This window comes from Plectrocnemia conspersa, unplaced genomic scaffold (genome assembly GCF_051122295.1).
Source record: "Plectrocnemia conspersa isolate PC_06_02 unplaced genomic scaffold, ASM5112229v1 ptg000013l, whole genome shotgun sequence".
Taxonomy (NCBI): domain Eukaryota; kingdom Metazoa; phylum Arthropoda; class Insecta; order Trichoptera; family Polycentropodidae; genus Plectrocnemia; species Plectrocnemia conspersa.
In genome coordinates this window covers 17,519,420-18,096,135 of record NW_028277177.1, presented here as the reverse complement: position 1 = coordinate 18,096,135, position 576,716 = coordinate 17,519,420, and the positions used below count along the sequence as shown (strand labels likewise).

General features: G+C 30.2%; 25 protein-coding genes, 3 long non-coding RNA genes and 1 other non-coding gene across 45 annotated transcripts in view; 10 read left to right on the top strand and 19 right to left on the bottom strand.

Moving 5' to 3' along the window:
• LOC148227473 (putative G protein-coupled receptor CG31760) overlaps nt 1-71,085 on the bottom strand; it is a 76,020-nt gene extending 4,935 nt beyond the window's left edge. For 3 of the 4 annotated variants that reach the window (XM_088201235.1, XM_088201236.1, XM_088201234.1), the window contains exons 1-11: nt 70,777-71,085; nt 30,152-30,251; nt 29,885-30,089; nt 24,252-24,417; nt 24,031-24,183; nt 21,122-21,263; nt 20,905-21,046; nt 20,066-20,210; nt 6,268-6,421; nt 5,244-5,353; nt 5,035-5,179 (exon numbers count right to left, since the gene is read on the bottom strand). In XM_088201235.1, the coding sequence (XP_088057361.1) occupies nt 5,035-5,179; nt 5,244-5,353; nt 6,268-6,421; nt 20,066-20,210; nt 20,905-21,046; nt 21,122-21,263; nt 24,031-24,183; nt 24,252-24,417; nt 29,885-30,089; nt 30,152-30,220 (1,431 nt within the window). In that variant the 5' untranslated portion in view covers nt 30,221-30,251; nt 70,777-71,085. Of the gene's footprint in view, nt 1-5,034; nt 5,180-5,243; nt 5,354-6,267; nt 6,422-12,372; nt 12,513-20,065; nt 20,211-20,904; nt 21,047-21,121; nt 21,264-24,030; nt 24,184-24,251; nt 24,418-29,884; nt 30,090-30,151; nt 30,252-70,776 lie in introns of those variants that run through there. The other variant, XM_088201237.1, reaches the window with a different exon arrangement.
• Nucleotides 416-488, bottom strand: TRNAR-UCU (transfer RNA arginine (anticodon UCU)). Its single transcript has one exon. It is a non-coding gene; the product is annotated as a tRNA-Arg (tRNA).
• Nucleotides 46,803-48,169, top strand: LOC148227474 (uncharacterized). Its single transcript, XM_088201984.1, has 2 exons — nt 46,803-47,529; nt 47,602-48,169. Exons 1-2 carry the CDS (start codon nt 46,922-46,924, stop codon nt 48,167-48,169), a joined length of 1,176 nt encoding a protein of 391 aa, XP_088058110.1. The 5' UTR covers nt 46,803-46,921.
• Nucleotides 71,086-78,327: 7,242 nt separating the features above from the next.
• On the bottom strand, nt 78,328-80,188 carry LOC148227472 (uncharacterized). Its single transcript, XM_088201223.1, has 3 exons — nt 80,053-80,188; nt 79,731-79,913; nt 78,328-79,150 (listed from the first exon to the last, which is right to left on the bottom strand). The coding sequence occupies exons 1-3, from the start codon at nt 80,132-80,134 to the stop codon at nt 78,936-78,938; spliced, it is 480 nt and encodes a 159-aa protein (XP_088057349.1). The 5' UTR covers nt 80,135-80,188; the 3' UTR covers nt 78,328-78,935.
• Nucleotides 80,189-82,763: 2,575 nt separating this feature from the next.
• On the bottom strand, nt 82,764-86,016 carry LOC148227471 (UPAR/Ly6 domain-containing protein crok-like). The gene is made up of 3 exons (XM_088201224.1): nt 85,850-86,016; nt 85,616-85,777; nt 82,764-84,625 (listed from the first exon to the last, which is right to left on the bottom strand). The coding sequence occupies exons 1-3, from the start codon at nt 85,905-85,907 to the stop codon at nt 84,393-84,395; spliced, it is 453 nt and encodes a 150-aa protein (XP_088057350.1). The 5' UTR covers nt 85,908-86,016; the 3' UTR covers nt 82,764-84,392.
• Nucleotides 86,017-87,570: 1,554 nt separating this feature from the next.
• Nucleotides 87,571-103,023, bottom strand: LOC148227470 (UPAR/Ly6 domain-containing protein crok-like). The gene is made up of 3 exons (XM_088201222.1): nt 102,731-103,023; nt 90,752-90,937; nt 87,571-88,541 (listed from the first exon to the last, which is right to left on the bottom strand). The coding sequence occupies exons 1-3, from the start codon at nt 102,786-102,788 to the stop codon at nt 88,327-88,329; spliced, it is 459 nt and encodes a 152-aa protein (XP_088057348.1). The 5' UTR covers nt 102,789-103,023; the 3' UTR covers nt 87,571-88,326.
• A 4,385-nt stretch (nt 103,024-107,408) lies between these two features.
• LOC148227469 (phosphate carrier protein, mitochondrial-like) lies at nt 107,409-110,647 on the bottom strand. Its single transcript, XM_088201539.1, has 8 exons — nt 110,562-110,647; nt 110,150-110,264; nt 109,808-109,913; nt 109,311-109,480; nt 108,172-108,512; nt 107,959-108,097; nt 107,757-107,888; nt 107,409-107,686 (listed from the first exon to the last, which is right to left on the bottom strand). The coding sequence occupies exons 2-8, from the start codon at nt 110,255-110,257 to the stop codon at nt 107,600-107,602; spliced, it is 1,083 nt and encodes a 360-aa protein (XP_088057665.1). The 5' UTR covers nt 110,258-110,264; nt 110,562-110,647; the 3' UTR covers nt 107,409-107,599.
• Nucleotides 110,648-113,625: 2,978 nt separating this feature from the next.
• LOC148227468 (uncharacterized) lies at nt 113,626-117,566 on the bottom strand. 4 transcript variants are annotated; one of them, XM_088201537.1, is made up of 18 exons: nt 117,125-117,252; nt 116,957-117,002; nt 116,786-116,883; nt 116,656-116,717; nt 116,529-116,594; nt 116,339-116,456; nt 116,229-116,274; nt 116,062-116,159; nt 115,928-115,995; nt 115,554-115,638; nt 115,300-115,494; nt 114,978-115,235; nt 114,766-114,909; nt 114,573-114,706; nt 114,371-114,509; nt 114,224-114,310; nt 114,031-114,149; nt 113,626-113,961 (listed from the first exon to the last, which is right to left on the bottom strand). In XM_088201537.1, the coding sequence occupies exons 3-18, from the start codon at nt 116,874-116,876 to the stop codon at nt 113,770-113,772; spliced, it is 1,902 nt and encodes a 633-aa protein (XP_088057663.1). In that variant the 5' UTR covers nt 116,877-116,883; nt 116,957-117,002; nt 117,125-117,252; the 3' UTR covers nt 113,626-113,769. The 4 variants fall into 4 exon arrangements, with proteins under 4 accessions (XP_088057663.1, XP_088057660.1, XP_088057664.1 ...); XM_088201534.1 differs by lacking the exons at nt 116,957-117,002; nt 117,125-117,252 and adding an exon at nt 117,428-117,566; XM_088201538.1 differs by lacking the exons at nt 116,957-117,002; nt 117,125-117,252 and adding an exon at nt 117,428-117,566 and having other exon boundaries at nt 114,978-115,226.
• A 2,692-nt stretch (nt 117,567-120,258) lies between these two features.
• On the top strand, nt 120,259-120,987 carry Cox17 (Cytochrome c oxidase copper chaperone COX17). 3 transcript variants are annotated; one of them, XM_088201837.1, is made up of 3 exons: nt 120,259-120,450; nt 120,688-120,776; nt 120,858-120,987. In XM_088201837.1, exons 1-2 carry the CDS (start codon nt 120,308-120,310, stop codon nt 120,770-120,772), a joined length of 228 nt encoding a protein of 75 aa, XP_088057963.1. In that variant the 5' UTR covers nt 120,259-120,307; the 3' UTR covers nt 120,773-120,776; nt 120,858-120,987. The 3 variants fall into 3 exon arrangements, with proteins under 3 accessions (XP_088057963.1, XP_088057962.1, XP_088057961.1); XM_088201836.1 differs by having other exon boundaries at nt 120,848-120,987; XM_088201835.1 differs by having other exon boundaries at nt 120,688-120,987.
• Nucleotides 120,988-123,329: 2,342 nt separating this feature from the next.
• Nucleotides 123,330-132,988, top strand: LOC148227466 (sodium-coupled neutral amino acid transporter 9 homolog). The gene is made up of 11 exons (XM_088201834.1): nt 123,330-123,543; nt 126,937-127,023; nt 128,350-128,488; nt 128,558-128,646; nt 129,571-129,728; nt 129,803-129,967; nt 130,237-130,464; nt 130,526-130,722; nt 130,788-130,892; nt 131,677-131,906; nt 131,977-132,988. The coding sequence occupies exons 1-11, from the start codon at nt 123,443-123,445 to the stop codon at nt 132,149-132,151; spliced, it is 1,674 nt and encodes a 557-aa protein (XP_088057960.1). The 5' UTR covers nt 123,330-123,442; the 3' UTR covers nt 132,152-132,988.
• A 1,163-nt stretch (nt 132,989-134,151) lies between these two features.
• On the bottom strand, nt 134,152-138,401 carry Pgm1 (phosphoglucose mutase 1). The gene is made up of 7 exons (XM_088201833.1): nt 138,093-138,401; nt 137,932-138,013; nt 137,670-137,869; nt 137,371-137,527; nt 135,044-135,641; nt 134,724-134,987; nt 134,152-134,617 (listed from the first exon to the last, which is right to left on the bottom strand). Exons 1-7 carry the CDS (start codon nt 138,348-138,350, stop codon nt 134,479-134,481), a joined length of 1,698 nt encoding a protein of 565 aa, XP_088057959.1. The 5' UTR covers nt 138,351-138,401; the 3' UTR covers nt 134,152-134,478.
• Nucleotides 138,402-143,935: 5,534 nt separating this feature from the next.
• Nucleotides 143,936-153,741, bottom strand: BicC (protein bicaudal C). Of its 3 annotated transcripts, none has more exons than XM_088201754.1 (20): nt 153,322-153,528; nt 151,528-151,681; nt 151,425-151,471; nt 151,289-151,358; nt 151,139-151,218; nt 151,003-151,065; nt 150,586-150,735; nt 150,398-150,511; nt 150,024-150,149; nt 149,734-149,952; nt 149,286-149,454; nt 147,732-148,187; nt 147,522-147,664; nt 147,342-147,438; nt 147,164-147,271; nt 145,702-145,838; nt 145,003-145,119; nt 144,767-144,932; nt 144,565-144,684; nt 143,936-144,098 (listed from the first exon to the last, which is right to left on the bottom strand). In XM_088201754.1, exons 1-20 carry the CDS (start codon nt 153,400-153,402, stop codon nt 144,064-144,066), a joined length of 2,652 nt encoding a protein of 883 aa, XP_088057880.1. In that variant the 5' UTR covers nt 153,403-153,528; the 3' UTR covers nt 143,936-144,063. The 3 variants fall into 3 exon arrangements, with proteins under 3 accessions (XP_088057880.1, XP_088057881.1, XP_088057882.1); XM_088201755.1 differs by having other exon boundaries at nt 151,425-151,468; XM_088201756.1 differs by lacking the exons at nt 143,936-144,098; nt 144,565-144,684; nt 144,767-144,932; nt 145,003-145,119; nt 145,702-145,838 and adding an exon at nt 153,620-153,741 and having other exon boundaries at nt 146,644-147,271; nt 153,322-153,461.
• Nucleotides 153,742-161,805: 8,064 nt separating this feature from the next.
• LOC148227463 (sialin) lies at nt 161,806-192,445 on the top strand. Its single transcript, XM_088202540.1, has 12 exons — nt 161,806-162,062; nt 176,847-176,902; nt 184,558-184,727; nt 184,797-184,927; nt 185,725-185,927; nt 186,630-186,716; nt 186,789-186,922; nt 187,047-187,196; nt 190,204-190,336; nt 190,414-190,569; nt 190,630-190,715; nt 190,783-192,445. The coding sequence occupies exons 2-12, from the start codon at nt 176,863-176,865 to the stop codon at nt 190,996-190,998; spliced, it is 1,506 nt and encodes a 501-aa protein (XP_088058666.1). The 5' UTR covers nt 161,806-162,062; nt 176,847-176,862; the 3' UTR covers nt 190,999-192,445.
• Nucleotides 192,446-197,534: 5,089 nt separating this feature from the next.
• LOC148227462 (zinc finger-containing ubiquitin peptidase 1-like) lies at nt 197,535-205,863 on the bottom strand. Its single transcript, XM_088202596.1, has 13 exons — nt 205,679-205,863; nt 202,100-202,411; nt 201,592-202,034; nt 201,335-201,516; nt 200,841-201,266; nt 200,658-200,777; nt 200,428-200,596; nt 199,591-199,714; nt 199,334-199,526; nt 198,860-198,951; nt 198,654-198,784; nt 197,977-198,200; nt 197,535-197,817 (listed from the first exon to the last, which is right to left on the bottom strand). Exons 2-13 carry the CDS (start codon nt 202,339-202,341, stop codon nt 197,773-197,775), a joined length of 2,391 nt encoding a protein of 796 aa, XP_088058722.1. The 5' UTR covers nt 202,342-202,411; nt 205,679-205,863; the 3' UTR covers nt 197,535-197,772.
• A 2,518-nt stretch (nt 205,864-208,381) lies between these two features.
• LOC148227461 (cytochrome c-2) lies at nt 208,382-210,022 on the bottom strand. Its single transcript, XM_088202463.1, has 4 exons — nt 209,943-210,022; nt 209,107-209,219; nt 208,934-209,042; nt 208,382-208,870 (listed from the first exon to the last, which is right to left on the bottom strand). Exons 2-4 carry the CDS (start codon nt 209,176-209,178, stop codon nt 208,725-208,727), a joined length of 327 nt encoding a protein of 108 aa, XP_088058589.1. The 5' UTR covers nt 209,179-209,219; nt 209,943-210,022; the 3' UTR covers nt 208,382-208,724.
• Nucleotides 210,023-213,650: 3,628 nt separating this feature from the next.
• On the top strand, nt 213,651-341,935 carry LOC148227455 (cytochrome b5 reductase 4). Of its 4 annotated transcripts, XM_088201482.1 has the most exons (10): nt 213,651-213,697; nt 213,778-213,865; nt 233,198-233,373; nt 335,063-335,209; nt 336,583-336,651; nt 337,555-338,532; nt 338,597-338,793; nt 338,860-338,960; nt 339,053-339,142; nt 340,958-341,935. In XM_088201482.1, the coding sequence occupies exons 3-10, from the start codon at nt 233,202-233,204 to the stop codon at nt 341,253-341,255; spliced, it is 2,052 nt and encodes a 683-aa protein (XP_088057608.1). In that variant the 5' UTR covers nt 213,651-213,697; nt 213,778-213,865; nt 233,198-233,201; the 3' UTR covers nt 341,256-341,935. The 4 variants fall into 4 exon arrangements, with proteins under 4 accessions (XP_088057608.1, XP_088057609.1, XP_088057610.1 ...); XM_088201484.1 differs by lacking the exons at nt 213,651-213,697; nt 213,778-213,865; nt 233,198-233,373 and adding exons at nt 305,167-306,187; nt 307,181-307,385; XM_088201483.1 differs by lacking the exons at nt 213,651-213,697; nt 213,778-213,865; nt 233,198-233,373 and adding an exon at nt 297,745-297,995.
• Nucleotides 213,666-227,967, bottom strand: LOC148227459 (fatty-acid amide hydrolase 2-A). Its single transcript, XM_088201486.1, has 6 exons — nt 227,624-227,967; nt 219,965-220,184; nt 219,755-219,887; nt 219,051-219,175; nt 218,791-218,925; nt 213,666-218,719 (listed from the first exon to the last, which is right to left on the bottom strand). The coding sequence occupies exons 1-6, from the start codon at nt 227,849-227,851 to the stop codon at nt 217,917-217,919; spliced, it is 1,644 nt and encodes a 547-aa protein (XP_088057612.1). The 5' UTR covers nt 227,852-227,967; the 3' UTR covers nt 213,666-217,916.
• On the top strand, nt 216,599-217,385 carry Den1 (SUMO peptidase family member deneddylase 1). Its single transcript, XM_088201983.1, has 2 exons — nt 216,599-217,028; nt 217,174-217,385. The coding sequence occupies exons 1-2, from the start codon at nt 216,599-216,601 to the stop codon at nt 217,383-217,385; spliced, it is 642 nt and encodes a 213-aa protein (XP_088058109.1).
• Nucleotides 244,074-249,899, bottom strand: LOC148227458 (zonadhesin-like). Its single transcript, XM_088201858.1, has 3 exons — nt 248,533-249,899; nt 247,157-248,433; nt 244,074-244,985 (listed from the first exon to the last, which is right to left on the bottom strand). Exons 1-3 carry the CDS (start codon nt 249,863-249,865, stop codon nt 244,194-244,196), a joined length of 3,402 nt encoding a protein of 1,133 aa, XP_088057984.1. The 5' UTR covers nt 249,866-249,899; the 3' UTR covers nt 244,074-244,193.
• LOC148227457 (zonadhesin-like) lies at nt 250,246-284,623 on the bottom strand. Its single transcript, XM_088201857.1, has 2 exons — nt 284,287-284,623; nt 250,246-251,537 (listed from the first exon to the last, which is right to left on the bottom strand). The coding sequence occupies exons 1-2, from the start codon at nt 284,621-284,623 to the stop codon at nt 250,246-250,248; spliced, it is 1,629 nt and encodes a 542-aa protein (XP_088057983.1).
• Nucleotides 295,801-297,865, bottom strand: LOC148227456 (uncharacterized). Of its 3 annotated transcripts, none has more exons than XR_015811913.1 (2): nt 297,725-297,865; nt 295,801-296,450 (listed from the first exon to the last, which is right to left on the bottom strand). It is a non-coding gene; the product is annotated as an uncharacterized LOC148227456 (long non-coding RNA). The 3 variants fall into 3 exon arrangements; XR_015811911.1 differs by having other exon boundaries at nt 295,801-297,645; nt 297,725-297,863; XR_015811912.1 differs by having other exon boundaries at nt 295,801-297,665; nt 297,725-297,858.
• Nucleotides 341,936-346,292: 4,357 nt separating the features above from the next.
• On the top strand, nt 346,293-355,275 carry LOC148227454 (uncharacterized). Its single transcript, XM_088201508.1, has 5 exons — nt 346,293-346,709; nt 354,411-354,603; nt 354,681-354,810; nt 354,883-355,030; nt 355,107-355,275. Exons 1-5 carry the CDS (start codon nt 346,556-346,558, stop codon nt 355,154-355,156), a joined length of 675 nt encoding a protein of 224 aa, XP_088057634.1. The 5' UTR covers nt 346,293-346,555; the 3' UTR covers nt 355,157-355,275.
• Nucleotides 355,276-361,450: 6,175 nt separating this feature from the next.
• Nucleotides 361,451-363,339, bottom strand: LOC148227453 (uncharacterized). Its single transcript, XR_015812018.1, has 4 exons — nt 363,312-363,339; nt 363,152-363,250; nt 362,837-363,065; nt 361,451-361,759 (listed from the first exon to the last, which is right to left on the bottom strand). It is a non-coding gene; the product is annotated as an uncharacterized LOC148227453 (long non-coding RNA).
• A 10,903-nt stretch (nt 363,340-374,242) lies between these two features.
• On the top strand, nt 374,243-375,589 carry Trax (Translin associated factor X). Its single transcript, XM_088201928.1, has 5 exons — nt 374,243-374,327; nt 374,470-374,647; nt 374,712-374,958; nt 375,185-375,359; nt 375,429-375,589. Exons 1-5 carry the CDS (start codon nt 374,309-374,311, stop codon nt 375,536-375,538), a joined length of 729 nt encoding a protein of 242 aa, XP_088058054.1. The 5' UTR covers nt 374,243-374,308; the 3' UTR covers nt 375,539-375,589.
• A 2,823-nt stretch (nt 375,590-378,412) lies between these two features.
• ATPsynF (ATP synthase, subunit F) lies at nt 378,413-379,166 on the bottom strand. Of its 2 annotated transcripts, XM_088202461.1 has the most exons (4): nt 379,041-379,166; nt 378,858-378,956; nt 378,678-378,794; nt 378,413-378,588 (listed from the first exon to the last, which is right to left on the bottom strand). In XM_088202461.1, exons 1-4 carry the CDS (start codon nt 379,117-379,119, stop codon nt 378,560-378,562), a joined length of 324 nt encoding a protein of 107 aa, XP_088058587.1. In that variant the 5' UTR covers nt 379,120-379,166; the 3' UTR covers nt 378,413-378,559. The 2 variants fall into 2 exon arrangements, with proteins under 2 accessions (XP_088058587.1, XP_088058588.1); XM_088202462.1 differs by lacking the exon at nt 378,413-378,588 and having other exon boundaries at nt 378,649-378,794.
• Nucleotides 379,167-381,231: 2,065 nt separating this feature from the next.
• Rpn10 (regulatory particle non-ATPase 10) lies at nt 381,232-382,551 on the top strand. The gene has a single exon (XM_088202963.1). The coding sequence runs from the start codon at nt 381,345-381,347 to the stop codon at nt 382,440-382,442; it is 1,098 nt and encodes a 365-aa protein (XP_088059089.1). The 5' UTR covers nt 381,232-381,344; the 3' UTR covers nt 382,443-382,551.
• Nucleotides 381,297-388,466, bottom strand: RNaseZ (ribonuclease Z). Its single transcript, XM_088202962.1, has 16 exons — nt 388,164-388,466; nt 387,910-388,096; nt 387,705-387,829; nt 387,540-387,631; nt 387,362-387,462; nt 387,132-387,297; nt 386,917-387,064; nt 386,703-386,850; nt 386,551-386,642; nt 385,950-386,162; nt 385,739-385,881; nt 385,498-385,679; nt 385,257-385,434; nt 384,961-385,199; nt 384,624-384,713; nt 381,297-382,676 (listed from the first exon to the last, which is right to left on the bottom strand). The coding sequence occupies exons 1-16, from the start codon at nt 388,388-388,390 to the stop codon at nt 382,599-382,601; spliced, it is 2,409 nt and encodes an 802-aa protein (XP_088059088.1). The 5' UTR covers nt 388,391-388,466; the 3' UTR covers nt 381,297-382,598.
• A 2,162-nt stretch (nt 388,467-390,628) lies between these two features.
• LOC148227448 (poly(A)-specific ribonuclease PARN-like) lies at nt 390,629-403,238 on the top strand. The gene is made up of 12 exons (XM_088201616.1): nt 390,629-390,719; nt 391,239-391,595; nt 391,657-391,807; nt 392,509-392,661; nt 392,733-392,865; nt 392,937-393,058; nt 393,122-393,240; nt 393,309-393,563; nt 393,636-393,722; nt 393,792-394,011; nt 402,613-402,641; nt 402,715-403,238. The coding sequence occupies exons 1-12, from the start codon at nt 390,701-390,703 to the stop codon at nt 402,918-402,920; spliced, it is 1,851 nt and encodes a 616-aa protein (XP_088057742.1). The 5' UTR covers nt 390,629-390,700; the 3' UTR covers nt 402,921-403,238.
• Nucleotides 403,239-403,442: 204 nt separating this feature from the next.
• LOC148227447 (uncharacterized) lies at nt 403,443-555,270 on the bottom strand. Its single transcript, XR_015811960.1, has 6 exons — nt 555,235-555,270; nt 543,738-543,769; nt 490,599-490,654; nt 464,539-464,584; nt 421,230-421,308; nt 403,443-405,436 (listed from the first exon to the last, which is right to left on the bottom strand). It is a non-coding gene; the product is annotated as an uncharacterized LOC148227447 (long non-coding RNA).
• Between the last annotated feature and the right edge of the window lie 21,446 nt (nt 555,271-576,716).

Sequence of the window (576,716 nt, the reverse complement as noted above, 5' to 3'; positions counted from 1 at the left end):
ATGAAAAATCCAATAATCGAAACTTAACGCGGCGATAAAAGTTTATGTGACATCATCATCATTTTTCTACGTGGTGCGGATAAAGCGATAACGTAACGACTTTTCAATGATGCACGAAAAACTTTTTAATATATGTACTATAAAAATACGTACTGAGATAACCTCATAGAAACTTTTTTTTATTGTTAATTATATATTGTAATTTATTTAAGATTTAATTACATTTTTATTTAAGTATAGGTGATTTAAAAAAATTACTCATTCAAAAATAGTATTTTTATTAATTGTTAAAAATTGTAAGATTATCTCTAAGTTTATGTTAGTTTGACGTTAAACTATGGAAGAAAAGTTTATGATAATTTATGCATTAATTTGTGAAGTAGTAAGAAAAATTGTTCTTGAAAGAAAAACAAAGCATCCCTGGTGGGGATCGAACCCACGACCTTTGGATTAGAAGTCCAACGCGCTATCCTCTGCGCCACAGGGACTCTTCTCTCTCACCCCTAATATATAAGGTTCTATTATATTGTATTATAAAATATAATCATAAACGTTTCCAATTTCAAGGATTATAGATCACTCAATTAATTAATAACCATTATCCAACTTACTAATATACAATATTTTTCAATTAAACTTTTTTCCTTATAAAAATATATTGCATATGTATTCAAGATGAATAAAAGTAATATTAATATACCTACCTAATATTTTTAACTGGCTTCATAGTAAAACTAATTAATTTTCATTGTATTATATAATAAAATTTCTCAATAGCAACAATTATTATCGGTGGTTAATTTCTTTGAAACATTTGCTAAGCATATATTGATACAAGTGGCTCAAAGAAAATTGCAAATATAAGTACAGCAATACAATTATTTGTCTATACGTATTGAAAGTTTTATATGGATATATGTCTCTGAGTAAGTATATGAACGAAATGGTGTACCGTTCTATTTGAATTTCTCGAATCCGAGTGAATTACCACAGTTGGTAAACATTGGAGAAGGTATTGGATATGTAGCGACCGCGTTTGCAAGGAAACAGCGTTTTAGCGGCTTGACTAAAAGTCAGTACAGTGGTGTATTGACGTAACGCATAACGAACAGCTCAAGTAACGAAAGAATGTGTGAGATTTTAAACGCAACCCAAGACGCGTGAAACTACAAATTCCATTGTTGCAGGATTTACGTGACCCCGGACGAATAGCTAGACATGTCTAATATGATATTTAAAAGATGAAAGCAAAGATTTCAGTCCTACTCCCAAATTGTTCAGATAGTTAAACTCGCCCCCTTTCCCGATCATGAATAAGTCGTAACGCTGTCATAAGAAACATTTAAATTGCAGCTACCACTTCGTTTTCGATTTGGAACAAGCACAATCTCGAATTCGGCATAGCTTACGCTGAATCGACACAGACGTTTTTTTCCACTTCAATCGTTCGTTCTTGTTCAAATAAGCAGTCACAGCATAATATGCATTCATTGCAAAAATTGTTATTTAACAACAATTTAAAATCTTTGTATTTTGAACTAAAAATGAACAGATAACACACATCATTTAGGCAACGTTTTTAAGAAGTATATTGAAATGCGTGAATGCGTTTATTTTTTAAGCGGCTTTTACTTCCAAATTTTCCATAATAATTAATAAATAGCAAATATATTTGCTTAATGTGACAGGAATTTTTTAAGAGATGAGTGTTTTTCTCTTGAGCAATTTTAAGCCGCAAATCATCCAAAACTACATGTATTGCTTGACATATTAACTGTTTTAGGATATTATTAAAAATGCGCAAGTAAGTTGCTAAAAATGCGAGAGGAGATCTAAACTTTTTGGATTGAAGGTAAGTCTCTTTTAATTATAATTTTTAATCATTTATCTGAGAATTTAATTAGAGTTCGCTCAATTATATGCATTTAGATTTTTCTATTCTGATTTGAGTCTGTATAAATTACAGGTGCAATCATGTCAAAAAGTGTTCTTGATAAGAAATCTTTAACAATGCCATATAATGCTCTGTAAAAATTTTTTTGTTAAAAAATTTAGCTTGATTGTCAACAGTTACAAATTAAATGTCGGATTTACTTCTGAATAGGACATTTCATCAAGATAACACAAATCTGGTGTTCAAATTTACTAAGAGAAAAATGAAATAATACATGTTTTCTTTCATTAAACGTAAACTTTTATTAGCTTTCCTTAATGTAGAACTGTTCAATTTGAAAGATAGCTTTCATTATTTTGCAACAGCACCTAAGATGTTGTTAGGTATAGTGAGAAGTGCAAAACACTCTTATTTATTTATACCACGTTGAAAAATAATTAACAGAAAATCTCATTAACGTTGTTGAATACGGAGCGGATGCTTTTAAAAAATCTCTCACGTATTCGGCAAACTCGTGCAAGTACCTTAATCGGATTTGTTCCTTAAACATATACATTATATACTGTACACATTTTACGTAGACTTGGTGAGTTTTACGTAAAATTATTCATTACTTTTCTGTAAATATCAGAGCGTGTTCTACAATAGTATTATAGTATGTACGAACTGGGATCGTCACGAAATGGTTTCATTATTTGCGAAAAACTAAATGAAACGGGAAACGACTTCATAGGTACCATTAGGCAGCATTCGTCATTTTCGATTTAATTAACATTCATACAGTCTCACAGAGCGAAATGGTTGGCGAAATTGCCAATCGAGCACTGGACTAATTGCCGAAATTGCAAACCGAGCCGAAAACAATGCATCAACCGCGGTTGTGTTTATCCAGTTGGATTTTATTTTATGTAATAGCCGTGTCACTAATTTGGATAGGCGAAGAAATGTGAAATTTAAATATATGTCGATACAGGTGGTCTTTGACTTATCTACATAATTGATTCTTGAAATGTGTATGAAAGTAGAGCAAAGTAAAACAAACATGGAAGACTTTTTAAAATATTTATTTATTCGAATACACCATCTATTTGGTGCTTTATAAATTAATGTAGATATAGTGTAATTAAGAGCTCTATTAAAAATATTATATTTTTATATTACACTTTAACTTGAGATGTCTTTATTCTCTATTGAAATGCATAAGGCCATGAAGATGCATAAAAGCTCTATTCATGTTTTTGACTGTCAGTCTTAACAATGAGTTCATTATCAACTATTTTTTTCTATTAAAGTTTATATTTTATTCTGTAGATCAATCAAGCTTTTAGTTGACAAAGGTTCTCATTAAATAAATTCACTGTTGACACCCAAGTTAAATTATTTAATTAAATTGAGTAATTCAGTTATAATAGTTACGAAAGTTTCTTCCGTTGAAAGTCCAAACAATTTCTCATTATTTGTGGGTATTTGAATCCCCAACATTATTATTTGCATTCTATTTATTATATATCCATCCAATACGTGTCTTCACTATTTATCCAGCAAGATAGAATGTATTATTTATTTATTTTGCTACATTAAGCCCAGTTGTCAAATTACCGATAATACAATCTATAAAAACAATCAATTTATATAATTGGTGCTGTTTTTTGCTTCTTCCTTATACTAATTTACATTCGTTGAATATTTCCTCTCATGTCTAATATTTTTTAAGCGTTCAAAAAGCAATAAAGTCAACAATAATTTGCATATTTTTAAGTTAATATAAGTACAAAGCTTTTAGTTTAAAGCCTTGACAGTAATACAAAACATTAAAACTGATACTCATCTTGATAATTTACAAACTCTTAACGACTTAATTTAATAATATCCGAATGTCAAAGTTGGTCTCCAGTATTTATCAATGCTTCGCGTGAAAGATGCTTTAGCAAGTTAAAACTAATTAAGAAATACTCAAGATTGACTATCGCACATAATAATTCCATAATAAAGTAAAATAACTTAAATATGATAATGCTAAAATGGAAGCTTTTTGGAGGAAGAAATTGCAAATAAATAAAAATTTTAATTTAATTGGGCTTAACATATTTTTTATAGTCAACTGATATATCGTATTTTTTGCTATAAATATGCGATATCTTAGATCATCTCAATTAGCTCATTATTAGATTTTTTATACCATATTCATCCGAGAGATTAAAAAATCTGGAAAATAAAATCCAAGATGATCGATCAAAATTATGATTATATAATAATCACTAATTCTGATCTCCCAGACACGATAAGAACTGAAGAAGTGGATTAAAAATATAACATTTAACAAGATACATGAAACTCAAGCTACTTAACGTTTCGACTATTCTGGTTTAATTGTTTTTACTGTAAATCCGGGATTATCGAGAAGCGAAAAATTCTCATCATATCATAAAAATGTAGCGCTGTGTATTCAATTCATACTCGTGAAATTGAAAATAATGATTTGAAATGATGTTAATTACGTTTTACGAGTAAGCAATGAGAATAAAAAAATATATTGTATGTACTTAGAATTTTATGTTCTTGATACCAGTGAAATCGGTTATTTGAAAAAATAGTTTGTAGTGTGAGAAACTGTCAAATATAAAGAATATTCTATTGACCGCCATAGTGTGAACGATCGGCTGTTCTGCGCTTGCACGCTCTTGAATCCTTGATTATGGGTCGAATTATTTCTGTAATTATTGCAACATAAAAAGCTGCATATAATCAGACATGAAAAACTCAACTTGATTTACGAGCTTATTCAGAATTAAATGAAGATTAAATTAAAAAAAAATAAAAATAGCAATTCACAAAAAAAAAAAATGTAAACGGACTAGGGTTTTAGGAATCATTTCATAAAAAAATATTTTTAAGAACTGTTATTTTATTAACATAAAGGATGCGGTATATGAAGCCGTGTATTTTAATAATACACCAGGTAATTGTAATCCTTTATATATTTATATATTTTCTCAGTAAGTATGATCATTATGATGATTAGCAAATATAGAAAACTTTCCACTTGTTTATGGTCTTATTGTATATTATACTTCTAATTCTTAGTTATTATTTTTAAATGGTAATTTGACTTATATATACTACTAAAAACAAATACTTACATCTTCGGCATGCGGAGGATCTGATAGTGTCCATGTGCCCAAATAGACGAGAGCAATCAGTAAAACTGGAAGTAGCCATCGAAGTAATTGTTGTTCCGTAAGTTTGACTGCATGAGCTGATTTTACTCGATAAGTCAAGGAAACCCTAAATAAATAATTTTGATAATGGATCAATACGTAACAAAATAATTAATAAAATTAAAACCAACCTCCACGTCTTCATCAATAAGGCTGTGTATGTTATACAAAAGCCTAAATGTCGGGACCACTTTGTCGCGATGCAAGTATATATGCCGAGAACTGGGAAAATGGCCGCCATCTAATATTAAATAATTAATTGTTTTATTAACAATATTGTACAAAAAGATTGCTGCAACAAATTTCTATTTACAGCTGTATAATTATAATACTTTTTTTTCAATAAACTCAAAATAATTAAATAAAACTAATCTAAACCGAAATCCCCAAGTTAAAAATAAAAATGAAATCATATTTTTAATAAGTCATGGATTACATTACTTTAAAATTCAGGATCCAAAATATTTTATATAAATATTATATCTGCTTAAAATGCAAAATCGTGAAAAAAATATTGACGTAAGTCTACTACATAAGGGTTCGGATTTCCCGCATAAAAGCATTCATTTGAAAGCTCACGAGCTTCAATGTATTTTCTTTAATTCTCGAGCTATGAATTATATTTGACATTGGATCCGGACTTCACGAAGATCTGCAGCTCGGTCGACTAGAGAGTAATTTTCTCGTCGACCGACTTCAAGAGTCAGCTGATCCGGTTTCCACAAAATGAACTACGACTTTGTTCATTTGCCGTTTACTGACTTCAAAGTAAAACCTAAGAGTTTTTGAGCTGAAAACATGTTGATACGTCAAAACCAACGCATGATCCTGTATTTGGGTTTGATGGTATTTCCGACCCGGCAAAATGAAGACGAGGATAGTTTGGTTTTAGCTTGTGGGAGTACCTTAAACGTCCACCTGAATGATGCTGTCGCGAGAAAGAAATAGATATTAATTCATTAAAAACTTATGGACGTGTCTTAGTAAAACTTTTATCGGTTTACTTTCAAAAGCTAAAGGTAAATCATAATAGTTTCTCTTCTAACACATATATACATATAGACTTATCTATTGGATAATTACTTTTATAATAAAAATGTTACAAATATAAGATAAATCTAATATTTCGGTAAAAATGATATTGTATATACATACTTCCAAATACATAATGGCACACCCTAAAAGGGTTATTGCGAGAAATATTGGACTCGCACTGCGAAAAACTCTGGCACGCCTGTGACGATGGAGGTATCCTGCTAGGAATGCTGTACAAGCTGCACACCATGCAGATATGCCGAGAAGAACGCACCTGAAGATTTATATAGAATAAAATAAAACAAATTTATCAATAATATGCTTATGTAAAAAAATAAAAAAAATCGGTGCACCACTGATATATTCTTTTCCCATTTCTATTTTATAAGGTTCGCAGAAATTTATATGTTATATAGAAAAAAAACAGACATTATTATGTAAATATATTTATTTATATACATATATTATTCATAGCATTTGATCATTGAATTTGGAAGTAATTTTCGTATATTATTGTATAAAACTCGTTTACTTTTAAGTCAGGTGTTTAATTTTAACTTATATATATAAAATGACTCCGTTTATTTTTTAACTAACACTATGTAATAATTTAATATAAACTAAATGTGTTATTTGTTAAACGTGCTTAATTATCGTTCGTTAGGATATATTCTAGTGGATCCGATTTCACCACATGTTCTTAAATACTCGTCTATTTTCGCTTCAAAAATCTGGGATGTGAATGTTTAAGATGTGTAACTGACTTTCATCGCCTTTTAAATATGTTTGATATTCATTAGCAACTAAAAATATAATTCAGTGGGTTCTGAACAGGGTTTTTAATAACCTTATTCTGATATATTGGTATTAATAATTATTGTGTGAAACGGAAATACAACAGCCGTTTTTCGTCACCAATCTGTTTCGATTCTTTGCCTACCTAAAATACCCTTATATAATATTATATCAACAGAAAATGCAATTTTAATATTAGTTATTGGATTTGTTAATTAAAAATATCAATTGCAGTTACACATACTATAAATTAATAGTAAATAAACAGCAATTTGTGATTTAATGCTACTAACTAGATATCTGAAAACCATACGTAAATTCGTCTTAATAGAAAAATTCAATAAAAAGCTATAAATAATGAAATAAATTTTAAAAAGAAAACATGCAGACATTCCAAAAAAAGGACTAGAAATAATTTTTGAGAGAGATGATAGTCATCAGAAAAAATATGTACAAAAATATCATCTTTCACTAATGAATGTTTATGAAAAAACGTGTATTTTTTCAACTTTTATAATTACTTATTATGACCAGTACAATTGTACTAACAGGGCTTTTAAAACCAGTATTTCGCTATTTAAAAAATCAATACCTGAATTACATTTTTAAACTATGAAAAATATCAAATTTTAATATATATTAACTTCAGTTTACGTAATAAGACATAATTAACAAAATAAACGAAAATATAGAGGTAATACACAGGATTATATTTATTAAATATAAAATATTATTAGCTACATTAAAAAATTGATACACACCAAAGAGCAAGGGCCAATCTCAGTATGTATTTATTTTTGCAAAACATATTTAGTATTATTTGGCAAATCTCATAAAGGCCTAATTTGAGAACATATAAATTGAAAAAAATATAGCGTATATCAGATTAGTATTTTGTTGTAGTTTTCCGACGATAAATTATATAATAATTAATAATTCCGTAATTATATAATAATTACTAATTCTGATTTTACAAACAATACATAATTAAAAAAAAAAGATAAAGGTCCATATGGGCTTCGATCCCACGTCTTTTACGTAGTCACCAAATTTTACCCGATTTTGTAAAAGTGCCTAACGCGCTGATTCTGACGCAATATTTATTGATGTATGGTGGTTTATTAATAATATACGTGCAGAAAAATAGCCACATTTATACACACATAGGCAAATATATGTTTATTATAATTCACAACACAGGGAATTTAAGGAATGGGCACGTCGCTGTCATCGATCCATTTGTAGGCTTGAGACTCATTTCACATTTAATATCAAACTGAAACTTGAAATATAACAATATATAAACCAAGTGAACTTAGTCTCTAATTTAATTGGCTTAATAACAATTTTTTTACAGCGGTCAATAGAAGAAAATCTAGGTTGGGAATTTTGCTCTACGAATCCAATAGTTGTGTATATTTAAAAACAAAACTTTGTGATTGATTTTTAATTTAAAAATTAATATAAGTTTGAAAACATTGATAATATGTTTTCCTGAAATTGAAATCCTATTATAGTTGGATGTCAAAAATAAATTACTTTGACGAAAATGTAATAATTTATTCTTATTGTAAATCTGCTGCTGTAACAGTTGTGAACCCAAGTCGTTTATAGCTTGTGTGTAAGATTACCCTAATAAATAATAAATTATTAGACACTTCATACGAAAATGCTGCTTTAATATATTCCAATTTTCTTTAATACTTATTACATATTTATTTTAGAGTTAATAAATGAGATTTGCTTAAATATATCTTATAATGTTGCTTAGTTAAATAATTACGTATTTTGATTTTATTTGATATTTGGAGTACTTCTTACTACCAATCTGAATTATTATTCTGAGACTACTGATATTGAAAGATGAGCCTTTTTTTGCATAATGCGATAGGTTCTACTGTGCACTTCAATCATATACAGTACTGTGCAAAAGTTTTGGGCCATTATTTAAATAATAACATCACAGCGTCTCGGGTTTTTTCCTTATCAAAGAATTTTTTTCTTGTTTTCGAACAATCAAAACATATGTTTAAAACATAAGAGAAGTAACTCTTCGGAATTTTATGAGTTAGAGGACTTTCTTCAAAATTATACGAAAAAATGAATTTTACGATCGGCCGACCTGAAACTTTTAATTGCTTGTTATTATTTTGTGTAATAATTCATTTAGTTTGTGTCCTTGTCTATTCAACAATGTGCCGAGAGCTAATATCATTAATTAATCGCCAAAATTATAGAATTTTTTTTTTTTTTATATATATTTTTGTTGTATGTTTTTTTGTGCATTTTTATAAATAAAAATAGGAAGAATATCAATATTCCAATGATCTCTCATAAAGAAAGATAAAGATTAGAAAAAAGTCAAAATTTCAAGACACGCAGTGGAGTATATTGTTCAATTTTTTGCAGAATCGTTCTTTAAGGTTCAAGAACCATGGGGTGTGACATCGTAGCCAGTGAGACACAAAGTGGAATCTAGTAAGAGTTTTATTAGATTATATTATAATTTCGACAGACGATAACGCGATATGTTTTCCCCGAGCGGTGGTGAAGAAGCTGGCGCAGGGATGATGTTCATGGGAGGTCCTCAAATGTCTTGTATGTGGCGTGGCAGCGACAGTATAATGGAGAATGATCCCTCTCGGGATGTGAGCGCCCATGACAGTATGTTGTCTACAGGCGGCGGGCCTCTGCTGGTCTCTTTTAGTGTCTGTCAGAATCTTTCAGTGGCTGTTTGTGACTGCCTTCTCCCCATTGGAGTCTAGGCTTAAGTATCCAGGGCTGCAAAGCTTGCTGACAAATTACAATCATGCAGTCAATAGAACAGCGAAATAGGTATAAGCGACATTTGCTTGATAGGCATTGTCCAAGGTCGTATTATGCAACGGGAATCTTGTGGATCCGGTGATTTATTATATCCGTGACTGTTTCGCAACAAAAAATATTCTGTCAATGACGGAGAATATTTACAGTAAAATAAAAATAGATTTTTTTCTGGTCGTAACGAGGGCTGTGTGGTCCCAATCCTTCATGATATTGTCTTGTTTTTTATTGATGGATGATCGTTTTGGTCACAGTAATATAATGTGAGTTTTAAGAATAAGACCGCACAGTACTTTTGAGGACAAACAAAGAGTGGAAGGCCAAACAATATTGATGACGATGCAGCCAAGTATATAAAAATAACGAGCCTTAGAAATATAAAAAAAAATCAGAATTAGCTGAAAATCTTCACTCACTACAATCGACTACAGTTGATCCTTCAAATGTACGAAGGCACCTGCTTAAAATGGAGTTAAAAGGATATGTGGCGGCTAGAAAGCTACTTTTACGAAAGAAAAATAAGCAAAAGCGTCTGATGCATGCAAAAAATATATAAAGATTGGACTTTAGAAGAGCGATGAAGCAATATTCAAACTTTTTAGCAATCACAGAACAGTTTATGCGTAGAAAGACAGAAGAACGTCTTACAGGCAGATTGTTTACAACCAACATCCAAACACAGTGCAAGATTGCGGTTGTTTTTCGGCATTTGGGGTTAGGGATTTAATCAAAATCGAAAGAAAATTGGATGCAAAACGATATTAGAAAATTATTAAAAATCGTGCAAAACCATCTGGAATTCGTTTGCTGGGCCCCAGCTTATTTTCAGCACGATAATGACCCAAATATTTGGAATAATTGAAAGCAAGAAACTTAAAAATTGAAAACCATATTTTGGCCACCATAAAGCTTAAATATAATTGAGAATTTGTGATAGAGTCCGTTAAAAAGGCATTATAACACCCCAGATGAATTATTTACCGTTCTAAATGAAGAATGGTAAAAAATTACTAGTGAAAAAATAAAAAAAAACTACTAAGAATTAAGTGCGTAATTAATGTAAAAGGTGGACATACTCGATATTAGTCTTAGTTGCGTCTTATATATTTTTTAAAAGTGGTTTTGTATATTCTAGGTTGTAAAATATATGTGTAAGTTAATACTAATTAAATAAAAATATAAATAAAAATGAAATTTTTTTTTATTTTTTTTTTATTTATATATTATTATTAAAATTACATTTTTAAGGTTGTGGGTGATTCACTATACAAAATAAGCAGTAAGCTTACTAGGGGTTATTTATCGGGGTTATTAGGTCATTGGGATTATATTTACAACCACACATATATTCTTATTAAACTATATAAGAATTGTTAATAAATAGTAAATAATGAGTTTTATTTTAATTTATACTCCGTTTGCTTTTCAGAGTGAGAGTTTTCGGATCAGATTGGAGGTCTGTTCAATTATTATGATAAAAGATCATAGTGTCGTCTTCATATAACTGTATTTGTCATAAATATAGATTATATTGTTTATAAATAAAACATGTCTAAAAATAAATCTTTTTAAAAGAGATTTTTGATTGAGATCGCACAATTTACTGTAGTTTTTCCAAACTTATTGATTGGTTGTTGAGTGGTAAATACCCAAATGAGATATTAATATATTAATAACAAAGCGATCCTTTAAATACATTAATATACATATCAGGTATTTTACGCTCTTTGGTAAATACCACGAATATCTATCTTTAGATATGTTTTGATATTATTGTTTTGACATTGGTACAATGTGGTATTTATAAATACGTATACAAGCAAAACACACTAAATATACTTTTACATGGTCGTACAAAAAGTGTGTTGATACAGATATAAAGTGCACTTGACTGAAGTAATTCATACGAATAAAACAGATAACCTTTGTCGACCATACAATAGTACATATAAATACATCACGGAGAGAAACTCATTATTGTTCGTTATAGTTTTACTACAACGGCGCAGAAAAATATATACATTATATATGTGTCGCCTAGAATCAATATTTTCAGACATGTCACTTGTACCTATTTTAAAGTAAAATGCAGAATAAAATGTGTACATTGTTTTGCTATATTTTATGTCATACGCACTAAATTCAATGAAATAATATTATACGCACTAAATACAAATATATATTTTTTTCCATTTTAATTTGATCATGTCATTGTTTGATGCTAATTTATATGAGAATGAACATGTTTAATTTATTATAATATTATCCAATAACACACAATCATGGGCCTCTCCAAAAAATACAATTTTTATAAGGCTTTGTAAAATATTTTTAAAACACTGCCGAAACAATGAAGTCGACGCTGTAAAAATAAACAAGTATTTACGCGCTTCAAAGGTTAATCGAATCACAATGAAATATACCGCTTCGTCGCCCCATTGCTAATTAAACGGAACCGCAAGTTAAGCTACCGACCAAAGATAATAAAATCAAAGTCAGAAAATTGAAGCCATAATAATTCAAAGTACTGCCGAATCTAATTATCAACCGATTTACAGCTTTAATTTTCACCTTTTTAGTAATAAAATCATTGATTTGCGAGTTTACCTATAGGCCGCGAATTGCTTTCATTAACCTCAATTACATCAATTTAGTTATAGAGCGTTCCGCTAATGGAGCTCTAAATATCCGGGCGTTGAACGTGTGAATTGATGATAAACTAATGTGTGTGTTGAAGTAAATTGATGATAACGTACGTCTGGCACTGGCAGACAAATGTGAATCACCCAAATTCGGTCGATCACTTGAGATCCATTTCATTGTATATATGATTACATTGTTTACCACTGGCGGCTCGTGATAAAGGAAGTTGTGACTGTTTTCTGGATCATACATTTTATACAACAGGTGGTTCATAATTCACTGCTACATTATATATTTTATTAAAATAAATAATGTATCTTTTTTATGTATATATGAACACATAAAACCATGTATTGAATGGCGGCGTATCATAATAATTAAAAGCGCAAAAATAAAATTAATTATGAAACGGTATTATTTAAAACCCTAGTACTTTTAGAGTGTATTAAATTAACGTTGAATAAAAAAAATGTTTCAGTTTCAGGAAAACATATTAACAATGTTTTCAAACATAATATCAAGTTACAATTTTTTTAATTAAAAAGAAACCACGAAGTTACTTTTTTAAGCTGATTTTTGAATGTATACCTAATAATGGATGTATATGGAGAGCGAATCCGGGCCCTGGAAAAACAATGATTCCGGGCCTCATGTCAAAAATGGCATTTAATATATTTTTTAACTTCGTGATATAATTTTTTAAATAAATAATAATAGGAACGAGTTAACCCTTTCTATGCTACAAATAAATATAAAATTATTTTAATTAGGCATTAAAAATTATTAAAATAATCTACTCATATTATTTCCCTGATAATTAGTCATGTTTTTTTGCTGCTCAGTGTTGCCATATAGTGAATTTTCAGTGCAGGTCAAAAACATTATCAGCGTTTATATTATGACTTTTTATAATAATAATACAAGTGAGAATCGAATAAAGCACATCTAAACCGAATTTTGACCAATAGGAGAGCGCAAAAAACAATTATCCCTTCTCAGAAGTCAAAAATCCACGTCAAAAGCAATAAAATCGTGCTGTCGCCGTCGCAGTGGGAACGCTCGTTACCGAGCGTTCCCACTGCGACGGCGCCAACACGATTTTATTGCTTTTGACGTGAATTTTTGACTTCTGAGAAGTGATAATTGTTTTTGCGCCCTCCTATTGACCAAAATTCAGTTTGAAAATACTTTTATCAGCTTTCTTATATTAGAAGGTAATAGTAATATCGGTAAGGATAGCTATCATATTTTTAAAACATAGTTTAATATCGAAATGCAGACAAACTATGGAGCCATATGTGAGATGCGATGTCTGTCTGTACTTATTCTTCCGCTTACTTTCCCCTGAGGAAGGAGTTAGGTTTGGGTTTGAACAGAAAATGGACGTTTCGCAACTGTCAATTTGAGTTTCATATACATTTTAGAGTGGAATTATATTTTCGTTAGTAGAAATATTTATCTACTGGTGAACATTGTTACTAATACTACTAAATTGAAGGATACGTTCACGTGGCTTATGTATTTTTATATTGAATATAATTATGTTAGCTGAACAGTGACAACGACGTGCTTATACCGCAATTCCCTGTGCTCTGAATCTTTGCCTATGCGTGTATATATATATTATAATCCTAATAAACCACCGCCCATCAATATACATATATATTGCGTCTGCCAGTTTCTCAAACAGTGGTTAAAAATCGGTGGTACTTAAAAGACACGGGTTAGAACCATAGTGTTTATTTAATTTATATCGTGTTTGAAAGGTCGGAATTAGTCAAAGACTGTCAATAAGTTGATTACCGACAAATAAGATTTAATTTGAACCTCAGCAACATCATTCAAAAACTTATAAATAATGAACAAATTTTAATACATAGTTGACTGAACGAATATTTTTATGTTCTGTGTTTCTTTGTGATATTTTGGACATCATTTAAAATAATATAATTAATCTTATCTCTTGTAAGTTTGCCTTAATAAAGTTTTCTTAATTTTTTTAGCCTAAATCTCTCACAAGTCTAGAATTATTTAAAATGTAGTAATACGGAAGTGAAGTACAAATTTTGTGTAAGTTATCAACTACAAATGGAATGAAAATACATTTGCGGAGATTTCATAAGGACAAAGTTGTGATAAAAGACCCATAGTTGCAGAATGTAGTAGTTATATCAGATATCAATTTCTAATGCAGAAATTAATAATAAGTAAATTACTTGCGGAAATTGCAGCCAGTTCGACAAAGAATACATTTATAATAAATTGGCAATACACAGTTTATAGTGATAAAATATGAAAAAAATTGTACCATGTAGAGTACGCTCGGGATAAGGATGCCGGTTTGTTATTGTGTGCGTGTACATGTATATGAGAGGGAGAAGCGATGTAGCGTGTACTACGTTGTCTCGCTTTCTTTTTTAAGGACAGTCGCTGATTCGTCAACACTGGTATTCGTCATTAAAGTGCAGTGTGGCACAGAAGTTCGACCTTCTCTAGTGATTTATTTTAAATAATTTTGTGTTGATATTGCTTTAACCCAGATATGCCCACTGTCGCATGGGTAGGTAACTAAACTCGTTCCACTGTTTTTTTATTTATAAATGAAATTTTAAGGGAACAAAATTTTTTGGGCATATCTGGGTTAATTTATATCAAGGCTTCAAATATACACTGTAAGTTATTCGCTCTCTTACACGTGGATTAAAATATTTTAATTATTTTTCTATTAATCAGTTCGTTGTTAGTTTTTTTACACTATTCTCTGTAAGGCTTAAAAAAGTTATTATTCTTATCGTTGCGCCAATGATAATTTTTTAATTTATTCAATGGACTCTAATGATTTAATAGAGTCGTCGAGCCATTAAACAATCTGCGAATAATTTCTTTCCCCATTTTATATATTTTTGCTTTTGAAGAATAGCTAAAAACTTCATTATTTTTTTGACTAGTGAAAGATTTTGAATTTTGCAAATATTTAATTAATGACATCAATGTCTGGTTTCTTCGATTATATAATATATTTTTAATTGTCCGTTGAAATTTTCAACTTAGCTCAAATGTATGTATGTTAAATAAACATATATTTTCTTTTAAAATAAAAAATTTAATATTCTGAGCGAAATTGTTTTGAGCCACACAGTTCACGCACACAATAACAAACCGGAATCCTTATCCCGAGCGTACTCTAATAAAAAATGTTTTTTTAAAAACCACGGATATTTGGGGAAAAATCTCTGAAGGATGGACTATCATATTTAGTTAGGGAATGGATATTGCTGATCATGCTCACACTAACAGATAATAAATTTAAGAGACATTTTAATGTCTGAAATTAAAAAATCGTTACAACGCGCGCCTTGTTTATCTATTAGTACTGATAAAGTTAATGTGAAAAGCACATCCTTTATAAAGCGCCGACCTTGCTCATAACAATGTACATTTGTTTGGCGTCTTTGAACAGCATATTTCGATGGGAGCGTTTTTCAGACAATGATGATGTAAAAAAGTTACCTACATTTCGAAATAATTCTACGTTTTTGTGATAAATACTCTAGTTTAAAATAAACGCTGCTGTTATATTTCTATCTCGATTAATAATATTATTACGGCTTTTCTCTTGTATATAGATATTTATTTTTTAATAACAGTTATTTATAAAATTTAATCAATTCACTACTACGACTTTATATATTTAGCAAATATAATATTATTTATATATATACAATAAACTTCCGAAATGCTTCGATTCGTGAAAATATAATTATAATTATTTAAATTAAATTTATTTATATTATCTATACACTTTTTACAAATGAACTTCCGCCAAAGGCTATTATTATACACCATAATAATAAAAAAAACAATTTTCGTTCTGCGTATAAAAGTAAAAAGTGAAATATATCACATTTCCACGCGCCAATTGTGTACCGCATCATTATTTTTGGCTCTGTTAGCGTTGCAATCTCGATTCTCCACTCGTTTAATTTAATACAAGCGCATTTTATAGAACAATACGATAGATAATTTCGTTTTTCATAAGTGGTTTTGATTTTTATACAGCTTTAAATAATATTATACCGTCGTTGAAACCGAATTATGCATGTATTTGTTGCGTCAATTTATTGGCAAAGGCAATCGTGCATGTGAGATGTTATTACGAAAAACTGAAACGTTTATGAAAAAAAGCAAGCAAGCGTTTTATTTTTTACATTGTACCTTCAATTTTACAGCCTCAATCAAATAACTGTATAAAATAACGCTACGGGGGAGAGTTTATGTATGGAGTAAAATAAATATTGCTTTTATTTTTTTCAACTTCACAAATATCCATAATAATTGTATTAATAATAACCTGAGAAATATACGTGGCTCATTCCTACTGAACCAAAATAGTACCACCACTTCTAGATAATCATCTTAGGAAAATCGCTAGCCACCAAGAGATTTTTGCGGCTAAGAATAAAACGAAATAAAATCAGATGATTAAGATGTGTGGGGAAGAAAATCGTATTTGTATTCGGCGTTTTTGATACTGGAAGTACACAATGCATTATTCTGATAAAAAAATATTTTTTCGTTGATAGATCGTATTTCCTAAATTTGATGGTTTGATCCTTTAAAACATGGTTTCCCAAACTATGTTCCGCGGAGCCTAAATAGGTGTTCCGCGGAGCCTAAATAGATATTTCACAAAAATTTGGAGTTAATTAAAAAAATTGTCAGTCGTGCTAATATTTACAATTGTTCATAAATCTGATAAAAATGCTTGAAAATATGTGCTAAATATTCAACATTGATCTGTATAAATTCTGGAGAAAAAGTTTCATTAGTCGGTGTTGTTGATTTTTTAACTTCAAAATTTGATAGAATTTAAACAATATTTTTATTGTTAATTAATTAAACGATATTAGTGGTTGTTATGCAAATTTTATTTATGTGATTTCACTTTTACGCAATTTTTTTGGTGCCACGAATGCCACTTTTTACACGATTAATTCACGCAAATTCACTTGTACGTGATTTTTCAATCTTGGGATCCGATCTGTCAAATTTACAAAATGTTATTGCGGATAATTTTTCACGCGTTTTTATTCTACGTGTTAATTCCTGAAACTAATTTATTGCGTTAAAACAGGATTTGGTGTATACTTTTGGAAATGTAAATGATTTAAATAAAATTTGCATAAAAAGTAATCGATTTTCTTGTACATTAATTTAGTCTGATTGTTAACAATACAGATATTTTTTTCATTTTGACAAAAAAAATTATTACAGAATTTACATGTTATTCAAAAACTACTCATGGATATTTGGTTGAAAACAGGAAATTTGACGAAAGAAAGGCCAAATACTTCTACTGATACGTCTACATCGAAGAAGAAAATAATCCAAAAACTGTGATTTCTTTAAAATCCAATATTTAAGAACAAGTGTCATCTATGAACAGACCAAAAAGGAAGTACTATGAAGGTTATTTAAATTTTGGATTTACTTATATTGGCAATTCAGATGCTCCTGATGTAATGTGTGTTTTGTGTCAAAAAAATACTCGCAAACAGTTCTTTGGCTCCAGCTAAACTTCGCGGGCACTTCGAAACGACACACTCTGATTACAAAGGAAAAGACAATGAATTTTTAAGAGACAACGTGACTAGCTAGAAAAGTCCAAATTTCAAATGATTACAATGGCTAATACTGAAAATAAAAATGCAACAGAAGATTCTTTTCGCGTGAGTTAATTCGTCGACTTGGACTTTGCAGTGAATATGCATTGCAAATGGATGAATCTACAGATGTCGCAGGACTAGCTGTGCTATTGGTATTTGTTCGTTACACATATGATACAAGTATTGAAGAGGATTTACTCACGTGTGCATATCTATATGGAAAATCTACAGGGGAAGATATTTTCAACTGTATTAATGATTACATTACAAAACAAGAGATATGCTAGGAAAAGTGTATTGATATTTGTAGATGGTGCTCGTGCAATGGTAGGAAAAATGAAAGATGTTGTATCACGTATCCTGAAATTAGCTACAAGAGCTACTGGCAGTCACTCTATTTTGCAGAGACATGCACTGTTGACTAAAAAAATGTTCACAAAAATTTTAAAAATGTTATGGATGAAGCCGTGAAATTTTATCAAATTTTTAACAAATCCTTCCTGGTTGATACATCTTGCATAGCTGGCGGCTATTTTTACAAAGCGCAATGATGTTAACTTATCATTGCAAGAAAAAAGTATTACAATTTTTCATATAAGAGATAAAATTGAATCTTCTGATAAAAAAATACAATTTTGGATTTTATCAGTTGAATCTAATAATTTTGATTGTTTTTCTGTCTTGGATGAATGTATAAATGAATTGAACTTTCAAGTTGATAAAGAAGTTTCACAAGTATTTTTAGAACACATATATAACTTGAAAACAACTCTTTCGAAATATTTTCCGAAAAGTAGTAAGGACGATTCCTGGGTTCGGAATCCATTTTCCGTGACAGTTAAACCAGTGGGCTTAAGCGCAAGGGATTATGAGAATTTAATTGATTTAATTAATGACTTTGATTTGAAACAAAAATATAAAGATCAACCATTAAATGATTTTTGGGCGAGTCTGACTGAAGAGTTCCCCAATGTGTCAAAACAAGCTCTGGTTTATTTACTTCCATTTATTACGTATTTATGCGAAGTGGGATTTTCTAAATATATTGCAACAAAAACAAAATACAGAAATAGACTCGACGCCATGGCAGATATGAGAATACAACTGACCAATATTGTGCCTGATATAAAAAAATGTAATTTAAGAACCCGAAATCATCAGTCATTAGGAGTTTTATGTTTATTAAATAAATGATATTTCTTTAATAACATTTTTAATTTTTATTTATACTATTATGAATTACTCAACCTAAAAAATAAGCTAAGTGTTCCGCCAAAATTTTCGGATTTGCCAAATGTTCCGTCGCTAAAAAAGTTTGGGAAACCCTGCTTTAAAAGATAACGAATAAGCAATAATCATAATAATTTTATTGCTTTTGACGTGGATTTTAAGTAAGAACTCCCGTGAATTTGGCCAGAAAAATGCATGAAATAAAAATAATAAAAAAACACACTTTGACTAATAAATTTCGATTAAATAAAATATTTTTTAATTTTATAAACAAACATAATTCATTTTATTTTATTTACACAATTAAATACTATTTGAGCAAAGTATGAAAATCAAATATTATAGTTTATAATATAAATTATAGCTCTGTGTCAGTATAAAATTACCCGGAGCCGAACCGGGTATCCGATTAATTTAAAGAAAATTATTCGAGAACCAGGTAGTTAATTTGGCCAGGTAAATAATTTGCCCTACATACGACGAACGATTACCATTCGAAACACCAGCTATTTTAGCGTCTTTTAAATCATAGTCAGTATTTTTGGTTAATCTGTATATTAAAATTACTACAGATAAAAAATATTATATTATATAAGGGGCTTATATTTTTTTTTCTTAATCTAACTGAAACGTAATCGTGATAATTATTGAGGCTTCTTCTTTTGCTCTATTTACATTTAATTCTCGAGAATGATATCAAATAACTTAGATTGACATTTAAAAGTAATTGAATACATCGATACTTGATATTGTTTACCAACCTGAATGGCCAGTTATATGACGCCCTGCAAGGGCGAGCACTGTTGCAGGTTTCACATCCTTCAGCGCAGGCCAGACATCTCAGGGCGGTCCATCCTCCCACGCCATTCCCGCCATCCAATTCTTCGCCCCTCTCCTGCCACGCCACTACTCAAAAAATAAACCAATTAGCAATCATGTCATTGAGATATCTGACACCGGTACGTTTTGGCACCACGTTGTTTATTATCTCTAAATAGCAGACGCTAACGCCAACCCTTTTGTTTAGAAGCGTACTTATTCATCGGTATAATCTGTGAATAATTATCGTGCCGAGCAAACATTCAATTTAAACTAGTTTCGAATACAAAAAAGAGCTTCAGTTTTAGCTGAAATCGAAACTTTACCGATTCCTTGTCTTCTAAGGATATTGTTTCCAGTCTCCATGCGATGATTGAAAAAAAAATTAGACTGACTTGTTGAATTGATCGAAAATTCACGTCACAATCCGAGACAGTATTGCTAATATAAATAACGCTATGCGTTTGTTGCTTTCACTGCTATGTATTGTGTGGCACATATCCGTCAGCCGCAGTTCACGAAAATATTCGATTTTAGCGCAGTAATATTCATAGCTTGTGTGTACAAACTTATGCGTCTTTTCTACTCATAACCAAAAATTTTATTTTGGCTGGAGATGAAAGAGAAAGTTTCAAATGGTCTCTAATAAATCAATTTAGAGAGGATCGGGGTTCCTTTCAAGTGCATAACGAGAGGGTAGGCGTTGGAAATAACACTGCTTCACGGTACGCTTAGTTTATAGAACAGATTTAGGTTTAATTAATTAATATTATTCACTGACCTTCAACCAGTGATCCGTTGAAGCCGTCTGGATGGGTAGGCGAATAAAATCCCTGTTTGCATTTGCAAATGTATGCCCCTCTCGCCCAACCGCCCCCTCCGCTGGATCCGGCCCCAGCGCCCCTTCCGGCGCGGTACTCGCACTTTAAGTCGATTTGTACAGTAAAATGTTGTCAGTGATTAATTTTAAATTGAGTTTAGTAATATAATAAGCTTACTTGAGTTGTGTTCTTTGAGCATTTGTGCGTGTCGTGAAATATAGATATTTGTTTGCTTTCCTTTATTGCAACCTTGGGCCTTTCGCACTGGTTCACTTCTAAATTCGATAAGTCCAAGTCTATCGATAGCACGGCTGTGACACTACAATATTATTAACCGATATGAGTATGAGCTTATTTTTTTAAATATCTATAATATAATAGTACAATTAACTGCTAAATATAAAATAATAATAAGCTACAGAAAAAAAATCATCCTATATGACATATTTTTTTAAAGATGTGACTTTAAGCCACATACAAAAATATATGTTACGTTAAGAATAAATATCATTCATGTCTATTTTATGTTTTTTTTATTACATATATATTTATGAATGTAGAGTAAAGTAAAATATTATGGGTTGCTCGATAAGTAATGTATTTTTTTATGTGGTGAATGAAGGAGTATGGGTACCGCATCGGAGTATAAACTCGAGAAGCTTCTTGATATGTACGTATTTTTATTAAATTTTCGCAACTGGGGAACTAAGTTAAAAATAATGGCAGTAACAACATTTTAAAACATAGGCTTGAACTAAATAAAAAATATTTAACATATACATACATAATAGAATATTTGAGTTTTATTTACATTTTTTAGATCAAAGCCTAACTGGCATCATAAAAACGTATTGTGCCCAGCTGGGACGTTTGTAAAAGGAAAGTATAATATGTTATATTCTATCATACTTTTCCGAGATTTTCAGAAAAAGTTCCCCTTTACAAGATTAAATATAAAATTGAAACTTAGTAATAGAGTAATAATCTGTCTGTTATCATATTTATGAATTCTTTTTACTGAAGCATATATTAAAAAAAACTGTACTTATAATGGAATATGCCTTGCTTTTATTAGCGTAATTTACAATATATATCAAATAAAAGTAATCATGGCGAAGAATTTATAATATAAATGCAATAATAGTGAATTTTAGACATTACATTTAATTTGAAAGCTTTTTTAATAAACATGTTTTATTAAAATCTTGAGGAATAATCAGATTTGTATGAGCAAATAGTTAATAAAATCAAAAGCTTTTGGTACAAGAACAAAGGAGCGGAATCTAATATTGATATTCTATACTTTGGAAGATTTCAATTTAAAAGCAGTAACAGAAATATAGTATGATTTTCGCTGATATTTTTATTATGATACATTTAAGTTATCTGTCTAGAACAGGGGTCGGCAACCTGCGGCTCGCGAGCCGCATGCGGCTCTCCAGTTCCATGCGCAAATATTAATAATTATTTTACTTTCAAAACTCATAAAAAAGATTATACTGCAAAAAAAAACTTTAAACAGGATAAAAACACTCAGTGAGAATAGGTGGAGTACGGACAGCTGACATTTTTGAAATGTGGCAACACTGTTCTGTTTGTTTAGTTATTGGTGCATATGAATGGTGGCATACGAATAAATATTATTTCATATTTAAAGCTATTATTTTAAATCAAAAATCTAATTTATATACCTAATACTAATCAAATACCATAATATTGAAATAAAAATGTTAGTGGCTCTTTAAATACCGGGAAATTTTGTAAATTGTAACTTTTGGCTCTTCCGTCTCAAAAGGTTGCCGACCCCTGGTCTAGAATATATATCAAACTATATAAATAGTCACTATTGTTGCTCAATTTGTTTAATGTAGTAAATATAGATTAAAAAATAAAATAAAATATTTCAGAATTGAAAAATGTGGACAAATAATTTTGCTGTCCTCTGAATTAGTCCTTAATTAAACCTACAGAATATAATAATTATGAAAAAAAAATCGATTGCAGAACTAAATCGAATCGGTCGAAAAAATATGCCACGACGAATTAGTCCACGAACTCTTTTATTCGTTGATTGATTCAATGCTTTTTTATGTTTAACCCTTAAATGCATGATTTTTCCAAATTCAAAAATAAAAATATTTTTTTAACTAAAATTAAGCTGAAAATAACGACAAAAATAATTTAAACAAAATTTAGGATTATTTGTGGATTATATTTATAAAAAAATGCTTGTTGTAAATATGCAACATCATGCAAAACGCGAACCAAATATATTAAAATTAAAAAATATAAGACACCACATTTTCACACATTGTTTGTGAAATTCCAATGCATTTCGGCATTTTGCATCTGTTCCTCTTGGTCAATATGGGCCAGTGTATACAATTGCATGTTTTGTTTATTTTATGCAACTATTACAATGATAGACCATAAATTAATTTTATTTCGTTTCATATCCACTTGCACCAATGAAAACAAATGTTGAAATTCCCAAAAATGTGACACATCTGCACCCAACAATTTTTTTAAATGGCATTATCACGCGTACAGAGATATCTATCGGAATAATTTTAAAACACAATGGCTCGGCGTTTGTTACACATATGTAACACTATGCAATAGAGTTTCTTTATTGAACGTAGACTGAGTTATAAGTGCCACCATGCCAACACCATGTATTTAAGGGTTAAGCAGTATTGAAGGGGCAAGAGAAACAAAATAATAAAACTTTAAGAAAATACCGTTTATTAGTGGTAATGATTTTAAAATATTTTTTTATCAAATGATGTTTTTGAATTTCATAATGAATTTCGAATTTTTATTTGATTTTTTATGTGTAATACTTAAATAAAATATAAATTTAATAATAATATAATATATCTTTAGTCGTTTACGAAATAGATGATTTCGAAGATGATTCAATCATTCTAAGATTATGATATAATATATTAGAGCCTTTTTAATATGTCACATACAAAGGAACATATTCAGTTTCATAAAGGCATTGTTGATGATTATGAATGAATAATATTAAATGAAAATTAACTACAACGTTTTAGAATAGCTCAACATGTTTATTACCATACCTGTCTAAAGTTAAACCGGACAAAACTACAGAATAAGATAGCAACCAACGGCTAGCCGCACAGCTGAAGTAAGGCGCGGTCCATTGTTCGATTCTGGGAATCGTAGAATTTTCATCCTGGTTGGTGATGTTCAATCTGACGATGCTTTTAAACCTATAATTGGATTGCGTCAGATTTCGTCTGTTACACAATAGGTGGGTTTCAAGTTTATACATATATACCAAGGGGTTGAAGCGTGCGGTGGAAGTTCGGCGATAGGAGCGGACGCTAAGCGCAAAACCTGAGGGATTGATTCTTCCTCGGATGCTGGAGAAAGTACTAAAGCTCTCGCGTTCATAGTCCCGGCATCGCTTTGGCTCAAGCTCTTGGTGACTGCATCTAGTACTTCTGAAAACAATAAGCGAGTCGTGTATTTATACTATGGCTTCGTTCCTACTGTCCGCTCTAAAGGATTTCACGGATCGATGGTCCGACTCAAAGGACCCTATTGATGAGCGGTTAATTAGATAATCGCAAATATCCAGAGTAATATACACAAAGGATGAGATAAAAAAAATATACACACGCAGAATTCACAATTGACCTTTCACAACTCGGATATAAATATAAGCAACGGGATCAGCGGCTTGTAATAATTTATCGAAGAAGTTGCGCTTAACTGATTTCCGACTTTTTGTTTATCTAACAGCTCAAATATTCAAAGCATTTTTTTTATAAATATTTAATATCAGAGAAAAACTTTCGGTTCTGCCTATTCCTTACAGATTATATTTAGTTATGTTTTAAAATTAATGGAATGGATTTCCACTCAGGATTTTATATTATCCCGTTCATTAATTATAAAAAAACGGTTTTACTTTATATATTTTTATTCTGTTCCTTCGACGCTTTTATGAAATATTACTGTTTAATTATGCATTAAATATAATGTGTTTGAGTTTTTTATAATATTTTATATTAATATATATTTAAGCATATTATATAATATTTATATAAAAGTGTGTCACATTAAGTAATTTTAATTATTTTTTAACAGGAATAAAAAAATAACGAAAATGTAGAACATTACGAAATTTACTTGTTTAGAATATAATCATAATCTTTTACTTTTTCGGAGAATAATAAGTATAAAAAATACCAAATAACATATAAATTATTAATAGCAGTTTAAAGTAATTAGTATTTTATTATTTACTACATCGTTTCAGAAACGTTACAGCATTATTAATTTATTTCACAATCTGTCTTTTGACAAAGAGTGATTCTAATACCTATTTTTTCTTCTTGCCTTGTTTAATAAAAACAAGGGAAAGATAATAACAGGCTGGAAGATACCCAGTGGAATGTTTCTTTACTTGTCCTTATGTTATTTGCTAGTTTATTAGTAGAGTTTGATGCAATATATAATATTTACACGCTGAAAGCTACTTTTTTTATTAACATTATGACACTTATTAGCTCCTTAACTAGTTTATTAGAATATAATTTTATTCTTTTTATGTATATATTTTTCGCATAGAGCATATCACTTTCGCATTGTACTCGTTGTGGAATATACCAAGTTTTCAAACCTTTGTATAATATTTATATTTGACCTGAAGGAAGCACCCCAGACCTGAGCTCCGTAGGTACATACTGGATCATAATTATTTTGGATATCAGTATTTTATTTTCTATTAAATAATACAGCTTACGAAGCTGGAGTCACAGTTGCTTCCTAATATTCCAAATACGAGTTATCTAAGTCAAACCTCTGTCAAGGTGAATCCCTAGATATTTTGCACTGATTGATGTTCGGAACGCTTTGCCATCAAGGAAGAGTCCCTGTCAGCGTGAAGGTAACATCAATAGATTATTTAAATAAATTCGTATTTTTGTCTGTTGTGATTGCTTAAAATATTCATATAAATGTGTATGTATACGATGATCCAATAATTATATATAAAAAGTATCTGTTTTAAATTAATCTTATTAATAAAAATAATTTTAAAATACTCGACATTCAATTTAGACAAATGTTCTATGTTTTTTTTATTATTTAACACATGTAAATACTAAAAATTAGATAAATAAAAAAATGTTTCGATGAAATTAGCTGTACTTTAAGTTAAATTCGCGCATTTTTAATTTTTAAGGTGAGAGATGTAAAATTAATAAATTATCATTGAAAGTTAAAAATAACACCTCGAATGTCTGGAAAATCATTTTTTAATACCATTAAGCAAAAATATGCATATTTATCAAAAGTATATTATAATAATGCGAATAATATTTTTAAAATGTTCTTAGACTTACATATAATTGCCATTTTGTACACAAATATGTATTGTTTATAAATTAGCCACGCCATCCTAGGGATTATTTTTTAAAAATGGTTAAAAATAATCACATTCTTTTATTGCGTTTTATTATGTGTTGTGGCATGAAAATTAATAAAAAAATAGTTGAAACTATAATTATATTTAAATTAAAAAAAAATATCGAAAGCTTACAATCAAACTTAAAAGTATATAAGTAGTAAAAATCCAACGACAATACATATTTCTTTGGTTATATTTTTTGTGAGTTTCATACGAAAATATTTTACCATTTGAATCACCTATATATGTATTTTAACATCTGGATATAATACGTAATTCAGAATGAATAGATTCTTTGAAAAAAAATAAAAGCCTACAGCTTTTGTTTTGTTCCCTAAATTATGAAAACATTTAATAATAAAGCAAATATATTCGAATCGTTTGATAATTCGTACAGTACATTGAAATAGGTGCATTCTGAATAGAAACGTATATAAAATACGTTTTCACATATTATTAATCCTTTACATTCTTCAGCAATTTTATTTTCTGTTTATTTATTTGCTTTCTCACTATAGGCTCTTGTATTAGTTCTTCTGCGATGTGGCACATTTTTTTTGGTCTTAAACAGTTCACCGAAATGATTTTCCCATTTTTTCATTATATCTGTTTTTATAATCAAAATTTTAATATTTTTGCCTTTAAATGCATTAAGCCATGGGTGAAAAGTTTAAGCTTGTTTTTAAAATATTTGATGGAATTTTCTCTTATTGTTATTACTATCTCAATCTTATTTTTTTAAATTGTACTACTTTTATAAATTTATTTATAAATTATTAGTTAAATTATTCGAACAAATAGTGCATATTTAATACATCCATAATTTTTCTCCTAATCAGACTTAATGTTTCTCGTTTTATTAAACTTCGGCATGGGTTTATGAGAGAGAAATAATTATTTGACAGGCGCCCCACGATCGATCAGTAAGTGTCAGCGGGAGTATTGTAAGTATTGCCACTTCATATTAAATGATAACAACGCAAAAAATCGACTTTCAGTTACTTATATAAATTTAATAAGTGATAAAAATTATTTATTAATTTTAATTTTTGGTATTTTCCTCTAAATACATATTAGATAAAAAAAATTATCATATTTTCTTGTCGACCACTATTCTAGCCTCTAGAATCTAGGGTAATATATTTATTAATATATATTTAAGGTCGGAATAGTGTAGTGTGTAATGTATAGACTAGTAATTTTTATTTATAAAAATGCGCTCTTACTAACTTTTATATGATTATAAATTAAAATAAATAATTCATAATTATTTATTATATATAGAAGTCATAGATTCCCAGACTTTTAAACTAGTGGATAATGCTTACTTGCATGTATTCATTATGTCTGATTGACTTACCCAATTGGTACAGATTTACCCCGTTGTAATGCATTGGGCTCACAACTATTAAACAACAACGGAATAATAATAATAATATAAATATTTTAAATTGAGAACACATCATAGAAATATCATTTATTTAATTAAATTATGATATAAACAAACATTAAGATATGTATTTTAAAAAATACAGCATTGTCCATAATAATAAGGCAATCATTAAAATGTTGTATAACTCTTTACAGGTTCATAATCTGACCGAAATATTTTATCAGATAGTTTTAACCGTAATTCTGAGTACTATACGAAGGAATTTGTCGTTTTTAATTGCTCACTTGAGTTTTAAAATATGATTGCAGGTCTAATTGCTCAGTATTGCTTAAGTAACCGTTGCGTTTAGTTGCGTTCATCATTTTTTTTATTATTTTTTAACATTAAAAGAGCGAATATAATTTTATTGCATATTATTGACTAAATATATCGGAAATTAATAAACATGCAATTCAAAATGCTTTGAAACGGTACAACGAGTGTGGTTCTTACAAAGAAAAGCCAAGATCTGGAAGATAACGAAAGACAACTGCACAGTAAGATCGAATCTTGGTTCGCAAGTCCATAAAAAATTGTCTTCAAAGCTGGCTGCTGAGGAGGGCCATCCATTTTTTCGCGGAAGGTGAGAATAAGGCTTAACGACTTGAGACTCAGAAGTTTTAAAGCCCGACACAAACCGTGGCTTTCAGAAATAAATAGAACTCGAAGATGAAAATGAGCTCGAAAACACGATTGGACATCTGAGGATTGAGTGAAAGTCATTAGTTCGATAAACACAACTTTAAAGTAATTTTAAACTAAAATTGATTAATATAAAAAAATATTAAAAATAATAAAAGCAATAATTTTTTAAAATAATATATAGTACACGTGCGTCGAAGAGTGAAAGAAGAATATCGCCGATTGCGTAGTACCTAAAGTCAAATATAATGGCGGAAGTGTTATGGTCTGGGGTTGAATGGCAGCAGCATGGGTAGGAAACCTGTACATTTGCGAAGGTAATATGAATAGTGACATTTATATTTCAATGTTGGAATCCACTTTCATGGATTCTTACTGAAAAATATTTCTAAGCACAAACCACACTACCATCCGATTCCAGCAAAAAAACGCTCCGTGCCATACTTCGCAAGAGTTGATTTGCGTCAAAGGGTTTGACACGTTTAGAAGGGCCTACACCAGATCTAAATACTGTAGAGAATTTATGGGCAAAGGGAAAGGTCTCCCAACACAATTGCAAATCTAAAATTGAGCTGCGAGAAAAATTGCAGATGAAATGGAGAAAATTCTGCAAGTCATTAGTTGACAATATTCCAAAAAAGGTTGCAGTTGTAAATAAAAAAAACATAGGGTGGGCCTACATTAAAAAAAGCTTCAAATAAACGTTACAAATAACCCTATACGTTTTTTTATTTTTAGTTTAACGATTTTTTAAAGATATAACACATTTATTAGGGTGTCCCATTATTATGGCCAAGCCTATAGATAAATCTATTGTGAATGAATTGAATGAGTTCTTGTTAATATGTAGAAAAAACTAAATTATTTTTGTTCATAGGTACATAAGAGAAAAAACTTTATCATGTTCAAATAATTTTGTCAAGATATGTATAAAGATTGTAAAAAGACGAAACAAAAGGTTTTCCAACAGTGTCTTATATATTTTAACCGCAATAAATTTTATTTTTTCCCACATTGATTTTTTAATACTTAATTTTTCTTCGCACTGTGGATAATTTATTTTTTATATATACAGATATAAAACTGACTTACTATTTTATATTACGAATTTATATAACTGCTTTTACTTATAAATGTGAGAATTATTTACGCATTTCTGGATCAGGTATTCAACAATACATCACAATACATTTATATTATACAATGGCATTCAAATGTAATCCTACGTCACATAATAACAGGGACGCAATCGATAGCAGTCGACATTAACCCTCTTAATCCAGTTGTTAATATATTCCAGATGCGTTTCATCTCTGGCTGGGGTGTAGAGCACCGACAACCTTGTGCTTCAAACGTTTGCCCGTAAGGGGCTCGACCCACCCTTGACTTACTTTATGAAAATAAGAAAAACGGGAATTACCTTGCGGAGCGTCCGTGCCTAGATTGCGAAGCAGGAACGCGGAGAGATCTGCCTGACGACGAGCATTCAGATACCTTCCTGTGTCCAAGTAGACGGAGAGCGGTAGCCAATCGTGGGTCACGCAAACTGCACCCCTGGCTCCTGTGCTGACTGCATGGATGGCCTTCAGGGCGGCTTCCTTGTCCCCTGCTTCCGCATCGTCTCCCTTCGCCGAAAAAAACAAGAATCATTTTTTGTTCCAGCGTAATAAAATTATATTACAAGTACCTCCGTGAACGTAAACAGGAGCAGCACAAGGAGCGGAAACAGCAGAGACTCGTGGGGGTGGGAAGCCATACTGGTCCATGAAAGCCACTTTGCTGCCGGGCTGTAAACAAGCATTAATACATCTTCACATGTACTGGTTTATTAGGACGGGAAGGTTCTAACGGGGCCGAAGTTTAACATTGGCGAAACTTTGCCAATAACTCGTTGTAATAACGCAATATTCCTGCCGGAAAACTGTGGTCAATTTCTCAAGAGGGATAATGCTGCCGAGATGCGCAGTTTATTTATTGCGTTGTAAAGACGAGTCAGAACGCTAATCAAACTTTATAAGGATCTTTAATTATCTTACAAAATAACAGGTGACAGCAAAGATGAAAATTAATATTATTATTATTGTAAATATACATCTGAAGCAAAACAAGTTGATTAAACTCTACAAAACTTGACCAAATCAAAATTTTCCCCTTATAAATTTATCATAATTAATTAAATTAATCTGTATATTGACTATGTGACGTAATACAGCTATTTTGCGTTACATAAAGCTCTTTGTGTAGTCATCACATCCATCCCTTAACTTAATTATTAAAACAATTCAAGCACATTTTTAAATAGTAAAAATATGCTTTTCTTTAAAAAATGAAAAAACTAACGAATATTCAGCAAATGATAACAATAAGGTTTACTTATATGTAAGTTTTTAAATGAATTTGTTTTTAATGCGATGGATGAACTGTTAGGGCTTCCGGGTACCCGCACTTTTTTAAAAGAAAAGAATACCCTGTTGTTTTAAACGGGTATCCGGTTATTTTAATTTAAATATAATATTTGATTTCTCCATATGAAATATATATCTCACATCATTTTCAAGATGCAAAATTCTCCGGTTATTTTTTTTCGCAAAACCCATTTAGAGATTAAGTGGGTAGTGAGAGCGGTATATCGAAAAGGGACAGGAAATACATATGTTATTCACAATGTAAGTTTTGACACATTTCGTTACGGCATCCACAAACATTTGCCGTTTAATAAAAAAATTAAAATGCGAGTGCGTATTTGCAAAAAATACACACGGTATACTCGGGGGGACGGTTGTATACAAAAATATATTTAAATCTATTGTAATTGTTTACAGTCGGTGATTTATGATCGTTCCAGTCTTACCCATTGGTTGATGGGTACCACTCAATGAAATGTGAACAGATTTTTTAAAATTATACCAATTCAATTTTGATACCAATTACACTGTTATAATTATTTGATTTGATAATTAATATTTATTATGGATTTATAAGTAAAAAAATATTTTTCTTTACTTTTGCAAGAGAGCAAATTCTCCATGTACAAAAAAACTGAGCTTTCAAGTTTAAAACCTGCGAGAGTTGACAATGTTCGGCACTTCATAAAGTTTCCGTAAAGCATTTGACTTATAGTAGAAACACATTTTTGTTGACAACAAGATATTGGGTAAGTAGAGCCATTTTACGTATTTTTACGATAAGCAAATTCATATACTAAAATTGTCCTACGCGCATGGACAAAAAGCGGTTCTGAAATATTTATTTTTCATATTTTATCTTACTTTAGTTTTATGGCAAAATTAAATCTTGATTGGACTTTACAATGTATATATTATGAGTAAAATTAAATCTTTCTTAGATACAATTTTATAAAAATTACATTAGTTTCATCTGCAGTGTAATATAAGTTATCAAATTGTTTATCTGTTATTCTATAAATATTTTTATACTGATTAATTTATCAATCATAATAGTTTTGTAACAAACAATAAAATTAGCCTCCATGTAATTAATTTTGAAGTACTTTTACTTGTAAACACTTTCGACTGATTTATATTATAGTAAATTTCAAAGTTTCGTTTTAATTATTATATACTTATAAATATTTAATATTTTAACATCTAAAACTAATATTTAATATGATTTAATTTAAATCATAAAATAATATTTATGAAATTTTCAAAGTCGACAGCCATTATTAAATTTCATAGAATATATATATATATATATATATATATATATTAATAATTTAATGCTTAAATAATATATGTACAGGCGGCCCTCGACTTTCGGACGTTCGACTTTCGCACAATTCGCTATTTCGCACATTAAAAAAAAAAATTAAAAAAATATAAACATGAGTAAGAAACGGAAAAACTTGTGTAAAAAAACACAGCAAAAAAAAAAACATGGATGAAATGGAAAATCTTTGCCATCGTGGATCGATGATCAACATCAAAAAAATGTACCTCTGAGTATTTCAATTTTTCAAGCAAAAGCTCTTAGTTTGCAAAAAGATTGGAAGGATAGAGTAAAAAAAGATTTTAACACGGTTTTTCAAGCAAGTAACAGTTGATTTTACAATTTTAAAATGAGGTATTCTTTTCATAATATTAAATTTACTGGAGAATTGGCTGATGCGGATAAAGATGCTGCAAAAGAATTTATTTCCTAATTATCCAAAATTATTAAAGATGGAGAATATTCCTCTAGTCAAATATTTAATGTAGATGAGACAGATTTAGTTTGGAAAACTCTTTAACAATGAAAAATATGAATGAAGCCTTCACGCACCTTGACAATTTTTTAAATATTATGGAAGATTGTGATCCCAATGGAGAACGCATATCTCAAGTGCGTAGGGCGATCAATAAAAACATGGCATGTTATAAAATACTATATAAAGAAAGAAAAAGAATAGTGGAAAACAGTTAACTCTTGATAACTTTTCAAAGGAAACACCCGCAAACCCCACTTAAACGTGTCTCTTAAACGCCTCTTAAACATCTTATATTTACTTGATAAATAAATATTTTAAAATACACACAATTTCAATTTTTTTTACTTCCCTCGACTTTCGTACATTCAACATTCGCACACATTTTCAGTAACCAATTATGTGCGAAAGTCGAGGGCCGCCTGTATATACAATATAAAAAATCTTCGGACACTGAATCTTTAATTCAAGAAATGAAAATATCATTATTTCGGTTATGAATGCTACCAAAGCAAAATAAATGGATTCATTTTCAGAATCTGGAATCTACTGGTAAAAAGGTCCAATATTAGAAAATCTTTTTAATTGCTTGCAATCTATTCAATCACATAAAGTGAGCACGTATTTTTCGTTGCTGACAAATTTTCATCAAAAACTCGAAGCACTATCAGCATCAGCATTTTTATTTTTAGTGTATTTTTTTCTAGTAACTAATCAAACTCATTATTCGTTACTTTGTAAATAATAGGAATACATTTATAATTAAGGATTAAGCCTCCAGTTTGGAAACCGCTGCCTTAACTCGTTAAATATTTAGGGAGGGGGAGGGGGTGATAATATAATAATCACTGCACGCTAGATAGAGCGTCCTTAGTTTCGATTCCACTTCATTTTATGACTGGAATATGGGAACCAAAAACATATCTGTACGATAATCGGGTGGCTTGATAAGCAATGGATAAGCAATTACAAATCATACAGTAATGCCTCATTTTACGATCGGTCTATACAAAAACACATTTTTATTATCTGGCTACATATTATATTTGACGATTCTGGTAAACATGGATGTCTTTTTTGTATATTTATAAAAAAAATAGATCCCAATGAATTGAACAAAATAAACTTAACTGTAAAATAGTATAGAATAAATGTTATTTTTGAGAGTGGCGTAAGTCTATCTACTATTCCTTTATTTAAAAAGAATATGATATTAATTTAATAAGTGCTGAACTAGTTAGAGAATCTTTGAAAACATATCAAGATTAAGCTTTAAAGAATACAGATAAATATTATGCATTTTCTTTTGATCTATAAAAGGCATTTATTGGTTATGTTGCGTACTTCAAGTGAAATATATACGTTTTCAACAATTTTCATAAACATGTTTGTATATATGTATATACATATATACCTGAGAGGAGTCTGTAGCGTCTATAAGTTCTGAGGTGAAGCATATTGTTTCTTGAAGCATATTTAGAATATCATAACAACTCAAGATCATGTTATAGCTTACAATGACATGTATACCAGACATATCAGACATATAAAAATGGCATTGATGTGGCTAAAAATGAACGATAATATAAATGTTATTGATTTCATTAATTTCTTCTAAATGATAGAAACGGATTTGTGGAAATGGCGCTCAGAAAAAGCAGTGGCGTAGCTATGTATTGATTTTGTCGCGTTTTATACTATTTGATATATTGCATTATTTAAAATTAATTATATTTTTTTGTATTATAAAACAAGTTGTTTAAATAAGAAAACAAATATTACATACAAGAATAAATAACATTAATATAATATGTGAAGGATATGTAGCGTAATTGGGAAGTGAGGCAAAAGGGACCGTCCGCTCCGGTTTTTTTAAGTTACAGATTTTTAGGAAGGTCAGATTTTCTTTTAAAAAATGTATGGGGGGCGGTAAATAAGGCAGCACACGCCCTAACAACGCCACTGGAAAAAAGGACCGATTATATCATCCTCAGGACTATTATAAAATAATATCGAATTGCCGACAAACTAACAAATTTATTGTAAAGATTTTGTTTAAAAAAATCACTCGAAGAAATTTTAATTGGATAAAGATTGTCTGGACGAGCTTTATAAGAGAATAATCTTATAAAACGTTTTACAAAAGATCAATGAAAGAAAATGCAAACGAGGGAGCCAATTTTTTTTTTGGAAAATACCGTTATTACCGCTGCATAAAAAGATAAATACAAATATATGATTTGTTAGTTACTTTATATACATTCTAAAAGGTAGATTAAATTAATATTATGAATAATATATTTAATATAAATCGTTTTAATTCAGTAGTTTAGTTTTTTATAATCTTAAAAATTAGTTTCAATTAAAAAAATGTTTATATATATTTTTTTCTATTAATCGTTATTTCATAATTAATCACTAAATATATAAATTTAAATGTTTTTTAAGATTCATTAAAAATTAAGCTGTCATAAGTTCATTTTCAGATAGAAAAACATTATTTCAGTTTTAATTTTATATGTCAATAATCTCGGAAAAGCAAAATAAATTTATTACTGATTAACATTATTTTTAAATATTATAAAATGCTAAGCCATAAATATATCTAAATGAAGAATTTTTTTTATAATACGAGGATGTTGATATATTGATTCATATATAGGTATAATACATATATTTTTTAAATACTCGACATAAGTTCCAATGGTTTCACAATTAACTGAAGGCTGAAATACTGGGGGTGTTTAAATTATTCAATTAAATTAAGTGAGTTTTTTTATTCATCCCTTGTCTTGTAAATTAAATATAAACGTGCTCTAACTCTTGAATCTACAAATTTCATTAACTATTATTATTTCACATTTTTAAAGCTGTTAAAAATAAAGATACTGAACCAAGTCTTCGTTGAAATAAGATACTAAAATAAGTCCAGCGAAATAATTCAGTCTAGAGCCTGAAATATGACTTTAAATAAAATATCATAATTAATAAAAAATATGCTTTATAATAATAATCACTTGATAATTGGGATGTGAATATTTTATAATTATTACATATCATATGAATATAATTCGAATTTATATTTTAAAACTATCCTATTTTAATGGTATGTATGTTTACCTTTCGTTTCTAGGTAGATATTTGCGGAAACAGAAAAAAATCGTACACTTTTTTGCAATTGTAAACAAGCAGGAAAAAGCGCTTGTTTGGAAAATCACTACTTTTTACCGAACAACCGTTTACTACGTGAATGCGCCGTGTCTTGTTTGCTCGTATTGCATTTCCTAACGGTAAATATTTATTGAAGATTCGTTACGATATAAATATATTTGTTTGTACACAGCACAAACAAAAAAAGGACTTAGATCGAATACGAAGATAAAGCACGAACGATTTCGTATAAAAATGGTACACTAGTAGTGTATGCAATTCAATATGTTATATAGGTTGAGCATTTATACTAATAACCTGATATACATTTATGAATGAATTTTATAGGATAAACTTTTCTCAGATGATATTTGTATTATGACATGTGCCCATTCTACTCTGATTGCTGAATTTTTTCACAGAACACTCCGTAATTGAGATCTACGTTAATCTTATTGAGTTAGCTAGTAGACTTTTCACTTTGCTAAAGTGAAAACTGTTTTCAAGGTGAAGTGATTGCTGGCTCTTTGGAAAAACTTTTAAGATGTGGATCGATTAATGTAAGTGGAGACTGCTTTAAATACATATTAAACATTAAATTGTAGTTGTTTTTATTGAGTCAAACTGCCATATATGTTCCAAGCCAAACAACAATTAAATATCTCAAAGATATTAAGGCAAATTTAAAATTATTGAAAGTTAATAATTATAAATATATTATTGAGTAATAATGGATTTGAGTAATGTAAATTAAAAGCTACTGCACGTAATTAATTATTCTTATGAATATTTTAATTAAAAAGCAGGGTAATACATTAGTTTATTTTTCAACAAAGGCGCTTTTAAGTTTACCGACACGTTACGGAAAACGGTTCCAGTTCGAAGAAAGCAAACACATCATTAATTAAATCGAATTTTTCGAGCGCAATAGTGCGGAAAAGTTGTTCATGCGAATATAAAAATGTTCTTAGCTCTTTTTACCTGAACCTGACAATAAAAAAGCAGTTACTATGCCATGAATTTTTAGCATTTAAAGCCATTTTTAAAAGTTAAACGATAAAATCTTTACTATACTACAAGCCCCTTTATTATATTTCCAAGTAAGTTTCATTATTCAGATATTTTAATTAATTGTACATTACGTTTTTGAGTACTTTTAGCTATTTTAATAATATGTCATCTTAATAGTTGGCCTGTGAAGTTTTTGGTTAAAAATTTGTTAAATCTACAATCAATTAGCGTCTTTAGTCCTTTTTTATGGTATTTTATTTTAATATATTTGTAAAATTAAAATAATTCTGAATAATACTGTTTGATTAGGCTTTTTATGAATTTACATAAAAATAGTTAAATTCCTCAGATAAATATTTAAAGAGCTATAAAAGAATATATATTAACATGTATTTTAGTATTCCTAAGTTGCATTAAAAATATAATTGCTTAATTAATTTGTATCGTCTTTGTTAAAAAAGCAACGGAATACATACAAGTACTACAAAAGATATTTTTTTATATTTAATAGCCTTAAAATTCATACATGATTCAATTTGAAAACTATTAATTTAATCCTGAATAAGTATGCTTGAATATTATTGTATTTCATAAAATCAGACAGTATGTTATAATATAATTTAATCTATTAAAAATATAAAATTAAAATATGCTTACATATATAATACATTAACATAAATTATATTCCGAATTTAAAAACATTGATATATATTACAATTATAATATAATTATCAATAAAAAAAAGTATTATACAATAAAATTATTATTGTATATTTTTGACCGCAACATAAAAAGCGTTTCTATAAAATTATCAAGTCAGGAAATTAGAGACATATTAATTACAAATTATATGGAATATATTTTTAATAATGAAAAATTTTGGACCAGATATCTTATTAATTCCGTAATTTTAAATGTTAAAAATACGTAATTAAGGACGGAATAGCGTAGCCCGTAACGTCTCAGATTAGTAGCTCTGAGGTTGCGGATTCGAGGCCCGGCAGCAGCACTCGAATTTTTCTTTATAAAAATCCGCTATTAATAAAAAAATAACCAGCCCCATCTGCAGTAACATATATTGATTATAAATTGTATAAGTACATAATAATTTATAATTAATAATATAGATGTCACCAAATTCCAGACTTTCAGTCTGGTAATTTAGTATATTAATTGTAGGTATTCATAATGTCCGATTGACTTACTCAATTGGTACATATTTGTCCGTTGTAACGCATTGGGCTCACGTCTGTTAGGTTACAATGAAAGATTTAATAATAAAAAAATAATCTTGGAATTCGCCTGATACTCTATTAGAGCTATTTATTTTAAATCTTAGTGTAAAATTAAATTAAATTTTCACAAATGCATACATTTTTTCCTAATTAAAGAAAAAAAAATATTATTTATCAATATTATTTTTTATAAATAAACTACTTTTTTATAAATTCGCAAAAAATAACTTATCAATTGATTAATTGCTTACTTATTATTATTTTTATAAGCTGAAATTTTATTAATAAATTGTTAAGCCGTAAAGAAACGGCGTTTTAGCGGACTTGCTAAAAGGAATATTGCATATTACACCAGTGATTTATTTATTCTCCGGCGAATTTAACGATAAAACGGAATCAAAAAATTGTGAAATAATAAATAAAATTGCAAAGCTTTTTCCATTTCTCTCACAGACGAATTAAGCAGCAAAATTTACAAAAAATATGTTCACTACATCAAGGTTTTATTTTAATCGAAACAAAAAATACAGTCAAAATCCCGAATTAACCCTTTGCATTCGTAATGTCACTATTGCGCATCAGCACTCTAGTGCTTTAGAAGCATAATTAATGCAACGTAACGTCGATTTTTAATGCTTGTCAATGTCTCATAAAAAATACTACTTTAACCTGAATCAAACCGGCGACGTTTAATAAAGTGGAGCTTTACAGAGCCATAAGTTTTGCAATTGCTTTTTAGTGAAGTCAGTTATATTTTTGTATACTGATAAGTGAAACGTCATTTCAAATATACCGGTCGTTCACGGTCAAAATTTTTATAGAAATATCCACATTATGTTTAGATATAGACGTTCTTCATTTGAGGTTCAATCACAAACGTGAAATGCAGTAAATTAATATAACGCGCTTCTAGGATAAGCAGCCGTTATCCAAAACAAATTTCAAATGGTAGCAACAATTCCATTGTTGCTAGATTTATGCAAAAGAGTTGATGTAGAAAAGAGCCATTAATTTATCATCTTTTATTTTTACAATCGTTTATGCTGCCATTGTAAAACTTAGCGTCAGATTTGGAATACTTGAGATTTTAGCCCTGAACTTGCATTTAGTGGAGATTACTACGAATCGACACACGCGACGAAACCCAAGCAGTCACAAATAGTACAAAAGTCTATCTATATTCAATAATAATATAATACTATAAAATAGTGACTGAATTTAAACTATCGTTACAATTAATATAATATGTAAAAATAGCTATTAAGCTAAATAAAATAAATAATAAATTAATAATAACTTGAAAAATATATACATACCGCACACTCATAATACTATTTTACTTTAATGTGTTTATATTCTTAAACTTGAATAACATTAAATTTTTAATTCAAAGATCACGATTAACTGTTTTTAAGAAAAAACTAAAACATTGTAAGGGATGTAAATTAGTTTGAATAATGTTATTCTTTCTAGAGATTATTAAAATTGATCTCTCAGAGTTAATTAAATACCGGATTTAACTCATATTGATTATCTCGAAACGAATTAAATAATGATAAGTGGATTCGAAATCTTTCACGTTTATTTTGATCTCCAAAATAATGACCTTATTGAATAAAACAACAAAAAAATAAGTGCTCTAAAATATTGTTTTTTGGCAATGTCAGCTTATATACTATTTGATGCGAATTAGGGTTTTCAACTCTTGTCAGCATAAAAACCAAAGCTGTCCCTCGAATAACTAGTTTACTAACCACAAACAGCAAACTCGTCCTATTTTAAAGTATTCCTTTTGGTGTGTCTACCGAATCTAATTTTATTTGCTATAATTTCAGTAGATATATATTTGTATATACATGTATTATAAAATCAATAAAAGTTATCGTGATATATTTTAAAAATAAACTGCACTAAATAAATAAAAAAAATACGTGACGGAAAAAAAAAGATTTTTAGCGTCTTTCGGAACTAGAATCTAATGCATATGCGAGAGGTAATAAAATGATGTCAGTTACCGTTATAAGATCAACTTAGTACACCCCAATCGCTAATGCATAATTCAACGAACAACCTCTGAATATTCATGCAGTAGCTTCGTAGGAACAGCTAATTTTTAACAACAAACTTTTATCGGCGCCGACGGAATTGCCAATTTGTTTATTGCGAATTGTAATTAGTGTACTTAATTAGACTCATTTTATTATGAATATATAATTATATTTACTTAAGATTGAATCTGTCAACAGCAGAGGAAGTCTGAGAAGCCGCAATCTATTCAACATTGCATATACTAGGTTATAAAATTTAAAACAACACACTGTAAACTGATTGGGGGTTGCAAACGGGTTAAATGCCATGGGTCGTTCGAGCGTACAATGAGAGCGAGGAGATAAGGGCACAGTTCGTATCGCAGATTCCTCGACGTGAAGGGTGTCCTATTAACGTGCCGATTACGTATCTGATCGTCGGAAATGATTTTCTCGTCGTTATACAACGTAAATTGAGTTTACATTCGTAAATAAAAGGCCCTTTCTGCTGAAGATATTGTATTATATGTACGCATGTATATGCGAACGATAACGATCAGCTAGCTGTCAGTTAGTTGTTGTTATTCTCAGTTGTGCTCCAGTTTGTGTTTTTTTACTTCAGATAAAATGTCATCTTTTTTGTCATTCTTTTTACATAGATAAGAAGAAAAAGTTGGTTTCGAACAATGAGCGAAACGGGCTTTCATTTTCGACTGCCTGCGGAAGGGCAAGGAAAAGAGGGAAATAAGATTCATTATTGTTCGTGGAAGAGGTTCGAGTTTAACTTTTCTTCTAACTGTACCAAGTTTTCTCGGACGGTATGAACATTTTAACTTTTTTATTATTATTATATATGTATAAACATAAGTTTAATATTATATTATAAGTTAAATTATGACCTACATTAAACTTTTAAGTAATAAAATTAAATTAGGAAATACCTATTTTACCCTGATTTGTAACTGTTTTATTTTTTTTATAAACTGATGAATAAACGAGCAGTATATAATATTTCAAGAAATTTAATGGTGTAAATTTTCTATGAATTCAATATCGCTTTATATGCGAGAGGTAAAAATTCTGGAATATATCGTATTTAAACCTTGACCTTTCGGTTGACAGCGCATATTATGCTCTAGTGGTCGTGCTAGGTTCAATTTTCTCCGGTAAAAGGATCTAGATTCCTTTAATAATACTTATGTGAACAATCTTCAAATATAAACAAAAATATGCCTAAACATAAATTGATATTATTATTAATAAGTTTTAGTTAAAAATCTTGAGTATAGTTTTAAAGAATGGTTTAAATTGTAGCTAAATTAAATTATTTTGTATAAGGTATTTCGTATCAATTAGGAGTATTTTGTCAGCAAAATAAAATAAACGCAGTCTTTAAATCTGTCATTTGTCTCAGATTTTATTAAATGACAAAAATTATCTCCATGCATAACTATTATACAATAGCAAAAATTAATCTTGTATTTATTGGGTCATGATTTTATTTTATTTTGCTGAGTAATTTAATTAAACGGTCAGTAGTGTTTCATAACTCGTGGGCTTTTACAACTACAAACGCTTTTGAATAGCATTAACAACGCAGCAGGTTGTATGTGAAATGACAAGTGCCAGGTTGCCGCAACTCTGAAAGTTACGTAAATATTCTAATATAAAAGACGACGCAATTTACGAATCCAATTATACCCCCAAATCTTCGTAATTCCTGTCACGTCAAGAGTAAGCAAACAGGGAAGCGAATTCCTTTGGCCAGAGCAAGCATATATAAGCGCATACATAGCCCATATCGTTTACATCCATTCGGAATTCGTTTCCGTCAGCACGTCAGACACACGAAAGTTCATCTCAACATAAAGCAAGTGATGCTATGCCAACCCTCGACATAGACCAAGAAGACCGAGTAGCAACCGCTTCCCTTTCCACGCTAGCCCTGTCCGAAACTCAAGAGTACAATCCGATCTTCGCAGAATACTGGATGTTCAAACGCAGACAAGGCTACAAATATTGTAAAATAATATTAATTAATAAACTAATAACTTTGCCTTTATAAATATTAGATATTCCCGAAATATATGTCGTTTTTTAACGAAACAAAAAAAAACCCTTAGTAGTTAATTTTTATTATAATGATTCAAAATGATGCAATTTTGTATAAATTGTCCACTTGGTGAAAAGTCCAAATGTGCACTAACACATACTATATATCAAAACACGTACCAGGTACGTCTTTTCAGCATTTTCAGGGAGGGGGGGGGGGCAAAAGTTAACCAAATCAGTGGTCGTTTTTTATTTATTTCATAATATTTCATTAAATAGCATGCATTTTTTTGGCCAAATTCACGGGTGTTCCTGTTTAATATCCACGTCAAAAGCAATAAAATCGTGCCGTCGCAGTGTAGTCGCTCGGATATCTAGCGTTTATATTAAGCCTTTTATAGCAATATTACGACTTACAATAAGTGAAAATTGAATGAAGCATATCAAAACAAAATTTTACCGATAGGAGAGCGCAAAAACAATTATCCCTTGTCAGAAGTCAAAAACCTACGTCAAAAGCAATAAAATTGTGCCGTCACGACACGATTTTATTGCTTTTGACGTGAATTTTTCACTTTCGAGTGATAATTCTTTTTGAAGTCCATAGTAATATCGGTAAGGACAGCTATCATATTTTTAAGACATAATATACTATAGAAATGCAGACAAACTATGAAGTAGTATGCGAGCTGCGACGTCTGTCCGTACTACTTCTTCCGCTTATTTCCCCCTGAGAGATGAGTTGATTTAGTTTGTAATTTGGACTCGACCTAATGAAAGTTCTAGTTTAGGTTTGGGTTTGACCAGAAAATGGACGTTTCGCCATGTAAATAAATAATGATAAGTCAAAATCATATAATATTACTAGCACGTGCCAGAAAAATTATATTTTCATTGGTAAAAATATATTTTTATAACTATAATTTCATTAAAATATTATATTTTAAAATATATTTTCGGGATAGATTCGAAGCTATTTTTTTATATTTTATTTATAGGAATAACCTGAAAATTTTTAGTTTAGAATCAGCGACGCCATTTTATATTTTTCTGGGGGGGGGGGGTAAAAGTTAGCCGTTCAGAGGTCGTTATATTATATTACATTAAATGACGTGCATGTTTTTGGGTAAATTCAAGGGAGGGCAAATGTTCCCACCTACCCCCCCCCCCCAATAACTTCGTTGATATTAATGGCCAAAGCACGACTGAGTGTTTAATCTTAAATTTCGGAATCTCACACTAATTATGGAATTACTTAATATAAATAAACTGACACAGATCAGGACAATAATAACTATCAAATCACATGTGACAAGGAGTGGTAGTTTTGTGGAAATTGTGCAATTAAAAGTTAACCCTTTGCACTCGTATTTTTTTTTTGGTTGGGGTAGCGCCAGCTCGTATTTAATTTCGAGACTTTTTTTATGTTCAATTTATGGAAGTAAAAATGAAATAAAACATGTTTTGATTAATCTTTTTACAAATTAAAATTAATACAGCGAAAGATTGATAGTTTGTCAGTATTTTAGTTAAAAAAAAATTAATTAAATATTTAAAATATATTATAATTTAAATACTTTAATCGGAAATTACTTTTTTTATTGTACTTTTTTAAATAATTTGTAAAACGTTAACCATGAAACTTAGAAAAGAATAATTTATTAAAATGTGTTCACGAAGAATTGTACTTACTATTTACCAAAAATAAATGACATAGTATTAGGTATACATAGTATAGGAAGGTAAATGTAATGATGTTTTTAGATGATTTTTCGTCCATCGCAATCAAATGCGCGGTAAAACAAATAAATTAATTATTTTAAAAAACAGCTGAGTGCTGTAGCGGCAGGGGTTTATAACCATTAAGAAATTTGTAAATAGCTAGATGTCATATGAATTCTGAATAATTAAAATATTGGACTGGTTGTATTTTTTTTGCACCTATCGTTTATTATCTTGCGCAATGCGCTTATTATCTTGCGCATCGCGCTCGTTCTATAGCGTTTAGCGCTCATAACATCGATCAACAATTTGCGTTCATACAAAAAAATAATGGTTACAATAAAATTTAATCAAGATTAAAATTACAAAGAGCACAAGTTTTTTACTTGTTGTTTTTTTTTCTTAGTAAAACCTTAGTTTTTAGTTTTTTTAATTGTTGTTTTTTCTTGGTAAATAGTTAATATATTCCCATTAACAAGTTTTAGACTTTTTAGAAAATCAGATTACAATAAACGTATTATAAAAAATAAAAAAATATACTGTTAGTTAATTAAAACATATATCAACATATAATAACGTTTAAAAACACATTTATTACGAAAAATTGTTATGCACCTTACAATAAATAAAACACAAACAATATGCACATCAGCACATATGTTTTAAGCAAAAGGATACATTTTGACGATATAACCAATGATTTTTAAAAGCAAAATTTAACACTTTTGACGCTAAGTTGCCGATAATGAGATTCCAAATAAATTAAAGCGAAGGTCCATATATAAAGGAGAATCTAGATTAGGAAATATGGTTCTAGGACACTAACCGCCTGGAAATATACCCCTTGGACAATAACCCCCCGTCAAAACCCCCCTGGACATTGACCCCCCGTGCTAATAACCCCCTGACAATTAACCCACCATGCAAATAATCCCCCTGACAATTAACCCCCGCCACGTATAAAGATAATACAGATATTACTTAACACGTCTCGTGACGCTCTATTATACTTAATAAAACATATACTGACGCCATTACCAAAGTTTAGCTGTATTATACATACATATGTATCTAGCCTAATAATATTTTTTATTTTTTTAATACTCTTTATAACAATTTTGCTCGCACCGGTCACCGGTACAAAATATACAATACGTATATTTTCTTCGTAAATGTGTTAGTTTTATTGATATTTTAAAATTTCTGTATTTTGCTGAATGAAATAAATTAGTATTGATACTGATTATTCGTATTAAACATTATTTTATTAAAATAATGACCATTTATTATAAATAATAACAACTTATATAAAATACTTATCTCTATACGTGGCGGGGGTTAATCGTCAGGGGGGTTATTTACACGGGGGGTTAATTTTCAGGGGGCTATTTGTCAGGGGGTTATTTGCACAGGGGATTATTTGTACAGGGGGTTAATGTCCAGGGGAGTTTTGATGGGAGATATATCTATCCAGGGGGTATTTGTCCTGCGTTTACATGCACTTAGGATAGGAATATTTAAAATACGAAAAAGAAGGCCAAATTAAATTAGATATTTTTTAATATATTCACTGTCTATGGCAGAGGTCAGAAAATTACGGCCAAATCCAGCCCTCTGCTTATTTTAATCCGGGCTGCAAGTAATTGTTAGATTTGACATATAAAAAAATCAAAGTATGTGCTATAATAGAACGGCCAACCGTCGAGTTAAGGAGCTAGCTAGGTATCACATTATAAGGTGCTCCTATTGCTTTGTATTTCACCGTGACGTTATGCACTTTAAATTTGAAAGCATCTTCAGTGCCCACGTAACGCCTTTTGCAATACATTTGAATATTTGAGAGAAATGATAAAGCTCATTTTAATTTTGCTTCCTGGCCCGCTGAGCTTAAAATATTTACAATCTGGTCCTTCGCAAAAAAGGTTTGCCGACCCCTGGTCTATGGTGTTACACGAGCAAAATAACCTTGTCTATATTCTTCAGTCATATGTTTTACAGAGAGACATTCAAAACGCGTCATGGCGATTTTACAACTTTATATTTAGATTGTCTTGTATAACCGGAATGTCGTAGTCCTTAAGGCGTTGAACTGATATCCTAGAGACTATCGGTTCAGGTCCCGCAGCAAACTAAACATTTTAATATTAAGAATGCGCTATTATTAAAATTAAGCCCTAACTGCTAAGCGACATCTATTGATTGTAAGCTGTAATTATAGTTAACAATATATAATAGATATCACTAATTTACAAACTGTGTTTTAAATCTTATCCAATTAAACGTGTAAGTGTTGATTATGTTGTGCATAAACGACTTTTACCAATAGTTTTTCAATGACGCATATTTGAGTCATCCACCTTTAGAGTGTTAAATATGGATAAATTTATATAAGTGTAATACAATCCTAAAACTCACTGAAAAAAATATGTTTTACAAGACTTTTAACCCTTTCACCGCGGATGACTTCTATAGGTGTCATCAAGAAAATCGCCAGTACTCATTAGACATTTAAAGGTGGCGTAAGCATTTGAGCCTGATAAAATGGCTTTTTAGTATAATTTAAGGCTGTAAATCAATTATTTGAACCATAATATTTTTAAAAATATGGCATGAATAGGTGCCCCCACATATTAACAAATTTCGAAATGGCGCTCAAAAATATCAGCTGTGGTGATAATATAAATGCAATTGGGACCAGGCCCCACCCAATTTTTTCGTACATAAAAACAAATAGGTGGGGCTGGTAAAGTTTTATTATATTTTGTGAAAATGATCAAATTTTATATTTAGACAAATATTCTACAAGTTTTTCGTATGTACAATATTTGCCCATTTGAGGCAGAAATGATAAATATTACATTGTTTTTTTGTGGGGATCTGTTTTGGATTGGCAGGCGTTTTTACACCTAGAGCGAACCAGCGTAGTTCAGTCCACTCTGTGCTGTTGACGCGAGCGGTCGCATTCGCGCTTCGCTCCGTTATCGTACGAAGGACACCCCCGCTACCGTTCTGCAACGATAGACACGCCCACTGCAATTAGCTACAAAGACAGCGCCATGAAGAAGGCGCAGACGCGCAAGCGTTCTCTTGGAACGTTGAAGGCGTACCTAAACGCCTCACAATCAACTTCAGGCCTGCCAGACCACGAGTGGCAGGTACCCAAAAAGACATCGAAAGTTTCCCAGGATGCTAAGATGCCTCCGACCACGAGCCAAAACAGGTATGAAAAGCTTCCCGAAGTGATCGAAAGGAAGCAGCAGAGGATACCGCCTGTGATCGTAGAGATCACGGGAACACACCTCCAGACGATCGACTTAATTAAGTCGATCACAAAAACATCGAACTTCTCGTTGCGATACACGGGAAGTGGCAATGTGTCAGTACTTTGCGCGTCGTTTGAAGCACGCGCGTTGTTAATGGATGGACTGAAGGGCCAACGCGCCTTTCACACATTCACCGCCGACGACGATAAAACAGTGAAATCCGTGCTGAGAGGGCTCCCAGAGGTCCCCACCGAAGACATTGCCGCAGATCTCGAACGTCAAGGACTTAGCGTCGTCAAGGTGACGGCAATGAAGACCAAGACCGAGAAACAAGGAGACTCCAGGCTCTACCTTGTCCAGTTTCCGGCTAATACAACAACGAGCACTATAAGAAGCATCCGGTACGTTTGCTTCACCAAGGCCACGCTTGAAAAGTACAAGCGTAATAAGTTGCATTTAACGCAATGTTTCAGGTGTCAACAATTCGGCCACGCTGCAAGAAATTGTCAACGAGCTCCCAGGTGCGTCAAATGCCCCGGAAACCACGCCACGAACGAGTGCTCTAAGAAGGACCGAGAAGCACCCGCCACCTGCACTGGTTGTGGAGGAGACCATCCGGCCAATTTTAAGGACTGCCCTCGTAGGTTAGAATACCTACAGAAAACTCAGAAGAGACAACAGAGACCGACTCCCACTGTTCACTCGTCGCAGCCGAACAACATATTCAACCTCGAGCAAGCGCAATTTCCTGCACTGAAACCAACGAAACCAGCGTTGATAAAAACCTCAACCACCCCAGCAGTGATCTCATCAGCCACTTCATGGAACGCCCAGGTTGGCGCCGCACCAGCACCAATAAACAAGGCGCCACAACGTCCCCAAACCAGGCAGCCTGAGGAGCCCCTCTCAGACACAATGCCAACTTCAGAGCTACGCAGGATGTTGCTCGTCCTTCAAGAAATCAGGACCAAGGCTGGAAAGTGTGCCAGCAAAATGGAGATCGCCTTGATGATGGTCGAATATCTCGATGTGCTCTTCTAAGGTGGGGCTCAACGTTTTGACGTGGAATTCACGCGGATTCCGAAATAAAACTGGAGAACTGGAACTGCTGATCAGTGAGTACAAAATTGATATTGTCGTAATCACCGAATCTTACCTCAAACCACACGTCAACGTTTTTATACCGAACTTTGTCTGCCTCCGGAGGGACCGTCTCTCAAGGCCAGGCGGAGGGGTCGCGATATTTGTAAAAAAATCAATTAAACACGCGCGCATTACAACAAACACGACTAATCTTGAAACTGTCGCGATACAAATTAAACACGATAATAAATTAATAATAATTGTCGCGGGGTATAATTCTCCCGGTGACAGGTTGCTTCGAGGTGACCTTGATGATGTGTTTCGTCTTGGAGAATCCGTGATATTAACTGGAGACTTTAACGCGAGACACATGCATTGGGATTGCCCCGGTGCGAATCGATCCGGTAAATTAATCTTTGATTATTTACACGATACGGACACTACTGTAAATTTTCCGAAATCCCCAACGCATTATCCTACCAACCACACGACTCCGTCAATTCTGGACATAACGTTGGTCAAGGGTAATTCCCGGATTTCAAACATGCACTGCATCCAGGCTCTGTCCTCGGACCACCTTCCAGTATTCTTTACGTTGGACGGTGAGGTCGAGATGGTGTCTGAGGTCGTTTTCAATTATGCAAAGGCTGATTGGAAGCGATTCAGAAGCATAGTAGAGTCTCGGGTATTGATTAAACGACAGAATTATACCTCAAATGACACTAAAACTATTGACGATGATATTCATTACTTAGCATCCGTGATCGAGCAGGCCAAAATATCATCAATTCCGTCGCGTAAAAATATTTGGAATAACATAGAACTCACCCCAGAAATAATTAAACGTATTAAAATTAAAAATAATATGAGAAAGCAATGGCACAAAAATAAATCGCCCCAACTTAAAACTCTAATTAACAAACTAACTGATGAAATTCGCGTTCAAATTCAAAACATCAAAAACGCTTCGTGGTCGCGTAAACTAAAAGCTTTGAAACCGGGAGATAATTCCTTATGGAGAATGACGAAATCGCTTAAAAATAAAAACTCAAATATACCACCTTTAAAAACCGGAAACAACGTAGCTAACACGACTCAGGAGAAGGTCGAGATTTTAGCTGAGACATTTTCTACATCTTATCAACTTACGCAAAATTACATTGACCAAAAAACCCAAAATAAAGTAGACCGGGCAATTAAAGATATTAGTAAAACTCCAATAGATAAAAAATCCATTAACCAAGTCGGCATATCAGAAATTCTTAGTATTGTTAAACGATTATCAAATAGAAAGGCTCCAGGTATAGATAAATTAGAGAATATATTGATTAAAAACCTTCCTTTTGTTTGCTTTAAGTACTTAAATAACATTTTTAATTCATGCTTATCTTTTGGATATTTCCCAATAATCTGGAAAACGGCAAAAATTCATCCGATAAAAAAACCTGGCAAAGCAGATAACATACCAATTAACTACCGCCCGATAAGTTTACTTCCCTCATTAAGCAAATTATTTGAAAAAATTATATTATCTCGATTAAAGGAATCTCTTAATAGCAAACTCATTAATGAGCAATTTGGTTTCCGCGAAAATCACTCGACTACGCATCAACTTAATAGATTAACAGAGCACATATCTGCCGATTTTAATATGAAAAAAAGTTCTGGTCTTTTATTATTAGATATGGAAAAGGCTTTTGATACAGTATGGCATGATGGATTAATGTATAAACTTTTAAAATATGAAACTCCCTATTACATTATTCACATGTTACGGTCTTACCTAAAGAATCGAAGCTATGTTGTTTCGCTAAATAATACATTTTCGACACCGCGTAAAATACCAGCTGGTGTTCCTCAAGGAAGTATACTTGGCCCGTTTCTCTTCATTCTATATACTAATGATATTCCAATGTTAAAAAATACTAAACTCTCAATGTACGCTGACGACACTGCAATCCTTACTAGTTCTTATGGTCTTAAACCTATTGCAGTTAAACTTCAAAAATCCCTTGAAAACTTAAAAAAATATTTTATGAAATGGAGAATTAAAATTAATCAAGACAAAACAGAAGCAATAATATTCACTAAACGTAGACAACCCTTGCCTGCACCCATTAAAAGTGAACAAGGGCATAACATTGAATGGAGAGCGAGCGTTAAATATCTGGGTATACACCTGGACTCCAGACTAAAATTCAATAAACATATAACTGAACTCCGGTCGAAAGGGCTCGGCGCCATTGCGGCTCTAAAATCAATATTTAATAGAAAAAGTGCGCTTACAATAAAAAATAAAATTCTAGTCTATAGACAATTAATCAGACCTGTTTTAACTTACGCTTGTTCAGTGTGGAGTAACGCGAGTAATAGTAATTTTAATAAACTTCAAGTAATTCAAAATAAAGCCATAAAAATAATTTATAATACACCGTTTTATACTAACCTTAAAAAACTCCACACCAAACATTTAATTCCTACCATTAAAGAATACTGTTATTATCAAACCGAAAAATACTATAAAAAAATCTCGCGAGACCACGCAAACCCACTAATTTCAAGAATCGGTGATTACGACAAAGCAAAACTTAAATTTAAATACAAACATAAAATGCCTAAGCACATATTGCTTTGATGCAGTTAAGCTCATCACAGTGTCATCAGTTTCAGGTCTACAGGGCTAGGTTTATTTACCTTTGTATGTGTTTTATTTTGTATATTATGTATTTTGTATAATTTGTTTTTCTCATCTGCTTCATTCTTTTCCAAAATTTTTTTTTTTTTTTTTTTGGATTTTTTTTTAAATTTGTAAAAGGTTTTATGTATTTTTCCTTTAATTTAGTATATTCTCGTATAATTTATTATTCTTTTTATGTTATTGTATAACTTAACAATTTGTAAACAATGTAAATGGTTATGAACCAGTATTGTGCATTTAATATATCTGTATGCTATTTTACCTATGTCTACTTAAGAAATAAACTTTTATAAAAAAAAAAAAAAAAAACCAGCGTAGTTTGGCCTCGTGGCTTTATTTTTGAATTTTTAAGTTTTGAATTTATTAAAACAGTTCTAAAAATATAAATAAATTGATCATAAAAAATTTTTACATTAAAAGATTATCCTAAAACTTGAAACTTTAAATACTTGTACCAGATTTAAATTTGGTAAAAATAATCTTAGCATAAACGCATACTATTACTGTCACAGTAATAATATCACGGTTAATATCGAATTCATCGTCACGTCCTTAAAAATTCAATATTATATCGTCATTCGTAATTATATGGATAATTTTTAAAAGAAAATCAATATATGTATTTATAAATAATTAAAACACAGATTACTAATTCTGTTTTACATAATTTAGCTATTTACTAGCTCGAAAATATATTAAATGTGTCGAGACTAATATTATCGTTTGAGTTGAGTACCCAGGTCGATAGTTGTCAATCGCTCATTTTACTAGTGCGAGCGAGTAAGCGAGCTCTGCTAGCATAACGGCATCTCGCTCTTTTTTCCGTCTTAAAAATTTTATTTTTATTTCATAACAGACACACAATATAAAGTAATAATTATGCACAATTAGAGCATATGATCCCGTTTCATCCCATATCATAAAAATATAGATGCCCTTAGAAGGAAAAAATCAGTTTTAAAGCATTAATTGACAACCTAAATCTGTCAAGTCTAGCGCGATGCCGTCCTAACAGCGCGCGCTTTGACCATGTTCCGATGAAAAATTTTACAATAAACTTACACTTGTAAATTTAAGATTATTGAGTTATTTGCATAAGTTAAAAATTCAATATTACTGAAATGTGTTTAACAGAAGTCTTTTTACTATTAATAAATTTAAATTTTCAAAATTTGCTTGAACACAAAGCCAATAAATGCATTCAAAGTTTTGTCGACATATTGTCGACGTTCGAGTACAACGCTTGAAATACGATGTCGACACATAGTCGACTTACGAGCGCAAAGGGTTAATATCTTACTGTGTATAATTCAATAAAATTAATTTTAGCTTAGGTTTTTAAGCTAAAAATGTTATAATAGTTACGAATTATTTTGCGATGGATTTGATATATAAAATTTTTCATCTTTTTACAGAGGCAAAACCATAATAAAAAAATCCAAAAAAATTTGAATGTAAATATTATTGCTTGGAAACCAAAATCGTGAGAAGGATAAGTATATGACGATAAGTAAATATATTTAATTATTCCTAGGCTCTAATTTGACGACAGATTGATCTTCTCGCCGACCGACCTCAAGAGTCAGTTGATCCAGTTTCTAACATATTGACCACAACTTATGGTCAGCTGATATTTGCTGCCTAACAGCTTTCGAGTGTGGACTTCGAACTGTATCACCTTTAATAATGTCAAATCAAACAATAACTCATGGATTTTATATAATATTTTTTCTATTAGTCATAGCACAATTGGAATGAATAACATTTCTATCCCTTTTTAAACAATATTGATGCTACAGAAAAAAGCTCATTTTTTAGCAGAATTTGCTTGGAAAAATAATAAATTAAGCATTTTTTTTTTACAAATAACTAATCGATAGAAAGAACTTGAATTAGGTATTTGCTTTACTTTAAAAACATCTGTTTTTTTTTACAAAAATAGCGCTACATTTATGTGGGATTTCAGAATTTAAATTGTGGTTCAATGTTATTTGTGTATTTACTGGATATTTACAATTATTATATTTAATGGAAATTTTCCTGCTAAACTAGTTATATTATTATTACTCTTTGATATTCATATTCCTATTATGAAGGGTTATTATAACGCTTTATATAAATCATATAAACACTGTCAAGTTATATTAGGTAGACATAAAGCGTATATCTCTCTGTAAGCTGTTGCGTATCAAAATGTCACAAAAATATTATAATGTCGCTTAAAATTGTATAAAGATACAATAAATAAAACGAACAACGTTAAAAAATATTTTTATAAAATATGAGAAAATAGATTGGACATACTTATTTGCATACTTGAAACATCTTAATTATTCTCACTCATTTTAAATAAATTAAATAATTATCAGCCATTATTTCATCTTATTTTTGTTTGATCTATCGCATTAAACTGAGGACAGGGAGGAGTGTTGACATAACCTCGATATCGGAACTCGATACTCTTGTCCGTAAAATAAATAAACTCATTTAGAGCTCGCGTTTTAAATGCCTCTTTTTATGTTTTGCTAATATCAGAGGAACGAGCCAAAAAATGTAAACACGTACGGGCAACATGGCCTGTTGCTCGCGGCCGTTTAGAGGTCTACATTATATTTAATGGGTCACGGAAAATCTTCGTTGGCGAGGAAAACCTTTACCTGTCGCATTTTTATTTTTATCCGCGTGTACATAATTGCGATATTTATTTCCCATAGTACCTATCTACTATATCGAGTTGAAAATTTTGCTCAGCAGTTACACGCTTAATTAACTAAGCGGCGAATTTATTAAAGCGGGTTACTTCAGCCAAGATTAAATTCGTATTAGTCTGAATAGGGGTGTGCTCAAATACCGAACGCGTTCAAAGTCTTAATAGATGTTTTCGGTGATAAGGGGACTTATTAGGGTCATTCGGGTGTACTATTATTGTCATAACCACCATAAATTATACATATTCTGTTCAATCATATAAGGTACGACTTAAATTTAATTTGATTCAAAAATGTTTCTAAAACGTTGCTCATTGAAAAATCAATGAAAAGCTAACATGATCGATAATTTATCATCGGCTAGTGATTGACAAAGATTTTATAGTAAATTGTAACCTTTGTAATATAACTTAACCGTCACATATATGTATTATATATGTGACGGTTAAGCTTATTTTTATACAGTTTAATAATATGGCAAAACAACTTTCTGACGATTGAGAAGAAAAATACCTTTTATGCTCCGCATCCATTAAACATCATGAACCCTGCTTCTAGAACAAAATATTAAAAGTATTCTAGAACCACATGACCTTATAAAAGCAGTAATATATCAAAATGACCGAATGATTGAGAAATTCTCAAATAAACGGGCTTAACATTATCATTTATATAATAAAATAAATAAAAATAAATTATCTTAAAACACTTTATAAAGATTTAGTTTGTTCGCAGGCTGACAATGTTTCTATAAGTACAGCCAGGCCTGCCGAGAGGGGGAGGGGGAGAGAGGGACAAATTCCTAGGGGTCGATTCTGGAAAAAATCATAGCAAGAATTTATGTATAAAAAAAAAGTAAAAATCGGAAATAAACTACAGAGATGCTTTTGACCTTGACTGAAAATTCACTATATGTTAAAACTGAGTAGCAAACAAAACACGATTAATAATATGAGTAGATAATGCCTAATTAAAATATTTTGCATACAATACGATTTTTGAAAATATGTCGCAAAGGTGGCTAATTTTTATATATATTTGTAGCATAGAAAGCTTAACTCGTATCTATTTTTATTTATTCAAGAATTTATATTACGGTGTTAAAAAATATATAAAATGCTATTTTTGTCATGAGGCCCGGAATCATTGTTTTCTTATGCCCCGGGTTTGCTCACAGCTGTTGAGATTGGTAATGATAATTAAATGAAAAATGAAACTTTGGTGACTACAAAAAATAAATTGTTTATTAAGAAATATTGTTGAAAATATTTAATACAGTTGTAGAAAATATTTGGTCTATTGTTTACATTTTAATATCTAAGTCAAAAATAAGAAAATATACAAAAAAATATTTATCTCTGTATATTTTCGAGGTAAGCTTTACAAAATACATTATAAAATATATATTGCGATAAAGCCTTAAAACATGTTTACTAAATTATTTAGCTATTTGAGAGTTGAACATAAACATTAGTTGAAAACTGAACTGAAAATAAATATTAAAAGCAATAAGATATCAAAAAACAATATTGAAACTTTCAAGTATGTTTTTTATTACTGCAAAAATATTATATTATAATACATTACTGAAAAAATCTTGAATTCTATTGAAGAAATATTCTACGAAATTTACTTATTCAGAATTCGTACATATGAATATTGATTTTATATTATTATATTCCAAGGGTCGAGGATCTGGGGTAAATTACCCCAATTTCAGTAAAAGTAGAAATCTTGGGTATATTAATGCTTAATAAACATATAAATATAGTATATGCATAGAAATATTTTGAGACTAAGTTGATTAAGTTTAATGAAGGCTTAATAAACATAGAAATAAAATTGTTAATAATACAAATAATAGGTTAAGGATTGACAAGCTCTTCTAAAACTTCGTTTCAAAAATGAAGAACAATGTTTTTAGAAATGAAGAACAAAGATTTTAATTTGGAATTGAAAATCACGCGTGAAAATGTGACAAATACTATGTAACAAAATATCTTGGAAAGAAAGGATTTTCCACTTACTGACGCCAATTTTAATGTTGTTTTTATCAAAAATGATTTCCTTAATCCCCGAAGTAAAAATGTTTTCAATATAATTCTTTAGTTCCATTATGAAATTTGTATTATTTGTGTATGTTACTATTTTTTATTTCATGCAGTTTATGTTGATACAGAACCTCAATTTTTATAATTAAAAAGCTAATTTGCGCTACGCTCTCAAATTCACATGTGCAATTTCTTAAGAAGCAGAAGACATTTGCATCAACATATTTTTTAATTAAATCACCAATTAATCTTGTTGTTTAATAGAGCATGGTATTTTTTGAATGAAAATAATAGCTTATCAGTAAATAACCTATTTTTTGCACTTACTATTTTCTATTAGGGTAATAATTTTGTGAGTTTTATTCCAGTAATCTTATTTATGTAAAATTACTTCAATTCATGCATATCGTTGATAAAGAAAAGAAAGAGGACTCAAATTTGCTCCCTATGGTCCTTCAGAATGGGTGAGATACTCGTCAGAGCGATGATTACCATAGCTTTGTGGGGTCCACACATTAAGGCACATTTAGATGGACGATTGTCTCATTGTTAATGACCGTGACCAAAAACGTTCATTCATTAACAATGAGACAAACATCATGGACACAAGAGGGATTTCTTTTGACCACACAACACAGGTCGTTAAGAGAATCCATTTTGTGACAAAACGGTACGGACGCAATAAATCACCACAATGCAAACCCTTTCTTTAGATTTCGGAAGTCTGGAGCCAAGCAAAAAACTGGCTTTTGAAATACACATCCGATTTCTTGAATTCTAAGAAGCCACTGCAGCGATTGGCTAGGAGATCGATGCATAATCGTGATTGGATCCCGGACTTCAATGAGGAGAGGGCAGACGGCCCAAGGCAGATGGAAGAGACGGCTGAGGCACGAGACAAGAGACGTCACCAGCAGAGCCAGCGTGCCAAGATCTACCAGCAGCCGTCCGGAGGAACCAGCCACGCGCCCTTACCGACAGACCTGCAGATTAGACCTGACACTCGCCGCACGCAGCCACAGAGCCCTGAGACATCATCACCTGCACACTTTCATCGCAAGACACGTCACGCCGTAATCGTCCATAGTCAAAATTGTAATTATAACTTAATAAACAATCTAATAAAATTCACCGAAGAATCTCATTGGTCGTGAGGTCAACCACCCCTAGGGCTACGCCCCCTAAAGCTTATATACTGACAGCAGCTACCTAAGTAGCTTAAAAAAATCTAACATGTCAGTTCTAGAAACCGCTCAACTTCTGAAGAACAAGTTCTTGATAAACGTTATCTAATGCATTTTGAAAGCTGGTACAGACTATATCGACCTGTATTTTGAGAGATTTTGTCATCGCCTTTGAAATGCACAACAGGTTAGTAACCGTAGAATGACGCGAACGAAAACCGTGTTGCTGTTCCTCTAGTGATTGTGGATATATCTGTAAAGAACTAGATTCGGCCACCGATCTAGAATCTAGTCAGTGAATGACTGTTTTAAGAAATTTCTACATTAATTAGAAAAGTCAAAGTATTAGTTCTTGGACAAATAGAATTAATTATATTTTTAGTTCATAAATCAACAAGATTTTGTATAATTGTTATAAAAGTTATGAGACTTTGATTTTTAGTACTTCAATTTTTATTTAAAATTAAGCTCTACTCATAATATATTTTATTCATTAAAGTAGGAATAACTTCAGAATAAATCATCTCTATGCCGATGATAACTTTCTATTGAAGTACTAATGCAGGGGTGTCGAACTCAAATGATCTTTCGGGCCACTTTGGAAATGCATCATAACTTCACGGGCCATATATAAAATTAAATATCCCTATATTAGATTTAGATTAGTGAAAAATTGTCTATAGTGTTTTGGCGATTACAAAATAAATATATTTGGTAAAAGTGTGATGAATTTCGCGGGCCGGAAAAATGTTCAAAGCGGGTTGGCCACCCCAGCAATAAATTTTCACTGGAGTGATAATCACTAATTTTTACTTAATCTCAGAATTGAATCCCTGGTTGTCGTGCCAATCAATTGCTGAATAGATATTTTTATCAGTTATGGTATATTAATGACTTGCATGTTTTACCATAACTGTTTGCACTAATATGTACAGCTCACAAATGTATTTGCTATTATTCTCCCTGTACAGTTGTCACTTTCAAAGACAACATCTATAATTGTTTTCTTATTTTGAGCATTATCGTTAAACTCATCAGTTAATGCCACACGCAGGAACCAATTTCATTCCCCGGTATAAAGTTAAATTGAAAATGTTATTTTTTATATATAATACATACGTATAATGCATTCTTAGTCGGATATAACATTGTTTGTTAATTATAAACGTGAAAGTTATTTTTCAAAAATATTCAGCTGAATATTTTTATCTCAATTTGTTATTAATATAAAAACTTATTAAAAATTCTCCACACTTTAAAGTCGAATACCAAAATTTCACAAGAATTTATTTTTTGATTGAACAAATATTATACATAGATAAATATAAAATATATATTAATAACTTTTTAGATCTATAGTCTTCTATATAAATTGTCGAATTGTAACTTGCAACTTTATACAACATAATAATCGTGACAATTAAAAAAAACATTTAGGACTACTTCTAAATAAATCACAGAATCTGGTAATTTATAAATAATAATAAATTATAGACACATTAAAATCTCCCTAAATTTTAAAAGTACATTATGTTTTTATATTAATTAATTGATTGAGCGTGAAAATTGCTTTCTTTTGTAAAAAAATTCCCCTGACTACCTCATTTTCAAAAGAGAATACGACGTTATTGAATTGTTTTCAGCGAAAGTAAATTTTGTCGCAATTAATAAATAATCGTTAACATTATTTGTTACGCAATAATTTTGTACAAAAAGCTCTCTTTGTTAACGCGATTAGATTCGGCAAAAAATCTCGACATAATATTATATAAACGAATTAATTTTCACAAAACAATCGCGATACTGTGCGGAATGTTTTTACGGCCTATTTCAGTTTACATAATGTATTTAAAAAAATAATGAAAGAAACCTCTCCAGTTAATTTATGTAACAATATTAAATTTTTACATTACAACCTAATACAGTACACGAGCAACGTAATATCACAATTTGTATTCGGAAAAGCAAACTCTGAAATCAATATTATTCGAAAAATTCGTCGGCATTAATTATGTAAGTTGCTCCCCTATTAAGGGAAATTTTACTTGTAAATTTATGTAACAATAATTTATACATAATATGTATCGTGTAATATTATACTTATATCATGGCGTTCATTATCATACTCGAAAATTCACCCACAGCCTGGTCTATAAATATAATGACGATATTACATAGAGCACCGTGCGATTGTATGATGAAAATAAACACATGTTTAGTTTCATGTAAAATAATAATAAATTACACTATTAGGTTACATGAATTTTGAAATATGCATTAGAAAAATATATAGAATATATTTTTTTAATGATTTATATTACTTATATTGTACTACATAAATATACATATACAAAGAATAATTTTATAATTAATATACTATCCTATGTAAATATCATATTATTTAATAAATTATTTTATAGCAAAAAATAAATCTTACTGTCATGAAAATATTGAAGAGTTAAATTATAAAATAACACAGTGGTTTATGAATCCGGTAGATTAAGAAAAATATTGTTGCGTAAAGCTGTGGCGAAAATTTACACCCTATTACTAGTAACGAGCCCCGCTCCTGATGATAGAGCAAGGTTTCTCTATCGAACAGAAAAGCGATTGATTGTTCTCAATAGTATTGAAAATCCAGATGGCGATAACTGACACAATATAATATATTTATATTATATAATACTATCCAGCGAGTGTGCAAATACCGGACCCTCAACTTTTTGGGTTTTAAATATTATTTTTGCTTCGTTCTGATTTTTTAAAATCTATTTGTAAATTTAATGGTTCAAATTAGACATTAATATTTAGGATTATCAATGATGGTCAAAATGGTTCAATCTATAAAAAATACTTAATATTTTCAATTCATTTGAATATAGGTTTACAACTTAACTAAATATTTACAGAGAAAAACATTTTATATTATTTAAAGTTGGATTTGAAACTTAGATATTTAATCATTTATGATTAGCTTTAAAAATTAGCTAGATACTAATACAAATAAACACTGTATAGTGAAATCTCAGTATAGCGAAGCTCACGGGAACAATAAATAAATTTCGTTATACTGAATGTAAGAAAGATGATATATTTTTATTTTATTTTAAATTACCATATTACTACAGTATCAAAATAACGTCTTATAAGATTGACAGATCGTTTTTTGTCCATTTTTAAGGATACTGTAATAAACGCAATAAAATTGTATTGTGTTTATTACAGTATCCTTTATTAGTTTTATTAAAATAATGTTTTCTTAGGGGACCCGACAAAGCCGCGCCGGACAATCCCGCGCCGACTAAGCCGCCCCGACATAGCCGCGCAAGACAATCCCGCGCAATACAACCCCGACATTGCTGCGACGATAAAGCCGAGCCGACATTGCCGCGCAAATCAAAATTATAAAATTGAATAAAATGAGAGAAAATGATTTTTTTAATTCTAATTATTTTGTTTTGTGGACAGCTCTATCATTAGTGGTTCGCTTTTTGAACAGTTAGTCATAGATTGGATAATGCTGGACAGTTACAAAATATACCAAAATGAAAATAAATCAATACAATATCATTAAAAAAAGGTTAGGTTGTTTGGTTCTACAGTGAAAGTCGGCGCGAGCGGTAGCGAGACGCCTCTCTCTTCTTATATATATATTTGAAATTAATAATAAATAAAAACCATGTTATAAAAATAATTTTGTTTTGACTTGGCGCGACTATGACGGCGCGGCTTTGTCGGGGTGCCGTTTTCTTATTTATATAACTATATCAATATAATAAAAAATAGTTCTTTATATTACTATTTGCTATAAATAACATAACTTACATATAACACAATTTTATAATAAATTTAAATTTCAGCGAGTATTATCTTTTTATAAAGAACATACTACATAAGCTTAATGTAACTGAATATCTTGAATTTGGCTATTCCAAAAGATGGCATAGAACAAAAATTTATTAAAAACCATGATGTGTACATATTTTGTCACATCGGAATTAAAAATAACCCATTCTTAGATATTTTGGCTATTGATTATTCCAGGAATGCAAACACATATTTATATTCATTGTAAAATGTCGTCTATTATATAATATCCAAGAAACTACATATATGTATATTGTGAGTCGTCGTTCGGAACGGAACGATCTAAGGGAATTTTTTGCTGCAATAATGGTTTTAAATTATTTTGCTGTAACCAAAATTCTTTAGCTAAATAACCGACTGTATCACAATCATTGTCATGCGATCGTCGTGAAAAGTAGTATCCCTAAATATCAATAGAAAAAATACGTTTTATTAGTATTTATATGGTTTGATCGACATTAACCTCAATATATAATATTACATGTTCACGTTTAAAACGTACCTGGTTCAATGCAATGATTATTTTTATGTATTATAAAAAGAAAAAACTCACTTTTCGGCCTCGGAGCCCGTCGACGAGAATTCAAAATTTGAAGATTTCATTACGAAGATTGTTTCATGGTTATTTATCTAGTTTAATAAATATATTCTTATAATCTTTACATACATTATGTATATATTTCATACCTAGTTAATTATAATATAACATACCTGGTTAATTTGCAATCCGAATATTTCTATTCAGTAAAATCGAACAACGCACATTACGAATAAATGAAAATTATTGTTGCGTAGCAAAATTTTATTAATAAATAACAATTATTTAAAACTGTTGTCACGTTACTGTCGGCCATCTTGTTTTATATTTGAATGCTTATTTTTCATTGGTCGACAACAAAAGAATTCATTAGCGGAGGCTCAGAAATCATCGAGCCAACTCCAATTTAATTTTTATTAATTATAATTAAATATATTTCCTTTGTTTACGTGCATATTATACACCGATTTAAAAACCACCGATTTAGAACAATTATATATAAGATATAAATTTAAACGTTGTTATTTGGATTACAAATAATTGTATTATATACGATAGCTATTTATGTTTTGATTTTCTTATTCAAAGTTGTTAAATTTAGTAACTATTATAAAAATTTGTATTTCATTGACGAACAGCACGGTTTTCAACCGCTTCACTCCACCGTGAATAACCTTTTATGTGTTTACAGGTCAGTAACGACGCTCCTCGATCCAAAAACAATCAACGTAGTGTACACCGATTTTACAAAGCTATTTAATAAGGTTTGTCATCAGTGACTTTGGTTTTTGAATAGTCTGAAGAAGATTGCCGTCAGTTTGTAGGCTACAATACTTGTAGTATTTCGCTCGTACAAGAGTGCCGCAGGGTTCGAACTTAAGGCCTGTGCTGTTCTCTTGTTCATAAATTATATTAAAACAGAAATAAAGAATCGCGATTTATTGCTTTACGTTGATGAGTATTCACATACCTGCCGATTTCATATCTTTGCAAAGAGTGGAGCTGATAAATAATCGGCTACTTTTTAGTATGAATAAATGACGTGTGTTCATCTTCGCAAGATCTGTTTCCCTGAACGAATTTAACTATAGTCTTGGCGAGAATATTTATTTATACAGCACGAAACATAGTGAATTATTGTACCTGTCAAGACAAAATTTATTTAAAATTATTTAATAAATAAAAATATGTATATTGTTTTCAACTATTTTAAAAACAGAATTCTTCCAGAATATTCTTTTTTGATTTGTTTTGAGAATGGAGCGATGATAAGTGCTCTTTGTTCAAGATGAAATTACTAACGATTTATGAATTATTGTGGAGTGACTTATTCGCTTTTTAAAAGCAATTTCTCTGAGTAACAATTATTTAAAGAAAATATTGGAACATCATACATAACTATTTTATATCTACAACAATAATTAAACATTATTTTAAATTTTAACTAAAAATTATAGTCGATAGATTATATAAAATGGCAAATTTCTATATATATATAACTGTATAAAATCGGATCGCTAATTTTTGTGTATATACGCATAAAATAGTTACGTCGGCTGTAAATTTAATATTAATTGTTTACCATTTCAGTTTAACGGTTCAATTGGAATCGGCGAAGTCAATTAAATCAATAGTTCGAAGCGCCGTAATTAAATTCGCATATTCAAACATGTCGAGTGAACATTCTTGAAAGTCCACGTTAAGCAAACAATGACACGATGTATAGCGTTATGAATTCCATAGCGATTGAATTGAAAGCTTTGCAGATCATTGAACCTGACAACATTTCAAATACATGTTCATATTAAAAATAAACCGCTTATGTTTAAATATTTCTTTCATCAGAACCTTTCATCTTATTTTTCTTATAGTTACTTCAGAGATATATAAAACTAATATTTATTCTGTTTAAAAATACTTCAATGTTTTTGTTTACGTTTTTTGCGCCGTAAAATAATTAATTAGATGAGAAATAAAACTCTACTTAAATTTATACATCCTCGTTAAATATTTTTAACAGTTTCCCATTTTAATATCATACTTCGACTTTATTAAATTTACCACAATACGCATCAGAGCCATTAAAAAGTATGAAAACTTATCTGTACAATTGGGGTTCATATGGCTATAACTACTTCAGAATTATTCGCTGTAATAAAAACTCGCTCTTTTATTCTTGAATATAATATAAAATTAATAGTTTTGCATAAAATTAAAAAATAATTACAATAAAGTCATTGTTATCTTGACAAACTGGTATGTTAGCAGTACTGCCGAGCTCGAATTTTTTTACAATATCCTCTAAAGAACTGATTTGGTGTATTTTGTTAATTCCACAATCGGATAATGCAAAGTATTGTATTTAGGGATGCACATTGACAGCTTATATTTGGAGTAAAAAATAAATTAGTCTGAGAAAATAGGAAAAACCTCCCAACTGACAAAGGAGAATAAGCTGCTCGTATTAAAATCCATACTTAAACCAATTTGGACGTATGGTATTCAATTATGGGGATCAGCAAGCAACTTCAGCATAGAAATAATTTAGAGGTTCTAAAATAAAATTTAGTGATAATGGATGCTTCGTGGTATGTCCCAAATTTTCTTATGCACAAAGTCTTGAAAATTAAAATTGACAAGGAATAAGTCTAAATTGCAAGACAATGAAAGAAACATTCCAGCAAATAAATTGATTATGGGGATCGACTGAAAGATTAAAGAGAACAATAATTGATTTATTGTTTTAATGATAGAAGTAAGATTTAATTTGCTCAAGATGAAAAAAATGTTAAATATTTTAAAGAACTAGCTATTGTTGGGAGCGAATTTTGTTTTTATAATGAATTATTGATTCAGTGACAGGCTTTCCAAATATAAATTATTTTATATATTTTGAATGTGATTTTTTTACCATCCAACTACCTACAACAAATGGCTGTATTTATTTAATAGTTTAAAAACAATTTAATTCTTGATTTAAAAGACGATGTCAGTTGCAGCACGTTCATTATACCCAAACCTTCACTATTCAAATAAAATCAAAGTGGATTACTGCAAAACAAATTAACTCTCAAGATTGGTTGCCTTATTACGCTTCTGAGTATTTTCAAACTACAAAAATAGCAATGGAACACGATGGTCGTTCAATGTAACTTGAATGAACTTGAGGGATGAAAGTAATCCATCAAAAATATGGTATGTAGTCAAGTGAGTATAAATTATGTTTTAAATGAACTCACGCTACTCTAAAACGGCTAGAATACGTAAAATTAATAAGCGAAGAAAGTGATGAGATTATAAAATTATTATAAGAGCATTTGAGGTTTCGTAATTTATTCCTTGCATATAATATTTATAAAAAATATAAATATATGAGCAGATTTTTTTTAAGTTCATTTTTGAAAAAATATAAAAACATAAAGCCTTAAATATTTTAATGTATGAATAAAAAGACTTGTACCACTTTCAAAAACAACAGCTCATATAGCCATTTTTATGAAATATGGTAAACTTAAGTTTTGAAATTATGTATGTGCTTTTACATATTATTGAAAGAAGCATTTAATAATTATTCTGAATTAGAAAAATATTGTAGAATTTTCATCATAAAAATACAAGGCAATTTACAAACTATATTTATATAAGCTGCCACAAAGAAATAATATAATAATTCAATTTCGCTTCAGTCAAATTTTAATAATTTGAAAACATTCAGAAATTTCTCTGACAAATAAATCTACCTAATCCTTGCGGTCTGACTTGTTGTACTCCACTTTTTGTGTTTAAAAAATAAGAGTTATAATATTAACCACAAGCTTAAAATATATGCTGCACTCTCATAATCATAAGCAGTAAGGAAATTCATTAAAATATATTTATAATATGTTTTTAAAGCAATAGGGTTATTTTAATTACGAATTTTTGAGATGACTGAACTGAATTAATCGTATAATTTTACATAATAATATAAATCTCATTTTTGCAATAGAAAATAAGCTTTTTCATATTTAGTACATATAAAGTTTAATCTTTTATATTTAGAATTGCATATAATTTAAAATAACCAGCACGATAGACAAGTGACCTGGGTTTTAATTCCATGTGGACCCGAATGTTTTCTTAATTTTAATCCTGTCATGGAAATCGGAATTAAGTATTATTGTATAAGTTTAATTCCGATCAATAAGATTTTCAGCTCATAGAGAATATCATATATGTAAGTATAAAAAAATCTAAGCTTCCTTAGGATAGAATTAATAATCATAAATATAATTATATGACTACTACAAATTGTAAATTAAAATTCTGTTTTTATGCAGACTTGGTTGCCGCGGAATTCTGGGAAGAGCTTTGGTATTCCGTAGGTGAAAAGATATATTACAAAAATTGCTTGTTTATTTAAAACGAATGATATTTTATAGCGCAGATAATATTTGTAGGGCTTTTTTATGATGTTTGTAATAAAATTAAAATTAAATTTTGTTAAGCGTTTTTTAGTGATTTGGAGAATTAAAACAGATTTCTGTTATCACACATGGTGTTATTCGAGACCCAGCATGTATTTTGAAATTACGCTCGGTTTGAAAAGCAATATCGAAAGCAATTTCGGATGAAATGAATCGGAAAAGAGCGCGAGATCGAACAGGCAGTTGATATCGAATCAACTCGCGTCGCATATTACCGAAACTGTTCCGAATACATTCCACCACCCTTTGCCACTCACCCTTTCCGACTCTGTTTTGACACGAAACTGTTCCACCCCGTAGCCAGGCACAAGAAAAAGACCTTCTCTCGGCGTGCACTTTGGTGGCGGAATTTAAATACTTTCACGGATCGCTCATAAAAATTCTTCACGTGCTCCAAATACAAATTCTCTAGGTCGTTCCAATATTTATCTTTTGCTCAAAGAATTTAAATGGGGGCAAAAATCAATCGGAGACCTTGTCTCTCTTGTTTTACGACGCACAAATCTTGATCGAGCACACACGCCAGTTGCCCGGAATTTACATTCGAGGATTACTGCTTATCCGAGCTAAGGGATGAAGGGACTCCCGTCGACCGAGCGTGATGGGCTCAACGTCAAAAAAGCTAGCCCTTTCGATGTAAATCATCGAGGCATTATTTTTTTGCACGTACGCGTAATAATGCTTTTCTCGTGCGAGATTAGCCTGAATATATTGCATATATGCCTTTGTATAAAAAAAGGTGTATACGTATATCATAGATGTGGCAGTGACGTAACTAGCTTTTCATGTGTCCTGTGCAAGGTTATATTATTGTGTCCTTGAATTATTTTTTATGCAAGAAAACTATTAGATAATCGTTTTTGTTTTGTTCATTTTAACTAAATTTATACTAGCTAAAACTTAAAATAAAATATGCATAATATAAATAACCTATATAGCATTAAGCGGAGTTGCAGATTTAATATTTAGGCTTCAAACTTAAAGCTTTAAATTCTACATTTGGGTTTAAACATATTCAATTTATAAATGAATACTCAACTGATTCTAAATACGAGACATAGATAAAGCAAACATCGAAACAGCCATAACGTCAATCTATTTTAGGCTCTATTGTTACAAAATAACAGCATATTTGTGTAAATAATTTAACTTAAATTATCTATGACGCCTATGATGGAAAAACAAAGATTCCGGGCCTCATGAGAAAAATGAAATTTTATATATTTTTTAGCATCGCAATATAATTTCTTGAATAAATAATAATAGATATGTATTAACCCTTTCTATGCTACAAATAAATATAAAAATTAACAACCGTTGCGATTCTGAAATCATATTTTGTGCGAAATATTTTAATTAGGCATTAAAAATTATAAAAAATATTTACTCATAATATGTATCTGATAATTAGTCATGTTTTCTTTGCTGCTCAGTGTTGCCATATAGTGAATTTCCAGTCCAAGTCAAATCGCGGTGAAAACACTCAATTATCAAGCGTTTATATTAAGACTTTTTAACAATATTACGAGTGAGAATCGAATAAAGCACATCTAAACAAAATTTTGACCAATAGGGGAGCGCACAATTATCCCTTTTCAAAATTCAAAAATCCATGTCAAAAGCAATAAAATCGTGTTGTAGCCGTCGCAGTTTGAAAGCTTGTTACCGAGCGTTCCCACTGCAATTTGAGTGAATGAGAAATAAAGGCGTGCGGTACGCACGCCCTTATTTCTCACTCACTCTCGTCACTTAACACGTGAGCGAGCGAAAGGAAAAATATCTAACCGTACGCGCCTACTATACTATACATTTTGGCCAAATATTGCTTGTTTATAACATCATTAGACATACATTATAACAAGCTAAAATTAATTTCAGCATCAATTTCTCTTTTGTAAAAATAAATTGATTATACCTTGCACTTGACAGGATTATGAATTGACACAGTCATTTTAAGCACAACATTTATGCGACTAAATAAAAAGGTTCCATTTTTTTAAGTCCTGTATATGTATGTATATACGCTCGATCGATCATCACAGATTAGGTTTTCCTAATCTTGCGGATGAATATCATGATAAATAATTAAATATAATCGAGGTAGGTCGTGCATAGCGACATATTGATTGTAAGCTGTAATACTAGTTTATAACTTATATATACGTCACACATCACTGATACTACTTACTTAGTAGTTGTTGAATGTGTTTACTCCGTTGTAACTGAGTTATGTTACAACGGAAGATTTACAAACAAAATATCATTATTACATGAATCAAAATAATCCAAAATCGCAATGGTGAAAATTTAATAAAAATATTTCATTTGACTTATTATTTTGGTTCTACTTACAATAGCGATTGTAATGTATATCATTTACTTGGGCTTTGTAACCATTAGTATTCATAAGAGCTACGAAAATAAATTTAATCCCCAAACATTGGTTATGTAATTTGTTGAATATGTTTTTTTATGTAACGCATAATTAAACTGCTGCTTCAAGTTTTATGAAATTAATTCATAAAATAATTAGCATGTGTGTATTTAATATAATAGCGTGAAATTGTTTAGCACGGGTCCGAAAAGGTTCGCGTTCGGAGAGCTCGGGTTATTTACCAATTTTATAATTTATAAAGAGATTAAACGTTGAGCTCCATTAAATTACGATAATAAATACCCTGCGAATGTGCTCATATTATTGAAATTACGCAATTGTAGGGTTGTATGCACTTTATCGCTAGAAATAATAATATTATACTTTCTCATAAGTCAAGAAGATTTTGAATAACAGAAATCGTAATCTAAATCTTGAGACCAAATTTTGATTTTAGAATTACCGTATGAATAATATAGGGCGCTTAATGATTTCAAGACACGCAGGCAGCTAATCTGAAATGGGTTGGAAAACAATTCTAAGGCACTATAAGAACATTAGTGTTAAGAACTCAAATGGTTTTATCGCGTTTTTAGTAATATTTAGAATTCGCAACAGCAATTAAATTATGTTGACAATCTAACCGCAATTGATAATATGGTTTTTAATTCCAAAACTTTAAATAAATATATTATGTATAGTAATAAAACCGCTATGTAGTGAATCACTCCAATTTATAGTTCGATATCGATGAGTAAAATATGAAAAGCTGGGTTCAAATCCAATATGAAACCTAGTGTTTTTCAGTTTTTTAGGTAATTAGTAATTATTATATAATTATAATTCTGATTGATTATCACTGATTAGGTTTTCTTAGATTTTTCTAATGTCACGGATGAATAAAAAATCGAACTAGTGACATTTGTAAAAATAATTTGAGTAATAAGATATAGATCTCACTAATTTCAGTTTGGCGTCTCACTACTTACTTGTTGATATTAATTGTATTTATGCTGTTGTAAAGCGTTGGTCTAATGCTTGTCATGTTACAACAGAATATGTACAGTAAATAAATATTATTAAAGATACAATCAGTATTTTTTTATTATTAAAAAATAATTTAAAAGAGACTTTTTAAGATTTTTTAATTATTAGAAAGTAATATATAAATAAATGTTTAGGGTACAAGATGGATTTAAGTTACGTCCATTATTTTTTGTGTATATAAATGGAAAATTGTGAATTTCTACTATTTACGAATGATACAATAGTTTATTTTGTAGATGAGAATAAGAAAGAATTAGCGAAAACTAAAATATGAATTGGATATAATCGGTTGCTTAAAAGAAAATAAATTAAAATTATAGATGAGATGTGTTTTTTAAATCATTGTATAATTTTCTAATCTAGATTAATTAACAAATATAAGGAAATATGTGAATGTGATATGTAAAAACCATTTATATATTATATTTGGAATATATTAAAAAAATGTTTAGAAAATATTCACAAATATACAACTTGAAAAATAATCTGTAAAAAGGTGCAATAATTTTTTTTTATTAACAACCTGAAAAATATTAGGAGCAAAAAATTTGTTCGTGCAGTTAAAAAATATAGTTTGTATTTAATTTTAATAAAATATGTATTAGCCTAAAGACCAAAAATCAAAGTCTAGAAATTAAAAACATCTGTTGCTTTCAGCGCAATATTAAGTCTATTTTAAAGAACCAGTATTTTAAAATAATTATCTATAAAAAAATTAGGTGAAAAAATTATATACATATATGCTGTGCTAGGGTTTAAAGCCCAGCACTCTACCGATACGCTGTTATTTTGTTAGTTTTATTCAAAATAATAAATTATTTTTTTAAAACCAACTCATACAAAAATAATATATGTGTTTAAAAGTATTTCATTTTTAATAATATTTCTTTTGTTGCCATGAGAAAATATTATTTTTCTTTATACATGTAAAAGTCATACGTTTTTGCCCACGCAGTTTGAAAATTGGCTTTGTTTTCTTTATAAGCTGCTAGGTATTCAAATTACAAGGCTTTCATATTGAAACAAAAATATTTAGCCGTGCAGCGAAAATATAATGTAAAATAATTTAAAAAAATAGTAAGCACATGAAACTTGAGCTAAAATGGAATTAAATTATTATCAAACTTGATAACAGATTTCAATGGAAATATTATAGTGTAATTAGAAATACAGCTTCTTTACTAAGTGATTTTTCATTGTTAATAGGTATTCAAATGATATATTCCATATTTGGTATGAGCTTTAAAACTACTCAAGTGAGAGATAAAGCATGTAACGAAATTAATATTAATACCATAAGAGTTTAGTTTAGTCTGTGTAGCATTTCAAAATCTAAACGCAAGGTTTATTATTTTCCATTATCAAATTATCTGTACCAATACGAAACTTTAGAATATACATGTTTTTGATAATAAATTGTTATTTACTTTTTTTAGAACCTTAACATATTTATATTTATAGAATAACTTATTTTTAAAGTTAAAAATGTAATTGAAATCAATGGGAATATTTATTAAAAACATTACGATAAATTATTGATCAAAATATTTAAATATATCTCAAGTAAACAAAAGCATACAAAACAAACATACATCCATACAGAAAACAAAATCTTGAATGAATTTTCCTGACCGTGATTTTTCCCGTTCAGATTGTTTTTCTCGCTCAACACGTGTCGCCTATTTGACGAGCCAGCGGCGACTCGGCATGTTGGCCTAGTCGTCCAATTGCCAGGAATATAGTTGATAAAAGCGAGAAACGGGCTTAAAGCGGTGCCTCGTTGGCGGTGCGAAGGTCTGGAGAGAAAGTGGCTAGTGCGGAGCGCCCCCGGCAGCCAGGGGCGGACTGGACCGGCCCGGGATATGGAAACTCTCCTGCGGGCCTGCGCATGCCCCCGCGACACCTGCTGCCATACACCTCGACACACACACTAGTACAAGTACTTTTGCCAGGGACCGATCGGCCCGAAGCGCTTCATCAATGAACTGAGTACGTCCCTGTGCGACGAAAAATATGAATATAATAATATGCCGGATCATTCTATTTTATTTGTTGTAAAACACAAAGTAAAATATTGACCGGTGGGTTTAGAGGGGAAGGGATTTTATAGTCCTTTTTTCCGCCGAGTCCTTGACATCTTGACCGTGAATTTTCAGAAGGGAATGTATGCGAAGGTTCGGAGGGGAAATGATTGGATTTGTGTTGGTTAGGGCATGGTTCGATTAATCCGTGAATATAATAATAATCAGTTCAACTAAATAGCCGTAGAAGGAAATAAATATATTATTAGCATTGACTCTAATAGTACACATGCAAATATGACTACAAAATAAACTCGCTAGAAGCTAACGTCATATTCGATAATAAAAAAAACAAATTACAAATTGCATAAAAACACTGATCCAAAAATCATGTTATATAACTAAGAAATAAATATTTTGAGCGAATTTTGTAGGAAAATGTAGAATATTGTTAGATATAATACCATTATTTACGCAGTCCATTAGCTAAATTTTTTTTTATATTTGGAGAAATTTAAAAGTTGGTATACATATATACAGAGCTGTCGCTAAGATAAGTGGGACCCGGTGCAAAAATCAGATGCGGGGTCCACATCCAAAAAAAAATCGTAAAAAATAGTAGATAATGAATAAATAAATGTACGTTTTTTATTTAATTTTATAATAAAATACGTTTTTTTTACAGTACGGAACTTGAGATAAAATACAATTCAGGCTTTTAACTCTGAGGGGTGTGACTTCGCAGCCAGTAAGACGCAGGTGGAAACTAGTAAGGATTTTATTAATTATATTACATATTGCGATAGACTATGAATGGCGAGATGTTTTCTCCAAGCAGTGGTTTCGGTGGAAGATCCTTAGTGGTATTGTAGTTGGCGTGGCAGCGGATTTTGATTCTTCTCTGTTGCTGTGCTCATATGGTGGGATTGATCCTTCTTTGGTGCGAGCGTCCATGACAGTATGTTGTCTGCGGGTGTCTGCCAGAGTCCGCCAGGTAACTGCTTGTGACTGCCCTTATGTATTCAAGTCTGCAAAGCTTGCTGACAAATCACAATCATATAGCAATCATCCAGTCAATCGCTGCTCTCGCTTTTTAGAATCAATGAAATACATTGTAACAGAATATTTCTTCCGGTGATATATTGTTTCCCGTGACCGTTTCATAGCAAAAAATATTCAGTTAGTGCACCGAAGAATCCTTTGCGTGTTATTTATGAGGCAACTCTTTAGTTCATGTCGTAACGAGAACCTTTGTGTAATTGCACTATTGTTAAAAAATCAATTTCGGTCACAGTAATTACGCAATTTTAAAGAATAGGATCCTTTATAAACGAGTGTTCTGTATGATCCGCCACAACAAAAAAAATTATACTAATTAATTAATTATTAAATATTTATTTACAATAATATTCTACAAAAGTGGCATTTCAGTTTATGTAAAAACCATACTTAAATTTATTTTATACACATTTACATTATAAATGGAACTTAATAACTATTAGACTTCATGATGAAATATATGATAGCAATTTTGCATATTTTACAGTCACAAAGATGGGATGAGAAAGAGTCAATAACTTTAATTAAAATATTTCGTTTTATAAATATCAGCGTTGTTATTGCAAATTTATAGCAATCGATATAAAGAGAATTACTAACAATATTATTTTAACAAAATTAAAAATGAGGTAAAATGCGGTTGGAATGCGGTATACATTTAACCATTTAATAACATCATCGATAACAAAACAACTACATTTGTTATAATTTTATATTCAGCGCACAATTTCGCATAAAAAATATATTATTAAATCCGTTGTGTAATCTAAGCCAAATATTGGAACATAAATTAAAAATAACGCAAGATTTGAATTTGCCGTCATTTGTGCAGTAAATGTTGGCAACCCTAAAAAAAAAATTGACAGCTGAGAGCTTAGGGTCAGTAAAAATGGAGCGTTACACAATACAACCACGTGTTTTCATTATTGAACATTATCTCAAAAATAATGAAAGTTTGCAATTCGAAAATTTAATACAAAATGTCTTTTTCTCGGGCGATTTTGCTTTCAATCTAGTCATGAAGTTGTCCGAGTATGAAACAAATAAAATTTAATGGAATGTTTACAAAACAATTTATTAAAATGTATTCGACACGTTTTAAAATTTGAGATCACGTAATTCATATGTAAAGCAGGTCAATTACTTGATTAGTGTTTGATGATTATTGATAGCAATTTGAACTTGTGTTAGTCACATGTGTGATAAATAAAGATGTTAGTAATACATTGCGCAATCGTTGTTTATTGAATGGAATTAATGCAACTCGTGTTAAGTGGTGAATCATTTTTTTCCATAGTATTACTATTCATTATAGATATATGGTGAATAATAATATATAAGATATAAAAAAAAAATCTATATGTATATTTTAATATCCAATTTATAAATAAAATAATAATTTACATATAAATAAGTACCTAAAAATGTGATTTATTTAGTTTTGTGCATTTTAATTTTTTCATGTGTATAATATTCAATATTTTAACTTTTTGCAGTATTACAGCGATAAAGGAGAACATTTGGTATTATATTGCTATAATATAATAAATTTCAGAAAATTTTAACAAGCAGTAGAAATTTCGATGTTCGGCTTTATTAAATTCAGGTAAATCGCATAATAAGGGGTTTAGAAAATCTAATAGCAATATCATAAATAAAGTAAGTAAGTGAGCAAAAAATCAATATTTTCCCGAAATCTTCTATTATTCTATACATTTAATAAAATACCAGAATATGTTATAAGTTTTCTGATTACCATTATATCAGAATAAACTTCGAATCTATTGTGAAAACACTAAATTTCCCAGAAGTTTCAAAAGTTGGCTACGCTATCCTTACTATTGCAAGTTTGTTTTTGTTCTCGTTATTTTTGCGACCCTCGTATTCAAATATATTTATACAGTTAAGTAACTATATTACCATACTTATAGTTTCATTGAATTGTATTACGAAGTTTTTCACATCGAAAAATACTTTGCAATTTAATTTATATACATGCTTCGATGAAACGAACGCGTCACCTTGAAATATTATATTGCGCCATAAAGTGTCATAGTAATGCGCTTTTCTCATTAAAACAGAGAAATATACCCCCAGGGTCTCATTCCAAATCAACGCTTGTGACCTCACGCGTGCGGCATATTCGGTCGCCAAACTATTTCCGTCAATTCAATCAAATGAAATTCAATAATCCTTCGGTTAAGTTACCGAATTTACTCAAGCCCTTTGAATTACTCTCTCTCACTCTCTCTCAGAATTTCAAGCACTTCTATGGCATAGTTTTGATAATTCAATACAACTAATCCAAACTGAGTGTAACGTCTTGTGTTACGTTTTGACGTTGATATTGTTTTAATTATAGCTACATCTTGGACCAATTGCGGTATTGGATTAAGTAATATTTTCTGAAATGATTTCAACTAAATTTCATTATGAGATAATATATTCTTCATAATAAAAAGTTTTTAAATGAAATCACATAAAAAAAATCACAAACAATCTCAATAATTAAGTTCTTTTTTATATATTTCAGACGATTGATTCTTAATAAAAAATATTGAATAATTAATTAATTAAATGCAATAGGAGTTCAAAGTATTCGGAAATAATAGATTGATGTTGAAATTTTGGCGTATTTTTATGGTGCCATGAATTAGGAATAACGCTCGTTTTTTTTTAAATATTCTATCGCAAAAGCTTTGGTTCTCAATATTACTAAACGTTGTTTACAATATGAATTATCTATACTTAATATTATAAAATTCGTGCTGTAAACCCAAGACTCAAAAACAGAAGGATAAGTTGAAGTTCTACTAAATCATTCCAAAGAACGGTGGCTTCTCGTGGAAAGGTTTTAAAATAATCAGTCAGGAATTTTGCTCTTTATTCTTGATGACAAGACAATTGAAAAACTACTTGTTTAGGGACTGGTAGCTCTAGGGTGAATGACCTCGTGGCCAATGAGACTTAATGTGGAATCTAGTAAGACTTATTACAATATTTACATATGTGTGACGGACGATTATTGGCGAGACGTTTTCTCCGAGCGGTGGTGGAGCTGGCGCAGGTGATGATGTCCGTGTACGATCTGATTTTTTTTAATTTTTTGCGGAATTTCAACGATATTTTAAATAAATATAATTATTATAGTCATTATTAAATGTATTCCTACTATTTTTGTTTCCAAAAGCAATAAAATATTTATATTTATTATAAGAAAAGAGCATTATTATATAATAAAAATTAAATGGTAAATATTTCTTTAGAAGCGCAGGGTAACACCCCCACGGTGTATGACTGAGAGGCAAATAGTAGTGGATTTTAATTAGAATGTAACGGTAAACCGTCGAGCTCGATAGGGAATCTTATGATGCGTTCGGGAGTTCCTTCGCGAGTCGTCTCTTCGCGTCTGTCAGTGGGAGCGGGTCTGCTGGTCTCTTTGAGTAGCTGCTGGTGATTTATGACTTCTTGACTCTGACTTCCTATCTGACTGTCTGCCTCATTGAAGTCCGGGCTTTTATATCCAGGGCCTGCTGGCCAATCGCATATATGCAGCGATCTTCCAGCCAATCGCTGCAGTCGCTTTTTTGATAAGGTACAACTAGCGTCATATAAGGTTTCTGAATTGATTGTTGTTCAGTTAAAACCACATACTATAGCAGAGTCTCTAATTTTACCTGCATGTTGTGATATAGTTAAATTATGTTTGGGGATGAAGCAAAAAAAGAAATAATGAAAATTCCTCGTTCAAATGATACAATAGAAATAAAAATATGTCGGATGATATTGAGAAAACAAAGATGTTTATTACGTAATGAATGCAAATCCCAAGAAGGTGCTTGATCAACGTGTTGTCTAATCTGGATACAGAAAAAGCGTCAGTTAGCATATCTACCATACCCAGTTTCAGGATAATTGTTTTTTTGCGCTCTCCTATTGGTCGAAATTCGGTTTAGATGTTCTTCATTCCATTCTCACTTATTGTAAGTAGTAATATTGATATAAAAAGTCTTAATATGCACGCTAGACAACCGAGCGTTTCCACCGCAACGACGACTGCACGATTTTATTGCTTTTGACGTGGATTCTAATCAGGGACTCCCTTGAATTTGACTAAAAAAATGCATGTTATTTAATGAAATCTGTTTCGTAATGAAATGAAAATATAAAAAAAAACGACCACCAACTCGCCAACTTTTACCCTCCCCTGGAAAAAAGCTGAAATGACGTCCCTGACTCTTTGACAGTCGACCTACTTCTGTGTGGAGTAGCAAACGATTTAAGTATCCGTCGTTTTTAACGCAAGGCTATCTTGAACAATACCATTGCGAGCATGACTTATGACCTTGTTTTCTTCTGTAATTACGCGATGCAGGCGATCACTAATGTCGCCACATAATGCACAGCGAATACACTTGACTTGACTCTTTTTATCATTTTCTTATTGCCCACTCTTGCTATTCAACGCCCCTTTTAGCCGGAATTGCCTACCCAGATTCTTCCAACGCACAATATGTAATAGAAATTCTTCACTGTGTGGTAAAATGAACCGCGCATTTTCTTCGAATAAAATTATCGTTTTTTAGGAAAATCATAATTTTCCCACTACGCAGTGCTTGTTGAACCGCGTTCTAGTCTTGTCTCGTTCACGTCTCAATGAAACGTGGCCAACCTACAGAAAAGGCGTAGTTCAATACCATGACAACGCCAGACTACACGTGCTAAATGAGAATCCTCTAATTCGTCCTCCATTTTCTCCTGACCTTCGCCCACCAGTTTGTTTACGACATGAATGAGTGATCCATTAGCGCCATCATACTATATTATCATAATAATAATTATTATTGACGCTATCGACCTGGAATATCATAGTAATAATAACAACATCGTTACATTTGTGACGCCTAAAATCAATATCAGATATGTCCTTTTTAATTCATTTCTCTACTTTGGAAATGTAGAATAAAAGCATACATAATACATACATGAAAGACTAGTCTTTTAAATCACACGGTCACACGAACAGCCAGAATTTGGTCACATGATTGTCATTATAGTAGCTTGTTTCTATGACTCCGTTGGTGATCATTTAGATTCTTTTTTTGTTTTGCTCAAGATGTAAGTTTTATTTTTAGACATGTATTAAATTTATTTATTAATAAACATGACCATAACAAATTTATCCAATGCGTCAAGATGGACTATATATGATATAAAATATTGTTATACCACACATACATATACAGGTGAGTCATAAAGATCTCCCACATTTTGATGGGATATAAAAAATTAACGGTGATATCTAAAATAAAACTGTATATATTTCTGAGAAGTATTTCAAAAACCGTTTTTGGGTTTTAAAAATCATATCAAACAAATGGTGACCGTTGTTCGCGATACATTGCTTAAGATGTTCCCAGAACTAGCAACTGTTGCACACGGACCGGCAGTTTCTGAATACCATGAAGCATCAGAAAACAATTCTTTGGACATCCGTCTCCAAAAAGGATAGTGATACCGGAGACCATCAGTAGCTAAATCGCGACGGTTTACCCGTCCAGGTCGTCTCTCCTGATGCAGGCGCGAAAGCCAGGCTAGGTAAATCCGGTCGCTCATGGGTCTAATGCGACCGCGGGAGGAGAGCGTGGGCCCAACATTCGCAGTTGGATGTCGGATGAGTAAAACATAGTAAGAATCACTGGTTGTGTTTATACTAAATTTAATGATCAGTACTATGGAGCAGTGGCGAGACATTTCTTATAAAATTAAAGTTGTAAATTCAAATCTCCCACGAACCTAGGAATTTATAATTTTGATATTGGATCGGATTTAATAATTAATATTAATTATAATTTCGATTATATTTTCCTTATTTCAAAGTAATTAATTAACTTATATGATATGAAATTCACTCCTGATATGTATGAAGTTCGCCCTAAAACATATTTTGGTTGTTCTAAGAATACACTAGTTCCTCTCAATTTACTGTAACTACTATAATCGTTAAGCTAAATAAATTTTTCGTCCCAAGCAATACTTCCTTAGATTAACCAGAGTATATGTATAAAAAAAATGTGTATAAAGTGTAAAATGATAAAGATTATTGTCTTATCATTTTATATTTTTATTAAAATTGTTATAAAATTCACATGAATTATATACTAAAATACAATTGGCATAAATTAATAAAATATTGTCATTGAGTTCACAAGTACAAATCAGACCTACTAAAAATGTATACACAAATATTTTTGTGCTTAATAAAAATAAACCACAATTTTTATCAGCAATATTCGTTATCTCAATTATTATGATAAAGACATAGAATAGAATGTATATATAATGTATAATAATTACAAAAAATAAGGCACTTCATTGGACGGCAATTACATCACTAGTACAAAGTACTTTTCAATCATTCTTATAATAAAAATAAAAAAAATTATATAAAACATTTCCTAATAGTAATATTCAATTGGTATAAAAAAAGGCAGATCTGCGATATTACACATAAAATCTTAATAATAATTTAGACAGTATAAAATGATTTTTTAAACTAACAAATCTATATTCAGTTGAAAAAAATTGTGACATGTATTAATTATGGATGTATTTAATATGTTTTTATAAATATTAAATATATATTTCGTTTGTCTCGTTAATCTTTTTACATTTTGTACTATTTATTTACATTAAAAATGATGTAAAAAATCAATAGAAAAGCCTTATGAATGCTATTGTCGAAATGACTGCTACCATGAATGGAGAAACAGTTAATGAATATCCTGAATTGCATTCATCAGACGAACAATAACATTCTTCCCAATATACTCCATTTTCGTAGACTCCCCAATTGCATACGCCTGTCACGCCAGTATCGGCGACTGAAGCACATCTTCGAATAACTTGTCGCCATCGTCCATCCCCTAAAATATGAAAAGGATATTATTAATAATAAATATATTCGGGATGGTGCAATACTTATTAAAGCAGGCATGATAAATAGGCGAAAACAAAGTTTCTTTCTTCTATTATCTCATCAATATAGAAAATATTTTGCGTATATTATTGACAGGTATCAGTACGAATCAGGCATCGGATCCGTAACCAAAGCATTAGCTTAAAATTACTATTAGCAAGAGGAATAGTGGAGGGATAAGTACTGTACTTAGATTAAAATTACTATACCAATTATTACTAATACTGACACCAAAAAATTAGTTTCTATCTAAGTTGACATTTACTAAAAATTTGTTTTCGGAGATATTTAGCTCCGGCAGTTTTATTAATATTTATGTGTTCTTTAAAATCAATATGTTTACTCTATATATTTTTAAGAAGAGCCAGTTAGTTAATATTGAAAACAAACAATATTTTTTGCATAAACTTTCTGAGTACATACAGAATACTTTTTATTGCATTTAAGTGATACTATTGTGAAATATCTTATGAATGTGAACGTGCATTTATCAAGTGATATTAATTAAGCTACATAATTATACTTACATATAAAGCCTCGGTATCCTTGTTGCACGATTTTCATACAAAAAGATCCGGGCATCGGAGAATCTTCATTGTTGCATTCTATAGCAATATTTTGTTCCTTGTCGAACTTTTCATATGCTCCACAACTGTCGTCGCCTTTTGGAGATGCTGATGATGCGCACATGTAGCATCTTACGGCTTCACCTGTTAATAACACAAAGCTATAAAAAGTGACAAAAACCGTTGATTCAAAGGGTAAACATTCCAATTATCGTGGTTTAAAGGTTGCTTATACAGATTAAACGTTTTGTGAATACGTTCCATTCATTGTATGTATCCTTACCTTTCGATATAAATGTAAATAACAGTAGGACAATTGGGAGCAGCGAAGAAAAACGTAAGAAACCCATGACTCGTTCCGCCATGGCACGCCCACTTTTGACGGGTGCGTTCGATTGCGTTGTTCCATTATAGCATTTGTAATAAAACTTAAAAGTGGTTATAAAATTTCTAATCACATTAAATAAATAGTATTAGAACTTTATTTTCTATAAAATACTACTAAATAAATTATTTATATGTGTTTGCTCGTATTCGTTTTTTTAATTGTTGTTATTGGGGTAATACTGAACATTTATTACTCATTCATTTTGATTCATATATATTAATTACGTAATTGGTGTGTCGTAAATAAAAAATATACATTTTTTTAATTTGTTCTAGTATTTAAGTAATATCACTGATATTTTTGCGCGCCATTTCGAAATTTGTTAATATGAGGAGGCGCATATTCATGCTATAATATTAAAAATATTATGCTTCAATAAATTCAACTGATTTTGAGCAGAAAATTTCGGCAGCCTGATGGATGTGAAGGACAGAAAAAGAATTACGCTGGCTAAAAAAAATATAGGAAATATCTACTAAAGTAATTTTCCAGAAAAATTATATGAAAATCTATTTAAAACTACAGTAGCTTAATAATACAACATATTTTGTCTTATAGTAATTTTTTGCTCCCCTTGTGATACATCTATACCAACAAACTGCACTTAATCCCATTTTCAACGCAAAATTGTATGCAAATACTTGATTCCGGCATTTTAAAAATAAATAAATGTCCGAGCTTGACAAAATGCGTCGATAGTTACTGGCTACAAGTGTGCGGAGACTGACGACTGGCTGTCTAGTGCGTGGTCTACCCAGGCAGTCCAATTCATTTCTATGCGCTGTTGGTTTCTGGTTGCTAGCACCGGACGCTACGGCTGCGGCAGCCAGAGCAGCCATGGTTGCATACAGTGACTAATATTTTATTTCCCAGTTTTTTGGCATAAAGCTATTTACCTGGTTATCGATTTCTTCCTTCCTTCTCTCACTTTCCTTCCTCTTTATTTTATTAGAGAAAAAAAAAGAAACATTTTTTTCTCTATAGCCATAGGTATAGTAATGGTTGCATAGTGCACAGTCTACTCATGACAACCAATACATTTTTATGCGCTGTCTCTGTTTTTCTGGCTGCGGCAGCCAAGTTGCCTAGTGCGCGGCCTATCGTATACTATAGCTCTGATTAATTATAAAATAAAACAAATAATTTATTTTGATATCCAAGACACGATAGAAATTTGCATGCGTAACTGTTTTGCAACTCGAGTTGCAAAACAGTTACGCATGCAACTATTTGGTGACCACATCTGTGTACGGGAGTGTGTCCGCACACGAGCCGACTAAAACCAAACCGATTTAAAATCATTCAGCAACTGGTTGCATGCGATCTTTTTTTCTAGTCACAAAACAGTTGCGTTGCATGCTTGCACGTGTCTTCACAAAAATCTCAAGAAATGAGTGAAGCGGCGAAGTCGTAGATTGTCGTTTACGCTTCAAAATAACGTTTTAGGCAGTGCCTCAATTTCACCAATATATAATATAGAAACCATTATAAGATACATATATGTATAATAGTTAAAAATGTAATGTTTACTTCTTTATTGGAGTTTTGTAATTTTGTATTTGGATCAAAATAATAAAAATCTTACCTCAGTCAATAATATTCTTTCTTCTGCAGTCACACATTCCCTCATATTTGTGTCCATCTTCTTTATGGAAGGAGTAAGCATCGTCAACAATTCCAGGTAAGAATCTTTGGACATTTTATAGAATGCTATAAACTTTTTGTCTGTTTGATTCAGCTGTTCTGCTGCTACAAATGTCTTCTTCATCTGAACTACTATTTGACATTTTGTGAAAAACAGCTGTGTGACTACAAACTTATAGAGAACTTTGCTCCGAATGATCCAGAATCAGTTGCGCTCGTGTGCGGTTTAAATTTGATTGCAAACTGGTTGTGTGCGTGACTAGTATGCAACGAATTTGCAACTCGACTTGCAAAACAGTTGCTCCGTGTACGGAGGGCCTTACAGTTACGCACGTGCGAACGCACCGGAGGTTGCTAGTGGATAGAATTCGTCACGCTACTGTTACTAGTGCCGCCTAGTTTTGACTATAATAAACCTGAATAAATACATATAAATAGGCCTCTTATAATGTCTTTGCTGATTTTATAAGATTGTTAAAAGTTTTTTCCTCCTTTTGTCCTTCTCGAACACAAATGTCTGGAGTGACATTTTTATTAGCTTCTGCAGCAACCCCAGATTAATACAAATTACCGAAATGAGAAATTACGTTTTTAGCGTCTTCTCTTGATATTTTCAAAATCTGGTCACCTTAGTTTTTAAGAAAAATGAATTTTATTGTTTTGTAGTTGAAGCACAAGGACCGCAAAGACCATTTAGTATCATTAAGTCCTTTTATATTTTTGTAATTCAAATCTCTAAAACTGTAATCAGTAAATCCCACTGATATGTGAATGAAGGAAAAAACATAAATGTTTCAACAAATTGGAACTAAATTGCTCATCCCCCTAAAACTGCTGCTGCTACTATTATGGAGTAACTCGTTAAAAAAAGCGTCGACTTCTCACCTTGGACATTGCAGCATACAGTTAACGCTATTTTTTATCAGTATTAGCTCCAGCTTTAAGAAATAAAAACATTTTAATACCAAAATAGCATTTTATTTTTACAAATCTAAAAATCTTTGATTTAGTTATGTATACACAAACATATAAAAATCTAAAAACAATAGGTGCATTAACAGAAAAATATATATAAAAACATATGAACATATTGTATATATGAGGCACTTTTTCATACGATCATTCAGCTGAAACAATTCATATCGTGCAAACAGTCGCATTATATTTTTGTACATAATTTAACTAAACTACATATGAAATATTTTAATACACATTTGGTTTTACAATAAGGCACAATTAAAAATAATATAAAAAAGTAGTATATAAAAGTACATGTATTTAAACTTAAAACTTAATTGGTGTATAAGATCGCTTTTTAAAAATTCAACATGGAATGCTGATAATATTCATTCAACAATCACAATAATTATTATAAATTGGTAAGTCACGCGTTAAGTTGAAATTTTTTCATATAAAATGGACGGATTATAGTTAAATCCGAATATGGATTATACTTATCTACTATAAAAATGTATAAAAAAATTAATATCAATACTCATGGCTCATTTAAGAATTAATATCAAAGTATTTTATATGAAGACCCCAAAGCAAATATATGAACCGACATTTTTGTCAAAAATTATTAAATAATAATGAGTACAATAGCATTACTTGAAGATGGCTAGAAAATGTAGAATCAGCAAGTAAAGCATATGTTATTAACTACACTTACATAATTTACAGCAAGAAATTGTAACTATATGGTTATGTTATGCATGTCCTTCATCAAAACATCATTAATTATTCCTAATGAATTGGCCTTTTAATTTTTTTAAATATATCTACGCACTATCAAAGAGAAGACACTACATAATTATTCAGTTTTAGTTTTGGAATTAAATATTTCCTCAAAAATCGAAAAAGTAATATGTCATTTATTATTAATCATTTATCAGCAAATCTTTAAATATCACAAAACTACGTTTATGTTAGTTAACATTCTTGCCTTGGGGTGGTCATATGTATAAAAATGTATAAAAAACGAGATTCAATTCAATATTCACATTGCAATATGGAAATAATTATATTATATTATATATTGAGGGTCAACAAATGTTACGTTGTAAATATAATGTTACAATGTCTTATTTTAATCAAATCAAATAACTTTATAAGTCAGTTAAAACAGAAAAGTAAATAATTAAGTTGGTTGCTGATTACAATAACGTAATCTGCAATTCTTATTTTCTACATTATCTCTATGATTCTTACTTTGTTTTAAATTTTCTGATTAATGCCAAAATGTATTTGGGCTATGCATTTTTTTTTCTGTAAGCACTGCCAATAACTTTATCGGTTCCGTATCCTTACTTTACATTTATGGCAACCTTACATAAATAACATTTGTAAAAAATATTTCTATATGGATATTAAAGTTCATCTAATGGAAAAAAATATAATTCCATCATTGAAAATAGTGGGCATAAAAAAATGATTTTATTTTTTGTTAGGTTGCGATTTTGTTACTTATGAAGTATCGTTTGTCAACCCTTGATATGTATATATAAAAAACGGAATAATGCAATTAATTTTACAATACTAAAAAAATTCATCATCCAAAGGATAATAAATAAAAACAGTTCATTCATACATTAACATGATGTAAATAATTTAAAAAGGGGTATTAATAGAGGTATTGATAATATCCACCCGTTGATAAGTCTCGAGATGGGCGCAGAATTGCATCCGTCTTTGCTGTTGCAGGTGCAATACTCCAAAAATATATTGTACGTTCCAGATCTCATGAGGCAAAAACGCTCATCGCCCTGAATGCCAGGTTCGCCTAAATGAGCACAACTGCGATTATATCTCCACTTTCCGTTCACTGAAATAATATTTTCACAAATTAAAATTTATATAATAGCTGAGATTTAGTGTTGCGAGAAATGTCAATAAGTAAGTAACAAATTTCTTACACATTCAGGTATTCGATGGACAAATATACCCAAACATCAAGTATGTATATAAATATATTTAGTGCTTCATACATCAAAGTAATAAAAAATCAACAATAAATTCCGTGCGATTAAAAATATGTTGAGAATCAATGGCGTTGCGTGAATTGAAATAGTGTACAATTAACTTAATAATATTTACAAGGATAGATCGAAAATTTTTTTTTGCCGTTGCATTCCTGTGGGTTTTTCAGGTAGTGCTCCCAACATCTGGAACGGGTACAGGGTTTACCCTGAATAAGTGATACATAAATAATAGTCAAAAAGCTTAATTATTGTGATTAAATAAATTGGATTGCAAAGGGTTGAACTCAAACGCAACTCAAGTCTAATATGAAGACGGACGATCAAAAATTCGTAATTTGCTATGACAGAAAAAATGGGCGAGCGCTAGGGCTCCCTCTATCTGGGCCATGTACTATTTATAACAACGGATACACAGCGTCCAATCAATAAACTTCAACTAAATGGAGATACATCGAGCATCGGCCAAGACTCGGAAAGCAGCTGCTTCCCACTTCACCGCAAACTTTATTAAGTCTAACTGTAAGTCTGTAACGATAGTTATCACACTAATTGTATGTGATTCTAGAATTTATAAGCTAAATAAGTTTGCCTTTTTTAACTATTTAAAAAAATGAAGTTGTGAAACATTTGCTGGTTTGACTCTCGGACATTCATTGTATTGCAATTTTATATTCTGTAAGTTAAATAATAATTTTTATAACTAATGGCGAGATTCATTGAGAGGCGCCACCATCTTGCACCAGCTGTTCCTGTTGCGTTTTTATCTTATCAACATTGATTGAATTTGTACCCTATTGACTGACATGACCTCATATTTAAGTTGAGATGTTAACCTTTTTGACGCATTTTTCTGCACAGCGTTGGCCGAGAGCCTGGCAAATGGCTCAAATCAGGTTCTTTGCTACAATCCATTATGGGAACGGTGCTGTTATCGAAAGGATCTGCACATTTAGGATCAAGATCAGATCTACACACCCAACATTTGATGCACCAACCTAAAAATAAAATTATGCACAATTGGAGACTTAATTAAATAACTTCGGTGATGACAAATGGGCGTGGCTTACCGGAAGAAATTGCGGTGAAAAAGAAAACCGCCAGGAATAAATGCGTAGCAGAAGACATGGTGATGTCCCGTTTGCCGAATAGATATCAAAAGGTAAACCAAACTATCGATTAAACATAGGATTGCAAAATTATTGTATGTGTAACGGCAGGCGCGCCTCACATAAACAAGCAAGCCGGCAGCGCTGCCAACGATGTAGAAAAAGACGCAAGTCGTAATATTCAATATATTGACCATTAGCTTAAAAAAAATACTATCAACAAAAATAATATATTATGTTGTCTAATGATTAGCTAAGCATTTTATAAAGTCTAAAATGAGATAATGTGAATTTGCACTGGAAACAAAAAGGGAGTTAGTAAGCGACGAATCATAAAAAACATTTATATATAATTTTTATATGGTACTCATAACATAAAATTAAGAGGGGTTTAAATTATTTATTAATAATATTTTTTTAATATCTCTTTATCTACAATCTATCTCTAGCGAGGACAATAAGCAGGTTTTATGTTACCCTGAATTGGCTCGTGAGGGGAGAAGCTCACTAGCTATTTCCCGTAATCAACTAGTCGAGAAATTCGTTTTGAATTTTATTAGAAAAATAAGAAACAGATCCCTTTTTATTATTAGTAACGTGTTTCGCAATCGTCGTATTGTATCGGATTATTGATTCTATTCGATTTTAAAAAATCCTGAATTATGTCTCGCACAAATTAAAATCACATCTAACACAACACTTGAAATATTTCGCCAATTTTCTCTTTTCATCTGTATTACTTTTTGCAACGAATGTCTATAAAACTACAAGTTTTTAGTTTATTTTTAAAACATTTTCATTGAAGGATTGCGTAATTTAATAAATTTTCCAATCTTTAAGCCCTTGATTTTGATTACATATAGCAGAATATGATTTTGCTGATAATGCACGGAAAACAGTTTCACGACGAGAGGTGACAGGTGGCAACTAGACACAGATTGAGCCGCTGCAGTAGTATTTTTATTGAATATTATTACAGTTACATGTTAAAAGTGTGTAAATGCACGGTGCGCGAGGCCCGCACCGGCGTGCGAGGTCGCTAGAATTGTCACGAGAATAGTGTCCGTTACGCCAGTGTTACCATATTTCCGCCAAGTTTTGGCCATAATGAAATCTAAAGAAATACATATAAATAACCCGCTTACAACAGAAAAACGATAAAGATTTTTTTGAAAAAATAAGCCAATTACGATGAATTTATTCTTCTTTTGAACATTTTTACGAAAACAATTTCAATTATAATACATTTTATATTATCGGTGATCGGCAGCCAGGAAGGAGGATCGTTTAAATTAATAGATGTCCAGTTTTCTTTATACCTATAGTAATTAGATTTTGGTTCTAATAATATATATAGTTATAAATCAGCAATATGAAATGTTTTAGAGGGTTTGAAAAGCAACTTTTCACTCTAATTCACTCTAATTAATAAAATTTTTTTTTTGCAACCATTTTTAATAATAAAAATAATTCTCTCACCAAGCAATAGATGGCATATAATGTATGTATCGTAGTGTTTCTTTATATTCCTTATAAAAAACCACTATCCTATTAATATAACCTAAGTGGATATTTATTATATTTGCACCCATTACTAGGTATCGGCATGTTTGTTTTTAATATTTGGCTTTCTACAAGTCAAAAATACATATATACATGTTACAAATTAAAAGACATAATTACATTAAATTATTATTTATTGTGATATAAAATGTAATTACAACGTGCTAAAATATACACACACCCTCAAACTACGTATATTACACCTGAAACATTTAAATTAAATCTATTTATAAACATTTTAAATCCTTTTTATTTAAAAACGATAATATACTCGCTGCGCTTGTGATTAAAAAAATAATGATAAATCTATATTAACTATGGTAACATGGTATTGCCATTAGAAAAAAGATTCAACATTCTTTATGTTTGGTAACATCTCTATTACGAATTTGTTAAAACTTAAATATAAATGTAATGGACGGATTTCTGACAAGTTTGACATCTCAGAATAAAGGTATTAGTCGAAACGGAAATTAATTAATTGAAAAGATTCTACGCAGAGATGTGTGGGTGATTTTTATAATTTATTAAAACCACTCGAAAGATGTTTAATTTTACACACAGGTGCGCCAACATCTGAGCAAAGATCGAAAAAGAGTGATTGAAAAAAGAAATAAATAGGTGCTCAAAATGATTTTCTACGTTTAAACACTAACCGCGTTATTTAATCTTATATATATATATATAACATAACATGTTTATCACATAAAATTAATTTGTACATTAGATCAAAATAACGAGACAATAATCTTAAATAAATACTATTGATTTTTAAGTTTACTCATTATGTTACTTTTACGACTTTATCTATGTTAATCCGATTGGCATTGATTGTTACTAATCAATTATGTAAAATTTGATCTTGAATTTGATTTTTAATGTAAGTGGTACATTAGGGATAAGGGTATCCCGAGAGCTGCCAATGCTGGAAGGGCTGATAGAGAGTATCCAGAATTGCATCCTTCATACTCGCAAGTCTCGCAGAAGACGACCCTTACTTGATTGGCCGATGATGATTTTGAGCATGGTCCCACTGGTTCGTCTTGTGTCTGCCAGGCGCAGGATCTGATTATGGTCATCTCTCCGTTGACTGAAAATAACATTTAAAAAAATTAATAAGACGCTTAACTGCCGGATGGGGATTTTTAATGGACGAATTAATCAATTGAGCCTTTCTGAAATCTTTTCATAAGCGATTCGCTCGATTGGTCGTGGGATTAGTCGTAAATGTAACAGACGACTGATTATCTGTAACTTCTTGATTAGCACACGATTAACACAATAAATATATAAGCAATCACGCGTTCGAATATTTCTAAAAAGCAAGTTATTACACAAACCGTGCGAACATAAATCATACTGTAAGAAACCTCGATTTGGCCTATGAATAAATCATTTAATAAAAAATAAATAAGAATTGCTGTCGTATTCTAATCGAAAAGTTCTCATAATTCAGACAAGTTTCGATTATTTTCATATTATAATTATTAATATTTTAGCATCATTTAGAACGATTATTTCAGATTTTCATTTGTGTGTAGAGAGCCGTTTTTCTATATGTGTTTGTATGCAATACATAGATATTTACGTTAAATCTAAATATGGTATAAATTATGGTTGATGTTTATAAACAAATATTATAAATGACGAGTACATGTTCTAGGTTTTTTTAGTTATTATTATATATGTATATAGTTATTTTTTAATAAGGGAAGAGTAACATTCAAAAATGATTTATTTAATGTGTATGTAATTATTGTATTTTTTAGAATTTACGGTAATTATTTTATAGGGGAAAAAATTACAAATAGAAAAAATATAACTATGATTTTTTATAATGTTTATTTATGGGAAAAATATTTAAATAACTCGATCTATAATGTCACTACAAGTGTTCTGTTTAGGTGTTTTTATTGTTATGTTTTTTATTCACGTCCATCTAAATCGAGAGTAGCTTTCACTTTTAACTTTCTTTATTTCGTTCACGATTTCCGTTACGTGTATATAAAAAATTCTAATGTTAAGAATCATCTTCAACCAATAGACAAATTTAAAATATTACTGTAGTTTATAATTAATAGTCATTTATGGTACATAAATATATTAACGATGGTATATTTTATTTTTCTAAACTTATTATGTCTTGGTCTTGGCAACTCCAATGAACTGACAAGTGGAGCGTGAAAAACGAGCTGGTTAAAAAAAACACATTTCGGTAGAAGAAATCGGATCTTGGCTAAACTTCCTGTATTTGATGGAAAAACTTCGTCGCGGATATATCCGTTACTTTGTATCTAAGTTTAATGGGAAAAATATACACAAATCTTTTAAGATCCAACTTCGTGACTGGTAATACAATAATCGAGTTGCAATAATTTCGACACGCAATCGGTACGCAAACTGGCAAGTTAAATTATCCGATACTATGTCGGAATTCTATCGTTATAGTAATTGCTAAGGCACCCGTCAAAGGAAGCAACAGGTATACTTTATATAGAACTGTTGCATAATTAACACTATCAAGTTACTAAGCTAAGTTAATCTTAGACGTTATACGTATCACGGCCGCAGACTATTTTTACATAAATATTTTAGAAAAACTTTAATATTACCTATATATTTGGTGAACACGTGACTTTTAGCTTATATCTATATTTTCATCATATCGCACTTTGGCTACAAAAACGAGCTACAGAAAACATATATTTCCGATAATATTCTTCATTCATCAAACGTATGCGTACGTTAATATTGTGAATAATATAAGTGATGAAATGAAAAAAAAATGTATTTAATGAAATCGTTTAATCGAAATATATAATTTCATTGATAATTGATGAATCAACCACCGTAAGCTAAAAAAACACACTTATTGTGTATGTTCTATGAATTAACCGATTAATTTATTTTTAGACTTATCGATCCTGAATACGTAACGGTAAAAGGAATATTTGTGTCATTACTGCAATGTCTTGATTTTTATGGAATGCAAGAAGATTATTAAAAAAAACTGTTTAAGGTACACCCTAGTGTACACCCATTAACAAATACAAGAAAGAGATTGTTCAGAATATAATGATATTGTGTCAATTTCAACTTGTTTAAGCGTTCGTTAGTATATTACCGCCACATTCTGTGCCGTAAATAATACGACGTAATCTTACATGAAAAACTCCACACATGACTCACTTATCCATTGTTTTCTCAGTCATCACAGATCCAAAAGACCTTGTATCTACTCAGTGAGTAAACTCTCGTGTTTGCATACATTTTATTTTTAATTTTTAAATAAATACTCGCCATATTGCTTAGATTTTCTGCACACAGATCTGGCGCTATTGACGAAGGGCTGGTACGAAGGTCCTGGAGATCGGTCGCAGTCGGTCAGCGAGTTGGTGTGACCTCCATAGGGAATTGTGGCGTTGAAGGTGTCATGGCAGCGGGAGTCCAAATCCGAAGAGCAAGTCCAGCACCTGATTGCTTCGCCTGGAAACGCAAGAAAGTCATTAGAGTTTCGCAAAATTTCGCAAAGTCCGCTTTGAAAAGCTGAACGAAAAAAGGCAAGTTTAGGAAACCGGTTTAGGACTGGACGGCCGGTATGCTGTTTTTGCGAAACACGCCGTTTTCGTCCTGTCGTGGTTATTTTGCGGGATGGAACCGAGCGAAAGTTAAAATTGAACGCTGTTAGAACATACATTTTTAAAGAGATCCTGATGAAACTGAAAGTGAAGTAGACAAAACTTCGTGTTCATAATAAAAACAGTAATAAACAATTAAGGTTACGATTACGTTATCAATAATTACTTTGTTCACAGTTCATGCATATATTATAGATACATAATGTAATTAACATTTTCTATAAGTGCATTTAATTATTGTATAATGAGTTGATATTAAGTAATCAACATATATCTAGTTTTACTAAAGAATGTGCTTTTTCACGTTTTTCATTTTTCTGCTTAAAAGCCAATTTATAAATGCATATATTACACTTTACCTATTATATTTAAAAACTCTTTAAAATGAACTATAACATTTATAATTATATTTTTAATATAGTATGTTCTTTCTATATCTGTATTTTGATATTTGGTTTAATTGTGCTATGTTTTCAAAAAAATGACTACTACGAGGAGAAAAGAACAATTGTTTTGTTTCACGAATCTGTAGAATAATAAAACACGAATAGATTTAGATACATGAAATCTTTACCAAAAATATAATAATACTTTTAAGTGATGTCATGCTTGTCCTTCATGAAAATATTGCTTCCTAACATAATACGGCCTTTTGTATTATATATATATATTTAACTGCTAAGGATTTTTTTTAAATATCTATTTATCTCAAAATGAGCTAAAAAATATAATTTTCAAAATTCGTATCTTTAATTACTGCCCTCAATATACGAGGCAAAAGGATTATGTAAGCATACTTTACATAATGCTAATAATAACATAATATAATTTAATTAAATATTATTAAATCGTCAACAAATTGATATTTGCGCAATTAAATTTACATTTACTTCGTGTAAATGCTAAAATTACAATCTATTACTTAATGAATTTATAAATGTTATTAAATATTTATTATAGACATTTTTAATTTAAAATAAGGGTAATGTAAATTATGTTGGCAACACTGGTAACACTAATGCGTTTATTTTGTTTTACATTAATCGCAACATCGAAATTTCGAAAAATATTGTCAGCGCCAATCTGACTGTTTGCTTTGGAATGTTGACATTTGCTTACATTATTGAATCGATTCAATATATACACAACACAACTGAGGTTGTCGACCTTAAAAAATTACCAAAAAAATGAATGAACAGAATGTATTTTTTTGATTAATAAAATATTACAGAATATTGATAAAATTGTGACGCACGAACGGTGAAATGGAGTTGACAGTTGCTGTCATAATTTCAGCTTTATGTTTGTGTATGTAGGACATGCTACCAACTTAACGAGCAAACAATGCAAATGGGTAATATAAAAATGCATAATTTATGAACATATTAATAAATAAAAAAGATTTTGAATTGACACTATTAGATATTTGAAGCAAATAATCTCGATATTTTGTTTATGTAATAATTAGCCATCATTAGCAGTTGTTTGATATGAGTACTTTAACAGCTTACGTTACAAGTGCGTATTGTGTGACTCACTTCAAATTTCGTGTGCAATCTACATATTAAATTGCCCGTTAACATTCGGTAATGATTCACACTTACGATAAACGTGTGACATTTTTTTTTCACGTTTAGGATATTTACGCGATTGATATTCTACGCATCGCATTTACGAAAATTAAAGTTCCAAACGTTCTAGGCTACGAACGTTTAACGTTTCACGTGCACCTGCGTTATTAACTACGTGTAACGAGGTCGCACAAGGTATTGTGTTATTATAATAAGTCAAACGACATAAAAATATGCTTGTTATTACGTATCACTTATGCGACGTATTTTTGTCGAAGCACCGTAGATGAGATTGTTTTGTACAACTGTCAAAAAACTATACACAGGGAAAAATATTATTAATTTTATCCAATTTATCTCATTTTTGATATTTTGCATCTTTATTACTTTTAAATGTTGTGTAGTGGGAATAATTTGCTTTTAATTGGTTAGTACAACTGTCATTGTATTTTAGTATTACGGTGAAAAGAGAACGTTACGTGCAAACAATGAAGGGATGTGCGCAAAATTAGTAATATCGTTCCGTAACTTTTTTAAAGGCGTATAATTAATACATAATTAGACAAAAAGTGGAAATTGTAATTCCTTCTCCCCTCGACTTGTTTATTGTTTCAAATCTGTGACCAACGCAACAATGCGCCTAATTAAATCTGATGTCAGAAAAAGCACCGACGCATGCGGGCCGTAACCATTCCATAGATATAAGAGGGGGACCTCTTCACCTCTGACCACCTTTACAACAATAGTAGGATTCTGTCGACCGTGACGACAACTCTCACGCCGACATATGCTGATTAATTTTCTCTGTTATAAAAATACGCATACAATAGCAAGTCGTATTTTGCTATTTGCTGAAATCAATAAAATTATGCAATAAAATAATATTACACACTCGCTCTTATCAGTCATTGCTAATAAATACGCGCGTTATGACCAATAGTAGTTATTAAAAAATGAATCACTGTCGCACTTGTGGCCATAAACGAACGTTTATCGTCCTATTTACTTTGTAATTATGATCGTTGAAAAAAATGCACAGCAATTAAGTAAAATACTTTTAAAGCAAAACGAAACTGAAAAGTATATGCAAGTGATTTTTTATGATAAGGAAAACAAAGAAAAACTGTTTCACGCCTAGGGATAAAATGACCGAGTGACCTATTTTTACTTTGCTAGTATACTATATTGATTTTCGCTTATTTGACTGATTCTAAAAAACTCACAAAGATAATTTGAGTTTTGAGTGCTAGCACTTTATGCAAATAATATGTTAATAATAGTGCTTAAAGACAAATACAAGCAAAATATATACTTAAAATGAGCTTTCATGCTTTTATTATTTTTGTTGTAACAGTGGCTTACGAAGTTCAACTATTTTGCGATAATTATATTTTTGCATTATTTTTTTAATATCAATTATAATTCATGATATATGAACATCTGCAAGGAGAACTAGAGACTAGCCCAACATTCGACCTATTTCGGACATAAGCTTCGAAACTCGTCTAGAAAATATATAAAAAGCATACCGAATAAATACTGTTTGAACTATCATTTGTAAATATAGTACTAAAGCTTAAATTTACACATAAATATATATGACTATTTATCTATACAAATATCTATGACAGCTGCACAACTTAAAAGAATAGCAATAATGCTGAATCAACATCAACTGTCGCTCCACAGACCATTCAGGTATATTTGATTATCATGATTTTACAGCTACATCTTAAGCCATAATGCCTGTATGCAATCAGGAACATTTATAGAATTTAAGATTAATATAGATTACACATGTTAAGATTAATATAGATTATATTATAGTTAATATTTTTATTTACTACATACTTAGTTTCACATAAACATGTATGTATATGGCTAAGTTCTGTTTTGTTAGGTCTCTTAAAAGTACTTTACATTATTAGTATAAATATTATTAATAATTAAACTCAAACATCTGCTTCTATGAATCATTTGGACCAAATTCACGAACGCCGTTAATAAAGTGCAATCAAAGAGACAGGAAGAACACAAATGGGGGTTAATAATATTAACTTCTTAGCCACCATGAATGGAATACACATAGATATAAATGACAATCGATTATTCATTTTATGATTCATAGAACGATGATAAAAAAGGCATTTTATATAACATGTTTGTACCTACATACACCTATATTAACGGTTGAGAAATTATGTGAAGGCAGTTGTCGGTGACCCACAGGGTCAAATGTCAATGTGAACAAATCAAACCGTATAATATACAGATATCATGTAGACGTGTGAATATATTATAATATACACTATTACTATCTGTGTGAGGAAATATTTACGGTTTGTAACGTTAATAATTTCACAACTGTTGTAAAAACGTATGTTTGTGTAGGAAAACGTGGGATGGGTGTTTTTTCGTGATGAAAAAATTCACGAGGGCGTTTAGATACCTATTTTTCATTCAGCGACGATGGATTCTGGACTATAACCAATTAAGCTGATAATTAAGACGTGGTTAAAATTAGGATTGATGTACTCGGCTTGAACACAATAAGACTAAGTTACTAGAATAAGTATATAAAATTTTAAAATTGAGATTTTTTTATTTTGTTAATATTCTAAAACATTAATATTTAAAAAATCATATGTATTTTAGAAAACAATCTAACCAAATTTAAAAAGTGAAATCTATTAGCAATAGACCGAAACAGTAAGTTATCATATCAGTTAATAATACGAGACTGCTTAAATAGTTATTAACTCAAACTGTCATAAAACAGTTTAAAATAAACTACGAGTATATATGCTAGTCAGAAGTCTAAATTAGAATTATCGTGAGATAAGCAAATTACTACAGTTTGTAATATAGATACTGTGAAAAAATTACAACAATCGAAAATATATGTATTATATTATTCTTATCACAAATCAAACACGTTTATGTGGATGTTTTATTAATGCCTCTGTTTTTTCAACAAATGACGCATTTTCACCTAATAATGTGCGTAGTACTAGAAAAAAATCGACTAAATCGCTTCTACGAATGTTTGTGTAAATTTTTATGTACTTCACTTTCTCGATGGTAACGACCCAAATACAATACGTCAAGTACATGGAAAATATCGTGTCAAAAAATTCTAGATTGTGTCAATTGTCGAGGATTAAAAAAAGAGGTTTCCGTGAATTTGGCCCCTTTTTATTAGTATTTAGGTCACAAGGATGTACCTGAAAATGTGCGATCAAAGGGCGCGAAGGACGTAGGTTAGGTCAATCTTTTTTGGAAAGTGGACGATTGATTAGAGTGCAAACTGACAAGTGTTGCTCGAATGTCCTGAATTATTAATGGTGCCTGGCACTAATGGCTTGGTGTCAAAAAAGGCCAATGAACGCGTTTGTGACCTTATAAAAAAAAATTAATTTCATTTTTAATTCAGAACATGTACACTTTTCGATGGAAATCATAATATTTGTCAGCACAAGATGCTATATGTTTATTTTTTGTGTTTGAGTATAAATTTACAACGAAGAAAACTAACTAAAAATGCACGCCAAAAACTCGCCAATATTAATGGCATTATAAAATAATATCTCATGAATATGTCATTATACTGATGTTAACCAATAATATTTATGATCAACATAAAACTATATACTACATATTAACACTGATTAGTTGGTTAACGTTTTATTGTAAAATAAAATTTTATATACAATATGATTAAATAAAATATTATTTATATGTGATATCTACAAATAGAATCAATATCGGAAATTTACATTCACTTACAATTGATAAAAATGTACTGGACTTGAATAGTATTCCGAAAATTATTTTAAATTAAATAATATTTCTTAGCCTACATTTCATGTAATGTCTTCATTGTGTCTGAAGATGATTAAATAAATATAGGAAACAATCCACAATAGATTACAACTAGAGGCGTCATTAAAAAATTCAACCCACAACTTATGATATATCACGTGACGAAACGCTACTAATTTGATTTTGATATATTTATCGCAGGTGTCGTTTACGTGTATGAGAGCCTCCACTTGTTCTCAAAAGTGATTCCGAGATTTAAAGTGAATGTTTCTCTAGTCATAATATTCCCACCGAGATCATAATAATAAACTGATGGTGAACGGGATTGAAAAAATGACACAGTAGACTTTCTGATACTAAAGGCAGACGGTTGACGGGAGCTCATTTCCATAAATAATCTAAATCAATCTGTAGAGAGAAATCCGCAACAGATCAAATGCATTTAAACAATTTTAAATCATCTGCATATAGAATAAAACTTGAAACTGTTATTGCCGTATTCATGTCATTAATGAAGAATATCATAAAGAGGTAAAATACTCGCCAATCGGCCGCCATAGGTCACAAATTGTCTACAATCTCTCAAATAACCGAGTTAAATCATCCAAGTAACTTAGGTTATAACATTTAGTCAATTATCTAATGAAAAAATGTAAACACTATTATTGAGAATTTTAGAAACCCGCATTTATTTTTCGATTAATATACAAGATTATTTATATATCGTAATTAAATAAAAAAAATAGATAAGTTACTATAGTATATATAATACTGTATAATAAAGCATTATTTACAATTTAATATATTATGTGAAAATACTGAGTTTAACATAAGATTATTTTCTAGAGCAAAATTTTTGTTGTAATACTATTAAAAAATCATAAAGATGATCAATAATTATTATGAAGAAAATTATGTAATTTGTATAATTTATAAAATTATTCTTTTCTATAAAACGACTAATAAAAAGTACAAACCAAACATATGTTCATAAACTAAAATATTTCAATTTAATTTTTAATATATTATATATGTTGATGTTCAATTGGCAATGAAAATATATTTTTATTTTATTGGTAAAAGATATGGTCGAGCGGTTAAGCGAAAAACCCAATTATGAATTTGAATCTAAAAGTTGTGTTATATTTTATTTAATTTATGTAAATCTTATTTAAATTAATGATTATTCTGTCATATTTACAATAAAAAAGTTTGTTTTTAAGTAAACGACCGTAACGAACGAACAAACAAACAATCAAGGTAAGATATTAACTTCTCACGTCCTAGTTGTTGTTGAAGAAAAAAGTATCGATTCATTGTAAATATATATTGAAAATATGTGCATTATTAACAATATTCAGTTAAGCAGTATTTCTTAAAATCTGGGATATGCCTACTATTATATAAGACATTGAAAATTCAAAGAGAATAAAATACAACGAGGATTACTTGAAATTAGTAATTAAGTGGATTTTTTAGTTAATATGGGATCGAAACACCTTGATTTTATGTGCAATTATTTTAGCCCACAAAACTATAGAGAATTTCGAACTACATATTTTAAAACATCAAAATACTCATTTCTTCAGGCTTTTTGTAAAGTTCCATATAACACATTTGGCAAAATATAGATCAATTCCTGTGCCATAAGATTACTCAATATATTTCTCGTGCAGCAACAGAGAAAGCAAATTATTGAAGTACCTCGATTAAATGACTAAATTCTATAATTAGGTTTTGGATTAACGCAAAAAAGTGAATATTTCGATTGGATTCAATGCAGTGCACTTTCTATACATTATAGAAAATTATCAACGAACAGTTTGACTTCCGCGAAAATCACGCTAATTTTATTATAAAAAAATACGGGGCTTTTAACGTTAGGTATACAAATAGCTTTTGACATGATATGGCATGGCGGTTTGATTCACACACTATACAAATATAAGAAGTTTGCTCGGTACGTTTCTCTTTATCTTGTACACGAACGATATTCCAAAATATTTAAAAATAAAGCGTTTATGCAACCTGACGATACAGGAATTTTAACGAGTGCTTGCGGTCTTAAAACAATCGCGAATAAATTATAAAAAATCTTTGAAAGTTAAATAAATATTTAGAGAGGTGAAAAATTAAGGCCAGTCGAGCTTGCCAGCGACTACCAGAAGCCAATGCGCCACTGGCACGTCAGCAGAATAAATATTTTTGTTTTACTGGCACGCCAGCTTCTCCTCCCACTATACTACCGTATTAGTGCAAGGTGAGTGGCGCTTTTTCGCAACAATAATTCTTCCGTTAACACAGTGCCAGCAACTGGAATGCCAGTCGCCATATACCAGTGACCTGCAAGGCAACTTCCAACTGGCATGCCAGCAACTGACAGCGTGTAAATCAGCCCTAAGTAAAGTTATTTTTTATTATGGTTTACTGTTTTATTATTTTTTATTATGGTGTGTTAATTACATACTATTGCCAATACTTTAGCTGAAACTCAATGATTTCCAAAAGCGGATTAACGGATTTTTTGTAGTCTGGTAAAATTATTGCTCCATTATCATTATATTTATTAGAAGAAATTAAAAGAATATTTCTTAAACGCTTTAATAGGAAGGAATCCTTTGTTTTCAGAGCATAATCGTATTACATTTTGTACTAAACGGTCAGTCAAAATACTGATAATATCTAGTCACATCTAGCTTGTAAAGATAACAAAATATTTTATTGCACGTCCATAAAATTCATCAATAAACCTGGAAGCTAGATCTATCACGAATATTAATAAGAATACCGCAAACCCTTTTTTTAACCTTCACATCAACAGGGTTCATCAACAATCAGAAAATTGGTGACATCGGCGAGATGATAACAATAGAGTGCGAAAATAAAATAAAAGTCTTAGGAAATCGGACACCAATGGTCACCCTAATCACAATATACATATTTAAATTCTGCTAACGTAAAATCTGCTCAGAACTAAGCTAGCTTATAACGTGCAACTGGTAATGATGTCACGACACGGTTGTTGATCTGGGAGTAAAGTTGGCGTAACATGACCTTCGAGTATCTCGGGGGTGACGAAACCATCGAAAGTCAGCAGAACCAGTCTTCCACACCACGTGCATTTGTTGATCTCTTCAAACTGTGGAGGCGAAGATTAGAGCTTCGCTTCCTGGTCATCAAGACCATATTTGCTGACGATTGTAATTATTTGTAATCATAAAAATATTGTTATAGCTATTATTCGACCTACGATAGTCAATTATAAGCAAAGCTATTTAATTTATATCATTGCATGTTGCTATAATTAAAAATAACTTAGGATATTCCAGCCTTGTTTGTTTTTTTTTATTTCCAAGAAAGTTTATTTTAGAATTTGAATAAGACTCACTGTCTTTATGTAAAAATATGTACAAGACATTGAGAGGCAAACAATCCATCTTTGCGGAATAAAACACTGTTCAATTCATCTTTAGATGGTTAAATTTCAAATTTTTAACAGCGACCTACTCAGATAGAAGTGTCGTAAATTGTAATAAGTTAAGAAGAATTCTTTAAAAATCTTTTAAAAAAGCGTTTTAAATTATTTATTATATAATATTAGGGTTAAATAGTTACTTAAACAGGTATAAATACACCTTAAATAGACTACGATATTCGTAAAATAAGCAAAAACTACATAAAAACACCCTTCGTGGCCAAAGTAGGTACAATCGCCCTCAAATTTATCACAAAAACAAGGGGTGCGTCGAAACCACCCAACACCCATCAACTGGTGGTACCAGGACACGACGCAAACTCCACACACAAACAGCTAATCAACATTAGCATTATCACTCATGAAAAAATATGTTTCTCTTCAGTCCACTTAAAGTAACAAGTAACGATGAGGCAGTTTTTTCTTTATTGCATTAGTGCTTTAAAAATATTTTAAAAACAACCCCTACACTGTCAGGGCGTTCAATTATTGATAATGTATCGGCCGCTTTAACGATGAAATATCGTCGAAAAGTTAATTTAATTTACAATCGATTTGTTAGAATTTCAGTACAACGCCCTAAGGATATTCTATTAAGCCTAACTGCCGCTAATGGATTAACTGGCTTAGGACGGATAATTGGAGCGAATGCGCAACGTGAGATAGTTAAAAAATAAAGTCACAACAGTTCAAACGCGAAAAGTGATACAGTATTACATTTGGATTTGATTCATACTTTTTAACATATAAACACAAATTTATAATAGTGTTAATTTTCAGTTACGTTATTATTTTTTTATTATAAACTAGATAAACATGCAGATAAAAACTAAACTAAGGAATATCTTGTTCTAAATATTTTATGTTCAGCATTGTTGTCGACAAATACTTGTAAGACCTGGGCTAGATTATCATATGGACCCTAGTATTTTTCTATTAAGTGCTTGAGATTAGTGTTTATTGTATAATTATAATTCCATATATCATAGATTAGGCTCCCTAAATTCAATTAATATCGTGATTAAGAATAAAAATAATATTGCGCTAGGCTGTGCATAGTGACACATTTTGCTTGCAAGCTGTGACAATAGTTTATAATTATTAAAATACATGTCACGGCTTTACAGACATTGATTTAAGTCTGGTGTCTCACTACTTACTTAGTAATTGTTTTCCCCGTTGAGATGGCAATTATATGTATTGGGCAAGCACCTGTCATTTTGCAGTAGAAGATTTGCAATGAATAAATATATGTATATTATGATTTTCATATTTTATAACTTGATAAAATATGTCTTTCGATAACATTGCATCTTCAATAATAATAAAAATGAAGTCATATATTTATGTGACAAATAATGAATTAAAAATAAATATATCACGAAATAAGCAGTACTTAACTATAAAACTCAAATGTTTTAGTAGAAAGAGATAAATAAATACTGCAAATTTAAAAAAGATAAATATTTAAACAATAAAAATGTACCATGTTTTCGGATTGCTGTTCTTTCCAAAATTAAAATACTATTATTATTGCAGTTTAAAAAAATGTCCTACTAATAAGTTAGATACAACTTTACAATAAAGGGCCACAGTTTGTTGTTAGTTAATTAAGAGTTAGTTCAAAATGTGTAGAAGACATAATCAAAACCTTGCAAAAATTGTGGAAAAATATTGTATATGGTTCCAAAGCAAAAATCAGATAATGTTTACAACAAAATGCTTATGGATGAGCTGGAGTTAAAATAATGATAACCTGATGATAAAATGTAATAAAAAGCTTGTTTATATATTTTTTACCTATTTATAAACATGTTACAATTTTATGTCTTTATGCTATTAAAAAAAGTATTGTATAGTTTTTCAATTTAATAAACCAAATTTACAAAAATAATTTTCTTAAAACTTGAACAACCCACTTTTAAAGATATTTAATAATTAAATAGCAATTTGTATTACTAACACAGATATTTTACAAGTTATACATGAATTGTGAAGAAAATCACTCAAGTGAGCATATGATTAAAAAACGTTATAATTAATACTTAAAAAATAAGTTGAATAATGTGAATAAAAATATTTTTTTACATATACATTTTAATCACTTTTAAGTCACATATTTTCTGTTGCCATTAAATATTTCGAAAAAAAAAATTTAATTAACGAATTTACTAAGACCGTTAATCTCACAATACAATTTATAGATGAAATATGAAACGGGAGACAAAAATAAGTATTGTTCCAGCGAATGCAATAGAAATTGGGAAGGAATGGTCATTTAAATATTTCATCAAATAGCATATCTCGTAATTTATTGTCGTTCTACCTATAATAACTATAAATAACTATAACACATTATTAATAAATTTATATTTAAGCAGAGAAAAATGAATGCAAAATATTGCAAAACAACAAAAATATCCAAACAAGCATTACATTGATGCAAGCGAATTGTATAACTGATGAAAACATCTGGTGTTAATTAATCTACAATTATGCATACATATTTCGAAATCATAATACAGTTTATAGTAGATGAACGATCTTGTAAGATTTATATTTAAATGAATAGATTTGTAAATATCATTTATTGATATATTTTAACAATTTTTAGTAAACTACACCCAATAGGGTTTCGTCATAATTGAAAGTATATTGCACTTTCAGTTACATTTCTAAACGATGCTATTCATTAGAATGACTATCGAAAATATGTGTGTTATAGATATTAGTAAAAACATATAACAAGAAAAAAAAAACAAAAAAATCTTACTTGATGATAGACCAAGCACCACGAAGGCAGCAGTCAGGATAATTCTCAAAGAAGCCATTATTTATATATTTTATTTTTTTGTTTGATTTAGGTCGATTCTAGAACTGAATGGCAGTACCACACCAGAGAGTAACCCAGAATGGAATGGCGCCAAGCTCACGTTCAAGCCGAAACTTACCTCCGCCACTCCCACCTACCGACAAACAATACCATCTACCAAAATCGCGTCACTTCGACATACTCAGATGAAGTATAAAACTTGTTTTTTGGTTATAGCTGAGTGCGCTTTTAGTGCGGTAAAAATTAATTGGCAAATTTGCGTTTCGTTTTAATTAACTGTAATTTTGTTTCGGTAAAAATTTAAGGGGCAACTGTGTTTTATAACATACAAATATATTATACAAGCGTTTAAAAAATTATAATTAAAATATATTTTTACTAATCATTCAATATACATATAGGTATGTATAAATTATAATTTTAAATAATAATATTCACTAAATATACGATTTCCACGGCATTTTCTGGTTATTTATTTATCGATCACCAAGGAATCGAGGTTGTTTATAGTGACGCATTTGATTCAATAACGATATTTCGTTTAATTTTTAAATATTATACAACGCAAATACTCAGGTTTTGATTTTACATGTTAAAATATTAATATTTTTACTCAGTTATAAATAAAAATTATTGTGCATCAATTTTTGAGTCACGTACAATTTGTGTAATAACTACAAATAAATTATGTTCTCGTAGCTAGGTCTGCGTTTGTAGAATTCAGTTGTCTCCGATTGTCGGGTTAAACTCTGTATTTTGGACATCATAGCTGGATCAGGGTTGACGCAAAGAGGGAAGCGGCTGCTTTCTCGGTCCTCTCGACATAGCTCCGTTTGGTGCGAGTTCGGATGAATTTTCATGTTCAAGTTTTTGATGAAGGTGTTTTTTTGAAAGTCAAAGATGTGTAATATGTATATACGCTTGATCGAGATGGAGAAGGTATTTTTGCTCTGGTTTCTTTCAACGCATGCGCCAATTAGGTGTAAATATATTTGTTTTATTTCTCTCCTTTTTTATATAAGAGTTCTTGCGTGACCGTTGGTGTTTAAACTAATGGAGATTTGGCAACCCTGCACTTGTCGTATCGAGTAGCACATTCCACACACTGCCCGCCTTGTCAATGCAATATTATTTTTTTACGTTTTTAAAGGCACCGAACGCCTGTTACTGATGCATATAGGCATGTTAATCAGTGGTGTAGTGGGACCCGAACGCGCTGAAATGTCGTTTCGGTACATTTTTACACGGACAAAACACGTTCCGGTACGAATTTTTATAAGATCTGTTTAAATCTATTTAAGCTTAATTAATAGTCACTGATAGCACAGCTATAACCCAAACAAAATAACCAGGGTAATCGTCTCCGGGCTCACATACACTGAAATATCACTGATAACTCTGAAGGTCAGTAGCGTTTCGGTACATATTTTTTAGAACCAAATCACTGATGATAATCCCTCGCAATCTCTGTCAGACATTTTTAATCGTATTTGTCGTCAAGTAGTAGAGACGATTTTAAATTACGGATAAGGCTGACTAACTGATTAAAATTACAGCAATAAAATTATTAAAAGTACAATAATATAGATTTTTTTTAGATATATGTACATAGTATGTATATATTATGGGATGGACTATGTGGGTTCTTCTTTAAACAGCGAATTTAATTACCGTAACCACGACAATTATAAGGATGATCGTGATCAAAGACTAACTGAACGACTACCACAATAGATCTCGTTATGTCCAGAAAAAAGAGAACATGTAAACAGCAGTCGTAATTACCCTCCAATGCAGATAAAATATATGTCTTTGTTGCGTAACGACTATGGAAACAATACACCATAGGACGACAAAAAAATCACAATTCAGTCACATATACCTCGTTGGATAATTCGACATTCGAACGACGTCCAGCAAGCAAATGTCACTTTCTAGAGGCGTGGACATATTTCGTTGGTCAAATAAACGAGTGCAACAATTGGTTGAATGATCGCTGCATTATTATAAGTCATCAGAGAGCTTCAGAATCTACGATATTTAAGGCCGGTCTCCAAGGGAGGAAGAGCCAGGCAGAGAGGAACAGAGACCCAGTCAACAGACAGCCAACATAGGAACAGACATCGGCAGAGATCAAGAGAAATGTGCCACAGAGAGAGGAATATCGCCAGTCTACGAGACCTTAGAAGACCATCTACTGGACATCATCCCTTCGCCAGCTTCCTCACCAGCGCAGCGCTCGGAGAAAAGCGATACTCACCCACCACAGTTTGTTGTAATATATGTAATACAAAAATAAATTATTAGCAGTTATCGACGTCTTTCTGGCTGTAAAGTCACACCTCTTGGGCCTTAAAACCTTTAAGGACTTTATCATAATACTTTATAAAAAACGTTGCATAGATGTTCATAATATTTTTGCCTAATTTTTTGAAAATATTTCGTGCTTATTTTGTTCCGGAGTGTAAAGTGGCCAAGATACTGTGAGCTATCATATGTTCTAGATTGTGCTTTTACTATTCAATATATAGGCAGTGGTGTAGCTAGGGTTTGTGCCGCCTGGAGTGATCCTTATCTTTGTTCGCCCACCCCCATACAATTATCTAAGACAAAATCTGACCTTCCCAAAAATCTGCAACTTTAAGCATTTTTTAATATGCCAAAACTTTCCGGGGCAGGAGGCCACTTTTACGCTACATACACTTCACATATTATATGCATATACAGAAATATGCAAAACTTTTTTCAAGTTTGATGAAATATTTTAATGTGTTAAAACATGAAATATTTCATATTTTAGCACGTTCTCGACTTGTACAATCAACGGGAGACATCTGGAGTTTTTAGCGTTTGTTAAACTGTTGCTTATTATTTTCACATATTCAACTAAGCTCTTAGCTATTTCTGGATATATATATATATATTTAGGGCATTCAGTTAGAACTACACTACACAAGCGGTCCTTCCGTCGCGAAAATGTCGCCCCTAACCAGTACCGCCTGGCCCCCCCCCCCCCCCTAGCTACGCCACTGATATTAGGGCCACAAAAATCTTCTACGTGCTTAGAGCCTCTAAAGGCCTAAATCCGGCCCTGGATACATGTCTGTCACTCAAGCTTATGAGGTACACGATTATGTATATGCGGGAAAGATTAAAGACTCTTGGAATGAATGAGGGGTAATTTTGAAGCGCTATATGCTAGGGGGAAGAATAGTACCAGTGCGATATACGCAGATCTCATTAAAAATCATTTTCAAACTGAAATAGAATCAAAAGGACGTTGCAATATTCGACTCGAGTTGCAGCGACCCATTTTTTCGAACACGTCGATAAATGGGTGGTTGCACAGTTATTCATAATTCATAAGGTGTTCACTTTTATGACTAATGCTCGCTCGCTTCTAATCTGTCCAGCAGTAATGCACAAACTATTCGTTTTATGGAACAATTATTATACTTATTGCTCATTTAAATTGTCCTCGTTAAAAATATATATATCCAATTATCCTAATTTTATTAATCGAAATTGCATTTTGGAGGCGAAATATCGTTGTTTCTTGAATCTGTTAATGAATTATGTAATATATGAACTTATTTACTTATAAACAAATAAAGCAATAATAGATAAGGTTATGTGATGTACGCCCTTCTAAAAATATCTTGATATTTTTAATGAAATTTGGTATTTTCAATATTAGAATTTCTTGTTGAAAATTTCATTCTCACCATAAAAATACATATGAATCCACAGATGTCTAAATATATCACATGTCAGTTACTATATTCTTTGGTTTTTAATCAGTTTTCGTTACTCCAGAAACATTTGATTTAAAAAAAATTATCTACTTGATGAGATGTGCACCTGAACTAAATGAATTTCTTCCAGTATTGGTCGCAACCATGTAAACTTTAGCATAAGAGTGAAATATATCTTTGACAATGGTTTAAATAAAAAAGGTTTTTACCAACTTTTTCTTCACCTTTAAACAATTATTTACACACAACATAGCTAATCACACACTGACATAATTAACTAGTTTATTCAATAGCATTTATGAAAAACTACAAAATAGAGAATGACCTTTTTCCTAATTTTGTAATTAGAAGTAGCAATCAACTGGAAACTATGATGCTTTAACAATACCTAAAGCATAACCAGCATCCAATTTTCATTATAAAACTACCAAACTTTTGTTTCAAGAAAACACAGCAATAAAACACAGTTTTGCGGGTCCATTTTGATATTTTTTCTATTTTAACAATTTACAACAATTTGTAAAATAAAATTTACAATTCCATCAATGATCGATCATAATTTGAAAAGAAAAGGAGCAGCAAATAAATATATACAATAAATATATAAAACTACGAAAAAACGGAATACTGAAAACCGAACGAATGTCGCTTATACACAAAAAAGTAAAATTGCATAAAAAAATATAATTTTGATACAATATAAAAAAATAAAATAAAAATATCTATATACATATAAGCGGAAATCATTGATTACTTTAACCCGTTCAAGTACATTTATATAATTCGCTACTATTTTATTTAATAATAAATAATTATAAATAATATACACATGTGTGAGCATTTAGGTGGTTGTAAAGAAAAAATATGCACATTCCATTTTATTTTGCCAATAAAATTATACCAACAGCATCATATTTTTTTGATATTTATAAATCTAATAATAGGAAGTCGTTGAAAAAGTTTTCATTGGAAACTTTATTTTTATAACATTTAAGAATGTTGTGACGAAGGACTTGGAAACTATCAGCGTAATACTAAATTTGATTCTTCTAATTTAATTTTTCTTAGCTTCGGCTTCCAAACGCTTCTTCATGGACTCTGGCATCTCTGGTGGCGGTGGACGCGGCATGCGGAGGTATACCTGATGAACGACAAATAGATTCATAATTCGATTTAAATTTTGATATATCGTTAGATCAAGTGTCACATACCTTAACAGCATCATAGATGAACCATTGCAACGCTGTCAACGTACCGATCATGACAATCCTAGGTCCGAGACCCTTCCATACTCCACCCCATCCGAGCTTACCGACAATCGAACCAACAGTAGCAGAACTATCCTGTTATAACATAAAAATAGAGTTAATATCTCCATATTTATCATTATTCAATATAAAAAGAGAATCTTACTTGGTTAAGCTTAGATACAACAGTATCAGCTGGATGAGATACAATAGCGCAGAAGACACCGGCAATGTAACCAGCAGCAAAGGTGACAACCAATTGTTCCCCTTTGGAGCATTGATCACGGGGTTTAGGTACAACATATCTAAAAATTAACGAATCATGAGTATAACGTTTAAAAATTGGATTATATCATAAATATACATATAAGATATTCACCTGTAGATTAATTCTACGGTCTTCTCGAAACAGGCGAACTTCATCATGGTGTAAGGAATTTGTCGAAGCCACAAGGGTACTAAGCCTTTATAGAAGGTCATCACGCCTTCTTGTTTGATCATCTTGGGTAGAGCCTCTCTGAGCGTGTTGGCAAATCCAGGCATGGTCTGGATTCGCACTTTAGCGGCTTCCATCGGTGACAATGCAATGTCGGCGAAGAATTCAGCAGAGGCGGATGCAGCCAAATATACGAAGGTACGGTAGCTGTAGGCGGTTTCTTCCGACAGCATTCCGGAGTATTTTACTTTGAATACTTCATACAATCCAAACTTGCACATACCCTGCACGATAACGATGTAAGAAATTAATAAATTATTTTATTATATATACATACATGTTCGTAAGAATCCAGAAAAATATATGTACATATATATATATTAACTTTTGCTGATGAAAATGTATTACTTGTAGAGATAAATTGAAGACGTGCTAAGAAAATTTTATTAGAATGGAAGTAAATAGGTGTGAAATTCATTAGTTTTCACATTGTTTTCAATAGGTCATGGCATAAGTTATGTACGTATTCAAGCAACATTTTTTAAAGCATTTTCTTTAAATTAAAACATGTCTCATTGCTAAAAAAATACAAATATAACATATTAACTGAACTTTTAATGGAGCCAAATATTTATTATCAAAATTATTTTATGTAGATGGAAGAATTATGTAATATATGAATAGATTTACATTAAAAATTATTTTTAGTTTGAGGTTCATAAAAATACCATTAGCTAAGCTATTTCTACCATTTTAGATAAGATATTACAGAATGGCTGATGTAGTTCTGGAATGAACGTTTTCATAACAAAAATCAAAATGGAATTATTTTTAATTCATAAGTGGAGGATAATCAACATTAAACTTTGGGCCCCAACTAGATAATCAGATATCAAAATCATATAAAGAGGGCAAACTCAATAAAAGAATATTTTTAAATCCTAAAATTCCTCAGACCTTGAAGGTAACATTGTAAAAACTGCTGTTTAAATATTATTATGTATAATGTGAGAAAATAATTAAAGTTTCCAAGTATCTAGTATATTTTTCTGGATTTCTCTTGTTGAATCGAAGGAAATTACTTGTGCAGAATAACCGAAGAAAGTGGGCGCCCAGCCTTTAGCAAGACCTCGCATACCTTCCTCTTTAATAGAGACTTTGAAACCGTTGACTACATTCTTGTACTTTTCAGCATCTACTTGAAGACGGCATTTGACTAAATCGAGGGGTACAACTGCTGTATGTGTGATGCCTGAAATAAAAAATACATACTTTAGATCACAAACATAACCATCGTCTAATAATTTAAGCATGAAACACAAAAAGCTTCATAATAGTGCGATCATCAGATTTAAATACACTTTCAGAAGGATCCATTGGAAATGATATGTTTTATAATCATTCAGCTTTTTGTTTACGATGATTCATTTTTAGAACTGATATGGGAACAAGGTAAATGGAACGCGTTACGTAACCGCTTCCAATGTCAAAACTAAAGCATTACTTGGCACGGGACCGTGACTTATCCAAACCGGCATGCCAGCAATGTTATTATTGATTTTATCAAAAAATTACATACCGCAGGATAGGATGCCTCCGAGACCGCACAACATGTAATATTTATTGGATGCGAATTCGCACGAGTCTCCCGCGCTTGTGGTGGATGCGGCGGCAATCACACGAGACTGAAAATCAATAAAGAACATGATTAATCGACGTTTTTTATGAGTTTGTCGTAATTCATTATGAGTATGAGCTCATAATGAATTTATCCTCATATTTAGAATAGGAAGGATCCATTGGTATTGTATTGTAATTTTTGTAATCATTTTATTTGCAATACAACGTGTTTTTTAAAGTTTAAAAACATATTTATATTAGCTTGAGTCGTTATAATACACAAGATGGAGATAAAACTTACCGGGACGAGGGCGTTGGCGAGGTTATCACGAGAAGGCTCGCACTGAGCCTTCGTGAAGGGCCCTCTGAAGGGAGAGATGCGCGTCATATCAATCAGTGAGGAAAACATGGTTTATCTGAAAATTTTAAATTAGTATAAGCACAGAAATAAGATGGCGGTCACGAGGTTAGGGCGTGATGGGCTTTGAATGCTAAAAATCGATGTAATCGATCGATTTTGAACGGTTTAAGATGCGACCTTGCACTCGATTCCGTAACTCAATTAGATAACCCAACCTTGGATACGGCCGGCGTGAAAAAATGTTCGCAACGTGTCGATAAATCGATCTGATTTAAAGAGAGCCGCACATACGTGGCCGAAATGCGGCTGTATAGGGTAATTGACGATGCGCGAAGGTCAAAGAGATGCTCACCTGGGGCGTATGCGGAGTCGGAGGAGGCACACGACTGTCGAAAGCGGCTCGGGATCGACCGCTACTCGACAATTATATAATCACGTGGCCACGCAGAGTCGCCAACGGCCAGTCTTAACGCCGTCAAATTCGACCTATAACATTACATATTTAAAATTTAATTTTATAAATTTTATATTGTATACACACTGAAAACATATAAATAATCAAGATTTATTTTTTTTATAAAATAAATTTATCGTATATTTTTAAAGCGATGATAATTTTGTTATTTTTAATATTCCATTGTATACGTTGTAACGTTAATAAATGTTTGAGCTGTATAATGTCTCAAAAGAAAACATTTAAAGTTGTAGACAGGATCATGCCAGATTTAAAAGTAAATAGAGGTCAACCGTTTTACTCTTCCTTCCTATTCAACATTACAATAATAAAAATAGCAGGGATACAGAAATATTAAATTCACAGAAAATGTTTTAGCCCACTGATGCAGTGTAAAAATATGTTTTGTTTGTGACTTCAAATTTTATAGAGTACTCATTCATAATTCCTACCTTTATCGATTACAAAATTTTTACTCTGATATATAATATGGGTTTAGTATTTATATAAAAAAAAAACATGTTATTAGTTTATATTTTACTTAACTTAGTAGCTTTGCCGTTTTTATGCTATTCGATACAATTTAAATACTTCTTATCTTGCCCGATGAGCAATTTGATTTCAGATGTTCTTATTCTGTTTCGGATCAACTACATCGAATTGTGAAATTTATTAAAAATAGCTTTGACAAAAAAATGATTACAGGAGCAGTGTTTATGGACATTGCTTCGATTTCGATCAAGATTTCGATCGCGTGTGGCAAGCAGGTTTTGTATATAAGCTAACTAAATTCAGTTTTCCAGTAGCTTTAGTTAAATTAATTAACTCGTTTTTAAGCTATAGAATTTTTCGAATTAAAATTAAAAATTATTTGTCAACTTCCAGACCCTAATCTGCTGGTGTCCCCTGCTGGGTCATAAATTTGAACCTTCGTTCAATTTTAAGACCCCTACTATTCACAATATTTACAGAATGAGGTTTAGTTGTGAAATCACTTTTATAAAGTGATTTCACAACTAAACCTCACAGAAATGATATCACCGCTTTATTGACGACATGTGCTGACGACACGGCAATTTTATGTCTTCATAAAATTCCCATCGAGCAGTAGATAGACTTCAAAACAGAATAAAAATCATTGAAAAATGGTTCGATAAATGACTAGTCACTGCAAATCCTACTAAAAGCGTCAGAGTAATGTCTTCTCGTAGAAGAAAGAAAGCATTTGCTGTCGATAAATTAGTGAAAATTAAAATGTATAACCAGTTTTTAGACTGGCAAAGTGCCTATGTCTCACCTTAGATTCTAAACTTTCGTGGAAAGCTCAGATAAATAAGTTAATTACAAAAACTAAAACAACCAGAGCAAAACTTTTTGCCGCATAAGTAAATTAAATATAAAAAATAAATTAATTATCTTTAAATCTATAATAAGACTATAAGTTTGGGGAAATATAATTAATACTCCTAAATACAAAATAAAACTTCAGTCCCAATAAAATATTTCGTTAAGAATCGCGTCAAATACTTTATGGTTTATCCACAACTCGGTGTTACATCGTGATTTAAAAATGGGTACCCCAACTGAACACATAGTAGGGTCAAATGTTCCAATACATATGTAAAAATATATTATATATTCTATTATCGTTCACCTAAAGAAAATTAGTCGACCAAAATCTACTATCTGGATTCATTTTACTGTTGAAAAATATGTATAAAATATAAAGTTACAGCATATAATGTGAAGGTTTTATGTCGTGAATCAATGTTTTTTTAAATGTACTCTTAACCTATTTCTGTTCAAAGAGCTATAATATATATCAAATAAAAAGTTAATTTATAATTTTAAGCTTTCGATAGCTACTGTGATTTTTTCAAAAACAATAATAATATGTATATGAAATTAAACTATTTAAAACATATATCTAAGTTATTTGTAATGCGAGGACTACGCGGCAATGTCCATTGGTTTTATATCCGTCTTTTCAGACTTTTGGGAATGTACAGTCAATGTTTTATGTTCTGATTATTTATTTTTCTGCCATATAGTGATATTAAAAACTTACTTATCCTATTGATTCAAGATTGGGCATTTATATTAAATTTCAATCAATAACACCCTAGCAATCTAGCAAGTCTAGACTAATTTTGACTGCATATATGTATAAATATTAAGTTGATGGTAATATAATGCTTTATCAATATTTTGTTATGTTCCGTTTTATCATGATCTGTAATGGTATTATTATTTACCAGAGATTGTGTTTCAATGTTTAAAAATAAGCTTGGTTGTTGGAAATCACTTGGGAGATAATGGAAACAACCAGAGTGATGTAGTATTCAAAATGATTTATTATGTTGTGTTACATTCTGTTTTTATATTAAGATACAATCGTGCGAAAAATTGATGGTCTTAGCCTATCTGGTATTGACCATGACCCACATGATAATTATTTTCATTGATTTATAGTTAAAAAATGAGAAAGCAGTGATAAACCAGACATTTAAGCTAATATCAATTTTATCATGCCAATTATGCCTAAATTGGTAGTTTAAAATTAAAACTAAGTAGACACTATCAAATTAAGCTCATATATGTACATAAATTAAAACGTTAGCAATAATTGTTATTAATATAACATTAGCAACTGATATAGGTGCACATTGAGTAATGGTTTAACATCAAAACACAGGTACATAAATTTAAAGTACCTATATTTAAAAATCACAGATTAAAAATCCATTATCAGTACGATTTAAGGATATTCCCTAATAGTATAATTATATATATATATATATATATATATATATATATATATATATATATATATATAATATATATATATATATATATATATATATATATATATATATATATATATATATATATATATAACATTAATTATGAACATGTAAGTATATAATTCACCTTTAGTTACATAGATATTCAATGTTTATGTAAAGAAAGAAATGGGATATTTGAGCATCAAATAATACTATATAAAATACAATGCCACAATAAGTATTAATTTATAATAATTTTGGTACAATAGTAGCATCATTACTGAAAATTTGGCGTTGAATCATCGTTGTATATTTTTTATTTAGCTTAGTGAAGTTTGCATCGTTGAAGCGTAAGTTACAGCATCTCTATGAACTTCGACAATATGTCTTGTGAGAGTACTGTGATAAGAAAATACACAATCGCACAAATGGCACTTAATAATATCTTCGGGAGTCTTAGAAGAGTGAATTTTGACGTGCTTTTTAAAATGTGTTAAGCCATGAAAATATTTCTGAAATAAAACAATTTATAAAACATTTTTTTTCAATATTGTATAAAACAAGTTCAATAAATAATTTACTTTGCACACATTGCACCCATAATGCTTCTTTCCGTTAATTTTTTTGGTTTCATACTTAACATCCCAAGTATTGTCAGTGTTTGAAATTACAGTGTTTTGTTCACTTTCTCGCTGTTTATCTATAAGTATTTAATTATCAGATTAAAATTTGAAGTACGGATTATGAGATTATAAAAAAATTAGATTAACCTACTTTCAAATATAACTATTTGAGTCGATTTGTCTTTTAACTTTTCATCTGGAACTATTTTGATTGTAAAGAAATTTTTACTTTTCTCATCTGAAATTTTTAGAAAGATAAAAAAAATAAAGTATGATTAAGCTAGCAAATAAATATTACCAGCTTCGTCAGATTTTTGACTAAGTTCTGGAAGATGCATAAACTCCCACCCTGCTTCATCAGAACCATATAATCTCCCAGTAAATACGTATTCTTTAGAGACCATTTTAGATTTCTCTCCTATTTTTCCAGATGATTTCTACAAAAATAGTTTAAAATTAATTAAAAATAAATAAAAACAGTAATAACATTTTTAACATACCTTGTAAATTAATAAATTCCTTGAAACTAACTGGGAATATTCAAACTGATGTTTAGGATTTGATTTGATATACGGTACTAATGTCTCTAAGGTTTTTTTTATTGCAACCAACTCGTTTCTAGTTTCCGGTACACCTGAAATTAATTTATTATAAATACTTATACTGCATATGCATTTATTTAAAAAATCTCACTTGTATCATTAGAAAAAGAAATTTCCTTTTTCACATCATTAGAATAAGTATTATTTGGTACATGCTCAGCTTCGAAAGTAACCGTCATCTCCGATTGGCGATTTACAACTGAATTTTCATCAGTTTCTTTTTCAGAGGTAGTTCCTAAAATAGTCATAGATTTTAAAATAAAATTATTGTGCTAATATAATAAGCTTTTAAATTAAAACAACCTGGGTTGTATTGGGCGCCTGAGTTAACTTGTGGTGTTACCTCAGAAAACATATTTCCGAGGATTTTTTTAATTTTAGAGCTAAGATTTTCGAATTTATCATTAGTTATGGTTGATCCATCCGGAGTCTTAAAATCGATAATACGTCCATATAAGTTCTTCCCGTCAGGTGTGTTTCCAATTAATATTCTCTTATCGTTGAACACTTCATTGTGTTTTTCAACTGTAATAGTTTTATCTTCGTTGGATTCTGAATTTTCTAAACATATATAAAAAATTAATACAAAACATATAATTAAAAACTATTGTATTAATCGACATACCCATATTTTCATCCATGAGCATATAAATCTGAGAAATATCTGCATTAGTATCGTCACTGTTAACTATACAATTGCTATAAAGATCATTTTGCTTTTCACATTCATTATTAGACTCTAATATTTTAATTTCAGCTATCATTTTACTTTTGTCGTTGTAATCAAGGCTTATTATTTTGTTTGTAGCACCATCTAAGACTTTATGTATAATTTTGTTAGTATCTGTATAAAAATACAACTTATTTTAAATAAATTACCTAATGTATTTTCATAATGCATATTATTATCATTAATTTGACCAAATGCAACATTTGTAGATATTAAAGATTCCTCATTACTTCCCTGCAACAGACATATAAATTAATAACACTATAAAACAAGATTTTTGCTTCAAGAACAAAGTTGCTCAATTTTTATGTAAAATTATTAGTTTTTGTACAAAAGGTTCAATTTTAAGGTAATAATATATGGTCAATTTTTTCCGCAAAGTTTATCATATTTCAAAACTTTTAATTTGATTTTAGGAGAAAACTAAAGACACAGCTTATATTTTTACATATGAATGCAGTAATATGTTGCTGTGTAGTGTAATTAAATATAAATATCATATTAATGTTGTTTTTACACCAACTTGATTAACAGGATAAATATACGCCGTAACACTCGATTCGTTATCAACGTAAGTTTCTTTGGTAGTATCTATAATAAATATACGATTAGAAAATAAAATGTATAACATTCATATTTTAAATTATTATTACTAACCTTTGTACTCTTCAGATCCTAGTTTAAGTTCGGTATAAGGAAGTTCTCTAATGAAATTTTCTTCAGTAGATATTTTATTTATATTTAAAGGGTCACCGCTAAAATTAAAATACCAACTATTATAAAAAAAAATGTGCGTATTTTAATATGAAATGTAATTATCTAACCAATGCTCTTCAGTCCCATCAGTTACTATATTTGATGTATCATTTTCTAAAATAACGAAATTTTAATATGTTTATTGTTAAATTTACATGATTTTTAGAAACGTATTTACCCCAATCTGGAACCAATTTAATTCCTTCGCTATCCAATAAATATCTTTTGAAGTTTCTATGCAAAACAACATATCCGCAGGATTCCAGTGTAGAACACTCTTTTTCACTCAGTAGTATCTTAATTTATTAAAAAGAAGAACGTTATTTTTTCGTAAGCAATAAAAGTTTTAAAATGTAATAATCTACCACCTGAGTAAAATCATCAGGATTTTCTAAATTGAGTGAAGTATTTTCTTCTAAATGTTCTTGATGAATCTAAAAAGTATGTATTTAAATTATTATTTAGTAAGAAAAGGATTAAGTAAAATATATTTACAATTGCATTGCTGGTGTCTATAGTAGATTGCATAGCAATATTTTCAAAAATACCAATAGTATCTAAAAAATATAAATTTAATTAAATCACTTTAAATATGAAGCATAATTAAATTTAGTAGTGTGATTACTATCGACGTTATTGACGTAAATTATTTGTTCAGAGTCAAACTTTTGGAATTCATCGGTGCAAACTTCAATTTCGCCATCTTCTACGTTCATTTTAGATCTGAAATTATAATTAATGTTTAATAGAATAATTTATATTCAAAGTTAAAATTAATTATATCTAACTTCTTTACATAAGAATGGTTCTGGTCGTAAAAGTGATATTAATTAAGACCAATGCTGAATAATAAAATCAATAAAATGAATAAAAATCAATGTTAGGAATATTTTATATTCATGGTTATGGTCGTAAAGACGACATTAATTAAGACCAAGCCGAATAAAAATGATATGACGCTGACCGATAATGTCACACTCTGCAGTATGCCGTTAAATATTTTATCAAATTAGCATAGGAAAACTAATTCTTTGAATTGTATGAATGAAAAGACTCGGCGCTATTACATAGCTAGACGCCCGGCCGTTGAATGACATTGTTATTTTGAGCGGAAACCGCAAACGAAACGCCCATATCGTCAACATGTCGATCCGATAAAAATGGCTACGTTGTTACCGACGGCACGATCGCTGAGTACCGCCAAATCAAACGGTCGGCTATCGCATAAATAAACACAATAGTAGCTACAATTCAAAGAATAGTATACCTGAGAATGTGAAATGAATCAGAGATACTGGAGAAACCGAACGCTGCGCGAGCCTCCGTTTGACAGCTCAAACGTTATGTTGTATGGTTATGATAAAAGTCCATGTAAAACATTATTATTTGACAAATATTGTAAGAATAGCTGATAATAAATAGATACATTGAGTATAACGGCGATAAATAACAAATGAAATAAATATTTAGTAAGCCTTGCTCCCACCCCATTTCTTGACTTTCTCTCGTCTATTTTTCCAATTTTATTATTTAACAGTTTGAAATATATTATTTAATCTAAAAAAGTATATGTTTCTTAAAAATATTTTTAGGAAATAATTTATTTTAATAAGGTTAACTATTAAAAAAACACATGAGTAAGGCGAAAATTAATGTAAGTTAGGCTTTCAAAATAGGTATTATTATTATTTATTTAAATAAATATACGACTCGTTGGAAATAATTTCTTTTTAATTTTTCAAAATAGGATCCTACGAGGAAATCACATAGTGGTTTCTACGCTTTTACTTCTTTGAGCAAAACAGTATTAGAAGTTTGCTAAGTTTGTGTATTTTTGTTTTTGTTTTACAATCTTGTGATGATAGCCCTCCAACTGGTAAACGGATAAAAAATGGTAGGTAGGGGCTAATGGGTGATTATAAAGATGTGGGGATATTTTTATTCACGAAGTAGGATGTATGAGCTCGCGCATCATTGTGGTGGTGTAAAATAAAATAATTTTGGCGACGGATTGGTGACGGGTGGCAATTAGACACAGATTGAGCCGTTGCAGTAATATTTGATTGCGATATGAAGTTGTTTACATTCTTATATAGACAATGCGCGGATCAGCAGGCCGGACCCGCAACCGGCCGTTGCGAGTCCCACCAAGGCTGCCAATCGATTGACTAACAGTCACGCCCGTGTTACTAGAGTGCCGCCAAGTTTTTAACCATAATGAAATATAAAGAAATATAAAAGGCCCCACATCATAAATCTACAATATTATATCTCGCTAGACTTATTTTCCAAGTAATTTGAAAACATTTGCGTGAAAGGCGTTATTGGCTGTATCATGGAAGTTAAACAATTGTAATCACAATTCCACGTACATCAAAAATAAATGATAATTATTGTTTTTACACTGGAATTGTCAAGTATACCTGTTCGCTTTATTTGTGACATGCCCATCAAAACACTTGTTATGGACAAAATGATTAGATCAACTCAAGAGATAGTTCTCACTATTTCTTATAGTGCTGATATTTCGGATCAGGGATAAGGCTATGTATTGTAAAGTATTTTGGCGATGGATGGTGACGGGTGGTAGTTAGACACAGATTGAGCCACTGCAGTAGTATTTTATTAAAGATTTGTGTGGTTTACGTGTTTAACATATAAGTAAACGGTGCACAAAGCAGTACGGGCAAGTTGCAAGCCTGCCAAAGTTCAGTATGTATAAAGAGAATAAATTTTACAAAATATTTTAGCGGACGGATGTCACCAAGATATAGATTGTTTCGTATACACCACTCGTTGCTCTCGTATATAGCGCCATATAACTGGCAGAGCACTTTCCTCTTGAATATGTCAAGCAGCCTTTCGTCAGCCTTGATAAGTGACCAGCTCTCTGAACCGTATGTCAGAACTAGTTTGATCAGCGTTTTGTAGAGTGATATTTTTATTCAATGAGACAGTATCCGCGATATGATTTGTTTTATTAGGCTGAAATAACATTTATTTGTTGATACTACTCGTCTCTTGATCTCCTAGTTGACATCATTTGTAGCTGTTAACAGAGTTTCGAGGTATATAAAAGCACTGACACACTCAAAAGTATACTCGTACATTTTGAGATTTTCAGGATACTGGTTCCTCAAACTAGGCATAACCGACATGTATTTTGTTTTTGTTTCGATGATCTTCCCCATTTTCTTAGCTGATGATTCAATGGCGTTAAAGACCTCTATTGGTGCCTGTTTTGATCTCGCCACTATATCTATGTCATCAGCACAAGCGAAGATTTGTATCGATTTATTATACACACCCCCGGTTATATCCAGTTTGGCATCTCGAATTACTTTTTCTAGGGCATTGTTGAGCAGATTGCACGCTAGAGCATCGCCCCATCGTAGGCAGTTGAGTGTTCGTAAAGGTTTTGATAGATCATTTTGTACTCTGATTTGGCATTTTTCATTGTGAGTTTATTTCACGCGTAAAAAATCACGACGAAAAAATAGCTACAAATTCTTAAATACCTACAATCGCAAAAAAATATCGTGGCAAGTATAATATTAGATTACTTTAATTTGAATTATATTTTTAAGCTCATGTATTGAGTTATTAAAGTATTATTAGGAGGAGGGGGGCCAAATTTAGTTTTTGCTTGGGGCACTAAAAAACTTAGAGCCGGCCCTGATTCTACCCTTGTGAATGCAAAACTACAGAAGTGACACTTGATTTTTTCCTTTCTGGCATTATTTAAGCAATCGTAAATGTTATTAAAAGTATGTAGCTCTCATTTGTAAAAACATAAAGAAAGTAGTAAATGGTATAATTGCCATCTTGATGTCTTGTATACAATCTTTTTTTTAATGTTTTTGCCGTAAAGTAAAGTACAATACAAATTTAAATTTGGAAATAATATTAATTTTAATTTCGATTTAGGGAAAGGTAAACATATCCTTTTTCTTTGACATTTTTATATTAATTATAGGATTGATTATATTTCACTCTATATACAATTTAAATTTGTTTATAAATTAGAATAATTATTTGGCGATAATATAAATATAATAAATAAATTTAATAATAATGGTTATGGCCGTCATATGTGGTGTTTATATTAAGTCAGCTGGTTTCAGTTGCTGTCATTTTCTTGGTTGCGATGGGGGCAGCAGAAACCAAAAGTTTGAACGAAGATGCCCCTCCGGTGGCGCCAGCTGCACCGGAAAGCGAAGCTCCACCCGAGAAACCTAAATGCAAAGCGTGTTGCGCTTGCCCGGAGACCAAGAGGGTTCGCGATGCCTGGTTAGCGTTTTGAGGTTATGTTCTCGTTTATTCGGTGTGCGTAATTCCGACAAATACACTTGTGTACATTACTTATTGTTTATTATAACAATAATTGCATAAATTTGCGATGCAACGAGATATTTACACCACCCAATGAAATGCTGAACGTGTTATCAATTAATTGTTATGTTTACGTATTTTGGGTAGGAAAATTTATTGATTTAATTATATATTATATTTAATTTATCGTTTCAGTATCATTGAAAACGGACAAGAAAATTGTACCCAACTTATCGAAGAGCATAAAGAATGTATGAGAAAAATGGGATTCAACATATAAATGAGTAGGTTGAGTTATAATATAAATATTGTTAGTTTTTTTCCTGTAAATAGTACAATTTATTTATTAATCCAGTTTAATGTAGGTTGAAAGTATTCGGCTGCTATTATTTTATTCGTTTTGGAAATTATAGAACTACAATTATTAAATAAAAATGATGACAGTCTTTTGTTGTATAAATTTTTGGTAATTAAAAATATATGTTTTGAGGAATAGTTTGAGTTTTATTTGAAAAATTTATGTAGTATACAAATAAGTAATATATAATTCGTTGGTGTCAAAGTTATCAAATCAGTTTTTTAATTTAACTATATTAAAGATATTGCGTACACTATTTGTTGTTATTAATCATAAATCTGCATTGTGTTAAAAGCACAATGTCATTAATGTAGCTTTGGCTCAAAAGTTGACATTGGATAACATTCTTTTTTATGGTTGAAATAATAGTAATAATTGGCTCTTAGACTACGACGAAAGTAAAGTTTGGCAAACAAAACATTTATTAGCAATAAATAATGAATATTTATTATTAAAGTAAATCTTTTGCCGATTTCTCCAATAAACTCAAATAGAGCTTATGAAAACATATTTTGTATTTTGATCATCGTGATGAATGTGGTTGTTATGCAGAAATGACCTTTGATTAATTTTTAATTATATTATTGTTGAACCTAACTAGGGTGACCATATCTTAAAATGAAAAGTCCAGAGATGTCATTTAAACATTCACTTGTGAGAAAATGTAATTCTAATAAAATGAAGTAGTTAGAATAATAAGTTAAAAACTGATGACTGACAACACTTGAAGGTTTTGTAGTCCTAAGGGGTGTGTATTGCATTGCAACAGGAATCTTGTAGATCCGGTGATTTATTATATCCGTGACTGTTTCGCAACAAAGAAATATTCTCTTGTGTATTATTTTTTCTAGTCGTAACGAGGGCTTTTGTATGGTCCATCCTTTACGCTATTGTCTTGTTTCCTTGTTGATGGATGCTCATTTTGGTCACAGTAAATTAATGCAAGTTTTGAGAATAAAACCCTTTCAAACGTGGGCATCTGTGTGTGGTCGCCACAACACGAATAAAACTGAACTCTAGACATGCACAAATTTAAGCCTTAAGAATGAGGCCATTTGGTCAAGCAGCGCAATATTTTTGTATATTTTATTCATAAATTGTGTCAGGACCATCTGAATCATAATAAAAAAAGTGTCACAAGGACTTAATAAAAGCTTATAAAACTAGTTGCTTCATTAAGACTTAATTGGTCAGTATTTAAATAGTTTAATGATCAGTACTTCATTATGCGAGTGGTCAGTATTATTTCACTGTAATGGACAGTATAAAGAATTAAGTTAACCAGGCGTCCTGCTTTGAGAAGGATTGTTTTCCTAGTTTAAGAAAAAATAAAAATAAGAAAATTCTAAATTAAATGGCGAAAAGCGACGACAAGTAGCGCGCGGGCTCAATTATCCGATGATAGATGGCGCGCCCAGTGGTATTTTTAGGTTGGGGGGGGAGGTAAGGGGCTCCAAAGGTGCCACTTCTGGGGGCGTGTGTAGGGCTTGGGCGCAGCCTCCAGCGACGCGTGACATGCTTTGCTTTTTACGACTTGGAACCAGTGTAGAACTGGGTGGCGCGCAGGGCTCCACGGGGCGCGAGCAGAACGTGCATCTCCGGGAGCGCGTTGGAGGGCCCGAGGGGGACCTAGTTTTGGGCCCAATGTGTATAACTTTACAGTAAATAAGACGCTACGTCAATCTGTTTTATATATGTTTATTAATGCATATGTTGTTTTAGTTTACCAAAGAAATTAATGTAATACAGGTGTCGGTGTTGAGTGAATACTTCGAATTGGTACGCTGATTTGGAGCATTGATCAAAGTATGTAGTCAAAGCCGAATTAAAGAAGTAGTGGGATGGTGAGTTCGCCATAAGCCCTTTTATATAACTGATTACTAGCAGATCTGACTATTCCAGAACCTAGTTTATTTTTATCAACTTTATCATTACTCCATTTAGAACCCTTTTTGTTTTCTTTTAAAATACAGCATTTTAAGCCATTATAATTACTCACTAAGTATAAATAATCTTATTGTTTTAAAAAATCTTTTTCTCTCTCGGGTTGATATAACTAGACTAGCTAAACCAACTCTCGCTAAAGAGAAGGTAAAAAGCTTTTTTGTAATTGTGATAATTTCTCCTTTTTATTATTAAATTATTTAGGATTTCCCGCAACTTGTATTTTTTTTAATAATTACTTTGTATTTTATACAAGTTTCAAATATGCCATATGACAGTCTTTTGGTGTCCCTTTTCGCTTCTTCCCATATTTAGTTCATAACATAATCCTAACCCTGCTTGTACATAATTGCTTGATTCAATATTTTTTCTGACCATGTTGAGATGGTAACAATATTACGCAATTAATTTATAAATGGAAGCAATACATGTTTATCCTGTATGCATTTGCTTACCATATAAAAGTAAAACAAATGTTTGTGACTACTGGCAAAATGAGTAAATTTAGCTATCGCTTCTGTTGATTCTAGATGAACTCACGTTTGATTTGCTCTCGAATGATAAATAAAGTGTTTGGGTCAAATTGTATCATATCGTTAACAACGCTAACCGCAAGCGCACCGAGATCCGTACAGAAAACAAAACATCATGCCGATCAGAAAAGGAAGGAGGCCCAGGAAGTCAGAAAATGCTTCCGGTCACGAATCTCCAACTTTGGGAAGCTCTCTGGAATCTAGCGGAAGCAGCGGGTAAGAATAATTTATTTATTTTCTCATTTATATATTTAAAAAAATATTAATTCATGGTCGATTTTTTTAAAAAAATATTGCAAAAGTTGTATTTGTGTCTACTGTTACAATTATAAATAATTACGCGAGAGTTAAATTTGCATTAATTGAGTTAGCAAAATTATTAATAGAAAAATGATAAAAAATGTATAAATTGAATATACAAATTATCACTTCCTAATTAAACATGTAACCTTAATTGATCTCATAAATAATATATAATACGTATGTTTTTGTTTAAAAGATATTATTGTATTTTATTGTATTTCAAATTATCATATCTTTGAGAGACATGCGCATAATATGAGTAATGAGATATATATATTTTTAATGGTATATCGATTAAGCTCATTAAAATTAAATTGTCGATTTGAGATACTTTCCCAAGAATATATAATTTATGGCAACAAAAGATTTACGATGCAAACGTATCTACTTTTCGTCGTCAGGGAAACAATAAGTACTCTTTTCGAGATAAAGCTTCAGAGCGGGCAAGGTCAGATCAACGACACTTTTATTATATTTATATTATAAATAATAGACAACAATATTATACATTAAAAATATTATTACATTTACAATAAAAAACAAATAATGTGTGTACGCACACATGCACTTTCTTAGAATATTCTGAATTTTAATAATTATAGTATGATCAAAAACAATCGAACAATTTTCCAGATTGTACTATACCAAAATCAGGTCAGTAATCATTAGTAAACGTGTGTACACACACACATAAATCAATTTGTCATTTATTCATTAGTTCAAGGCCTTTCGTTGTCAAACGTAGCGATAATATGTCCAGCATTATTATTGGAAATTTTCTGAAAAAAAAATAGTTTAATATACACGCTTTAGAGAGGTCATATTTTTGGTCACACGTGATTGTGGCTTAATACGCATCTTAAATTTGTCATAAATATTATGATGTAATTATTAAATATACGTTCCTGTATTAGTAATACAAGACACATAATATATATTCAAGTATATAGTAGATTTTTGTTATCAAATTATTTTATAAGAAATTTTAAGTAAGAAATTATTTTTAATGCTGAAATTCCACATATTATTAAATATATACTTTCAAATTCCTAGCTACTAATACAGTAATTTTGTATATTATATACTATTATTTTTATCCTTTTGGAGTTAATGAAAAATTAAATTAATGCATAATTAAAGTACGTTTATAAATTTTTTTACTGTTTTTCGAACATTTTTTTATTTGAAAATATAAACATAGCCTTGTATCGATTTTATTTTATAAACAATGTGGCAACAAATTAAATGTAAATAATGTGATTCATGTAAAATGTTTGAATTTCTATTTGAGTATCTTAAGAGAAAAAAAATCAAATATCCTTCAACTTACGTTACAGATTAAAGTTTAAGTGCGTATGTATAACAATCAAACATATTTCCGGGTGATAGGAAAACTCAAAAATGACATGTTTATATAACAATTATGGAGAACCGCTTTAGTATCTTTACTGTATGTTATCTTTGCAGTTTTAACTGACATTGAAATACTTTTAATGTTAACCGTTACAATGAATAACACCGTGTGCTATTTTTATAATTTATAAATCGTGATTATATAACTATAATATTATCTATGTTTCATAAGTATGCATATTGTGAACAAGTGTTGCCAGCCTGAAAATAGTGTCATTTATTTTTGTCACTATCTTCCGTTTTGAAATTAAAGTTCTTAACCCTTAATGCATGATGCAACAACAATAGAATATTTCGTTGTTTATTTATTTATAAATTCCGTAGTTCACACTCTATCTGAGAGATAGCGCGATTTTTTCTTCGCAAATGTCCACACGATTGATTGACATTAAATGTAAGAAAGCTAAAATTAAAGCTGTCATTTTATATTTATGTAATAATTCAAATGCAACAATGTGTATTGCCCTTCTCCCCACTATTCACCGGGGAAGTCATTCACATTCTTATAGATTTTGAAGAAAATCGGGGGAAATATTTTATTTAGCACTACACTACTACATAAAGCCATAGAACTACTTAAGTTCTAATAACAGTTTGAATTATGTCCATACAATTTGCGCAATAATCATATATTGTAGATGTATGTATGCAGGGCCGGCCCGAGGGGCAGGCAGTACAGGCGATCGCCTGGGGCGCTAGATCTTGTGGGATGCTATGAAACCAAATAAAGGCGCAATATTCACTTAAAATTATCAAACAATATTGTTGAAGAATATAATCTGATATTAGTTTTTTGGCAAACCCTACTGTGTATTCTTTAGATTATTTCACGCGCAAAAAATCGCGACGAAAAAACTACAAATTATTAAATACCCACAATCACAAAAAAGAGTATGGTGTCAAATATAATATTAGATAACTTTAATTCTATTTTTGAGCTCATGTAATGAGTTATTTAAGTATTATTAGAGGCGAGGGGCACAAATTTAGTTTTTGCCTGGGGCGTCAAATAACCTAGGGCCGGTCCTATATGTATGTATTATAAATATCTATGTATATGCTTTTTTCACCGAGCTGTTGTATCATTGTAGTTATTTGTTCTACGAAAACTGAAAATCACTCTGAATGTTCGTAGGGTTACAAATTTGTTAGTTTTATGACTCTTTTAGCAGATATTGCGTAAGCAATTTTGCTGCTTTATCGAAATTATTAAAACTTAGACATAATCTGTTAAAAGTTGGTAATTGGAGTTATTCAACTATTCGTAACTATTACCAATTATTCGTAAGATATAATTTGAATGATCTCGGCACATGAATGGAATTTGTACTGCAACATATATACGTATTTTATAAAATAACTAGTATGCAATGCTGTAAGTTGATATTATCATTTTTTTAGGTTTGTTGAAAATATATTTAAAAATAAAAGCTCTGATTTCCTGAATCAATTTTTCCCTATTGCTTATTATTAAAATCTTCTTTTTCATTCTGTATATTTGCTTATTGCAATGTTTTATATATATATATTTTAATAACATTATACAATGTATAAGATTTATTTTTAGTAAGTTGTATATAACGCGTTTTTATATGTGGACTGGCAACATTATTTACAAAGTACGCAAATATATACGTTCAGTTTCAAATGATCCAGGGATATCCGTTCAGTAGCAATCCAAGTTCTATAAATTGAACCTTTAAGAAGTGATGTGCTGTTTACAATAACTTACGATATGTTTCCACGTCATAGTGAAAACAGGAAGCTCTCTATCTGCGTGGGAATCCTAATTCAATGACGAACTTTTGTTTACACACCTTGAAAACGTCAACCTATTATCAAATTTATGGTTTTGCGGCATAAACCATGTAAACTATATAAATGATGTTACAGAATGTTCGCTAATCAGTACTCGGACTCGACAGACTACGACCAGTCGCCTTCGAGCAAGTCTACGCCAAAGTTTCCGCCGGCTTTCAGGTGATCTATTTTTGGCCTTAAAACTATTTTTATCAAGCATCGTTTCTATAAACAGAGTTTTTAATTACTATTTTTATTATATTATAATAACTAACATTTAACCTATACTTTTAAGTTGTAAGGTTGCTTATTATATTATATATATATATATAATAATATGACAATAATTATTTACCCCTTTTCCCATTTTATTGCTTTAGTGTTTTATTTGTAAAAGTGTATATTTAATATATTTATTAAAAAAACATTGTTTTATAATGACATCATTTAACTTCAACGAATAACATATGACGTGCAATTTTAAAATATATTTTAGATTATGTCGTTTATTTGTTAACTTTGAATTGCCAAAGTGATAATAGCATTAATTATCTGAAAATAGATAGTTTATATTTTTATACCATTCGGGTTTTCTTAAAGTAATTTATTTTCTTAGTAATGAAATAAAATGTGTGAGTTTGATTATTATATAATAACATGTACACAAAATAGTAATGGTTTTATATTACCATATATTTCTTATAGAACTTCTTTTGCAAAGCACACAAACAAGTTCACGAATAGCTTTAACAATAAGGCATGTTTTATAATACTTTCCTTACATGTATATATGTACATCGTCACTAATGTGAATCTGAAAGGGAACAGAAAACAATGTACGATGTTAAAGCGAGTTTATATATCAATGCCCATTGTCTAAAACTAATAACAATATTATAAAATATTATGGAATTAAAATTTTACGATTATTACCATCGAATTGAATCAACTGTCACAGTTCATTTGGTTGTATTGCAAAACATTTCAGATTTTTTTTATAGACTAAAACCATTCTCCAATAACCTGTATTTCATATTTTCTTTAGATACAGTTCGACTTATAAGAACATAACTTCAGTTTTAATTTTATTTAGCTTAAGTATACAAGATTTAATTGTAGAATTTAACCAATCCATTTTTATCAATAATCATTAATTTGTATAGAGAGCAAAAAAAACAGAGAATTAGGATTGAATTAAAAACTCAATTGTATACATATTTTTAAAATATAACTATAAATAGAAGATTAGTAAATGCATCGCATGTAAACATACTCTAATCAACTGGAAATGTATGTCAGTATTTCATTGCGAACGGATAGGAAACTAGGACATTAAACCATAGAAGCGCGAGAATAATCAAATTAAAAGTTTATATAACATATTATATAGTATTAGTAATTTATGGCGTTCTTAATTGACATTGTTATAGATACTAAAGGCCAAGGTCTTGTGTGTAGACTAAAAATGTAGATATGTATTAACACAGTGTAATAACTGAATTACAGACAACGAGAATTAATGGCGTTCGATAGAGAACAAAGCAAAGAGAACATGGACGTAAAAAGACCACTTTTGGAAGTCAAGCTGGGGATGGACAAGTACAAAGGCTATACTGAATTGCCCGGGAGTAACGAAGAAAACGCTGTAAGTAATTTTTCATTAGATAAATTGCTTAATATTTTGAAATTAATAGGTAATTTTAATTCATTTTAGAACAACGTTAGCTATTTAGCTTCTTCACAGTCATACGACAGCTTGAAGATGAAAAGAGAAGATAACAAACACAGCTCATTGGTTACTATGTAAGTTAAATTTGTATTGTTATTAATAATTTATAATATGTATATATAACTTTAATTAGTATATGCCTTCTGCAGTTTGGACCGTTATTTTTATTAATAGCGTGCTTTAAATGGCACAATTTGATTACATTAATTATGTGATGTAACAATACAAAGTTTTACATCAACATATAAATTATAAATTTCACTATAAATAATTTGATGTGATAAGTGTCAAATGCTGTTGATATTTTTGTTTTGGTTTTTTTGCTCTCAGAGACAACGACAGACCATCATCAATCATTTGAAGGTTTTTTTATGTCCCGGTGAACTCTACAGTGAACCATTTCTTATTTTGATTAGGCACACGGAGAGAATTTGTGCGATAGTGATGGTTTGATTGAATTTTCGAGTGACCTCTATCCGTTGCAATTCGATAGCCTTTGGTGACGATATAACATTTTTTCTGTTGTTTATTTATAATTTCGCAAGGTCGAAATGTACGAAAAATGATAACATCAAATCTAATATTTGTGATAAAATTTTTGATTCTCAATTAATACAATAGTTCCACTGACTATGTGAGTGATGAAGTTGATGATAATGACAAAAGTTAATAATTTTACTATAATAAGCATTTACAAATGCATTTGTAAATGCTTATTCTTTACTTAAAAATTACTATTTCATCCTCCTTATATGTCTGATTTAGCACTTAATTAAGATGAAAAATACATTGTAGTACAGGCATTTTTATGAAAGAGCGATAAATGCGTAGTTAAATAGTACCTACAAAAGTTCTATGAAAAAGATCTAATATATATGAAAGCATGCATAGTCATTACTTCTAGATCTTTGTATCCTTCGTATTAAAAACATAGTATGATTTACATAATTAGAGCACTTTTTTAAAATAATAAAGATTATTAAAATATATTCTTATAGATTTGCTGTTTGGAATACAATCATGGGAAGTTCATTATTAACAATGGCTTGGGGAATCGAACGAGCCGGTTTATTGCCCGGCATCATCATGATGACCATAATGGGAGGATTATGCCTTTTTACGTCTCACATCCTTTTAAGAGTCTCCCATCATCATAGTAAGTTGATATATATTATATTATAAACTTAAGACGTTGTATACAAAAATATTTATTAATTATTTTTTCAACAGGCGGAGATGCAGAATGGGAGGTATCAGATTTATGCAGGATGCTGCTGGGTCGTTGGGCTGAGATCATAGCTAAAATATTTAGTGTTGTCGTTATGCTAGGCGCCAATATAGTATATTGGATTTTGATGACTAATTTCTTATATTATTCGGTGAATTATTTTATAGGTAATATTATAAATTAAAAATTCATATAACATCTAGAATCAATATCAGATATGCCATATTTTAAATAGTTTATTTAATACATGTGAGGCATCTATAAGCCGTTAAACTAGTTTTTAAATATCACTATAAGACACCAATCAGAGGCAAGTGTTTTTGGTCATGTGATCAATCATTACATAATAAAATAAACATATCTGATATTGATTATTGCTATTAAAAGTACATATTTATACATATAAAACTGACAAAAATATACATTCAACTTATAGATTCACCTGTAAATATAACTCAAATGCAATTAGACAACAACGGAGGAGTATTGTGCCCGGGAAATCCGGCAATCAATATAACAATGACTGATAACGACCTCGGTCACAGCTCGTGGGGTGGATCTTATTGGGATTTATACTCGAGCGTTCCAATCTACGTAGCAATCATCATATTTCCATTGTTGAACTTCAGATCAGGAACTTTCTTCACAAAGTTCAATTCTTTAGGTATGTTTAATGTTTTTTATTTTAATAATTGTAGTGTCTTAATTAATATTTATTATTTTAGGAACTCTTTCCGTATTGTATTTGATGCTGTTTGTGATCATAAAGGGGGCAGGTTGGGGGCTGAACATTGAATCTTGGGTGTCTGAGTTTACGTTTAAGAGGCATTTCAGCGTATTGAGCGGAATGTTGGCTTTGAGTTTTTACATTCACAATATTATCATCACAGTAATGCGACACAATAGGCAACAAGAAAAAAATGTAAGAAAATAATTATAATATATTAATGATAATCTTTAACTACATTAATGTTATCTTATTTTTAGGGCCGTGATTTGAGTATCGCATTTCTGTTGGTCATCATAACATACATGTTAGTTGGAGCTGTTTTCTATGTCTGTTTCCCGCTAGCTAAAAGTTGCATTGAAGATGTAAGTACACATTTAAATACAGTTATTCGACAGTAGTGCTTAAGTCGCTTATACCACATTTACTTACTTTAAATAATACATAATATATTATTGCCCATTAAAATCATGATAAAGTTTAATTGTTTTCATCGGTAAGTACATATAGGTGACATATATATAATATAATATAAGAGAAGCATTCATCTCTCAAATCAATTTTTGTCACACTACTGTCCTTGAGAAATATTTATTGTTATAGCGAAGGCAAAGTGAATTAAAAATAGCTAATTTAAAGCAAAAAGCTAATGAATCGCAATTAATAAAATTATAGGAATAAATACATTCTCACTTATGAATTTGCTAGTCAGTTTTGATGGATCTAATTTTTTCAGCAGAATAATTGTGTTGCCAACCTCGAGAGTTAGTTTGCGCTTTGGTAATTTAAGATCTCTAGTTTACTAGACAAATAGCTTCTACGTCCATTATATTGTCAGTTAAAATAAACGTGCTGTAACTGGCATCGCCTCTTGAAACAATGTAATACAATGGAGGATGATTTCTTCTTTGATGGGCATACCAAATAAAAAATGCTGTTATCAGTGTCGAGAGAATTGTAGTATAGTTGTAAATAAATCCAGTTTTGTCACTTGGAAAATCACTGATAACTCACTGTTGCTGAAAACGTTAAATCCATCCACCGAATAGCAACATAGCAATATGATCCAATGTAAATGTATGGTTCTGTCAAAAGTGTAACATGATGAATGTAAATTACAATTTTATTATATATTTTATATGATTTCAGAACATTCTCAACAATTTTGTCAAACATGATGCATTAAGCGCCGTTGCTCGTGTGTTACTTCTCTTCCAAGTAATCACCGTCTATCCGTTGATCGCCTACATGCTCAGGATTCAAATTTTAGGACCGGCTCATACAATCAGCAGATGGAGAGTCATTGTTTTCAATATATTCTTTATGACTATATGTATACTTTTTGCTTGCTTCATGCCAAAGATTGGTACCATTATAAGGTTAGTAAATCCTATTAAGTCGTCATATAAATACCAATAAAATGAAAATTAATTAGATGTTGTTTTAAAGATACACCGGAGCTTTGAGCGGCTTGGTTCACGTATTCACTCTACCGAGTATGCTTCAAATAACGTCTCTCTACATCAGGGGCAAGTTGACCATATTCAAGATCATTTTCTATGTATTCATATTCTTAATAGGAGCTTTTAATCTGTTGGCTCAATTTTTCATAGTCGATAATTGATCAGCTATGTATTCTTTTTTTGTGTTATTGACATTGAATTATGTCGCATTGTAAATATTTCAAGAGCATGAAGCTCAAGGTTTTGATGAGATACTGAAGTATGTGATTTATGCAATGTTATAAACTAAGGCGTACATATGCGCCTGGAAAGTGCATTATGTTAAAAAACAAAGCACAATATCTCCTAAAGACGTATTAAAAAAATGATGTGATTTGGATAAGATTGTGATGATATACAACGTATATTATAGAATTTTTATAATTCAACTATTATGTGAATATTATATATACATATATCGTTAAATGTTATCGTTTTTTAAAGTTATTGTATTATATAATTATGTATATATTATTAAGCGTAGTTGTATAAAGATTATTTTTTATTCCTATTTTTTATAATATAATATGAAACATTAACACGTCACATAACTGATAAATGTTCATATTAGTTACAATCAATTAATTTTAAGTGAAATTTTGACCTAAGTAAGATAGAGCCTGACTTGAAATATTAAAGTAATTGTTTTAAATTTATTATATTTCTATAGTAACAAAAAATCAGGTCGAATGATTATTATTTATATGTATTAAAAAAAATTAAATGGTTCTGCAGATTATATTTTAAATTAAAATATATTTAACAGAAAATATATTATATTTATTTGTAATTATTGCTACTGTATAGATAATTCTGTTTTATTACCTAGAAACTGAATTATTTGCAAATTTTTGTTATTATGTACTATTTGAAATTGTATTCTTTAAAAATATTAATGTGATTTATATTTTTTGTAATATATGTAATATTTTCTATAATTATAAAAAAATCAATAAATACATTTTCTTTTATATTTTCAATGATAATATTTGAATAGTTTTAATTTATTACAACAATTCTATTTTATAAAAATATATCTTCAAACTTGTACTTTAGTAGCAATTTATTATATTTTGATATGAAATACACGTATATATCTATTAGGCTCTTAAAAATATTCTATTATTATAATCTGTTTTTAGTATGTATATAATCATTGTTGAACCTAATTTAACCTAACTGATGACGTACTATAAAAAGTAATACAAAATAACTACATACCATTAGCATATGAAGTGTATAATTTTCAAAGTATAAATAGGAAATTGTTAACCACTGTAACACTGAGCGGAGGAGGGGAGCAGAACCGTAGCGAAGAGGGGACTGATGACCCCGGGCGCAGAATGAGGGGGGCGCCAAAACGAAGTTGCTAATAATCCATACTTGCATTTATATTTTATTTTGCAAGTACTGTTTTTTGCATAGTTTGCATGTCTTATATTCTAAAAAAACAGGTTTATGGAACTGGGAATTTTTAGATGCATGTTATAAACTGTTTTTTTTTTGGCATTTCCGTTAATGCATTTTAGTAATAAAAGCTGAGAAACTTACTTAGTAAATTATCCTTTTCTAAGAAACAATTATATAGTTAGATAGTTTTTTTTTCAGGAATTGTTTTTCAGTCATTTCGTTCATTCGTTTAATTGTGGTTGTTATATAATAAGAATTTAAATTTGCCGATTTGTGAACTGGTTAGTGTTGATAAATTGTAGTGTGATAAACTATTACGCATTTATGCAGATTCTTTTAACTGTTGCAATATCAATTGCAACATTTACATCTCCAATAGAATTTTGGAAACTTGTTCCAGAGTCAAAGTACCCCATCTTAAAAAAAGCTGCTTACTGATCTATTTAGATTTTCGGTATAACCTATTTCTGTGAATATCTGTATTCGTCTATGACATTTATAAAATTTTCAAAATTAAAAAATAATTTATTTTATATATTGCTGATTTTAATTGTCATTTCTAAATAATTTATGTAGCTGTCATTTGTAATGAAAAATAAACACGTGTGGCCAGCACAAGTACCACACATAAATAATAGAGCGATTAATAAGGTTGAAATAACAAGAAGTTGTTTTATAACATGAATAACATATGTTTTATTTAAAAATAAAAATTAACATTTCAAATATAACAATAATATATTATAGATTTTAAAATAATAATAATAATAAAAACTGTTGCATTATGTTATATATTTTTTTGTTCAAAAATATACTCTTAAATGCATAAAATATGGGTCAAGATAATTAGCATATAATGTATATTGCACAGCCAAGTTTACCATATATAAAATTATGTAAGCGATATGTTAAATTATAAAGTACATGTATAAGATTCCTATCCCAGCTATTGTGTACAATAAAATACACAGAAAAAATCCATATGTAACAGTTCGGGCAACTACGTTCTACATATTCACCAGATATATGTATACTGCGTTTATGTTATCACAGTTGGCTGATCGCGGCCAGTGTACATTTTAAGTTGAGATATTTGCAATGCGACTTCAATTAGAGGCTTCAACATGACTTGTGCGTCTCCTGTTACATCGGTTGCTTCATATGAATCAATATACAACCTGAAAGATTATAATACAATTAATCTCTATAACTATTGTAGTGGAATAACTACATTATAATACTCAAATATTGTATATTAAGAAGATTTAATGTGGTGGCTATTACCTTACAGTAGCCCCTGAAGATCCAGTTCCACTGAGCCTCAAAATGATACGAGAACCGTCATCGAAAATAATGCGGAGACCTTGTTTATTCGCAACGGATTTATCGATCGGATCGATATACGAAAAGTTATCGCCGAGTTTGATTTTATAAGTTTTAGTTCCATAAGAGAATTCTTTGCCGACGAATGAAGGATCGGTGATCATTTTTTCGATGTCATCCATCATTTGATTGCATGGTTCGGCAGAGCATTCTTCATAATCATATCTAAAATGAAACATATTTATAATTTAAGAGTATTAATAACAATATTCTTTAATTACCTGGTGAAATAATTGCGTCCGTATTTCTTCCAGTGATTGTTCAAGACTTCTTCGACAGATTTACCGGTACTAGCCACAATCGATAACCAGCTCAAGCACGCCCAAATCCCATCTTTTTCTCTGATATGATTCGATCCAGTACCGAAGCTTTCTTCACCGCACAACGATAACTGATCAGCGTCCATCAAGTTACCAAAGTACTTCCAACCGGTCGGTACTTCGTACATTTTTTGATTCAATTTCTCAGCGACAAGATCGACGGCAGATCCGGTCGGCATGCTCCTTGCGAAACCGCGAGCACCGTTCTTTTCAAAATACGGAATACAGTTGAGATTGTCGGCCAGGACGGCCAAAGAGTCCGATGGTGTCACGAAGAACGACGCCCTTCCTAAGATCATGTTTCTATCACCGTCACCATCAAAAGCAGCGCCAAAGTCAAAATCACCGCTTTTTACAGCATTAACCAAATCAGCTGCGTATGTGAGATTCGGATCTGGATGAATACCTCCAAAATCTTCTAATGGTGTTGTGCGAGTGATGCTTTTCAAGGATGCGCCGAGTTCATCGATGAAAATTCTATTGACATAAGGTCCAGTTACTAAAAATAATAGAATAAATCAGTATCTAGAGTTAATGAAATGTTAGATTATATGATGGATTTTTATGAATTTAGGAGTTTAGTCTATCTGTTTTAGGTATTTCAGAAATTAAGCACTTGTGTGATAAAATGGGTGCTATTTAACAGGGAATTATTTTGAGATATGTGCATTTAAATAAATATTTTGTTCCATACAATAAACTGTTTTTACATTTATGTAAAGTATAGCTTCGGATTTTGCTTCGGAAAAGTATTCATTAGAGATATTCATGGTGTGTTTACTGTTCTGACCAATGCTCGCTCGCTCGCACCTAATCTTTCAATTAACAATTATTTAGTTTAGTTTTGTAGCAAACATATGATTTTTAATAAAATGTTCAGGCAAATAAAAATCAGGAATACCAACTTAATTATTTTTTTTAGCACCAAGTTGCACTGAATTTTTATTAAATCCATTAAAATGTTACTTTTTGCTTTTTCGACGTTGAAAAAAAATAGAGTACCAAATAATATTTTTTTTTACATATTTTTCGACTCCTTTAACTGCGTTCAAAAACTTTTGATACAATATCCGTGCGCGAATACTGTTTTTAATGACTTAAGAATTGAGTTTTTTATACATAAACTTATCTAAAGTTTTTTTTCAATTCATAAAAGTTATTATACGTGTCGAACATTCGGTGTAAATTGTAAAAAGCGTTCTACAATACAAAAGATGGGGATTTATTCGCGCACTCCATTTAATTTTTTGATAAATTGATGGCAGCGCCGCAGTGGCGAGAATTGGAAACAACTATAATTATTTGAAAAATAATTAATTTTAATATATCTGCATATGTTTTCGAGCAAAACACAAGAGATTTCATAAGATAAAAGTTATAATATTATGTTCAAGTAATTTTAAACGTTAAAATATGTGAAATAACTGTGCTACAAGGGTCAACAAGTTCATGATAGAAGCCACTCGCCTATAGAAGCCATTCACGCCTGGGGTATGTTCAATATTACTTCTATACATGTCAACCGCATTGAAAAGGTTAAATTTAAATAAAACCTTTTAAGTATTTTCTAAAATCACAACTGATATTTTCTTGATACATTCTTATTATGTATGAAAATTAATTTAATTACAATTTTGTAGTTGATTTTTCTAAATTCCAAGTTTTAATTTAAGTGCCCACATAAAAGTGACAACTTTATTTCGACCTTGAAGTTTTAAATTTATATCACTTAAGTGCTGTGTTATATCTGTATTGAAGGCCAAATCCTGCAAACACCGTGTATCTTCAAGTTGTTTTACTGACTTTCCTTTAATTTTTTCAAACATTTTAATTTCATTGCAAAATTCCCAAAATTGTATCAAAATTTAATAACAGGAGAGTTTTGTTTTGTTTTTTTATATTTAGTCCGTTTTTTGATTATCAATGAAAACGAGAAGGGCAAATTTTAATTCTTGCTCGGGATGCTGAATATCCTCGAGTCGGCCCTGCAGTAGCGAAAATATAATTTAACTGATAGGCGCTAGTGAAATTATATGCTGCTCTAAAATGACAGCACCGGCACGATTTTATTGCTTTTGACGTGACAGTGACCCCTTGAATTTGGCCAGAAAAATCCATGTCATTTAATAAAATCGAAATATTAAAAAAGACCAGTGATTGGCCAATTTTTGCTCCCTCTTGGGTCATTTCCTATCTTTACTTTCCAAACATCCTTCCAATAGATTTACCTCCATTCATTCCATCAATGAGAACGTTGAATGGCTTCCTTTGCTCTGATCCTTTGATCAACGTTTTGATCTTGTCAAAATCAAATATGTTCTTCATCAGTGTGACGTAATTTTCGACGCAGTCAACAATTTCTATTTCAAATGGATGATGTTCAACCTGAAAAATATTTTTTTATGTCATAATGAAATTGTAATTTGTTTTTATTGCTTTGAGCGATAATATTATCAGTTAGTAACTAGTCAATATGACTTGAAATTATATAAATATAGGGGTCAGAGTTTTGAGATAATATACGCACGTCGAAATTGTATACACCGACTCGATCGATTGGACAATATAGCATGGGAATGATTTTATATTGAGTGATCTTCGTGGTGAGGCTATATATGTCGTTTGTGGTTTGGTCCGGAGCCGGTCCTCCGTTGGAGCAGTTAAACTTGATTCCAAAATCATTGTTAATACCACCGGGGTTGTGCGAAGCGGTTAAAACAATTCCACCTTGAACATATAATACATTTAATAATAAATAATAAACATTATCTTAGATTAGATAGCTTTACCTAATGTTTTATGAGCCCTAATTAGAGCAGATACTGCAGGCGTAGATAAAATTCCATTTTGACCGATTATAAGTTTGGCTACCTAAAATTTGAATGAAAAGTTTTTCAGATGACCTTTGTCAATAAGTGTTATATTTAAATAGCGATCGGTTGATACTCACTCCGTTGGCGGCCGATATCTTGATAATGATGTCCACCACTTCTTTGCAAAGATATCTTCCGTCTCCACCTACGACCAGAGTGCTCCCTTTGATGGATTCACCGTTGGCATCCAAAATGCACTGGATGAAGTTTTCCGTGTAACGAGGTTGAGTGAAAACCTTTACCTTCTTTCGAAGACCGCTAGTGCCAGGTTTCTGACCCTCGAACGGAATCGTGGTCACAGTTTGCGCAACGAATATCATTTTGCATTCCATCATTTTTCGGTTGCCGCCAACTACTGTCTGTCAGACCAAAGTCAGTTCGAGGTCAAAGTGTTAACGGCTATCGGGTGTGCGCATTTTCAGCCAACTAGTAAAATTTCAAAAATACAGCTTTTCTTACACGGTGGATATGTTCCACAAAAAATCGTGTAAAAAGTGATAGAATACATAGAAAAATTTAAGATTGATTCATTTAATTTAAAAAACCAGGTTATTTAAAAAAATAGCAACAATGTAGTATAGAAAATCGTGTAAAAAATGTAATAATAAAAAATAAATAAATAATTTCTAAAAATAGTTTTTATTAAAATATTATACATATTAACGTAATTTAATTAAAGAAAAATAATACAATATATGCAATATAGTTTTGTATGTACTAGTCATCGCAACTTGATAATTTATGCGCACATTTATGAGGGACTGGACAAAATTTTCTTTCATCGCTGGAAATTTTTGACATGTCTTATGTGTTAAAACTAATGCGTCTAAACTCTAAACTAATGAAACCTTTTGTTTGTAATTATCAACGACAGTTGAATTTTTAGTTACTAAGAAATCTATTATCACTTCTGAGTTTTTTGTTTCAAAGTTGTTTATAAATTTCTTGATACCCAGCCATATATATCTACAGGCCCCGTTGGAATTTCAAAGCCGGGATCATGAGTGAGAAAATGTTGTTCTATATTAGTAGCAAATTGCAAGCCCTCGTGAATCAAAACAGCTGTAAGTTGATTAATTTTGTCTGTATCTTCATATTTGTTATTAAGATCCTTATTACCACCGCAATCTGTCATAACTTTAATTAGTTTCCCATTATCTAAATGTTTTTCAACCAATAATTCCTAATAGCACGTGATTCAGAAACTTTTACAGATTGCTGTGGTATAGAACTTTCACTTTTAATGCATTCTGGCCAAATTGATTTCCATCAAGCATTTAGGGTAAAAGCCTGCATTTGCTTTATGGCGGAAGAAGCATCTGTAATACAATTCAAAATAATACAAACACCGAGACGGAATAACGCGCGAAATTGAAAATATTAAATATATAATTGTTTCTGGGAATCGCGTTAGAACAAATAATTGGTGTAAAAATATGTATTCATTCTTTTTTTGGATCGTGTTATTTCAAAATCGTGTAAAAAAGAGTTGTGTGTATTTACAAATTAATAATATACATGAAAATTATAAATTATTTTACTCTCTGCATTTCGTCGCTCTTCTATTCATACTTTGGTTAGTAACTATTATATTCTTTGTTCTGTGGTTACCATACAGTTTTTTTCATCGCGGTTTCCAGCATTAATTTATTTAAAAGCATACGAATTTAAGTATATCTGTAGATTTTTTTTATTAGTCAAACATTTGATATATTTCATTAATTATAAAAAAATATTAATTAAATGGCCGTCTCTGGACTTTTTGTAGCAGTGGTTCTTTCGATGACTTTTTCGTACATTTCAGGCGATATCTCGGCTATAATTTGGCGGATGTTGGTTTTTTTTATATGTTCCAACGTTTCGGGCTTGTCGGCGTATACACTAATTATAGCGTAACTCCACAAAAATCCAACATCCTTAAATCGCATTATCTTAGCGTTTTCAAAAAAGTAACCCCAATGACGCTGCCTGATCACAATGCGCACTTTTTGGACATGTAATGCTCTCTCGAGAATCACATGAGAATTTTCCTTGCCCCATATGCGGCAATTTTTATTATTAACATATACAGAGAGGTGGAAATGTGCCTCAGCAGAGAAGAAGATTCTCTTCTTTGAAAAATCAGCAAATCTGCGTTAATTCTTCATTGTTCATGGTCTTTGGGCTTCAGTTTTTGTGTTATCTGAATCTGATATAGGTGTAGTCCAGATGCAAAATGCATCGAAGGGTGTTGCGTGTAGGGATACGCGTGCTGGTTAGTTCTTAGGTCTGAATCCAAAAACACGTGTGCTTGTGTAAAAGCTTTATTCAGCTCGGCGTGGTCCGACCGCTTCGTAACGACGATCGGAGCCGACTGGTGTCAAAATTGGGGGCTTTCCCGAACGCGTACAAACGACGAAAGGGAGCCATAAGAAAAGCCTAAATGCTACAAACGCATACGAATCGACAATTACGGGTCTTCAGCCATACGATGATGCACAGGCCTTACCCTATCTTTAACACTTCCAGTCACTTAAATTTTGTTCACTATGTTGCAAATTGTTTGCTCAATAGAACGATAAAATTGACTATAATTTTCCCGTAAATTTCGAAACAGAATTGTTACAGAATTGTTATTTCTGTAGTACAATTGAACAATTTTAACGCATTGGGCAGTGGCTAAGCGATCCATTTCGAAAATGTCTTATTGCAAAATAATATTTGACACTTTACACACGTGTGATTACTGACATATGCCAACATAGGAAATTGGGTCAATCTGTAATATTTGTGTATGATATTTTAATGTATATGTGTTGATAATATATAAGGGAGGGGGGGGGGAAGGAGTAACTTAGTTTTTGCCTGGGACGCTAAGTAAGCTAGAGCCGGCTCTGATTGCATCAGTAGCAACATTTCAAAATTTTTTTAGAAAAAAGTTATGTATGTAAAATAATGTTCATGTAAGAATATAATAATAATTCTTATTTCGGGTATATATGCCGAGTGGTATGACGTATTCTGACTAGGACGTCGGAAGAGCTGTTTCATGAACTGTTTGAGATTAAAAACCCTAATTTAAACTTTATGGTTTTCCCCTATTTTCTTGATTACTTTCATCGAATCTTACAGAATAAATTTAGTTTGTTAAATTATAATAAACCGATATTGAGATATATTTATTTAACTGCTACAGTATAATATTCTAGAAATTAACTAGTCTTAACATGTAATTTTTAAGAAATTAAAGCACAGTAGAAGGAATTAAAGGGGCAATTGAAACGTTTAAGATGAATATTTTTAAATATAAATTTATAGAAAACATTTGAATACTATGTACATTAAAAGACATTCATCATCTAGTATTTTAAATGTTATTTTACCCTCGATCGCGATCGCGCATTTGCTGTAATGCTTACCATTGTCACTAAAATATTATCATTTAGCAATGAAGTCTAAGCACCTAACCATTAACTACGTATCGCCACACAAAAATATTAAGCAATTAATCAACATAATTTAATCGCATATAGTGATAGATCGTTAATAAAAAAGACAAGTGTACTATTTGTCATTTTTATTAATCGTTATTTTATCTTTGTTATTATTCGTTGCTAGAATAATCATCATTAAAGTTTTATTCCCTTTTTTTCTATGATGTAAGTTGTAGTTACGTTTTTTATTAGCTGTGAATGATATTATTAACCTTAAAATAAAATAAAACTCGTTAAAAGTTACTAAATATATTATTTAAACAATTTGAAACAATCGGCATGCAGTTTTCAAGATATTCATAAAAATGTTACATAATTATGAATTTCTATTGAAATAAAACATGTACAAAACAAAGTATTCATACAAAACAGAATAAACTTCATATAGTTACATTTTTCAAGTATTATTGTGAATAAAAAAATAAGAATAATATGCATATTTTACATTTATAGAGTAAGAATAATAAAACATGCGAACACAATTATACACGGAAATTCACATTCATCATATAATTTCTAAAATACACACAACAAAGGTTTTAATATGCAAGTAATAGAAATTCCTTGAAAAATATAAAATGTCATGCATAAAGCCAAAGAAAATATGATGCCTAAAAATATATAGAAATATTTATAAAAACCAAAATGAATATGATGATTATTCCAATTCCGGATTGGCACTAACAAAAAAGCAATCTTTATACCCAAAATTATATGATTAAATAATGATTTTATATGCTAAAACCTTTGACTTAAACCTTCATATAGTATTAAAATACAAAAGAATGATTAGAATGTTTATCGGACTGGGTCAATGGCGGTAAGTAAGTCATAGATGTTTAAAATCAGGGATTATAATTAGTCTAAGTTAGAGTAAATTATACAAAAATGGGACGATTACTAGAGAGACAATTCGATGGTGAGACAATAAAGATGTTTGTCAGAAATCAATAAAAGATTAATAATGAGATTTGAAATGTGAACGGTATTCACATTTGAAGATTCTTCGTCACTATTCATTCTTTCATATTTTTATCAGAAGGTTTTTAGATGATTTAATTTTATCAAAACTACCCACTATTATTATAAATTTAAGTTTATTGCATTTGTTAGTGCCCAATCGAGAATATGAGAATAAATTGTCATTATATTCAACCCAATTGAATTTAGAAAAAAAACGGGTGTAGACAATTTCATAAGCACTTGACATATGAATTATCCATGTGGCAAAAGTTTTAAATTTTAGTAAACAGTGTCACAATAAATTAGCAACTGTTGTTGTTTTATTAGTATATGAATTTGGTAATATCAAAATGTATAGATATTTTTAATTGTGAAGTAGAACAAAGGATCTGTCTTTCAACTCAACGGCTAGGTTTATAAAATTTAAAACTTTCATCATATAATATCGATCAAATATGAAACAATAAGGACATAATTTCATATAAACATAGTATATATATAAAAAAACAATTTCAATACGTATCTAAATATCTTATAAAATAATCTCAATAAGTATATTTTCTTCTCTTTTCACTAATAATTAAATTCGCAAGCTTCCTTTAACATAATATATTATTAATATACATATAGTGAAACAATAATAATTTGCATCATAACGGTTTAGTTTTTAAAACATCAATTGTGTATTGAATTAAAAACGGTTAAATTCATAGTCAGATTCTTACGTTTCTATTCGCCGCTGTTTAATTATCTTCAAAGTGGCGAAAACATCCACAAAATCAAATTATTCGTAAAATATATATTTATCGGTCACCTGCATATGTGTGTTTTAACATAAATTCAACACATTTCATTACTATTATTTTGATATTACATTACAACGTTATCAAATAATGATAAAAATATACTCGTCAATATAAAATTCTGACAGAACTATGAATTATGATTAAGCATACATCATAGTAATTTGGTAGTAGTTTATGAAATGCTACCAATTTTGTGTTGATTTTATCCGCCAGAGGCAAGAGTATCAAGTTTAAATTTTTATAATGTATAACAGTTATGAATTATCAACGAGTTTAAAAAAATATAAGTTGTTGAATGTATTAAAACATGATGTATGTAATAAAACATAATTCATAAGAGTTAAATTTTTATACATTATAAGGTCTGATTGGCAATGATTAAATATTTCATGTATATTGATTAGTACAATATTGAAACATTTAAAGTTATGTAAGACTTTTAAAAATTGTGTTCAACACTTTTAACAGATAATCAATGTTTAAAAAATTGAAGAAGATGTGTATAATTAACGAGCAATAATAATAAATTTAATAATGTAGTTTTTATAAAAGAAATCCCATAGACAATACTCGACCACATTTTTTCTTTCGAAAATATAAAATTAACAATAAATATATAAAAATTACCTCTGCACAGCAAATACAATATTTCAATATGAAATGATTTTTTTCATTATTACAACAATCCTGTTAATATTGTATTTATAACATACTTATATTTGTGGACGAATATAAATATATTATAGGCACAATATTTATTTTTATCCTGGGATCATTACATTACCTAATTTCTTGCCATATTACATCTAATTCTGATCCGACGAAATACTCTTGTTTAACTCTGAAATTATAACATATCATTAGAAAACAAATCATATATATTAAAAGCATTGTTAATTTTAGTTTGACTAATATTATACTATAGTATAAAATAAATTATTTAAAATACATATAATTATCTACAAGTTTATCACTTTTCATATAATAAACCTGAACTAATGGTAACTAATACCCGAGAGACATGTGTTCGAATTTTATCGTGTCCGGGAGATCGGAATTACTGATTTTATATAATTATAATTGCGATCGAACATTACAGATTAAACTTCTCTAGCTATTCTTAATTTCACAAGTGAATATCGTAATGAATTATTAAAATAACATTGAGCTAGGTCGTGCATTTAATAATTGTAAGCTGTAATAATAGTTTATAGCTAATACAATAAATTTAGTAGTTCTTGATTGTGTTTACATAGTCACAACGGAAGATTTACAATGAATAGATATATAAAATATAGTAATATTACCAGTGATAGCCAAAATCATTTTCTTTCTGGCCCCAAAAGCTGTTACTCCAATTTCAAATAAGTCTCTGTCGGTCAGCGTGGAAAATGTTTTCATATCAACTTCATGGGATCGGAATAGCTCTGAAAAACAATACATATGAAAATAAAATCATATTAAAAATAGTATTAATTATATAAAAAAATAACGATAAATTAAATTTACGTATATATTTGTCTAATCCCTGTTCCGAAAGCAAATTACTCAATTTCTGATAATCACACGCTGGTACATCCGAGTATTTGTTCTTATCAGCCGGCGTATTCGGAGAAGCTATGTTGGGACGGATGAGCTGAGAAGAGGGACTCTTATCATTCGTCCATCCCATGTTCTAAAAATTCATTAAATATAATACCCATGACAATATATGTATATATACATATATAATTTTCAATACATACATTTGAGTTGGGTATCTTTGGACTCAGTAAACCAGGCGAAGTTTGACTGAAACCGTATCCAGCCCACCTGTTCGTTGGCACTCTGTAATCTTCTCCTAGGAATGGTTCTTTTACAGCCTTTAATACCAAAATTAGTTAGTAAATACTTATAGCAATGGAGTTGGTTGAATTCATAACGAAATAGTGAAAATTTAGAGATTTTAGTTTGAAAAAGATGAGCACTTGGATGATATCATAATATTGGGATCTTCAAGCCAATCCAAAAACTACTAAGCTTATAAGTGAAGATACAATGTTGTTCAATGTTGCTCATTATTTCTGAGATAATCTATTACATGACAGAACAATCAAAATGGTGACGTGGTTTTGAAGCAGAAAGAAGTTAAGTTAATGATGAAAAAATAAGTAGAAAACCAACTTGATCGACGAACTGGATGAGCAATGTCCAAAATAGTTCAGATCCTGAAGGATTAGGCACATAAAAGTTATGTATTAAGGTTTATAATTAATACTTTAAAAACAAATAAAGAGGTATTCTATAGATATTATTAAATAATCCCATAATTAATCGCTTCAAAGATATTTTTCAGACTTAGTATCTTTACTTTCCGGACATCTTTCGCGCATATGTTTTTTTTAATAAAAGGGTAGTCACAATTTTACATTTTATCAAAAATGAATATATAATTATATAATTACCTTTGAAGCTTTCATCTTCATCTGCTGATAGTCTCTAATAGGTGTGAGCGATTGCTGAATTGTTTCCAGTGCTTTTTTCTCAAAACCTGGAGCGCGTCTATCTCCAACACCCATTTCGCTTATAATGCTTATCAATTCTGATCCATAAAATAATATATTATTATAAAACATTGAATATATTGCAACGAATTATTGCCATGACCATAATAGTTGCATTTTTAATCAAGTAATTTAAACCGGTATTTTAATGTAATTCAAAAGAATTTGCCGCTTATTTTACTGCTATTATTAATATTTATATATTTTTAAAATGCCGAAAAATGCAATTAAAATGAAGGCCAAATAGTGAATATAATTTTATTGGATTCGCAAGGACTGTTCAGTTTTAACATCAGTAGACAATTATTTGTAACGTCATGTTGTTAAAAATACGTTCAAGTGTTTCAGTGGATTTGATACATACAAGTCCAGACTAAGAACTGTAAAAAACGAATGAAAATGTACGGTTATTAACTATCCCTATAAGTTCCTTAGAAAATGATTAAAGACTGATTGGTGAATGTTTACAAGCGAAAAGTTATCGATTTCAACATTAACGATAACGGGACTTAAAATTTTATTACTTTACATAAAACGTGACTTTCAAAAACAGATAATAAGATTGTGCATAAGTCATTCATTATGAAGGGATCCTATATACTTAAAGAGAACTAAACTATTATTTGCTCAGTAGTAAACGTCAATTGAAAAGAGGTGCTTTATAAGCAAACCTTCATTTTAGAGCAAAATAATCAACCATAAACATTATTATTATGATTATTGTAACTAAAACTTTCTTACCTTTCACCTTTTTAAATAGTCATTTGAAGATTTAGTCAGACTTTATAGTGTATGTATCATATATTCATAATTATCTGTATTTTTTTCCAGTCGCAATTTGTGTTTTTTTTTCTTTGTTTTATTGTTAGCAATATGTTCAAATAAAGGTATATCTTTCTTGTCAGACAGACTCAATCAACACATTAGTTAGCCCTTTCCACTCGTAAGGTGCGTGAGACGCACCATCGCTTGGCTTTATATTACTCGTAAGGTGCGTCAGGCGCACCATTTCAATTAATGAAATATAACGTCGATTTTTGGGTATTTCCTGAGCATGTTTTGAATGGCGTACCATAAACATTATTATTATGATTATTGTAACTAAAACTTTCTAGCTGTTTGTGCAATAGACATTATTTCATACAATCATACTTTATATTCTAGAGATTTGTCATCAATGGAAAGCAACCACAATGGTTTCGTTTATAAAGAATCACCCGAGAGACGCATGCTTCATGATAGAAGGTAGACATTATATAGACGGATTTTAATAATACGGTCTAAATGTATAGTTAAAACATTTTTACTATTTCCCACTATTAGATCAAGGCTATATATAGTAAAATATATTGAAAAATCAAACCGTTGTTTGAAGGATTCTCGTTGTTTGGAGACGGAGCTGGACTGTGTGATTTGCTGATTGGACTGATGGACGGGCTTACAAAGTTGCTACCGGCGTTACTATCACCACCTAATAATAGAGAAGTTAAATAAAATGCATAATAAATAAGTATGTTCCTAAGAATGAAATTATAGTTTACCTGAAACACTGTGAACGTCCAAAGAAACCGAACTCCCTGTAAAATTGCTATGATAACCGCTACTAGCACGCGAGCTGAACATGTGTCCCAAAGAATTCTGAATTTAAAATCAATATAGTATTTTTTTAATTTTTTAATATAAAAGCTTACAGGAAGAATATGCCGTGAGACTAATTATACCGGTTGACTGTTTGGATTAGAGTTGCTTTGGTGTATCGGACCAGTCTCGATGTTTGTAGTTTCATTGTTGTACTGCTGATTATTGACAACCGTTTGTTGAATATGAGGCGTCATATTTAATTGGTTCTGCTGCATATTTGGACCTATAAAGAACAACTCATCAAGTCTCCATCATAATTAGGTAAAATCATTAAAGTGGCATATACTCACTACCCCAAACGTTTTGATGCGGCGACGTCATGTAAGACGATGGATATTGAAAGCCGTTGTTACTCTGCTGTGTCTGTGGCGATGGAGGAATGATTCCCCAACTGGGATTGTACAGAGAGGGACTCAGTGTTAACGGGCTTAGAGTGGTAGAATAACCGCCCGGCGTGGGTGGGTTGAATTGTGGACTATTTAGATTTTGGAAGCACGGTATGTCGTTCAAGCGAAGAGGTGGCAGTGAATAATTTGGACGTGCTGGATTATTAGCCAAGTTCTGCAACGTCGAAGCTATGTTCATAGGAGACTGAGGGATGTTGGTGTGAGTCGGCGAAAATGGATTGAAGTACGGAATTTGCTCGCAGCCTGGCAGAATCGGTATGTGGTAATTTTCTGGAATGGACGGGGACACTGAAGGCTCTCTTAAGTTCAGCAAATGTCTTCTGGCTTCATAGATATCTCCTTAAAAATCAATATGAAAATATGATTCATTATATATGTATGCTCTAATAAAGGTGGGACATAAAGGTTTTCCAAATTTCGAGGGGGCACTGTATATGCTGAAGTAATGGGATAGGTTTAATTTGATGGTACAGCCTCTGCAGTTCTTATCATGAATTGGATCGGTGAACATCGAGGCATTATTGTTCAAGCGTATTATGAGAACAATAGTTCTGTTGTATATATAAAGAAGAGAAAAAGTTGTGTGCACCTTTATCTGAGACATTCATTATTATACACCAAGATAAATACTGAAATGTTGAGGTTGCAGAACATAAATAAGAGAATTTTCTCTACATTATATAACATTTATTTTTGTACTTTTATCATCATTTATAAAAATAATGGTAGCGGCATTGAAAGCTTTATTTATTAGATAGGTCGTAATCTAATTTCTATATACCTTTCATCTTTTTAAATAGTCATTTGAAGATTTAGTCAGACCTTATAGTGTATGTATCATACATTCATAATTATCTGTATTTTTTTCCAGTCACAATTTGTGTTTTTTTTCTTTGTTTTATTGCTAGCAATATGTTCAAATAAAGGTATATTTTTCTTGTCAGACAGACTCAATTAACACATTGGTTAACCCTTTCCGCTCGTAAGGTGCGTGAGACGCACCATCGCTTGGCTCTATATTACTCGTAAGGTGCGTCAGGCGCACCATTTCAATTAATGAAATATAACGTCGATTTTTGGGTATTTCCTGAGCATGTTTTGAATGGTGTTTTTGCAGTGTTGTAGACAAGAGTTTCAAGAAGCATATCTTATCAAAAAAATATCATTTTTACTTGAATCAAGCTGGGGAGAGCTCATTTATCGCGATAAGTCGGGGTTTTTTTGATGACTAAATTGCTTTTCAACGTGTTCATAACGTTCTTCTCTAATCCCAAATATAATAAAATCATTTACCCCTATTTTATGATTAATAATTCCGAGAAAACAATTTTGGCTTGGGATTGGATTCACTAGTTACATATTTTTTTACAACAATTAATTTTTCATTTAAAAAAATATAAAGCAACAAATGGACTATAAAGCTGTACTTTACAATACCTGCATTTCTTTCGATTCCTTTGATAATGACAGAGAGTGTCGACAATTTAGGTTTGTGCCGAATGTTAATGAATACGTTGAAAGTTTGCATCAAATCTGTCACTTGATCGTTTTGTACGTCTTTGATTTCTTCCGGCAAGTCGAACATAATCACCAATGGCAAGCTTCCCTGTTTGTAAATCGATATAGATGTAATACATGTACATTTCATAAGAAAATCATATAGGTACCACAAATTTATACAGCATTCGTGTATCCAAGTAGATTAAAATCTACTCATTGGTTTGCCAAAACCAGATTTTTTTAATAAAACATATTATATTAATACCTATAAACTATTAGTTTATTATTGACTTATTAAAATACATTGTATTTCTATTCAGATACTTGAATTTGTAGTCGCGGTATAAAAATTTCATACCTTATATTATTAATAATTAATACTCACAACCAACTGTTGCCTTGCCAAATATACATCCTTGATACTACCGGTGATTGTAATATTGCTCTTTTTTAGCATTGGAATGTTTGGATCGCTCGCATCGGGAAACATGATCTGAGCTTTTGTGTTAGACATGATCATCTTCAGCTGAGTGGCAGCACGACCTAAGACTACCGGATGGTGCATGGGTGTTATCTCCAGCGACATTTGTATCAAAGTTTGGGACTGGAACATTGTCAAAGTTTTATTATTTAATTAATTTTAAAATTAATTAATAATTCGCTATGTTAACTCACTGCTAGTGAACCGCACATGTAATTGATTAGAAGAGTTGTGGCTTCCATAGTTGACTGGACTTCCCATTGCTGACCTTTCACGACGACTAGCGTAGCATGTAATTTTGGTCTTGTTCGAAACATAACCTATAGTTATCAAATTCAAATTGGGTATAAGTGTAAAAAATAGTAATTACTCGAACATTAAAACTATAAATATCATATATGATTTTCTTTGAGAAAGATGCAATTTTATCTAAAATAGAAACATATTATTAAAAAGAGAAGAAATTCAATTCAGAATTATTACATATTCTAAACTACTGCTCTGAAGTCCTGTATTTAAATTTTAAAAGTTTTCTAACATTTATAATAAAATGTTGATATTCACATACCTGTACGTTATATTTTTCTTGCACTTGTACCACATATGGAGAAGTAGCATCTGGAATTTGCTGTGACGAATTCATGATAGGAAGCTCAAAACTAAATATCAACGGCGTAAGTGCCTTAAATATCACAAAAATTACACAATCACCACTTTAACAAAACTTATAATGAATTATTACTGAAAATTACATACTCGAACTTTTGCACGAGCCTTCTCGACATTTTCCATATCACCAGCGATGGAAACTTGGTTGCTCTTCTCCATGGGATTAGAACGGTTCGAATCCGGAAAATGAATATGACAACCTGTCTCTTCCATTACTCTCTTAATCGTTAAACCACCCTGTATTAAATTCAACAAACATAAACATCAAGTGTAACCCAATTATTTTATTATTTAGGTCATAATTTAAAGTGTTAATGTGACCACGAGTTCATGAACCTCAAATATAATCTAGTCATTCTGATATCGACAAGTCAAAACATGACACTATCGCAATCTGGATTTATTCCTGATTTTTACAGTAATGTTTGGAAATTTTGAGAAGTTACCAGTCTCTGCTGACGATCAATTTTTGTGTTTTAAATTATTATTATTTTAAAATCGTACCTTTCCGATTATGTGGGAATGATCGGTGTAACTTAGATCCAGCTTCATAGTCACCCTGTTGCCCTATAATTAAATTTATTTAATTATTTTTTTTCTTATTATATTATAAACTATAAAGTATCTTAATAGTACTTACTCTAGTATCTAACATTTGCATGATTTTGTCTCTTGCTAATTTGACATCATCTGTTTTACCAGCCACTCTCACATGAGGATCTGTAAAATATTATATTTATTTAGTATAAATATGTATTTACATATGTACATATATAAAGTTAAAGTAAACCTTTTTTCGATTTAGCTCCAACTTTGAGTCTCGATGGCCAATTTATAACAGTAGAAGTTTCTTGCATCACCTATTTTGTAGCAATAAATAAGTATTCGTTATAGTTAAGATATACAAATAACAAAAGCATTCTAACCCTTTCAAAGAATTTATTTGCAGATTCTTCTTCTGTAGATTCGTCTACTAAAAAAAAGTTTTTTGTAATTTTAATTTTTAATTCAATATATTTCTGTATTTACCTGCCAACATCGACTCGAGTTTTCTTCTGTCAACCCTGAATCTGTCTTGTTCGACTTCATCGATTGATATATTGAGTATGTGAGCTACTTTTTGTAGCTCTTCAGTCGAACCCATGGCCGAGTTCATCGAACCGCCAGTGCCAGAATCCGAGATCTTCAAATTTTTAAGATAGTATAAACATATTTACAATTATTGATTTACTTGTCTTAATATTATATATTTGGAAATGTATAAAAATATATTGTATACATAAGCTGGTTAATCGTAATGTCTATAATATATAAATATCATACATTTATATTATGGTATGTTATATATTATAAAAAAATTATATATACATATATAGTAAATAATATAAAGTATATATCAGCAAAAATAATTACAAAAATAAAAATAAATATTTATAAATATAATTTTGCTTTATGAGGTGCAACGATTTTGATAAATCATTAAGATAAAATTAGATGTACTGATAATTGTCAAAGCAAGGTTATCGTACTGGTATATGGTTCGGGTTGTTAAAGAAACACATGTAATATAAGCATAATGTTCTTAAATATTGCATCAAATTTTCTTTAAAAGATTGTTTCTTTTAGGACAGTATAAAAAATGTGACCATTGCAATTTCGAGCTATATACAATGTTTATTTTAAATTGAAATAAATATTGTGTAGTATTTTTTTTGTCAGAATCCATGTACATTATCTCAATAAGAGAGTTGTTTTCGTAGACACATCTGGTAATTTCAGTAAGCGGTTAAAAAAGGTCAGATCTGATCAATGTTTATATCTTGAAAGTGTTGACTTATCATCTAATAACTTTTCGGTTATAACATTTGATTACTAAAGAAACAACCCAAAGACTGGAAAAGCTTTAAAATATAATTAGAATTACTTAACTGTACATATAATAACAAAGGATCAAATTGATGATGTTGTAAAAAAATTGATTGAACTAATCCAATATGTACAATACTTTACTAATAACTTTCCCTCTCGCTCGCTCGCGTGGTAAGTGACGAGAATGAGTGAGAGATAAGGGTATGCGGACCGCATTCTCTTATCTCTCACTGACTCTCGTCACTTAACACGCGAGTGATCGAGAAAGTATCTGACCGTCACATTAATTAATATTATTTTGTGTTAGCTATAAATCTTTTTTTTGTATGATTATTAAATGTATTGGTGCCTAAATAAGTTTTCGTGTTTACAATAAGTTAAGAACTGCTGTTCTGAGAAAAATTGAATATTGTTATTAAATACTTTATACACTAGTGGCGCCTTATCATATTATCTATGCTTCTTTAAATTATAAATTAAATTATAAATTAAATCAGAAATATATGGGAAAACCTGTGAAATTATTCTCACATGAAATTTTTCTGACTGCTTCGTATAGAGATAATTTTAGGAATTATACTTATATATTACCTAATTTTTACCATTATTAAATTTCTTTATCATTATTGTCACATATTAGACGTGTGTTTTGAAAATAGATTATCGCTTTATAACGAGCGTAAGACAATTACTAGCTTGTATTTCATGCTTTAATTTTGGCATCGTATTACAATGTTATTAACTCATTACGTTAATTAATAAATAATTTATACACATAATTGTTAATATTGCAAGTTCCAAAGTTTAAAAATTATTTTTATGGTGTAACATATTCTTCTTTAACAGGAATTAATTCGGACGACGCGTCAATTGTTTATGGCTAAGTTAAAAAATTGTTGTTAATGCAAAGTCTCGGCAGGAAGTTGTACTAGTACGTATATTTGTGACACGTACCTCGCTCATTGTGTCTCGATCCGACCCGGCACGAAATTCAGCCAGCTGAGGTTTCAGAGTTAAATAGTTGCTCAGAGACATTTTTCAGATGTTCAGATGACCAACGGCGTAGTAGGTAGGGCTATATAATGGCGAGATCACTGTTGTATTATATCAAAAAAAGTCAATTCAAGTTTGCATCGCGCAGCGGCAGGCGGCGCCACTAGGCGTTTCCTGCACAAGAGATAAATTCCCACCAATTTTTTGAATAAGCAAACGGACAGCTAACCAACGGTGTTTCTTTTTCTTTTGAATTGACCTTTTTTCGGCGTCGCGGGTTTGGTGTTCTATCCTCAGTGATCCCGCACACGTTAAACACCGAACCCGCGAATGTCTTAATCCCGACTGGCCAACGCTCTCCGGTGTAATTGAATTTAATGCTATCGCACTTTTTTTGCACTGGTAACATCGATGCACTTATTGGACGCAGCCGGAAATAGACGTTGTTGTCTATGATAGTTCGTGCGGGGCAGGGCGTTTCACAATTAGCTCAAAATACAGCGGCTGTCTCATTTATATCTTCACAAAACATTAACAGTTTTATAATGTATAGATTACAATCTAGCCATATATTTTGTTTTAACCTCTCGATTTACTGACTTTTAAGTCTGGCGTCTCACTACTTTATAAAAAGTGCTATCAGGCTAGATGACAGAGATGTAAGACTTCTTAAACATATGTATTGTAATCAATTAACAGTGTTGAAGGAAATCAAACCAAAAATATTCCAATAAAGAGGTGTCAGACAGAGATGTGTTATTTCTTCTACTCTTTTTAATCTATATTTCGAAACCATATTCAAGAAGGGACAAAATGGAATAAAAATCGGCAGGAAAACAATTAGCAATATTTGCTATGCTGATGACACGGCAATATTTTCTGAAATCGTTACCATAGCAATGAGTTACAATATATTTTTAGCTCCCCTTATAGTATATTGACTCGGTGACAGTTTTATAGTAACCATATATTTTACTCTCTGCACCTCATCGCTCTTATATGCTCACTTTGGTTAGCTACTATTATATTCTTTGTTCTGTGGTTACTATACAATTGTTTACGCCACTGTTTTTTAGGCCATAAATGCGTAATTTTATTAAATAAATATAACACAATAAACAACTACTATGTAGATATTTTAGTTAACTTGAATTACTATATTTTTAAAATTATTTTCGAAAGATAATTAGTGTATGATATTTTAATGTATAATATATCAGATCATGTTTTATGTATGTAATTATGTAACATGTTGATAATGTGTGGGGGGGGGGGCAACTTAGTTTATGCCTAGGGCGCTAAATAAAATATAAAAAAGTGGACAAATTAAAATTATATTAAAATACTTTTGTATACAAAATCTACTTAATTTTTGGGGCTTTACAGGATATTTTTTCAATATATCATTGTACAATATTACTATACAGAAGAGGTTTTATTATTATTTCATGTTTATTTAAGTAAACAATGCCATATCAGCACGACTATATTAAACCAGTTTTATTATTATTACAAGATTTACTTATTCTAAGAATGTATTACTAACGTCTTTCATACCCTTTCTATAATGACTCGTGACTTATAAGTGGGCCATTAGCGAAGACGTAATCGATTGGCGAATTAATGTGCATTCTTATATATGTACATTGTGTAAATATATATCATAATTATCAAAAATATTATAATTATAAAAAAATCTAGTAAATGCCCCAAAACTGAAGTAGATTTTTGTATGTAAAAGTATTTTATTTTTATTTTAATCTAGCATACAACATGTTTGATATATCTACTTTTTTCTCTACAATTATATATATTATATTTATTTTACTACAAAAATGAATCAAATATCTATGGATAGATATTATGCACTTAAAATTATGCAACGTGAATGACAAGCAGTATTTAATTTTTTGTATACGTACTTTTAAATATATGTAGGAACACACCTACTAATAATAATAATACTAGCATGATGCAATTTGCATAAAATAAATTATTAAAAATATATTTCGGCTTATAGAAAGTCAATGAAAGATCGTAAACAGTAATTATCTCTTAAAAAACAAATCGAAATCAAGAAAAACAAGTATAGGAAACGTTTGCAAGGACAAGAGGCGTTGAAGTTTTATTTTATCATATTTTAGTAATACATACATTTTTTTATTTAGTTCAGATTCAACGGTTTCGAATAAATTGACCTTCATAAAGTTGCTTTACGAGATCAGCATTCTTGTAAATTATCTCATGATGATAAAGGTTCAATTTTGCCGAAAGGCTGATGTTCTTTATTGACCTTATGACATTTATCGCAAATATTTTTATTTATTATGTACTCGGACATAATATTGCGCATATAATTATTTGCTTTACTACGAGCAAATATATACTGCGAATCGAATGCGTCATCGTTTGACGGTATTTGGATCAAATGTTTATCGTTTAAACTGTGACGAGAATGAGATCAGATAGCGCCTATTGCTTGCTGGTTATTGTCGAAGGAAGACCAGTAGATATTACATTGAGGAATTTCTATTTCTTATGCACAGCGTTGGTGTCTTGGATAAGTTTATATATGAATAATAAATTACGCTCGATTCAATCTGAATCTTTTCAAGGTTTCAGGTTAAAAAAAGTATTGTCACAATTTAATGTAAATGTATAAAATAAAACAAATGCAGTTTATTAGGCTGGTACGCGACAATTGGGCGACGGACAAATGGGCGATTCCGGTCAATTGGGCGACGGTCAATTGGGCGATGGTTATTTGGGCGACGGTCATATGGGCGACAGAAATTAAAAAAAACTTGCACGCTTTGCTTTATTGTGAATATTAATAAAATACACAATAAAACGAAAATGTATATTAAATGAAAAACAATTTTATTTTTAAATTATTAACTCATATTATAATTATATGCAATACCACAAAATATTCTATGATATTTTTCTATTGTACCTCAAAACTTTTATAAAAATTCTTTGGTCTATTCTTTTTATAAAGATATCCATTCCAAAAATATTTTTCCTTGTCTTTTTGACTTAATGTGTCTGAATTATCCATTTATGAAGAATATAAACTGTGGTAACTCAAATTAGTCACTCTCAACAACGATCTATAAAAAACAATTATCTATAAATAACACATAAAATATAACCCACATGTGAATAAAAAGACACATACTTATTTTCTTGCTGTACTGAATTTTTTACCAAAAACACAATGACACTGTGACAAAGTGTATTAAAACCACGACAAAAATAATTTTCAAAGACGCAACGAAACTTTTTGCGAACGTTTTCAGTGAAAATTCAGTATACTGAGCGCTAGTTATGGGTTATTATATTTATATTTTAACTACCCTATCTAGTTTTAAATAGATAACTGAAAAATATGCGATTTTTGTGAATTCCCAAAGCTTATTCTCACACTAATTTCCAAGGCGCAAAACATAAAAAAAATTCGCGTTAATGGCAAAATCCACGATAAACATTTATCAGCGCTAGTTCTAGGTTATTATATTTATATATAACTACCCTATCCAGTTTAAAATAGATAACGGTAAAATATGCGATTTTTGGAAATTCCAAAAGTTTGTTCTCTCAGTAATTTATAAGTCTCAAAACATATAAAAATCGCGTAAAGGGCAAAATCCACGATAAACACTTATCAGCGCTAGTTCTGTGTTATTATATTTATATATAACTATCCTATCTAATTTAAAATAGATAACTGTAAAACATGCGATTTTTGGAAATTCCAAACGTTTGTTCTCACAGTAGTTTCCAAGGATCAAAACATAAAAAAAATTCGCGTAAGGGTCCACTATAAACATTTATCAGGTAGGTATTTATAATAAAATTACCGACTTAAGCCATGTGCTTTAAGTGTTTAATGATATCGGGTAACTCTCTTAAATTCTTAAATAAAAAAAATCAAACTGTTTAAGTGATATTTTTAGATTAAATAAGCACAAATGATAAGTAAATATATACATACTATATCTTATGTAGGTATATTATATTTTGTTTAGACCGAATAATGTTTTCATCTTTTAATTCTTTTCTTAAAAATATTACTTATGTTAATTATTTAATTAATTATAAGATCATGATTTGCATCACATTTATTTGTAATGCATTATTATTGTATCGCCCAAAAGACCATCGCCCATTTGTCCGTCGCCCATTTTGAATCGCCCATTTGACCGTCGCCCAATCGCCGTCGCCCAATTGACCGTGTCCCTATTAGGCAAATAGATATAGAAGTAACTACTCTATAAACTATTGTAGCTCAAAATTCATACAAAATTATTTATAATAAAATAAAATTAAGCAATGATATTGAATTCGACATAAATATTATCATAATTCTTTTTCGTTAATTACTAGTAAAAGCCAAAAAAATGGTTTACCACAAGATCTATATTATTTTTTTTTTTTTTTTTTATTTTTGTTTATTACATAATTAAATAATACATTTTTATAAACATATATATTTACATTTCATTGGTTGCTGGTTAATTACCATTATCACAATTTACGATTGATTAGCTAAATTAAGAGGAATTACAAAAATAAGAATAATAAAAGAACATAAAATACGTTAAGTTTAGGTCAAAGTACATAAACACCTTTAACAAAAAAAAAAATAAATAAAAAATTAAATTATAAATATATATTTTTAATATAAAACTCGTGGACCTGGAGCTGTTAAATTAATAGATAAAATTTATGCGTCAGAGCAAGATGTGCTTTGGCATTTTGTGTTTATATTTAAATTTGAGTTTGTTTTTGTCGTAATCACCGATTCTTGAGATTAACGGGTTAGTATGATTTCGCGGTATTTTTTTATAATAATTATTAGTATGGTGGTGAACATGTTCTTTAATAGTTGGAATTAAATATTTATTATGAAGTTTTTTGAGGTTAGTATAAAAAGGTGTATTATAAATTATTTTTATAGCTTTATTTTGAACAACTTGTAGCTTAGAAAAGTTAGTATTACACGTATTACTCCACACTGGGCAGGCGTAAGTCATTGCCGGTCTGATTAATTGCTTATATAATAGAATTTTATTTTTAGTATTTAGCGCACTTTTTCTATTAAAAATTGGTTTTAACGCCGCAATGGCTGCGAGCCCTTTAGATTTAAGTTCGGTTATATGTTTATTAAATTTAAGCTTGGAGTCCAGGTGAATTCTGAGGTACTTAACGCTCGCCTTCCATTCTATACACTTTCCCTGCTCGCTTATAATAGTCGGGGGCAAAGGTTGTCTTCGAGTTGTAAAAATTATAGCCTCCGTTTTGTCCTGATTAATTTTTATTTTCCACTTTTTGAAATAATTACTTAAGAGAGTTAAGGATTTTTGCAATTTTATTGAAATAGGCTTAAGACCGTAAGAGCTACTCATTATCGCCGTATCATCGGCATACATTGAAAGACAAAATATATTATATATCTATATTATTATATTATCAACAATACATTATATATAATTAAATAAATAAATATTATTTTCCTTGTCATACTTCCGAGAAAATATTATTTTTTAAGAGTCTAAGTTACGCAACATATACAGATATTTCAGTCAGATATCAGATAATATGTTTGTGAAATAGATACAATTTAGCATTGCAAGCAATAGTAGTTCCCAAGAAATTGATTTTCATTTTCCTCTGAAATGTTTTTGATGCGTACAAAACAAATTGCAAGTATCTTTCCCAGAAATGTGCGTTGAACACATTTGGGCCAAGTACGATTGATGTATATAGTATATGGTACAGCTGTTCTGTCATCTGATGTATTCAATTGAAAGTTATATATCTCTACTTACATTAAATTTAATGTTCAGTCATATTTAAGAATTTAGAGATGTATAGTAGAAGTAAATAGCGCATACAGATAAACATAGACAAGTCTAGCTGCAGTGTGAGCGATAATGAGCACTGCCACAACACTAATCTGTGGGTTACTGATGAAGTTAGCCACGAGTGAATTGTGAATATTTTTTCGAGATTGCGGCTGAGTGGTGTAACTTTTGTAGCCAGTTAAACGCTGGTTTGAGAGTCTTCGCTGTGGTCGTCGTTGATTATCTGGGAGTAGGCACCGTGGTCGACATTGGTTGCTTGGAGAGTGCTCGTCATTGATTAGCTATGTGATGCTTTTTTAAATGTTTGATTACATATAAACTATACTTATTTCAGTTAACACGTTTTTGCGTTTATTAAATAATATTATATGTATTGTATGATTTTATAAATCATTAATCGAGTAGGCAGAAGGCAATAAGTCAAAACAAGCTTGATGGACTTTTTCAAGAGCAGTTGCTTAGATGGCAAATTTAATGAACAGTGAACATCGAAACACTCGATTCTTTGATATTGCTTCATGCATTTTATTTATAATAAAATGTTTTTCTTTCTTAAAACATTCAACAATACATTATTGTATGTCAAAATATTATAGTCTGATTCTAAATCTGTATCTGATTATATTATTTTTTATATGTTTGATCTTTAGTACTTTTCAATAAATTACGTGCCGATTTATTAGGATTGGTTTGGTCAAATGAGAGATTTACTCATTCTGTCTGTGTATTATGCAAGCATTTCTATGACATTTGCATGCAATTATTTGACTTTTAAGGACGTTTATCTTAAAAGTGATCAGCCATAATGACTCAGTGGCCATAAAAATCATAGTGTTAGTAATAATTCTAAAGTCTTTCCAAGCTTCTACATTGATAAATGTCTGCTTGTTGTTTCTCGAACACCAGCATGACAATTGATATCGTTATAGCTTATCTGTTATTAGATTATTGTCATTCACGAATTTTAGAAAAAGCGCCCGATCAAGATTTTGTATAGGTGCCTAAAATCTATATGCAACTCTCTTTATATATATTTATATACATGGGGGCGATTTATCAGTATTATTATCATACAAAATTATGAGGCACAAGTTTCGCGTGATGGCGCCGCAAACCAGGAGTGCAGTAACGCTGGAGGCTCGCCGCACTCCGCCAATCAGCAGTCGTCGAGTGGCGAGCCCCCATCGCACATTCTTGACCGAACGTGTAGGAAACCTTCGACGCGCGTGCTAAAATACGTTTGCAAAAAAATCAACGAAATGTATTTTTTCATCAAAAATGTTTTTTATGTGTTTTTAAATATATGAACAATTTGTTTATATGTATAACAATTATATGAATAATATTTGCATAACTCACGTTTAAAGCTACGTCAAAGCGGCGATGGTTGTGTTTATAATAAAAAAGATAATGACACTAAGATCATATCTATGTTTCTCTCAAAAAACCTTGAAGAATCTAAGTAGTAGTCTGTACTCTGTACACATATTAAAATTACATTATCCAAGTGATTTTGAAGCGTCATATATATTTATAAAATGATAGATTAAATTAAATGAATTTATTGTAAGCCTTTTTAGCAACAAGACAGGCGCTAGCCCAATGCGTTACAACGGGGTAAACACACGAGTGTATTATTAACTATTTTATTAATTATAACGAACTTTTATGTAGCATAGTTATTTATAGGCTTGAGACCAGAATGACGTCTCCTTGATCACATCTTAGGGGAGAATATTTTTTTAACATTTGTACCATACGGTCTGTCAGATCACTGGTAATATCGATCTTCACTAGTTCATAGAAATAACAAATTATTTTATGGCTTATCTATGAATGCTGAGTCACCGATAGTTTTAATTAGAAGCAAACCTCGAAACATCATTGAAACATTTTGTTATAGAGTGAACCTGGAAGCTAAAAATATTTACCTCAGATTATATATAAAACATATAATTAGTGGCACCGTTATGCTTCATCAATTTATGACAAAGTTTAGTTTATTACATTAATTTATTTATTAAATGTATCTATTGTATAAAATAAGTATTATATCGTATCATTTTTTCGCAGTATAAATTAAGAAAATTATTAGCTGTTATGTGAAAATATGTTTATTATACATACATAAAACAGGAAAGAGGTTTTGGTTGATGATTGAAATGATTGAACTCAAACGTTAATCTAACCACTAAAAATATCGGACATCATAATTCTTAAAACAACCGCATTGATAAAATCGCAGCAATATAAATAATAAATATTTAGAAGCGAATCACAACCTCTGAGTAATTAAGCATTCAACATGCGTCGCCGAGTATACGACAGCCGAGTCTAGTGGGGCCATCATAATAAAAATTCCCACAGAGAAGGGAAAATATATATAGTAACATAATATTTTTTTACAATTTAAAATTAAATATTATATAGTATATCATACATAGACTGTACTCTATTGGTATCAGTAAAAGTTATTTTTTTAAAGTAGAACTTGTCGGGGAAATGCGCGTCGCGTTGGCAACACTGCGGTACTGACTATTTTGGTTTGGTTGCATTTCACAGTGTGATTCACGCCAGTCGGTTTCGCGTTTCAGCTCACGCTGGTAGTGGCTCAAACACTGATCGACTAACGAATCTTAAAATATCTCATTACCACACACTTGTCTATTATTTTAGTTTTTTTTTATAAATTAAAACACATTCATATCGATTTACTCAATTTATTATAAATATACCATTATAATAGCAAGTAGAATAGTCAAATATATATATATATTAGTCTTAAATTATATAATTAAGAAGGGAGAAGATATTGTTTATTTTCACTATAAGGTGAGTGCATTTTAATTTATTTTTATTATACATAAAACATATTTTAATTTTGTCCATGGTTTATTTTTGATGTCTTCGTAGTTTTTTACAGTCGGTTTTTAATTCGAGATAGTCGATACAATTAAGATTATTTATATGGCCTCCCATTGAAAACTCCAGCATGACATTTTATCATGATTTATTTTTAGATACACACTATTATTTCACATTTATAAAACGCGTTCTTTCACCGGAAGTGACGTTTTATCATTAAGTTAAGTCAAATCGATTTGAATAATTTGAATAAACGATTGTTTGAATTATTCAAAGAGAGCATTTGAATTTTTATATAGAAGGATTTATGACGTTTTTCTTTTATCTGTAATTTAAGGACATAGATTTTTATTTTAGAATTAAATAAAAGTTCGATTCAGGCCCTTCAGATAGCTTTTTATCTAATCTTTCGTTGTAATAACACTATACATAAGCTTTTATTATTCATTGTCGGGTTATGTTAAAAATATTTATGTTTTTATTGTAATTATTATTATCTGGATCGTAAATATAGATATTGGATACTTGTATTTTATAACGTCACAGTATTTGTTTTTTATGATAAAGCAATATTTTTAAGGATCTACCTTTTTTGCATTCCAATTATCAAATATCATTTATGAAAATTTTCTTCGTTGTTGGAATTTAGTTAAAAATATAAATGATAGATAAAAGTTCGAGACGTTTATTTTTGTGAATAAGTTAAGAAGGTCAGAAAAAGTCTGAAATAGTCTATATTCAATTTCTCTTTTGGTAGCGTCAGGGTCGAAATTTTAATAAGAAGTGCCATTGATACGACTCTCATCAATAAGAATATATTTTTATAACCTAATATTCATTAAAGTTTCGTGTACCATTTCAAATCAACACTCGCATTACTCGAAAACAATAAATCATATATAAACTGCAGTTTTATCGAAGCCAAATATTTAATTTACGGTTTTAGGTTCAATATTGTTTTATTTCATCAAAAAATATTTCAGTTAAAGAAAATAAGGTTGTTATATTTATTTGTATTAATCTATGGATGAAATATTTTATTAAGCTAACTATTAATTAAAAAGTCTTTTAATTACTTGACCTAACATTGCATAAAATATATTGCTGAAATAATTAATTTATAGTTTTTATTAAAAACGAAATACACGTAATAACATATCTATCTATTAATTAAGATTTCAATTATTATCTACATTGTACACTTTAAAGCTTTGATACATTTGTAAATATCTAAATATCAAGAAATTATGTTTATGCCTGTTAACATATGTTATTTTAGGTTTTAAGTATGGAACAAACATATATGTATAACAACCACTAATCCTGAATTCTGATAAATATTCTTGTTTTTTATATAAATATTAATATTTTTTTATTAAATTAGTTTTAAATTCTTGTCACACAAACAACAATCGCAACTATTTTTTTTATATTATTCTTGTTTTAAGCTGCGTATTTCTATTTTTTCTAAGGGTTTAAAAAGTTTAGTAATTCCTTTTTAGTTCAATGCGAAGAACCGTTTATGAATATACTTATTTTTTTATAACGTATTCAGTTTTAATACTATTATTAAATATTTTTTTCACTAGTCACTAAAAAACCTTGAAACGTTCTAAATTTAGTTATGCAAAAAACGTGCTCTAAAAAACCGCGGTAGACAAGCATCAGACGGTTTCTTTTGGCGGTCCTCCTCTTTATGTAGTTACCGAATTCTCTGAATATCTCCGAAAATCTGCTACCATACTCATAAAAAAGTACATATGAGACCTTCAAACGTTCGAAATGGGCTTGGCCACCTCAGAGCAAACACAATCGGCCCGACGAAGGTGTGTTCCAGTTTTACGTCGCACATGAATTCTGCGCGATTTACTGCTTCCCCATTGTATTCATAAGCATTGCCATAACACTGATCTATTCGAATGTCACACAAGAGTCGCCCTTGAGCCAGGGCAAAATCGACAATATGTTCTCATTTGCGATGGTAATTTATTATGTTTTTTTTGGGCGCGTGCAGCGACCTCTGTACAAAATATACAACGTTCGATTTAATACAATCATCATTTAACAAAATTATCACTGTGCACGCTTGCAGCGTGATACCCACGTGCTATGACGAAATTGAATCGTTCCTCCAAATTGTTGCATCCTGGCATTGGAGACGAGATTGTGTCTGAATCTCCATCCTGATTAAACGGGGACCCACTGTTCGTTGTCCTTGTTATCTCCTCTCGATTTTTTTAGACTTGGACAAGTAGGAGATAAAAGATAACCCGGTCAAAGTGTTCGAGAAGCACCCAGACGGGTAGTTATCTTAGCTGTGCTAAGTACATCTATTAAGTAATTTAATTTCTTAGAAACGTTTTGCTTAATCAAATAATGGCAAAGTGTCACGAGAGAATATAAAAAATCTCGCTAGCACATTTATTTATATCAAAATTTTCTTTATATTTTTAACATATAGTTATGAGTTTTATTGAAAATCTTAAAAACATTTAAAAGACTACACTTTAATAAGAAAATACCATCGTCCGATATAAAAAATAGAATATAAATTTATTGATAGTAAAAAGTTTGCTGTTTTTTAATGTATGTACATAATTTAAGATCGTCACGTAATTGTATGATTGATATATTAGTGTTGGTTAAGTTTTTCTTTTCGTTTGTGCGACGTCGAGCTGGACCAGGGGATGCGAAGAGAGAAGCGGTAGTTCTGACGCCTTAAGCTCCGAAGTGGATGTTCAAGTATAAATGTCAAAAAAAGTCTTTGAGCGTCCCATGTCACCCTTTACATAAAATTTTGTTATCCGCCTCTTTCAGTGGAACGGCCAATTGAATACGATAGTTTTTTTTAAATAGATTTCCGTTAGCCGCTCAATGTATTTGTAGTGGATACTTTTAAATTTTATGATTCATGTCGGATACTTTGACTTAATATACAAAAAGGTTTTCTCATGGTGGTGTCTCATTTTAACAAAGAAATCTCTTTTTACAACCCGTCTTTGTATATCACATGCAAAAACTGGCTTTATCATGATGGAAATTATGATTTAATCTCATGCCTGTAATATATATTTGGTTAAAAGCTTTTCGATCTGCTAATTTAATTTATCTTTTGTGTGGTTCAATTGATCAATCCGGCAATTATGATTATGTTTTTCAATAGAAAAAGTATAACTTGTGTATACTAGTGATTTTAACCTAAACCTTAGATAGATTTATAAACAGTACACAAAAATCGACATAATTCGTTCTTATTTTAAATTCCGACTCAAATAATAATTTTCAAGCAAAATCTTTCAATCATTCAATCTTTTTATTGTGTTTATGTTTTCTATCTAATGTGAAAGTCTATTGAAAAAAATATAAATATAAAAACATCAATTCGTAATTTTTTATTGTACAAATATATAAAATCTTTATGTATTGTATATAAAACTCACATGATGTATGTATATATGTACATAAAGATATTCTACATTGTTTTAGCTAGCAACTTGTTCATTAAGATAACTTAACAAAAATAACAATTAGTGTTTAATAGTGATAGATAGTAAACACCGGATTTATTTTAACACAATTTGTTTTTGGAAATAAGCAGTGGTAGCACTGTGTTAACACTCAGCTGAGTGTTAACACAGTGCTACTAAATGTTAATATTAACTTGGCTGTACTAATGCGAAAATATCAACCGATGTGCCTTTTAACTTTAAAAGCAATTTCCTGTAAGACTTGCTTTCGCAATGACCATAAATAAATCTCAGCGATACTCTTTTTAATTGCTAGAGTAAATTTGGATCACCTTGATTTTTCCAACATCTACTATATGTTGCTTGTTCTAGAATGAAAGCTCTCAAGGAAATACTAATTTTTACTCCTAACAAAAAAAGGTTGTTTATGATAAAGTATTGCAATAGTAAAGAGGGATGATAAATCGCTACATATGTTTTTAAGATTAAGTAGTTATTATAATAACACGGTAGAACAGTGGTTTAAGTCGGTGACTAATACCTGAAAGACCTGGGTTTGAATCTTATATGGTCCTTAATGTTTTTCGATTTCTATCATATGTGAGAGTTTGGAATTAGTGATTATTATATACTTTTAATTCTGATAGATCTTTACAAATTAGAATTTCCTATATTTCTCTAATTTCACGAATAAATACCGTCATAAATAATTTGGATAAAATCTTGCATTGTGATTCATAATGTATGTTTTCTAAAAATATGAACAATTGATTTTTGTATCAGATGATTCTTATATATGGTTAACCACACGAATTGTGTCATATGAACGTTTGTATATATTAAGTAAATCTATCATAATTGTTTTAAGATCATGTAAACTTGACCTTTAAAAGACAATTGTAACATATGATAACTAATCGTGCAACATTATCACATGATAAAACCACAAACTTTATTACATATAAAGGAAAGAAATAAAGAGACGAGAGGAAGATTTGAACTTGAACTCGAAGAGAGAGAGAGTGAAGTCAGATCCAATACAAAAGTCTACTCATTTAATAAATCGATCGATCCAGCCGATTCCTCCTCCCATAGTGACATATATCGATTGTAAGCTGTAATAATAGTTTACAATTAATAAAACATATATCACTGATTTACAGACTTTGATTTCAGTCTGGTGTCTCACTATTTACTTAGGAGTTAGTTCCGTTGTAACATTTTAGGATAACGTCTATTATGTTGAAAAGAGATTTTTACAACAAAAATATGATTAGGGACCAGTAAAAATGCCGAGTCGCTAATCGAGTAATAGCAACGCTGCCGCTCCACCTCGGTATTGCCAACGTAGCTCTAGAGTTATTAACTATATTGGCCCCTAACAGTGGCTTATATAATGTATTGCTATAAAATTAAAACCATATATGTATTAATAGAATTCATTTGTTCTCGCAAGTTTAAAATTATTGCGGTTTTACTATATGCACTATTTTATTTTAGCTAATTTATTTGGAAAATATCAAGAATGATTGTAGACAATCGTTTCTCGTTCTAATAGTATAGTCTGTTATTAAACAGTTGTTTTTAATGAGAGAAAATTTTACCCAATATTTTTCTGTGAGTTAAAATATGTTCTCCTGTCTTACCTCTCTCTTTCTTCATATTCGAGCAAACTAGTTATGTTTAATTTTTTTACTTGGAACGAATGACTTTGAAGAGCCTCACTTCCCAGAATTCTAGGACTGGACTAATCGTATTCAGCATGCATAATTTATTTCATAATCATACAGACAAGCGCCAGTAATGATGTTTTTTTCTCGAGTTTTCCTCGTACTGCCTACAACATTAACGTCTTTGTAAATCTCACTTTCACGCAAGAGAAATTACGATCGCAACAAAAAATAAAAATTATCGTTCTTATCCCCTTGATTGAAAGTAAAAGCCGGAGCCCGCAGGGGGGTGTATAATGGCCGTGGGCGGATTAAAGAGAAAAAAACGACTCAAATGACGCATTCGTATCGCTTTATCGTTTGCCGCTACATTACAGTGGCGCCAACGCAACAGGTTACATCTGGATCAAACGGCAGACGTAGCGGCCATAACCGACGCTTTAACGCGCAATTTATCTCCCCCCCTTTTTGATTATTACTATGTTATATTTTTGTTGTTTTCGAACGCCCTTTAGTGGATTGTTGACGGCCTTAATATTGTAGGGCAACATATAAGGACTGTTTGTCAACCTTGTCGAATTTGAGGCCGCATTTGAGGAGGTAATCACTGTTATATTAGTAAAAATCCTTTTTATTTTCATTATTACGGCTGTCTAGAAATGAAGCCAATGAAGTTATACGAAGATGCGACCATAAATTGCAATCGTGACATGTCAGGGCTGTCTAGCGTAATTCGTAATTGAATATATGTGTTATTTCTTTATTTAGAATTAAATCATTGCGATAATGACGCTAATCGCTTGTGCGCTACATTAATGCGGCAATAAGACAGGAAAACAATTCAATATAATGATTACATCTATTTAGTTACAATGTTGGCTTCGTTAAATTTTATTGTGGGTGATGGACAGTAATAATATACTTATTTCCAAGAATTATCATCTATATTTATAATAAATTACTTGGAATTTTGCTCATATTAGTAAAATTTATTGCTTGTTGAATTAAATTTAACATTGCTCATGTAATTTCAAAAATATATATTTAATTCATGTAAACAAAAGAAATATATTTAAATATAATAATAAAAATAAAAATTTAATTTGTTCCGATTGATTTTCGAGCCGCCGGTAATTCATTCTGTTGTTTCGACCAATGAAAAATAAGCATTCAAATATAAAACAAGATGGCCGACAGTACCATGACAACAGTTTTAAATAATTATTATATTCAATAATAAAATTTTGCTACGCGACAATAATTTCCATTAATTCATTTGATTGAATATAAATAATCGGATTGCAAATTAACTAGGTGTGTTATAAATATCAAAACTAAATATATACATAATGTGTTGAGGATTAGGAGAATACATTGATTAAACTAGATAAATAATCATAAAACAATCTTTGTAATGAAATCTTCAAATTTTGAATTCCCGTCGACGGGCTCCGAGGCCAAAAAGTGAGTTTTTACTTTTATAATACATAAACATTATCATTGCTTCCCATTTAATGCACTTATTCCTTAAATAAATAAAAATAAACGTGAACATGTAATATATACTTAGTATGTATGAAGATTGAGGTTAATGTCGATCAAACCGTATAAATGCTATTAAAACGGATTTTTTTATCTATTGATATTTGAGGGTACTATCTTTCACGACGATCGCGCGACAATGCTTGTGATGCAGTCGGTTATTTGGCTGAAGAAGCTTGGTTACAGCAAAATAAATTAAAACCATTATTGAGTAACGACTCGCAATATACATGTGTAGTTTCTTGGATGTTTTCTAATATACGACATTTTAAATTGATTATAAATATGTGATTGCATACCTGGAACAATCGATAGTGGCTAATTTTTAATTCCGATCTGGCAAAATGTGTATACGTCATGATTTTTAATCAATTTTTGTTCTGTGCAATCATTTCTCTTAAGAAATAGCCAAATTCAAGATATTCAGTTTCATCAAACTTATGTAGTATGTTCTTTGTAAAAAGATAATACTTACTGACAGTGACTTCAACATTAGAAGATTCACTGATTGTTCATATATATTGTACCAATTCTACGTTGTAGCCATATGGTCATCAAATTGTTTCGTCATTGCTTCTGAAAAATAATTAAAAGCAATAAGACATTATCAAGAGTTAAACATTGAACACATTATTACTACTAATATAATCCATAAATTAAATTCAATATAAAGCTAGTTTAATTTAAATTCCCAAATTATTTTGTAAATAAGATGCTTACGCTAATAGGTATGCTTTTGCCAAATATTTCATAAGACCAAAATTTTGGCGTGTTTCCCTAGTTGCTAGAATTAAAATAGAATCTTATTAGATAAATTTCAATTATCCTGCCACACTGGCGTTTTTTAATGCTTTTAACGGATATTTTTTACGGAGTCATTAAAAATAAAATATAATAATACTAATGCTGGAGAAAACTATGTTTCTAAAATACAGTGTTGTTTATGAAAAACATTTTTGTTCGCTTTCGTTTTAATGTTTCACCTATTGTTGTGAATATTACAATTGTAAGCCCGATACGGTCACGTTTGCCACAAATTCTAAATTACCGTAACCCATAAAATTGCAATGGAGAAATTATATATAAATGTACTTTATATACATATGTATATATAATATTAAACGTACAGTATTATTTTTAATTTTCCTGTATTTTTGATCGAAGAAATAACCTTTATAGTATTTTTTTTTTTTGTTTTTTTAAAGTACACTAAACAACAGGTTTTTCTGTCGTAAATACAGGGCTCGCTATAGAAACCTGTTGATTTCCGAAAGCATGTTTCAGTGAAATTGCCATTTTATGTCTTTAATTTATTATACACTTTGCTATTTTTTTGTGAGGATGTATTATAATTGATCGAGTAAATGTTTGAACTTTTTCCTTATAGCGCTTTTTATCTTCAACCTCATTTTTTACTTTTCGTTTAAATAGCAACACTTTTCATTGATATGAGAGAATCTATATTTCAAAGTTGTGTGACTATCTAAGGAGATGTGCACATTTACTCAATAACTACATATTATTATTATTTTTTTACCAAGCTAGCAACATTTTATTATTTGATATTAGGTAAATACAATATTGAATATTTAATTAATCGGTCAGTTTCAAGCATCTGTTTTTATACTCACTTGAAAATATTATTTACTTTTTACATTTATGTAACCAGGTAATATATTTATTTTGCAGTGAAAGAGTAAGACCGTATGTGATCGATTTTAGTACCTGATATAATAATTGTATTGAATTAATATATATTTATGTTAACTCATCTTTACTATTATAATTAAAAAAGCAATTTTCATCCATTTAAAATATACATAAAATGAGTTTTTAAAAATATGGAATCCTAAAAAGCTTATAAATTATAACATATTTAAATGTCGATCGAAGAGTTGTACTAACCGGATCAATGTCCATTTATTAAATCACCTAGTAGCGCCGACATACTTAACTGGTGCTTATTATATTGTGAAACCAACATTACACTGGATGATAGGTCAATGAAGACTTGTAAATTGCATTGTTAATTGGCTAAGATAACTTTTGCTCCCACTATTCTGTTATACTGTTAACGCTATGAAAATCTCACTCCTCTAAAATAACAAGTAATCATAAAAAACGTAAGGTCTATTGTCTCTGTAAGCAACACTACAAAGTTTTAAAAATAATTGAGCTGTATATGTGAAAAACCAAAATGTGTTTTTGTCCTTCCTACAGTTAATAATAACAAACATTGAATCATTAAACGATTAATAAAATTTGTTTGTGTTATGGTGCCATACTCCGGTGTGTCGCGTGACAAAATAAAAAATATATAGGTTGTTTTTTCCTGGTACTTTGGCGTGTGTTGATGCCCTTTAGTTAGTGGTACACACGCACATTCCTGTCGGGCATTAGCGGCAGCTCGCTTCGCAATAAATATGCGCCCGATCGACAGCTAATTGGAAGTCGAAGGCACCAACCTCTCTCTCGAAAGCCAAGTGCATTGTGCCTCTGACTCTCCTCCAATCCTGACATAATCGCCAGCCTTGCGTCACACAACGTCTTGCACAACGTCTTGTTTCTTGACAGGTGTTCATACCAATTTGGAACAGATTTTTTAATCATCGGTTGCAATCGGAAGTCAGAAGATCAGGGTTTTCAGTATATGAAATATATCGTTGGTTTAAATCTGAATGTGTATTGGAGAACGAAATTATCAGTATGTTATAATTATGATTAACTTTTCTTAACTCATGGATTACTACTGAGTTCGTTATTTTAATACTGACGTATAAGTGGAAAAAAATATCCGATTGTCTCTAATATATTAAAGACCACTACTTTGTAAATTTCAACAACTAGCTAGATTTTGGAAAAAATAAATAATTAAGTGGTAATTATAATTGAAGCAAACCACGGAGGGCGAATATTCTGACGTTCATTTTTAATTTATAAGTATAATTTACAAAAAAATCCTATTGAATATCAAAGTTTAAGTGAAATATGCAAATAATCACCTTTGAACTATCTTTATCAAATAGTATTTGTTGAAAAAATATTGTATAAATATATTATATAAAACATTGCAATTTTATAAATTGCGCTAACAATTAACTCTCAGTATTTCCTCATTGGAAAATATCTATTTAATAGCAAAATATGGCATTTTCATTAAGGAAAAATTTAGTTTAGGAAAAAAAATATTGTTGTTAATTTGATCTCAACTTGAAGTAAATGCATTCGTTTAAAAAGTTACTATTGTGTGTTTTTAATAATATTTTTAGAAAGGAGTGCAAATTTTAATTTTACTAATAATTAAATTACTAATATTTGTTTAAATATCTGTAAATAATTCCTTTTAGAGCGTAAACATATTTCGTGGATGTGTTTAAGATGCGATGCAATTGGCTCACCAACATCCTCATCTGCAGTTATAAAGAATACTTATCCACTGTAAATTTCACCACATAATAACGGTAGCTACATTTCCATATGCTTAATATAAATAAACTGTTATAAGCTTTTGCGGCGATTTTTCCTCCGGATTTTTTCGGCAAAGTCACACCTCATCGGCATTAAAATACGGTACTCTGACAATTCCAAATTGTTTTTCTCGTGACTTACGCTGCATTGCGTTTCACTTTAAAATTATTTTGACCAGTTTGTGATAACTATTAGGTTATTAAGGAAACTGTTTATGATACAAGATATTAATAGTAAATAACCATATTTTTATTTATTTTAAGGGCGTTGCGTCAGACTTACGAGTTTAAAGCACAAATCAATTCACATATTCGTAGAAAAAGCTTCCATATTTTTTTTAATTTTGCAAATTCACAGCTAATAAATACATTCTAAATTTGAGAGTTTTGCACAAAGGTACTAAACACCCTAAGTATTGAGTCATTCGAAAATTTTCCACTTGAACGTCGTATTTAAAAAAAATTGTGTTCTTTCCTCTTTCAACATTCTTTGCTCGTTTAACATCAAAAAGGCGTGAATTGGGAAGTGGTTTGTATGATGCGTAAAATGAGTTCCTCCTAATTTCAGATTTGACTCACAGTTATCGAGAATCTGTTCATAAAATTCTGAAACGCATAAATCTGTACCGCAGTATCGTTACTGCCGAATGGCCGTTCGAAATGCACTTGTATGTTTATTTGCAAATAACATGTGTGAGAAAATACTCGAGCTTTGGCAGTAAAAAACGACAGTTATGCAACACTGTATTACATGAGCGCACAAGATAAGGGTTTCGTTTAGTTGTGTTATGCATAATTTATGACGAGGTTCTCCTCGTGGAATTCGATGATGGATTGCAAACTTTAAATGATAAATTGTTTTTTTTTTATAAAAATAAAATCTGCGGCGCAGCGACATGAGATCAACCCTCGTACCATGGTCTTGTTGTATGTTTTATTAGCGCAATGAAATTGGACATGGCGATCAAAGATACGTTGGTCGTTGGCATGCCATCGGCGCCGCGGTCAGATTCTTGGGCGCCACTCTAAAAAAATTGTAACACTCAGTGCGTCCAGCTTGGACGAGTTTAGTCGGTTAGCAAAAAACTTACTCACTTCCATTTACAGTTGTTTAGATTCATTTAAAGCGGTTAAGGTGCGGACGCTAAAAGGGAACGAAACCAGATAGACCGCATTGAGGAACAAAACCGAAAGCAGGCAAAGGTTGTGAGATGATTTAATTATCGAGATGAATCATTCTCAAGGCTCGACATTTCTTCAATTCTTTTCCTGTGTACGTAGATCAATTTGAGTATTTAAGTTAATTAATTAACTCTTCTGTATATCTAAAACCTCGTTCCCATTATAACAAATATTATTATCTAGCGTAATATATCCGTTCTGTCATACATTATCGACGATAATGTTTGACAGAAACTGAGTGAACTTGTCAAGATGTACAGTATGAATATGCAGTTCGATGCCTTCAGTCACGTACAGTATAAATTACGATAAATTAATTGAGCTTGTTAAAGAAAATATAAACATTTTTTTACGATAAAATATAAAAGCCTATAATGATCCATAAACCTATCCTTTCCATATAAATTTGATTAGATATTCATATATATTGTAGATAATGAGAACACTAGCTTCAAGCTTTCCATAAACTTTTCGATTAAGTACAAAGCTGTAATTTGCCATAAACTATTTTTTTTCACATTGGCTTTCTTATATGTATGTATATTGACTTTATCGTAATTTTTTTTAAAAATGCTTTAAAATAATAACACGTCAAAGCATATTTTGTATAATTATGTACAACTATATAGATATAATGATGTTTTATACTATTATCATAAGAAATGTATATATATTTTTTAAATATAGTGAGTTTTTAATTCGAGTTTTTGTATGCGTTAAATTACCATAATAAGGAAATCTATGATGTTTTTGTTTGTGGTTCAATGTATGTTCAGTAAAAGTAAAAAATATTTATTTGTAAATCTGACTATAAAAAGTCATATAATATTTATTAAACTGTAAATGATTAATATACCAAAGAAAACATTTAAAGCCCTTTCCCTTCCTCTTCTTATTTTTCCAGTGGTATAATCGGTGATTAATTAATTCGTTGTAACGCATTGGGCTTGCCATGTTACATGAAGAATTTTAGTAAAAATTAAGTAGAAGTTTTTATTTTGAGTTGGAATGTAGATACTTAAAAAGGGTTAATAATGTTATTCAAAGTTATTAGAAGTTTTATTATTGTAGCACAAACACAACACAATATATAAGTGTTATATTTATCCAATCATAAAATAATGATTTTTTAATAAAAAAAAAATAATAAGGTTAACTCTTTTAGCTACTTTTTAATGCCAAGTATTTATTTTTGCTGCAAAAATTTGAGAATCTCTGATACGTAATAATATATTTTGCTGCACTCTTACCGGTTTATTAAGTAATTCACTAGATCATGTACCAAAAATTAAATACATTATTCCGTTCTTCAATTACATTTTTGTTGCACATGTTAAAAAAATATGTAGCTCGCTTAAGTATTTACTTGAGCGTATTTTTGTAGAAAAGATCTAAGACTTTAATAAAATTGAGGATTAAGTTAATTTTCTATCTAACTACGCATTTAAAACCTATGCAAATAATTCAATATTTGATTTATTATTCGCATTTTTTGCGAGCATTAAACAAGTTTTTTAATGCAGTATAATTATATACATATATCTGCGTACATTGCATATTATATCACAAGCCAATGACGTATTGTTTTCAACACACACACGTATAAAAACTTTGGGGGCACGTCCCGTTACAAAAAACTCGCAAATATAATTATGACCGTTTTTTTAATGAAAATTCTTCGCAAAGCGGTTGCGTAAACGAATATTAACGCCAAGAGTTTTTTGTGTTGTATGTTGCCGAAGTTAAAAAAAGCTCACCGGTAAAAACTTTATATTTCGAAATTATCGAGACTGCAATCACCTGCAATTACGGTTCAATGCAAATGTTTTGAATGCATCTCATTATTATTAAGCTTAATAATAGTACGTGCGTAGTTTTCGTGGGACTGTGTGTATAAACGCAATCAAGGTTTTCAGATTGACGTTTGTTTTCGTCTGCTTTTCTGTGTGTATTACAGAATTGTATTTAGATAATTCTATGGTATCAGTTGGCAAAGAGACGCGCCTCTCTATTATTTCGCAGAATAATGGGTAACATACAGACAGGCCTTTGATCTTTAGCGTCGCAAAAACGTAAACATACAATACGGAAAATTGAACAGATAACGATGTCTGAGCATGACATAGTAAATATGACGTGGTAGTACTTGAATATTTTTTTTATGAAGCGTTAACAGTGACGTTTTTAGGATAGATAACACACTAACAAAATATGTCACGATGACGTTTTTAGGATAGATGACACACCCACGAAATATGTCAAAATTGAAACTTTCAGATGGCCACGTTTGGAAATCGTTAACAAAGGCGTAACAAAGACAATAGTCCTTTTGCGCAGGGTAGAACGCATTGTCATCGCGCATCATTTTGATAAAAAAAGGGTAGTTTGGAGTGATTCAATCTCAATGTCCGTGAAATATTAATGTTGTTTAGTTATGAGTTCTTTCTTAATTGTTAGATCTTGCTTTCGAGATGAGTTTGCATTTATTTTTATTTGTTTAAAATGATCGTAAGAATAAATTATTTTGTTATCCCAAAACTATGTTTATAAATTTTGTATTTTGTTTGGCGTTGTGTTGTATTTTATACATTGCCTATGAAAGAAGCATTCGCTTAGCAAATCAATTCCTGAAACATGAGCAACTGTATTTATGATTTATTTATTATAAATGCTAATTGGGAAGTAGGATAAAACTGTTTAAAGGGTGAAAACAAATCTATGTTACAGCACTGGGATTCTGGGAATAAATAATTACTTTAATTACATATCAAAGTCTCACAACCAATCGCATCCAAATTTCTTCATATCGTATTAAGATTACCAATCTGGAGGGTTAGTTTGTGTTGTGGTAATCTACTGAAATTCAGCTAACTTAAGAACTTAATTGGTTAACTGGTAGCTTTTTATTTTTCTCTTATCTTTTTAATATGCACCAGACTGAAATCAAATATGAAATTCAGTGACATCTATCAACTATTATTACAGCTTACAATGCCCAAGCTCGATTTTAATTAAATTATTCATCTGTGAGATTGGAAAAATCTACGAAAACCTAATCTGTGATGATCGATTGAAATTATAATTATATAATAATCACTAATACCAATTTCCAACACAGGGTTTTCAGATATCAGTCACTGACTTATATACCATTAATCTATCGTGCTGGTTAAGATACTGGCTATTACATGACTGATTCATTATTTATCATATACATTTTTATAAAATAAAACATGCATATTTTGATATGGAAATTACCTTATCACTATTTTATTACAGCAAATCGTCGACGTGATACAAATCATTCATTAATCGTCTATGAATATTGTTTATTTAAACAATTTAAACCATAATATTATTATTATGTCTAAAATAACATGTGCTGATTGCTAATTCTTGACACGGTTTAATTATTTTTTGCAGATAAAAAGCGTAGAAAATGGCAACCACAGAGAAATCCTTTCCAGCTGCCGCCACAGGTACGATACTTTTGCTTACTTAATTCTTAGAATTTGTGGAAGTATTGTTTCGTTTAATTTATCATGCAAATTACATTTTTTTAAATATTCCACTTTTAAACACCCATGGCATTTAGCATAACAATCGATGGACATTGTACTTGTTCAGTTGTTTAGCATATCAATGTGAGAGAACATTTTTTTAAAGTATGTTAACGTCGTTTTTAGCATAAATGGTAGTTAAGTGCATCTTATGACGTAGAGACTGTTGTGCATTACACATTATTTTTTACAAAAAAAAATACAATTAATCTACTATTCTTATATTTACAATATCATGGTCATGAAATAAGACGCAGTTAAAAATTACAGTAAGCACGATGCATAATTCTAATATCGTGGTTTATCAATATAAGTAAATAACCTTCAGATAATTACGATTTGACATTTCCGGGTTTTTGATTACAAGATTACAAGGTTATATATTTGTACTTTGTATATTATATCGTCAAGTTTATACTCTTGAGGAGTAAAATGAGGTCAATTCCATTGGTATTGGATTTAATGTTAAAGAGACGTGAGTTATTAGCATTCGTGTTAGAAAGAAAATCTTATAAAAGCTTACATGAAAGATGTATTAGGTTATGATTTAAAATATATAATGGAGATGATAGTCATATTAGAAATGATAAGATGTTATAAAAATATTTAAGTATTACATATGAATCAATTTAATAATATTTCTTAAATACATGTTAATTAGTTTTATGACTTGTTTGTAGATATTGATATATCTATAAACTTAATCAAAGTTTTCTCGAATATTAATCAAATCTTATTTTGAGCTTGCGTATCTTTTTATATGATACAATAAAAACTTTTTTTTAAGAGTATCATAATAAATTATTCATAATAAATACAGAAATATGCACATGACATATATTATTTTATAAAACATTGTAGGATACTAGTAATTGGTCGCGTTCTGATATTATTCATAGAGTTCGATTATTTTTAAAGCACCATTCGTAGCTTGATCGTCAATAATTTAAATAATTTTATACAAAAAAACTTACTAATGTGGATTAGTAATAATCACAAATATTTATTTATTTTTTGTAAATCTTCTGTTGAAAAATGACAGGCTACAGCTGAATATAAATAATCAACAACTACTAAGTAGTGAGACACTAGTCTGAGATCACATTACGTAAATCAGTGACATATATTTTATTAATTATAAACTATTATTACAGCTTTCAATCAATAGATATAACTATTCAGATCGATTCTATATTAATTATTCATCACGATATTACTCTGTAAGATGAGGAAAATCTAGAAAAACCTACTCTATGATGATCGATCGAAATTATAATTATATAATAATCACTAATTCCTACTTACTGTTTTATTATTTTATTGAATATTAAAAAATCTTTATATAATGCCTAATATATAAGTAGAAATTTCACTGCAGTTTCTTATAGCGCCTCTTAAATTATTCATTAACTCAATTTAGGTATTTTATTATAAACAGATTTAAATTTTAATATTCTATAAGAAAGTAAGATTAAATAAATCGAGCTTAATAAACGACTCATAAGTTATAATTAATAATAAAAATATTCATAAATATCACATAAAAGTATATATGTAATTGTATTATTATTTTTAAGTACTAACAAAAAATTGTATTGAATTTCTCAATCTATCAAAACAGATTGCAAATGCAAAAAAAACAAGATAAAAAAATCTTGATCTGGTTTTTCCGGTTACGTTGAAAACGTAAATATTAGGTTAATTCTTAGAACATGCACTTATAATTGTTCGTTTAAAAGTAATTAAACGTCGAATAACAAAATTTCAGAGAAACTATTTCGCCTGTTTCTTTTTCCATTAACGTTTCTATTTAATTGCTATTTTTCAGTTCCAATCCATCAAATGTTCTACAAGATAAATTTATTTGCTAGCTTAATTATATGACTACATAAAACTAATTGATATTACATCTTTTACGAGTATTGTCTTTCTCAAGCCCTTTGTTCATAAATTTTCTGCACGATTTATATGCATATTGGGACATAACTTCTGCTTGAATGTTAGACTGAATTAAAATTACACGCTTTCTTAGAATCATTGCAAATCGACATGGAAGTAAGTGTTTAGGAAAACTTCATCTCATCACGTACGATTAGATTCGGAACCAGGTCGGTTAGATATTTAAAACTATTTTTACGTATTGACATTGAATACATGTACGAGGCGTGTACAATGAGCCAAATGACGTCGTTACGATCAAGTCTGACTATATTTAATGTATAGAAACTAGGAAGTGATTTTTTTTTTAATTTCATCTATAAATTATCTATTGAGACGTCCTTAGTTAGCTATTATTGTATATATGTAGAATCCAATCCGAGTCATTGAACCATTCTACTTTTTTTATGTACAATATAAATTTGCATAGCTTAAACTTTTTTTTATTTTGATGGTAATCTATGGAATTTTACACTTATATATAATTTTATAATCACACATTGTAGTAAAATTTAAATAGTTTTATATAAAGATAGATATTATATCAAATCTTTAAAAATACCTGTTCTGGTTTTCATTTTACTAGTAAATAATTTTATTTATATAATTATTTGTAACAAATTTAATTAGAAAATGATAATGTTTTATCATAGTCACGATTTGGCAAAATTTTAATTGGAAAAGATATACATATATAATATTTTACAAGCAAAAATAATTTACTTGTTTATATATAAGTGGTAACATAAAAAAAATATACTTCTAGGAAAACATATGTTGCTCTCAGAGAACTATAATCAATTAAATGTTGTACCAGTATTTAATCACACTAAGAAACAATATTTTTGCAAAAAAAAAATATTTATGTAAAAATACACAGTTTTTTATTATAAACTAATGATTTCTTAGATTTCGTCGATTATCTCTTTCAACATATTTTTAAATATTCTTAGTTTTTTGACACGTTTAATTGAATTTATATTTTTAACTGGTGTATAAAGATACGTATCTACACATTGACTTGGATATAAATTTAAATTACGATTTTGCCTCCTCAAAATCTGTATATTTTGTCACCGTTTTGGTGAAAGTCCAAACAAAACTTGTCAAATATCAAATGTAATAGAAAATCGTTTCACCTAATTGTTTGTTTTTTTGATAAATGTTATTAATTTAATACATGAAATTGTTCCTTAAGCTTAAGTTAAATTAATTATTTTATTCATTATATTTTATTGATTTTGTCATTATATGAGCATTTTATTGGTCAGTTAGACTAGCTACATTTTATTTATACAAAAACACTTGTTATTGGTCCTTAGTCTTATGAGTCATAGGATTAATGACTATGATTCAATAAAAAATTAAATGCCTTCCTTTCTTATATCATAATATTTTTATTTTATACCGTCATTAAAATATATTCACTAATTTCAATTGTCAACAGTACGAAACGCAAATAATTTTGGCAACGTATCCCTATGACGCTCTCAGCGTGTGTATTTCATTTAAGTTTTATTTTTTTGGTATTCCTAAATTATTTTTAAGTGTCTTTGTGAGAATGCTTTAAATAACAAATTTTCTCGTTCACTCAATGTTTATTTATTTTTTACAATAAAATGAAAGATGCCATTTAAATTTTATTAAATGTGCACGATTGCTATTAAATGAATCGCCTCATTTACTAAATGACACGATTAGGTTATATTATAGGAAAGAGATTTATGAAAGTGGAAGAAACTCCATGAGTGGCACCTATAGATTGGAAAGCTTGAGAAATTATGTTTTTATGGGCAATGCCATTGAAGATAAACCGAAACGATCATTATTCGCAAATACAATACTTTCTTGTGATTATTGTTGATTTATTTTAAGTCACACATGTTTACAGCATCGCGTGCTACAGTTGATATAAATCGCTACCCACTTTTGGTATCCTGCTAAGTCGTTATGCCATTCCCAGTAACACAATCCCCGAGGAGTCGAACGTCGAGTTATTTATCTGATCATCTTCACGTTAAACTGGCAATTTATCTTTGCGCTGTCGCTGACTAAGCCGCATACCTTATATGGTCGAGAGCCTTTTAAAGAGCTTTACAGAGCCGTCCACATTTTTCGCTAGGGTGTTCTAGGATGCGACGTTTATTAAACAAGGTGTTTCTAAAGTCACTATATATTTTTCAAAATACATCACGTTGTCTATGAGTAGTTTTATCAACCTATTTAATAATAATATCTTAAACTTTTTTGTTTAAAAGAGAATTACAAATAAAATAAACATTCGTATGACAATGCCAAATATGTAAGAATAAATATAAATTACAATTTGGATAGTATGTATTTTAGCATAATAATCGCTTGTGCTATAAAAGCGTGCATGAATGACGAGTGAATTTGTTTCAATTGAAACTCAAAAATCTGTGAACAAATAGCCTCAATTAGAATCATAAATTATTACATTTGTGAGGTCAAATACTTGAATTTATTAGTGATGTATGTATGTGGCTTTATGAGCATTTAATTGAAGCATTGGTAACATTTTAAGATCGAAACAACGAACTAAATCACTCAATTTGTATTAATATGTGCGTACCTTGTACATCTAGAAGATGTGGTTTAACTCTTAGATTCCAGCCTGGCGTGAATTTAAAAACAGTTGTTTTTTCGGTTTTCTAATGGTCATCTCTATAATTTATGTTTTTGATAAAAGTGAATTCAGTACACCGTGTTTTGAATTTATATACTATTTTAGAGTTAGGGGAAGTCATTCGCCCTTTCCGTCCTAGATCGTCTAGCCAATACGATGATTCGGGGTGGTAACAGTCAATTTGTTATTTTCTACTAAATACCCATTACGCAACGGCAATAATTCAAAATCAGTAAATTTATACGCAATAAATTTATTTATATAACAGCGAATTTTAATTATATTATACGCTAATTTTTCGACTGTATTGCCAATGCTTTTTGAAAAAAAATAGTCCGTATTTTCTTGGACTAATAACTCTGAGGTTGCGGGTTCGAGCCCTGGCAGAAGAATTTATTATTTATTTAAAAAATGTGCTATTATTAAAAAAAACCGGCATCAGCTGCAGTGACATCTATTGGTTATAAATTATATTACACATTCAACGATTCCCAGACTTTCATTCTGGTGGTTAGTACTTACTCGTAAGTAGGGATTCCAATCCCGGGATCCCGGGATCCCGAACGATTTTCAATACCCGATGAGTCCCGGGATTATAAAACATAATCCCGAATTTTTCTGATTGGTTGATTTATCAAGCACAATCGAATTATTATTGACAACATCGTTCAATTTCGTGTACAAACTTGCGCGAGTTGCACGTGTCATCTGTGAATCTTTGAGGCTGTGAGTCTGAACGTGCTTTTTCAGCAGCAGGCTGCTTAGGAACCAAAATCAGATCAAGGCTAAATGAAAAACACTTGATGCTTTGATGTTACTTCGTGAGTTTTATTCAAAATAATGTTTTCAATTAATTGTGTCTATGAATGTACATAGGTATGTACATACATTGTCAAAAGTTCATTTTTTTCTTCTCAAATAAATATATAAGACCTTTCCTTTTTTATTTTTATTATATTATTTTCTATTTTAAGTCCAAGACTAAATTATACGTACTTTATACATTGTCCGTTATAAAAAACAGATATAAAAATATATTGTATTATTCATTTTAAATTATTTTTATCGATAAAATAACATGAAAATTATCCCGGGACTGGTCCCGGGATCCCGGGATCGACTAATTGCAATACCGAAATCCCGGGATCAAAATTTTGGCCCGGGATTGGAATCCCTACTCGTAAGTAATTATTATTTCTGATTGACTTACTCAGTTGGTACAGATTTTGCCCGTTGTACCGCATCAGGCTTATGCTTGTCAGATTACAACGAAAGATTTAATAAAAAAAATGTTCTAATCCACTCAAATATGCGATTGGCACGCGCGTCTGTATAGTGGCAAGCAATAAAAATATTTTTCTTCGCAAGCACTAATAAATAAATCAGTAAGTTTTATAGACTTTTAGAATGTTTTTGCGATTGTCCAGGCAAAGATATTAAATCGTACTTGAAAATAATAATATTTAAAATCAATTATCCAAGTAAAAGTGTATCTTGGAAAAAGGGAATAGGAAATGTAATCTTACATTAATTTTTCTCGGTGTTCCTTTATTATTTTCCTTTCATAATAAGAACCAATAAAAAAATTTAATTGTAACGCTTTTTCAACATTTTTATTGTCTTTGTCAGCTGGTTTCTAAAACTGCTACTGAATTTAACTGAGAATGTAAGATTTAACATTTAAATATCCATGTGCATGTGTTACTTATAAACAAATATATATTCCATCATTGTATCCAATTATGGTAGAGATTTAATTTATTTAATTTACGTTGTGAATTATTTTTCCGGATTTAATAAAATAAGGAAGACGTTTAATTCTTCTAGTCCATTTTACGATATTACAAATATGTCGTCCACATATCAAAGTTTTTTAAGCTTTAGTTAAAAACTTTTTAATGAAAAGGTTTGCATATTTTATAATATTATACAACAATGCAAATGTTATTTAATTTACATGCTATGCGGGTTATAGTATGTTACAAATACTTTGAAGTTGATGCTACTTATGAGATACATTTCAATTTAATTGCAACCTTAATCGCTTTTAATCATCCACGAGTTTAGAAAAAGCTAGAAAAACATAATCCGCAACGATCTATTAAATGTATAATTAATTATAATCATTATTTCTGATCTCCTAGGCTTTCTTGTAATTTATTCATATTTAATTTGTATCTAGTATATTACAGTAATATACAAAACCCATTTATTGGTCATTAGATGGAAATTCAATGTCATGTTGTATCAGTATTATACGTTGACTTTTTTAATATTTATACTATGGATATTTGACGAAAATTACCACTATACAAAAAATATACTAATCAGTTTCGAATTTGTCATGTTTTGACTTATTATTTATTATTCTAATGTGCTTTTTTAGCTTTTTTCGATTATATGGTAAAAAAACATACTCTAAATGTGTATTAATGGAAAACATATTGTTAACGAAACGCATTTATTATTATGCCTACATACGTAGAACGACTTGATTGATTGCCTGCTATTTATCTATTTACTTTGTTGTATAGTGTTTGAGTATAAATACTAAAGGAAATGATGGACATACAAGCAAATATATAATGGATTGTTATAAAAATATTACGGATCAATCAATTAATTAAACGAGCCATGGATTGATTACATTATATGTTTTTAGGAAAAGGGGATTTTATAATACCAAGATACATAGACAAAATACGCATAGGTTATCAAACTGTTAAACCCATGAAACTTATTACAAAACACTTTTTTTTTATCAATCGCCTCATGATGAGATCTATAAATTAGTTCAGTATATCCAGATGAGCTGAAGTAATGTCAAGGTTACTTCAATCGCTGCTTTAGACTTAAAGGATCAACTTTGGGTCAAGTCTGATGCCAAGAATTAATTGTAGCGAGGTCATTAACGGTCGCTTTGTGAAATTGATAAGTTTCATAATAGAACGCAATGGGTTTTATAAAGTCTGTTATGTATTTTTTTCAGGATGGCTTTCTTGCCGCACAGTCTTATACATCATGGTCATATTGGGCTTTATGCTGAACTATGCCCTGAGAGTCAACTTGACGATAGCCATAGTTGCAATGGTGCAACCTGTTGCCAACAACACATTGGAACACTTCAATTACACTTCAGATGGACATAATGTATCAATGGTTAGCATCTTATTTTTAATAATATAGCAATAAAGAGTTATGGGTGTTATATGTACGTGTTCTTTATAGGAAAGATCCATTCCTCACGACAGATTCGAATGGGACGCTTATCAACAAAACATGCTTCTGGGGTGCTTCTTCTGGGGGTACATTTTGACGGAAATTCCTGGAGGAAGAATGGCTGAGCTCTTTGGTGCTAAGTGAGTAATATTTTTTAATAATTCAGTCATTACCTAATACAATATATAATAATATAATTAACAAAGGCAACATGAGAGACGAGGAGAGTAAACTAGAAATTATTTTGAACTGAATTTGTTATAAGACATATTTTTTCTTACACTATTTATGTCAAAAAGAATCATTTTTAGCATATGTTTTTGAAAAGGTTGTATTTATATAAAAGAAGAAATCTATTTTTGTACTGGTAGATAGAGACAGAAGAGCATAATATCTTCTCGAATCTATGCTCTTTTACTGATAAATAAACACTTATGCGTACAGCCGCTCGTTGTCGTCGGACGACGGAGAAACAATTTCATTATCATTTTAAGTAAACAAAGTTGAAACATGAAATAAAATTAACTTATTCCATTTTCTTGGGTTGATGACCTTCTTAATGAATTGATATTAAAACGAATTATTATGTGGTAGTTAAAAATATTTTTTTCTAAAATTTTGATACAATTTAATAGTTCACACACTTCTCAGTAGAAGTTAATGTTAATATAACTTTTGATTTATAAATAATATACATATATTTATTTAAGAATAATTTATCTATCGTATGATACTTATTTTAAACGAGATCACCCTTGATCTGTACGCTTCAATAAGGGTCAAATTTTATTGTATAAATAGGGTCATATATTTGAGCAATTGACGGGGTCTCGTCCGCATCAATAAAAGGTCAATTTTTAACTTAATTTTGTATTCCTTATCGTTTAACCTGTGTCTTCTGATTGGTACAAAGCATGACTCGAATATTTTCTTACAGGAAAATCTTTGGATACTCCATGCTGGCCGCTAGCATCCTTACTCTACTGTCTCCAGGCGCTGCCTACATCTCCCACGTGGCTTTAACTGCGATACGAGTTTTGCTAGGATTCTTCTTGGGAGCCACCTGGCCATCTATCCATCCCATGGCAGCTCGCTGGATTCCGCCGATGGATCGATCCAAATTCATGTCCAACATGATGGGTGAGTCATCTTAGATCGAGACTTCCGCTTCGGTCACATTTTTGTTTACGAAAAACTTTAGCTGGGTCAATTGATCGTTGCCCGATTGACTCGGCATCGACCCCTTGTTCTCACAATAATTGATGGTGACCTTTTGAAATGAAGGAGCGTTTCGTTTGGGGCAACAAGTGTGACCGTTTTAATTGAAATTTATGTGCATTAATTGGTATTGAATGCGCATTTTCTATGATGTGCGCAGATCTTGGAAATGATTTGCGTCTAATGAATTATAATGAGCTTGTGTATGTAGATTTATTACAATATTCAAAGGGCGTTTCATGGTAAATGATAATTAATTTTATTATCTAAAAAACTTCTGGATTAATACTGCTGAAATATTCATTCAAGAAATTCTGTTCGGAGTGGATTTCTAAATTGTATGTAGTAAATATTGCTTTATTTTAATAAAAATATTGAAAGCTTACTCGTCCAAAAATGATCAAATAAGAGTGTAGTAAATGTATATAATTATTTATTAACCGCTTCATGAATTATTAATTCTTAGCAGAGAACTTCTTAAAACAAGTCTTATTCAAGATGTTATTTTTGAACCATCAAGTAATGTCGATTGCGGTTTTCAATTATTTTTAAACTGATGTCTGTACGATTAATAATATATTATTAAAACTACTTTCAAACATTACTTCAATTATTGTATTACAGCATCTTCTCTGGGCGCAGCTATAACCATGCCAATTTGTGGTTTCTTGATAGATACCTGTGGCTGGGAAAGTGTCTTTTATTTTACTGGTAATTGTTTATCTGCTTTTTATTATTATTTGCTTTGCAACAAATAATGCATCATATTATTTTATCATGTAGGTATAATAGGCTTTGTTTGGTCCATCTTCTGGTTCATCGTTATCTTCGACTCGCCAGCCCAACATCCCAGGATTACCACTGAAGAAAGGGAATACATAGAGAACGCGATTGGATCTTCCACTAACACAAAAACGGTGCGAATATATCAAAGAATGCAATAATGTGGAATGTTATTAACCTTGTGCCACGATCAAGGCTTAAATTTAGATCGTCGCTCATTTTTATGTATATGCAATTAAATATTGATTGCGTTTCCAGCATCCGAAGGTACCGTGGAGGCAAATGTTGTCTTCGGGACCGGTCTGGGCCATCATCATAACCCATGGCATGTCCGTGTTTGGCTACTTCACTGTCGTCAACCAGCTGCCCACATACATGAAGACCATTCTACACCACGACATCAAAGCGGTGAGTAAAAAATATGACGAGATAACCCATGAACTCGAAGGACAATCGGCTCAGGCAAAATAATCGGTACTTATAAATTTCAAAACGAAATTTTAAGCTGGTAAATTCTGGGTCATGCATTTTATATATATGATATATATATATACTATATATATTATATACTGTTTTACGCCTTCTTACTATGTATTTATTTTTATGACTATGTGCCACATTCTAACATGAGCAATGGGTATGCAAATATGAGTTGATTATATGCTTGAAATGTCAAATTGTTTGATTGATTGGTAAATCGTCTACGGCCGTTATCTCTATCGTTACTCGTTTGTTATATGGATAGTAACGATGAATTGTAACTTATTTTATTCATCATTAAATCCTCGGAAGCTAAATACTATTAAATACTACTAATACTAAAAATGATTTTAATATCAGCTGTAATTTAAACTTATACATCTTATTTTTGTAACAAATTATTCTTGTCAATTGTTGATTATTTTTTTACAAAACATTACTAACTTAGGAACTGACATATTTTGCTTTAAGATAAAAAAACATTTGCTGTCTAAACAGGAAAATTATTTTTCCAAGCATATTTTCTTATTAATCATTATGGCGAACGTTAGAGATAATATTTTGTGTTTACATAAATATGAAGCAACATCTCGAAAGGAATGCAGTTTTTCCCACGAAACAGTTCATACGCTTGCATCAGATGAACTGGTATCCCCTTAAGTTCATTGTAAACATTAGCTAAGAACATTTATGGTCTTCTGAATAATTGAACTGCGAAAGAATTTACACTTATTATTTCTAATGAGAAAAAGAACGCAGAACGAAAATACGAAAAGTTACTAAAGAAATATTTATACACGCGCATGACTCGTCTTGCAATAATGCGTGCTACTTATTTTATTTCGGGAACAATTACGCACTGGCCATGATAATTTTTATTTATTTATTATGTTATTATAATATTTTATTTATTATATTTATACATAAATTTTTATTTTATTTTGTATTCACGAATATTTCTTAAATTTTAAAATAATTTAAGACTTCAGTCAACCCTTTGTCTGATTTATAATTTGATTGTATTAGGACAATAATAAGTATTGAGTGTTTTGTAAATATATCGAGAAGTGCAAATCTGTACCTTAGAGCAAATATTGATAATTTCAATATTTGATCGTGCGTTCAATGAAACACTTCATATTACTGTTCATTTCATATGCTTCAAATATAATACTTGATAATAAAAATTGCTAAGAGAAAATCAATAGCACTTTATCGTATTAGTTTGTGGCAAGCAAACATCGGAAAATTGTTTTAATGGACATACGACAAAATAGTCCGAATTTTCCCAGTAGTGATCAATAAAAATATGTCAAGTGTACTCTAAAAATAAAATGGAAAAATACAATCGTTATAATATTAACTATTATCTATAAAATAATCGATCAGAATAATGTAATCTACATTGCTAAAATATAATATTAAATTTTATTTATATTTAAACATCATTTATACACGTACATACATATATACATACACTTTTAATTTTAAATATGTGGGATTTTAATAGCAGATGTATCAGAAAGGTGTGAGCAAAGAAACAATTAATAATTTTCATCCATAAGTGGAGTTTTCCAATTAAAATTTGTTAAGACTATCGATATATGTTTTAAAGAAAACGTTTTAGTTCAATTTGAATAAAAATTGCTGTCATTTGTGATGCATATAATATACTATTTATTATTAAATATAATATAAAAAGTAAACCATACAACATTTCAGTATATATTCTAAACATATTTCGTTCGCATGTACATAGGTACTGTCCTAATTTATTATAAAGTTCATTAGAAGATTTAGTCACACTAAACAGCTGTAAATAATTAGTTATATAAATTAGCTATTTATTATTTATATATCATTATTATTGATGGAATAGTATTATGCACTTCTGAATTCATTGCAATAGAGTTTTTACTTACCTAGTATTATATATTTATGTAGCATCTGCAATAATAATTAATATAACACATTATGTCATCTATCTATAATATTATTCAAATTGATCTTAATTTTTATCTTTAAGGTACTTCCTCATAAATATGTTTTTCATTAGATAATGTGTTCAATATTATTTTTGCTACATATTCATAAGTATTGTTTATGTATTCAAATACTTTAACAAAATAATGATTACCCTGTAGACATCTATTAACTAATAGTAATATTTTTAATAATAATTTTTTTTTTATATATATTTAATATAGCAAATTTAAAAAAAATATGCGGTCTGGTAATATCTTGAGTTTTTGCATTTTTAATTTGATTTTTTTAAATGTGCGACCACACACATATGCCCACGCTTGAAAGGGTCTTATTATCAACAAGGAAACAAGACGATAGTATGTAGAATTGAACACACAAAAAGCTTTCGTTACGACCAGAAAAAATAACACGCAAATGTTTTTACTGTAAATATTCTCCGCCATTAAGAGAATGTTTCTTTGTCACGAATATAATAAATCACCGGATCTCTAAGATTCCCGTTGCAATGCAATACGACCTTGGACAATGCCCATCAAGCGAATAAATTTTGTACTTCACGATCAAATTTGATTCGATTAACTTTTATCTATATTTACCAAATTTTCAACAATCCCTCGATTTATTTATTTATTGAACGCTCTTTCTTAAAAAAATCATTTTGAATATTTTTTGTGGATTTTATGTCGTTGAACCAAATGCCTTGTAGACTTATCAGCTGGAGCTTTAGTCGGCTAGAACTTGTCGTGGACGTATAGTTGTTGTATCAAAAGTCCGTGACACGCGTTTTCGAGTGTCTGGCGATTTCTACTCCTGGGGGTTTTCATCAAAGGTTTATTCCTAAAGCTATTTTGTTTAAACGAAGTTTTCTAATGCAGAATTATGTATAACGCCATACGATATAATACCTACATATGTTCATCGCATTAAAATATTTATTTTTTATTTTTAGAATGGACTCTTATCATCCTTACCGTATTTAGGAAAATACATATTCGCCTTGATAACATCGCTCCTAGCAGACGCTCTGTTGAAATCCGGAAAACTTTCTATTACTGAAACTAGAAAGTTATTCACAACATTCGGTCGGTATTGTTTTCATCAATGTGCTATTCATAATTTAATACTGTATTAATTGTGCAATTCTATTTTATTATTTCAGCAATTGGCATTCCTTCGCTCTTGATGATCGCTCAAGTTTTCCTCGGATACGATCGAGTATGGTCTGTAACAATTTTCACAATCGCACTCACAATCAACGGTGGAGTCACTGGGGGCTATTTAGGCAACGGATTGGATATTGCACCAAACTTTTCAGGTACTTTATAATTTAATATAAAGCGAGAAGTCGCATCTAATGCATTTTGTTTCTGTACAGGCACAATATTTGGCATGGCTAATACTCTATCATCCTTGGGCGGATATCTATCGACTTATATGGTTGGATCTTTAACCTACAACAATGTGAGTGTTATTAACTATTCAAACGATATTATCAATGTAAATGTTTATTAAATAATTTATTTTATAGCAAACATATGGACAGTGGAAAATTGTTTTCTGGATTCTCTCCGCTACGTATGCTGTCGGTGCTCTAACATACTTATTCTTTGGATCTGGAAAATTGCAGTCGTGGAATAGTGGAGATTCTGCTCAACAGCAAAACGGTAAAGTCGTATCCAACGGAACAGCTAAGGGAGAAAATTTGGAAGAGCAAGTACCGTTGCGTGAGAAGATACCAGCTTGAAGCAGATGCTCTTTTAAAGTTTCACTTGAACCAAACCAACTCGAGATTACAACGATCTGAAAATGTATAGCGAATTCAGTATGTAGTTAGAGAAACATTTGTCTAGAACTAGATGATAATTTATCAAATGCGTAGCCGTTGTCATGTCACGACACTAAAACTAAAACGTAAATTTGATAAGTATCCCTTCAATGCTATTATCGTAACTGACAGGCGTGAATGCAACTATTGAAAGTATTATCTATTTATTATAAATTATGGTCGAACTCTATTTATTTATTTAATTGATTTTTAAGATTGGTTTATTGCAGTTTTTATTTATATTAGTTGTATCGTCAGGAACGTAATTTATATCGTTTCAATATTTGTTATCATTTCTCCTGTTTTATATCCGGTATATTTTGGAGAAAGTATTATGAATTACTTTTTTACGCTGTGTAAAATTACATTTTGAATTCAATCTGCACACTTTTCAGAAGCTGTCGGTGATTTTTAGACAAACATCTGTGATTTATGACAGTTTAATTTACAATATTATAGTTAAGAATATAAAAAAACATGATCGCTTTAATTTGATTGCTCATACACAATACACATTGTACCTGTAACTTATTAAGTATATTTAAGTTACAAATACAAATCATATACAAATAGATTTATTTCTTTCAATTATTGTAAAACTATTTTTTTCATAATCACAAATAGATTATAAAAATATTATATTACTCGACACTTGCATTTATGATTATTTTTTGAGAACAGATATGGTCAACCTATTTGACAGAGTTAAACTATAAAACCAACGATGAAATCTGCAAGTTAAATGGTTAACCACTCATGCTATATTATAGAATCCCTATAATTAAATTGTTATTGAAAAAATATATATATTTATATAATAAGTAATGCTTAAAATATTATTATATGTACATATACGCAAATAGTCTCTGACCATCTACATTCCACTATCTAAAATAAATATGGTAGAGATTGCTTTTATAATAAATATACTAATTGTATAGGAAATTATAATCAACATACACTTATTACTTTTATAACCGTCCAGTTTTTTTCGACACTTTCTTGTTAAATTGTTTCTGGTGTTTTATCGACATTTGTTTTTTATCATTGAAAGAAAATACATGAAAAATTAGTATATATAAATGCTTGTATACGTGTTAGTACATAGTGATCGCTTATTAAATTTATTGCTTAGGAATAATTATCTTGGGAGGTAAAATATTATTTTTAAATGTGTATTCATATTATCACAAGATATTTTAATTATTTTTGAGCATAATAGTATTTTGTACTGTAACTAGGTTATTATTTTTTATTATTGTATGTCGGTGTTGATCACAGACGACTATTGATAAATTAAATGTATGTTCCTTAGTTATTTAAGGTGATTTTTAATATTTTAAATAAAGATTTTTAAAATTAGTTATTTGTGCATTTAATATATAATCTTATACCTAAAACACAACTGCTTATTATTGATTAAGGGAAAATAAAGAAAGTCTTGTACAAAAAAATGTCTGGATAATGCCTACTACAATAAAATCATAATTAATACAATATTATTCCAACAATAAAATAATAAAATTACTGTAATAATATGAACATAACAGCAAATAACTAACTTTATTTTAGGCAACTAATTATAAATTTATTTATTCTGGTGGTACAGATTTTCAAAGTTCTAGAGTCAATTTCAAAACACCTTTTCAGCAGCATCTTAGTTTTTGAAGACCTTACTGTAAGAAGTTGTCGAAATGATTAAACAAGTTGGCGAAATGTCTGATGAGTATGTTGATGAGGCAATATCTCTAGCCCAACTCATTTAACTTTCGGAGGGTCAATCGTGTGATGTGTCGTGCAAAAGAACGGTCCTTTTTGTTTGACCAGACGTCATAGTTCTTAGTCTGAACTTCACCATTTCTCGAGAAATTGTACTCATTGCCTGTGATAATAATGTATAGTATTTTTTTATTATTAAATCTTCCGTTGTATCTTGACAGGCGTAAGCCCAATGCGTTACAACTGGGTAAATCCGTATAAACTGAGTAAGTCAATCAGTTATTATGAATACCTAAACAAGTAAGTATTAACCACCAGACTGAAAGTCTGGGAATCGGTGACATCTATATTAATAATTATAAATTATTATGTGTAATATTATTTATAACCAATAGATGAAACTGCAGCTGGGGCCGGTTTTATTTAATAATAGTGCATTCATTAATAATACGAACTTAAGAAATAGTCATTTTACCCATCTCACTTTCCTTGCTAAATAAAATTAAAATATACATCGTTACATTTTAGTGCGTTCACAAAGCAAAGGCAATCTTCATCGAGTGTATTTTTTTAAAACTCGAATGAAGTTTTTGTTCATATTGCTTTGCCCTATTGACAAAGTTATATTTGTGTACTTTTCTGAAGAACCGTCTTCCAATCTATATATGTATATAATAATAAGAATGCCTCTCAGATAAGCGCCGAGTATGAACTATTAGTTTATAATAAAATAAACGGCAAATCAGAAGGAAATTATTTATTGTAGATAACTGGAACAATGCGCACAGTCTAGCTGTACTATTCAAGCTCAATTTCATTATTCGTAAAAATGTAAAATGTTATAAACAAGATAAATCATAATATACAGTAGTCGTAAATGTCGATGGTTGAATTACACAATACAACATTTTAATTCGCTCGACAATATCATAATAATCAATTTGAACTATAGTGATTGTACATCAACTTTCACAAAAAGCTTTAACGTGTGCAATTAACCACTGAAAACAATCAAAAGTCAAGCAACCATATTATTATAAAATACAGTATGCGAATATAATTTTTTATTGTCATTTTTTAACATTTTCATATCGAAATAAATAACATAATTTTGATAAAAAATAATACTATTTAATGATTTTAGTTGAAACAACCATTATGAAATTGTACATTGGAAAGCTTTCGATACCACATTGACAATGTGCTAAAACATTGCAATACATTTACCAAAGTGCTTCATTTTAATGTTAATTTGTGTGATTTATTTAAAATTGCTAGCAAAATATAATGAAGTTTGTAATATAGAGCTAATAAATTTTGGTTTAATAGTAATTATTGTGTTTTGTAAATATTTGTGTTTTTTTTATGCGCCTACTTAACAAGGAACCTTATGTATATAATATTAATTAAAAAATAAAACCAGGCTGCATAAAAGTTTACATGTGCATTTCAATGATCGTTAAAATATAAAAAAAAAACACACGTGCAATGTTTGTAGCTTGTTTGCAGCTCGTTTACAACATTAAAATTTAAATCGTGCAGGATGGATTTATTTACATCATATTCAGTACATATACCATTTATGTATGTATATGTAATTTAGTATAAATTAAGCATCAATTCCAATACATATATATTTGTATATATATACGCACGTATTTACATATATACGACGATAAATGTTAAATATGAAAATATTTTCTTTTCAATCTGATAAAATAATGCACATCGAGATGTATGTAGAAAATGTACTTCAATGATATCAAAGAGCAATAAAATATTTATCCAAAATCATCGATCTTTCGTGCTAAATTTACTATATCATATAGTTGCCACAGAATTTTTTTAATATTTAATTAATCCATCACAATTTGTTATATTTTTCATCACATACATTCATTGGTCTTTAAAAGAGTGCGTTAATTATCGATTAGCTTAAAGTCTGAAAGATAGAAGCGTGAAATTAATTAATTGCTCGATAGGACGGCAGAGAGATTGATTCGTGAGATGATGAGCGATTGAATAATATTAGTATTAAATTTTAAATAAACCTTCACATAGTAACAAAATGGACGAACGGCAAACTTTTTCTTCGTTTGGTTATCTTAACTAACATCGAATGTGACCATTTTTGGTATTATCGCCTATCTAACCTAAACCAAATGATTAATATACAATTAAAATTTCACAATAATAAACACATACCCAAAGTTAACAAGTATTTTAAATTATCAACATTTTAACAATCAATACATATGTGACTCATTTAAAAGCAAAACTTTGAGCTACTTTTAAATGCGCCACTTGTAACAAAATTCACAAACAGTTTTTAAGATTGTAATCGATGGGATCCAGTGTTTGAGCTTTTAATTGGTGTACCAATGAGTTTGGATATTTTTATCTTTACGGTTTCTGATTTTTTTCCACATAACATATCACTTTTCAGATCTAAGTTAGATTTTTATAAAAAAAATAATTGAAATTGGTTAGTTTTTGAAAAATTGCAGTAATAAAATTATGACTCAAGTAAAAGTACTAAAACTCATTGTTACCCATAAATACATCAAGAACATTATACAAGATTTTTGTCACAGTGATACGATAATTTTGTTTATATATAGAATTACATGCAGATTAAAAAAAATAGTTATTTGTCCTACAAGGTTTAACTTTAATGATATCGTTGAGTTTATTCATAAATTTTGAGCAATTTCGCTTTACCAATACAATCAAAACCTTCTGTATTAAAAAAATATACACGCTAACAAAAAATACTTACAGCATTAGAATTTATACATTATTTCAAAGTAAAAAACGATCATTTAGTAAAAATAATAGTGGTAAAATACATTTTTCAAATAAAATACAATTACTTTTTCCTTTTCTACTTCAAATATCAATTATTACAATTTAGAGTCCAAAATTCGGCTTTTAATTAATTAAATATGTACTGTGTATAACTTAAATATAATTTAAAATATTTTTGATTATTTTGTAAAAGAATAAGTTTTGCAAAAATGACGAATTGACAATATCTAAAAAAACAAGACCTTATAAATAAAATGAACAACTAAATCAGTGTGTAATTCTATATACGAATCAAGTTATCTTATCATTATGGCGAAAAAGCATTAGTTAAGCTATTGGCAAGTTACATTCCACAATAACAAATAATTTATTTCCAAAAATAATCATTTAAAGTGCAAGAAAGTGATTCAACATAACTCACATATTACTAATTATTATTTTTTATCACATTCATTTTAGTTTTTTATATAAATATTTATCTAGTACATGTTTAAAAAATACAAAAAATCGATTACATTTGCAAAAAAAGTATCACTTAAATATGTATATTGAAAAGCTATATTGAGGTATTTAATTTATTTGTGTATTGAGTATTCGAGAAAATATAATTTTATTAAATACAATTAGCTATATATCAAGGAGTGTATTGTTTTTTGTATTAAACGTTGAACTAATAGTGTCACAGCCCACACGTAAAAATAACATTAAAGCCCTCATTTATAATGAGTCATGAAAAATTTTATATTCTTTCGATTAGTTTTATTATTAATAATTGAAAGATAAATAACAATGATTTTTTATATAAAATATTAATAATTATGCAGTTGAATATTAAAAATATATAATATTATGTTTAATTAGTAGCTTATCGACTGAGAAGATAACTCTGCGTTCATATAACTGCATAAATATATTATATTTATTTTTAAATGTGCTTTCAATTACTCAACAATAATTTAAACAATTGTTCTAGTTAAAATAAAAGGCAGTGTTTAGCCAAAACTCGAGATAAATCGATCTTACGATTAATTTTATTTCATAAATTGTACTAGCGTGCTTCAAATTATCTATCTAATATTAAATATTTACAATGATTGTAGTGAATTAAAGGGAAATGGTATTTTCTTTGTACATCCGAAAACATACAGTCCATGATTTAATCACACCATTTCACCTATGTAATAAAATAGACTTGCATATGATGCGTACAATTATTGTTTACTGTATAATCTTTCAATATTTTCTCTAGAAGCTTAGAAGTTGAAATCGGTAAACTACTATTTGTATCAGAGATTTTTTAATAATATTAATACATAATCAACATTTATCCACTTTTATATTAAAATTTTATGTCATACATGACCGCCCCGAGAAATTCAATTTCCACAACCTATACAATATCGTTTTAATCACCTTATTAGTATCACCTTATATTTATAATAATCAGTCACTAAAATTAACTATAGTGTTATATATTCGGGAGCTAATATAATTTTTGTATGTTTTAAAGATTTATCAACCAAAACATTCAATTGAAGATTTAGCGATACTAGACCATACCAACTTATAAAGTTGTTCATTAGATTTTTTTCTTCATCTAAACACTAATAAATATATGTATTCATATTGAAGATGACATCTTCGTAACTCATTAGTATAGTCTAATCTAATTGATTCATTTTAGATCTATCTAAATTTATTCTTTCGGTAATAGAGTTGCTTCAATGACTTCGTACGTTACTCATTAACTAATACTATAGATTGAAATAACGTATTGGTGATTAGCTAGTGAACAATGGAGAAACGATTTTATTAAAAGCTGTTTTATGATAGACTGTAAAATATAATCTTGATGATTACAATAAAGCATCTGAAATATGTATAAATTACTCTTGTATTTTTAAATATGTATAAAAAAAGTCGTTATGGAAATTTAACAACTAAATCTTATTCTCGGGAATAGTGAAACTTTAAAACAAACTAAATCATAAATTATTACATATTAAATCTGAAAATTAAGTGAATTGACATGCGATATATTTTTACAAAGTGAAGTGTAATTGGCGATCGAATTTATATATAACTCCTTAACATGTTGAGTATATGAAACTGCCTCGGTGTAGTAAATTTGCACAAATTGCGTAGCAACAGACCGAATACGTCATTTCATCTATCATGAGGTATTCTTACTGATTTTAAAACTTTGCTAGCCTGTAAATATAAATTAAACACATTTATTTGCAATAGTAGTAATAAATTAATATAAAATAACAGCTGACCCAAAAAACTTTGAAGTATGTAGAGCTACATATATTCTTCTTTTCCACTCTTCAACATTTACTTGGCTCAACCTTTAAGCATAAATATTACCTCATATTCTTCTTCATCTTCCATTAGACCTCTGATAGCTACCAGTTGATACTGTCTTGCTCGTAAAGCAGGCGGCGCTCTTCGTAACGCTCTTAATGCACCGGTCTCTAATTGTGCAGCACCATGCGAAGGATCCAAAACCAATAGTCTCAGAGCTCCGCTTCCACTACCACTACCAGCACTTTTATGTAACACTTCACATCCGATTATAGTACGAGAGTGACCTAAATTTCAATAAAAAAATAATTAAAAATAATAATAGTCAGCAAATATCACTTTGAATCCATAAATAGCTATATTTATTACAGAGTGTAAGTGACAAGTAAATAATAGACACAAAAACCATGTCACTCAGGCTCGTGACTTTGAGAAAAACGTTACGCGACTAAAGAATTTGAGTCACAGTTAGTTGTCACTGAGGAAAAGGCGTAACCACGCAAAACAGAGAGAACCTACGCCCTCGGGCCTGACACCGGGGCTTTGCCTTTGACTTGTCGGGCCTCCTTAGAGGGCCAGTCAGAAGTTAGCGCAACTACATTCTACTAAGAATCGATGACGTAAGAGAGTGCCTCACTGATCACATCCTTAGATGGCGTTGTTAAGGGTCTCATCTCTAGCTGTGTTATTATTATTCATGCTATTATTATTTATAAATATATGTATGTAAATTTATAAACCTTGATGTTGAAGATAGAGTGGTGGTTTATATTCATCAGGATTTTCTTGGAAGTATTTCAAAACCCACGCAAACAAAGCTGGATGTCCACCATCTGCCGCCGTCGGTCTATGAAAGTCGACTAATTGGCATCTAAAAGATTATTACAAACGTATGTATTTATTAAATCAAGTATAACTAAACAAGTATTTATTTTTAAACTAAAACCTTATTCTAAGCGACGAGAGCACAGTGACAACTTCATATGCTCCGATCCATTTTCTAGTATTATGTAACTTTGATCCCAATTGTTCTGCACCCTAAAAAATATCAATATATAAAATACCTTACGGTACAATAATTTTATTCATATGAGATGTAGAAATTTAATTCCCAAATTAGCCCAATGAAATTACAAATACGATTTTCTTTTACGTAGTCAAGTCAGGTGAATGGCGGGTGTCGATTTCAACAATGATGTGTTTCACCTAGATATTGATACTCAACATATCTACCATCATTTAAATTATCATTCAGCAATCTTTTGTTACAATTTCACAATTGAATCTGCATTTCAAGGGATTAAATCTGTTCAATTTTCGCTTGGCCATCCTCTCATGAGTATTCGCTTGACCAACATCACAAACTCCACAGTAAAGCTAATCCGGGAATTTAATTGCCACACTTAATATATTATATTACCTGTGTATCAAATCCAAGTTTCCAAGCATGCTCCACCATTAATTGTAATCGCGAGATAGATGGGACTGCTGAGCGTGGAGGAGACGGCGGAGGTCCACGATTCATGTTTGCTCCGACTTTCCAGGCACCTCGATATACCACTTCACTGAACTTTGGATGTTCAACCAACGACGAAATTAACATTTGCATATTTCTATAACAATACAATGATTGAATGAATCAGAAGTTTAATAATTTTAGTTCAAAGTATGCATTACCTAAAACCACAACCCCATCCGCGATCACCATAAGTACTGGCATAGTGATCAACAGCTGAACATAGACATGTTTTGGCAATAGAGGAATTTTGTGCATTTAAAGCTTGAATTCTTGGGAGTATACCTGTTAAAAAAAACATTATATATACATACGTATATAAAAATATAAAAGTTAAATAGTTGAACAAAACTAAAATATTATAAACATAAATTATCTATGAAGTGGGAAAAATCCTTGATATTGAAATTTTAGAACCCATTAATATATTCATGTACAAAGTCGCTTGCAATATGCACCTAAATGGAGCAGTGTTCTGTAGTTTGTTTTTTGAGTTGTGAAGGGGTGAAACCCGTTAAAATTAATTGGTGGATGAAAATTCAGTATAATGATACATGTCTGTTACCCCAAGAAGTGAACAAATGGACTAGAAACACCGTTGGAAGAATACTTAATAGAGATTAAGATTAATAAATAACGCGCGTATATATTTCTATTCTGCCTTACCGGCCAATGGAAATATATATTCTTAGAAATTCGCCACCCTTTTCTGATTGTTCATCCAGCCGAAAAGGGGCTAACCACAGATTCCAACATGGAGGGGCTAGAAGTATAAATGCTGAAACTCTGGCATTCAGGAATCATTTCCATTCTCATCAATAATATTTTGTTGTGCCAAATAAACACGGTTCGACGACTTGCTTGATTTACCGTGAAAATTTTATATTAAAAATATGTAACATTTTTTGTCACTATTCCACGAAACACGAATCATTTATTGACATTTATCCTAGCAAATCAGTCAAAACTAAAAAAAAATTAGTAAAGCTAAAATATACCTTTTGTACAACTTGTCGAATCATCGACGCCATCACTTTCAGCGCGCTTTAATCCTATTCTTCTTTCATAATAATCCCGTACAGATAGTTCCCCGGTATAAACTGCTCTTCTCAAACCGCGAGCTGCTTGTTGTCCATAATTGCCTTGTTCGTCCATACCATACTGTGCCTAAACATTAAAAATAAATATAAAAGCATATCAAGTAACCAAGCTATAAGATCATACTCACCCGTAACATCTCAAATTCTCTTTGCTCTCTATGTCTTTGAACTTCTCTTTGTTGATCGGTGACTGTTAAGTTGGTAGCTTCGTTGAGACCTCTTTCAAAATGTTCTTCTATATGTTTCGTCTAAATAAAATATATATATATATAACGCTTTGTTTGAACATTATTTAAACAAATCTTCCTTACCATGTCTTGTTGTGTAGTACAATTCGGTAGTGTTTGGCAACAAACAGGGCATACTAATGCACCGGGGGATGGACTCGATTCTAAAAGCATGTTTTCGGCTGCTTGAAGATACTTTGTATCGCCGCCGCCGATAGCTGCGTCCTTTTGTGGACTGAGTATGTCTCTGTGTTCGATGTTTACATGAAGTTCTAACTCGGTGACGCTTATAAAAGTCTTTTCGCAAAGCGGGCAATGATGTGAGCTTTGAGTGGCATGCGCGATTGCCAAAGATGGGTTATCTGTTGTTGATGATGTAGTTGACGATGTTGAGTTTATTGAATTGTTATCATTATTAATCAGAGACGGAGACGTGAGATCAAAATGCGCTCTGTTCATATGCTCTTCGAGTCTTTGGGGGCAATCCGATACATATTGACACATTAAACACTAAAACATATGTTATTAATAATATATTTATTTTAAATATGTTATAAAATGTATAGAGAATAAAATACTTGTATTATTGGTGGACTAGGTGTTGGCGGTTTCATTTTCTTTGGCGTGTTAGATTTCAGTTTAAGAGCTAATTGAGATCTTAATGGTGATCCTTGACCGGCACTCGAAAGGGATACTTTACTATTAGCTGGAGATAATTCGTAATCGCTTCCGGAATTATTACCTGACCCATTCTTGTGATCTAATTTAAATATATAACGATTAATAATATATAAATAATTGGTAAACCAGCTTCTTCTTAATAAATTAGACTTACCATGCTTAGCATTTCCGTTGTGATTACTCGCTGAACTCATACTTTCAATGGAACTTTGTCTGCTGTTTGATTTACTTTTACTTTTTCCTTTGGAATTAAAGGAAAAACTACTCTCGCTCCTTTTGTTCAACTTAGTTTCAGAAGTACCGTTTTGCAGTGGTTCTTTATTGTGCGTTTTTATCGAATTGGATTCTTTACTATGATGCACTATTGCACCTACGACTTTCTTGTTTTTGAAACCGTTTGTACTAATTTCACTGTTGCTCTGGGAAGCGATGCTATTTTGACTAGAACTCCTCGATCCGTTTGTGTAACTGTGGTGATTACTTTTATTTGATGAACTGTGTCCGTTGCTAGTGGGAGTGTGCCAACCGTTTTTGATCGAGTTTGGAGTGTTGTTAAAGCCACGACATTCTGATATGGTGTCCGAATCTTCGTCGAAACTATAATTTTAATCAATATAAGAAATTGTTTAAAATTTAATATTTTATAATATTGTAATACTCACTTCGGACTCTGATCGTCGATGAAGACCATCAGTTCAGCTTCAGGTGTTAAAAAGTCCAGATGCGCTTGATTTACATGAATCAACATTTCGTCTGATGACAAGTCTGTCAAGTCGCAGAATGGACAAGTGGCTTGGCCGTCGACATGATATGACAATGTGTGTGCTCTCATTTCTTCGTCGGAGAAGCCTTCCAGTCCGCATATTTCACAGGTGTATGATAAATTTGGTGAAGGCGCTGCCATGGTGATCTTGATTGGTTTTTAAATTAATAAACTAATTACTTTGTAATATTTTCTCTATAACTTTGTACATCTGAAATTGAAAATAAGTATATTTAAGATCTCTTTGAAATAACATATTTTTGTTATAAGGAATTGTTTTTCAGTATGGTCCTTGTGGGGGTTTTTCTTCTTGAAACTCGCAAAATAATTACCGTAACCACGGTATAATAAGGAAGGGACCACTCAAAAGCCCTCGTCCATAAAAAAAAAGGGTTTCACATAAATAGCACGTAATTATTCTCCGATGTATTGAAAGAATATTTCTTGCTTGCGAAACGGGCACGGAAATCAATATATTACCCGATGACAACCAATATATTACCGACCTTTGCAACCCTTGAAACTTAAGGCTGGTCTCTAATGGGGAGAGGAAAGAGACAGCATGTGACGGCAGACAGTGTACCTCATGGTCATATACGGTCAAGGCCAAAGAGAGACTCCCGGAGACGTTCACCGCAGTAGAGAAAGGAACCTCCACTACACCGTCGCTGCCACAACTACAAGACCTCTGAGGACCTTCCAATGGACATCATCCCTCCGACAGCTTCTCCACTACTGCTCAGAGAATAGCGATACTTGCCCACCATAGAGTATCGCAATATATGTAATATATAATAAATTATTACTAGTTTCCAACGGCGTCTTTCTGGCTACGAAGTTACACCATTTAGGGTTAGAAACCTTAAATCATCTAAGCTGTAGTTCCTTTTTAGATGCACACCAGTAGCATTGAATGTGTAGAAACTAGTATTTATAGTAATATGCAAGATTAAAAGCACGAGGAACCATAAAAGCTAGAAATAGTTTGAGAAATATATCATTAAAAAGCAATTGTTGAATTTGAACGTAGTCACGTAAAACACTAATCATTAAATTAGGCTATTATATTATGTATTTTTTATAAATACTTTGCTTTGTGAAATATATAGTCACAGACATAAACTGTAGTATGATATATAGTTAGGTTAGGTTTTCATTATCAATACTGTTATTGTTTATGCTAGTTATAAACATACATATATATGAAGTATTAACGAGACAACTGAACACATGACATGAGAATACGCGACTATTGAACGCAGGACGGTTGAACATAGCGTCAAGTGCACACAGTGACGAGTGAACTCATAGACAATTGAACACAATCCACAAAATAGTTAGAAATGGTATAAATAAAATAAATTATAAAGCATCATTTGAATCATTTAACCACCATGAGGTCCTCTAATATTTTATAACTTAAGATCTTTTTATTATATCATAATTAATTTTATTGTCAATAATACAAATTTGCATCCCTAATCAATCGGTTTGGGAGTGAAAACAAAATAAAATACTATCCACAAAAAATGACAATAAAATTGATCACGATATAATAAAAAAAACTTAAGTTATGAAAAGTTAAAGGACCTCATAATGGTTAAATGATCCAAATTAATGCTTTTATAATTTATTTTATTCATACAATTTAAATTTTTTTAGCAGATTGTGTTCTATTGTCGATGTGTTATCAATAGTCTACGAGTTCAAATGTCGTGTATCACGTGTTCTGTAGTGCTAGAACCGTATTAAATTTTTATTTTTGCAAATAAAAGTCAACCTGCATTAAAATTATACTAAAAGGAAATAAAATGAGTATATCGAATAATTTAGAATATTGAAAAATATGTGTTGAATATAACAACTCTAATTATAAAATGAAATGAATCTTTTGGAAATATTATTTAAAAATTACACTTATAGATTAATATTGATGAATTAAGATAAAACGACAGTTTTATTATGTACTATTTTTTACGATTTGTAGGGAGATTGTAACAATTCAAAAATAGCTATTTTATATGAAATAACTGGAAATGTTGAATATTATTATGTTTAAGAGCGTTTTTAGCAGTATGTAATGCTATCCATATAATGTCACTGAATATTGTATATTTTAGCAAAATAGAAACATCAATGCAATTATATATGAGAGAAATCGATGATTTACATTTATGATTTATAATCAGTGTAGTCATGTCCAATAGGGAATGTATCCTTTTACTATTTTGTATCAATAGTTAATGTGTTACATGTAACAACATCCACAGTAACAGAGTGGTTGATATTTTTGGCACAAAAATTGTTATTGCGTGTGGCATACGAATATGAGCGATAAGCTCAAAATAAGAAACTAATGAAAATGTCGTCTTTTACAGTGGCAACTATGTGGGACAAAATTTAAACAAATGTATTTTTGATCTATACCAACATAAATGGCAGGCAGCATGTTCAAGAAATCTTCACCAATTAATTGCAAGCAAAAAATAGCAAACCATATTTTACGGAAGAAATGTGTTACAAAAAATAATGTTTGTTTTTATAAAAATTATTTTAAAAAAAGAGCAAGAATATTATTTCACTTATTAGTAAACAATGGTATTTTTTGTTACAAATTATTTTATTACGTTAAAGATATTTATTATTATTATAAATATAAGGAATTTACCGAAAAATCAGAATTACTGATTATTATATAATTATAAATCTGATCGATTATCACAGATTAGGTTTTTTTAGATTTTCCTAATCTCATGAATGAATATTGTGATGTTTAATTAAAATCTATTCAAACTTGTCTAATAATGATTTACTTCAGCTCATAAAGAATATCATATACATATTATACGTATGTATTAACATAAAATAAAACATATGTAAGAAGCTAAAATAACTATCCCCTATGTAATAGATTTATTTTTATTATTATTCATTTTGAGTTGTGACAGTATTGTTCTAGTGCGACATATACATTTCAAAATATGTAGTAGCATTGCACTTTTTAAATTAAATACACATGCGTATAGAATATTAAGAGAGAACTCAACAATGTGTATTTTTATTAATATTCTTTATAACTTGAAATGAGTTGTGCAATTGTCGAATTCGGTTTGTCTAGTAATATCTATTTGTTACTAATTGTGAACTATTTATAATACAGTGTCTTGAGTAATTTTGTATAGTAAGTCGTATTATGAAATAGGTTTTATATCGAAAATATTTGTGTTCCATTTACATAAAACGACCCTTAGACTTGAGAAACCATCGATAAAATGCAGGTGTTTGATTCGCGGAAGTGCGTGCGAGGTTATGATAATAAATCGATAAAACTTCCGCAATTACAATCGTACAAAATATAAGCCCATCTCTACCCTAGTAATTCGACGAAAAACGTACTGAACGTTTGTTAAAAAGAAAGCGCAGGGCCGAAGGGGCGAGCGCCTTCGAGGATATCCGGTATGTAATCGTTTGGACTCACTAAAATTATTATGGCACTTGGTGAGTTGTTGTCGCGCGAGCTGATCACATGATTCACCACAGGGTTTCCTGGTGGCTGTGTGAGGCCATGACTGGGGACGGTCCTGTCGCAATGTAGGCTCGAGTGCCACACTGCCACACTGACACACTCGCCCCCAGTCGATTCCCTTTGCGACTGTCGCTTACGACCTTTCGGATGCACACCTATGACTTCTGTATGTGGCGCACGATAAGGGCGCCAGTTTAAATATTGATGTGTATTACGAATTTCCAGGACCACATTTTAAATACACGATTTTATTTGTAGTTAATTGGTTACAATATATACATATGTATATGTTACAGACTAATAAAAAGTGATGAATTTCGATAAAGTATACAATGAAAATGAGTTTTAGTTAAAGCTTACAATGCTACATTTTACTAGATAACTTTACTAGAACATGATTTGACAACCAACCTTAAAAATCGTTTAATTTCGAATACTTTAACAGACATCGAACAGTGAGAGCGTACAATAACTATAATAGTTACTCAAGTTATTTGATCTGACAGTGCATACATTGACTAGTTAATATATGCACTTTACCTGTAATGTATACACCAGGGATTCGCACCGATATTTTTTTCATTTTCGTTTTCGTATTAAGAAAAATATTTTCTACCATAATTTAAAACATTTTATATCTTCTTTTGTAATAAGCATAAATGTATAATAATTAGAACTACAAGTACATAATATATGATAATAATATAAACTAGGAAACAAAACATATAAACGATAATCCAACTTACGTTTTCGAACTTGAAAAAAATACACAAATTTAAGGATATCTTCGGAATTTTTTATTATTCGAACATTTTATGTATTTCGTCGAGTTTTATTTAAATTAAATTAGGACCATCATATATTTATATATATATATATATATATATATATATATATATATATATATATATATATATATATATATACATATATTACATATAATTACGAAACAAATTATATTTTAGTACCAACAAACTACAGGAACAAAACTGCGACTGGCAACCCTGATCGAGAAAGATTCAAGTAATGGTTTTAAAATTTAAAAAAAGGTCAAATCTCTCGATTCACAGTCAGATTTTTTTTAAGTAATAGGTTTTAAAATATGTCTAAATTATAGGTCTGCTTCGTGATAATAAGAATGCAACAATAAATCGTGGATTTAATAGTTTTGTTATCGTTCAAGTCACAAATTGAATATGCGGTAGTGTAAGGCTGCCATATGTCCCGATTTTGAGGTTTGTGTCCCAGTGTCCCTGTCCAAGAATCATTTGTCCCGGTCGATTTAAAATTTACGCATATTAAAAAAATATTTTCCGATAATATTGTATATACATGATCTATATATATATAAAAGATTCGGGATCAAATTTGAATATATTTTTTAAACATCTAAGTCAATATTAACGAAATGTTCCCGAGTAAGCGTAGTGACACACGACCGTCAAAATACAATCGGATGTTTTCATAGAAAAATATTTACAAACAAGTTAAGTTTCCGCCACTGCGATTTGCATCCACAAAAAAACAACAAATTTTTCCAGTCAAAGGTAGTGCTCCAAAATGATACACCATTAATCCCAACGTTTCGCTCTTGGAATATCTATTATCAATCTCTTCTTTAATTGTTTTTTGTCTTCAAATTTTTTTAAAATATTGTGTAATTTTTTATAATAAAGGTATGATTATCGTAAAAAAAAAATTTTTGGGGATGGGGGGGGGGGGCGGTCGGTAGTCCGACAATTATGGCAGCCCTAGGATAGTGTTTATTTTTTTCTTATTGTGTACACATGAATTGAAGAAAAGATCTCCTTGTTGCCTTCCTTGTGATTGAATCAGCATAAATATTTATGCTTCGTGAATGTTGCTATGCAATCTTATGATTACGTATCAATGACGTCATTGGCGAAGTCTGAATTTCTTGTGGTTTACCCAGAGCCATGGAAACAAGGCTTTATAAAAAACTCTTCGGAATTTACATGTTTCATCATGTGCCATTGATATTACTAAGTTATATAAAAATTAGCTTGAAAATTAACACTGGATATAGTATGTGTTAAATGCATTACTGATGTATTATTTAGTGATTGTATCTATGCAAATGAATCTAGTTCGCCTGACCTTGCAGATTAGTTGATTATATGTATGTAGTATGTACATAATATTGCAATCACTTATAAATTGTATTAGTAAAATTTAGGACACATCTAATTATTTGATAAATCTCGATCTCGCTTCAACTAGAAAAATATTATTTGTTATTTTAGAAATAGAAAATGGTTTTGAAGCCAGTGGTTTGCAATGAATTAATGTCAGATTCTAAAAAAAAAATATGACGAAACATCGATTTATATTGTGAAATTTATACTTGGAACTTTAGTCCATTTAATCAATTCACGTACAAGGGTCATTTATAAATTAGGTCCCTAGTAAAACTTATCTTGAACATATTAGGTTTCAGATAAATGATATGAATACATATTTTGACCATTACATTAAAGTATTATCACGTTATCATGATCATTTTTGTTAATCCTTAAATGTGCATTATCTATAACTGATAATGATTATATGTATATTGTCACGTTTCACTGAAATGTGTTTTAATAATTTAATACAACTTTTAGGTATGGTTTCATTTACAAAATAAACAATTAATGTTCTTGTACTCTTTTATTAGCTATTAATACTCAAATTTCAAAGGTAACAGACAACAACTTTGAACATCATATTAAGTCACACATAAACGATGGATGTAATTTATAAGGGTGATTATTCAGAGTCGAGTAGTTGAGTAACATTATTTTTTAGTCATCAAACATTTACTTTGTCAAGTAACAACATGAGACTTCATTTACTTTTTAGTTAATTCACAACATGTCGCTAAGCGAAATGCATGATGTAATTTGACATTGAATCCGTTCTACGTTAACATTTAACATAAAATAAATAAATTTGTTGATAATACATAAATAAAATTGGTGCCTAAGTCTCCCGATCTTCACTTGCAAGCCTCTTTGATGTAAGCGATGAGGTCGGCGCGCTCTTGAGGTTTCTTCAAGCCGGCGAACACCATCTTGGTTCCGGGGATGTACTTCTTTGGGTTTTCGAGGTACTCGAAGAGGGTATCTTCGTTCCAAGTGATTCCTGCAACGAGCAATATGCATTAGTGTGATTCAGATATTAAAATACTTGGGGGCAGATGGATACCTTTAGCCTTGTTGGCGTCCGTGTAGCTGAATCCGGCGGCTTGTCCGGTTTTACGGCCGACCAATCCGTGGAGATTGGGTCCTACTTTATGTTTGCCACCGGCCTCGATCTATAAAAGCATCGGGGAAGTTAATAAAGGTCGCCATATTGATAAGATTATTATTTCTACTTACGGTGTGACATTGGGCGCATCTCTGTACGAAGAGCTTCTTTCCGTTTTCAGTGTTTCCTGCAGGAACAGTCATGTTGAAGGTTTATATTGACACACCGGCAGACAATACTTTGCCTATGAAAGATACAAATAAAATATAAGCCAAAACGAAGCGCACGATTGCTATATAACAGCTGATTTTGGCGTAGTTCCAACTATTTTAAGTATTAAAAATACGCAAATATACAAAAGCATAGGTTGAATTAATTACTATATAATTATGTATTTGAATTTGATAAAAAATAATATATATATATATTGATATTATGTAACTATGTGATGCATTTAAAATAATTTTGAATTTAATTATATTTATTTTTTCTTATATAAGTTGATCCTAGTGACTCATTGGAAGGTTCCCAGAATGTATCGCATGTATGTCAGTGGACCATGGCCGACGGTTACATAACGCGGCAATGTTAATAATGAGATCTGGACGAGAATAGGCATATCGCAAGTTGTTCGCATTACAGCGAACTAAGTGACCTTCAAGGTTTTGGCATTGAATCGATACTCGTCATGTGAGATGAATTAATAACTGAATCAATAACGATAAAACTCGCGTAACCGACTTATGAATGAAAAATCTGACGTTTCAACCGACCACGTTGGCGTGTGAAGACGAAAGTCTGACAGCGAGATTATATCGATTAATAACTACGATCTAGTACAGTTAAAAATATACGTTTATTAAATGTTAGTGACAAAGAAAGTGTTTTTAATGAGATGTTGTGAATTATTCCAAAATTAAATGTGAGATTTGAAAGATATTGGGAGCGAAAGCTAAAAACGCCTTACCTCGAACGGAGTTCGATCGGGAGTGGCGGGCAAAGTGTTGGCAGCGCACGTGCGCGCGCATCCGGTCAAAGAACTCGAAAATTTGAGCAAATACTATTTAATATTATTTAATTGATATAAATATTTCTTTTATAAATTAAAAATATTATTGCTTCCTCTAGATGTAATAAAAAGTATAAAAATGGTATGACAAAGACAGGGCGTTGAACCGGAACTGAAATGAAAACCGAAAACCTGAAAATTCGTTATTTTTGTCGACACGAAAACCAGAGCTGACTATATTCAAATATAAATAGGCCCCAACAATATTTTACAAATTATAGAAAACTTTTATATTTTTTAATTATAAATAAATATATCTTAGAATCATTTACACTTCAACCGTGAATATACGAATTTGCTATGTTAACATATGTTTCGTTGAATAAATTATATTGTTATCATATATTATATACTTATAGTTCTAATTATTGTACCATTAACTAATTATTAATTCATTTTATTTTTGTTATATTATTGTAGCAAATAATATAGTTGACTTTTAAACAATAGAAGAAATAAAATGTTTTAATATATTGTAGAAAAATATTTTTTAATACTTTAATAAGAATTTAAAACGCTCATAAAAAGAATATATTTGAGTGATTAAAACGTGATTCAGACGATTCAGGGTTAAACTTTATTAATAATGCAAAATTTGTTTTTATTGTGAATTGAAGAGTAAAGGACTGCAATAAAGTCATAGAAGAAACTAAAAAACTATTAGCCACACCATTGCACTGACTTTTGTCGATACTTCGCCGTAATACACCGACGGATAAGTATAGAAATGTAATGATATAACAGCGTTAAGATAAACCTCACAATTTAAAAAAATCATCTCAATAAATAATGCATTGTAAACATATTAAACTAATAGTTAGTATTATAAATAAGTATATAATATATATTACATTTCTATATGAAATAAAAATAATTACCCTTGTTTTCTGTTATTCGTGCCGCTTCTTAACATTAATTAGCCTGGATAATCGAGTCCACTGTATTATTTTGACCCACTACTTCGGACGTTTTTTTTCATTTACTTCATTTGTCACAATAATTTTGTTGTTTAAATTAGTTGTTTTTAATTAAATAATTAATACCAATCAAGCCGCACGTAACGCCAATACTATATTACAGAAATAACATATTTTAATTGGTTTAACAGATTTAAAAATATGTGATTAATGCTTATGTAAACAAATAAAATTACAAAAATCAAACCATTATATAAATCAAATAATTCTTAATAGCCTGACAGGCGTAACTCAAGTGTCAGTGAATGTCTACGTGCAATTATTATTGTCTTATGGCTTGGCCACCAAAATATTGCCACGCTTGAAGCGTCAATTCGGCAACAGCGTAAATTTTAAAGCGTCAAAATACGCCCACGAAGTTTGGATATTCGCTCACAGCGTCTAGGGTTCGATTCAAAATGCAATTTATTCAGTTTTGACTTCATCGCAATTGTTAATAATAAGTTTTTGTAAAGTATTTTCCAAACAAAAAAAATTGTAAACAACATAATGTTGATGAAATTTTACATGAACAAGTTTTAAAATGTTTGCCGTCAATTTTAGTGTTGAAATGAACATTTTTTTTTTGGAACACACTTTACTTTATTATATTATGTATACTTCATTTCGCTAATAATAATAATAAATAAAATTCACCTGGACAGTCTGTAAAAATAAGTTTAATTTCTTCCCATATTTTTTTTACGATATTTTTAAGTTTATATTGAGGATATTAATTCATCCATAAAGCAGGAAGATTTTGCATTGCAGTAATAAGTTTAGTATTCATTTTTAACTGGGCAGGAGCGAAAAAAAACAAATTATTTTATTCTAAACGTTGACGCGCGGAGTTTCCGCTTCTATCAGGGCGCGTGGGGCGACTGCTTCGTGCACCTTCTAGTACCTTCTCGTACATTTGTTCTCAACGCCCATAGAAAAAGGGCGTCGGGCCAACCGACGCTCGTGCAAATTCGCTCGTAAGATATTTCGCTGCGACTTGCAGCGCTAATTTGTGGCCCTGTAGACATTGACTCATATATTTGTAATTGTCGCTCGACGCTGACGCTTACAGCACATAGCGAATTCGCTTGGTTGCGTCTCGTGCCAGTTGCTGGCATGCCAGTAAGAAGTTGACTGGCGGGTCACTGGCACACGATGACTGGCATTACAGTCCACTGGCGCCTTACCGTTTACACAGTGTCAGCAACTGAAAGAATTATTGTTGCGAAAAAGCGTCACTCACATTGCGTTAGTACGGTAGTGTGGTGAAAGGGGGAGCTGGCGTGCCAGTAAAACAAAAATATTTGTTCTGCTGGCGTGCCAGTAGCGCATTGGCTTCTCCAGTGACTGGCGTTAACTGTTTCCACGGTGCTAGTCGCTGGCATCTTTACTGGCAACCTCGACTGGCGCGTCGACTGGTAAATCAGCCTTTACTTGGGGGCGGCATATTCGCGATGGGATCGTCTAGTGTAGTTCTTAACCCTGAATGCCCTAAAATATATGTATATATATACATCGACAAAGCAAGAGCTTAACAATAAATTATGTATTCTTATTATTACTTAAATTACAGCGCTATTCCATTTTTATACAAATTTAAGTATTTTTATAAATTGTATATTCAATTAATTGTAAACTTGATTAATTGTGGATTATTTAATTTTTTATTTGACAGATCATGGTAATAATCCATCATTATTATTATTATTATAAAAACTATACACATGTATTTGTAATTTCTAGTTGTGTTTATTTAAGTAGAAATTACAAAAATATTTTATAATAATACATAATTTGTTGGCTAATTCTATATTTATTATTTTTTTTTTGTTTTTCTATTCTGTAATGACATATTGATTTTGCCGTGTTTTATACAATTTGATATAATATATTGATTGAATAATTAATATTCTAGATTTAGCTGCAATAAATGTTCGGATAGTATACAAGGAAATAATAAGAGAAAACTTATCAAGAAATGATTTTTTATTTCAACTTACAGAAGAACTTTTTTCACAAGAAATAAATGTGCTGCCAACTTCAAAAAGTCCACATTAAATGTAAATGGTGTATAGTAGGATATTGTAATAATAAAAAAGCCACAAATATTTTTATTTATAGCAAAATTATGTTTGTGGAAAGTATACGAAAAAAATTAAATGTGTGAAAATTGTACCAATTAATTATTTCTGTAGATTTTTAGAACCTATTTTTTTTGTAGGGGGGCTTATTTATATGTATTTATTTAGGTTTAATATTGGCAAAACATAAATAAAATATGTTAATAATCATTTCCATTCCATGTAATAAATTCATAAACGCGCGAACGAATAAATTCATAGACGCATGTGCACAAAAGTGAAACCACGCTAGTCATGAGAAATAACTGATGGTTTTTAAGCGAAGCGTCGTGCTAAGTTATAAGCACTGAAATTATTTAATGTATTTTTAAACAATATTAACAATGAAATTGTTTTTTATCATTCAAAGGGCAACAAGCTACATTATTTTTTTTTCTTAATAAAAATAAATTAAACGGAACATCACTAAATTGAGTATTCGCACCATTCGTGGCGATTGAAAATAATTATTTTTAATCCTTTAATTCAATTTGTATAATCTAGGTCTAAGCGCGCACATTTCCGACCATTGTTGTTTCAAATTTGACAGCTCGATAGGAAGGCCGTGTTATTCTGGGTGAGTTTGATCGAAGCAGTTGCCAATATTTATTATTAAATCATTTATTTTGAAATAATTTGTTTTGTTTTAATTTTCAGTGGCATTAGAATGGTCATCAGTCGCATAATGTGTTCTTTGAAATGCTCGATTATTTGTTGAATTTAAATTTTTTTTCACGAGTAACTGGTGAGTAATTTATAATTTCTTAAAATTATATCATAGCTCATAAGTGTATAACTAATTTTATATTCGATTAACTCAAACTATATACCAATTGATTGAAAAGTGATAATGATATGGGGTCTAAGTGCCGAATCCATTGGCTGCTGTTTTAATTATCTATGTATTTAAAACAATACAGCTACTTTATAAATAATGATATAAATCTAATTAGCAATATGTAGACGCTATATATTTATTTGTTTATGTTCGTTGACTTACGTTTTTATTGGTTTAAAGTGAATTTGCAAACTTTACTTTTGTAAAAAAATGGTTTATTAATGTCGCTTTTCCTTCACCATTCAGATGCATATGCTAAAACAAATTCAAATCTCTAAAATATCAAGAAAACCAGAAAAAAGTGTCTCAAGAAAATTTGGAAATACAATAACAATACAAAATGTGCAATTCCATCGTTTTATTTCTGACTTATCAGAAAAAAAGTATTTATATGGAGCAATTAAAACTTTCATGTGAAAGAATTTATCAATATGAAAGTAACATTTTTGTGATGGATTAATCAGAAATATGGAGTTATTTTTGTTATGGAATAAAAATTGTCCGTTTGTTATTCTTTAAGATTATCAGTTAAATATTATTTCGTATAATTTATAATAACATATACTAAATAGTTGACCACCAGATTGCCGAAGTTTGGATTCCGCAAAGGTTTGGAAATAGAAAAAGCTATTTTTAGTATACAGGTTTCATACAATATATTTGTGATAATAATGTGGATGTTTATTTATGTTTCATTGACTTTGAAAGGCGTTTGATGAAGTCCAACACGAGAGTAGGACGAAAATATTAAAATTACAGGAATAGACTATAAAGAACTATGAAGCGAAAGTTAGAACAAGTATCGAATTATCAGATGATATCCAAATACAGCGAAGATTGAGACAATGTTGTATTTTACCCTCTATGGTTTTTAATATTTACTCTATATAATAAATATTTTTGATGAAGCACTGCTGAAAACAGATAAGGGATAAAAATAACCGAGTCTCACTCAATAGCCTACAATACGGTGCTTATAGCTGATAGTCGAGAAAGCTTGAAAACGCTTATAAGTAGCAGATGCTTGTAAAAGCTAGTCTAAATGTTTAAAAAAACCAGACGAATTAACAAATTGTAGTTGAAAGTGAAACATAAACCACACACTAGAGATAAAACACCTGATCGAGAAAGTCAGGACAACATTTACCAAATGAAAAAGATTTTTTTGGGCACTACTCGAGCTTGCTTTTATAAATGAGAATGTGCTCTATCCTTATATACTGGACTTTATATAGAGTGGACGCTCAAAGATAATTCAATCTAGCATCTAAAAGGCTTTGAAATGTGGATCTACAGACGCATTCTCCCTATCTGTCTTTAAGTGAAAAATTCTATACAAGCAATACAAAGAAGAAAATTCTTACTTTGGTCATCCCAAAAGTCAAACTATTACACTTTATTATCCAAGGAAAAATAACAAGGTTAATTCATTTGCATTATAAATTTTCTTCCATTGCGATAAAAATATTGTGTCTTATAATAAGTTTCGCTCTGAATAGGAAATAATATTTTATTTTATTTTCAAGAAGTGGTTTAATGTAAATCTGCGATAAAAATTCAAAAGATTTGTTTTCTTCTCTTATAAATTGGCAGAAATATCACGTATGGTTTGAAAAGGGACCTACAGGTGACAAAGTAGTAGCTTAAAATAGACACATTGCAACAAGCACCGAAGTGGAGCAGTGTTCTGTTAATCGTTTTCAGAAAGTACCGTAACGGTGTGACTTCTCTAGCAGACTACTCACAACAGGTCAGGTACACCAAGAAGTGACAAGAGTCCATTGCAGCAGTTGAAGGCATCGTGAAAAAAATCGCCTAGTAACAGTCTCACGAAATAGTCTCACTTCCGGAGATGAATTATAGGTCAGGACACAGATATTCACTGGATACTTACATTAAAGAATTTCTAGCCGTCTATCTCAGCCTCATTTCTAGAGAGCAATCAATCAGCATACGCTGATTTCAGAATTAAAAGACAGTAGGCGATTGCTTCTCATCAAAACCAAAGAAATTCCGCACACAACCAAGCATCGGTAGAAACTATTTAAGCTGATTCTCCATTGGGATGAACGAGCACTACATGTCTAGGGGGAACATATATTAGTACGCCATATGCAGCTCTCAATAATCTTAAATCTGCGGTAAAATCAAAAAGACATGGACTTTTGAGTACAGGTATTTTGTTGCAACATGACAAAGTTCATCCTCATACTTACCATTCTTCAGTTGCAATGATTCAAAGTCTGCTGTCCTTGCCTCTGGTGATTTTTATATCTTTGGATCACACAAGGAGTCGACGGGTAAATAGAGGTTCAGGTCTGATAAAGAGTTGCAACAGGCATTTTTTCTAAAGGTATCTAAAAACGTTGTAAGCGATGGAAAATTTACATTAAATGCCATGAGGACTACGTAGAAAACTTATACCTTTTTGTAGCTCATCGTTCAAGAAATATTCGCTTTGAATGTTTTTTGTCTTCAATCTAACTTATTAAATATTGCACTTAGATCCTATACGATTTACACTTTTCACGTATGAAAACTTCGAATTGAATGAATTTATACATCAAATGTTTATCTTTAATTTTTGTCATAGATTTTGTGAGGGAATGGTTCAACGTATTATATAGAATACTTGTCATAATGTCCCACGATTCGGTGGTGTTGAGTTATCACGACGTTCTATTGCACGAGTCTGACGTCGATCTCCTCAAAGGTCCTTATTGGCTCAATGATACGATTATATCGTTTTATTTTGAGTATATCTCAAGAGAAGTGTTCGGCGGATGCGATTCCCTGTTATTCGTAACTCCGGAAGTGACGCAATGCCTAAAAATGATGGATGGAAGAGAATTCGGCGTATTCTTAGACCCTCTAGATTTCGTATCGAGAAAGTATGTATTTTTCGCCGTTAACGATAACAAATCGGCCAGCGGAGCGGGCGGTTCGCACTGGAGTTTGTTGATATATTCCAAAGACGAAAGAGCCTTCTATCACTGCGATTCCATGGGAGACGCCAACGTCGAAGAGGCTCGAATATTGTATAAGCATTTCGTCACATATTTGGGATCAGGTGATTGTGTAGTTTTCAATTATAAAACGTTTTATGGAAAAGTTATATCGTTTATTCATTTAACTCTCATATGGTTTTACATTGAAAGCAACAATATCTATATAAAAAAGACAAATTTAAGTCTAATATGCACATATATTTTTAGGTAACATCACATTTGTTTCAATTAAATCACTTCAACAATGCAATGGATACGATTGTGGCATCCATGTATTGTGTAATGTTGATATATTGGCTGTTCACGTTCTGAAGAATAGATTCTTACACCCCGACCATCCGATAGCAAGTTACAAGACGGTTAGAAGCAAGAGAGAAAATCTGTTTAGGCTGATTCAAGATCTATCTTCCGACGATTAGAGTAGATCGCAGTCTGTTTCGTTTGCCACATTTTTCAGTATAAAATTATTTCTTAAATGTATAAATCTGTTATAAATATCTCAAAAACATATGTTTCTTTGTAACGTACAAATGATACAAATTAAATTATTATTAAAATAATTTTATTATTTTATTTATATCAAAATATAAAATTCTATATGTATACGATGTATATAAAAATTTGTTCCCTATAATTGGAATACTAACGATTTGTTCAATCAACAATCTTTGAAATCACCATTTCAATTAGTTACCTTTGTTAACATTTAATAAAAAGCTTACGATAATCTAGCAAAATGCAACTAAAAAGAAACATTATATCGTATCAAATAACACACATTCCATAAACGTACGGAATAAGACAATTTTAAAATAACCTATCATAAAAATTTGATGTAATATTAATATATGTATAGAATAAAGTTTTGGTATAAAACATGTTAAAGGTCATTACACCCGCATTGTACACCTATATAGTTCTTGGTAGTAAAATATATTATTGTTCAACTTTCAGTCGTCCTTTTTAACGGTCTTAAGTGGTGGTTCTACCCAACCGCCAAACCCTTTCTCTAGTTCTTCAGCGACCGCTAAACACAATCTATCGTTATTCCAATTGGACACCACTTGTATGCCGATTGGTAGTCCATTTTCATCGAGACCCATTGGAATGTGCGTAGCTGGGAAACCCAACACGTTAATAATTGCCGTGTAATTGAAATTAAATATCCTTATGAGGGGTTCGTTATGATAAGGCGCAGCTGTAGGATGAGTAGGATATAAGAACACTCCGTCATCACCCAGCAACTCTTTAAATTCATTTTCCAAGTCTTGTCGCAGCTTCAGCATGTATGTGTGTTCTTTACTGCCAGGTTGGGGTCCAGTCTTTTCAATTAGGCAAGTCATCAGCGCAATAAACGTATGATTCGACATTCCGAACAGACTTTTGAAAATCTCCAAATAGATGTTCAGAGTGCTGTTGTTTCCGGTCAGGCGCTCCATGAACGACATCGAATCCTTTATGTTCATACTCGCCAACCAAATCTTAGTTGCGATGTTGAACTTTTCAAACTTGACTTCCCTCGGATCCTCGTCGCAGACAGACTTCATGTGTTGCGACGCTTTGATCAGAGCTGATTTTATGGCAGGTTCGACGGAACTAACGTCGCGCTTGTTCAAACAGTCCCTTTGATAATAAACTTTGATCTTTGACACGTCGACTTTTCCTTCCAAGTTTAATAATGCCGAATTTGCGCCGGCCATTATGCTCAGCAGAGGCTTCAAATCTGTCGCTTTTCTCGTCATGGGGCCTAAACCTGTAAAAATATAGTTTAATATGATTCAATGATCGTTTAATGTAATATTGGGAAATAGTGTTGATATTTACCTAAGAATGACTCTTGAAATTCAGTAACTGGATCGGGATATTGACCGTGATTTGACACAACAAACTTTGTAGGCTTATGACCAAAAACGCCATTGAAGAATGCTGGCATTCTTATCGAGCCGCCAATGTCGGAACCTATCATTTGTATAACAAAAAAAATTATCTATATATGTCACTATTATAATAGAAATGCATTACAATAACAAGTGTTACAAAATGTTGATAATTTTTGTCAATATGTTAGTCAACATGATTATTACCTATTCCGAAAGCGCTTCCAGCCGAGCCTTGTATACAACCTTCTCCACCTGAAGATCCCCCGACGATTCGAGTGGTATCATAAGGATTGTTTGTCCTTCCATGTATATGATTATGACTTTCCCACCTGTATAAACAAATTATTATTGCTATATTTACATTCTAATTAAGAAAATTAATGACAAAGTATATTTAATATGCATTAATAAAAATTGAATAGTTTTGCATATGTATTTCACATCTGCTTATAACTCAAACTTTAATTTTACTATAAATCCATTTCCTACAGTTAAAAATTGGTATTTTGCTTTCGATTATAATTTTTATATCGATATTAAGAATCATGACAAGTATAACCACTTCCCTTTTAGGATTCAAACAAATCAATATTGCTCTCACTGATGATCACTCCTTAAAACATTGTTTTTGCTATTGTTTTGTTTCAATTCAAATCTTTTTATTTTCAAACAAAAGCAATGTACAAATTAGTCGATTCATTTCCAATGAAATATACAAAAATATTCATAAGTGCTTCTTGCAGCTACCTGACTGCTTAAAAATCAAAGGTGTGCAAAACTGTCCATGGAAATATGTATGTATATAATATATAAATATATCAAATTTATTTTCTTATGTCGCGTGTTGTATAGTCTTTAATTTTTAGTATGACTTATCTAAAAAAAATATTATTTCATCTTTTCCTTACCACATGCAAAGCTCGGAAACGTTAGTTAATCCAAGCGGTATGGCACCGGCTTTCCTTAACAATCCGATGCTTTCAGAGTCCTCTTTGCCTATTATATTTTTCCTTGAGAGAAGACCAGCCGTGTGATGTAGGTCTATTAAAATATATTAAAATCACCATAAGGAAAAAATAATAAAACCGGTTTCAGGGTCGTTTTCGAGTTGAACTTACCTTTGACCATTATGCAATCTTTAGTTGTGAACGGTACACCGAGAAGTGGCTTCTCCTTGGCTAGTTGCGCCTCGGTCATACTGCCACTGGCTATTAGCTCATCGGCTTCCGCTGCTTCCTTCAAAGCACCCTCGAACCTCTCCTCTACCAGGCAGTTGAGGATAGGATTTATTTTATCCAGTCTCGCTATGAATTTCTTGAGAAGATCCACGCTTTTGATCTGAAAGACATGATTTTTTATAATAATACATATAATAAATACACATAAGAAAGGAGCTATTTGTTGCGCTCATATCTGAATAAATTGTCTTTGTAATTTTTTATCACAAGCGGTCGGTCACGAAAAAAATTAGCATCCTGGTCAAAGTCTAACGTGTGTCATTCGTATTAGAGGGACCGGAAAGTAATCAAAAATTGTGTTTACTCGCAAAAAAATTTAAAAGCTAAGCACAAAATAATGTCTATTATTCTCGATCACATTTCGTCATCGATCAGGATTTTTCTATTTTTACGTGACTAACATTTTGCATATTCGGCAATGTATGTACGGTGTGATATCAGGCGAATACTATTTTTACTCCCCTTAATGATTTTGGTTTTTACGAACATTTTATGATTTTATTGTATTAAAATAATAATAACTTAGTATAGAATCTAAATATAGACACTAGCTGAAATATTATCGATCGCCCATACTAAAATAGAATTTTTTAAGGTGTGGCGAATTTATTTCTTGTATTGTAATTTTGCAGTTTTATTTTAGAATTAACATCGTATCCGTCGATAAATTACAATATACATAACTTAACCAATAAGTTATAATATATAATTATTTGATGACTTTTTATTAATTATTGAAATAAAATAATAACGAAACAAGTGTCGCATACAGATACTAGCTAAAACTATTTATACAGTAAGTTTGATACACAAAAAGGTATATTGTACGGAAAAATACTCACATACATACACGGTTAGGCAAATATAGATATTATTGTATACATAAAAAAGAGATAAAAGTTCGCATTTTTAGCAAATTGTTATCTGCTTATCATTAAATACGCTGATAGATAATATCGTACTGATTACATATTATGAATTAAAACCATTGTTCAATCAGTGACATAGTTCAATCGCTTATCGGCAGTGATTAAAAAATTCCAACCATTGCCAACACAAAGCACATACATATGTACATATGTTTAACAACAAATCTTATCGCAAGTATTGCTTTGCTTTAAAAATACGCATTCGTTTAATGGCATTGATCATAAACTTAAATTCCGCCGATTATCTTAAAAAGCCGAAGAGACCTCTTTTCCAGTTTGTGAAATGATGGCATCAATCATTTTCAAACTTTCGAATTATATTTTTAACAATACAGGAGAGAGATCATCGCCTTACTATACTGTAGATAGCACTCAAGTGTTATAAAGCTATTTTTTTAGATTCAGATATCCATATGTTATTTTGTATAATAGTGTTGACTGTCAATAGCGTATTCCTACGTTTTCTACATAAATTACTCAACGATGGATCTACCTGTTCTACCTTTTGTGTGTTGCCACATGTAGTCGCCATCACACAAAAGAGAAGAATATTCGAGCATATTATGTCAGCATTGCTTTTCGATTTTGACGTACCTAGTTTTTATCACCACTTAACTCGTTCGCCGGAAAATTGATTTTTTCTCCTTTCACGGTTATATACTCCCGACTAGTACAAAACATCTCAGATTTCATATTTTGGCACAGCATCGGAAAGGTAAATAAATCTCATCGCGATTGTTTACGCTCCGGATTAAATTTATTTTAACGCTGGAAAAACCTGCTTCGAAAAATAGATCAGAGATATTTGGTGCGTGTATTATGATGAAGCAAAAGTGCTATCTGCCATTGAAACTAACATTGAAACTAGCATTATTTATAATGCAGTAAGCATAACTATGAATATCAGCGTCATTATACGATCGTTTATTTGTCTGCCGCTGTAACACGACAGGCGATAGCCCAATACGTTAAATCATGGTTACAATAAATATTCACTTGTATATGTACAGAGGTGTGACAAAATATTTGGACCACTCCAACATTTCACGTATTTTGATGTTTTGCTAGTAAGTAGTGTAGGAAATAAATGTTGTGCGTTAAAAGATTTGAAGCTTGTTAGTAGGCGATGATTTTTAACAAAAAATAATGATTATATGTATACCCAAAAGGTTGGGGATAAGATACAGTTACAGATTGAACAAATGTGACTGTATTCAGTGTGTAGCAATTTGTGGTTCTGTCAAAGCATTTGGAGAAAATAATTACGTTTTCACATAGGATCAACGTTCAAGCGAAATAATTTTTACATATGTACATATATGTATGTCGAAGTTGTCGCAAAAATGTGTAAAACCCATAGAATTATTTATTTGACATTATATATGTTCAGAAACTGACGCAAATGAGCCGTCCTTAGTGTCTACAAAAACAGCGTCAATGGGTAGAATACCATAAATTGGAACTATTTTTAGGACAAAGTTATTTGTGGTTCTTTTGTATATCTGTTTCATATTGAATCGACACTTACGATAGTTATTTTATACATTATTTATTTCGATGATCTTCCTGTATCAAGTCAAAAACTGTACATATTGTCAACATCATATTTTAAATGAGTAATTAATGTCTCCTTTCTGTCTCCTTTAAATGAGTAATTAATGTCTCCTTAATGTCTCTCTAGCTCAGGGGTTCTTAACATATTCACTAATAATTTAGATGCATTACTCATGCGCTTGTGTGTTTATATTTATTGACACGTTTTTAGTGTATTAGTGAAGTAAATTTAATGTATTTTTTTATATAAATTAGAAATTACTATAAAATTTTCATGTTCGCACGCACAACGCGCCTAGAGCGTTCTAGGTGAGATTGAACGCGCTAGGCGCGGTCTCAGTATCCAACGTGAAAATCCTTTGAGAGTCTATGAAAAGATTTAAGGTGGCCAGTGATTGGTGAAAAAATGATAAATTATCTTTACTTCCACTTTGCGTTTGACAAAAGGCGAGCTTCTTTCGTTGCTTTCATCTGACTGGCAAAAGGGTCCATATAACAAACAAAGGTTAAAAAACTTTGCCCATATAGATCAAGACCTTGAATCATATATACACACTTATTGCGTCGTTAGTTCTAAACTTATAGTAGAATTAAAAATACATGTATTGCAAGTATCATTAACAACAGTAAGAAAGCCATATGAATACCTTTGATAATCCACAAAGATCCTATATAGTACATAGTATTGCGCGTTTCAAGCAAACTTCGCGTACAATGACCGTCGGATTTGAATATCAAAGTAGGGTGCTTTGTCATTGCGCAAGACTGCTAGCGAGTTTTCTCTAAGAGCCAGCGTTCTATTATTTCCATCGATTGATTCCTGACGCCTTTCGGTCTGGCGAGAGATTCATTATTAGAGATTAGTCGCAGTCAATCGTTAGTACTTTATAGGGACTCGTTATGTCGGATTTATAACGCGACAGTATCGGGGAATCCATACACCATGCCACATAAATTTATAAATCGAATTCCAGATATTTGGTGGTTAATTATTGTTATTCGTTGTTTTAAAGAATTTCTGTAGGTGTAGAGTAATGTGAATTGCGAAACTGGGTAATAACGAGTCATAAATGATTAATTTATTCTCAAAGTAAGTCATGCTGCATGACATGAGTCTGCAGATAGTTTATTTGGTTTAAGAAGCGTTAGTAATCGATATATTGTACAGATGTATGTAAATTATTAAATTTGATTATATCAGTAAAAGATAAGGCTTTATTAATACAAAACTGTAACACGTAAAAATATATCTTATCACGATTTTGAATGAGAACTTTTTGAATGAACGAGAATGAAATCTATTGCTTCACATAGTGAACTTTGGATATTTATATAAAATAAAAAACGCTTATCCACGTATAAAGCTCGGTTCATACTTTATAACAAAACACGTTACATAACACAGTAATACAATTGTTGCCAAAATAAATATGTAAATATTTTCACTGCGCCGTCAAACATATTGCGACATTATTTTATTAGGAATGAATACGATTCATCAATAATTTTACTGTATTGCAGAAAATAACGTCTACCAATCCAGTTGTTTTATTATATTGTTTCAACATTCGCATACTGAAGCATTTTAATTGTTTTATTATATTGTTTCAACATACTGAAGCATTTCAATTGTCACGTGTAAATTGGTTATTATTATATATTCAAAGATTGTATTATACAAATATATGCTACGTACACATTACTTGTAGCTACATATTACCAGCACGATAGACCAGTAATATAAGTTAGTGACTAATACTCGAAAGATATGGTTTCGAATATGGTGGTTTTATCTGGGAGATCGGAATTAATGATTATTATATAATTATAATTCCGATCGATCATCATAGATTAGGTTTTCCTAGATTTTCCTAATGTCATGAATGAATATAGCGATAAATAATTAAAATAAAATCGAGCTATTTCATGCATAGTGACGTTTATTGATGATCTATTTATAACTAATAAAATATATGTCACTGATTTACAGACTTTGATTCTCACTATACTCTATTTGCGTTGACAGCCAGTTCGAGAGCTATGCATTTCATCATTATTCATAATTGAGAAAGAGATGGCAAGTTTGGGTTTACACCCCTTACTATTAGCTCTAAAGCATATCGAACGTACGGATATACGATATAATGATGAAATGGATAGCTCTCGAACTGACTGTGTTAACGCAAATATAGTATACTTAGCTGTTGATTGTTTTTACCCCGTTGTAACATATTAGCTTCACGCTTGTCATGATGCAATAGAAGATATACATTAAAAATAAATTTATTTTTAATATTTGTTCGATTCTAACTGTTTCACGTCATATGTAATTGCATATAATATTAGTTCTTTGTCTTTCCATGACATCACTAATTTAATTGATCGTTCGAATGCCTCGTCGTACGAATAATTGTCGGAAAACGGCTAAAAGTTTATGTTGTTTAGTCGGATGGTATGGGAGAAGGCGTTTATTTGATCTTTCCAGTCATAACATTCCAGTATGAGTCTTGTCAAATTAACTCGGTGTCCACACAGTGCGATAAAATTAATCGATTGAATCGAATACGTTAACGGCGATCGTTGTATTCAGATCGAATATTATTGAATTTCGCTTTCACGTGTTGTCGTGTGCGAAAATGTGAAATTGGATTGATTAATTCAGTTTTTTGTTAAAAATGCATTTTTACGATGCTCTTCCTTTCGTTTGTCATAACAAGAAAATATTGTATGTTTTGAATAAAAACGCAAGGCAGAATTTTAAATGGGCTACCCAAAACCTAAATTTTAATTGGGCGCGTAGCGCGTAAAACTAATGTTTTATTGATGAACTGTTAAATAAAAAAAAAAATTATCGAGAGAAAATATCTATGCATGGCATTGCAAAAACGGATATACGTCACATTTGCTCGCTGGGACGCGTAGTGAGATTTTTTGTTGTAAATTTTACCTATAATGAAAATTTAATATAGTGATTGAAAAACACGATTATGGATTGCTTAAATTTGATAGAATATCTATTTGACTAGCTTTCAATACATGTTTCGATAAGCTGTAATAGGATAAAGTACCAATGTTGCGAAATTTTTATCATTGATATCAGTGAAAAATAAGTATAGCATGAAATAAAATATAATATTTTTACTCATATTATAATTTGTTTGTACTCACTTATTATATGTGACATATATTTACATATAATACAAATAAGGTCATCTCTTTTTAAACTGCATCTACTAAATTAAGAACATTGTTGCGTGTCACGGAATTCTGGAAAATGCTTTATGGTGCGATTTAACAGGAAATTATTTTTAGAGATTTGTGCATTTAAATACATACTTTGTTCCATTAAATGAATTGTTTGTGCATTTATGTAAGATGAATCTTCGGTTAAAAAGATTTGTTGCGGAGAGTTATTCATTAGGTGCTCACTGTTTTGATCAATGCTCGTTAGCACATATTCTGTCCAACAGTAATGCACAAACAATTTGTTTTATGGAACAATTATTTATTTTTAAACACAGCTAATTATTTTCTAAATTATTCATCGTATATTAGTATAAAAAAATATATTTAAAAATGCGTATACATAATCAGAACTATTTAAATTTTATTATTGAATGTTATACCATTATATTGAATCTTATTCTACACTATAATTATCAAAATTTGTTTATCCATCTCTTGTTGTATTACTCTAAATTTCTCTGTTCTGACAAAATTATTATTGTAGTATAAATTCAGTTTTTAAAGCTTTCGATCCATCTATTATCTCTAATAGATAGCTTCAAAAAAAAAGCACCACGCAAATCAATGTAAAAGTCGATGAAATAAGTTTCTTAATTCAAGACATGCCAGTTGTAGGACGAACGATTTACTCGATCGATCAGTCTGAATCCAAATTTATTTCAATAGCACATGTAACTATTTTTATTTTATTCATAATTGAAGACCTTACACGAAAAACGATGTGGATAGTAACGAAGTTTTTATTTAATATCGATATTAACAAGTTATCCCTTTAGCTAGAAAAACGGCTGGGATGTTGGAACACAATATCAATTCTAGCATCTTCCTGTCGATTGCCTCTTTTAAATTGCTCGATTGTGAGCAGTACTTAGTGGAATCAATAGTCAGGTGCGCTCGTAGCAGGCTCGCAGTACATTATACTCCATCTTTTGCTTTACCTAGACTCGTTTAAATCGAGTTGAATCTGAACTGTTTATATAATTGTTCAATTGATGCAGCACCCAATAATCGAGTTTCTAAACCATCCCAAGCTTTCGTAAATCTCGAAATAATGCTGGCAGTAATGTTTGGTGTCCGACCAATACAGTTACTATCAATCAACTGACTTTTATCGTGTGGTTTATATTTTTTATATATTTAAATATTATGCTTACTATGCGCATACTTTTACCCTAAAGTTTTTCATAATAAAAAATAACAATTTAAGAGATTCTGATAACGTTAACCATACAAATTTTAGCGAATCCATTGTGTATATGTACATGTGTATTGACTTGCGAGATAAATTGTAGCGATGTAACCCAAATATTGCCTTATCTGTTGCTTATTAATGATAATTGGGATTTATACTCTCTGACTGTGATTTTTGAATCGAGTGTAGATCTCATTAATTCATATTTTTTTGAAATAACAATCGATATAATAAACATATCCTCACATGTACTGATTTTGTCTTTCAAATACCTTGCAATAATTAGCTAAAAAAACAACATAATTGTATATATAATACATATTGCTGTCGCTTAAACATATCGTAAATTATTCGAGATTATTCTAAAGAGGAATATTTTTGCAAAAGCATTTTAACAAGAACAGCTGATTACAAGAGAATTGCATTTAAATGATAGCTGAATTGTCACTTTCTAAATAAAAATATAATGTGGCGTTGAGGTCGGTAACGGGTAGAATATGCGTTACAATGTATTATTTGTTAGAATAATTGAGAAAACAAGGGTTACGCTCGGTCACGTTGTTTTTTCAAGTCGAAGAGGCGCACTCAAACAGGTGAATTTTTTTAAAAATATCTTACCTTTTTGGTCCTGATTTTGTCGGCCAAGGTCATGGCCGAATCTTTGAGTAGGGGTTCGTCGACGCGGGGAAGCGGTCTGGCGCTGTCTTTGTAGTATACCTCGCAGAGCCATCTGGCCGTAAAGAACACTGCTCGGTTGAACAAAGACACGAATCGACGCCAGCACAACCGGGGGAAGGACGGCTCCGGTCGCTTCCCGCTTTTGTTTATTATCAGCGTTTCGGTCATCGCTGTGTCGTTCGTTCGAAACAGAAAAAACGCACGTCTACGCCGTCGAACAACTCTCGCTCGAATGCTCCAATGGCCGTAAGCGGCCAGCTGAGGCGTCGCGATCCTTGCTGTGTTGCCATGTCGCGAGCGTAGCTGTCAAAATAAATCCATCTCATAATTTCGATATTTTTTTGGGCCTCGTACTTTTTTGTTAAAGCTAGATTGCCGAAAGCTGGCAATTATATTGTAACTCATATTATAACATAATTAAAATGTTAGTGAAATTGGTAATTAGGCGGCTTCCATAAATTATGATTTTTTACCCCCCACCCCCTTTTGTTTCTCACTGTCAACCTGTTATATAATTAATGCTGCCCACGTATAAACCGTATAATCCGCATTAAACCTTGTATAATATATATACATGTATGTAAGTGTTGCCCGTACGCTCGATATTTTTAAATATATTTTATAAAGATACTCAATTAAAACGGCCGCTCGAATAGCAAACACAAATCCAAAGTCCAAGTATAAATAGTGATAAAAAAACTACTGGGAAATAAATTTATTGCTGGAGGGGATTATAGCGTATAAAATCCTCTATGGGGTTCAAGACTAATAAACGATGAAGGAAAATAATTGTACAAAGTGGCAGTGGAAAATAACTTAAGGTGGATCTCAACAGGTCAACCAACATACTGGCCAACTGATCAAAAGAAACTATCTGACCTGATTGAATTTTGCGTTGTCAAAGGAATATATGTAAAACGAATTCTAGCTGAATCACCGTTCGAGCTGTCATCAGACCATTCGACAATAATAGTAAAATTACATACGAATTTTATTTACAAACAACAAACTCCAACTTAATATAATTATAAAACTGATTGGGATTTGTTCAGTGTTCGTAAGCTACGCAAAAATTGGCAACACTCAAGATAACCAAGCGACTAAACAAAATTTAATAAAGCCGTTAAAGAACTCGAGGCTCTATTAGACAACTTAAACAATGATTCAATTAAAAATTACTCGAAGAACCTGTCAGCCTCAAAAAGCAACGACTACACGTCGTGAAAAGCTATGAAGAAGCTAAAGCAACCCACAACATGCTTGCCGCCAATTAGAATCGGAAATAATAAATGTGCTAGAAGTGATAATGAAAAGGCCGATACTGATATTCACATTATACAATACTGCGACAGATATTACAATAGATGCAAAGGAAATTGCAGATTATCTAAAAGCACCCCCACCCCTTCAAGCGAGTCCAATAATTAAGAGATTTAAAGTAAAAGAAATAAAACAAATAATGTTAACCGACACAAATCCAAAGAAAGCGCCGGTGTCAGGAAAATTACTAAAAGAATTATCGGAAATAGGAATGAATATTATCACAATTATATTTAACGCCATATTAACGCTGAAATATTTTCCTTCGTTCTGGAAAGTAGCAGATGTAATAGTTATACAAAAACTAGGAAAACCGATCGAATAAATAACGTCGTATAAACCGATAAGTATGTTAGTACCTGTGTTGTCAAAAATATTCGAAAAACTTTTACTTCAACGAATAAACCCAATAATTTAAGAGAAAATAATTATTTCAGATCACAAATTCGGATTCAGAAATCGCCAAAAAAACTTATAAGATATTAGAATCCTAAATAAGAGATAGATACTTTCGCGTGAAATTCAACGCGGAGTGCACGGAGCTGAAAGAAATCCGGTGTTCCACAGGGAAGTGTATTGGGACCTGTACTCTATCTAATATATACAGCTGATCTTCCAAAGATAGGTTCAGCAACAATAGCGACATTTGCGGACGATTCAGTTGTGATCGCTTCTCATCATGACCCATTGAAAGCGTCAGAAAACCTCCAGAGAAATCTTCATGGAATCGAATAATGGATGAAAACTTGGAGTATGAAACCAAATACGACAATAGAAGAGATCGAATAACTGGGAGTATATCTGGACTGTCTGATCTGTCGGAAACATATCTTTAATGAAAGGAAACAACTTAGGATTCAACTGAGAAAAAATCGCTGCATGATGGGAAGAAGATCTCAGATGACACTGGGAAACAAGTTACTAATGTACAAGTATAATATATTATAAAACCAGTATGGACGTACGGAATTCAACTTTGGGGCCTGTGCTTCCACCATCGCAATCATCCAGAAATTCCAAAACAAGGTTCTACGAATGATAGTCGACGCTCCCTGGTATGTTCCCATTTCCTAATGACGCAATACATAACGACCTTAACATATAATTCATAAAATATGAAATAACGAACAAATACACGACATACAGAGTCAGACTAAAACTCCACCCAAACGAAATGGCAACCGAACTACTTGACTAGATATGACGACACCAGACGACTTGAGCGATTTAGATATAAAATAAATAAAAGCTAAAAGCAACTGCATATTTTTAATATAACTTCTAAAATTGGTTTGTGATGAGTAACAATCAGTCAATCGATAACGCTAATAGCATTGGCACACAGCAAACATGTTTCGGTAACAACTTTATCAACTTTAAATAATTTAGGATTGTAAATACGAGTTCAATAAATATACTTTTATGTTTTATAATTTATTTATATAATTTATAAAAATAAATTATAAAACATAACATTTTTAAAACTTTTATGTTTTATAATTTATAATTGGTGACCGAGTGGTGTGACTTTTGCAGCATGATTGATGTTTTTCGAAAGTTTGCATGGCTATTGTGCAATTGTGAATATTCTGTCAAATAAAATCTGTTTATTTCTGTAAACTAAATTATTTTCGGTTGTAAACTAAGTTATTATCTAAATTATTTAAATTTATATTTGATAGATTAAAATTATAGATATTATATAATTAAAATTCTGATCGACCATCACAGATTAAGATTTCATAGATTCTTCTGATCTTGCGGATAAATATTGTGATAAATAATTAAAAAAAATTGAGCTAGCTCACGCATAATATCATATATTGATCGTAAGCTGTAATAATTGTAATGATTAATAATATATTGTAGATAGCACTGATTTATAGATATGGTTAGCAATCCAGTGTCTCACTAACTACTTAGTAGTTGTAACATAATTGGCGTCTGTCTGGTAATATATTTTATTAATTATAAACTAGTTTTATAGCTTACAACCAATATATGTTACTATTTACTGAGATAATATTTATTAGAAGTGTTTTTTTTAAATAACAATTTATTTCTACTGTGAGAATCTAACTCGTTGTTATTAGTTTAGCACCTTAGAAATTACGCTATTCTAGTCTTATTTTAATTTAGAGATTTTCTTGTTGATCTATAAAATATTTTTTCATGCGGCATTTACATTTTTTTTTATCACTGTAGGAACTGATTTAAGTTGTCTCCTCTGGTGTCGCGCGGTTTTCTGGCAATACTGCGATAGCGGGGACAAGCACTGGATTTTCTAATATTTTTTGTGGGTTTTTTAATCATAACGATATTATTACTATATAATTATTTAACAGAAAATAAATCTTATGCAGCGGCTTAACTCCATCGCATTACCAACCCAGCGACCACCCACTCGTCAAATCATATTTATCAGAATCCTTATCTTCTTAATCCGTGTAAAATTCAGCTGTACTATATTTTTTTGTAGAGTACGCTGATCACAGCTTTATGTAACCCGTTATTCAAATAAATTCGTTTTCCACTAGCCTTTCACGTCCAAATTTTAATAGTTTAAGTACAACGTCGATTCAAACTGGTAAATTTATCGAATACAGTGAAATCTCTTTATAACGAATACCGAAATAACGAAATTCTCAGTATAACGAATCTTCAATTTGTCCCCGAAATACTTTCATACAAAATGTTTTCATTGTAACGAAGACTGATCTCAGAATAACGAAATATTTTGCTCCGAATTTAAGAATGACGTCACAACCTGACACAATATTTCTTCGAATTCCGTTCGTCCTTGAGTTGGCGTTTAAAAAAATCCAAACTTTTCTTATAAAACATTTTTTTAACAAATTATATTGTATCCTTAAAAATGGATAAAAAAAAGTTTTGTCAATTTTGTAAGAGGTTATTTTGATGCTGTAGTAATATGGTAATTTAAAATAAAAAAAGATGTCATTTTCCTTACATTTAATATAACAAATTTTTTTATTCGGTCCCTAGAGATTCGCTATACTGAGATTTCACTGTATTAAACTAAATTTTATTTTCTTATCACTTTAAAATATGAAAAATCATTAAAATATTTAGAAAATCTATATTAAATGTAATTAATGTTACATGCGTCAGCCTAATGTATTTCAAGGGGGTAATCACAATCAACACATACAATAAATTATCAGTCTGTAAATCACTTTATTGATTAAAAACCATTATTATAGCTAACAATCAATATATTTCAATATGTAAACTCGTTACTCATCATGATTTATATGAATGAAATTAGGAAAATCTAATCTGTGATGATCGATTGAAATTATGAATTTATAATAATCACTAATTTCTATACACAATGATACACAATGACAATTATTGAAAAGCGCTAAGGTTTATTTGTGATTAGAACCCATGTCTTTGGTTATTAGGCATCGACTTATTTACTCTTCTACGTACTTTAAATCAGAATTGTTTTCAATGCTGACATTTTTTGTACTTAAGCATGAAATAGAAAGTTTGACTATCCTTCAAATATTATCATAAAAAATATTCTATTATTTATCATTGATTTTATAATTATTATGTTTTAAATTAATATATAGATTTAATGTAAAGCTTGCCATGCATATAGATATCATTTATTTATTTATTACAAATCTGACCATTATGATTTGACAGATTTCTCCAATGCGTCATGATGGAAATTATACGAGAAAATATATAGATACAAATTACCAAAAGATTATAGATTTTAGTTTATTAATTTTAATTCGTAATGTTGGTAATATTAATTAGTATACAATTTATCTCAGTTTTAACTTAATTTATTTATTCATAATATTATAACTATTTATAAAATTCCTATTAACGACGCTTTAAAGTGTGACATCTAGTGGTGGTAATACGAGTTATTTCTTTTCATAAGTATATTTATACGATTATGTTTTATAATAATTTTATTAATTCTAATATATTTTTCTCACTCGACGTTAAATTAGTTTCACGCTAAAGCTCTAGATGTCGTTAGTTGATTTTTACCACAAAAGAGACTATTCTTTATATTGTGAATTTAACCACTGAAATGAAAATAATATATTATAAAATATCGGATTTATAGTTTACATAAAAGAGTTATTGTCGGCAATTATTTATTAATTTTATGTCGATTAAAACTATTTTTTTAATTTTATTTAGAGCCATGAAGAATACGTCCAAGATCAATTTACACCTGCCCCGTAGTCTGAGTCCTTCTAAATATAAATCAAGGACTAAATCGCCTACCCCTTCTGCTGATCCAGCCGCTCCACGAGGTGACTCTACAAAATTACAACCGGGAACTGCCGGAATGACAGCTTCCGGATCAGCCACAGGTAAGTTTTTATCACGATTTAATCAAGTTCCAGATTTTACCGAAATTAATCTTTTTACCAAAAATATGACATATATTAGCATTCTTTTATTTTTAAAAACCAAATATAAAAGTGGTATTTTAAGCTGCAAAGTTTCTCCCCGTGCTATGGTTACAATTTCACATATTTTTTATCAAATTATTAAAATGTGAACTGTGGTGTATTTTATAGGACCCGAAATAACCTTTCGAAAACATGAAATGAGAGTTCTTTAGTTCCGTATTTTTTCAAATACAATAAAATTTACGCGTTTTATACTTATACAAATAATAAAATTATAAAGTGCACCATAAAAAAAATAAAAACCAACTTGGACATCGATTGTTTTTAGATATGTTTTATCTAAAAACAGTACATGTCCACTGTTTGAGTAAAAACGCTATTACACAGCTAAATAATGTTTAAAAAATCATCACTGATTTGTACACCTTCACTGCTGTGTTTGATAACTTTAATAAAAAGTCATTAGTTTATTTAATGTTTATAAAAAAATATTTAGTGATTTTGTTGAGATATCTTTGAGGTTAAAGTTTCTGTTTGATTTGTATACGATAATTGTCGTAGGTTTTATTAAATTTCCATAAAACTTTTTTAAAAACTTGCCCTTGTAAACATATTGGCTTCATTACCTAGCATGATCTGCCATCTTGTTCAAAAAAGCAGCTTTTCAAAATAAAAAAAGGATCATACAGAAAAGAGTCAAAAATATTTTATAATATACCTATTTATAAAATAAAAAATAACTTAAAATTTATTTTAATGCGTTTCTGAATATATTTTTAATTTTACGAGTTTAATTAGGGAATTATTGTAACTGAAGTTTCTTAAAACAGTTAAGATGAATAAGGAATGAAGCCGATTGATAACCATTCGTATAATAGTCTAACTCCAACTCCATATTATCATCCCTTTTGTGAAAGATGGTTTTAAGGCCTGTTGTTTGGGTGACCGTTCGATACTTGCAAAGAATAACTCAAACAATGATTATTCAATGCGAGACTTAAGGATTTAAGAAGTTTTTGTGGTAATTAATGACTTTTGTAAATGCTATTGTAAAATTCTGGGTGTTCTGTCGATTTCTTAAGTCAGTTAGAAAAAAACATTGTCGTTTTGATTATTTATACAATCCTTGTTGAAACATCTACTTTAAATATTTTTAACTCTTTTATTTAATCCTAGTTAAACCAAAGCAAACAATATTATGCTATTAATCTGTTTTTTGTTGGTTATTTTAAATATCGATTTCATGGCGTCCAATTGATTATTTGGTAATGTTAATCCCTTTAGCATATAATATAACAAATAAAAGTACTATTTGTGATAATTTTTATAGAAAAATCATCTTTAGTGTTAAATATTTTTTTTAATTCAATTTGATGTTGATGCTTAACTTATTTTCATTTTTTGGAACCAACCGAGCATTTGGAATTTGTGGATTCTTCAGTTTCATTATCGTTGTATGTATTTAGTAGTCAGTTAGAAAGTATAAGAAGAAAATAATGCATTCAATCGAAGTTCAGTTCAAACTAATATTGGATATTTATCTACTGAAACGGCAAGCCATATAGATTTTGTACTAGAAGCAGTGCCTTTAGTAACTAATCACATTGAAAATCTATCAGCTCTATCTCCGATAAAGGCACACCTTGGTGAACATTTTCAAATTGAGACATCAAAAGGGACATCTTGGTGAAAATTGAGATAATTTTTCAACATTAATTTTCATAAAAGGAGTCGAAACAAACTGCGAAAGTAATTCGATCTTATTAACAGAAAAAACCGTTGTTCAGACTATACTCTTAATTGTACAGGCAGCTGAGCATGATTTTTTTAAATTGTACGTCTTGTTGGCTTCTTTTTCTAGCATCTCCTTCAAACAAGGAAAGTTTGACTTCTCATTTGCTCAAATTATTCTTCCAGAATTTAAGTTTGATGTAAAATGATTTTACATTTTAGATCGTTTTTCCTAAGTACTCAGTTCGTTGAGTTTTTCTGTGATTTCCACAAGAAAGGCAACATCCTGCAACCAATTAGTCTCTTCAAGTTCTGGAAAAATTATATTATGTTCCTTAAAAAAAAAACAGCTAATGTCAAAACGACGAAAAATTTTTAATTTACTCAGTCAACGTACTTCTGTATGAAGAATAAATTCTCCATACTTGCAATTTAGCTCATCTGTTAAGGTCATAAATAATCGTCTTTGAAGAGTATGAAACCTCACTCGGTTAATTAATTCAACAACAAGTTTTATTATATTGTTTCGTGAATTTAGATATTTTGCACACAGTGATTGCTGATGAATAACGCAGTGAAGAAAACATGGAAAAATTTCATCTTTACGGCATAAATTAATAAAACCCTTAACACCAGTAAAAGCTAGAGCCCCATAGGTTTATTTACCCACGAGTTTCTGAATAGGTATGTTTTCAGATATAAAAACTTTTCTTTTTTTTTAAATATATTTATTAGCCGGTAGTATGATTTTTTGATTAAATATTTTTTATAAGATCTTATTTTATTCACAATAAAATTATTGAATATCATTCTTACAAATATTGCTAACTGTGTAGTATCAATTATATCTGTAGACTTGGAGTGAAAATTACAAAAACATTCCAAACCATCTTTTAACTAGTAATAACCATCCTTAGACATTACTTTAATTCTCCTAGTAATTGCTTTAACCGAAAGTTGTAGGGATTTGATTGGATATAATATGTCTGACTCGTTTTTAAAATTGTCAAATAATGCATCTGCTGCTTCTAGAATAGCTTTTTTTTTATCATGTCACCGTCTTTATAAGGTTTTTTTAGCAATGATCTAAGAAACGCAATATCATCCAAAAGTGAAAGTCTTGTTTTTATCAGTCACTTTTTAAAAAACTGACTGTTGACAACTTAGCTTATTTTTTATTGTCTCACCTTCTCTTTCCTTATTGTTGTGTACAAAGAAAAATCTTTGTTTATAAAAGCGTAAACGATATAAAATTTTTGTTTATATCGTTTACCCTTCCATGTACTCCAACGTTTTGCATATTCTTTAACTAATACTGTGTAAGAGATATCTACTGTAATTAGAAATCTATTCACTGCTTATTTATTTGAATTTAATACTCTTTAGCACTCCACGATTCAGCGTAATTTATAACACGAAATTTGACATTTGTCGATAAATTCCCTGCAATCAAGACATGCAAAAAATCTTTTATTGATTACAACTATAAAATATTCAAATATATATTTTTAAAATAATAGTGCTCCACAAAAAATACACATAATATACAAAATAATAAATTTAATAAAAATGTTAGGTATTACAATATAATGATATTATTTAAAGTATATAATACACTTAAATATAATTTAATTTATGTTTAATAATATTTTATACATAACCGGGCCTAGCATATTTAGTGCCCCAGGCAAAAACTAAGTTGCTTTCCCCCCCTCACACACATTGCCAACACATATCGTTTAGAACATGATAGTATTCAAAATAGTAGTATGATTATTCTTTTAATAGACAGTTATTTTTCTTTTGAGGGCTGCCTTTCTTTGCTTAATCAAGACTGAAATGTGAATTCAAACATTTATTTTATCTGATTTGGTTAAGCGTACTAACCGGTTCATTTAGTGATGGTGACCAACTGGTGAGAGCCCGCCAAAACATCAGTTTTCGCTGGCTGTTCGATACACATATGTAGGTGTACAGTAAGGCAGCATTTTCGAAGATTTATGTCATGCAAATCTGACGTTAACGCATATTACGATATCATTTTGAACTACAAAGGAAGGAATTAAACAAATTTATCTTAGGCTCTGTTTGATCATTTTTTTAGACAAGTGCTAATTTGCTGTTTAGTTTTAGTTTTTTTAGTAATTAAAAAAATAAAATATGCAAAAACTGATTTTATTAAAATAAATATAATCAGTTTAAATAAAAAAATCTGCATCATATTTCTGAGGAAAAAAATGCTTAACATGATTTTTATTGATTAAAATTCTGTTTGAATATATTTTAATCAGCGCTTTTATATCGTATCGTAATATCGGTAAGGATAGCTATCATATTTTTAATGCAGACAAACTATATTGCAATATACGAGATGCGACATCTATCTGTACTTATTCTTCCGCCTATTTTCCCCTGAGAGAAATATTTTGGACTTGACTGAACATGTGAATATTTTGTTTGTAGTATGTCGTTGGACCAATTGTCGTGTGAACCATTTGTTGGCTGGAGCGTTAGTAGGCTAGATCTTACAGAACCTATTTTTTACTACATAACCAATTATAATAAACTGTTTTATTATTAAGATGATTATAAAATAAAAACCGTTTTAATTTCTGTTATGTATCTTTATTTATGATGTGTGTATGTAATTTGAACAATAGTTTTATTATTTTGAAATTATTTTTATTTATTATTTATTACCCTTGTCCAATTATAAATATCCATAGAAAAAATAGGTGGTGCCCACGGCCCTACCGATATTTTAGAATGCGCTCTAGCAATGTTGGCAATTCTCACTCCCTGATGTAGAACATTGACTATTTTTAACACATTTGCCTAACCCCGTGTCATACGAATGTCCACAGTTGCATATACATGCATAAGCACCAGCTGTACAATAACAAGGTGGAGGAACAGCGAGTGCACAAGTAGCCGGACATGTGGCTGGACAAATTCCAACTGTTGCTCTCGGATCAGTAGGACACGTTCGTTTGGGGCAGGCACTGAATGGAACACATTGACCCTTACAGTTTCGAACAAATCCAGCGTTGCACCAACAGCCTGGTACGGCAGTAGCAGTGCAAGCAACAGTACTTAAGACGTTGCTGCAGGTTTTTTCTGCGCATGGTGCTGCTGTTCCATATGTCTCGTTCTCACAGCATTTATTGCAGTTTCCTGATACAACACATTTATTTTTGTAATTTTTTGAGAAACCTGGTTTACATATGCATCCTCCTTTTAAACAACCAGTAGTAGGACAAGTTGGATTCGGCGTTGTAATGCAGGCGGCAGGTGCGGTAATACCAGTGCAATAGGTTGAGCAGAGATATTTTCCGCACGGAGTCCAATAAGCGTTCTTGTCTCCACCGCATCCTTCTTTGCAGTTTATCGGAGCGACGCATTGACCATCACAGTCCTTTAGGGTACCATCATCACAGACGAGTTTTTTACAAGGGGGCTTCCCATTGCAGACTTCCTTAAATTGTGGCATGCTGCACGTGTTTTCGCATCCATCGGAGAGTTTCCATGTTGCATTAGGATAGCATTTTTTTGGACTACGTTCATGCGATGATGAGCTGGCTTCAGCTAAGTAGATCGCCGAGGCAAACAACCACAAAAACGTTACTAGACCTCTCATTATTTTGCCGAATACGTTACGAACCGTACGCAATCGACAATGAAAATGAACGTACCTGGTCTATTTCACTCGCGGCTTATATACCCGTGCTTTCTTTGTGAAATTATTTATATTATTGGTTCAAGTGTGTAAATTTGTGAATATTGAAAATAAGTTTTGTTGATTCACAAACATTAATACACGAGTTTATATACTCATACTAATACCATGCAATAAATTGTGTGCTATTAGTATGTTATATAATAGAATAAATTTGAGTTGATATTTTTAAATGACTTCAAAAAAATAAAATAATTAAATATTTATAGCAACAGTATATATAATGGGATTTTTTTATGGAATATTTACCTATTTTTTTCGAAACTCTGCCGCATTAAATCAATGATAATAGATTGAGAAATATTATTTAATATTATAATTATTATTAATTCGTTAAATTATTTACATTCAATTGAGACAGGTATTTTTAATGATTAACTATAATATATATTCTTTTAGCCCTTCATATCATAACATTATTCATTAATGTTGTTAATTAATATTACTGAATAATTCAAAATGCATTTTTATTGAAGCAATTGCGTCTGTAGACAAAATATCATATTCGCAGCGGTAAAATCAGCAAACGTCAAACTGTGGATCGTTTATCAATAAAAAAAAATTGCACTGAAAAAAATTCTGTGACACACTGTGCTACTTAAAAGATTGAGATCATTTTAGCGCCAAATATTTGTGGCAAAATTTTTTAGGTAAGTTAGGGATTGATAAATATGCGTAGGAAAAGCGACAAATGGTGATGGTCAACGTTCCCTAAGCAGCCGTGCAGTTAGCAAAAACTATCACGCACTCCAAAAATTATCAAAACAAAAATGTACTATTTGAATTTTCAAAAAAAAACAAAAAATAAATTTAAAAATAACAACAAATGCGAATGTTGAGTAATCAATGCATACTCACCATTAATTTCTAGTCAATCGCATAAATGAGGTCGAAACTCGAGAGTGTAAAAACGTGAGAAAAGAGTGAGACAATTGCTCGTCCTTGCGCCCTGCTTCCAAGCAGGAACGTCCCGTGGGTATAGTTCCGACTTCTGAAGAGCGGCAAATGATCACAGAACAAGTTTTAAAAATGTCAAAATATTCTTAGCACACGAATTTAGTTTACAATATGTTGCATTAAATGACATGCATTTTTCTGGCCAAATTCAAGGAGAGAATCAAATGCTCCCACCTGTCCCTCCTTCCTAAATTACGTCCCACCTGCCCCTCCCCCTAAATGACGTCCCTGTTTTGAATTCACGGCGAAAACAATAAAATCGTGATGTTGCAGGGGCAACATTCATAATACTTTTCATAACAATATTACGACTTACAATAAGTGAGAATATGAACTAAACAGAATTTTGATAAATAGAAAACGGCGCTGACACGATTTTATTGATTTTGACGTGAATTTTTGACTTCTGAGAAGTGATAATCCTATTGATTAAAATTCTGTTTGAATATATTTTAATCAGCGCTTTTATATCGTATCGTAATATCGGTAAGGATAGCTATCATATTTTTAATGCAGACAAACTATATTGCAATATACGAGATGCGACATCTATCTGTACTTATTCTTCCGCCTATTTTCCCCTGAGAGAAATATTTTGGACTTGACTGAACATGTGAATATTTTGTTTGTAGTATGTCGTTGGACCAATTGTCGTGTGAACCATTTGTTGGCTGGAGCGTTAGTCGGCTAGATCTTACAGAACATATTTTTTACTACATAACCAATTATAATAAACTGTTTTATTATTAAGATGATTATAAAATAAAAACCGTTTTAATTTCTGTTATGTATCTTTATTTATGATGTGTGTATGTAATTTGAACAATAGTTTTATTATTTTGAAATTATTTTTATTTATTATTTATTACCCTTGTCCAATTATAAATATCCATAGAAAAAATAGGTGGTGCCCACGGCACTACCGATATTTTAGAATGCGCTCTAGCAAAGTTTGGAATTCCCATTCCCTGATGTAGAACATTGACTCTTTTTAACACATTTGCCTAACCCCGTGTCATACGAATGTCCACAGTTGCATATACATGCATAAGCACCAGCTGTACAATAACAAGGTGGAGTAACAGCGAGTGCACAAGTAGCCGGACATGTGGCTGGACAAATTCCAACTGTTGCTCTCGGATCAGTAGGACACGTTCGTTTGGGGCAGGCACTGAATGGAACACATTGACCCTTACAGTTTCGAACAAATCCAGCGTTGCACCAACAGCCTGGTACGGCAGTAGCAGTGCAAGCAACAGTACTTAAGACGTTGCTGCAGGTTTTTTCTGCGCATGGTGCTGCTGTTCCATATGTCTCGTTCTCACAGCATTTATTGCAGTTTCCTGATACAACACATTTATTTTTGTAATTTTTTGAGAAACCTGGTTTACATATGCATCCTCCTTTTAAACAACCAGTAGTAGGACAAGTTGGATTCGCCGTTGTAATGCAGGCGGTAGGTACGGTAATACCAGCGCAATAGGTTGAGCAGAGATATTTTCCGCACGGAGTCCAATAAGCGTTCTTGTCTCCACCGCATCCTTCTTTGCAGTTTATCGGAGCGACGCATTGACCATCACAGTCCTTCAGGGTACCATCATCACAGACGAGTTTTTTACAAGGGGGCTTCCCATTGCAGACTTCCTTAAATTGTGGCATGCTGCACGTGTTTTCGCATCCATCGGAGAGTTTCCATGTTGCATTAGGATAGCATTTTTTTGGACTACGTTCATGCGATGATGAGCTGGCTTCAGCCAAGTAGATCGCCGAAGCAAACAACCACAAAAACGTTACTAGACCTCTCATTATTTTGCCGAATACGTTACGAACCGTACGCAATCCACAATGAAAATGAACGTACCTTGTCCATTTCACTTGCGGCTTATATACCCGTGCTTTCTTTGCAAAATTATGTATATTATTGGTTCAAGTGTGTAAATATGTGAATATTGAAAATATGTTTTGTTGATTCACAAACATTATATATGCTAATCGGCCCTTGTATATCGTATCGTAATATCGGTAAGGATAGCTATCATATTTTTAATGCAGACAAACTATGCTGCAATATACGAGATGCGAAATCTATCTGTACTTATTCTTCCGGATATTTTTCCCTGAGAAAAAACATTTTGGATTTGATCTAATGAAAGTTCTAAAACTATAATTAGTTTTAGAACTTTCATTCTTTTTGCCTTTTTCTGAAGTTACAAGAAAAAAATGGATTCAAATTAATGAAAATAGCAGTTTGTGAATTATCATTTTAAGTTTTCTTGAGTTTAAATCCCAAAAAAAATTATTTACGTAAAACATTAGAAGAATATACCTATTTTAAGTTTTTAATTAATGAAAAATACAAATCTGGCTGTGTAGAAACATTCAATGACTTAATAATGTATGCTGTATGATATGAAAAATTTAAGGGAATTTCTGTTCTTTACTATATTTGTAGAATACATAATGTGAACGTGGATTTAGCTTAACTATTTAAGTAGTATACACATAGAAGTAAGTTAATTGTATGTAATTTTCAATAACTATTTATATTGTTATTTATTTATTATTATTTTATACTGCACTTACAGTAAATTAAAACATATCAGTGATTCTCTACGTTTTATCACTTTGGTTTATTTTACTTCTCTTTTGTATTAGTATATTTTAATAATTTATTTTAACACTTTTTTATTATTAAATTTAGTTAATTTATTTTACATATTTATTATATATTATTTGACTTTTGGGATTTTTAAAATCAATACATAGGCTTTCAATATTTTTTATTTTAGTAATATTATATATTTTTGTTATGTTAGTATATATTGGTATTATTTTAATAGAAATTATTTACAATAACTCAAATTTGAAAAAAAGTATCATTTAATTATACTATTTTTTATTTATTATATCTTCAGTTATAATATGTAAATGTATAACAATCTGGGGCACTCAAAACAGGCAAAGCTCAACCACCGTACATGTACGGCGATACACCTCAAAAGGTTAATGAACACTATCAAATCTAAAATACGCAACCATATAAATATTGAACATTTAGACAATTTAATGATAATTAAATCTTGCATATTACAAGAATAAAAGACTCGGATGAAATGTATGAGGTTTGGTTTAATCGTAATGAACGACGTTAAAAACATGAGGTTATAAAAAAAAATATAATTATATTTGAAAGCATTTTTTCAGTTTTGATTTCATATTTTTTTGAGAAAAATAAATTAAACTTGATTTTGTTATTTTAATTATTTTGAGAAATAGCTTTTTATTTTTACGGTTTTTTATCGTTCATAGATTTTTTACTGCTCATTTTTACCATTGAACAATTTTAGATTATGTGTATTGAATTAAAAATTACTAACAACTGTTTTCTTATATTATCGTTTTTTTTGTATACATTTTATATATTAATTACTTATAAAATTGATTGAATAATGCTCATTATATTTTTATAGAATAAATTAAATTAATACATTTTATAATAAATATTCAAATGAAATATTGAAATTTGGTGTAAAATTTATTAAGTTGAAATGACGAAATGCACACATTTGTGCACACGGAATTTAATAGTACAATAGATCTTATGAATAATTAGTGTAATTTTCGTTTAAAATATTGTTTTAACAAATTTTCATTTACTTTTTTTTATAAAATGTTACCAAATCATGTGATTGTTTTTATATTGACTGACTGATTAATTTGAATATTTTGACTTTTAAACAAGAACTATCGATTTCAATATTAAAAAATAAATGTTCATAACATATTTTATGAGATTTCTTGTTACTTTTATCTTTTACTAATAAACCACATGATTTCTTTTTTTTTCTAACCCATTTTTCGAAAAAATACTTTAAAATATTCATGATACGCGCTTGACTCGGAAAATTGTTAAATTGTGATATTAAAAAATATATGAGATCAACATCTCTATTTTCTTTCGGTTTTTCCACTAATTGAAATAATCAATGGGCTACTAATTTAAATCATTTTTATAATTTTGATTAATTTATTAAATTATTTCGCTCGTTGGGAGACGAGCGAAATATTTCAATATATTATTTATTTCATGCGATTGAATAAAATGTCTTATATATGATACTTAATTTTATTTTTAACGTATTACTTGTTAATATGTGCTGCATTTTAAAATGTATTCTTCACTGGGTATCAGTCAATGTTATCGATAAAAAATACGGACATAGGTCAATAAATATTTGTTGTGATGCATTAATTTATGGTTTATAATTTTCAATAATACACAAAAAAAAATTAATCAATGTAAAGTAATTAATATAAAAGATGTGGTGTATACGATGGCGATGCTGATATTGGATCATCCGAGTGGTTGTACTGTAGAAGTACTGGTTGTTTTTGGTGGGCATAAATTCATTGGTACACATGCTCCAGTAGAGTCTCTGGCAAAACCTTCTTTGCAGTTGCATATGTTGACGCAAGTAGCATTGGGAGTGCAAGGATCACTCAAAGTTGCACAAGTAGGCTCGCAACCATATGAACAACTGTAGATTTCTGTGAGAGAATTGCACGATGGACAGTTTTTCGGAAGTATGCATTTTCCGCCTGGTCCAATCACATATCCAGGATTACATTTGCAAGCTGACGGTAGACATATCAACGCGCACGGTGGAGGTTTGTCTTTATTTTCACATGTTAAAGGACAGTTGTTTCCGCAAGGATTTAAAAATGCGTTCGGGTCACCTCCACATCCTAAAGAGCAGTCTGTAGGACGAACGCATTGTCCTTGATCGTTTCTCAAATAATTCGCTACACATACGCATCCAGGTGTGCAATCTGCAGCCACACATCTTGTCATCAAATTAGGTTCAGCGCACGTATTTTCACATCCATTAGCACACAATGTGAATACTTCGTTGGTACCACACGAGTCACAATTATTTGGTGACACGCACACCCCTTTGGTGTTTCTTAGGAGTCCTTGCACACAAACGCATCCAGATATAACGGCTGCGTGATAATTTTGTATTCTGACTGCTGCTTTACACTTAATTTCGTAATTGGGAACTCCCGGTTTCTCGTTCTGAGGACAATTTCTGCAATCAGCGTAATATAGTGGGGATAATAAGAATATTGCACACGTTAAAATTATACATTTTGACATGTATTAAGTCAAATCATGAAGCATACTGATACTTAAAAATACTAACGACATGTTTTAATATATTATTTATTTTTATTATGTCACGATTATTTTAATTTATTATCACGTAACATATGATTATATTGCAATCAAAATGAATAATGGGTTTAGGATGTTTTAAACCAGTCAATGTGAAAATTATTAACTAAGGAAAGGTCTTATTAATTTTAAAAACAAAGCAAAAATCTTGAAATTTTAATTTTAATATATATATATATATATATATATATATATATATATATATATATATATATATATATATATATATATATATATATTTAAATTTCAAGATTTTTGCTGTATGTTTTTAAAATTAATCTCATAGATTAATCGTTAAATCATTGATATTTTTAACATTTTTAACGAATAAATAAAGGGTGTTTTTTTAGAGGCCAATTTGAAAGCTGACAGCTGATTTATGCTCATCTCGGTTTGCCATTTCACCATGAATAGACTTACGCCAGAACAAAGCTTGCAAATTGTGCAAATTTATTTCGAAAATCGTGGTTCAGTTCGCTAAATTTATCGTGCGCTATAAGTCCAGTTTACGGTCGATATAAATGTCCATCCGTACAAGTAATTCGAATAACCATGGATAGTTTTTGCACCACGCATATACACATATATACTCTTAATAATACGCATCCGCAGAGACATCGTACGAAGAAGTTGTGACTGCTGTGGAGCGCAGTATTGAGGATAACCCGAATGAGTCGATTCGCCACTGTGCACAGCAATTGTGTCCATTCACTTTATGGGAGATTTTGTGGAAAGATAAAAAAACACCCTTTAGAATAATGTTATACGCAAAAAATTGCGAGAAATTGGGATGCGAAAACTTATTTATACGGAAAAATATATTAATAAACAAAATATTTACTAGAATTACAGGGTATTGTGATTTATTTTATTCCTATATATTCAATGTGGACTTGTAACTGCCAAATCTTGGATATGCAGTAGAGTGTTTGATATTCAGGCAATATTCAGCTTCCAGTTTATTGTTAAAATGAAGCATGAAAATAATTTAGTGACATTTAAAAATGGAAATAATGCACGAATAGCATTTTTTGCCATTTTTAGTTAGATATCACATTTGTCGTCTAATATAATATATAGACAATCGTCAAGAAGTTTTTAAATTGTCAATTTAAAATTGATGACAGTTTTCCAAACATTACGATTTATTGAGTTTTAATTTTTCTTTACAATCAAAAATACAATCTCAAGTCCTTGAAAATATAAAAAATAGGCAAGTCACTCAATCCTGTTATTGACTAAAAATGCACACCGAACTTTCAAAAATAATTTGGGCTCCAAAATCCGCCCTCGAAAGTCATCGGACATTTTTGCGATGGGCTTCATCTATGCTTTAACTGCTTTAAAATGCATGATTTACGAGCTTCATTTTTGTTGCAAATTGGTTTAATTAGATACTAATTAAATCTGCTTTGATTTTAACAAGCGAGCAGTAAAATTTTTTTAAATTTGAATTAGTTTGGAGTGTTCAATTAATTTTAACGTATTAATTTTAGACATACAAATACAATACTATTGTAAATTACCTTTAATTAAATTAATTAATAAACATTTAATTTTAAATATTATTTAATGGATATTTTGAATTAAATAATTTAATAATCATTAAATACTACAAGCATGTCAGTAAATATAACTTATTTAGTTAACTGACGAACTTAATTTGTGGTTAAAACTTGTTTGCATCTGAAACAATAAATGTAACACTGTGTATTTTTTAGTTCTTGGAAATTAAGTTCTACAGAAAAAATAAAGTAAGTTCACTTTTTATTGTAACAAAATATATATACTTTTTAACATTCTTAACATTTTTTCTTATTTACGAATTTTGGTATGACGTATCTAATATGTCTAGAATTTGAAACACCTAAATCTACACGAAAACCCACACAATTTAAATATTAACATAAATAAAAGAGAAAATTATACAAAAAACATATAATTTAAAAATAATACGCTGTTTAAAGCGTCGTTAAATAAGTACGCATTGTCCACTTGTTTAAATACGTAAATATGGTAGAAATAAGTATCATTATGGTATTTTATTTACATACATATACAAAAGTTATTATCGAATTTTAAGATCTCTTACAACAAGAAGCTAATGGTATGCACGTGTTGTCAGTAATGGATTTTTTAACGAATCCTTTCTTACACTGGCAACCGTATTTCATACATTTTACCTTGCATGGCGAAAATTCTGGGTGTTCGCATGTTCCTCCCGGGCATGGATTCGGGCAGGATACTAGTTCCGAATTAGTATCCTTGCAGCAAGTTGTTGCAGCTACGCATCGGCCCTTTTCGTTTCTAACATAATCATCTTGACATCTACACCCTGGATTGCATTTTAAAATTGGACAAACGTCAGGGCCTGAAAAATATGTGGAACAATTCATATCTGGTGCTGGACATTTGTCATAAACTTCGTTTTTTGCACACGTCGGACATTTGCTTTGCAAAATGCATTTTCCATCGTAACCGATCACGTAACCTGGCTTGCATTTGCATCCGTTCACAATGCATATAGCTAGACAAATCCTCGGTTCGGTGCTGTCTTTATTTTCGCAAGTCGTCGGACAAGGATCTCCGCAAGGTACCACTATAGCATTTGGATCGGTGGGACATTGCTTCGGCGGGCATTGGGCGACCGGGATGCATACTCCACAATTATCTCTCGCAAATCCGTCTTTGCAATAACACATCTCAGTGCATTTGATGTTTACAATTGGACACTGCTCTCCTAGAGTAGCGCAAGTGGTGTCACATGCTGAACCGCAATTGAAGAATTCATTCACGCCGCATTTTGGACAATTTTCTGGTAATATACACTTCCCCCTGTAATCTTTGACGTAGTCCGGCTTGCATTTACATCCTCCTCCGGACAAGCAAAACATCGGACAGGCTCTCGGTCCTTCGTCTTTGTTTTCGCAAGTAGTGGGACAGGTGTCTCCGCAGATGGCGAATTCTGCATTGGGATCGCCGTCGCATGTTCCAGGAATGCATTCTTGAGGTCTGACGCATTTTCCTTCGTCGCTTCTGATATATCCGTCTTTGCATATGCATCCGGCGTTGCATCCAGCTGGAGTGCACCTTGTAATGAGGTCTGGCTCCTTACAAGTATTGACGCATCCTGTATTTCCACACAAATCGAACACTTCGTTTTCTCCGCAAGTGTCGCACTCAATAGCAGGCACGCAAACTCCTTTAGTGTTGCGTAAGTATCCGTCTTTACAGATGCATCCAGATTTGCATACCGCTTTGCATATTTTTGCTACATTAGGTTTTGCGCAAGTATTTTGGCATGCATTGTTTCCGCACTCCGAGTATACTTCGTTGACTGAACAGCAAGGCGTAGAAGCTGTTGATTAAAAATAAATAGTATATGATTATTAGAAGAGTGATAATAAAAAAATTATATTGCTATTTTTTTTAAAGCGAGAATTTATTTTACACTTACGGCATTTCTCCTTTGGAATACAAGTTGGATCTGTATCAGACTTCTTCAAGAATCCTTTTTTGCATTGACAACTAAAAGCGGCTATTCTGATATCGCATTGCTTGAAATCGGGATATGCACATGTTCCTCCACCGCATGGGTTGGGACTAGCTACCAATTCAGAATTGCAGTCTGTGCAACACTTATACGGCAATACGCAAGCTCCATTCGAATCTCTAATGTATTTGTCCTTACATACACATTTCGGTATACATTTGCGATTCAAAATTATCGGACACATCATTCTTATTCCGCTAAAGTAAGATTGGCAATTCAATTCGGGAGAGCAAATGGAAGGGCACGGATCTTCTATTTCGTTCTTACCGCATTTTAAAGGGCACTTGTCAGATGGGATGCATTTTCCGTCCGGGCCTTTTACGAAGCCATCCTTACACTTGCATCCGTTGATTATGCATATTTTCAGACACGGTCTTGGTGTCGCGTCGTCTTTGTTATCGCATGTTACAGGACAAGGATCGCCACAAGGCATCGCAATTGCGTTAGGATCACCTTTGCATTGTTTTATAGGACATTGATCGATTGGAATGCATGTACCTTTATCATCGCGTGCAAAACCATCTTTACAGTAGCACATTTCTACGCACTTTTTGTTAATTATGGTGCAAGCTTCTCCTAAAGTCGCGCAGGTGGTATCGCAAGCTGAGCCGCAGTTAAAAAATTCGTTAACGCCACATTTTTGGCACTGGTTTGGAAGAATGCATTTTCCTCTATAATCTCTAACGAATCCCTTTTTGCATTTGCATGCACCGCTCTGGCAAATAGCTATGCACGCTATTTGATCGTCTTTGTTGTCGCAAGTGATCGGGCAAGGGTCTCCGCATTCGGACCATTCGGCGTTTGGATCACCTCCGCATCCACCTTCACACTTATTTGGCAGCACGCATTCGTTGTTGTCGTTCCTCAAATATCCTGGGTGACAGATACAACCGGCGATTGGCCTCTCTGGCACACATTTTTCCATTTTGTTCGGTTCCTTGCAGGTGTTGACACACTCGGTTTTTCCATATAGATCGAAGATTTCGCATGCTTTGCACGTATCGCATTCGGCGGCGGGTACGCACACATTTTTGGTGTTTCTTAAGTATGTGTTTTTGCAAATACATCCTGGATTACATGCGGCTTTACATCTTGCGGCAATATCGGGATTAGCACATGTATTTTGACACCCGTGGTTTCCACATTCCGAATAAACTTCGTTCTTAGGACAACATGGAGTTACAGTTGCATTAACCGAAAGCGCCAATGCACTCAAGAAGATCAAAAGTATATGCATTTCAACCGAACGACTTCACTAATACTTTGAATATGACGATAGCTCAAGCTCGTTGAATATTTATATTGTTTGAGCAAATCAGTTGTCGCGAATCATTGCAAATAAAAGATAAGCACAAACAAACCCACTATAAATAGGTTATATAATACAATGCTTTATGATTTAGATGATTTGAATATTAATTTTCTAATCCAACTGTGTAAATTTATGTATATAATGGTATTTTGTGATTGATTGACGGTGTCAATCAAATCATTTTTTAGTGTCAATGATAATTATAAATTACTGTCTGGATCGTGATTGAAACTACTTGAATAAAACCATATCGAAAAAAATATATATATAATTTATTTCAAAAATACAATATAAATTTAGTTTGCTCAAGGACAATCGTTTTTCTTAACACATCTAGTATCATATTCAGAAATCTTAACATATCCCGATTTACATTGGCATCCGTATGCTGGGCAAATTTTTTTGCATTTTTTGAACTTTGGGCGTTGACAAGTACCACCAGGGCATGGGTTAGGACAGGCTTTGAACACTGCGTTGGGGTCATCGCAGCAGTTTTCCAGTTTGACGCACTTACCCGTATCTCTCTGTCTGTAAAATCCTGCAGCGCATACGCATCCGGATTTACAACAGTAATATGTCGGCGGGTGACATATCGCCTGCGATCCGTATGTGTCGCAGGAAGGTTCTAGTGGACAAGGCTCAAGGCAAGGTTTATAGACTTCGTTCTCGGGACACGTGTTTGGAGGACAAGTGCTTACATGAATGCATTTTCCGTTCGGCCCTAGCACATATCCGGGTTTGCATTTGCATCCGTTTACTTGACATATGTTCAAGCAAGGAAATGGGCCGACGTGGTCCTTGTTATAGCAGGTCCTGGGGCATGGATCACCGCAAGGAAGTTGAATTGCGTTCGGATCGGTCGGACAATCTTTTGGCGGACATTGCTCTATCGGAATGCACACATTTTCATCGTTCCTAGCGTAGCCCTTTACACAATAGCATTTATTGGTACATCTACTTCTATGTTTTTTACACTCTTGTCCTAGGGTTGCGCAGGCGGTATCGCATGGTGAGCCGCATTGATACACTTCGTTGACTCCGCACTGTGTGCATTGACTAGGAAGGACACATAGTCGGTTAGAATTTTCTACGTATCCATATTTGCATCTGCACCCAGGTCGCTTGCACATTTTATTACACTTGCGTTGTCTATCCATGTTATTGCATCTTATTGGGCAAACGTTTCCGCAAAATGAATATTCCGCGTTGGGATCGCTGCAAGGATTATCTTGGCAACTGTTGGGATGGACGCAGACTCCTATGGAGTTCCTCAAATATCCTTTCTTGCATATGCATCCATGCTTACATTCTGACGGTTTGCAATATTCGCAAAGTTTCGGCTCCTTGCACGTGTTTTGACATTCAAAATCGCAGAGGGTAAATTCCTCATTCTCTTTGCAGACGTTACAGTCTTTTATAAGAACGCAGACATTATCTTCGTTTCTTAAGTATCCGTCCTCGCAAATGCATCCAGACACTATCGGTCCAGTGCATCCTTTCGATTTTTTTGGACGGCGGCAAGTATTTTGACAATTTTCTATGAAAGTCACTGTGTAAACTTCGTGCTCGTCACAAAGCGGAAGCAATGCAATCGATTCTAATATTAAAAACGTTAAGACGAAATAAATTACTTTTATCATTTTAAAATGTGTAAATAAATCGATTTGTACATTAAATGTATTGGACAAGAACATTATATACTTGTATCCTCGTGATGATTATTACAGGAATAGTGCACAATGAAATGTATACGACAATAATAAAAGTCGCACGAAAAACTTTATTTTCTTTTTATCAATCACTTTAATTGATATTTCGTGAGTATCGAAGTTTTATCAACATTCACGATTTTTAAACTTGAGGATTACTCATCAAATCAATGCGTAATATTAAAGTGATTCATTAGAGATAACATAATTTTGTTTTATTAAACCTAAGCAAAAATTTGAGAATCTGAGATACTATTCGATGTTCGATTTGCTTTTACTTTATCTAAAAGGTCTAATTATTACTCACATTACATATTACCATTCTCGATTAAGTTTGGTTCAGAATAAATCATTTCTATCCACGTCTCAGAATTAAAAAATAAATTAAATCAATATATCAGAAAGAAACCAGTATCACGAAACTTTGATAAACTTACTATCAGAAATACAAATATAGACCCGTTCTCAAAAGAGAAATGGAATACATTAGTACAGTGGTATAAGTCGGTGACTAATACCTGAATGACATAGGTTCGAATCCTGTATGGACTTTTGTGATTTTCAATTTCCATCGTGTCTGGGTGATTGGAATTAGTGATTTTTATATAATTATAATTCCGATCGATCATCACAGATTAGGGTTTCCTAGATTTTCCTTACCTCGCGTATGATGATTGTGATAAATAATAAAGATAGCATTGTACTAGGTTGTGCATTGTGACTAGGGATTGCTTCAATCAACTGAGAGAAAAGCAGTCAATACCGGTATTACCGGCATTGACATTATTATTATTTTAATTAATTGCCCGAAAAACTAATCCGAGTACTGCTCGTATGATTCACCATGTTTAATAAGTAGCAAAACAAAGCATTGGAATACATCGGCTACTACTATTTTGATGTAATGAATATTTTAATTACTAATTATTTCATTAAATTATTTTTTCTAAATCTTTATTTTTTAAAACAATAAATCTAGGATTGCTTCTGGATGCCTCCTAAATTTTTATACCAACAGGTAGAACACCACTCCGCAATTTATTCCAATAAAATATATTAATCATTAGTTTTGGTCAGATACGATTATCCGAAGAATTTTTGCGCTAATTTTGTTTCGCACTTCTTCTACTATGACACGAGTTAATGTCCTATAATATGCGTTTTCTATTTGGGAAATGTTTTTATGCGCTGTTATCTTGCCCATGTACCGCCTTCTTTAAGAAGAAGAGGGGCTTGAACTACTGGCCTTTTATTTTTTTAGTGGCCATTAATTTTTCGTTGCTGGGCTTTCAATCGTCTTTTTTTTGTATACTTACATAGTTATAATCTGGTTAGTGTTTGATACTTTAAAATTCTTTTAGTTGAATCCTTAATTTTTATATTAGTTAAGCTTTTTAATATACATGAATTGTGATAACTTCTGCCCGTCTGTATGTTTTGTATACGTAAACGTAAATTGGATGAAAAATATAAATAAAAAATAAAACGTGTCGAACTTTTATTACAACTCTATTTTGTTGCTGCGAATTAATATTGCAAATTAACTGTTTAATCGTGAATGTGCTGTCACATTTGTGGAGTGTTTTTGCTATATAGTCAATAAATAATACTTTTTAATGGCTTTTCTTGTGTTATATTCAGTGGTGGGCGGTTGTTCATAAACATTTATTTTATGTAAAAATCACAAATTCTGTATACTTATATATATGTCAGCAGCACATTGCAATGTAGTGTCTGCCCAAAATAGGTATTCCTTCTTCAAATAAAAAAGAAAATAAATTATGTAAAATAACCAATGTAAAGTTTTGATTACGTCTACTATATAAATGTAATTATCACATACTTTTCAGATGAGCATAGTTATATTTTAATTAAATAAATAAGATAATAAGCAATACGAATTATTTGCTATGAGCCAAAAAGGTATGATTTCTGAATAAAATATGAGCGTCGCTTCTTGCATGCGAAGTTTTTTTTTATGGAAATTGAAATTTTGTAATATTTTATTTGTTATTGCTTAAATTCACAAATATTCTAAAAAAACACCCACGAAATGTTATTGATAACACCGGCGATCGGTAACCAAAGGGTATAAGAACAATAAGAACAAAGTAGAACGTATTGTATATCGAGCATCCTTTCCAAACAAAAAGTAGTTTTTAGCGGCACGTCAGGTGATCTGTGCAATATTGATGCAATTGCTTGGTCACGAGATCTCTCTTTCATTTTGTGGAATACTTTCCTTTCGTTTGTTAAAAATGGTCTTTAGAATGACTACTAAATTGTAACATTTTCGCAGGTGCTTGAAGCCTCCACATTTACTGTAAAATGAAAAAATATGTATTGGATTTATCTTGAATTTATTTTACTTGTTTGTTGTTACGATTATCAGCAAGTGATAGAGCATTTGACTGTCGACTGTCAGGTGGTAGCTTTTCTTGCTGCTGGTCGTTCGGTAGTTCCAAGTCGTCTTTCTGCGTCTGACAGTGAGGTGATGTGGCTGCTGACTCTCCGAATCTCCGTCTCTCTGGCTGTCTTCCTCTCTGACCGTCTCTATCGTCTGCCTTCTCCTCATCAGAGTCTGGGCTTATATACTTTAGAGGTAACAATCGAATATGTGCAGCGATCTTTCAGCCAATCGCTGCAGTCGTTTCGTAGAACGGCGAAATTGTTTACGCTTTTAGAAAGCGACGTTTGCTCGTAGAAGGTCGTATTGCATTTTTCGGAAACGGTCACGGATGTGATGATTTATGATATCCTTGACCGCTTCGTCACAAAGGGACTTTCTTAACTCTTAAACGCCGCTCCGATTTAAAAATACTATTTGTCATAATTAAAATAAGATGTATAAAATGATTTTTTTATACATAAGATATACAATTTATTTTATATATGTATTAAAAAAATAAATAATGGAACGGACCATTACAGTGTGAATTTTAAAACCTAAATTTTTTTATGATATGGCTCTTCTGTATCGTTCAAAACGGTTCGTCCTTCCCGCTTATCTCAAAACAAATTTACATCACATTTGTGCTAAATTTTTATGAAGTTTATGAGAAGCTTTTGTTAAGTGATGTTACATCTCTACAGAACGTTCGAGATATTGAATGTTTAATTTGCTCATCAAAGTTTATTTTATTATCGGAAAGTAACTTTATTTTATAGTTGTGCTTAGGACTTAACCGTAGCAGTTGAATTTAATATATGATATATGATTCGTATAAAAAATACAGTATATGCATTTGAGTAAACTTAAATATATTTTTTATTATATGCAATACGATTAATCTCCACCCTTACTGAGTGTCAATGATATCACCAAAAATCATGTATCAATAAAAGTTTGTTGTGTTAATGCGTGGGCGTTTTAAACGTGTTTTGTTTAGTTTTCATGTGCATACCATGTTCCCTGTTTGGACTTTGGTTCATTGAAGATTAGGTGTTTTTTATTCGTTTTATTTAATTTTATAATCAGGTTATAATTTTAAATTATATATATATATACATATGTCCAATACAAAACACAATTATTAATAATCATATAATGCAGTGCCTATTATATTTCTACAGTCTTAAAAATGCAGATGGGCATAGTATCGTTTGTACACATAATCCAAATGAGAGTCTGGAAAAACCTGCTCTGCAGATGCATCTGTTGACGCAAGTTGCATTGGGCGTGCAAGGATTTCCCGCACAAGTAGGCTCGCAACCAAAGGAACAGCTGTAGATTTCCGTGAGAGGATTGCACGTTGGACAGTTTTCTATAAGTATGCATTTTCCTTCTGGTCCGATCACATAACCAGGATTACATTTGCAAGCTGGCGATGATAGACATACAAACGAGCACACTGGAGGTACGTCTTTATTTATACACGTTATGGGACATAAGTTTCCGCAAGCATTTAGAAATGCGTTCGGATCGCCTCCACATCCAGTATCACATGCTGCGTAATTTAGTAAAGATAATAAGAATATAGTACACGCTACTACAAATTTATACATTTTGACTTATGTTAATTTAAAGCATGAAGCGTACTTGTATTTATAAGACTAACAACGTGTATCATTATTTTTTAAAATCTCACGATTACTTTAATTGACTAACATATAACATATATTTATGTTGCAATCAAAGTAAATAATGGGTTAAAAATGTCTTAAACTAGTCAATGGCGTCGAAGAAAAGATCTTTTTACTTATTAAAAAAAATATTCATAGCAATATTATTGAAATAATAACCATCTTAATTAAAAATTCTGCGTAAAAATGTTTTTTTATTCTTTAAATAACATAATAATTAGTGATATAGAAAATTAGGTAGTTGATTTATATTGTTAGCGTGGGTTGTAAAATATTTTTAGACTCCACATATTTTATAGAAGGCATCCGGATGTATTTCAGAATTGACCCTTGGGGTGCCGTTAAGGCGTCCTCGCTCGAACGAAGTATTATTCATAGACGATTTTCTAAATTCGAAAACCACATTTAGACACATTACTGATCTTCTGTTTCATTTCCTTTCTCAGTTTTCCAATTTTTCAATCTCTATAAATACATGTATTTCGTACCACTAATGCTAGCGCACACCAATGAACGATTTCTTATTTCCTTTTAAATTTCCCCATTCGAATACTTTTTATTTTATAATCGTAAACGCTTTTCATATTGCTACTTTTATGTAGTATATTAAACGATTATTGATATTTTAAACAAATTAAACGAATAAATAGAACAATGCTATACGCAAAAAACCGCGAGAATCCTCAATTAATAATACTTTTATTCTTTGAAAACGCCTTAGGTGTATTGTCTCTAAAGTAAATTAAAATCACTTTCGAACTTAATTATACGAAAAAATATATATTAATAAACAAAATGTTTTCTAGAATGACAGAGTATTGTGATTTATTTTACTCTTATGTATTCAATGTGTACTTGTAACTGCCAACTCTTGGATACGCAGAAGAACGCTTGATATCCACGCAATATTCAACTCTCAGTTTACTTTGTTGCTTTATTGTTAAAGTCGAAAAGCTTGACAATAGTTGATCGACATGTGTAAATGCAAGCAATCCACGAATAGCCTTCTTTACAGTGTCCAGTTTCTGGAATTTTTCTTAATAATCGTCAGGAACATTTTACTAATTTTAATTTATATTTCAATGCTGACAAATACTCCAAAATATCAATTGTATTGATTTTGAAAGCATAACTAAAATTAATGATAGATTTCCAAACAGTACCATTTATTGAGGTAGACATTTCTTTACAATCAAAAATATCTTGGGTACTTGAAACTCGCTTGATCCACTTGTCATAGGCTAAAAATTGATATTGCACTCAAAAATCCACATAGTCATTGTCTTTCGAAAGCTATCAGATATTTTTGTGATGGACTGCATCCATGCTAATACATTTAGAATTTTAATGTTCTTTTAGGCCTGATTTGTTCCCGATTTAATTTTAAAGGATTGCGATGTCAGTATCGCTGCTCATTTAAAACATATTTTTGCCCTGATTCTCAAGACGGCATCATTTTCATTGTGCTTAAAATTGTGCTTAAAGAACTATAGACTAGCCGCAGTGTTGTCAGGTCCTGCTTAATTGTTGAAAATAATTATATATAAATACGTATTTAAGCACTTTCGGCATAGGTTTCATCCCACCCGTTCCACTGTTATTAACCTTCTGTCTTTCACCAAAGGGATGACAAAATCACTCGATATGGCAGATCAAGTAAACTTTGTATATACGTACTTTGAGAAGACATTTGACAGAGTTTGTGATGAATTCTTATTAAAAAAATTTGTCGGTCTTTGGTTGCTCGGATGATTTAACTCGGTTATTCATAAGTTATTTGAGCGATCATAGACAGTTTATATCTATAGCGGCCGATTGTAGAAAAAATATTTCATGCCTTTGGGGGATCCTCAAAGGTCAATCCTTGGCCCTATACTCTTCATGTTTTTTATTAATGACATGAATATGTCATTAATAAAAAACATGAATAATTGTCGACTAGTCTCAGTGGTGCTGAGACTAGTTGACAATCAAACTATTTTTTGAAGAATTCCAGTTTTTGGTTTTGGAACGTCTTCAAAAATCTCGATCGCGTCCTCTTCTATTACCCGTTAAAGCCAAGACGCCCACACTAGCCGACTCACCTGTGGTCGTCGCCATCCGGCTCCTTACTGCGTTGGCATTGCACTTTTCTCTATTTAATGCATTGTTTAATTGTAATATTTTATGATTTTTCCTACTATGTATTCATTTTATTTAGCCAAGAATTTAATTGTAAAATCATGTCATATTTAAGTCTCGTCTCATATGTTCTTTTAATCCTAAAAGGCAAATTAATTATTTTAGAATTATAGGTTGAACTATTGGATTTTAAAACATACAACAAATTTCTTAAAAAAAAAATATATAAATTTATTTACATTTGTTTTTACGATTTATATAGTATGGCTAAAAATAAAATAAACACAATGGCACATTACGACGCTTGCAATAATATTAGGTTTGGGATGCTACGTAGTGCTGCAATATGCACAAGTTCCTTCGCAGTCCAATGATAAAAGTTTAATTACCTTTTTGGGTCTTAAAAGCTTCTTTTTTTTAAAATTGACGATTAACACATCAGCTAAACAATATTTCTAAAAGACAAATAAGAAATTGGTTTTTCTCTCTACCTTTAATTTTTTCATTGTATAAAACACTCAAAAAGCTAATATATGTTTTATCCAGCAGCGGCGAGATTTCCATGAAATAGCGCGAGATGAGAAAAGTTGATCAAATCGATAAATTACTCCTATGTATAAATTATAATTCTCTAAGCTGGTTTTGATTGCTTTCATTATAATTTTTTTCTGGAGGCCGTATATTTACTTCTATTCTTTATGCCATTAATTAACTGAATTAGGTTTTCCTCACCCATGTTCTCTATCTCATCAAAATTGTACTGATTTTTATTTATTTTGCCTGAAATATATAGGGTATAATTAAATAATTAGTAAGAAAAGAGTTATAAAATTAATATATATATTATATTGCAGTACAAAGATTATATTAGAAATTAATTTGAAAGTTGATAAAAAGAGTTAAGTTTAGATTTATTTATAAATGTCTCTCTGATCATTTCAAATCGAAATTGTTTTTTTTCTTTCTCAGCATAAAAATTAAAAACTTTTCGAACCCCAAATATAATAATGAAAACCTAAACTAAATTATATATTTGGCTAAATATATTTGGCTCAAAAAGTAATTATTCTATTTTAAAATAATCTTTTTAGGTTATGTAATTTATACTGCAATTAAAACGTAAAAAAAACAATATAAACGCAACTAATTTATACATACCTTACACATAACCAAATTCGTATTGTTAGAAAAGTATTAAAAGTTAGAAAACCAGAACAGAAGTGTTGGCACATTTTTGTTACAAATGTCTTTTATCATTTGAATTTCATAGGTTCATAGAAAAAATACTAATTCTCATATATCATATATTATACATATATGGCGATCAATAAAAGCCTGCCGGTTTATGTTGCCAGTTTTAATACAGCGCGATCATCCATTGTTTATGCAACTTGTAGTTATCAACTTATAAATAACATAGGTTACCTGTCTTTTTATTACTTGATTAACTGAAAGTTATTAAAAAAATAAGAGCACTTAACTGTAAGCATGAAGGGTGAAATCACTTCTAATAAAATATGATCTTAACTATTTAAGAAGTCATTAAAACTTTGAACGACTTTACGTATTACGTAGAAATCCCCACCATAACGTACGCGATATAATAGTAAATTGTGTAAATTGGTACGAATCGTTTTTTATAGCAAAAAGATGGAGGATCGTACCGAATGAATGCAGATACCAGATAAGGAAGATAACATCGTTTTAAAACGAAATTTTCTTTTAAATTTCCGCTATGTATGACAATTTCCGTTTATGGAAAATAACGTAGGTATATTAGATCAAATTGTATGATTTTTCTACTTTATCTAGTATATGTAATCATGCGTCACTTATCTCTGTCTTTACAACATATTTAATTGGTGGAAAAGGTACTTTTCATGCCAATGTACACAAAGTGGACACGCGAATAGATGACAAAACGCTATTGTGCTAATGGTAGTTGTAATGTACTGAAGTTATAATTTTATATCGATCTTTTATAATACAAATGATAAAAAATAGTATATTAGACGTTGATGATTTAGCCTTGATCGTGATCATTTGCAGTATTGTAGTATTGTTTAGGTTCATTGGTCGCCATGATTAAAAATACCGACTGAGGTAAAAGTCAGTTAAAAATTTAAGTAGTGATTTAATTTATACACATTTGTTAATTTTTTAGTATACAACTGGGAGTGAGTTAATTTTTACGTATTGCATTTATAGTGAATTATAAAAAAAATCAGATTTATTTATTTTACTACTTTTTTTATTAGTATGTTTTAATAATTTATTTTAACATTTTTTATAATTATATTTTGCAAATTGATTTTAAATATTTGTTGTATATTATTCGACTTTTGTAGATTTTTTTTATATAAATTTAGCGGCTCTCAATAGCTTTTATAAAATTAATATAAAATATTTCTTGGTTTGTTAATTTATTTCGTACTCTTTAAATTATTAGTATTATTTTTATTGTAAATAATCTACATTAAATTAAATTTAAAAAAATAGTTTTTATTTCTTCAGTTTCTTTCAACTATCTGGGGTACCCCAAAACTGTGAAACATCGACCACCGTACATGTACGGCGATATCGCTCAAAAGGTTTATAGGCCTTCATATTAAATTCAATCTACATTTTTATCTAAGTAATATATTGTCAGGTCAAGCCCTATAAAGCCGAATGCTAACACGGCGAAAATTTGGACATATGAGAATTTGCTACGGTCTGCCGGTCGTTTTGGCCTAACGCGTTCGCTCATAGCCCACACTGCATTTACATTATGCGATTGTGTGCGAAACTCTTCCCTGGTCGTGCATAGACACACAACTACCTATACCTACAATATCCCACGGCGCCAACAAGGGGCGGGGGTTGTTTTCCTCTAAAACTCCGCGAAAGCCTCCAGTCGACCGCCAGACTCCGGGGTGGGTGTACGTCGGCCTTTACAGTACAATTTTCGCGCGCATCTTTCGTGTGTTGTAGTATGTGATCTATAGGGGTTCATTAGGCTTTTAAAAGTTGGATTAGTTAATTCATGGATGATTAATAATTAAGGTTTGTTGTGAATAATAACTCGTTTGGTTAGAATATCCGGGCGTATTAATAAATTATTTTTGACTTCGATGTGGTTGTTTAAAACGCGTTGTTTGGTTAACTTATTGCTACGGTATCGCTGTATAATAAACGGAGATGTAGATAAAAAAAACTTTATTTTGAAAACATAAAATTCAAGTTCTTTCTATCATCTATATTTTTAAGTATTTTTCAAAAAAGTAAGCTATGATTATTAAAAACTTTAAGGGAATACTGTATGTATCTAATAATACTATTGACTTGGTGTCTACTAGTAATAAATAGTTTTTAATCGTAGGTCGTGATCGATTGTAATATATTTACTTTCTTTGAGCGATGATGTGTAATTATTCTTCAATGGTTCGGTAAGATAAAATTATCACATAATGAGATATCTGGTATTCAAAAACTATTACATTTTAAGTATTGGTTACAAAAAAAATATCGTACCCTTATAGCGAGTGTCAAATAATGGCGGTGGTAAACAAAACATTAACATTAAGTGTGTTTTTATTTATATATTATGCTAAAATGTATTTAAGGCAATTTGTTGGTACTTAGTATAACATACTTCTATGGCTATTTAATTTTCTCTAAGCAATCAAAATACATTTCATATAAATGATCATAATCAATCACAAACATAATGAATTCGACATTAACACGTTTCTTAATTTTGAAGGCAATAGTTTAGTGTTCTAAAATAATAAAAGTAAAATGATATTTTGATTTAAATTATGTAACATATTGTAAGTGTATTAGCGTATCTTTATCAGTCTTTGCATAGCTAACTAGCTAGTTATCTTTTCAGTGTTTATATAACTATTTATAATACATAGCTATTTTTTAAATTATATATTCTCAACGTTATTCTTTAATACAAATCGTTGAAATTATATTTATAATAAGGGTATATGATGTGTGTTTTTGTGCTGACCTATTTATTTTACACAAAAGCGATATGTACCTATAATTATATATCGAGTAAAAGGTTTTTCTCAGAACATATAATCGCTCGTAATTTAACATGACATAACATATTTGCCCTTTTAACCCATTCTCTCATTATGAATTCAATCTAACCAAAACTAGGTTTTGCAACATCATGAATAAATTTTGATTTAATCGCCTACATACATATGCATACGATTTTATTCAAAGGTGAATATAAATCGCAGCCATCAATCAAGCTTATCTGCTCTACCAGCATTTTACAGCTGCGGTAAACGCTTTCATCCGAAAGTGTCCCCCATTTTCTCTCGCCTATATTTTTATAATTTTATATTGTACCTATATACTTCAGTAAGTATCGTACAAAAACTTGTGATTCATCTAGCGTTGTATCTTATTCCTTTTAAGTTTTAACAATGAATCGTTCTGCCTGTTCCTATTAAAATATCTCTTTGACCGTTTCGAATTGAAATATAAATGCGCTTGGAATACACAATTGCTTGTATTTGTGTACATTGGTGCACGTGTACTATATGTAAACACTGAATGTGGAGAATTTATTTGTACCTGGAATACACGAAAACAATCTAGGATATCCATTGAGATTAATCTCATTCCTAATCATTGGCGACAAAAAGTGGTTTCACGACCTAGACAGCTATTGTCTCAAATTTATAGTTTTATGAAAAGTTGAAAGTATAGTAATTTATTGAAAATTATCAGAAATTACAATATTATAATTTTGTATAATTTTCTATAAATAAATAAATTTAACGCTGTCTATATTCAATTCAAATACATATATAAGGTACTTCATATAATATACAACGTAAACATACGTATTTATACAAAAATAAAACGATGACAATAATACAACATGTATGTCAATGTTCCTGAATCTAATCTCACGGTTATGGACACGATAAGGCTGGTTTTATATACATACGTGTTTGCGCATTTTATGCGCGTAATATATTGCCCAATATATAATATGTAGTATTTCAACGTTCGAGATCCTTGTGATTCATAAAGGTCCTTACTCGCTCTCTGGGCTTGATCTCTGTTTTGGCAACTTTCCAAAAAGGTTTTATTGTGTTTCATAATGATGAAGTTTCATCTGCCGATTCTGACTGTGCTATATGTATAATGTGTGTTTTGTGTATCTAATACACTATATGATGCAAACTTATGTAATATTGTACTTTCATATAGTAATATACATATACTCGTATAAATAGTTTATTATATTGAATAAATTTGATTAAATATATACTAAAAAGTTATTGTTTGTTAAACCACCAATTATAGTTTTATTTAGTTTGAAATAAATATGCGCTTTGTTTCTAATCATATCATATCGATTCTAATTATATCACTTGACCATTTGACCATTATTTTTATTAGCACCAGCCAAATTATTCGAAATCGTTCTTAATCACCATGTTTCAAACTATATCGAAGAATACTTGATTGGCCAACAGCATGATCTTTGTTAATCGAAATCAGTAGCAATGAATTTGTTCCATTTTTCAAGTAGTGTCATCTACACTGTTCTTGAAAAGGCTTTAATTATTTATTTATTTTGATATACTTTGTCTTGCTTTAATTCTTAAAAAAATGGATAAGTTTGGATTTTTCCACAAAATGATGAAGTTTTTAATTGCCGTCAATATGATCAATATGGGAAACACAAGTCGCCACATAGGGAATTCCTCAATGTTCCACATTTTTACTTTACACCGATTACCTTAAAATATATTTTTCAATCTATGTAGTGGTCATCAGCTAATAAATTATCATTTAGCATTAAAAAATGTCATTCCATGACATATTCAAGAGAAAAACACCATCTAAATTTGATTACATAATGAATAAAAATGTTGTACGTCACACAGATTTGGGTGTATTATTTTAAGAAAACTACAGATTCAGTCAGCATATAGAAAACATATGCAATAATGCCTCAAAGATGTTGGGATTTGTTTTGCGATACATATATCTTCTTTTCTTTGGTTGCCAAATAATGCAACCAACTCACTTTTAATAGAAAAGGTCCAAAAATGGTTTCTCAGATACCTGAATGTGAATTGTGTTCATTTTTATTTTTCACATAACTCATCAAAAATATGCTGTATGTATTAAAATAAATAATAGCTTACATGAGGTTTTAGAATGATGCGCTTGTGATATATCATAAAATTTACTATTAAAAAAGCGTTTATATCTTATGTCAATTCCTGACAAGATAAAGATATATTTCTTCACGGAAATTTGAACGCATAAACGCTTAAATGAAATTCCTATAGCGAACCAGGGCACGTACAAAATTCAGATATTATATTTTCTCTGTATGGATATTGAAAGACGCGATCAGCTGACTCAAAGACAAATAGAAAAAGCATCCATTTCCTTCGGATTTTATCCGGAATGGAATGATAACTAATTTTCGTTGAACCATTATTAATAACTAATTTATGTCATTAGCTTATTTATGCAATAGTAAAAAGCAAACTGCTCTAAACTCATGTTTAGAATCTAGGCGTCGATCAAATATGTGTTCAATGCCTTTATAATTCCAAATACATAATAGTTAGTTTGTGCTAGATAATTAATAGCTTCTTTGTGCTGCAACTGATTCATTTCATAATTGAAGAAATTTATTATTCATTTATCATTATCATATTAAATTAGAAAATTTGAAGGAAAAATAAATACGTATTACACTATACGACATTATTTAAAAAAAACGTGGTGTTGATCTAATTCACAGAATATTGTTCTGTAAAATCATATCCATAAGTCTTCTTCACGAATTATGGTATATATTTACAGTATTTTTTTTTGTATAAAGCATTTATTTGAATATGAGGTTTACATTTATATTTTATATTTAAAAGTCAGGGGATTAATTTACATAGTTACATTTAATATTTAAAGCAATAAAAATGTGTGTTTCTTCGACCAAGGTTATATGTGATTCAGTATTTAGAGCTTATATTCAAATTGTTTTTTTAATCGTAGTGTTTGATAATTTAATATTTGGTATTTGTTTATTATTTTAAAGTATTCAAGGATTAGTAGAAGGTATATTGGGTTTTTATGGCTAAACAAATAGTATTTATGTTACTCCTCACCTAGCAAGCATATATTAATATAAGTACGATTAAATGTTTGTTTATAAAAAATAATTATTGTTAAAGCGCTGCTTTAGATAATTGTCCGCTAATAATGTGAAATTCAAGTTTACGTTTCGTAAAAACTGAAAAAATCATAGACAGTATATATTTATAAAAAAAGTAAAAATCAACCTCAAATAATGAATATGAACTGAGCTACAGTTGTTTGCAGTATGTATTGATGTATTTCAGGCATAAGTTTCTTGAGCCTTTTTTATACATACAAGAACTTTAAACTTTAAAAACGCCCATTTTCTAGGTAGTACTTTCACAATAAACATTATTATTCAACTGGACAGATTGTAGTTTTTGATGCGACTCCGTTTGTGTTAAAATTTGCAAATTATTGTTGACTATTGCTTTTTGAACGCTTAAAAAATATTAGACATGAGAGGAAATATGCAACGAATGTAAATTAGTGGCTTACTTTTATATTTATTTGTAGCATAGAAAGGCTTAACCCGTACCTATTAATATTTTTTCAAGAAATTATATTACGATGTTAAAAAATATATAAAATGCCATTTTTGTCATGAGGCCTGGAATCATTGTTTTCCCAGGGCCCTAGGTATATGTGTTATATGGTAGATAAACGCGTATTTTTAAAATTATTATTCACATACAAGGTAAAGAGAAACGGCCTGAGCAAACCTTCCTGAGGAGCTGGAATTTTATGTTATATAGTTTTTATTATTTAGGGATATTACAGCTTCTACTTCTTCGTTTTGAGTGTATTTAGTATAGCACATAGTCAGCGATCTTATATTTATATAGTTTGCAAAACAAATTGCGTAGAAACGTTATTCTTTATTAAAGTATCTAGTTAGTTTATTTTATATAATATGTTTGTTTGATTTGATTAACATTGTAAGTACGTAAACAATTAATATTTCTTTATTTTTACCCAGATTGTGAGTAAGGTTTTTTTTATAAAGCTCGATGTTGTATAAAGGCGTTGCCGACTGAACCGCGTCGCTCTCATTCCAATTTCGAATTAATGAAATTCTCTTCAAAAAGAGTTAAGACCGATAGAGCCGGCACTCAAAGCCTTTTTTGTGACAAAGCTTTGTTAATCCCTCTCTCTTCTTCTCCGCGTGACACGTGAAGTAGAGCTAAAATGAGCTTTTAGAAATCCTGCTGCGCGTAAAGCTGTCGTAGGCGTTTGATTTTTCACCAATAGTGACAGTAATTATACCGCTACAATACTAATGTAATGAAATGTTAAGTTGACATCGTTTAATAATTGAGAAAATATCATCGGTGGAGTTGACGCGAATTGTTGGGGTTGCAGTTTATGAGCAGCCACTTGACTGCTAATTGGAACTGGTCGAGACATTCTCTAGTGGGGTTTCGCCACGTTTCAAATTCATGCATAATTTTATATTAATTTTGTTGACAATCAAGCCTCGTGTTACTTGTAAATTAGCATTAAAAATAATTTTATATACATAAAATTCAATACATATATAAAAAAACGATTCTTTCACTTCTAAAAATATGTTTTTATTATCGCAAAGGATTCAGGAAAATTTCGTCAAAATGAAAAATAATAACACGTCCTTGTCAATGTTGAGTTATGGGTCAGGTTTGACGCCTGCCAATGGTCCTGTCGAAAAATCGAGGTTTTGACCGCACGTTTGACAAATTACGACAAAACACAAAGAGCGTTTTATATTGAAGTCTATTTTTGGTGTTCAGTATAAATCCAGCGGATAATAAAGGGTCCACGAAACCCACAAAGAGCTCTAAATATATTACACCTAATATAATTTATGCACATTTTTAACGTGACCTCAAAAAGGACCAGCGGAAAATAAATCAAAGATGATTATTTTCGCCCACAGCTTATTGTTTCCGCGTTGCCACATAAACCCGAAACTTTATTTAAACCTGTGATTTATATTTATATATAAAATTAAATGTTTTGAAAGTAGTTATTTATGTAAATAATTATACAAATCTAGATTTTTCAAATTAAAAGATAATATGACAATAATTAAGCTCCGTATATATTTTTCATTTAGAATTGCTGACATATTTGAGGCAAAAAGATGGCATTGTGCTAATATTTTAATAGTTAACAATTATATTATCCTTTGGGTCGTGTCGAGAGTCTCTTAATTTTGATCCGTTACCAGTGAAAAAAGTAGTAATGTTATTTTTTGTAAACACATTCACAAAGTTTACGCTAACTCGTATTTTTATTTTATAGTTACTTCGTAGATAAGAGTGAACCGCCAATTTATTTATGTCACGTGATACCCTTAAGCTTAAGTGAACGTTTGAATAGATAAGGCAGGTTTTTCTCCGGTTCTGTAATAGGATAGGGGCCAATTTGTAAACACGCTCCATTGGAAATTTTGATTTTTTTCCATTGAAAATATTTTGAGTTAGTTCGTTACATAGAAAACATTAACAATAAAATTGTACTTTGATATAAATATTCTGTTCCTGCGATCGATTTACGTTTCAATTTTAGGAACAAATCTTATTAATTATTTTTCAGTTTAAATATGGCAATAAATGATATTATGATGTACAGGCGGCCTTTGACTTTCGCACATAATTGGTTCCTGAAAATGTGTGCGAATGTTGAATGTACGAAAGTCGAGGGAAGTAAAAAAAATTGAAATTGTGTGTATTTTAAAATATTTATTTATCAAGTAAATATAAGATGTTTAAGAGGCGTTTAAGAGACACGTTTAAGTGGGGTTTGCGGGTGTTTCATTTGAAAAGTTATCAAGAGTTAATTGTTTTCCACTATTCTTTTTCTTTTCTTCATATAGCATTTTATAACATGCTATGTTTTTATTGATCGCCCCACGCACTTGAGATATGCGTTCTCCATTGGGATCACAAGTTTCCATAATATTTAAAAAAATTGTCAAGGTTCGTGACGGTTTCATTCATATTTTTCATTGTTAAAAAGTTTTCCAAAATAAACCATCTACATTAAATATTTAGCTAAAGGAATATTCTACACCTTCAATATTTTAGGATAATTAGGAAATAAATTCTTTTGCAGCATCTTTATCCGCATCAGCCGATTCTCCAATCAATTCAATATTATGAAAAGAATACCTCATTTTAAAATTGTAAAACCAACCGTTACTTGCTTTAAAAACCGTGTTAAAATATTTTTTTAATCTATCCTTCTAATCTTTGTGCAAACTAAGAGCCTTTGCTTGAATAATTGAAATACTTAGAGGGACATCTTTTTGATGTTGGTCATCGATCTACGATGACAAAGATTTTCCATTTCATCCATGTTTTTTTTTTGCTGTATTTTTTTGGAAACATATCATTAAAGATTGTGGAAATATATTTTTATTTTCCACAATTTTGAACGTATTCTTTAACTATGTTTTAATTTGCAAAATTGAACATATCGTAGACTTGTTTATATCATACGAACGGCCGATTGAAGCAAAAGATTCACCGCTATCAAAACGTTTAAAAAAAAAATTAAATTTAAAATTATTTAAATTTGTTTTATTTTTTAAATGTACGAAATAGCGAATTGTGCGAAAGTCGAACGTTCAAAAGTCAAGAGCCGCCTATAGATACATGCTGTGTATTATCGCCGTAATAGTTTTTAATTCGTTTCGAAGATCAAGTTGAACTCTCGGAGGTTCAAAATGAATGCTTCTATGGAATTTTAAGTTATTATTTGTGTTAATTCAGCATTTGGTCCACAAATAGCGGTCCAAGTGATTCTTGAGAAATTTTATGACATCGTCTTGATTTAGATTCGATCAAAAATAAGTTGATGAAAAAATATTTTCGGGATAGATTTGATTCTGTTTTTTTTAAGCGATAACCCGAAAATTTCTGATTAAGAATCAGGGATGTTATTTCAACTTTTTATTTATTTGAATAAGATACATAGTAATTAATTAAATGACATGCATTTTCTTGCCAAATTTAAGGAGGGAGCAATTACCCTCACCTACTCCTCAAATGCCGTCTCTGCTGGTGTTGTACAAAATAATCTTAAACCAATAACAATACTGGGAAATATTAGTTCAAGATTTTTTTTATTTTATTTAGCAACTGTATAGGTTAAATATTTGTAATTTCAGCTTTTGCATAATATATTTATTTTAGATGTAATATTTCTTCGGATAACAGCTCCCCAAGATCATCGTTATATCTATTTGTTTATTAGTTTTTTACCTTTTTCTAATTCTCGTTGTCAATTCAAGTCGCGAAATAACCACATGAAACTAAATGCATTATTTATTTACTGCATTAAATCTAGTTTTCAAATTATCCATAATACAACCTATAAAAACATTAAATTTATATAATTCAGCTAGTGGTGCTCTTGATTCTTCCTTTTTTTGTCGATCTGAAAATTCAGATCGAATAACTAAATTTACTGCTACTAATTTACATTCGTTGAATATTTCCTCCCTTGTCTAAAATTTTTTAAAGGTGCAAAAATCAAAAAAGTCAATAATAATTTACAAACAAATTTTTACACAAACAGAACCGCGTCAAAAAATAATGTTTATTGTCGAAGTAATTCCTAGAAAGTAGATGCTTTTGAAGGAAATGTTCCGCTTCATTTATTTCTTGTATGTATTTACTTTTTATTTACTTTTTTTTATGAATATATTCTTGCTATGAGTTTTTCCAGAGTCGGGCCCCTCAAGGAGAACGGGCCCTGGAAATTTTCCCCCCCTCCCCTCCTCTCAGCAGGCCTATATACATCCAAAACATATCTAATCTTGAATTCTAAATGCATTTTTGTGTACTTTTGCTTTCTTATTCTTATGCTTTTTACATAAAATGGGTTACGGGTGACCTAAAAAGGCTTCTTAAAATGCCGATCGACGTCTTGGCCTCCTTTCTTACATACCATTGATTGAGTTACACCCACGAATTATCGAGAACATCAGGCAGAAAATCCTTTAAATTAGGACGTTATAGCCCTCGCTTTCGCCTTATATCCAAAGACGTCCGAGCTTCCATTAACTTGACCCATTTCTAAATGACGTCGCTATTAAAGCTCGATGCTTCGCTGGTATATGAAACTAAGATCGTATATCATTGCGGTTCCATTTCAGTATTCTCCTCCCTTCTCGGTCGGTGGCTTCCTGTCGGAAAATGTTCACGGACCACACACGCGCTGAATATCCTGAATGAATTTGAATAATTACCAGGATCCGGAAACAATTTGATAAGCCGTAAATCTTCAACGTTGTTTGAACACGTGCGAGGTATAATTCGACAAAATTAATAAGCATGAAAGCTCGTATGTTTGCCATAACAATTACGAACAAAATTTGATATTAAAAGAAATATAACGTATAAGTTATTTTATTTCTTAATTTAATAATTAGAAAGTAAAAATCCATTTTCATGATAAATATATCTATGTTTAATAATAAAGCCGTTTTTATCCCTACGATAGGGTGGAATGAGTGACTTCGTTTTAAGCTTAGGGGAATAGTGAGAGTATGAAGCATATTATTTAATATGTTTCAAATTCTACATAATCGTAGTTTAAACGTAACTTATCAATCAAAAACATATTTCTGGTTTAATACAGTCCTTGCATTTTTTCTCCGAATATTTGTAATCTAATTTAAATAGTAATAATTGACATATTAAAATTTATTCACGAATTATTTTGCTTACAATAACTTTTAGAAATAATTAATTATTAAATTTACAATACTATCTACTGAAAAGCTTTGACTCAATTACACATATTATCGTGCTATGTTTCTCTTATAGTGAGAGAGCAATGGAGACGTTATTTGTTTATTTTTGATATGTAGATTAAAAAAATAAGAGTCATCGTAATCGTATAATTATGAGTATTCATTACAGTTATATATTTACTTAAATAATAATTACATCATGCTTTTTTATATGGAATTGCTTTTGCCTTCGGTGGGATGAGTTAAAATTAAGTGCTACGATATTTTACCAAGTCTGTATTAAATATATTTTGCCGTAGTAAAAAAAAATATGTTTTAATACAGGTTGAACCGTTAAATTTGCATTTCGAAATTACGTAAATTTTAAAGCAAATTTTATTTTTCAAATATTATCAAATATAGATGATTGAGTATTCATTTTCTACTACGATATAATTTTACTCAAATATTTACCCAATTTAATTATACGATTCATTTAACTCGATAAAAAGTTTCACGAAGGCTGTAAAGTTTCTAAGTGAACTTTTACATATGTTAATGTATAACACAAAGTTTTCAGTCACCTACTTTTAAATTGGCCACTTATAACTTTTACGCTGGAATTAGCTTGTATCGTTGTTGAGAAACTATGCTATTGTTGTACTTAATTCACAGACGATCTAAAAAGTGTCACTATTTCATCACGCTTGTCATTTTTAAAAAGTTATCTCTTTTTATTTTTATATTACATAAAAATATTTTTATTATAGATTATTATTATTATTATTTTATTAATTTATTTAGTTTAATAGCTAATCTTTACATCTAACAAATTTAGTAAACATATATAAAAATATATAAAAAATACATAACAGAAAGAAAAAATAAAAATATACAATAATAAAGTCTTAATATTATAATTTATTTCTATATGTACGAAGGTGTTTTTTTATTCCATTTATGAAACCCGTTATATTTTTGCTGTTTCGGATTTCTCTTGAAAGACTATTATATAAATCAAAACCTCCGTACATAACTCCCCTAGTCGTACTCGTTTTCTTATACTTAATTATCTTTAAATTTTCTCTATTTCTAGTATTATATTTATGTACATCTTTATTTCTTATTAAATACTTATTAAAATATTCTGGTAACATATTATTTTCTAACTTATATATAAATACTTAAACATTCATACTCAATATTTCTTGAACATTCAACCATTCTAATCTATCAATCATACTTTTACAATTAGTTAATCTATTTTTATTTAAGATTACTCTCATTGCCCTATTTTGTAATTTTTGCAACATTTGTTTGTCTAATTTATTTAACATATTTAATAGTGTTGCACAATAATTAAAATGGGGCAATATTATACTATTGTAAATTATTTTTTTGTATTTATACTTAATATATTTCTTAATCTAGATAATAAACCTATTTTTCTACTAATTTTTTTTAATATGTAATTACAATGTTCTTTAAAATTTAATTTTGTATCAACAATTACTCCTAAATATTTTATATTATCCACTATTTCTATACTAGAGTTATTTATTATTATTTTGGTACTATTATCTAACACATTTTTATAATTAATAAAATATAAATGGATATATATATACTCTCGCGTGGGAAGATAAATAGTTTCAGCGTCACCCACTAAGCCATCGCTTAAGTTGTTGTTTATTTTTCGGCGGACAGGAGCGATATTTTTTTATTTTTGCCGCAACAATGAAAGACTGTACACAAAAAACGAATCCTTTATGTGGATCATGATAAATATCTAAAGCAACATTTCCGCGGGTCGCGAAAAAAAACAATTTCTTTCTTTTGCGTTTTTCTTTTTCGTATGTAAGATGCGACTCTCGCCCACGTCACGGTCGAACCAATTTCATATTTTGCACAAAGTGTGGATAGAGAGAATTCAGGCCATTCGTAATAATGTACTGCGAGATTCCTTTAACGCCAACACCGAGAGATGAGACGTGGTAAAAATTTATATACGGTCATGCGCACACGGTGTCCAATAAAAATATATTGTACGCATATCTACTACTCCAATTGACTCACATACCTTTTCTATTTAAAGAACCTTTTTTCTGCATATGGTAATCTGGATACACTTTTCTTTTTATTTGCTATAGAGTTGAACTTTACATTTAAAGCATGCCACTATTGTGGTTTAATCCTCGTTCAATTTTGAAGAGATCGTTCACTTCTTTGTATTTTAAAGAGTCAATATGTATACCTCTGAGCATTTTTAAGGACTTGTCGCATTGTTGTAATCTTGAGATTTTCTCGAAAATCTGAATTTCAGCGGTATATACATATGTACTATACTAAATACTTGATGTAGTACTGTATTTAGAAATGTTTAAATTTGCACCAAAGTCCTATAGTTATATCCTATGTATTCATGTAAGATTTAGGCTTATCTTATTGTACATTGTACATGTTTTGACTGTGACTGTGTGTTAACAAAGTTAAATGAAATGAAAATATTACATTGACATATTAGATAATATGTCAATGTAATATTTTCAAATTAAAATACAAAACACGAAACTGAATAAATAGAACGATCGTTTTCTCATGACAATTCTTTACAATTAATCAGAAAGTAAAAAAACGAGAAACAAATACTATTTTGTCACAGTATTGGGTAAAAATATCTTTTCATTAATATAACTATGTATAGATATCCTTACATTGACATTATTTTGCGATAAGCTAAATCACATGGAACCTATTGTTGTGCCCCACTATTACGCCCTACAATTTTGTTGATATATTTTTATATGACACTTTATATTCATGTATATGTAACATATAAATAATGAGTCACTGGCAAACATAAAATAAACATATATAATGTCATCATTATCCTTCCTAACTTGACGCTAACATAGGCAAAATGTCCCACAGGGGACTTACTAGATATTTCATTTGCAATTTTATATATAGCGTTATGTCGTATTTTCAATTTAAATTTTGATATGAAAATTTCATATGTCGTTGCGTTTGATTGATATATTATTAACCTCTGTAAAAATGTTTTGTAATTTGTAAAGCTTTTCTTGTATATTGATATCAAAGCTTAAACATAGGTACTTGTATTTAATTAAATAATAATTATTCAGAAATATTATTAAACAATTTTTATTTTCATTGTAATTGAAAATTCTTGGAATTTTCTTTTAAGAAAATAATATGATTTATTATATTTTTCCCGCAATTCGAATCATTTAAATTCAGATTGGAATTGCTTTACCATAGCACATCCAGAATCCATTTGAATCGCATTAATTATGTTTGTTTCAATCGCTTTTTTTTTCTTCGATATACATTCGATTGGATCAATGAGTTTGTCTCCCAGTTGGAATTCGAATACGTTTATTAAGAGAAGCTATTAAAACGAGCCTATATCAATACCTCTTTTGAAGTTATTGAACGGTATTCCAGCGTGAGGGGATTTAAAACATCGACAGATTTATGTTGGCTTAAATTTACAACGTTTTCATATAATATATTAAATTATTATCAAGCGTAGGCTGACAAAAAAATACCGAACTTTTATTTTATGTGGAATACATTCATCTTACATATTATAGATAAACGGCTTGGCGACTTTCTCGATGAGAAATTGAGAGGCATTTTTTGAACTGGCTATTTATTAAATTCCTTATGAATTATTAATACCAAAGGCATCCCAATATTTTCATTAAATATGTTTTAGATACATGCCTTTTTCTATAATATAATACATTTATACATATACGAAAATTGATCCCACAAAGTCGCATTCTTGTCATTCAAGAGTCTACCATTTCATAGCCCGAATGGTATTTTTTGCCACTTTCAATGCCGCTGTAGAATCGTTTAAATGCTTAAATTTTCCGACATTCGCAAGACCGTAAACAATAATCGTAGACCGTAAATCACCAGGCGTATTTCCGACCAGGACATCGTTCCACAAGGGGAGTCGCCGCGGAAGACAATAAAATGCTGAAATTGCTAATTCTGGCTAAGGACGAGTTAGTATCGTAAAAAACCGGATGACATGCCTTATTTCCACTGAGCGACTCAGTTCTTTCATACTTTCGCTGATATGGCAAAGGAAAATTGCTAAATTAATATAATTTTCCGCGCGTTTCGATGAATGGGATTTTCTTCTTTTCATTTGCATTCGAAGCAGATTTTTTTAAAAAAACGCAATTATATTTATGTGGGTTAAAAATACGAAAATGCTTGTGTGTGTATTAATATTGCTTATATTATATAATATCCATTATTTACTATATCAAAAGGTTTGATTATAATACATTTGTATTGTATTTTATGTATTCGAATAGCTTTATTATTCATCTTCGTTTGCGTTGTGTTGCTAATTATAACACTTTGTATTATAGATTCCTAAAATTAAACATAAGCGAGCTATTAATATCTTAAGCCACATTGATACTTATTTATTGTCATGAGAATTAATATTGCTTTAAACAGAAAGACAATAAAGTTTTATATCAATGTAACCAACAAAAGTAGACGCGTGTTGGTTGGTAAATTCCGGACTTCAAGCTGGACCAGTGGAGCAGTGGCTTCTGAATTTGTTTCGACCTCCTCTTTGTTGCAATCCAAGTTTTTGGGCTCTTGAACTTCTTTAACTCCAATGTGAATGTTAAAGAGTAGATGCAAGTAATGTCAAAGAAAATCTCTGGGATGAGGTCCTCAGGTGAAGTAGGTTTTGTTGTCTGTGCTTTTTTGAATGGGTCAATCAATTACAGAACCAATTATATATGTAGTACATTTTCGTCATTATATTTTGCGCAATCTTGCATTTTTACTGACGACTTTGGCGCCCAAATAGTTGTAGTATTAAAAATAGTGTTTTTACTTTACCTTTTCCTGTGGGTATTTGTTTTAAATTTGTTTTATACCTTTTCAGATTATTATATTTTGATATTTAAAAACACCGCTTGTCAATCGTTAACCCTCACATTATTTTTCGATTTAGAGGCTGAGCTGTTTAATGTTCAGTTTCAATACAAATAAAATACAGGTGTAATATAAGTTAATTCAAAAGGGGTTGTAGCAGGCGGTCGAGATCAATTTAGAGTAGAATCCCCGTAGGAGTGAAGTTGTAAAATAGTCAGTCTCATTGTTCTCTGGTTTCTCGTCAACAAAATGTCGACAATAGTTACGAGTAATAATGAGTTTTGTTCTACGTGATTTAGTGATTATTAATTAATAATAGTTTTTTGTACGGATTTTAACATAAATGTTTTTTAAAGTCGGTGTAAATGTATGAGTTTATTCTTGGGCGTCGACGTAAAATTACAAATTTTTTTCTGTTTTTTGGTTTTGTTTGTAAACGTTCTATTGTTCGATGGTTGCTTTTTACTGGAAAATTTTGAACGCCAAAATCTCTTACTGTGAAACATTAATGTAAATATTATACTAATTACACAACTAATTGACTTTAACAAAGCGTAACTGTCAAAAATAACGTATTCGATTTCATATAGCAGCTTTGCTTTTATTAAATTATATCTTTATTTTATATTAGCATATTTATATTACAATGATTATATTAATAAGATTGAATTAGTTCAAATTAAAAATATTGGCGTAATGCATATGTGATTTTAATTGATTAAAGTCACATTTTACTTACTAGTTTTTATTATATATATATTCTGTTGAGTTAAAGCTTAACACAAAGAGTTTTTCGTATCTGTGGGCGCATCGGAGCTTTCCAGTTCATGAATAATGCATGTAGAGCGGGTCCGCAGGATAAACTATTTATATATTTTTTTGCTTCATACATCCTTATGCAACCAACGTTTATACATACCCCTACACTTTATGAAATATGTGTAAATTTTCCGTTTTTTGCCTTGTTAAAGATTTTTTATACCTAAGACGAATTCCGATATTTTTGAGGTTTACACAAATACGTTTATACCTTGCTTTGATGTGATATGTAAATTTAATGATGAAACATATGTTATATTGATTGAAAAATAATATTTTAAACTCTTTTGTGAGCATTGACTCGATTGATTAAATATGTAAATTTGCTCTAATGCCTTAAGAAAAACTGATTATTTGTGAAGTTGCCGTAATTAATTTTATCGTATGAATGGAGATGACAACTATTGAATGAGTCTATTTGTTATAAAAATAAATTATTCATCTTATGAATGAAGATAATATCTGCCACACTAACACTAACAAAAATATATATTGTTTAGTTTAGATTTTTTATTAACATAATATTTTTATCAGAAATATTTATATATAATTAATCTAATCTTAACCTTGATTTTCAGTAACATATTTTTGTTATTGATGTTAAGAAATTTACTATATATAATTTAGATATATTTAATTGATGTTAAAAAATGTACTTATTTTATAGGTACGATAGATAAAAAGTTATTGTAATAAATTAAAAATATTTTATTCGATATTTATTTAAATTAAATTTATTACAAATGTTTTAATGGAAATTATTATATCTATATTATATAAAAACTTATACTTTTGTTAGGCAAAATATGATTTTAAAAATTCCTGGTTTTTATGAAAAATATTTCAGCCTTAAAAAACACCCGCTTTTTTTCTGTCGATGTTGGCTTAATTGAAAGCAATGAGTTAAACAAAATATTTAGATTCGGAGTCTGCTTGCTAGTTGAGTCTAAGATCTGAAACTCCTTTAAAAATCTTTCGATCATGGGTATTAAGGAATTCCACCTTGTCTTCATGTCGAGACATAAATTAAGCTCGACAAGAATTTCGCTCTTTACATATTTTTGTAAATATTTCGATTCTTATTTAGAGCCTTAAGCTCGGTTACAAATCATTAGGAATTTCTGCACTTTCATTATTTTCAAAGTCACTTAATATATTGTTCATCGTCGTTATCCTTTTGTGTTTGACATTCATCCTCTTTCCGGTATAAAACGTTTATAACGGCTAGATGAATTGCATAACTTAGAAAAAAATGATTTTCGACAGGACTCTCATGTCCAAATTTTTTCATAATGCTAGCTGTATCAGTTGTTACTGCCACAATGTCGGTTTTAATAATAATTTCAATATCTTCCAAACGGTTCTGACCAATTTTTCGGATTTCAGAAGAATCACATCTTCTTGATATGAATACTAATCCTAAATTAAAAATATCGTTTTCACTATGAACGACGATATTAAAATACCTTCTATTTCGTAAACTCGCAATTTCTAGAAAAAATAAATGAAGGATATAATAAATACAATTTAAATCGGGATATTTTTTTTTAATTCCTGAGACTCGAGATAGCAAAATATCTTTGAATTCCCGGATTGTCTCGACACAGAATCCCTAGTCAGTATACGCATCGCGAAAGACAACATTTTGGGAAACCGCAGGTACTAAATAAGTATAAAACTCTGGAATTTCAAAGCTTCAGTCAAGAGTCACAATGAATCTTAATTACTTCTATTTGAAACTTATCGTGCATAACTTCAACATGAGCGAAGAAAAAAAATTCGCAGTTTTAAAATCAGAAAATCTTCTATCAAACTCCAATTTCAACAATTTAATTTGATGATTATATTCTGAAAATTTTAAATAAGGCAATTTGAGCAGCAGAGATTGCCAACTATCAACATGACTAACATATTCTTTTTTTATTTGTTTTCACCAGAAATTTTAATCGAATTGTATAAAAATAAATTATTTATATAAAAATAACAAATTATTAATGTTTTATATTATAAAAATCTAAGAAGTCACAGCAGCCGGCGGGCCGCGTGTTTGACATGCCTGATATAAGGGATGAATATATGATATATTTTTTATATACGAACTAGGCAAATCGATTTTTTTTACTAAAGTACATATTGCATCATAAATATTAAATTATTTGCTTATGTATATGCGTCACTCACATACAATGTCAGATACATAACATATGTTAATATTTTTTGTAACTTGATCAAACATGTATATTTGTGCTAAAAACTGAATATTTATACAGTTGGCATGATTAGTATCGTTTTTAATGAAGATAATATCTTCAAAATGCCTTTAAAAACTAATTGAAATATATCATTTATTAAATAAACAATATATTATTAATTTATATTATTCTAGATAAAAACATGAATAATATTTTTACACAAATATTTGATTAAAATGCTCTTCTGATGGTTTATAATGTAGAATATCTGCAGCATTTTATAATGAAGATTTACATAATTAATGCATTTTTCTTTATTTATAGTATTAGTATTATTTTAAATTATATTTTTATACAGTATTATTTAAAATGATTTATTCATAATTTTATATGCTTTAATATATTTATTATTTAAAATAAACCTAGATTCATTATGTGGATTGTTACATTTATTGGCCAGTGATTGTTGATTGATTAAGGTATAATTAATTTAATTAATAAATTGTATGTAATACTGTATGAAACGTATTATTTATTTTAGTGTATATATTTATTTACATATACATATAAATATATATATATATATATATATATATATATATATATATATATATATATATATATATATATATATATATATATATATATATATATATATATATATATATATATATATATATATATATATATATATATATATATATATATATATATATATATATATATGGTTAATATTTCTAGGAGTCGGATTACTCCGCGTACTTTTTTGATTCCGTGTGGAATCATGGTCCCTACGTTTCGGCCAGATTCGCCCAGCCATCCTCAGGGGAAAATTGAGAATATGAACATCCGGTGTGGGCAAAGCCCAGCAATATATATATATATATATATATATATATATATATATATATATATATATATATATATATATATATATGTATATATGTTTGTAAGTAAAATAAATTATAATAAAAATTAAAAATAGCCCATTTATAGTGTATAAAAATATTCCATATATTTATTTATTTTATTTTATTAATTTACTTAGCTTAATAGCTAATCTTTACATCTAACAAATTTAGTAAACATATATAAAAAATATATAAAAAATACATAACAGAAAGAAAAAATAAAAATATACAATAATCAAGACTTAATATTATAATTTATTTCTATATGTACGAAGGTGTTTTTTTATTCCATTTATGAAGCCCGTTATATTTTTGCTGTTTCGGATTTCTCTTGGAAGACTGTTATATAAATCAAAACCTCCGTACATAGCTCCCCTAGCCGTACTCGTTTTCTTATACTTAATTATCTTTAAATTTTCTCTATTTCTAGTATTATATTTATGTACATCTATATTTATTATTAAATACTTATTAAAATATTCTGGTAACATATTATTTTCTAACTTATATATAAATACTAAAACATTCATACTCAATATTTCTTGAACATTCAACCATTCTAATCTATCAATCATACTTTTACAATTAGTTAATCTATTTTTATTTAAGATTACTCTCATTGCCCTATTTTGTAATTTTTGCAACATTTGTTTGTCTAACTTATTTAACATATTTAATAGTGTTGCACAATAATTAAAATGGGGCAATATTATACTATTGTAAATTACTTTTTTGTATTTATACTTAATATATTTCTTAATCTAGATAATAAACCTATTTTTCTACTAATTTTTTTTAATATGTAATTACAATGTTCTTTAAAATTTAATTTTGTATCAACAATTACTCCTAAATATTTTATATTATCCACTATTTCTATACTAGAGTTATTTATTACTATTTTGGTACTATTATCTAACACATTTTTATAATTAATAAACATACATTTAGTTTTATTCTCATTTATTTTAAGTACATTATTCTTTAACCATATTTCTAATATACTTAATTCATTATTTAAATTATTTACAATTTCTTTAATGTTATCACCTATGCAATACATTAATGTGTCATCCGCAAATAGATGAATTTTATATTTTTTCACGTTATTAACTATATCATTAATATACAAAACAAATAACAATGGTCCCAATTTAGACCCTTGTGGTACTCCATAAGACACTAATTTCTCTTTAGAATATACATTATTTATTTTAACTTTTTGTTTTCTTTTATATAGGTAATTATTAAACCATCTTAAAACTATATCACTTATACCTATACTCTCCAATGTATGTATATAGGTATATATGTATGTATATATTTTGAAAAATGTTTTTATCTACAATATAATACAAATAAAACAGAGTTAACCTTATTGGGCAGCGTAGTAGGAAATTTTGAAATATTTTACAACATAATATAGATTGGTATTTGTCGATTTATGTGATAACGTTTAAATCCGCACCACTGTGCGATCCTTTTTTAAGCATTACATAAATCAAAGGCTTACTTCTAATCTGAAATGGCAATAAATTTGCAATCTTTCTACTCTGCTCTCACGTTGCTTAGCAACGCCTATTCGAAGCCGCAAAATGGTCCCGATGATTCGTTTGTTGTATATTTGTACATATACCATAACAATGCGATCTCTGACTTTAATACTGAATAACTCATTTCCGCTTTGATAAATAATTTTCCATTGTCGTCGGCACGTGCGCGTGACTTGTATGTACGTAATCTTCTATGGCGTATCGATGTTAATTTTGGATGTATTTATTATAATATATGTTTGAGAAACACAGGTGTGCGCATCTGAAGGTAGGCTTTCACGTTCACAGTAGTTTTGATCGGTGATCTTCTCGAGATCAGATTACCCATTCATACAAACACCTGGTGCTCCTGGAGGATCTGGAAGCACTCGAGATAAGATTGGATTAGAACTAAAGGCATTATCATATTATGTATTTAAATTTTGGGTTTGTCAACTAATACCGACGCCACGTGTATCATGTTAGATCAGTAACAGTCATAAAGTTGTTTTTTTTTGGATAACATAATATATTTATTTAAATATTTCGATACATTTTTTGTTTCCCAAATCAACATTTAACAAGCTGATTAAACTTTTTTGTCAGCGGATAGGTGTATGTTTATTTAGCCTGACGTTTTTTGGTCATAAATAATACATATCGTTAAACAAACATTGAAATAGAATTTATGTTAAACGTGTAAGATATTTAACAAGTTCATGTATGTTCATTTCTACGAAACAATATTTTGTTACTCAGACATAAATCAATCAGGAATGACAGCGATCAGAAGATGGCTTGTGAATTTACTTCTACAATAAACGATAAATATGTATTGTAGAATCAATAAACATTAAAAATAAGTGATGTGTTGGCAGACTACATTGGAAAATATCCATATTATCAATTTCATTTAACGTTTAGTATCACTTATTCAGAGATATATATATATATATATATATATATATATATATATATATATATATATATATATATATATATATATAAAAAAACACTATGAAGCAGGCATTTTTATCCTGAAAATTAATGGATAAATAGTACTACACAAAAGTTCTTAAAAAATTAAGTTTCTCTTCGTAAAAATGCTAAGTTCTTAATGTTTATTAAATTAAAAAATATAGTAATATTTAAAAAAAATATGATCAAATTTCCAGAACTTTGTATATTTTATTTATAGGCAGAGTTTCATAATATAATGCTTCTGTATTTGTTTAAAACTAACGTAACAGTTATCATCAATACTTAATCAATGCTATGATGTTATTTGATTGGTTTGAAAACAAATTTATATGGATGTATTAGGTTGTTTCATATGATGTAATCGATTTTTTTATTGAGATACGAAACTCTATAATCAAAACATGCTCCATATACCAACGATTTAACAATGTTTACAAAAATATTAATTTTTAGAGGTTGTGAAGTTTTAAAAGACTTTTATAATATCATTTTTATTATTGAATTTTTCTTTTTAAGAAATGACTAAATGTCTAAAAAAGTGATAATATGTAGGGGAAAGATTAGGATATAAGATACAATAATAGGAAAATTTTCCAATCTTATTTTTTTAATTTTGCAACAGTAATTAGTGTCAAGTATGAAGTCTTGCATTATCATGGAACAAAATCGCTTCAAGTCTGTTTATCAACATCGGATGTTTTATGGTCAATTTTCTATGCATGGTTTCGATTTCTTTACAATATGATTATGCTGTAACAGTTTCGATTGGTTCATGAAGCGATCCATGAATAATTCCTCCAGAATAAAACCTTACTTTTACTATAACTTTTTAGGTGCAATTCCGCATATTTTGTAGATTTATTATTGTCTAGCACAGGGGTTCCCAACCCCGTGCCCGCGGTAAAAAAATGGATTCAAATTAATGAAAATTGCAGTTCGTGAATTATCATTTTAAGTTTTCTAGAGTTTAAATCCCAAAGAAAATTATTTACGTAAAACATTGAAAGAATATACCTATTTTAAGTTTTTATTATTAAGATAATTATAAAATAAAAACCGTTTAAATTTTTGATATGTATCTTTATTTATGATGTAGGACAGGGGTTCCCAACCCCGTGCCCGCGGGCGCCATGGCGCCCGCGGACCGATTTGATTGCGCCCGCCACTATTCGACCGCAACATAATTTTTTTCACAAACACTAATTAACATTTTTTTTTATTCATTTATTTGTGGACAGAGAAATGTTCATATTTTTGAAAAAAGTGGCATTTAAAATAAAATCATTTTTTGGTTCGACATATTTATACGAATCATTGTTTTTAAACATGAATTTAATAAAATCAAGATATAGATCTCGACTCACCAATGAGCATCTTTATGATTGTTTGCTAACAATATTATCGTCATACTCTCCTAATTATGAGGCACTGGCCAATGAAATACAATGCCAAAGATCAAACTGACAGATTGATATTATATTTTTTTATAAAAGTTTTCTTGGTATGTGTGTTTTTTGTTTACTTTGTATATCGTTTTGTATGTATGTTTCTTTGTGTGTATGTAATTTGAACAATAGTTTTATTATTTTGAAATTATTTTTATTTATTATTTATTACCTTGTCCAATTATAAATATCCTTAGAAAAAATAGGTGGTGCCCGCGGCCCTACCGATATTTTAGAATGCGCTCTAGGTTATAAAAAGGGTGGAATCCTCTGATGTAGGACATTGATCCTTTTTAACACATTTGCCTAACCCCGTGTTATACGAATGTCCACAGTTGCAAATACATGCATAAGAACCAGCTGTACAATAACAAGATGCAGCAGCAGGGTATTGGCAAGTAGCTGGACATGTGACTGGACAAAGTGCAACTGTTGCTCTCGGATCAGTAGGACACGTTCGTTTAGGGCAGGTACTGAATGGAACACATTGACCCTTACAGTTTCGAACAAATCCAGCGTTGCACCAACAGCCTGGTACGGCAGTAGCAGTGCAAGGAGCAGTACTTAAAACGTTGCTGCAGGTTTTTTCTGCGCATGGTGCTGCTGTTCCATATGTCTCGTACTCACAGCATTTATTGCAGTTTTCTGTTACAACACATTTCTTTTTGTAATTTTTTGAGAAACCTGGTTTACATATGCATCCTCCTTTTAAGCAACCAGTATCAGGGCAAACTGCATTCGCCGCTGTAAGGCAGGGGGCAGGTACGGTAATACCAGCGCAATAGGTTGAGCAGAGATATTTTCCGCACGGAGTCCAATAAGCGTTCTTGTCTCCACCGCATCCTTCTTTGCAGTTTATCGGAGCGACGCATTGACCATCACAGTCCTTCAGGGTACCATCATCACAGACGAGTTTTTTACAAGCGGGCTTCCCATTGCAGACTGCCTTAAATTGTGGCATGCTGCACGTGTTTTCGCATCCATCGGAGAGTTTCCATGTTGCATTAGGATAGCATTTTTTTGGACTATGTTCATGCGATGATGAGCTGGCTTCAGCTAAGTAGATCGCCGAGGCAAACACCCACAAAAACGTTACTAGACCTATCATCATTTTGCCGAATACGTTACGAACCGTACGCAATCCACAATGAAAATGAATGTACCTGGTCTATTTCACTTGCGGCTTATATACCCGTGCTTTCTTTGTGAAATTATTTATATTATTAGTTCAATTGTGTAAATATATGAATATTGAAAATATGTTTTGTTAATTCACCAACATCATATATGCTAATCGGCCTTTTATATCATATCGTAATATCGGTAAGGATAGCTATCATATTTTTAATGCAGACAAACTATCAAGTATGAAGTCTTGCATTATCATGGAACAAAATCGCTTCAAGTCTGTTTATCAACTTTGGATGTTTTATGGTCAATTTTCTATGCATGGTTTCAATTTCCTTACAATATGATTATGCTGTAACAGTTTCGATTGATTCATAAAGCGATCCATGAATAATTCCTCCAGAATAAAACCTTACTTTTACTATAACTTTTTAAATGCAAACTCGCATATTTTGTAGATTTATTATTGTCTAGCTCAGGGGTTCCTAACCCCGTGCCCGTGGAAAAAAATGGATTCAAATTAATGAAAATTGCAGGTCGTGAATTATCATTTTAAGTTTTCTTGAGATTAAATCCCAAAGAAAATTATTTACGTAAAACATTGAAAGAATATACCTATTTTAAGTTTTTATTATTAAGATGATTATAAAATAAAAACCGATTTCATTTCTGATATGTATCTTTATTTATGATGTAGGACAGGGGTTCCCAACCCCGTGCCCGCGGGCGCCATGGAGCCCGCGGACCGATTTGTGTGCACCCGCCACTATTCGACCGCAACAAAGTTTTTTTCACAAACACTAATTACAATTTTTTTTTATTTATTTGTGGATAGAGAAAGGTTCATATTTTTGAAAAAAAGCGGCATTTAAAATTAAAGTATTTTTTGGTTCGACATATTTATACGAATCATTATTTTCAAACATGAATATAAAAAAATTAAAATATAGATCTCGACTCACCAATGAACATCTTTATGATTGTTTGCTAACAGGATTATCGTCATACTCTCCTAATTATGAGGCACTGACCAATGAAATACAATGCCAAAGATCACACTGACAGATTGATATTATATTTTTTTATAAAAGTTTTCTTGTTATGTGTGTTTTTTGTTTACTTTGTATATCGTTTTGTATGTATGTTTCTTTGTGTGTATGTAATTTGAACAATAGTTTTATCATTTTGAAATTATTTTTATTTATTATTTATTACACTTGTGCAATTATAAATATCCTTAAAAAAAATTGGTGGTGCCCGCGGCCCTACCGATATTTTAGTATGCGCTTTGGGATGTAAAAAGGTTGGAATCCTCTGATGTAGGACATTGATCCTTTTTAACACATTTGCCTAACCCCGTGTTATACGAATGTCCACAGTTGCATATACATGCATAAGAACCAGCTGTACAATAACAAGATGCAGCAGCAGGGTATTGGCAAGTAGCTGGACATGTGACTGGACAAAGTGCAACTGTTGCTCTCGGATCAGTAGGACACGTTCGTTTAGGGCAGGTACTGAATGGAACACATTGACCCTTACAGTTTCGAACAAATCCAGCGTTGCACCAACAGCCTGGTACGGCAGTAGCAGTGCAAGGAGCAGTACTTAAAACGTTGCTGCAGGTTTTTTCTGCGCATGGTGCTGCTGTTCCATATGTCTCGTTCTCACAGCATTTATTGCAGTTTTCTGTTACAACACATTTATTTTTGTAATTTTTTGAGAAACCTGGTTTACATATGCATCCTCCTTTAAAACAACCAGTAGTAGGACAAGTTGGATTCGCCGTTGTAATGCAGGCGGCAGGTGCGGTAATACCAGCGCAATAGGTTGAGCAGAGATATTTTCCGCACGGAGTCCAATAAGCGTTCTTGTCTCCACCGCATCCTTCTTTGCAGTTAATCGGAGCGACGCATTGACCATCACAGTCCTTCAGGGTACCATCATCACAGACGAGTTTTTTACAAGCGGGCTTCCCATTGCAGACTTCCTTAAATTGTGGTATGCTGCACGTGTTTTCGCATCCATCGGAGAGTTTCCATGTTGCATTAGGATAGCATTTTTTTGGACTATGTTCATGCGATGATGAGCTGGCTTCAGCTAAGTAGATCGCCGAGGCAAACAACCACAAAAACGTTACTAGACCTATCATTATTTTGCCGAATACGTTACGAACCGTACGCAATCCACAATGAAAATGAATGTACCTGGTCTATTTCACTTGCGGCTTATATACCCGTGCTTTCTTTGTGAAATTATTTATAATATTAGTTCAATTGTGTAAATATGTGAATATTGAAAATATGTTTTGGTTATTAACAAACATCATATATGCTAATCGGCCTTTTATATCGTATCGTAATATCGGTAAGGATAGCTATCATATTTTTAATGCAGACTAAATATCAAGTATGAAGTCTTGCATTATCATGGAACAAAATCGCTTCAAGTCTGTTTATCAACTTTGGATGTTTTATGGTCAATTTTCTATGCATGGTTTCAATTTCCTTACAATATGATTATGCTGTAACAGTTTCGATTGATTCATAAAGCGATCCATGAATAATTCCTCCAGAATAAAACCTTACTTTTACTATAACTTTTTAGGTGCAAACTCGCATATTTTGTAGATTTATTATTGTCTAGCTCAGGGGTTCCTAACCCCGTGCCCGCGGAAAAAAATGGATTAAAATTAATGAAAATTGCAGTTCGTGAATTATTGAAAACATTGAAAGAATATACCTATTTTAAGTTTTTATTATTAAGATGATTATAAAATAAAAACCGTTTTAATTTCTGATATGTATCTTTATTTATGATGTAGGCTCTATCTTATGGTTGTTTAGCCCGTGGCCCGCTAGCTGCACGCGGCCCACAATACTCGCTCATGCGCGTATCAATATTGTTAAAATTAAATTAATAATAAGAATTTTTTTAATATGGCTTCTACATTATCTCTTAATAAAGCTGGTGAAATAAAAAGGCAAAATTCACGCCAAAAAAGCATATCATGAAAAAATATAAGACTTATGTACATAAGTTTATAACTATATTATGAAAAATATCTTACCTTTTACATCTCTTTTGAAGAGTACGTTTATTTTTTCCTGTATGAAAACACAAGTAAAATTAAAACAAAATTTTAGACGAGGATCTTTAAAATACTCTTAGCATTCTTTCATTATTAAACCAGATATTGATGCACCGATATCAAAAAAACAAGCTCAGTGCTCACATTAAGTATAATATGTTATTGTTTTTTATGTAAAAGGTAAAATTGTATCAAGTGATTGGTAATATTGTTACCCTGTAGTCAAAAATAAATATTAAATTCTAAGTGCGACCCTTAACAACTTTGATCAAAAAAAAAGTCTGACCGCAAAAATTGAAAATTGATTTTAAACAAACTTTTATTTTGTAATATGATATCTAAAAAATACCACGTTAATTTATTATTATAAGCTCTAAGGAACATTTGATACGGAAAAGCTACTATAGTTGCTTGTAACTTTTAGCTCTCTATGTAGACTTGAACGCGACAATAAATGTTCCGAATTAGCAATTTCCGTGCTACAAATGAGCTTTTGATGCTGAGATTAAAGCTCGCAATTAGCTAGTCAGGCTTACATGGTTCGAATTACACACTCCATTTTACCGACTTCGGATATACATTTTTTGCCTTTGTTATATGTATGTGTAGCAATGTAATTATTTTGACTAAAATTTTCCTTAATTTAAGAGTCTTCTCTTTTGAAACACGATGAAAGCTTAATTAATTAAGTGCTTTTTTTTCTCCCAGAGCGATAGAAACTTTTCTATTGCATAATTGTTTCATTATTCTTCTTAATTGACGGCTATTGTTAGGATCGCTCTGTAAAACATTTTAACTATATATACGTTTATTATTTATCAAAAGCAATTTACGTGTTTGAATTAATATTATCGTAACCTTGTTAATAGTTTGTCAAAGCACATTATATTTAATTCATAATTGAGTATAATTAACCAGTGCGATGGAGTAATAATGAGGGTCATAGTTAACATTTCTCACGATCTAATATATTAAAAATATTATATTTGATTTAGGAGATCACGTCAAAATTGTTTTTCTGTTATCTCATATTATATTATATCAAAATTCAATTTATCTCATTATAATTAAAAAAAAATTAAAACTGATTTATGACCAACAATTAATAATTTATTTTTTTAAGCACTATGTTCACCCATTGGCGTCTAAATGTTCTACACTACACAATCTATTATTGTAAATGAGTTTTATTAATAAAAACCAGACCTCTTCAGCCGTCTTTTCAAGTTGTCCATATTGAGAAGTTTGCTGCCACGATGTTGACGTGCTGTATGTTTAGCAACAAAACATTTTATACAACGTGCGAAGTTTTCTACACCTAGGTCACGATGTATGTCTCTATCATGAACATACCATGGAGCATTTACAATGTTTCGTAGCATTTTATTTTAATTTTTTTTAATCATTTTAGCATGGCACGGTCTGGCACATCTCCAGAGGAGTTTTTCGAATACTTTAGATATTATTGGTAGCAATGATACGATTTTACTTTATTTAATGGTTTTCCTGACTAGGCACATGTTTTAATCTAAACACTGCGTTAATTAAATGTATTTTTGGAAGCATCTTCATTTCGCTAGGGTGCTTTATTTTATATAATATTAGTTATTATTTCTATAGTTACTTCTGTTGGTGTTACATATTTTAAATAAATGCGGTTTTAAAAATTAACAACACAAATTTTTTAAAGGTATTAATATATATTTAATTAAATGTGTTCAGTAATTTAATTTATAATTGCTAAAAACATTATATTATATGTATATGTATGTATTTGCGATTTTTATATTTTTACTATTATATTTATTTTAAATATGCTTAACGCGAAAGCCGTACAAAAAATTATAAAAGCATTTTTAATTAAAAAATAATTTAAGAGTAATATATATAAATTTAATCCGTATTTTTATACCAAAATTGTAAGTCATTTTTATATGCCATACATTTTAATATTTGCGTACTCATTTCAATTCAATGTTGAGTAAATATATATATGTTTTTACCTTAACAAATTGAAAATACGGTAACGTAATGTGAAAAACTTGACTTTAATAATTTTACGTGATAAATATAGAACGATTTAATCGATTAAAGTTGACCTTTTAATTCTTTATTTATATTATTTTTATCGTTTTATATACTTCTTAGCAAAAGCGAATGTAAAGATTATTCGACCGGAACTAAGTTATATTTATAAATTCTTAAATTTAGTGGAAGCTATAGGCTTAATCTTACCCACAAATAATATTTTCTCCGATGACTTGTAATATTTTATTTACGCGTAAACCTTCTCAAAGGCGAAATTGAATTTTATAACATCATAAATGTAATATAATACACTCGGAAAATAATATAATAAATATAACAGTTTCGACAAATATTACTCGCTTGGGAGTGGAGCTCTGTGTATTTTTTAAAGCTTGTATTGTGATATAATATTTACATTGTTTTGAGGTTACAACGCGGCGAGTATTAAAACCCATAAATAATTTTATGACGCAAATTTTTGCCCTGTGATTTTTCACTTAGAGCTCGATTACGGAAAAATCTGCGGTTGGACGAATACCCATTGGGACGAAACGAGACAATTTTAAGGATTTTTTTCGGTTACAAGTACACAGCCAGAAGAGCCTTGTCGGTATTAATGGACCTTTTCTCCTATCACTCAGAATGTAATTTATCGTTCCCGAAGGGCGTCAGACCTTCGTCTGATTTTTGTCTTGTTTTTACCGGTACTTCGGTTTTATTGCGTAATAAATTACTGGCTCGATAGAGACCGCTCCAAATTGAAGCCGATTAATTTATCTCTCACGTTCAACGAATGTTGCTGTGATGAGCCAAATGCTTAAAGGAAATTTTTGAGTATATAATAAAATAATACTGGGAAATTCGATCGAACATAATAATTATTATCTAATTTCGCTTTTTTAATTTTAAGTTTTAACAGCTGAGTACGTATTTTGTTATATACTAATTTGAAAAAAATGGGCCCCAAAATTTACGATGGTAAAATTTTTAGCACGTGAACAATTTATACGTAAAAAATTTCTTAAAAAAATCTGCCAATTACGGCCATTAAAAATATTAACATTGTTTATTATTATGTATCATTCAAACGGCAGTAGTACAAACTAAACTATTATAAACTGTCATTTAATGTTTAATAACTAATATATGAATACTGCAAAATCATTGATTTACATAATTATTTTATCTCCCCTATGGTGTGAAAAACCCCACAAAGTAACTTAAAAGACAATAGTTCTATTGTTAATGCACGACACGGGAATAAAGGAGATGCGGGTTAAAAATTTCAGTTACATCGCGTAAATTACATCGTACCATTGTTTAATAAACATTCATTAATCTAATCTAAAAAATATTATTATAAAATTTTATCTAGTCGCGAAAAAAATAAAACAAAAAAACTATATTTATAATGTGTGTATACTATATGTATACAATGTGCGTACTGAAAATTGAATTTTCTCTTCTTTATCGCATTAGCTACGCAGCGAATGTGGGTTTTATTTGTAAATATAATAAAAACACGTACAAATACAAATGTATGTGGCTGTAAACATACAAAAGAGCACATATTGTACATTCTTGTATTATGTGTAGCATGTTTGTATTTTACGATTTCTTGAGTTTATTTTTCTTCGTTAGGGACACAATGACGTACTTTTGTAAAGCCGTGTCTATTCTCGTCCGGCTTCGACAGTTTGTTTGTGCTAAACTCGACAGTCTTAGTAAATACTTAGCGTGAAAATGTCCCAACGGCTTTACTGAAACGAAGATCTTCATTCCCTATTGTTAGACACTGATTTGTGGACATCTTAAATAGCCTGAAACCGAGTTGAAAATACATTTTATATAAAATAAAAATACATTTTATATAAAATAACATCTTTATTTTAATAAAATATTTTGGAAAGCATCAATCAAACAATGAAATTCATAAGATATTCAGATTTACATTTTTACAGTTATTTTTGATACGACTACAAATACATATTTTATATTAAATAAATTTAAAGCTATGCTTTATACTCAATGAAAAAATTATGAATTTATAAAGTACATAATGTATTTTTATTTTCTGCATATTGAAGCATATTTTTTGTTATTTGCTTCTATCTTTCGAGTTCCATAACCTTTTAACATCCGCGTCCATGTAAAAAATCGGATAAATATTTAGCGGGCCGGCGTCAGTCAAAAATAGAAACCAACATAGACTTTTATTTATTTAATTTAATATTTAATTTTTTTTAATTTTTGGTAAGTGCGATATCTGCTTATGCTTCTTTATAAGCAAATTTAAAATACGTGGTTGCAGTGTTGTTGCTGAGAGACGAAGCGCTGCTTTAACATTTAACATTCGTTCGATTTCTCTGTTTCGTTTTTACTAGCGACATAGCTAAAAAGTCAATTTACACAAATAGAAAATCGAGAAAACTGCAATTTGATAGCTTTATAACTCAGAGAGGGATATCTAAAACTAGAGTGACATCAATTAGATCAACTTTCACGATTTTATATCTTTCAAGAACAGAAGTCACCCTTACATGGATTTTTATTTTCCGAGAAATAATTATTAAAATTTTCATCTAACGCTCTTAAATGTTGGCTTATAAATCTAAATATGACTATCTGGTTAACGTCAGTAGCATTCGAACATTTACTTAAGGTGAAAATATTATATATTTTTCTCTTGTGTACGACTATCCCAAAAAGCTAGCTTATTTTTTAAAGCATTCATTTTATTTCTTAGTGTAAAAATATTCGTTGTAGATTTCCGAAAAAAAATTGATTCGGTCAGAATTTAGTTTAATAGCTAATTTTTAGATATATGTGGAAATTAGCTATTAAGCAAATTAAATTAATATTTATTTGTCCGCCGAGAGCGGCCCTGATGATATAAATAATTTTTTTTATTTAATTTTGTGCTGAAGATAAGCAGCTTAAATTTTTTGTTACGTAAAAATATAAATCAATTTTATACAATAAATAAATTACATTTTCACAAGAAGTATATAAAATAATTGTAATTAAATTAAATAAAAAAGGTTTTCCAGAACGAAAACATTCGCGAAATTTTCCAAGAATTGTATCTTTATATACTATTAAAACGAAGGGAAATGTAATGTTATAAAATACTTTATGTATAATATATGATAATTTATACATTTATTTAAATTATCGATGATTTGTTTCTAATATTATCATGCTTAATACAGACAACTTTTAAATGATGAACATATAAATGTGGTATAATTAATAAAAAATATTCTTAAAATGGTGTAAAACTTCTACAAAACAATTAATTTCTCTCGCCGAAAATATTTCATAAAATTCGCCTCCGTCAGAAAAAGCCACGATCGCTCGAACTTCTCCGTACACATCAGTCGTCAAACTTGAAAATTTTACCTTGTAATTTGTGTTCTAAGTTGAACGGTCGTTTCCTTTGAAAATTCTACCCCAACAATTTTAATACTTGTCAAAGTTTATAATAATTTATAATTCATTGCGTTTAAATTAATTGCTCTATAGATTTCCTTCATATAGCTCCAAAACGAACTCTATTTTTTGTTTTCATTTATTTTAACGACCTCGCATGTCCTTTGTAAACTTGGTTTGCATATACCATGCCAAAGGTTTGCTTCCCGTAAATCGTTTTTTACGCTAGGGTAAATAATCAGTGACTATTGTGCCACAACCGTTGACCCACTTTATACTGCTCTTATTCGGATTAACGTATTTTTAGTATGTGCATGTGTGAGAGTGATACGTATTCACAATCTTATGTGTAGCATAATGACATCGGCCATGTTCCAAGCAGCAAAAAAATGTCGCAGAAGATCGGCGTAAAGCTTTATTTGGCAATTTAACCTTTTTATTTCACGAAAAGTGCTACTCGCGCAGAGAGCCATTATCGAAAGTGTTTTCTCTTTTTTTCTTATTCATCTTAGATGAAACGTTTTGTAGGCATTCAAGAGATAAGATTCTATATCCTTTGACAATAAAAAATTGCTTTTTACGAAAAAAAGGCACTTTAATATAATATTAACGATTAAAATATTTACATTGTAGAATAGTTGTACAGATGTATATGTATAGTTTCGTAAAATTATTTACATTTACAGCTTTAAACTCTTGAACGTTGCTCGACGCGTTCTTATGTAGAAATAAGTTGGAAAATTTGCATGCAGTTTCCGAGAGCTGCTGCGGTTTCTCTAAATGAAGCGATTTTCGTGAAATTGTGTAGCAGCTTTAAATTTTCTCTTGATGAAACTCAAAGTCAAAATGTGTTTATACAAATGTCAGCGTATAAACATCAATTCACATTATTTTAACCATTATATATTCTAATGTATTATATAAACGTTTTCTAAAATATATATAGATACAACTATACCATCGATTCTCTTCTTCACACGACTTCTGGGAAATCCCTTGTGAGCGTCTGGCAACCCAGACTTAGTATCACTTACATATATGTTGCATTATAGATGTTAGTAAAAGCTCTCTATATCCTAAAATATATAGACATATCTCAAAAAAAAAACAAATTGTTTCAGAGTATTTAAAATAATGAATCATTTTTATAATGAAGTAGCTATTAAACGATTATTATTTTGATTTTGTAAAAAATGTATGTAAAAGCCCTTTATCACACATACATCCTAAAATAAGATATTTACACAAATACTAAAAAGTGTCTCAGGGATTTTAAACTGTGATGAAGTTTTTAAATAATAAATTAGTTATAAAACCATTATTATTTTAGATAAATTAAAATACTAAAAAACGTGTATTATAAACGTACGTATAAAAATTTAAGGATCGAATTGCATTGTCATAATGTCAATTCTATGACTTCATAGAAATAGTACTGTTAGAAAATTAAACAAAATACAATATATAATATCAACAAATAACGATAACCTTATTTCAACAACATAATCCAGAGCTCGGATTACATTTGACATAAATTGTAGATTTTTAGATAATTTGAAATAATGCTTTTCTTAAAATAAAATTTTATTTTCTAATATTTTTCATTGTGTAATTTAAAAAAAAATAATTGTTTGTAAATTACGATTTTTTTCTATAACATATATTTTTATAAATCGTCATTTCACTTAATAAAAAATAGGTTTTATTTATTGTGAAAGCAGCTTTTTTTATATAAATGATATATTATTTAACGAAATTTTTGAACCAATGCAATGATATTTTTTAACTTAGGCACTGCTATTTTAATTAACCCTTTGGTTGCCGAAATCAGTTATATCAGCTTTCGATACTTTGACGAGAATTAGAATTAGATACGTTATCATTGAAAACAGAATCGAAAAAAATAGGGTAATTGATTCAGGGGCACAAAACATATATTGTTGTATTATGTAATTCATCGAACTTAGATATTAATCACAAAAGGTTATGAAAGAATAATGTATTAGGCAGTGCAGCGTAAATTTCTACTATAGATGAGCTTATGAAAATATTTTCCATTAACTCGTTCCTGGAAATCGTGAGAGTAAGAATACTTTAATAATAGATACACTTAAACGTTAATTGTTAAAAATATGTATCTACTATGTAACTTACATGGATTTTTTGTGTAGATGAGTTGCTGATAACCGTTTACTTTTCAAGTGCCATGGCAGTTGTTTACTTATTACCTTGGTAAAAATGAACTGGTTTGAGAGACCTCGGTGAAAAAGTGGAATTTTTCATTACATTTCGTAAGCGTTTTATTTTTAATTAATAAGTAATTCGCATTCTTTATTTATTCCATAGCAATTTTAAAACAAGGTCCTTGATTTGTAACCTTTATAACGTAAAATATTATTTTATGATTGAGATAATCTATTTCAGAGATAAGGAGCTTTGGATTTTATTTGCTGTGTTTTCGTAAAAAATTATACATTATTAAGCATTTCTTGTGGATAATCTGTTTATTCTTGAGAATATCCAACTGAGGATTGCACGTACTTAAGCAACGCGTTATATGAAACTTTCGGGATCGTGGATGATGGTGAATGAAACGCAATTCAAGCAACTTATAATTTAAACAAAGACTTTTAATAATTAAATATTACATTACAATATATGTATAATGACGAAGTAGCGCGGACTTCTAGCTGACCCATTAAAGAAGGCCTCTGTCCGTTAAAGGTGGCTGTATATTTTACAAGTATCAATGATTCCTACATTCTGAGGTTCCATACATGTCGAGATATCTGCGGGGCAAGCCAAAAAGACCATCGTCAAGCTCGAGAACTTCAGTCCTCTTCCAAAAAAAGTACGCTATTTACTCTAGTTGATGACTCACTGCTTGGGGCATGGCTCATGTTTGACGGAGTAAGATTTTTTTTCGAAAATAATATGACTCATTAAAATTTATTTCGATAAGCCACGATTTCTTTCTTTCTTTGAGTCAGTTCTGTAAAACAGCGTTATCTCACTTGGCGTAAGAACAGTCGCCACAAAACTTGTCATGCCAGTTTCGACAAAGACATTCTCTTGTTAACTCTTCTATTGAAGTAGTCATCAATTTTTTTAATACACTGGCACTGTTAAATGTCAGATATGCGGAACTGGTCTGATTAATCTGGACGAAGTACCGTTACACGAAATAGCATGCTTTATCTCTTTCTTCGTTGCAAGCGACACCCCTCTTACTTTTATTTCTAGAGGATCGGCGTCAGTCCTGGATTGTTAAATAAATAAATTTGATTAACCTACAATACCACTAACTTTATTCCATAATTTTGCTATTTATGTCTCTGATTTTTTTAATTTTGCGTAGAATTGTAACAATCTTTTAAATAAATATAGTTATTATAGTCATTATTAAATGTGTTCCTACTGTTGTTGTTTGCAAAAGCAAATAAATATTTATATTTATTATAATAAAAATAAAATGGTAAATATTTCTTTAGAAGCGCAGTGTAACACCCCCACGGTGTATGGCTGAGAGGCAAATAGTAGTGGATTCTAATTAGAATGTAACGATAAATCGCTCGATAGGGAATCTTATGATGCATACGGTATATGCGCCGCTTTGCTAACTTTTTGCCTTGGCTGTCAAAAACGATACCTACTGAAAATTTTGTCTACTTGCGGCCTGATTTTGCTGCCCAGACAATTCATCCTCTTTATTATTTAATTAAAAAAGTGGTTTTTCAGTGCAATATACCAATATACGCATAAATAAATAACAAACGGTAATCAGTAAAATATCATGCAACATGTTATTATAATAAAACTTACGGATGTCTAATTGCTTAAAGTAAAATGTTAGTTTGTTAGCAATATATCTAGCTATAAATTTTATCAGTTTATATGGTCTGAGAAGCGACAGTTGATATCGTTGCAGCATAATTTCCTTAACGTGTTACAAATAAATGTTTTTTGGAATTAAAATATCATATTTATATGCTTATCTTATCGGCATATATATATTAGGTTTTGTGATTTTGTCAAATTAAACTTTCTCAAGCAAATTTAATAATTATATATTTGATTACCTACTGCGTTTAAAATGACATATCACATAGGTGTATTTGCGGTTTTTATATAATCGACTCAATACAATAGAAATAAACCGTCGATTTTTTGTTGTCTACATAAACCATAACTTACTGAAATCTTAAGTGTGATCTGAAATAAATAAAATTACAAAAAACCTACTTATTGCTCATGAAAAAACAGTAGATACTATTAGCAAATATCGTTAGACCAAACAGCCCGAATCGCTTGTATTGAACACACAACCCATTGACGTATGCCCGTGTATAATTTTCCACCGTTTCGCGTCAGGTAATAATACATCTGTACATAATATGTAGTAACCAATGCCGATAACGCCCGGCGGCACTCATGTGTGACAAGTTATTGTTGAACTGTGAAAAATCGGCTGAAACTATTCATTTGTCATGTGCACGTGATACACAATAATAATAATAAAAATAATAATAGTACTATAACAACAGCGAGGCGACACTCGCCGACGTGTGAAGAGTGCGCTTGGTCGCGTCTCGGAATAGATGTCGTGTGCGGTGATCGATACAACAGCAGCCACTACGACACAGCGGTCGCCAAAGTGTGATGCCGCTGTGCTGCTGGCCGTGGAAGGCGCCCCGAAAGTGCGGCTCGCCGGAGAGGACTGAGACGCCGGCGCCGACGCCGGAGAGAAAGCTCCCCAATCCGCCGCCGGAGATCAAGGTGTCAGAGGCGCCCGAGTATGGAAATGGTAAACAATTTGAGAAGCTGTGTGTTGTTTTATTTCTAATAGCAAGCATTCCAGAAACACCAAAAAGGATATTGCCTTGACTGAAAACATAATTGAAGGACCGCAAATCATTTTCAGATCGTTCACAGACCACAATGTAAACCAGGAGTAAAAAAATAGGTAATGGATTCCAATATGAGAGTTTAAAAAACTGACCTTGAAAAATAACGTAAAAATCGACCTACGGTGGTCGGTTTTATTTCTTACCTAATAACTGCAGATATGGAAAATAATAGTTTATTTTGTAGCGCAGTTTTATAAACAATTTTTAGATGATGTACTTATATTGAGATTTTTAGGCTGCGCAGCAAAAATAAATGGTAACTACAGACCGCGTGCGCAGATAAATCAAAACGCTTAAAATTAACATTTATAAGTCCAAAGGTATCTATGTCATGCCTAATATATTTTCTATTTTTTGAAGTCATTTTTAATGACTTGATGATAAAATTTCCCGTATTTCATATCATTAATTACTCATAAATATTACGGTAAAATTATTTGTAATTCCCAAACATTTTACTATTAATTGTCAAATTACTAAAATTCGACGTAAAAACCTTTAATATATAAATAGATTTTGAATTCAATATTTTGACCAATCTGTGCCATCCGCTCAAAACCTAGACCAGGGGTGGATAACTCGCGGCCCGCGGGCCGAATGCGGCCCATCTTAAACACGTTTCCGGCCCGCGAGATTCTTTACAAAGTACGTTTAGTATCATTACTATTATATTATCTATGTTTACATGTAAGAATAATAGTAAACAATAATAAAAACTCATTATGTTTCAATTTTTCACTCCAAAAAATGTCTATAGTGTATCTAAATATAATATTGGGATATATAATTTTATATGTGGCCCGCAGAGTTATGTTGCATTTCCAATGTGGCCCGCAAAATCATTTGGGTTGGCCACCCCTGATTTAGACCATGGTTCTCAATCTAAAAATTTTTGTTTTTACATTAACACATATTTTCTTTAAATAAATTAAGTTACTGTTTTTATTTAAACTCAATTTAGACCTCGCGGCCAATGAAAATCTAGTAGGACTTTTTATTAAGTTATATTTATATATGACAAATGGACGATTAACGGCGTGCCGTTTCTCCCGATTGCGGTGAAGGTGGCACAGGTGGTGATGGTCGTAGATTATGCTCCGGGCTCTTGTGGCTGCGTGCGGCGAGTGTCAGGTGTGACTCTTCGAGCGGCTGGTAGTTCGGGAGTACTTCTGGTCTGTCGGTGAGGGCGCGTGGCTGGTTCCTCCGAATAGCTGCTGGTAGATCTTCTCTCTCTGGTTGGGTGGATCGTCTCTCTCTCTGCTGTCTCTCCTCATCGGAATCCGGGCTAATAGCATTTAGGAGTTGCACGCCTGCTGGTCAATCGCGATTGTGTATCGATCTTCTAGCCAATCGCTGCAGTCGCTTCGTAGAACTCGAGAACTCGGATGTTCATTTTCGAAAGCGAGTTTTTTGCTTGTCCAGACTTTCGAACTCTTCGGAAAGGGTTTGCAATCTGGTGATTTATTGGGTCCGTTCTGTCACAAAGAGATTCTCTTAACGACTCGTGTTGTGTGGTCAAAAGAAATCCCTCTTGTGCCATGATATTTGTCTCATTGTTGATGAATGAACGTTTTTGGTCACGGTCATAACCAATGAGACAATTGACCTTTTAAATATAGACCTATTTGTGTGGTCGCCACATCAATATTTAGACAATAAATTATGAATTGTAAAGTTGATCTTGACGAATCAATAATTGTCATATACAGGCTTGGCTATAATAATATAGCACCCAAAATCATATCTTCATATGAAAGACTGTTTCGAAAAATATCATACGATGGGACAAATATAACCAAACATCAAGTAATTGTAATGCATATATTTTTAGTGTTTCATATATCAAAGTAATTAAAAAAACAATTCTGTGCCATGTTATTTTAAATACCAAAGAAATGTTAAAACGGATGTACGATAAAAAAAATAGAATCGTCAATTGAAATCCAAATAATATGCCATATTTTCCGACGTAAGCAATAGAAAATCATTCGAATACAAGAAAATATGCTGAAGAAATAGAAAGGTTTAGGCAAAAATTTGATTCTCATTTTGATGTTACGAGTAAAGAAAATTTCTTTCGATATATTTTCATCACCTTTCGAGGTAGATGTTATTATTTGATCTACAATACAAATCAGAATTAAAAAAATAAATTTCCCAACGTCGAACTTCTTGATTTACATTAATTATTTCGCTTCAGTACCATTGGTAACTAACCATGCTTGACAAATAGTACGTTTATTTGAAAGTATTGTACTTACCTCTGCGAGAAACTGTTTTTCAAAACAAAAATTGTTAAACACGAGCATCAATATCGCCTTGGTTACGTAAGGCTTAAAAATTACATACGAGTTAGAATATATTCGATACCAGTTTAAATCATCTCGTTATTATTTCATGCTTCATTTTTCTCTTGGTATTTTTATTTTGTCTTAACAGTTTCGTACAAATTATATAATTTTTCGTTTTTTATGTCGTATTATGTATATCTATTGTTTTATGTATAAATGTGTCTTATTTTTAAATTATATTTAAAATGATATTCTTTTATTTTATATAAAAATATAACTTGTTTTTTTTTTGTGAGTAATGGAGTACTGTATTATACCGTCATGTGGTTTGTCAGCGCTTTGCTTCCGTACAGTAAACGTACGAGCGTAGGAGCTGACCTTTGGACTCGTACAGGTGAATAGCAGTGTTAAATAGTTCTACAGAACAATTACGATTTTCATTTGACTCACTCTCTGTACGATAGCATTAAAATCCTCTATGTACCTTGCCTAATGATATAACTGTGATTGCTGAACAATAGTTCTTAGCTGCATTTTTTGTAGCTCTCAGCTTGTACAAGTTTTTGGGAAAAAATAATGATAAATTTGCTTTAATTGAAAAAAATACAATTGTTGATCTTGAAATGAATGATTTTAAGTAAATTATATTGAATAATAGATTAAAATTTTTGTTTCTGAGAAAATTTACCATTGATGATCATTCCTCAAAAAAATCTTCAGTCTAAATAATATTTTTTGAGAAATAACTAAACATTTCTCGCTGAGAGGCCAAATATATTGACTTTATTTATCAATTAAAATTTAACTGAATCTGCTACCCACGTGTGTGGAAATGTTGCCCCTTGTATTTTAATCAATATGAAAAATGATTTAAAAAAATTAGATCCTCCTATAATATAAATATTGAAAGAATTTATTATATCGAATCAGTGGCGTAGCTAGGGTATGTGCGCTTAAAATTGCCGCCCCCCATACATTTTTTACAGGGTCATAAAATCAGCATTTATTAAAATAATTAATTGGTTATTATTAAGATCTTGTTATTCGTGTATTTATATATGTTTTAGTGCATTCACGGTTAATAACCAAACTAGGCGATCCCATCGCGAATATGCCGCCCCCAAGCAAGTGCCGCCCGGGGCGGCCCGCCCCCTCCGCCTCACCATAGCTACGCCACTGTATCGAATTAATATATATTTTAATCGTAACTTTGTTTCAAAATTAACTCAATAAATTTCACAATATATAGAGCTGATTTGGATTCAGTTTAGAATTTTCTTCAATCAAGTAAGATTAACTTTATGGCGTCTTCTTCTCTCTTATACGTCTCTATAAAAATAAAATTTATGACAACTACAGCATAACTTAAAAGCAACAAAAACTATTAAACTTAGTACAATAAATCAGTGGTGAACCATTCTATGAAAAGACTATGTAGTTTTGATTGAAAAAATATAATTCACAACATATCAAATATTCTCAAAGAATGGATTTATTTTGGCAGCTTTATTTTTTTAAATAATTTTTCTTACATTGATCATACTAGTTTTAGATTTCTGTCTTTAAATTTGACCATTTTTCTCACATTAATTCAGACTTGTTTTAGATTTCTGTATACAAATTTGACGATATCGGATTGTTGCGCTGGCAGTTTTCCAATATTCAGAAAAACCTAAACATATGCTATAAACAGACATTTCATTTTAAAAATATATCTATATTTCCATGCACTTATATAGTATTCTTTAAAATTATTAATTTGTTAAATTTACTGTAATTATTCGTATTTTATTGAATTGTAGAACCTTGATTTTTTATTATTTTAATTTAATTTAATATAGGTATCGTTAATAAAAATGGTATCCTACTCACCACCAGCTTAAAATCGATATCCAATACACTCAAAATTAATTCGTTCATTTTTACCCCCGTCGATGATATCATATCTCGTTTTTAACCCCAATTCCGGTGATTGGTATTTACCGTATACATATATGTATACACCAAATATTATTATAAACCTCTATTTCTTTCTCTCTCTACATTTTCGCATTCAATAATTGACTTTTCCACCCACATTTGAACGTTTAGCCATCGAATGGAATAACGTTTAACTATTCGCGTGTGACGAGGTTAATTAAACTTGCAGTGTTATTTTCCTGACCTACTTTCTAACCAATTGGTAACTCTGTTTATTAAATAATATAACAGATACAATATTTTGTAGCATTTTTTATTATAAAAATACATTATTTTATTGAAGGCTAAATAATTATTATTTATATTATACTCTTGAACGGAATAGACAGTGACTTTTATTACATTGCCAAAAAAGTCTTGGGCCTCGATTAATCTCTCGAGTCTAATTTGCACTTCTTTTTATACATTTTCTTCATCCATCTAAGGTCAATCTAGGATTTTTCTCTCTCAATCTCTCGTCTGCTTTAATTATTCTCTCCCCTTGGCGATTGTTTGATCTTCGACATGGCGCTTTGCCCGGTAACGACTTTCCACGAAACGAGATCTCGAAGTTAAAGTCGATTACCATAATGAAATTCGTCAGACAGCTAGGATCAAATTAAAAAGGGCCATTTTTGTATTCATTTTGCTCTACCCTCGGCTATTACACTTGGACCACTAATATATTCTCGCTATAATCAAACCAAAGCAAATTCTCAAATGTCGAGATTGAAACGACTCATTATCTCATTATGCAATCAGTAAAATGAAAAGGAAATGGAAACGCAAACACGCCGTTAATTATACTTAGACATGGTAATAAATACAATTTTTCAATATATTCAATTTTATTTGCGTCTTATCTGACTCACTATTCAATTACATGACGCAAAAATATATTATTGATTTTTAGTGACCCGAAGTTTCTGATAGTTATTTTATATCGCATCGCAATTCGTTAAAACTTCCATCAGTTATTACGACATCAATTGCTAAGTAGTTACGATTTATACGTATTTTTGTTATACTTTCAACTTACAGGGTGGATTAAAACAGCAATTTAATTTGTCTTACATTGGCATATTTAAAATTCTAATGATGCAATTTATTTATTTCAATTACAATTTAAGGACAAAATTCACAAAATACAGAAAATACGCACCGATTTAATATCTATTGCTGAAATTAAACCACATTTATAGATTTGCTAGGATCTTAGTGACGCTGGAGAATACTTAATTCAAGCTAATTATATTTGAAATAAGCTAATTAAGCACTGGTTTTGCAATAAAGACAAAAATAAGACGCCATCTTGAGGTTGTGGTTGGACAGGCGCGTTGGTGTTGTCGGCTTCAGGAAGATTTCTGGGCCTTCACTCTGTGAATGCTGTACTGAAGGCTGCATTTTTGGTGGAATGTGCTGATGAGACCCCTCTTTAGAATGCCTTAAATGTGAGCCCGACCGATTAAAGTTTATAGCTGGGCATTGTCTCATCTGTGGGTAGTCTTCAAATGGCATGAACAAAAGCGGTTTGCTTTGATGGCCCTTTTTAGTTTTATTCTCGTACCGTTTTCGGAACATAATTGGGACTCTTATTACATACATTAAATAAAAAAATTGTTTTGTCACAATATGTGAAACTAAATTTTGCAAAAATATATAATTTTATATAATAAGCCGTATCAAATGTATTATGTTTATGCAGCTTTAGCGCATCTTTGTCTCAAGACGCGTCGTTTATAATAATTATCTTCAAAACTTCAAAGAGTACCATAGCAAAAAGTAAATACTAGTACATATTCAGAAACGTTAATGTAATAACTTTGTAATTACACGTAAAACGTGATCTTCCATACACCCACCATTCAATTTTCCGTTCACGATGGATAGTAATTACACATGTGATTTGATAAATTACCCTTAATATTCTCAACGCCTTCATTATCCCTTGAGTATTGTAATTATCTCAAAGGAAGCTCACTACTGGTTACCGAGTAGTTGTAGGTGAAAAAAATAAAGAAAACCATTGATCAGCGAACACCCTATATTGATGAGGGTTTGTTTTTCACCGTCAACGCTTTTCTTATTTTCCCTCGGTCGTATCTTGTGTTTCACCATAAATTACATTACCGAAATATTTTCACGTCCTGCCGTGGGATGTTTGTTTTCTTGGAGCCGAGATGAAAATTTGGACAGACAGAGCGAAACGAAATTGTCTTATGACTACCAACCCTTTCTTTTCGCCGTCGTAAAATTTGCACATATTTTATGTATCTCTTCCAAAGCAAAGATATCGTACTGGCTAAATATGTATCAAGATGCATGGAACTTTTGCGGAAATGTGCAAATGATCAGCGATTCAAGGCCTTTTATATCAGGGCTCATTAACGCCAAATGAGGTACTTAGAATCATCATTATATGGAAATGGCCTCGATATTTTTCATCAAATTTGCGTTTTGTGCAATGCATAAATAATAGGTGTAGTAATGCTAAGTAAAAAAATCAGCATCATAGAGAGCGGTTGGACGATCATATATATATATATTCTAAAGAATTGATATATGCTAATTAATGACTAAAAATAGTTTTTATTATATTTTTTATATGTTTTTAGAGAAATAAGGATATTAAAGTCATACTTTACGAATCAGTTATATAAGAAAGGCTTAGCTAAAGTTGAATTATTATTAAATAATATTTTTTATGTCAGGATATTTTTATTATTTAAGTTCTTATGGAATACATGGTTTGTTAAAATAGTATTGTGATATATTAAAGTTAAATTGTAAAATACAGATACTAAAGTTAGATTGTAAAATACGGATTGGTATTTATACTGACAGCGTACATTTTAATTAGTACAATTCGATTCTACTGTGACGTAGTCCCTTGAGTTACATATCAATGCGCTATTACGATCACAAAGATTTTTTAATCTATGAAAGTGCTCATATGAGCTAAAATCAGCTCATCATGAAAGCCTTTTTTATATATTGTATATATTTCTATACACATACATTAAAGTAGCTATATAACTACAGCTCCGGAAAGAAATTATTGTGAATGAGGGGGATTTTAAAGAATTGGTGATAGAAATATGAATACATTTCCTGAATGAATTATGCTCATAAACAGAGGTTTCAATAAAAATTAATCTAAGATCTACGCTTGAATGTTTGATATATGAAGCTGTTGCTGATTATCCGTTTTTCAAAAAGTCACTTAGTAAATATAACATTGCTTTTAAAAATAAAATATTGAAAATTACTTTTAATGTACTTATATTTTATTTAAAAAAATATGTTATGTAGTTTGTTCTGAAAATTCTATAAATAGTTATTAATGTAATTAAAAAAAATCAATTTTGTTCATTTTTAAATCAGAAAAACACATTTTAAGAACCATCACGTATAACATATATTATCAAACTGAGATAAACTATGTGTACAGTATGCGCTTCCAGCGATAACCGCATTTTGTGGTTGTTATGCTTCCAGCCAACTTTTAGTTTAGCGCTCTAGTTTAAGTCAATACAATGCCACTAAATGCATGCTTATTTGCTTACTTTGAATCATATTAGCTAGCCTCATAATTCGCACTTGAACGTGCTCTTCAGAATACAAATAATTTCACTAGATCGCCGGCGGTCTCAACACGGCTTATACACACACAGTCGTTACGTTTTTAATCAAGTGTTTCGAGGATTTTACGTATCATCTCGTAAAGTTTGTATATCAAAATGTAGTTCGAGCTGAAATCTCTATAGGAATTTCAGCACTAGAAGATTTTGCTTGCGTGCTTAAAGTCGCCGCATAAATCACCGGAAAAAAAGAAAGAGGTATTCTCGTATTTTTCCTCATTAATTATGTCCGTCCGTAAAGCAACAGATTATTAAAAGTTTTTTATAGCTATATTTTATAAGGAGATTTACATATATTAATGTTTTAAATTTAAATTTATCCAAACATCATAGGATTGTTCTATGTTACAATAAAAATGAACAATAAATTTATATACACGATTATTTTACTGTATCTCGCGTGTGTTTAAATAATTAAATTATTATGATTATTATGTAAGTACTAATGTTCCAAATAATTTAATTTATTACTTGGCTAAATGCAGTGTTTGGGTAAATTCATACAGTTTCTCTATCGATCGATAACGGCCAAGGAAAAGCTAACGAACTTGTGTAAAGAAAGGGTACTGCAGTAGAATTTTTGCTATGTATTTTATATGTATATACTTGACCAAAATGTATATAGCTTTGTTTGCTTTTTTCATTTCTCTTTTACAAGCTCGAAACATTGAATGTAAATTAAACATTTTTTTATATATTTTTTATATATATATATATATATATATAAACTCTTGAACGCTTTTTATCGCAAAGTTATTGCTCTTCTGATGGCGTTTTATATTATTTTTCGAGCACTTCCTTTTGAAAAGATTTTTTTTCAATTTATGTTATGTGTGTATTTGGACGTAGAATCAAAAATAAAGTAGTATAACTTTTTTATTATATTATATTTTTTTATTTAATAAATCTAAATATATACATACATATAAAAATAACTTACTCGCTTTAATTAATTTAAATAAAATTACTCACCTTACATAGTCACTCTACATAAATATAAATTAAATTTAATGACATCATTTTTAAATTTAGCTGGGATACAATCCAGAACCCTGAATAATATCTGTATCTAATTTTACCTAGGTAAAGGCACACATCGTCGAAAATAATATAGCGAACACGATATTTTAATATCTGGGAATGTAAATACTTACGTGAAAAGTTCCTAAGTCTTATTATTTCACGTTTTAGTGACATCAACTGACCGCCAAAATCATGCAATTTAACGCCATTGGATTTTTTTGTGGTGTTACGCTAAAAGTCATGTCTACGCCAGCAAACCCGAAACGTTTGAGTACCTAAAAACCAACATCTGCTAAGTTATAGCCGAGATACTGCCAGAAATGTACAAAAAAGTAATCGAAAATTACATCAAAAGGATCGACTGCTGCAAAAGGTATAGAGGTGGCCATTTAATTTATATTATTTTTCATAATATATGAAATACATAAAATATTCGATTAATAAATTTTTATTTAAAAAAAGTTTAAAAACTTTATGTTGGGTCACTCATCTGGTATATCTGATCGAACAAATTAAACTTCTTCCTCTCTGAAAAACCCTTAATCAATATCTTAATTTTTTCATACAAAATAGTTATTTTCAGAGATTTTTTAGTCTTTTGAAAATAGACTTAAACTTCTTCAGAGCGTGTTCTTGTGTGTCAAAATTCTTGTGTGTTTTATAATATTTCGTCTATATCGCTTTCTGATTCAAAAACATATATTATCAACCTTTTAACATAAAAATATTCTATCATGCCAGTAATATGTTATGCTTTGTAGCTCTCAGTAGATATATACTTTGATTGATCGCTCGTTCTTATATTGGCGTACCTTTAATATTATTATTTATTTTTAAATAACCAAATATTTTTCTCTTTACATCATTATTTTAGCATGCATACAAATAACAAAGAGCCCAACGGCAATATTAGAAAATCACGTCAAATATTTGCGTAAATATAATTTTCCGTGTTCAGAGATAATCGCATTACTGCTGGCTTCTTAGTTATTGATATATTTATTCAATAGGTAGATGAATCGCTTTCCACGCTACCGCTAAAATTGAAGTAGAAGGTTATTTGGAAAGTAAAATATGTAGAGCTTTTACCTAGTAAAGCATTCGCTTCGATACACTGTGCAGACTGTGGCTAAGCCCGACCACCTACCTGGGCTGTCACGATTGACAGACGTATTTTTAAATTATTAATAACCAGCTTCTCTAATAAATTAAAAAATATGGGTGTGAGTAAAAATGGAACTTAGAATATGTATTATATGCTGAAGTGTTTCAGAGTATTCACACATATTCATAACTGTGGAGGTGATCGATCAACAATCGATTAGCTTTTAGCATTGCCAAGTGTCACGTTGTCACATTTGCCAGCAGAATTCTCTTACAGATTAAGCGGAGGTACTTAAAGCAGAAATATCACTTTGGAGTGACGTTGAATGATATGCGTTCGTGTTCTGTACGATATGTTAGTTAGTAGTGTCCATTTTGCCAAAAAAAATTATTACAAAATTTACATATTATTCACAAACTACCCATGGATCTTTGGTTGAAAACAGGAAATTTGACGAAAGAAAGGCCAAATACTTCTACTGATACGTCTATCGTGGAAGAAGAAAATAATCCAAAAACTGTGATTTCTTCAAAATCGAATATTAAAGAACAAGAATAATCAATCTACAAACAGACCAAAACGGAAGTACGATGAAAGTTATTTAAATTTTGGATTTACGTATATTGGCAAGTGAATTATCGTATTGCACTTAATGGTGAAGCTCATTAAATTGGAGAGACACTCATTAAGCCATGTGAGAAAGACATGGTATCATGTGTTCTTAATGAGCAGGCTACTAAAAAAATGATGCAATACAATTATCAAATAATACTGTTTCACGACGCATTTCAGATATTTCTACTAGCATAGAGAAAGAGTTAATTCGTCGACTTGGACTTTGCAGTGAATATGTATTGCAAATGGATGAATCTACAGATGTCGCAGGACTAGCTGTGCTATTGGTATTTGTTCGTTACACATATGATAAAAGTATTGGAGAAGATTTACTCACCGGTGCATATCTACATGGAAAAACTACAGGAGAAGATATATTGAACTGTATTAATGATTACATTACAAAACAAGAGATAGGCTGGAAAAAGTGTATGTATTGATATTTGTACAGATGGTGCTCGTGTAATGGTAGGAAAAATGAAAGGTGTTGTATCACGTATCCTGAAAGTAGCTACTAGCAGTCACTGTATTTTGCATAGGCATGCACTGTTGACTAAAAAAAATTCCACAAATTTAATAAACGTTATAGATGAAGCTGTGAAAATGATAAACTATGTAAAATCTAGACCACTTCAATCCAGATTATTTAAAAGTTTGTGTGATGAAATGGGTAGTGAACTTAAATCACTTTTATTACATACTGAAGTGAGATGGCTATCCAGAGGAAAAGTACAATTAAGACTTTATGAACTTCGAAATTAATTATTAGTGAAGGCACAAAATAATTTGCAACATCATTTTATCAATTTTTTAATAAATCTTACCTGGTTGATACATCTTGCATATCTGGCGGATATGTTTACAAAGTGCAATGATGTTAACTTATCATTACAAGGAAAAGAAAAAAAATTTAGAACCCAAAATCATTTGGAGTTTTATTTATTGGTATTTTTATGTTATTAATTAATATTTCTTTAATAACATTTTTTTTATTTATACAATTATGAATTACCCAACCTAAAAAATAAGCTAAGTGTTCCGCCAAAATTTTCGGATTTTCCAAGTGTTCCGTCGCTGAAAAAGTTTGGGAAACCCTGATCTAGACTATATTTTGCCTTCTATTTTGCCCCTAAAAGCTTTAAAATTCATATTGAAACTTGACCTCTGCTATCTCCTTGCATTTTAATTGGATGATTTGTCAAAAAAGTGTAGAAAAATAATTTTCTTATTTAACCTCTGTGATAGATTAATGTTTGTAGGTGATTGCGCAATTGCGCGTTTTCACAATCCCTTTGAATTGGGATTCTTTTGTGTATTTCTTCTACTGTAGTGGTGGCGAATCGATTGTTTTGTATTGAAATATAATGAGATGCCAACATATCTAACGTAAATATATTGGACTTCTACTTCAACCGTTTCAATCCTAATAATTTATTCAATAATTAAAACAAAATTCTTACTTTTGTATACTTATGCCTTAACCTTAAGGGTGAACAATTGAAATTTAATGAAATAATCTATTTTATGCTTAATATGAATCTGGCTAAAATATGTAGTTGTCTTATTCGTTATTTTGATTTATGGAAAGAGTGATGTGATCTCTTTAGGACATTGAAATCAAAGAATTTCGTTCAAATGCTTGCATACTTGACTGGCTCTTCAAAGAAAAATGATAAACAAAGGCTCTTAATTTAAAGAGATGGTTAATTTTTTTTTATTAATAACTCCTTATGTACCTAAATATGTTGTATAGTTTGGTTATGTTGTTATAATCGATTGATACTAATGTAGCTAATATCTCTAATTAATTATTTGCTCATTTTGAATTACCGACTTCTGACATACATTTGTATATATGAAAAATAATAATAACTCACGAACGACGTATGTATATCTCATAAATCGTTACTGCCACACACACACACACACTAAAAGCAAGTTCGTTTCAAGCCTATCTTGTCCATATATATTTTATTTATTTATTGTCTTAGCTCAAAATAATGTTTCGCAATTAATAGTTAATAAGGTAGAATAAATTAAATTACTTTATATGAACGATAAAAACGATCTTCTTGATTACATTTTGGGGTTCTGGTGTGTCTTACGTATACGAATAATATGCGGTAATAACCATTGAGGATACTGTTACGTGTTTATCAAGTGCTAGTGCCTCGATCGAAGCGTCGGACACGAGCGTGTTTTTGTTTTTGTACGATATACCCAGTAAAATATGATCCACAATTTACCACCCTATACACATCCCCATTTCTGTGAAGCTATCTCACAAAACTAATTTGCGAACATGTCGTATTACATTTTAATATCCATTTTTCATATAAACAAACAAATTGCTTGTTTTATTCTACTATTCACAATTATGTTTATTTATCATAGCTTATGCACTAATTGAATTACGAGCTTTTGTATATATGTATATGATAAATAAGCACTAAAAGTTTATTTTCATACAAAGATAGAGTCTTAGTTATCTTACATAATACAACTATATTTGCTTTAAATATTGATTCAGGTGGTTTATTATATATTTCAATAGCTTTGTATAGGAATAGTTCTCATTTTTACAAGTTTATTGCAATTCATTTACATTTCATAACCTAAATTAAGTCAAGAAAGGTAATCGTTGTCCCAGTCGTAAAATTTTACTGAGCACACTCCGAGCAGAGCAAGCAGAATCCTAATAAGTTCAGATAATTCTGTACCGGAAGGAAGTGTACCTTCGCGTACACGGCATTATCTCGGTCACTTAACCTTTTCATGTTATATTTCAAAATTATGTTCTCCGTCCGAGGTCATGTTTTATTTCTATTGAGCTCATTATAAGTAAACAAAACCACACTCGAATGTTAATCCAGCTAATCCGAACGTGAGTGAATTTTATTATGAATAAAAAATAAATTCATAAAATATTTTTAGGACCAAAAATATTGCAGTGTTGGTATGAATGTTCTTAAATTAATTACAGCAATATTTGGTTAAATCAGATATTTATAAATAAATATAAATATTTACATATATTATTATTATTATTTTATTAATTTATTTAGCTTAATAGCTAATCTTTACATCTAACAAATTTAGTAAACATATATAAAAATATATAAAAAATACATAACAGAAAGAAAAAATAAAAATATACAATAATAAAGTCTTAATATTATAATTTATTTCTATTTGTACGAAGGTGTTTTTTTATTCCATTTATGAAACCCGTTATATTTTTGCTGTTTCGGATTTCTCTTGGAAGACTATTATATAAATCAAAACCTCCGTACATAATTCCCCTAGCCGTACTCGTTTTCTTATACTTAATTATCTTTAAATTTTCTTTATTTCTAATTATATTTTTAAGTACATCTTTATTTCTTATTAAATACTTATTAAAATATTTTGGTAACATATTATTTTCTAACTTATATATAAATACTAAAACATTCATACTCAATATTTCTTGAACATTCAACCATTCTAATCTATCAATCATACTTTTACAATTAGTTAATCTATTTTTATTTAAGATTACTCTCATTGCCCTATTTTGTAATTTTTGCAACATTTGTTTATCTAATTTATTTAACATATTTAATAGTGTATTTATACTTAATATATTTCTTAATCTAGATAATAAACCTATTTTTTTACTAATTTTTTTTAATATGTAATTACAATGTTCTTTAAAATTTAATTTTGTATCAACCATTACTCCTAAATATTTTATATTATCCACTATTTCTATACTAGAGCTATTTATTACTATTTTGGTACTATTATCTAACACATTTTTATAATTAATAAACATACATTTAGTTGTATTCTCATTTAATTTAAGTACATTATTCTTTAACCATATTTCTAATATACTTAATTCATTATTTAAATTATTTACAATTTCTTTAATGTTATCACCTATGCAATACATTAATGTGTCATCCGCAAATAGATGAATTTTACATTTTTTTTAAAATAAAATATTAAATAATATATGTAAATTTAATTCCCGGATAAAGCTGCAATACAAGGGGTGCTTGAAATTTATTTAATGAAAATAATTATATAATATTTCAGTTTTTCAAGTACACAAGGATGACGAGGTTAAAAACAGCTGCCGGTTTGTACATAGTAAGCTAGCATATAAATCATGTTTCTGACAGTTTAAAGTCAATATTAAAATTCGCAATAAATTATAAAAAATTGCGAAACAGATGTGTAGCGCATAGAGGCAATTATTATTTAAAATAGAACAATCGTGTAAAATATAAAAATACAACGTTTATGAATGTTATAGCCTTACTTAAATATATATATTGTGCAATTATGAGCGTCGTTTCAAAGATCGTGTTGAACTTTGAGAGGTCAAAGTGGAAAGCAGCTATTTTATTAGGCTTCTGTGTTCGAGTTTATATATTCTTGAAAAAGATTCACGTACCTTCCAGTTCTTGATCGTCTGGCCAATGCGATGATTTGAGGCGGAAACAAACTACGTGTTTTTGTCTGGATCGGGTTCAATCAATCACTTCATATTATTCAATTAAAAATAAATTCGTATAGATAAATTGAATCGAATTAAATATTTACTATAAATATCAAGTAATTAAGCAAATAAATAGTCGCAGGATAGTACTCAATCAAAGAGTCACTAGAACTACCGTCGTATTATTTTTGGAGCATCCTCCTCACCGTTTCATTGCTTCCGCTTAATACAGCGCCCTTCTGGTGACCTCAGACGTGATTGAAGGAAGACTAGAACGGCAGACTTTTAATATCGCCATGCTAGACGAGGAAAGATCACTAGGTCGTCGCTCGATAATCACGCTACACTGAACGACACAACTGCCCACGCCCCACGTCTCTCGCCCTCGCAAGAGTCAGAGCACGCTGACACCGCTGACTACCCGTTGATCTAAAATAATCTAGCAACCGACAACTGTCAGCAATGGAACATCCTTTACACCAAATACGGGTGCCACAGAGATTTCAACACTATCAGTAACATCATGAGCATTAGCTCCAGTAGAAGCAGCGTCATCAGCATCAGGTCCAGCAGCATCATCAGCATCAGCAACAACAAAATCAACAGCATCAGCAATAGCTTTTTAATCTGAACAGGGTCTCAAACGACCAGAACTTTGAACCTGTCAGATTTTCAACTTTCTTCAAGGACGGAACACCCTTTGTAGACGCGGCCAGAGACTTTCTCGGCCGGCCGGTTATAACCGGGTGCCACAAAGATTCCGCGCATCACATATTGCATCATATCGATCCACATCACATCGTATCGCATCGCATCGCACAACTTCAACAACAACAACAACTGCAGTAAATTCAATAAAATTTTGTTTGACTGCAAGAATTCCATCTTACTTTCTAATTTACTTTTTTTCGCAATTGTAAATTTATAGGGGGGAGTATTGTTGCGAACAACAAATTAACTATTGGTAATGGTCGGGTTCAATGACTTAATATCATTTTATTAAAAATAAATTAGCATAGATAAATTATTATAGACAAATGTTATGTATAATTAATGATTTACATGTGTTACGTGGCTTCCGCTAAATACAGCGCGCTAAAGTCTAATATATATTTCTAGTTATACGTAACGGTAGTTCTCAAATCAGTCAGATCGGTTATGTTTTTTGTCTATGGAATGCGGATCCGAGGGATATTTGGTTCTATTCCATATTTGTGTTAACACAGTCAGTTCGAGAATGTAATAAAATATTATTGGCTAATATCGCTTTTCTTATAATTCAACAAACATAATTGATAATTATATCGAAACACACTCTTTGTGTAACAATTTTTAAACATAAGTAAAAATAGCTAGGAAAAATGCAGAAGAATTTATTAATATGGAAATATAATAAATGTGTTTTATAAATTTATGCAATAGTGGATTGGCAATAAGTCTTGTTAATAAATAAATGACTTGACACATGTTAAATAAAAATGCCATATTTACAATCCGAAAAACGCAAATAAAAAAAACATGTTTTTTAATATATGCGCCTTAGTATGTATTTTCAATGCGGCGTACTACACCTATTGTCAATAAGCAGATGATTAAACAAACTGTACATAACCATAAACGATAAACGAGTTGTTAGTTACTTTTGTAATCATTTCCAAAGTGGAAACTATTCACGGATGTAGATATATTTTTCCCGTTTTGTGTTTATACAATAAAATAAATTCTTTTTTAATTAAAAAATTGATTGCCGCTCATTTTTCTAAAAGCTAAAAATATTCTCTTAAAAATTTTTTTGGTGAAAAAGCTAATTTTGAATTTTAGATTTACCAGAGGTAAAAGAGGTCAAGGCTTTAAAACATCTCATGAGTTTTTTAATTTCCAGAAATGATCATCTGGTTTTGTCACGGTGGAACATAACTCTGGCATCTTCCTGTCGTTTACTTCTTTCAGTTTGATTAATCGTGAACAGAACCAGACCCCAGCTCTTAGTACACGATGCCCTTTCAAACCAACAGATACACAACATGACTTTCTTTAGGTCCAGTGGTGTGTATTGACTTTATTGACATTATTATATGTCGCCTAGAAATGTTGTATGTCGATAGAAAAATATTTAAACTACCGAAAAGTGCTGTTGACAGTTCATCTATTCCAATTTTAGGTTCCGGATCATCTTTGAAAGTCACGATTACGTCCTCTTCTGATGACTGTTAGAGTCAGAACGTTCACTCTAGCGACTCGCTCATCTAGCTCCTTAATACGCCGGAATTGCACTTTTATCTATTTAATCTCAGCTATGATGAGATAGCCCGGCTCGTATAATTTAATTTTAATGTTATGATTTTTTCCCTTTTCTTTCTCTTTATATGCTAGGTATTATTTTTGACCATCGTAACCATAATATCTTATTAGATCCCAATGGTCTTCATTCAAATTGAGTAATCAAAAGAACAAATATGCGTATGTTACAACCTATTAAAATAATCAAGAAAGGTGTAACCATCGATATTTTTATTTGAAAGCAATTTATTTTTTAAGCGTTTTCGCCATTTAAACTATTACCATTGCGATATTAAAAAAAATAGTTTCAATAAATGTCAAACATGTTTTGTGTAACTTAATATGTTTTATTCATTGGGCCAATCCTGTGAATAAATTGCCACACCCCATATACGATAATTCATTTACACCTAGTAATAACATGTACTAGTGACTTTTTTAGTAAAAATAAATACAAGCTATAAATAGCTAATTAGATTATACACTAAGTTAAAATATATAGCATCCATTAATGTATGATACATAATAAAATATATTTTTGAATGTGTATAATACACAATATATGATACGTGAGTTTGTATGAGAAAATTTTCACGCGTGGTGTGCCTTGTAAAAGTTTTATGAACGCCATATTTCAGAATTGTTCTAAAATTTCCCATACAAAATTCTGCCCCTTAAATTTCATAAAACACTTTAATTTATTTATAGCTGTACTCTTATTTTTTTATATCTACATATATATTAAAGTAGATACAAGCTTAGAGGCATAAACATTTGTCTTTGAGTCGTTTGTGGAATGTCGATTGTTTGAACAATATTCACGAGGCGTAGCAGGATTGGATTAAATAGACTGTCAGTTCATTAATCCTGATAAAGGAGAAACCGGACAACTAGTCGCCAAAGTCTCTATGTGTTATACATCTCTTTGTTGAATAATTAACTATCTAGATTTAAAGTTTAATATGCGGAAGAGTTTTAATATACATGTGTTACGATGCAAATAAAACCCCATCTTGGTTAAATATTTTTTATTGTTATTATTATTAAGTGAAAGATGTTTCATTTCATATGCACTATAAATAATTCCTAATATTTCTCAGATTACTAGTTTTTAGTTAATTTTCACATAATAGACCCATACCATATCTAATATCGGTTTATATCTATGTCACATATATTTTATTTATGTTATTCTCTTGTATTTGAATTAATTTATATTGTTCGCTGAGTAAATATGGTATTGATATGATTCCAGAAAGATATCGTATTGGCCGGAACACATACGTTGAGTAATTTATTATTTAGTGCGTCCGCTGTTGTATCTCAACCACGAAATAATAAATTACCGGATATAATTCATGATGTTTCGGCCTTTACTGTCCATAGTTTGAAAGCAACCTCAGAGGTTATTTTGAAATGTTGCCTCAACGTATACCATTGTAATTCTGAGTCATATTTAAGATTTAGTGGCATATACTTAAATAGTATATGACTTGACATGTGTTTCACAAATCTGTTCATAGCTTTAAATTGAAATGTTCCTTATCACCTTTACACCATAATTCGTCATCAGCATAATCACGAATCTCAAATTTGTGCTGCGAACCCTTCACATTTCCGTTTGATCTCGCGCCAATAGATTGTCGGTCTTTCGCAAACATCAAACGTTGAACTTGTAATGAGCCATTCATCAAACACTTTTCCCCTTTGAGTCATCTTGAAATTTACCCTACCACCGAAGAGTTTCTCTTTCTAACTTCTTCGTTTGTTTCAAAGTTATGATTTTGAGGATTTTTATTCGCGACCCACGTCGTGTAAAACAAAGAGGAAAGTGAGTTGTTATAGATTTTTTCTATCGCTATACAGCCTCTTTTGCCCCTTCGTCGAACTTTGCCTTATTTGTCTGTTTGATTTATGTTGAAAGGGCTGCGGCGAACCCTTTTTCTTTTTCGGGTATTGTTTGGTTCAAGAGAGGTTTGAAAATCACCTTTTTTCTCTTTTCTTCCACTCTATCATTTAATATGATTCAGGTATCTGTGTACACAGTGGATCCTTAAGAAAGAACTATATTTATTTAATTTTAATTATATTAATAATTGTAAATAACAATAATTATTCGCCATACAAATGTTAATTAAACGCACCTTTACAAGTTTACAAGTTTCATATATGTATACGTAGAAAAATAAATTTTGTAGCAAGCGAAACTTTTATCCTTTATATCCGGCTAAAAACAAAACAGCTAACTCTAATCGAAAACATCGTTAAAATAAATTCTGGCTTCACGGTTAAATATCACGTACCATTTTGTAGAGCAACATCTGGATATCTTCTTAATATATATGTACAATACATATATAATATAATTCTTAAGTTTGCTTTCTATATCTGTCGCACTAACATCTTGCGAATGGAACATTCAAGCGATGTATTTTTATTTTATTTTTTTATATTACGTAAATAAATATTTGTGTAACTATTTAAATTATTGATAAATCGGCTTTTTTCTTTAATGGTTTTTGTTTCGGAAGCAAGTATCTGAAAGACGATATAATCAATTTATCGATTCAGTTAAGATGATACTAATTAGAGCATCTTTAACTTACGCAAATGATAAAATAATGGTCATATAAGAAGCTATTACTTTATTAGTTTATAATTCGCCTGTTACTAGTATTTCTTCTCAAGATGTATGCAAAATGTTGTATATTCATTCTCGAAAAATTAAATTTGTACAAATATTTTAATTGCCATTTAATCACTGCAACTTTAAATATAAATAATGGTATTAATATGCTTAATTCATATCTGCATTCAGAGCAGGTAGTGCGGAAAATGACAGATTTCTGATTAACACTCCCAAAATATTATATGACAATAAAAAAATTATGACCGACTCTAGGAATTACGTTTCGGCTTCCTTTGAATTATTTTTTTTCATTAAAATATTTACGTTGCACAGAACATGTATGCTATGAACGACACGTGTATATACATTTATGTAATATCATATATAAAGTAAAATTTCGTATGCACTACCTATACAATACGGATGAGATGTTCGTCGCGAAAACCGCAATAAACGATTCTTAGAATGCTTTGGATTTCAAGTAAGTCTCTCAATATTTTACGCGTCGTACCCATATCCAGAAATTATGGGTTATAACATCCGTAAACCGAATTTTCACCACCACAATAAAACTTTATTACCAGGATGTGACTTTACTGTGCGTATTTTGCTTTCTATTCGTGTATGTTGGCTTTTTTCATCGTTGGTTTTTCTCGTTGTTATCGATTTTTAGGAGAAGTCGCCAAGAGGTGGTCGGGTAGGGCTCCAAGTGACGCTTTCAATGCACTTCGTTGAACCTTTGTTTTACGAATTTTCTAGCTAGATTTTTTTCACGGTGCAGAAACGACGCTATGACTTTTTCTTTATTGTCTTTGAGTATCCTTTGATATTTCTTGAATGTCTCTTGCTTAGATAAAGCTCTGTGATGTGCTAAAATGATCCTTAACATGTGCTACATTGTACAATTATATACTTTCAAAGCGCTGTCTGTAAAAATATAAGTTTTATACTACTATGTATATAAAAGTGTCAAACTCTCACGTCACGTTGCTATCTCTATTACACGTCATATTACCGACTTGATTTACGAAAAACAGGTAAATATTTGTTATTTCTACGTGGTTTTTGTATGAAAGGCATACTGAATAATAAATAGCGTGAAAATAATTTAAATAATATATTTTTCTATATCAATCTTATTGAGATAAGCCATGAAATAAATTTTAAATAGTAAATATGTAGAGTATAATAATTAATTTCAAGTCATCTATATTTGATTATGAAACGGTTTACATAAAAAAGTGATATAATTTCAATGTGACATGTGTATGGACTTTAATATGTAATAAAAAAAAAAGCATTTATTTCTTCTAAATAGATTTTTTTTATGTATATACTTAAAATCCCATTACTAACGGACTAATTAAAGTATCACGCCTCGTTGGTCTCTCTCTCTCTTGCTCCCCTATTCATGAAAAATTGTCGTTTCGGTAATTTCACGGATGAAAAACTCAGTCATTGTTACGAAATCTTGATCATTATTGCACCAGGATACAAACATGCATTAAATAATAATTTATAATCTAAAATATCATATATTACGCTTCATAGCGTAAAGCATTATAACAGTGGGTATTTTTGTGTTACTCTTAACTACGACAGGAATTTTGCGTATCGTTATTAATATATATACAATGTAAATTGCTTCGTTAAACTAACTTCGTAAAACTATAGGCGTATCTCGCTTTGATAACAACTATAATATAATGTAGCTTTAATAGGTATGCAGGGAATCTTCGGCAGGCACACAAAGTAAGATGCAGCATTAACGCTAATCCTAAATTAAATTTAGATGTATTTAGTATGGATTATCCTTATTTTTATAGCAGGCTTTTAAGATATTATGTGGTTATTTAATATTTGTTATTAAGCTATATATTAAACTAGCAAATCTCTTAATATATAAAGAGTTTTTAATGTGTTATTATTACACACAATTTTCAATCGTTTCTGTTACAGTTTTCCTTAATTTACAACTCTATGACGTGTTATAGAAACATTTGAAACTACTGCGTAGAACTAATGATATTTGTTCTTGACTTAACCACCTATTATTGATAAAACATGCTGCTATACTTTAATATTGTAGCTCAATTAAATTTTCACACAGTATATATTGAAAAATGTAAATATAATCATAATATATGTTCAAAAGGTTTAGAATTATAATATTGGGTTAGATCATAGTATAACTAATATGTAATACAATACTACTTAAATAGTGGTTGTGCAACATCGCTTTGCTTTTTGAACCAAAATGAAAATATAATAGATGTATATAAATATATAAAATTGTGCTTTAAACCCAATTACCATTTACCAAAACTTATCTTTGTAAGACTTCAGTATCCTTTACGCGTAGCTAAATTTGCAATATAATAAAGTTTATTTTATATTTTATAATATCTATACGTTTTTATTCTCTATTAATATTTTTAATAATAGTTAAATATGATGATGATATATAATTTAGAAAATTCAGAAAGCTGTAGTTAAATAATTTAAATAATTCATTTAAGAGTTAGTTTTTAGAATATTTTGCCCTAATATACATATATTTGCGTTTTTAAGTGGCAGTTTACAAGAATAATATTGCCATATTTAAATTAAATAATACAGTAATGGAAATATGTATTCTGATCCGACAAGTTAATCATTTGTCCTTCCAAATAATAAAAAAGAGCAGATTACGAAACCAAAAAAGGAGGCAAAGACCCATCTTGGGTGTAGCGCCATTAAAAATATCTAGTTGCTAGTGAGTTTATTTTTTATATTTATTAAGTTATTAAGTGATAAATTGTGTAACAATTTTTGAATTACTATAAATGCGTCTGTAAAATCTAGACGTCTTCGAAGACGTAGCTAGAAAAAGGTTGACGTAAAGAAGGAAGCGGCCGCTTTCTCGATCGATACTTGGCGTAGCTCTGTTTGAAGCGAGTTTGGATGAATGCTTGTGTGTTGGTTGTAAGTCGGGATTAAGTGGTGGTTGTTATGGATGAAGCTTATTGTCTAGTGTGAACTCAAGTTATTATCTAGTGTGAATTCAAAATGTGCTATTACACACTAACACCTTATATGTATATTGCTGCGGTCTGATGGAAATTTAACGATTCTCTTGTTAACAATCCTCTGTTTGTATTAGGCTTTGATTCAAATTTGTCAGATGTATTGTTATGCTTACCGGCATTTTGACGGTGATTAGTAACGTGTAGAAATTATATGATTCAGTCTTTATAAAATAAATACACAACTGGTTTAATTCTTGAAAGTCACGTTTCGCTGCCTGGGCGCTTTGTCGCTGAACCGTGATGTGTAATACCCACGTATCCTTTAACAAAGTCTGAAATTAAGTAGAGGGAACCGTACGTGACCATTGAAGTACCTGCTAACTCGCAAACACATACATATGTATAGGAAAATTTATATGAAACGAGTTTTCTCAGCTCTAAAGCTTTCCACCACAGTTTGAAGTAGAGAGCAAATAATGTACTGTGTGTGTATAAAACTTTTTTCCTCGTATATTTTTGCAAAAGTGTAATTTCGCAAGCTGTACGCATAATAATTATGATTTCAGAGCACGGGGTTGCTTGGAAAGCTCCAAACGTCGTTAATATTTATTCCTCTTTTATGAGCAGCTATAAAAATTCCATTTAGATGCGCCGGCATTGACCGCTTTGCCAAAAATACTATAAAAGCTTAAAATGAAAATCTAATAAAAATATATTTTTCATATGTATATTGAAAAGAGCCTGTTGATTGATGCTTTAAATGTCAGATGAAGGATAAGAGCTTACAGTGTTGACGTAAGTAGATTTATGGATAGATCCTTTGTAAATATTTTGTTTGATCCCATAATATTTTGTTTGTGATAAGATAGTCCTTTGGTGATACATTGACGCAGTTATTTTTGTCATTTAAGTTTTTAATATTATGGTATTAAGATTTTATTTATAATTATATGATATATTTCTTGGGTATTAAAGTAGTATAAAAAACTGGCGTTTGAAATCGGATGTCGAATCATAAAAAAACAGTCCCATAAAAATCGACAAGTTTATCGTCGCTGGTTCGCTTTTCGCAAATATGACAAAAAGTATGCGTGACGACTTACTTAAAAATGAATTTCAATGTATTAAAGAAAACCTCACATATTTTTCTTTCGTGTAATTTTCCCTATGATATATTACAATAAATTAAAATGTTACATACATATGTGAGAGGTAATTTATTATAATATAATATACAGGGCTGTGGAGTCGGAGTCATAGTCGGCGGAGTCAACATTTTAAGCGCAAAAAATCATCCGACTCTGACACCCCGACCAATATTTTTTCAATTGTTCGTCGTACGTCATGCGTTTTAAGTCGGTAATATGAAGTAAACAAAAGCTAATCAAATACCCAACAACAGCCGACCGGCCATCGGCTGGCGTGGTCACACGTAGACACATACAATGGCGCGGCACTAATCCAAGCGAATGACATCCAGGGTCATATTTCTACATGTAACATATTATAAATAGTGTGTATTTAATTATTTTTTGTTCGTTCCTCTTTGCTGTTATTTACATGAAAATAAATAAATAATATTTTTAGATTATCTTATCAAAAATTTTAAATTCGGATTTGGGAAAATTCCCAACGACTCAACAGCCCTGATAATATATCAGAAGTATTATTGACGACTAGGAACAGCATTTTAAATCAATAAACAGTTGTAGATAAAAAGGTATTGTGAATTATACATACAAATATAATTAAGTATCTCTCATGAAAATTAAGTATATATCTCACTTTTGGTTACATAATCGACTTTACTATATATTGTAGAAATTAATTATTTTCAGAAAATTTAATATTGTTTTATATATTGAATTACGGTAAATGATATAGTTCAATATATATTGGTTTCTTCTTAAACTTATATTACATATAACAGATAATACTAAAATAAAAATTGAATTTAATATACTACATACATATGTATATGTATATGACATAATATCTATCCAAAAATAATGAAAAAATATTTTTTCTGATACATAATACATATTTTTTGAGAAAATTGAGCAATTGAATGCCGTGATCAACTATTAAACAACTTCATAAAAGCCGCTATTAAGCAGTTATCATGTCAAATTGAAAGTTAAAAATAAAATTTGACATAATAACTGTTTAATAGCGGCTTTAATAAAAAGTTTAAATTTGATTCGGATTTGAATTCTTTTAGTATAACAACATAAGCATTAGTTACAGAAGTGGAGAATCCTTTAAAATCGTACCTATTTTTAGCAGGTAGTTTTAACTTACATTCTTTTATAATACATCATACAGGATCGCAGTTTTATTGATCAGACATGTGCTTTTCTTGTTCTAATTTTCCGTTATTTAATTTGTATATTCATAATTTAATTATATATTGTATAATAAAGTTATACAAATACTTCATCAACGGCGATTTAAGTGTAGGACAAAGAGCAAATATATTTTAACTAAATAAGACATACAACAGTAATCGAATTATTTGTCTAAGTCACATCTACAATGAGTTAAAACGACTCGATGTATTATATATAAAAATAATGGTTATAAGCGTCTTTAGAACTAATTTGGTCTGTCAAATCTATGAGATAAATAGCCATTGTTTGTGTAATTAAATATTATTTTAGTTAAAATAAAATGCCATGTTATTCTTTATTACCTTTTACAACTTTCAAAAACTTGTAGTAGTTTAGGTGCGTCGAAAAGTTGTTAAAATGTCGTCGATTGCGAAAATAAAACTTAATCGCATGAAAGCAACAGGGCTAGGAATCATGTTCGTGTGCGAGAGTGGCATTAATAGTACTAACTAAAATATCTTTCAATCCACACTTATATTATTGGTATGCGAGGGTAAATACAGATGTTTTTTATATTTAAGAAAATTAATGACAAATGACAAATGGTTAAAACTATTCGTAAACATATTTACTGATTACACAATTCCACCATGTCGGAATTTACACACTTGTTTCGCATTTATTACTACATATATAAGTGTTCATATTTCACTAATTAAACACACGAACAATTGTACAAATTTTGCTAGTTATACATGTAATATTTGTTTGTAGGATACAAATGTCGCATTATTATTTACATTCGAGTATTTTTTTCAATTCGTCGCTTAAACTACGTCTACAAAGATGATATATGTATGTTAACTTTGACAGTTTAAATATTTGCATAAACAGTTCAAAATATTCAGCTGAGTTGATACAACTTTCTCTAATATGCATAGCCATTTATTTGTGTTTACTATCCAATTCTTATCATAGTTATCTAGTCATTAAATAATACATAGTCTATTATTTATACGTAACCGCCAAATATTAGTTAGAATCCTTCGCTGAGGAAATGAGAAGTAAATATCCTTCGAAAATAGTCTAGTATAGGAGATTTAAGAGACTTACTATTTTTAAACTCAGAAATAAGTTATATAACTATAATAAAACGCGTCATGTCATGACTGATCATGTCATGACGAATTCTTTATTACATCAACACGAATATCAAATATTTATTTATGTATGCCAAATTTCACCTTTCTTGATTTATATAAATTTTAAATATTCCCCACTTCGTTTTTACATATGAAATGCTGTTTTATCATACTTTGAAACAGTTTTATGTTGAAAATGGTGCGTTTACCTCGTCTTATAAACTCTTTTAGGTATGTAGACTTTTATTACATATTTTATGTACAATATGTAAGATAATTTAGTAACGTTATTAATGGCTGCTAATGATACAAAGATAATGTTTAAAAAACTTTGTATTTTATTGTTATTTCCAGAATTCTACACTCATTATGGTTTAAAAAATCCATATATTTTATTGTTTTTACCCAAAATTGCAGTGCATTTTAGCTAATTTAAATAAAATAAATATGTATAATATCATTGAGTGGTGGGAGTAAAGTGGGAATATTTAACATTTTTACTACATATGCTAGAAAAAAAATCAACTCAGATAACACTGGTCAACACAATTTTTGTCATTTTAACTTAAATAGCTGATTCCGATAGAAAATTTTGCACCAATTTCAGAAACGTCAAAAAAATATTTCTAGCACGTCAGGTTTTTGTGGAATTTCATTTTTTGCAAAATGTGTGTAACTTAATTTTTTTCGGGAAGCAACACAAATTTCTATGACTTTTATGGCAACACTTCAGTTTGGCACAACTGAGCACGTGCTTACACAAGCTTCTCAAAGGAAAATACTGACGCTTTTGGAAACACAGGCGTATGAACTGTGTAAGTGTCAAGTGGGCGATCAGGACAGATCAAGGGCTCCGCACGCTAACTGCGTACGACGTAGAAGAACACACGAGGCTCTCACAAAGCTATGTTGCTTGCGATTTCGATGGTTTGGAGGGAGCTGAAGGATCACATCAATGATTGCTACTTCTGCATGACAAACGTATAGGAATGTTCAAAGAAAAAAAGAAGCACATCACATACCCAAACCTCGAATCAGCCATACGGCCTGTCCATCACAACTCACAACGAATCTCTACCCATACTGAAACCCCTAGAAAATTTTCAATTGGAGAGAACTTCATCAGAAGAGGATAACGAAAAATTGGATCCCGAATTTCTCATGGAGACGTCTACGTCTACAGAGACTCACTTTTTAAATCAAAGTAACCTTAATGCTCTGGTACGTGACCTAAATTTGTCAAAGCTGAACGCAGACATGTTAGGTTCGCGCTTGCAACAGTGGAATCTTCTTGACAAGAATATCAAAATTACTCTTAATTCCTTATTTTATAATGGAAGACACGCTATGTAACTGTCGAGACACTTAGGCCGGTTTCACGCGTGCCGGATGGATTTGCCCGGCACCGGGCCGGCGGCGTGTAGTGGGGGTAGTGTTGTATGGGCAGCGTCGGGCCGGCGCCGGATGGATTCGTCCGGCACATCTGAAATGCTAGGTACTAGTCTATACAACACCATCCCTACTACACGGCGCCGGCCCGGTGCCGGGTAAATCCATCCGGCACGTGTGAAACCGGCCTTAAGGTCTGATGACAGCTCTTGCAACATAACAGTACAGAATGGAGACTTTTCATCGACTCCTCAAAAGTGAGTTTGAAAGCTGTTTTAATTCACAATAGAAATTCTCAACCATCCATATCTATTAGCCATGCTGCAAATATAAAAGAGACGTACGACAAGTATTGTCATTTTCTGTGTGAGTGGGATAGTAGGGACAGAAAAAATCATTACTCTAGGAAGGAGTAGCCTGCCAGAGAGCACCTTATCCCTGGCGCAAAGAATGTACACCATTTTTCTCTAGGCAAATCTGAAGATATCTTTCTTCCACCCTTACACATTAAGTTGTGCTTAATAAAAAACTTTGTCAAAGGTTTGTTTAAAGATGGAGATGGGAAAAAGTACTTTAAGAAAAAGTTTTTCAAGATCAGCGATGCAAAATAAAAGGAGTCTTTGTGGGACCACAAATTAGGGAGGTTTTGACTGACCTGAATTTCAAAGAGTTTGAGCTAATCGCTTGGTCAACCTTCAAGAATGTAGTCAAAAACTTCCTAGGAAACCATAAAAGCGAAGACTATATCAGCATTGTGTCCGAAATGCTCACGGCCTACAAAGATATAGGATGTAGAAAGTGGATTTTACTTTATCTCACATACACATCACGGTAGAGTCTCGTGCAGTTGAGGTATAAAACTGGTGGGTTTTGAGCGTTGCGCCCTGCTAATTAACAAGTACCGTTTCATCTACAAAAGTAACGTCAATAACCGACACAGTATCGCTCCGAGCAAAGGTAAATCCTCCGCCTACATATGCCGCATGGAAGTGTAGATTCTAGGCTATATCACAGAGCATTATCTTAATCGTTCTGTTCTCATTCAATAGCCTTAGCGTTCAAGTCACCAGCTACGATGACTAGAACGACTGATGTGCTAAAGCTTTTCCAATTCGGCGTGATTGTAGAAAAAAGCATATAAAGGAGAATTAGGCGAGAACTCTGATTCCACCTAACTCCACCCATATCCATCCCAAACGCTGACGAATAGTTAAGAAAAGTTGAGGGGATTGATGGAGTGGGGTTGGAGGTTCTTGCTGGTAATTGCCATCATAAGGTGCTTACTCTTCTGACAGACCACTATCATTGCCGACGGCCTCTTCATTGCTTCTTCCACAGCACGAAAAGCTAAAGTGATATTCGTAACAGCCTCCTTGACCGGGCGATGAACGTTGGAGTGCTTCTTTATGAAGCAGTCCGAAGATCCTCTACGAGCGCTCTCATTTTTTCATCGGTTACGAACCCCTAACTATAAAAATTGGTGGAAGCAATTCGATTCTCCGGTGGAGCTTTGAAGTGTTCTGGCCTATATATCGTTGAAGAATGGTGTGGATGAAGTCCAGCATTCCCTTGGGTCCTTAGAATGCCGATGATTCGAAGCGGAACCAGACTTTGTTTTGTCTAATACGGATATTACACGGACTCTTTGTCACGTGTAACGTGTTAACGATAGATTAGAAATCAGTATATTTGACAACGTCTTTATTTTTAGTGATTATCTAATTTTAGTAAAATAAGATCCAATTGTTTTATTACAATTGCATAGGAACTATTAATTTATACTGTTAATAAACAAGGCGCGTATACGCATAGCTGTTATTACGCTAACGATAACTCCGATTCTTGGTAAATTTGAAGGACACACCATTTCAATAAATATCTAATTTTGACGCAACGAATATGGGTGATCCCGACTAGTTATATCTAACTCGAAACTCTCTTTTTTATTTGTAATTTAATATGCAAAAATGTTATTATTATTTTTTAATTTTATGGTATTTTTTCTAAATAAATTCGCGAAGCTTTTTTATTAATATAAATTAAACGCACAATAAAACAAAATGATTTTTTTTATTTATCGTACGCGTCGTTTAGTTCGTTCGCTAGATCGAGCGTTGCGGACCAGCTCGATATGGTTGGCCCTTTCACCGCCATATGTATCATAGGTACTATAAATTCAAAAACATGATAATCAATAATTTAAAGTCATTTTCAGCCTAAAATTATAATATTAAATAACTGTTTCATGGCATAGTTGCCCCAATACTGACGATATTCTTGATGGCATGTATCCGCGGTGAAAAGGTTATAATTTGGATGCAAACGCCTACCAACTATTGGGGCGGCATGATAATCGAGCGTGTACGCGAGCGAAAAGCGTTTTCCGTTGCGTCCGCTGGGAGCTCGATGAGTGACGCAAACACACGAACGGTATTAGGAGAACATAGTAGCGAGGAAGTCGATTGCCGCTTGCCGCTCGTTCGAGCGCCGCACTCCCAAGCGCGTCAGTCGCGAACGAGCTAAATGTTATTAGGGTTGCACGTATGCGAGAGTGTCGCGAGAACACCGCTCGCGCGGCATTTGAATTTGTATTCATAGTGTAAGTTTATCTTTGGTTTATCTTTGTACGAGAATTTGTGCACACGTATTGTTACCTTGTACGTATCTTATTTCGCGTACCGAAGCTAAGTCATAACCAGTGGTGTAGTTTTTATAAATAAGTACCGGAAAGCTACTTCCCTTTATTTATTTATTTTATTAATTTATTTAGCTAATATAGCTAATTGTTTCTACACTAAAAAAATTTAACCAAAATATACATACAAAACAGGGTAAGAAGATGTTTCTTTATTCCATTGAGGAAACCCGCTACATTTTTATTTTTGCGGATTGTCATGTAAATATTATTATAAAAATTCACGCCTCCGTACATTATTCCCCTAACCGTACTCGTTTTCTTATACCTAACTTACATCTTTATTTCTTATTAAATACTTATTAAAATACTCTGATTTTTTGGTTTATATTTAACATATTTTTCATCCTAGATAAAATACCTATTTTTTACTTATTTATTTGATGTTCCTTAAATTTTTTTATCTTAAATTACACTTAAATATTTTAAAATATCAACTATATCTGTAATAGAGTTATCTATAATATAACTATTTTTATATTATTATCTGACATATCCTTATAATTAATAAACATACATTTAGTTTAAGAACAATATTTTTTAACCTTTTATATTTCATTATATTATACTTAAGTTATCTACAACTTCTTTAACATTATCACCAATGCAATAAATTAAAGTTTCGTCTGCAAACAAATGAACTATTTAACATTTTTATTTATTAATAATTATATATCATTAATATATATTATTAACAGCAATGGTCCTAATTTGAACCCTCATGGTACACCATGAGATATTATTTTCTATTTGGAATAAGCATTTATTTTTTTGCTTTCTCTTTTTTAAATAATTAATAAACCATCTTAAACTATTTCACTTATACCTATTTTATATTTCTCTAATTTATTCAACATTATTATCTGTCTATTGTTTCGAGAGCTCTCTTGAAATCCAAGAAAACTTCTCCAAAGATTTTATTCATATCCTTGGCCAACAACCAATCATTTGTTACTACTTGTAATGCTGTCTCAGTGGAATGTTTTTCTCTGAATCCCGGTTGTTATTCACGTAGAATGTATTGAGAAATAATGAAATCCTTTCATTGTTTGATTACTATTTCTTCCATTACCTTTTCAATACAAGGCAACATGTTAATTGGTCTCATTTCCTCAACCTTTTTACTATTCATTGTATAGGCATAGGTATAATACGTATCAATCTACAAATTATCAGGCATTTCTCCTTCGGAGAGTGCTTTATTTATAAATAGTGTAATTTAGTTTTTTTCTTTTATAATTTACAAATTATGTTGTGTAATCCTTAAAAAGGAGTTATTTGGAACATAGGTGTATGTTGAATTAATTTTGAACAAGATTCGACTACACTATTTTGTTGTATTACATGAAAATTCTTTAACACTTTTAACACAGGCAATATACAAACTTCAGTGACTTTTTTACTAAGCAATAATTTTCAGGTCCATGCAATTAAATATCGTTAAAGTCTCTGAAGGGCTAACTAAAAAAATATTTTCCCCAAATACAAATTGATTGTATGTTTTTTCTTAAATTATAGCAATTGTTCATATTATTAAATATTAAAAATAATAAAAACTCCACAATTTTGAACATCTATAAATATACCACTATAGCCTCTTTTTATTATATCTCTATAAAATCCATTGTGGTATTTTGCCATTTTATTATGTGAACAAACGTTGCCGTAAGGAAAAATTTAAATCAGGCCCCACTTGGAAAGTGACAGGGGCCAAATTGGTTTAATAAAAACTGACACGGGCTACAGGCAGAATATATGGGGAGATTTTTTATTAAAATATTTTCAATAAAAAGAGAACGCATGATTTTAGCTATGCAGAGAAAATAATAAAATGCTATATTTTACATAGGCAGAAAGCCACTCAAAGAGCTTGCCCTTTTCGTTATATTTTTCTTTCAAAATGTATGTTTAGGCTTTTACGGTCAAAATTAATCACTCCATTACATTCCCTTGTGGTCCACGTTATTTTTAAGCTTAAATCTTGCTACTTCGCCTCTTAGACTACGCCTATATGTCACTTTGAGTGACTAATCGGGCGGCCATTTTTGAAATATTATGCCGAATACATAAAACAAGGAATTCGTTGTTTCAACTATATATATTTTAATATAAATTTAATATTTTTTTACTTGATTTTTTAGATAGGGCCAAAATATTATTTTTACGTCCCTCATGTATGTACAAGGGATGTTTACAAAATTCTAAGAATTTTATTTTGATATTCAGTCTACAGAAGGAACATATGCTTCAACAAGTCTAGATTGTTAATGTTAAACATCTGTCGTTTAGTTTGCTTTAGTATCTTACTAGATTACTTTTAAATAGGAAGACGCAGTTAATTTTTAAAGAGCAATAATTTTATTTTTATGAAAATGGGTACCTCATAAATCATTCATCTCTTCTAGGATATTTTGACAGATCTGCTGAATTGAAAAATACCATTCACCATATGACCGACTGATTTAAAAATAGTTGAACGATCGTGCTGTTCTTCTTGACGTTACATCTTAGGACAGGACATGGCACCCTCCACAAGAGCTTTCAACTCGGTTCTTGGCTAGCCGACTTCAATCGCTAGCTCGTTCTATCTCGATCCTGTCAACTTTTTTTAGTCTGCCTCTTTGTTATTTGTTTCCGATGACGATTCTCCTCTATCCTTTTGAGGTGATCTTCCCACCGAAGTCTTTGGGACCTACAGAATCTTTCTTTTTTAATTCTGAGCTAATTTTTATTTTTATTAAGTCTCATATTCAAGCCTTTAGAGTTTAAATATTTTCATTAGGATTTCTCTCAAAAACCTCTCTTGCATTTATATGTGATGACTGGTCTTACGATATATTTATATAGCTGAAAATTGGATCTTATTCCTAGTATCCTAAACTTCAGCAGGTGTTTAATAGCATGGTAGATTTATTACCAGTTAACAATCGCATTTTAATATACTCTTTGGGGGCTTATGATTAATTATAGGTAAATGAATTTGCCTACTTCTTCATATTTAAGCTGGTCTATTTATATCGCGTATGAGCTTTAGTTTTGCTATATACCAGTTCGTTTTTGAGTCATTTCTACTTGCGATACTTTTTGTTTTAGTTTAGCTTCAAGATAGATGTATCGTCGTGTATTCGGAAGCGATTTTAGTACTTAATGTCATCCGTTATGCACTTAGTCAATTGTCGGTTGCTTATTTCTAAAAGTAAACTGAAAGTAATACATAGTTTTTCTTTTAAAATTCAAAGCCAAAATATGTATATGACTTAACGTTTTCCCCACATTAATCTATTTTCGCTTATAGTACTGCAATTCAACAAAATTATGACAAGGGAACACGTAAATTTAATTTTTATTTTATTATACCATGCTGTAACATAATAAAAAATCCCGCTAGCAAGAAGTATTTTTGTAGAAGGGCTTAATTGCCGAAAGTTTTTAATGAGTTTAGAAACGCCTGTCAAAAACACGGTAACACTTTTCTTATTATAATATACTACACGTAATATAATTAAATACGGCAGTATTTAAATTTAACTCCAAGATAATAATTAATCTGGTTTAATTTTTAACTCAGCTTGAACCTTTTGAGTCGAAAACTGTCACGCTGGAAATTAAGAGAACTTTTTGAATTAATTAAAATTTTGGGGGGCTTCACTGTGTAAAATTCACGCATTCGATTTTAGAGATCTATATTTCTATGGGATAGAATGGGATTAAAGTGCTAAAGCCGACGACACCTACGCATAATTCGCACAAACGCACGAATACGGTCAAAGGAAGTAATTTATCGAATCTTACACCGAAATCACCTTTGGGCAAATTTAACGGGACAGGGTATCGAACGTAATCTGAGGGGATACGAAAAGGTTGGGCAATTGAATTTGGCAAACAGTGATAAGAAGAACCCGTGAGAGGGTCAACCTATATAATACGACATATACGTAGTCCATATATGTATGTACACGTATGGCTGGTCACCAAAACCCATTTAGTTCACGCTTCTGTATTTTATTGAAGAATTCTATCGGAATTTCACGTGTACGACTTCTGGAAATGGCGTTCGATCACATCTGATTTAATATAAACGCATGTACGTATGGGAGAGAGAGAGAGAAATTATCGCCTGAGTGTGACACATCGGAGTTGAAGTGGATATTGGAATTGGTATGTGATCAGTATAAATTCTTCGTCAACTCCTAAAAGTGGATCAACTTAGAAATATATCTTAAGTGTGAAAAATGTATTGATTTTTTCAGAATGACTCAATATAAAGGCTATAAGAGATAGTTTGAAATAAGGAAATTCTCTGTTGCTTTGATTGATTATTTTTAAAAAAAAGGTACAGTATACTATAAATCCATTATTGTGAAAGATAAAGTAAAATAATGATTTTTTACTTCTTACTTGTTTAAAATTACTCTACCAAATAAACAATTTAAAGAAACGTTTTAAGAATTTCACTATATGTGCCTCAAAGTAAAATGACATTAGATAAATATCCGTAGCTCTTTATCTACGGTATGCTGTACAAGTTAAATATTTTCCTTGATACGACTTGAGCAGGGTATTGCACTTATCTTATAATTAAATATATTTAAACGTACCTTTATTTCTGGAAACGGAAAACCAATGACTGATTTTAACAAAGATCCTATTTTTTTAATCACACCTGTATGTTGTCTGAGTAAAAACAATTGTGCTTAAAGTAAAATTCAATCGGTTATCGTAAATTGTCATATATTTTTAGAATCCTTAATAAAAATAAAGTAATTTATATATTTTAAAAGGTGTTTAAATTTTTCAATGTTAAAGTGATTTTTGGCCCATCCTATACAATGTGCATATTTATATATCTGAATTTAAAATTTTAATTAGATTAAAACTGATTTCATACGTAGTAGAATCTATATGAACGTTTGGAATATCAGTGATCAAAGTCAGTACAGGTAAAACTTAAAACTTGTGTCGACCATTTTGAATTTCAATTTACGTAGTACTATCGATATAAATGGAAAATGTCCGCGATTGATCGAATGCCGCTTTTCCATCGTCGTCGTACATTTTCCACCGCATTCGAATGAATAATTTCGCACGATCGCTTTTGATGCTCATGCAAATTGATAATCCCGTGGGGCCTCGTCCAATATTTGTACAAGCGTTAAATTTATTTTGGTTGGACCACTAAATATTTTCAGTTATTTGTATTATATAATATTTTTGATTAGGTTATATGCATAATTTTGCATTATATAATTAACTATATATACGGTGACTAACACAGCGTATCAACTATATTTAATAAGTTAATAATGTATTACCTGTTAAATAAATAATCAACGCTGAAAATCGATACGTAATTATATTAGGAAATATACGTGTATGCTTTAATATGTAAAACGTACTCAATTTTAGTCAAATTACATTTCAATTACAGATAAATTCACATATACGGTTAAAATGAATTGAGGGAAACTGTTTGCTACTGAAATTTTAATTAAAATTATTAATTTAGTAATATATATGTATCAAATAAGGTCAAACATTTTTTGTGGAATGCTGACTGGTCCGACTCGGGAGCAAAAAGACAATTATTTCTAGTATGTAGCGTCTCGGATTAAACCTTTCCAGTACAGACTTCCGATCAGTCCAGGACTGAGGGTACGACTCGAATGCCTATGAATATGCATATGAGTTTTAGGGAAATGAGTTATTTGTATTGCTTTTCCTTTGCCTTTTACACCGAAGTTTTTCATTTGATGGGAAAGGTTTTTTAATTTAATGGGACGCGGAAAGGGATATATTTATTTGTGAAACAGACAATTTGTTAAAATAGCTTATTAGATACATATGAAGGGATGCACTTTGCGATGTTTATTCGCAAAGGTTTATATGCTTCATACGTTTATTGTGCAAATAATACGAGGGCTATTCCATAGGTGAAGCTACATGGTTAATAAAAGCTAATTATTTTGCGAGAAAAGAAATACTGCTGCTCAAATTCATCGTTTTTTGCTGCAATGAACAAGCAAAATGGATTCCTGAATTAAAAATAAGAAGATGAAAAAGTGTTTAGTACTGTTCTTTATGAAACTGTTATCGATAGAATAGGCTATCAGAAAAATTGCGCGCGTTGGGTGCTGAAACAAAGAGCAGGCGCGATACTTATATGACATAAATTTAATAAACTTTAAGATCCATAGTAACTATGTCGAAAAAATAATTAAGGGATGTTCTAAAACTAGTATATATAGTTTGTAAATTTACATTTTGAATATCTATAGACATTTTTATTTGTAAACTACATTCAAATATCATTTTTTTTATATACATCAATATAAAAATGTGGAAGTAATTGGATTTTTTTTTTATTTCAGGAAATCCTCGTAACAAATGTGCGTTACAACCAGGGCACAGTCTTATGGACTGGATCAGACTCGGAAATTCAGGAAAAGACCTCGCCGGAACTGGTGGAAGACTAAGAGCAATATCGCCGAGCGAATTAGCTGCACACAATACACCTGGTATAATTATATTTAAAACAAATCTAGCACTTTATTTTAACGGTTGAACCAGTACACCCCTTTTTCTCTACCTATATACACAAACTTATCATCCTTTTGTGCGAAATTGTACTTTCAATAAACTTCCATTGTTGAAATACACACATTCCTTTGGGACTGTCGCGTCGAGAGTAAAAACGTATTCAAAGTAACTTTGCCATTTTCGTTCTCTATTGTCGATGTAAAAGTGACGAAATTGAGCTCATATTTTAAACGCTTTAGGATTGTATATGTACAATAAAGAATTGTAAAACGCTTAAATGTACTTATTTTAATGCCAAAAATATAAACAAAGTTGTAAAGTATTTTTTTTGCCATCCATCAGACTAGAGGAAATAAACAGTGAGTTGATTGAAGGAGGGTCGTAAATTGCATCCGGTACTTCTTGCTTCATTTGCGGGTAACCCGGGTTTATTTTTTGCGAACACCTTGATAGAAGAAGAGGGGATAAGTTATATTATGTAGTAAAATCTAAACGGCGCCATAAAACCCAAATTGTCTTGTAATAAAATCTGACTTTTCTTTGATAAACAGTATTGCTTTATGTGGAAAACGATGGATAATGGCAATATATAGCGCAATAAATTACCGGATAATTACTTCATTTGATAATTTTATAACTTTCAACTTAATCCTTCATTGAAAATTTAATATAAATTCTTTGAGTATTATATTTTTTTAACAAATATAATAAAAAATAGTTTGTGATTAAAACCACAAGATTTAAAAATATTTTAAAAATAATTCTCGAGAAATGAGAAATCATCATTTTGCATTTTTCTCGAGAAGAATCACTATCTGGAAATAACTCTAGTTCATACGATGAGAGCATCTCTAAAATTTGTTTAGAAAATGTTACCGAATAATCAATTATCAACGTTCTCAAAATATTAACTCTGAAAGAAAACAATTATGATGTTAGATACCATTTTAATTTAATATCTATTAAAAGTTGCGGAAGCGTCGTTTTATCTAATTTACTCTCCAATTTCAATAATTATAATGTATATATAAAGTGAAGCCGACTTGTTTGTACTCCTAATATAAAACAAATTTCTGCATTCTTAGTTTATTAAATTAATTTAAGTAATTAAAACGAAAATAGCAATAATTAACCAATAAAGGGCACTGTGATTACCGGGATATCTTATTATCATTTTATTATACACGGTGTCATATTTAGCTAAATCACTCGACGGCATATCATCTATCATATTCTATCCTCTGATATTATTTTTATTAAAATGTGACATAATTTTTTTTTCCTAGAAATTTATTTTAAGATTGTTACATATTTTATTCCAGTTAATATATTTTTATTTTTATTTTTTCAGAAAATGCCTGGATTGCTATCAAGGGAAAAGTTTACAACATTGTACACTATTTAGACTATCATCCTGGAGGTAAGTTCAATATTTTTTAAAATAATAAGTTTTTTTAATTCGCTCTACAGTTTTTGCAATTATACATATAAACATATACGCGTTTGTTCTCGCCGTAATACTGCATCACGCAGGTCATCACAACTTCTGATGATTGCTTAGTTGGATCGGACTGGAAGGACGAAATGGGAAGCCGCTGCTTTCTCGGTTTTCTAATTTTTGTCTCGATACAAATTAGTCTGAAATCTCGTTTATTCAAAGTCAGAAGCGAGATGATGATGGAGGTACAATATATTCATTGTGGAAGTGATTTAATTCGGCTGTTTCTGCATATATATATACCTTCAAGAGAAGTTCCACGTCACTTCCAGTGAAAACATACTATTTTCTATTGTCTAATAATGGCATAGTTAGGCTCGGCAATGATGTAATTCTACAGTATTTTCCGCAAGTGCTTTTATTGGTGTTGGATATCCGCCCAAATACGCATTTGTTTGTATAAGTCGACAAGAAAAAATATAGCAATTAGTTATTATGACTAATTACATTTTAATGGTTCCGGTGGTCCCTACAAATATCGTAAAATACAAGTTAGGTTTGAAGCGCAAAGAGAAGCGCCAAGGTGAATTGATTATTATTTTTTTGCTCCTTTTTTTATCTAAACTTAAGCTATTTGTTCCTTTTTATATAAAAATAAATTCTCTAGATCAAATAAGTTGGTTATACTTGGCTGCGGCGGTAATTCACGCTCGGATAAATATCACCATCACGATCGACCAGTGGTGTAATCGGTGACTAATACCTGAAAGACCTGGTTTCATGAACCTTAGTGTAGTAGTATTTTAACAGAAAATTTACGCTTACGCCTATGATAAAACGACTTTTTAAAATATATAATTTAATGATATTTTTTAATTATTTCAGGTCCTGATGAGTTGATGAGAGGCGCCGGAAAAGATGCCACGCAACTCTTCGATCAGGTGCATGCGTGGGTCAACTACGAATCTTTGCTATCCAAGTGTCTGATCGGTCCGTTGAAACATCCGCAAATATCAGAGGAGGGATTCAATAGTTTATTCGAGAGCAATAAAGACAGCCCCAGAACCAAAGAGAAAAACAAATCAATGGAAAGCTTGAAAAGCTCCAATCAAGCTGAAAACGGAGGCAATATGATTAGCAACTCAATCAGCGAGGCAACGGCGAATAAAAGTTCCAGCGAGAGCAGCTTAAACGTGAACGAATCTAAAACGAGCAGCATTTCTTCGGCGAGCAATACTACGGTCGGTTCGCAAGTGATGAAGAAAGATGATAATGTCAAAAATGTTTTGTCTGAAGCTTCAAAGTTCAAATATCCAACGTTGATATTGACGAAAGCCGATTCTTTTAAATTTGAAACTTCAGAAGCAATCACTGATGATAATCAAAAAGAAACACAAATTAAGAAGACGCCACCCAAATTTGACTGGATTCAAAAGACCGATTCGATCGTTTTGATATTTTATACGAAAACTTTGTCCAATCCTCAATGTGAAGTATTGCTTTCGGAAGATAGATTGAATCTAAATATCATCTTAATGTATGACGGTCACAGTTTTACATTTTATATAACGCTGGAAGATTCAGTACTGTGGCCTTGTCAAACTACAATTAATCACGACACCGGTAAAGTTGAACTAAGCTTTCGGAAGCAAACGCCTAAAATATGGAAAAATTTTGGCAACACTAATAAATGTGATGTTAAAGAACCATCGATAATGATTGACGAAGGTCGAATATCTTGCATCATCACCGACAAGATGGAAATTAATCACAACACAAGTTTAATCATTGTGAAAATAGAAGGCGATAAGAACTTAACATTTCCTTTGGGATATCATTCTAGAGTATTTTATGACACCGAAGGTATGCTTGTTTGAATTACCTAATATACAAATGCTTATTATTATTTTTATTTGTAATTTTTCAGATCAGTTATCAAGATCATATACGCCTATTCCATCGTATTTGATGCCAGAATTTAAGCCAAACAAATGGTCACCAGATTTTATATGTTTTATGATTAAAAAATACGAGCATGGTGTGTGTAGCACTTGGTTATTGTCGAGGAATATTAACGATAAGCTCACAATTTCGAAACCGCTTGGAAGTTTTTCATTGAAAGCTGTAAGATTAGCAATTGTATTATTATTTATTACAAGCAGCTTATTAACATTATATTTTTAAATTCAGTTACAGGATGTAACACAAATATCTTTAATAGCAGCTGGAACAGGAATAACACCAATGTTAAATTTAATTCAATTTTCACTGCAACGAAGAAATCCAAGATGGTTTGTATTTTAGTTATATTAACTGAATAAATTATTGATAGAGTACATATATAATATGTATATAATAATTATGATTATTTTTGTATTTTCAGTACGAAAATTGATTTATTATTCTTCAATCGTTCTGAGAAGGATATATTGTGGCACGATCAACTGATAATATTGTCTTCAAAAGATAATAGGTATTAATTATTTTATATGTAGTTTATAATGGTAATACTAGTTTTAAAGTTAGTTATATTTATTTAATAATATTTCAAACTATTTTGTTACAATACATACGTAAAAATAATTTAATTTTAAATTAAAAGTAGATCTACGTATATATGTATGTATGTATAATAACATACTGTCTGTTTTTATAAAATAAAACAACAATTGTATTTACACTACATATACTTTTTATTAAATTACATTTGTATTGCTAATAATGTATATTCTGTACAGTGTACACTATACTAGTATAGTTGTTATTTTAAAATTTATTTTAGAGCTGTACATAATCATTAAATTTTATTTTCGATATCAATGGTCCCTTTTACTAACACAGATATATGTATTTATGTTAAGTTTCCAGCGACAGGGATCTGTCAATAATTCATCTTAAGTCATGAAAATATGTATATAACGTGTGAAGTGGAGTATTTTCAAATCAAGTATATCCACTTGAATGACATCCAACGTATTTATGAACATATCAATTACTTCTCTTCTTAGGATCTGGTTGTGAAATCATTTTTCTTGAATCATGGCTTTATTTAGGTCAATCACTCATCCCATTCACTTCACTTGAAAAGCAAACTTCTTTTTTCCAAGTGAAGACTGTTTTTTTCATATTTTTTTATAAATTTGTATGATATCTTGTGGTGTGCCTGTTTATTTTTATTGATAGCTTTTATACATACATTATTTTTAATTACACAACAATTTTAGGATTCGCCCTACAATTTGAAGAATTATGATTATACAATATACATATACCTATTCGGTATTGCCGTAATACTGTGTCACGTAATTTCCATGTTGTCTTTGAAGATCAGGCCGAACTATTAGAATACCCGACTGCTTCGCTGAATCTGGCCCGTCGTGGAAGTGAAAAGCGACTGGTTTTTCAGGATTATAACAGTTATCTCGGCTGTAGCTCCACTTTAGGTTGATCTATACCTATTCCAAGTCAAAAGCAAAGTGGTAGAAATATCAAGTTCAGACTAAAGTGCATTCCTGGTGGAAGTTCCCGAAGGAAATGATTTCAGTGCGTATGTGTTTGAGCTTATACACACTTTGAGAATTAAGAAAAATTTGACGCTCTTCCAGTTCTCGATCGTCTGTCTAATGAAAATGATTAAAAGAAAAACTAGCGTATTTGTTATTATCTATTAAATATTTAGTTAGACTACAACGATTTAAAAATCAGTGGAATTGGCAATACTGTAATTTCTATGGAATGCATAATCTTTGGTTTAGGTACTTATCAGTGGAGATATGCAACATATTCCTTTGTACTTGGCACTGACCATTAAACTTGCAGGTAGTCTGAGTCCTCTTTTCAAGTGATTTTAAACCGTTAAGTGGAGGTCTGGAGGTATAATGCCGACAGAAAAAACTTTGTTTTCAAAAAGTCCTAAAAACGCAAATAGTTTTATAAACTTTTAGTAAATCGTTGCAACAAATTTGATCGCATTTATCATGGGTGGTCCAAAAAATCTTTATATTTTTCTAAAATTACAGATATAAATCTTTATGGTAATGATAGTTTATTATACATAATATGTATAAAATAAATGTCTTAACAATTTTGTTGCTATATTAGAAAATATTTCTCTTTCTCTTTTTTCTAAAGTTACATAAATTGGTGTAAAATTAAAACATATTAGCTATTTATACAATTGAGACAATTAAATATTCCAGATTTAATAATATAAACAAAAATACAAATACTCTTAAATATTGTGCTGTGCTTTTTATGTTCCACTGTAATTTTAATTTTATTTTTCCAGATTTTCATTAACGAATGTCTTGTCTGATCCTTCGTGCGCTTGGAATGGCCTGAAAGGTCACATAAGTCAAGCAGTGTTGAAGAATCACTTCTACAAAACGTACTTAGAAGAAAACGAGCCATTGGAGAGTTCAATCGATAATTCAAACATACACGTATCACAATTCGAACAATACTTTTCAAACAGCTCAAACTTGTACATTTGCATTTGCGGCCCATCACCTTTCACTCAACTAGCGAAAACTTTGCTTACGGGTTTAGGTTACAACGAAGATAAGTTGTATTGCTTTCTAGGATGAATCGCATAAACGCTAGTGCGAACAATGAAAACGAACAAGTAAATAAAAAACAATATCTTCTAAAAGAGCAATAACTACTTAACTAATTTACTAGCTTAATATTATTTGTAATGAAATTTAAATAAAAATATATAGCAAAATGTACCTAAAGATCATTTCATTATTTTTTAGACCAATTTTTTTGTATGTAAAACGTAGTCTAAAGAAAATTTGTATATCTGTATGATGAAATGTCTTATTTTTTATGTGATATTTGTCTGTTATAATAATATCCTACATTGTTGTATAATAGATAAGTTATAAAAATACTACTATATATTAATTTTCAATGCACATAAGATATAGCAATATCGGTATTAGGTCACAAAGTATTTGAAGAACAATTTTAAGGTTAATCTATAAAAAATAATAGTATTTAGTTTTTATAATCCTTACGGTGGTAGCATAACAGACAAATACTCTTGTATATTATAGTGCTATCTTGTATTTTTATGGTGTGATTTTATATGATTTTTCCAATCATTTTGCATTTTAAAATAATTTATTGTTAATTTTTACGCAATTAAATTGTGAAAAGGTGCCTTATATGTTTTGAATTATTGGACCGTGCAAAGCTTTTGTGGAAAGATTATGTTGAAAGTATATTATATTATATTCTCCATAATAAATGTGTAACAAAGTATTATCGTTTTATTTTTATTATTAGTTGTGTTATTGTAAGTTTTCTCTGAAATAAGTTGAGCTATGTTTAAAATTTTATTAGTGAGTATCCATGAAAGAAGTAGCTGTGTATGTTATTATAAACAAATGTTATATTATACAATAACATGTAAAAAAGTTCATTTAGATAAATCATATAGCACTAGATTATAACATAATATAAAACAAGCGAAGAAGTAGAACTATTGAATGACAACAATTAGTTAGATTTAATGTTATAAATGATAAATTTTGGAATGCCCTTTTTTACAAAGGCGATTTGATTATAATAGTGATAAAAGCAGTCAATTTTGATGTTAACCGATATACTAAATTTTCGTTTATATTTAAAATATACAAAAATATTTCCTCTGCATGACTAAATACACCTCAAAGCTTTTTAAAAAAAAATGGAAATTCATCAGTAAATTGCCTAATAACTAAATAAATCTGCTTCACATCTAAATTTCATGTGCATTTTGAAAAAATAATTGTAATCAAAACAATGACATTTTTTTAAAGAAATTGATGAGCTGCAATATTTATTACTGGTCCAAGATTTTATATATCTTAGATCCGCCCTATCTTATGATGGAAATTGCAGTACAGAAATAATCAAAATAATCTAGATGTCTAAAGAAATGACGAATATCTGACTTGTAAAACTCTTGTGTTTTTTTAATATATTTTTCTCTGAGCCATGTCATGAACCTTGAGAAAATATGAGCGAAAAGAATCAATGTTAAATAGATTTGGCCCTAGAAGAGATTGCTACTTTGATACCATGGATCTCAAATGTACTCTAACCCAGTGCTATTCAGACTTTCTGGTATTAGTTTTCATACATTGATAGTCCTGCTAATTCAGGAACATTAATAGGGACGTGATATGAGAAGGGAGAAACATAAAGTAAAATCGATAATATTACACTAATTTAGCCAAACATCGCGAAAGTTTTGGTTTTTATCATTAATTTGTCATTTTATTTTGAAAATACATTATTAATAATAAAAATAATGTACAAATTGGCATTTAAGTAGTACAGCTACAACAGATAGCAAACAAAGCAGGTGAGTTGTGGACTTGAGAGAAATAGTAATTGATAAATGTATTTTGTTAAATTCCGGTAAATTGGGCGACAGAAACGAAAAATCCTTGCACGCTTAGCTTTATTGTAAATATTAGTAGAGCCTACATTAAAACGAACACGTATACTAAATTAAAAACAATTTTATTTTGCAATTATTAACTCATATTATAATATATATGCAATACAAAGTATGTATAAATGATATATTAACATATTTTGTAATATATTGTCTATCGTACCTCAAACCCTTTATAAAAAATGTTTTGTCAGCTTCTTCGTAACATCTACGTTTTCGCTGATGTTGAAAATCTGCTATAGTTCTCTCATAATCAACATCATAGTTCCGTTTAGTGTTCTATGATAAACACACCACACGTTGGAGATAAAAATCGGTGAAGCCCTAGTTCTATTATTTCTTAGGCGACCTAAATAAGCGTTTGTAAACCATTCTAAAATCGGTTCTAATTCATTGGATAAATGATTCTCTAGTTCAGAAATAGAATGTATATCTTGTTCTGGAACAAATACAAGTAAATCAGTTTTGAATTTAAAGAAAATAGCGCATCAGAATTGTATCCGATCAAAAGATAATAATATAAAGCTAAATTTCGAAGATTTTATGCCAGATGAAAAAAAGCAACCACTTACGTTAGCTCGTGGAAATAAGCAAAGCTTGATGAATTGCAATTTCATATCAACATTTATATTTTCAGGATCAAGTAAAGGCCACATTTCATTTATTATATAAAATAATTTTGTGTATGTTTTAATAGTCTTATTAAGTAATAAACAAAATAAAACAGTGACAACTCTTAAACGGCCTCTATTCCTTTTACTACAGAAGAAACATTTTCTAGAATTAGATATAATATTTCCGTATGTACGTATGTATAATTTTATATTTTAATATGTAGTAAGTCGTGTTAATTAATTAATAATAGCGCCGTGTTAATAAATAAAACGATAAAAAAAGGATTTGCATTACATATTTAATTGTATTGCATTATTATCGTATCGTCCAGAAGATCATCACCCAATTGTCCACTGCCACGAACGCTCAGAAAGTGGAACTATATTGATTTAATGTAAATAATAAGAAGATTAACGTAATCGAAATTAAAAGCAATATATCACTAAATAAAATAAACGACCCGTAGGCAATTTCGGATAGGACTTGGTTACCGGTTTTAAGCCGATCTAAATTAAATTTGAACAAAACTCTTCTTCAAATTTACGTGTATTTTTGTGTTGTCTTTTAAATTTTTAACGTATTTATACAACACGTTACTTAGCTTTTTGACATGTGAGGGCTTGCGTATCACACCTTTTCTTACTCGCATCTTGTTTGCCGACGTTTCGACCACCGATGTTGGGGTCATCATCTATGGGGTAATTTTGACCTTATCTCAGCTGCTGCAGACTTTTCGTCGTCATTGATTCGATATTGTATTTTAATATTTTTTTCGTTTGTTTGTTACTAAGTGAACAACAGGTGCATTACTTTTCGAATTGGTAATCATTAGTTAATGAAGATCTATTTTAACATTTACCTCTTCAAATATTCATGTTAAAATCCACGCTTAAGACATACATTTCCAAAATTTCATCAATTAGAGAATTCACCGAATAGTTAATAATTAAGTACTCCACCATTTCGACTAGTTCTTCAGAAGTAATTGCCGCATAATTACTTAAATTATCATTAGCAACTAATGTTGCAACATCTGAAAGGTATTTTTAAAAATTGGGAATTGTGCTTCGGAGACTTGTTTAGAAGCAGTACATTATTTCAAATTTGTTCAAAGCATTTATATTTTGTTTCTTTATCCACACATCGGTGGAATCTACTAATTAATAGTTTTAGCAGTTCAGTGATACTAAAAGTATTCGTTATTAAGATTAGTGATACGACTTAGTGATACCGCAAGTGCTTTTGAAATGTACAAAACAATAACTAATTGCTTAGTCAACCTTCTCAAATACCGAAACGGTTTTGAAATGTTGTTTTAACATTACTGATATGCAATTTATCTAAATATTTTATGTGTAATGGGGGGTGGGGGTTGGAACCAGGCTCTGAATATCTGTATACATATATACATATATAGAGACATATTTAAATGAATAAAAATAACAAATTTAATAAACATACTCGTGAAGGAAAAGTCTTGTTTCATTGGTTTTATTTTGCCAGTTTGACTAAATGTAAATCTAATTTTTTTTTATCCGTGATTTAAACTTAAAAAATAATTGCTTCTAATAACTCAGCGTTTAGAAGCTCTTAAATCGGATTTGATTATTTTAAGCGTGGTAAGTAATTTCTCTTCAACTATTATTACCCGGAAGAAACGGAGTTTTCGGGTGGAAACAAACGAGGATGGAAAAATTTTGAGATTAAAAAATACATAAAAAAAAGAGATTGACGTATTTTTGGATACAAACATTGCAACACTTGATTGAATGTAATCTGTTTCGCATAGTGGCAATACTGTCAACATCGTTGTATTCGGCTTTAAGTTAAGTTGGGTAGTCAAAGAGTTTGGACGGAATGCGTTGTTGGCAGCCACAGCGGTCCCAGATGTAAAGAATATTTTTGTAAATTGATACAAAATTACTTTGTTCTTATATAACTTGTTTATAACTGTAATTTGCATTTTAATTTGTATTTTGAATTTTGAAAGTAATTATATGTTGGTGAGGTGACCAAACGTCTTCCTTAATTTGTTTGTACTCCTTTTACCTTTATTTGCCCTCCTTGAACAAACAATTCTGGAATGACCATTTTTTAGCTACCTACAGCAATCTTCTCGAAGAAAAATTCCAATATGGCCTTTTTATTTTTAGTGTCCTTTGATATTTTCAAAATGTTTGTATTGTATTATATTATATATACATAGCCAAAAAATACGTTGAATTTACGTTTTATGATCCTTGTATGATAATATTTTTTTATTATTTCTTAACATTTTAAAGCAACACATATCCCGTAGAAAATTTCCAATTTCGCTTATTATTATCTTCAGCGCACTTAGCGTGCTAAAGAAAATTATGAAAAGAAGTCGGAGTCGTAAAAAATGAACCGAAAAATATCACTAAAAATAACAGTTTTTTTTTAACTTTCAAGATGTCGTATTGGATTGCTATAGAAAAACTGTAATAATTCGTCCTTACTAATGTAAAAATATAATTATGATATTAGTTGCGAAAATGGCTACACGAATGTACGATAAGTGCATATTACGCAGTAGTTCGGAACTGGTCGCTGGTCGCTGGTCGTCGATCGCGTCGTTACGGCCTCAGCTTTTTTTCGGATTCGATAATCAATCTCGCACGGGTGAGAGTTGCCATCGCAGAAAAGTAAAAAATAATTGAAAAAGCTGCGAAGAATAGAAGTGTCGGTGCGGCAACACCGCAGTCCGGCGACCGGGCAGCTGGCAGTCGGTCGGTCTAGCGACGGTGGGCGTCCGCGTTTCGCTCTCGTCCCGTTCGGCGGCGCTCCTTTCGACTCGGAATGACGGTGGGCGGCATGGAGGAGGGAGGCGTCCCGCCGCCGCCGGCGCCCCCGCACCCGCGCTGGGCCCCCAACTTGACGGACGCGCTCCGGAAGTCGGCCTTCCTGCCATATCGCCCTCTGCACTGCACCGTCCTCACCAACCTGCAGCGAGGTATATTCTTCCTTTGTTGCAGATCTTCGCGCGTACCCCGACTGCCCCGATCCGACCGCTTCGCGCCCGCTTTCGCACCCCGCCCGTGCATCCCTTTGTTTCCTTTGTTTCGACCCCTCGACCGTCTCACTGCTAACACACTGACACGCATTCGACAAATGTCATCATATCAAACGTCAAAATAATCCTCAAGTATTGCGCCCTATATTCGCTATATTTTACGCCTTTTTTATTGCATTTTACACAACTGCGTCGTTGTTCAAAAGGCGTGTCTTTGTTTCATCCCCTTTTATGTCGTCTTTGTTTCGGCCCCTATATCTCGTTTGGACTCTCGATCTTCTAATTTACGCATTAAACGACGGATCATCAATACCATATTACATATTGAGAACAAAGAAACTGTAACATATTGCTCAAAATTTACCTATCAAACACCACTAATATTATTTAAATGATCATAAATTTTCTTCGTTTATAATTTAATAACACCTGTTATGCTTTTTCAACTTTGGTGAAAACTCGTTTTTAAAAACATTTTCGCCACTATAAGTTCCGTCTTTGTTGCTACCATTTTATGCCCTTTATCTTAATTTGACTTTTAATCTTTATATTAATGCTTAAAATGGCCCATTTTCAAAGACATGTTTCCTATCGAGAACAAAGAAACATTAACATATTGCACAAAATTTACGATTCAAACGCCACTAAAAAGATTACAATCATCAGCTAATCATATATGTATTATGTTCTTTGCTAGTTATTCACTCAAATCTTATGTTTTTTAAACAAAGGATCTAATATTTCAGCCTTTAACCCTTCGATCTTTCACTCTACTGGTACCTCAAGTACCCCAGATAATTATATATTTAAATAAGTAACTGAAAAAATGAAAAACATTATATTTATATATTTATTTTTCTTAATGGAAATATTTTTTAAATAAAACAATATAATGCCAATAAATTAAAGAGTACGAAATAAATTATCATAACTGAAAATATGTTATAAATATAAAAAGAGAGCTTCTGAATTAATAAACAGAAATCCACAAAAACCGAATAATGAAATATATAAAATAAATTAAGGAAATTTAATAATTAAAACATACTAACTCAAAAAAGTAGTAAAATAAAGGAAGACAATAAAACTTTTAAAATCACTGTTTTTTTCTATAATTTACTATAAATGCAATACATTAATTAACTCACTCCCAGGTGTATACTAACAAATTAACAAATGTCTATAAACTATCTCACTACTCTCAAAAGGTTAAAAATTGTCATTTATTTATTATCTCTACAGCTCGCTACCTTTTGTGCAATAAACACAAATTTGCTGTATATGAGTTGTGTGGCATTTGCGTATTGCCTTTGTTGCTCATATAGGGGCGCCGCCATTTTATGCCCTACCGTTTCGACTCCATCTTCAAACTTATACCTAAAGTGACGTATTTTTAACAAATACATTATTCCCATAAAGAACAAAGAAACATTAGCGTATTGCAAAAAAATACGATTCAAACGACATTAAGATGATTATAATCATCAATTGATCATATATTGTGATTTTATCGCGAATCCTTTGCTAATTATTTACTGAAATTTTATGTTCTTGAAACAAAGGATCTTATATTGGAGCTCTAAAAACTACCCATTATTTTAAACTTCAACATACATAGGTCTATATTTTTATTATTAGTATCTACAGCTCGCTACAACTCACAAGACACCTATTGTCTATATTCCGAACTTTGGTCAGCTATTGCGCAATTAATGAGCTTATTAGCTGATGGATAAATTCAATTTATAACTTTACATTGGAAAATACGTGTCGTCTTTGTTGCTCATATAGGGGCGCCACCATTTTATGACCTACATATAATATATTGATTTTCGATCTTAAAATCTACACTTAAAACGTTGTATTTTAAACTATATATTCCACATCGAGAACAAAAAAAAGTAACATATTGCACAACATTCTCTAATCAATGGCTCGTATATTATGATTTAATAGCGAATCTTATGTTTAACACTAGGTTTACGCCACCCGTCATATTGACGAGTTTCTGATTAATATTCCGATTTGCTTTGTATCAGACAGTATTTTCTCTGGGTTTTTTTACTCCTTTTTATATTTGAATTATACAAATATATTAAACCTAGTGTTAATACTAAATTTAATAAAATCTAAAAATGCTAAGCATTATCTCACAGTTAATAAATACATATGAGTTCAATTTTTATTATCAGCTTACTACAATTAATAAAGACACCGATTACTTATATTCTGAACTTTGGTGAAAGCTAACCTTTTGGGCATTAACCCTTTGAACGAAATCGCCGTACATGTACAGTGGTCGATCTTTCACCGTTTTCAACAATATTTTTTTATTTGATTTAATGTAAATGATTTATATAGAAAATAATATCACTAAATCAAAGAGTGCAAAATAAATGAACATGATGTAAAAAATAAATACACGAAAAATATATAAAATAAATTAACGAAATTTAATAGTAGAAAAGTGTTGAAAAAAGTATTATAACATTTAATACAAATAATATACTCCCGGGTGTATACTAACAAACTAACAAATGTGTATAAATTAACTCATTACTCAAAGGGCTAAACGTAGATTCATGAAGCACCTCGCTTAGTTTACTTAGTCACTCATTTAACTTCAAATCCTGAAATCTTCAAGAAGCATATTAACTGATTCATCACAAATTCGACATTCAACATTCTATAATAAATAACATTTATTTTGTAATCGGTCATTATTGCACTGATATGAGTTGTGTGGGACTGATGTGTTGTCTTTGTTCCTCATAAAAGAGCGCTGTTACTTAATCTTCAAATCAGTACCAAAAACTACCACGTAGAGAACAAATAAACGGTAGTATATTGCACAAATTTTACGATTTAAATTCTGCTTTCATGACTACATTCATAAATCGATTATATCTTGTGAACTTAACACAAATCCTTTGTTTCTTATTTATGAAATGTTATATTCTAAAAAAATGTAATTTACATCGAAATACAAAGCATTATACTGCTCTTCTATGGGTCGCATGTCACCCACGTTTTGCTTTGTTATTTCATATAGAGGCATTGCCATTTTATGCCTATATCTCGTAGTCACTTTCAATCTTCAAATCTACGCCTAAAAAGATAGATTTTCAACAATATATTCCATATCGAGAACAAAGAAACGAAAACATATTACACATAATTAGCAAATAAAATACCACCTTAGTGCTGAATCTCTACCTAGTGATAGATTACATAACTAGTCGTTGGTTTATTGCGATTTTTATGTGAATTTTTGGAGAAAGAAAATAATTACGCAATTTCTTTTCATCGACAATATGTAAGGCTTCTAAAAAGGAATGAAAAAAAAACATTTATGTTGCCTTAATATTTTAATTGAAATAATTAACATAAGAGAGGTCAAGTTATTTTCGAAATAATGGGGAGCAAGGGTAAAAAACAAATTAATTTTTTCTTTTCAATATCCCTTAACCCTAACACATTTTCAATATTTTTCTATAAGTTTATTTATATTGTCGAAAATAATGTTTTCCTTTGATAAGCTGAAATTACAGGTTTGACGTCAGTAAATGTTTTCCATAGAAGCTAATTTTTAACGATTTTTCAATAAATTACAGTGTGACAGAACCGGGGGTGAATAGTTGTGAAGAGCAGCGCCCCTTAGTCTTTGTTCCTCGCACAATAGTGCCCCCTGTTATCTCATTTTGACTCTCAACTTTTATTTTACACTTAAAACGACGTATTTTCAATAACATATTTCATATTGAGAACAAAGAAATTGTAACATAGTGCACAAAATTTACGACTCAAACACCACTTTCGTCCTGTATCCTCACCTTCATTGCTAAACAACATGACTAAAATTCTCAATTGTCCGTATATAGTGATTTTAATGCAAATCCTTTGTTTATCATTTAATTAAATATTTCATTATCAGATGACAAAGGATCTAATGCATGAGAAACAAATTATGCCAATTCTTTTTATCAGACACCCTTTCCATTGATAAGTTCCGGCCATTTTCTTATTAATGGCCAGTTTAATGTGACATGTTGTTGACAATAATGTCCGGGATTGCTTGTTTGGTCTCGTTCCAGCAACACATAATGTACGATACCCTTTATACACAAAGCATTATTAACTTCTGAGTTCCCGTCACCATTCAGTGCAAGAAAGGATTATGTTTTTGTCTTGTCTCACCACCCTCAAAGAAATACGTGTACTTAATATGTCCAGTGATATATCATGTGACACCCACACATAAAATTTTTGCATGGGTCCATTTCGCAAACTTAATTTAATGTCTGTGCCACATCTACATTTGTAGTAAAGTACTTTAAAATTATTTTTTTAAATATAATTTTGTTTGATTTTAAAATACTAATCTTTAAACCATTTGAACATGGATGGCATTTATAGATGCCATCAAGAAAATCGCCAATATGCATTTGGCACCTAAAGGTGCCGTGAACCTTAGAGCCTTGTAATATAGTTGTTTTATATAGTTCAAGGCTGAAAATCACTTTAATTTATTGAACTATATAGTAGAGACATTAAAATTACACATATGAGATCGATTCTAGTTCTAATACATCCTGAATCGAAGCTGAGATATCTTTTAAATTTTTCAAAAAATAATTTCAGAAATCTAATTTTATGCAATGTACGGTAATAGACGTTGACCCATTTCAATTTAACCAATCTAGTTTAAATATATCCAGATTAAAATTGCACGTAAACTCTAACCAGTAAACGAAGGTCACTGCTAAAAAGTGTAACTTTCAAATGAAAAATTTCCTTGCAATTGTGTTGAAAGTTTTAGTTTTCGTACTTGGAAACCTATTTTTGAACTAATGGTATATAAATCTCAACCCGCGTCAATGCCATTCTATTGCTGCCAACTGCAAAGTTGTTGCATTAATGCGGTTTCATTGTAACACTATTGAATGCTTATGAACCACTTTCAAGTTGACGAGCCCAACTCGACATTTCCCCCCAATGAATGCACTTGTATTGCAAATAAGCGTATTAAACCTTGACAATGGGTTTGCCCGTTACTTACGAAAGGTCAACTCAGTCGTTTGCAGTAAAAATCTCCTTCGATAGGACATGACTATGTGTTCATCAAAACATTGTAACGAGACAATTTGAAATGTTTACGAGCCACTCTCGCGTCGCGCTCGAATGTTTGCTTTCATAAGATACGTTCAGAGTGCAAACAAGCGTTTTAAACCTTGAAAGAAGAAATGCCTCCGAAAGATCGATTCGATTTTTGATCCCAAGAGCCGAAAATAGGTTGATTAAATTAAATACGTGTGTGCAATCACAACTCTCCATAGGCCAAACCAATTCAAAGCGTGGAAGTGTTTAAACTGCGTCGCTTCGCTCCCCATTATCTCCATTCGATCAATTTACAGTTAGACCACTCTGCTACTGGACGACTCAATTTGTTCCATTATCTCCTCATTGTGCACCATCATTGTCCCTTTCCATCATTCTTATCATACTGCGCATTTACATTTTTGCATCTGCTAAAGAGCGCGTGATAAATTTTATTATACAACTTAATCGTAAAAGGGTTTTAAAATAAAAATCAGTACAAGTTGACGTGCAGAATTACCTAGTTTAACAAGTGCGCACGTACAAACGCTAAGCTGAATGATTATGTTATCGTTGGAGCTCGTTTGGTTAACATCTCATGTATTCAGTTATATCAGTGTTGACATTGAGTCTATATTTGGCAAACGATCTACTGTAAACACTGACACCATCAACTCGTGTCAGTATGAGAAGATATCAAAGAATTTGATCATTGCCGCACAATTTAATTTTAAAAGTTAGTCATTAAAATTTGTAAGTGAGTTTAGTAGCAAAATTTGTTGAAAATGTTGGTCCTCTAAGATGATTTTAGAAACAATGAGATACGTCTTTATGCAGTAGTATATTTATTTAGATATTAGCACATTATTCTTCTAAAATTCAACAGAACTCAACCAGTAATATACAATAGTTAGATATGATATTATTCAAGTCATGTCATAGTGCCACTGAGAATATAACACTAGCGATAATTGTATAGTTATATTGATTTTTGCATTTGAACAATTTTACTGACTACATTTAGAAAATAAAAAAATCAAACATTTTTATTTCATTATCACGATCAGGGTTTCGAACCGGAACTGAACTAAAAACCTGAAAAATCGTTATTTTTGTCAAACCGGAGCCGAACCAGAAAAAAAATATCGATTTATTTCAAGCACGCAGCCACAAAAAATGCAAGTTGTGCAACATTTGAAAAATATTTGGAACAAATTATAACTTTTAAAGAAATCAATATCCATCACAAATGAATAAGCACTTATAGTGATACAACCGATGAAAAGGTAAACGATTTTTTAGGAAGTAAAGAAATGGCATTAGAGACACATAGATTTACTATTATTTACAGATATGGACATTTAATTCATATTGAATAACTTTAACCATGTACTATATTATATATTAGGCTGAATAAAAACATATTTTAGAATTTTGCGAGGAAAATAAAAATACATATCCTCATTTATATAAAATTGCAATGGTAGTTTTAGGAGCTTCAGCAACACAAGTTAGTGTTGAAAGGCTTAAAAGTACATTTTGCAAGAATCGAAATAATTTATAAGAAAATACATTGGAAGATATATCAATAATTAGAGGAAACTTTAATCTTTTTTGATTATAAATAAATTTAACTTAAGAATCCTGTTTACTTCAACCGTAAATATAGGAATTTGCTTTGTTTACATATGTTTCGTTGAATGAATTATATTGTTATCATATATTATATACTTATAGTTCTAATTATTATGCCTTTAATTAATTATTTCAATTATCAATTAATACAGTTTGCTTATAAACAATAAAAGAAATAAAATATTTTAAAATATGGAAGAAAATTAATTTTTAATACAAATAAAAACATTAAAAAATAATCACTCGAAGCTGAACTGAAAACTGTAAAACCCGATATTTATTCTAGAACCGAACCGATACACATTTTTTTAATTGAACTGGAACGAAAAAAATAACAGTTTGATGTCTTGGTCATGTTTGTAAAAGTATAGAAAATAAAATGATTCAAAATTATTGACTTTTGTATACGAGAATGAGTCAAATGAAAACCTATAATTGCAATAGAATTCAAAATACATTTTATTGTCCTGTAAATTGGCAATGTAGAGTATGAATATTGGCAGTACAAATTATTCATGTAATGTAAAGGCTGTAGATAATAATGGCTACCGCATTTGCAAGACGCGTCAAAGTTATTCGTTTTTTGAGTAGTGAATTGACGAATGAAAGTTCAATATGGTGATGTATGTCTGACACGAGTTGTGCAGCAAACATTTTTAGTTCCACCTTGAATTTCACTCCCAGTGATTTTTAGTGCTTTTCAACACTACATTTTTTATTCTATAAATTACGATATAAATAATTTATAAAGTTTTCATTTTACTCGCTCTTGTCGACTCACATACATAACTAACTACGTTAACATAGTCAATTTTTAACATTATTTTAAAAGAATATGTAAGATATATTTTGGCATTTATAATTCATTTTGTATCTATACTTCAATAATAATCATATAAATTTACATAGGTAATACTCAAGCCAAAACCCCTGAGTTGCAAGAACCTGATACGAGTTTTCATAATCGAGCAGGGCGAGGCGAAATCACGAAAGACGAGATACTCTTGGAAAAGAATATCGATGTACTGGATGAAAATGGATTGACCGGTCTGCATTGGGCGGCTGCATACGGACAAGTATCTGCTACAACAAACTTGCTTGTGTAATTAATTCTAACATTTAGTAAAACTAGTTTAAATTATGTTTGTAAATTATTAATCTATCGAGTTTATTTTATAGAAGCGGCGCATCCGTTAACAGTATCGGATTAGAGGGTGAAACTGCTCTTTTGCTGGCGGCTGCTGGTGGCCATCACGATGTCCTTAGAATCCTACTGAAAGAAGGAGCAGACGTTAACCACCAAGATAACGTAATATATACCGACATAACAATTTAATTATTTCACTTCAGAAATAATTTCATTTTTCTTCGGGGCTTTCAGGGTGGTAACACTGCCCTGATGTATGCTGCCGGAGGAGACTATCCTTTTGCATGCTATGAATTGCTCTTGAAAGGAGCCGATCTGACGCTCACCAATGAGTGCGATCAGGATGCTTACGGAATCGCTACAACCAACGGTAGCAAAATGGGTAAACCTTATTCATATATATGGAATATAAATATGTTAAATTACTTAATTTTAAATTATGTGTTTATCTTTGTCAGCTCAACTAGTCATTGAAAACTTTTTGGTGGCGAGTCTTTTGAAGATGTAAGAAGATATGTGTTGATTTATATATCTATGATGTAACGTCGTATAAATGTGGTAATTAAATGTACATCTATCTAATTTAATTATTTTATGGATTTACTATTACATGATTCATGAAACCGTTTGGCACATTTATTTCACAGACGTTTTGTTTGAGTATTATGTATTTATAAAATATGTTGAATTAGGTGTAAGTATTTTGTTTTATAAAATTACGAAGATGCCACCTCGCAACTTATCCCATTCTATTCTATAATATATATATATATATATTATTAATAAAAAAGAAGTATTTTGATATGGCAACTAAGTATAATAATGGATAGTATCCCAACTCTTCACTTATAAATTATTTTTAAAACACGAGGAGACGAATTTCACGAACGTAAGATTTTATAAGGCAATTGTGATTTATAAGTATATATTTTAATGAAGAATAATAAAAACTATTACTATAACACTGACGTAAAGAGCACCGAGGAGTTATTACGAATTTTTTTAATTAATAATATATTAGGTTATAATATAAAACGAAGGAATATTCAAAAGCATTAGTCATATTGTTTTATTTTAATTTCTTCGCTTTGTGAATTTGCAAAAATCAGTCACTTTTTAATTAGTATCGTAAAATGTAGGTTTACGGTTGGCGAAATTTACTTTCGACGATCGAGTGGATTTTAATAGTCAGCCCATAAATATGTGGATCGACAGTTTGTGATAATTTTTTGCTCGTCGAGAAATACCACCGATCGCTTGAGTTGATTTTGCCAGGCGTAATCTGTCAATAGCGTTTTGTATACTTTTAACCGCCTTTCAGCAGTTTTGTCTAGTGGAATATGTTTTTATTAACTATGTAAGATTGTTATAATTTTTTCTTATAAAGAGTTACTCGATAATTGTAATGTTATATTTTAATTAATCATAAGTGCTATTCTTTAATCGCAGATTAGATCCTAGCATTTATGTGTAAAAAAGTTTTTAATTTACTCACGTGATATGTATAGAGTGCCAAAATAACAAGAGACCAATTAGATTGCGTTTTAACTCGATTGAACAAAACTGCTGAAATGTTATATGTACAGAATTTAATTTTAAATCGAGCTCCTCTCGAACAACTCAGACTCGAACGGAATTGGATCCATCGGTGACTTACCAGCGATCGAAGTTTAAGTTGACAGACGATTATAAAAGACGACGATGAGATATTTGTTATTGTTAGTTTAAGAGAATTAAGGAAAACAGAGCTTTTAAGGCATTTAGCCAACTTAAAATATATTTGTCCTATTAATGCCAAATATAGAAAATATTTTATTACTATTATATCGTTATATTGTTTTCCTCTTACTGTTTACGAGTGGTGCAGCTATTGAGTTGAATATTATTTAGTTTAGTTGGTGTGTGAGAGGCTACAAATGATTATTTGAATGATGCGAATGGTAGACAAAAGTAGTGAAAATTTTAATCTTTTTAAAGAGGAATTGAGATTTTTATCGATTTTAACACTTGTGTTGCTGCTGCGCTGATAAATTCTACAGTATGCCAAAAAATATAAATAAAAACGCATCAATACTGTTTAATCAACAAGATTAATTTGTCTTATCCGAATTAACTAACATGTGCATTACAGCTCTGTGAAATTTATCAACGCAGTATTTATATAATACATTTATTGTATAGCACCATATGAGTTAATTTTAACTTGTGTTACAAAAAAGTATGTATACATAAGTATATATGTATTTATATAAATATATAAACATGTTCTAGTTGAATATACTAAAGAAATTGGATACAATCCTTAACAAATCAGTTAACTAGTCTTTTTTATCTTAAAATATGTCTGTAATGAAATTACATTTTTTTTTAAATAGAAGAGTGGCGTTTTTGATTCATTGATCAAAGATAGTCATCATGAAGTGGCACATTTTTTCGACCCTTTTCATGAATCCCATATTTAGTCATTGCGATGACAGTTGCGTTCTAAATTTTCATACAACGATGTTAACATAATTTTAAATTGTAATTTTTTGTTGGCATTTTAAAATTGATTATTATATATTTAATAAAATCCAACGACGATAATTAATAATTTATAAAAAATATTATACTATGAAATATTGATGTTCATTGGTGTGTATTCTCAAGAATTATATATAAAATAGATGTTTATGTTAGACGTATTGCTTGTTCGTATATTTGATCCAAGGATCAGTCAATTTATTATTATTATGCATGTATTAATTCATTATTTCATTGAAATCCTTAATTTAATAATATTTTAATATGTATGTATATCAAATATTATTGTATTGTTGTGTGAATACTAAATTTTACTTTATATCACAGTTTATGATTATTGAATGTTGATATTTTATGTCGACAACTTCCGTGTGTTGATGTTGTGAAAATTTTATTAAAAATAATACTTTTTTTATGCGAATAGATTTAAAAAAAGAATTTTACAAAATACATTCCACTATTGACTTAGAACTACACTGCATTTACAGAACTTTACATTAATAATAACACAACGCAGGGAAACTGATGCTGTTTTTTTATTCTATTCGCATAAAAAAGATTTATATAAGTAACACTAACTGTTTTATAGGTACATACTTTTTTTAATAAAATAATTGGGATTTGATAATGTTTTAATAAATATTAACAACATTGATGTTATGTGTCACAAGAGTAATTAATATATTTAAAAATGGATGTATCTTACGTAACATTGTCAATGTAACATATGCAACATTTGGATGTACCACAGATTTTCAGATGTAATAAACTGAATAAAGTGTTAAAATGTTTTCATTTCCTTATACAAACTATATATTAAATATTAAATAAAAAGCACTTGTCTTGCTTGATTCAACAGCCAAACTATAAAATGCAAATAAGAGTAGTAAAAACATAACCGGCTATTGGCAATAGAATGTTTGCTGCAACTATTATTTTCAATCAAAGCTATGGACGAATTTTCATAGACAATACACCCTACAAATGAAAAGTAACTAGACCACTGATAAAAGTGAGGAAATTATGAACAAAAGTATTAGTCTGTGAGTAATATTTGAAAGATCTGGATTCGAATCCCATATGGAGCACTTTATTATTTTTATTCTTTAAGAGATCGTGATTAGTGATAATTGTATAATTCTGATCGATCTTCACAGATTAGCTTTTCCTAATCTCGAATGTGGTTTTATAGTCCAGTTGAAGTAAATGATGAGAGCTTTTATTCAGTAGGGTGTACCAAACAAACTAATTTCCTTGGTGAAACTCACAATGAGAAATGCCAAGTGAGAGTACAAAACGATCTATCAAAATCTTTGCGAACACTCAACAGCCTACGACAGGGTGACGCTCTAGCGTGCAATCTGTTCAACATTGCCATAGAAAAAGTAATCCGAGATGCCAAACTGGATATAACCGGTAGTGTGTATAATAATTCGATACAACTCTTCGCCTGCGCTGATGACATACATAAAGTGGCTAGATCAAAACAGGCACGAATAGAAGACTTTAACGCCATTGAATTATCAGCCAGGAAATGGGGTTGAAGATCAATGAAACAAAATACATGTCGGTTACGCCTAGTTTGAGGAGTCAGTATCCTGAAAATCTCGAAATGAACGAGTACACCTTTGAATGTGTCAGTGACTTCATATACCTCGGAACCCTGTTAACAGCTACAAATGATGTCAGCAAGGAGATCAAGAGACAAGTAGTGTCAGCAAATAAATACTATTTCAGCCTAATAAAACAAATCAAATCGGGAGCTCTACAACCTCTTCCAAGAAGAGAGTGTCCCCACCTTCATCAGAGTTAGAAGACTCCAGGAAGGAAGTTGGAAGAAAAATATTATTGTAACCGGTGAATTGATATGAAGTTTAAAAATGGGATAGCGAACCTAAGAGGCGAATCTAACCTAACCGGCGAACTGTTGATAATGCTCGATTTATATAAAGTTAAAAATATATGGAACAGTGTACCTAGCCAATCAATGACCAGTATATACGAAGTTTAGTCGTTTAACAGCGAACTTAATCTATGTAGGATCGCCGTTTGTGTTTACCTCTACGTTGTTAATCTTTCAACAACCCGACTTCGCGGCTTCCACCCTCTTGAATTCACATAAAATATAAATATATGCATGTTTTTGTTGCTTTACAACAGTGAACATCACGCTATCCACTTTTTATCCAAAACGCACATACGCTTTACTCACACAATCGTATTGTAGGAGTTGACAACCAGTTACTGTGATATTACATATTTTATATATTTTATTTTGTGCGAATTAGAACGAAATATTTATTTTTATAGCTGGATGTGACACAGACGAAAATCCTAGAAATGAGCATTGCCGCTTAAACAAGAACAAGCAAGACAACGAATATTCTTACGCGCATATATCGCTTCTTTCTCGCATACATCAGGTGCTACCTGCATTTTATTTATCTCCCCCAAAAAGATCCCGAGTAAGCGGAGCGCGACTCAGCCCGTTTAATCCCCACTTTCTCCATTTAGTCCATTTTTCGTCTCCAACATAGACAATGATGCCGAGAGACCACCAATACTAATCGTGACCAGGAAAACGATGGCATTAGTTGATCGTGACGACTCAGGCTGAGAACGGAGATGGAGTACTTTGTTAGCGCACAGCCGACTATGCGATGCTAAAAGCACGTCGAAGCAATTGGTTGCTAGTGGGCCGACAGGTAAGGCCCTATGCTCGACCACAAGGAGCATGTGGGAACATCGGTCATTCTTTGGTACGTCAGAAGAAGCTTGAAGCATATAAAATAACCGGCATTGGTCGTTTATTTTTTACACTTACAGCTTCTTTTGACGTACTAAAGGACCCGGTGTTCCCACTCGCTCCTTATGGTCAAGCATAGTCCCTTACCCATCGGTCCGCTAGCAAGTAATTGCTTCGACGTGCTTTTAGCATCGCATAGTCGGTTGTGCGCTAACAAAGTACTCCATCTCCGTTCTCAGCCTGAGTCGTCACGATCAACTAACGCCACCGTTTTCCTGGTCACGATTAGTATTGGTGGTCTCTCGGCATCATTGTCTATGTTGGAGACGAAAAATGGACTAAAGGGAGAAAGTGGGGATTAAACGGGCTGAGTCGCGCTCCGCTTACTCGGGATCTTTTTGGGGGAGATAAATAAAATGCGGGTAGCACCTTATGAGGTGCATCTTCGATGAAACATTAAAATAACTATATTCTATGGTCTATTCATATTTTCATAGTCGAAAAATGTATGTGTACTTTATCATCATTACTTGCTTGTTAGGTCTATAATAACAGGATGTGACGCGACGACCGATTCTGGTTGCTGAAAATTTTCTCTTGGATGCCGTATACTTTCATGCGGCTGCTGACGTTCATTGATAATATTTTCCTAGTTTTTCCGATAGCTAAGAGCGGTCGAAGGTCGCATTGCGATTTGCCATAAGGAGGGCTGTAAACTTCGATTCAATTCGAATCGATATAGACGATAAGGTAGCTAATAATTGTTGTAGCGAATCATTATATTATATTTTATGCCTACAAAAGCGAGAAATAATATACAATTTTTTAGGTCGTAGAAATATAATCATTGCTTGGGATTTTAGCCCGCTGTCAGCAACCAATGATACTCGACACTTGGTAGATTATGCGTCATATTTAATGCAAGTGAATCGATATTCGACCGAGTGTACGCAAATATGATAGGAAACACAGACAGACACGTGTCCGTTGTTATTCAGGACGCATACCATCTAGCATTATATTTATCCGTTAATTTAAATATAATTTAATTATTTAGATAATACAACTAATTGTTTAAATATGACTTTAAAATTAAAAAAAACAATTACAATAACTTTAAAAAAACCCAATTTGGATCATTACCACTCGTCGTTCAGCTCATTAAATTACTTACGTCGTTGGTCGCACCTAAGCGCATAGCCGCCTCTCGTTCTTATTATTTAAATCTATAATATATCATGTTTACATATGTTTGTATTATATTTTGATAATTTATAGATTAAATAAAATATAAGTTACGATTAAAATACTTAGAACACAAGTTTTGAGAAATCATAAAATATTTTTCTAATCGGTGCGAGTTTAACACTATTTTCTTTCATCTTGAGCAATGGTGTCATCAAATCGCAATACTCTTAGAAACATATATAATCGACTGTATCGAATTGTAATTCTAAAACATTCTGGAGCCGTGCCATCAATTGCCCAAAGATCTACATTTACATGATAATATATTGTAACTCCTGCTATATGTAATAATCTAAATAAGGCATTTATTTAATCTAAAGATATTTTCAATACATCCCGCTTGCGATCGTCTTTACTCTTCGTGTGAGCTAAGCGACTGTTTCTTGTGGGTGACGTTTTCTCTGAATATTTAATCTAGAAAATGATATAACTGCCAGCATTTAATATGTGTATTCTCGTTTTGAAAAAAAAATAAACCACGTGTGTTGGTAACTATATTACTCGTGGATAGTGGATGAGCTGTTCATATGTATTACTTGTCTTTTCCATAGAATATAGGTTCACTTTTAGCATTCTGCTGAAGTCTCAGTATCGCTGAAATAGTAGAAAACACATTACAAAATCAGAAAAGTCGTAAACGCTTATTATTTCATGATCATATTTTTCCACTAGGCAAATTACGGTTCGCCATTTTTATCCTAGGATCAAGAAAATTATACAAAAAAAAAGTTTAATTGCAAAGAGAGTAAATAATAATAATATTAAAATACTTGAAAAAAATATGCAGCTCAGTTTAAAAGTCCCTCTCGATCCTTGATGCAACATAGCTAATACGCAAAATCAAATGCTTATAAAAATAAAAAACGTTAGTTTTATCACGTGCTTGAGTATATAATATTGAAAATAAAACCAGAATTATAGGAAAGTAGACGGACCCTAAAAGTTATATCTTTCACACAAAAAAAAATGGTTATGAAAAAATATATTGTGTTAAGGATAAAGCAAAGACATTGAGCTGTACATAGTGCTTTTTTGAAATTATCAAATTGTCGAAACCAGCAAATATGAAAAAAATGGATGTGATCAAACCCAACCTAGTGGAAAAAGACAAAGAAAATTGGACATCATTGAAAGATTTTTAGTACTGAGAGATAGGTATCACTAAGTCGATCTTCAAACGAAAAAAAATAATAAAAGACGTCCAACTTAAAATGGTTAAAAAAGTTTACCTTTTAAATTTAGAATCTAGACCGTCTAAAAAATTCTATTTGCGAATGATACCGCCAGAATGTGCTCTTACAAAAGTCCTAATCGAGCTGTCTAAAATAAAAATAAACTTCATTTAAGGTGTTTTGATAAAATTAGCTTGTCATAACAAATCTAAATAAAAGTATTGCAGTAAGGTTTACAAAAATTAGAAGAAAAAAACACATGTCACTCATAGACTTTGATTGTAGTTTAGATTGGTAAGCCTTAGATTTTAAATTGACTTGTAAAATCCACAGAGAAAAAACTGTTTGAGAAATTATAGCACTTAGTTAACAACTATATGCGTTATTAAACAGAAAAAGGAAATTAAATATAAAAATAAGCTGCTCCTATATAAATAAATTACCCGATTGGTTATCTTATATGTATCTCCCGTTTGAGATTATAAAAAAAATAACTTACCCAACATTACCCTTCGTTTTGGATAGTTATAATGCTAATTAGTTTATCCGCAACTCAAATATACATCGGAACCTAAAAAAGTATTTAAAATTAAAAAAAGCACTGCTAAATGATTAATTATCATCTAAAACTTTTCATTGATATTTTTTGCAGTAGTATAGATTTAAAGTCTTCTTAGAGTCGTCTTGGTCTGTACACGACGTAGCTCCGCTTGGCTCGGTTCAGCTGTCTAAAATCGGTAGCGATATAATAGAAAAGAATATTAAAATAGCGAAGTAGTAGAAAAGTATATTATATAATATATATATAACTTACTCTACGATTTTTCCTAACGTAAATTATACTCTTTAATAAATCATAAAACAAATTGTATATTTATGCTTGTACGCATCTGGTTGTGATTTTTTGTAGTATCTGAAAATAAAAATGTATTAGTTGATGTTCTGACAAATGTGGTATATTGTATAATACTCACCGAATAATTTTTAATACATGTATTTTAGTGGTGTTTAATTTTTACGCAGTCACTGTTATTGTCATACTTTACGATTTATATATAACACGGATAAATACGACATTAACAGTGACCAAACAAAAATATGTTTTTTCAGACGCACTCGGTAGTCTAGTAGGAGCGGTGATTTCGTGTATTACATATATTGAGATAATTTTACTATACTTACCCTTTGATCTGGTTGAAGAAAAATATGCTCGATAATTAATGGTATTACAACTCATATGTTGTCATTTATACACAAATGAGATGTACATACCATTAACTATAGAGAGCATTAGATGTCGTAGAGCGTCTTATATGAGTAATCTGAAAAGAAAACCTGTTAGTAATATTACTCAAATATATAGTATTTGCGATAATAACTCACCGAATATTTGTTCATTGCAACTAAATACTTACTCTTTTGTAGAATACATGGTGATTAATATTTATACAGTCAGTGTTATTGTATACTTTGCGTTTTTATAAGACCCGCATAAGTACGACAATAACAATGACCGAATAAAAATATTTTTGAGCGACGTTAGTCTGTTTTACTTATACACAAATCACTTTTCAATTTCAGTTGACGAAAATAATGCTCATTAATAAGTAGTACTACAACTCATATGTTACCATTTATACACAAATGAGATGTTGTACCACTTACTTACTGAGCATTGTTACAAATATGTCGTAGAGCTTTACCTCCGAAGAATCCGAAAAGCTATATCTGTAATACTTCATGCAAATATATTATATAGAATAAAAAAACCTCACCTGAAGTTCACCAATCGCATTTTTTGTATACTCACTCTTTTGTAAAATAAATGATGGTTAATCTTTATACAGTCACTGTTATTACATACTTGGCGTTTTTATAAGACCCGCTTAAGTACGACATTAACAGTGACCAAATAAAAATATGTTTGAGTGACGACTACCTACTGTCTTATATTCATATAATATTACTTAAGTCACATTTAAATTTCAGTTGATGAAAAATATGCTCGTTAATTAATGGTATAACAACTCATATGTTGCCATTTATACACAAATGAGATGCACATACCATTAACTATACAAAACATTGTTACGAGGATGTCGTAGAGCGCCTTCTGTGACGAATCTGAAAAGAAAACTTGTTAGTAATATTACTCAAAAAATATATAATTTGCAATAATAACTTATCGAATAATTATTAATCGCAACTAAATACTTATTCTTTCGTAAAGTAAATGGGGGCTATTTTTATATAGTCACTGTTATTGTATACTTTGTGTTTTTATGAGATCCCCAATAAGTACGACAATAACAGTGACCATATAAAAATAATTTGAGCTACAATTGCTTGTTTTACAACGGAATAAACACAATCGATATCTACAAGAAAGCAGTGAAGCAACAGTCAGAAATCAAAGGTATGACATTAACAGTGACCAAATAAAAATATTTTTTCAGTTACGCCTAGTAGTGAAATATTAGTGAGGATCTATATTACTTTATATTACTTACTTTTTCATTTATGCGCATTAATAAATTAAAATAGAACTCGCATATTGAAATTATTACAGATATATTATGCTTGTGCGCAACTAATTGTAAATTTTAACGCGTGAGATTCAGTTCTGAAGTATCTGAAAATTAAAATATATTAGTTAATATGCTGATAAGTGTAGTATATTGCATAATACTTACCGAATATTTTCTAATTGCATTTAAATACGTAGTTTTGTAGTGGTGTTTAATCTTGACGCAGTCACTGTTATTGTCATACTTTATTATTTATATATAACACGGATAAATACGACATTAACAGTGACCAAACAAAAATATGTTTTTTCAGACGCACTCGGTAGTCTAGTAGGAGTGGTGATTTCATGTAATACATATATTGAGATAATTTTACTATACTTACCCTTTGATTTCGGCTGAAGAATAATAAGCTCGTTAATTAGTGGTATTACAACTCGTATGTTGCCATTTATACACAAATGAGATGCACATACCACTAACTATACAGAGCATAGTTATAAGGATGTCGTATAGCGCCTACTAAGAAGAATCTGAAAAGAAAATCTGTTATTAATATTAATTAAAAAATATAGAATTACGATAATAACTCACCGAATATTTATTATTCGCAACTAAATGCTACCTTTTTTGTAGAATAAATGGTGGTTAATTTTTATATAGTCACTGTCATTGTATACTTAGCGTTTTTATAAGACCCGCATAAGTACGACAATAGCAGTGACCAAATAAAAATAATTTTGAGCTACGATTGCTTGTTTTACAACAGGAAACACAATCATCATCTACAAACAAACAGTGAAGAAACAGTCAGAAATCAAAGGTGGTAAGAAATCAAATTTTATTCTCATTCTTACCGATGGTCCCGAAACACATCTAGTTCTCATTTAAATAATTATTTCTTTTAAAAATAAATGCTGCTTTATCTTTACGCAGTCACTGTTATTGTCTACTTTGCGTTTTAAATAAGACGCGCAAAAGTATGACATTAACAGTGACCAAATAAAAATATTTTTCAGATATGTCTAGTAGTTAAGTAGGAGTGATGATCTTTTATTTTCCGTATAAAAAAACTCGTCATATTATCTACTTTTTAATTATATCTGACTTAAATTATGCTCATTGAAATTTATTATTACAAATATATGATGCTCGTGCACAACTATAAAGCGTGATTGCTAGAGATTCAATTCTGAAGTATCTGAAAATAAAAATATATTAGTTAATGTGCTGATAAATGTAGTATATTACATAATACTTACCGAATATTTTCTAATTACATACGTGGTTTTTAGCGGTGTTTAATCTTTACGTAGTCACTGTTAATATCCTATTTTACGATTTATATGTATATAATACGGATAAATACGACATTAACAGTGACCAAACAAAAATATGTATTTCAGACGCACTCAGTAGTCTAGTAGGAGCGATAATTTCATGTTATATTAAGATATTTTTACTATACTTACCCTTTGATTTCGGCTGAAGAATAATATGCTCGTTAATTAGTGGTATTACAACTCATATGTTGCCATTTATACACAAATGAGATGCACATGCCACTAACTATATAGAGCATTGTTATGCCCATTATGAAGAATCTGAAAAAATCTGTTAGTAATATTACTCAAAAAATATAGAATTGCGATAATAACTCACCGAATATTTATTAATCGCAACTAAATACTAACTCTTTTGTAGAATAAATGGTGGTTAATCTTTATATAGTCACTGTCATTGTATACTTTACGTTTTTATAAGTCCCGCATAAGTACGACAATAACAGTGACCAGATAAAAATAATTTTGAGCTACGATTGCTTGTTTTACAGCAGGGTAAACACAACCGACAACTACAAACAAACAGTGAAGCAACAGTCATAAATCGAAGGTGTAACAAGTAATTGCGATGAATTTTATTCTCATTCTTACCGATGGTCACGAAGCACATCTCGTCCTCATTTAAATAATTATTTCATTTAAAAATAAATGCTGTTTTATCTCTACGCAGTCACTGTTATTGTCTACTTTGCGTTTTAAATAAGACGCGCAAAAGTATGACATTAACAGTGACCAAATAAAAATATTTTTCAGATATGCCTAGTAGTTAAATAGGAGTGACGATCTATTATTTTCCGTATAAAAAACACGTCATATTACCTACTTTTTAATTATATCTGACGTAAATTATGCTCATTGAAATTTATTATTACAGATATGATGCTCGTGCATCACTAGTTGTAAATTTTAAAGCATCTTTGCTAGAAATTCAGTTCTGAAGTATCTGAAAATAAAAATATATTGGTTAATCTGCTGATAAATGTAATATATTACATAATACTTACCCAGTGGCGTAGCTATGGGGGGGGGCGGAGGGGGCGGGCTGCCCCGGGCGGCACTTGCTTGGGGGCGGCATATTCGCGATGGAATCATCTAGTGTGGTTCTTAATCCTGAATAAACTAAAATTTATGTAAATCTACGAATAGCAAGAGCTTAACAATAATCAATTTATAATTTTAAGAAATGCTAATTTTATGACTGCAAAAAATGTATGGGGGGGGGTGGCAATTTTAAGGATTGCCCCGGGCGGCACATACCCTAGCTACGCCACTGTACTTACCGAATATTTTCTAATTGCATTTAAATACGTAGTTTTGTAGTGGTGTTTAATCTTTACGCAGTCACTGTTAGTGTCATACTTTACGATTTATATATAACACGGATAAGTACGACATTAACAGTGACCAAATAAAAATATGTTTTTTCAGACGCACTCAGTAGTCTAGAAGAAGCGATGATTTCATGTAATACATATATTGAGATAATTTTACTATACTTACCTTTTGATTTCGGCTGAAGAATAATAAGCTCGTTAATTAGTGGTATTACAACTCATATGTTGCCATTTATACACAAATGAGATGCACATACCACTAACTATACAGAGGATTGTTATAAAGATGTCGTAGAGCTCTCATTATGAAGAATCTGAAAAGAAAATCTGTTAGTATTATTACTCAAAAAATATAGATTTGCGATATTAACTCACCGAATATTTATTAATCGCAACTAAATACTTACTCTTTGTATTAAGAATAAATGATGGTTAATCTTTATATAGTCACTGTTATTGTATACTTTGCGTTTTTATAAGACCCGCATAAGTACGACAATAACAGTGACCAGATAAAAATATTTTTGAGCGACGTAAGTCTGTTTCACTTATATACATATAATTTCAATTTCAGTTGATGAAAATAATGCTCGTTAATAAGTAGTATTACAACTCATATGTTATCATTTATACACAAATGAGAAGCTATACCACTTACTTACCGAGCATTCTTACAAATATGCCGTAGACGTAGAGCTTTGCCTCCGAAGAATCCGAAAAGCTAAATCTGTAATACTTGCAAATATATTATTTAGGATTAAAAACCTCACTTGAAATTTATCAATCGCATTTTTATATACTCACTCTTTTGTAAAATAAATGGTGATTAATCTTTATACAGTCGCAGCTATGATATACTTTGCGTTATTAATGATACACGCCAAAGTACAACCTAGCTGAGACCGAATAAAAATATTATTGTTCAGACGCTCTTAGCAGTCCAGTAGGATCTACGAATTCCGTGTTTTACGTATACAGTAGCGTACAAAAAAAAACACGTTTCCTTCGAAATCATATAACTATATTAATGATCCAATACTTCTTGATCACTTTTATTATTAAATTATTACTCCTTAGAAGATGGACAGATGCTTTATCTTTAATTAGTCTCCGCTATTGCCTCTTTTACGTTAAACAAAAGTCGCGTAAAAGTACGACAATAACAGTGACCAAATAAAAATGATTGTCTTAAAGTTAGATAGATGGTTGCCTGTTTTAATTATATTAATATATAACTCGCATTTCGAATTAAAGCATGCTCGTAAATAAATAGTAACCCAGCTTATATATTGTCATTGATATACAAATGAGACATGTTGTAGAGCTTTATTTCCGAAGAATCTCAAAATATATCTGTCAGTAATAATGTTAATAAATATAGTATGATTCTAGAAAAATAGCTCTAAAACATAACCATTGAATTAAAATAGAAAACCTGTAAGTGTTGTTTTATAATCTTTAAATAAACACTGTTTTTGCATACGTCGCATCTTATTTAAGACGGACATGAATGACCAAAAAATATAAATCAGTAGGCGTACTATACTATGCACGAATTAAAATTGCTTTGATGTACATACAATTGATATTTAATTATGTTTCTGATTTGCAAAATACTAAAACATAAAAACGTAATAAATTATAGTACACCAAAATTTTAACGAGTGAATGGCACGAGAGCTTATTAATGCTTTATGATCCTCCTTATAAAACATTCAACTTGTAGAATTAGTGTTTTAACAGACTGTTGGAATTCACATCCTTTGTATTCAATATTACACATAGAAAGCAGGCGAATCCTAATACTCTGCCAAAACACACGAATAATCTATTTGTGTATTAAATATAAAACAAAAATATTTAAGAAATTTTTAGTGAAAACATAAAAGTATAACATAATGTCTAAGAGAATCATAGTAAGAAACAAAACATAATTTTAACGATATAAAAACCTTTCAATGCTGTTAATGTTCGCTTCGTTGTCTTGAGTCTTCTTGGTCACTTATTGTCACTTCACATAACCACTTGTTATCACTATCACTACTGCTCCTTGTCCTTAGCACTAAGCCTGTAGCAGAAACTGCACTGAAGTCTCTTCGCTCGAGTTCGTCCTTATATACGCTCGAACTGCAATCCGACACCGGCAATTTCGCAAGGGTGTTGGGAGCTTTGAAATAATTAATTTTATTTTTTTACAGCGTTTTTACAGATGATTTTAAAAATATAATCATTAAGTTTCACTACTTGTTATGTATACAATATTAATATAAAATCAAATTGCATTAAATTGATAACGCATTGGAATTTCGAAATTAACTAAAAATTAATTGCTCTACACATCCTTGCGGATCGATCGATTTGCAAAGATGCATTTATTTTATCCGATTGGGTAGACAAAATATCAGAATTTTAACATTGATCAAATTCATTCTAGTGTTTTATTTAATGATTATATTTTTTTTTTGGATTTTATTGACGTGCAAAAAAAATTTCTTAGGAACGTTTCAAGTAGCGCGGTTTTTTTATGTACGTTGGTAAACCTATTTTAAATGACAATATTTCCATTGCGAATATAGTAAATAATAATTACTTCCTATTCTTTTTGGTAAAAATTGTTGATTTATAAAATCATTGCTACATTTTTGCCCTATTCGGGAGACAAGTTATTAAATACAATATAATGATTTATTTTTGGATGAATTTTGTTGACGTGCAGCAAAATTTCCTAGTAGCGAAACTATTGGATGAAACAAATTTTTTAATACATTTCAATATGTTTTTGTTTATGGAATGTTTTTTATAATTAATTAAAACATAATTGCTCCCAACGCTCTTTCATCGTCAGATATCTGACGCTCTTGATGTTCACAATGATGCATTGGAAAGAAAACCATTTCTTTCCAATGCAGTTTTTAATAATAATTAATAAAATTAAAAAGCTCGATCTTTATTTTAATTAGTGAATTTATGATTACTTATGATTAAATATACTAGAGGTGACTCATTAAATTTCAAGAACATTTCAAAGGTTTTTGACCCAACATTGGCGGATGCATCGCTTCATTTTCTGCAACATTAGGCGTCGAGCTTTGTAAAATGCAAATAACGAATGCCAGTTAATTTTTATTTGTCAACGGTAGACGTGTGAGTTTTGGATGAATTCCTTTTTTTTCAAACACTGGAGCGGGTAAAACTTCGAAGACCACCGTTGTAGATTTGACCTTTAACCTTTTGTGAAAACATTGCTTCGTTTGTCGTAAAATTTTAGGCGTCGAACTGCGTAAAGTGCAAACAAAAGTTCCTGTTGCATGCATCGTTTAATTTTAATTTGTCGTCGGTGGTAGCAAAATCTTTCTTCAAATACCATCTTATTTAAATAGCGAGAAAGCTTTATGGACCACCGTCAAAGTCTTCGTGTATTGTTTAAATAGTTAATAATTAAACAAATAGAAAAAGCTCGCATGTTAATATACGCTTTATCATATCTTGAATACATAAGCAATGCAATACATTTTCAGAAAATACGAACATGAATCGAGCCATTATGATGGTAATAAATCTATGATCAAGATACTTTTTCAATACTTATAAAAAATAATAGATATTCAAGTTCAATCAGATAATCCTGGTATATCAAATAGTACATTAATGAAAATTTTACGATTAATTGCTGAAAATCTATAACTTAATTAGTTATTTCAATAGTAATGTTTTATTTAATTCTGTTTTTTCAGTTAAATATTAATACTTTAATTATGACTTTTAAATCAGATTATCAGTTGTGAGAATTGAATTTATTTGAAATTTTCAGGTTTCGTTATCTCGCTCGTTTGTTTCTAATATATGTACATTCAACGAACTTGCAATAACTTGTACTTTAAGAACTATAAGGGATGAGCATATTGTTCTGCAAGGCATATAAAATAAAAATAAATACATTTTCTGTTATTGTTATATTTAAATTATAATAATAATGGTTTCTCGGAAGGGAGGCTAGGAAAAAATTTGCACTGTTTTTATAATTCTTAATTACAAATTATTAAAAATAGTTTTATATTTGGCGACCGTTGTTATACTATGTGAGATAACGCTGCTTCTTAGATCAAATTTAAAACTTTTCTCAAAAAAGCGTGCCTATCGGAAGAAATTTCAAGTCATAATTTTCCGAAATATTTTGGTTCGAGTAACTCCTTCCACCAAGCGCCAGCCCTAAAAAAATAATACAAAAAAAATATATAGATTTATATACAAAATTAGCTAGACTAACTTCAAGCAGGGCCGGCTCTGAGTATATGTAACCGATTCGCGAAATTTAATAAAAAAAGACGGTAATAATATTTTTATCACAAAATTTAAAATTACAATTCATATAGCGACATATCATTCTCCTATAAAACACGATGAAATCAAAATTGTGCGAATTCTGGGGCCGGATTTGTCACCTCAGACTTTGAGAATCTTTGTGAAATCCATATAGACAGCTAGACAAAACTCCATCGTCAAAACTCAAACTTCAAAAGCAGAGTGAAAAAGTTTCCAAATAGACGCATAAGTAATTTTAAGAGACTTCAATGACAAAGTAGGCAGAAAAGACATATTTAGAGAAGTGTCAGAATGGCACAGCTTACACGGAAATACCAATGAAAATAGTGAATGACTATGCTACTTTGCAGCAGCCAATAATCTAGTAATTAGTAGCACATGCTTTTCACTCAAGAGCATGCTAAATACCAAACCAAAAAACTAAAAGATAAAGACACGACGATGAAATAACAAAGCACTCTTGAAGAAAAACTAAATATAATTAATGAAACAGAAGCGTGGAACCATAAGAACATATAAACACAAAATAAATAAAGAATGGACTGAGGCAGAATACAGAGCCGCAATCTCTGTGAAAAACGAAACAAAAAAGAAATGCCTACAATGGAGCACAAGAAACAACACATAAATTTACAAAGAAAAATAACCACAAAATTGTGCCAAAAGAAAATAATCGAAATGATGAAAGATAAGCTGCGAAAAATGGAAAAATAAAGAGCACCCAACCCTAGAGGTTTTTATAAATTATAGCAAACAACATCTTTCCAACCACGTCTAAATGCCCGCAAAAATTAGGAAGGAAAAATCCTATAGAGAAAAAGGTAATCATAGGTATATGGTACGAGTTCTTCGAAACTCTACTAAGTCCTGCAGAAGAGCAAAATTATAGCCGAGAAGCAGCCATCTTTTCAACAGAGATTAACATTTATGACCCTCCGCAATTGAAGAAGTAAGATCAGCTATGAAAAGCTTGAAAAATCACAAAGCGAGGCGAATCAAAGAGGCTGTGTTCTTGTTACAATAATACATAAAGTAATATGTAAAGCCTGGAAAAACGAAGTAATTTCAGAAGACTGGATGACGGCAGTTATTTCCCCCGTATGAAAAATGGGGGATAAATTAAATTGTAATAACTACAGAGGGATCTCACTATTCAGTACCACATACAAAGTATTCTCAAACATTATATATAAGCGGCTGAAAAATTATGCCAATGAAGTACTGGGAGAATATCAGTGTGGATTCCGAGCCAATAGGTTTACCATATTCTAGCGCCGTAGAAGAAGAATCAGAAAAAATATTACAAACGATAGGAGTAATTTTTTCTTAGCGAAAAACAGTAAACGAGTGAATAGTGACACTGGATAAATATATTTGTTATTATTGTTTGGGGCAATTTATATTATTATATATAGATTTTGTTATGGTCAACTCTTGGCGGCACTCTAGTAACACTGACATGACGGTTTCTCTCGACTGACAACCCTCGGCGCGTTTGCGTCCCGTATATTTACAAAAATGTAAGCTTCATATCACAATAAATACTACTGCAGCGGCTCAAATTGCTGTGTCTAATTGACACCCGTCCAGGGCCGGCCCGAGGGGCAGGCAGTACAGGCGATCGCCTGGGACGCTAGATCTTGTGGGGCGCCGTGATACCAAATAAAGGCGCAATATTTACTTAAAATTATCAAACAATATTGTTAAAGAATATAATCTGATATTATTTTTTGTATACACTACTGTGCACTCTTTAGATTATTTCACGCGTAAAAAATCGCGACGAAAATAAAACTACAAATTCTTAAATACCCACAATCGCAAAAAAAATATGGTGTCAAAAATAATATTAAATTACTTTAATTTGAATTATATTTTTGCGCTCATTTAATGAGTTATTAAAGTATTAATATGGGGGGGGGGGGCGCAAATTTAGTTTTTGCCTGGGGCGCACAATAACCTAGGGCCGGCCCTGCACCCGTCACCATCCTGTCGCTAAAATATTAAATATAATTAATTTTGTTCACCCTATAAATTAATTTCTTTATTTTGTCATATGTTACTTATGAACACATTTTAAGAATATTTAAATACAGCTAATATTTATAAATTGTGATTTAGAAGTTGTTTTTCATTAATGGAAACTATCACCATTTTTTACATGATAGTCTCTGGAACGTATCCCCCGTTCAAAAAGAGAATCAGATGTACCTGTATGTATTTATTTATATAGCAGATTCTATTTGAATCGATTTAAAAGTAAAAAATTTAATGCGTATACGATGAATTATTTTTATTATTTGAAAAATTATTTTAATTTTAGATAATGCAATTTTATTTTTATTTCGAATTATGTTTATGGCCAACAAAAAAATGTTTCAGACCTAATCTTAAAAAAATTTATCAAACGTCAAGCCGGCTCTTAATAATACCCGATTGAAAGATGCCGGCTGAATTAAGCGGTATTTTTTTAAATTTATTACGAATATAATAATATTTTAAACATTAAATAATGTATATAAAAGTATTTATTTAAAAAACCTTATGTTAATAATTTATCAATCAATAATGCTGTTTATAATTCACACGTATTATATCCAATAGATGCAAAAGAAGAATCTTCAAATGGCAAAATGCCTGCCGAATCTCCTATTATGGCATCGTTTCGTTTGTACGCTGCTGAATTGACGGCCCGTCATGACAGACACGAGAGATTAGTAAGAATCAGCAGAGACGTTACAACAGAGAGCAAACGTATAATATTCTATCTTCATTCGTTAAAGTAAGAATTTTTTCTATTTCTAACTTACGTTTAGTATCTGTTTATTCATATATTGATATTTTAGACCTGATGAAAGATCAAACTTAGATGTAGCGGAAAACCGCATCAAAGCACTTACGGAAGGCTTATTAAAAAAGGCAGCTGCTGAACTAAGAATTGGTGAACTTTCTGTGGTAACCGTTCCGAAAGTACTTCAGCCGGCTTTCGAAGAGATGTCGGAAGCTTATTGCTTGCTGCAATTTTTGAAGGACCCGGACGCTGCACAGATAGTGACATGGTGTGACCTTCAGAAGTTGATTTTCATTAAAAAGGTAGATTCACCAAAATGAGAATATATTATAGATCAGCAAAGAATTCAATTAAAATTAACTCTTAAAGTCATCTCATGGCGTCCTCATTTGAGGTTAATTGTCTTTTTGTCCTTCTTTTTTGCCCTTTTCACCCTTGTTTTAAAGTATCGACATGTAACAATACATATTATTATAACAGTAGTCCTTAGAAATATTCAGTTTAAATGGCATTTATAAAAAAATTTAGGATGGAGAAACACCGGTACCACATTTCTCGATGCGCCCTATGGATTTCATGTTGGGCGTGATGGATTTCACTGGCGAACTCATGAGAATGTGCATCTCAAAAGCATCTTCCCAAGACTACGACGCGTGCTTTACAATATGCAAATTATTACAACACATTCACATTGGAGTTCTCGGTTAGAATAACTCTCGATTATCAATTACACAAGATTTGGTTAACTATTTAATCGAAATTATGTTTTCAGGTGTTCGATACCAAAAGGACTTATTTAAGAAGATTGGAACATTGAAGCAAAGTCTTCAAAAAGCCGAAGACACTTGCTATAAATTGAAGATCAGAAGCTTACAATTGTAAAGTTTTAATTTATTTTATATATAATAAAATTTCTTTTTATATTGACTAATGTAGATAGTCTTATTATTCCATCGCTGTATCAGTACCACCTGTTCCATGGTAACACAAAAATAACAATAACAAATTTTGACCATATTTGATTTGTTGTTTTTCCTATGTAATGACAAATTGAGAATTAAAACTGCTTCAAGTAAAAAGACAAATTGTTAGGAATTGACGGGATTTTAGAAATAAACACATTCGTCTTTATATGTGCCAGTCCTTAGACAAATGGGAGAAAATGACAATTGAGAGCCAATAGCAATATTTTTCAGATGGCCGTTCGCACAACAGTACCATATGGTATACAAGGCCATTAGAAATATTTTTAGGCGTATGTCTTCAAGTCTAAAGGTTGAGTTTTTATATTGTGGTAATTTATGCTAAATAAGGCCATTCCGAGGGGTGGGCTATACGGGCGGTCGCTCGATGTGTTATTTGCTTATATTTACCTTGGTATTGCTATCTTCTCGATTCCTCGATTTTGCTCCTGCAGCAATTCAATTTATTCTCCTCAAACAAAAACCCTGAGATGGTATTTAAACAAAATTTTCCATGACGATTTTTTTTATAGCTCTCAGGAATTTGTCTTTGTTAAAAACTACCAAGATAGTTTTTCAACAAATATTTCCATGACAACCTTTTTTTATTTTTTTAGCTTTCACGGTAATTCCGCGAGATGGATTTGAAACAAAAATTTCCATAATGGCCACAGCCTTTTCTTGTTCTAGCTTTCTTGAGGGCCATTAAAAACTTCACATGCACAAATCTGCGACAACGAAAAAAAGATTTTATTTTCTACCCTAAACCTGCAAACGCTCATGATTCGTCTATTATTTTATTCAATAAAGGCCTATCCAAACAGAGAGCGAAGCGAAGGCGTGGCGAGGCGTTTTTATTTTGTAATACACCGAGTCCTTCGAGTCTCGTCACACAGAACGCGAAGCGTTCCGAGGCGTTTTCGCGGCGTCATAGCGAAGCGAAGGCGTAAACATAGCGAAGCGAAGGCGTGACTATATTTTATTTTTGACTGTTTTATTATTAAAAATTAAGAAAAAGGGCAAAGGATTTGGGTACACGACATAAATAAAACCCGGGAAGACTATGGAGAGTATCATAGGCTCCATAATTGAATCTTATGAAGACCGATTTTACACTTATTTTCGTATGTCTAACGAATAGTTTGTAAACAATCACAACTGGCACGCTTCGCCGCGAAAACGCCTCGGAACGCTTTGCGATCGCTTTCTGTGTGACGAGACTCGAAGGACTCGGTGTATTACAAAATAAAAACGCCTTCACTTCACTCTCTGTTTGGATAGGCCTTTAAGGAGACTGGGCGATGAGAGTATGCAATTTTTTCGGGGGACCATAGCTCTATATTCATAGAAAGGCGCATCAAATTATACACTGAGGATTTTGAGAAAATCATATTTCTTTTTATCATAAGATATATGGATTGATACGGGTAGGTAAATAAATAAAACGATTATTATTTTTACAAATTTTATTTTATGTGCCGTGAGGGCAATGGAAACGGTGTAACGTCAAATCTTAAGTTATTAATAGGTAGGTAGTCGAAAAATGTATAAAAGCCCACAATAATTCACGATAAACGATGAAAGACTGCACAGACGCACGTCACTACTTGCAACTTGCGACAGAATAAACGTTATGTTATGTAATGTCTAAGTTTGAATATTTTCATTTCTGTAGGTAATATTTTGATGGGATCAAAACAAAAAACTTAAGTTTTGATTACTTCTTTTAAGTGGTATATAGTTCGTTTCCATTGGTCCGTAGGCCACTTTTGACTCAAATACGATTATTCTAAGCTAATAATTGTTTTTTGTTTTAACAGTTTTTCACACATGCCAAACATCTGTCGAAATTATATGAACTGTATTTTTATTCCAGTCTGTTTGTTCTGCAATCATCTTCAATATTTTATAACAAAATACATCTTTAATATTTTCTCTGTAAGCTTCGATAACAGCAGGAGTGGCTCGTCTTTAGGGGCCAGAAGTGCCAGACCCCAACAGTAATTGAAATTAATTATTCAAATGATATAACATACAAGCATGCGATTCTTATTCCTGAGGTAGCTCCAGATGATAAATTAAAAGTTAATCGCGTATCTAATTTAATTTTGTTTTATTTGTTAGTATTACTTATCTTCAAACTAGCAAAGTGAAAACATCTACTCCTATTATTTTCCATACTCACCATGTCTTTTGAATGCGGAGCTGTTGCATACGTTCATCATAATTGTGGCTTAAGCCGCACGAGAAGAAATGGTTTTTAGATTTTATTATAGCGATATAAATTTAAGTCTTTCAATGCGAATAATAGTCGTTAGCCATTTCATAACAATAATATTTACATTCAAAGTGGATTTCCGAATTTAATTAGAAAATTATGATCAGAAATGTACCCAGCAAGTGTCGTAATCTTTAAAATGTGTGGAAAGAAAAATATGTATTTATTTCGTAAATCAATAATACTTATGTTTGGGATATAAAGAAATTATAGTTGCTTTTTATATTCAATTCTTTGCATTTAAACCAGCACCTTGCATCCTGATTTTAAAGAAAATGTTAAGAATTAACAGTGCTTTCATTCATCTTATTAGTGTAAAAAGTAAAGTGTATTTTTTAAAATAAAATGTCTTGAATGGAACTGGAATCTGTTTTTATCTGATATATTTCTTATAATATAGGTGCATGTGTCCTGTGTTGCATAAATCCAACAACAATGTAAATTGACAAGTTTCATTATTTGCTATTGGAGAATGGTTATACTTAATTTTTTAGCAACACTTAAATTAAAAAATAGTTGTAAGTTACTATATTTTATTATTATCTATATAAAGATGTTGACAGAAGTTTCGCAGCGTAATATATAGTATCAACAGTTAAATTATAACAATCCGATCTAGGAGCAGAGACGAAGCGAGCAAAACTTTTGTTAACGCCGAATCGTTTAATGGTATTTAGCTTCTTTCTCGTGTTCTGAAATAATAATAATAACGAAATTGAAATTGATTAATCGGAAGAATGACCATGTACTGACTAGTAATAAACATAGAATCGAAACTCACTGATCTTGTTCCAGTTCAACACGTAAAAGATGAAACAGCCGATCCCGACCATCTGATAGACGGAAGCGGGCGACGCTTTCTTTGGAAAAACGTATTTATGACTCCATCTCCAGTATGCTGTAATATTAATTGTATGTTTTCATACAAGGAAATAAATATATTAGTAGCGGCGATAATCACCTCTGCTAGTAGCGGCTATCATCCCTTGCGGAGTCTTATTGCGGCGTTGAAGCCATGAGGTAAGCTCGTTCAGTTTCACCTGTCCGAATGGAGTATCAGCTGTAAAAAAATAGTTAACGACATCGTGGTTAGGATTTGCACAGTTACATAACGCACCGTTCCAAAATATCAAAGCCTAGTAACCCTTTCCGTAGTAACGGGCCGGATCGTAGGGACCGTGAACGGCCGGATTGTACTCCTTGGGATAGTCTCCGAAGCCCATGGTTGACGCTGATGAAGAGCGGCTTAGTCGATTGACACACGGACAGTGTTGCCACACCTAAGACCGAAATCTATCGAATGCAAATTATATTCTATTTAATTATATATATAATACTTGCAAACTATCACTGATACAATAGTGAACAATAAAATATTCGAACATAGGAAAAATACAATAAAAATAATCGAGTACGAAGTTTCATTTTAATAATATTACTGTAGGATCAGGGCCGGCCCGAGGGGCAGGCAGTACAGGCGGTCGCCTGGGGCGCTAGATCTTGTGGGGCGCCGTGATGCCAATAAAAGGTGCAATATTCACTTAAAATTATCAAACAATATTGTTAAAGAATATAATCTGATATTATTTTTTTTGTATACACTACTGCGTACTCTTTAGATTATTTCACGCATAAAAAATCGCAACGAAAAATAAGCTACAAATTCTTAAATACCCACAATCGCAAAAAAGAGTATGGTGTAAAATATAATATTAAATTACTTTCCTTTGAAATATATTTTTGCGCTCATGTAATGAGTTATTGAAGTATTAATAGGGGATGGGGGGGGGGAATGCGCAAATTTAGTTTTTGCCTGGGGCGCCAAATAACCTAGGGCCGGCCCTGTGTAGGATCGTGAAGGGTAAAGGTTTGTAACAATTTGTAGTAGAGGGGCTACACCAATAAAAGTTTAAATATTTAATAAAAAAAGCGATATTATATTAGACAAAAATAACGAATAATTAGACGAAGTTAGGTTAACTAAGTTACAATAATTTTATACTGGGAGGGCTGCAGCCCCACAGCACATATAGCCAAAATGCCACTGCTGTAAGACATGTAACTTCACAAGTAATGTTTCTTATTTTTTATTCGCTTCTATAGAAGCGTCCGTGATGCATGGTGTCTCGACATGAAATTCAAGTCACGTTGACTCCCGTTTTCTTTATAGTGGTAGCACTGAAATATACTTTTACGTTGTCATTTGCCACATTACTTTAATCAAAAAAATGTAGTTTAGACAAACTTAAATATTATTAGTATTGATTTTAAAGAGATAAGAAATTCAATACTAGTCATTGAGAAAGTTAACACCTGCACATAAATAACTTGAAAATATAAGTAATTTATATACTTTCAGCAATTATAGTATAAGTGTTTTTTTATTAATTATTTTCTTTGACGGCTGTTTCTTCTCTTATTTTTGCCATTGGCTGCCTCCAAAAGATTTTTCCACTCCAGCCTGTCCTATACTGGGACAGAGCCTGACACCCAGTCTTAAAAAAATAAAAAGCTCTGCTTTTATTATTAGCATTTAATTTCTGAAACATATCAAACTTAATATTATCAAATATTCTTTGGTGTATTCGTTTCTTTATCCATGCGTTTATTTCGATAGACTTCTTGGGTACTACGTATGCAATGATTTTTTTTTTGGTTCGTTTTTTCAGCACGTTTTTCATCGAACCAATTCAATCTTCTATAAGGTATCTTTTCGACTGATTTTTCCGTTTATTTGGTTTATTGCGTTTTGACGTTGGATCCACTGTTCGTCACACACAAACTTAAGGATATCTTATGATTTTTTAATTTTTATCAAACGTTTGACGTATTTCATTAATTATTAAAAATATAATCAATTAGAATCTTTCAGTACATTCCGGGCGGTATCTAATATTGGTATTGGTGTTTAAGTGCTCCAACGGTGGTAAATCGTGTGATTTCGGCGGCTAGTTAAAGTCACCATATTGTGAAATAATGTGATCTGGGAACTTTTCACGCAAAACATCAATGTGAACCATATCAATATCCTGGATTTCGTGGCAAAAGAAGTAATCGGTTATATAGCTCTCACCGTTGATTTTTACAGTCTGAAGTTTATCATTTTCAAAAAAGTAAGGCCTAGTGACGCCGTCTGACGACAAAGTGCACCAAAACAGTCACTTTTTAGGCATGTAATATTTTGAAAAATCAGCATCTAATCTGCGTAATAATAATAATTTATGAAAGAAAGGGAAATGTCTAGCTGGAATGTTGTAATACACAAAGACTGTGTTTTAAAAAATATTTGGCTAGAAATTGGACAACGTATTTAAAATGTAAATTGTTGTTATTATTGCAATATTGAAATTGAGCAGCGCAAGGTAGGGCAACACTGCGAACACTGAACTGGCATAGCCGCAGTGACAGGCAAAATATTCTCCGAGCGGCTGACTGAAATATATCAAAAATGGTGCTCGAAAGCACTATGATCTGCGTGGACAACAGCGATTATATGAGGAACGGCGATTTTGTGCCGACGAGACTGCAGGCGCAGCAGGAAGCCGTCAATCTGGTGTGTCACTCTAAGGCTCGCTCGAATCCCGAGAACAACGTCGGTCTTCTCAGCCTGGCCGACCGCGAAGTCCTGGCCACCCTCACCGGAGACGTGGGCCGGATTCTGGCCAAGCTGCATCGTCTGCAGCCCTCGGGCACCATCCACCTTCTCACCGGCATACGCATAGCTCATCTCGCGCTCAAGCATCGCCAGGGCAAGAATCACAAGATGCGCATCGTCGTGTTTATCGGTTCGCCCATCGACGCCGACGAGAAGGATCTCATCAAATTGGCCAAGCGTCTCAAGAAGGAGAAGGTCAACGTCGACGTCGTGTCGTTCGGAGAGGATTCGGAAAACAACGGCGCGTTGACAGCGTTCATCAACACGCTCAACGGCAAGGACGGCAACGCCGGAGGCAGCCATCTCGTGTCCGTACCTTCCGGTACCTGCGTCGTCTTGTCCGAGGCGCTCATATCGAGTCCGATCGTCGGCGGAGAAGGCGCCGGCCCCTCCGGCTCCGGGATGTCTCAATTCGAGTTCGGCGTGGATCCTAACGAAGACCCCGAGCTGGCGCTCGCTCTGCGCGTGTCCATGGAGGAGCAGCGGCAGCGTCAAGAGGAAGAATCTCGCAGGCAGCAGACCGCCGAAAATCCGGAAGGGAGCAGCGGCACCAGCGGCGCAGACAGAGAGAGCGGCGCCATGGGTAGGGCTCTGGCCGTCTCGCTCGGCAGAGAAACTATGGACTTGTCCGAAGAGGAACAGATCGCGTTGGCGATGCAGATGAGCATGCAGCAGGAGAACGCGCCCGACGAGAGCATGGACGTGTCCGAAGAGTACGATGAGGTCATCAACGATCCGGCTTTCCTTCAAAGCATCCTCGAAAACCTACCCGGCGTGGATCCGCAGAGCGAGACCATCCGCATGGCTGTGACCACTTTGAAGAATAAAGACGGGAAGGACGACAAGGATGTAAAAGACAAAGATAAGGAACAGCCCCCGAAAGAGGAGTGAAAGGTCACCCCTGATTCGTCTTCTATTATATATACATATAATCTTTAAATTGAATTTATAACATGCTATTTTTTTTCATATGAAATAAATAAAGTATTAAATTGTAAAATATCTTTTATTCCAGTCGAAATACAATTGCTTTGTTATGATTTTGGTTTACAACTTCAGGTCGAGTTTCATTTTCATAGAATTTGTAGGACTTTCTCTTCCTCGTTTTGCAGCCCTTTTAGCAGCCTAAAACAACAACAACATATATTTATAAATGAAAACCATGATCGTCGTGTTGAAATTACTCATACAAGTCATCAAATTTACTAACAATTTGAGCGGATTTCTAGTTATGTATATTATCTCCTTGACGAAATCAATTAACGAGTAAGTCAAATGTTGTCTCAAAGTGATCAGATAGCAAAGACCGTTCCCCAACTTTTACATTTTCAAAACAAAAATTCGAGTTCCATTGTTTAAAAGAATCGAGGGATAGTAGGGACACTGATCTCTTCCCGACTGTATAAGCTGGAACGTTGCTTCAATGCTTCGTTCCGACTTGGAATATACGAGAGTTCAGCTCAACTCAAATCAAGCAGTTAAACTTTAAATCTTCTAGATTTAATAACGCGAGAACTTACAATGTAACACTGGCAAATATATAATCTATATCATAATTTCCATTATTGTATAAATTGTATGGAAATATTTCCACTGCTACAACTTAAATATAGTTTATAAGACTTTGTAATTTTTATTAAAAATTAAATAAATCAAGTATCTTACTTGTCATATTCCTGTAATATATACAATTTTGATATTTTTTTATGTCAAAAGATTCGATAATCTTATTCTAATGTAGAATTACATCTAATTTGGTTACCTGTGACTTCCAGCTATTCCAAAAAATTAGGTTGGCGTTGAAGAGAAAATGTTTTGACACCATCGATGACGCCCAAAAGGGTTAGACTGAGGCCTTAAAGGCACGTCCAGAAAATTTCTACAAAAGGTTTCAAAATTTTCTATTATCGTCTCCGGTGCTGTATTGACTCAGAAGGGGTGTATTTTTAATAAATTAATATCATATTGCAGAATAACAAACGTCTTTTATTTGTTTTTTGATCAGTCCTCGCGAATTTGGGACAGTGTATATAATGATTTCATGAGTTGTTATTTTTGTTATTAATGTTTAATTGAATTAAATTCATCGTATGAGTTAAAATAAGAACCATTTAATATTAATAATACTGTCCAGTGAGAGCTGCCAAAATTTATGATGCTCGATTTATGCGGATTGATAGATAGTTGATAATTAAAAAAATATAATTCATTTGCATCGATGATTGCAGTTATTGTTATAGACATACAATATATATTTACAGCTTCGTACAGACGTGGCAGATACTTGCTGCAACAAATTTTAAATGTAGATGAGACAGCACTATATTGGAAAAAATGCGACTGACCTTTCATAGCATAAGATAAAAAAAAACAAATATACCAGGACATAGGTATCAAAAGACAGGTTAAACATTTAATCTGTCGATGTCCTGGTGGGATTTTTTTTTAAATATAAATTTTGTTTTGCACTATGGGGACCCCGAGACGACCGTCCGTGACGCAGCATAAGTGAAAGTGAAGTCCCGCTGAGCCGTGCACCCGAACTAAGCGGCGTTCTACAACTACACCGCACCCCCGCCCCCGCAAGCAACGCGCGGAGTGGGGATACTGTTGCGCACCCGACCGGGATTATAAGGCGGTGCCAAAAGGCTCACATTACACATTCGACTCTGGACTTCTGACACTGCAACACTCACTGGACGTTTGTACAGTTCGCTGTACAAACGTCCTATCACAAATCGTCAACCGGACCTGCCGATAACTACAAATATAGAAGCGTAACCGCGACCGCTTCAGCACCATGTGTGAGATTTAGAACTGTCAAAATTTTGACATTATCAAATTTAGGTGAAAAACTTTCAGGCATTATGCTTCAGTATGGTGATAAATGCCTGCGCATGTCACCTAATTTTAAGTGTATGATATCAAACTAATTAATTGTAATATAAAATGTTCCAAGACGATCTTCATTACCGTATAGTTTTTTGTTAGTAATGTTATAGGTATTTTATTTACATATTTGTACATGTATTTTAATCTTTATCAGTCTAGCACTTATCTCTAATAACTTACTTTATTTTCGAGATCTTCATAATGATCCGCAAATAGATTTTTCAATACTGGGTACATATGAGGAAGTATTACTAAATTCTCGAAAGCGATCTAAAAATAAAATCATTAAATAAAAACACATTGTAAGATACACATGGTGGTATCTATAATTAATATTAGACATGTAACGTTTATTTACTGAGTGAAATGTAAAAAAATTGTGTTTTCCTATTATTTTTTAACTTGAAAATGATTTTTTAAAATGAAAAAGTAAATGTAATTTATCTGTTTTTAAAAGTCATCTTTTGGTCTATACTTTTGTATGTTGATTCTAAATGTCGCAAATATATATTTTTACCTCCATATTATCAAAAGCAATGCCGACATTTTTAGATTTCATAATCTCTTCCATTTCTTGAGAAAGCCTCGGAACTCGAGCGTAACGTTGGCTGAAGTGCGTGAGAATGGTAAACTTGGCATTCATTTCCTGTCCGACGTCCACAGCTTGTCGAGTGGTCGAATGAAATTTTCTATTAGCTTCGTCAGCTAAATCGTCTTCCATTGTTGCCTCATGAATCAATATATCAGAGTCTTTACCTAAAATTGATGTCACAATTACAATAAATAATGATATGAAACCATCACAGTAATTACCTATATTCACGAGGTTAATGCACGGCATGGTATCTCCGGAATAAGTTATTTTGACCATATCGTCGGTTGTTAAAGATATGCCATAAGCGTTTGGACAATGTTTAACAAGGCAAGTTTCAATGTTTGATAACTTCAAATGATTCATTAAAGTTTCCAGTAATGGAGCATCGGTAGTTTCCTGTAAAATAAATTTAATTGAAAATACAATCTCAAATATATATTAATTCGAGCTTGCATTTACGAGATCGCTGTTCGGGAACATTTTAAATTCTTGGAAAATCCTCTCAAACCGTCTATCATATATGTAGAGATAGCTCAATATTTGATTTGGCGCTAATAAATACAGATCGTTATCTTTGTATGAATCTTTTCCATATATTCTATTCAATGCTTTTCTACGATGTTGCAGGATCTGTATTAGCCCTGTAATTTAATAGTGTTTAGTGATCGTCGAATGCTTTTTTATAAGTTTTGAATAGTACCTAAATGATGATCAGCATGTAAATGGGAAATGTATATAGCTTTGATATTCTTCATCACTCGATCTATGTTTTCTTTTCCATAGAACCTTATTAGTTGGCCATAAGTGCCTTCACCGCAATCGAGCATAATCGAATTATTTTCACTGTAAAAAATGCATATGTGTTTTAGGTTTAAAAATTATAATACTCTTTGAAATGCATATTGACTTACTCTATATGAATTAGTATACAACTCGTATTTCGCGTTTTATTTGGAATGCAAGATCCGGTACCTAAAAACACAATTTTCGGATATTCTTTCCCTGAAAGAGATTTTTTTAATGCATCTGATGTCTTCAGAAAGTCTTGCAGTGACTGCTCAAAATGTTCATAAGCATATGGTTCTTCAAGCCATTCTTTTACTTTAAGATCAACTTCAAGTGTTCTAGAATATAATAAATTATATTTAATATCATTATAAACACTAATAGTCAATTTGGCTCAAATATATTGAGCTCGGTGTAACTTTATAGCTGAAATTGCTATTTAGTATTTAGTGATTTAGATATATCGTTAAGTACCGTCAGATGAAATTATAACTGAATAGGGCTGAAAACAAGTGATTCGTTTATAATTTTTTTTGCTGTAATATCTAGTTTGACTTTTTACAAACTACAGTAGCATGCAAAAATCTGGTTAGATTTCTTAGAACTTTGTATCTCATTTAGGGGTACATATTTAGTTATCTAGTCGATTTGACTGTCAGCTTTCGTGATGAAAATATTTATAAAAATTATGATGTCAAATCATCACTATAAAAATGTAGGTCTTACCGATTTAGATTTATCGTTGGCCTTAAATTAAAGGAAGTTAATGCTCTACAGCTATGGATGTTCTCTTTGCTCGGTTCATTATTATCTTGACACTGAAAACCCAACGATGCATTAAAATATACTGAAAAAATAATTCACAAAATGATACATACATCTTTAATTATCGGGAAGATATCTTTATCGAGCATATTCAAGTGATATTGCATTCTATGAATTGACTGTGAAGAATTACACTTGTTAGTTGTGTTTAAAATCATATGATTTGTTGTCGATGGGAAACTTTTGATGAAGCTTTGATATCTGCAAATAAAATATTGTCAAAAATTATGCAATAAAAATATTTTATCGATAAATTAAAACACTGACTTATCAGTTTGAATTATCTCGTCCGAAGTAAAATGGAAGATGATAGTTGGAAAATATTCAGGATCAGTTGCCGTTTTTTCTTGATACCTTCCGAAACTTTCATTCTCTATTAGGCTATCCAAGTAACTCATATCGGGTACGTCAATTACTTGAATAAAGATAATTTAATAAATTGAATTATAAAAATATGGCAAATGAAAGATTTAATTAAATACCCATGAATACACATCCAGGATCGGCAGGATTACTGACTTCGCTTGATAAAACGATAGTTCCATCCGGAAGTGTCACATCTTGGCCGTTTTTTAATAAACCTAACAACGGACCGGGCTGTATTCCTTTATTTACACACATTTGTAAATTGAGCATGCCAGGACGTGGCTAAAATTATTTTAAACCGTTAGAATTTCACAACGGTATTATCTAATTAATATTGATTATTTACTTTTAATTTACAAATGTAACACATAGATGGAAACTCTTCTTTTCTTGGAGCTTGAAGTAATTTATTCAATTCCTCATTTCTAATATAACGTCTTCCAATAACTAAAATTAAAAATCCAATCAATTTTTATATTGTATATATCATAATAAATATGTATGCTGATAAAGTGGTGACATACTTTCGTGTGCATAGTTATCATTATCTTCTTCCATTATAGTATCTTTTATATTATTCACCAAGTCGTCATAAATTTTTATTTCAGGATTATTGCTTAAAGTATAGGTAAAAATGAATTTACGGTTAGGAACATTCAATAAATTATTATAAGAAACATAATATATACCTTTCCAAAGATATAAGTTGAACATTCATTACTAAATCTTCGAAATTTGTTTCAGTATTATTCGCCGTTTGTACTTTCAACTTATTTAAAACAACAAATTTTTGAGTTGCAGTGAAAAGTTCGTTCTTGGAAAACAAACAAATATAATTAAATGTTGCAATTAATTTACAAGTTGTATCAGTTGATAATTAAAAAAGTATTATACCAATTCAGGCGGGCCATGCAATTGAATTTTCTTTATACCCGAATCTTGTAAAGTTAGGCACATTCCAGGAAGTCCACCCATATTGTCCCATGTGGCAGAAGTAATGAACAAATGTTCCAAACAAGATATTTTCAGTTTATATTCGTGCGCAAGTCTTTGGGTGCCTTCGCCGCAGTTAAATAAATACCTTAAAAATAAAGACACGATAAGTTTACTTAATACTTACAATAAAAAATAAAAAAATCAACGCTTACCTGGTTTGATCAGTAAACATATACAACGATTTGGGTGTTCCAGGGGCGCCCGAACCGATAACTCGGAACGAGATCAACCCTGGGGAAAAACGACTCATGCGATTCATACTTTCAAAGAATTCATTAAGCGATGGATTTATCGAGTGTTTGAATCTAATTGATGATTTAATTGTGCTTACACAATTAAAATAACTATTTGCCCAACGGGTTAGCCGATTTAAATGCATAAGTTTAAGTGTATTTGCAGCAATTACGCGTGCAGTTGACCTGAGACGTCAATCACACATAACCTACAATTTAAACGTCAAAACATTTCCTCGTTTTAAGGTACCAAGGACGATAAAAATTGACCATTAAATATCTATATTTTTTAATTAAAAATATTATTAATTATATTTGTTTTAATTAAAACGAATATAATTAATATTATTTTATCAACTAAAAATATATCTTACATTTCTTTCAAGCAAAATAAAAAATCAGAAGCAAATTAAAAGGTAGTCAAATTTTGCTAGTTACAGAGCAAAGAAGACTAAATATAGTTTGATTTAAATGTTGTAAAAAATATTATCTTCTCAATCTCTGTATATATTTTTTTATAATTTATTAATATTCAGCAATATCCGAAAGCATATGGCTTACTATTGGGAACACACAGTTTAAAAATAAATAAAAATAGTAATTAGTGTTTTAAAAAAAGTTAATAATTATAATTATTTGTAAAACTTAGTAGCCATACACATCATTTAATATTATCAATTTTGCTTTAATCAAATAATATTTTAATACAAAAAGTACATTTAACTTTTAATGATTTTATACATTAAATATTTCTAGTCGAATTATATGACATTCTTTATGCCTGAACTACACTCTCTAGAAGTTGGTTAAGGTTGGCCAAGGACGGAGAATATAGGGGGTTACTTCGATCGAGTTTGGTCTAAAATCTCTCGGAAGTTGTCCGAGGTTACCTAGAACAGGAGGTAAAGTGGGAGTAATTCAGTCGACTTGGCCAGCTTCGAGCGCTTCCGAACATTGTCAGCAAACGGACCGAAGTCAATGAAACTGAAGTCGGAGCTGCTCTTTCGAGCGCGAGCGGTGAGATACTTCCTCTTTCGCTCTCTCGCGTGTTAAGTGACGACACCGAGAGAGATAATGATATGGTTTTTCGCAAACTGAGGTAGAACGAGTAACTCGGTTCAATTTCAGTATGAGCGTAGGCGTACTATGGTAAACACGCATGATTAGCGCTGCATCGTGGTCACATGCTCACGTCCGGACGGCATATGAAATTTGGGGCAGTGTGGCAGCTACCTGGAAGTCGGCGACCTTGGCCGACTTCAGTTGAACTTTGGTTCGGACAACTTCCAATGAGTGTAGTTCAAGCATTATAGTATATGTATTGAAGAATTTTAAATGAAAAATTTCTCTACTTTGTCACGGTTTTAGTAATTAAAAATACATTTATATTATACTTACTTCAATAAAAATTTTAGCTGCGTAAGCAAAATGCAATTTTGTGAGTCAAATGTCCAAAAATAGTTTTAACAAATTTGTTTAAAGTAAGACTATATGTATTTAGAAATAGAAAAGCAAACTTTAATGATTTTTGCCGACGGATGTTAACGGGTGGCAAATAAATACAGATTAGACCGCTGCAGTAGTATTTTATTAAGAAGTATATGGTTTATATAGTTATTGCACGCTGCACGAGGCAGAACCAGCCTTTGCGAATCCGCTAAAGTGTTACCAAAGTGCCGCAAAGTTTTGGCTATAATAAAACCGAAACAAATACATATGTGGGAGCCTAGATTTGTTATGGCCAAAACTTTGCGACACTCTGGTAGCACTTTAGCGAGCTCGCAACGGTGAAGAGAAAGACCGTCACGCTAGTAGTTATTCTTTAGATTGGTAATCTTCAAGGCGTTCGGACGCGTCGTCTTGCATGCGATAAATAATCATGTAAACAAATTCATAATTCAATAAATTACAACTGCAGCGGTTCAATCTGGCTTTCATTGCCACCCGTCACTATCTCCGTTGCAAAACATATATAAATGGGCCACCACAGTTTTTCATAGCAAAATAGTAATTCCTATGATCATTTAAAATGAACGCTACTATAGTTTTTAGTAATATTTAAAAATTCACGATTTGTGGCTAAGTAAGCCGTACTGGTAAAGTATTGTAACACGAAGATGCGTTTGGAATTAAAGATTATAATATACGTTATCTGAATGGTTATTAAATAATTTTACATTTTAATAACAATTTATAGTTTTTATTGCAAACATTTGATTCTTAAATATTTTTTTAGATAAATGATAATTTTATTAACATAAAATTAAAAGTAACAATAAATATTTAATTATTTGATATTAAAATATGTAGTTGTTTTTAAATTTAAAATAAAATAAAATATAATTGGGTTTTGCTTATACAAAATTATTTATTCATGGACGAAAATATTTATGCTATGACCAAAATATATATGACAGTAGTGCAGAGCGGAGTTGTAACCTTTAAAGTTATTTATCATGGAGGTTACTCGACATAGTAAGGAATATAAGATCTTATGTTATTATTAAATGTCCATCTAGTAATACATATATTCGTTTTATTCACAATACATTAAAGCCTAATTTATTGTCATAATTTGATCAAAGGTTTGGTTTTTACTTTAAGGGTAACAATTACCTTATTATTAATAAAACATACAAAGAAAATATATGTAAAATGTCGAAAAGCGTATTTATAATCACTAAAATAAAGATTTAATGAATATAATAAATTTTATTTCAGCAATTATCAATTGAAAGATATTTGTGCAATATGCTGTAAAGTTGTAGTTAATAACCTTCGAGTATTTATATATTTATATTGATAGCATTAGTCAGTAGTTTAAATTAATTTATTTTATTTTTTTATACGCTCGATACTTTTTACTATATGATATCAATGTTTTTCCTTTAATTCGCGTGTATTCTGTATTCCATAATTTTACGTACCATATGTGGGTATGCAAATTATTTTACATTCGATAAAGTAAAAGATATATTTTTAACCTTTTGTCAGATTTCGCAGAGCTTCTACCAAAAATCGAAGCAGCGATTAAGGCAGCTGACTTTTTAGCAGTCGATGGCGAATTTACAGGCTTAACGAGCGGTTCAGCTGTCAACACATTTGACACACCGCAGGAATGCTATATAAAATTTAGAGAAAGCGTGAAAGAGTTTTTACTCGTTCAATTCGGATTGAGTATATTTCGTTGGGATGCTGAAATATCAGCATACAGGAACTGCAGTTTTACCTTCTACATATTTCCAAGGCAAGAAATAAAATCTACTTTTGACAAGATTTTCAAATGTCAAAGTTCATCTATATCATTTTTGGCAAAGAATAAGTTTGACTTTAATAAACTATTTTATGAGGGTGAGTTTTTTGTAAATACTTTTATTAAAAATGGATATCATAATATTTTATGAATATTTAGGTATATCATACCTTGACACTACGGAAGAAGTAAATTTGAGAGAACGAATAGAAGAAAAACACAATTTGGAAGGGACATTTATATCTAGTGGAATTAATCCTGACCCTGTTCCTGTTTCTGACAATATGCGAGCTCAAGTTGATGAAATTAGGTATCATGTTCATTTTTTTGTTTTGTATGTCGTCGTTTCATATTTAATATGATCTATAATTGTCAAAAATGAGATATCAATTTAGTTATTTTGTATTTCTTAATTCTTCATTATCATTCATTTAAACATTCTGCACCTTCAATTTATTCATCACCAAAAATGTTTTTAATTATTTTTATGTAGTTTCTTCACAAAAGTTACACATATATTACGATAGGCTTCTGCAGCTTTTGATCCGAGTTTTAACCTACAAAGCAAACATACTAGAATTACACTCTGTGCTTATGATATTGTGGCGACCAATTTAAGTTGACACAGAAAATATTCACAATAATCAATTATGTTATACGACAAGAAATTAGCTCATTTTGGAAGCCGTAAAAGCTAATGCAATTTTTATCTATACCTATCACCGCCAGAGAAAAACGCACTAAAATTTTATGGAGTTCTTGAACCTATACATTTATCCCTGACCTTTTCAATGTACACAAAATCAAAAGTGAAAAATAAAGTAGAGAAGTAAAATGGCAGAAGAATTTTTGATCTCATCTTATTACAATGTAATAAAGTTTATTCGAAGATTATTAACCACCTGATAAATGTATCAAATACAGCATATTAAAGTTGCGGCGATGACATATGTACCTTATATTATAATTTAATGGGTAATTGTATATCATTTTTTTGGTTGTATATTTCAGTAGAGAAATTTATAGATTTTTAAGAAATCACGAAAAAAAGACTGTAGAGTTCAAAAATCTAAATACTTTTCAAGCGAAAGTAATGTATCAAGAATTACAAAAAAGATTCAAAAATGAGATATTTATTCAGTCCACGATAGTGGACAACGAGAGGTATTTCAATATCTATAGAAATATATAATATGTTTTATAAGCTCTTTATTTATTCGTTTTTTTTATTCAAGGGTACTGGTAGTCTCTCGTGGGTTGAGTGAAAAAGAGAAACTAATAAAATTGGAAGAAGCTCATACTAAGGAATGGGCTGAAGTTGACGCAGCTGTTGGTTTTTCCGCAATAGCCAGATTAATCAGTGACTCTGTATATTATTCATTGAAGTGATTAAATTCAATATACTGTAAAATTGAATTTATTAAATTAATTTATTTCAGGAAAAATTAATCACTGGACACAATGTAGTTTTAGATTTATTACATACAATGAACAATTTCTTCTGCCCGATTCCTGAAGATTATAGTGAATTTAAATCTTTAGCATCGCACTTATTTCCAAAGTAAAACATAAAGTAAAGATGTATATTTTTAAATCTAAATAATGCTTATTAATAATATTTTAGCATAGTAGATACAATGTCTATCGCCAAAGGAAATTCAATGAGAGATTTATTGAATATATTCGATTTAGAAGGAATGTTCAATGTATTGAAAAGTAAACCGTTCAATCTCCCTAAAATTGGTATGCCTTAAATGAATTATTAACCAATTCATATTGAATGCACTTTTTTATAAACATTTTTTTTATAGAAAATGAAAACATAGAAGGACTTGTGGGACATTCATTAGATGGAGACAAATTTCACAGTGCCGGATTTGACGCATTCATTACTGGCGTTTGTTTAGTATCAATGTACGATCACTTGAAGAAGACTAATAATTTAAGTGCAAACGAGGCCCACATTAGTTGCACCTCTAATGTTTTAAAGCCTTATTTGAATAGATTATTTTTATATAGAACTGCATTCCAAGGTTCACCGTACATTAATTTAGGCGGAAGAGATCGTGAGTATATTTTTAATACTAAATAAACTAAAGTAAATAAATATATATATTAATTATATGTAATTCTTTTAGCCAATCCGAATAGGAATCACGTTTTTCATATTGTTTTCCCGAAAGAATGGAAGAGAAGCGATATAAATGAGTTTTTTGATACTTATGGTGCGATTATTATTCCATAGTATTAATGAATACAAGAATAAATTTTATAGTTTAATTTTGCTTTTGAAGGTGGTTTAAGTACTGTGGCGTTCATAGATGATACTAGTGCTTATGTGTCTTTGAAACAACATAACATGACAGATATTGTAAAAAAGTCGATGAATTTGTTGAACAGCAAGTGTCGACTTACTCAGTTTAGAGATTATAAGGAAACCCGTGGAATCAAATTACACGAAATATACGACGAAGATGTGTCACAGAATCTTAATTTAAAGCGAAAGCTTGACGAGTAAGTATTTTTTCATTATTACTAATGTTTGTTACTTGATTTTGTCCTTCGTTATTTCTTCGAAAATATGTCATTTATTATATTTTTTTATTCTATTTGATTTTCATTATTAAAATTAATAAAAAAATAATTTCTAATATGAAAACTGCTATTTACATTTTTTTCTGTTGAATGCAATCAAATTTATGTTATCATGTGTGCATATCTTGCAGTCAGGTCTTTATTTTCATAGAATATAATTCGACGTTATTGATATTGTAAATTATTAATACTTTCATGATCAGTTTTTAAATCATGAACGATTTATGCGATAGTATAGATACACATCTCTGCTGGCCTTGTCTGCGTTACATTATTTCTAATCGTCTTCTACGGAGATCAGGTTGAATTCCTGAATTTCAGACTTCTTAACCAAGAATTTCAAACTTTTTAGACCAGGTTTGATGTGAAGCAGAAAGCGGCTGCTCTTTTGGTCTTCTTAAAGTCGTCATGGTCGGTATTCTGCATAGGAATCTATGACATGCTTTGTGAGAATTCTTCTTAACTCTTGTATGTTCAACGTCAGTAGCGAAGTTGTAAAAAATTCAAGTTAACACCTAATGTGCTGCACTTTTTCGCGAAAAAACACACATACAGTCGGCGTATATGCGCTTGATCGAAAAAAGTGCCAAATAATAGCAATTTTAAAATTGTCATATTACTAAAATTACACTACTGATAATTATAAAAGTTAGTGTGGGCACTCACCAAATACAATATTAATGAGAACTTTTCGGTCGTGAATATTCAATTTTCACAAAATCGTTGTCGGCTTTTGCAAAATGCCATAAGGCATAAAATGATAATTCAGAATACGAACACCACATATGTGACTATCCTAGAATTTGTCGGCATCGATTCTAAATGACAATTCCTTATGGTTTGACATTTATATAAACCGATTTATAATAATATATAAGAATATTTGAAAAGATATTTCTTAACAAAATCTTGAACCACTAATTATTTTTTAATTATTTTATTTTGTATGGAAAGAATTATAATAACGACATCTGTTAGAAGAATATACTATCTAAAGTATAATTAATCCCTTTTGGTGCCCTAAAATATTCAAAGATGTCAGTAAGAGTCTGTTAAAGATCGAGTTTCATAAAATTATGTTAACATGCAACCGGCTGTAGGACCAAGTCCGCAAAAAGCATGTTAATCGGATTCCAGCGCTTTAAGTGTTAAGACTTGTGAAAGTTCCAGATAGAAGTGTATTCCGAAAGGAAAAATACTCGCACTACATAGCATATTTGTGCTTATTCTCTTTTGGAGATAGTGGAGGTGTCAATGCGACAATTGGGCGGAAACAGTCTAGGTTACTTTTCTTATAAATCCTTTTGCAGATATGGTCATAATTTAAACAGCTGGAGATTTAGCAACACTTGTAATTTAGGTATCTGCTTGCACATTCCAACAACTTGTCCGCACTTGTATTGCTCCCTGTGTATAGACACTTCATCTGAAAGGTATTATTGCAAGTGGCCCTAATCCGTCCAATTCTCCGAACGTCACGTGCGCTTGAATAACATCGGCGTGATAAATAAACTTGTTTTGCAAGTCGCAATTAATTTCATTACGCTTTTAACGAGTAATTGCGATAAATTTTAGTCTCACACTCAACGAGTGGTCCCGAAAGATTTTAAAATAAATCTCTTCTTTGTACATTTATGTGACATATAAAAATAATATCAGATATGTTCATTTTTTATGGTTTCTCTACCATACATATGTATATGTGGAAATTTATAAATATTAAACCAAAAATCATACAATTAAAAAATAAAAAAAATGCTACTTAATTTTAAATGCAACTGTATATGAAAATATATATCTAATCCAGTTAAACAAAACAACTAGTTAAATATCAATAATATATTTTTTTAAATTTTATTGTTTCTATGCGCCACTGCTTGTTATCTCGATTATTTTCTATTTTGATTGTATTAGGATCAGTTAAGTCTTGCAAATTTTCATTTTCAGAAATATTCACACTTTATCAATCATCTTAAACTAAAATTTAAATAAAATAAAAATCATTTCAGAATTTATCATTACTGTTTATTTATGACACATGTACAATATGTAATTAATAATTTATATTAATTAATAACTAATGGAAAAAATAAAAATACATAGAAAAACATATAGTAATTAAAAAAAATTGTTATACAAATATATTATCTATAAAAAATAATTAGAATGATACACATATTTAATTACCAATAGTATGCTACTCTTAGCACAATCAGAGTGCATAAAAATTAGGATCAATTAATTCAGTTCGCAATATTTATTATTATCCACGGAGAATATAAATTATTCCGAATATAATTTAATTATTAACTATTGTTGTATTTTATAAAATTAGACACTATGTTAGCTTTCTTTAAAATCATTATTAAAATATTTTTTACTTCATTCGCAACTTAGTTCAGAGTGATCTATGTAGATGTCTGCGTTTATTATATAAATAAATAACGTTTTTTGCATTTTACTTAAAGTATTTGTAATAAGTAATTGTGTAGTGTTTGATTATAAATTAATATATTTTTCTTTATTTTTTCTTCTAATCTTTTCAATTTTTTTCCAATATATATTAACTTTCTGGACTAAAGTTCGGTTCAAAAATAAATTTCTCTTTACTTTTCATAAAATAAAATATCAGTTTATCAAAACAATATCGTAAAAAGACATTTGAGAATAATTAAACAAACTGAATAGTGTTGCTCGACTAATTTTTTTTTAATTGAATAAAATATTTGAATTTTATGTAGATTTCGTTAGAAATAATATCTAATGTATCATAGATACCATATTATTAAAAAATAATAAGCAGTTATATAGTTTATCTTATTATTATAGATACATCATTTACCCATCTAATAATCCATTTTTTCAAAATATCAGTTCTGTGTATAAAAAACTCGTTAAAATTTGTTTTGACTTCTTAGCTGAATATTTTTATTTATTTTGCAAGAAACGGTTTATCTATTCACGCGCAATTGAAGTACCATAAAATAAACATTTACTACTTTACTTTGCGATTGGTTCGCATTTTTACCACATAATAGTTATACACTACACATATTTTTAGTTTCGGTGGTTGCATTATTTCCTTTTTGTTCCGACATCCTTATTTTCAGCTATTGTCGATTTATAAAGTTAAAGATGACTTTCATATGATTAAACACGAATGTATTTTATGAGTATTTTCAAGAAATTACAAAAAATATGGTTTGGGACAAAATTAAATAATTTACACGACTTAAATATGACAATATCTCGCATTACTCTCGAAATATCTGTACTAAAAGTAAGGTTAAAACATAATTATTTTGTGGCCAATTTTGTTGATTTAAATATATTCTTATTAAAATTATAAAATAAATATTTAAAACGTTTTCAAGAAAGATGGATGTTATATTTTATATCTAATTTTTACAATGTTTATTTTGTTGAATTATAAAGAAAAATTCACTTCAGATACAAATATTTTAGGAATTTACTTTGAATTTGTTCTAATAATAAGAACATTTTAATTTACTGGAATTCAATAATTCCGGTCCGTATTCCAATATGCCCCACATGTTAGTTGTATAATATATTTTGTAGAATTTGCCTTCTTGAGAATTCCTTCAAGATCTCGCAAGATCTTTATAGAAATTGACATACTTTTCCCAGTTGAATTGTGAACGATTATTGGATATTAAATTAAATATATTTTTATCACAACCATTGTTTTTAAATTTATTTTTATTATTATTTTGACAGATGTTTTCGTTTTAAAATTAAATTTTGTCATCGGAATAGACTATCTGTAATTGCAACTATACATTGCGGCGACCGGTAATTTTTGCCATGTCGCAGAGTCCGTGGCTTCGGTTTACATTGATTTTGCTTTATGCGCTTCGGATTTGAGTTTTCCGATCATATTCTTAATTGATTTTGTGGTTGTTGCTCAGATGCGACGCAATGCATACAAACGATGGCAAATACGCGTCGTTTAATGCATACAAATCGTGTCACGGAGCGATTTATTAAATTTATTATACGCTTCAAGCATAAAGTATATGCCTTGATAGTTGTAATGGACTATACATATATTATATTATGTTTGCATGTGTGTTTATTATAATAATATATCTGCACGCGTGTATATTATTAAAATACATTTTTCGTTGCAATTTGTATTTACAATGTATTTTTTAATTAAATAGAATATTTCTGACGTAAGTTTTTCGTAGACCTCAAAGTTTAAAAGTAAAATATATAGCTAATATAACCTCTTTAGAAAACATTTTTTTGTCGCGCAACAATATATTGTTAACAAAAATTAAAAAAATATAAACTTCGTACATTTGTACTGAAACCTTTATTATCTATCGTATTTGTTATTATTAAACCGTCGCTTATTAATGTATGTATCATACATATATACGTTGCGTGGCACTTGATGTTAACGCGAGATTATTAAAAAAAGATTGGTTGTTCATTTTGCCTGTGATCACAGGCATTTTGACTGTGATGAGTTGGGAAAATACTGTCAAAATACATTTTATTCTAAATAAATTATCATTAAATGCTATTATTTTTCGTATTTAAAAAAAAATTAAATCTGGTATAAAAAGTAACGGAAAATTACTGCATCTAATTCATTTCCCATGTAGGCCGCGCACCGAGAAAATATTATCTATAAAAGCCTAAATAATTATGTAATTGAGTTTTTACGAAAATTTATTTTGAAATGTGTTTTAACTCTTATATGTAAACTCAATATTCTTAAGACATTATTGTTCTAAAATAATACTCTAATTATTCTTTTTTACGATCTATTCTTCAAACATTTTATTTTTGAATAAAAATGGTTATTTCAATATAGGAGTGGATGTAGAAAATATTTTTATTGTAAACTTAGTGGTGGTAGGATGTCAGCGAATTAAAGAAAATATTTTTATTTTGTATATATTTTAGCTATTCCTATATACATATTTTTAATAAGCTATATATAGGTATTCGAGTTTTTTTATGTACATATATCATATATTAGATTATTTTATTTGAAATGGCCGATTTTTTAGTGAGATATAAAACGCTCTATTTTCTTACCGACATATTTTTAATCAGAATAGGATCCATATACAGAAACTTAAATCTTCATTTTTAGAAGTTGCGAAGTCGTCAAATCTTTTATGTCAGTCTTAATATTGAATTTCATGTTTCAAGGAATGAGTATAAATGTGATAATCTGTGGGGTAAAGGTCAGGGAATTATGTGAGATAAGGCAAAATTTCAAAAATTAATTCATTTAATTTTATAACAGTAATTTGTGAAGTATAAGGTCTTGCATTTTTATGGAGTAATATCGTTCCAAGTTTGCTTACTTACATTGGATATTTTATGGTATTAGTAGCGTAATAGTCTCCCCTGGTTTAGGTAACGATCGATAAAAAAATCCCCAGAATATTAACATACTGTCATAACCATATTTTTTTCGGTTAAAAATTCCTGCTGTCTAATCATTATCATGATCTTAAATTGGTAAATTTTATTTTGTAAAAACATTACATTTTCTCTGCCGATTTTTTTTATTAAATAATTTTATTCGCCATATATGTATATTATATTAGCATTGACACCTTGCTATATAATATAATGACATTAAGAATACCTTAAAATTCGCAGGAGATTTTTCCGGTCGATGTAATTTTAATCTTTTTAGATGTTGGTGTGCCATTTTTGTGCCACTACAGTGCCTCATGTGAATAACAATGTTTGATAAGAAGTCCTGATCTATGATTTTTGCAAGTTATTTCTTCTTCAGATTGAAATATTCTTGTAACGATTTTTTCATTATTTAATTTTTTGTGTTATGAAGTCGTAGATGGGACTTCTAGAGTGATGATCGTCGATGAACTACACTCGTGTTTGAAGATCCACGTTATCTGTAAATCACCGTGTCTGCGATGGCTTACAAGACTTACGTAATCTTACTTTAAAAAATTGTGTTTAATTTTTTTATAATTCCTCATCAAAAATGTTTTTTTTGGTACAATAATTTAGGCAGCGCAGTGAAAATTTTACTGTTTTTCTTTTATAGTTTACATTATTTTTAGAAATTTGTTATTTCTTACATCACAAGTGCATGCAAATCAATTGCATCTGCAAAAATGAAGGATTATATCCGATCTAACCGTCGCGTCGGTGTTGCGAATTGATCAAACGTTCCAAGCGTGGGTTCAAAGAGTTCCGCGCGAAATATAATTCATGCATCCGAGAGATCCTACATCCTGCTATATTTACGATCCGACGTTCGACCGGTGTGTAGCCATCGTTCATGCGTTGTTCGACATTCGCTCGATTAATTTCGCATCGTGTTAGTATCGTGTCGGACGGACTCGAGTGTTTCCTTAATTGGCCACCGAACATGGCGCTGTCGGCGTAATTAGTCGTCGGATCGTCCCTCGGCCGACCTTTGGCCGCGTCGACCATTGTCGACGTTTCGCCGCTTCGGACACATGCCATGTTCACAGACGGAACAACCGGCGACTTTCTTCTGGCGAACGGGGATTTTTTAAGGGTCTAGATCGGCTATGGGGCTAGGGTTATCAAATCGTAAAATGAAAAGCCAGAAGAAAATCAACTAATGACGATTTTCTCTACATCATCTAAATTTTCTCGCAGTACTACTTAAATTTTGCAATTATGTTGTGCAACACTCTTCTTTATATTATATCATTATTATATTCGATATATGCAGGGCCGGCCCTAGGTTATTGTGCGCCCCAAACAAAAACTAAATTTGCCCCCCCCCCCCCCTATTAATACTTTATTAACTCATATTATATTTGACACTATATTTTTTTTTGCGATTGTGGGTATTTAAGAATTTGTAGTTTTATTTTCGTCACGATTTTTTACGCGTGAAATAATCTAAAGAGTGCACAGTAGTGTATACAAAAAAATAATATCAGATTATATTCTTTAACAATATTGTTTGATAATTTTAAGTAAATATTGCGCCTTTATTTGGTATCACGGCGCCCGAGGCGATCGCCTGTACTGCCTGCCCCTCGGGCCGGCCCTGGATATATGTAGGTATAAGCTAATATGTCCGATTGATTCTAGCAAATTAGACTTGCAGACGGTTCTCGCGCTCCAAAAAAATAGTGTAATGAAAAGCATGAAGCGTAAAATGCAATAAAGCCATCAGCAAGTCTAAATTACAAAAATCAGTCAGGCCAGACGTAATAGTGGTAAAGGTTATGGCTGCAGAACAATTCAAAACCATTAACACGTATAAAAAGGTGTTTTTGTATTTGTAAATATTTTTCAAAAATAATCCTTTAGAGTTGATTCCAATGTTGAGTTTAAAGTGCTACTTTCCATGTAATCTTCGCACATATGCATACATGATTCCTACCTCCGATACTGTCATGCAAACTTAGATCACAATGCTTTCACCTTATGTTTAAGATGCTGCCATTTAAATTTAGCTCTAATGATAAATTATGTAGTTTATAACTATTTAAAGATTTGTGTTAAAATGATTTTCCTCTAATTTTTATGTGTCTAGTCTCAGTGTTGAGCCTATTCCAATTTTATTTTTATTTCTAAAAGAGCTTTTCAACCTCTGTGTCTCATTTCATTCATCCTTTTTACCGTCTGGATGAATTTCAGATTAAAAAAATAGTAAATACTGTATAAAAGTAGATATTGAAGATTTATTTTATAAATTGCCATTTTAATAAAAATCGTGGAAATAAATTTGGCCGCGTAGCGTTAAGTTTTTCATTTATTTATGAATTTCCTTTGCTTAATAAAAATTGGCCTCGTAGCGCAAACTTAAGTTTTATTTAATAATTATTATATTACAATTTTTTTTTTATTAAAATATTATTATATAATATTTCATGATGTTTTATATTCTTACTATGTTATTGGGGTATCTAGTTAGACTAGGACGGCCTAAATTTAAATAAGTAAAATAAATAATAAACCGCCATTATTTTAAGACGAGGATCATTTGGTCATATAGTGCGATATTATAGATATTTTATTTCTAGACTACCATTTTATTTTACGGAGTCAATAAATTGAAAGAAAAAATCTTTTATGTATGAATAAAGATTTTAACCCATTGACCGCGGATGACTTCTAATGGCACGCAAAAATATATGCAAAACATGTGCGATTCGAGCCAGAACGGTCTCTGGTTTAGGTCTTTTGGGGCTTCTCATATGAAATTTAGAAGGTTAAAAACGCATCTTAAAGTGTGTCGACAATAATAATTATTCTGCCCTTAAATTAAAAATAGACAAATATTTAAAAATTACAATTGATACGACCCGAAAAATATTTTGCTCCATTTTATTTTTTATACGAAGCTCATTTTTTCTGAAATGCAAATATCAAGCAGCGCAGCGATAATGTTCAAATTTGTTTTTAAAAATGCGCTTCAACATTTTCACATTTTTTAAAGTGATAAAAATTGAAATTAGTGCTATTATGTATTATTTATAATTTTAAATCTAATAAGCAAATTGTTTGTTTCAGAGGTGACTCTTCAAAAGCAGCCACTTCAGGTATTTCTATTGATTTGTATACACATTTAATATATATAAAGTAATTCAATAATCCTAATAAATTATATTACAGAGCCACCTGTTAAAACTAAGGTTTCAGTTGGAGTTTGCACGGATCCTATTCCTAGAAAAAGTTCTGGAAGATCGCACAGGCACAAAAAGGAACGTAAGCTGAGTCACACGTCTTCCGGTAGCTTTTTGGTAGACGACAAGAAGAACGAAGCTTCAAAGAGCGATACTGCACCTAAAACTTTCGACGAGAATAACGTTTGGGAGTAGCGTTCTGAATTTTTAAAATTATCAACACTGACATTTCAATAAAATTAAGATAATGATAATTTTTAATATATTGTTAAGTATATGAAACTTATGAATGTTGTGATTTTTATGTAACTTATCTATATAATAAAATATGAACTATTGCATAGTCATTATTAGAAACTTATTCGAAAATACATATTCCCCCTTAATTTATATTACCTTGATAGACATGAGACTTTTGTATTAAATACATAAAATACACGTATGATTGTTGTATTTTTAAAAATATGTACAACTATTCGATCTTTTAGGATAATAAATATGTGTCATGAACTACTCATTGTTTTTTTTATTGTTGCAACAATTTTATTATTAGTACTTATCTGAATATCTCGAAAAGTGCATGTCTCAAATCAGTTATATGTAGACTTAAACTTTTAAGTGTTATTTGTGTTTGTGTGAGTTGACCAGTGATGAGCTTTTCCAAGATGGATTTTTCAACTAGGAGTAGATACGTTTTCGGGAAGAATGAAACAAATATTCAGAGAGAGGTAAGAGTTTTTATTTATTTGCCATTAGATACAAACATTGATAATATGTATATACCATTTTATATTTGATGAATACTGGTTGTCGAGTTGCCCACAATTTTGGGATTTCCAAGGGCATTGCATGTGAATGTATTACGTGGCATATGCCGCACAGAAACCCCAACTCTGCGACAACTGTGCTATGGATAAACAATAATAATACAATATTATACAACAAATGTAATAGACTTAATTATTACTACATTTCTCCTAAATATAATTTTATATTCTAAACTATATTTCTTGTAATTTTATTGTTTACAATGAAATTTAAATGCTTTTGTTAAACATTAAATAGTCTTTAAGCAAAATTTATTAAAGAACTTTCACATGTAAAGAAAGAGAAGGCAGTTGCCATTCCTTTCAGTGTTAAAATTTAACTATATACAATAGCAGCTGCATAGTAATGCAGTTGGTTATTATGTTTGGCATTTAAAGATATTTAAATAAAAAGAGAAGGAAATAATATTGACTCTTGTGTGTAGTTTAAGCAACTAGACTGAAGAAATAAGTAAAAAAAACAATGATAGACACTGTCTTTTACAGTGGCACTAGGGAATATAATACTAGAACCGACGTAAAACACTAGACGTCTACGAAATATATAGTGAAAACATTGAAATCTCACATTCACAATAAAGATAGTGCTACTTTTACTTTTTAACATCAGGAGCTAAAGCTTAATGTAAACAAATAAGTGCAGTGTTGGAAAATGGAAGTGGTTCTGTTACATATTTGTTTTCAATACATAAAATTAAAGCTCTCGGGGCAACTTTATCCGATTCTCTGCCATAAAGTAGTTCTACCCCGTTAACTCCCAAAAGATCACAGATTATTTTAATCACATCCAGAGATTTGAATGATAGTTTGCTAATTAAATGATTACAGCTTTATCGATTAGGAACAGCGTCAACATGTGAGAGAAATGGAGAACGTTTCAGATTTCCATTTAATGAATGGTCGTGGATGGTTTAAAAATAAATGGTGTGGAAACTGAACTTTAAGAATGATTTTTAGCAGCAAGTTGCTTTGGTAGCAAAATTAAATCAATGCTGAATACCAGAACACTCGATGTTTTGATTTGATTTGTACTAAAAAAATAAACCCTATTAAATTGTTCACCTTTTTTTGCAAGTATTTAGGTATATTATCCTAAATATAATACAATGACTCGTATTGAAGAATTACTCTTAATGAAATTTAAGTGAAAATCGTAATGTGTGCATATCCTTCTATAATGTTTAGAATGAGCTTATTCTACATTTTCGCAACCATAACATTATAATGGTTACGCGTCTATTTTGGGCATGTAATTACGCTTTTGTGCATTGTCGCCAGTGCATAATGTATACAATTTACCGCCTCTTTTTGTGGTCATGCGCTCCGTATCAAAGCGAAGGGGAAAATAAAAAATACCAAGAAAATGCCCATAGACTAAGGAGAGCACGTGTTTAACGCGCATGCGCAATCCGGACTCTTCCCTTACAGAGCAACGTGTCCGAGCCAAAGTTGGCTCGAGATAATTTACTCCGACACCGTTCGTATCATTCTACGGGACGTTTTCGCATATTTTCACGCTTCCTCCGATGAGGTATACCTAGAGCACAAAGCGAGCGGCAGTTTTGTCTTTGGGATAAGGAGAGTCTAAATAAGGATCACAACGTTCGATGCAGTGAACTGTTGCGCTGGAAAACGCCGCCGCCCGCGGCTCAAACACAATGGATTAACATTTAGGATGGCTTATCTCCTCTCGGCCGTTGCTTCCATATTTTCCTTTGTTGCTGCGAAAGTGTGCTGTGTGCTCCGTGCGCAATTTGGGACTTAGCAGGCCAGTAGATACTTCATAACACAGCGAAACCCACTAAACCGCCAAGGCCCAAAATGCAACACGGATTAATATGATGACTTCGCGAGGAAGTGTTTCTGGTGATGTCTGTTTGTGATCTGAAAAATAAAAAATAAAACATTAGATTGACTTGAATATTTTCTTTATGATCTTTTACAGCAAAAAATGCTGTTACATTCAGATTTATAATATATATACGAGGGTGAGTAAAATTACAACATAACCTTGTAATTTTATATACTGAGATAATTTATTGTTTTATATAGTTTCCACTGCGAAATACAAATACAAGTCTTCCAGCGCTTGAACGATGCATCTATACATCTAGAAACAATATATTTTGGTCGAGTGTACAGATACTCGTGCACTGCACCTCTTTTTTGACCCATGCCATTTTCTTAAGCCAGTCCCGACATATTCATAATCGGTTTTTATATATACACAATCAGTTTTGAAGTCTAAAAAGTGTGACTTTGCAGCCAAATAGACGCTGCAAAAACTAGTAATAGGACAGGATCTTCATTGGAGTGTCGAGTATTATTGTCCGCTGGGATCTGAATGATCCGCAGATGTCTTTATTTCGATGCAGTCGCCTAGCTCGTATTTGTTCGTCTCTGCTGCTGTGACTCCGTGGGGTCACATCTTTTATGTTGTTGGTTCAATACAGCTCTTAGGAATCACAGATGGGGATGTTTGTGAACACACAAAATGTGTTAATGCCTTAAAATAGAAACGGTCCAGATGGTAACCAACATTAACATTATAAATATGCGCAGGGTAGATGGTGTAGCGCGCGACCTTTCCAAACAAAGAGTAGTTTTTCAGCGGTACTACTGGGTGATTAATGTCTCGGTAAAAACAGCACTTAATTGAAAAGCGTTTATGGTTTTATTTGATACTTTTGATTGTTGTTATTTTAGAGTTGAATAATTAGTTTCTAGTTCGTTAAATTAAAAAAATAGTGCTAAAAGATCTTTTGAATAATGGTATCGAGATATGATTCGATATACCAATCTTAAGGAATATTTTAATAAAAGAGTAGTAATTTATTATTTCAACACATGCACCAATTGTGAAATCATTTTTCATTAAATATTCACCAAATTAAAAATTATTGCTCTTAAGCTGTGAAATGGTAGTTATACGATACACGTGAATATAATATTTATTTGTATTCTATATGAGTCCAATATATATATATATATATAGGAATTCTTATTTTTTCCCCACTAATATTACTAGTCGGGTTTTATAGAATGTATAATCAACATACAACCTTCTGCAAATATAGTATGATATATTGTGAGAATGTTTTTTTACGTCTTGATCGGAATTGTCCAATTATCGAGACGTTTACGTCCGCACATCAAACGATTGAAACATAAAATTGTTTCAAAAAAGGAATTGTCCGGTAGCATTCTGGTAATGTGTCGGTGTGCGCTTTGGAAGACCTCCTAGGAAGTATGGCAACAGCCAATTATGAAGATGCTATCCACGTCTAACCGGACAGCGAGCGAATACGCTTTTCCATCTTATTTTCCACGTCGAATGTTTTAATCAGGACAGATGCACACACACAGTTTTGGACTACCTGATCATACAAAGTAAGATCTCTCGATACACGTTTAATGGTATACTATAGGTATGTGTACGAAGGTGTTTCCTATCCCGCCATCGCCGTCAAGAATGGGCCCTAGCTCCCAGGTGGCGACTCATTAGCGTCCCGCAATGGCGGTCGTAACGAATGGCATTCCATTGTTGTCAGTACTGATTAGACCTTCCTGATCGCAAAAACGGCCACAGGGGAGACGCCACAGGCGAAAATCAATCGGAATTGTAAATGGGAATGCTGGCAGCGCCATTGTCGCGGAATTCTAGGAAGTCCACGCGCGCTTTTTTAACGAGTGCCTTATACATAGGTATAATTTTGCAAAGGTATGACTTCCGAAGGTTTCTTGGACGATATCGATCATCATTCGATAGCGGCTTCTGTTGGCTTTCATCTGCCGCTGGCCATTGTTATGAAGCCACCGGCTTTTCACCTGGCGCCGGTTAATAAGGCGGGACGAAGAATGTGACAACCTTTCGTAAGCCAACGATCTCATTCTGTCTCTCTAGCTTAGGGCTGTCGCTTATCCAGCGTAGAAGAGGTTTGAAAGTTATAATTGGAAAAATATTATTTATATGCATGCTTAGATATCATATAACAGTTATAAGAGTAGCAATACTTACCTAACTATATTTATTCTAATCTTTATATATGCTTTCTTTTTATTTTAGTTATATTATAAAATAAGCATTTTAAATAAATTTATTATTTTTATATTTAAGGTTGAGTATTACTTTAAATAAAGGTCATAACAAATTCAGATAAATAAAATCTTAGGCCAGCTTTTCATCATATAATTGCTCTTTATTTTATGACAGGTAAAATAAGTTATTTTAACAAATAATCATCATGTTACAACAAAATAATTATCATTATGTTACAAAATATAGGATGTAAAAAATACGTAAATGGAACATTTTCGTAATTTATGAAAAATTAATATTAAGTAGTGTTTTTTAAGCTTTGCCATAGCGGTATACTAAAATCGTGTGTAGGATAGTTATTACAAGTTGGTTTAAATATAACTCGGAATGGCACAAATCTATGCGTAAGATTTAATTCTAAATGTTGACAAGTCGTATAAAAAAGAGGAAATTGTTGGATCCAGCATAAAGATTTATATATCTAACGTCGTCGGAGGCCTCGCTCGCCATTTCCAATTGTAGTCATTTTGAAGTTATAAAGCGGTTTTTTCCCTTTTGCGGGAGTGACGTGACATCGTTAATGAATGCTCGCGACAAGGCGTAGCTATCTGTTTCAGTGGTCACTCATAGAAAAAATGGTTATATAGAGAAAAACACAAGAGCAAGAACTCTCGGTCGTAAATAACGATTTGAAAGCGAGCAAGCCAAGACGCTAGGATACTTATGGTACCTATATACATACACGTCTGAATGCGATTTATCCTTTGCTTTTCTTGTGTCCTCGTGATTGAAACGCTAAACGGGGGGTCCGGAAAAGTCCGTTTTGGTTATAATCTACACCAGGTCTATCCATGTAGTGGCATGTTGGAAAAAGAGCCGCCATCGTCGAGGTGGTCGCTAATGAAAATTGATAGAACCGTCCAACAGAAAGGGACTAACTTAATGAGCGGCCGTTTAAAACGGCTGCCACTCTCTTGACTAGGCTCTGAGCTTTCTGATACCTTTATGGTAAAGCTCGGCACAGCTACATGGTCGACTATTAAAATGCCGCGATGGCGACTGTAGTGTGTTGATGAGTGTTTGAAGCTGATCTTTCAATAATGGCAACGTATATTTTAACATGACAATTATTTTTTTTGATTTTGTGCAATACAATTTTAAGAACTAAATATGTTTTCGTAGAATTATTAAGATTATGGCATGATCACAGGCATATAAAATTAATCAAAAGTAATTAAACGGTACAATATTTTTCTCGTCTGTCCTAAGCAATGCAATAAAAACCCTTACTTTGTAATGCATTTAATGATACGCTAACATATTACGGAAGTAATATCTTAAGAGCTATAAATTATATTTGTTTTCTCAGAAGTTTTGAGTATATTTTAAGTATATATTCCTAATAATACTCATGTTTATTATTTGTAGATTCGGAGGCATTGATTCAATGATTAAACATATTTTTGTTCATAATTTTGCATGTATAAGAATCTGTTCTTAAATGCTTTAAATAAATGACATTATGTGACAGTAATAAATTTATATTGTGAATGCTTTTATTTATTGATTCCAATCTGCGATAAATTAATTTCATTGATATATGTATTAAAAACATAAACCTAAAAGGCATTGATTATCGTAAAATTCATATATATTATTGCCAATCTCGTTCATAAAAATCCGGATTTCTTACTTCAATTTCCAAAATCTTTATAAGCAGTTTCTACGAGTAAAAAAAAAATTTGCCAAGATATTCTTAAAACTGCAATGCTTTAATAAATTATTTTTAAATTAAATTAATCGTAAAAATAATTGATATTAGATTTGATAAGGTGCAGAAAAAATAGCAAATTAACATTACAAAAGAATTTTAATTTTTCCCCGAGGCTTTTATGTGTTCGATAATTAAATTTACAGCTCAGCACTTTTTCCAACCAGAGATGCCATGTACTTGCGCGCAATTTTTGACAGCTTCTTTAATATCTCTTTTAGTGACTGTATATTTTAAGCTCACAAGTCGAGGAGTTCTTTCTTCTGTTACATTTATTTGACTGTCAGCACCTCCACTGAAAATAGTAAGCTGAGCAATAATTTTGATATCCGCTGTTTTTACAGTGAGATTTTTTTTTTGAAATTATATTGAGCGTTGCAAAATATCGGTAATTTTTCTTGCCATAGGTTGATGTGGGAGACGAATTCAAGTTAAAAGATCTACTTTTTTTGAACATATTTTTTCAAATGTGGCACTTAGGCACTCATTGACGTAGTCAAAAAGGTTTTAATTTTTTTGCAATAATATTAGTAAATCACAAGATGACACACACAATAGCGTTTAATTGTGCATTTTAGATATAAATACATTTTGTTGAGTTGTCAGATTGACTTTTAGTAATTATAACTTAATTTTTCGATCATTAATAAGATCTGCAATTTCGCTTTATTATGGTTAATAATGTCTTTTCAAGTTTTATGATTTTTAGGTTGAAACTTCTGCTCTCATATTTTTTAAAATCTTAAAAAAATGGTTACAATAAATTTATACGATCGAACTATATGACGCTTTACTTTAATATTGATTAATAAACATGCGTATCTAATAACGTTAACAAGTTACAACTCGACCGAATTACAGACAGAACTAACTGTGTCTTACTCGAGTAAACAATACATTGATTGTAATAAATCTCTCGAATGGTCAAAAGTCAGACTCACTTTCACTCTAACTGAGAGAGACAAAGAAGATGTATTTATATGTAGCACAGGTGTTATGACCAGAATTTAGTAGTTGTACACTCAAAAAATAAAATATAATTTTTTTTATAAAATAAATTCACGATTTATTTTATGAAAAATAAAATGTAAAACATAAGGGCCGCATGCGGCTCGCAGGCCACGTGTTGTACATAGCTGTTTTAAATGCAGACGTCTAGTGATAAATATTTTCTTGATTTTTGAAGTTATATATCTTTGTTAAGGCACTCCCCTTTTGCGTCCAAGCACCGCGCGATTATTCTCTATATCTTTATCAGGTAATAAATATCGCGACCGGCGGGGACATTATCGCGCGGCGACGCGTTAATAATCGCCGCGCGAATACAAATGGACGATTTTCAATTGAGCGACGACCGTCGCTGTTGATTGTGTGGAAATATAACACGGCTACCAGCAGAGATTTTCCGGTCGGCAGCCCCACGTGCAAACGTTTGCCACAACGCACTAGCAGCGGCTGGCCAATAATTCAACCGAGTGAATTAGCATTAATGCATAGCTTTATCGGGCTAGTAATAAGTTAAGTCAAAAAGGAAGTTTTTGTTTGAGATTATTGATATCTGAATATAGAGCCTCAATATAGATAAAATACGCCTAAAAATATCTGTTTGTCTAAATATAAACCTTTCCTGGATATAAGTCGGGCTTTCGAAAAAGTGTGGCCGAGAGGGGACAAATTCTCCTTGAAGGGCCCAACTCTAGAAAAAATCATAATTATAAAAAAAGTAAAAACCGAACTCAAATAATGAATCAGAACTAAACTACAGTTGTTTGAGATGTACATATATACTGATGTATTTCAGGTATAAGTTCCTTTAGCCTTTTTTTATTCATAAATAAAAGGAGCGGAATATTGCCTTCAAAAGCACCCACTTTCTAGGTAGTACCGTCACAATAAATATTATTATTCAAAGGGAGAGATTGTAGTTTTTTGACACGGCTCTGTTTGTGTTGAAATTTGTTGGCTTTATTGCAAATTATTGTTGGCTTTATTGCTTTTTAAACATTTAAAAAATTAGACACGAGAGAAAATATTCAACAAATGTAAATTAGCAGCAGTAAATTTAGGTATTCGATCTGAAAATTCAGATCGAATACCTAAGGAAGAAGCAAAGAAATAACGAAAAATCAAAAACAGCACCAGCTTAATTACATATATAAATTTTATGTTTTTATAGATTGTATTATCGGTAATTTAACAACTGCAGCAAAATAAATAAAAAATATTCTTAGTTTAATGTGGCTATTCCTAAGAGAAAATCTAGAAAAAACAGTCTCGAATCTATCCCGGAAATATTTTTTAAAATATATTATTTCAGTAAAATCATATCGAAATTCATTTTTACCAGTAGATACACATTTTTTATAGTGAAAATACAAAAGTATTTGGCAAGTACCAGTAAAATTATATGATTTAAACTTTTTTATATGTAGTATAATATATATTTACATACTTATCATTATTTAATTACAGCCAATGTATAAATTTTACAGCGAAAGTGTGTTTTTTGCAAGGCATATTTGCACTAGTTAAGTCCAAATACATTTTCACAAGTAGATATATATATATACCAGCAAAAATATAATTTAACTGATTGGTGCTATATGCTGCTCTAAAATGTCTATGAAACACAATTTGACAGTTGTGAAACGTTCATTTACTGTTCAAACTCAAACTTAACCTAATGACAGTTAATCAAGTTCAAATACAAACTAAGCCAACTCATCTCTCAGGGGGAAATAAGTTGAAGAATAAGTACTGACAGACATCGTATCTCACATATTGCTCTACTATGCTATACACCAGGGGTTCCCAACTTTTTTGTATCCTAGAGCGCATTTTACAATATCGGTAGGGCGGCGGGCACCACCTGACTCGTCAAAGATTCCTTTTTTGCCACTTACAGGACCTATAATCGGAAAGAAGTCGGCGATCTCGGCTGATTATATTATCATTTATTGCAATTATCATTTCTCAGAAGGCAAAAATTCACGTTAAAAACAATAAAATCGTGTAGGCGCCATCACAGTGGGAACGCTCGGGAACGAGCGTTTCCACTGTGACGGCGACGGTACGATTTTATTGCTTTTGACGTGGATTTTTGACTTCTGAGAATGGATATTTGTTTTTTATGCTCTCCTATTGGTAAAAATTCGGTTTAGATGTGCTTTATTCGATTCTCACTGGTAATATAAAAAAGTCTTAAGATAAACGCTTGATAATCGAGCGTTTTTACCGAAATTCACTATATGGCAACACGGAGCAGCAAAGAAAACTGGTAAATATTATAAGTAGATATTTAAAATATTTTTTATTATGTAATTAAAATATTTCGTATAAAATATGATTTCAGAAAATATGTCGCAATGTTGGCTAATTTTTATATTTATTTGTAGCATAGAAAGGGTTAACTCGTACCTATTATTATTTATTCAAGAAATTATATTACGGTTTTAAAACATATTTAAAATGCTATTTTTGTCATGAGGGCCGGAATAATTGTTTTTCCAGGGCCCGGGTTCATTCTCGGCGGCCCTGCAAATTGGATTGATTTAAATAAATAAAAATCTCAGCAAATATATGAAATCATGGAGTCGTATCTGAGCGATTGATATTTTATAGTCCCATATGAAGACGAAAAATCCTCCATCTGTATAATAAAATCAGGAGTACCTCAGAGTGGTGTACTAGGGCCAGTACTGTATTTTTAATTTATCAGGCTGTTCCATATTTATTTGCGTTTTTGCAGGTGCGGGTTGAATGAGTTAAAATTAATATGTGTAATATCTTTTATGACAATTATTCTCCACATGTGAAGCAATTTTTTTATATATAATTAAAAAATAATATATTGTTGGAAGCAATGAATTCTTTACTGTTGTTTTTTATATACATTTTTGTGAAATATTTTTTCCAAAATGTAAAAGAACACATATATATATATAAAAAGGAAAACTTGTTTAGCCAGTAACTATTGATTTGGTTGAAATATTGTTGCAATAGTAGATGAGGCAACAAATGTAACCAGAGATGCATTGTCATTTTGAAACTTAATTTCTAAAAAAGCTATGTTCAATTACATTTTAAACATAACTGACATTTTATTATGAGAACGACATAAAGTGGGATAACTGCATTGGATTTATAATCAATGCCAAGACACGGCAGGTCTTCAAGCATTAGTTAAAAATAAAGCATCCAAATGCCTCACAGAGCAGTTCTTGTGTCAAAAAATGTGAGTGAGAAACTTGAGATTTTGACAAAAATTATAAATGACACAAAAACAGTAATTTAAAGGTGTCTTGGTTTTATGTTAAGATATGAGAACTAAATACAAATCTCTTTTATACTATTGTGAAGTGCGTTGTCTATCTCGTTGTCTATTTCTTCGAAGTTTAACTATAGCCGTAAAACTGTTTGCGAGTATTCTATGACATAAAACACAAATTGGATCAGGAACATCTAAAATGCCAATGTGCGTAAATCTAAAATTTAAATTACTTTCATGGTACTTCTGTTTTACTCGTTTGGTTTGAATAAAAACAATTTTGTCAAAATGTAACTTTTACGATAATTTAAACAATTTATATTTTCAAAAGTATATAGGCCCAATAGTATGTAAAAATTTACAAATAGTTCTGATTCAAATTTTAATCATTAAAACAACACACACATACCTGTGAAATAGGTAATATTACCGCAGACATTTCCTACAGGCAGCGGTATAAATACTCCACACGTGTTTTATAAATTTCAATTCAATTCAATTAAAAATCAGATTTGTGAACAAATTATTCAGTGCTGCCAACCAACTTGGCAATCTAGGCAACTATCGACAAATTAATGACAGTCTTTTATACGCACTGTATGGGAAAATATAGTCCTTCTTTATCACTCGCCTGTTAAGATGAAGTCAAATATGTTTGAATTTCGTTCCCAGAACATCTATTAGCAATAAAGCAAAAGATTTTTATGGATCATTATTTAATTACACTTGTTTGTTAAAATTCATAATTATTAATATAATTGACTAAATTAATTAAAATAATAAAATTATTAGAAAAACTTTGAAGAGAGTTCAACGTTCCATTTTTATAAAAAAATTCAATGTAGTAAAATTTGAAATGTGTATTTATCTAATAACTTTATTCTTATAATTGGTCTTAAAATTTCACGATCTAGACGCGTAAAAAAATAATAGATCAATTAAAACTCCCGGAGAATAAATTGCTTAGCAAAAAGTACAGCAAGAGCGTGTCGTCCGACATTCCCGAGTGGCAAAATCGCGTTTCTCACACAAGTTTTCCCAGCTCAGTAAGAAGAAGAGGTTTCTGTGTGAATTTATTTTTATCACTCTTTTGTTTTTGAGACGATCGTCTCCTTGGTCGCATACAAAAGTGGCGTTTATCCGCTGGTGATATACTTATTAAGCGCTTCTGATGAACAAAAACTAGAATCCAACTATAAGGGAATAATGATGATGGTCGAGACGACAAAAAAGTATTGAAAAGAATTCCTACGCTACATAGACACCAAGTTTGTACAGCTAGAAACTTCATATTTTATCATATTTCCATTAAAAATGTCATTTGTGCTTAAAGATACGCATAACGCATAAATCGTCCAGCTCGTAGATTAAAAATTAACATTATACAGTGGCGTTCGTGAGAACGACTCGTGTGCAGTTCTAAACCACTCGGTCCTGTTGCGATTTTATTAGCACCGCGCATAATGGACGGCATGGCGCTGATATTTTATGAATCCTTTCTTTATCCGAGATACGCCACCTTTTGTATGGATGCGAAAGTGCTTCGCGAGAGCAGCCTTTGAATTTCAATGCGACTGCGCCGTTCGATTGAGTTATCATGAGGTCGATGAAGAAAAAAAGTTAATGCGAATTCATGGAACCGAGTGTAAAGGTAGTGTCTGTACAGACACATCTGTATTAGGTTGCATGGAAAACAATTAATGCATTGAATCGTAAATCTATATTTTTATAAGACTTCCCTACACATCTAGGTTCTATAGCTATGTTTTCTAGTTGTTAATCCGAGTTAAATCTGATTTGAGAAGCACACAATATCAAAATGCATCTAAATAAAACCATTGATTTTAATGCTATTTTTATATAGTGCTAATGAGTCTTAGACTATAAGCAAGATTAATACTAAAAATAAAAGGAAACCCAGAAAAATTCCCGGTAACGGAACTAGAACCAACCCTATCTGAAAAGTATCATTTATTAATTTTAATCAATATTACATTTAAGAATTTATAATTCATAATATAGATGACACCGATTACCACACTGTAAGTATTCATTACGTCTGATTGACTTACACAGTTGGTACATATTTACCCCGTTGTAATGTATTGAACTTATGTCTGTCTTTAAATTTAAAATAAATAAATATATAGTTGAAATAGAGAAATATAATACATAATAAATTAATGTAAATATGAACGAATTTTATATATGATACATAAAGATCTGATCCAGATTGGCATTTGTTTTGTGCGGAATTGCATATAATATAAATTAACCGCGATCAAATTATTAAACTGATTAAAATTAAATTTTTGCGTCTTGAAACAATAAATACAAATAACTTTACAAAAATTTGCAACGCACACCTGTTTTTGAGATAAGCGTTAAACGATAATATTGGGTGAGCCTTTCCATCATTTTGTTTCGTTCAACAAATTCTGCGAATTTTGGTCATAGTAGATACGGCCAATAAGCGTTCTATTCACAAACGTTCTTCGAAGGCGTAAAAGCATTTTTTGTTATTGAGAAACAAAATAAAGGCGCATAAAGGACTATGTATTTTGGAGCAGCAATAGTCACTCGGGTATATTGCGAGAAAAAACGACTACATGTGTTGCTCAAGTATACAAATTGTTTCTACTTTTAAATTTCATTCGAGAATAAACAAATAATCGAATAATTTAAATCAATCAAATGTCCATATATGTAGTTCAAAAACCGGCAAAACACTCATAAACGTTTGATAAGCCAATGATTTGTATTTATTTGAGAAAAGATTAAATGGCGCTATTTCATTTTTTTCGAAAAGCAGTTTTAAAAAGGTTGCAAAAAAACAATTTAATTCCAAGAAAAATGTTATCTTACTTATTGCGAACGGTCGCCATTTTTTTTATTTCTAAGCTAGTATTTTGATATTCAAAAATTATACACACAGCTAAATATTGTGGCAAAATTAAAATATCACATGAATACACACACTCAGTTAATATATATTTTTACCAAAATGTACTTTATTTAAAAAATCCAAAATAGTAGATACATATAGAAATGTTTAGAAAAAGTACTGAAAAATGATTGATTAAAAGTTTTCGAAACTGTGAATTAAATGAAACTCTAAATATATATATATTTTTAAATCTTCCGTTGTAGCCTGGCATACATAAGTCCAATGCGTTACAACTGGGGAAGTCAATCAGACATAATGAATACATACAAGTAAGTATTAAGTACCAGACAGTTAAAAAATATCAGAACAAGCATGTTTTATTAACAATAACAAATTTAATTGGACTATAACATACTATAAATAAATAGTACGATTCAATTAACTAATGATGGAAGGATTGATTAAATTATAACTAATTACGTGAATTTTCAAAATCATTAATTTATTGTAATTGTATTTTTGATATTCGTAAATGATTTTAAGGGACTAGCCTAGTCCCTTTAGTCAAATGACAGCACGCTACTGGTATGTATATAATACATATGTAATTAGAGCGGTTCATTTAAAAGTTTAAAAAAATAATTAATGCTAGAAAAGCGCCCTACTATTGCTGGAGCACTGTTGACATTAATGACCTTGATATTTAAAGGAATATAATTTTTAAAAGTTTTTCAATACATGGGATGTCGATTCTTCTTTAGTGTCTCATTTTTAAAAAAAAATCTTTTGATCCAATATTGCTTCTCATTGCTCTTAGAATTTTACATTATAGATTAATTTTAAGCAGACAGGGCATCTGTTTTTAAGAACTTTTGGATGTCAAGTGTTATGATAATATTACGAAGCCAATGTAGTACAAAAATATAATAAGAAAAAAATATTTTCTCGATACGAGGCCAAGCAAATAGTGAGGTTTCCGCAAAATAAAGTCAATTGTAGAAGCGCTGCTATAAAGCATTCTGATAATTTTTAAATAGTTGACACATACATGCATACACGACAGAGACATTAAACAACGGAACGAAAGGAAAATTGGTCGCGCGCATATCTCGCTAGGGTCGTAAATAAGGCCGGACAGCCATAAAGCCGAGAAACGGGCCATAACTCGACGATTTCTTGCCAAAGTGCAGCAACGACATCGGCGTAACGTACGACGAGCGCGCCACGGGACGTTATTGATAAAATATTTATGTCCGGTCATCGAGATGGCGCGGTCCGCCCTTTGTCGCCGGCGGTTAATGCGGCGATTTGTAATCGACGCCGTGTCCCGCTGAGAATGACATGTGTAACGCGCTCGTTGTCGACGCCGCTCTGACATGACACTGGCATGTCGTAGCGTGTGATAGTGGGGTTGAAAATTACGTTGTTTTCAGGGATGTCGTATGATAGAAGTTAGCACGCAAAGAAGCACTTTAAAATGTATTAAAATTAAACATTAGGAGCATAAAATATATTTTATACTTAATAGTAAAATTCATAATATATCAAAGATATACCGTTGATGCTCGATGATATTTTCAGTTCCGGAGTATGGAGAGACCTAAGAGAGTAGCGATTGCGTCCCATATTATTGACCGGCGCGACCAGGACGTTAGCGTCTAAGATCGCTCCCTTCCCACGTGCCATCCAGCGCCTCAACGAGCATGTTAAAGACAATAGTGATATTTGTGTGATTTAACACATCTGGATTATTTTCTGTGAAGATATGTAAAGTCGCTGGTCTATGCCGATAAACCAGAGACGATGGACGACTTGCCTATATATTATACAACCCCAGCTGCTCGAAAATTCGACTTTCGGATTGCGCTTTTTTCGAGCCAGTTAGCATGAATGTTTCGTGCGTAAGAACAGTTCCGATTTCGATGGTGGTGTTCCATATCCCGATTTTGTCCCAATTTGCTAATGTCAAGAAATGTGAGACTTCTTCAAAACTTGGCAACCCTGGTCACGCGTGTGAATCATTTATGCCGACTCGTATTCTTCTCGAATGTAAAAATAGTGTTCACGTATAGTAAAACAGTATTTTTATACTTCACGAACATTTTCAAAAAAATAAGGACATTTTAAGATTGATGGAGGACAGGAGGACATTATTTGAAAAAAGAGAGCTTGTTCTGCTTTTGGATACCGTATGGTAACCCTACCTTTATATAGAAACACATTTAGAACAAATAACATCGAAAATTGACTTAAATTAAAATGAGAATTTGCATCAAGTTATTAATTTTTCAGAACTTTGGGTATCTCTAAAATTTTTATTGCATTTTAACTATTTTTTATTAATCAAAATGTTAATAGCACCGCAGGCGATTTTTTTTCGAAATGTATTAACTTTGTATAACTAAAATACAATTGAAGTATTTAAAAATCATGACGATGGCTTTTCGTCAACTTATACTCAGAACGAAAGCACCCAAGCCTAGCTATTATATTTAGTGAATTAGATACTTATTATGTATAAAATTAATCAATTTAATGTCCATATGGCAGCTTCATTATCAGATACGTTCTCTTTGGCTTTATTTTTCAATCTAAATTTGTTGCTACTTTATGATGATTGTTATACAGCTAATAACATATGAATGAGAGTAAGACTGCATCTCATTCTTGTACATATCACATTCATTAAGATTAAGCCTGGTTCAGCTTCTGAACTGATAATTGCAATTGTATTTGCTATTTTTTCATTTTCAGTATTGTATCGGGCCACACAATAATTTTTAATTGGACGTGTGCAGCAACATATATTTTTATTAGTTTGTTCCAAATATATTTTACCAGTAAATACATATTATAATCAGTAAAATATAATTTGATTAATAGGCGCTAGTGAAAATATATGCAGCTCTAAAATATTTATAAAACCCGATTTGATAGTTGCGAAACGTCCATTTTCTGTTCAAACCCAAACCTAACATACACACAAACCCAACTAATGAAAGTTCTAAAACTAATTATAGTTGTAGAACTTTCATTAAGTCAAGTCTAAGTCAAATCATCTCTCAGGGGAAAGTAGAGACAGACGTAGCATATTGCTCTTTGTCTGCTTTTCGATATTATAATATTTAATAAAAATATGATAGCTATCTTCATTGATAATACTGCAAGCTTATGATATGAGAGTATTTATCAAAGTGTATTTAAACCAAATTTTGGTCAATAAGAGGGCGTAAAAACAATTATCACTTCACAGAATTCAAGAATTCACTTCAAAAGCAATAAAATCGTGTGGGCGCCGTCGCAGTAAGAACGCTCATTAGCGAGCTTTCCCACTGCAACGGCGATGGCAACAACATTTAGTTTAGATATGCTTCAATCGATTCTCACTTATTGTAAGTCGTAATATTCGTCTTAATATGAACGGCGACAGCATGATTTTATTGATTTTGACTTCTGAGAAAGGATAATTGTTTTTTGCGCTCTCTTATTAGTCAAAATTTAGTTTAGATATGCTTCATTCGATTCTCATACTCAGCAAATATTAAGGGATTAGCACACTCGACAACTATTAAGTTAATAGTGAAACACTAGACTAAAATCAAAGTATGTAAATCAGTGACATCCAATTAACTAATTAAAAATTATTATTTTAATCCTCAAACATAATATATCACTGTGCACAATCTAGCACGATTTTATGCATTACGATATTTATCCGTGAGATTAGGAAAATATAGAGAAACTTAACCTGCGTTGAGCAATCGGAATTATAATTTTATAAACGTATAAAATAAAATTGAAAAATCATTAAGCTCCATATGGTATTCGAATTAAGATCTTTCAGGTATTAGTCATCGACTTGTACCACTTATACAAAAGGCCACGATAGTCAGATTTATTGGTTGAACTATGTCGGATATGTATTCCATATTATACGAAATTCAAAAAGTAAAAAATGACAAGCTTCCAAACCTTCCAATTATTTGAGAGTATGTATATTGCAGTTAAGTGAAGAAATAACACAATAATAAAATACACAATGATAAAATTTCAAATGGTAAAAATGTGATAAAATTACATAACAAAAATTAAACAAAAAAAAAAATACTTAATGAAGAAATTACACGGAAAAAATTACACACGCAATAATTTTATATAACATCATATAACCTTTAACAAATATGATTTAATCAATTAAATTAATTTATTTTTTAATATGAAAATAACATCCGCAAGGATGGATTGTGAAAGTGCTTTAATATAAAAAAATAGTAATTATTTTAATTTTTATGATTATTTAAAATATTTATTTAGATTTTAATTTAAGCCTAATAATATGAAACAGAATAAGTACATACTTTTAATACTTGTTTTTAGCTAGAACTTTTTGATATTTATGTAAAAATATTACTATAAATAAATTAACGATTGATTACAAAAAACCGCAAGTATATCACAATGTATTAACAATACAATAATATTATTTAATCACGAACATTGTAAAATTTTATATTATGCGTTTAAATAATTATGTAGATATATTAAAAACGTTTGTGAAACTATAAATAATCTTTAAATTGTAATATGGAATACTAATTGAGCATAAAATTGCTGCTAAGATTTGATGTAGTTGATATTACTGAATATCTGCTACATTAATACATTTATAAAACAGGTAACGTAATATAATTAAAATAAATACATGCACTCTACCTTTTATTTTATAGAATGGAATATTTCCAGTTAGTTGCTTGATTTATGCAGTTGCGGTCCAGTTGGTTGAATCTGCCATCTGTGAACAATTGAATAATATATTATTTTCAATTGTTAAAAATATTTATATTTATTTAAATAATTAATATTTAGATAAATGTAGTATATATTTATTACAATAAAAAAATCAATACGACGTGGGCTCGCTTATTTATGTTATTACATTTAGAACATTTTTTTGCAGTATTTATTATATTTGTAATTAATTCAAATAACTGGTCAAGCTACTTACAAATTAATCTATCCACTAAAAATACACATCTAAAAAATAAACGTGTGAAAATATAAATTGTATATTGCATAAATAGACTACACGTGCCTTTTTTCAATATGACCGTTTCAGTGATTTAAATATTCAACGAATATAAGTTCATTGTCGAGCATTAGTCATTTATCGAAACTGTAACAATGTAATCAAATGTTTTTAGTACACATTCAATTGTTATTTTTTCAATTGTTCTAGTATATTGTGGTTTGATGAAAGCCCCTAGCGAAAGGATGTTGCTGATGTACGATGGCATCATAAAAAATGCAAATCTTCTTCGGCACGCTCGAAGATGAGCTCGACGATAAAGACGAAACGTCGTATCAATAAAGTGCGCCGCAGACTCATAAATTAAATCTCTAGCTGTAAATAATAACGCTATCGACGTCCGTCAATCGTTACGGTGAAGTAATCGAGGATGTTTTGCTACTTCGGCGATGTAAGGACGATTATAGGAAAAGGTGGAGGAGTACGCTGGTTGTGGATGATGGTTACCCATGAAATCATTATTATTAACCGAAGAGAAATAGGTTTAAATGTATCATTTAATATACAATGTTAAGCTCTGAGATATTCAGTATTGGTTTATATATGTTACTGATAAATAGTTTATGTATGTTAAAATAAATGACAGATAAACGATTACCGGACATGTAACTTATAGCTGGATATTATTTTATATAATGCATAGTGACTTTTTTTAACATTGAAGCTTTATTTATGCTATTGTACATAAAATACATTTTTCTTATACTATACATCTATAAAAAAAACAGGATAATAGACCATAAAATAAAAACGTTCATTACTTAGTTTTGTTTAGTTGTTTTATGTTCTTGATTTTTGTTAGTTAATGAGAGTAAATATATATATTATACTTATTTTTTTCCTCCTAAAATTATTATTTATTATAATATTTATTTTATTAGTACATTTAAAACAAATATATTAAAAATGGTTTAATATATAATATAAATATAACTATACTATTTAAATTTTTAATTTAATACTGTTGCCATTGATTAAGATTTCTCAGTTTCTTTAACTTTAATAGATAAATATCAATATAAATACCAGATTGAATCACACGTGCTTAATAATTTTGATAAAAAATTAAGTAAATGAATAAAAATTCCGTCTGATAAAAGCCGCAAGAATACGGAAAATTTCTACATAAAAAATTAAATAAAAAAGTTTTATTTTAATTTTTATTTAATTAATATTATATTTGAAAAATTTGCATTTAAATTTTTTCTAGGAAGTTTTTACTAAAGCTACATTTTTAATTTTTGTAAGTTGCCGTTTTAAAATAAGATGACGAATCAGACTCGCTAACAAAATTAGTAACGAATTTAGTCAAGATAATAGTAAGTTATAATGTTAATATGATAAAACTACGATAGTTAAAAAAAGTGCTAAATTTTACTTTTTAAAGAAATAAATACATATAGACTATTATGTGATAAATTATGTTTTCTCGTTTTTATTAGCAAAATATTTAATACAGTATCTTTTTAAAGAAAATTAAGGATAAAATATTATTTTTTTATTAATATCACGTGATATATAATATTGTGTGAAGTTTTTCTTCAGGTTCTCGATTTTTTAAGCAATTTTAATTTTATAAAAAAAAAGTTTTTTTTTTTATAAAATTCTCTCATTTGTTATGGTAGTACGTATTTATTGTAATTAATTCTGTAATATATTTCTGTAAGTAGTTTTTTGCTAACTAGTATACTAAGATGAAATTATCGATTGATATTGATACTGTTATGAGTTATAATACTGTAAAAACTGTAAGTGTTTTTTATTTGGCTCATTTTATTTAAATTAATAATACAATATATAATATTTTATAAGCCATATACTATATAAAAAATCGATTATCTTTCGTATAATTGTGATTAAAAAGTAGGTTAATAAAAAAAAATGTAGTCTAATTTATTCATAGCGTAACATTTAGCAGTAAAATAATAAAAAATATTTAATTTTTCTTAATAAAATGGGTATTTTATTAAGAAAAATATATACATACATATGTATATCGCAATAAAAAAAAACAATTCATAAAAATAATTTTTGACAATTTTATTAGCAAAATTATTCAAGAAAGTTTTAAAAAGCATAAATATATCTAAAAAGCAAAAAAATATAGGAAAACACTTACTCAGAATAGCTTATATCTGTAGCAAAAAATTCACAGTAGTGTTTAATTCGACCAATTTTGTTTTCAATATCTTCATAAAAAATAGTTGTTTGATCTTGGGTTTAAGAAAGACAAATAATTGAGGCTGTTGCATTCTAGGACCATAATTATTTTAAGACGTTAATTTAAATTTATAGATAAATAACTATTTTTATAATTTTAATTATATTTTTGTGTATTTTGTCAAAATCTGGCATATATTGTAATATAAAAAATAAATAATTGATACTGTCGAAATCAGCTTATAAATATATAAATTATGTTATCTTATCTTTGTGGCGAAACTATTGTTGTAGTGCTTTAGAACAACTTATTTTGAAATAATATTGGTGTTAAGTCTATATAAAAATTCGGCAACTAAACTCTAGTTCATTAAATCCATGTCTATGTTTCAAAGTCGTAAAAAATAAAATTTTATTTAGTGTTTCCCTAAATTTCTATATGAAAAAATACTAAATCTAATTTGTACACCGAACAAAAAAGTGTTTTTAGTGATAGAGCGACTTGTGGATCACCTCTTATAAGGGGTACAAAAAAATCTAAGCTCTTAAGCTGAGCGATGATTAAAATTTAATTTCCAAATACAGGTCAACGTAATTGGACTGTCGGCTATAGTAATTTGTCGCCCAAGATCGATTTCAAAATTGATCTCTCCATAAAAAGTCTCCCAGTTTCTCGGTACCGAACTCTCTCTTAATTTGAGCTTGATTGTGGTTCGCTTGCGCCAAATCGCCCCATTGAATAGCAAAATGGCGAATCGACACATAATAGAGTATTTTGCCACCAGATAGTGTCCGACGACACGGGCCGGTCGCGCCATACATGGCTGCGTCGCTTTATTATTTCCCATCGCTGGCATGATAATCCGGCCGCTGAAAGTGGAGATTTATGCACATGAACAATCCTGACATTCCCAGCTCGACGTTTGCATGCCCGGAACGCCGTTCCGGAACGCGAAAAAGGCGGCGATTGCGTCATCGATGTGCTTAAAACTCCAAGCGCACTATGTATTATATGTTATAGGGATATTTAAATTTATTTACACTGAGAATAATGATTAGATAAATAAATTAGCCTTATTATGATTTTGTTTAATCAATCTTAATATTCTAAAACGTGTAGTGCTTTTATTTTATTATTTATTAATTACAGGTATGCATAATATATTGGTGTAAGTATTATTTCAAAATATTTTTTACTCGCAGAAATATGGTCACACAAAAATTTTAATCAAATTTAAGAGATCGCACCCAATTTATCACAACGAAGAGGCTATTTACATTAAGCTCATAAATATTTTGTCAATAAATCTTCCGAATGCGGACACTTTTAATTAACCGCGTTATTTTAAAACAAGAAAATTGATCCGCCAAATTCGGCTATATTGCGGTTATTTATTTTTTATTCGGTTGCTTGAACGTAATTCGCAGGTTTAACTATAGAGAGAGTGTCCAAAGTGAAATCGACTAATTTATCATCGTGTATGCATGGCAAATATAAATAATACACGTGTATGTGTTTTATATTCACATAAATTACGTAATTATAGCAGTCCTTTGTGCAAAACATCCCGACTCCTGTGGGAGGTCTACTTGAATAAGCTCTCTCCTATTCAAACGTAGCCTTTTGTACACCCAAATATGTACGAGTGCTTGATTCAATTGAAATTGCTCACTGCAATTTAGTTCTTGTTTAACATGTTTGCGGAAAACATCGTGATATTTTTTAAAAGGATAATCTACATTTGTTTTAATACGTATTAATAATAAACATAAATATGGTTTAGAATATAGTAATTTTCGTCGCAAAGTACTTTTTTTATAGATATTTTTGATAAAATATTTAACAACAATTTTGTTTTAAACTGACTTTGTCAAAGTCAATCGCTTTTCGTCCTAATGATTTTACAGATTTACATGACTAGTTTTTTTATGGGGCGAGGTCTGAAAAATATGGTCGATAATTCATCTTTTTACAATCAAACTCTATTAACTTATATAAAATGTTATCTTTGTAATATATAGTCGCGTGTTGCTACTTATTATAAATCTAAGTGCCTGATTAAATGGATGGATTGTATTTTTCTGTCAATTATTAAAGCGTTATTCAGTTCAACAGTTGTATGGAATAATTCTTCTATCAGCTTTACTTATCTTTAATTAGGAGGTTTATCTTTAAGGCAGATTAAAGCTTTTTAAACCATCGCATTAGAGAGAACCCATTTATATAAACTTTACCTTACTTTCCAGTCATTGAAATTTCACAGAAAAACATGCCGAATATGTATTTTAAATAAATAGTATTTATTTAAATTTATCGAATCTGGCACTGTAACTGAAAATACTGCGATTATCAGCAAATAAAACAAGGTGTAAAACTTGGAATAAGCAATACTTATTACAAGATTGAATAGAAAATGTGTTTTTTTTTACATAAAATAAGTTTGTTAAAAGTGTTTTTAGCAAGTGTAATGATAAAAAAGTTAAAAGTATTAAAAATCATTTAGGATATTTATTAAAGAATTTATGTCGTTGAAATGAAAAATATTTTTACACCATAATCTTCTAAATATTTTGCAAATATTTGTATTAATAATATATTTAAAAGAAATTACATATGTGTATATTAGAGTCTCCAATTCGAGTAATCGAGTACTTAATACTCGAGTATTTTTGTCTATTTTTCTAGTACTTGATAATCGAGTATTTTTAAAATTACTCGATTAATACTCGAAATTAAAAAATTTTGAAATATTTCAGAAACAAAAATAGCTTTAACTCGGTCCGGTAAAGGTTAACGTCTTGGTTTTATTTGGCGTTTATGCCTGAAGTCCCGAGTTAGAGCGGTTACTATCAGGAATAATTTTTTTATAGTTCCATAGTTGCATAGTTCCGGTCGTCGGCTATGTTAGTGGGTACGACGGAGAAATTTATTTTGTGTTTTCTGTTCGACAGTCTCGACTTATCTAATTTATGGCAATGAACAATAAGAAATATCAACAAAAAAAAATTTAGGTTTTATGACTATGCAGTTGTAGCGTAAAGTGCTGTAAATTGTGTATACTGATCCCTCAGCTTAAAATATAAATCAAAACAATTGTGTGTTTTAAAGGCATTTAAAGTAAAGTCAGTTCTTTGCGAACCGTTTAGCTCTAGAGTGAAAGGGATTCGCCCAAATACATCTTCGAAGGATATATATTTAAATTCTTCGCATTAATCATAAGGAGTAGAATATTGTATATTGTTAAGAAAAAAAATCTATTCAAGAAGAATTACAAAATGCTATTTTGTCAATAATCGAAGGAAATAAGAGAAAAGCAGAGAAGGGAATGAAAGAAGAGAACATAAAAAGAGAGTTAAAAAATTTTATATCTATAAAAAGCGAACAGATATAAATTAGAAGCCTTATCCAACGCGTTAATGACAATAAGACCAACATCAACAGCAACGGAAAGGGTTTTTTCCATAACGGGAACAATAAAACCAAAGGTTAGCAATAATATTAAATTCGAGACACTTTTTGCATTATTGTTTTTAAAAAGTATGTTCGTGAAGTTAAAATAATTGTAAAAATAAACATACTAAGTATTTTATTTATTTATTTATATGTGCACAAATTTGAATAATAGCTATTTTGGTACATTTGGTAAATACTCGAAAGTACTCGAGTACTCGAGTATTTTAAAATTTTAATATTCGATACTCGAGTAGTTGATGGTTCGAGTAATTGGAGACTCTAGTGTATATATCATATAATAGATAATCCAGTTTATTATAACTTAAAATCACTAATTAGTGAAAAACGCTGAGTGAATCTGTTAGTCGTGATTGGATTATTACTTTATCTTAATAGTTTTCAAGTTACTGTAAATCATTTATTATTATTTTTTAATATATCTCATTGTCAGCTAAATTTTATATCGCATTTTGCAGGAGAGATATTTTTTTTCTAAATTTAGGTTACAGTAGAACTTTTTAATTTTACATTGTCAAAACTTGGTTACGTGAGTATATTGCTATTAAATATACCTTGGTTTCTCAAACACTATTTGAGTTCGAGATACGAAATTATCATATTTAAATAAATAAAAATATAAATCTTAACCGATTTAGGATTGTATTGTAATAGTTACATGAAAAAATTACACAGAAGAAAATTACACAAAAATTAAACGTGTTCTAATTACACATTCAATAAATTTTCTATTAGAGTAATTTACCATTCTCTAGTAACATGCTTAACCTTTTAGTGTAAAATTTATTGCGTATATAACGGTTTTCATGTGTAATTTTATCGTGCGTAATTTTTGCTTTGTATTTTTATACCCTGTATTGTTTTCTGTGTAATTTTATCTTAACATATATTAAAATAGTTAGAATGTTGATTGATTCATTTTATGAAATTCTTTTTAAACGCAATTATATTTAAGTAGTTAATTACATTTTTTTGCTAATAAATATAATATATATAAAAAACGGTTTGTATATATCATAAATAGTTTAAAATATTAACATAAAATTATATTTTATGTTATTATTTTAAACTATACTATTACACAAATAGCACAAAATATTAATAAATTTATTATATATGTATGTATTATGTTCTGAATGTAATAATATATATAAATAAAATTAAGCAACAACTATTTAAATTTATTATTTGCATCGTATGCGTATCGTTGCTAATAAATCATGTAAAAGTCGTGCTCGTAGCATCGTAGCGTGTAATCGCTACGCAAAAGCTCCCTCTGTGAGCTTTCGTTTCCTCATGCGGTGCGCATGCGCCTTAGAAGCAAAGATACATTATAGCGCCATATATCTCGGTCAGTTCAGCTGCTGCGTAAATTTCGCCTTTTCAATTCATAAACACACCTCGGCCGACTCAAAGAGTTATTATTTATGAGTATCGAGTTAGACATGTGCCGGTTAAATCTGACCTCTACTATAATTCGATTTTAATAAAATATAACGCGAATAAACGATCCAATGAATTTTATTATTAAAAATACTTTTGTAATTTAATATTGATTAAAAGTTATTACGCAAAAATTTTATACTAACAATACGTATGTTTATATACACATAATATGAATTGATTTATTTCATTGTTTATAAACTTAGTTTGAATATAATTTAATTCGATTGTAGGTTGGGCAGATTGCAATCTTAAAGAGTTGCATTGTTGATTTTTTTCCATTAAATTCATCTGCATATATGCAAAAATGACTAACGCCTCCCATCATCGACGAATTGGTACACGAAAAAGATCCAAGATAACTACGTCGATGATGGATGGTGTTTGTGACATTTGAAGGCACCGACGCGACGTGACTTCAGATGACGCACGTTGATTTATCGAATTCGATTTTTAGGCGGACAGATCGAATTTTCGATAAATCACCATAATTTACTATGTATATTCGAGAATGTCGCGCTGATTTCTCTCGACCCCAAAGTGTGTATACAGGTATAACACAAACGACGAGGCTTTCACGTCAGCGCATAAGTAATTAAGTATATATATCTTCATAGTTGTCGAACGGTCCTCGGTAATAATTTAATCATTTGTACGTGCTCAAAGCGCGGCCGCAAAAAGTATAGTGATTTAAAATGTTAATCGGTGCACATTGTGTGCTTATAAAGAACTATATGTCAATTAAGAGAGTCATAAATCAGTTTGTGAGGAGTATCGGCATGTTTGGGTTGACTTTGTGCGACATGTATGTATTTATCGTATGTGTACAGTGCCGTTTCTGATTAAGGTTATAGATGAATTTCATTTTTTCATTATAGGTACATAATTTGTTCAAAAAGAACAGTTTCTAAAAATAGCTCGCACATTGATGGTTATATTTATTAGTCATATATTTGTAGAAAGATATTTTAGCACCACACTATTATGATTATTTAAAAAAAGTTTTTTGACACGATTACAATTTTTATGATTATAGAACACAGTAAAAAACATATTAAATTCATTTGAAACTAAATTATAGATTTTTTTTACAAAATTGCTGTTAATTTTAATTAAGCTTTCATCTGTAGGATATTTGTTCTAGTTCATTTTATATTTTTTGTGGCTGTTAAAGATGTGTAACAAATGTTTTACTTCACTGTAATAATACTTCACGAAAGATACATCTATTAATATAATAAACTGATACTGTGACAAACTTATTTATATATCTCAAGTTATGTGCTGAATAGATATGTAGTGCTTTTAGTTTATTTTATATACAACGATTTTAATAAGCAACATAGTTTCAATTCTAAGATTAGTTGTTTAAATCGATTATTAAAATTATACATGTTTAAAAAATATTTAAATTGCCCCATAATTTTATATATCTAGATCAAATTAATAAAAATCTAAAACTCTCTTGTAAAAAACATGTTTAAGAATAGATTTTTAATGCATATAGCTACATATTGTATTTACATATCACACTTACACAAACGATAAACAATGATATATGCTAATAAAAAAATAGCTATAGTAGTAGATTAGAAAAAATGATCATACCTGACAATTTCTGTAGCGATTTTTATTTTACAATATACTGTAGCGTGCAAAAAACATCTACGAATTATCTTATTTTGTGTTTAACTAAAGATATGTTTTAATAAAAAAATATAATCATACTCTATAAATATATTACGCATAAAAATTAAAATAAAAACCGATAAAATACAATGAAATTAAAATTAATTATAATATAGTAAAATTTAGTCATTCGTCATGGCGAACTTTTTAGTTCATTTCTATACATTTTTGTTTGCTCGTTGAGTTGTGCAATCATTTTTTTTCTTAATTATTACAGTTCTATTAAAGACTATTTCAGAAATAGTCTTGGAAGTTTTTTTACTCATATTTATCATGTTTATTTAATGACTATTCAAGGGACAGTTCAAGAATTTCTTTTTACATGTTTCTTTATATACTGAAATATTTTAATGAAGTATTTTTTTATTTATTTTTTAACCTCATCTTTACTGCATTAATAAAATTAATTTAATATAAGCATTACTGACTATTTTATTCTGATAAGAGCGTACGAAAATGTCCATGAAGTTGCAGTCTTAATTTTAACCTAAGTGCACCTTATCAGAACAATATAAATTTATTTAACTCTCATCAGAGAGTTAAATAAATTTATATTGTATTTTATCAATACAAAACCGTCTAGTAAAAAATATTTATATTTTATCAATACAAAACCGTCTAGCTTTCAATTGTAATGCTGTAATGATAATAAGATTTTTTTGGCGGCTATACAATTGCAGTCAAATGTAAGAGTGGTCCAAAATTATTTTTTCACAAAACGTTTCGCAAAAATTTACTGGTAAAATCTACGTCAGTTTTATGCATAACACGTAAGCATATTTATATTACCATACGGTCTTCACTAAGGACAGTTTTTTTACCTTGACCCGATTTATCGCACTCATTTGAAAAGCTTTAAAATATATTTGAGCTGATGATTGGTTATAACTGACGAACTGTAAAATTTGTCTTTGCAATAATTGATTAAAACACAATAACATCATTTTTTACTTTAACTAAATTGTAGACAATATGTCATTAAAATGTCTATAATTATTTTGATTAAAAAGACTGACAGTTAACTGCATAGCTTAAAAATGATATAGACCTATTCCATAATACTTTTTGCAAATTTCTAAGAAAATCAACCAGTGATCGAATATATCTGAAATTAATAATGATTTAGAGAAGTGTTGCGTAGATAGCAACACATAACTTTGAATAAATTCAATTTAAGAGCAATTTATAAAAGCAAAATCATTAAAATGACATAATTTTTTTAGGAGAAAATGGTCAAGCTTTAGACTATTTTTGTACTATAAATACAATTTATGTTTTGATACTTATTGAAAATTACGGTTCATCAATTTATAGACTCGTATTTTTAGAACGTTTAAAGCACTAATATTATTAAGCATTAAATGCTCTTTAATATTTTCAAGTAGAGACACTAAAAAATTATAAATTTATAAAATATATCTTCAGAAAGTTTTTGAATTGATAATTTACTATATCTGGATCGTATATATATATTTTTTATTTTCATCACATGTTAAAACAGTCTTAAATATACAATCATCTAATGTATACGCACGCATATATTGCCAATTAATTATACTTCGACACTTGTAACCCAATATGTGCCATAAATTTCAATTGCCAGCGTTCGGATGAATAAGTGTTGATTGGTAGAGGACCAACTAAAGCTGGGAGGATGAAGATCAATAAGGAGATCAAAACCGAGTATTTATTGCATCCTTTCATTGGATGTCCACAGCCGTACGATAGAGATATCCTCGTCTATTCGGATGTATTTATTGCGGTCATAAATATATGTATGTGTACAAACGAAACCGGACTCATTATAAATCAAACCGGCTATAGAATAACCGCTTGTGTATGAAAAGATGAAAAAAAAACGAAATATGCAACGTCTATTGAAATTTTATTATTATACGATTTAAAAAGAAAGCATACAAATTGGGCCAATAAATATCGTATGATAAGCTTTAAATACTTTGATATAGATAATAAAATAATTATTACGTATGCTTAAATCTAGAATCAATATCTAGACATTTATATTATTTACAACGTATATGTTACTAAAAATAAAATGTGCCACAAAGAAATTTATATATGTTTCAAATGAACAGAAATAAGCATTAAAATATAATACATCCATAGGTAAAATCAAATTAAGATATGTCCAAAATTAAAGTTCTATTAAAACGCATATTTGTATGTTATGATTTAATGACACAATAATGTGTTTTATATTTTACTTCATGTGGCATTTGATATTAATTACTTTTCATCAGTATATATAATATATTTATTACGCATACTAAATGGCAGTGAAGATAGATTTGTTAGTCTTAATTTCCATGGTAATTACTCAGCTTAACCATTAATTTTTATACACATACATAAATAAAACGGATGCCATAGTCAGTAAACATCCTGTAAATCGTGAGAATTGTTGTTAAGAAAATATTTACTAATATAACGCCTTTTAAATATATTTGCACTGTTTTTACGTGAACGATCTTGCGCGCGTATGAGCGACGATTAAGTCCTCGTTTAACGAGAATAATATAAATTCCACTCGTAAAATTTTACGATCTCCTAATTGTTGCAAAGGTATTTATTTTCTCGAGAGGGACATGGTGCACACCTTCCCGGTACATTGCGATTAAGATATCGAGAGACATGTTACACGGGAGCTTTTTTGTACGCAATGTGTGCATGATTCAAACGCGTAATGCATTCTTAGAATTTATTATGCTGTGTAATTAACGTACAAAGTAATAACATAATGGCAGCTTTAAACGTCGTGTAAAAAATATGATACAATAATTATTGAGCTTCACTATGTCGTGATTGTAATTGGACGAGAGCTTAAAGCTCTAGCAATTCCTTAACAAGCGTATCAATCGTACTCTTAATCTGTATTAAAAAAAATATTATTAAATATTGATTGTATATATGTTCAAGATTCAGATAATAAAATATATTTATCGACATTATGTAATACAGGAAATTATAATTAGAGTAAAGAGAGAAACGATAAATAAAAAAAATGTATCAGATTATTATCGTGCAAATGCCTATTGTTTCAGCCAATTTTATGGCTTTCCAGAAATTTTATTTTAATTTTAGTTTTCTTAGTATGTAGTCCATATATTTATTTCGTTACGTAGTTTTATATATTATAAAATTTTTTTCAAGACAGGTATATTACAAATAATTTGTATTTGATTCCTAATCCTGATATAATTAATAATTTGTAATAGTTTTTAATTATTTCTTTGATTCAGATAATTATAAACATAGAAACAGATCAGAAAATATGTATATGTGGCAATTTTAAAGTCATAAAATAATAATCGTATAAAAAAATAACATTTATTGCAGCGTTCATGTGAGAAGGCAAGACATAAAACCAATTGATTAGTTTACAAATAAGTTTTTTTTACTTTAGTACTAAAAAATTATAAATACTATCAAATATAAATTTGACGTTTTTTGGCAGGTATTTCAGGACCCTCTTGGTTTTGAGACTTGAGCCATGTCACCGATTGCAACTGTCTAGTTACGGCACTGGCTCTCAAAGTATTCGATTGTGTTTCCTCGACACGGCTTTTTGACTTGTGCTAGCGTAACACAGTGGGATATTTAAATTTGACAGGAATTTAACAAGGAGCCGAGAATTCTTGAGATTCTTACACCACACCACGAGCGAACTGCATTGCGGTTGTTCTCGGGTGACATTTGACAGGTGAAAACGTGCCCACCCACCTTTTGCGGATCGTGGGTTTAAAACGTCTGATGTTTAACATAACATTAGATTTTTGCTGCATCTCTTGTAAAATATATAACTGTACGAACGAAACAATTATTTTTACTAAATCTATACATATTTTAGATGTATAAATATATAAAATAATAATTTTACGTATACAAATATTTATTACAAATCTTACTTTTCCAGATTTTTTAATGCGTCATAATGACCTTTATACTAAAAATAGATTTAAATTCATACTCTTACATACATATACTATACATGCATATATACACACCCACTTTACCACACCTATTATTCATACGAAATGTTGAATCATAATAATAAATATAACTTAAAAATATGTAGTGCACACCTAAAAGAGATATGCACCATCCCACATATGTTTTTCTCTCATATATAACGCCGAAAACATTCTTGTGTTTGGCAAGCTCGTTAAGAAACTGGATGGCTTGTTTAATAGGGACTTTCTCAAGCGCTGACGTTCTGGCCGCGACGGTTAAGAATAAGGACGCGATCACGACTCTCTAGGGCCCGTAGCTGAAAAGTACCTAGCATCGATTTATTTATCCTTTAGTAAATTCAAATTGTGCTTTATTGATGCATTCTTGACATAGCGTATATACTCTACGCTGAGAATGCAATAAATTTTGTACCAACGCTCAAAGCAAAAACATGATTCGAACTCCCTTTTAATTTTCCTTGAATCCTTTGCTTTTATAGGATTTATCAACGAAGCTACATTTTAAGTCACTACAAATTGTTAAAGCGACAGGCGCTCCGCATAACAAGGTCGAGCATCCTTGACGCTTTATCGCAAACTTGTGTAAACAAAATATTTTTGCTCGAACAGCATTTTCTAAATATCAATAAAAGTATTCTTGCTCAAAATATTTTCACATAAATTGTAAGAGAATTCCTCGGATACAGATATATTAAGAATACATTAAAATAATGATTCTGCATTTGTGAAAATAATCTAAAAAAATTCATGTCTTCTACATATAATACATATTCTAAATTCTCAATTGAATGTATGTCGTTATAAATAAAAGAAATTTAATCCCTGCGGTACTCTTATATGAGTAAAATACTTGTGGAAGCGATGATTATCACAGTTAACATATTAATGACTGCTACTTAAGTAACTCGAGAAAAAGTTAACAAGATTGTTTAAAAAACTAAAGTTGCATAACTTTTGAAAAAGTAACGCATACCAATCTTTGTCGAATGCTTCCTGAAAATCTGTATAAACTATTGTAAATCGACTTGGATCTAATTTAGAATCTGGGGATTTGGTCACTGCCTTCAAAAGGTACAAGAGGTTAGTGGCCGTTGAATGACTCGAACGAAATCCGTGTTCTTGGTCTACTAGCACTTGACGACAGTACTTGTAGACATAGCTGTGATTAAACTACTTAGCAGGTTTCAAGGGTACGGGAGAATTAATGCAAAAAATATATTAAATATGTAATTGTTTTATTAATATCATAAAAAATAGTATTTAGTATAATAATAATTTCGTCGATTATTTTAACTAATATTTATAATATACTACTATATATTTCTGCTAATCATAAACTGGTTAATATGTCATTAAAGTATAAATGGATAATTAACTTATCAACTATGAATTACATAACTCATTTAAGTGAAACAATTTTTCGTGCGAACGCGCAACATACAGTGTTTTAATTGTTTAACTTCAGCTTCCATTTTTTTGATTCTCATCGTCACGATTTTTTAACTTCAATTTGTGGACCGACAATAGGGACCACCCACCTCGAGGCCCCGGCGTGGCCCACAATAAATCAATTATGAATTTAAAGCGAATGCACATATCGAAATAATATAACACGAGTAGTTTTAGTAGGAAGTGAAGAACGTGAGCTGGAAGCGGACGCACCTTGTATGTATATTTTTACACAAGTGCAAAAGGTTACTGCTAGGTAAATACGAATGTTAATTGGTTTTATATCCACTACCGAGAATCCAATTCTACACAGTCATTTAATGTCATAAATATATCGTTTACGTTGCGCGATATATATATATAAGATTGAGACGATGAAACGGCAACATTTTGATTTATTAACAATAATATCAGATGAACTATTTTATTCGTAACGAAAGTAATAAATAACGTACGCCATTATTGTCAATTTACAACGGCCATCGACATCTCTATTCACACCGCAATACATCAAATCGTATTGTGTAAAGACTACAAATAAATAATAACACGTTCCTCATAATGAATGTATTATATGAAACATGTACGTACATATTGAATCGATTTGTATTATAAATTAAATATCTATATTAATTATAATATTTTTATGAAAATACTAAAGATTTTGGAATCTGTAATAATAGTTGAAATATGCAATATTGTATCAGATATGTGAATATAAATTTCATATATTAATTACTTTACCGCTAAACGTTTGAGCAGATAGTATAACCTATTACTGTGGCAATACGCAACGCAAACTCTATCTTATCTTTAGCTCTTTAGTACCATTTTCCAGAACAGTTACAGTTGATATCTCTCGGCTGTCACTTGTCAGTTGGCATCGCACAGTCGCGTTGCCAGGACGCGTGTACTACGCTTATCCTGGCAACTGTCAACCTGTCATCGCGGCAACCCAGTCTCGGCGACATATTGCCATTTGAAACCCATTTAAGTGACCTTATCCTTCGAGAGTATCTCATCCGCAACTTAGTATATGATATTATGCAAAGAAACTGTATTTACATGCCGTACGCTTGTGTGTGGATATAATATTATATATAAATATATAGAGTAGATATGCGAGGCATGGGAATTTATCGCTATGCGGTCGAACGTAATGAGTATAATCCGAGTAAAATTGAAGGCTACCAAAACGAGATTGGTCCGTTCACACCCGCTATTGCAATGCTGAGAAGATTGATGTAACAGTGAAAAGAATAATACTTTCCTGACCAGAATCGAATAAAAGGGGAATTGGCTTCGGTATTTCATTCAAATCGATAGTTTATAGCTAACATTCGATCTGGTTAAGAATCACTCATTTAAAATTTAATTAATATTTAAAAAAAATATTTTTGGCGTTGATTGAAAAATAAAATAGTATTATAAATAATGACACGTTATGAAGATTGACGGTAACTATTGTATAAGAACACGAACGCGTGGATTGGTATAAATTTTTCAATTACGGGTTGTGGAATAACCAGAACACGCAATGTAACGACTGAGAGTTTTTGTGTAAATATACCATAATAATAATAACAGCGATTTTAATTTGCGTGTTAAGGCATTCGCAACTTCAAACTACTGTACAATGAACACACAATAAACAAGATAATAATATACATAAAAATATATCTATGGCTGTAAAAGCGCATTAGAAAAATTCGAAAAACTAAAAGATTTCACAGCAGCAATAAAGTCTAGACTCAAATAATATACTGTTATCAAATTGCCGTAATAATTGTTAGAAGCCTGTATTGTAACACAATGAATTAGGTTCGATTTCAACAACATAATCAAATATAATTTTATTACATTTTATATAGTGTCTGATACATATTTTTATTTCCCACTTCCTTGGCATGAACCATTACCCTAGGTAACTATTTAATTTCTTTACTTATTTTCCTTTTTAAGGGCAAAAAACATGCGTTTCATTTACTAGCGATTTTAAAAAAAAAATATTTTATGTTATTTAATATTTATTTCTTTACAGTTTTATAAAGTTTTTTAATTAACATATTAAAATGATTTTGATTTATTTTGTGGTAATTACCGTTTAGTTTATAGAAGTGATCGCATTGACATCTTTATGAATGTTTGACTTGCGGACAAACCATTGAGCATTGTTGTCATTCTTAACGAAATATTTTGTTGCGTTTGTATTGATTTGGCATTGTATGAATATCGTATGAAAACATCGAATAATAAACGATAAAATATTTTAATAATTGAGTATATTCGTAAAAATATGAATAATCTAAAAATATGGTTTAAATAATAAATACAAGTTCATACATACTTAGTTAAATGTTATAAAAAACTTTTAAAGACCATAAATGTCATAAGAAGTTTTAAAGACCATTAATTTTATCTAAAAAAACATAGAGCATTAAATGTTCAAATTAGAAAGAATTTTTGTTTTAATTATTTTTGATGCCGAAAATACCATAATAAATAACTTTAGATATGATTAAAAGTACACATTTTTCGAATTAATCTAAAAGAGATAAAAAGTTATATTAACCATTGACATAGTCCGCAGCTGCAAAATATTAACTTGGAAATAATAAAAGTAGTAATATAAATCGTAAATAATTGAAAAAAATATTAAATAGTAATATATAATATTTCAGCAGTTATAAAGTGCTTTTATTTCCAATTTTCTTTGTCGATTATTAGTGTTTTGACCATAAATGCTATAAGAAGTAAAGATTAAAATATTAGTTTCATAAAAAGGGCCAAAATTGGGCTCTACATCAGAGTGAAAAAGGCAGCGGTAGATAAGAGTGAAAAATTACGCAAACACAGTTTTTTGGTTTTGCTGTTTTTAATTTTTTTTAAATAACTCGCCACAAATCAGAACAGTTGCTTAAGAATACTTGGACATATATTTTAAATATGATTAGTTAAAAACAGGCATATATCGTTAGTTACATTTTAAAGCACAACTGCATAACATATTAATTATCTAAACATAGCTTACTTTTACTTTTAATGCCATTTATATTTAAAAAATACTGACGTATCAATGTACTTTGGCGACACAGTCTTTATGAATATTTATAAAAATCTTAAATTAATAAAAATTTACAAAAATATTCGGAAAACCCGGCTAATGATTCTATTGAGTAAAAAAAAGGCCAAGAAAAAACTGAAGCAATATTACGATTCGCAAACAACTTTTACTTCGACAATTTAAAAGTTAACAAGGAAATTGTTTTAAATAATGAGTGAGTGTTAAGTATCTGGGCTTAAAACTAAAATTAACTAAACATATCGCAGAACTCAGATTCGAAGGGCTTGCTGTCATTGCGGCCTTAATATCGATATATATCGGAATAAGAGCATTATTATTATAAAATAAAGCTTTTATATAAAAACAGCTCATTATGAAGGTAAGAGAGGACAAATTCCCGGGGCTCGTTCTCCTTGAAGGGCCCAACTCTGGAAAAAAATCATAGCAAGACTGCTTCACAGTTTGTCTGCATTTCGATATTACACTGTTTTCAAAATATGATAACTATTCTTACAGACATCAATATGATCTTATAATATAAGAGAGCTGATCAAAGTATTTTAAAACCGAATTTTGGTTAATATGAGAGCGCAAAAACAATTATCACTTCTCAGAAGTCAAAAATTCACGTCAAAAGCAATAAAATCGTGCCGTCGCCGTCGCATTGGGAACGCTCGTTACCGAGCGTTCCCACTGCGACGACGCCGACACGATTTTATTGCTTTTGACGTGAATTTTTGCCTTCTGAGAAGTGATAATTGTTTTTTGCGCTTTCCTATTGGTTAAAATTTGGTATAAATGTGCTTTATTCGATTCTCACTCGTAATAATGGCACAATTATATTGCTTTTTAACTGGACTGGAAATTCACTATATGGCAATACCGAGCAGGAAAGAAAACACGACTAATTATCAAGTAAATATTATGAATTGATATTTTTAATAATTTTTAATGCCTAATTAAAATATTTTGCATAAAATATGATTTCAGAATATATGTCGCAATGGTGGCAAATTGCTATATTTATTTGTAATATAAAAAGGGTTTACTCGTATTTAATATTATTTATTCAAGAAATGTTAAAAAATATATAAAATTCCATTTTTGTCATGAGGTTCGGAGTCATTGTTTTTCCTGGGCTCGCTCTCGGCGGTCCTGTTTGCCCCTTTAATTTTTATTTTAAACTATTAATCATTTAAGAAGATTTGTCACACTTTTCTTTACTAACCTTAAAAAAAATTATATACAATTTTTAATACCACAAAATAAATGTCAATGCTAGAATCATTAAAAAAAAAATACTAAAAAAATATAACGCGAGACCATATTAATCCAATATTTTGACCAAACACAAATTTGAGTATAAACATATTTTTTTTAAAATCATATTGCTGTAGAAACATAAATATTTTATCAACTACAAGTACCTTATTATAAAAATAGTTATATTTATATACTTTTTGTGATTAATATTAGTCTTATTTAATATTTTTAATTTGCTTATAAATCAGGAACTTGAAATTTATTTTCGAGTATTTATTTTACTGTTATAAATATTATTGTAACATTATTGAATATTTTGATAAGCTATAATAAAAAGTAAAATAAACAATAAAAGAAAATAGCTCAGTGAATAATTTATGATCTTATTGTCTTCTTATGCTATGATATTATATTTGAACTATATAACCGTTTTAAATCAATATTGCAATATATAAATGTTGTTTCTAATAATTTAAATTAATTTATATGAATAGATAGAAAATTAGAAACTATTCTTGGCAATTAATTATTATTATAGAACCAATAGTACGTATTATCCAAATAGACATCAACGGCCGAGCGCACGACAAACCCGCCAGTGCCATTAACTACGCGCGTGCAATCGATCTTAATATTAAGTGCCGTTTTATCTTTCATAAGATAAAGCAAAACGACCGTTAATTTTATTGCACCCCCAACAGTTTGTTTTCTTAGTCAATTGGCAATATTTAACCATATTTGACCGTTTTGCGGCGGCGACCAGACGAATATATGGAAACGAAGTGCACTTAACTATCGATTTAGAAGTATTAATCACTTTTCCGCAATCCGTCGCTTGGTTATGGTCTCTGATTGGCGTTTTAAGACAATGTTACGCTTTGTCTGCAGCCATTAAGGTCCGAATGAACCAGAACCGATTGCGGAACTATCGTCTATTGCTACACTCGGCGAAACCGCACCTAATCAATGCAAACGCAACAATAATTTCAGATTACCACGATTCATCTCGCAAACAACGCGATGGAAACGTTATGTGTACGAGGCGTGAAAGTCATAAATATGCACGAACGCGAATATATTATGCAAGGAGACAGGGAGCATGCGCCGATCGGATTGCGATTATACACTTAAAAAATAGCATAGTAAATTGGCTTTATAGACCGCCCTTTGTTCGGAACGAAGTATCACAACCTCAATCCGCAACATTGTTGTACTTCTGAGATATAAATTAGGTTATTGAATTCTACGATAGCATCTGCTTACGGCGTTTTGTAATTCTTAGAATTTAATTAATAATTACTGAATTTTAATTAATCATACCAATAATTATTTGTAAGATTAGGAATATCTAGATAAACCCGAACTGTGATGATTGATCAGAATTATAATTATATAATTTGTACTAATTCTGATCTCATAGACACAATAGAAATTTAGAAAAACAAAGAATCAATGGTTTACTATAAAATTCTAACCTGATAATTCATCTAAACATCTCAATACATTTTATTGGAGATTTTATTTTTATATTTTATGAATAGTATGCATTTTTGTATTTTGTAAATTGTATTGAGATTTTATTTTAAATTGGTGTTAATTATTTTTGCTCGATTTTAAAATATTTTTTTTTAACTAGAACACGTTTTTTTTATTATTAAATACTTTTAAGTTGAAAACATTTTTTTGTTATTCACATATCTTCGAGAAATCACTAGATTTTAATATTAGAAGCATCAGACTATTATATATATTTTATTAAGTTATTTTGCCAGATTTAAAAAAAATATATATAAAAAATTTTAGACAAGCGGTTGAGTTTTGCTTAAGAATATCAATTGTTTCTGCAATAAGGTCATATTTTTTTTCGACAGTCTGCAACCCTCAAATTCAAAAAAAGTTGTTTCACTCCTTATATGTAAAAATGCGTATGTCTCAACAAATATATAATAATCGTTAAAACGTAATTGTTATTCGTTTGTGTATGATTAAGGTATTAAAATCAGTAAAATATTCTTTGTGTAATTAAAAACAATCTAGATATTTGGTGAAAATAGAGAATAAAGATGTAAAGCGAGTTTCATTCATCGTGAGAACGAATTGAGCATATTAATAATTAAGGTAATCTACAAGAGGCCTTTTCCGACCATTGTATTAAATTTGTACATATAATATAAACATAATTAATAAAAAAAATTGGGTATTAAAGTTTGTTTCTAATTAGGTATCAAAGATTAAAAAAATTTTGTCAATTAATTGACAAAAAAATTAAAAAATTAAATTTATTAATACTTTAGACATAAATGTCTAAAGTATTATTTTTGTTAAATAAAAATTTTTTGTTTTAAAAAATCAATATTTTAGAATTTTTTTTATTTAATTTTACGTACCGCACAAACAATAGTGCCTCGTTATTATTTTTAAGAATACTTCTAGTATATTACAGAAATATCGAAAAAAATTGCGCCGCATGGTTAATTGAAACTCTATTTTTTATGTTATACATATTTGTAATATCAGTTACATATCTTATACTCTATAATTTTATATATTGAAACACTATTGATTATTTTAATATAAATATAAATTATATTAAAATACCGTTTATCAGTCTTATAAATTATTAAATTGACTATAAAATAGACTATTAAAATACATGCTATTAAAACTTGGTAAAGATTTTAAAACCGCGTGTATTTTTGCGTGTCTTCTTCATCCATCTCTTGTAATTATTAACCCTTTTATTGAGCTATCAAATATTGTTTATGGAAGTAGTATATTTTATATTATTCTATAAATTCATTTCAGAAATGGGGTTAATTTAACATTATAATTATGTGCTGATAATGTTAATTTTATACAACTCTATTATTATAGGCGCAAAAAATCGTTTTAATCGTTTGAAAAAAATATTATTTAAAAAATAAAACCACTTATCTACAATATAGAGTTGAATTCATATTTCATACAACGTATGCTTAGCAATTATAGTCTCATGATTGTGTACACATAAAGAACGATATAGTACGTGTCATATCGCGTACGTGTCGCGTCTGTGTTTTGTCCGCCACGTCACGCGTCAAGTTCGAAAAAATGCAACATGCCGCGTCACAATAGTGATTGTCTAGTCGGCGAGATGATGTTTTAAAAAAAACTAATCACGGTCATGTTCAGCAGCGGTAGATCAAAGATGCTGAATCGGGAGGAGAAAAAAGCGGCGCTGAAGAAGTGACCGGTCCGTGCCGTCACGTCACCGATCCGACGATTAGCGGACACAATCCGGAATACTGTGTACATGTATGTCAGGATTCCGAAGTGGAGCCGAAACTTTTCAAAGTTGAATTCGCACATGATACGATGTGGTATTTAAAGTATTGGATCGCGTCGAATATAATTAGCGGTGACGGTCGACGTGGTATGGTTATGGTTTGAGGTTGAGTGAAAAAAATGGCAATGATGTGGCTTAAGGTATTCGATTATCCACAGTTAAGTAGCTCATTTGTATAATTTAGTAATTATGGTTAGAATACAAATTTTAACAATTCAATATTTATTGTGCAAAATAAAATTCGATCTGAATTTTCAGTTAAAATACCTGCTACTAATTTACATTCGTTGAATATTTTCTCTCATGTCTAGAGTCTCCAATTCGAGTAATCGAGTACTCGATACTCGAGTATACTTGTCTATTTTACAAGTACTTGATAATCGAGTATTTTGAAAATTACTCGATTAATACTCGAAATTAAAAAATTTTGAAATATTTCAAAAACAAAAATAATTTTAACTCGGTCCGGTAAAGGTTAACGTCTTGCTTTTATTTGGCGTTTATGCCCGAAGTCCCGAGTTACAGCGGTTACTATCAGGTATAATTTTTTCATAGTTCCATAGTTGCATAGTTCCGGTCGTCGGCTATGTTAGTGGGTACGACGGAGAAATTTCTTTTGTGTTTTCTGTTCGACAGTCCCGACTTATCTAATTTATGGCAATGAACAATATGAAATACCAAAAAATTTTTTTTTAGGTTTTATGACTATGTAGTTGTAGCGTAAAGTGTTGTAAATTGTTTATACTGATCCCTCAGCTTAAAATATAAATCAAAACAATTGTGTGTTTTAAAGGCATTTAAAGTAAAGTCAGTTCTTTGCAAACCGTTTAGCTCTAGAGTGAAAAGGATTCACCCAAATACATCTTCGAAGGATATAGATTTAAATTCTTCGCATTAATCAGAAGGAGTAGAATATTGTATATTGTTAATAAAAAAAATCTATTCAAGAAGAATTACACCATGCTATTTTGTCAATAGTCGCAGGAAATAAGAGAAAAGCAGAGAAGGGAATGAAAGAAGAGAACATAAAAAGAGAGTTCAAAAAATTTTATATCTATAAAAAGCGAACAGATATAAATTAGAAGCCTTATCCAACGCGTTAATGACAATAAGACCAACATCAACAGCAACGGAAAGGGTTTTTTCCATAACGGGAATAATAAAACCAAAGGTTAGCAGTAATATTAGATTCGAGACACTTTTTGCATTATTGTTTTTAAAAAGTATGTTCGTGAAGTTAAAATAATTGTAAAAATTAACATACTAAGTATTTTATTAATTTATTTATATGTGCACGAATTTGAATAATAGCTATTTTGGTACATTTGGTAAATACTCGAAAGTACTCGAGTACTCAAGTATTTTATAATTTTAATACTCAATACTCGAGTAGTTGATGGTTCGAGTAATTGGAGACTCTACTCATGTCTAATATTTTTTAAACGTTAAAAAAGCAGTAAAGTTAACAAAAATTTGCAAACAAATTTTAACGCTTCAAAAAACTACATTCTGTCCCTTAGAATAATTATGTTAATTGTGAAAGTACTACCTAGAAAGTAGGTGCTTTTGAAGGCAATATTCCGTTCCGTTTATTTCTGTTATAATATATATATAAAAAAGGACCAAAGGAACCTAATATTTTTTAAAAGTTCAAAAAACAATAATGTCAACAATAATTTGCAAATAATTTTTAAAGAAATATTATAAACTTGGTGAAAAGTAAAGCAGGTAACCTTAGTTCGATTGTAGAGAAAGAATGAAAGAGACTGAGGCAAGTAATAAATCTGAAATCAAAAATGTTTATGAAGCCATTAGGAATTTTTTTCATATGATTTCAAAATTAATAGTAAACCAGGAGAAACTGCTTGTAAATTTCTATGAAATAACTTACGATGCAATAGTAGTTCCATAAAATTTGTGTTTGAGAGGAGAATATGAAGGTAAGCTTTCTTATGCAATTGATAACTATTAACTAAAATCGTTAGATACATTAGAACCACGTTATCTAATTTAGGAATAATGCAATAGTTCTCAACCTTGAGATGGACAAATGAATGCTGCACTAAATGAAAATCAACAAAAGCTCGACGTTACACAACATTGTTACTTGCTTATTTTAAACAACATAAACGATGTATTTGAACATGCGACTAGAAATATATTTTTTATGACAACATAAAGCGATATATTTAAAGGTTGAATGAAAATAAAACCTCTAAGCAAAACTTGCACAAAAAAAATATACTGACTTATTGCGAAAATAAAATTACTTATTAGTTAAAAAAATGTTTTTAATTTGATGATCATACATAAATATAACTTCTTAATAAATATTTTTTCTAATTTTCCCTTAAAATTTTTAGGTAAGTTTGCCTTTTTGAGAACTTTTAATAAAAAAATACTCTTTTTCGAATTTTTTTTATGTATTTTTAAATAAGAGTATTATAGATTTTAATTCTATAATACTCTTATTTAAAATCAATATGACAGCCAACATATGACAGCCAACACAATTTTGTGTGATATAAAAAAATATGTAATGATCTGTTGTTTAAAGTCCTTGACATGACTGATAATTTCAGTCTTAATGGAATAATTTTAGAAGTCAATGTAAAATGATAAAGAAAATAGTATATTAACATATTTTTTTAGGTTATTACTATAAAATCCAGATACATATTAAAATCAAATAAAGTCTTCTGGTAAAGTTTATTTTTTTCAGAATTTGTTGTAAGAAGGTTTTACCATAAAATAAATTATTTTCAAAGCTCCAAAAAGATTTTAATCTTATTAAGACATCAATACTTTTTTACATTTGAAGAACATAATTACTTAATGAGTTGATCCAAAACATATTCCTTATTCTAGAATTTTTCAGTAATTTTATAAGTATTTCAAAAATTTGTCTTTTGATATATAAAAAAAATTACAAATAAATATCACATTATACTATATTTTATACTAAATAGTCTTAAGAAGAGAACTTCTGTGGTATAAAACAGTGTAATATTAGATTAGTATTTTTGTCATTTGCTATTATACAATAGTATAAATTTTAAGAACATTCTTTGTACAATTGTTTCAAGATCAAGTTAAAATTATATTTTCTGCTTTACGGCCAGACTGTAATACATAAATATTAGTTGTATGAATATGATTCCTGTTCATGTGTTTATTAATCCGCTGAAATTCCACGTCGAAATAGCGACGCTAATCGTAATGGCCGCCGGTTGAATTGAAATCATGCGCAGTAAATATAAAGTTCCTTGATGGTGTGATTTATAATATTTTATCTGAGATCGGGCACTACGCCTTAGATGGGAAACAATAAAATTGCCCAACCAGAGGAATTAATCATAAGTTTGACCACGGGGCAGCGTGGTTAGACTTTCAACTTTGGAATTCTTCGGGATTTTATATTGAAATATAATTGCATCCTACCTTGACTTTTGTAACATTGATTGAAGATGTATAATTTAAAAATAAATAAAATTATTCAAATACGACTGACAAGATTTTATAATCAGCTTGATTGATATTCTGTCTCATTGCAAGTTATATTTTATATTAATATTTATGATGTATCTAATATAATATACGGTTGTGTGTTATATCTAATATTTTCGTTTCAATAAAAAAATATGCAAAATTTTGTTGTACGGTAGCCTAATTAATATAATATATATCTTTATCATGGAAGCATCAAAAGTCGAATAAATCGCCCGTGGCCGTGTAATTTTAACTGTGCAACCAGTTATGTATATTTTTTTATTATAAATTAGTGCATATGAGTTAGTAAATTGTTATTGGAAGTAAATAAATCGAATTATTTATGATATAAGTTTGTAGTATCTTAGTAAATAAGTTTACTTGATAGATTTACTTCTTTACAAAAACTCTTTTAAAAAACATTTACATAAAAATAAAACAAAGAATGGTAAACGTGATTATGACATTTTATAACTTGATACAAGAACTTAATATGTATGTACATGGTAAATAATAGTATACTATTTTTTAAATACAAAGTCTTAGGTCTACGTCATTTTTACTTAGTTGTCATTATAATAAAAACATAAATAGCGTCATTATTAATTTTTGCTATGCGTTTCTTTAGCAGATAATACAATATATGTATAAATATGCGATTATCATATTTTTAAACTATTGTACTATGATCAAGATGTATTACCTGTGTATTTAAAAAAGACACAGAGCGGATTTGTTTATTGTCAAAAAGCCACATGTTTCGGAGCCTATTTTAGAATAATAACTTCTGCAGAGTTTTGAATAAGGAAGACATTTTCTTAATCAAACATCGAAGAAAGGCTAGCTTATAAGAAAAACAGCTATAAAGCATATTCCTTCTTGCTTGTAAATAATAAGTAAAAATCGTAGCAATAATAACTGTGCAAATTTTTATATAACTTTCTCCAAAGGGATTAACGATGCTTAATTACATATTTAACGCTGCTTTTAAACTTAGTATCCTACTAAGATCACACTTTCTAAACCAGGAAAAGTGCTGTAACAATCATTGTTATATAGAGCAATATTCTAATTATCAGTGGTATTAATATATGGTATGATGAGTAGCTTATGCCTTTGGGGTAAATTATTTCAATTGAAAGTAACTGCTAGGGCAAATAAAAAAAAATTATACATATGACTTGGAGTTTTGATAATATTTAATAGTAATTTAAAATAATTTTAGAACAACTACATAAAAAATGCAACTATTTGAAATCAACATATAATAAATCAACCAGATAAACAATTACCTAATTATGTTTACTCTGTACTCACTGGTCGTTCCATGACAGTTTACCGATCGATGCAATACATCCGCACGATAAGTCTAATTTACCATTGAATATTACCCATACACTTATTGCGACTACAATTCGGTCGGATACGTCCAAATGATTGAAGCACGTCGATAAGGTCCAAAATAAGCCCACCGCCGTGGTCTTGTTCATAGAAAGCCACGATGTCGGATGACATCTAGTTAGCCATCCGTCAGTGTGGTGGATGTAAGGTGGACCACTAATGTCGGGTACCCGCAAAGATTTACGATAGTTCGTAAATCGAACCGTTGGCCTCCGGTTAATTGGAACACCTGTGGGCAGGGCTCCCACACTTTTGCCGGAGACGGTGACGGACAGGAGGAGTAACGAGGAGCAAATTGTTGGCGGATTCCTCCTGGGTAGGACGAACGAATGAGAGAGCTAAAACCACCAAGGTGGATGGATGGTGGAGCAGTCTCGGCCGGTTCCGGTCGTTATCGAGTAAAATAATTATTTATTGATTTTCATATAAGGAGTAATTGATTTGTGGGGTAGCTCAGTAACGGATTTAATTTTTGAGAATATATTGTGCACGGTTAAAAATAATAAGAGTGATAGCTTGCAGTCACTGGAAATGTACTAGCTTGTAATATATCAAGGAGGGCTAACTAGTATATGGATAACTTTGATTTGCAACCTCTGTATAATATTTATATTTGACCTGGAAGGAGCACCCTAGAGCTGAGCTCCATAGGTCAATATTAGCATCATTATTTTTTTGTATATCAGTATATTTTCTAATGATAATTTTGACCAATACAGCTTATGAATCTGGAGTCAAGACTCATGCCTAGATATTTTGCACTGGTTGACGTTGGGATCACTTTGCCATTAAGGAAGATATGTATATATGAACTAAGGGTTAATTTGTGTTAATTTATATGCAATAAAAATATATACTGAATTATATTCAAGATTAAGCTTAGCGCTTTAAAATAAGTTTTGGTTAATTACAACCAATAAGATCTGATTTGAGGTAAGCGATTTTTATTATAATGCAATTAGTTATAATATATTTATTTTCTAATCCTGTCATTACCATTAAGAAAATGCATATTTTCAAGAAACATAACTATAGTCATCAGAATATTTTATAATTTACCGATTTCTAATGTTATGAATTCGTTACAAAAAAAATATTTTTTTTATGAAAAATGATCTGGAAATAATTAATTCTTAATATTTGAAATGTACTTTAATCGCAATGTTTTTTGCACATTATATATTAATGATTCCTGTTTTTATTTTATTTATTATTTTAAAATATCACAATGCTTCCCTATATAATACAATATGTTCAAAGTAATAAAATTAAGTACGATAGCATGTGATAATATGATTAATAAGAGTTGCACTTAGTTACATATTGAATGCTAATAAAATGACAATAATATTTGCGGTGTAGATAAAAATCATTGTAGATATTTTACTCGCGACTATATAATATTTATTTTATCGATACATAAAATATGTCAATTATTCCGTTTTCACCTCGTTAGACAAGAATGTTGCACAAAATAATATGTTAAGTCGCGTTTTAAAATTTATGGCTAAACGCCGCCTCCTAGATGGGATGCTGTTTCCGATTTCATCAACTCACCTGTCGCGAGCTGCACCATCACCTGCCGGTGTTAATTTGCAGAAAAACGTCAACGGGACGTTCGTAATTGGTGATCCTGTTGGTTCTTTTTTTACTTTTTCTTCTGCTTGAATTTTATATTTTTTATAAACGTAAATACACGCATTTAAGCTTTCATTATGAGTGTATATATGATACAATACTAAAAATAAAATATAATTGATAATAAAATTGTATTCATTTTCAACACTTCACAAAAGACGCTTTCTAAGAAGAGCTATGGAAAATATAATGGATTGAGGTGTGAAGTGAAAAAATATATAAATGATTATTTGTGTATATTTATATATGCTAAATCAATTCGGGTTCATATATATCATTTAAAGAGATTAAATCAAATAACTCTGCTGTGATTTTTATGTCAAAAAATCTTTAAAGATACTGCATGGTATATTTACAGAAAAACTTTAAATATTAAGAAAAATGTAGACATATGTTAGATCAAAATAAAGATCGATTTTTATCGTATGAACTACGAAAAACTCACTCTTTCAAGTTTACGTGTGATATAATGAAAGAAAAAGAGCCTTTTAGATTTAATATTAATTAATTCTTACATAAGTAAGAACTCAAAAAGTAGTTATGTTTGGTAATAATTTATTAACTATGAACCACTGTTGTGTATTTGATATTTTACATTTAATCAACAAATTGTTTTAATAAAAATTACCTGATGAGTAGACACAATTCAGTTTAATGTGCTCTATGTACTTTCCATGCTAGGAGGAGAATATGGCTTTGAAACTATGGTAAAGAAAGACGCCCTAAAAGTAGTATTAATACATCGTCTTAAATTGCTATTTAAAACTCTTTATATTGAACACTAAAACTAGCAATATTTAAGTTATTTACTTGTCTGCTTGAAGCAAAGACTAAATTAAAGCTGCTGTTTTGTGGTATTCCAAGGTAAATATAAAATTTGTTAAAGGTTTAAAAATGTTATCTGACTTCTAAATTTTTTTTCACATTTTTAACTATTTTTATCTACTTGTGTACATTGCAACATAAAATTCGCTACAAAAGTGAAGCATCAGAACATTCATTATCAAATATATCAACTGTGCTAATTACATTTTATTGTCTTAGAGAAAGCGAGGCAAATTAAAAATCAAAAAATGCGCCTGTTCGGATCATTGTCTCAATCACTAGCTGGCAATTTTATAGGCACTTGGATTCAGGGAATTTAAGAACTCAGTTAAATTACTAGCAATTTTTAGCATTTATATAGCAATTGAGTGAAATGAACGTGCTGTAACAAGCATTGTCTTTTACATTAAAAAATTGATTTAATAGACATTATCATTTTTCAGCGCACATAAAATAGATCCAAATTACGCTTGAAAAAACTATCAAAGACAAAATAATACAAACTTGCTAGCCGGAACTTAATATATATATATATAAACCTTTGTGTTCGAGAAAATAAAATTTTACTATAGCATAAAAGTAGAAAGCCATATTTAAGAAATTATGGTATTAACTATCTTTATTATATACAACTTTATCTCTTTAACGGCTTTTTTATTAAATAATTTATTTCTATGCGATTAATGTTCCGCGTATTATGTTGCTTTTTCCGATATGTATACTTTTTGAAACTAAGTTGGTTATTATGTCGGAACTTTGCGAACGATGACCGGTGGACGTCGGCGTTCAGGAGCTTGGAGATAGCCATCGTCTTTTCTCTAGGGCCGCATATGGACGCGCTATTTAACCGCTCGCCTCTTCATAAATTGCCATGCCAAGAGATGGTATCTAGTGGTCTCTCGCCAGAAGCGGCCGCCGACACTTGTTAAAAATGACAAATTATAGCCTTTGCCACAGCATCCCGTGCCGAGCGTCTTTTCGTATTCAGCGGGAAAATCGGATCTTATCGGCACAGAGGAGCGACACTTCCGAGGACCAGGATAGGCAATGGATCTTCCCAAAATGGACTGTGAAATTGTCAATCGGCTCTTGACTTTTGATATATGAGATTTAAAAGTCAACTTTATGGTTCTATGTATTATGCTATTAAAATATTAGATAAAAATAGAACATAAATGAGATTCTCACTATACTTATCTACAATGCAAATAAAAAAGAGCAACCCCCTTGAGCATGAAATATTAAAAATGACAAATTAAAAGAGTTATTGAGGTAAATAAATAAGCAAAAATTAAAAAAAAAAATATAATTCATATAAAAAAACCGTGGCGAAAAATTCATTTAATGAACTGTGCATATTTTAATTACAATACGCGTGTTACAAAACTACAGAAATTTAAGTGGCATATCATTAAAATTCATTTTTGTGATATATGTATATGTACATACTCATATGGTACATATATTTGTATTAAGTAATTATGCATTTTTTAGGTAAGTTTATAGACTCTAGTACTATAAAAATCATATATTCGTGTTATTTTAATTGTCTTTTTTATGTTAGCTTTTTATCTATGTATTTTATGAGAATATATATTTTATGAACTCAACGCCTTTAGCGAATAATTTTAATTATTATGCATGATATACAGTGTGTAGTATAATATTTTTATTACCTTTTTAAGCGCTCTTAATTGGTGAAATTTACTTCCGAAACACTAATGCGTAAAACTTAAACCAGTTTTATGCGAAATTAATCATATTTAATTAACAAAACTGTGATTATTTATTACTAAAGTCGTTATTTTAAGTTTATTCACAATGAAAAAGCCAAGTGTATAATATAAACCAATAATGTTTATTTTGTGGTTCATTAAAAGGTTGCTTTATAACAATAATATTTTTATGACCGCAAATAAGTACCAATGTAAAATTGGTTTATGAAGAGTTTCTGAAACTAAAAATGTTGAAAATCATACTTAAGAAGTAAGTTTTAAAACATACATGATAACAATAACTACAGATAAATAAGTGTAATAATGATGATCTCTGGAAGTACTTCATAGTCGAAATTTTCAATGTAAGGTTCATCTGTACATTCTATGTTATCTTTTTTTAAACATATCCTAATATTATTCCATCAGATATATAAACTTAGGGCCTCTATTTATGGATTGAATTAATGATCATTAAACTATATATTTTCCGCTTGATTTGTAATAATTATTCAACACAGACAAACTATTCAACGTGCTTTGAACGACTCTATCATCAATCTTAACCGTTTCCTATCAAACCGTCCATTAAGATGGGCTCAAATGGCAAATTTTCTCCAATCGCAAATGGTTTGCGTACGTGGTTGGTTAATCGGTTGCCCACTTTTAGGTTCAACCGCCACGCGATGCTCCTTATATGGTCCAATGGCCACGGTAGCTATTCAAGATCAACGTTACAAGTTTTTAACCACAATTCGTTCATCTCTCTATGCAGTATACGTTTGCGCGCTATTTAGATTAGCCTAACCCATTTACCAACGGTCGATTACTTAATTGTGGACGTGCACTCACGGTCGTTCCTTACGCATCAATGGGCCATTCATTATCCGCTAAATTGGTCGCGTTCCCTTTGAAAGGCCTTTAAAACTTCACGACCGTTTATATAGTAATTGTGGGTAAAGCGCGCGCGCTTGTGGGAATCTGACGAAAATCGAAAACAATGTCGGAAGTACGGTATGTATGTACAACGAATTTAGAAGGATCTATGAGAACGCACACGTTTGAAGCAATTAAGTAACGATTTACAATTAAATCATTTTAATTGTGTATCTGTGTGTGTATATAGCGTGTTAATTACTTATGCATTACGGCAATTAACTGATATTTATAGTAGTATTTTTTTCAAACCGCCTAAGCGATGTGAACGAAATATTAAATTGTAATATTGTTATTTATTAAGTATACAACGTATAACAATTGGCGTTACATTAAATTAATATGTAAATTCAATATAAATAATGTTGTTAATTACAGTACAACAAAATTTCGACCGTTAAGAGTATGCAAAATTATCGATAGTCAAGTGCGATCCCACGCGTCTTTTGATTGCAGTCGTTTAATTGGAATATTTACTGCGGTTTGTGACACAAATTAAAAGTTAATCGACTATCGTTAATTATTTATATATGCAAATGTAAATAAAGTTTATTATATTCAGTTAAATTATTTAAATTGTATTTAGCATGATATTGATAAGCAAAAAATAAATAGTTATTAATAATATGACACATAAATTAAATTGCCTAATTTATAATATTATGATTTTACAAGTGTAATATACAAAAAGTATTTGATAGAAAAATCTTATTTTTTATTGGCATAATATTGTATAAAAATTAATATATGTGACTCTCTCTTTAAACTATATTTAGCTCTGTATCAGATAATGTTTACCACCATATGTATTTTATGATATAATAAACTAATTTAATTTAAGATTGTAAAATTCACGAATTTCCGTCTCATAGACATGATAGATATTTTAAAAACAATATTGGGGTTGATGTGGGATTTGAATCCAGGTATTTTGCTTGTTGGTCGACTTACCAACATTGGTCTATTGTGCAAAAATAAAAAATTTAGTACATAATTATTGTGATACAAACAAAAATTTGATTTACATACATATTATATATACATAGAGTGAATACTTTTTCTTTAGAAATAGTACATAACTACAGTATTAATGATATATGCAAAAATTAATCTTTGAAGGGTGTTTTACACAGGGCTTTACTAATTATTGAAAATCAATAATCAGGAGAATAAGGCGTGATAGCTTAAATAAGGTCAAATCGTACTTTAGTTTTGAGCTTGGTCCTAAAGAGTAACCATGCAAATTTAGATTTAGAATGTTAAAAGGGTGTAGGAATGATGAGCAGTCCAACCTTTTACTATTGGTGATCTACTTCTTTCTATAAAAAATCATCGCGATATACCAATATGCAAGGGGTAAATAATAATACACCCATACCTCGCTCTTTATACGGCCTTTCGCTATAACGGCCCTATTTAATTAAGGCACGTTTTCGATTTACGGCCTAAAATGTTTCGCTATAACGGCAAAAAAACTTTTTTTCGATGTCGATTTTAAAAAAATTTTAAAAATAGATTTAATTTGCATAATTTTAAAATGAAAGGTGAAGCAGCTAGCGCCGATGAGGCCGCATCTAAGGAATATCCCAACATTTTAAAGGGAATTATTGAAGGAGGTGGTCATAAACCTGAACAAGTGTTTAACGTAGACGAAACAGGGCTTTATTGGAAGCGAATGCCTGATTGCACGTACATTTCAAAAATCGAAAAATCTGCGCCTGCTTATAAGGTGTCTAAAGAACGATTAACTTTGCTACTTGGTGTAAATGCTGCGGGTGATTTTAAGCTAAAACCACTTTTAATATATTTGTCCGAAAATCCAAGGCCTCTTAAAGGACTAAATAAAAATCAATTACCCGTCATATGGAGATCCAACAAGAAAGCTAAGATCACTAAAGCTACTTTAGAGGATTGGTTCAAAAATCACTTTTGCACAGAAGTGAAAAAATATTTGCGAGACAATAACTTAAGCAACAAGGCTTTGCTAATTTTGGATAATGCACCAGGGCATCCTACTAATTTATCCGAACTATCTGAAGATGTCATGATTGAGTACCTTCCGAAAAATATAACAGCTCTGATCCAACCAATGGATCAGGGTGCAATAGCCACTTTTAAGGCATATTACCTACGCCGAACTTTCCGAAAACTTATAAGGGAAACCGATGGTAAGTCTTCAATTAAAACATTTTGGAAAACTATAACATCAAGGATGCTGTTGACAACATCAGTGAATCATGGAAGGAATTAAAATTAACAACAATGAACCATGTTTGGAAAAAAATATGGCCAGAATGTGTAAAAAGTACTGATGCAGAAGTTAATTGCCTTCCTGAAATTAGGCAAAACATTTTGGATCTAGCACATGATTTCGGCTTTGAAGGTTTGAACGAACGTGATGTGCTTGATCTACTTGAAGCTGATAGGGAACCCCTTTCATATAAGGAACTCATTCAGATGCAAGCGGAACCGGCATTTGATGAAGAGACAGAGCCTGTTGTATTCAAACAGCTAACATCAAAAAAATTGTCAAAAGCTTTTTCCTATTTCGAACAAGGAATAAACATCTTCCTTGAAAACAATCCTGACGTCGAACGTAGCGCTAAAGTTTCTCGAGGAATTAACTCAGCCATTAGCTGTTATTAATCACTGAAGAACGAAAGAGACAAAAAGGCAAGACAAACAACGTTGGACAATTTTTTTAAGCCAGGCCCATCCTTACCAGCGAAAAATGAGAACGACAGTGATCTGCAGGTTACCATTTCTTCATCGTCTTCAGATTAAAGCCATTTTAAAAAAAAATATGTATGTATTCATACACATATTTTATGTAACATGAAGTTGTTTCATTTTTGTTTATGGATTATTGTTGGTTTTTGGAGTCTGTTATTATTTTATGTACAAATGTATGTATTTTTGATTTAAATGAAATAAAAAGATAAAATGCATTTTAAATGATAAACCATGTTACATATTTAACAAATTTGGAACCGATCCCATTGAATTTGTATGAATTTGTATTAGAATAATTGATTCGTTATACTGCTTTTCGCTTTGCGGCTTAGTTTCGTGGAACGTATCTAGGCCGTAAAGCGAGGTATGGGTGTATTTATTTTAAGTTCACAAATAAAAAGTGATTTATTTATATAATCATATAAATAAACAATCAAAAAAAATATAGTAACTTAGTAAATACTACATTATATGAAATATTATTAATAAGATCGTAAGTCGGGATTCTACAATAGAAGATATAATCGTAAAAATTGGTTAGGATGTTGATCACAATAATATAATTTTATCTTAAAATGAAAGAAGATCTAAGTGAACAAGGCTTAACTCTACGATTAACTCTTCAATACCGCGTTAAAGTAACTCTCCGGTAAACTTTATTACTTTAGATGATATCAGACAAAAACACATCGACACGGTGATATCACTTACACAATCGCAATCACACTTCTTGTAAATACCACACACAGGAACGAGCGTAAAAAGGGTAATAAAATTTTATATCATTATAAACTATCGTCGTTCGCCATTGTTGTTTTTGTACTGCCATACACTATTTACGATCGTCGTTTTTGCGGCATATTTCCAAACAACAAAAGCAGCATTTCGAGCCCTTCGCAGAAGTGTTATACTCAGTAGGAGCTTGTCGGTTCTAGTAAGTTATGTGACCTCTGCCCTGTTGCGAGCCGTTTTATGGTTGTAATGCTTATCGCATCACTTTAGTGTCATGTTAGCACGCCTCTGCTCCCACATGTCATGGGTATAATATTCATACGTGCGTGATATAGGTGTGATGGGGTCGTTTTGAGGTGAGCCTGAATTGAATCTAACATATTTTTTGAGTAAATAATTATTATTATTAAAAAATATAAATTAGATGTAATTAAGTACAGGTACAAGCTATGATAAAATAAATGTGAAGTTTATATTATTTGCCAAATTAGTGTCCTGAATTTAAGCAAGAAGAAGTAATGTTGATAATATAGTTCACGATTGAAAAGCCAATAATGCTCAATAATTGCCCACTTATTTTTAAAAAAGTAAAAAAAATGTTTCGATAGTTTAACGATCGAACTTATTTACCGATATTTATTGATATCAAGAAACGCCATTCCATGCTCACTATTGTAATTTACGCAACAACAATAGTTTTCTACACATTTTTAATCGTACGTAATTTATTGTTTTAATTATTATTTTGATTTATAAAACACTATTTATGTATGTAGATTAAAATTGGTTATTATACATATGATATCCTTTAGCATAAATGTTGTATTGCAATAATCTTTCATAACACTAAAGAACTATTATCGATTAAAGTAAAAAATTCCACCATTTTAGTCCTCGCGACGATAAAGACCTAAATAAAATATTAAATATGAAAAATTTGTGAATCAGAAAAAATATACACATGGATTCCTTATATGTGTTTTTTCAGGATTGTATGCAATGAAGCATATTCTACCATTATAATTGACAATTGATTCGTCAACAACAATTTCACGATTTGGAATTGAACGCTTGAAATATATTGTCTAAATAATGAAAAAAACCATAAATCCTTTCATAAATTTCGGATTGGATCATGACTATTTTTGAAATGTTATTAAAAAAAAATGTGTTAAAAGCGTCTAATTTTTGCTAATTAATTATCTCAACAGATTCATATTCGCAATTTTATTATTGACGTAGTTTTTGGTTTTTCTACATATATTTTTATTCAATTTATCGATGAGAAACAAATAAAATAAGTTGATAGGCAGCTGAAAATCTTTTAGAATTTTCAGCCTGAAGCCAAAAACATGGAGGATAATGTTTTTGGCCTGAAGCCAAAAACATTATCTCGGAATGTCATCGCTACAATTTACTTTTATCCTATTGCAATAAGATAATCCAGGAGCTTTTTCAGGTTCATAATCTTTATCGTTGATAAATAAATGTTTATGATTTTGATTCACAGCCACAATTTCAATAGCCATTATCACTTTACTGTCGAAAATATTTGCCTCAATTTTATTAATTATATTCACCTAATTCCAAACAACACAAATGTTTGTTGGCAAATATTTAATCATTATTTAACACATTTTAAATGAATTGTCATCACTACTATTGATTTTACAATTTTTCTTATTAGCACGGTTAGCTGTAGGTTAAAATCATTATTAAATTTATTTAAAGAAAATATATACGTAAATTTAATTTGATTGCGAACAACTGGAAAACTAATACCTGTTTTGGAGATTGGTGTTCACGAAACATAGACCTGATAAAAAATCAGTGCAAAAATCTATCGATGAACTAACAAATTTAAGGACGAATTTTAGTAATTTGACAATTCAAGGTAAAATGATATGGAACTACTAAATGTTTTTACTGTAATATTTTTGTAGAAGTATCCGTATGTAATTAACAAAATTTCATCATCGAGGCATCTTAAAAGGCTTCAGAAAAAGTAAATTATTTTGGGCACGACAAAGATGCTTTTAAAATGCAATGGTAAAACAATTTTGAGCATGAAATACGCGCTTTAGGACTTTAGGGCTTAGAAAAATTAAAGGTATTAAAAAGTCAATCCCAAAACAAAATCATTTGTATCCTTACATTCAGAATGTCCATGATTCATGCATATAAAATACAATATACAATAAGTAGTGTTATTAAAATATAATAATTAACACAATAAAAACTCTCAAATTTAAGAGCCCTTTAAATGTGTATATGTAAACAAAGTTCTTTGTATTTTAGTGACGGTACATTATGTTCATCAATTAGATACATCGCTAGTCTATAAATAACACGGCAATAAATCAATATTTCATTCAATTATTTACAATTACTAGAAAAAAGTTAACGTTATATTTCAACGTTTGCTGGCACAATATTATATAACGGTGATTTTTTTGTACTAATTGGCGATAAAAAAAACTGCACCTTTGGAGTGAATAATAGCTTGTCTCGGCTCGATACAGATATATAATTGGAATTTTCAATCTCGTTAGCTAGCTATGATAACATTACAAAAAAATGTCTCCTCGATTGCTGCTTAGAAAAAATGTTAACCATTATAAAATACAATCACGCAAAAAATGTTTTCACTACAAATACTTAAGAGGAACCGTATATACGTATTGTATGAAATACTTTAATACAATGGACACACTGCCCATAATACCTTATGTTCTAATAGTTTTTTTTTATTAATCTCAACCGTTCAAAACGTCCATTAATTATATTACTAGTTTACCGTGTTAAGGCAATTGGTTCGTGTATACGACGATAAATAGACTCTGCGTCCAGAATTGGTCAAAAACGTATAATATCAATCGAGATTCTTCTCCAGAAGCTCATGCCTCGGCTAATAGAGATAGAAATCACGTAGTGGCGCAAAAAGCTGCAGGCAGCAGACGCCTTGCGGAAAACCCGTCCGTGCTTTTGCCAACATTCAATGTTAAATTTTAACATTTCACAAATGGCCCTAATCATATCCGGCACATTAAGATCGCTCATTAATGTTGCATCCGTATAAGACAACCTGGGCAATAACTCAATCGGCCGATATACCTAATTGGAAGCCCACAACGGATTCATTTCTATAACCCGCATATGTATGTGTTGCGGAAATTCGTACAATTATTGCACCTAAATTATTTTAATTAAAATAATGTAACTGATTTTCAATTGAATAGATTCATTAAAATATATGCGGCTTCATATCCGTTCTGTTTTTTTTTATCTAGGACCATACATATTAAATCACTGATTTATATTAGAGAGGCGTAAGTTATGATAAAATTCAAAATATGGGTGTTTTTATTTATACATGTAATTAATGTAAACATATATGTATATACATAAGGTTTTTAAGATTATATTTACATATACAATTTAAAAAATAATCTTCGGCTATTTTGACACTTTATCATAATTCTGTAAATATTTTATTTCTTACGAATATTATGTAGCATAACTGCTTTTTTTTTTAATAAAAATAGATTTATGTTTGAAAAATTATGGTAAATATTTCTAATATTATTTTATGTTTTTTGACTGATAATTATAATGTTTAATATAGAAATAAAATAATGTTCCAGTTAAAATTTATCTATATAAAATTTATTTTTGTCTTGATGAAATTTATTCTAAATATTATTCCAGAATTTTAAGCTATAATAGTTTGTAAGGTCGTAAAATATCAATAGCATATTAACATTGTTTAAATTAAAATTTAATATATAAATCAGGTAATAATTATTTATAATATAAGATACATATATAGATATCAGTTTCTTTTCCGGTACGCTGTAAACTATTTTATATTTTCTTGGTAATTTATTTAGAATTTTTGGAACATTAAAAATATTTTATTACCTATTTTTTTTATAAAACGTTTATTTCAATACGATTTTTATAAATTTTCATTTAAATTTTTACAAAATTTTATTAGCTTCTAGTAATAGTAGCTATTAGTAAAAATAAATAATAATCATATATAATCCTATCTTATTTTATTTATGATTCAATAAAAAAATACTAAAAAATGTGTTTTCTATTTAATTCAAATCTTGCGTTAATTTTGGGACATCCTATACAAGATATAAAAATACGGCTTGTGCAAACTTCCCTGAGAAACTTATTTAGTGAAAGTTCATAATTTAGTGTTATGTTATAGTTTATAATTCTAAGGTATGAGAATTAAAGATGTGTTCTTAAGCTTGTAGTCTAGGTGTAAGACCAGGTATTTAACGATAGATTTTCATTCTACGTTAAATGGGCTTACCTTATGTTAAGAGGTTAGATTGAAAAGTTGAAAATATTATACAGAAAATTTAAAAATCTTTGAAATCATTTTATTTTATTTGTAGCTATTAATTAATATTATAAAGCATTATACAACTTCTAAATGTTTATGAACTACTCAAAAATATATTGTTGTATTTTTTAAATGTAAACAGTATTTTGTTATTTGCAGATATATATTATCTAGAAAATAGTAAATTAAGTAGTAGATAAATCTAGCCAATATAATAAACAATGTGAATATTTTGCAAAACTGACTTATTTATTTATTTAATTTTTTTATTACAAATCTGACTCGTGACTTGATATTCTTCCCTAATGGATAATAATGGCCATTATACAAGCAATTTTTATATAATTTAACCTAAAATATGTGCATTATCCCATCATTTTTTCAGCTCCTCATAACTATCACCAAAAAGCTCGTTGAGAAGCTAGGTGGCTCGTGCAAGAGGAGCGTTTTTAAGCCACGAAGTCTTGGCCGCAACGGGCAAGAACAAGGAAAGCGTCATCGCGCATTGACGAATTGTCAACACGGCCTCTCAGCAACTTTGAAAAGTACTTCATTGAGTAGACGCTATACTGAGAATGCAATGATTTGTATCCCAATGCTCCTAGCAAAAAGGCAATAGGATATAAAACACGGATACGACTCGTATTCCTAATTTTATAGATGTCCTAGATTTTTTTAATTGTCTCCAACAACAAGGAGTACTACTTTGCTTCCCGTCAGAACGTTTCGCAAGAATTTTGTGTTTACCTCATTATTACCAAAAAGCATTTAACTATGTGCTGAAGCAATCGATTGTGACGCAAATTGAAGGAAGGGTGATATACATCAAAATAAGGATGCAATAACAAAGAGCTTTAAAAAACCCACGCCATTTAATTTCTTATATAATATTTTTTTGATCGTGCGTCCGCCAAATTAAATTAAATTAATTTGTGTTGAGAATCACTTGATTTGTCACACGTTCAATATGATGCGTGTGACATACGACACCGACCAATGGCGTAATCGCATAGCGCGCGTCTCGCGCTAATTGGACAATTACGGATCGGAATTAGAGAAAGAGCCAATCGAATTGCTCTACGAAGAGGCTCGTTATCTCCCAACGTAGAGCGTAACCGCAAATATCGCTTCTATGGTCGACACGTTTTCTCGCGGTTTCTATCTTAGCGCGCCTCAAATTGCCGTGCGTGTGCCATATATATTTTTGCTTTAAATTTTATACCGCATTAAACAATACAGCACGATGCTGCGTAGTATTTGAAACGGATCATGAAAATATACGACCTTGGAATATAAAAATATATGCTATAGTGCAATTTAAGTGCGTTTTAAAAAATTGTAATGTAACCTCGGAATGAGGCCTTACAAATAAATATGGGTGCATCTAATACTAGTTTGTTTAATTCTAAATAAAGCTGTATATACTATTTACAATATGGTACCATTGTCTGTTGATGCAGTAAGTTTCAGTAGTAAAAATTCAGAGGTGAAAATAATTTAAATCCTCATTGCATACTATCATGCTAGAAATATGAGAATCAAACGAGTTAAAAATAACGAGTATTCATAAAAAAGGCACTACTAAAGGCGATACTATTACTAAAGGCGATACTTCAAAACGTCTAAATATAACTCCATGGTTTTGCTTGTATACCTACTCGTCGGAAAATAAAGTACGCGGGTAATTTAATAAAAAAAAATTATATAGATAAAGAAATATAGAAATAGAACCAGATAAATCTGGAAGATCTCCTATTATTTCATTTTAATAAATAAAAATTAGCTACATGATTCTAAGCTTTTCTGTATACCAGTAAATTTAAAATCACTTAAAGTCATATTCAATATAAAATCTGTCTGTTTTGTCTGATATATTTTTTTTAAGTATAAGTTTTTAGTTTTTTCAGAAACAAGTTTTGTTTATTGCTAATTGACAAAAGACATTTAGAAAGAAAATCAAACACGAAATCATTTTACATTTTTAGAGCAGTTAACGCGCCTACTCAAAAAATGGTGAAATTTCTAGCAAAACGACTTCAACCTCTAAACGAGAAAATTTTGTCATATGTTAAACATTTTTACGACTACTTAGAAAAAAAATATTAAACAAAAATATTTTGGTCAGTTTTGACGTAGCTTAATTTTTTACAAATATTCCAATACGAAAAGCAGTTGAAATGTTGAATCAAAAAGGAAAACCTCATGAACAGATTTCATAAACCACTGTCTTAATTCAACCTATTTCATTTACAATAAAAATTTTTACAAACAAATTAAAGAAGCATCCATGGGATCACCCTTGTCACTAATAAATGCAAGTCTTTTTTTTACAAAACGACTTCAACATCTAAATGAGAAAATTAAATCATATGTTAAAAATTCTTACGACTGATCAGAAAAAAATGATAAATATTCCAATACAAGAAGCATTTAAAATTTTGAAAGAAAAAGAAAAACCTCATAAACATAATCTAAATATCATAAAGCACTGCCTAAATTCAACCTATTTCATTTAAAATAAACAATTTTACAAACAAATAAAGGATCATCCATGAGATCACCTTTGTAACTAATAAATGCAAGCCTTTTCATAGAAGATTTCGTAACAAGAGTAATAAAAATAAAAACAGAATCTACACCAAGAATTTAGCTCACGTTAGAGCGTTCACACACTCACTAGGTAAAGTATTCATTAAACTAGAAATGTTGTATTATAAGATTTAACTAAAACTTTAAAGATTTTTACAAATCTTTAAATTAAAAATAACAGATTTGCAAAGAGATTTTGATCAACTTTTCCCATATAAATAATTAGCCTAATAATCTAGCCTAAAATAATAATTTTAAGTAACTAAAAATAAAGTAGATTAAGGCAATACTTAGTATTATAAAAATGTATTACACCCAAAACATATGTAAAAAAAATGAATTAAAAAAAAATTACCAATGTTACAGAAAACCAAAAATGGATACTTAGTATAAACTAAATTACTTTACTAATGCTTTAAGATATTAAAAATTATAATGAATTTGAGCTATTTTTTAATTTTAATGGATATTTGATTTTTATTCTTGCAAATATCTAACAAACCAGATTTTTTTCTAAAAAAAATAGAATTTGTATTTACAATAGTTAGTAAATACATGATTTATTAAAATCTATACCAATAAAAAATATTTTATTTTAATTGACGCATAAGAGTCGTAATTTTAATATTATATATAAATATGTATATAATTTACTTACGAATACATCAGCAATTGTAATCCATGTTCCAGAGATATGTCAGCATCTAAAAAAAAAAATACAACTGTAAGACAAAAATATAATACATAATAATGTAATTATAATAACCAATATATTAAGAATTTTTAAAAAACTATAAAGAAAATCTATTTATGAAATACATATATTTCTTAAAAAGTGATATTTTGTAATAGTATCTCTATTCTTATGTATAGATACATATGTTTACTACGTTTTCTTAGTGTTCCATATTAAGAAGAAAATCGTAAGGTAATTCTAAGAAGGTTCGAAGTGTTTCATAAGGGAAAAAATCTCTGTACTTTGACTATAAACATGCTGTTCGACCGAATCTATGACATGCCTCTACATTTCTATCCGATCTTAGAAGTGTCTCATTATAAACCTCTGTCTTCTTCCATGCCGAGGAGATCATTATATTTGAAAGGACGTTTGTGTTAATTCTGTGCACAGTGCAAAAAAGTGGAGTTCTCATACTGACGGCGTACATTCCAACGCATAGATCGAACGCTGACAACGCGTTTTTCTGAAAACCACTTCATCATTAGGCAAGAACTCGGACGCATCCTCGTTTTGATTTATAGCCATGGCACGAATGTCGCTCGCTACGAATTTATTCTAAAGATGCGACATATTAACCCAACAAGGCGCCTGTTCTGCACGCACAACGCAAGTTATGAATTTATGATATTGATATTCCGCGCTTTAACTGTGTCGGAGTTAATGATATTAGTTCTCGAATAGCAATTGTGATTTCTTATGCTTAATTTGCGATATTGTAACACCGAAGCGCGGGTAAAACGATTGTCGAGTGCGTCGAAGGAATGCTGTCGAAGGGTACTGATTGATCGTGGCAAAGATACTTTTAGGAATTCGAATTATTTTTGCAAGCGTTCCGATACAAGAGCGAAATTAGAGCTAAATGCAGTAATTTATTCGTGCGCTTGTTATAAATTGTAATCAGATTTCAACGCTCGAAGAAATGCTCTGTGATAATATTTTACGATTAATAACGAATCTTATTTTACATACATTAAGCAGGCTATGATTTACAAGTGGTAAATTGTAACTAATTATTACATAATATTTAGTTAAATAATCGAAACTAAATTTATCACATAATTTGTTTTTAAACTTTTTAAAGTCGATATATTTCATATGATTCTAGCACAGCAATTAGATGAAATATTATTCATCAGTGTAGCCACAAAAATATGATATATTTGTGTAATAGCGCATTAAAAATATATGCTATTTACATAAATAATAGTTCAAGTTTGCAAAAGTTTTATGGCAAGTAAAATTATATAAAATAAATTTATGCAGTTGCAAATTTTAATTGTTTGTATGTTCATAGTGCTTAAAACTTTTGCTTGGATGAACTAATACTGAAATATATTTATAATAAAAATATTATAATGAATTTTAATATAATAAGATGTATAAAGTTTACCAATATAATTATTGTATAAAATAAAAATAATTACGACTGGAATGGGGTACCATAAATTCTAACAAAAAGTTTAAAAACTAATATTATATTTAAAATAGCAGATAGCTTTAAAATTAACTATATTTTGACAACAAAAAACTGTTACAAAAACTATAAAAAAAATATTTACAGCAGTAAAAATCATAACGAGAGCAATAATTAAAATTAAACAAACATTATTATCAATATTTTTAATTCTATATAATAAGCATTTTTTAAATTATTTTAAATGTACCTTTTTAATTATTAAGCACAAGCTTATAAATCTTATTTAAATTAAATATTTGTGTACTATGTACTAGTATATTAAAATCGGATAATTTTTCAGTACTTTGAAAAAGTAAAAGTTTTTTAATAGTATGTTTAAAAAAGCAGAAAAAAGCTAATCACCGTATAATTTTACATATAAATTCAGAAAATAATAAATTAAATGTAGCCATTCTGGTTTATTAATGTTTTACGTTTCTCGAAAAATTAGAAATTTTTGCTTCTCGATTTTATTGAGAATACTCTGCGTAAAACAATACAGTATATTATTGATGGATGACGGTTGAAGGGAAAAATCTTCAACAGGATGATGATTTGATATATTGGACGAAAAAAATAAAATTAATAGAACGGATCGATTTACTTCGATTGAGAGTGTCGAGTTACAAAATAATTTCGGGCTATATATATATAAAGAAAATGATCAAAAACAGCTGTTAATACATTACATTTTGAATATTTAAGGCAAGATTTAAGTTCGCCGACAGGCAAATTTGATAGCGTAACTCTGCGGAAAGCCCCCACACATTTTTATATTTTGCGGATTACCTCGCGGGGTGGTTTTTTCTTATATAATTATTAATAAAGTAATTAGATTATTAGAGCAAAGATATAGACAATTAGAGTAGTTGAGATAATAGTAAACAATGTTTTGCCATTCAAATATTTGCGACCTCTATTGATAGCTTCAGGAAAGCATGCATATTTAAAAACATTTAGCACAGACCTACTCTTTCTTATGCAGCATCAGTAATACAATTAAAAATATTCGTACAAATATGTTTTTTAACAAAAAAAGATTTTATGAAAATTATTGATAATATGAATTTTTCTCGAGAATTTTTAAAAAAGAAACAGTAACTAGCTGCTGCTTTTTTATAATAAATAAAATTTTGATTCTCTGCGACAGTTAAACTTGGTATAACTTTGTTATTACACCATATTTTCTAAATTAAAATATTAATACTTTATTATTACTGACTAAAAAATAAAGAATTTTTAATTTTAAATTAAGTATGTTTACATTACCAATTAGAAGTTATACTCGAAATTTAAAAAAGATTGCAGTTATACTCGAAAAGTAAAGGTAGGTTTTATATATAAGTTATATTTGGTTTAGCAACAAGTTATATTTAGAAAATGATTTTAAAGGATTTTTTCAGAAAACTTTTTTAATTTATTTTTTAGCATCGTGACTATGAACCATGAATTTAGTTCGCCTAAGAAAGAAAGACTTAATCACTAATATTAGCATTTAACGTCGATTAACGCGATTTTATTCACAGTTTTTGAAAAAAAAAACATCGGTGTTAACGAATGCCTTTTACTACTCTCTTGAATATGAATGTCACTATTAAATTCACAAATTATGCCTAATTTTATGTAATATATACACAAATTGGCCTTACATTTTCGCAATAGTATATACGTGATGCGATTAGGAATTATTACAATTTATTTAAAAGCGCATTTAACAAGACATGTTATATTACTAAAGTATTAGTATTCATATATCTTTACTTTCCGAATATCCCTCGTATGTCACTATTGGTATTTTTATTTTTGTATTATTATAAAATGTAAAACCTTAGTTTATTATATCTTTTCAATCTATTTTTAACAACCATATCTTGCATCTACTCTTACTTCATTATTCCCCAGCGATCGACCCATCGATTATTGAGCTTCAAAAAAGTCTTAGAATGAAAACCCGAAGTAGGAGCTCGTCACGATTTCGCTTGTGGCTCGCAAACCACGAGCGCATCGCAGAAATAATTAAAAAATAAATAAAAAGCATATATAACAAACAATTCAGCAACATTGAAGAACATTTCATATATGTGAATTGAAAAAAAACATTAACATTTCAAAGCAGTTATCGTTAAGGGGACATTGTGGCTCATTTTTATTGCCGTCAGTTCGATCAGCGCCGGTTAATCATTTAAAAGGTCCTTAAGTGTTATGATCGGGTCTGTCGACTTTTTCATGGCGGATACTTGGAAATCGGACCATACTCCACCTTGCCAACAGACGGAATATCGACAAAAAAACTTGTTTTATCAATGAACGCAAAGTGCGTACGTGCACTTTAAAAATTAATAATGAAAATGGTTAATAATTAATAAATCATTTGTAAGCTTTCATTGCAGTGCTTCTTTGACACGTAATTGAAAAAATATAATTGATTTTTTCGATATATTAGTTAGGCAAAAATAAAACAAATCTAAAGTAAACACATGTCACTCGCAAAACCATCATTTCATTAGCACACAGTAGTAAATTGACATTACAAAACGTAGGTTTGAATAAGCACGATTTGTATTATTATGGGTTACAGTAATTGTACGATTAAGTGAACAAAAATTAATTTTATATATCATATCATCAGCTTTTTAATCACCCCGTTACAGTCTAATTGCATTAGGAAGTTATTGCCTTAATAATTGTTACAATTATGATATATTTTTAGTCATTATTGAACAATATATTTATATATAAGTGTTTAAATGCACGGTTAAGAAAATATATTGCTAAAACTTCTCTGTATTTAACATGGTATTGTCACAGTTAAAACATGGTAGTTGCATGATTAATAAAGAGACGTTTGTCTCATTAATTTGCGTAGAAAAACTGCGAAGCTACTAGATAATAGACTCATTAACAGACTTCCACTTTGTAATAACACTCATGTACCAGAATACAAAGGTGTTCATTAAGAGGCGGAGGATTAAAATACAGATTGAATAAGCAATTGCTCTAGATCAGGGGTGGGTAAACATTATGACTGCCGGGCCACATAAGAAATGAACTATTTTTAAAGTTAGAAGGGTTATTTTATAATTTTTTAAAGCAATATTATTAAATCAAAACTTGTTTTTATTGTACAAAAAATGATAAAAAATATTATGATTTTTGGATATTTATAAAAATGTACATTTCTTATATAACATAAAACAATAAAATATTTTTTTTTACAAAATATATAATAATCCTTTTATCAAAACGTACGATTCCAAATAAAATAAAAATGCAATTAAAAGAATAATATTTACATTTATAACTTTTAATTTTCAATAAGTTTAATTTTTTGTAAAACTGAAAAATTATCAGAATTAATTTTTTTTAGAACGTACAATTTTTAATATTGTGGAAAACATAAAAGATGGAAAGAAATGATCAATATGCATATTAATCGTTACAACACACATACAATTGTTAACAAATCATAATACAATTTGTTGAAAGAATGATATTTACATCAAAGCAAAAAACATACCAGAAAAACTGAATTCTTATGAAGTATTCCATTTTTTTCGTATGTACTATTATTATATTGCGCGATACATAATGAGGTAAATACAATTTTGAACAAAAGAATAAATAATATTTTAAATAAAGTATGTGTATGCAAATGTAACAAATAAATTATATAAACGTGAGTTTGCTTTATATTAAAAACATTTTTTTTAATTAAGAAGAACGATATCTACACGTTCGTCAAATTTACTAGTGTTTTATCTGTTGGAAAGTAATCCAGATTTTTGTTGTTCATAGTAGTTCTTTAAAAAAATTGAGTTTTAACTGATACGCATTTAGGTTTATTAATAAATTATATACATACATAGTTTATCCCTGCAAAGACTCATTAAGGACATTTAAATGAGTGATTATGTCCAGATCGAAGGCAAAATTACAAAGCCAATAATGGTTTTTAAATTAGAGAAAATCTGATATATGTTTAATTTTTAAAAATAGGATTGTTTCATTTTTTAATTCCCATATCTAAACTGAACCAACAAATTTGGTAGTGGTAAAGGACATTAGAATATTCAGAATCTAGATCATAAAGAAAACTAATAAATTATCAATGATTCAGACCCCTTGATTGAATAAAATTAACTAATTTAACAATGCAAGATGTGGCGTATTCAATCTGTAGCACGTTTTTTCACAACGCCTGTTGATGTAAAATATAATGAATTGTAATTATTTAATTATCACTGCATTCCTCATTAATTTTGTCCTATATTTTATTCAGAACTCTCAATTTTTGCCAGTTAAGCTTGGTGTTCCATTCACGAATTTTTGCCATGGTAATTTATAATTGATTATTTATTTGTTTAAATATATCATTTCCAGTTGTCTGGTCCCCCATAGATAAAAATTAATAATTGCGCTCTATACTTTTGATCAGTACTTTCATCGAGAGCGATTGAATATCACGTTATCGATTGTAATATTGATAACAGTTGCCTATTCACATCATCATCAATACATTCAATTCTACGCGTTATTGTCAAGATAAACAGTTTGTAATTGGTTTTTAATATTCAGACATACAATATCAGCAACTGCAATCATGCATTCCTTATAGTATGGTTTATTTTTCTTTGCAATTATTATATAGCTTTTGTGGCATCTTCTTGTTTATTAGTCATTCGCGTAAAAGTATTTTGTTGTGATAAGTACTTTTAGTTGTAAATATATATTTTAGCATCTTTTACCTAAATTATTTTCTAGTCTACTTAGCACTCGCATCTATTTAAAATTTATTAAAATATAATCACTATGATCATTTAAATTAAATATATTATTTATATGCATCTTAATAATTTAATTTATTTAACGCATTTATGCCGAACAAGTCTCTGGTTTGTTGTATACAATTGCTACAATATTTACTTTTAAAAAAAATCTATTTAATATTGTATAATCATGAAAATGAATCGACCAATTTACACGCAATTACATCCGCGCGATATTTTCCCACGCACAGATTAAATTATCTTTCCAATGTGCGAATAATCAAGCTGTCCCCGTATCATATTTCACAATTTGATTATTAACTTGAGTATATAATCGAGGCAATATAATGGCGAGCGATAATTAGCACCGTACGTGTCTGCGGAGAGGATGGGCAATCGACAGGAAGTGAGGTGCGTAAAATCACAGTCTTAATGATCTTTAACCCGCCGATGAAACGTTCCCGTCTTCGATCCAGAGGTGCGCATTAATCGAGTTATTCCTGTTAAGTGTTATGGTAGTGTTGTAGTGCTTTTGGAATGTTGAAATGAGGTGCTAACAACTGTCCGTTGCGAGAAAGAGAGATTTATATGTTATATAACGTAATTATCCAGATGCTAAAGCGACTCTATCCCGGTTTATTGCTTATTACGTACAAATCACTGTTGACTGCAATGAATATTTTAAGACTAACAAATAGTAATTTAAATGTCGGGTTTTAGACACACTCGAGCGTTGATATCTTTTTAAATATAATTAATTTAAAAGAGTTTATTGCATTTGAAGTTGCACTTAATCATTTATTTTTAACTTTTAATTAAAAAATATTAAAATTATAATCTTTCAAATGATAAAAGTATTACCTTCATGTAAAATATGATTTGATACCATTATGGTAGTAAAATAAAACGAGAAAACATGAAAGTATATCATAAAAGAAGATAAATTGTTACCAGAAAAAAATGAAATATAAAAGGTTGTAATGGACTTTAATTATAGTATAAAACTACAAGTTTTGTTTTTAATTTTTAAGATTTAATTTTAGATAAAATATTAAAATGAAGCTATGTCAGAATCAATACATGACTTCATGTTAAAATAAACATGACTTTGTGTTAGAAAATCCGTGTTAAAAGCGTAATAAATTTAATATTTATTAGTATTATATTCGCGACATGTCAGACAAAGTGCATTTTGTTATGTTTATGTACGGGGTGAAGGCGGACCCTTATCCAGCTACGAGGACCAAAATTAAAAGTTCAACCTGATCCTCAGAAATGACAGAAATTCAAAATTGTTGCTAGTTTTATAATAATTTATAATATGAATAACTTTGCTTTTTATATAAAAATAATCGCCTGACTAAGTAGTTTGTTTTGCAGAGATATTAAATGCGTTTTACTGATAAAAATATACGTGAATCCCTAATAAAAATATTCGAATTAGTAGCTATTATTTAAGCGAAACTTGCGAAAATTGACGTTTGAAACATTTTATTTTTTAATCTGATATATGCAAAAAAAATCTTTAACTCATCATAAATATTATAGAACGACAATATATTAATTAAATTAATGATGAACGTCGTATCATTAGTTGTGAATGAGATTTTTTTTGTAATAAATAATATTGAATGCAAGCAATAACTGATGATATATGATTAATACACACATAATTGCATAGTGCAACTAATGATGCCGGATTAATATTTTATTGCCACAACACGATAATACTAACGAGGCAAAAACACGGTCGTCCTACGTTGTTAAACGTCGATTATGACAATTACCATCACAAATGTGACATCTTGCACATACACGTGTATTTTTTCGTGGGCGTACGAACAGAGGGGCGGATAATTTATCAATGCGCTTATGAAATGTGACCGTTTATTACCGGATATTTTAATTGGCCGACAAGACACGTTTTACGATGTTTAATTGTGTTCGATTAACGCGTTAGTATAACCGCGTTCATACATACGTACGACTGAATCAGATTTGTGTTCGTGTGTCCATAAAACGGTTGCTCGTTCCGTTTTATGGACAAGCTCATTACTGAATACACGCTATGGGTGTTACTGGACTAATTCTAATACGTGGCGTGAAAGATTCTTAGCTAAATTAAAGTCGATCGTTTTTACATATTATATCGATATGACGAAATTATCTTATCGCGGTAGTTAAAAAAGGTGAAGATTTATAGCGTGAATCGGTGCTTGTTTTGCATATTCAATAAATTATATATTACTGAATCGAATTCCAAAGATTGCCTCACAAATCACGCATGTGTACAGCAGATGATGTTCTTAAGTCCCACGCGCGACATATCTGGAGCACTAAGTATTTTAATTACCATTTGTTCTTGGTTGTGTAAGATGAAATTCAGGTGAGTATGCAGAGCAACCAATACTGGTTATTTGGATACGTATATAGTATTTTATACATTTATTCTAGATTTTATATGTAAAATAATCTATTAAAAGCTTAATATTATCAATATTAAAATTAATTTTATTATGTGTGAAATATCAACATGATAGACAAGAGTATTAGTTGGTCACTAATACATGAGTTTAAATCTGGTTTAAATTCTTTTCAATTTCTACCGTGTCTGGTAGATAAAAATTAATGATTCTTATATAATTATAACTTTATCGATCATCACAGATTAGTTTTTCTAATATTTTTGTAATCTCACGGATACATATCGTGATGAATAATTTAAATGAAATGAAGCTAAGGAGTGCAAAGTTGCATATATTGATTGTAAGCTCAAATAATAAAATTTATGTCACTGGTTTACAGACTTTGATAAAAGTCTGATGTCTGATACTTAGTTGTTTTTTTGTACCCCGTTGTATCGAATTGTATAATTATAATAATAATATAATTGAATAATTACACATATAAAATACTAAATAAATGCATCTACTCATAATTTAATTTTAAACATTTTATGTCAATTATTTAAAATATAAATAATATTATTCATAATTAAGAACTTTAAAGCACATTTCTTTATACATTATGTAACCATTCATCCAATTTTAATTAAATTAAAAATAGCATGTAATTCTTTAATTACTACATATTTACAAATTTATCGAATCCGTTTATTTTTATTAAATATCGATATATACTAATGTGTATTATCATCAGGAATAAATAATTACAAAATGGTTCCACATTATTGTTTATTTAAATATTGTGTACAATTATTTTAAATTGCGTTATCATGAGAGAAATTTCAAGCTTAGATTTTGCCAAACTATTAAATAAATTAAATTTGCTCAAACAATAAGATGATAACACAAGAAAAGTTTACATAATTATGAATTAAAAAATTAAGGCGATGATAAAAATAATTAATTTCGCCGGCGATGATCTGGCTAGTAAAAAAATCCGCTTCATTATAATTTTTATTGAAATTGGATTAATAGTTATGGAAATATTTAAAAATAAATTTAATATGTATTTTACGACTAAAATTGCAAACTAATAAATTAAATACATTAACTGACGTTTTACAATTTTTAATAAATAAATCATTGGCGAGCAATTGCAGAATCAGTGTTTTTTGGGTTTGACGAATTGCGGGTCGGTGAATTTTCCATCTGATTTATTTATGATTTTTTTTACAATTTACAATAAAATATATAATTATGAATTAACTATTTAATTAGTTACCGTTATTTATGTTTTTGTTAATTTAAGCATTTATGGCAATTATTATGATTTAGTTCATAGCAAATACCATAACATATAAGAGTTGTTAGCCTCAACATAAATGCACATGTTAATGCGCTCTAAATAACAGATATAATTTTTCAACCGTTGATTAATCACACTATATGAATCACAAATCAATTTTTTTTAATACCGACTTAAAAATGGTTTGAAATTTTTATCATCACTTGTATTTCTCGCCTCAGTGTCGAGGATCGTTGTGTCAGAATTTCGAAATGTGATTAAAGACCAGTTGTGGTGATATGCTTTTAATATTCAATATGCAGATGTTCGTCATTAAATTGACACTTGTTAAAATTAATCTATGAAGGAAGCTGTGTAACATTTCGAATGTTCTGCAATAATAAATTAAGCGTAAATGGACTATTACTGTTCTCGAATAGATGTTGGGTTCAATGTTTTGTAGCATTGAAATTTTATTGATTGTAACGATTTGCTTTTGACGACTAGTGGGCGGCAGATAAATCGAACAACTTTTTCGAAAAAAGCATTTACGGCTAATGCGTGTATGCGATACAAGAATAATACTGATATATATTATGTATAGTGTGCAAAAAAAGTATGTAACGTAACTCTGCAAACTGACGGTGGCTATTAATTTTGTTTTTATAAATCAATTTTTTGTGAGAGGTTCACAAAAAATGCATTTAAAAATTTAATTAGATTAGTGATAGTTAGAAATTAATAAGAAAAAATAATCCATTATTTTTCTTGTGATACATATGCATTCTTATATGGTGAAATCATTATAATATTTTGCTGTTCAAGCAATAACTTTTTACTCAATTAAAATGTCGATCGTGGAAACTTGACATTTATGTTGATAGCTCCGTATTTTAAACCATTGAAAACCGGACGAGCTATAAAAGGTAAAAACACACACTGAATGTTTATTTACTGTGTAAAAATAATATTATTGCAATATTATTTTATTTATTACATGAGGAATACATCAAATAAGAGTTATTGTACTTGGATAAAGAATGAGAGTTCAAATAATAAATTTATTTATTCTTTTTATATAATAATATAAATATATTTTAAAGAAGATCTAAAATACTGTAACTAAGTAGTGGGTAGCTCTTAAGGGACTTATGCTTATTCAGTCACTAATATTTTAAAGGTTGTTTTATTAAATATATTGGTATATTCTAACAGTTACTATAAGTTTTTATTTGCAAATGGTTTATTGTGTTATGTATTTAAATTATATGTAGTAATTTTTATGTTATAAAAAAAAGAAGAGAAGCATTAGATATTGTTTTTAAAACATATGATATATGATATTTTCTATGAGCTGAAGTAGTTCATTATTTCCATTTCGATTTAAAAGCTATATAGTCATGATCAGTTGGTATTAAAATTATATAATAATCACTAATTTCGATGTTGAAATTTAAAATCAGTAATGTACAAATGGTATTTGAGCCCAGGTCTTTAAGATATTAGTCAACCACTATTTGCACTATTATGTCATTGTTAAATACACTTACATAAATATATTCGGTACGCGACAATTGGGCGACGGACAAATGGGCGATTCCGGTCAATTGGGCGACGGTCAATTGGGCGATGGTTATTAGGGCGACGGTCATATGGGCGACAGAAATTAAAAAAAACTTGCACGCTTTGCTTTATTTTGAATATAAATAAAATATACATTAAAACGAAAATGTATATTAAATGAAAAACAATTTTATTTTCAAATTATTAATTCATATTATAATTATATGCAATACCATGTAAATATTCTATGATATTTTTTCTATTGTACCTCAAAACTTTTATAAAAATTCTTTGGTCTATTCCTTTCATAAAGATATCCATTCCAAAAATATTTTTCCTTGTCTTTTTGACTTAATATGTCTGAATTATCCATTTATAAAGAATATAAAATGTGGTAACTCAAATTAGTCGCTCTCAACAATAATCTATAAAAAACAATTATCTATAAATAACACATATAATATAACCCACATGTGAATATAAAGACACATACTTATTTTCTTGCTGTACTGATTTTTTTACCAAAAACACAATGACACTGTGACAAAGTGTTTTAAAACCACGACAAAAATAATTTTCAAAGACGCAACGAAACTTTTTTCGAATGTTTTCAGTCAAAATTCAAAAGTATACTGAGCGCTAGTTATGGGTTTTTATATTTATATATAACTACCCTATCTAATTTTAAATATATAACTGTAAAATATGCGATTTTTGTGAAATCCCAAAGTTTATTCTCACACTAATTTCCAAGGCTCAAAACATAAAAAAAATCGCGGAAAGGGCAAAATCCACGATAAACATTTATCAGCGCTAGTTCTAGCTTATTATATTTATATATAACCACTCTATCCAGTTTAAAATAGATAACGGTAAAATATGCGATTTTTGGAAATTCCAAAAGATTGTTCTCACAGTAATTTATAAGTCTCAAAACATAAAAAAATCTCGTAAAGGGTAAAATCCACGATATACACTTATCAGCGCTAGTTCTGTGTTATTATATTTTTATATACCTATCCTATCTAATTTAAAATAGATAACTGTAAAATATGCGATTTTTGGAAATTCCAAAAGCTTGTTCTCACAGTAGTTTCCAAGGCTCAAAACATAAAAAAAATTCGCGTAAGGGCCCACTAAGAACATTTATCAGGTAGGTATTTATAATAAAATTACCGACTTAAGCCGTGTGCTTTAAGTGTTTTATGATATCGGGTAACTGTCTTAAATTCTTGAATGAAAAAAATCAAACTGTTTAAGTGATATTTTATGATTAAATAAGCACAAATGATAAGTAAATATATACATACTATATCTTATGTAGGTATATTATATTTTGTTTAGACCGAATAATGTTTTCATCTTTTAATTCTATTATAAAAAATATTACTTATATTTTCGTATGTACGTATATGTATATTATATATTTTAATATGTATTAAATTATGTAAATTATTTAATTAATTATAGGATCATGATTTGCTACACATTTATTTGTAATGCATTATTATTGTATCGCCCAAAAGACCGTCGCCCAAAAGGCCATCGCCCATTTGTCCGTCGCCCATTTTGAATCGCCCATTTGACCGTCGCCCAATCGCCGTCGCCCAATTGACCGTGTCCCAATGGTATTTGAGCCCAGGTCTTTAAGATATTAGTCAACCACTATTTGCACTATTATGTCATTGTTAAATACACTTACATAAATATATTATCAAAAAACTCGTTGATTTTAAATATCGACTGGTACAATAAAGTTACATAATTATTAATGTGTATTTTTTTTGAGTTATGTTTGTGTTTCATTTGTGAAATTACTATATAAATATGTGATTATAATACTTTCCGAAGGTTGATCTCTAGATTTCAGATTTTGTAACTGGACCAGAGTTAATGCCGTAAGATTTTATATGCAGTAAGACTTGACTTTTAATTTGGTAGCTCACACAATATAGATAAATAAATTACATTTGTCATTAGTTATACCTTATAAAAACAGTAGCATAGAAACAATACTATAGTACTATTAATACTGCCGATATTTAATAGTCTAAACTAAAATGAGTCTATGTTTATGATTTGCATGTTATGGATTTTCCAATTAGCATTGTGTTGAACATGTGTATTGAGCTTTGTACGACCACCACATAACAATAGGGTTGATCGGTGTTCGAGCGACGCTGTTGCCTGTATCTAGCAAGCAAGAGCAAGAAGTAACCAGCTATACCAAGATGTAGACTTAAGATTCAGTCGGCGTCACTCGAAATGTATTACAGTAGCAAGAGCGACACTTAATGAAATCCTTATAGGTAAGGCTGGAGGACAGCGGGGAATGCTGCGGACGATAATCGAGGTACATTGTTTCGGTTTGAGTAAGTGCTGCCGGTCTGGTCAAATGACACTCTGCGCTACTGTCGTGCTTTGTCTTAGAAAGGCGCTACATCTCTCCGATGCTGAGATAAGAATCTTACCCTCTTAAGATTATCGAGCGTGGATTATAAAGTGTTCCATTATAAGATGTATTTTATAGTGCGAGCAGGTGCATAATAAACGTGTAATGGAACTATCAATGTTATTCATAATCGTCGTTATTTATGTTAATGAAAGAATTATTTAGAAATATGGTGTAGTATCAATGGGAAGTTATATTCTAGTAAATACTATTTTTAAATATGATATTTGATCAGGTATGAAAACTGTTGTTACGTAGGTTTATAATGGCTATTATAATTAATCATGCAATGACACAATATATCTATAACTTTAAATGTATCGATAGACAAGTGATATATATCTCTGACTATATATGCACCTTGTCTGAGAGATCGGAAGTAGTGATTATTTTATAATTATAACTCCAATGGATCATCAAAGATTAGGATTACCGAGGTTTTTCATGGATAAATATCATGATGATTAATAAAAATCAAGTTGGGTTATAAATTTTAGGTATTGAAAGTTCTCTTATAATGAGCTACTTCAGCTCAAAAATAATATCTTGTATGTATTAAAGAAAAAAATGTCCATTATGTAACTCCAAAATAAAATAACAATATGATCTTTTAGATCTTTATTCATGTTTTTACCAGATAAAATTTTCACTTGCTTAACTTAGTACTTTTTTTTAATAATTAATAGAATACTGGTGATAAAATTTTGATATGATTAGTTGCTACTTTAGATATGTGAGATGTTCATAATTGTTCAAGCAAAATAGCATTATTTAGTTATTTTTGTTAAGAAAAACTATAAGGCATTTTTGGTATAAGATATTTTGTACTCAATTATTTAAATATCTATATCTACAAGCAAAGGTTTGCGACAAAAATCTTATTACGATGTATCATATAACATAATATAATATATACAATTAAATTTAGACAGTTGAAAGGATGTAATCTTGATTCAAGAAACAGGTTGCGAATTACGCATATTATTAAATTAGTGAAAAAAATAATACATATGTATTATATCAATATCATTTAATACAGTTAAATATTTATAGGTTATAGTTTGCATAAATATGTGATTACTCAAATTCGTATTATTAGAAATTTAATATCATTTTTAGATTTTATTATAAGACGATAAACAAGAACGTTTTAAATTGCCTTTTTGATAGATATAATATTTTATATTAATATTTTCACAAGATTATAACTTTTATAAAGCATTTTAAGTATGATATGAATTTCATTTATATTGAAAAAAACATTATAAACATAATAAGCTAGTTTTAAAAAAATTAAGATACAATTTGATTTACAATGTGCTTAGCTCTTACTTTATAAGTATCAGAAATTGTGTAATGGATGTTAAAAATTAGTTACTAAATCAATATTTAATTAAAAAACATTTAAAAGGTTCTTAATTTGTTAATAAATGTACATGATTTTTGGGTGTAATACATTTTTATAATATAAAGTAGCAAACCGTAGTTATTATCTTAATCTACAACATTATCAGTTTCTCAAAATTATTATCCTAGTCTAGAATATTAGGCTTATTATTTATGTAGGAAAAATTGCCAAAAACTTTTTTGCGGATCTGTTATTTTAATTTAAAGATTTAAAAAAAAATAGATTTTCCCATAAATTTCACCAAGTCATCAAAAAAGGGTTTGAATATAACTTTAGCTTAAAACCCATTTACAGTATTTACAATTATTCTAATGGATGTACTAGTACAAAGAGGTTTACATGGCATCTTAGGTTTAATTTTATGCGGTGGAGCTAAATTTCGGAGACGAATTTTAAACGAAAATTTGCGGGCCCCACTTTTTTGGAGGATTTGCAGGTGTCACAGCAGTAAACACCTGAATGTAGATTCGTATTGTTATTTTAATTCTGCTTTTTAAACTTTTGTAGAAGTTAAATGTCTGTCTATGGCAAAGGTCCTTTATTGTATCTGAACATCCGATTTACAAGTAAAGTTCTTTGACGTTAGTTTTAGGGTGGGCATTAAAAGAGATTCTCAAGCTTTTGTTTTGCAACATACTTATTATTAAGAAGAAGCTTGCTTTAGAAGTGCATAGGTGCCGCAATCCGCTTTCGAGTCCTTAAGCGATTATTTTTCTATTTTATAAGCAGGTATACATCATAAAATCATCTGCATACAGCGCAAATTGACAGTACTGTTGGAGTTGGAACGTCATGGATACATAGAGATTAAAGAAGAGGGCTGAGAATGCTGCCCTGTGGCACTCCCATTTGTACTTTTCTCAATACTTAGTTTTCTTTTTTGATTGAGACAATATTCTGTCGCGAAGATAATCATTAATTATGCGGATAAGTAAAATAGTAAACTTAGCTTTGATTAGTTTATATATCAATCCATAATGCCAGATAGTGTCAAAGAACTTTTCTATATCTAAAGGGGTATGCCTGTATCTTTTCGGATATTTTTTTTAATCTAAAAGTAAATTTAAAACTTGTAATAATTTAATTTACTGAGGGTAATAAATAGACTTTTCAGGATAAGTCACTCTAAAATTTTGCTAGTGACTGTTTGCTCGGTAGCTTAATATTTCGTATATTATTTGTCCCCGGGGCCTTCTTGATCTTACGTATATGAGCTGCTACCCAGAGTTTATGAGGTTTAATCGGGAAGTTCTTAGGGGAAGTTCCTCAAAACACGAATTTTTAACACACAGCAATCCGTTTCAGCGTGTTTCATATTTTTTTTATTAAAGAGTGCGACTTTTCGATATTCATTGCAAGCATTTAAGCTTTTGTAATATCGGTAATCAATATTTTATTAATTTTCTATATAATGAATCCTTTTTAATTGTATCAATTTTATTTTTTAATATAATTTTTAAATATTTTAAATTTATATTTAAACTTTTGTAAAAGTTCTTATGCTCATGAATAAGTTATTATTTTTATATATTACTATTTAAAATAATGCTTGAAAAAGTACCTGATTTGAACTTTTATAAAACCGTCACAAATCTAAAATTAAAGTAGCTTTATTTTTTAAAACAAGCTTATTAGTGACAGCGGTAAGCTCTTCATTACATTATTTATAAATACAGTCATAAGAGAATTTTGTCATAAATATGAAAAAAGCTAGCCGTTTCTAGAAGCCTGGCTTAAAAATTGACGCGGCCATTTAAACATACGTTTGAATTATAACGTTGCTGCAACTAAGAATTGGTAAAATCTGTCAACCAAATAGTTGAAGACTCTTTTTTATTGATGTGTATAATTTACAACTACCTGTGTGACAGAACCTTCACAGTATCAATCTTAAGAAAAAAACTCCACTCTGAAGAGTTTCAATGGGAGTCCGGCAAGGCAGAATCCTTGACCCCCACCTATGCTCCTTATTTATTTACGAAGTTCCAACGCCACAAAACTGTTAACTAATGCTATTCGAAAAGTAAAGAAAGTTACTTTTTGAAAATCTATTGTATATTACATGACTTGTAAATAAATATATGGTTGTATATAACACGTTTTTTACTATTTTAGAAGGTGTTAAAACATGTCTGTAATTGATTATTACATTTTTAACTTTTTAACGTAGTTGGGACAATTTATAATAATCATTAGAGTAATTTAATCAAAATATAAAGTAAATATAATATATTCTGTAATAGAATTAGTTCATTAGAAGCGAAAACTGAGCCCCTTTTCGCTTCGCTGGACCACCACAGGTGACCATTACTCGGTCTTGGATTGGTGACTTCATACATTGGTAGTGAGATGTCGATGCGAGCGCGTCGGGAAAATCTCGGCTAACTATGATTGGCACATGTATGGAGCTATGTTCGATGCCAGTTTTTTATGACTGTCAACCTGGAGCGACGACTCTTATTACGCCCATGTACACACGCAGGACACTTTTGTCAAGGAATAAGTAACAATTAACGCCGCAGGAGCATTCGCAATTGGATAATGATCACCGATGAATATGCATGGTGAAGTGAAGCTCTGGGATAAAAGTGCTATTTGATAATTAAAACGTCTTTAAAACGAAGCATTCGTAGGCATCGAGAGTCTTTTAAGAGACAATAATACATTTACTTAATTAAGCAATAACAATTATGCCATTTTTAGAGTGACAGATTTATTATATTTGAGGCAGAGAAATGAATACACCACTTGTTTTGGTCGTACTTAAAAATAATGCAACCTTTTCCTTATTTGGGGGTATAAGCATGCAATTTTCCGCAGTGTTAATTTGTGGGATAATTACGTAAAATAAAGTTTTATTTTATTTTAACTTGAGGGCATATAACGAGTTTTTATTTATATATACATTTTAAAATCATTGTAATTTTCAACAAAAATTAAAAATATTAAACTGAAGCACTTTAAACAATAAGCATGTAGAGTAATTATAAATTATTTACTAAACAATTAAAAAGAAAATATATTATTAAAATTAAAATAAATATTAAAAGATTATTATATTTAGTTGATCTATATTTATCAAATAGTTATTGAGATAAATAAATGAAATGTATGTATTTAATTTATAAGTTTTTATCAAAAATATTAGATTAACATGTAGAATGTTACGTTTTTATTTTCTTCCTATAAGAGATTTTTTATAGGCAAACAAAATAATAATATGTATCTTACATAATCGATTAGAAAAATCTGTAATTTAATTTAAAATACACAGTATTAATTGTATTTATTTTGATGATATCTTAGAAACAATTTTGGATATGTAATAGCCATAAAAATATAGTACAAAATTTGTTTTAATGCAATAAAGATGTTCATGGAATATGAATAAAAAAAGTGGTTCTGCGGAAATATTATTTTAGATGAGCATAATAATTGCAACATAAGTATAATTTTATAAGCTAATTAATTTCAATATTCAAATTAAAAATAGGAAGGGATAGTAATAAGCTAATTAAAATATGCAAATAATCTAATATAAAGGCTCTATATTATTAAAACCAAATATGGTTTATAATGATATATTTACTTTTAGTTATATATATTTTAAATATATTAAAATATAAATGATTACTTTATATTAAAAATGTATTAAGTTTTTATACATATTTAATTTTTAAATAGGATTGAATTTTGCAATTTTGAATTACTGATGAAAAAAAATAGGTGACTAATAAGTGAAATAAATGGTAATGATTAGATCTTACCAGTTTACGGGCATTGATGTAGATTAAAAATTCAGATTAAATATATAATATATTTATGTTTTACTAATATACTTAAATATATTTGGTGAATATTTTGCAGTGTTGCAACATAAAAACAAGATCGATGATATCTAAATAACAATCAATTATAGCGTGTACCAAATGACGTATTTTAAAGTAGCACATAGAAATAAGAATTTTAATTCAAATAAAAAAATGTATCTAATGAGTGCGTTTGCAAAAATGAGATAAAGTCGTGATTTATGTGTTTGGTTCATGATTTGTTTTAAATTGTCGAATGTATTTAACATCCTGTTTCATATATTGCAATATAAAATATTCATTAAGCAGATTGAAAATTTCGTTACAATTTTTTATTACTCGGACATAATATATGAATATTCAGAAGGTGCTATTTTTTCATTGATTTTTTATGGCGATTAATTGTTAATGGAAAAAATATTAGGGCGTGACTTTATCAATTTAAGTGTCGAATTTATTATACGCTTCCTCCCACGCGTAATAGTGAATTATTCCGTTTTATTGAATTAAATGTGTTTTTACGGCAAAGTATTCCGCTCCCATTATGATTATCGCAAAAACTCGTCAGGCCATAGAATGACAACTTTTTTCTACTTGCTGTTTTAAAAAATAATCCCGTTGATATAAAATTGATGGACATGTTTTTTTCCCTGACGTTTGCTTTCCCGTTATGGTAAAAAAACTATGGTATAATATTAAAAAAATAACTGAAAGTTATTATATAATACGCTTTTAGCGCTTATTAAAACGATTCGTTTAACTCTATTCAAATCAAATTATAAAAACGTTAAAACGTAATTATTTCAGTCGCTGCAGATTTACACCGTATGATTGATTAATTGCAGAACTGCGAGATTGATGATGGATGTAATTATTGGAACGAGAGCGGTCGTTTTAGTAATTGACGTGTTCGAACGCCAATTTAGCGAATCATATCGGAGGTAAAAAAATAAGAATTGCATGCACGATTAAATGTGCAATCACATTTTTTTATTTCAAGCAATTTGCGTAATTAAACAGTTAAAGAATCGAGTCAGGTAACTTTTCGATCAGTTTCGATTTAGCGCCGATGCATCATTCGGAATGAATCGACTTGAGCGAAAGCCGACATCGCAATTATTTAAGTCAATTGCATTTTGAGCTCAGTTTCCAGGATAATTTATAAGTAAATGTTTTATTTAATACAAGGCACTTAATGGTAAATGCAAATGAGTTGATTACATATGTGGGATTTTTCTAAAAAAAAAGCAAAGTGTAAAGCAATGTTTATGTACATGCTCTAAAAAATTGATTTATAAAAATATTTTTTTTTATTAAACATATCATAATTAAAATTCTGTTACGATCTTTTTAATAAATAGTGTTGGTTAGAAATATGCTGTATAATTGAAAAAAACAGCTCTCTCGTTAGCAGCAGTTATTGTATCTTATGTTTTAAGTGGAATATTTCTACAGAATAAATACCATAATAAGTTAGCAGCAGTTTTGTATCTTATGTTTTAAGTGGAATATTTCTACAGAATAAATACCATAATAATTTATAATCTAAAATTTATAAAGACATATAAATCTTTACTGCTAATATTTTATTTTACACCTAGTTATAGTACATATTTTCGGAAGATTATTTTTCTTAGCATAAGGTGAGATGAGATATATTTTAAAAATATTTGGTACACTCTAATAGATATTGATCATATTTGCTTTATATATTTTGGTCTTTTAAATATTCATATTATTATAATAGTAAAAAACAGTTATGATTTTATAATACCTATTCTAATTTCAATCTCACTCAAAGTAAATGTAAGCAATAGACTGTAATATTAAATTGAATTAAAAAATCTTAGATAATAATACTAAAACATTACGTACAAGTTTTATTCATAGATTCTTAAGAACAATATTGCTTTAGGGGTTTTGTACACTGGTATTTTATCGACGTAATTGCAGCATAATCTATTCTACTTTTTTGTATATCATTAAAACAATTGTCCTATTGTTTTTATAAAAAATAGATAAACAGCTATTTATAAATGTATATAATTTAATTCCTAATTATTTTATTTTATATCAGTCAAAGAAATGCAATGTTATACATTTTAATACACTCGATCATTAAATTTATATATTATATGACATGCATTAAACACGTATGTGTGTTTATACGATATTAAACTTAATCATAATTAAGGGCTATTATTTAGTATATGTACATATGTATATACTTGGCTATCTGGAGCGCTATGTACAAGGAAGTCGACTATTTATTTATGCAAACACATGCAACTTGAGCGTTGCCATCGTTAAATCAAATAAAACACCACAGTCGCAAAGAGTTACGGCCTCGCCATTTACGACTGGCAAATTCTTGCGTTAGAGCCTCATTATTGCCAGTTAGATAAATCTTTGGCTGGAGGGCGGAGTCCTGGCCTAGGGGCGCAGTCCGGTATACAGAATCATTGCCTACTTCTCAAGATGTGTAACTTAGAACTATAATATCGACCGTTAATACAATATGTTTAGGCGTAAAAATTTCTTAGTATTTCATTAAATTTAACACATGTAGCTAGAATCCTTGGTCAATAATTATCTATTAATGTATAATGACGTTAATATTATAAACAAAAATGTACGCTTAAATATTGCAAACCTATGATGTTCTTTTATTTGTATTTTGTTAAGATGAAGTTTGGAATTAAATATTAAATATGTTGTGCAATAATTAAGAAGTATTTTTACAGAAGATTGACGAGTTTTTTTATAACAAATTTTCATTGGCTGAGAAACAAATTATGAACAGCCGTTTTGAGGAAAAACCCGAATGCAAGCAGAGCTGGATTTACCTATAGGCTAACTAGGTTGAAGCCTAGGGTCTAAAAATCCAGGGGTCTCCAGCCGAAAAATCACAATTTATATTCATATAAATTGCCAACAATTATCTTGGTCTATTAGACAAAACAAAACCGATTCATTTTTACATGTTCATATCAATAAATATGGAAATTCATAGCAAATAAAGATATTGACGTAATTGTGGCTGACGTGAAAAAGTTTGTAGATTATAGATCAACTTTTCAGTACATACTTATCACTCGACTTTAATTAGCAGATATGTAAAACCTGAAGTTGGTTTATCAAATGATAGATTTTATACTTTCCTTGACCTAAATTATTACTAAGGTAAAGCATGGCTGATATAGTGTTTAACTACATTCAGTAGTGATTGAACTTGATATTATTTACATTGATTTGTAGCAAAAAATCATTTAAAAAATCAAATTTGAAAGATGTATTCCATGCGTTTGTTACTCTATAAATTTTGTCGGTTGTTTATCTGTTGATGCAGCTAATTATTTTTCTGATGAACTTTTGCACTTTCATAAACATATATATATAAACGTGAGGCAAAGCCATAGTCCCACAGAAAGTACTCGCTGTATCATATAAACCTTAATCAAAATACAAATACAAAAAAAATCAGATGCACCTCCCAAATTTGGAATCAATATTAAGCTGTTTCTTAGCTTAATGACCAGTAACTATTGTATTTAAAAAAATGGTCTTTTGCAAAACTTAAAAATAAATTCAAGAGATGCACTGATAATATTTTGCAATAAAAGTGACAAAGTGACAAAAAGTGACCCTCACATCTTCTTCTAACGATTTTTTGTGAATTTTAATGATACTATGTATTGTTTTTCGACTACCTTAACGCATTGGGATTATCTGTTAGGTCATAATGGTTTTAATTTAATTTAAATAAATAAATAACAAATAATAATGAAAAGTAAATGTGATTTCGAAGTCAAAAGTAAATAAGTTCATCTTAATATTAATTTTATTAAAGTCCTCGTAATCAACAGGTTAAAAAATCCGTAGCTTGAGGGCGGATTCCTGACTCGGGGGCGCAGGCCGATTTATAAATTCAACGCCTTGCTCCTCCGACACTATGTTGATAATTAATTTCTAAATTAGCCGCCGCGGGGCCGTAACAATTACGAGGGGCTTCGCCCCCTTGCGAAGATCCATTAGTCAGATAGCACAAACTCGGCGCTGGGACGTAATTGAAAAATATTTTCACGCACCGATTTTTGTGAAACCATACTCTGGTCTATACACGAGACGATCTAGTTTGACCACATTTGATGCAAATATGGATGCTGCTTCGATCGATCATAAGCGATTTTAGAATCTCTGTTTATATTTTTTTTAAATACATCTCCAGTTTTGTTACACCCTTCTCTCAAGCTACAAATTACTTAAAAGCCACTGATGATTGATGAGCGACTTTATGCCAATTATGAACGAGCTGTTGAATGATCGCACAAATAAATCTCTCATACGTCCAACAGATAAACCAACACTTTTGCGCAAACGGAACGCGCCGCGGGTCAATTTCTTGAGTAAGCATACATATGACATGTGTGATATTTATGCTTTTGCACTATATGTGTGTATATACGAGATAATAAATGAGCATAGCGTTTGGGCGATATTCTGCAGACAACGTATCACAACATTAATAAGCGGTGTGTGGCAATTGCTATCATTTGCCAAGTTTCAGAAATACTTTAACAAATAAATTCTATATAATAATTACATTTTGCAACAATATATATTGCCACAAAATAATATACTTAAAAATTACGTTGCTTTGAAACTTAATAACATGGTATTTTGCCAAAGCAAAAAATCAAAAAAATATGTTTCCTTGTCCCAATTATTAATGAATAAATCAAAAATTATATTTGTTGAAAATTGTGCGGAATTTGTTTAACGCATCATATATAAACAATTATATTTTAATAATTAATATAAATTTTACTTATTAGAAATCTGTAACTTCCAAGCATCATAATATATTGATGTTTATGATCTTATTTTTTTTTTATCTAATGCGTGCAATAATCGTTAAACGCATCATAATTTTTAATATGAAAGAATTTATAACGAAATGGGTTTAGACCAGACGGCACATGCCGTGCCGGATAAATTTAATTTGATAGTTTCCTTTAATTTTAAATTTAATAATTAAAAAAAATAGCATAGGTACCATTATTATTTTTTAACGATTTTATATTTACGATAAAATACAGTTTCCTATATTATATTTATTATTTTAGTAAAATTGTAGATTCTGATTAATAATGTGTTTTGATTTAAATTAAATTATGATTTTTGAGTTCTACTTTTTGACAAATATTTTATACCAGTTTATAAGTTTTATTCACATCATATAAGTTAACGTTTACACAAGTAGATATAAACTACAACAATTCATAAAATATTTGTCCATTGAACTTACTAATTTATATCATATATATAATAATAAGTAAACATTACATTATAATTAAAACTAAATAAATTTGACTATGAATTATACTTAAAAATTATTAAATATAAAATAACATTTTGATTTTAAAGATGATAATATTTTTTAAGTTAAATGTTAAATTACCTATTATAAGTTGCTCATACTTGAAATATTGCATTTTGAGATTTATTTTTATTATTAAGAGTTTACATATAATAATTGTTTAGGTTTGTGCCAACCTGTCCAGCTTTTTTATTATTAATTTTTACGGTACTTTATGACACTTATCTATATTGCAATTTCTATGTATAAGTATGCACTGATTTTAATTCAGGTATTGTTTTATTTCTAAAGCTGTAACTATTGTTAGTATAGAAACTCATTAAATAATATATCCACAATATGTGTTATTTTAAATTATATATATACATATAATTTGACTGTATAATTCATTTGAAAGCTATCTATATTTATTCAATTATATATTGAATCCATCCTTTAACAAAGAGCTGACATACAAACGAGCTCGCTTTCGCATGTTTCATGCGCAAAATATCCATGTCCATAGGTGGTAGATTCCAATGAAGAGATTTAAGTGGTTCATCGAGTTCGTGGCTCACAATGGCCGATGCTCAGGTGGGTCGATCCCCAAGAACAATGAGGAGGAAGGACGATGGAATTTATCTAACAAGGTTGCGGCCTCTGCACCGGCCTATCTGGCGATCGCATCGTCAGATTGTGCTCCGTTGCCAGTGATGCCACCGCAGATAGCCTTCGTCCACCCATTGTTGGCAACTCCTGGACCGCAGCCTCTAACCCTGAGGAATGCGGGTGTGATGGAAGATCGCTATCCGAATCGGCGTTTATGATTTCAGCCTGACCTAACTGAACTTGACGAAAGCTCTTTTATATAATAAATAAAGACCTTTTCACTTTTAAAATGTGAAGATAGGTATTTAATCGGAATAACTACAGATGTATCACCCATTAAAAAGCAAAATCGAAAATTAAGCTACAAAAACACTTTTTTAAAAACGGCATACATGCGATGATTCAGTAAAATTTCAGCTGCCACCAAAACATAATTCAATATTAATTTGACATGTAACATGCATGTAATGAGAGATTCACGTTAATATAGGGTACGCACGTCGCGAATAAATCAATTCGTGTCATCATCAAAAATCAATTTTCTCTTCGACAAGGCACCTTCGTTTTGGGCGGTCACTTCTCATGCAATATAAGAGATGAATATGTAAACTTGTAATTATCGGAAAACTTAATACTGGAAGCCGTTCTCGAGAGACTGATTAAACCGGGTGTGACAAATGGGCAACGATCAATTTTCCTCTCTAAATCATTACAGCGTTAAATAGTTAATTTGCCCGAGATGATGATATATTAAGAAATTAAATCGAGTAATGAAAGAGCAGTTGATTGATTAGTGCGTCGTTTAATGATGATCGCATCGAAGGTTAAATAAAAATTAATGTTGATTTTAAATTTTCTAGCACTTACCGTTTTCACGCCTTGTTATTCTTTGAGTCGACGGTTCGTGAGATGATAATAAAGATCTGTGAAAAATAAAACATTTTGTTATTGCAACTGAAAATTTCATAACATTAACATATTTAACAAATAACAATGTATTTAAAAGTAGAATATCATATGTTAAACTAATTTACAAATGCTAAGTTACTGCAAATAAACACATTTTGTAGAAAAAACATTTAAAAGAATAAAAAAAATAAGTAAAAAAACTCTAATTAATAGTGAGAGCTTCGAGCTAAAATTAAACATAATTTTATATATGTTATATATTAAATTCTATAATTTTGCTCGATTATGTTATATTGATACCATTAATAAAAAAAGCGATTTAAAGATTTTGTATTCAGATATATAATACAGATAGAATAATATGTTTCACGAGTAACCATAAATGACTATAATATCGGAAGAAACAAATAAACTACATATGTTAAAAAAACATTACTAATATAAACTTAAAAAAAAAAACTTTATTTGGTTTTTTTATACGCTAAAACTATTTAATAAAACCAATAAAACAAAACTCAAGTTTTTTACTATGCAACACTGAGTTAAAACTCATTTTACCATTTTAAAAAAAATGTAAAATATGTCTTTAAAAATGCTAAATTTAAGCAAAGATTTTTGTAAAAAAATTTTAAAAAGAAAATCGATGATATCTATAAAACAAGACTTTGTGTATTTTAAAAACAGAATACAGAAATTATGAAATATTTGCTTGACTTAAATATCATTAAAAATATCTGCTCTTTTTATATTATATTTTTGGTGATCAGTTATGTTATACTTAGTAATAAGCATTTTATGTATTAAATTTATTGTATTCAATATGCTTAATTAATTAATTAAGATGATGTTGCAAAAATTATGAAATGAAAAGATATTTTAGTAATTATACGTAAATTAGAAAATAACATATTACCATAGTATTTTATTAGGTATTTAATTATAAATAAAATACATACAATTAATACTAGAAATTCGGATAAATTAGGGTTAAAAAGATAAAAGATAATGAGTACGACCAAACAAATATTGTACCTAGGTGTGAATTTATATATTACTATTTCTACGATAATCCGCAGAAATAGAAACTTAGCGGGTTTTATTAATAGAACAAAGAGACGCATTTTTACAATAAGACCTAAATGAGAACATTTAATTTAATACTTTTTATGTTTATGTTATATTACACAATTAGTTATAAGCTAAATAAATTATTAAAATAAATAATATATACGGCCTAAGAGGTTCTTATGAAAATTAGTATTTATAAGATCTCTATCTAGCAAAAAAAAAATCGTCAAGAAATTTACACACACATAAAATAAATCTACAATCATTATCCTAATTTTTTATTCAAAAACACAATTTTTTATAAATGTCTCACTTTATCAGTTTGGCCAGTTGAAATAAGTTCACAAACTAAAATTTTAATACTATATATTTTTTCTTTATTGAAATTATGTCATATTTTATGTAAATGTCTTATTGCTGTTTTATTTGTTGTATTATACAATAAGCCGTTGGATAAACAAATACATAAACCAGATTTATGTCCTATTCTATATTATTTTATCACCAATAAAATGATCCAATCATATCTAGTATAACTATAAATATACATACATATATCTAATACTTTGAATATAATTCAATTTGTTTTCGAAAACGTATAATTAACATACTTTTAAAGCAATTATGCATATATCTATAAAATAAAACAACATGAAATCTCGAATCGCGAGTCCACCGTTGCAGTGATTTAGAAACACTAAAAATCGTAATAAATCCGTACGCCAACATAGAATCACATAAAGTACATCATCACACACGTATTTATTTACTTTACGAACATATAAAAAAAACTCATAAAAATATCGCGTTAAAATTTTACGATCGGATCTCATACGCGTTGTCATAAATTGGCGAGGTTCGGCGCTTTGGTGCGTCGATATCTTTAACGCCGCCGCGCTTTCCTCTTTACACTTAATTATCTAGTAATAGCAAAACAGAGGAGAGAGATACGCCATAACTATTCTCTTTATAATTTTACGACGTCCACGGCTAGCTACACAACGCGAATAATAATAACCGGCGAGTACGAATTAATTTCTCGATGCGGAGGCGGACCACCATAAAAACAGTTCGGATAAATTATAAAGTGGTCAAGAGGAGCGACCGCCGGCTCCGAAAGCCATTAAAGTGAATGAGCCGCGGCGACATTTGACCTTTTATTGATAAACCACTTCTTAGCCGCGGCAGTTAACTGCTCCTTGTAAAGATTGCCGGGCCCGCGCAGGCATAGGAAAGTGGTCCATGGCTAGATGTGCCATAACAGTTTAACACACACGCCCGTCGGTCGGTTACTTGCGCTTCGGGGTGTACCAATAACAATTAAATAGCCTCTTATGTAAGTGGTTATATTACATCGTGTATCGTATTCTTATACTGATTTTAAATAAATATGTTTTTTAATTAAATTAATATTTTTTATAAATATTCTGTTATAATCTAGAGCTCGACGCGAGTCGATTTGATTATACATACTCTATTTTTTATTTTATTATAATTCTAAATATTTTTTTAGAATTTGCACAAGAATTTTTTACTAGCAAATTTAGGGCAAAATATATTTTTATTATAACTGAAAAAATAATAGTGATATTTTACGTTAGGCGATGGAACAAATATCACAAAAATACCCTTTATTATTTTATTTTTTATGTAGAATAGAGAAGAGTGATAGATATTAATCTATAAATAAACATTTACATGAATTTAATTATTAATTATAGTGTTATACAGCATTATAATTAAATGTACATAAAATAATTTTTATTGTATTAAATATTATTAGTAATAAAGTCCTATTAAAGTAAACAAATACATATTTTAATTTTTAGTGATTCGCATATATTATAATATTAAACGATTGTATATATTAGTTATCTTTTTTATAAATTCTCATCATAAAAATAAATTAAAATTTATTATATTTAATATGTAGTACATACACATGTATAATACATAAAAGTTGCACTCTTCTCTAGATTTCACTGTTTTAATTCTGTTTACAATGGCTCGTAAAGCGAGCATTTTAATTTTAAAATTAGACTTAATAACACAATTCGAAATGAAACCGCTATTCATTTTCATAATAAACTTGTAAGCCATATCGTTGACTTTGCATTTATACGTATAATTACGGAATATATGCGTTGCCCATTTTTGGAAAACCGTCATAATTAACGACCATATTACGAGCTACAATAACCATAAGCCAACATCGAAGTTTTGTTGTTTTTGTAATTGTATGATAAAAAAAACGACCGTTAACCGAGTTTTTAATAAGTGTATTTTATGTTTATTGAGCGGCACCTCAAAATTTGCATCATTAATGTTTATTTTAATTTTAAATAATTCATGTTATATTTTTTTACATCAATAATAATTGTAAGTCAAATAGTTAAATTAAATAGCACGTGTGTGTTCTGACAAATAGAGTCTGCTTCAAGCCGATCATTATATTAATAATTACGTTCAAATCTTAAAGATCAGACATGTTTGATCTACATACATACGTATCATAATTTTTTGTTGTTGAAAACCATACTAGTTATTCGCGTGGGAGTTTGTTAGAGTTACTCTTGTAATTATGCACATTAATAATTTTGCAAAACAATATGTTTGAATTGCTTTACACATTATATTTAAAAACAATTATAGAAAGGCAAAGAATATGTTTATTTGATATATTATTAAGAAGTACTATTTACTTTTTTACAATTTGTTATTATTAAAATAATAACTCAAATGTATATTGAAGCAAATAGTATTACGTAAGTATTAATGTCTGCATATATTAAAATATATTTTAATATATAGATATATTGTAATATATAGTATACAAATATCACCTTATTTAAATAGTCAGAATCTTAAAATATATAGACATAATAATTGATATGTATAGAGCGTATCTAGTTATTGAATATACAATTGATATTTGAGATATAAAGAATATACTAATTATGTTAAGTGCAAAAACTGTTTTTTTGGGCCTTTTTGTGTTAAAAATTTAATTTGTACAATTATTTAAAAAAAATTACAACCAATTTTAATAAATCATCATCTTATTTAATTTTTCTTCAATTATCATCTAATTCTCTGATCATCAATAATATACAGATGTCAACAATGATATACTGTATAAATATAATCTCATATTGTATATTACATACGAGTATTTTTTTATTAATCAATCAAAATTTTTCGAGAATTCTAAAATATCGAGAAATCAGAATGCCTGTTTATTGATTATTATGAGCATGATGAACGTAACAAAATAGAGCTATAAATATGCAGACGAAAGAACTAAGTGGATACTGTTCTACCATTCAAATTGTTTTTATATGCGTTTAATGACCAATAGACTTAATAAACAAAAAAAATCTAGAAATATTCTTTATAGAAATTGGATAGTTATGCGCTTTCTAGGAGCCAAAAAGTAGTCGCGAGAAGAAGGAAATAAGAAACTGTTATAAAGCTCAATAAATGCATAGAAGTCAATGGGGAAAAATTAATATTAGTTTTATTATGAAGTTAAATGCTTATTTTTTTATATTTTTTTATATTCACTGTCAGAATTTATATAATTTTTCGTCTAGTCTTATACATGAAAGTATATATAATTTAGCTCAGTTTTAACGCTATTCAGAGAACATATCATTTATGAAAATAATTAAAATATGTTCTTCATATTCTTACTTTATTATACGAATTTTATATAAACTAGATATATTTTAAATAAAAAAATCACATCCATATGAAACATAAAATTTAAACGTTATTAATTATTTTTATGGATTATCGTCGTACAGTGGTTTTTTCACCATGATAAAACCCGTAACATGATAAACCCATGTGCATGCGTATCGTTGATTTTTTGCACATTCTCGCCCGTCTGCTTGCCGTATCATAATAAAAATTACATTAATTGTTAAAAATTATGGCACGGCAATGCTGTATGAACAATTTGCCACTCGCGCGGCACGGTAATAAAATGTTATGGTAATGTACGACGAGCGAAATATGCCCTTGGATGGCACACGAGATGACCATTGCTCATCTCCCCAGCCACCCACGACATTCGAGAGCCATTGTGCAAACTGGTCACGTGACTGTTATGAATGATCCGATTGCGATTGTGAATCGGTGCCCTACGGTGAACTAAGTCCGACGGAGGAGTAAATCCGCGCAACTCTGTATGCTAATGAACTTAAATAGTTTATAATGTTAATGTTGGAATCAAAACGGGAGCTTTAGAATGGTGTGAAAAAGTTTCATAGGAATACATGTGTAAATTATGATTAGTTTGCCTATACAACAACAGTTGTTCTCATTGAAAAGATCGATTCAAATTCACATATTTTTTTTTAATAAGAATCAATACTTGAATATTAAAGCTTTTATTACTTAGTAATCATACTATTTTTTTTCTTACATGTAACGATCATAGTAGTGCTTTGACACTATTGAGCTAATATATTTCTTGTATTGACCGGTTATATTATATTCGGAAGAAAGCGAATTTATTTCTTAAAATATCTTAAGAAATAAGGATAATAAAATTGACTACATGAAAGATCTACAAGGTAGATCTTGTATCGGTAAGGTAAATGAGTTGTGCTTTTTCTGAATATTGTTTGCAAATACCATGATATGAAGTCTGAAAATATAATAAATTATTAGAGTTTCAGTCACAGTATTGAAACTAGTAATTTACTTATTTATTTTATTTAAATTAAGATCATCATGACTACCATGTTACTCTAATGCACCAAGATAAGCAAAAAACAATACCTAGTATTATTACAATACACAACAAATATAATGCAAGTAAGGTAAAAAACTAATACACAAAAAAATAATTCATATTTAAATTAAATTTAACGAACTGGATCGGTATCAGTTATTTAAATAGAATGTCTTAGAAACGTTTATTTTTATAACAATATTTTTATCAATAGATTATCGATTTATAATCCACAACTCACTGTTGCATTTTTTCAAGCTGATGTTTATATTATTATAATGTTATAATTATAACAAAGAAAAAATCCAATCTAATCTATAAACCAATTATGATAAATAATACGTTATAAAAAACGCTACTTAAAATATTCAACGTAGTTTATGGTCGCTTAAAATTAAACACAATATTAATTAAAATTTAATTGCAGGCAATAAAAGAGTGAAATCTTCAAAGAGATAATCTGATAAGCAAGTTAATGTTGTTAGGTATTTATATTTTTTTAAATTAACTAATTTGTTAGTATCTATGTGTATACATATGAATACTTCGTTGCATTTATAAAAATAATATCTAGGTAAATTAATATTATTGTAACAAATATATCTAATTTTTTAATAATAAAAATATCACATATAAAAACATAAAATTAGTAAATGATGTATTAATTAATTTAAATAATATAAATTTAAAACATTTTATGGTTTTACGTTGCTTTCTAAAAGAAGTATTTTTTATAAAAAGTGAGAGACAAATATATGTAATAATAAAAGAAAAAATACTCTATACATATACAAAGAAATATTTAAAACTACTGCTGATAAAATTATGGTTTAAATAAATGATTGACGCATACATTTTGTTAAAATATAAATATTGGTATTTGTTATACGATTAATGAAAGTCCAATACTAACATTTAAATAATTGAAAGTTAATGATTAACTTAAATTATTAATTATATAAAAGCATAGCCTACGATTGCGTTTTTGTAATATTTTTAACACCTCACAAAAATAAATGTTATATATTATAGTTGGAGATAGCATAAACATAGAAATATGCAAAGGTCGAGACTGCCCTAACACGGCTAGGCAATAAAATCGTCGGCAACTTTCACGAGGCAATCCAAATACCTAAATCGTTCTCCTCGAAAAGATAAGAGCCGGTAGACGAGTAGATGAGGTCACGGCCCCTCTTCTGGAAGATGTTAGCTGCCAGCAGCATTTGATCAATGAATCTATATAGCAGGGCTTCTTCTGAAGCGTCGGCCGGTTCGTGTTCGTGACAGACCGGCATTTGGGCGTGCTTGCTGCCCAACAAGTGTAATGGTGATTAATGGCTCTAGTGATATTTCCATAATGCCGATGTTGGTTAATGATCGTTCCTAATGAATTATTACCACTCCACAAATCAAACATGAGCGCGCAATTACTTCCGTAAAGCACCCGGTAAGTAGTAGTAGTTTTGTGATTTTAAAATCAATATATCGTTTCAATTGAATGATTTAAGATTGTACATATTCACGCATATGCATAATAATTTAACGATGATCTAAGATAATATTTTTTCACACTTACATGATTTTGTGTACGTATTTAGACAGTGTTGAAATGTGAAACATGGTCGATTAACTATGAAAAATATATACTAAATCAAATTAACTCATTAATTTTTACTACCAAACTAATATATTTAATATATATACTAATACTTCTAGAAGAGCTCAACATTTTTGTTTATAAAGATCAGTTGCAACGGATCTGATCTGATTTTCTAATTTTGTTACAAAAAATCTCAATATAGACAAACAGATAGATGTCATCTACACTGATATTAAAAAAGTTTTAGATATAAATTTTATGCCCTGATTTTTCTAAAATGGATAGGTCTGAGTTTTTCTGTAAGATTATTACTTTTTCATTTAATATTTACCAAGTCATCAGCAATATGTTCACTACACAAGTCATCTTAATACATTGCCACATTAGGAATTCCTCAAAGTTCTAATCTTGGCCAATTTATTATTTCTTCCGATTAATATTGATATTAATAAAGTTACGTATAATTAAAAAATTCATACTTTTGCTGCTGAATTTTAAATTATACATAACTTTGAAAAAATATTCTATTGTGGATTGTAAAAAACTTTAATTATAAGTTGGAAATTTATCCGCTAATATATTATTTAAATGCGCTATTTAGCAGCAAAATGTTATACGATGCCCTATTATAGAGCAAAAAGGGCACTTAATTTTGATTTTTACATGTAAAAGAATATGCTTCATCGCACAGAAGTGGTAACCAATTTAGGTTTCCTATTTGAATTGGAGTAAAAATTGCATTAGCATATAAAAAACATAAACGTACAATCAAGCCTCAAAATGATTGTATTTTGTCTTCCGATACGCGAAACAATATATATCATTTGTAAAATCATTTAATGCACTAGTTCGCAAACCGTGGTTCTCAAACTTTTACGGAGCTACAAAATTCTAAGAAATTTATTTGATTAAAATATAAGGTATTCAACAACAGTAATATAATTTAAAAAAAATAATATAATGATCATACAAAAATTCAGTACAAGTAAAAAAAAAAAAATATTTTATCAAAATTCATAATTATTTTTGTGACGGAATCAGGGACCAACAGGTGCCACGCAATGCGACGCAGATTGCGTACTCTCTCAGTCACTAATCAATCAACTTATGAAAATCTGTCTTTATGTATAAGATTAAAAATATTTATAAAACCCCAACCAATCTGATCGATTGCAATTATATTTAATAATCATCATTAACTTAAACTGTCCATACATAGAAAGTTTTAAAATACTTGTGCCCTTGTGAGATTCTAATTCATGACACGACATAATCATTTATTCATTTACTCAATTAAAATATTATTTTATTATGAAAATAATAGTTTAATTTAAAGTTTGCAAATATTTTAAATATATCATATCACGAAGGAAAATATGTAAAAAATATAGCATCATAAATTGATTAGTTGAGACGTGTTAATTTTTTGATTTGTATTATATATTATATTTGTATTTTATATAAAATATATATTAGTCACCTTATTTTTTGTGTTTATATATATAAATATATATATATATATATATATATTATATATATATATATATATATATATATATATATATATATATATATATATATATATATATATATATATATATATATATATATATATATATATATATATATATTTAAATACAGTGTTTTTTAAGTGACTATTTTATTTAAAAATCAAATTAATACAAATTGTTAGTATTACTATTTAACATAAATGGTATTGCTATACGACTAAATGTTTTCGATTCAAAGGCTCACATTATTTTAGTCACTATGAATTGTCAAAAACAGGTTATTGTATTAATATGCAAAAAATACACAAAGAAGATTGATAGTCAAGAATAGCTGAGGAAAAGAATTATAAAACAGGTCCTACTGAAAAAGCTATTCGTGAACTTTGCGTTACAGGTAGTTGCTTTGATGTGTGTCTGCATAAAAACTAATTATTTAATAGACTAATTAAATATGTATTTTGTTTAAATAAATGTTTTTTATGGTTGCTACCTATTTTTTATATAAAAATAGTCACTTAAATACAATATTTTTTAACATTTTTATCAACATCTAAAAAGTGCAATATTGGTATTTTTAAATTTGCTACTGGTTTGAGGGACATTGGTATGAGTATATAGATTTTTTTCCTGATATTTTTAAGAATATATTACTTACTTCAGTAATGTTAATTTTAAACACATTAAATGTATTAAGTAAGTCATATATCTTAAATATGAATTTCTACAAAACACCATTAATGCTTAGTCTCTTCCTCTCTAAAGATATTCAAACTTTTATCTAGTAATCACATTGTAAGCTTAAAGCGATGCGTCAAGTTGGCCACCGCTGACCTAATCCACATTGTAAGAGTGATGTTCGCAGCTGCAATATATATTTTGCATACAAATCGGTCATTATAGATTACCGCAAAGATTATTTGAAACACGCCGTTCGTTATTCCGCCAGACGGAATATTTGCACATGCAACAGTGAGCCCTTCGTGACTTTGAATGTCAGCTTGGGCGAAATATTTTGACAGCGAAATCGTTTCTAATGCGCTTTTCAATATTTCATGCAGCGTAGAATGTGGCGGGCTACATTATGATCGTAATGATGCGCGTTAAACAGGTTCCGTATTTCCAATTTCAATTTTGTTGATGAGTCAGTGTGGGCACCCGCTGGGTGGTGGAGTCACCGAGGTAGAATCGATTTGCGATCACCGGGTGGATAAAAAGCGTGAAATTCGTACGTGGCATGTCTTTGGGTATTGTTCTCGGCGCACGGTCGCCGAATAGAATGAATCAGATTCGCCTAACATGGTATGAAGTATTACAGTTTAAAAATCTGACGGCAGATGTGTTACATATACTGATACAATAAATTTCACAAAGCTCTTATTATGAGTACATTTTACATTCATCAAATAGAGAGAGCTTTTAATTAATAAATCGATCCTCACAAAGCTTGCAAATATATCATCGAGCAATTTACATATTAAAAAAGTTGCAGCGCATTAGGAAAAAAAAATATTAGTTAGTCTTCAATATCGATTTGATTTATTTTGTGATTTAAGTTATAGGTGTAGATGGTGCAGATTTTTTTAATTTACACAACAAAATTATTTTTTACAATTTTTCATAAATACATCTTAAATTCATTTATCAGTAAGAAAAATAATTTAGTAAAATTTGTTTCATTTTATAATACTTAATAATATATTATTGTAGTTATATATTATAAATGAATATTATTTTAGTACGATACTAGTATAAAATACGAATCTATATCAGTGCATATTATATAAATAAATAATATCAAAAAATGAGTGCATTTAATAGTATTGGTTTATTCTTATTTTGTTGTATTTATGCTCCAAAATTATATGTAGTAAAAAATGTTAAATAAATTACCCTAATTATCGTAATTATTTGACGCAAAATATCATCGCATATGTTATTATAAAAATATTTTACATTTATAATATGTACAATTTGCATAAAGCAAGAAGTATGATGAAATAATAAGCTTTCGCTTTGTAACAAAACGTATGATTTATTTTGCATTCAGTTATTTTTTGCTTAGTTAATTGAGCACCTATGCAATTTTTGATGTGGTTTTTGTACGTGGGTGTAAATAATTATAGTAAGTTGCAAATTGTAATGCATCCATTAAAAAACACATTGATTGTTAGAAATTAGTAAAATTTAATCGTTTGATGAATTTATTCAAGGTGCCACTAAAACTTTCTAAGCAATTTGTATTCCGTGGTAAATATTATTTGTATATTATTAAATAATTATTAATATATTGTATATAATATATTTAGGAATTTTAAGAATTAAAAAAACAAATTCCTAATTTAAATAAAGCAATTACAAATAGTATGCGGTTTATAACTAATGCGAATTCTCAAAAAAAATATTTTTCTAAGATAAAAATGCTTATTGAGAAATTAAATTTTTAATTCCTTGTATTTTTTTATTCAAATATCTGGATAATTGCTGCTCTATTTACTGAATAGTTCACGAATTGATTTTTACCAGAAGTGGAAACATATACGAAGCAGAAAGTTCTTGATTTTAAAATTTTATTGATTTTCGACAATGGACCAAGGCATCCGCATTTAAAACATCCAGATGTACAAATAGTGTATCTTGCACACGCATAGCTCAGATATTAGATCAATGCAATATTCAGTGATTAGAACAAGGCATAATTGCTAATTTAAAAAAAATAAAAGCATCTTTCAATATATTGTGGATTAACTAAAAAAATAAATGTTTTATCCACTATTACTAAAATAAGACTACAAACTTTAAATTATTGCTGAAAATCAGTATGGCGTAAATGTGTTAAACAGTCAGTGAAACTAATGAAGGATCGAAAATATCAGCAGAAATCATTACGTTCGCAAATAAAATTGCTGGAGAAGGTTATGATAACCTTAGCCTACACGATATCGCCGAATTTCTGGTGGATAATCCCTTAAATATTAAAATTTTAGATATCGCGAAAGAACCATAAAAATAATGAAGCGAAAGATAATTTAGTCCCCTTAAGTGCCCATATTATTCTATAAGATCTTCAAATTTTCTTTAAATTATGTTCTTCTTAATGACTTGAAATTCTTTAATTCTAAAGCTTAAAAATGGTATGTCTGGATATCAGAAACTGCATAAAAAAATAATCGAATTAAGAAAATCATCACAAAGCTTAATCAGTAATTATTTAGTTAAAGGGAAAAATCAACACAATGATAATGAATATTGAACTAATTCTATTTGTAAATTTAACATGTACATATATCTGATGCACATACTATCTCTTCTAGTAATAAAAAGGATTTTGAACCAAATTGCAAATTGTGTTGACCAATAATACATAGCCACAATAATTAGAATGAGCATATGTAATAAAAAATATTACTTTTAACTTAAATTAAACGAATAAAAAATTTCGAAAGAATTTTTTAGACCTTATTATTTTCCTGAAATTCTTAATCATTTTTTATTTGCGATTTTATGTATATTTTATTTATTTATATCCCTTTATATATTTATATTTTTCTGTATTTATATTATTTATATCCCCAAAAAGAGACCTAATCTTTTACTAATATATATGCAAGAAAGTAAAATAATGGAGTGCCTTGTCACTGATTTATTTAAATATTACCTTAGCTAGAAAGCTACCGAATTGAGTATACAGTTTTTTTTTAGAGATTATTGTCCTATTCTAACGTATGCCAAGGATATATGGTTGTTATAATCACAGTTAATTATTACTGGATATGGTCTAAATATCAATATAAACAAAGTTAAATATATGAGTGTCGAAGACAATTATCGAAAATAATATAACAACGTCTATATAACATTATATAATATAACACTTGTTAGCAACAATTCATAACCTTTGTAAAAAATTTATTTAAATGGCTACTGAAAATAATCAAATAACTGGTTTGCTCAAAAAATATAACCGTCAAACAGTGAGAGTTTTGGGTTTATTTTATAAATTTCACAATATTAATGACACTTGAGTTATGCTTTTCAGGGAAATAAGCAATTGAAAATTTTGCGTTTTAACTAGTCACAAAAACCACTTCTCATATATCATTTGTCATATTAAATGAGCTTACATTATTTGTCTTTATAATAAATTACATGAAAAAAGATCTCTTATAAAATTGTATTTAATTATATGATATATAGATATGTTTATTTAGTTTTCAGGTGAATTAACTCAAACAATGTTTTGATTGAGATGCTAATTATTGGGGATGAATGTTCCATTTAACAAGTCGGATAAAGTTCATTAAAATCTTACCATTAAATTATGTCTAATGATTATAATAATTTAACGTAATAAAATCTGTGAAAAGATTTTCAAGACAATACTTATTTACGTCGATTGTAAGCATAAAGTATTTTATCTTTTCTTACTCACATACCAATATTTAACACCTCCATATATCAAAGAGTGTCCTGGCGATTTTCAACAAAGCGAATTTAATTAGCGTATCGTGTACAACCATAAGCTTATATGGCCGCCGTTAATCATCGGCGGTGAGCAACGGCGAGAGGAATTAAATATGGCCATTATAAATATAACCGTATCAGATCGGCGAAGAAGCACAGGCAACACAGAAGAGAGTCGTGGTAGTTTGTTATTTCTTTGAATTGGCCGTCGGTGGGCGTCCGAGGACTCGGATGCTTGCACCACATAACTTACTTCCTAATCTGACAAACATCGACACTCAAACAGCAAAACTGCCCTTGTTGGCCGTGTTCCACTCACAAAGGGCTTGTGTGGTGGGAAATCGACGATTAATTTGTACATCGACCGTCGCGAAGATACCATCTTTAAACGTTGGTGTTGCTTTGCTTTATGGAACACCCTATGTTGCTGTATTTATGTTTGAAGTGACCCTGATTGTCATAGAGACAGCATAAGCAGCATAGTTGGCAAAATACGATACGCGTGCCATAATGTGACATGGTAAATTTATTTAGCTTATTCTTAATATACATCTTTCTATTTCCTCTATTAAAGCTGGCAACCATGTTTACCAATCTTTATAAAACCACTTTACTTCTAACCTTATGATAAATATGTTACTGAAAATGTGTCTTCGAAAGCTATTTCTAAGGGCCTCTCAGAAAATATTCATGAATGAACAGATTCAATTGCGTCCGGAAATAAAAGAGATAGAAAAGCAATATATATTAAAAAAAATTAAAGTTCATAATTAATTCATAATTTAAAACTAATTATTATGAAAATAAAAAGATTTTCTAGTACTTTATATTCTTAATATTTTTAAACACAGTGTGTATAAAACAGTTTTTTAATGAATTTACACTATCTAATAGTTTATATCAAATTGTTCATATTTTTACCGTATAGAATATTTTTTTAACCATTAGATCGCGACTCAAAATTATGTTAGGGGTGCGGTGGTGGTTAATTTATGTGGGCTGCAAGTCAACTTATTTTTGTATAATAGAATATTTTATTAAGTACACATTTAAATTTTATTACTGCTATTTTTATTGTTGTCAAATATTTTTTTTAATTCATTAATTTAAAATAAGACGACTGATTAGCGAATAAATATTTCAGCTAATTCCATCATTGAAATTTCAATGAGAGCATTTTGAACCAAAAAAATCAACTCCTGGTACTAAGACTTTCTGATTAAGCGAGCTGGATTTTTTTTAAATATACAACAATAAAATAGCAAATTTAGTAGCAAAAAAAATTAACTAAAAATTATCTTTCGAATTTGGAAATATAGTAGTAAAAACATATCTAATTTTTATTAGAGATATTCAACTTATTAGAGATAAATATATTAATTTTTCTGAAATGAACATACTAAATATTATTATCACCCATTTAATATTTAATATGTTATAAATAATAAAACGTACAGAAAAATCTCATTAAAATACAATATTGAAAGCTACTTTGCAACAGTTTTTACAAAAGCATAACCTTTTTGCATTCAAGAGAGAAAATTTAATATTTGTAAAGAAGCATTGAAAAACAATGTAATTGTATGCCCTTGCAATAATTTTGAATACTCAATAAATTTTAGTGCTAAATCATATATTTTTTTAAATTTGTATCTTTATGTCTTAATATATTAACTATCGCTAAGGACGCGAAAATAAAATCATTATCATAATCTAGGTTGTGGCTTAAAATATTATGTAACGTTGTCTTCGCCATATTTTATTATGTCTAAATAGTTTTAACTTTTTAAGGATCCTGCTCAAAATGTTAGTGCTATTTCTTATAGCTTTTGATCAGTTATTGAAATTTTGTACCTTGAGAAAAATATATCTACTCGATTCTACTACAGACATCCCACCTCATTCTTTGATTTATAAGTATATATTATATGAAATGCCATTTGTTCCAAATTATACTTAATTACTTTCAAAGACATTAAACTCAATATTGTCCATTACTCATATCACCCTCCCTTGCTTTGACTAAATTTTTGTACATTTAAACATTAGAGCTTGTGGTGATAAACTAATCGTAAGAAAAACATAATCACTCACCCATATTATCCTTTTCCTGGCTGGACACTTTTTGTACGTATTAAACCATTATAGCTTGTAGTAAAAAACTAAATGAATGAAAAACAAAATATATATTATAATTTAAATAAAAGAATTTTTTTGTTTAGACCATTGTTATTTTTTTAAATTATATTAGTTTACTATATTATTCGACAAATGTATGTAAATATAACAAAAATATATATTTATATACTTTTTTTTAAACAATGGACATGTTCATTTCTATCTTTATAAAATAGGAACATTGTAGCAAATCAATTTTATTAATTTATAATCAAAATATATTTATCTCAAATAAGTAATAAAATCGAATGTAATGAAAATATTATTATAAAACAGTAACACTTTTGACAATAGAAAGCAACTTAAAAATAATACAATTTTCAGCATATTTAATGTTTCAGATATAGCATATGTTTAATATACTTTTTTGCATACACGATTCTACTTGCTCAACAATGGATAGATTGTATCTGGAATGATAGCAAAGCCCATGAAATAGCCCAGGGTCTTGAAGACTCTGTGTGGGTGACAGAGCAGCCTCTCTTTCTCTCGCATATTATATATCAAACTGATGATTTTCATTTATAATAAAAGTGGTAACAGTGAGAGCAATTTATTTGTGGCCCGCAGCATCTGAGCTAAGGACTGCACTCGTCCGATAAATCATTCACTTCTCCTGCTATCAATATTCGGATATGTGCTACATCATCATGCAGCTAGTTAGCTCTGGTGCGATGTTAAAATTAATACTGGTGATAATTAACTAGCAAACAAACAAAGTGCGTGTTCTAATATTGTGTATCTTGTTTTTATTTGTGCATATTTTATTTTAATTTTAATCATATGTTTGTATTGTTGGATATAATACGTTGATCTCTCAGTTGTTAATAATTTTTAAGATCGTATTACAATCTAAAATGCATGCAATTGGATACCGTTGCATGATGTAAAAAATACAAATCTTGTTATATACGACTGAGATCATTGACATTGAAACGATTTTTTTGACACACTGTAACAATCGTGTTATATTATAACTTACTAATAAAATAATATAAAAAAAAAAACAGTGTTGTGTTATACTATCGAGTAATATGACATGTAAGTGATTTAATTAAATATGACAAGTACATAATATGGAAGTTTTAACATTTACAAATTATACTTAAAATGACTAAAAACAGTCAAGTCTCAAGTATACTGATAGATTTAACTTTTGAAAATTATTTGTATATTATTTTACTAAAAAATAATGTATACAAAGACGTATAACAGTTAGTTATAAAATCAATTACCTAAAATAACCATTGGTAATAAATATGCACAGCGAAAGCCAGAATGTTATTATATATATTTTTATAATAATAGGTTTTATATGTTTTTCTTCAAATATGTTTATTGATATTTGAAGAAAATAAAAGTAGTGATATATTATTTATTATTAGTGCTACAAAAACAAGCATAAATTATAGTTTGATATACTGATATATAATATTGCTAAAATATATTATCATTGCCTCGAACGTCATATATCTATCTAACTTTTAATACTTTATTTATTTAATAAATTTAATTTCATATTTATTTGTATGTTGTATAATTGCCTATCTCGTTATATTAAACCATTGTCAATTATTTATGCAAACGATATTATAATTCGCGATCGGCATGCACGCCATTTACCAACAATATCAATAAACAAACCGAGAATTGTGCAATTCTCCTCCGGGGTCAAAATTAATACCAGAGATCCATTTTGATTGCGCCATCTTTTATGCCACAAAACGAGAGGTGGAATTTAAAATTGTTGTCGGCAGCAAAACCGACAGTTTGTCCCTCAAGGGTTTCATTACTTGGTTAATGACGGGATTGAAATTCAGTATACGATTAAAACACGACCGTTGGCGAAAGCGACGAGGGCAAGCAAATAGTCAAGTGGTCGCCAGATCCCATTAAGATTACCATAATTACCATCGTGGCGTCAAATGCATGGAGATTCTTTGTACACACGAGCGGACACAACGGTAATGCTCTTTGGGATCGTTCCGATGAACGCTACAAATCGATATTCGATTTATAATTGTACGTGGGCTATGCTGAGAACGTAGGCGACGTGTTAGAGCTCGCAAAAGCTAAGGGGAAAGCTCGAAAGTATGTTCGGTGCTGTTAATGACTGTAAACAAGGTGGATCTTATGAATAATAAAATGAAAATAAATGTTTCCAGAATTAAAACCAGGTATATATGAAAATGCTAAAAATGCTAATGTATATTTATGTCAATTTATGTCAAATACAGCAAAAGTTTGATTTATAATTTCTGATTTATAGCCATTTATTGATTTTAAAATGCATTTGGTGAGCTTAGAAGTGAATAACATGTATTTTTTTCATGTACAGTAGTTCTAGTTAAAAAATCTACTACTTTCTTAATCATTAATGTCACTTATACTTGTTTAAAATATTATCATCATAATGATTAAAAAATAATTGATGAATTATTTCAGCGTCTGTTTCTGCTTTTGCACCGAAGAAACAGATCAAATCACATAGAACCAAGCGGAATCTATCCTCGAGATTTATAATGCAATGAATCATAAAATATTTAATGAGCATTTGGTTTGAATATTGTATATATTATACAAAATTATTTATAAACTCAACGACGGTATTTTAGAAGAGCATTTATTAATTAAATACATATCTCGGTTCGTTTAACGGCGAACTAACGAGACGTCAGCGTCGTTTTTAAGCAATTTATAAACAAATACAATTATAATGATATTTATTGAGAGCGTTTTCTCTAAATAATTTGTCCGTTCTCGAATCACGCGATATCACGATGTGTCTGTACAAAAAATTAGACTGACGTTTGATATTTATATACAAAATAACGTTTGACAGGGATAATATAAATATTTATCTATTTTTGTTCGAAGAAAGTAACGGTTAATCGAGTTAATATACTAAATAATAATCTTTACAATGCCTCATTGAAAAATATTTTTTTTTATGCAACTAGAAGCAATTTCTACTTATTCCACTTTTTCAAAATTTCATATAAAATTTGTCGAATTGTCTATTTATTTATATTCAATATTATTCAGAAGTACAACATATACTATTTTGCTCTGATTCAACTGGCTTTGATCATCGAATACGTGTTTTTGATTTAACCTTATGCACAGAAACTATTTTTCGTTTACTTTTCTATTAATTGAACTATGATCTTCACTGTTGGATATATTGAATATATTATATAATGATTTTAAATAAGTATTTCTGTAAATCTTATAATTATAAAATTGGCATAAGGTCATATATATATATATATATATGGTAACTGCTCAATAATCTATTATAATTATAAATTACGTGAGTAAGCCTTGATATGTTTATAACACAACACAGCCAGATTAACAGCACTTGTACGCAGATAAAACTAAAAGCTTTCGATAGATAAATGCTTGCGATGCGTTTCATTCATTCGATCTCGTTTACACGAAGTGATATAAAATAATTAAATTACAAGCACGATCAGTAAACATGCAATCTCTGATACAAAATCGTAAAAACTTCCTTATGCTCATCGATAAAGATGATTGCATGGATCGTACGGTCAAGCGAGCGTGACATCGTAACGTTTTTAATGGATCGTTATGCGTGCGTATTTTTTTACGAATCGTTAACCCGTTTTTAACGGGGTCGTTACGTGGCGCGCGGGGTTATGTCTCATTCGGGTTTTATAGGTTCGAAGTGTGGAAACGTTTCGTTTTACACTACCGGTCTTCCCTGTGTGTTATCTTAATCGCCATAAAGATTGTTATCCGCCGTTGTGTTACAACGCGGAATGTTCTCCGAATGCATAATTAATCGAAACGTGCCGAGTTTCATTCATCAATGCACTGTTTATCTTCGATAACAGATAAATTTTTACATATGTACGTACACACGCACACGACCGATGCAGATACAGAATGGTTCAAAACGCGACGGAATTTACAGTTTATTTACCTCCCTAAGTGTTACGTTTTGACCTCTATATACTAGACCGTACCCATCTTGAAAAATATCAACCCTCCACTCACTCAATCCACAAGAGTATTAACTTAATTTTCTTATAGAAATAAATACAGAAATTTATTATAAAGTGCAAAATTTAAGTGCATGTTATAACTATGTGTATTGTTTGTACTTTACTGTCATGAACTCAGAATAAGAACCTGCACTTGAAATTTTGTAATTTTAAGAATTATTTATTCAAGTGTCATTATTAGACTTATATAAGTTTATAACTAAAAATTTAAAATACCCTGCACTCTAAGAATATACCATGTTTATTACATATATTTTATAGAATACGATTAAATTAAATAAAAATTTCAGACGAGCATCTTCAAAATATTCTTTGTATCGCTACTTCCACTATTAAATCTGATAATATACAATATCCTTAAGTATTTAAATTTTTTCTTGTATTTTTTAAATTAGTTAAATATCGAATTACTCCATAAAATCAAGATTGATGTTTGACTGACAGTGAGTATCGAGCAAGATCATGTGTTAATGTATGTCTTTCCCTTTTTAAGTAAAGTCAGTATCCAAAGGGGTGACAATTTGCGGTGTTTATAATATATAAATAAATTATTTACTGCTCGTTGCTTTGGAATCCGACCCATTTTTGGATATGTGCCAACGATGCACAAGATTGATGTTCGAAGAATGGTGTGGAACAAGAATTGATTTGCAATAATGAGATGTCGATATTGCATACAAAATCCGTTACATGACATAAATTTACTGGAACGAAATTATCAGACAATTTAATTGATATGCTTATGGTAAAGTATTTTGTAATAAATTTCAGAAACTTATAACAGTTGCAATGAATGTCTAAGGTCAAAAAGTCACAAGCGACCTCAGCTTAGCGCCTCAGACGAGCCCCGACTGTTGAAACGTGATTAATCACATAATAACACGTTTGTTTTCCAATGTTTACTCGCTTGAACAGAGTATACCAACATTTTTTTTATGCATCTATGCTAATGGTACTACATAAATTACCGTTTTGATGGACACCTTCGTTATTATACATTATGGAAAAATTATAAATAATGAGTATTGCGGCAATTAAACCGAGAGGTAATTAAATCGGCTTGTTAATATGTTGTAAATATTAGATTTATGAAAAATGTGGGAATTTGATCAATTCAGTCGTGTGTTATAATGAAATCGTTCACTGTGATATTTAAATCTCTAGGTTTTTTTATCATATGATATATATAATGTTAGCACATTTAATCGGATACAATTTATCTTAATTAAGATATGTATTCATATGTATACGTATTATATATAGATCAAGCTACTAATTAAGGCTGTGCTGGTATTGAATCTCGGAGTGTGATTAAAATATATGCCCAATTAACGACATTCCATTGCTTGCCGATCTCATTCCTGAATTAATGCTGTATAATCGTTTAATTTACACGAAATGCGATCGCAAAATTGCATTGAATTAATATTGTTGGGAATGTAATAGATTATGGCGTGTTCTTTTTTATATAATGTTTGTCCATAAGTTTATGTGTTTTGCTATAAATCAGTCAAGATCGTTATCGGTAATGACAGTTATAATTATGTATGGAAAATATTTTTTTATAAATTTTACAATAATTTGTACAATATATGTATAATATTTTCTCAGCGCATTCTATATCATTATGTATATGTACATACATACATACATACGTTAAAAAGTTTTTAAACATAAAAAAACTTAGAGTCATAGTCAATAAAATATAAGAAGAAGGAGGCGGAAGAATCGGAATATTCTCAACTATGGTTAATGTTTCCGGTGGCAATAAATTAGTCGCTAGTGCACCAGCGACCACCTCATGGTCACGTCATACCACCATCCATCCTCATCATGAAGATGTCTCCCCCGAAGCACGCCGCAGATTCAATTTACAGAGCGCTTCGCAAATGAGAAAAGCTCGTGTTTGAATATTACTTTAAATTTATTATATGACGTTAGGCTCATATTTAACGTGCTTCCAATCAACGAAGAACCGTTTTTGCCCCCGTGAAACAAGCACGTGATAAATTCGCATACAATATCAACAAAGTCGCAAATAACAATATTTCATAGATAGTGATTATAGTTTTTTCTACATTCAATTTATAAACGTCATAAAAATTTTAAATGTGTGTAATCAATATCATGATGTATGCGTTACATTGTGTGGTGTACTTTTATCTCAGTCATGATTTAATATCGCGTTGAATCGATCTTAAAATTTACATTTCAAATTTTAATTTTTGGCCTTTGCAAAAGTCGAATAAATATTTCGTGTGCGCTCGCATGACTTAATTTGCAACACGCAGAGCGGTTTTTTTTTGTAAATTTTCAATTTTTTAAATAAGCGCGTTCCACATACATAAATTAAACGGCAACGATGATAATTTATGGTAAGGAGTCTAATTAAACTCTTGCGTTAATTATTACCGTTTTCACTCCACGATTTGCTATTGTTGCATATATGCGTTTTTTATTTTTTATTTTTGTGAAAGGTTTGGCGAATGCCCCTTCGTCGATGTCTATCGCATGAGAATATATTGTATAAATCGATGTATGACTACTTACAAGCATAAGATTTTATGTTTGTACATAGTATGCAATATTTTTTTTAGTATAATCTAATAATATTCTGTACATAGATAAATATAAAAATATATTTTATAAATATGTTCTTAGAAAAAACAAGTATTTTAATTTTATTTTTATTTTGAAAGCGCAAGTCAGCGAAGAAGAAGAGTTTTAAATTTTATGATTAGTATGTTTGCTTCTCGCAGTGAAACTAAATTTTTATTTATAGTAAAAATACGCTACAGTGGGTGACAATATTATTAAAGCTTCGGGGCTAAAATTATGCTATGGTCTATTTTTTGTTCTTAAACGGCGAGTTTATTTTACTAAATAATACTACATCTTGATATTGCGCAAATAAGGAGCATTGTTTACGATATCAAACAAATTGCCAATAAAGTACAACATTTTTTTTAAACTTAAATAAACATTTTGCGAGAAAAAAAATATATTCATTATATTACAAGCTTTGCCACCGTCTTGTCAAAGTGAACAACACAGTATCGCAAAATGTAAATTTAGCGTTAAATACTTGAACTTTTAGAATTCTGCTCTTAAGGGCTTTCTGCTACTGTGCCCTCATATCGATTTTTAATTAAAGGAGCGCGTTTAATACAAAAAATTAGCATTAATAATATTTAAACCATTTTTTTCTAAATCGCAAATCAGCTATACAAAAAAATATATAATACACCTTTTTATATTATTCTTAAAAACTTCATACAAATATAAATCAAAGAGCATTGTCACTTTTATACTATAAACATATTTCGCATAACCACAATAACCCACTAATAAATATCATATATCGCAAACAAGGATGTCATTTAATAAGGTAGAGGGCGGCAGGTGAGAGCATTTTCTCCCTTCTTAAATTTTCCCAGAAAAATGCATATCATTTAATAAAATACCATGAATTTAAATGAAATTAAAATATTTAAGAAACGAAATGATTTATAAAATTTTAATTTGATTGAATTTACCTAGATTTTACTAATCTCGTGAATAAATATTGTGATGATTATTTAAAATTGATTCAGCAAAAAAAAAGGTTAGCTTTTAGTTGCTTTATAAACCGAAACTACTATTTAAACTTTTATTTATAAATTTTTGTTGAGCTTTAATAATTTTTTATAGATACCCAATAATTATTACAACATATATAAAAGTTTTAATTGATATTTTATCATCTGTAATTAATTTGTTGAAATTTCTGAATTAATTCATTTTACAAATAAATTTCCCATGGGACATACATATAATATTTAAACATGACGAGCAGGTGCGTACGTCAGAGAGTGTGAATTGCGGTTATTTTACACTTTCCAAAGCGAGTAATTAGTGGTTGGGAGTAGTTAAAGAAGTCAGTTGTGGTAGAAGAAGAAGGAAACCGTCCGTCAGCATTGATTGACAGGAGTCCTGACCGCGACACAAACGGTGGCCTCTGGCGTCTTCAATTTGAGCATTATTCATCGGCGATGGAGTCGGACAAACAATTTACGCCGTCTGACAACAGATTTATGTACGCCCTGTCGCCAGGGCTCTACTCGGGCATGCGAAAATGCTGCCCTGATCGACGCGTGGCGATTTATCATTATTCACGAGAGCGATGTGTTCATCGCGTGAACAGACAATGTGTGCTTCTCTGAATTGTTTAATAAAACTATTGACACATACTATCTGACATGTCAATTAATTTATTATTACATGGTTATATATTTATAAACATACTCAAATGTTTAGGCATTAGTGGATTTTCATCCATGGCAATGAATCTGACTTAAAATAATTTTATTCCTTTACATTTAAATTTAAAAAAAAATAAGTCAAAGAATAATCCAACAATATATTATAAATATAAATAAATGTATATTTTTCTTATAGACTTTAGCATTCAAAGCAAAAGCATTCAAAACACTTACGAGTGTATGTATTAGAAGATCAAAACACAAGCAATGTTTATTATAATCCAGATCATAACTTCAATGATACCTGGTTTTAGTATCGCTTTACGATCGAAGAATAATATTGCATTATGATAGAAGTAAATTACAATCCTAATAAAGATTTATAAACACTGATCTTACAGATGGCTTTTCTGCAATATTCAATTGAACACCCATCATTCCCTATGAGTTTAAAATAATATAGGTACTACACTATATAATACGATTATTTATTATTCGTGATCACAGAATTAATACTAGCTACTTTACATTAGCTATTTCATTTAGATACTAGATTATTTTAGCGTATAAACAAGATCGACTCGATTTTATCGGCTGGAGTCGTCGACGGAAGAAGCAACACGGAAACCTCAACACATCCACGTATTTACGCCGCGTTTAGGTATATTTATGTTGGTTAATAGCAGCTCTCGCTGGTTGAATAGCAATCGCTGCGTTGCATATCGCTCCGTGAGACACTTTAATAAAGTGCATCAACGGGAATGCAGATTAGCGTTGATTCACTCAACTGGCTATTGACACGCACCGTGAAGCCTGCAGACTCAGCTTCTTATGTAACTATTTGTATGAGGGATGTTTGCAAAATTTGTGTGAGAGATGTTTGCGAAATAAAGGTACGGGGTTTCCATACAAGAAGGAAAATTATGTACAATACGATGTCTATCAATTTAATTAAACTCGAAATTCATAATTCGAGTTCTTTTTGCTCCATTTTTAACAGTAGATACATATTTCTACCAGTGAAAATATATTTCTACTATTGCTAATGAAATTATATGCTTTTCTAAACTGGAATTCAACTGTCTTAAACCGTCTATTTACCTGATTTTTGTAAAAATACTTATGTAGATTTAAATATTAAGAAAGTATTTAATTTAAATTTTTTTTTATGTTTTACTGAAATAAAATTTACCGATGTGCTTTGAAATAAAAATAATAAATATATATATAGACCACTCCATCCGTTTCAAATTGCGTATTGCGTTTCAAAAAATAGTTCATTTTAAGGCCAAAATTTTCAAACCCAATCCTATCCTAAACGAATAAACCAAACTCATAAAAGTTTTAAAAATAACTATTGGTGTTGAATTTTCATAAGATTAAATTGAGTTTGGTTAATTCTTCGAGGTTTGGGTTTAGACAAAAAATATACATTTCGCTACTGGAAAATTAAGTTTCGACGATATAAGAGCGACACATCAACTTTTAGGTTCAAAATGTTCCAAACGTACGTGTACCAATACAGTTTCACTGATATTAACCAGTGAAATTATATAGCAATTTTTCAATACATTTTCACTGGTCTAGTTAGAGAAATTATATTTTTACTAGCGAAAATATAATTTCGTTAAAAAATATATATTCACTGTAACATATACATTTGCATGTATAATATGATAATAATACTTGTAAAATATTAAGGATGAACTCAAAAAAATGTAATTTTCCTTTTTTTTTAATTTCAAAAAAGAACTTAGCTGAAAGTAGATTTCAAAATAAATCTTGAAATGTTCATAAAATAGGTAATAATCATGCATTTCAGTCTTATGTCAGAAAAACTTTGTAATATTTACGGCGAATTCATAACTGATGATGCATGTTTAAAAAGTCAAAGTTAAAAGTTTTTCTTTCATCAAATACTAAGTTAATTAATGTCTATGTTGTGTTGGCCATTCGAGTGTGAGTGTCTCACTACTTAGTAGTTCTTGATTGTGTTTAACTCGTTGTAAAGCCATTGGCTAGCGCCATCTATTTTCTAATGAAATATTTACAATAAATAAAAAAGTCATCATAAGAACCAAAAAACGTAACAATGTAGAATTTTAAATAATTAAGGAAAGCTTTCAACAGAATTTGAAGAAGTAACTTTGGATATTTACGACGCATTACCAAACTAAAGAGAATATTCAGGATCCAGATGGGTGAAATGCAATTTTCTAAAACTATAGAGAGCTATCTACTAACTAACTCTTTGAATGTCCCTCATATATAATATGAACTCTATGATTAACCGTCGGTGTTATTCAGCCTGGTCTCGCCGACGAGGCGCTTCATCACAACGAGATGACACGGCTATTGAAATTGATTGCGATGGCGTGACCGGGAATACTCTTCAAAAGATCTTCTTCGTCTTCTCCTACCTGGATATTGAACTTTTCTTGGCAAAAGGATGTATGGAGGCTCGCCACGCGAGACTGTTAGCGGTTTCATGACAAGAAACACTTACTGAAGTCACACCGACCGACTCCTGGACGGAAGGCGTTGGTGATCTATCAATTGTGAAGAATGAGCTACAGTTATAGGGTTGAAAATAAATGAAATAAAGCTGAAAACGTCAATGGTACAATCTCTTCAAAACAATTATTATCAATTGTAAGAATAAGAAAGCTTCACATTAAGACTTTTTTAATGTGTGTGAAGAAAGTACAAAAAAAAATTGTATACTATATAAAATGTTTAGAGGCATAATTTTTACCATGGCTAATAAAATATGTGTCAAATGAACGATAGAGATGCAATTAAGTTTTGAAGGACTCAGTGGTAATTTTGAAAACTTCTTCGGCCTATATACCAAAGATTAAAGGCTGATAATTAACTCTGACCCACAAGCTAAAGATTAAAACATTATTAATGATAATGAAAAATTCGTATTATACAAATAATTTACATGAAACTTTAATAAAGTGCTTTTAAATCATAAGTTGTTATGCATCGTATTTGAGGTGATTTACAGATTAATATATATTATGACTTTCTGGAATCCAATTTAATAATCAAAACTTAACGATTTTGTGAATAATTAACAAATCAGTCAAAAAATATGTATCAACAACAACGCTAACTACATATGTCGATAATATGATAGCGTATCACATAATTTTATGTTTTTATTTTATTTAATTATATTTTATAATTTAGTATGAAAGGCTTTTTAGATAATATAAGTTGAGTTGCCATCATTGAAAGGTGTTCATTGTACGTCTTGTCTCAATGTCATGTTCCGAGATATTGTCGTAGGTGTCGACATTTATGACAGCCACTTTATAATGTATTTCTCGATCAAAGGACACAACAAAAGATAGCAATATCACTCTCAAGATACGACAAACTGATATTAACGTTTTCCATAAATAATGTACATGGTTCAATACTACTTTAATAAATATGATAAGAATTTCATTTATTCATTAATTAAATATAAATTGTTCACTCAGTGCATTTGCTTTGAGTCAATTACCAGCTGCGTGGAGACATGACAGTCAGCTGGTAAATAATGTCTTAATTAAAACCGCAAAACGTCCCAGTTTGCTATAGGAACATCATTTCGAAGTTTATTTGTAATAAAATTTATTTATTGTACCTGTTTATATACCATAATTTTGCTTCGTAAATAATAAATATAATTTAATTAGAGTTTACCAGTCTATGATCGTTGAATTGGAGCACAGAAATCGCTCGTTTTTTTTTTAGATCATCGATGTTCAACCTGTTACGTTGTAAATTAGCAATTTAAATGAGCACGATCAAGGGCATCTTAAATGTCACTGTGATTTGACGTTTCAAGAAAGCAGTCGCTGCAGCTGAGCGTAGATGTAGCATTTGGAGCACATTCCTGTTTGATCAACAGGTGTAGATCTGATGTTTTTGAATAAAAAAAACTCCTTATTGGTCTTTGAGAATTAATCGACGATTCTTAAAATAAATCTTTACAATCATTAAACAGCAAGTATCCGGTTAAAAAAGCATGTTAATATACCACTTAAGACGATATATTAAAGATCAAAAAGCCGCCACTTAATACCCTTATAATAATAAGAGTAAATATTTTAAAATACTGTAGATAAAAATATGATTAAAAAAAATTGAAAAAATATGTAAAAGCTAAATACTTAAACTATGCATCGATACTTTTAATACTGTTTTTTTTTCGCAAATACAGATACAAACTTTAATCAATATTTTACTTTCGAACTGATTTTTGGATCTAGCCAAATCTTTCGGCAACTATTTAATAAATGTAGGTAATATTGATCAATTGTTAAACTTATTTTTGGGAATGAGCTCATCAGTGATAATATTTCACATTCATCTTCATCGTGAGCTATTTATGCTTTTAATTCACGGTACCATTTATTGTCATATATTTTGGCAGTAGTTTTTTCTTTCGCACTAAATGGACCTCACACTTAAAGAACCGCAAAAAATTGCTTTTATTTTATTAGACTTTTAATTTATTATTACATATTTTATTAGTATCAAAAGTTTATTGTTTTAAATATTATTTATAAAGAGCTAAAAGCTTAATGTTTTAGATATCGTTATATTTAACGCTACACCTGATTTTTTTATAATCCGAACCAATTAATAATATCAAAATTAACAGTTTTAACAGTTTATTTATAGCGTCCAAAATTTATGGCTTCTCAGATAGCTATTCGCGATATAATACAAGCCTTTGGTGTCAAGCGTTGCATTCAGATTATAAATATTCAATAAATTTAACAGCTAATACGCTTTCTCACAATGTGGCCTTTGTAACACACGCTCCATTGATTTGAGACAAAAAATAAAGCGGTCGATCGTTCAAACTTGGGCGGCCATAAATTATTCCAACTGATACTTCTCGAACACCAAAATACCACTCGACGCCTTAAAAATACATATCAATAAATGTAATCGATGTATACGACATTCTAAGCATTATCATCGAGAATCGAAATAAATCTTATAATTTATATTAGGTTGTTCAATACCATAAGTGATTGTTATGAGTAGTATATATTATCAAAAAAACTATGCTCAACAATATTTGTAAATTAACATAATAAACTTTTTAATAAATTAAGTAGTTTAAAACCGTTACCAAATACAAATAATCATAAGTGACCTTTTAAATCAGTTTTAATTATTTATTACTAAAATTTATAAAATTTTACTTGTAAATGATAAACCATTTTCTATGTTATTACGTTTAATTGTACAAATATGTTTGCTACTCATTACACTAAAAAAATATTTTTATAAAAATAAGAGACTCAAATCACTTTATAAATCTATAAATAAATTTAGTTTAATCGGATAAGATACATAAAACTAAAACACATATTTGAAGCGCGGTGATGTCTCTCCCAACATTTTTAATTCAAGTAAATAAAATCACTATAAAAATATAAATAATATCATATATTAAAGTTATTTATTCACTTCTTTCCAGACATCGAACGTTCCATATTTAGTAATATACATTTTTTCAAGTTTAGAAATGTATGACGGATTTTCTGCCGCTCTAGAATCTTCTCTATTTTACAGACTGTTATTACGAAGAACATGGAAGAGGATGGAGGAGGCCGTTATAAAAATGTGGCGGGCAGTTATAGCGATGAGCTCGACAGAAAGCGCCACCAGTTTTCATTCGTAATTATTATAAACGTCGATCAATTTATCAAGTTTTTATAGCGTATGGGACAGCTATCTAATTAGTTCGCCTCAGTGCGAGCAGTGATTCCCAACATTATGCACTGCCGACAGGCATGTTTCACTTTGGCAATGAAGTGTGAAAATAGCTTATTTAACACTTAAGTTTGATCATTAATTTAATGTTTGTTTTTATATTTTTTGCAATATCCCAATGAATTATTTTGAAATTATCGTATGGGTATTGTAGTTTTACGACAACTTCATTACAGTAACAGACTATTGGTCGTTAAGTAGATTTTACGAGTTGCATTAACAACTGCACTTGCGTTGCTTTTATGGCTACTGATATTTTTATTCAACTATAAAGCATTGGATAGCAATATCAGGCTTTAACTATTTCCTTAGTATTCACAAAAGATATTTGACCTATATTAATTATACACTAAATCAAGTTGTATTATATTAATATCAATATTGATTTGATACAAGATATACTAAAATATATATATATATATATATATATATATATATATATATATATATATATATATATATATATATATATATATATATATTTTTAAAATACTCACAAATGCTCTGAAAATAGCGAATCAAATACGAATCTAAATTAAAATAGTACTATACTCTCTGATTTTATAGAATACAACATTATTTGTATCAGTACATACATATTCAATGGTATAATAACACAATTTAAAATCAATTCTGCATTATTATTATTAATAAATATAAAAAGTTTAACTTTTACGATTAGGTTGTTTAGTAAGATATATAAAGCTATATAATTTTATAATTTAAAATATGTTTTTTCGACCATTTAACAATTATGAATCCATTGTTAAAACAAATCTTTATTTTTAGAAGTTGTATAGTCGTTAAAAGCTTTCACAAAATCACTCTGATTATTGAATTTCGTATTACAAAGAAATAATTGTGGGAGAAGGGTCAGAAAGATATGGCAGTAAAGTTATTTTTTTATTTTTTAGCAGTAATTAGTTATGTATAAGTTCTTGTATTACCATAGAAAAAATATCGCCTTAACTCTAAGTATCAAGATCAGTAGTTTTATGCTTAATATTCCAAGCATTGTTTTAAATTGATCTACAATATGCTTCTGCTGTAATAGTCTCACCTGATATAAAAAAAATTAATAATGAAAAAATCCCCCAGAATACCATTGTATGTACATGTTTTAGAGCTTTTTGCTATCTAACCGGTATGCTAATCTCTACTCGTTGTCGTAGATATTTTATTTCTTATCGGAAGTAATGATTCTCTTCAAAAATAATTCTCTATTGTTTTTTAAAACTAATGAGGAAACATATTTCGAAGCGTGCTCCTTTGCCTGCTTTAGTTAGTTTTAGCCATAGACATTTATCCATAATTTTCATATTTCTTATGGCATCCTGATATCATAGAATACTTGCAAGAGAAACCTATACATCTGCTGCAGATGTTGTTTATGGATTAGTTTAAATAATGTTTCTCAATCTTTTTTCATCAACAGCAGATAATGGTCTTTCACTGGGTACGTTTTCATGAAATGCTAGTATGAAATGTTTCATACTTTTCAACACCTTACAGTATTCTGCAAGGTGTTGAAAAAAATAAATGGTGATATTAATTATTACATTATACAATAATTTAAGCTTATCTTAAACCAGTATCATAGTCGAATAAATATCTAAATTAGGATAGTGTGTCGTGAAATCGCAAAATTTAGCTATAACTTAATGCATTACTAATGTATCACAGAGTTATAATTAGTAAGGTAAAGTACTCATTGTTTGTAGTGAGGATCCAGAGAAAATATTTAAAAAAAAATGGAGTATTTACTTTAATAATCACACAATGCACTTTTTAGCGTGTTATTTTATCTACACTGTATTTTCTTGTATGAATATAATATATATGTTTTTCTATAAGGGCAATACTATAACGCATTAAGGTAACCTGTCAGGTCAATATGATCAAATTTCTGATAAATAAATAAAATTCTTGTCCTCGCGCATAGTCTTCTATATATGACGATAAAGATAATGCGTTGTTAACTATTGCATTGTACCATTCGCGTTTATGTTCGGATTCATACTCGGATATCAATACCCAGTACCCACATAATTCGAATATAACTCACAGTAAGTTATACCTCATGATACCGCGTTGACTAATTGAGCCACTCACGGCCCCTTTTGAAGCTCGAACAGCAGCCGGTGAGGCATTAGATGGCCGTCCCGTCCAACGGCGGCCACTCTGCTTTCATTTCTGCGTAATCAGTGTTTGGCCATCTAAATAGCCGGTCGGAAGCGACACACAGACCTTATCCGTAGCCTGTGTGAGTCACTTTATGGTGTTGCCGGTGTGCCATTAGTGGCGACGCACAACTCTTCCGCGTCGTTCCCATACAACCACCATATGTCACAAGGTCGTCATAGCCATCCTACATGGCGTTTATGTGGATATTTCAGCCTTCCCACGGCGGACAATAAGGGCAAGTCTCGGTGATTTTCATCGGGGGCTATCTGCTCGTGCGTGTAGCGTTTTTTCTTACCTCCACAATGGTGTTTATCTCCTTTTACAATTAGATTTATGGCGCAATTCGAGCTTAATTCGAGCTGTAAATACTCGCCTGGGAGCGTTTGAAAAAATCGCTAGATATCTATTGGGATAATATGTTTTTTTAATTAGGTATAATTTAACTTAATCTTAGTATTGATTAGAGCTGTAAATGTATTTTCGAACGTATCACTATTCATTTCAGAAAATAATAAATATAATATAAAGACTACTGTAAAACTACTATTTTAAATGATTATATTAAAACAAAGGTATGTTTGTTTTATTTTATTCTACATTAAAAGCTATATTATATAAATATAGTATATAAGTATTCCTCAACATACAAATATGCATCACCATAGTTTTAGACGAATTACATATTATAATACTATAAATATTAACACAGACTTTAAGCTATTTGTAAAAAAATATGCAAATGTATTAAGTCAAATAACTGAAGTAATAAAGAATCAGATTTTTTAAAAATAATACAGTCACTTCAGACGAGAATTTATTTTTAAGAAATTCTTAAGACAAATGTTAAATCAATAATATTCGTGGAGCCATTTTTTGTTAAAAGTTAAATTTGTATATATATTTTAGCTATAACCCAAATAAATTAATAACAATCAGTGAAGTAAGTAAAAAAAGTAAAGAATTTTAATCAGTGTTATAAAATATTAAGCCAATAGCAAATAAAAATATAATTTATGTTGATTTTGAAACCCAATAAATTTACAATTGCTATAAAGTTTAGAATAAACTATCATTAAAAGTAGCGAAATGATGTAAATAAATACCCAAAGGTCTAATTATCTAGAAACATAGCACATTCACTAATAACCGGCTTATATATCAACGATGGCTAGTTAGTAAGTAGGAAATTTAAAAAAATAATATAATGTAGCATTCCTTTACGAGTTGTTATTAAAAAAATGTTAAATCAACCACAAAAAATGTTAACCTTTATATAGTATTAATATAACAAGAAGTGTCGCGAGTGAAATATTACATAATTTAAACTCGCCTAAATCATATATACATGTGTTTCTCCGCATATGTATAATAATTTAATAATAATATACAATCTGTATATAATTATACACTCTCTGGTTCTACAAAATATTACAAATCGACTAAGCAGATTTTACAATATGTTTTTATGTAACAGTTATTTTAGGATAAGATTAAAAATTATATTTTTCATTGATAATTAAAAGAAAAAACATTACCGTTGTATTTATTCGCTAAAGTTTATCTTTTAATTATAGTTTTTAGGAAGATTTATTTAGCACTTAAAGTATTGCATTTATATAATATTTTGTAAGTAGCATTACAATCAAATACATATATTCAAACTGATACGATGCATAGTCTTGAATTAAACAATTTTACACATAAATTTGCAATTCATGAAAATGCTCTAAATGAATTATTGAAAATGTAGATTTAGTAGTATAACAGAAAAAATATATACTGGACTAAAGTATATCATTGTCAATATACTATATGAACCACAAAAAAATACAATAGTTAAAAATGTTGTAGTAACAATAATATTAAATTATTATTTAAACTTTAATATAATTATTATTTTTCATTATTTGTTATCATAAATTTTACCACCATGATTTGACAAATTTTCCCAAAGCTATACAACATTTAAAAAACAGATGATTTACATATAAAATAGATGAGCATCAGTCCACACATTTTTTTAGGCTCTTCATAGCTATCACCGAATACATATTTTTGTTTGACAAGCTCAATGAGAAGCTAGATGGCTCGTGCAAGAAGAGGTTAAGATTAAGGGACGCGATCGCAACTCTTTAGGGTAATCGATATGCACCTTTGCTCTGCCCTAAAAGTAATTTACCAAGTAAACGCTACATATAGAATGCAATGAATTGCATCTCAAAGTTCCTAGCAAAGAGGCACTAGGATATGACTTGTACTCTATCTTTTTTTTTTGATTTTCACAACAAAAATCAGTGCTTCACTTCACTTAATTCCGATCAAGTGTTCTATTAAGAAAATATAGGCGATGAGAGACTAGCGTTTCCATGACATAATTGCTTTTATCACGATTGTTTTATATTATTCTATTAAAATAATACAAGAGCAATCGCTTCATTTGTAGATATACTAAAAATGAAATATGTCACCTAGAATAATAATGATAAAATATATTCCCTTTCGCTCGCTCGCACGTAAAGTGTCGAGAGTGAGTGAGAGATAAGAGCGTGCGGAACGCATGCAATGCACGCCCTTATCTCTCACTCACTCGTCACTTGAAACGTGAGCGAACGAAAGAGAATATATCTCACTATACGCGCCTAGCTCTCGACATTTAATATTCATAGTAAAAATTCGATAATTCATAAAAGCTACAAAGACTTCTGAAATAATAAATAATCTTTCACTTTAGTTACAACCTTAAAAAAAATGCTTTAACACAAAGTGATTAATTTCAAACACTTGAAAAATGGTAATATAAAAGACGTTGATTATATTAACCGTAATGTGTATTATTTTGAGTCTCTCCACCCCAAATTAAAACATGTTAAAAATTAAAATATTATAACTACCAATTTTAAAACTATTTCAAGATTTTTTAGTAAAAATATGCACATTTAATAATAAATAATGTAGAATGTCTTTTTGTATTTTACTAAAAAGTTAGTAAATGAAATTTGAAATTATGTCAATTATGTATTGTTATATTATGTTAAGCGTATTATTAGAATATGATTAAATTAGATATTTATTATTTAAAACGTTTTGCAAGCCAAGTTGAATTTTGCAAGTGTAGCAGATTGCTGCGAAGGTAATTTTTAAGCCGTTTACGACGCAAGGATCTATTTACTTAGTCCAGAAAATTACTGTTATTATATTTATACTGCGGGCCACATTCTTGCGTTTTATATATGCAAGTATGCGTGTTTTTGTGCGTAATATTATATCGCATTAATGCTATTATTATATGCCTTTTTTGTTGAAACACTAAAAAGTCAGACAGCACTCAACGCTTTATAATTAAATAAATTGAATCAATTCCGCTGAAAGTTGTGCTGGTCCATTGTGGTAACAATTTCGCGAAATTACACTATAATTACGGTAATAATGCGTTTAATTTAAAATCAATATTATGTATTACATTTTACATTCTTTGTTTAATAATAATAAATTGTTCCTAGGATTTATTTCATTACAGTAAGATCGTTAACATAATATTGATATTTACATAAATACGTCATACATCATCAAAAGAATCTCTGTACATGTACTATAATAATATTAATAAAGCATAAGAAATTGGATCAACGGTAAATTAACAAGCTATAAAAACTCACTGTGCTTAGAATCGTCATTTGTTATATCCATGTGTGGTCTAAATGAGTGGTTAGCATACAGACACAGAAATATAAGTTTGACTAAGTGAGCATTGTTAGGGCAAAGCTTCCGGTAAATCGGGGGCCTTCATCCACCGTTGAATTTAAATGCCCGTCAACAACGGGGGCCTTCGACGTAATGTCGGCACTTAAGCGACCGCCACACGTACCGCAGATCCGATTCCATAAATCAAACGGAGCGCCCCAATAAATAATACCCACTTACAGTTTTAATCGAACTTTATTGTGCCTTATTCGTGTATGTTGGCCTGAACGAGAGGGCCCGCCGCGGAAGCACGCCCCTAGGTATGTGCGATGATTTTCATCTCATATAACACAGGACCATAAGCTTTTATTGATTCTAATACAATGTTACCTAAATTTATTCATTTATTGATATACGCAGCACAAATAATCAAAATGCTGTCCGCCAAGGGCGACTCCATAAGTAAGCTTGTCATTGAATCGATCTGTTGGAAAAGTCTGCTAGATTACAATAACACGTCAGCAGTAATTGATGACCAATGAATGCATAATGTCCCATAACACATACAAATTTTATGCTATGTCTTGCATTTTTAAAAAAACAAGAATTTTATTTAAAAATTTTAAATAATAGAACAATCTGTCAAAAATCTAGCGATCAATAATTTATTGTTAGATTTTTGCCAGATAATCAAATATGTTTCAATTATTAAAACATATTTGGTTTTATCAATCAATAATCAATAATCATTTTTTAATCAAATAATATTTTACAGGCAATAATTGATTTTTAGCATAAATTAGTTAAATAGATTAAAATCGGTAAAAACCAAGAAAAAAATAACGAATATGTTCGTACTTGAATACTTCATCCATTTATTATTCAATATTCAAATAGTTGAAAAGTATGAATAATTGAGAACCTTAGTTCCCATTGGAATAGTCTAAAGGTGAAAATAGCATAATATGGCATTTTCAGCGCTAAAAGGCAGACGGTTGACGAAAGACCATTTTCAGAGAGAATCTAAATCACTCTTTAAAGAGGAATATTCCACAACAGATCAAATGCATCTATAAATATTTAAATGACAAAAAAATAACATTTTTCTCTAAAGTAGATGGATAAATATTGCGCTTCAAAGAAGGCCGAGAGAATAGAGTCTAAGATGTACCACAATTAACTGTAAACTACACTTATGTGACGTTTAAAATTAATTCCATACATGTCACGGTATCTTACTTTTAGGTAAAATCCAATAACATATTGTACATTTTTGATCATTATATATAAACTATTTTTTGATAGTTATGTCTTACGTTATATTAAATATAAAATACTATGTTGCCTTAATAATACAAATTTATTAAAATATATGTATATGATTAGTTCCTTGTAAGTGTATTTCAAATAGTTGTAATAGGGGTTTAAACTCTGAATGGTTTAATTATAAAATTAGCAAATATATGTGTGTATTTATGTTATAAAAATATTTGGAAAATGTAGAAAACAATAACTCCAATTAAGCAACATTAGATTATACTCTCGACCAAGCCGAAGCGATCATTTGAAGTGTCCTGGTACCTAGCCGTTGGTAATTACAGTCTGGATAATCTCATTTCGGCGTTTAAAGAGTAACGGCGTTTATATCCGACATTGATGCACCAGCCGAGATCCACCAAGATGCAATTAGTTTAATTGTTGAGGAGGACTGGCTCAGTGTCTGTGTATATACTACATATATATATGCAGCAGGCAGGTGGTTGACCGGCGCGTCCGCCGACACGCGTTTCGACACATCCACCCAAGATCCTGGATGATGGAGTGCCGGCGTCGTCATTACGACTCGGATCAGATGAATGGATGTTGAGGCGGACGACTTTGCGAGGGTCACGCTCTCACCTCTGCCACCATATCTCAGACGAGTGGCGTTACGACACAATTTATATCCCAGGGCATTATGCATATTTATCACATTATACACATAAAGGGTTCTCGATACCATTAATACTTAAAACGAGGCAATATCGACTGAATTTATCTTCGTTTAATTCTTTTAATTTAAAAAATGTAATAAATATAGTACCAAACAAAATTAATTATAACAATCTATTATATTTCTATAGTCTTTGCGTTGTATGATTCTGTGTAGATATTAACGAACGGTCATACTTGAAACCCATATTCGTGCACATGCTATATAAAATATATTGTATATTTAGATATTGTTTTACAGTTAAACATTGAATAAAATTATCGTAATTCCAATCTTTATTATAAAGTTACGAGTAGCGGTTCATCAATATACACTTTTATTATTTTATTTTTTAAATTATTATACAATTTTATATAAATAATTTGTATTTATAGTTTGTTAACAACTTAAAACGACTTAATTGTTATGTAATTATATTTTTTCTATACAAACAATGCTATATATTAGTCAATAGCGCGAGCAAGCGACCTTGTTCGGCGGTCGGGAGCAGTGCTCATCGGCGAAGAAACATGTTTATCTGAAACTCCACGATATACTAACGTGTTTATTAGTTATATAGTATATTTTTTATAGTATTATTTTCTCGAATTTATATTCCAGATGTATAACAAACTAAGAAAGTGACTCACATAAATAAAAATGGAAACGAATCTATGATATAATATGTCGAAGTTACCAGCACAAATCAAAGTATTCAAAATTATAATTTTTGTGTGCTTTAGAATCTAAAACACAGCAAAGTTTAGATCATATCATATCAAACAAATATTTAAATAAACGAAATGGGATTTCAAGTCATGAAAGTTGGCTCACACACAGTATATTTACACAACAAAGGCAGAGAGATATTGTGACCAAAAATGTTTGGTTAGTCACCGTATCGCCGAGAAAACTACTATTTGTTTTGAAAGGATGAGCGCTAGCTAGACAATACATTATACTACATAATGCTATTCCACCCTTCAATTACTGATCTCCAGAGTGGCCATCTAAACAGTTACTCTTTTAAGGCGTAAACACCTTTCGTGGGTGTGTCTAAGATTTCTTATAAAAATGGTCCAAAATGTGCTAAAATACCTGTATATGATGGGATATAAATATTATCCATTTTTATTCCCCACAAAATTTCTACAATGTATGCTATGATATGATTCCCTTGAGTCGCGACGACGAGTGTTTTGAGGAAGGACTTGGGAAAGCGTTTCTTAAAGCGTTTGAAGTGCTGCATATAAGAACTGGTGTATTAAAAAACTTCCTAATAAACACAGTTTTGTTCTCATCTAGGTACAGTCAGTGGACGCATTGTGGTCCAAACATTAATATTATTATTGTAAATGCTTTTTTTTATAATTAATTTTTCTGTGCAGGGTGCATTAGCATAAAGTTGTTATACCCTTCACGTGTATTTAAATAAACAAATAAATAACGCTTCATTAGCAAGTATTTCTTAAAAGTTTTTAAGGCAAATACAATGATCCTTGATAATTTTGTCTATTAGATTGCTTGATTTTATTTTAGAAAACCTAAAATTATGATAACGTGTGATGAAAAAACGCATTATTGAAAAGCTAAAAACCTGTTACTGGCATATATTTTTATATTTTACATAAAAAATATATATTGAACTTAACCTGTGTAAATTTAAAAATGTGTTTTTTTTAATTATGCAGTAAAAACATTTAAACATATTCCTTAATAATGAACGCTTTTTTTTTAATGTTTAACGATATTTATATATGTAAAATGTATAAATCAATTAATCTCTTATAAACTAAATTTTATGAAAATAATATCACACTTTATCTAATTATTTCTTAGATTTTTTAAATCTCACAACAATTTCTCTCCTCCTGATATCTTACGAAAACAAAAAAACACGCGTCACAAACATGTATAGCAAAATATGGCAACTAAGTAGTTCCACTCACTCTTCACGTAAATTACTAATCTAGCTTCCATTAAAAAAATAAAATAAAACTTAGTCACTCATTTTCTGAAAAAAAAAACACTATTGTACGTGTTCATTACATCTGTATATAAAGCTATAGTGACCTACATAATTTGCATCAATACCTACTATGTTTTTTTTATCACTATTAAGCACTACGATATTTTACCCAAGTATCCCACAAATCATAACTCAATCACAGAATTACTGTAAATATAACCATCGTTTTATATATAAAATATATATTAAATTTATATATTATATAATAATTAAAGCTCCATATCTATTAATGTTATCATATTTCGTCATGACTCATTTAAAGATGACGCATTAGCCTTACATTAAACACAGATATTAGATCGCGTCAAATTTTATGATCGGAGGTCACAGGTTAACTGACCTGAATATAGATTTTTGTGAAAGTCACGTCTAGACTTAGCAAAAAATCGAACACTACATGCGTTTTTCGCCATAGAGCCACCCGATGACCCCGGGGGCCATTAGGTAACATTTTTACTCGAGCCAGCTGCCCTGGTCCACGATCTGGATATCTTATTGGGTGGCCAATACGATGGCGTTTTTCACAATAACCGCACCGGTTATCGGCTCGCCTCGGCCATCTATCATCGTATAAATTATTCTTGCGATAAGTGGCATCCGGAGAGCAAGAGATCGTGCTCTTAGAAATAGAGTTGACATTTTACATTCGGAAGAAATTCTATAATCGAGAGTGAAGATGGTAAAGTAATATACTGTTAGATCATGTTTACATATTAATAATTGCTACTGAATACATATAGTTAATTTCAATATCAATCTATGTAAATAGTTCCATAAAATACAATTGGAACATATCTCGTGGTGTTACCACGTGTGCCTACCAGTATTTTTCGGAGTGTATGTTTTAGAGAAATTGATATGCCAGGTGTATATAGAGAACAGTGAATAGTATCGCCGCTTTTGCCCGCGTTCAAAACGTTATAAAATAACCGATGTCATCGTTAATCTGTTAGTCAAACTAATTTGTTAGCAGCGGGGAGTGAGTAAAACGCGCCAGTCGGAAAAAAATCAATGGCGGTGCGTGATTACATTCCTTGTTTAAATATTTATTGATGCATTCGTACTATGTGAAAGTGAATCGACAATAATCGTTTTTAATTATTTTTTAATATTTGCCTCTATATGTACATAAATAATTCGTAAAATACTCGGCAATTATTCTATATCGTGTTTTTTTAATATAATAAATTGATTTTATTTACTATGCATACCTTCGAAGCGATTTTTCATATTTTAATTTGGAGCCCGATAAATTAATTAGTTGGTTAGATTTTTTCGTGACACCATCGATTTATAACACAATAAGATAGATACATATTTGAACAGCAGTCAATTTAAAATAAAAGTTTTTTTAATTCGATGAATATATTATACTAATCGAATTAAAAAAATTTTGATCTGTTTTTAATATATTTTAATTTATAAGTAAATAGTATTCAATACAATAATTTTTAATAATATTTTACTTAAGATCATCTGCTCATGTTGATATGTAAAATTACATGCTAATTATCAAATATTTTCTTTCGATTTAATATTTTTTTTTAATATATGTAAATATTTAAAGATGATAAAATAATAAATAAATTTTACCTGAACAAATACATATTTTTAGCTCAGTTTTCTCTCTAATTCTTAAGAAGTTGAATTTATGCAACAAAATTAATTTATTAATATTTATGAATATTTTAATTGTCTGTTTAATTATTTTTCAAACAGGAAAAGTGTAACTTACATTTTATTGAATAAGTTACGATGATAATAATAATATAAATGAGAAAACAGCACTTTATATAGTTGCAATAAAAATGTTATAGATTACATATTTACAACAATAACTTGTAATTATTTTTTAGATAATAAATGAGTTTGATATAGAGGTTTTGTTATTATTATATAAAACTAAGAAAATAACTAGAAATTATTAGATTGTAATAATTTTAGGTTGATATTATTTGTTTGAAATTGGATTCCTACATAGTTCTTATTAGTGTATCAGATGAAAAAAATTGATAATATAATTTGTAAAGGCATGGTAGATTTTGAAATATATTAAATTACTATTGTTATAAAATAAATATATGGATTTTTTAAAATATCACTTTTTATTGATACTACGAAAAAATGTGCGACGCTTTTAACACTGAATGAGGAATCTTATCCATATTTTATTTATAAAAAATGCTATATAAGATGTTTGTCTTGAAGTTGTAAACTGTTATATTCATATTTATATAAGACAACTAAAGGTCAAAGAAAATAAATTTTATAGAATTATTTGAATTGATTCCACTCACCAGGCACGTTTACTTTGTTAATTTAATAATATATATATATATATTACCATAAAAAAAAATTTAGAAATCGGCAAAGCACTGTGCAATTATTGTGCTTCTAAAATGCTCAAAGTTATTTTCTTAAATTCCTCAATCATCGATTTTTAAATTAGTGATATGTCAGGAAGAACTGATAAAAATACTGATAATGATGGATGCGTCCAATTCTTGTTTTTTATATGTTCATTATATTGTTTTGTCTATTTTGATATGTGAAGTAAGAAAGAACGTATTTTTTGTGAACTACTTGAATTAGCTTGACTATAAGTCATAATTAGGTTGTATATGTACTGACCAGTGGCGTGCCGTCCATACATGCGGTAGATTCAAAATGTCAACCGCATGTACGGTTGATGGTGAGCGACTCAGCGGTTACACGTGCTCGTGTTTATAGTCGATCAACCGTGCATGCGGATTGACGTTTTGAATCTACCGCATGTATGGACGACACGCCGCTGGTACTGCCGTTGCACCTTCTATACTTTGAGAAAAATATTGCTTTGGAGCTGCATATGGTGTCTGGTTTTAAATCACAGATTCTAAATAATATTCTCTCAAAATGTTCTGCCAATGGATTCTAGCTGAAAATTTATTGATTCGCAAAGAAGTAAGTTGAGTCTCACATTATGCAACGTGGAATTAATAACTGAGAACATATTGATTTAAGTAAATGAAAATAGTGTCAACTATTTAGTATGATGTGCCTAAAACTGCTAATCTTAAAGTATTGGTCCGAATTATGATATTTATGGGTCGCAATATATTTCTCGAGGTATGAGTAGGTGTTACATCAAAAATTTTGCGTTTTCTTCTTAATGACTTAAAAATATATATATTTTCTTTTATTTGTGTTATTTTGAGGGTATGAAAAGTTTATCTCAGTCAATATTTTATTTTTAAAAATATTTAGGTTTCACCACAAAAAAAAAATGTGTAAAAAAGATTTTCTCATCGATTCGAGAATCGTTTCTATTTTTTTTTTAATACGAGTAGCTCTATTATTCCGTTTGGCGTAGATGCCCGTCAGCCGTCAGTGGTCAAAACGGCACATCGTGACGGGAAGAAAAGACCTCATTGTCGGTTTTTGTCTGTCAGACCTCCGCCGGCTTGATATGTCCTGTTGACCCGCCGTTCTGAATTACAAAACGGCGAGAGACCTCCGTTGGAATCTGGTATTTCGATAGTTCAAACCCGTTTCCATTATCCCATTTTGTCTGGTCGTGATCTTTATAATTACCCAATGCCCGCGAACGAAACGCATCTCTCTATACATTCTGTATAAAACTCATACAGCAACGTATAATAATATAATATAGATTGGTAGCGGGCGTCATTAGCCAATTTACAAACGCTTCCTACCAATAAAATTTTATTTATATGCACATACACACACATAATGATGAAAAAATAAAATCAAAACACATCCGTCGTGCGAAATCGTTAATTAATTTGATATAAAACAAAGCGGTACGTTTGTGAGGCTCGATTCGATTTACGGATTAATTGGCGTGACCTACAATATGACCTGTGGTTAATTTGATTCGATGAGTTTCACCGTGTAAATTAAATATCTAATGTAATAAAAAAAATCATCTAGAGTGATCGATTTGAATCGACTATGCACCTGTGATATCCAATTAATTAATTAAACTTTCTAGGTTTTATATTATACAACATATACAACTTAAAATACCGTATATAATTTATTATATAATATAGAATCGAAAATTATGGAAATGTGCTGCAAACTTTGTTCGGTAAATTCACAACGTGATGGGAATAATGCCATCATTGATTATTAATACGTCGCGAAAAAATCACGTAGACGCATATAAAAGTAGCCCACTCGGGTAACTTGGGGTTATTTTCAACCATAAATATTAATATCTGACGATTCATACGATGTTAAATTTTCCGTAAAGTTGAACTTTTTTCCATTTATTTATGAACTGGTATATTTTGGTTTGTCGGGAGAAGATTGTATGTTGCGTTAAAAATTATATTGAAAACCTCAATGTGATTTTTAATTATTTTAATTAATCGCTAATGATGGATACATATCTTTCAAATCAATCTGGATAACTAAGCGTTTCAACTCAATTAAAATTCCACAAAGGCGATCAGCGTAATCCAATTTATACGCAATAAAGGAATTAAAACATCGTTGAAATAATCGCGATACACAAACGCTATATTAGTGAGTTTATAGTCAATTACCGACGGTTTATTGCGGATGATCAGCTTTCGCGATCAGGAAGACAGGAGGTTTGCAATCAGGATCTTAGATAGTCATCTCAGCTGCTGTGTACAGATTAGAGCACCTCCCACCTTAATTAACTCTACATTTTATCATTTACATTTTCTACTCATTTCCTAGCACCCGCAGACTTGTTTATCTCGCACCTACGAATATTTAAATCAAGAGGATATGTCTTTGAATAAATTTACATATCGAGGAGAAAATATATTTTTTAAAGTGCAGCCCGATTTGTTGAAAATTCATGATTTGAAATGAACATATATTATTATAAAACAATATGAATATTTTTTTTATATTTTACTAAGCACATCAACCACAATCTAATGTTTTTGTAATGAATGTTCTAATTAGAATATGTTAAAATCTTATCTCAAACAATTGTGGTCGGGGTCCCACGCATTCACAAACGTTAAGCATCGCGATGGATCGATATGTAAATCACTTGGGCCAAAAAATGTACTATGTTTTTATTTTATTTTCAACTACTGGTTCTTGTAGTAATATTGTGAAAGGTCATCGTGGAATCTTTGTTAAAGGTGAAAGTATGTGACTGTGAAAAATACATTCTTGAATGATCGCTCACATGTATGATTATGAGTCATAAAACTAGGAAGTAAACGGTCCATAGTTAAATACCGGTAATAATAATCATATAGAAGGGTGTTATAATAAAGAGCCGGTGTTTGAATTATAAGGTCTATAACATCCAAATAACACGTTTGCATTTGTACAAAGGCTTTATGATGTCGTTAAGAATATTTTTTGGAAGATTATTATTTTACAAATATATTTGTTTGTATTTTATAATTAAATTATAAATTAAAATAAAATAATTTATATACATGACTTTAAAATAAAATACGCAATTGTTTTTAGAATAAAATCTGTTTTATTTTATAAATTAAATATTTTCAATAAAAAACACATTTTAATATATTGTATTTATAATATACTGTTTCAATGAAATTTTTTTTATATCATACATTATAATGTATTTTTTGCGAATTAAAAAAAATGCTAATGTGTAAGTCTCATTTTAAACTTTGTATTTCATTTTAAAAGATATCTTTTAAAAATTGCTTATTGCTTATGACGCTATTTTCAATTTAAAAAGTTTTTCTTTCAGTAGTAATACACAAAAAACGGCCTGGTGTTATAGCAATAAAATTCTTTATCAAATTATATAAATTAACAGCTTAACGACCGAGGACTCACCCACGAGTCCTGAGAGTACCTTCTGTAGCGGCCGAGGACTCGCCCATGCGTCCTGCGTTATGCGTCTTCTTTTATTAAAAATACACTATGATACAATACAGTTTACCCCTATATTATAATGCGAGATGGTAGTATACTACTTCTACCTAATATAAAATATAAAATAAATTATATTTTGCTTTAATTTTTCGTAAAAAGAGTCGTTTTATCCCACTGCGTCGCAATGCAACGAGTCGTCGCCTATTTTAGTTTGTTATATTCTAATATTTTTGGGCTAGTGTGTTGTTTGGTAACGGTTCTCTAAGCCGCTCCCCACTTACAGTGACCATATTTTTTGCATTGTGGAATATTATATTTTTATTTATTGTTGTTGTTATTAATAAGTGATAATTTATAATAAAAGTTAGTTAATAATAATAAAAACAGTGAATTGCGTATTTACAAAAATAGTTAAATAATCATTAAAGAAATTTTTGAAATTTGACAACGTTGATTAGTGCACGATTTTTTTTGAACACCACATTAGCTTAAAAATGTGATAATTAAATTAATAACATGTATATTTAAATGCTTCTAAAATTTTTTGTATAAACGATTTATAAAAAATATCCATTTATAATAAATAATAATTTGCACTCACTAAATTTTTTGGCGTCCATTTTCTGCGTACAACCGTTTCGAACACATTTATTTTCATAATTACACTGAGTGATACGTGTAAAAACATTTGTCATTATGAAGAAAATGAACTGGATGAGTGCAAATTTGTCACACGCGGTCTGTTCACGTACACTTGAATTAGAATTACTTTCGCACACATCACTATGTTCACAATCACTGGGGGCGTTGGACAATGCGTCATCAAAATTTTCCAAAAAGGTTTAATTTCTTTCGTCCATTTTGCCGTGATTGAAAATAAAATTTTTAAATCAAAATCACAATCACGAAGATCACAGACAGAAGAGCTATTTTCGCGATACGTTTCGACCGATAGTTTAGAGGAGACTAAATATACTGCATTACTTCGATTATAAAATGCATTTTTTTATCTATGTGGAATTCCCGAATTTGGGATTTCCACAATAAAAAAAGTGTCATATACCCTAATAGATGAATTCTTAAAAGGTATGCACAAGGTAAGCTGATAAGACGGAACAGGTAGTGGCGATTTACCCTTTTAGAATAACATTGATTGTAATTTATAGTAAATATTTAATATTATATTTGTAAACAAGTTTTTTTTCGTTACATCACTTAATTATGCGGCTCGCAGATTTAGAAACACTGGTTAAATGACGTAATTACAACATATTTATGCAAAAAATCATAAGGAAGCTACAAATTAAATTTCGATAAAATATATTATTTGGTTTACAAGTTAAAGGGAATTTACTAAAAAAGGTGATTTTTTGCTATTATTCCGCGAAATCTCCCGGCTACCAAGGAAAGTTCGGCAAAAAACACCGGGCGTTAAGCTGGTAAAAAAGATACTGCTTAGATGTGTTATAAGATTAAGAATAATAAATTAACAATAACATTAGATAAAATCGTAAACTATTTTTTTTAATAATAATTTCTTAAAGAAAATATTATCATAATATTTTTGTGAATTGCTAAACACCTTGTAGTGTATGCGAATATTGTGGGCTGATCTAACTTGTGTTTCATGTAAATAACCAATACAAAATTAGGTAGAAAATATCTTTCCTAAGATTAAAACCAATCTATCTATCGCAAGTGCAGGTAGTAAATTGTCAACAATGAACCTTTTAGAAATGGGTGTTGGCCTTTGCTCAAAGCATACAATATAATTAGAAAGAAACTGTTCTGAGAATTTATGTTTGGTTTTTTGTTTTTATCACCTATATAATACCAAATTATTATTATGGAAAGAATAAAAATGATGAATATAAAATATATTGAAAGCATACATGTTACTTTTAATTTATTTACATGCAATAAGCAAAATATTTTTAGTGAAGTGTACCGTAAATTCATTTCGTGAATATGGGCATACAAATGGTCAGACATGGTGACCCAGAAATAACAAATCAAAATTTTTATTTTTAAATTTAAAAAGTGATAAAGAATCAGGTAATTAATACTAATCTATTGAAGGGTCTCACTTACTTTGTATTTGTAAGATGTTTGCCAATGATATAAATTTGTTTTTGAAACTATTATTTCAAACAAATTGGACCCACAGGTTTAGAAACACTGGTTACATAACGTACTTGACAGGTATTTATGCGTAAAATCATAAGGAAGCTACATATTAAATTTGAATACAATATCTTAATTGGTTTACATGTTATAGGGAATTTACTGAAAAATATATTTATTTGCCATTTTTCCGTGAGATCGTCCGGCCACCAAGCAAAGTTCGGCAAATAAATACCGGTCGTTAAGCTGTTAAAATAAATAAATATAAATGGCAAAAACTATCGGTTAAAACTGAAGGAAAAAAGGTCAAATATGGCGCTTAGAATATTAAAAGCTCATTATTACAAATGTATATTTATAGATATTTTACTTAAGTATTAAAGTGTCTGAAAATATTGACAGACAACTAAAATGATATAGCTTATCAGCATATACATATATCCAGAACGATATAAAAGACCTAGGTTTGAATCAAATAAGGACACTAATGTTTTTTTTAATTTCTATGTGACTGGAAGATTAAAATTAGTTTTTATTATAATCGACCACAGATTGGGTTTTCCTATATTTCATATTTTCACCCATGAATAATTTAAAAAATCGAGCTTAGTTATGCAAAGTGACATAATTGTAAGCTGTTATACTAGTTAATAATCAATAAAATGCATGTCACTTGGATGCATACTGATTATAGTATGATGTTTTGCTATTTATTTAGTAGTTATTGATTGTGTTGTTGTGCTAACGTCTGGCATGATACAAAGGAATATTAAAAATTGTATAATATAAAAAAATATTGTTATTTTTATGTATCTTAAGAACTATAAAGAATCTAACAAGGTCGGGTTATTGAGTAGTGGGAATACGGAAGATACGCGTTGCGTGTTTTTCATTGTTAGATTCAGTTACGTCAGAAAATTTAAATAGCAAGCCTTATAAATCATATTTACTATCTAACTGGAATTATTTAACAGTAATGATATAATATTTATTATTCAAAATGCCTCTAATATACTCAGTTAAAATTCGAATGTAATTTGAGCAACATTATTAAAAGATAATACAAAAGTTATCCTAAAGTCTTAACAATGCAAATATTAAATTGGTTTATAATATAAATAAACAAGCTTATGTTTATTTTGTTGTTTTAATAATACATCATATATTAGCGAGTGAGCTGACTCTGATGCAATATGTTTTAAATAATAAACTAAATAAAAATACTTACATTTAGACAAGTTTATTTATTATATTTATATCATATGATACTTAACATGTAATGCGATCTACTTTATATTATATTAAAATTAATACAAAAATTTAAATGAGATCTGAATAATACAATTAAAGTAGTTAGTATTATTATAATGCTTAGAATAAAAGCTGCCTTCTTCGGCATTAAGGGCAAATTTGAACCCGACTGCTAGAAGTAAGTGATTACATTAGCATTCGACGTCAGCGGATGGCTTGTCAGATCCTCTACGGATATAGTCAGGCTATGGAATCGCTCCGATGATCAGCAGATCTCATCTGCTGAGATGCCGAGATGAGATAAGGCCAACCACGTCTTACCGAGACCATCGCTCCAGGGCCACTCCATCCGCATATTCAAATTCTACACTGACCAATACGTTAATCACGGAAGAATGTCTACCAGTTAGCACTGACTAGAACCTACAAGAAGTCAGAGTGGATATAGGAAAATTTAATTAATAAATGAACTACTTAAATACATATTATGTTTAATCAATTATTAATTCGCATTTGAAAAGTATATTAAACTAAACGGTAAATAGGTTTGGATGTTACATATGATTATCTCAAATAACATTATCCATTTCAGCGGTGGTCGTCGATCAAGATCATACCGAATTGTTAGTTGGCCAAAGAACAACTCGTCAGTGTCTTCGATCGTCAACATGTCGTAATGATATTCTCATATTCATTCCATGTTTTATTCATTGAGTATATATGTCTGAGCCTATCCACTAGTTCAACTAAGTGAGCCATGCAAAACGAAACACACATGACATCGACAGGATTTGAATAATGCCAATCGCATATTGCATTCTTGCCGATGCGTCCAATTGACGACATTGTCCGTTTTGTTCCTATTTTATTAATATACGAAATAATAATATGGCCGTCGTTGAATTGACTAAGAATCACTCAACAAATAGTCAATTTGTTTGTGTATCGTGTGCGCGTATTCAAATTTAAAAGCCTTTTAGTGGTTGTTTGATTGACAGCTATTTTGACGGTTCGTTCTCACTTTGATTAATGTTTGAACTTCCGTTTGACGCATAAAAAGTGTACGTGATGCGCCTTAACCATTATACTATTAACAGTAATAAATCATGCTTTTTAACTCAATTATCAAAAATAATACAGGATTTATTACAATATGATTAGCAAATAAATTAGGCGAATGAATGCACTCGAGTTAAATTTAATACACTCATAATATATAATAAATTAGTTTAAGCCCTAAGGCAAATAAGTAACAGCACTTCAGTCTAAACCAAAAAACGCATCATGGTTAAATGGCGACGTTTTAAAATAAATTATCTTTTAAATATGACCCGCAGACATATAATAATACAGGGTACGCAGAAGATTTTTTTAAACAAATCTAAATTATACAATATATTCACGACATCTCAATCAGTTATTTATTAAGATAAAAATACCCGTCTTCTCGTCTAATGTCTTATTTTTTAGAAATCGTTATTAAATTGCAGAAATATATGAGAAAAATCATTTAAGAAAAAACGTTACATTGGATATAATAAATAAAATGGTAAGCACTTCACTGAAATTTCACTGAGATTTTTATTTAAAACGTGCACGTCTCTTTTAGCATTAGTAATAACTATGTAACTAGTGTTAACTATAGTAATAACTATATATGTATTTATTTTGTAAAATATAGCTTTTACGAATTTTAAAATAGTAGTTAAAAAAAATTAATGACTTATTTGAATTTAAGAGACTTTTTGCTTTGGATGGGTTCTTATTACATTGCTGAATACATAGTACATAAATAAACGTGTTTGATACCATAAACATTACAATGCATATTAGTATTATATCTACCTAGTTCCTGGTGTAACGCATTAGGTTAGGCTCAAGTGAAATCACAGATATTTTAATTACGGTTTTCAATTTAACTTAATTTTTGTAAAAAAATGTATATACCATATAAATAGAAGTTTACAAGCACATATACGAGTAATGTATGTCGCTGACTATTGACCTAAAATATCTGGGTTCGAATTTCATATGGAAGTTAGTGTTTTTCAATGAGGAAAATTTAAATAAGCAATATATGTTCCATAAAATGAATTGTTATTAGACAGATTAGGTGTGACTGAGCATTAGTCAGAACAATGAACACCTTATGAATAACTCTCCAACGAATCCTTTTCTGAAGAAAAATCCGAAGATTAACTTTACATAAATGCACAAACAATTCATTTTATAAAACAAAGTATTTATTTAAATGCTCATATCGGAAAATCGGAAGTAGTGATTATTATATATTTAAAATTCCGATCGATCAAATACATTTTTCTAATTTAACGGATATATATCTATTTATGTAATTTTTGTACATATGTATAACTATATATATTATCCTATGTAATAATACACCGTGGATTTAAAAAATACTTTCTTGAAATATTAGATTACATCAGTATTTTTAATAATGCAAAATAAAATATTTTGATTTCAAGAAAAATTTTGAAATTTCTGAAGAATCCCCATAAAATATTTACCTTAGATAAAAATTTATACATTTAAGTAGTATAAAACTGCAATGTTTAAGCCTAATAATGGTTTAAATCTGTTTATTTTACAACTGCATTTAGAGCAAGTAGTACGAAGGGGACAGATATTTATTATTAAAACTTCGTTTGACAGCAGTTTTATGACCGACTTCAGGAATTGCGATTAGCAAACATTTTCTTTTGCCTTTCTTATAGTTTTGACGGTCAACAAAAAAATGCAAGGATCATTGCCTATAGAATGTCTTTAACAAGAATTCATTCGCCGAAATAATAAAATAAAAAAAAAACATTTTTTTTATGTAAATGAGATAAATTATAGTATGTTTTCAAAATACAAAAGAAAATATCATGCAATAAAAGAATTACTCTAAATTTAGCATGCTTGAAATATATTAGCGAGAAATATCTCATATAAGAACTTGAAATAAATGAATAATATAATAATTATATACTCATATAATATATATATTTTATCATTACTCGGGTATTTCAACATACTGTCTGATTTTATAAAATACAACAATATTATGCTCTAGTATAATAATAATTGAGAAGAATTAATTTAGTTTGTATAAGAAAAAACTTTTATTTTAATTTAGGATTAGATTTATACTATTTAAATCTAATCATGTGTAAAAATATGTAAGACTATGAAGTAAATTATTACTTTTTTATATATTTATTTAACAAAACTTCAAGCTTTAGGACTTTAGCTCTAAATAGACATATATTACAATTTAAATTATAATATAAATCTAAATCAAATAGGATTAGAGCTTTTATATAATTAAGCCTAGATGTTATTTATTTATTATTTGATATATGGTGTATAATATGCATCTGCGCTAATACATTATAGCACATGTGACAAAAATAATTCATACGGTCAGGAATGTTTGAGTCACTAGCACCATTTACCACGAATCGACCGATAATTCTATGCAAATGAACCGGGCATTATATCTGCAATCTAGAACGGCTTATTGCCGCTGTGCCAATAGATAATTCTACCTGCCGCCAGGGATGACCATAAAAAAATCACACGACACCATCTGAAATATTGCAGAAGCAGCATCCTGGTACGTATGAATAAATACTAATCTTGTGATACATCAATCTGAGTTACACTGTCCCACGCGAGTCGTCAATGAGAAACAACCACGCGATTTTAATCAATGCTACGTTAAACTACATCCAGTAAAATTTAATTAAGAACTTATAAATTTAAAATAGATGATATACACAGATTGAGCTTTACCACTGTTTATTAAACGTTTTCATACATCCGTCAATCTCATCTTTCATAATTGCTATAATATATATATAATATAATATTATGGATAGCATTAAATTAAAATATAATGTTGTCACAACACTTATGGGAATGTTTTAAATGCACCACATGCAAAAATTACAATAAAATGGTTAAACTTTATTATAATAACGATAAAATTAGATTTATTAGATTTATTTATATATTTAAAAAATAATTGCTTGGGTTTCTTGATATCATTCACAAGATTCAAATACCGATATGTTATTATACAAACAAAAGGCGTGTTGAAAGCAATCTGACATGAATGACCCTCAAAAATCACTATTCTATTGCTCCAGATTGGAAGACAGCCGATGCGTATCTCTATAGTTTACATGCATTATATTACACTCACGCCAATAATAGTTTTTTTATTATTGCTATTGACTGCTCATAATAACTTCTCGGACGCCAATTTCGTACGTAACGCAATCGGGCTATTTCCAAAGAAACGTAAATCTGAGAAGAGAAAATCTACACGAGCGATTAAGCTCAAAACTAACAACGTTTACGAAAATTACACTTACCGCTCTTTTTTATAGATCGTTCCGAGATGTATCTGAAACAAAAAAAAATGCAATTTAATATTGATCCGTTAATTATCGGTTAGGCTGATGATTTTCTTTCACAAATTATACAGTTTATTTTGAGCATAAATACATATGTACGCGCCATTACTTTTTTTAATATTGCGTAAAATGTTTCTTAACGGTGGAAATTATTATAGTAAAAAAATAGTCTTTTATATAATTAACGTTATACGCATATCCTTTTAGACTGTACGTAATGACTTAATTCAAATCCATCATCATCGTATTGAGATGTGTTTTTTTCGCGTAACCTCCATGAATTGTTAATCGTCTTGCTATAGTTAAAAATGAATTAAGCAAATCGATTCTAGGAATCGACCCAAGGAGCTTCAACCGCCTCTTGTCAGATGCCAGCCGCTGAACCAATTTTGGTATCTGACCGATAAAATCAATTACACGGTTTATTTTGTGATGCCATACGTTAGGCTTAATTTGGGTTACCGTTAATAAGACGTCTTGATGAAGTTTGATACTATTCAAAGGCATGTGTTATTTTTGTGATTATATATAGAGTAACCATGATGGTTTTGTAAATGATGTGATGAAGTCTAGATATCAAATATGTCCATTAACGATGTATTATAATATATATTAGATATATGTGAAAATATAAGATACATTCTTTTTCTAAATAAAACATGCTATTTTATTATTTATTCAAGTTCTTCAAAAAAAATGCAAAACAATCGAAAGATCAATTTTTAAAGTTATTTTGGTTTTTTCATGGGAGCATTCGCATTTATCTCAACTTTGTGGATATTTTGCTTTTGTGTTTAACCCTTGATCCACTACACTTGTCCATACGGCCCGCATATCAATATTATTAAAAATTAAATACGAACTAAAATATGAACTAAAAATGATAACCTGCACTTGAATTTGATAATGGCTAATTTAACATTTCTAGTGCATGTCATTGCTTATTTAAATGAACTGAATATACATATTTCTAGATAAAAACCAGTTAATAAATTTAATGTTTCATACAACGTCGGCATTAAAAATTAAACCGAAATTGTGTCTACCTGAGAATAATAACAGTAACTTAATTTACATTAAAACAGTGTATGAACTAAGCCATGTAAACAGAAAAAATATGCGGCTTTAATTGTTATTTTATCTCATGACTTTGAGAGTGGATTTTAAAATTTCTGAAAACAGCAAATGCTACTCTATTTTAATAGACATTGATACATTGCTTGTGAACTTGCAGATTTGCAATCAGATATGTTCTATTAAAAATGATTTACTCGAGTATATTTTAAGACTTATATAAGTTTATATCTTCATAATAAAAAATACCATATACTTCTTGTTTATGACGTATCTTTAAAAGTAAAATTAAAATAATATTTAAAATACTCTTTGAATCGTTACTTTCATTATTAAACCATAAATTGATGCACAGATATCGAAAAAAAACTCAGTGCTTACATTAGATGTTTTTTGTGTGAAAATGAAAGTTGTAATTATTGAGTAATATGGGTTAAACTGTATCCTAAATAAATATTAAATTCTAAATGCAGTCCTTGAAAATTTTTATCGGATGATGTGGCTTAGAAGATCTAAAAAGTCTTTGGTTTCGCTATAGCATTCTTAAAAAAAAATAAAAAAATCTTTCTTTATCATTTGCACTACTTCGTTGCGCTGTATTCCATTGATAACGCAAAATTTAATGCAAATTTTTCGTTCCGTAGTTTATAAAAATAAAATGTCAAGTCTGATAAAGTGCATCGTCAATATTTGCTTTTCAAATACAAAATAAGATAATTGACATGTTTAATATTCATTTTAGTTGCCAAATTTATTACTATTTAGCTTATTAAATAATATAATTTAATCTTAAAATTTAAAGATGGTTTACATAAGTGTTAAAAATTTACTTTATTACGGAATATAAAACAAATAATTTTCTTGTTAAATATATATAAGATAACCGCATTTCTTCAAACATTGTTATAAAGCTTATTATTTTATATGGCAGTGCTTTTATGTTATTATAAATGTATTGATAATATATATTATTAAGTATTTATTATTATAAATCTCAACTGCAATATTATATTTCAGTACAATAATCTATAATTATTTTTAAAATATTTTTAAACAACTTAAAAATGTACAATAATATGATATAATTTAAATTAATTAAATATTATGTGTATTTTAGGTATAATTTATTACCATTGTTTTATTAATCTATAATACAATAGTAGCGTTATATAAAGGCTTTGTTATTTTTCTTTTGTTGATCATGCATGCATCAGGTTTTTTTGCTAATCGAAACGAGGCCAGCGATCTTTAACCTTTCTTCTCCAACTTATCGATAATCAATAAATAATGACTGTAACAATAAAACAATATTTTATAAGTGGGCCAGCGCTAGATTCGCGTGATATTCGAACATGAACGCGCCTAGATTCAATCGAATGGTGTATCATTTTTATTGAAACGCGTACTACTGGTATAATGATGAATATACACCATGCACGACTAACAATAAAAATATCTTTATAAGCACACATATTTTTATTTACGTTTTAATTACACCGTGATAATAAAATAATAACGTAATATCAATTAATAATATTTTCACACGCTAGCATAAATCATACACGCCTATTTCTTATATTATTAGATAATGATTTATCGTCGATATATTTACATATTTAATCGATTTACTAATATTAATTGTAAATAACTCCATAATTACTGTAAATAACTATTTTAACGCGGTATGATTTATTAAAAATGTTATGACATTACGCAATGTTGAAAAAAATATATAGGCAAATTGGTAATTAATAGCTTTACACAGTTTCCTGTTTTATCTATAGTCGCATAACAGGTTTAGGGTATCCGGGGGCGGAAGCTCCTAACGGAAGCTGTCAACATTAAACAGTTTTGCGGTAAACAAATTTGCGATAGATGTTTCGCGTTCAGCAGGAATAAAACGCTCATCATTTTCGGCGTGTTTAGAGTACAAAAAATAGCATAAACGCACAAACGAATCGCAGGAAATGGTAGTCAAAGCTTAGATGATCGATGGATCTATCCGGCAGTGAAAGTGGCATGTAAAACACCCTGAGTGAGCGGATATGCCAATTTATGATTTATGGATTTTTTGTTACGTATTTTATTGATTTCTAATTTAAAATATATTTATTGTTTTCATTTACTTAAAATGTCTCTTATTCGCCATCAAAAATAAATTATGGTTATATAATGCGAATATAGTTTGAGAATTAAAATTTCGGTGCTGCACCGAGCGTTTATATCTTTTATATACATAGAGTTTTTCTAAGAACACATTTATATACTCCCATCGAATAAAAACTGCAAATTTAACTAATAATACAACTAATTTAAATATTATGACTAGCATTGTAAATATTATAAATTACAGTAAGCAACAATATTTTTGATACAAAAGCAAGGTTTTATTTATTTGTATTTAAAAATATACTTATTATTATTTTACAATTTTTTTATATTAATAATAAGGTTTACTTTTATGTATGTTTATAGATGCGTTTAAGCTGTCTATCAACACAAATTTTATCAAATTGTGGTGCTATCGATCAAAATTCTACTTAGGGTATTTTATTCACAAAACGGAGTCGATATTTTGATTTATGTAGATATAAGCAGTTAATGCAGAAAATTATGTATCGTAAAAATATTATTTGTATGATGTTTCTATGTTTCTCATGATGTAAATGTGACCAATGGTGGATATAAAAATACAAGCTAATTTATGATTAAAAGTTATATAAAACATTATTCTTACTTGAGCTTTCCAATTGCATCAAACAGCAAAAAAAATGTTATTACAATTTTATATTTATTTTTTAATTCTGTATAAAATAGATTAAAAATGTTTAAAATTAGTTTTGATTCCCACGAGGATTTTCGCAATTCAAGCGGATAATCGATTTTTTTCGTTAATTCCATTTTTTATGTAATGTCTGCAATTTAATTTGAAATGCCAATCTCTATCTAGTGTTGCGAAATTCGGCTGCAAATTGGCCGATTACGGCTGCGTTTATGATCAAATTCACCGTGTAATTTCATCCGAATTAATTAATTTCACTGAAGATGTCAGCAGTATAGAAAAGCGGAAAGATCAATAAGAGCGTGAGAACAAACCGCGCTCGCTAATGAACGGGATCGAACCGGAGGAATTAAAACGAATAATAAATTTGCCACTTTAACCAGTTAGGCCACTGTGCGTGTGAGAACATCACTATTTTAAACTTTTTTCACTTTGCACGAACTCAAGACGAGGCCGTTTGCATGTCGTCCGAAGTGAAAGTTAACACTTTTAATTGATTTTCTTTACGATCTTTGATTATAACGTTATATTGTTGCGTTCATAAAGTATTATTAACGTTATGAGTTGACAGCAAATCGATTTTATTCGATATTGCCTTATAATCTATGAAGTTATAAGACACTATCGAATAAGAAAAAAATAATAGCTGTCATAAATTTGACAGATAAAAAAACAAGAATTTCATGTCAAATTTGCTGCGCCTAATCATTTTAATCACATATAAAATAAAATAATTTGTATCACCAGTTGACTAAGAAGTTTCTTAAAAAAGTAACTTAAAAGGTTTTAATTCTAAAATGAGCAATTACTATGAGAAAATAAATTACAATAAAAAAAATTCTATGTATGTAAAGAATCTTCATAATTTGCCTATTTAGTTTATTACTACAATCATGGTAAATTTTCGGTTTTTGCTCTTAATTAAAGGCAACGTCTCACAAAATCTTGTCAAGCATGAAATCCGTTAACACATTCAACTGTCCGCATTTCATTCACTAGTAAAGTCATATTTTTTTCTCAGCCGAAACTCTATCTAATCAGCATATAATATTATTTATAAATGTATTTTAGTCTTACAACCACAACCCCATAATAAAAGACAGGAGTGTGAAATTATACGCGTTAGTAGAAACAGTCGATAAGCGAAAAACGTTTCACGAAGATAATCACTGTATGGGTTAAACCTACCGAAACTGGTCTTCCACTCGAGCGTCTTTATTATGATGATGAAGATAACCATAATATATATAGTTATATATGTACATATGTACGATTTTAATTTATGTTAAAACGCGCCGGTCGAAAAAGCCTATTCATGATACAATATTAATCTGACCATAAAGCGTATAATAGGTTATTTGACTCAATCGCGATAAGCAGATAAAGTATATTTTAACATATGATAAGATTTTTTTACATGTACATTACATTAATAAATATCTCAATCTTAAATATTAATTATTTATATGTTTAAATATAATAATTGCATAGTAATTTTCTAATTAGAAATATATAGATCTTATATGAATTATACACATGATTCCTCACAATACGATTATTAATAGTTACATGGTAAAACTTATGAAGGATATAATTAGATATATTTAGTAATTCCGTTTAATGTTATATTTTAAATTAACGCATTGTCATAAAAATAATTATCAAAATTACAATATTTAACTAAATAGAAAGCTTCTTGTATTATCATGAAAAAGTACTAGATTTGTTTTTCATGTTATTTTTTATTTCTAATATTATTGATTTTACCAATCGTTTTTTTAATTTTTGCTTAGATAATATACGTAAAAATATTTTTTTTAATATACTATGTACGCCTTAAAATTATTTAAAACTAAATTAATTTTATAAATAAGAAAAATATGAAAATGTATAGTGTTTAATAATTATTTTTGCTAGAAAGTACTTATATATTTTTTTTCTAAGTGATATGCATTATTTTGCTAAAATTAAAATTTTAATTTTGACATATTTATTAACCTGATATACTATGTATGTATATGTATTTTTATTTATGAACGTATTACATTATAAGCTCGTGTATTAATGAAATAAAATTACTAAAAATCAGCTTAAAAATAACTATGAAAATCACTTTTATAACAAAAATGACCACTGTTTTATGATAATACTAATCATTTTTTACTTAAAAATATATTTGTACTTCAAACCGTATATTTTAAGTAAATTGCATACATACTATGTATTATTGTCATCAAATTAAATCACTAATATAAATATGAGCATTGCATTAAATTTACAGTATTTTAAAACCATTACCAATGAAATAACCGTACAATTCTATGCCCATATCCATTGATGGTAATTACAATATACTATTTAATTATTAGCGTTCTTAATATAGCTTAAATATAATAATAAGTAACTGTTTTTTATAAGTTAATAAAAAATATAATGCCATTCAATTATTTAATAAATGATACGTATTTTATAGAAAAATTTAATATCTGACAGCAATTATATTTTTAATTATTTTACCAAGATGACCGTTAAAGATAGTTCTACGGCGTCCGATACAAATAAAACTGCACGACTTTTATTACCAGAAGATGACTCGGATGTTTGGCAATAGTTTTTTGAACATGTACCATTTTACTATAATTTATTTTGTGGACAATAAAAAATTATTATCCGAAGGAATTCTGGAATTTTCTCCCACAATAAAATTCCGCATTTTACCATATATAAATAATAGACCTTTTGCAAAAATTTCACAATGCGCAGTAATAAAACACCATATAAAATTAGCGCGTTCAACATTAAAACCATATAATATTTTCTTACAGTTGATGGAATTGAAGTTCATCCACCGCATTACGCGCAATAATTATTATATTTCACATAAGTTAATTTAGACTACATTGCATTTATATTTTACACTGTTATTATATGCTTATGTACATGATGAGTAATCGTGGAAGATATCGTCTTATTTTGTATTTTTTTATATACTGCTCCAAACGTCCTACATATAAGCAAGTCATGGTACAAGTAAAGCAGTAATTATCTTCAAATCATTGATTACTGACTGTCGGGTTAACATAATATTTTTATTTCTCACTACGCTTCAAATCAGGATTGAGATCGATCAAAAAAATGACTGCTAAAGTTTGGTTTAAATAAATCTAATTTAATATTATACATGTACCTTATTTACATAGATAGATTCCATATATTATATTTTTGATGACACGTGTCGCATATCTACCAATCACGGTACCGTTTTCGGTTCGTTACCGTATTTTTACTGATTTGAACCGAGTATGCCTTCCGCTAAATAAGGTGATTCAATCAATCATACAATTCGTGTTCCAAAACGAGATCAAAAGAAGAATGCGATATAACAGTCGTCCACCGCAATGGACATTGGAATGAGTTATAAAATTTTAGTATCTATTATATACAGTGTATACAGGTTATTTGTTATAAATTATTTTTTCGTATCTCCTCAACGATGCTGCGTTATCTAAGGCGTTTTAAGAAATGTGCCACATAAAGATATCTTATGCTATCGTTTCGTGATCCGAACGTTAAATATTATTATGATATTCATATTTTACGTCTGACAGGGACGCCCACTCGAATATCTTAAAATTGTGAATGAAAATCAATATTAAAGTCGATACAGTTTCAAATTGATTTTTTTCACCGTCTAATCAAAAAGTCAGATTTATTTGACGTCGTAAAATTTTAATATGAAAGCAAATAGTAAATATTTTTGTTCTGAATTTATACAACGTAATTATTGTGCTCGTAGAATGAATTGCTAGAATGATGAAAAAATGTAAATTTATAATGTGTATTGTAATTTAAGACGTAGTAAATTTTGTTTTATACGTTGACGTCAAATAGTTGATTTGTAATGCACGGTTTCTTTATTTTTTTTATTTATATAACCAGTATTAATTATTGTTATTTTAACAATATTTATAAATAAGAAACATCAGTAAAACAACTATCTATTTTTTTACTCAAATGCATTATTTCTTGTGCTTTATATATCGAGTAAAACTAATATTTTTAGAGCTGTTGATAATTTGAAGTAAATACTGCTTTTAATATATCTACTAAATTAATAATTACAACTTATTATGTAACACTGAAATAGTGCAGCCAGTAAGACAAATCAGAGCAATTGGTTAAATTTATTCAGCAAAATCTAATTTTACATTAAAAAAAATTGAAAAAAGTCTCATATTCAGACTGATGTGTCACAATATTTACTAGCATATGTTGATTGTTTTACCGTTGAAACACAACAAATTAACACATATCATTTAAATCAATCAACTTGAGAGTGCAAAACCGAAGAAAAAATGTTCTGGCCTAATATATCAAGAAAAATAGCTTAACTATTTTTTTTTAATTTTTAAATAAAAAAGTCATGAAACTAAAAAATAATTATAATATTAAAACGTCTAAAACCAATAACAAATATCACTTAGAGCATCTAAAAATATAAAATGTTTTGTTCCACATTTGTTATTAATTTAGGTAAATAAACTTTAGTTTAAGAGATAATTTTAAGTTTAAGAACATATTTTTGACATCTTAACTTAAGTCAATCATAAAGCAGCCTTTGGATAAAATATGTAAAACAGATATTTTTAGATTGAAGTTTTTAAAAAAAATAATATATGATTAGTATAAGTTATTATTGCTAATTTGTATACTAGAAAAAACGAATTATATTGTTATAATTCAATTTTTGCTAACATGTTTTTTGGTTCGGTGATTATTGCGCAAACGAGAATTTTGCACAGTGAAAATTTCAAACAAATAATGATCAATATACATATATACGAGTATGTATATTTAAGAATAAGTAAATATTGTCTGTGTTTACAGCAGAAGTTAACATGATTTTAATTTAAATGTATTCTACAATTATATTAGTAATTTACATTGGTATGATACACTTATATTTCCTATAATTACACAAATTTTTACATGAAAATAAAGAAAAAGATTAAGCAGCTAGAATTAAAAGGAAAATATATTTGACAATCAAACAAACACCTATATTCAGATTTTTTTCTGTGTTCGAAATAATCCCGTTACCATTTTTTCGGTTAGCATTATATATATAAGATCTTATTATGTAAAATATATGCTAATTTAAAATATATTATTATTTATTCTCTACTGCTCACATATTTTCATATTTTAAATGATTTACTATTTTAAATGAGAAAAAATAGAATGTACTACTTACATTTTTTATATAAAAATGTATTTACAAATTTTAGAATACAGAAAAAATCATATTAAAAGTTAATGATTTTAAACCATCTTATCGTTATAAGAGTAAATTTAAATAATAAAATAACAGGATTAGATAATTTAATAAAAAATAAAAGATAAAAACTAAATTAAATTTTTTTTAATACCTTTTATGAATTCTTTATTTAATAAATGTTTTAATATAATACTAACTGAAATTTATCGAAAATTAGAGTCTGAGCCCATGCGGATCATAACTATTGGTTCATCTATATTTAATTCATTTTCTTTTAAAAACACGTTTTTGTACAAACAAAAATATTTAGATTCAGATATATTTTTAAAATATAAAAATATTGTTTATAAAAAATTTTCTTTAAAAGCACGACCAATCAATTTAATATCTATACAGTAAATTTTCTCATTTCGCGTGCACCGCACCCAAGCATGCAAAGCAATTCGCTACGAATGAACGTGTTACTGTGTTTTACCCGTCAATAGTTTATGGTCGATCATCGCAGACGTTTTAGTGCCTAAAAAGCAATAAAAAAGTTGACTGCACTCCACACAATATAATATAGTAGATATATTGAGTGTTGAAAGCGTCGGTCCGGCACCGCGTTTAATCTTTGCGACGGCACAGTTAACCGGCGGCGGACGGCCGCACAGTTTCCGGCACGAAAACTACGATTTTAATCGGGAAAAATTTGAATATTGAAATTGATTTGTGGCCCACGGACGCTAATTTACGATTTCATTAAATAAGTGTGTGGTGGGCACGTAATTGACGCGCAAGACTCGCTTTTTGACCGGCGGAACTAAAATTTGATTTATGTTGCGCGACGTGTCAATGAACGACTCTGTGAATCATTGCCAATTTAATAACACTTTTAATGGTATGTATATAAAGCAAGCTTTACAGAATGTATTTAGCGTAACATATTCAATATTTTTTAAATATTAAGTAAAAAATTGAATCATAATAGATATGCTCAGAAGTATATCATCGAAATATACATATAATGGTTCAATAACACAATTAATTATTATTATATAAAAACTAAAAATACCATTAAGCAATATAAAAACAAGAATAGCAAAACATAATTATACATAAAAATAAGATTTTGTATAAAATACGCTTTTTTCTTTAATATAATTTGCAATAGAGTATCTCTGCTAATTAATATGTACAATAAGATTTTTACTAAGCAGTACAACTAAACCTAAGAATCACGCAAATTAAAGATTCACAAAATTATTCCAACTTCAACACTAACTTAGCATCATACTTTTTAGATCTTTCTTTTATATTTATTATCATATAATATAATAAAAAGTACATCGTATGCGAATAATAGACTATCAATAAAATTTTAATTTAATTTAATTTTTTTAAATGACTATACATTATATTTATTATAATATACTAAATTGCTCTATATATTTAATAGACAAACTATAAAATTAAATAGCCCAGTGTTTTATTTACATATAAAATAAGCAGTCTTTAAGTAAATACCAGTTTATAGTACATTTTAATTATTTCAATAATATAAATTATTGTGTGTAAGTTATTTGTAACTATTCTTTTAATAAAAATTTAGCATATTAATGTGTTAACATACTTTATTATATTTTATTATATAAAAAAGGTAAAATACCACTTTATTCTGTAAGTATATATAATTGACGTACAAAATTCAGGCCAAAGACATGGTGTATGACTCTTTTACATATTATCTATTTTACCAACAACTTAAACATAGTAATATATTTCTATTAACCTTTTTAATGCCTTACATATGGAAAAACTGACAAGCGTTTTTTTTAGAAAAAATAACCTTTTATATTTTTTCAAAAAATTACTTATGTATATTTTAAAAAATAAAATGCTTTACTGCGTGTTTTTTATGATGTGTGACATAATAATATATATTATACATAGTTAAAATAATAACTAAAAAATATAATCATTTATTAAGAAAATTAAATTAGTAAAAATTGCAAAGCCGATTTTTTTTACCCCATCGCAATTTTTACACAAGTAGATAGTATTGGCAGATTTTCAGACCCTTTGGCATTAAATGGGTTAATGAAGTCTTACGTACGTTAGCACATCGTGAAAGATTTTTAAGTTCAATATATCCCACAATTCTAAGATAAGAGTTATGTGATACTTCTTATTTTATTTGATTTAATAATTTTAAACTTATAATTTAAATAATTTTTATTTAGAATAGGTAAATATGTATTGTATACTAATATATTCTCCCAGATTAGATTACTTCAAAATAATATATATATATGGGTACAAGAAAAATAATCCGAACATACCTTGCACGTATACAATCTCGTTCCAGTGCCCAGCATCCGGCGAATGATCGCGAATTTGTAACATTTCTCATAATAAAAAAGCACTTTATTAAAACGCATCACTGACGACGATAACACTGTACTGATATGAGTGTTAAATTTAATTGAAACACTTAAATTGCACGTTTTAAAACACAATGTTAATTAAAAACGCGGATGGGCGTACGCGTACGGTATATTTAACCGGCCGTCGTTTTAAACTACCCCGTAATTAATCTTTTTTTAATTACTCATACATTTAATTGCCCAGTCTTTAAATTAATAATATTCTTACATTAAACTCAATTTGCTATACTTGTATAATTTTTTTATATTTGAATTACATTTTAGCATGTTACTAACGTTTCAAATTGATGTGTAAAATCACGTCATTATTGGTTTATTTTTAACTGTTATTTTTGATGTCATCACACGCGGGCGCGCAAGAGGGTAGCGTTTCGCGGCCCGAACGGTTTTGCGGCCCACGGATCACACATCCGGCCCGCGTTGCGGCCGCGGGGCGAATGAGCCGTCCGAGTGTCCGCTTATAATTTGCTCACCTCGCTATACACACCGGCGCGCGCGTACTTTACGTAAGTCGAACGCACACACGTATCCGCAGCATCCACTTACGTAATCTCCATCTCCCGGGATGATTACCCTCGACTCACTGTTCTCTACTACCGCGCTGGACACCTGGAAATTTGTTATTCAAATCGAGAGCGAATCGCGACCGTAATCGTTCATAATAACGACGCGATCTAATTATTTCAACGCGCTGTCTATTTTATTATTATAATGCGGATTTTTTTACAATTGAGATATTATTAAGGGCCTGTGGGCGCAGAAATTTGTAAGGCGATACATCAAGCGCTCATCTTTAACAGCTTTCTTTATTGTCGTAATGTATGTATTTACAAAATATAAAAATTTGACGAAATGCGTGATAAATTTTATTGTATTAAATAATTGAAGACCATCGTAACGAGAGGTAGTAATCTTGACACCGCAAGTTTTGATCACTGTATTTATTGAACGTTTTGTGAACAAGTGCCTAAATTTTTTACTCTTAAAATAACGATAAAGTTTATTTTATTACTATATTTTGTATTTTTTATCAAAAATTTAACTCTATTAAAATTTACTGTTTTAAAAGCAGCTACAAATTAATTTTTAACTTATGTTTAGAGTTCCATTACTAATATTATAGGTACATATTATTTACCAAATGGCTACAGTAGAAATATATTTAATATACTGTATGATACCATAATTTATATTTTAAAATAATATACTACAAAGTTTTTTGTTATTATTACATAAACAACACAAAAAAACGTATCGACAAATTAGGGTAATATAATATATTAGCTTTAAGTCAGCAACTCGTTGTTCTGTTTCTTCAGCGGTTTTATTTCCACGTATTGCAGTATAGCATGTAATCGGCCGTCAGCACGTCGCTGTTCAGTTCGAATTTCAACTTAAAAGTTGAAAACAGAACAGTTGCCCTAAAAATGGCAGTCAAAATGACATGTGCAGAATTTTACACAAAACACCCACAATAAAAACAAACAAAAGGCAAAAATGTAAAAAAATGCAATAATTAGAAAAATCTTTGCAAGCGACATGTATATAAAAATATTTTAAAATCGAATACTACCACTAATAAACAGTGATTACGTAGAATATATATACTTTTTTTGTTGCACCTAATTTAGCCTTTCATACTAATAAAACACGGAAAAGCACAAAATGAATCAACAATTTATCGATTTTCTGGTATAATTAGTCGTGGCAAACTCTTTCGATCATCTCTATAAGTTTTTGTTTGCTAGTTGAGTTGTGCAATCAATTTTCTTTTTAAGATATTCTATTGATTTAATTATGTACCATTCTAGGATCAGTTCAAAAACCTTTCCACACGTTTCTGTACTATAATATATTGATTTATATATTAAATCTCATTTTTACTGCATTACTCAAATGTTTCCTTTTTCACCCAATAACAAGATGAAAAAACATTAGAAGTTGCAGTATATATTTAAGCCCATGTGCTTTTTCATTAAGAGATAAAAATAATCCAGGACAGTTTTAAAATTTATTTTGCAACTATTTATTTGACCACTTTGAAAGCGAACATATTTCACTAGTCATAACTAATTTGTATAAAACATTTCCATCAACAGCTATGTTATTTTACATTTTTCGTATTTTTAAAAAGATAATGATAAAAAAAACTCCTTAAGTTATTTTAAATACGAGATATAAGTTCGCTAACAGACAAATTTTATGGTAAAACTCGGTGGAAAGCCTATAAACATTTTTTTTTAATCTGCTGATTTTCACACGGAGCGGTTTCTTCCTATCTAATTATTATTGTAAACATTTTTTTGCCATTCAAATACTTCCTACATATATTAAAAACTTTCAAGAAAGCATACATATATTCAAACATCTGACACGGACCCACCATTTTTATGCAGAGTTATAAAAAATGCTTAAAAAATATTTTTTAAGTATATGACTGGATGTAAATTTATACATTAAAATAATTTCTTGACTTTATATCGACCCAAACAAACACTACTTTTGTGATCTATTAAAGGGTTTAATACACTGAGTTTATTATTTATATTCTACTTATTCTATACGTGTAAATTAATATACTAATAATATTTGTTAAGTTTTAACCAAATAATATTTCGCTAAAATATAAATAAATTTAAATAAAACAGCACAAATATGGAATATAAACGTTAAATTAGAATGTCTGTAAATGGACTAAAAAAATTTTTCGTTCTTCAATTTCTTATTTTTTTGAGTTTACATAATGTATGCATTATTGTGTTTTATGGCGAATCGTGACAATAATATGCATACGAGTGAAATTTATGTAAAATGGTTTTAATTTTTTTCAACTCGACCGCGTTTGCGGTCTGATTGGAACTTATTGAGCCCAATAAATAGTGCGGTGGCCGCAACAGAGAGCGATATTTTTGCAAATTCGGATTCTAATATCAATTATTTATTACCAGGATCTGCCTTTTGAAGTTCACGTCTAAAGTAGAGTAAAAAAGAGCGATTGCCATTTTTTATGTGAATTCCATGAAGCAATCGACCGACTACGCTCAATTTAAGGTCATTGGCTATTATTTTACTCCAAATAAACGAACAGCCATAAAATGTTATTGTTCAGATAAATTTTACCAATTAATAGGTGCCGATGAATAACTTTATAAAATTTAACGTTTTCAACTATGTATTTGATAACCATGTGCGAATTATATGAATTCCTTTAATATTAATATGGAGTACATAAGCTGCATTTAATCTTATTTTAATAAAAAATCTTGTTAACACATTAATTGTTCAGTTCAGTGACGGCCAATCTTTGCTCAATTATCGCAGCAAACACGCCACGTATTCATGTGTATTTTTATATTAATTGCACTGCACGCGATGTTTCTTCTTGCGATTTATATATGTTTTTTCGATATATGATTTTTTATCAGAATAACTTGATTATTATAATTAGGGCTCATATGTAAATTTATCAGGGTTTCGTTATTTCGTGCGTTGAGATCACTCAACACGTTTACTTCTAATACTGAATAAAATACTTTAAAACATATTCAATTACCAATCACTAGGGTTAATACACATATTGTCATTTTATATTTGTGGGATTGTCGTCAGCTTTTATTGGTAATAAATAATTATCTAATGGTGGAAAATATAAATTTTCTACGACAGATTATCTGTGATTTCAAAATGTTAATAATAATTAATAAACTAAATAATTTAATATTAAATAATAATTCACTTTTGAGGATTGCAAATATGTTGACATAGGTAAAACACCATGAAGATTACGTTGTAAATTAAAGTCAAGCAACCATGTGCACTTTGCCATCTGCATCTCATAATTATGGTTTTAAAGGTACTACGATTAAAAAATTTCAATAATTGCCGGTTGCATGTTATTTTGTAAACAAGTAAATTTGTAGTATAAACTAAAAATAAAAATTGCAAAAAATATATCTCACCAAGGCAATGCGTAACATCGTGTGGTGATGGTGTTCCAATAAAAAATAAAATAATTTTATTAAAATAATATCAAACACTCTCCATAATCGCAAGACCTTGGTCCATCTGATTTATTCTTATTCTTGACATTACATGGTTTTTAAATTGAAAAAAATTCAGTAACTAATTTTATTATGGAATTTAAAATGTGATACGACAACTGACGAAAGTATATAGTTTATCAAAATTAAATAACTTTAACCCGAATAACTGTTTTATCATAAAATTAATATGAGAAAATGTACAGTACTGATTGTTTACTGATTTCTAATAATGAAAGTAATCTAATCTTACTATATAAAATGACTTTAATTATGATACATACTTGGATACAAGCAACAGATATTTAAAAAAAATATGAATTAAGTTATATTGAATTCCTTTAATATAAAAATAAAATATATTTCAATTATTTAAAAAAAGTAAAAGTCACCACATCCCACGTGTGTTTTTTAATGATTAAAAAACTGTACCATGATTGGAATTCGATACCACTCGGCTATTCATATTTAAATTTGATGAGTACTTAATAGGCAATCGACTATGAAACATAATCATATTTAAATAAACAACCATCGAGCGATTTCCTAGAAGTGTCCGTGCATGTCATTTTTTTACTACTCAAAGATTTTATCGTCAACGACTTTGTTTGACCCACATATCAAAAAGATAACGTCTGCATATTTGCGAAAGGTACCACATTCTTTCAAACCACCAATCGACAGTTTAATTTCAGTAATATTTTTACCGATTGCTAATTTCGACGCGTCACAATGTCGTTTTATCAATCATTCGTACATTGTGAGGAGCAGTCATTAAAACGTCAAAAAGCACTGCAATTTTCACCTGCTTAAAGCATCGCGGTCGAAATGTGCACTTGCGGTGCTGTAAAAGAATTTCCTTTATCGTAATTAACCACAAATTGCTGTTATTTCATTTCGGGGTCAATTTTGACCCATAAACGACCGGCGCAAGGTAAATATTTATTTTTTACCGCGAGTAAACGATTCACCAGACTGAAGTATACCGAATCGGTTGCTAAATTGAATGCATTATTCAATTATCTCATATTTGCAAAACCGCTTTATGGTCTTAAGTTAATTTTTTTTAAAGAGCTACAAACTCAATTTTAATGAAAAAAATAATTATGAGAATTTAATTTATAAGAAATATGATATGAATATAAATTTAATCTTTGTAATTTTTATTTAATTTGCAATATAAAATGTATTATACATTTTTTATTATCTTCAGACGGCTGCTTTCAATTCTGCTTCTGCTTCACATAAAGCTGACATATAAAAAGCAATATCATATGAATTGCACCATTGTGACAGTCGAAGAGACGCAATATTGTGGTAAACGGCTACAAGTTTTTGTTAAAACTCAATAATGGAGTTTGGACAACAAAAAAGTTTTTATTTCCCTATTAAACCTTACGTTGAAGGCGTTATTGAAGCTATCTAGTTATCGAGCACTTCGACGCAAAAGAAATATTGATGCGCTCAAGCAATACAATGCCTTTCGATGATTAGCAAGGGTAAAAAAATAAACGACTATGCTTTCATCGTTGACGATTTTCGGAATTTTTCCATCGAGTGCCGACAAAAGGAATTTTTACTCAAATTGGTTAAGGTGCTACGGTAGAATTTTTAACATATTTGCAATATATCACATTGCAATCTTTCGCGAGAAATATTTGTCTTTTTATATACATGTAATCACAAAAAATTCTACTCAATAAAACGGTCCTCATATTAAATTTCAAAACTGATTTTAATCATAATGATAAATTAAAATGTAACAATAATTTTATCAACTTATTAAGATCGACAGTTGTGCCACTATTGAAATTGCATTTGTGTCGAAATAGATCGGTGCATAATATTATCATAAAAAATATATTAATCATTGCAGTACATAATTTAAAAAAATAAACATATTGCACAACACAATAAAATGTATTATAATTATAAAGAAATTAGTGTCACTCGACACGAGAGGGGCATGTATGCATTTTTTTAAACTATCAATCTCAATTATTGATTTGGTAAAAAGATGTTAGTAAAAAGATAAAAAGAATTGCACTATTTTTGATGTCAAATAATCATATTTTTTAATATATTTTTTGCTTATACATAAAACACAAACAGTGGCACAGCGGTGGTCGTTTTTTAGTACATTTTTTATACAACACATATTTCGCAACAAGTGCATTGGGCAATTATGAGATGAAAATAATCTACATTATAAATATTTGGAATTAAGACACTATATATTATGTATTAAAAACTTATTTACTTAATAAACAATTTTATTCTACGAAACCAAAATATTTTATATTTAATAACTCAAAATATTAGGTTTCCCTTAACTCGATATTCCCGCAGCATTTGCTATAATATATTAAAGATGTTCCTATGTAGCTGATTTTGAAACAGTACTGCTATATAAGTAGCGTTACACGCATTGGTAACTTCACTGTCATATATGTTATATATCCTTTTTGCTAGAAATAAGTGATGTCATTTTTGTTACAGAAAATATTGAGTTGAATATAAAAAAAGTGCAAAATATTTAATCAATATTATCCAATGAGTAGCATGTTGTGACTTTTAAAACAGGGCATATAGTAAGGGGGGGAACAAAAACTATATTTTTAAATTTATTTTATTTATTCGATAAACATATTATTTATTAATTTTTAGAAAATTAATTTTATTCAACGCTCCTTCTCGCAAAAGTCATCAATAACCGCATCATATAATATTATATATTGTCTTTGAATAACTTGTCAGAAAGTTTTTTCGATTGATATTAATGCAAGGGCTGACAATCTATTCTCACTTTGACTATTTCTAGTGAATGTTTTTATTTTTTTAATTATAGAAAATTATCTTTTTACAAAAGCACTTATCACCGGTATGGTAAAAATTAATTTTATTAAATTGCATACTTCCGTTAAAATATCTTTTAGTATTTTTTTTAAAATCACATTATTAATGCAATTATTAGATTTGAAATGAAATTCTGGTGACGAATATATATAAATAAGTTTACTTTTCAAACACATAAAATTAAAAAAAGTTCCATATTAGTGTTGAAGTGATATAAAAAGGGGTTCTGGAAAATTCTTTTCGTATTCCTTAAATTTAGAACACGATCGTCGAAATGTAAAGAGTACAAGAGATTTCATACCTGCCCGACTATTGGTATGGGAAGCCGACAGCTCCCACTGCGAGACATGAAGGCCGAAAGACCGGAAAAATAGACAGATTCAAAACGTCAACCGCATGAAAAATTGATGACGGGCGACTGTAAACACGAGCACGAGTAAGTTCTAGTGCGCATGCGTGATCAATTCAATTCCCGATAAGCATTTCATGGCGCACGAGTATTGACTACTCAAGACAGCTGGCCAGCCAGCTCACGGTGCAGTCGGCTTTAGCCGCTCCTTCGGTATGATTGTCTGTAGCCGATTTTCTGCGCGATTACGTTTCAAAATTATGGAAATTAAAAAATTTAATAAATGATAAAAATATTTAATCTGAATTTTTGACACAAGCCATAATACTTTAATGATATCATTTAAAATATATAGAGATGTAATAAATGCATAGCTATAGAACATTAGATATTAAAATTAATATAAAAAAATATAGTTATACTTTACAAACCATATCCATATAACAATAACGCACCGAACTATTGTCGATCTTTTGAGATGTCTTCCGGTAGCTTCGTCGATTAAAGGATCGTTTTATGGTTGTGACGTTTATTGTGTTATAAACGTAGCGGGGGAGTTGTACGATTTTATCGGCGGCCATTCCCGGTTCGTGGGTAAACGCAATAAATATTCGCGGACGCTCGCATTCCTAGCGTTCGTGACCGCTGCGCCGGATGCCTTCATAACTCTCGAGGTAAACCTGTATCGCCGGTGACACCACCACCAAAACGCCCTATGCCATTTTTTCTATGCTTCATTCGAGAATAAGACACTCAATAAAGATCTTATGCTATGACCAAAATCACAATATAAGGGTTAGGTTATATACGTAAGCATTTTGTTTAGATACGACCCGTCTCATACTGTATCGTATATGAAAGATGTTGTGCGCAACATGTGGGCAACCTACGGCTCGCGGGCCGCTTTCGGCTGACAGTCCCTTAAAATTAAATCTTATCAATTTTTATTAATAAAATAAAATTACAGTTTTAATGTGTTTTTTAAATTAAGGATTGGAGTCCAGGCAAAAGCCTGTGTATTTAACTCTAGATTTACATTTTATCCTACAGCCCTGTTCATTTTGGAGAGCCGGTGGCAACGTTTGTATACGTTTTGTATATTATTAAGCACTTTCTAGCTAAAGTTTTTAAAATGTCCAATACTCGCTAAAATAATAATGAATATTGGTAATGAAGAAGTAATTTGATGCAATATTTGTTGATATTTTTATTTACGTTTTTCACCCTAAATTTATATAAGTTGCATTAGCTATTGTAAAAATAGTCAATTATGATTTTTCGTTTTTATTTTTTCAGGCACAGGTGATTTTCCAAAGAGTTTTATTGATGTCTTGTTGATAAAAATAAACATGCATGAACTTAAAAAGTCTGACCTAATACGCAATACATAGTCTCAATGAATTTCGCATACATCATTGCCATATCAGCTCGAGGCGGCCTGAACCAAACGATCGATCGAGCTGAAACAAAAAATCACAAAACAATGATAGATCGAGATGATTTATGAAATGGTAGACAATCGCGGTGTATCATTACTCTGGCCCATCGGTATTTATTATACACGTCGTCGGCCAATTTATCATTCTCTCGCACACTATTTGGCGTGTTCACGTCAATTCGACTCCCCGTTCGAATAGATCCAGCCCGGCTGTGTTTCTTGGTGATCGGACGATTTATGGACTGGACAATAGAATTTATACGAACGTCAATTAACAGTGTCGGTCTCTCATGGTTTACGGCGAAATTGAACGATGGCCACGCGGAAAATGTCCGAAGAAGAATATTGTCGAAGTAAATTAAAACGCCACTAAAAGTCAATTTTATTAAGATAGTTTACTAAAATACTTCGGGCCTGATAAATTTTAATTCATAAAATCATAAGAGTATGATATAATGTTATAAATAATATCTAGGGCTAACTTAACTCACGTGTATGATCATCGAATTATTAAGAAGATCAATTTTTGAGTGTTAAGCTTCCTATTTTTTTGGTATTTGATTTTTATCAATTTTTGACATATATCTGGTAAAACTAAAATATATACTAGACAGAAATAATTAGTTACTAACATAAAAATATTAAACCAGGAACATTTATTTTGTACTGGAAGGGCTGTAGCCCCGCAGCTCATATGGACAAACTGCCTTAAGTGCATACATAATACAAGAAGAATTAAATAAATATAGATTATGTTGTAAAATTTTCAACCACCTAACAATCAACCAGTCTAAAAAGTAAAGCCACTCACAGGATATTCACATAGAAATGAAAGAGGGGTCTCGTGACCAAGTAATTGCGTTAATAATTAAAAATATTTCACGGACCACCTAATAATGCATTCATCCCAAGACGTAAATCACCTATAACTGCTACCGAAAATACTATTTTTTGTTAGAAAATACGCGAGCTAGACAATACATTCTATCTAAGCACATTACTATTGTTTTTAGGCTCTTTGGTTACCGATCGCTGGAGTGACCATATGGACCGTTTCTATTAAGGCGTGAATACATTTCATGGGTGCGTTCAAAAAGCATTTCCATTGGTTCGCAAATATCCTCATCTGCGATTCACCAGATCTGTCTCAATCCAACTCTCCAATATTTTTATTTCTATGAAACATATGTACATTACTGAACGTAAAATGAAAACCATTTCTTAATTTTACATCTGTATATATATATAGTAATTTATGCATGTATGCAATATTTTTGATTTAAGATTTGTCATATTTGTTTTTCTTCTTAAGTGGTAGTTGCTCGTTGGCTTTGTTTCAAAATATACAGTCACTCATGAGTTCATTTCTACTCCACCTGATTTTCGTATATTTGTACATGCTTAAAAAATAAATATACAGAAAATTAACACTAAAAACATAATTATGAATTATTATTACATTAACTAAATTTTACTGGTTGAAAACTATTGTTTAACACAATAAATCGCGGTAAGATACATTTAAAATATGTTGTACTAATTTATTATTTCATAGTTTGACAATTTAAAAAATACGCCTAAGGCAATATGATGAGATTACAGTTAGTATTATCTTGATTTTAAGCAATGGTTTATCTTTGTAAATAATGGTCGGGTAAATTATCTTGAATATTATTTATTTATCTTTTACGTTTATTATTATTAACAAAATTATACGCATATAATTCCTAAATTTAATAACTCCCTTTATTATTGTATAGCGTAAAATTGTAGTTATGTTTATTTCTATGCATCATAAAATAAGCTTGATTCATTACACTATCGTATTCAACAGTTCATATAATATATCTCTAACATTGTTTATCACTAATGCGTAGCATATAATATATTAAGACGTTCGTAACACTAGGAAAGCTTTGCTCTTTTATTTTTCGCTTATTCACTTTTGTATGCGAATGTTTAAATTGCGAAACGGCAACACTCCAAAGCTAGTAGTAACAGTGTTAATTGACCCGAGTTGCAATTTAATTTAATCATGCACCGATTTAAATATTCGAACGGGACGTTATAAATCAGCGGTGGCAAACGGCGGGCGGCGGGCCGCATGTGGTCCGTTGGATTTTATCGGCAATGCATCATGTGTAATAATGCGGCTATGATTTAACCACGAGATGATATATAATAACGATGACGTTGTGTCATTTTAACCGCTCGGCGATTATTATGTTTAAGGGATTTTTATACTTTTATAAAAAATATAATATAATAATATTATTTAAAAACTTCCCCAGTATATTTACTTACGATTAATATGAATCATCGTTTAATGCAACCTAGATACAAATAAATTTGATTATTTCAGATATCGATTATATATTTTTGGCTCGTCAAAAGGATATTTTTATATTTAAAACATACTAGTACATATGTGATAAAATAGAATAGACGTCATTTCAACTTGAAATAACTATGCAGCTTTTGTTGCTGCTCAAGAGCTCGTTGCTGAGCGAGTGACCTTCAACCTGTAGTTTCCCACATTTCGTATATACACATATCTCTAATAACAAATTTTCAAAAGGTTTTAACTAACTCGTTTATAAAGTTTGATATTATATAATATATTTATTATTTTATTTTTTCTTTGTATCTAGATTACAACATGATGAATAAAAAACTGTATTTTGGGGCAAAAAGGTTGCATATAGTGTTGAATCAAAAGTTTTCACGTGAACTTATCTAAAAAATGAACCTAGATTATCATCTCGATAAACTTAAGTATTGGCAAAAATAGTCTTTCCTGCAATTATTATGTCATTGTAGACCTCTATCAAAAAATAAAAATATATATTATTACAAACATATTTTAATCCAATAAATAGTATTTAATCAATTCGTTATAAGTACTCAAGATTTTTCATATATGTTTAAAAGTTTTACCTTACGACAAATTACTATGGTAAATTGTCTGTTCGTTTTTAATGGACATGCTACTAGTTAATACTATAGCGATAGCCTTAAGTGTAAATGGTTTAACTCCATTATTGTAACCATTACAGAAAGGACAAAAACTGGTCTTATTCTAATGGTGGGATATTTTACAAATTTGATTTCAATGACAATGGAGTTGTAAAGTTTTCTAAAAGACTTTTTTAAATAACTTGCTATTCTGGAAATCTTCAAAGTATTTCAATCATATATTAGAAATAGTTTACCTAAGAAAATTTTAATTTACAACTAAGGGCATTGACATTTATTAAAACTAGTTATTTTTAAAGAATTTCATTCCATTTATTGATGAATAAAAATCGTAGCTACCCGTTTTAACACAATTTAAAACCAAGCTATATTAAAAATAAGTATTTTATAGCTTATAATTAAATTAAATCTTGTGACAAATTAATTGATATAAATATTAAATGTTACTTATTCAAAAATATTGGCTTAAATATTATTTATTTATATTGTGAATTTTAATGAATGTATTTATGGTGTAAAATAAATTGACGTCGCCTTTTTCACACTCTATAGCATAACCATCATAATAAATGTGTTTTTTTTTTTATTATAAAGTTATTTTTAATGTGATTTTTTTAACTATTAATAATATTTTTTGCCAAATTAATACATTATAAATTATAATAATTTAATACGTTACCCATTGTCAGCCTAACCAAATATATAATGCATTCCTAATATATTAATCTTTAGACGAACCACAAAATATCAAGAAAATTTACGATTTATAAATTTTAATACGCCCATAACAAATACTTAATTCATACATTAAATGCTAAAACACCATTTCGATAAGCCCAATAAATTAATATGTCACCATTAAATTTATTACTCATAGTAGCCGCAAGACTATAATCACTTTCATATGTTAATTAGACGGATTCGTCGCACTTTGTCATTCCCTCCTGAAACAAACAACCGAAACGGTCGCAAAATTTTTCCATACAACACGTGACTGGTCGTATTATATTTCATGGGGTGTCATTGCAGTTGTCGTCCTTTGTCTCCCATTTACATTTTCTATCTGCAACTGGAGCGCTTAAAATCAAAAGCCCATAGTGAAGGGGAGTTCTAGCTTTATTCTAATCTAAATGATATGCAGTTTCGAGAGTGTGCAGCAGAAGCAGATGAGAAATCCAGTTTCGTATTCCAACGACGAATATGGATCCTGCGGTCCGGTTTGTGAATTATCTGCATACCAGTCTTTAAAATCACCATAAAAGTTTGATTGAGTAATTTATGCGGGTAGTAAGGATTATCCGCCGCGACGCGATATGTGAGGTGATCCATGAATTTATGCGAAATGTGTGTATTTAATAACAGTATGTCAAAAAGGATATATTAGAATCATGAACATGTCTAATAAATATCTAAAAATATTAATAAAGCATATATCTCTAAGTAGCATAAAATTACCAGTTTTTATAAGGAATATTTTAACATATAATAAATGAGTCGTTTAAAAGAACGAGATGCAATCAACTGCTTTAGATTGAAGCAGAACTTTACAATTAATTTTTAAAAGACGTTTGCCAATTTTGCTATGCAATAAGTGAATACAATAAGCAGGATTTTGTTAATATTGCTACATACTTAACTGAATTTAGACGCTACTACTTTGTTGTTGTTTATAAAAAAAAATGCAACATAATTAATTTTGATTTTGCTGCAAAAATTGCAGAATGGCTTACAACGGTTGTCAATCATTGGTCCTCATAATGGCGTTACATTAGACTTGCAAAATACATGAAATGCAGAAAAATATTCATAATATATTTAGTAATATAATTCGACTTTATTCCCGATACTTCAATGCGTTTCCTATGTAAATTTGCAACAATCGTAAAAATAGAAATAATACTTATTAGTTAAAAAATCACAGCGAAATAAAATAATATACGCGTTGCAATAATTTATGTATATTTGTGTGGGGCTAGCACATGCATGAGCGGTACGCTATGTGTGTGCACTTTGTACCTTCAGCGTTCGACTTTGCAAATTTATGCGACTTTATGTATATTGTATGCGAAAATATTTAAAATATTCGAAAATTAGGATCTAGCAAAAGTACCCCCAGAAATAAAATAACTGAAATTATATGTAGAAATACACAATTATTTTAGCTGTACAATTTTTAGTTTTTTATCTATTTTGTTTTTCATTTTGTTTAGTAGCACTGATTGTAATATGACATTCAATATTTTGTGATTGATTTTTTTATCAAAATAAGTTTGGGTTGTATTATATATTTATTTACAAAGTATATTTTTAACTATGATCGGTTTTTATGATTTTAACGGCTCACTATGACACGTAGCTATTTACATTGTTTAATTAAAATAATCAAGTTAAATACAATATTTTGCTACAATTTATATGCGAAATTTTAGGCTGATTTAAAAAATGTTATACTAAACATACTATGCAAAACTAATGTGTTTTAGAAGTCGCATTTTAACACATCGATTGCTTTTGTATTGTAACATATATAATATTTAAACTAATTTTAATCCATATATTTTTCCCAATTAATATCAGTCTCCCCACATTTTTTCGTTATTTCTAATACCTTGCACAAATACCAGGAGCTGAAAACAATTTTAAAACATAATGCATTCGTAATGTTATGTATATGAACTGCAACAACGGTCTGACCCACTCGATGGTCAGTTCACACATTATTTAATTCAACAATACCAAGAGAAAAAACGGGTTCAGTAATATAGACCCTTGGGCGATATCCACTGTGATCTCGTTGTATCGTCACGTAAAATATTACATTCATTCCCGAACGTCGCCGTCATCGGAGATAAACCGGTCAACGAACGGTATTATCCCACATAACACGCCGAGGGGATGAAGTGACCGGGTCCATTAGGGCATTAGGGATGACCCTAAGGGTCAAGGGTGACGATCTCGCACCATAAACACGCCGGGTGAACGCTCTAAACTGCCAACAAAGAACCAGACAATTATGGATCGTATATAGTAATATTTTATTGTCCAATTATTATCTAAAACCGGTAGTTGGACTAATTAAAATTCGTACACACCTGAAATATTTTAATTAACACGTTTCAGTTCGACGCAGAACACCACCATCGATCATTCTAATATTCGCATTTGCATAACTCATCAGAATCTCTATGCTAATCGCCATAAATAAAAGTCGGATTGTATGGGAAAATTATAATAAAATCGACGTGTACACGAATAAACGTGACAGATGGCCGTTAATTTACCGGTTAATAATTTTACAACGTACATAATTTAAATCAAATTGAGAATTAAAAAATCGATTAAAAACATTTTTTACCTCTTATAAAAAAATAATATACAGTATATTTGTATTTAAAATATAGAGTATAATCCTACATTGCATATTTATCAGAAATAAAGTTAATGATTATTGGATTTACATTATTTTTCACATAAATCCAAACTCAACCGCAATTTCTAAGAATTTTTTCTAAAGCGGTTTTTTAAAATTATGTTTATATATGTATGTATGTAAAAAAAAATATTGTGCCATATTTTAAACACTAATTCAGTGTTGAAGTAACAAATAATTCTAAACATACATATTTTTATTTGTATTTTAGTTAGCCATTTCGTATTTCTTAACTTTTTTGAGAAATGTCTGCTTTTAAAGTGACATATTTTTGTTTTAAGAAAACCATCGTCTTATGGATTAATGGGGAAAGAATTCAATATATTTGAATCGGCGGGCAAAAAAACAAATAATTTACAGTGCCTATTTAAAGTCTTGTTTTCGATTAAACCAACATCAACAGAGAAATTTTTGCAAGGCCGAAATATTTTAAACAAAAAAAAGAACGAGAATATTTGATTCTGCTTTAGATTGCAAGTGTTATTTAAAGAGTAATTCTAAGAATAATATTTAATCATGTATCTGCAATACTTATCTCGATAAATAAACATCATCGAGAAATCAGAATGCCTACTTATTAGTATTGAATGTATTCCTTTGAAACTTTTAGTTAAAATTATCATTGTTTTATACTTTACTATGGATGAGAAGAGTTGGTAATGCCACGGTATGAATACGACATTTTTTTAGAGAATAGCGTTTTATAATATAAACAATATTTTTATCCATCAGAATTATTCAAATAATAATAAAAAATATTTTGATCTTAGTACTGATAAATATACAAAAAAATATTTCTGTTTTAACTATTAAAAAATGTCTATCCGAATATTTTTTAATTTATCCATATATATATACATACATACATACATACATAGGTGATCAACTATCGACAAAAAATATTTCGATCACCTTAATTTGCCAAGCGCTATAATTCTTCAACAAAAGGTGACTGGTCACATAAAATAATAAAATATAATTGCCACGCAATTTGTTCGATAGCTTTCATGATAATAAAATAAACTTTTATGATACGACTACTAATAAATCTTCCGCGCGCGTTCCTACATTTTGTATGTAATTTCAAGTAACAATTTTTAACAATGCAAACATATCGCTCTTTGCGCACAACATCCGTTAGCTTTCACTTGCCGGCGGTGGATAGTTAAAAAAAATTGTTCTGATGCCGTGCCAATCTCTACTTTTGTACATAATTGTCTTTACTTCTTCAGACAATCTTACTTATTATCGAATCGTTTCAGGCGTTTTAGAACTTGAGGAAATTTGCTTGCTACGTGGCACAGTGGTAAGACTTTTCGATAATTGAAAATGATATTATCATGTTTCTTATCGTATTTTTTAAAAATATTACGGTACTTTATTACACGTGATAAATAAATGCATTACATTGCATAACGTCGTAATCAATAATAATCAAAAACTTGCTTATTATTTTTTACTGTACATACAGAAATGGGAAGTCTTTTAAAATAAGTTCAAAATACAATGTTTTTTAAATTTTTAAATTGTTAATGAAAAAGTAACCTCAAAACATAATAAATCTGAATAAGACAACCAGACATGAAATGGTTATAAATTACTGAAAGATCAAATGACTAATTCCTAAAATACCTGGGCTTCAATCACACGAACCTTGGTGCTTGAAATTAATATTTATTATATAATTATAATTCATATTAACCACCACAAATAAAGTTTAACTCGATTTTCTTAAGCTCACATATTTAAAATAAAATCGAGGTTATAAGCTGTATTAATAATTTATAATTAAAAAATTAGAAGTCACTGATTTACAGAGTTTGATATCTCACAACCTACTTAATAGTATATTTATTGATTGTGTTTACCCTGTTGTGACGCATTAGGCTAACCCCTGTCATGTTGCAACGAAAGAGTAAGAAGATTATCAGTTAAGTGAAATCTAAACTATATATTTTTGTAAAATATTATTTTACTTATTCTTTCATTTTTGTGTAAATATTGATAAAAAATATTAAAATCATTTTAATTAAGGTATTTTTAAGTAGTGATAAATTAAAAGTATACTTTTTAATTATTTTCTATAATAAAATTTCTTCCTTTTTATATGGCTCAGTATAAATACATAATTAAAATTGCTATTGTACAATTTTTTAAATTATCCTGAACAGAGTAAAGATACACGGATGAACATCCGCCATCACGTGATATATGATTTATAGAATCACACCGAAGGAGAAATTATACAGTTCGCGATCATAAATTAGTCGTATACCGTATTCAGATCCTTACTAGCCTATGGCATTGCTTACCATCGTCGATTGAGTCGCAGAACAGATTCTGAGCAAACTACTGCATATCTGTCAGATCAATCTCGTTTCGAATATCCACCAAACACGCACCATAACATACACCATATTCGTGTATTTTGGCCGTAAGTCAGAATTGTCGGCAAAGGCACGCGTTGGCCGCCCATAAACACACCACAACTACCAACCGAGTAGATATATCTACTCATCCGATCTATATATGAGATAATGATGAAAGGTGAGACCGGGTTTTTTGTATTATACTATATATTCAAATCGATATTTAATAGCCATTTATCGATTAGATTTATCGCTTCATAAAGCTCGGCGAATTTCACAAACCAGTCTTGGTAGTATCATTTTTTTTGAAGCACACTCTCGTCCGAATTTGACACACATTTTTTAATAATTTACTCGGACAGTTGAGCTCGTGAGTGTATTATGTATGCGGTAGAATAAGCACAGTGTGAACGCTGAATCAGATAACTGCAGTTGCACATTTCTAGTTTGGTTTAATCAGACGAGCGTTTAAGCTGGCATTGTAGTCAAGTGATTGTAAGCTGAGTTATTTCATTGTATTGCTTTTTTTATCATACACAAATGAACTGCAGTAAATATTAAACTAGTGGTTAATGCCGTTCCGTTATAAACTACTGCATTGAAGATTATAAACGTAAATTCTGATTTACTTAAATTAATAATATATTTAATATAATTTCAGATGTTTTAAATAAATATTTTACACACATAGTATAATTCACAATAGCTTTGCTCAATTCTCGAGTATTTCTAAAATTTCTATGATCAATATGTATCACGTTTTATTTAGATATACATACTCTACATTTATTTTAAAACTATAATTTAAATGCGGTGGCTTCATCACAATGTTCCACATAAAGTTAGACTGCCATTTCACTAATATTACCAGCGGTCTGTTAAAAGCGAGCGGTTTAATTAACAAATTCACATAATTTAAATCGTGAGCATAAATAATGGCGAATTAATGCACAAAGAGAGGAATAGCGGTGTTTGGAATTTAACAAGAGTGGCTTTGTGCCGTGTCTGAAAGTAGTTAGATCCAAAGCCTTATTATATTATCGGTGTTCAGCTAACCTTGTCATCCTTGCCAGCTGGTGAAGTTACGTGCCAATCTCTCAGAAGATATGGTCCACACGAGCGTGGTGGGTGGCCAGGCGTACTGGGAAACTTTGAACTTTTGATGCTTGTGTCTTTGCATAAAGAAAAATGTGCATCGATGTCAATATAACAAACAATTTTTTTATAATTGGTACAGACTTTAAACAACAAAAATCTAGAAACAAACATTAAAACGATGATCTGAAAAAAAAATTGAATTTTGTAATTCTTTATTACAATTTAATTTGATCTTGCTCAACTCAAAATTAAAACGTAACCATTAAAATTTACCTAATTTTTAGTAATTATTAAAATTTACCTAATTTTAAGAAATAAAATTTAATAGTCACAATCTGAATTTAAGATTATCGTTATAGTGATTGATTACAATTTAATTTTATCTTGCTTAATTCAAAATTAAAACGTAATTATTAAAATAAGCTTTATGAAAATTAAATAGCGATTTACATAAATTAATTTAATTACAACTGTAATTTAAAATGTATTTATGATTGAAGCACCTGTTTGATAAATATTACGATAACCTTTTTTTATTAATATATTCGTATAGGACTTTATCTACAGTTTTTTATATTTATATGTCCTTATAAGCCTTATCCACCTTTCGTTTATGTATCATGTTTAATAACAATTATTCATACATAAATACCGTATCAGAGATGTCAAAAACGCCGCCCGATCAATCATTGCAGATTTGCACACCTAAATTTGCATTATAAATTATCTTCTTATCAATCAAAACGATGATGGAAGCATTACGACGAGTTTTGCATTTGTTGACCATAACGAATTCGCAACGCGTTAACGATATAATGACAGAGTACCTGAGTGACTCGGTTTTTTCTCCGTTCATTCACAATTAGCGTAATAGTGGTGTAATTTATTTAATTGAAATATTTATTTAATGTGTATTATTTAATTCAACATAACATAAAACACGTAATTAAACGATACCTTTTTATGATGCGCCAATAACATATTGCAATTCTAGAACGCATACCGTAGCGGGGTCAATTTATTTATATGGAACGTCTTTTTCTGAATCGATGGGTCTGGATTTTTCCATTATACAGTATGACTCAAAATATGTGTACGGATTGAAATCAGCACACAATTATTTGCCACATAGATTCAATTGCATGATCTAAAATATATATAAATCAGCTTTTTTAAGGTTGTATCAGTTTTATTCCTACTTTAATAAAACTTATAGAAAAGAAACAATTTACGGACATTGATCAGAATTATAAACTAATTCAATATGTATATTATTTTATCTTGTCTTTTTTGGCAAATATTTTTTTAATAACAGGATGAATAAAATTAATTATAATAAATTAAAAATGAGTTTGAATCTCTCCCGTATTTAAGCTAGTAACAAATAAACCGTAGTGATTGCTTTAAGAGATTAATGCCTCTTTTATGGTCAATTTTACGTCGCAAGGTCAAGAGCAAAGCATCTAAAATGGCAGATAAGTAATTCAACAAAAAAGTGTTAAATGAAACGATGTAACTGAAAACGAAATCAAGTATGAAAGATATACTTTTATGAATAAAAGTTGCAACAAATTTGATTTAAATAATATTTTATATATTGCAATAAAATAACTTAATATTTAGAATGCCTGTCAGATGTTGCATAACTAATACAACTTAATTGTATGGATGTTGATGTTTATTATTTCTTTCGAACCACCTAGTATCGAACCGTTCGTGTGTCATGCGTATCGTAAAGCATAAATATGAGTGCGGTTCGTATTAATATATGGCCTATGCTTATTTCTGGCGAAAAAAGTCGCATTCCCGCCATGCAATGGGACGACACTCGTTATGAGCGGACCGCGACTCGGCATCACATCAAAAGACGAATTCCAGAACAAGATGGTAAAAATGATCACATGGTCTGTTTGTTGATTTTTTCTTCCCTTTGCGTTTGCCTATGGACAACGTTCCAGACCGGAGCGTGCATATGCATTATGCATCGTAAGTCATCGATTATACATGGCATGTCGGTGAAGGGTTCAACGGTTATCCTCGGCGATTCATCATTGAAGGATATCCGGAAAGAACCCTCTCTGCTTTCTTTTTAATGTGGCACAACAATATATAATTAATTTATGTGAGTGATTTATTTTCTTTTGGATTTATATTTTCACCATTAAATTAAAGTACTTTTAAATACAACACTTAAGATATTTACATTTACAAGGATACAGATACAATGATAATTTTACCATTCACCACATTTAAAGTGTACATAAAATAAAAACTAGAAGTGTAAAATGATTTATTATAAACTATTTTCAAATATTTTGACAAATTTAACAAATTTAATTTAAAAACTATTCCTTCTACGATCATGGTACTAGAAAAAATAGTTTCATCATCAAGAAAAGTGTGTACAAAAATAAAATATTCTCATTCAAAATCCTGACTAGTTGCTTAAATAAGTGCTTTGCCAGGTACATACACATTATGAAAAATTATATTGAATAATATGTATATATATTCATATAAAATATTTGAGACAACTTTACTAAGAAATCGATTTTACTTTATATCATCTAAATGAGACATACATGCACGAAGAAAGTGTGCAATAAATGATTTCACAAGGTGCAGTTTCTTTAATTTTTGAGCATATTGGATAATAATTCCTATGAACATTCATTTATAATTATATTCATATACATATTATATTTGCTGGTGGGATCTATAACCACGAAAATTGGGTACAATCTATCCAATAAAACACGTTACTATATTACCAAAACATATACAAAGAGGCTTTCTATGCCTTGAAAAAATCATACAAAGA

Excerpts from the sequence above, each read along its gene's own strand:
- LOC148227474 (XM_088201984.1), top strand. The coding sequence starts at position 46,922 with ATGAAGAAGGCGCAGACGCGCAAGCGTTCTCTTGGAACGTTGAAGGCG. Across the intron at positions 47,530-47,601 it reads AGCACTATAAGAAGCATCCG|GTGTCAACAATTCGGCCACG; the intron begins GTACGTTTGCTT and ends GCAATGTTTCAG.
- LOC148227472 (XM_088201223.1), bottom strand. The coding sequence starts at position 80,134 with ATGGCGGAACGAGTCATGGGTTTCTTACGTTTTTCTTCGCTGCTCCCA. Across the intron at positions 79,914-80,052 it reads ATTTACATTTATATCGAAAG|GTGAAGCCGTAAGATGCTAC; the intron begins GTAAGGATACAT and ends TGTTATTAACAG. Across the intron at positions 79,151-79,730 it reads AGGATACCGAGGCTTTATAT|GGGATGGACGATGGCGACAA; the intron begins GTAAGTATAATT and ends TTCATATTTTAG.
- LOC148227471 (XM_088201224.1), bottom strand. The coding sequence starts at position 85,907 with ATGTCTTCTGCTACGCATTTATTCCTGGCGGTTTTCTTTTTCACCGCA. Across the intron at positions 85,778-85,849 it reads TTTCACCGCAATTTCTTCCG|GTTGGTGCATCAAATGTTGG; the intron begins GTAAGCCACGCC and ends TTTTATTTTTAG. Across the intron at positions 84,626-85,615 it reads CAGAAAAATGCGTCAAAAAG|TGAACGGAAAGTGGAGATAT; the intron begins GTTAACATCTCA and ends ATATTATTTCAG.
- LOC148227470 (XM_088201222.1), bottom strand. The coding sequence starts at position 102,788 with ATGGCTTCTTTGAGAATTATCCTGACTGCTGCCTTCGTGGTGCTTGGT. Across the intron at positions 90,938-102,730 it reads GGTGCTTGGTCTATCATCAA|GCGAAGCAATCAGGTGCTGG; the intron begins GTAAGATTTTTT and ends TTGCGTTTCCAG. Across the intron at positions 88,542-90,751 it reads CAGAAAATCTAAGCAATATG|TCAACGGAGAGATGACCATA; the intron begins GCGAGTATTTAT and ends TGTTATTTTCAG.
- LOC148227469 (XM_088201539.1), bottom strand. The coding sequence starts at position 110,257 with ATGTTTTCCTCACTGATTGATATGACGCGCATCTCTCCCTTCAGAGGG. Across the intron at positions 109,914-110,149 it reads TCGCCAACGCCCTCGTCCCG|TCTCGTGTGATTGCCGCCGC; the intron begins GTAAGTTTTATC and ends ATTGATTTTCAG. Across the intron at positions 108,513-109,310 it reads TCTTCGGTTATTCTGCACAA|GGTATGTGCAAGTTTGGATT; the intron begins GTAATTTCCTTC and ends GTTATCGTGCAG.
- LOC148227468 (XM_088201534.1), bottom strand. The coding sequence starts at position 116,876 with ATGAACGTAGAAGATGGCGAAATTGAAGTTTGCACCGATGAATTCCAA. Across the intron at positions 116,718-116,785 it reads TTACGTCAATAACGTCGATA|ATACTATTGGTATTTTTGAA; the intron begins GTAATCACACTA and ends TATATTTTTTAG. Across the intron at positions 116,595-116,655 it reads TAGACACCAGCAATGCAATT|ATTCATCAAGAACATTTAGA; the intron begins GTAAATATATTT and ends CATACTTTTTAG.
- Cox17 (XM_088201837.1), top strand. The coding sequence starts at position 120,308 with ATGGGGGCAGCAGAAACCAAAAGTTTGAACGAAGATGCCCCTCCGGTG. Across the intron at positions 120,451-120,687 it reads AAGAGGGTTCGCGATGCCTG|TATCATTGAAAACGGACAAG; the intron begins GTTAGCGTTTTG and ends TTATCGTTTCAG.
- LOC148227466 (XM_088201834.1), top strand. The coding sequence starts at position 123,443 with ATGCCGATCAGAAAAGGAAGGAGGCCCAGGAAGTCAGAAAATGCTTCC. Across the intron at positions 127,024-128,349 it reads AAGTTTCCGCCGGCTTTCAG|ACAACGAGAATTAATGGCGT; the intron begins GTGATCTATTTT and ends ACTGAATTACAG. Across the intron at positions 129,729-129,802 it reads AAGAGTCTCCCATCATCATA|GCGGAGATGCAGAATGGGAG; the intron begins GTAAGTTGATAT and ends TTTTTTCAACAG.
- Pgm1 (XM_088201833.1), bottom strand. The coding sequence starts at position 138,350 with ATGATGGAATGCAAAATGATATTCGTTGCGCAAACTGTGACCACGATT. Across the intron at positions 135,642-137,370 it reads CATTGATGGAATGAATGGAG|TAACTGGACCTTATGTCAAT; the intron begins GTAAATCTATTG and ends TATTATTTTTAG. Across the intron at positions 134,618-134,723 it reads TCTTCAGGGGCTACTGTAAG|GTTGTATATTGATTCATATG; the intron begins GTAATAGCCACC and ends ATAATCTTTCAG.
- BicC (XM_088201754.1), bottom strand. The coding sequence starts at position 153,402 with ATGTCTCTGAGCAACTATTTAACTCTGAAACCTCAGCTGGCTGAATTT. Across the intron at positions 147,665-147,731 it reads GCATCAAAACGTTTGGGGTA|GTCCAAATATGCAGCAGAAC; the intron begins GTGAGTATATGC and ends TGTTCTTTATAG. Across the intron at positions 144,933-145,002 it reads CAAAGATACCCAACTCAAAT|AACATGGGATGGACGAATGA; the intron begins GTATGTATTGAA and ends ATGAATTTTTAG.
- LOC148227463 (XM_088202540.1), top strand. The coding sequence starts at position 176,863 with ATGGCAACCACAGAGAAATCCTTTCCAGCTGCCGCCACAG. Across the intron at positions 190,337-190,413 it reads AAAGTTATTCACAACATTCG|CAATTGGCATTCCTTCGCTC; the intron begins GTCGGTATTGTT and ends TTATTATTTCAG. Across the intron at positions 190,716-190,782 it reads GATCTTTAACCTACAACAAT|CAAACATATGGACAGTGGAA; the intron begins GTGAGTGTTATT and ends TTTATTTTATAG.
- LOC148227462 (XM_088202596.1), bottom strand. The coding sequence starts at position 202,341 with ATGGCAGCGCCTTCACCAAATTTATCATACACCTGTGAAATATGCGGA. Across the intron at positions 200,778-200,840 it reads GTACTACACAACAAGACATG|ACGAAACATATAGAAGAACA; the intron begins GTAAGGAAGATT and ends TATTTTATTTAG. Across the intron at positions 199,527-199,590 it reads GGATGGGGTTGTGGTTTTAG|AAATATGCAAATGTTAATTT; the intron begins GTAATGCATACT and ends GTATTGTTATAG.
- LOC148227461 (XM_088202463.1), bottom strand. The coding sequence starts at position 209,178 with ATGACTGTTCCTGCAGGAAACACTGAAAACGGAAAGAAGCTCTTCGTA. Across the intron at positions 209,043-209,106 it reads GATGCGCCCAATGTCACACC|ATCGAGGCCGGTGGCAAACA; the intron begins GTAAGTAGAAAT and ends ATGCTTTTATAG. Across the intron at positions 208,871-208,933 it reads GGACGCCAACAAGGCTAAAG|GAATCACTTGGAACGAAGAT; the intron begins GTATCCATCTGC and ends TGCTCGTTGCAG.
- Den1 (XM_088201983.1), top strand. The coding sequence starts at position 216,599 with ATGTCCCACGATTCGGTGGTGTTGAGTTATCACGACGTTCTATTGCAC. Across the intron at positions 217,029-217,173 it reads CGTCACATATTTGGGATCAG|GTAACATCACATTTGTTTCA; the intron begins GTGATTGTGTAG and ends ATATATTTTTAG.
- LOC148227459 (XM_088201486.1), bottom strand. The coding sequence starts at position 227,851 with ATGACCGAAACGCTGATAATAAACAAAAGCGGGAAGCGACCGGAGCCG. Across the intron at positions 219,888-219,964 it reads AGATTGCATAATGGTCAAAG|ACCTACATCACACGGCTGGT; the intron begins GTAAGTTCAACT and ends ATATTTTAATAG. Across the intron at positions 218,926-219,050 it reads TGGAAGCGCTTTCGGAATAG|GTTCCGACATTGGCGGCTCG; the intron begins GTAATAATCATG and ends TACAAATGATAG.
- LOC148227455 (XM_088201482.1), top strand. The coding sequence starts at position 233,202 with ATGAAGAATACGTCCAAGATCAATTTACACCTGCCCCGTAGTCTGAGT. Across the intron at positions 233,374-335,062 it reads AGCTTCCGGATCAGCCACAG|GAAATCCTCGTAACAAATGT; the intron begins GTAAGTTTTTAT and ends TTTTTATTTCAG. Across the intron at positions 339,143-340,957 it reads TTGTCTTCAAAAGATAATAG|ATTTTCATTAACGAATGTCT; the intron begins GTATTAATTATT and ends TTATTTTTCCAG.
- LOC148227458 (XM_088201858.1), bottom strand. The coding sequence starts at position 249,865 with ATGCATATACTTTTGATCTTCTTGAGTGCATTGGCGCTTTCGGTTAAT. Across the intron at positions 248,434-248,532 it reads TATTCCAAAGGAGAAATGCC|CTTCTACGCCTTGCTGTTCA; the intron begins GTAAGTGTAAAA and ends TTTAATCAACAG. Across the intron at positions 244,986-247,156 it reads CTTCTTGTTGTAAGAGATCT|ATAATTTTAACGTGTGCAAT; the intron begins TAAAATTCGATA and ends ATGTCAAAATGT.
- LOC148227457 (XM_088201857.1), bottom strand. The coding sequence starts at position 284,623 with ATGATGATAGGTCTAGTAACGTTTTTGTGGGTGTTTGCCTCGGCGATC. Across the intron at positions 251,538-284,286 it reads CTGCTCAACCTATTGCGCTG|AATCGATTGCATTGCTTCCG; the intron begins GTATTACCGTAC and ends TTTTAATATTAG.
- LOC148227454 (XM_088201508.1), top strand. The coding sequence starts at position 346,556 with ATGACGGTGGGCGGCATGGAGGAGGGAGGCGTCCCGCCGCCGCCGGCG. Across the intron at positions 354,811-354,882 it reads ACGTTAACCACCAAGATAAC|GGTGGTAACACTGCCCTGAT; the intron begins GTAATATATACC and ends CGGGGCTTTCAG. Across the intron at positions 355,031-355,106 it reads AACCAACGGTAGCAAAATGG|CTCAACTAGTCATTGAAAAC; the intron begins GTAAACCTTATT and ends TATCTTTGTCAG.
- Trax (XM_088201928.1), top strand. Across the intron at positions 374,648-374,711 it reads TTCTATCTTCATTCGTTAAA|ACCTGATGAAAGATCAAACT; the intron begins GTAAGAATTTTT and ends TTGATATTTTAG. Across the intron at positions 374,959-375,184 it reads AGTTGATTTTCATTAAAAAG|GATGGAGAAACACCGGTACC; the intron begins GTAGATTCACCA and ends AAAAAAATTTAG.
- ATPsynF (XM_088202461.1), bottom strand. The coding sequence starts at position 379,119 with ATGGGCTTCGGAGACTATCCCAAGGAGTACAATCCGGCCGTTCACGGT. Across the intron at positions 378,957-379,040 it reads GGCCCGTTACTACGGAAAGG|CTGATACTCCATTCGGACAG; the intron begins GTTACTAGGCTT and ends ATTTTTTTACAG. Across the intron at positions 378,795-378,857 it reads GATAGCCGCTACTAGCAGAG|CATACTGGAGATGGAGTCAT; the intron begins GTGATTATCGCC and ends TTAATATTACAG.
- Rpn10 (XM_088202963.1), top strand. The coding sequence starts at position 381,345 with ATGGTGCTCGAAAGCACTATGATCTGCGTGGACAACAGCGATTATATG.
- RNaseZ (XM_088202962.1), bottom strand. The coding sequence starts at position 388,390 with ATGCATTTAAATCGGCTAACCCGTTGGGCAAATAGTTATTTTAATTGT. Across the intron at positions 386,851-386,916 it reads GAGATAATTCAAACTGATAA|ATATCAAAGCTTCATCAAAA; the intron begins GTCAGTGTTTTA and ends TTTTATTTGCAG. Across the intron at positions 386,163-386,550 it reads CCAACGATAAATCTAAATCG|AACACTTGAAGTTGATCTTA; the intron begins GTAAGACCTACA and ends ATTATATTCTAG.
- LOC148227448 (XM_088201616.1), top strand. Across the intron at positions 393,059-393,121 it reads GCATCGCACTTATTTCCAAA|CATAGTAGATACAATGTCTA; the intron begins GTAAAACATAAA and ends ATAATATTTTAG. Across the intron at positions 393,241-393,308 it reads GTTCAATCTCCCTAAAATTG|AAAATGAAAACATAGAAGGA; the intron begins GTATGCCTTAAA and ends TTTTTTTTATAG.